Source organism: Homo sapiens, chromosome 17 (assembly GCF_000001405.40).
Source record: "Homo sapiens chromosome 17, GRCh38.p14 Primary Assembly".
NCBI lineage: Eukaryota > Metazoa > Chordata > Mammalia > Primates > Hominidae > Homo > Homo sapiens.
This window is the reverse complement of record NC_000017.11, coordinates 50,880,741-51,348,295: the sequence shown is the minus strand read 5'-3', so window position 1 is coordinate 51,348,295 and position 467,555 is coordinate 50,880,741. Positions and strand designations below refer to the sequence as shown.

At 43.0% G+C, this 467,555-nt stretch overlaps 7 protein-coding genes, 4 long non-coding RNA genes and 1 other non-coding gene across 51 annotated transcripts, besides 59 other annotated features; 7 read left to right on the top strand and 5 right to left on the bottom strand.

Moving 5' to 3' along the window:
* Positions 1 to 5,724: 5,724 nt before the first annotated feature.
* LINC02072 (long intergenic non-protein coding RNA 2072) lies at positions 5,725 to 11,581 on the bottom strand. The gene is made up of 3 exons (NR_122104.1): positions 10,376 to 11,581; positions 8,572 to 8,689; positions 5,725 to 7,045 (listed from the first exon to the last, which is right to left on the bottom strand). It is a non-coding gene; the product is annotated as a long intergenic non-protein coding RNA 2072 (long non-coding RNA).
* Positions 11,582 to 13,133: 1,552 nt separating this feature from the next.
* On the top strand, positions 13,134 to 35,687 carry LINC02071 (long intergenic non-protein coding RNA 2071). The gene is made up of 6 exons (NR_110751.1): positions 13,134 to 13,950; positions 14,178 to 14,584; positions 15,168 to 15,296; positions 24,564 to 24,663; positions 26,620 to 26,710; positions 35,512 to 35,687. It is a non-coding gene; the product is annotated as a long intergenic non-protein coding RNA 2071 (long non-coding RNA).
* Positions 15,613 to 16,113: an enhancer, noted in NCBI's record as "H3K4me1 hESC enhancer chr17:49409544-49410044 (GRCh37/hg19 assembly coordinates)". NCBI's record gives its function as "activates a minimal SCP1, AML or CMV promoter by ChIP-STARR-seq in primed H9 embryonic stem cells {active_cell/tissue: H9 hESC(primed)}" and the evidence as "EXISTENCE:reporter gene assay evidence [ECO:0000049][PMID:30033119]".
* Positions 17,006 to 17,525: an enhancer, noted in NCBI's record as "NANOG hESC enhancer chr17:49408132-49408651 (GRCh37/hg19 assembly coordinates)". NCBI's record gives its function as "activates a minimal SCP1, AML or CMV promoter by ChIP-STARR-seq in naive H9 embryonic stem cells {active_cell/tissue: H9 hESC(naive)}" and the evidence as "EXISTENCE:reporter gene assay evidence [ECO:0000049][PMID:30033119]".
* Positions 28,692 to 28,781: an enhancer, noted in NCBI's record as "active region_12403". NCBI's record gives its function as "activates an Ori minimal core promoter by ATAC-STARR-seq in GM12878 lymphoblastoid cells {active_cell/tissue: GM12878}" and the evidence as "EXISTENCE:reporter gene assay evidence [ECO:0000049][PMID:35858748]".
* Positions 35,688 to 50,362: 14,675 nt separating the features above from the next.
* Positions 50,363 to 87,750, bottom strand: UTP18 (UTP18 small subunit processome component). 3 transcript variants are annotated; one of them, NM_016001.3, is made up of 14 exons: positions 87,370 to 87,750; positions 84,910 to 85,022; positions 82,016 to 82,114; positions 79,392 to 79,459; positions 74,846 to 74,934; positions 72,305 to 72,430; positions 70,992 to 71,166; positions 68,191 to 68,291; positions 67,817 to 67,907; positions 62,928 to 63,051; positions 60,093 to 60,267; positions 54,251 to 54,393; positions 51,293 to 51,331; positions 50,363 to 50,514 (listed from the first exon to the last, which is right to left on the bottom strand). In NM_016001.3, the coding sequence occupies exons 1-13, from the start codon at positions 87,709 to 87,711 to the stop codon at positions 51,307 to 51,309; spliced, it is 1,671 nt and encodes a 556-aa protein (NP_057085.2). In that variant the 5' UTR covers positions 87,712 to 87,750; the 3' UTR covers positions 50,363 to 50,514; positions 51,293 to 51,306. The 3 variants fall into 3 exon arrangements, with proteins under 3 accessions (NP_057085.2, XP_011523172.1, XP_006721993.2); XM_011524870.3 differs by lacking the exons at positions 50,363 to 50,514; positions 51,293 to 51,331; positions 54,251 to 54,393 and adding an exon at positions 59,104 to 59,748; XM_006721930.4 differs by lacking the exons at positions 50,363 to 50,514; positions 51,293 to 51,331; positions 54,251 to 54,393; positions 60,093 to 60,267 and adding an exon at positions 61,482 to 61,813.
* Positions 86,680 to 86,729: an enhancer, noted in NCBI's record as "active region_12402". NCBI's record gives its function as "activates an Ori minimal core promoter by ATAC-STARR-seq in GM12878 lymphoblastoid cells {active_cell/tissue: GM12878}" and the evidence as "EXISTENCE:reporter gene assay evidence [ECO:0000049][PMID:35858748]".
* Positions 87,200 to 87,389: a silencer, noted in NCBI's record as "silent region_8728". NCBI's record gives its function as "represses an Ori minimal core promoter by ATAC-STARR-seq in GM12878 lymphoblastoid cells {active_cell/tissue: GM12878}" and the evidence as "EXISTENCE:reporter gene assay evidence [ECO:0000049][PMID:35858748]".
* On the top strand, positions 87,338 to 170,871 carry MBTD1 (mbt domain containing 1). 22 transcript variants are annotated; one of them, XM_047436322.1, is made up of 19 exons: positions 87,338 to 88,176; positions 89,090 to 89,153; positions 99,491 to 99,552; positions 123,087 to 123,288; positions 127,833 to 127,972; positions 129,252 to 129,366; positions 130,880 to 130,962; positions 141,291 to 141,408; positions 144,371 to 144,505; positions 145,068 to 145,156; positions 145,361 to 145,595; positions 146,219 to 146,274; positions 146,600 to 146,704; positions 152,935 to 153,082; positions 154,786 to 154,868; positions 155,280 to 155,514; positions 156,016 to 156,093; positions 162,080 to 162,271; positions 167,602 to 170,871. In XM_047436322.1, the coding sequence occupies exons 4-19, from the start codon at positions 123,135 to 123,137 to the stop codon at positions 167,718 to 167,720; spliced, it is 2,085 nt and encodes a 694-aa protein (XP_047292278.1). In that variant the 5' UTR covers positions 87,338 to 88,176; positions 89,090 to 89,153; positions 99,491 to 99,552; positions 123,087 to 123,134; the 3' UTR covers positions 167,721 to 170,871. The 22 variants fall into 22 exon arrangements, with proteins under 22 accessions (XP_047292278.1, XP_011523228.1, XP_011523230.1 ...); XM_047436323.1 differs by lacking the exon at positions 87,338 to 88,176 and adding an exon at positions 88,247 to 88,497; XM_011524926.4 differs by lacking the exon at positions 99,491 to 99,552.
* Positions 87,740 to 87,849: a silencer, noted in NCBI's record as "silent region_8727". NCBI's record gives its function as "represses an Ori minimal core promoter by ATAC-STARR-seq in GM12878 lymphoblastoid cells {active_cell/tissue: GM12878}" and the evidence as "EXISTENCE:reporter gene assay evidence [ECO:0000049][PMID:35858748]".
* Positions 88,190 to 88,509: a silencer, noted in NCBI's record as "silent region_8726". NCBI's record gives its function as "represses an Ori minimal core promoter by ATAC-STARR-seq in GM12878 lymphoblastoid cells {active_cell/tissue: GM12878}" and the evidence as "EXISTENCE:reporter gene assay evidence [ECO:0000049][PMID:35858748]".
* A 5,680-nt stretch (positions 170,872 to 176,551) lies between the features above and the next one.
* On the bottom strand, positions 176,552 to 182,760 carry NME2 (NME/NM23 nucleoside diphosphate kinase 2). 5 transcript variants are annotated; one of them, NM_001018137.3, is made up of 5 exons: positions 182,615 to 182,760; positions 181,340 to 181,469; positions 179,953 to 180,054; positions 178,247 to 178,359; positions 176,552 to 176,809 (listed from the first exon to the last, which is right to left on the bottom strand). In NM_001018137.3, the coding sequence occupies exons 2-5, from the start codon at positions 181,463 to 181,465 to the stop codon at positions 176,692 to 176,694; spliced, it is 459 nt and encodes a 152-aa protein (NP_001018147.1). In that variant the 5' UTR covers positions 181,466 to 181,469; positions 182,615 to 182,760; the 3' UTR covers positions 176,552 to 176,691. The 5 variants fall into 5 exon arrangements, with proteins under 5 accessions (NP_001018147.1, NP_002503.1, NP_001018149.1 ...); NM_002512.4 differs by lacking the exon at positions 182,615 to 182,760 and adding an exon at positions 181,799 to 181,885; NM_001018139.2 differs by lacking the exon at positions 182,615 to 182,760 and adding an exon at positions 181,733 to 181,795.
* Positions 176,552 to 194,737, bottom strand: NME1-NME2 (NME1-NME2 readthrough). 2 transcript variants are annotated; one of them, NR_037149.2, is made up of 9 exons: positions 194,634 to 194,737; positions 193,852 to 194,071; positions 192,516 to 192,645; positions 188,215 to 188,316; positions 187,024 to 187,136; positions 181,340 to 181,469; positions 179,953 to 180,054; positions 178,247 to 178,359; positions 176,552 to 176,809 (listed from the first exon to the last, which is right to left on the bottom strand). NR_037149.2 is itself a non-coding variant. In NM_001018136.3 (8 exons), the coding sequence occupies exons 2-8, from the start codon at positions 192,639 to 192,641 to the stop codon at positions 176,692 to 176,694; spliced, it is 804 nt and encodes a 267-aa protein (NP_001018146.1). In that variant the 5' UTR covers positions 192,642 to 192,645; positions 194,634 to 194,737; the 3' UTR covers positions 176,552 to 176,691. The 2 variants fall into 2 exon arrangements, 1 of the variants encoding a protein (NP_001018146.1); NM_001018136.3 differs by lacking the exon at positions 193,852 to 194,071.
* Positions 176,861 to 177,061: a silencer, noted in NCBI's record as "peak2890 fragment used in MPRA reporter construct". NCBI's record gives its function as "represses an SCP1 promoter by STARR-seq MPRAs in K562 erythroleukemia cells {active_cell/tissue: K562}" and the evidence as "EXISTENCE:reporter gene assay evidence [ECO:0000049][PMID:32103011]".
* Positions 180,955 to 181,154: a silencer, noted in NCBI's record as "silent region_8725". NCBI's record gives its function as "represses an Ori minimal core promoter by ATAC-STARR-seq in GM12878 lymphoblastoid cells {active_cell/tissue: GM12878}" and the evidence as "EXISTENCE:reporter gene assay evidence [ECO:0000049][PMID:35858748]".
* Positions 181,324 to 181,932: an enhancer, noted in NCBI's record as "H3K27ac hESC enhancer chr17:49243725-49244333 (GRCh37/hg19 assembly coordinates)". NCBI's record gives its function as "activates a minimal SCP1, AML or CMV promoter by ChIP-STARR-seq in naive H9 embryonic stem cells {active_cell/tissue: H9 hESC(naive)}" and the evidence as "EXISTENCE:reporter gene assay evidence [ECO:0000049][PMID:30033119]".
* Positions 181,324 to 182,044: a biological region, named in NCBI's record as "H3K27ac hESC enhancer GRCh37_chr17:49243725-49244333".
* Positions 181,415 to 182,044: a silencer, noted in NCBI's record as "silent region_8724". NCBI's record gives its function as "represses an Ori minimal core promoter by ATAC-STARR-seq in GM12878 lymphoblastoid cells {active_cell/tissue: GM12878}" and the evidence as "EXISTENCE:reporter gene assay evidence [ECO:0000049][PMID:35858748]".
* NME1 (NME/NM23 nucleoside diphosphate kinase 1) lies at positions 186,128 to 194,737 on the bottom strand. Of its 2 annotated transcripts, NM_198175.1 has the most exons (6): positions 194,634 to 194,737; positions 193,852 to 194,071; positions 192,516 to 192,645; positions 188,215 to 188,316; positions 187,024 to 187,136; positions 186,207 to 186,568 (listed from the first exon to the last, which is right to left on the bottom strand). In NM_198175.1, the coding sequence occupies exons 2-6, from the start codon at positions 193,920 to 193,922 to the stop codon at positions 186,451 to 186,453; spliced, it is 534 nt and encodes a 177-aa protein (NP_937818.1). In that variant the 5' UTR covers positions 193,923 to 194,071; positions 194,634 to 194,737; the 3' UTR covers positions 186,207 to 186,450. The 2 variants fall into 2 exon arrangements, with proteins under 2 accessions (NP_000260.1, NP_937818.1); NM_000269.3 differs by lacking the exon at positions 193,852 to 194,071 and having other exon boundaries at positions 186,128 to 186,568.
* Positions 192,539 to 193,070: an enhancer, noted in NCBI's record as "H3K4me1 hESC enhancer chr17:49232587-49233118 (GRCh37/hg19 assembly coordinates)". NCBI's record gives its function as "activates a minimal SCP1, AML or CMV promoter by ChIP-STARR-seq in naive H9 embryonic stem cells {active_cell/tissue: H9 hESC(naive)}" and the evidence as "EXISTENCE:reporter gene assay evidence [ECO:0000049][PMID:30033119]".
* Positions 194,225 to 195,424: an enhancer, noted in NCBI's record as "CDK7 strongly-dependent group 2 enhancer chr17:49230233-49231432 (GRCh37/hg19 assembly coordinates)". NCBI's record gives its function as "activates an origin of replication core promoter dependent on BRD2, BRD4, P300/CBP, MED14 and CDK7 cofactors, with strong dependence on CDK7, by STARR-seq in HCT116 cells {active_cell/tissue: HCT116}" and the evidence as "EXISTENCE:reporter gene assay evidence [ECO:0000049][PMID:35650434]".
* Positions 194,467 to 194,886: an enhancer, noted in NCBI's record as "active region_12401". NCBI's record gives its function as "activates an Ori minimal core promoter by ATAC-STARR-seq in GM12878 lymphoblastoid cells {active_cell/tissue: GM12878}" and the evidence as "EXISTENCE:reporter gene assay evidence [ECO:0000049][PMID:35858748]".
* Positions 194,670 to 195,201: an enhancer, noted in NCBI's record as "NANOG-H3K27ac-H3K4me1 hESC enhancer chr17:49230456-49230987 (GRCh37/hg19 assembly coordinates)". NCBI's record gives its function as "activates a minimal SCP1, AML or CMV promoter by ChIP-STARR-seq in naive and primed H9 embryonic stem cells {active_cell/tissue: H9 hESC(naive and primed)}" and the evidence as "EXISTENCE:reporter gene assay evidence [ECO:0000049][PMID:30033119]".
* Positions 202,741 to 203,241: an enhancer, noted in NCBI's record as "H3K4me1 hESC enhancer chr17:49222416-49222916 (GRCh37/hg19 assembly coordinates)". NCBI's record gives its function as "activates a minimal SCP1, AML or CMV promoter by ChIP-STARR-seq in naive H9 embryonic stem cells {active_cell/tissue: H9 hESC(naive)}" and the evidence as "EXISTENCE:reporter gene assay evidence [ECO:0000049][PMID:30033119]".
* Positions 205,270 to 205,771: an enhancer, noted in NCBI's record as "NANOG hESC enhancer chr17:49219886-49220387 (GRCh37/hg19 assembly coordinates)". NCBI's record gives its function as "activates a minimal SCP1, AML or CMV promoter by ChIP-STARR-seq in naive H9 embryonic stem cells {active_cell/tissue: H9 hESC(naive)}" and the evidence as "EXISTENCE:reporter gene assay evidence [ECO:0000049][PMID:30033119]".
* Positions 211,881 to 212,081: a silencer, noted in NCBI's record as "peak2888 fragment used in MPRA reporter construct". NCBI's record gives its function as "represses an SCP1 promoter by STARR-seq MPRAs in K562 erythroleukemia cells {active_cell/tissue: K562}" and the evidence as "EXISTENCE:reporter gene assay evidence [ECO:0000049][PMID:32103011]".
* Positions 219,979 to 220,202: a silencer, noted in NCBI's record as "fragment chr17:49205455-49205678 (GRCh37/hg19 assembly coordinates)". NCBI's record gives its function as "represses an EF-1alpha promoter that drives an FKBP-Casp9 reporter gene in an ReSE screen in HepG2 liver carcinoma cells {active_cell/tissue: HepG2}" and the evidence as "EXISTENCE:reporter gene assay evidence [ECO:0000049][PMID:32094911]".
* Positions 226,077 to 226,336: an enhancer, noted in NCBI's record as "active region_12400". NCBI's record gives its function as "activates an Ori minimal core promoter by ATAC-STARR-seq in GM12878 lymphoblastoid cells {active_cell/tissue: GM12878}" and the evidence as "EXISTENCE:reporter gene assay evidence [ECO:0000049][PMID:35858748]".
* Positions 226,692 to 227,506: an enhancer, noted in NCBI's record as "H3K27ac hESC enhancer chr17:49198151-49198965 (GRCh37/hg19 assembly coordinates)". NCBI's record gives its function as "activates a minimal SCP1, AML or CMV promoter by ChIP-STARR-seq in primed H9 embryonic stem cells {active_cell/tissue: H9 hESC(primed)}" and the evidence as "EXISTENCE:reporter gene assay evidence [ECO:0000049][PMID:30033119]".
* Positions 226,692 to 227,695: a biological region, named in NCBI's record as "H3K27ac hESC enhancer GRCh37_chr17:49198151-49198965".
* Positions 226,946 to 227,175: an enhancer, noted in NCBI's record as "active region_12399". NCBI's record gives its function as "activates an Ori minimal core promoter by ATAC-STARR-seq in GM12878 lymphoblastoid cells {active_cell/tissue: GM12878}" and the evidence as "EXISTENCE:reporter gene assay evidence [ECO:0000049][PMID:35858748]".
* Positions 227,316 to 227,695: a silencer, noted in NCBI's record as "silent region_8723". NCBI's record gives its function as "represses an Ori minimal core promoter by ATAC-STARR-seq in GM12878 lymphoblastoid cells {active_cell/tissue: GM12878}" and the evidence as "EXISTENCE:reporter gene assay evidence [ECO:0000049][PMID:35858748]".
* Positions 227,428 to 386,122, top strand: SPAG9 (sperm associated antigen 9). Of its 10 annotated transcripts, XM_005257768.3 has the most exons (31): positions 227,428 to 227,942; positions 268,592 to 268,712; positions 291,814 to 291,884; positions 300,827 to 300,921; positions 306,645 to 306,795; positions 316,574 to 316,615; positions 326,931 to 327,138; positions 328,038 to 328,137; positions 333,943 to 334,064; positions 340,970 to 341,027; positions 342,059 to 342,211; positions 343,033 to 343,084; positions 346,451 to 346,581; positions 348,579 to 348,635; positions 349,679 to 349,852; positions 351,602 to 351,731; positions 352,763 to 352,852; positions 353,072 to 353,239; positions 354,361 to 354,532; positions 357,628 to 357,846; positions 358,424 to 358,619; positions 361,059 to 361,184; positions 362,518 to 362,598; positions 363,306 to 363,373; positions 365,624 to 365,772; positions 368,379 to 368,550; positions 371,075 to 371,188; positions 372,395 to 372,433; positions 373,349 to 373,525; positions 377,440 to 377,589; positions 381,909 to 386,122. In XM_005257768.3, the coding sequence occupies exons 1-31, from the start codon at positions 227,640 to 227,642 to the stop codon at positions 382,022 to 382,024; spliced, it is 4,005 nt and encodes a 1,334-aa protein (XP_005257825.1). In that variant the 5' UTR covers positions 227,428 to 227,639; the 3' UTR covers positions 382,025 to 386,122. The 10 variants fall into 10 exon arrangements, with proteins under 10 accessions (XP_005257825.1, XP_005257828.1, NP_001123999.1 ...); XM_005257771.4 differs by lacking the exon at positions 316,574 to 316,615; NM_001130527.3 differs by lacking the exons at positions 316,574 to 316,615; positions 372,395 to 372,433 and adding an exon at positions 348,809 to 348,820.
* Positions 227,796 to 227,915: an enhancer, noted in NCBI's record as "active region_12398". NCBI's record gives its function as "activates an Ori minimal core promoter by ATAC-STARR-seq in GM12878 lymphoblastoid cells {active_cell/tissue: GM12878}" and the evidence as "EXISTENCE:reporter gene assay evidence [ECO:0000049][PMID:35858748]".
* Positions 227,946 to 228,025: a silencer, noted in NCBI's record as "silent region_8722". NCBI's record gives its function as "represses an Ori minimal core promoter by ATAC-STARR-seq in GM12878 lymphoblastoid cells {active_cell/tissue: GM12878}" and the evidence as "EXISTENCE:reporter gene assay evidence [ECO:0000049][PMID:35858748]".
* Positions 228,046 to 228,175: a silencer, noted in NCBI's record as "silent region_8721". NCBI's record gives its function as "represses an Ori minimal core promoter by ATAC-STARR-seq in GM12878 lymphoblastoid cells {active_cell/tissue: GM12878}" and the evidence as "EXISTENCE:reporter gene assay evidence [ECO:0000049][PMID:35858748]".
* Positions 231,294 to 231,393: an enhancer, noted in NCBI's record as "active region_12397". NCBI's record gives its function as "activates an Ori minimal core promoter by ATAC-STARR-seq in GM12878 lymphoblastoid cells {active_cell/tissue: GM12878}" and the evidence as "EXISTENCE:reporter gene assay evidence [ECO:0000049][PMID:35858748]".
* Positions 231,424 to 231,513: an enhancer, noted in NCBI's record as "active region_12396". NCBI's record gives its function as "activates an Ori minimal core promoter by ATAC-STARR-seq in GM12878 lymphoblastoid cells {active_cell/tissue: GM12878}" and the evidence as "EXISTENCE:reporter gene assay evidence [ECO:0000049][PMID:35858748]".
* Positions 231,624 to 231,683: an enhancer, noted in NCBI's record as "active region_12395". NCBI's record gives its function as "activates an Ori minimal core promoter by ATAC-STARR-seq in GM12878 lymphoblastoid cells {active_cell/tissue: GM12878}" and the evidence as "EXISTENCE:reporter gene assay evidence [ECO:0000049][PMID:35858748]".
* Positions 249,197 to 249,697: an enhancer, noted in NCBI's record as "H3K4me1 hESC enhancer chr17:49175960-49176460 (GRCh37/hg19 assembly coordinates)". NCBI's record gives its function as "activates a minimal SCP1, AML or CMV promoter by ChIP-STARR-seq in primed H9 embryonic stem cells {active_cell/tissue: H9 hESC(primed)}" and the evidence as "EXISTENCE:reporter gene assay evidence [ECO:0000049][PMID:30033119]".
* Positions 250,018 to 250,122, top strand: LOC124904125 (small nucleolar RNA U13). Its single transcript, XR_007066003.1, has one exon. It is a non-coding gene; the product is annotated as a small nucleolar RNA U13 (small nucleolar RNA).
* Positions 254,154 to 254,448: a silencer, noted in NCBI's record as "tiled region #10137; HepG2 Repressive DNase matched - State 5:Enh, and K562 Repressive non-DNase unmatched - State 23:Low". NCBI's record gives its function as "represses a minimal TATA promoter and a strong SV40 promoter by Sharpr-MPRA in HepG2 and K562 cells {active_cell/tissue: HepG2 | K562}" and the evidence as "EXISTENCE:reporter gene assay evidence [ECO:0000049][PMID:27701403]".
* Positions 393,042 to 393,722: an enhancer, noted in NCBI's record as "H3K27ac-H3K4me1 hESC enhancer chr17:49031935-49032615 (GRCh37/hg19 assembly coordinates)". NCBI's record gives its function as "activates a minimal SCP1, AML or CMV promoter by ChIP-STARR-seq in naive H9 embryonic stem cells {active_cell/tissue: H9 hESC(naive)}" and the evidence as "EXISTENCE:reporter gene assay evidence [ECO:0000049][PMID:30033119]".
* Positions 393,042 to 394,414: a biological region, named in NCBI's record as "MED14-independent group 3 enhancer GRCh37_chr17:49031243-49032442".
* Positions 393,215 to 394,414: an enhancer, noted in NCBI's record as "MED14-independent group 3 enhancer chr17:49031243-49032442 (GRCh37/hg19 assembly coordinates)". NCBI's record gives its function as "activates an origin of replication core promoter dependent on BRD2, BRD4, P300/CBP and CDK7 cofactors, and independent of MED14, by STARR-seq in HCT116 cells {active_cell/tissue: HCT116}" and the evidence as "EXISTENCE:reporter gene assay evidence [ECO:0000049][PMID:35650434]".
* Positions 393,723 to 394,403: an enhancer, noted in NCBI's record as "H3K27ac-H3K4me1 hESC enhancer chr17:49031254-49031934 (GRCh37/hg19 assembly coordinates)". NCBI's record gives its function as "activates a minimal SCP1, AML or CMV promoter by ChIP-STARR-seq in naive H9 embryonic stem cells {active_cell/tissue: H9 hESC(naive)}" and the evidence as "EXISTENCE:reporter gene assay evidence [ECO:0000049][PMID:30033119]".
* Positions 396,115 to 396,616: an enhancer, noted in NCBI's record as "H3K4me1 hESC enhancer chr17:49029041-49029542 (GRCh37/hg19 assembly coordinates)". NCBI's record gives its function as "activates a minimal SCP1, AML or CMV promoter by ChIP-STARR-seq in primed H9 embryonic stem cells {active_cell/tissue: H9 hESC(primed)}" and the evidence as "EXISTENCE:reporter gene assay evidence [ECO:0000049][PMID:30033119]".
* On the top strand, positions 396,765 to 399,243 carry LOC124904029 (uncharacterized). The gene is made up of 2 exons (XR_007065849.1): positions 396,765 to 397,343; positions 397,544 to 399,243. It is a non-coding gene; the product is annotated as an uncharacterized LOC124904029 (long non-coding RNA).
* Positions 397,257 to 397,783: an enhancer, noted in NCBI's record as "H3K4me1 hESC enhancer chr17:49027874-49028400 (GRCh37/hg19 assembly coordinates)". NCBI's record gives its function as "activates a minimal SCP1, AML or CMV promoter by ChIP-STARR-seq in naive H9 embryonic stem cells {active_cell/tissue: H9 hESC(naive)}" and the evidence as "EXISTENCE:reporter gene assay evidence [ECO:0000049][PMID:30033119]".
* Positions 397,257 to 397,948: a biological region, named in NCBI's record as "Sharpr-MPRA regulatory region 1122".
* Positions 397,654 to 397,948: a silencer, noted in NCBI's record as "tiled region #1122; K562 Repressive DNase unmatched - State 1:Tss". NCBI's record gives its function as "represses a minimal TATA promoter and a strong SV40 promoter by Sharpr-MPRA in K562 cells {active_cell/tissue: K562}" and the evidence as "EXISTENCE:reporter gene assay evidence [ECO:0000049][PMID:27701403]".
* Positions 402,665 to 403,547: an enhancer, noted in NCBI's record as "H3K4me1 hESC enhancer chr17:49022110-49022992 (GRCh37/hg19 assembly coordinates)". NCBI's record gives its function as "activates a minimal SCP1, AML or CMV promoter by ChIP-STARR-seq in primed H9 embryonic stem cells {active_cell/tissue: H9 hESC(primed)}" and the evidence as "EXISTENCE:reporter gene assay evidence [ECO:0000049][PMID:30033119]".
* LOC124904102 (uncharacterized) lies at positions 403,126 to 404,903 on the top strand. The gene is made up of 2 exons (XM_047437263.1): positions 403,126 to 403,246; positions 403,665 to 404,903. The coding sequence occupies exons 1-2, from the start codon at positions 403,126 to 403,128 to the stop codon at positions 404,165 to 404,167; spliced, it is 624 nt and encodes a 207-aa protein (XP_047293219.1). The 3' UTR covers positions 404,168 to 404,903.
* Positions 403,475 to 403,534: a silencer, noted in NCBI's record as "silent region_8720". NCBI's record gives its function as "represses an Ori minimal core promoter by ATAC-STARR-seq in GM12878 lymphoblastoid cells {active_cell/tissue: GM12878}" and the evidence as "EXISTENCE:reporter gene assay evidence [ECO:0000049][PMID:35858748]".
* Positions 403,545 to 403,594: a silencer, noted in NCBI's record as "silent region_8719". NCBI's record gives its function as "represses an Ori minimal core promoter by ATAC-STARR-seq in GM12878 lymphoblastoid cells {active_cell/tissue: GM12878}" and the evidence as "EXISTENCE:reporter gene assay evidence [ECO:0000049][PMID:35858748]".
* Positions 403,545 to 404,431: a biological region, named in NCBI's record as "H3K4me1 hESC enhancer GRCh37_chr17:49021226-49022109".
* Positions 403,548 to 404,431: an enhancer, noted in NCBI's record as "H3K4me1 hESC enhancer chr17:49021226-49022109 (GRCh37/hg19 assembly coordinates)". NCBI's record gives its function as "activates a minimal SCP1, AML or CMV promoter by ChIP-STARR-seq in naive H9 embryonic stem cells {active_cell/tissue: H9 hESC(naive)}" and the evidence as "EXISTENCE:reporter gene assay evidence [ECO:0000049][PMID:30033119]".
* Positions 403,655 to 403,714: a silencer, noted in NCBI's record as "silent region_8718". NCBI's record gives its function as "represses an Ori minimal core promoter by ATAC-STARR-seq in GM12878 lymphoblastoid cells {active_cell/tissue: GM12878}" and the evidence as "EXISTENCE:reporter gene assay evidence [ECO:0000049][PMID:35858748]".
* Positions 413,295 to 413,515: a silencer, noted in NCBI's record as "fragment chr17:49012142-49012362 (GRCh37/hg19 assembly coordinates)". NCBI's record gives its function as "represses an EF-1alpha promoter that drives an FKBP-Casp9 reporter gene in an ReSE screen in phorbol 12-myristate 13-acetate-treated (for megakaryocytic differentiation) K562 erythroleukemia cells {active_cell/tissue: K562(+PMA)}" and the evidence as "EXISTENCE:reporter gene assay evidence [ECO:0000049][PMID:32094911]".
* Positions 416,442 to 416,771: a silencer, noted in NCBI's record as "silent region_8717". NCBI's record gives its function as "represses an Ori minimal core promoter by ATAC-STARR-seq in GM12878 lymphoblastoid cells {active_cell/tissue: GM12878}" and the evidence as "EXISTENCE:reporter gene assay evidence [ECO:0000049][PMID:35858748]".
* Positions 416,992 to 417,191: a silencer, noted in NCBI's record as "silent region_8716". NCBI's record gives its function as "represses an Ori minimal core promoter by ATAC-STARR-seq in GM12878 lymphoblastoid cells {active_cell/tissue: GM12878}" and the evidence as "EXISTENCE:reporter gene assay evidence [ECO:0000049][PMID:35858748]".
* Positions 429,641 to 430,560: an enhancer, noted in NCBI's record as "H3K27ac-H3K4me1 hESC enhancer chr17:48995097-48996016 (GRCh37/hg19 assembly coordinates)". NCBI's record gives its function as "activates a minimal SCP1, AML or CMV promoter by ChIP-STARR-seq in primed H9 embryonic stem cells {active_cell/tissue: H9 hESC(primed)}" and the evidence as "EXISTENCE:reporter gene assay evidence [ECO:0000049][PMID:30033119]".
* Positions 430,214 to 430,383: an enhancer, noted in NCBI's record as "experimental_47230 CRE fragment used in MPRA reporter constructs". NCBI's record gives its function as "activates a minimal promoter by MPRAs in K562 erythroleukemia cells, with activity observed for both the introgressed and non-introgressed 17:48995359 variant alleles {active_cell/tissue: K562}" and the evidence as "EXISTENCE:reporter gene assay evidence [ECO:0000049][PMID:34662402]".
* Positions 431,007 to 431,066: a silencer, noted in NCBI's record as "silent region_8715". NCBI's record gives its function as "represses an Ori minimal core promoter by ATAC-STARR-seq in GM12878 lymphoblastoid cells {active_cell/tissue: GM12878}" and the evidence as "EXISTENCE:reporter gene assay evidence [ECO:0000049][PMID:35858748]".
* Positions 431,955 to 432,084: an enhancer, noted in NCBI's record as "active region_12394". NCBI's record gives its function as "activates an Ori minimal core promoter by ATAC-STARR-seq in GM12878 lymphoblastoid cells {active_cell/tissue: GM12878}" and the evidence as "EXISTENCE:reporter gene assay evidence [ECO:0000049][PMID:35858748]".
* Positions 437,645 to 438,554: an enhancer, noted in NCBI's record as "H3K27ac-H3K4me1 hESC enhancer chr17:48987103-48988012 (GRCh37/hg19 assembly coordinates)". NCBI's record gives its function as "activates a minimal SCP1, AML or CMV promoter by ChIP-STARR-seq in primed H9 embryonic stem cells {active_cell/tissue: H9 hESC(primed)}" and the evidence as "EXISTENCE:reporter gene assay evidence [ECO:0000049][PMID:30033119]".
* Positions 438,555 to 439,465: an enhancer, noted in NCBI's record as "H3K27ac-H3K4me1 hESC enhancer chr17:48986192-48987102 (GRCh37/hg19 assembly coordinates)". NCBI's record gives its function as "activates a minimal SCP1, AML or CMV promoter by ChIP-STARR-seq in naive and primed H9 embryonic stem cells {active_cell/tissue: H9 hESC(naive and primed)}" and the evidence as "EXISTENCE:reporter gene assay evidence [ECO:0000049][PMID:30033119]".
* Positions 438,734 to 439,028: a silencer, noted in NCBI's record as "tiled region #609; K562 Repressive non-DNase unmatched - State 7:EnhWF". NCBI's record gives its function as "represses a minimal TATA promoter and a strong SV40 promoter by Sharpr-MPRA in K562 cells {active_cell/tissue: K562}" and the evidence as "EXISTENCE:reporter gene assay evidence [ECO:0000049][PMID:27701403]".
* On the top strand, positions 454,225 to 461,492 carry LOC105371825 (uncharacterized). 2 transcript variants are annotated; one of them, XR_001752940.2, is made up of 3 exons: positions 454,225 to 454,388; positions 454,745 to 455,395; positions 459,717 to 461,492. It is a non-coding gene; the product is annotated as an uncharacterized LOC105371825 (long non-coding RNA). The 2 variants fall into 2 exon arrangements; XR_007065847.1 differs by lacking the exon at positions 454,225 to 454,388 and having other exon boundaries at positions 454,743 to 455,395.
* Positions 462,562 to 463,090: an enhancer, noted in NCBI's record as "H3K27ac-H3K4me1 hESC enhancer chr17:48962567-48963095 (GRCh37/hg19 assembly coordinates)". NCBI's record gives its function as "activates a minimal SCP1, AML or CMV promoter by ChIP-STARR-seq in primed H9 embryonic stem cells {active_cell/tissue: H9 hESC(primed)}" and the evidence as "EXISTENCE:reporter gene assay evidence [ECO:0000049][PMID:30033119]".
* Positions 463,091 to 463,619: an enhancer, noted in NCBI's record as "H3K27ac-H3K4me1 hESC enhancer chr17:48962038-48962566 (GRCh37/hg19 assembly coordinates)". NCBI's record gives its function as "activates a minimal SCP1, AML or CMV promoter by ChIP-STARR-seq in primed H9 embryonic stem cells {active_cell/tissue: H9 hESC(primed)}" and the evidence as "EXISTENCE:reporter gene assay evidence [ECO:0000049][PMID:30033119]".

Genomic DNA, 467,555 nt, shown 5'->3' with positions numbered 1-467,555 from the left:
GAACAAAGGTGGGGCTTGTGCTCAAGCCATCTGGCTCCCAAGCCTGTGTGCTTCACCACTACATTATATCACCTTTCATGTCTAAGGGGATATTCTGTTTGTTTAAAAAAAAATGGTAGTAACATAAGTTTGGAAATGTTGAATATTATACGGCCTTCTTGAAGATTCACATTGCAAGAAGTCCTGTAGTGAAGAAGTGTCTTTATCTTCACCTGACCCAGCATTGCTCATACTTTTCAAATCACATATATCTTTGTTTATGTGACACCTGTGGCATCCCACCAAACCAGAATTCCATAGAAGTGATTTTAGAAATGTTGAGACAGGCATAATCTCCTTATTTTACAGATAAAAAAACTAAGACTTGGAGAGGTTCAATAATGTCAGACGTCACATATGACAATGGTGAGCCCGAATTTGTGGTCTGACTCAAAGACCCATGCTTCTCCCACCAATCTACCCTGAAAAGGGAAGGGGAGACAAAATGATGTCGTGAGTAGGGTGGGGAGGAGTTGGGGAGTGGAGAAGAAATCGCCTGAAGCAAGCATCATTTGACTGATCAGCGGCCACTGCTTAAACCACAGCCAATCAAAAAGTCACCAGCCTCACACCTGGAAGCCCTCGGTGCCCAGGTGATATCACCTGAACACTGGGAAAGGAAGACTCATCTGCTGGGGCCACAACTGCAAAATGACTGTGGTGAGAAAGGACAGGTGGGAAGGTGCAGTCCAGTAAGCAGGGGAGAGAGCCACCAGGACCTGTGTCTACAGCATGTGCAACCCCAACTTTCCTTTATGCCTTGCTTTGCCTGGACAATCAGGTCCCGAGGCCCTGAAAGTGCTGCCTACAAGCAACCTAGAGGCCTGCTGTCCTCTTCGGCCAGGTGGACACCTACACTCATGCCCTGTTTGAGGGAGCTTGGCATTATCACCCCTAATTAGCTCATCCTTTGAACTGACCTCTGAAAAAATGATGAGAAGGAGAGAGGAACACTGCCAAGTAGTTATATTTTTCCATGCTAGATGCTGAACAAACACTATAGCATTGAATCCTAACAAGCTTCTGAACTGGTGACTCTCCTGCCTCTCCCATTTTATAAGTGAGAAAACCGAGGTTCAAAAAGATTAAGGCATCTGCTCAAGGTAAGTAAATGGTAAGTAAACCCAGGTGGGTCTCACTCCAAAGCCCAAAATTCATTTAAATACAGTTTGAGGCAGGCAGAAGTTTCGTAGAAACCCTTTTCCCACTCTCCACATTTCACACAAAGCTGATGAAACATACATGCATTGGGAGCTTTCAGAGAACTAGCAATGTCAGAGCAAAGCACCCATTTCTTCACGAACACTCAGCTCTTGCTAGGTTTCCAAAAAACCTTAGTGCTAAGAACAACTCTAGAAGGAATGTTTCTGCCCCATCTGTGGACAAATGTAGAAAAACAGCCTCAGGGGTTAGCTTAGGATGTGAGGTTTTGGTTTTCTTTTAATGGCCATTTTTATAAGTGAAATGGAAGGAACTACACTTCCCGGAATAACAGAGGGGGAGTTTTATCATCCAGGATGTCTTGGAAGCTGCATGGGCCAGACAGAGCAGAGTCCATCAGAGACAGAGCCTCTGCCTTGTACGAAGCTGTGGTTCTGGTGCACCACCGGCATACCAGCGCGAGCAGGATCCACAACAGCCCTTTGTGTAGACAGGCTGTGAAAGCAGATGTCTTGGTTAATATTCTGCAGGGCTACTCCTGGGCTCACATCTCCTTCCGCGTGTGTGTTTGTTTGTGTTTGTGTGTGTGTTTTGTAAGATTCAATCACCCCTAGATGGGCAAATAACTATGAATCACTCCATCGATCCACAAAAGAACACAAAAAGGAAATTTACATGTAATGAATTCACTCCCAGACTCTGCACCAGGCACTAAGCACACATTTTCTTGTGTAATGCTCAACTTGCAAGGCAGACCCTCCCCCATCTGCTATCCCCAGTTTATAGATGAAGAAAGAAAGGCTCTGAGAGGTTAAGCCACTTGTATAACACCACACAGCTAGTCCATGGTCAAGCCAGGATCTCACCCAGGTCAGCCTGGCTGCAAAATGCACATCCATCTTCTGCACCATGTTACTTCCAAAGGGAAAGACATAAAGAGAAAAATGAGCAAACCCTAAGGGGTCCCAACTGCATGCATAGTGTCTGTGCTGGCTGCCTTCCACATTCAGTCCTTACAGTGATCCTGCAAGGTAGATCCTACCATGCTCATTTCACAGATGAGAATGCAAAGGCTCAGAAAGATTTAATAAATTGCTACAAGATCAGCCATGATCTGAACCTAGAAATACCTGACTCCAAAGCCTGGGAGCTTTCCATCACACCATCAGTACTCATTGACACAACTCTGCCCTCTTCCCCAGGCCTCCACCTCCACTGCCCCACCCCTCCCCAACCCACTTCAGGAGCACTGACCCAGGGAGGTAAAAGAGACAGACTGGGAGCTAGACTGGCTGTTTGGGCACCAGCATAGAGTGGGTTTGGGGGATCAGTGTTTGTCTCAGCCTGCTACGGTGAGTAAGGGTGGATTCTGGTGACAGTAGGAATCATTTTCACTTATGGAGCAGTGTGTGTGCACTGGATGAAGGAGGGGCTTGGGCGAAGGAGAAAGCATATTTGTTGCCTCTGGCCCAGTTACTGTGTTCATGCAATTACAGTGGTCCCATCTGTAAAGTGGGGTCAACCCAACAGTCCTGACGCACCTCACCCTGCAGGTGCACAAGTGGAGGAGAGTTGGTTTCCGGAGAGAGCAGCACGCTGAGGCAAATGCCTTTGGCCCAGAGCTAAAATCATTCAAGCACCAAGTAGCCAAAAGAAGTCACATGAGACTCTACAGGCCCATCCTATGTATTCACCTTTCCTATTCCACTCTCCCTTCCTCTTCGTTCTAAAAGATTCACTCATGTTACATTATAACCTCTAGTTTGTTTATTTTTGCCTAGATAAGAACAAATTTGCTTTTTAGGGGGTCAGATTACATTATGTAATTCCAGTTTTAGTTTGCTATAGCTACATCCATTTAGGGAAGCCTCTTAGAATAATAAAACATGGGTTTGCTTGTTTGTTTGTTTGTTTGTTTTGAGACAGAGTCTCACCCTGTTGCCCAGGCCGGAGTGCAGTGGCGCGATCTGGGCTTACTGCAACCTCCGTCTCCCAGGTTCAAGCGATTCTCCTGCCTCAACCTCCCGAGTAGCTGGGGTTCAACCTCCCGAGTAGCTGGGGTTACAGGCATGCACCACCACACCCAGCTAATTTTTGTATTTTTAGTAGAGATGGGGTTTCGCCCTGTTGGCCATGCTGATCTCGAACTCCTGACCTCAAGTCATCCACCCGCCTCGGCCTCCCAAAGTACTGGGATTACAGGTGTGAGCCAATGTGCCTGGCCAATAAAACATGTTTTAAGGAAATGTTTCAAAAATGAGTCTCCATGCTCTTCCAGGAAGCAAGAGGTCGCAGCCTAGTGCCCTGTCTCGTCCTGTGTTCCCTCTGATCCCTGCACAGCAGGCTGCCATGCATCGTTACTCTCATCATGCATCCATTTATGCATTCCTTCCTTCATTCACTGAAATGTACTTATTTATTTATTCATTCAACGCCTACCAAGTATCGGTTGCTTGGGAAACACGGTCATGGATGAGCAAAAGTAAGCACTGTCCTTCTCATAGAATTTAGTGTCTAGTGGAGGGGAAATGAATTAATATGTCACGTGCAAAAAAAAAAAAAAAAAACAGTATCCCTAAAAAACATGATAAGGGCCTGGAAGGAACAGTACATGATACTTTGAGAGCAAACAACAGAAAGACCTGACCTGGTTGAGGGTGCAGTGGCTCATGCCTGTAATCCCAGCACTTTGAGTGGCCAAGGTGAGCAGATCAACTGAGGCCAGGAGTTCAAGACCAGCCTGGCCAACATGGTGAAACCTCCATCTTTACTAAAAATACAAAAATTAGCCGGTGTGGTGGTGGGCACTTGTAATCCCAGCTACTAGGGAGGCTGAAACAGGAGAATCTCTTGAACCCCGGAGGCAGATGTTGCAGTGAGCCAAGATCACGCCACTGCACTCCAGACTGGGTGACACAGTGAGACTCTGTCAAAAAAAAAAAAAAAAAAAGAAAGAAAGAAAAGAGAAGAAAATTTGAGGTGTGGCCTGAGGCACAATAGAGCTAGGCATGGTGGTGCATGCCTGTAATCCCAGCTACTCGGGAGACTGAGGCAGAAGGATGGATTGAGCCCAGTAGGTCAAAGCTGCAGTAAGCTATGATCACACCACTTCACTCCAGCCTGGGAGATAGAGTGAGACCCCATCTCAAAAAAAAAAAAAAGGAATGGGGTAGAAGGGGAGTTCCAGATATGATCAGATTTGCATTTTTATAGTGGGGAGAGTCAGGGGGGTAATTTTCCTACAGGGTACAGTGTTCACTATTTGGGCAATAGGTACACTAGAAGCCCAATCCCCACCAGTATGCAATTTGCACGTGTAATAAACAAGCATAGGTACCTCCCTGAATCTAAAATCAATCAATCAATAATAAAAGATCCCTGGCTGCAGGTTGGCAGTGGAGACAGTGCAGGCTCCAGGGCATGTGAGGAGAACAGATGGGAGAATGTTACAGAACTCCAGGAGAAAAGTGATGCTGGCTTGGACTAGGGTGGTAGCTACAAGTTGAAGAATAATGGGCAGAGTTCAGAGCTATCACAGCAGTATCACTGACAGATTCAGTGACTGGAGGGTGAAAGGAGGAGGCAGGCATCAAGATTGACTCTTGGTTTTGAGGCTGCCTAATGGGATGGCTGCGGGTGCCATTCATTGAATTTATCACCCACGGAGTGCCCAGCACAGTGCCCAATGCCATGAGCCACACAAAGGGAGCACTGGTCTTGGACCCTTCCCCTGTGTCCATGCCTTACAAAGGCCCGGGTTTGATAATCTCTCATACAAACCCATCCAAGCCATGAAATGATTCCACGTGAAGGCTGTCATAGTTCCCCTGGTGGTGCTTTAAACCCTGGTCACAGTGAATTCCGCATCCTCTCCATCCCAGAAGATGCCAGGCCTCATTCCAAACTCAGTGGCAAAAAAAACAAAAAACAAAAAACAAAAAAAAACAGGCATGGCTCCTGCACTGGTGTAGAAGTGAACTTGAACCTTCCCTCCCAAAAACCCAGGTGTCCACCCTGACCCACAGTCCCTCTTGCAGCCATTGTCACAGACTCTTCGGCTGGGCTGTGACCTGGCTCTTGGTGTCCATTCTGTCCTAATTTTCAGCAGCTTCACATACATTTCCCACAGCCCCCATCTCAGTCGTGCACCTGGTGCCTGCATCTGATGACTGAATTTGGCCCTCCTGCTTTAAATCCTGCATGCTCTAAGGTCAAAACCCTGTCCCCCATCAGGTTCCTTCCACCACCCTGAAGGGCAGGCTTTTAGCACTAAAACACTAGGAAGACAGCAATTAAAAGCCCTAGGACAGAGGGCACCAATGCCTCGGTTTAGGGTTTTCGTTCGTTTTGAGGGAGAACAGTTAATGCATAAGAACGTGATAATTACCTAGATGCTTGAAGATTACCAGAAAGCAGGAATAAAAGGGGTTAGAATTTTTCTGTGAAGTCACCATCACAAAGAGAGGTAGATTTCCTCCTGAAGGAAAGCTCACCGGGTTGTAAAAAAAAGACCAAGCTTGAGTCACCACTTAACTGTTTAAGTAAGTGATATCAGACAGATCAGATCACGAGTTTGGCCTCTCTCCCCTGTAAAGCAGAAAATAACATCCACCCAACAGGGTCATGATGAGATCTAAATGGGGTCATGGGAACCACAAGGTGCTGTACACAGGTAATTCTTGTCACTGCCAGCAGGTCTGCAAGGCTCATTCTAAAGCCTGAATCTTCACATTCACTTTCTCTAGACCTGTTTCCTCTGCCCTCTGTTCAAAGAGGTCTTTTGGTCTGCAGAAGGCTTCCCTAGGGGCCTCATGGGTACTGTCCCTCTTTTTTCTCATCCAGAGGCGAAGGGAGTGATGCATTCAGGCCCCAGAATTTCAGCCCAGTGGGCACCCTCCCTGCCAGTGCCCCCAACCCTATTCATTATTCCATCAATAAATATTTAGTGTGGAACTTTGTATTGGGCACTGTTTGGGGTGCTGAAGGTATAGAAGTAAAAAAAAATAACACAGTGGCCAGGCAAGGTGGCTCACGCCTGTGATCCCAACACTTTGGGAGGCCAAGGTGGGTGGATCACCTGAGGTCAGGAGTTCGAGACCAGCCTGGCCAACATAGTGAAACCCTTTCTCTACTAAAAATACAAAAAAAGTAGCTGGGCATGGTGGTGGGTGCCTGTAATCCCAGCTACTCAGGAGGCTGAGGCAGGAGAATCGCTTGAACCCGGGAGGCGGAGGTTGCAGTGAGCCAAGATCGCGCCATTGCACTCCAACCTGAGCAACAAGAGCAAGATTCCGTCTCAAAACAAAATGATAAATAAATAAATAAATAAATAACACAGCACCTCTCAAAAAGCCCATAGTCATGGGGAAATAGCTAGGTAAACAGGCAAGTGTTCTATGAAAAGGTATGTACCTTTAGATAAGGCAGGTGCTTGCATAAGATAAAAAGGCAACAGTGAGGAGGAAGATTTAGCCAGAAGGAGCCCACCCAGGAGGCTCACAGAAGAGGTGAAGCTTGAGGAAGGCATAGAACAAATGCAGTCAACCTGAGATCTTCTGGGGTCATGAGCAGGACAGAGATGTGGAGGAGAGGAGGCCTTTCTTGAATCAAAGAAAGCCATATTGGAAAATAGAAAGAATTTTCCGCTTCTGCCCTTCTTGTAGTGTTTTCCTGCCAGGTCACAGAATTTTTCATCACAGTGGAATCAAACATTCTTGGATTGGAAAGTGAGACAGCTCACTCATGCATGTTCTTTTAAAAGCATGTGACAATAAAACCAGTGACCTGGTTAACATCCTACATGGGTTGTCTTCTTTTCTTCTTTCTTCCTTTGCTTCCCTTTTACCTGAAAGGGACAAACATGATGTATACCACCACCATTCATAAATTAGGCAGCCACAAACCCTGAGCTGAGCAACTTTGGGGAAAGTATAAACTTTTTTTTTTTTTTGCAGTAATCACATGCATATGATAATCCAGGGACAAAGAAATTAGCAAACTCTTCCAGTTACACTCAAAACTCCAACCCTGGCATTTACTTGAAAATATTAAGTACCTTCAAGGCAAATCATTGAAGTGGCTGAGAAGTCTCTACTGCAACATTTAATGATGCTTATAAATCCTAAAACCCTCATGGGACCATTCCTGGCTGGTAATGGAACAGTGTTTGATGTTTCTGAAATTTTGAGTGTTTAATTATGTCTAACAAAGTTGGTTATCAATAAAGTGTGCATCCATGTCTGAACTCAATCCATCTTTTCCTGTCATTTAGGATGACTGGGAATCAGTTTGAATGGGGTTAGTGAGCTTTTTCTGTAAAAGCCCAGTTACTACATATTTTTAAGCATTGCTGTCCACAATGTCTCTGTGAAAACTATTCAACTCTGTCATGGTGGGGCAAAAGCAGCCAGAGGTAATCCATAAGTAAATGAGCAGATCTGTGTTCCAATAAAACTTATTAATGGACACCAAAATTTGAATATCAGTTTTCATGTGTCATGAAATATTATTATTCTTTTGATTTTTTTAACCATTAAAAAATGTTAAAAGGTCAGGTGCGGTGGCTCATGCCTGTGCCCTCATTTAATCTTCACCAAGGGCTTCTGATTATTCATTTTATTTTATTTTATTTTTATTTTTTTGAGAGAGGGTCTGGCTTTGCTGCCCAGGCTAGAGTGCAGTGGTGCAATCTCGGCTCACTGCAGCCAAGAAGGCCAAGGCTGGAGGACCACTTGAGCCTAGGAGTTCAAGACCAGCCTGGACAATAGTTTTTCTATTGATTTAATTTATGCTGTCAGAATTTATTATAACACTGTATATCAACTGTAGAAGTAAACATTTTAAAAAGTTTAATGCAGTAGGACTGCATTGAATGATTGTTATAGATCAGAATAAAGGAAATTTCTAAACTATGATTTAGTAGGTTAAATGTTGCTTTTATATTTATTCAATATTTATTCAAGACATATATTGACCACCTATTACGTGGTAGGCCCCTTACTCCGTACCGAGTATTCAACTTATATTTAATACCAAAGAAAGGAAATAATATTGAGAATATAGGCAAAATTATATCTTTCAAATTAAAGAAGTGCTGTTATCCACGGAATAGTTTCTCCATTTGTTTCAGGGATTCAGCTTATAAACAAAAGCCAGAGTAAGGAAATAATATCTAGAATGTGGAATAAATTACATATTTAAAATAAAGAAATGTAGGCTGGGTGTGGTGGGTCACGCCTGTAATCCCAGCACTTTGGGAGGCTGAGGCAGGCAGATAACTTGAACCCAGGAGTTCAAGACCAGCCTGGGCAACATGGTGAAACCCTGTCTCTCCAGAAAATACAAAAATCAGCTGGGCATGGTGGTGCTCACCTGTTTTCCCAGCTACTTGGGATACTGAGGCAGGAGGATTGCTTGAGCCTGGGAAGCCGAGGTTGCAGTGAGCTGAGACTGTACCACTGCACTTCAGTCTGGGCGACACAGTAAGACGCTGTATTTAAAAAAAAAAAAAAGTTATACTCAATGGATAGTTTGCCATTCAATTTAAAAATAACCTTGTCTCTACAAAAAAAAAAAAAATGTAGCTGAGCATGGTGGTGTGTACTTGTAGTCCCAGCTACTTCGGGGCCTGAGGTTGGAGGATCACTTGAGTCCAGGAAGTGAAGGCTGCAGTGAGCAGAGGTTGTGCCACTGCACTCCAGCCTGAGTGACAGAGCAAGACCGTCTCAAAAAGAGGAAAAAAAAATGTAAAAACCATTCCTAGATCACAGATCACACAGAAACAGGCAGTGTGGTGGATTTAGCCTGCAGTCTGTAGTATGCCGACCCCTGATTTTGAATGTTTGGGCTGCACTGGAAGAGTATGAAGAACATAAACTTAGACTTCCACAATCCTTACACCTGGGCAGCCAAGCAAAATCCTTAAGCTCCCTGGGTCTCCATTTCTTCTCTCTAAAATGAACAATCAGGCCAGACGTGGTAGCTCATGCCTATAATCCCAGCACTTTGGAAAGCTGAGGCAGATGGATCTCTCGAGCTCAGGAGTTGGAGACCAGCCTGGGCAACATGGCAAAACCCCATCTCTACTAAAAATACAAAAAATTCGCCAAGCGTGGTGGCATGTGCCTATGGTCCCAGCTACTCTGGAGGCTGAGATGGGAGGATCGCCTGAGCCCAGGAGGGAGAGGCTGCAGTGAGCCAAGATTGTGCCACTGCACTCCAGCCTAGATGACACAACCAGACCCTGTCTCAAAAAAATTAAAAGAAAAATAATAAAATGGGCTGTATGCAGTGGCTCATGCCTGTAATCCCAGCACTTTGGGAGGCCAAGACGGGCAGATCACCTGAGGTCGGGAGTTTAAGACCAGCTTGGCCAACATGGTGAAACCCCGTCTCTGCTAAAAAAAAAAAATATATATATATATATATATATATATATATTTTAGCTGGCATGGTGGCACACGCCTGTAGTCCCAGCTACTCGGGAGGCTGAGGCAGGAAAATCACTTGAATCTGAGAGGCAGAGGTTGCAGTGAGCCAAGATCACACCACTGCACTCCAGCCTAGGTGACAGCAAGACCCTGTCTCAAATAAATAAATAAATAAATAAAATAATCGGAGGCTCTTGATGAAGACTAAATGAGGTGATATATGTATAGCAGAGAGATGTTCAGGAAGAATCCAGAAGGTTCAAGCTCAGGAGGGATCTGAGTGTTCTGTAAATGCCAGCTCTCTCTCTCCCCTACTTTCTAAGTGTCTTACTACCAGTGTTTTTTGTTTAATCCTCTATCTTTGTATCTAATCTTCCCTTGTAGCAACTGATTAAGTAATGAAGCATGAGAACAGATTTGCTCCTAACAGGAGGAAAACCAGCCCCGTCCCTTGTTGACTTGAGCCCTCCCAGGCTGACACTTTTCCTCTTGGTGTGGGTGGCCTAAGCCCGGTCCTGGAGGGCTGGGTTTTAACTACTATTAAATATCAGGGAGAAACTAATGAAGCCACAATTGATTAATCAAGCTGGATCCCATCTCCCTGTGAAAGTGCCCCATTAGAGATTCAGGGTCTCTTTGAGGGGATTTACAGCGGCTGCAAATATCAGTGGCAATTATATGCATCTCATCTTTCTTATCAAGCAGCCACCTTCTCCTCTCCCTCCCTCAAGTGCCCCAAGGCTTACCAATCACAAGCACCACAGGTCACAGCATCCTCCACCAGACTCGGTGTGTCCCATGGGCTGGGTAGTGGTGAGGGAGCATCTCTCCCCAGCATGAAAGGAAAATCCCAGAAGAAGTAAGGAAGCCAGAGCTTCCTGAGAGCTGGAGAGTGGAATCCAAGTGGGATCTTCAAGATCACCTGAAGCTGATTCTTTCTAACTGTGAAACTATCCAGAAGTTATTTTAAAGAGGTATGCTCTGACCTACTGCTTCTTGAAGAACAGGATCAGAAATCCTCTCATTTCAAATGCTCCATATCTGTATTAGTCAAGGTTCCCCAGGCAGACAGAACCAGTAGGATATATGAAAAGAAAGGTATTAGGGGGCATTGGCCCTTGTGATTACAGAGGTGGAGAAGTCCCATGATAGGCCATCCACAAGCTGGAGAATCAGAGAAGCCCGTAGCATGCCTCAGTCCAAGTCCAGAAGCCTCAGAATCAGGGAGGCCAACAGCACAGACCTTCGTTGGAGGCTGAAGGCCTGAGGGCCCCGGGAGGCCATTGGTACAAGTCCTAGAATCCAAAAGCCAAAGACCCTGTAGTCTGATGTCCAAGGAGAAAAGGCATCCTGCTCCAGAAAGGTGGGAGAGAGAATCCTCCTTCTTCTGCCTGTTTGTCCCCAGCCTGGCCTTGAGCTGATTGGACAGTGCACACTCACACTGAGAACGGGTCTCCTTCTCAGCCCGCTGGCTCACATGTGAGTCTCCTCTGGAAACACTCTCACAGACACACCCAGGAATGATGGACGCCACCAGCCACTGAGGCATTCCTCAACCCAGTCAAGCTGATACCCTAAAATTAACCATCACAGTCTCAGATCTTAAGAATGCCCAAGGACATCTATTCCGGCTGGCCAGTATGCTAAAGTTGATTGGTGCCATTGGGAAGAGCTGATGAGATGCACTAGAGATGACGCAGCTTTAGAGTTAGGAATCGGTGTCCAGATTTCTGCCTCTTCCTGCCTTCTGATGCTGAACTTGCCTCTCTGATCCTCAGTATCTAAACCTCTAATGCCATGGGAAGATGGAGATCATAGCTCCTAATGTTAACCAAGGAGACAGCATCTGTTGAGCTTTTGGGTTTTCCTATGAGTACTTCTTCCAGGAAAGCCCATCAAACCTTCCTCTACAAAGGTTTATTCCTCCAGTGAGCTCTGCAAGGGCAGAGAGTGCCTCGTGCCCCTCACTATCCCTAGCAGCCAGCTGGGTGCAGGACCCAGCAAGTGCTCAGTAAGCATCTGCAAAGCAATGACAGCATGCCTGGAATCTACTGAGAGAAGAAATCAAATGGCCATTGTTCACAGTTGGCCAGGTCTGCCATAACAAAGTACCACAGGCTGGGTGGCTTAAACAACAGAATTTATTTTCTCACAGATTGGGAGGCTAGAACTCTGAGAGTTGGTTTCTTTGGTGGCCTCTCTCTTTGGCTTGCTGTGTGTCCACATGATCATCTCTCTGCCTGTGTGTTTTCTGTGTCCTAATCTCTTGTAAACACACCAGTCATATTGGTTAGGACCCACCACATGAGCTCATTTTATCTTAATGACATTTTTAGTGGCCCTATCTCCAAATACATTCACATTCCAAGGTACCAGGGATTAGAACATCAATATGAATTTTAGGGGGACACAGTCACTGCCTACATCCCCATCCTTCTGCTTTGCCCTTGTAGCTTCGCTTCCTGGGTTCTCCATGCAAGGCCAAGGGTGGAGACGCCACACCTGGATACAGCCACCTCAGAACCCACCATTCAGAAAGGCCTCTGCAAGTGACTTGGATCCCTGACAATTACTCCCTTGTGCCTCTGACCACGTGTCCTTGTTCCTAGAAGCAAGCATGGGGTAGCTGATAGGACCTCTTGTAGATTCCGCTATGTCCTCTTCTCCATGGGCAAACTCTTTACCTTCTTGAAGGCCTGTGCTCTCACCCTTCACCCCCTCAGCCCCACCTTGGTCCACCACTGCAGGGTCAGACCCTCCTGGACCCAACACCAGCCTGAAGTCCACAGACCCCGGCAGAGACACACCCCTTTGGTGTCAGGCTCCCACTGCCCTGACTACTGGTTTGTCCCTGGCCCCTGAGATTCATCTGCTCTCTTTATCTCCTGTCCGTTCACCTGCACTCCTCTGCACTGGGATAAATTTTGAAGAGCTAACTAGTATGTTTTCCCCACCATCCATTTTTTCCTAGTCAGCCCTCCCTACCACAGCTTCTCTTACATCCATCCCCCGTGCCCGCCACATCTTCATCTGTCCCAGCAGAAGGGGAGGAAGAAAATCTGCTTTCTGCTGATCACACCTTCTTCCCAAATCTTTCTACTTTATAACTGCTTCTGTGGCTCTGGAACTTAATGGGTAATAATTTGCCACCTCTTTTCTCTGTTCTGCCCAATGCTGGTCTCCTCGCTGGTCTCCTCCCTCTTGGGGAGAATCAAAGGGCCTGGATAAACAGGGCGTGTGCAGAAACCGCACTGATGAGTTTCTTACCCACCACCCTCCCTGCCACACACACATCTGAGGGCCTTGGTTTCTGATCCCACCTCACTCCCTTGGCCCCTGTCATGGGCTAAATGTTTGTGTTTCCCAAAAATTCATATATTGAAATCCTAACCCCCAAGGGGATAATGGAGGTGGGGCCTTTGGGAGTAATTAGGTCATAAGGGTGGAGCTGTCATGAATGGGATTAGTGCCTCATAAAAGAGACCCCAGAGAGCTCTCTAGCTCTTTCTGCCATGTGAGGATAAGAAGTCAGCAGTCTGCAACCCAGAAGAGGGCCCTAACCAGAAAGTTGTTGTGGCCCTGATCTGACTTCCAGCCTCCAGAACTATAAGAAGTCAATGTCTGTTGTTTACAAGCCACTCTGTCTTGACTTTTGTTACAGGAGCCCAAATTAACTAAGATAACCCTATCTGAGACTGGGCACAGTGGCTCACGCCTGTAATCCCAGCACTTTGGGAGGCTGAGGAAGGCAGATCTACAAGGTCAGGAGTTTGAGACCAGCCTGGCCAACATGGTGAAACCCCATCTCTACTAAAAATACAAAAATTAGCCAGGCACGGTGGTACACGCCTGTAATCCCAGCTACTCAGGAGGCTGAGTCAGGATAATTGCTTGAACCTGGGAAGCAGAGGCTACAGTGAGCCAAGATTGTGACACTGCACTCCAGCCTGGGCAACAGAGCAAGACTCTGTCTCAAAAAAAAAAAAAAAAAAACCCATCTGGAGAAAACTAAAAAGCTCAGTCTTTCCCCTGGGCCCAGAATGCCCTTCTTCCCCTGCCCTAGGAAAGCCCAGTCACCTCTGAGGAGGCAGCAACATCCTGGCTCCTCCCACTTGCTTTCAGTGCATCCCCACGTCCATTCTCTCATGGAACCCTGTGCACATCTCTATCTGAGCACCCGTAAGACTGTGTTCTGCTAGCTCATGTGTTCATCATCTCCGTGTTGACTGTAAACTTCACTTTGTACCTTGTCCCCCAGAATCCAGCACCGAATCTGGCACACTGAATGAATGAATGAGTGAATCAAAGAATGAGTGGGCAAGTAAGTGAATAAATTAACGAGCTTCCCTGGAGTGATGACATAGAATTGTTTCTTAATTATTTTATAGGTTTCTCCTCTTTCCAGCTTCTATATCACAACAGGATGATTCTAAAGGGCCATCCCAGCTTCAGAGTTCCCTGGGGGCTAGCTGAGGCTTTCACTGGGACTTCATCAGTGCTCAGCTTCTTCATCTGCCCCATCCTGCTTCCAACTCATTCTTTCCACAGGTGTTGATCCGAAGCACATTCCTCGTAAATCTCCTGCATACAAATCTCCATCTCAGAGCTAGCTTCTGGGAACCCTCATGCTACAAGTCATTAGGAACATGGATTTTGGACACTTCTAACAAGCCTGAGTTTTAGTCCTGGCTCTTGTACTTACTTGCACTGTAACCTAGAGAAAAATTACCTAACTTCTCAGAGGCTTCATCTGCAATAGAAATGAATTCATTGAGTCGTGGGAGTTCAATGAAATGTTGTTTGAAGCACATTTAGCACAGCACCCGGTACACTGATAAGTGCTCACTAAAGGATTACTTGTATCATCATCAATATTGCATGGTCCAAGGCACATGGCAAGGCTATGGAACACACAGAAGCCAACTAGATTGGCTACAAGGCCAGCCTCAAGAGAGGTAGGTCCACTCTGGCTTTCAAGAGGTGGTGGTTGGGCCTGTAGTCATATGGTAGTGGTACCTGGAGTGTGCATGCACCATGGGCTGTATGATGGGTTCTTTGGGAGTTGGTGGGATTTCAGAATGAAGTCTATAGTCCAGGTACTCCACCAGTCCTCAAGCAAGTTCCATGCATCATGGGGAACTAGAATTTAATCAGCTGCTAGAGAAAGCAATAATGCATTTTTCCAATGGTGCAAGTGGTATTGTCCTAGGGGGATGCAAGTCTGAAATCTGTATCAGACTATGGAGGGAGGTACTGCTTTTCTGACTAGGATGCTAGAGACAGACCTGAATACATGCACAGATATGTTGTGCTTTGAGTAAATTTGGCTTTGTTTAATCTCTTCTCTTAGTCTTAGAAGCCACAGCTGCAAAAGCACTTTTGTCTCTTAAAACATCAGGAAACACAAAAGGGATGGTCCCTTGTTAAAGGTCTTGGATGTTCTGTTCTCACTTAGTCCTATTAATGAATACTAGGTGAGAGAGTTTCAAAAACGAATAGGACCAGATCCCTACCCTTGAGACACTGATATTCTTATAGGAAGAAACAGATATATATAAAAAAATACAGGGGCGGAGGAGCCAAGATGGCCGAATAGGAACAGCTCCGGTCTACAGCTCCCAGCGTGAGCGACGCAGAAGACGGGTGATTTCTGCATTTCCATCTGAGGTACTGGGTTCATCTCACTAGGGAGTGCCAGACAGTGGGCGCAGGTCAGTGGGTGCAGCGCACCATGCGTGAGCCGAAGCAGGGCGAGGCATTGCCTCACTCAGGAAGTGCAAGGGGTCAGGGAGTTCCCTTTCCTAGTCAAATAAAGGGGTGACAGATGGCACCTGGAAAATCGGGTCACTCCCACCCAAATACTGCGCTTTTCCAACGGGCTTAAAAAACGGCACACCAGGAGATTAAATCCCGCACCTGGCTGGGAGGGTCCTATGCCCACGGAGTCTCGCTGATTGCTAGCACAGCAGTCTGAGATCAAACTGCAAGGTGGCAGTGAGGCTGGGGGAGGGGCGCCCACCATTGCCCAGGCTTGCTTAGGTAAACAAAGCAGCCGGGAAGCTCGAACTGGGTGGAGCCCACCACAGCTCAAGGAGGCCTGCCTGCCTTTGTAGGCTCCACCTCTAGGGGCAGGGCACAGACAAACAAAAAGATAGCAGTAACCTCTGCAGACTTAGATGTCCCTGTCTGACAGCTTTGAAGAGAGCAGTGGTTCTCCCAGCACGCAGCTGGAGATCTGAGAACAGGCAGACTGCCTCCTCAAGTGGGTCCCTGACCCCTGACCCCTGAGCAGCCTAACTGGGAGGCACCCCCCAGTAGGGGCAGACTGACACCTCACACAGCCGGGTACTCCTCTGAGACAAAACTTCCAGAGGAACGATCAGACAGCAGCATTTGTGGTTCATGAAAAACCACTGTTCTGCAAACACCGCTGCTGATACCCAGGCAAACAGCGTCTGGAGTGGACCTCTAGCAAACTCCAACACACCTGCAGCTGAGGGTCCTGTCTGTTAGAAGGAAAACTAACAAACAGAAAGGACATCCACACCAAAAACCCATCTGTACATCACCATCATCAAAGACCAAAAGTAGATAAAACCACAAAGATGGGGAAAAAACAGAGCAGAAAAACTGGAAACTCTAAAAAGCAGAGCACCTCTCCTCCTCCAAAGGAACACAGTTCCTCACCAGCAATGGAACAAAGCTGGATGGAGAATGACTTTGATGAGTTGAGAGAAGAAGGCTTCAGACGATCAAACTACGAGCTACAGGAGGAAATTCAAACCAAAGGCAAAGAAGTTAAAAACTTTGAAAAAATTTAGATAAATGTATAACTAGAATAACCAATACAGAGAAGTGCTTAAAGGAGCTGATGGAGCTGAAAGCCAAGGCTCGAGAACTACATGAAGAATGCAGAAGCCTCAGGAGCCAATGCGATCAACTGGAAGAAAGGGTATCAGCGATGGAAGATGAAATGAATGAAATGAAGCGAGAAGGGAAGTTTAGAGAAAAAAGAATAAAAAGAAACTAACAAAGCCTCCAAGAAATATGGGACTATGTGAAAAGACCAAATCTACGTCTGATTGGTGTACCTGAAAGTGACGGGGAGAATGGAACCAAGTTGGAAAACACTCTGCAGGATATTATCCAGGAGAACTTCACCAATCTAGCAAGGCAGGCCAACATTCAGATTCAGGAAATACAGAGAATGCCACAAAGATACTCCTCAAGAAGAGCAACTCCAAGACACATAATTGTCAGATTCACCAAAGTTGAAATGAAGGAAAAAATGTTAAGGGCAGCCAGAGAGAAAGGACGGGTAACCCACAAAGGGAAGCCCATCAGACTAACAGCAGATCTCTTGGCAGAAACTCTAGAAGCCAGAAGAGAGTGGGGGCCAGTATTCAACATTCTTTTTTTTTTTTTTTTTTTTCAGTATTTATTGATCATTCTTGGGTGTTTCTCGGAGAGGGGAGTTTGACAGGGTCATAGGACAATAGTGGAGAGAAGGTCAGCAGATAAACATGTGAACAAAGGTCTCTGGTTTTCCTAGGCAGAGGACCCTGCGGCCTTCCGCAGTGTTTGTGTCCCTGGGTACTTGAGATAAGGCAGTGGTGATGACTCTTAACGAGCATGCTGCCTAGAAGCATCTGTTTAACAAAGCACATCTTGCACCACCCTTAATCCATTTAACCCTGAGTTGACACAGCACATGTTTCAGAGAGCACGGAGTTGGGGGTAAGGTTCGTAGTTCTCCTTGAAAAGGTCCTTCACATCCCTTGTAAGTTGGATTCCTAGGTATTTTATTCTCTTTGTGAATGGGAGTTCACTCATGATTTGGCTCTCTGTTTGTCTGTTATTGATGTATAGGAATGCTTGTGATTTTTGCACATTGATTTTGTATCCTGAGACTTGGCTGAAGTTGCTTATCAGCTCAAGGAGATTTTGGGCTGAGACGATGGGGTTTTCTAAATATACAATCATGTCATCTGCAAACAGGGACAATTTGACTTCCTCTTTTCCTAATTGAATACCCTTTATTTCTTTCTCCTGCCTGATTGCCCTGGCCAGAAATTCCAACACTATGTTGAATAGGAGTGGTGAGAGAGGGCATCCCTGTCTTGTGCCAGTTTTCAAAGGGAATGCTTCCAGTTTTTGCCCATTCAGTATGATATTGGCTGTGGGTTTGCCATAAATAGCTCTCATTATTTTGAGATACGTTCCATCAATACCTAGTTTATTGAGAGTTTTTAGCATGAAGGGCTGTTGAATTTTGTTGAAGGCCTTTTCTGCATCTATTGAGATAATCATGTGGTGTTTGTCATTGGTTCTGTTTATGTGATGGATTACGTTTATTGATTTGCATATGTTGAACCAGCCTTGCATCCCAGGGATGAAGCCAACTTGATCATGGTGGATAAGCTTTTTGATGAGCTGCTGGATTCGGTTTGCCAGTATTTTACTGAGGATTTTTGCATTGATGTTCATCAGGGATATTGGTCTAAAATTCTCTTTTTTTGTTCTGTCTCTGCCAGGATTTGGTATCAGGATGATGCTGGCCTCATAAAATGAGTTAGGTAGGATTCTCTCTTTTTCTATTGATTGGAATAGTTTCAGAAGGAATGGTACCAGCTCCTCTTTGTACCTCTGGTAGAATTTGGCTGTGAATCCATCTGGTCCTGGACTTTTTTTGGTTGGTAAGCTATTAATTATTGCCTCAATTTCAGAGCCTGTTATTGGTCTATTCAGAGATTCAACTTCTTCCTGGTTTAGTCTTGGGAGGGTGTATGTGTCCAGGAATTCATCCATTTCTTCTAGATTTTCCAGTTTATTTGCATAGAGGTGTTTATAGTATTCTCTGATGGTAGTTTGTATTTCTGTGGGATCGGTGGCGATATCCCCTGTATCATTTTTTATTGCGTCTATTTGATTCTTCTCTCTTTTCTTCTTTATTAGTCTTGCTAGCAGTCTATCAATTTTGTTGATCTTTTCAAAAAACCAGCTCCTGGATTCACTGATTTTTTGAAGGGTTTTTTGTGTCTCTATCTCCTTCAGTTCTGCTCTGATCTTAGTTATTTCTTGCCTTCTGCTAGCTTTTGAATTTGTTTGCCCTTGCTTCTCTAGTTCTTTTAATTGTGATGTTAAGGTGTTGATATTAGGTCTTTCCTGCTTTCTCTTGTGGGCATTTAGTGCTATAAATTTCCCTCTACATACTCCTTTAATTGCGTCCCAGAGATTCTGGTATGTTGTGTCTTTGTTCTCATTGGTTTCAAACAACATCTTTGTTTCTGCCTTCATTTCGTTACTTACCCCATAGTCATTCAGGAGCAGGTTGTTCAGTTTCCATGTAATTGTGCAGTTTTGAGTGAGTTTCTTAATCCTGAATTCTAATTTGATTGCACTGTGGTCTGAGAGACACTTTGTTGTGATTTCTGTTCTTTTACATTTGCTGAGGAGTGCTTTACTTACAACTGTGTGGTCAGTTTTGGAATAAGTGTGATGTGGTGCTGAGAAGAATGTATATTCTGTTGATTTGGGGTGGAGAGTTCTGTAGATGTCTATTAGGTCTGCTTGGTGCAGAGCTGAGTTCAAGTCCTGAATATCCTTGTTAAACTTCTGTCTCATTGGTCTGTCTAATGTTGAGAGTGGGGTGTTAAATTCTCCCATTACTATTGTGTGGGAGTCTTAAGTCTCTTTGTAGGTCTCTAAGGACTTGCTTTATGAATCTGGGTGCTCCTGTATTGGGTGCATATATATTTAGGATAGTTAGCTCTTCTTGTTGAATTGATCCCTTTACCATTATGTAATGTCCTTCTTTGTCTCTTTTGATCTTTGTTGGTTTAAAGTCTGTTTTATCAGAGACTAGGATTGCAACCCCTGGCTTTTTTTGCTTTCCATTTGCTTGGTAGATCTTCCTCCATCCTTTTATTTTGAGCCTATGTGTGTCTCTGCATGTGAGATGGGTCTCCTGAATACAGCACACTGATGGGTCTTGACTCTTTATCCAATTTGCTAGTCTGTGTCTTTTAATTGAGGCATTTAGCCCATTTACATTTAAGGTTAATATTGTTATGTGTGAATCTGATCCTGTCATTATGATGTTAGCTGGTTATTTTGTCCATTCGTTGATGCAGTTTCTTCCTAGCATCAGTGGTTTTTACAATTTGGCATGTTTTTGCGGTGGCTGGTACCGGTTGTTCCTTTCCATGTTTAGTGCCTCCTTCAGGAGCTCTTGTAAGGCAGGCCTGGTGGTGACAAAATCTCTCAGCATTTGCTTTTCTGTAAAGGATTTTATTTATCTTTCACTTATGAAGCTTAGTTTGGCTGGATATGAAATTCTGGGTTGAAAATTCTTTTCTTTAAGAATGTTGAATATTGGCCCCCACTCTCTTCTGGCTTGTAGACTTTCTGCCAAGAGATCCACTGTTAGTCTGATGGGCTTCCCTTTGTGGGTAACCCAACCTTTCTCTCTGGCTGCCCTTAACATTTTTTCCTTCATTTCTCCCTTGGCGAATCTGATAATCATGTGTCTTGGGGTTGTTCTTCACCAGGAGTATCTTTGTGGTATGCTCTGTATTTCCTGAATTTGAATGTTGGCCTGCCTTGCTAGCTTAGGGAAGTTCTCCTGGATAATATTGTGAAGACTGTTTTCCAATTTGGTTCTATTCTCCCCGTCGCTTTCAGGTACACCAGTCCAACATAGATTTGGTCTTTTCACATAGTCCCATATTTCTTGGAGGCTTTGTTTCTTTTTATTCTTTTTTTCTCTAAACTTCTCCTCTTGCTTTATTTCATTAATTTGATCTTCAATCACTGATACCCTTTCTTCCACTTGATTGAATCAGCTATTGAAGCTTGTGCATGTGTCACATAGTTCTTGTGCCATGGTTTTCAGCTTCATCAGGTCATTTAAGGTCTTCTCTACACTGTTTATTCTAGTTTGCCATTCGTCTAACCTTTTTTCAAGGTTTTTAGCTTCCTTGCGATGGATTCAAACATCCTCCTTTAGCTCAGAGAAGTTTGTTATTACCGACCTTCTGAAGCCTACTTCTGTCAGCTCGTCAAAGTCATTCTCCATCCAGCTTTGTTCCGTTGCTGGTGAGGAGCTGCGATCCTTTGGAGGAGAAGAGGCGCTCCAGTTTTTAGAATTTTCAGCTTTTCTGCTCTGGTTTCTCCCCATCTTTGTGGTTTTATCTACCTTTGGTCTTTGATGCTGGTGACCTACAGATGGGGTTTGGGTGTAGATGTCCTTTTTGTTGATGCTGGTGACCTACAGATGGGGTTTTGGTGTGGATGTCCTTTTTGTTGATGTTGATGCTATTCCTTCCTGTTTGTTAGTTTTTCTTCTAAGAGTCAGGTCCCTCAACTGCAGGTCTGTTAGAGTTTGCTGGAGGTCCACTCCAGACCCTGTTTGCCTGGATATCACCAGTGGAGGCTGCAGAACAGCAAATATTGCTGCCTGATCCTTCCTCTGGAAGCTTCATCCCAGAGGGGCACCCGCCTGTATGAGGTGTCAGTCAGCCCCTACTGGGAGATATCTCCTAGTTAGGCTACATGGGAGTCAGGGACCCACTTGAGGAGGCAGTCTGTCCATTCTCAGAGCTCAAACCCCATGCCAGGAGAACCACTGCTCTCTTCAGAAATGTCAGACAGGGTCAATAAACACATGTTTCTTAAGAGAAACAGGTGAAGTTCATGCCTGTAACCCCCCGCACTTTAAGAGGCTGATGCGGGAGGATCACTTGAACCCAGGAGTTCAAGACCAGCCTGGGAACCAGAAGGAGACCCCATCTCTATTCAGGAAAAAGAGAGAGAGAGAGAGAGAGAGAGAGAGAAACAGGTGAAAAACAGGAAAAAAATCTTAACAAATAAAAGTGAAGAGATAAAAAGAACTGAAGAGAAACTGACAAATATTGAAGGCAGGCAAAGAAGATCATACATACAGATAATAAAGTTCCTAAAAAAAACCACAAGAAGGGAACAGAACAGACACTAAAACTATAATTCAAGAAAACTTTCCTGAAATAAAAAAAGATTCCAGACTTCATATTAAAAGAGCGGACCTCATCCCTGAGGATATTTACCCAGAATAACCAGTACCAAGACATTCTAGTAAAATTACTGTACTTTAAATAACGTCTTTAGCTATAAAGAAAATTAAAGTACATGATTTAAGAAGGGAAAGAAATTCAGCTAATTATCAGACTCTTCAACAGCAATATTTTATGGTAAAGGAAATGGAATTCACATATTTAAGATGCCCAAGGAAAGAAAGAGCCAAGGATTTTATATCCAGTAAAACTGATCTTCAATTGTAAAAGGCACAGACAAATGTTATCAACATGCAATAAATCCCTTACCTCAAGTCCCCCCAGTTCTAAATGTTTATTGAAAAGGTCTAGAAATAAGGCCCAACCTCAGTAGTAATGATCATCACTAGCAGATTGTGGTCTTGATGTATAGTTTTGTATTAGGATTCTCTAGAGGGACAGAACTAATGGGATAGATGTATATATAAGGGGGAGTTTATTAAGGGGTACTGACTCACACAATCACAAAGTGAAGTGTGAACAGGCCACCTGCAAACTGAGGAGCAAGGAAGCCAGCTGAGCCCCAAAACCTCAAAAGTAGGGAAGCCGGCTAGGCGCGGTGGCTCACGCCTGTAATCACAGCACTTTGGGAGGCCAAGGCGGGCGGATTACCTGAGGTCAGGAGTTCAAGATCAGCCTGACCTTGTCTCTTCTAAAAATACAAAAATTAGCCAGGTGTGGTGGCACAAGCCTATAATCCCAGCTACTCAGGAGGCTGAGGCAGGAGAATTGCTTGAACCCAGGAGGCGGAGGTTGCAGTGAGCTGAGATTGTGCCACTCTACTCCAGCCTGGCTGACAGAGCAAGACTCTGTCTCAAAAAAAGAAAAAAAAAAAAGTAGAGAAGCCAAAAGCGCAATCTTCAGCCTGTGGCAAAAGGCCCGAAAGCCCTGGCAAACCAGTCGTGTAAGTCCAAGAGTCCAGAAGCTAAAGAACTCAGGATCCGATGTTTGAGGGCAGGAAGCATCTGGCATAGGAGAAAGACGAAGGCCAGAAGACTCAGCAAGTCTGCTGTTTCCATCTTCTGCCTGCTTTATTCTAGCCACGCTGGTAGCTGATTAGATTGAGCTCAGATTGTGCCCATCTAGATTGAGGGTGGGTCCACCTCTCCCAGTCCCCTAGCTCAAGTGTTAATCTCCTTTGGCAACACCCTCACAGACACACCCAGGAACAATACTTTGCATTCTTCAATCCAATCAAGTTGACACTCAATATTAACCATCACAAATTTCTTATCCAAAGAAACCAGTGATTCTCAGAGAAATGGCTCATTTTATGTCTGGAGCAGGATATATATGAGATGAGCCTGGAACACTTCTTCATGCCAAATAATAAGGAAACTATAAAAAAACACTATGATCATGTCAAAAGGACTTAGAATCAAACCTGAAGAAGCTTCCACTGACCAAAGATGGGGGACAACTTGAGCTTCAATGATGATAATAATTGCAATAGACCGGGGTGTCCAATCTTTTGGCTTCCCTGGGCCACACTGGAAGAAGACTTGTTTTAGGCCACACATAAAATAAACTAACAACAACTGATGAACTTAAAAAAAAATTGCAAAAATAATCTCATAATGTTTTAAGAAAGTTTACAAATTTGTGTTAGGCCACATTCAAAGCTATCTGGGCTGCATGCAGACTGTGGGCCACATGCTGGATAAGCTTGCAATAGACTAAAACCATCAAATATATTTAAACCTATGGATTCATAATGATATTTTTTAAAATGATTGGTCACCCTCAGAGGATGATAGGGAATTAATTCATTGTCTTGAAAACTGGTATGTAAAGGGGGAAAACTCCAGCATTAATCCAGCCTTTCCCATAGGAACTGCACCACTGGGTAAACAAATAATAAACAAGGGTAAGTTTCCCTTTATAAAAGTATCCCAACTAATAAATGGAAAAGAAATGATAGAATATCACCATTCTGCAGCCCTCAATAAAGTACGTATGAATGGTTACAAACATAAAAAGAGACCATTAGATATTATGCACTTCCTATAATCATGCCTAACACCACCTACAATCTTGCCAAAGAAACTGAACCTGAGTTCTAATCCAGTCTCTGAACTACCTGCCAATTTGTAGAAAACACAGAGGACTGAGGAACATGCTTAACTGCACCATGAGTATGCAGTCAGCAAAACCCAGACTATGGGAAACTCTACAAGCCAAAAGGCCTGAATTCTTCTACAGGCAAATTGGAAAGAAAAAAAAGAGGGATGGAGGAAGAATTTACTGAATAATCGCGGCTTTAAAAAATTATCACTTTTTTTTAATGAGCAAGACTAGAGTATCTTGAGATGCGCATTTGGATCTTTAAAAAAACTTTAAAAAGTAAATGATTACTACAAAGGTCAAGAAAGTGACTACTTATAGAGAGAGAGGGGTAGGCAATTGGGATGAGGGAAAGGGGCACAGGTTCTGGGGTGGGTGGCAAAGTTCTACTTCTTAACTCACGTGGCATTCACAATAATTCATTAAGCCGTGCATTTGTTAGGTGTGGGTTTTTGTATCTGTGTTTTATTTTTCAATAAAAAGTTGAAGTATTCTTAAGTAAATTGGGAACTTTCACTCACAGAGTTGATGGTAGTATAAACTGATAAAGGTTTTTATAAGGCAATTTAGCCATATCCTTTTCTATTTCAAATTCATACTGGTCCCATGTGCCTCATGGGTTTGGAGCAAATGAAGTCATTAATGTTACTGTGGATGGATAAATGTGAAGGACAAAGATAAACACATAAGATAAACTCAGGCTGACCAAGCCCCTAGTAAGTGTCAGGGACAGTGCTTGAACCCTTTACACAGGTCTGTGAGATAAGAATCATCATTTCAGATGTGGCACCTGAGGCCCAGAGAGACGTTCAGCAACTTACCCAGCATCACCCAGTCCACAAGTGAAACACCCCTTCATTTCAGAAGTGAATACTCCAGAGGTAAGAAAATAAGCAAGCAATAGCCCTACCCTGCCAACCTATCGGACAACAAAGACGGATGAAATCAATGCTTTTATTGAACAAAATGGAATGTTCTTGGTAATGTGTAAAAGCAAGAGGCCCAGAGGCCTTGAATAAGAAGTTATCCTTTGTATAAAATGCAAGTAAAAACTCATTAGTATCTTTCCAGTAATATCATATATATTACAATACTTGATATAAAATTAAATCATTCTGCAATTTTCAAATGCACAAATATATGTTAGGTTTTCTTTCAAGTTGAAGGGACTCAAGGTAATTCCACCCAACAGACAACTAAGTTAACTCCCAGCTGAAGGCTCAATGTACTCACTGCATGAGCAGGAACCCTCCAGCCTTCCAGAGACTGAGTAGCCCTCCTGAATCCTCCTGAGAGGCCTGCATCCTGGCCTCACAGAAACAGGTAGCGTTTTGACTGGTGGGTTTCTGGAAACTATCACCAGGCAGAATTCTGACAAAAGGAGGAGAAGCTGGAAGGAAAGAGAATTCACAAACATGAAAGTTGGTCAGGCAGGTCCCCAAGGGAAATACCATTCATTTCAGAGGCCACTCAGAGGGAGAAGGAGCACTGAACTCAGAGTCAGACCACCTGGGGTCCTGACTGCCATTCACTGGCTCTGTGACCTCAGATCAAGTCATTTAACATTTCTGAAACTCAGCCTTCCCAGGGGTATAGAAGGGTTAATAACACCTGCCCTGCCTATCTCCCAAGGCTGCTGTAGGTATCAGATGAGAAAATAATAACAGCTGGCATTTATTGAATGCTTGCTATGTGCCAGGCAGTGGGCCATGTGCTTTATATGTCGTAGCACCTTTTAATCCTCCATCAGCCCTCTGAAGTAGCTTTGATTGTTGTCCCTCAGTGAAGAAACTGAGACTTGGAGAGTTTAAATAATTTGCCCAAGTTAAGGCTGACGTTAAACCCAAGTAGACTGACTCCAGGTTCTGTGTTCTTAACTCTGATGCCATACTGCCTCCTAGAGCACATCTCTAGAAAGACCTTGTGTACTTAACACTCTACAACAGAAGGTGGCAGTAGGTATGAACTGTCACCTATAACTCAATTCCTCCAAAAGTGAAGCAGAGGGATGCTTCAAGGGCACTTGTAAGCAAAGATTGAGGAATGTAGGGTGATTCCATGATAAAAGTCCTCCAAATGCTCACTCAGACGAGACAGACTCTGCTAAGTAGCAGGAGGGGGCATTATATCCTCCCCCAACTCCCACCCCATCCCTGAGAGACAGCCACGCATGCTCTCTAGAGAGAATTTCCAGTTTCTAGGATTGCATGAGAGAGTCCACTTTTTGCAGAGGAGACAAAAAAAGACTTTTGAGCACAGAGTCAAGGCCTTTGTCACTTTCTAGTGATAAAAGACAGGGACTCCACAAAGAGACTGGAAGAGCATGGGGTACTGTCATAGAAAGAGCATTAAAATACAAATCAGGACACCTATGCTCAAGTATGAAGACCTGGATCCAAAGTCCAGCTCTAACATTAATTAACAAGTCGTTTAACCTTGGACAAAGCCTTCTCACTGTCAGGATGACTTCTAAGGTACTCAATAAACATTTGATTCCTACAACCCTATCTTCTCTGCCTTAACTGGCCCATGGGCACTGGGATAAGGGAAGATGAGTAAGCAGTTATGAAGTGCCTGTTACATACAATGTACGGTCAGAGTCTTTTAAAAATCATAGTAGGGGTAATAATACATATCAAGAACTTACCCTGTGTGGGACCCAGTGCTAAACGCCTTATCAATGTAGCAATTCTATGATAAGAAAAGTTAAAAGACAAAATGATTACCCCATGGAAATAAGACAAAATGATTACCGTGTCCTTTAAAAGTCATATTAGAGCATTGTGTAAGAAGGAAGAGTCACAGTAGCATTTTTTTCTTTTTTTTTTTTGAAACAGGGTCTCACTCTGTCACCCAGGCTGAAGTGCAGTGACAGGACCACGGCTCATTGCATCTTTGACCTCCTGGGCTCAGCCTCCAGATTAACTGGTACTACAGGAGTGGGCCACCCACACCTGGCTAATTTTCTGAGAGACAGGTTTCACCATGTTGCCCAGGTTGGTCTTGAACTCCTGGGCTCAAGAGATCTGCCCACCTTGGCCTCCCAAACTGCTGGGATTACAGGTGTGAGCCACCACACCCAGCCCACAGGAGCATTCTATTGCCAAACTGAAATGGGGAGGTGGGCAGAACCATCAAAGAGCAGACACCCACTGGAGACCCAGGAGCTTCAGGAAGAACCCAGGGCTGGAAAAAGAGAAGCAGTCAATAAATGCACAGGGAGCTTTCACAGTAGGACAAGGAATTCCAGAGGACAAGGGAGAGCAGGCTTGGGGAGAAATGGGGTGAGGGGAAGGCGCTGGCATGAAATACTCCTGGCCAACTTCTACTCACTCTTCTGAACTCAGCTTAAACATGGCTTCCTCAGGAAGACTTCCAGGACCCTTCAGACCAGGTCCTGTTTCCTTGCCCTATGCTCCCAAAGCACTATGCCTTTCTCTTTTGGTCATGTTTGTCCAACTTGTAATTAACTAATCCATGACTTTGCCTCTGTGAGTGCTGGGAATCCAGCGTGAACCACATAGTGCCTAACATCCACAGGAAGTCCATTGATTCTCATTGGGTGGATGGGAGGAGGGATGGGTGGGTGGATGGATGATCTGAAAATCCAGATGAGGGCAACAGAAGGAAGATGTTGCATTTGAGGAAGCAAGAGTTTGGGGGAGAACAGGAGGTATATAAAAATAACAGCATATAACCTTACTGGAACTTTTGGGAATTTGATTTTATTTTACAGAAAGCATATAGGCAAGCCTATATATGCTTTCTGAAGAAGAGGTAGGATCTACAATGAGGGAATTTTATCACTGCTTAGGTGTCAATGAGAAAATGCATTTGCCGGCTGCTGGCTAATTCAGTTTCATGGTTTATTTTCAACTCATCATTTTTAAAACTGACTTGAATTTTGTCTACAGCTACCTATAGTTAATCTGTCCTTGTGCCTCAACATTCCCTCTCAAGCTCTTCTTTACAATTTAAACCCCCAAATAGTCCCAATTCCAAATATTCTGACTTGCTGTCCAAAAACCATCAAAATACCTCGGAATTTTCATCATGTCTACATTCATACCATGCCTCCAAGACAGCGTCTCACATCTGAAAATGGCACAAAAATCCCTAGTTAGCCCATGTATCTTGATTTGGGACTCAGAAAATGTGCTTTTAGCCCTCACCTCATATTTACTCTGTAAACCAAACATAAAATTCTAAACCCCTCAACTGACTGAATGGACTGCTGCCTCTTGGCCAAGGGCATTTCCAAAATAAACCTGAAAAACTAGTTCAGGCCATGATAGGAAGGGAAGTCGAACATCCCTCATTATACCCTCCTCCCTTTGGAATTCAGGCACAACTGATCAGCATTATCATTAAACAGAGATATTAAGACTGACAAAACAGACTCTTTGTAGCAGTAAGATACCAAATTCCAACCTGACCCTAATATAGCATCACATGACAGATAGCAGGCCCTGAAAGAATTCAAAGTATTTTACCCAAAAATATATTTCTTTGACATATTTTGAAATGGCCCTGCAAAGCTCTCTCTTGTAGGAAAAATCCATATTCTGTAGAGAATCCCCTTCCCTTTCCTGGTCTTTTCTGATCCAGGAGATAGTTAATTGAGAGTCTGGCAGCTTTTTAGGTCTGATAAGAGACATTTGCCATCTATTCTCTCTGAAGCCAGCTACCTGGAGGCTTCATCTGCAATAATAAGAACTTTGGTTTCCACAACCTCTTATCTTAACCCAAATCTTCCTTTTTATTGATTCCAGGTCTTTAGATAATAACTTAACTCTTTCGACCAATTGCCAATCAGAAAATATTTGTTTTTTTTTTTTTTGCAGGGGGGATGGTACATGTAGGATATAATAATGCTTCTTCAAAGGTGTTAGCCTATAAATTGTTAAGTACAATGAGTTCTGAGATCCTCTCCAAAGAACCAATGTATCAGTATGTTCAGCTCCCCTGTTCTTTGTTCCTCATTTTAAAGCTTAACTTCCTCATTCTTTACATCTCCTTGTCCCTAGTTTCAGTAAACAACCCCCTCCTAGCCTCTATTACCTGCTCTGACCTTAGTCACCCTTGGTCACCTGCTCCGACCTTAGTCATCCTTGGTCACCTGCTCTGTTCTTAGTCATCTTGTACCTGTTCTGTAACTGTCCTTCCTGCCAAACTACTCTCCCTGCCACTCCAGCTCATACCCCTGCTCTCTTTAAAATAGCCCACTGGAATGAGCTTAGACTGTGTGATCCAACCCTAGCCAAAGGGGAACAACACAGCAGTAGGGGCTACCTGTGTCAGGGATAAGAACCCCTTCCACTCCCTTGTGCTCTCGCCATTGCTCCATCTGCAAAACGCACCCTTCTATAGAAGTAAAATTGCCTTGCTGAGAAAATTCATGTTCGAGTGCTATTTCTTTTGCGGCACCATAAATTTATTTCTAACAGTGCAGGAGGAAAGACAAGAGCTCACTCTGTTACCCAGGCTGGAGTGCAGTGGCTCACTGAAGCCTCGAATTCCTGGGATCGAGCTATCCTCCCACCTCCCACATAGCTGAGACTACAGACATGCACCACTGCACATGGCTAATTTTTAAAATTTTTTGTAGAGACAAGGTCTCACTATGTTGCCTAGGCTGGTCTCGAACTCCTGGGCTCAAGCAATCCTCCCACTTCAGCCTCCCAAAGTGCTGGGATTACAGGCATAAGCCACCACGCCCAAGCTAGAAAATATTTGAATCCACCTACAAGCTAGAAACCCTCCAGCCCTTCAAGTTGTCCAGGCATTCCAGACCGAACCAATGTATACCTTACATGTATACACACTGATGTCTGCCTGTATCTGAGACAGGTCTCAGTTAATTTAGAAAGTTTATTCTGCCGGCCAGGTGCGGTGGCTCACGCCTGTAATCCCAGCACTTTGGGAGGCTGAGGCGGGCGGATCACCTGAGGTCAGGAGTTCGAGACCAGCCTCAACATGGAGAAACCCTGTCTCTACTAAAGATACAAAATTAGCCAGGCGTAGTGGTGCATGTCTGTAATCTCAGCTACTCGGGAGGCTGAGGTAGGAGAATTGCTTGAACCCAGGAGGCGGAGGTTGCGGTAAGCCGACATCATGCCATTGCACTCCAGCCTGGGCAACAAGAGTGAAACTCTGTCTCAAAAAAAAAAAAAAAAAAGAAAAGAAAGTTTATTTTGCCAGAGTTGAGGATGCACACCCATGACACAGCCTCAGGAGGTCCTGACGACATGTGCCCTAATTGATTGGGGCATAGCTTGGTTTTACACATTGTAGAGAGACATGAGACATCAATCAGTACATGTAAGAGGTACACATTGGTTCTGTCCAGAAAGGCAGGATAACTTGAAGCAGGGAGGGGGCTTCCAGGTCACAGGTCGGTGAGAGACAAATGGTTGCATTCTTTTGAGTTTCTGATTAGCCTTTCCAAAGGAGGCAATCAGATGTGCATTTATCTCAGTGAGCAGAGGGATGACTTTGAATAGAATGGGAGGCAGGTTTGCCCTAAGTGGTTCCCAGTTTGACTTTTCCCTTTAGCTTAGTGATTTGGGGGCCCCAAGATTTTTTTTCCTTTCACATTTCCCCCCTTTTCTTTTGAAAAGCTTTGGGAGAAAGCATATTAGAAGGAAATGAATCTCTGGTCTCAGGTTTCATCTGATCTCTCATGGCTAGGACAGTTTATTCCTAGATGGTAGGTCCCAAGTTATCAGGAAAGTTCACCTTTAGCAGGCTGGGAAGTCTCATGTCCTAGGAAGAGAAAATAGGGGGAGGAATCGTGAAAAACAACAAAAAACAAAAGAACAATCCTGGAAAATTGATATAGGCCACATTATTCTGAAGTCCATACAAGCAGGTAAGAAAGTGGCTTACATATGTATATGGTTGCTGTTATTTTCTTCTGATGTTTAAGTTGTCTAGCTTCAGTTTGCAGAGTTTTAAGAAAGCACAGCTTAGTTTTCAGTTATTTCACGTTAGGAAAATGGTGCGGGGGGGGGAAGGAAAAGAAAAAAGAAAAAAATGGAAAACATTATTTTGGAGACTTGTAGCCAGGAAAAATTAGAATTGAGTCCAAACTGTAGAAAATAATAAAAACTGAAAAATATTAGGCAAGACTAGAATCTAACAACAGATGTATTATAGTTTTTGAAATATAATTTTTCTCTCTCCTGTTACCAATTTTTACAAAAGACAAATAATCATAGGACCAATTTGCTTTATTATACTTGGCTAGACTATTTCTATAAAGTGAAGCAAGAATAATTATTTTTCACATAGGCTTTTAAAATTGGCTTTGATGGAACTTTGTTCCACAGAAGGAATCTCAGATAAGACTTTTTAAAGCCAAGTCCAGTCATGGATTTGTACCATCGAATACCTATGAGTTGAGTAAATTCGTCTCTTCTTGAGGTCCCAAGATAACTTGGGGCTCCTGGGCCTGTCAGAAAGTGATATTCTTTACTTACCACAGATCAGGAACCCTATTCAGGAACTGTGTAGGCATGGTATGCAGCCAGTTTTCTTCTAAGGGGTTTTTATTGGCTCTATAAGTCAAGTTTGATTCCTTAAAGAAAAGCACGCCATTCCAGTCAAGCCTTTGGTAAAACAACCAGTTTCTCCAATTCTGTCCTGTTACAAATGAAAACAGATTCTTATTGCACTTATGCAAATAACTATATGGCCATAAGTTAGGAATACTCTCAAAAAGTTTCCAAATTCTGGAGAAATCAGGTAGCAAGAAGCAAATATGCTCTAAATTTTGTTTATAGGAGTATACTTTACTTAATTGTTAAACACTAGCCCAAAAGAAGTTTCCTTTACTCTGAAAAACAAAACAAAGGATCAGCAACATTTTAAGCAAAAACTAAAAAGATTACTCCAGTCTTCTATTAGTTCAGTCCACTCAGTTAATTCCTGTTCTGCTTAATACTCATAAATATTTCAGCTCTCCATGAGTCCTGCCATTTTTCCTCTATTCTGATGTCACAATCTCCAAAGTAATCAGAAACCTGCATTCAAGAGCACCTGTTAGAGTTTTATAGCTAATCAGCTATAAAACCACTTCCTAAAGAGGACCAAAACAAGACAACAATTGTCTGTGGATGGCAAAAAGTTTTAAGGCAGCCATAGTCAAAGACACAATTGACAAGGAATTACCTCTGTGGCACATAATAATTTAACATAACAATTATAATTATTCCTGATAACATACACTAAGTCAATCAGAATTATAGGAGTTTCCCATAATTTTGGAACACATACCAATAATATACAAATACAGCCCAAAGAAAGCCAAAAACCATTTCATATTTGACAAGGCTTCCTGTATAATTTTTATGCCAAATAAGCCAAATTATGTCATTTTTGGACTTTAGGGAAAGGAATATCTTAAAGGAATATTTATGTCAGAAAAAGTCATAATTTATAATTTGATTTTGGAAAGTTCGTCAGATATCAGAGGTTTAAAACACTTGATATCACAAAATAGGATCACAGGTCATTGTAAAATAAGTCATTCATTTAACCAAACTGATAACTCAAGGATTTCAAAAAAAGTCAAAAACCTTCGGTCTTCAAGAAACTTAATTTTCCAAACAATAAGCCCTAATAAAAAGAACATGAAGACAATTAGTTTTTCAAATTGTTATAAATTATAGAATTTTAATATTGACCATAAGATATAACATGAATAAGCCTTTTACAATCGTTGTAAGTTTTATTAAGAAGTCAGTTAATGCTTCAAGAAAATATTGTTAATCTGACAAAGGGGCCCATATGCTGGTCTTGCATCAGTGTACCTTTCACATTAATGGTTAATTTATAGAGAAACTGAACTTATTTTCTCTCTCAAAATCAGCCCTTATAATCTCATGCACCTACCTTTTCCACAATAGCCCCTGGGCCCTGAGGAGTTGAATAACTTTAATTTCTGGCCCTGTGTCTCAGGAACACAGTTTATTTTGATTGGCATCTTCTACCAGGCCAGAAGACGAGGGCTTAATTATTGCCAGTGTTTAAGATTTACAAAGACATAGTGTACTTTTTATTTTTTGTTTAATTTTATTCTTTTGAGGCAGGGTTTTGCCCTTGTTGCCCAGGCTGCAGTGCAATGGCGCGATCTTGGCTCGCTACAACCTCCGCCTCCTGGGTTCAAGCAATTCTCCTGCCTCAGCCTCCCAAATAACTGGGATTACAGATGCACACCACCACACCCAGCTAATTTTTGTATTTTTAGTAAAGATGGGGCCTCACCATGTTGGCAGGCTGGTCTTAAACTCTTGACCTCAGGTGATCTACCTGTCTAGGCCTCCCAAAATATTGAGATTACAGGTGTGAGCCACTGTGCCTGGCCTGGTGTCCTTTTTAGACCCAGGTGTCAAAGCCCTGTAACTCAATGTCACAAGGACTTTAAAAGCACATACAGAAAGATACACAGGTGTAATAATCTTAATTTAATTTAATTTTTTTGAGACAGAGTCTCGCCCTATTGCCCAGGCTGGAGTGCAGTGGCATGATCTCAGCTCACTGCAACCTCTGCCTCCCAGGTTCAAGCAATTCTCCTGCCTCAGCCTCCCAAGTAGCTGGGATTACAGGCGCACACCACCAGGCCCGGCTAATTTTTGTATTTTTAGTAGAGACAGAGGTTCACCACATTGGCCAGGCTGGTCTCAAACTCCTGACCTCATGATCCACCCACCTCAGCCTCCCAAAGTCCTGGGATTACAGGCGTGAGCCACTGCACCCAGCCAATAATCTTAATTTTAACAAAAACTTTTCACGCCTGTAATCCCGGCAATTTGGGAGGCCAAGGTGGGCAGATCACGAGGTCAGGAATCAAGATCTCCCAGCCAACATGGGGAAACCCCATGTCTACTAAAAATACAAAAATTAGCTGGATGTGGTGGCCCATGCCTGTAATCCCAGCTACTCGGGAGGCTGAGGCAAAAGAATCAATAAACCAGGGAGTCGGAGGTTGCAGTGAGCCAAGATCGCACCACTGCACTCCAGCCTGGCAACAGAGTGAGACTCTGTCTCAAAAAAAAAAAAAAAAAAACTTTTTTAATCTCAGTTTTTTTCTAATCAAACCAAAACTTAATAATAATGGCATGCGAATTATTTCAATAACACATAAAATCTGTTAAGCCAGTTACCAAAAGGCAAAAGAAAAGACCTTCTGCACTGCACAGAATATTATGTTGGAAGAAAACATTTGCTTTAGACCTTTAAGGAAACATTGTTGGCATAAGGCCACAACAAACAGAACCTGAGGGGGGCGGAAAAAACTTAAGCTGAAAATGGTTTGAAGAAGAGTGTTATTATTTCATGCCTTTTAAAGGGGGAGAGAAAACCAAAAATGGCAAGATGCAATAAAAGTTGAACTTTGGGTTAAAAAAATTAAAATCTCTTAAGAATAAATCAATCCCTTAAGAAAATTTCATTGTTCTGGCCAGACACGGTGGCTCATGCTTGTAATCCCAGCAATTTGGGAGGCCAAGGTGGGTGGATCATCTGAGGTCAGGAGTTCAAGACCAGCCTGGCCAACGTGGTGAAACCCCGTCTCTACTAAAAATGCAAAAATTAGCTGGGTGTGATGGCAAGTGCCTGTAATCCCAGCTACTCAGGAGGCTGAGGCAGGGGAATCACATGAACCCAAGAGGCGGAGGTTTCAGTGAGCCAAGATTGTGCCACTACACTCCAGCCTGGGCAAAAGAGTGAGACTCTGTCTCAAAAAAAAAAAAAAAAAATTTATTGTTCTAACCAATTTTTTAGTGTATAAGAGTTTTTTTTTTAATATCAAACCCAATCTCTAGAAAGGCCATTATATTTTCCCTTTAATTATAGACAACTTGATCATATAAATGCTTTTGGTATTTTTTAAAAATACTCATATAGAGGATCCATGACATGCTGGGACTTTCTGGTTTGTCCTGAACATCTCTCTCTTTTTTTTTTTTTTTTTTTTTTGGAGACGGAATTTCACTCGTTGCCCAGGCTGGAGTGCAGTGGCAAAATCTCAGCTCACTGCAATCTCTGCCTCCCAGGTTCAAGCAATTCTCCTGCCTCGGCCTCCCAAGTAGCTGGGAGTACAGGCGCATGCCACCACACCCAGCTAATTTTTTGTATTTTTAGTAGAGACAGGGTTTCACCATGTTGGCCAGGCTGGTCTCAAACTCCTGAACTCAGGTGATCCACCCGCCTCAGCCTCCCGAAGTGCTGGCATTTAGAGGCATGAGCCACTGCGCCCGGCCTGAACATCTCTCTTTCTTAAACGACCAGTCATTTTATTCTAGGACTAAATTTACCATACAAGATTCTTTCTCATATGAAATCATTTCTCTTGGCTGGGCATGGTGGCTCACACCTATAATCCCAGCACTTTGGGAGGCTGAGGCAGGTGGATCATTTGAGCTTGGGAGTTTGAGACGAACCTGGCCAACACGATGAAACCCCATCTCTACTAAAAATACAAAAATTAGCTGGGTATGGTGGCATGTACCTGTAATCCCAGCTACTTGGGAGGCTGAGGCAGGAGAATTGCTTGAACCCAGGAGACACAGGTTGCAGTGAGCCAAATTTTGTCACTGCACTCTAGCTGGGCGACAGAGTGAGACTCTGTCTGAAAAGAAAAAAAAAATCATTTCTCTTTAAGCTTTCCTACCAAAAAATACCTCTTTATTTCTATAACTTTCTCTTTTTGTTTGTTTTTTGAGCAGGGTCTCACTCTATCACCAAGGCTGGAATTCAGCGGCACAATCTCAGCTCACTACAACCTCTGCCACTGGGATTCAAACGATTATCCTGCCTCAGCCTCCCGAGTAGCTGAGATTACAGGTGCACACCACCACATCTGGCTAATTTTTGTATTTTTAGTAAAGATGAGGTTACACCATATTGCCCAGGCTGGTCTCGAACTCCTGGCCTCAAGTGATTCACCTGTGTCAGCCTCCCGAAGTGCTGGGATTACAGGCGTAAGGAACCGTGCCGGGCCTTTATTTCTATAACTTTCTTTACATCTCTCTTATTTCCTGGTTCCTTTTACCTTGCTTATACATAACCTTTAAATAAGCATTGAATTAGACAAAAATTATTCTCCTTTTTCAAAACAAATCTTTTTTTAAGAAGGAATGTTTTCCTACCATATATTTTTATTGGAAAATACCCAAATAATGAAATATCTATTATTTAACATAAGTTTAGATTCTAAATTATGACAAGTTTGTCTACAAGTATTTCTGCCATTACATTTACCTAATTATTTTATTTTGTTTACCTAGATTATTTATGAAAACTGCAATAGTCATCATTTAAAGTTATGAAACCGCCATTGCAAAATTATAACTGAGACAGTGAAAAAGATATGATTTAATCCATCTTGCTTCTAACTGCCAAGATGTCCTTGTTCATTCCTGGGCATAGGCAAAACTAACTTTGGGAGGATCTTAGTTTATACTTCAGCTTTTGTGATGGTTAATACTAAGTGTCAACTTGATTGGATTGAAGGATACAAAGTATTGATCCTCGGTGTGTCTGTGAGGGTGTTGCCAAAGGAGATTAACATTTAAGTCAGTGAGCTGGGAAAGTCAGACCCACCCTTAATCTGGGTGGGCACAATCTAATCAACTGCCAGCTCGGCTAGAATAGAAGCAGGCAGAAAAATGTAAAAAGAGAGACTGGCTTAGCCTCCCAGCCTACTTCTTTCTCCCGTGCTGGATGCTTCCTACCCTTGAAAATTGGACTCCAAGTTCTTCAGTTTTGGAAGTCGAACTGACCCTCCTTTTTCCTCAGCCTGCAGATGGCCTATTGTGGGACCCTGTGATTGTGTGAGTTAACACTTAATATTAACTCCCCTTTACATATATATAAATATATATATTATATAAATATATGTATATTTATATATTCCATTAGTTCTATCCCTCTAAAGAACCCTGATTAATACAGCTTTGAAACAAAGACAATAACAGTCCTTTCCCAAAACAGACCTCCTTCCTGCCTGTACACTAGACTGCCTAAAGCCACAAGATTAGAGGTTACGGTATTTTAGTAAATAATTCAAGATGTAGCTATCTTCATTAGACCAATGTCAATGTCTTCTTTATTAAAAATTATACAAGCAAAGATCATTCTGTTTGGGACTGGATTTATAGTTTTGTAACCCCTATACCAAAATTTTGACACCTTATAGTATTTGGCAGGGATAAGTGTGAAATTGCTTGAACAATAAATACAAACAAAAATGCATGCTGGCAATTCTTAAGACATTTCTAATATTACTTTACCAATAATTTTAAAGACAGCTTATTTATTAAAGATTTTACTTAAGTCACATAAACTTGAAAAAGCATTTGACTAGTCTTTCCATTTTTTCTGACAAAGTATTTGATTTAATTGCTTTTATTTTTCTTTAAGCCACTTAATTAGAGCTTTTTTATTATTATACTTTAAATTCTAGGGTACATGTGCACAACATGCAGGTTTGTTACATAGGTATACATGTGCCATGTTGGTCTGCTGCACCCATCATCTCGTCATTTACATTAGGTATTTCTCCTAATGCTATCCATCCCCCACCCCCAAACAGGCCCCAGTGTGTGATGTTCCCCGCCCTGTGTCCAAGTGTTCTCATTGTTCAATTTCCACCTATGAGTGAGAACATGTGGTGTTTGGTTTTCTCTCCTTGTGATAGTTTGCTGAGAATGATGGTTTCCACCTTCATCCATGTCCCTGCAAAGGACATTAACTCATCCTTTTTTGTGGCAGCATAGTATTCCATGGTGTATATGTGCCACATTTTCTTAATCCAGTCTATCATTGATGGACATTTGGGTTGGTTCCAAGTCTTTGCTATTGTGAATAGTGCTGCAATAAACACACATGTGTATGTGTCTTTATAGTAGCATGATTTACAATCCTTTGGTTATATACCCAGTAATGGGATCGCTGGGTCAAATGGTATTTCTAGTTCTAGATCTTTGAGGAATTGCCACACTGACTTGTACAATGGTTGAACTAATTTACACTCCCACCAACAGTGTAAAAGTGTTCCTATTTCTCCATATCCTCTCCAGCATCTATTGTTTTCTGACTTTTTAATGATCGCCATTCAGATGGTATCTTATTGTGGTTTTGATTTGCATTTCTCTGATGACCAGTGATGATGAGCATTTTTTCACATGTCTGTTGGCTGCATAAATGTCTTCTTTTGAGAAGTGTCTGTTCATATCCTTGGCCCACTTTTTGATAGGGTTGTTATTTTCTTGTAAATTTGTTTAAGTTCTTTGTAGATTCTGGATATTAGCCCTTTGTCAGATGGGTAGCTGGAAAAATTTTCTTTCATTCTGTAGGTTGCCTGTTCTCTTCTGATGGTAGTTTATCTTGCTGTGCAGAAGCTCTTTAGTTTAATCAGATCCCATTTGTCTATTTTGGCTTTTGTTGCCATGGCTTTTGGTGTTTTAGTCATAAAGTCTTTGCCCATGCCTATGTCCTGAATGGTAATGCCTAGGTTTCCTTCTAGGGTTTCTTATGGTTTTCGTTCTAAAATTTAAGTCTTTAATCCATCTTGAATTAATTTTTATGTCAGGTGTAAGGAAGGGATCCAGTTTCAGCTTTCTACATAAGGCTAGCCAGTTTTCCCAGCAACATTTATTAAATGGGAAATCCTCTCCCCATTTCTTGTTTTTGTCAGGTTTGTCAAAGATCAGATGGTTGTAGATGTGTGGTGTTATTTCTCAGGCCTCTGTTCCCTTCCATTGGTCTATCTCTCTGTTTTGGTACCAGTACCATGCTGTTTTGGTTACTGTAGCCTTATAGTATAGTTTGAAGTCAGGTAGCATGATGCCTCCAGCTTTGTTCTTTTTGCTTAGGATGTCTTGGCTATGTGGGCTCTTTTTTGGTTCCATATGAACTTTAAAGTAGTTTTTTCCAATTCTGTGAAGAAAGTCATTGGTAGCTTGATGGGGATGGCATTGAATCTATAAATTATCTTGGGCAGTATGGCCATTTTCACAATATTGATTCTTCCTGTCCATGAGCATGGAATGTTCCTCCATTTGTTTGTGTCCTCTTTTATTTTGTTGAGCAGTGGTTTGTAGTTCTTCTTGAAGAGGTCCTTCACATCCCTTGTAAGTTGAATTCCTAGGTATTTTATTCTCTGTAGCAATTGTGAATGGGAGTTCACTCATGATTTGGCTCTCTGTCTGTTACTGGTGTATAGGAATGCTTGTGATTTTTGCACACTGATTTTGTATCCTGAGACTTGGCTAAAGTTGCTTATCAGCTTAAGGAGATTTTGGACTGAGATGACGGGGTTTTCTAAATATACAATCATGTCATCTGCAAACAGGGACAATTTGACTTCCTCTTTTCCTAATTGAATACCATTTATTTCTTTCTCTTGCCTGATTGCCCTGGCCAGAACTTCCAACACTATGTTGAATAGGAGTGGTGAGAGAGGGCATCCCTGTCTTGTGCCAGTTTTCAAAGGGATTGCTCCCAGTTTTTGCCCATTCAGTATGATATCGGCTGTGGGTTTGTCATAAACAGCTCTTATTATTTTGAGATATGTTCAATCAATACCTAGTTGATTGAGAGTTTTTAGCATGAAGGGCTGTTGAATTTTGTTGAAGGCCTTTTCTGCATCTATTGAGATAATCATGTGGTGTTTGTCATTGGTTCTGTTTATGTGATAGATTACATTTATTGATTTGTATATGTTGAACCAGCATTGCATCCCAGGGATGAAGCTGACTTCATCGTTGTGGATAAGCTTTTTGATGAGCTGCTGGATTTGGTTTGCCAGTATTTTACTGAGTATTTTCACATTGACGTTCATCAGGGATATTGGTTTAAAATTCTTGGGGGACTCCCTCTTTTTCTATTGATTGGAATAGTTTCAGAAGGAATGGTACCAGCTCCTCTTTGTACCTCTGGTAGAATTTGGCTGTGAATCCATCTGGTCCTGGACTTTTTTTGGTTGGTAAGCTATTAATTATTGCCTCAATTTCAGAGCCTGTTATTGGTCTATTCAGAGATTCAACTTCTTCCTGGTTTACTCTTGGGAGGATGTATGTGTCCAGGAATTCATCCATTTCTTCTAGATTTTCTAGTTTATTTGTGTAGAGGTGTTTATAGTATTCTCTGATGGTAATTTGTATTTCTGTGGGACTGGTGATGACATCCCCTTTATCATTTTTTATTGTGTCTATTTGATTATTTGATTCCTGGTGATATCCCCTTTATCATTTTTTATTGTGTCTATTTGATTCTTCTCTCTTTTCTTCTTTATTAGTCTTGCTAGCAGTCTATCAATTTTGCTGATCTTTTCTAAAAAACAGCTCCTGGATTCATTGATTTTTTTGAAGGGTTTTTTGTGTGTCTATCTCCTTCAATTCTTCTCTGATCTTAGTTATTTCTTGCCTTCTGCTAGCTTTTGAATTTGTTTGCTCTTGCAGATTCTCTAGTTCTTTTAATCGTGATGTTAGGGTGTCGATTTTAGATCTTTCCTGCTTTCTCTTGTGGGCATTTAGTGCTATAAATTTCCCTCTACACACTGATTTAAATGTGTCCCAGAGATTCTGGTATGTTGTGTCTTTGCTCTCATTGGTTTCAAACAACATCTTTATTTCTACCTTCATTTCATTATTACCCAGTAGTCATTCAGGAGCAGGTTGTTCAGTTTCCATGTGGTTGTGCGGTTTTGAGTGAGTTTCTTAATCCTGAATTCTAGTTTGATTGCACTGTGGTCTGAGAGACAGTTTGTCATAATTTCTGTTCTTTTACATTTGCTGAGGAGTGCTTTACATCCAACTACGTGGTCCATTTTGGAATAAGTGCGATGTGGTGCTGAGAAGAGTGTATATTCTGTTGATTTAGAGGGGAGAGTTCTGTAGATGTCTATTAGGTCTGCTTGGTGCAGAGCTGAGTTCAAGTCCTGGATATCCTTGTTAACCTTCTGTCTCATTGATCTGTTTAATATTGACAGTGGGGTGTTAAAGTCTCCCATTATTATTGTGTGGGAGTCTAAGTCTCTTTGTAGGTCTCTAAGGACTTGCTTTATGAATCTGGGTGCTCCTGTATTGGGTGCATATATATTTAGGAAAGTTAGCTCTTCTTGTTGAATTGATCCCTTTACCATTATGAAATGCCCTTCTTTGTCTTTTTTGATCTTTGTGGGTTTAAAGCCTGTTTTATCAGAGACTAGTATTGCAACCCCTGCCTTTTTTTCCTTTCCATTTGCTCGGTAGATCTTCCTCCATCCCTTTATTTTGAGCCTATATGTGTCTCTGCACGTGAGATGGATCTCCTAAATACAGCACACTGATGGGTCTTGTCTCTTTATCCAATTTGCCAGTCTGTGTCTTTTAATTGGGGCATTTAGCCCATTTACATTTAAGGTTAATATTGTTATGTGTGAATTTGATCCTGTCATTATGATGTTAGCTAGTTATTTTGCCCATTAATTGATGCAGTTTCTTCATACCATTGATGGTCTTTACAATTTGGCATGTTTTTGCAGTGGCTGGTACCGGTTGTTCCTTTCCATGTTTAGTGCTTCCTTCAGGAGCTCTTGTAAGGCAGGCCTGGTAGTGACAAAAATCTCTCAGCATTTGCTTGTCTGTAGAGGATTTTATTTATCTTTCATTTATGAAGCTTAGTTTGGCTGGATATGAAATTCTGTGTTGAAAATTCTTTCCTTTAAGAATGTTGAATATTGGCCCCCACTCTCTTCTGGCTTGTAGAGTTTCTGCCAAGAGATCCGCTGTTAGTCTGATGGGCTTCCCTTTGTGGGTAACCCGACCTTTCTCTCTGGCTGCCTTTAACATTTTTCTCTTCATTTCAACCTTGGTGAATCTGACAATTATATGTCTTCGGGTTGCTCTTCTCGAGGAGTATCTTTTTGGTGTTCTCTGTATTTCCTGAATTTGAATGTTGGCCTGCCTTGCTAGGTTGGGGAAGTTCTCCTGGACAATATCCTAAAGAGTGCTTTCCAACTTGGCTCCATTCCCCCCGTCACTTTCAAGTACACCAATCAAACGTAGATTTGGTCTTTTCACATAGTCCCATATTTCTTGGAGGCTTTGTTCATTTCTTTTTACTCTTTTTTCTCTAATCTTGTCTTCTTGCTTTATTTCATTAATTTGATCTTCAATCACTGACATCCTTTCTTCCACTTGATCGAATCGGCTATTGAAGCTTGTGCATGCATCACGAAGCTCTCATGCCATGGTTTTCAGCTCCATCAGGTCATTTAAGGTATTCTCCACACTGTTTATTCTAGTTAGCCATTCCTCTAACCTTTTTTCAAGGTTTTTAGCTTCCTTGCAATGGTTTAGAACATGCTCCTTTAGCTCGGAGAAGTTTGTTATTACCGACCTTCTGAAGCCTACTTCTGTCAACTCATCGAAGTCATTTTCCATCCAGCTTTGTTCTGTTGCTGGTGAGGAGATGCGATCATTTGGAGGAGAACAGGCACTCTGGTTTTTTGAGTTTTCAGCTTTTCTGCTCTGGTTTCTCCCCATCTTTGTGGTTTTATCTACCTTTGGTCTTTGATGTTGGTGACCTACAAATGGGGTTTGGGTGTGGATGTCCTTTTTGTCGATATTTACGCTATTCCTTTCTGTTTGTTAGTTTTCCTTCTAACAGTCAGGTCCCTCAGCTGCAGGTCTGCTGGAGTTTGCTGGAGGTCCACTTCAGACCCTGTTTGCCTGGGTATCACCAGCACAGGCTGTACAACAGTAAATATTGCAGAACAGCAAATATTGCTGCCTGATCCTTCATCTGAAAGATTTGTCCCAGAGGAGCACCCGCCTGTATGAGGTGTCTGTCAGCCCCTACTGGGAGGTGTCTCCCAGTTAGGCTACACAGGGATCAGACATCCACTTGAGGAGGCAGTCTGTCCATTCTCAGAGCTCAAACACCGTGCTGGGAGAACCACTGTTCTCTTCCGAGGTGTCAGACAGGGACGTTTAAGATTGCAGAAGTTTCTGCTGCCCTTTATTCAGCTATGCCCTGCCCACAGAGGTGGAGTCTGTAGAGGCAGTAGGCCTTGCTGAGCTGCAGTGGGCTCCACCCAGTTTGAGTTTCCTGGCCGCTTTGTTTACCTAATCAAACCTCAGCAATGGCGGATACCCCTCTCCCCACCAGCCTGCAGCCTCGCAGATCTATCTCAGACTGCTGCGCTAGCCTTAAGCAAGGCTCCGTGGGTATGAGTCCCACTGAGCCAGGCATGGGAGAGAATCTCCTTGTCTGCCAGTTGCTAAAACTTTGGGAAAAGTGCAGTATTTGGGTGGAAGTGTCCCGTTTTTTCCAGGTACAGTCTGTCACAGCTTCCCTTGGCTAGGAAAGGGAAATCCCCAGACCCCTTGCGCTTCCTGGGTGAGGCAATGCCCTGCCCTGCTTCCGCTCACCCTCCATGGGCTGCACCCACTGTTCAACCAGTACCAGTGAGATGAACTAGGTATCTCAGTTGGAAATGCAGAAATCACCCATCTTCTGTGTCGATCACTCTGGGAGCTGCAGACCAGAGCTGTTCCTATTCAGCCATCTTGGAATGAAAATTAGAGCTTTTATATATTTTTAGTAGTGAAACATTGTGTACACAATACATAATTACATAGACATATTAGGCATACCAGTAGAAGTACATCTTATAGATTCATAAGACCTACTTTTTTTTTTTCCTGTCTTAGACTTGCAAACTCTTCATAACCTGTTTCATTACCCTGGCAGTTGTCAGCTAAATTGCCTTAAATCTGCATATCGAAGGAAACAACTCTTAGGTGAAAAATCAGGTAACAAAATTTACATCTCAAGGTACAGAGAGAAAAAGTCTGGTGTTGCTAGAGGGAGATTAAAGATGGATGCCAAATCAAACATAAAATTATAGAAATCTATCATAGGATTGTATAAGGAAACCAATTTTATTTAGATACGGACTATCTGCCTTTTAAGTGGATCTCTGATCTCTGGGCAGAGCCCACACTGAATCCTGGATCTCCAAAAAGGGAGAATTACTATGAGGCTAGACCTCATGCTTTTCCAGTGCACTCAAAAAAAATTTTTTTAACAAAGACATTTCTAAGTGTCTAAACTACATTCTTCCTTAACAACCCAAGAGTTGCCTCTGTTGCAATAACTATTTTAGTTAAAAAAATCAGGTAACACAATACAAAAGAAAGCAGTTTGAAAGCTGAGACGAACTTGTCTGTTTACACTCTTTGGATTCCATAAGGAAAAACAGACATTTCCCAAAAGGGAGTCTGGCACCTTCTCTGTTTTTTTATTTATTTATTTATTTTTTTTTTTTTGAGACAGAGTCTCACTCTGTCGCCCAGGCTGGAGTGCAGTGGCGCTATCTCGGCTCACTGCAAGCTCTGCCTCCCAGGTTCACGCCATTCTCCTGCCTCAGCCTCCCGAGTAGCTGGGACTACAGGCGCCTGCCACCACACCCGGCTAATTTTTTGTGTTTTTTTTTAGTAGAGATGGGGTTTCACCATGTTGGCCAGGATGGTCTCGATCTCCTGACCTCGTGATCCACCCTCCTCGGCCTCCCAAAGTGCTGGGATTATACCTTCTCTTTTTCCTTTTAGGAACTTCAGACTATTATAAACTATTTTAGGTCTTCATGCAGCAGAGGGTGCAAGAGAAAGGAAGGACAGCAGAAGCAAATAAAGAAAACAGAATTCAGTCAACAGAGAAGAAAAAAGGTTTTGTTCAAAAAAAAGACAAGGTCCTAAGAGGAAAAAAAAATGAAGGCCTTTAAAATACAAACACTCACACACACACACACACACACACACACACACACACGCATCTTCGATGTTAGCTTTTAATTGAGCTGACTTTTAACCATTGAGCTCCTTTTAAAAAAATATTTTTAGATTTCATTACCATATTTCAAATAGGACAAATTGCTGCTATTTCAGAAGTACCAAGTATTAAACCAGAAAGGGCTTCATTTAGGGACAAAACCCAGGCTGTCGTGGTGATAAAAAGAAGGCAGAACATTGGCTATGGAACTCCACTGTAGGGTAACAGCCATTGCTCTTACAGTTTGGCCTGGCTAGCCAAAAGGTGGCCTTCTTATGTAAATAAAGCCCCTTAAGTAATCAAAATCAAATATCTTTCCTTTTTTTTTTTCTTTTTCCTGGCCATTTTTCTCCCCTCACCATACCACCTTTGTGTGTGTGGGAAGGGGGGTGTTGGGGGAGTATGGGGGAATTGAAAAACAGCCAGCAAGAGGGGAAAAAAAAGGAAAGATTGTTTATTTGGACTACTTAAGGGCTTTATTTACATAACAAGTCCACCTTTTTGTGTATGTTGGGAATTTAGCCAATTCAGAGGGCTTGTTCCCCATAATTTGAAACTTTCTTTGGACTTGATCAAGTCAGATACAGTTGGTCAAACCCAATGGGAAAAAGGTTGAAAGAACAAAAACAGAGACAAACAACAACAAAACCGTTAAGCAAAACAAACAATTGCACAACTTAAATGATTACTGAGCACTCTAATGGTAAGGAGAAATGAAGACCAGTTGGTTGTTAACCTTAACTTTAGCCAAGACAAACCCCAATTCAGTTACTTACCTAGGGACAGGTCTCAGGCTGGAGACTGCTCTCTATTATCCTAGAAGCAGGAAAAAAAACCCTCAAATTTGCCTTCCCTGTTGGGAGCAAGCTCAAAGCCCTAAAGGAGTAACCTATTTGTCATGGAAGCAGGAAAACTAGCCTTCCTTGTGCTGGAGGAAGCAAATAAAACTCACAAGAAAAAAAGGAGTTGTAAAGCAAAATAAACTTCAGATCTTGACCAAATTTTGAGAGATCAGGGATTCTCTGGAGGGCGTGCTTCCAGGCCTCAGCAAATTGCCCTATTGGTTTGAGCCATCAAGACAGCTCAAGATGGTACCAAGCACCAATAGGAGATTTGTCAAAGGCCGGGAGGCACCTCCACTCAGAGTTCCTTTGTGGTTACCAAAATGTGAACCCTGAATATCTGAGACAGGTCTCAGTTAATTTAGAAAGTTTATTTTGCTAAAGTTGAGGACTTGCACCTGTGACACAGCCTCAGGGAGTCCCGACAACATGTGTGCCCAAGATGGTCAGGGCACAGCTTGGTTTTATACATTTTAGGGAGACATGAGACATCAATCAATATATGTTAAGAGGTACATTGGTTCTGTCCAGAAAGGCAGGACAACTTGAAGCAGGGAGGGGGCTTCCAGGTCACAGGTAGGTGAGAGAAAAACAGTAGCATTCTTTTGAGTTTCTGATTAACCTCTCCAAAGGAGGCAATCAGATGTGCATTTATCTCAGTGAGCACAGGGATGACTTTGAATAGAATGGGAGGCAGGTTTGTTCTAACCAGTTCCTGGCTTGACTTTTCCCTTTAGCTTAGTGATTTGGGGGCCCCAAAATGTATTTTCCTTACATGCCTCTGTCCCCCTAAAATATCTAAAATCAAGCTATAACCCAACCACCTTGGGCACATGTTCTCAGGATCTCTTGAGAGTCTGCATCGGGCCTTGGTCACTCATATTTGGCTCAGAATAATTCCCTCAAATATTTTATGGAATTTGACTCTGTCGCCAACTTTTTGTTCTGTCTGTAATCAAGTCAGATTTTTTAAGTTTATAGAATTTTGATACAGGCGTGCAATGTGTAAGAATTGCATCATGGGGCTGGGCACGGTGGCTCACGCCTGTAATCCCAGCACTTTGGGAGGCCGAGGTGGGTGGATCACCTGAGGTCAGGAGTTCCAGACCAGCCTGACCCATATGGTAAAACCCCATCTCTACTAAAAATACATGTGGTGGGGGGCGCCTGTAATCCCAGCTACTCGGGAGGCTGAAGCAGGAGGATCACTTGAACCTGGGAGGCGGAGGTTGCAGTGAGCCAAGATTGTGCCACTGCACTCCAGCCTGGGCGACAGAGCAAGACTCTGTCAAAAAAAATAAAAATAAAACATGGCAAGTGGGCTATCAATCCCCTCAAGTTTTTATCCTTTGTTACAAACAATCCAATTACACTGTTATTTTAGAATGTACAATTAAGTTATTACTGACTATAGTCACTTTGTCACTTTGTTGTGCCATTAAATACTAGGTCTTACTCATTACAGAGAAAAATTGGAAACATAATGCTTTGAACCAGTCTTTGTAGCAGGGATTGGGCTAGAGAAAAAACTCAAGTTTAAAGTCAGTCTAAACTACCTAGCTTATGTGACAGTTAATGGAGAAGCTTTAACATTATAGGGAACATAAAAAGTGTTTGGGAACAGTGGAGGACAGGGTGTGGAAATGTGTCAAGTTTGGCATGGCAGCCAGGCACCCAGGCCAGTGGTCCTTTAATAAGAAATGTACATTGAGGTGAGAACGGTGGCTCACGTCTATAATCCCATCACTTTGGGAAGTTGAGGCAGGCAACTGCTTGAGCCCAGGAGTTCCAAGACCAGCCTGGGCAGTATGGAGAAACCCTATCTCTACTAAAAATATAAAAATTAGATGGGCGTGGTGGGGTGCCTCTGTAGTACCAGCTACTCGGGAGGCTGAGGTGGGAGGATCACTTGAACCTGGGAGATTGAGGCTGCAGTGAGCCATGATCATGCCACTGTACTCCAGCCTGGGTGACAGAGCAAGACCCTGTCTCAAAAGAAAAAAAAGAAATGTACATTGAATGTACCAATGTAAACATATCTGTTTATGGCCGGGTGCAGTGGCTCACGCCTGTAATCCCAGCACTTTGGGAGGCTGAGGCAGGTGGATCACCTGAGGTCAGGAGTTCGAGACCAGCCTGGCCAACATGGCAAAACCCCGTCTCTACTAAAAATACAAAAATTTAGCCGGGCGTGGTGGTGGATGCCTGTAATCCCAGCTACTCTGGAGGCTGGGGCAGGAGAATCTCTTGAATCAGGAGGCAGAGGTTGCAGTGAGCCGAGATCACAACATTGCACTCCAGCCTGGGTAACAAGAGCAAAACTCCGTCTCAAAAACAAAAACAAAACAAAAAACCCTATCTGTTTCTAAGTTATCTCTATGATCTACAGTATGAATACATTATGTAACAAGAATACTTTTTTTTTTGAGACGGAGTGTCACTGTGTTGCCAGGCTGGAGTGCAGTGGCATGAACTTGGCTCACTGTAACCTCCGCCTCCCGGGTTCAAGTGATTCTCCTGCCTCAGCCTCCCGAGTAACTGGGACAAAAATACTTTTTACACAGCATAGAAGTTCTAGTATTTCCTTCCCACAATCTAAAGGGCTGTATCTCATACCCTTAAGAGTATGCAAACCCTGCTTTGTGGACCACTGATCTATGTCAAAATGATGGCTTTGGGACCAAGATGCTCAATCTCTTGAAACTTCAATTTACTTTCCTGTAAAATGACAATGTTATTTTCCTCACAGAGGAACGAGAATTATATGAGATTCTATGTATGTATTACTGATGTCAGCACAATTACAGCACCAGGGGGTCGGAAAGGCTATCCACATCCCCACAGCCTACCTTCTCCGCCAGCCTCCATTTCCTCCAGTTTAAAAGAATGGAAAATGCTTTGTTTCTTGTGTAATGACTTTGCAGATGCATTTAAGTATCATCCCAAGTAGCTTAAGAACTCTTCGAAGCTGTGAGCCAGCACCTGACTTCATGGGCATTTGCTTGCCTCCATCCCATCCTCAAACTGGAGGTGCAGATATGCCTACAAACCCTTCAGCTGGTCAGCTTATAACAGGTTACATATCCGTACCAGAAACACACACATACGCACACACTTAACGTCCATCGGTAAGGCAAATGACTTTTCACCTGGACTTTGTTTAAACAGAGGAAACGTCTTCGTAAGACTAATCATTCTTCGGTTCACTAACTATTAGTGAGGATGTGGGGGAGAGATGAATGGGATACATCAAAGATTTCAACTTGTCGATTTATCAAAGTATACCCAAGTACATCCTGTGTGGCTCTGGATGGCAAAATATCACCTCACAGCTCAAGATGGTTCCCCCCAAAACAGAGAGACATGAGCCACTTTCATGCTGTCACAGCAACTGCCAAAAGAGCATCTGTAAAGAATTTCATGGCTATGGATCTCATTTCCTTGAAGAATTAGCTTGGCACTGGTTACAAGGAGACGCAATGAAAGTCTGACTCGAATCCCTAACTCTCATTGAGGGGGAAAAAATATTAAACATTACAATACAAGACACAGGATTAGTAGCACCTCTGTAGAACAAATAGCACATCTGTCTATCTTGGAGATTAGAACTGGATTCTTTATTCTGCTCCTAGTAGTGTATAAAAATGATCTAGAGAGTTTAACAAAGAACAGTTAAAATTTAGACTCTGCTTCCATCATTTTCTGTAGGATAAGTTCCTATAAACTGTCACACTTCTGGGAACTGAAAACCATACGCAAAATAAGCACATATAAGGCTTGGTGTCCATTTCTGAAACAATTTTGCTGAAGCTAAGGACAAGGTGACAGCAAAAAGCTCCAAAAGCCTTGCCTTCAACTATTCATGTGATCCAATGCTGCCCTCTAGCAATGGGAGAGAGAAATAGCACTAACAATCCCACTGGTTTCAGGAATTCAAGGTTTTAGCATTAATAGTATTTACTATGGAAAAAGTTGCTGAAAAAGGAGGAAGTAGGGGAAGGGTCTCCACAATTAGATTGCAACAGTCCATCTCAACAGAAAATGTTCTTTTAGAAAGACACTGGGATAAGTTAACACAACCCATACCTATTGGACTGCTCTATGTCCTACGTCCTCTCCAGCTGACCCAGGAGAGCCTTGAAGACACGAAGGGACTCTCCACTGACCTGGAACCTATTACTTCACCGGGCAAAGCTACTTTCTGTTGCTGAAAAAACTCCCTCCTCCGCCGACTTCTCTCTTCCATGTTTTAGTAGAGGGTGGGGCTAAAAGCTATTAGACCTAACTTGATACTTCTCGTAACACCCGCCCAACCCCTTTAATACTTCCTAAATGCACGATATGGTGTCAGTTCTTCCTAAGAAATGTAAGGACTGGTCTCAAGCAAGGTTATATTATGATAAGAGAACTATGGAGCCAGCTGCCAACCTTGAAATACAAATTAAACATTTAAGTTGGCATAATGAACATTTCCAGGAAGGGCAGTGGCTAATAATCTGTAGGACAAGGCTACCAGGTTTACTATGGCTCCTCTTCAAATGACAATGACAAAGATTTGAAGTAATAAGGCCAGAAAAGCCTTTTCATTTCCAAAATCATCTTTCCTGGAAGACTTGGAAGTTCAAACTTCACTACGTGAGATTTCACTGCTCTCATATCAAGCCGACTGACCTCCATAGCTCAAGAGACTACCTGTTAGCTGATCCCCTAAAGCATGGAGGATCGATTCAGGAAGGGGGATCTATTCAGGAAGAGATCTATGCATCAGGGTTAGCTGTATGAGAAGTATGAGAAAATCTGCTTATATTATTTTTGGCTACAGACAGGTGTTTCCAATTTCTCATGTTTAGTCTTAAATGCATCCAAGTTTGTGTGTGTGTGTGTTGGGGGTGGAGGGAAGAACCAGATACACTTATTTTCAAACAAAAGCTGCCACATGTTTATTAAGACATTACTGGCTCTTAAGCACAGCTGGATCTATAAATCATTTTCCATATATTATCACATATTCAGGAAAGTTTCTGAGATGATATATCAAGACAGGCTTCTCTTGTGACTCAACTGGACCTGAGGAAAGAACAAAAGAAATTACATACCTGATTTATAGCTGCTGGTCATCAACAGACACGTACTGGCAATGTAATCTTTTGAGACAGGAGAGCTAAACTGCTTTCCCCTCCTTGCTAAAGCTTTGCCCAAAATGCCTGTACCTTTAAAAATCCTTTGTCCTAATTAAATCTATCTGCATTCTCAAAGTCCCTCAACATTCATTAATCTCTGAGGAGACCAAACAGTCAACTGTGATGAAGAGGCCAATTGCAAAGCTCAATCTCAGAACCACCACATCTCAGGCCTGAAAGGACACCATGAGAAGGGAAGGATGTTCTATGGTTTTAAATATTGGGCAGCAGAACTAATGGCCAGCCCCATTATCTAGCTCTGTGAAACAGAGCAAGCTGCTAATCTCTCAAGAAACATATATATAATAAGAGGATTCAAGCTCATACAAGCTATAGCTATATCTGAAGACCCATCTCTCTGTGTTATTAAGTCTTTTGTGGATTAAACATGTTCAGTAATTACAATTTTGATGAGAATTATTGAATGCAACATTAGAGATCAGACCTCAGAAGAACCGAGCCAGATTGCTGTGATTTGGGATAAGAAAGGAGGGTCCAACTTCAGCTAGACAGTTCCTGATCTACTTCCAACCCACCCCTCTAAATAAAGATGCAGTAACTTAGGGGTAGAGAAACAAAGCTCAGCTAATGTGCTGCTTCCACCAACTGACAGCAATGGGTGTATCTTAAAACCTGCAGAATTTGTAAGAAAAGGGTTTTCTTACTTCAAATAGTCTCTTTAGAAGTCTGAGTAATGGTGCAACCTGGAAAAGTAAAAAATAAGTCATCTGAACAACTTTGTAATTACCCACAGTGTTTTCAATTAGATCACAGAAGGGCACTTAGGAAGATTTTAGTGGGAAAAATATGTAATCACAATCATTCACACCAGGCAGTTAGGTTCAGACTCCTCAATCTGACATTCTGGAGGATCTGAACGCCTCAGATTTTAGGTAACATGAGTAGGCTTACTCCAAAGTTTCACATGGGGGGTCTATGAAATACCTGATCAGACATAAACAATAAAAATGTCATCAGTCAATTCCAGTCACTGGTATAGCTAGAAACAGTGTCATTCTAAAGAGCAATGCTCTGGTGGAAAATCTAATGGCCTTTGGGTCTTAGAGAAAAAAAAATTTCACTTATAAAAATACCAAAGGATTTGGAAGAAAATTCTAAGTGCAATAAGAATCTGCATCCTTTTATAAAATACAAACTGAAACAGAACCACTCCAAATCTGATCTGAAATGAGACTGATGAAATTATCCTGGTATAACCTGTTTTCCTTTCAAAGTAAGTAGAACTGTAAACCACATTATTGTCTGGTATATTCTCCTTTCACAACTATTTCCTCAAAACCAATTTACATTCCTCCTTTTCTTCACTCCAGATTTTAGTCCGTTTTGAAAGCAGGAATTCCCTAAAGCATACAAACATAAACACAGGGTTCTATGTAGCATTCACTACCAACACAAGGAGCAAGGCAAGAGGGCTGTGATTTACATCACAAGTTTTCTACTGAAAGCTCTTTAGTTCTCCCTAAAGATCCACCTTGTCACCTATATCTTCTAGCAATGATGCAATTAGGTTTTGTTTGTTCCTGTTTTATAGCCAAGTATGTTGGGTACAGAAAAGAACCTGGACAGCGCATATAAGTTTTGGTTATCTTTGTGGTTAACACCCTTATTTACAGCTTACAGCTACAGGGAAAGAAACACCTTTTAAAAAGAAATCAATTAAATCTAGTGGAGTAAACTGAATTATTAAATCAGCAAAAGCTAATCTAAACATAAGGCACGAAGAAAGTGGAAATATTATTAAAGTGGCTTTTTCTCAATTTGACATTCTCAAAATAGTGCTTTCCAAAAAATATATATATTCCCCAGGTGAAGTTTCCTGCTAGTGACATTTTATGGTAGAAAATTACCCAAAGTACTGCCCAAGGTTATTTATAGATTCAATGCCATCCCCATCAAGCTACCAATGACTTTCTTCACAGAATTGGAAAAAACTACTTTAAAGTTCATATGGAACCAAAAAAGAGCCCGCATAGCCAAGTCAATCCTAAGCCAAAAGAACAAAGCTGGAGGCATCATGCTACCTGACTTCAAACTATACTACAAGGCTACAGTAACCAAAACAGCAGGGTACTGGTACCAAAACAGAGATATAGACCAATGGAACAGAACAGAGGCCTCAGAAATAATGCTGCATATCTACAACCATCTGATCTTTGACAAACCTGACAAAAACAAAAAATGGGGAAAGGATTGCCTATTTAATAAATGGTGCTGGGAAAACTGGCTAGCCATATGTAGAAAGCTGAAACTGGGTCCCTTCCTTACACCTTATACAAAAATTAATTCAAGATGGATTAAAGACTTACATGTTAGACCTAAAACCATAAAAACCCTAGAAGAAAACCTAGGCAATACCATTCAGGACATAGGCATGGGCAAGGACTTCATGTCTAAAACACCAAAAGCAATGGCAACAAAAGCCAAAATTGACAAATGGGATCTAATTAAACTAAAGAGTTTCTGCACAGCAAAAGAAACTACCATCAGAGTAAACAGGCAACCTACAAAATGGGAGAAAATTGTCGCAACCTACTCATCTGACAAAGGGCTAATATCCACAATCTACAATGAACTCAAACAAATTTACAAGAAAAAAACAACCCCATCAAAAAGTGGGCGAAGGATATGAACAGACACTTCTCAAAAGAAGACATTTATGCAGCCAAAAAACACATGAAAAAATGCTCATCATCACTGGCCATCAGAGAAATGCAAATAAAAACCACAATAAGATACCATCACACACCAGTTAGAATGGCGATCATTAAAAAGTCAGGAAACAACAGGTGCTGGAGAGGATGTGGAGAAATAGGAACACTTTTACACTGTTGGTGGGACTGTAAACTAGTTCAACCATTGTGGAAGTCAGTGTGGCGATTCCTCAGGGATCTAGAACTAGAAATACCATTTGACCCAGCCATCCCATTACTGGGTATATACCCAAAGGATTATAAATCATGCTGCTATAAAGACACATGCACATGTATGTTTATTGATGCGGCACTATTCACAATAGAAAAGACTTGGAACCAACTCAAATGTCCAACAATGATAGACTGGATTAAGAAAATGTGGCACATATACACCATGGAATACTATGCAGCCATAAAAAATAAAGAGTCCATGTCCTTTTTAGGGACATGGATGAAACTGGAAACCATCATTCTCAGCAAACTATCACAAGGGCAAAAAACCAAACACCGCATGTTCTCACTCAGAGGTGGGAATTGAACAATGAGAACACATGGACACAGGAAGGAGAACATGACACTCCAGGTACTGTTGTGGGGTGAGGGGAGGGGGGAGGGATAGCATTAGGAGATATACCTAATGCTAAATGACGAGTTAATGGGTGCAGCATACCAACATGGCACATGTATACATATGTAACAAACCTGCACAGTGCACACATGTACCCTAAAACTTAAAGTATAATAATAATAAAATAAAATAAAATAACCCAAAGTAAGATAATGAAGATGAGAGTCAAGATAAACAGACTAGAATTTATTAACTGTAGAATTAGGAATATATAGTATCTCTTCATACTGTCAGAAGTAGTTTATAGGTATCTCTGACTTTTAAACATAAATAATACCTACCTATACATCAGGGCCTTGCCCTTTTCATTCCCCAAGGCAAAGTATCCACTTCTCGGAGAAAAATCCATGGTATGAACATGAGAAATATTCTTATTTTTAATGACTGGGAAGTTTGAAAATACTGTACAGGAAGGAAGATGAACCTGCAGGAGATAATAAAAAACTTTAAAGTGTAACAACTGGGAGCTCATGTTTCTTAAATTGTAATCTTCACTCTATCTTCCTGCTGAAACATAAAGCTCATTTTGATTGTAGCACACAAGAAAGTACAGTCTATTAGTGCAGCAAAGTGTTCCAAAATTAAGTTTGATCTTTTTTTATTACTTTATTTTTATAGTTAAGAGATACAGCTGCAGTTTTGCTACATGAATTTCTTGCACAGTGGTGAAGTCTGGGCTCTTAAGTGTCACCATCACTCCAATGGTGGACAGGGGTGTCCAATCTTTTGGCTTCCCTGGGCCACAACGGAAGAAGAATTGTCTTGGGCCACACATAAAATACACTAACACTAACGACAGGTGATGAGCTTAAAAAAAAAAAAAACAACAACTCATGTTTTAAGAAAGTTTACAAATTAGTGTTGGGCCACAATCAAACCGTCCTGCGCCGTGGGTTGGACAAGATTGATGTACACTGTACCCATCAGATAATTTCTCATCCCCTACCCCTCTCCCATGCTCCCACCTTTCCAAGTCTCCAATGCCTATTATTCTACTGTGTCCATGTGTACACACTATAAAATTTGATCTTTAATGTGTTATTAACTGAGCAGAAAAGGAAGAAAGAGAAAAAAGCGTCAGTACAGCATCCAGCATGATGCCTCAGAGATTCAAATGTTTGCTGAATGAGTAAATTAATGAATAAACTAAAGCAAAAAGTACCCACTCTAGCTTAATGACCACAGTAAAGAATACTAAAATCTGATCACAGGGAAAAGAGATTTTAAACATGAAGGTTCATCTGGTTAGTTAAATGGTGAAAAAAATTAAACATTATAAAGTCTGATTTTACATAACTGAAGCCTAGGCAAAGTCATACCACATATATTCTACTATCATAAAATTGCCATTTTGTACTTTTAATTTTCAACTATTGTATATACACTTTGCCTTTTACAATTTCTCCTCGAAGAGGGCTGAATCATGAAAATCTAACTCCAAGTGAAACTGTTCTGATTTAGAGAGAGCCAAAAGCTCACCTCAAAGCCAGACGTAAGTATGAGGAGGAACACACACAGTCTCTTTCTCCAGAGTCTACTTCCTAAGTTCAGGAGAGTTGAGACAGGTCCTCACCCAATTTGTGGATGAATAAAACCCAGGTATGGAAGCAGTTACCTTTAGGCCACAATTGTAACAACACTCACTTTCAGATGTTCTCTAGCTCTCCCAAGAGATATAGCACCTTCATGTTCAAATATATACAACCGTTATCATTCAGCTGGGCAGTTAGTCATCCTCCACACTTCTAGGTCAGACTTTATACCATCAAAGTGATTTTCACAGGCAAGTGCTGGGTAAAAACCACTGATACATACACCTATTAAACTGGTTTCAGTCAGTCACATATTAGGCCAAATTCTGATACATACTTACTGACCATTTTGTCAAGAAAATACTGTTTACAGTGAATCTCCAAGCCACATTCAATTATTTTCAACTTTGCCAGAAGGCAGGTTCTGCCTGCACAGCGTGGCATCAATGTGAAGGCAATGGTGCTAATGAGAAGTGGTCTTGACCCATTAAAGCTAAGAAGTTGGCAGTACCCCAATTTGGACTTCACTTCTAAAGTTCTTAAATACCACTCTCTATACAGGTTCCTCGAGAAATTACTTTTAAGTATATATATTTTTTCAAGCACTTAGTAAAAAAGCAGACTCCTGTTTTACAGAGAGAAGCCACAACATGGATATTGCAAAATTTATTTACATTTAATTTGGGAAGGCAGATATTATATAAATTTGTGATAAGTACCTTGGCTTAACTGTGTTTCACTTGGGTTATTGTAAGTTTGTATCCTTCAAGCATGCCCCAACTATGAACAGATGATCCAAAGCATCAGGAAAGCAGATGATCAGGAAAAAAACATTTGCTACAAGGGGTGAGGACAAAGCTGTTCTACCTCTGCCTTTTGTTCCCACCCTATTCACCTGATACTATGAAACTAGGCCTCAGGCATTCACTCACCAACTTTCCTGGAATGACTTTGAAGTTTGGGGAGCTGGTTTTCTGACTCTTCCTCATCAAAATACACTAGAACCAACCTTTCTATCTGAATGACTTTTCTTTTCTTTTCTTTTTTTTTTTTTTTGAGATCAAGTCTCACTCACTCTGTTGCCCAGGCTGGAGTACAGTGGTGCGATCTCAGCTCACTGTAACCTCCGCCTCTTGGGGGCAAGCAATTCTTCTGTCTCAGCCTCCTGAGTAGCTGGGATTACAGGTGTGGGCTACCACGCCCAGCTAATTTTTGTATTTTTAGTAGAAATGGGGTTTCACCATGTTGGCCAGGCTGGTCTCAAACTCCTGGCCTCAAGTGATCCTCTCACCTTGACCTCTCAAAGTGCTGGGATTAAGGTGTGGGCCACTGCACCTGACCTATTTTTAAACTTTATCTCTGCTACTGACTTGGAATATCGGGAAAAGGAGGGGAATTGTTTACAATGTCCTAAGAGATCAACAGCATCTACCTGCAAAATTCCCCAGTGTAATCTCTCAATGCATTGGTGAATCTTCCCTCAAGCCAATGATCTCACCTGATTAAAACTATGCTGTGCTCTGACATCTATTTATAGCCCCCATTTTAAAAGGTATAATTGAACTATTAATTAGGAAAAATGCCTATAAAGATCCAACTTCTTTAACTCCTGGCCTCAGGTGATCCATCTGCCTCGGCCTCACAAAGTGCTGGGATTACAGGCGTGAGCCACCGCAGCCAGCTTTCTAATACCATTTCTATCACGACAGTTAAGTGTACAGATATCAAAATTCAACAAGTAAAAGCTCGCTCATCCTTGATTTAATGGGTAGAAAGTTCCATGACGTTCTACTATATCCAAAATTGTCGATGTAACAGGAATTTGACTTCTGAGTCTCCTACTAGTCCAACAGCTTAAATTCACAGTGCTTTGTAATGGGATGACAAAACCGTCTAGATCATTATAAGGAATTGACTGCATTTAACAATGCTAACAATGTTTTTTACAAGGCATTATATGGAGCTGCTATGCCTGGCTTCTTTCCATTAGATATTATGGTTGACTACCATTTAAAAACTGTGATTTGGCTTTTACTAATGAATTCCTTATGTGATTTTGCCACAATAAAAAAAATATAAATGCTGTCATGATCACTGAAGCAAACAATGCAGAACTATTATGTGTCTTGCAGAATATATTATGTCAACAGGAGATAGATCCCATGGTTTTCTAAAACAATTTACTACCATTAAAGTGATAAAAGGTTAATATTACTAGTATACCACTCCCATTAGGGAGCAGGGATTTTAAAGCTGACTTGAATTAGAACCTTCTCATTTATCAAATGATTCATTCAACAGCATAGCAATAAAATGCTATGCTGTAATTTTCACACTCTTTTTCCAGCAAACCATTTTGTTGTTGTTGTTGTTGTTTTTGAGACAGACTCTTACTCTGTCACCCAGGCTGGAGTACAGAGGCACGATCTTGGCTCACTGCAACCTCCACCTTCCAGGCTCAAGCCATTCTCCTGCCTCAGCCTCCTGAGTAGCTGGGATTACAGACGCCCACCACAATGCCCAGCTAATATTTGTAATTTTAGTAGAGATGGGGTTTCACCATGTTGGCCAGGCTGGTCTTGAACTCCTGACCTCAAGTGATCCACCCACCTCAGCCTCCCAAAGTGCCGGGATTACAGGTCTGAGCCACCGTGCCCAGCGCAACAAAACATTTCTTAAGGAAATCATATGCAGAATCCCAATATATATACCACAGACAACAATGACACTGCTCTACATGATACAAGTTAAGGAGCTTAGCCTCCTCCTTGCCCTACATGCCATATAAAGCCCTGTGCAGAATCTAGGGCTCTGTGGAATTCAGCCAGAAAACCAATGAACTGCTAGAAAAAAATGTGGAATCTAAATCACAATTCTGCCCTTTATTAACTGTTTACTTTGGTTAAGTTAATCCTCTGAAGAACTGTTACTTGGCTCAAACTTTTTGTAGAACTCTTTGTAAATCTTTGTAAACGATATATTCTAATACAAAGCTGATGGCAGATGCAAGGCTTTTTGCCAAGTGAGCACAATAAAAATAACACACTTTGTAAAGTGCGTACAATCTGGTAGTACACACATAGCAGCAAACATAATTCTGCTATTCAAAGTTCTATGCCTTCTGTATACCTGGTGCCTTGAGCAAAAAATTGTTAAATGAATGAGAAAATTGGCTCTGCCTGAAGATTAGGAAACTTCACAGAGATGGGGTGACACTGAAAGTGAGCTCTGATGTTGGGCAGAAAAGAGTTTACATAGGCCCAAGGCTGCTATCCTTAGAAAGTTCTGGGCTGGGCACGGCGGCTCACTCCTGTAATCCCAGCACTTTGGGAGCCCGAGGCAGGTGGACCATGAGGTCGGGAGTTCGAGACCAGCCTGACCAAAATGGTGAAACCCCGTCTCTACTTAAAAAAAAAAAAAAAATACAAAAATGAGCTGGGCGTGGTGGCGCATGCCTATAATCCCAGCTACTCAGGAGACTGAGGCAGAAGAATCGCTTGAACCCAGGAGGCGGAGGCTGCAGTGAGCCGAGATCACACCACTGCAGTCCAGCCTGGGCAACAGAGTGAGACTTGGTCTCAAAAAAAAAAAAAACAAAAAAAACAGAAAGGTCTGCTTACAAGGGTGGCCACTGCATAGTGTCGGAGAATTTGACTAGCACACAGTTCCTATACTGGCATGAAACTTTCCCTAAATGATATGGGTAGCTCACTGTGCCTAAACTGTTTGTACAAACAATGTGGTTTATGCTAAACACCTGGCTTTTCTTCTGGGAATCTAGAATTTTGGTACATGCTAGGCAGAGGGTACCCTATATGAAGTCCCAATAAAAACCTTCTGCAATGAGTCTCTAATGAGCTTCCCAGGTAGAAAACACTTAACACATGTTGTTACAACTCATTACTGGAGGAATTAAACTGTCCTGTGTGACTCTACTAGAAGAGGACTCTTAGAAGGTTTCCTCCGGACTTTACTCCATGTACCCTTTCCCTTTGCTGATTTTGCTTTGTATCCTTTCCACTGCAATACATTTTAGCCATGAGTTCAATGAACATATGCAGAGTCCTGGAAGTCATCTCTCGTTAGCCACCAAACCTGGAGGTGGTCCTGCGGATTCCTAACACAAAGGGTATATTCAAAGGTACTACCTAGCTATTTAAATTACAATACTTTTATACAATTTAATTTTCAAGTTCAACTTACTTTCAAAACCCGAGAATTGCCTCCGTTCTGTTAAGACAACAGGCCTTAAAAAGGTAAATGAGGAAAGAAAATTGTGAAGGAATGAAGTGTCTGCCTTAAATATAGTCCTTAACATTAATACTAAAAGAAACCTCTGAAAATGAGGACCACTTTAGGAATGGTGAGAATGGACAGCAAAGCTTTACTGAAAGAAGTGACATAATCAAATGTGGTGGCTACTGTGCATCCTTCCAACAACCACATCCAAAAGCTACAATACTAATAATTCCTATATCAAAAGAAGCCACTGTTTTAAAAATAATTCAACGCTCTCCTTTCCTGTTACTCTTGCATGTTTTCAACTTAAATTTAAAAAATAACAATAATAAAGGGGTAATGAAATATTTACCAATCTGACTGCTTCTTTCATTTTTTCTGAAGCAATTGCCAAGATTTCTGTAGTAGGATTGAAGGTCAGAGAAGTAACACCTGTAACCAAGTTCATTATAGCTTTTATTGGCTTTGGGTTTGTTTCTTGGAGACAAGAATCTTGATTGTATATATTTACCACTCCACAATTAGAACTACAAAGAGAAAAGGATTAAAATAGATTAAAAACCAAGTAAAAGGGCTTTCACAACCTAAGTGAATATAGATTTAACCCCACAAACTGGTATTTACAGGAATCATGTTACAAAGAGACCAGCTATCACCACTATAGCCACAGATGTCCTATAGAACCTCCAACCAAACAGGTTGAAAACAGAATTCAAATTCTCCCCCTTCTGTTGACTTCTTGAAGGCTAAACTTTACTGACTCTTCTTGCATCCTGATTCCTTCACAGTCACCTCTTTCTCCACTGATTCTTGTCCCCAGGATTCTATTTCCAACCTACTTCTAGTGTCTCATTCATCTCATTTACTCCCACAGACCACCTATCACCCACCACATCCAAATCAGTGCCTTTAGTCCTAATTATGCACTGCATTCCTAAAGGTTTGTGGGGGTGGCCACATGCATATTATCTCTTCTAACACCATCACCCCTCCTCCCGCCTCCCTTCAATGACAATTCCACTCCTCTGGTTGCACAGGCCTGGAGCCTGAGAATGTGAATACTTCTCTCCCACTCCCCATCTTCTAAGCACTTATCAAATACATTACAAACATCCTTTGCTTATTCCCCCACTGCCATTCCTACTGTCCTGGTGACTCATTACCTGATGCCTGCCTATTGCTGCAGTGACCTCAAGGCTCATCTCCCTGTCCTTTCTTCCTCTTCTAAAAGCTTAAAGATTTGCTTAAGATTCTTTAAGAATAACTTGAAGATTCTAAAAGCTTAAATGGTTGTTGGCCAAGCACATCAGAAATCAATTACACTGAAGGGCAATTAAAATTAAATGAGTTTAAGCTACTAGTATTAGATTCTTTCCTATATAGGCCCTTCAAAGGGGGCTAATAAAAAGTGATACAAAAAAGAGAGGGCAATGAAGACTGGCTTCACAAATCTGAGTGAAGATCATTTCTGCGCAGTTTTTCTTGCCCCATATAGAGGCAAATGCAGTTCTTAAAACTACTTATAATGGACACAGGAAGGGGAACATCACATACCGGGGCCTGTGGGTCGGGGGGGGAAGGGGGAGGGATAGCATTAGGAGATATACTTAATGCTAAATGATGAGTTAATGGGTGCAGCACACCAACATGGCACATGTATACATATGTAACAAACCTGCACGTTATGCACATGTACCCTAAAACTTAAAAGTATAATAAAAAAAATTTAAAAACTACTTATAATGAGTTTAAACAGCAGTCTTCATTTTAAAGGAGCTTTATTCCCAGAAGATCTGCTACTCATGAATTGCTGCCATAGCGCACACTACCCTGGTAAATGCTTGGCTTGTGCTGAGATGTCCCTCGCTACAGGGTTGGCACGGGTATGGGTAGGAAAGGAAGGGGCCTTCATCAGGGCACTCTCCCTCCAAGGGATCTGTTACTGTCTTACTGCCTAAGGCAGATGGCCTGGTCTCCAAGCTCCACAGCCTAGTTCTACTTGCCTTTCCTCCCAAACTCCAATTTGCAAACGGTGGTAGGGATATATATACAAGCAGTTTCCCCAGTTTTAACCTGGAAGGAGAGAGTGAACAAAGAGTAGAGAGTATGCTAAGTTTCTGGACAACAAGACCCCTTGACTTCCCATCCCAGGGAGGATTTGACTGAAATCATTTCATGGCTCAATTGTGTTTGGTCTAAGAAAATCACAAAAACCTACTTCTTGAAGTTACAGAATTATGGGTTCTAATTAGTGGTTTAGTAAGGTAGCTTAGAATTACTGCGAAGTATCCAATGCCTCATCCTCTCACCCTGCATCTTCAGAATCAAGTAGTAGAACACAGCCATCTTTTCCCCAGTGTAATAACCAATGTTTTCAGTAATAGCACAGTACAATGTGTTCTAGATAATATTTTTAAAGTTTCTACAATACTATCAAATGGTATTTCCTAGGAACATGTTTTTTATTTATACCCCCAGCTGGATAAAGGAAAAATGCTTTAGGTATCTTTAAGATTTAAACCCAAAGTTACTTATTCTATCTCCTCATCAATGACAAGAAGCTGAAAATAATTATAGGAAAACTTGATGTGATCAAACAGGTATTTTAAATAGGAAAAAATACAATGATATAAGGTAGCGCCAGCATTTTCTTTGCTAAAAAGGTGTTCAACTGCAATTATAGTAATCCCTTCTTATCTGGCAGGGCGTATGTTCCAAGACCCCCAGTGGATGCCTCAAACTGTGGATTACTGAACCCTGTGTGTACTGTGTTTTCTCCTATACACACATCTCTATAAAAAAGTTTAATTTATAAATTAGGCATAGTAACAGACTAACACAACTAATAATAAAACAGAACAATTGTAACAATATATCCTAATAAAAGTTACGTGAATGTGGTCTCTTGCTCTCAAAATATCTTACATAGATTTCAGATTGTGATTAACCACAGGTAACTAAAACCACAAACAGTGAAACTGCAGATAAGGGGGGAACTACTGTAATATTATTATTCAACACTGCACAAAGATGATAAAATGAAAAAAGCTCAGCTGGGTTGACCAATTTCATATTACTGAATAGTTTATAAAGAGAACTACTCATGCACCACCTAGTATATTCAATTCCTCAACATATTCTCATTAGCACAATGTGATTAAGGTTACAAGAACCTCTCTTTACTTACCCACAAGCAACATACTGTCCATTCCTAGATGTGGCAATGCTTAATCCATATAAACTGCCTTCATCAACAAATCTGTTAAGGCACTTCCTTGAGTTCACATCCCAAACATAAACTTCTCCATCCCCTGCATAAAAGAGCGAAAAAAAGAGTTGTTAATTTTGCTTTAAACTTGAAAGGCAAGTAAACTGGCCACTCTCAGTCCCTCTTAACAGTACAGGAGACTACAAATACAGACCTATTATAACCCTCCTAGTTCTGGAAAACTGGACTAAGAATATTTCTTTTCTTTTTTCCTTTTTTTTTTTTTGAGATGCAGTTTTTCTCTTGTCGCCCAGGCTGGAGTGTAACTGCGCCATCTCAGCACACTGCAACCTCCTTCTCCCGGGTTCAAGTGATTTTCCTGCCTCAGCCTCCCGAGTAGCTGGGATTACAGGTTTGTGCCACCATGCGTAGTTAATTTTTGTATTTTTAGTAGAGACAGGGTTTCACCATGTTGGCCAGGCTGGTCTCGAACTCTTGACCTCAGGTGATCCACCTGCCTTGGCCTCCCAAACTGCTGGGATTACAGGTGTGAGCCACCATGCCCGGCCTAAGAATATTTCTTGTATACATTCACATATACAAAAGAAAACTGCATCAGTTAGTCATTAATAGACAGTACCTTTAGGTTTACAGGAAAAAAATCACAAGCTGTTGGTTTGAGTTGAACTTTTAGAAAAAGCTTCTAAGTTCCACTCAGATAAATTATTGAAGCAAAAATCTGAAGCAAAACAAAACACCACTCACTAGTGTAACTCTTCCAACATCTATCAACAGGTATTAGACTACCTAATAGGCAAGGTTAGCGATTTAGATACCAAAATGTTAATGATGATGGAAGAGGAAGAAGTGAAAAATGAACGGATCCAGAACACGGGAATTTATAATTAAGAAGACACACACAATTTATCTATTACCAAGTTATTTAAATGATTAAAAAAAAAAGGCTAAACACAAGCTTACGAATAAGCACAAATAGTTTACTCTAATGACCCTACATCCATCTCAAAAGTGGATCCTCACTATTTTACGTCTTCCTTTTTCTAGTACCTCAATATCCTTCCTTGCAGGATATTGCTCTAAAGTTCACCCTTCCATATGTACTCTTATTCTCCCAATGAGAATTCAGTGAATCTCAGTTTCAACTCCCTAACAAATAAAATGTTCCAGGCTAGAGTAAGCGTGCAGGTTAAGCAGTAGTAAAACACATTTGGGAAAACTGAATAGGATCAAATATTAAAACCTTTGCCTTATATGTCTGCCTGTACATTAATGTTATAATAAAGGAAAGTGTTTTAAAGATTAGTCTCTCAGTAGACTAAAATGGGAAGAGATCAAAAGCAAGAACATCTAGAAAGCAAGTGCATGAAATGGTCATGAGTTGATGACTTATGGCAAAAAAGGCAACATGAGATGGCCAGGCATGGTGGCTCATGCCTGTAATCCCAGCACTTTGGGAGGCCAAGGCAGGTGGCTCACTTGAGGCCAGGAGTTCGAGACCAACCTGGCCAAAATGGTGAATCACCATCTCTACTAAAAATACAAAAATTAGCTGGGCGTGGTGGCACATGCCTGTAATCCCAGCTACTCGGGGAGGCTGAGGCATGAGAATCGCCTGAACCCAGGAGGCAGAGGATGTAGTGAGCCAAGATCACACCACTGCACTCCAACCTAGGAGACAGAGCAATGCTGTCTCCAAAAAAAAAAAAAAATCCATGAGTAAACAAAGACAAAACCAGTAAAGTTAGAAAAAGGTAAATTCTTCAACTCTTTTTATCTCAAATTATTCTTTACATGTAACAATGTAATGTGAACAATATGTTACTAATCACACAAACGACTCCATACAGAATAAGAAAAGGGTGCACACGCAGTGGCTCACACCTATAATCCCAGCACTTTGGGAGGCCAAGGCGGGCAGATCACCTGAGGTCAGTAGTTCAAGACCAGCCTGGCCAACATGATGAAACCCTGTCTCTATTAAAAATACAAAAATTAGCCGATGTGGTGGTGTGTGCCTGTAATCCCAGCTACCCAGGAGGCTGAGGCAGGAGAATTGCTGGAACCCAGGAGGCAGAGGCTGCAGTGAGGCGAGATCACACCACTGCACTCCAGCCTGGGCAACACAACAAGACTCAGTCTGAAAAAAAAAAAAAGAAGTGGCTGGGCGCGGTGGCTCACGCCTGTAATCCTAGCACTTTGGGAGGCCGAGGCAGGTGGGTTGCCTGAGCTCAGGAGTTCGAGACCAGCCTGGGCAACACAAGAAAACCCCGTCTCTACTAAAATACAAAAAATTAGCTGGGTATGGCGGTATGCGCCTGTAATTCCAGCTACTCAGGAGGCTGAGGCAGGAGAATTGCTAGAACTTGGGAGGCAGAGGTTACAGTGAGCCGAGATCGTGCCACTGCACTCCAGCCTAAGCAACAGAGTGAGACTCTGTCTCAAAAAAAAAAAAAAAAAAAGAAGAAGAAGAAGAAGAAAAGGAGGAAGAAGCGGAGAGAGAGGAAGAGAACCATCAACATTTCAAAATTACCCCTAACTTACCAAGGCTCAACTTTTGATTTCTCCTTCCCTGCTTTCTTAGGACCTTATGATAAATTAGATCTCCACAGCCATGACCAAATTTGTAAATACATTATATCTGCGTCCAATTCATATATCAAATTTCAGTACTTCTGCTGACCAACCCTCCCCACCTCTTTTCCCTCCCCAACCTCTTCTCCCTCCCCGACTCTCTCTCTACCAGGGCCAAGGGCCATTTCATCAGGAATATTACTCTGAACTAATTCTTTCTTTCTTTCTTTCCTTCCTTCCTTCCTTCCATCTTTCCTTCCTTCCCTCCCTCCCTTCCTTCCTCTTTCTCTTCATTTTCTTCTTTCTTCTCACAAAAACTAGTATAATATAGAAAATATAGCTGCTCCTGGCCTTATATGCATTGATTAAAAACATACCAATGTAAATAACCTTGTGAAAGTCTGATTCTAGGACAAAAACAAAACAAAAATTAATGTTAAGCTAAAATTAATCCTTTTTAAAAGTTAAAAAATAATTTTAATTAATGCTATTAATTTTATTAATGTTATATTACCAAATGCTCCTAGCTGAGGTCAAATAAAAATTATGCTAAAAAGCTTTACAGAGGTTGCTGACTACTACCCACAGAGCAGAACCACTTGAAAGTCTCCCGCTACCAAACACAGCATTAGCTATACTAAGATTATGTAGCTGTCCCAAGGGATGGCCCCCATGGTCCTTTGGGATAGACAGTAAGAGTTAACAAGTCTTAGGGAAGTCAGAAAGGTAGAAGAGCAGGACAGTGCAGGTTAATCAAAAGAGCTACAGAAATGTCAGGAAGGACAATAATGTAGAAAATTTAACACACCATCAAAGTCAAGAGAGTATTGCTACAAGGGCTGATGATTTTAAGTAACTTTCAAAAAGAAAGTCAGAAAACCTTCAAATGAATCATCTTTTTTTAAATAATGTCTGCCTTATCTTTTTAAGAAAGGTAGGACTACTTATTTAAAATTATGCCTTTTAGATTCACACACACTGTAAGGAATAATACAGAAAACACAGTGTACTCTTTACTTTACCAGTTCCCCCCCAATGTTAACATTTTGCATAACTACAGGACAACATTACAACCAGGATAGTGACACTGATACAGTCAAGACACAAAACTTCCCATCACCACAAGGACCCCTCCTGTTGCTCTTTTATAGATACCTCCACTTCTCTCCTGCCCTCAAATCCTCCTTAAACCCTCACAACCACTAATCTATTCTCTATTTCTACGATTTCATCATTTCAAGAATGTTAATATAAATGAAACTGTAGTGGAAGTTTTTCCTTTGCCCCCTGAAGGTTTCCTGAAAACCAAGTGACAAAAGAGAGAATAGAGAAAAAAAGGCATGTAAAATTTTATTTTAATTTTCATAGCATGGGGAATCATAGGAGAATGATTTACCCCTGAATAATCTTTTAAATAAGCATTATCTTCCCATTCTTTCCCCAAACATGTTAAAACTGCATGTTAAATTGTTAGTCCTCCACTATTATTAATGAGAAGGCAATGGCAACAAAAATGAATTCTAAAAATAGATCTGATTTTCTAGCTAAAAAGAAACTTTAAAACCAAACACAACTTTTCGTTTAAAAAAAATATATATATATATATATATATATTTTGAGACGTGATCTCAGCTCAGTGCAGCCTCTGTCTCCCAGGTTCAAGTGATTCTTTGCCTCAGCCTCCCAACTAGCTGGGATTACAGGCGAGCGCCAGCATGCCTGGCTAATTTTTGTATTTTTAGCAGAGACAGGGTCTTACCATGTTGGCCAGGCTGGTCTTAAACTCCTGACCTCAAACGATCCACTCGCCTCAGCCTCCCAAAGTGCTGGGATTACAGGCGTAAGCTACCGCGCCTGGTCCTAGGTTTTTTTGCTTTTGTTTTTTGAGACAGAGTCTTGCTCTGTCGCCCAGGATAGATGGCTAAAAAAAAAATTTTTTTATTGAGATGGAGTCTCGTTCTGTCCCCCAGGCTAGAGTGCAGTGGCCCAATCACAGCTCACTGCAACCTCTGTCTCCCAGGTTCAAGAGATTCTCTCACCTCAGCCTCTCAAGTAGCTGGGACTACAGGCCCATGCCACCATGCCCAGCTACTTTTTTTCTTTTTAGTAGAGACGGAGTTTTACCATGTTGGCCAGGCTGATCTTACCCGCTGACCTCAAGTGATCTGCCCATCTCGGCCTCCCAAAGTGGTGGGATTACACACGTGAGCCACCGCGCCTGGCCTAAAATTTAAAATGTAAAAATATCCTTAGCTTCTTTCATGTCGTTGTCTTACCCGAAGAGGCGTATACTTTCTTACTATCTGAAGAGAATGTGGATGCTGCAACCCTTCCATTAATTTTCATGCTTCCAATCAGTTCTTTGGTCTAAAACAATAAATATTATTTATCAAACTGTTAGAAAGTATACAGAAGAATCACACAATGTAGAGTAAAAACAACCTAGTTCTCTATTTTCTAGCACCTACTCAACTTTATTTTTCCCTGTAATCAAAAGCTCTCCCCCAACTGCCCACAACTTCTCTCCAAGTCCCACCTGTGCTCCTCTACTTGGAGATGCAGATTTAAGGACACACTGAGTTAAGGTGCAAGACTATCCCTACACTAGTGTCTTGTGGGAGAAGAACAAGAAGCAATAATAATGCTTTACCTTCATTGCTAGCAAATGCAAATATCCAGCAATGCCATTTATGAGCAAGAAGGACCCATCTGGGGAGACTTCAAAGCTCCTCACTATCTTCTCTTTCAAACCTAAAATAGGAAATGAAGCAATTAAATAAAGTTTTATATAGTTTTCAATAAAACTATCATCTATTGACAAATGAGTTTCTTACTTTTTAAAATACGTAAGTGGCTCAAATTAAACAAAACCCTGGCTCAGACCCCGAATAAGTCTAAACGCAGGCATCACTGAGTTTGACCCAAACATAAGGTCACTACAAAGCACTTAACAAACTTCTCTTCTTTGTCCTGGTTAGCATTCACCATTTTAACTGCAGGCCAGAGACTCAGCTCTCCAAACAGTAAACATATCAACTAATTTTCCAAATATATGCAGTAATACCTCTAATTTACTAAAAGGATAAATTATACTTCTTTGTCACAAAGTTCATTACCAGAAGGGAAATACACTGCCACTAGAGACAGCCAAAAACATAAAAACATATATAAACTAGCTGCTGGCCACTTACTAAGCAGCTCATGATGGACAGGAATCTCATCTTTAACTTTGTGAGTCAAAAACAAAAACAAAAAACAAAAAAAACCCCAAAACTTTTCACAATATGTCAGTTTACTTAAGGACTGACTAGCTTCTCTGGATGTGACACATGTAACCAAATCATATATGAGAGCTAGGTATATACAGTCAACTTACTTACAAAAGGACATGTCTCTTTTTCCATGACTGAAAGGTTCATATTGACTATACAGGGGACTCCTCCTGATATCAAAATGCTTAGAGAGCCAAGTTACTCATTAAAAAGTTACCTAACAGGATGCATCAGAATGCATACAACTGGCTACCTCCAAGGAAGGAAAGCAGGAAGACAGGGAGACAGAGCAGAAGAGAGTTTTCACTATCCATTCATTTCTACATAGTAGATTTTTAACACCGTGTGAATATATTGCCTAGTCAAAAATATATGTCTATATTTTTAAAATTTTAAGTTACTAAGTTACAATATTAATTAGAGAAAAAGGAGTTACAAAAATCTGGTTAAGGACCCTTGTTCCACTACAGGAAAATACAAATTAAGGCTACTTTCCACTACTACAAACTGGACATCCCACTCTAGTCCTGTCTCCCAAAGACTACATCTTAGTTCCCTTGCTTGGACTCATGCTCCCCAATATTATTTCAGACACATACTACATTTCCAATCACTGGGGTTACTTCTGCTGATGACTAGTCTCCTTACTATGAAAGGCACTCCACTATGCCTATTAAGGGTAATTTTAATCCAAATTTCTGAATAAACCGTATGTACTGACTAAAGTATACTGAAGTAGTTCCAAACATAAAGAAAATATCATTACGTGATGAGGTAGGACAGGAGGCTTGTTCTAACACCATGTGAAGCTACAACTGGAAACACCTACAGACCTAATCCTAACAGCACAGTATCAGGCGGTGGAAATGTGAAAACAGAAAAAGGAGAAATACTGGGAAGGAAAGATCAATGCCATGTCTCCAAAGCAGTTGGTGACTGGACACACACTCCTGCCCACCTAGCAGATCCATGGTAAAGATCACTAACTGTATCTTGGCCAACGCATGGTGCGCTTTCTCTCAAGAGGATGCAAGACAAGGAGATGCCAGAATCCATTACTTTTGAATAGTGAAATGACATGTAAAAATAGTAACTACTAAATATTGTTTTCTATTTCAATATGAGAAGATGGTTTAAGACTTTTTAACCAAGTGAGGTCCATGGACCACACAGTATCACCATCACCTGAGAGAATCAGAAATGCAGACTCAACCCACCTAAGACCTACAGAATCAGAATCTGCAGCTTAATGAGACCCCCAGGTGATTCACGTGCACATTTACTTCTGAGAAGCTCTGCCTTAGGGTAAACCAAGGATCTACTTGGAAAGGATCAAAGTGTCAGGAACACAGGAAAGAAAAGATTGGAAATGCTAAAGATAAACATCATAAATGTTTCTAAAGTTGGCCCCATCCACTTTCAACCACTAGTAGAAAAATGGTTGTACAGAGCTACTCTTGTCCTTTCCAGCCACATGCATGTACAGTTTAATAGGGAGAGCACCAGTGAGCCGTGCCATACGCCAACACTACCTCCTGAGATTAGCCAGACAACCTCATTAGAAGGGCTTTGGTTCCCAAAGGATGCATGAAGGTGTCGGTGTATTTTGGGATATAAAGGAGCAGGGAAATATAGGAAAAGAATGGGTATGGTAGAGGGCAGATAAATTTTCACCTCCTAAAAAAGCGTTATTTTTTAAGTAGTTCATTCTTTAAAATACAGAAGTACCTCCAAAAGCAGTGCTTTATTCCCTTTAAATATAAATCAAAATTTTATTATAACTAACACTAAAACTACAGAGTATCCAAGTTTCCTGAAGATCAGAGAGGTGAAACAGTTTGTCCAAAGAAATGGAATCCAGGTCTTCTAGCTCCATGGCTCATGCTTTTTCTGCTGCATCAACTGCTAACTTTACAGCCAAGTATTTGCAATTGCTTGTCTGGTGTAGGGGGAATATATATTTCCAAATTATGATCATTCCGTAAGTGTTCAGTAAAAAAGTTCACTGGTTTCATTCAAACGTGTTATCTCAAAAGCACAAAGACATTTTCCAAACACTATACCTAAAGAAACTCTTATTTTTAAGAATCCTATGGAGTGAAAAAAGTGTTGTAAACACTGTTACATAAACTCACCTTGGGGGGAATGACTGGTTGTGTGCATTCAACAGAAATCTTACCTCTCACTTGATGCACAGGAATTAACTTTCCAGCCAGCATGTCATAGACATAAAGAACCTTGCTGTGGGTACTCGTGGCTAAAACTTCTTCCCCATTAGCACTAAAACAAGCCTTAAAGATTGGAAACCTTTCCAAATAGATGCTCTGAATTTTAGGATTTGTTTTCCCATCAACCTATAAAGAAGTACAAAATGGTTCTTTTGATTATTTCCACAGACCCTGTATCCTGGTAGTATATACTTTTCACTACAAGTGTTCATTTAAAAATACATATCCAAGGGGCTGAAGGCTGACTTAAGCAGCCACGGCCAGTGATTTAATCAACCATGCCTATGTCAAGAGGCCTTCATAAAAAGGCTTAACAGAAGGTATTCAGAGAGCTTCTGGGTTGCTGAACACACGGAGGTGCTGAGGAGGTGGCGTGCCCTGAGAAGGCACGGAAGCTCCACGCTCCTTCCCCATACCTTGCCCTACTAATTTCTTGAGTTTGTCCACCCACAGATAAGGAGATAAGAGTCAGTCCCATCCAAACTACATGAACTGGACCAAGTGTTATTCTCTAAAAGAAAACTGGGATACCCTATCCAAGAGCAGATACTGTGAAGCACCTGCAGGACTGAATGGTTACATTTGTGACCATGTGTTCACCATCTATACCCCCATCAGAGAGTGACATCCTGAAGTGAAGGGCCAGGTCTGTTGTTTATTGTTGCAACCCAAGAAACCATCAATGTACATCAGTGTTAGATTAAACATGGAAGACCCAGTAAAGTCATGAGGTTATATTATCGCTTTGCTCTAATAACTCACCAGAAAATTAAAAGAACACGTTTTTGTAGAGAGAATATATTCACTAACATGATTAATATATTCTTCACTTCTCAATCTATTATTTTAAACCACTATTTTACTGAACTTTTATATTCAGTGGAAGAAAAATTTTACTCCAAATCCCCTATTATTATGGTTCCTTGTACACTGAAGTCATACAGGTGCATTCAATAAAAATGTGAGTGGGCAAGGGATGGTGAGCGACCCAAACTGTGAACAGGCAAGGGGTGAGCAGCTGTGATTGAAAACAGTGACGACAGACTTTGGAGCAAGAAGCAAGGGCAGTATGCTGACTGGATGTTCTGTTTTGTATTTCCAAGTAAATGAACTCTGTCACTTCTGTGAGACTTAGCTATGCTTCGGGCTATGATGTTTTAGCTATGAATATCTTTTTCAGTATTTTTGCATTTGGGGTTGCAAATGTCTGGTCCTTAAATAAAAATAATGCATTAGAAATAAATAAGTAAATAAAGATGCATACCTGAAATAGTGATACAGCATTATCTAATCCAGCAACCATCACAATCTGTGCACCGGGATGGAACTGCACAGATGAGATCCGAGCAACAGTAGGACGTTCAGCATTCGCATGCTGGCAGTTCTTCATCTATAGGAAATGAAAGCTGGGATTTTATCAATTGAAATGAATAAACATTATTTTCTTTAGAGTAAGAAGAAAAGACATTACAGTTTATAATGAAGGAAAAAAATGCACTGGAATGGTAACCAAACACAACTCAAAAAAAAAAAACAAAAAACAAAAAAACCGCAGCTCTGGCACCAACTAGCAAGTCACTTTACCACAAAAGAATCCATTTTTACCATCTTTCAAATAAAAAGATTAAATCATTAAAGTGCTTTCCATATCTAGAAGTCTGAATGTATTACTCATTCTTGGAGCACTAGTATGTAGTCATTTCCCCAAAATACATCCATTTGTGTTAAGAGACTTTCACTTCTGAGGAAATTTCACTTAAAACTTCTACTTTGGCACCTGGCATCTTTGCATTCATGGCACAAATGCAAGAGGCACTGCACAGTTGTCCCCACAGTTCTTCAATTGGCACAGGTTGCTTTATTCTCTTAGGGTACATGGTTCCAAGTTTAAAGTAATGGTAATCTCACATCCATCACCTGGACTATTTTGTTATTTATTTTGTTTTTACAGGTTTCCCCTTGAATTTTTAAAATTCAGTTAAAAACAAAAGTATGTGTTTTGTTTGTAACCACCAAGTTAAATTTTTATGGTAACTACAACTTTTTTTTTTTTTTTTTGAGACTGGGTTTCACTCTTGTTGCCCAGGCTGGAGGGCAATGGCGTAATCTCGACTCACCACAACCTCTGCCTGTTGGGTTCAAGTGATTCTCCTGCCTCAGCCTCCCAAGTAGCTGGGATTACAGACATGTGCCACCACACCCAGCTAATTTTGTATTTTCAGTAGAGATGAGGTTTCCCCATGTTGGTCACGCTGGTCTCAAACTCCCAACCTCAGGTGATCTGCCCGCCTCGGCCTCCCAAAGTGCTGGGATTACAGGCGTGAGCCACTGCGCCCGGCCATGTGGTAACTACATTTTTAATGGAGGTGAATTCACCCGTAAAGAGCTAAATGAATTGTCCTCATAAGGTGCAAGACAAAATCACTGTATCTAATTTATCATAATAGTTTCCCCTGCCCCATTTAAATACTCCTGCCATGGTGTAATAAGAAAAGAGACCTATGTCGCTGGGCGCGGTGGCTCACGCCTGTAATCCCAGCACGTTGGGAGCTGAGGCGGGCAGATCACCTGAGGTCAGGAGTTCGAGACCAGCCTGACTAACATGGAGAAACCCTGTCTCTACCAAAAAAACAAAAACAAAAAAAAATTAGCCAGGCATGGTGGTGCATGCCTGTAATCCCAGCTACTTGCGTGGCTGAGGCAGGAGAATTGCTTGAACCCGGGAGGCGGAGGTTGCAGTGAGCCGAGATCACGCCCTTGCACTCCAGCCTGAGCAAAAGAGCAAAACTCTGTCTCAAAAAAACAAACAAACAAACAAAAGATATCTATGTCACAGAGAGATCTGTTAATATGACAGATATTTAACTAAAGTACTGCCCGTTAGTATGACAGATATTTAACTAAAGTACTGTGCTACATAGGCAGCTGGTTACCATAATGAACATGCTAGACATAGTGATGAGTTAGAAAGTGAATAGTGTAGACCACTTTAGAGAAAGTCTTGTCTAAGGTGCCATTTGAGCAGAAAGGTAAGAATGAGCTAGCCATTAGGACTTCCTGAAGACAAGGCAGGCAGAACAAAAGAGAAAGAGCAAAGGTTCACAGGCAAGAAAGGACCTAGCAGCATGTCCAAGAAACAGAAAAAGGCTTGTGTGACTCAAGTGGGAAATCATGGGAAACAGGTCTGATATGAGGCTAAGGATCCAGGCAAAAGCCAGACTGTAAAGGGCAGTGTAGAATACGATAAGGAATTCAGAAGTTTTCAAAAAGCAATGAAAAGTGACATGACCTGATGTTTTATTTTTAAAAGATCCCTCTGGCTGCCATACAAAGAATGATTTAAAAAGAGGTAAAGTAGAAGTAAAGAGTCCAGTCACAAAGCTACTGCAATATGCCAGATAAGAGATGACAGCAGTATGAACTAGGCTGATGCCAATGAAAATGAAGATAAACCAAACGGGATTCCTAGAATTACTGGAAAATTTATTTATTTATTTATTTATTTATTTATTTATTATTTTAGAGACAGGGTCTCGCTTTCACCCGGGCTAAAGTACAGTGGTTCCATCACAGCTCACCGTAGCTTCAAACTCCTGAGCTCAAGCAATAGGAACATAATACCTCTAGAACATTTTTTGCAAAAGGAAAAAAAAAAAACAATAACATAAGTATTTACCAGGGCAAAATGACAGCAAACATATTTAACCCCACAGATAATAGGAATCCATACATCTGCTACTGGGAAGCAAATTAAACTGCAGAGGTAAGTAGTTAGATAGGATCCCCCAACTTCACTGACTCTCACCTTCAAGATTCCTCTTGGAAGAGAAGTTGATGTGGATATGAAATTCCCAGTCCTTTGCAACAAATCATCTTCATCCTCTTCACTTTCATCTAAGTCAAACAAACCCAGAAGGCTGATCTTTAGAATCAATGAGCTGCCCCTTTTACCTACCCCAAACTTCTATGAATATATTTTCAACATCAACTCCCTTTCCAGCCTCCCTACCTCAATTGCTTTTTTTAAAGCTGCAACTGGCAAAAGCAAAACAGGAAAAAAAAAAAAAAAATTTTAAAGGAGAAGAAAAAGATGACACAAAGCTTAACATCCATAGTTAAAATCAAAGTTTAACTCTAGAATGAAAGACTAACACATACACAGATGGTTACTAAAACAAGATGAAGTGAAATAAAAGTTTAAAGCCAGCATTTCATTTAAAAAGAGCAACTCATAATTATGGCAAAATTGGCAACAGGTTGGCTACTGATCTAGTTTAACAACTCACATGAATAAAAACCAGAACTTTTAGCTGAATGATCAATGTCAGCAATCTATGTATCAGAACTTCAAAAAGAGCAAATAGGGCTGCTTTTCCCCCTGGAGATGACTGATGATTCCAGTGGAGACAGCTAAGAAGCTGAGCAAACTTAAAACACTTGCGGAGCTAAGAAGGGAAAAACTAGCTCTAAGCTTCTTGACAGGGTCTGGTAAGCCACCAGATTTTGGATTGCGGCCACAAAGGGCTACCACTAGGATTAAAGACGAAATCAAAGAATTATAAGAAAATCTTCCCAAAACTGAAATTCTGCTTCACAATTCCTCATTAAAATAAAACGTTCTGGGATTACTAGTGTCCTCTGCCAAGCTACCTACCTAGAAGTAAACATATAAACCATCATCCTAGATCTAATTAATCTACATTATTTTTCATATGCAATGTCCACCACTCAATGAAATATAACCAGGCAAATATTGACAAGATAACTTGACTAAAAACCACAAGGAAAAACAGACAATCCCCACAGGGATCTAAACAACGGAATTATCAGACACAAACCTTAAAAATACTATGTTCAGGCCAGGCGCGGTGGCTCACATCTGTAATCCCAGCACTTTGCGAGGCCGAGGTGAGTGGATCACCTGAGGTCAGGAGTCAGAGATCAACCTGGCCAACATGGAGAAACCCCGTCTCTACTAAAAATACAAAAATTAACTGGGCATGATGGCTTATGTCTGTAATCCCAGCTACTTGGGAGGCTGAAGCAAGAGAATCACTTGAACCCAGGAGGCAGAGGTTGCAGTGAGCTGAGATTGCGCCACTGCACTCCAGCCTGGGCAACAGAATAAGACTCTGTCTCAAAAAAACACAAACAACAACAACAAAAAAAACTATGTTTAATATATTTAAGAATGAAAGACAAGATTCAAAATTGAGCCAGAAATGTAGAATATTTGAAAAAGAAATTCTAGAGCTGAAAAATACGTAATTAAAAGTAAGCCCCCAATAGGCCAGGCATGGTGGCTCATATCTGTAATTCCAGTACTTTGGGAGGCCGAGGCAAGTGGATCACTTGAGGTCAGGAGTTCGAGACCAGCCTGACCAAAATGGTGAAACCCCGTGTCTACTAAAAATACAAAAATTAGCCAGGCATGGTAGTGCACACCTGTAATCCCAGCTACTTGGGTGGCTGAGGCAGGAGAATCATTTGAACTCAGGAGGCAGAGGTCGCAGTGAGTGGAGGTAGTGCCACTGCACTCCAGCCTACACGACAGAGCAAGACTAACTCAAAAAATAATAACAAATAAAATTAAATTAAGCCTCCAATAGATGTTTTTAACAGTACATCAAAATTAGCTGTAGAGAGAATTTGTGGTCTAGAAAACGAATCAGAAAAATATACCCAGACTGAAGTACAGAAAGAAAAAGGATAAAAAACACTGAATACCAATGTGGGCAACATAATAAGATCCTGTCACTACAAAAAAAAATTTTTTTTTTCATTAGCTGGGCATGGTGGCACATGCCTGTAGTCCTAGCTACTCCAGAGGCTGAGGTGGGAGGATTGCTTGAACCCAGGAGGTCGAGACTACAGTGAGCCAAGATCACGTCACTGCACTCCAGACTGGGCGATAGAGTGAGACCCTGTCTCAAAAAAAAACCAAACCAAAAAATAGGTGGAAGACATTTAATATACGTATTACTAATAATCTAGAAAGGAAGACTGGAACAGAAACAATACTTGAAGACAGGTGAGAATTTCCAAAACTTACAGAAGACATCAAGCCAGTTCAAAAGTACTATGAAGTCTAAGCAAAATACAAAGCAAGCTAAAATGATAGGGAGAGGGGATAAACAAAGAGCAACACAATACAACAATTCATAATATTAATGAATTGCTGTTGATTTTTGGAGCTGTGGTTATGTTCAAAAGGGAGAATTTTCTTATAACGAAACTCAGTAAATATTTACAGATAAAAATAACACACTGGAGATAATCATGAAGCTGAGTGCTAGTCACCATTCTGTCAACAATAAGTATACCTTCAACAAGTCACTATCTCTTTGAACCTCTCTCATGTACAAAATGAATGTGTTAGACAAGCATATCCCATACTGTAGCAGACTAATTGCTGACTTAATCCACTTCCTTTTTCTCCTGTGCACAAAGCCAAACTACACTTCCTAGGATCCTCTCAGCTAGTGTGGCCTTATGACTGAGTTCCAGCCAACAAAATGTAGGCAAAAGTATCCTGTACCATTTCCAGGAAAGGCCAATAAAAATCCCCTCTTTCTCCTCCTATAAGCCAAGTGGATGTCAACATCTTAGGCAACTCTGGAAGAACCAACCTGAAGATGACAGAACTTCTATAAACTTGGGTCCCTAAAGTAAACCATCACCTTCCTACCACCCCAATTTTATGTGCTGAAAAAACCAACTTCAATTGGATTATGCCACTGGGATCTGTGGGATTTTGTTTCAACAGCTAGCATAACCATACCCAAAATTACAGGAATCTAAAATGTTGTGGGGTTCTATAAATGCAGCATTCTGAAATGGATAATAAAATTATGTTTCATCCAGGAGGGCAAACTGGTGATCTAGGGTCTAGAAGTACGCCACCAAAAAAATGGTCAAAATAACGAGGGATGTTTAACATATTAAAAAACAAACATGGAAAGAGGCTTCCCAAATGAGAGAAAAAGAAGATAATCTATATGTTTCAAACCGTAGGAGTAGAGACTTGTTGGGACATACATTTCAAAATAGGAAAAACTGTCTAACAGTTCTTAAAGAAAAGGGAAGAAGGGGAAAAAACAGTTTAGTAAAAAGTACATTATTTAGGCCAGGCACAGTGGCTCATGCCTGTAATCCCAACACTTTGGAAGGCCAAGAGTTCAAGACCAGCCTGGCCAACACGGTGAAACCCCGATTCTACTAAAAATACAAAAATTAGCCAGGTGTAATGGCGCACACCTGTAACCCCAGCTACTCAGGTGGCTGAGACAAAACAATCACTGGAACCCGGGAGGCAGAGGTTGTAGTGAGCTGAGATTGCCCCACTGCACTCCAGCCCTGGGTGACAGAGTGAGATTCTGACACTGACACACACACACACACACACACACACACACAATACATTATTTGATATATTTAAGCAGAGGATAATGTAGAAAAGATTACTGCAGTGGATAAAGTCAGGCCACATCACTAAGATTCCTTCAACCTCTAAAAGCAAATGGCTAGAAACAAAGACGGTCAATTTCTACTTAGTAACAGATTGTCTTTTCTAATAGAATTATATAAAACACTGGCTCTTTGTATGGACTCCCTGCATTTACGTACCATGAGGACTAACAGGGTAGGAAGAAAGGGGACAAAGGAGGTGGTCATAATCAAACTGAAGCTCTACGGACATGAAGGATGCTAAGGAAGGAGCTCCCACATGATGTGAGAGGATATACTCCGGACTCTCAGGATTTCAAAGGTTAATTCCAAGTCTAAAACATGTAACTCCAAGCACACAAACCAGATTTTAGCTAAGCCATCCATATTTATAATAGCTAAACTCAAAAGATCGAAGAAGCAGAAAATAGCCATGGTACAAGTTAAATTTAAAACCTACAGTCAAAAAACAGATTTTTTTGGTTTTTTTTTTTTTTTTTTTTTTTTTTTTTTTTGAGACAGAGTCTCACTCTGTCACCCAGGCTGGAGTACGGTGGCACTTATCACTTATCACAGGTTATTGCACCCTAGTCTTCCCTAGCTCAAGCAATCCTCCCACCTCAGCCCCCCAAGTAGTCGGGACTACAGGAACATACCACCAGGCCTGGCTAATTTTTGTATTTTTTGTAGAGATGGGGTTTCGCCATGTCACCCGGTCTGGTCTTAAACTCCTGGACTCAAGCGATCCACCCGCCTCGGGCTCCCAAAGCACTGGGATGACAGGCGTGAGCTACCGAGCCAGGCAAGAAATGCCAGGTTTTAATGAGCCTCATAAGAAAGCTCAAATAATAACGAACAGGAACAGGGACTTATGTACTAATTTAAACAGAAATATCAACGCTCACCATCTGAAGATGTTTTCCGCTTAGTAGTCTCTGCCCAGGCAGGTACTCCTCCCATGGCATGTTGGAATCTAAGCAAAAATATTTGAAAAATATATTTATGGCAACCACTACATGTCCATAAAGCTTGATACATTTAAAGCATATACGTTGAATCACCCTTGAGAATACGTATGGACTCTCTTCCAAAGAAGTAACTATCTTTAAGAACAGAAGTTATTATCTTTACTCACACAGAACAGTCCCAACCTGCCTATACTGGAAACCTCCATGAACCTCTGCCCACTTAAACTAGTCCTGGATACATATTTTTTGTTAATTATTTCCATCTAGTTACATGGTTGTCTTATTTGTTCATATCAACACATCCCAGATATCAGGACTATGTAAAGAAGTCTCTTTGTGGTTTATGCCACAGTACATAGACTACACACTAGAACACGTCTAAAAGAAACTGACCAGATTGTTAAGAATATACAAAACTTCATTATATATCATCTGAATAAAACAGAATCACTTCACTCTGGAAAAAGTAAGCTTTAACAGAAGCATGATAGCTGTGTTCGTAAGAACTGGTACCTGGGCCGGGCGCCATGGCTCACGCCTGTAATCCCAGCACTTTGGGAGGCCAAGGCGGGCGGATCACGAGGTCAGGAGATTGAGACCATCCTGGCTAACATGGTGAAACCCCGTCTCTACTAAAAATACAAAAAAATTAGCTGGGCGTGTTGGCAGGTGCCTGTAGTCCCATCTACTGGTAGTCCCAGCTACTCAGGAGGCTAAGGCAGGAGAATGGTGTGAACCCGGGAGGCAGAGCTTGCAGTGAGCCGCGATCACGCCGCTGCACTCCAGCCTGGGCGACAGAGCCAGGCTCCATCTCAAAAAAAAAAAAACAAAAAACAAAAAACAAAAAAACAACAACTGGTACCTGGAAGAGGGCAAAGAGAGTTGTTTTAATTTTTTGATGCAGAAGTACAGACTAGCTCACCAAACTAAGCCCACGAGCCATAAACAACTAGAAACCTGGACAAAATATATGAAACAAATTTTTTCGGAAACTGGATGACAGCATAGGACTGTGATCCCTCAGAGAAGGGATATAAGCAAGATGAACCCCATCACCACCACAAATTTTCCCCTAAAGGCATTTATAAGACCCTGACACAAAGCTGAGAAAAAGATCAGACTTGAAAGAGACTGATACAACTGGACTTTGAGGGGCAGTGTCTGGTACACATCATCTTAAGATACTCCTCACCAAAATACGTAATTGAATTCTAATCAAGACTTTAAGCCCAACTTAACAGGAAATACAGATGACAGAACAAGTTAAACAACACAAAGAAAAAATAATCAGATTGAGGGAAGAGGAAATGCAAAGTGACTAATTAATGGAGAGTTTTCTTTTGAGGTGATAAAAATGTTTAAGAACCAAAAAAAAAAAAACCAAAAAAAAAGTTTTAGAACTAGATTGAAGAGGTGGTGGCACAACATTCTAAATATACTAAATGCCACCAAATTTACACTTTAAAATGCCTAACACTGTTATGTGAATTTCACCTCAATAAAAAACAGGAGTCTTAAAATGTCAGAATGTGGGATATTCTACAAGACAACAGGTCTGAACACTTAAAAGATAGGTAATGGCTGAGCACAGTGGCTCACCTCTGTATTCCCAGCACTTTGCGAGGCCAAGAAGGGCAGATCGCTTGAGCCCAGTTCAAGACCAGCCTGGGCGACATGGCGAAAAACCTCATCTCTACAAAAAAATACAAAAATTAGCTGGGCATGGTGGCACACACCTGCAGTCCCAGCTACTCGGGAGGCTGAGGTGGGAGGATTTCTTGAGTCCAGGAGCTCAAGACCAGCCTGAGCAACATAGTGAAACCCCATTCCTACAAAAAAATTTTAAAAATTAAGGTGGTACATGCCTGTAGTCCCAGCTATGGGGAGCCCAGGAGATAGAGGTTGCAATGAGCCATGACAGCACCACTCCATTTCAGCCTGGGTGACAGAGTGAGATCCTACCTCAAAAAAATATATAAATTTAAAGGACATAAAATCCAAATAAAATGTATGCACCTTACAACAATTGGAGAAACTAACATGGACTAGCCGTAAACTGTTAATTTTCTTAGGTATGACAATGGTATTGTGAATATGAAGGAAAACATCCTTAATCTTAAGAGATGCACATTGACAAATTAATGAGTTAAGTGTCGCATTATCTGTACCTTACTCTCAAATACATTGGGAAAGCACACACATCCCCCAAATACACAAAGCAAATATGACAAAATGTTAAAAACCATTGAACCCAGGTGGTGGCCATTTAAATTTTTGAAAATGTTCATATTATAAAATTATGGTGTACCATATGCAAATGAACAAGTAAGCAATATTATCACTGATTATATTTGAGTGGTAAGAATTTTTTTCCAAATTTTCTTTGTGTCTGTGTTTTGTCCCCTCTCCCCTAAAAAAAACTACAGAAATTTAGTCACTGCCCACAATAGCAATCCTCTTACTGTTTCAAAATGGAAAACTACACAAGAAGCGGTTACGGTTAATGACTGGGCATTGGTTACATACACCTCTTGGTAAATCATATGAAAAAAGACACTTACTCTTCTTTAAGTCTCTTTTTAAGGTTGTCTTTCGAAAGTTTACTTTCACTAGCATTTTTCATCATATCCTTCCGAAACCGATTGTTCATCATGTCAACCCTACAAAAACAGAACAGCATATTTTAAATAACTTTTAAAGAGTTAATATAAATAGCTGCTGCTTTTAGCACTTGGAGAAAAATGTTTAATGAAACAATATAGGTCAAGATTTTTAAGATGTGAACATTTCAAATGCATCTTCTCTGTTCTTCCTAAAAGAACAAAAAAGTAGTTGCCAACATTTCAGATCATCTGGTTTACACTTTGGAGAGCTACTATTTGAGAAAATTCATCATGACTTATCTGCACACAGTTTATGAAATTCTCCAAAATAAACCCCAAGTAAATCAAAGAGTTAAATACATAAAGAGCAAACCTTAGGCCCAGCGTGGTGGCTCACGCCTGTAATCCCAGCACTTTGAGAGGCTGAGGCAGGTGGATCACGAGGTCAAGAGATCCAGACCATCTTGGCCAACGTGGTGAAACACCATCTCTACTAAAAATACAGAAATTAGCTGGGCGGGGTGGCACACACCTGTAATCCCAGCTACTCAGGAGGCTGAGGCAGAAGAACCACTTGAACCCAGGAGGCAGAGGTTGAAATGAGCCCAGATTGTGGCACTGTACTCCAGCCTGGGCAAAAGAGTGAGACTGTCTCAAAAAAAAAAAAAAAAAAAAAGGCCGGGCACGGTGGCTCATGCCTGCAATCCCAGCACTTTGGGAGGCAGACACAGGCGGATCACTGAAGGTCGGGAGCTCGAGACCAGCCTGGCCAACGTGGTGGAACCCTGCCTCTACTAAAAACACAAAATTAGTCCAGCGTGGTGGCAGGAGCCTGTAATCCCATCTACTCAGGAGGCTGAGGCAGGTGAATCACTTGAACCTGGGAAGCAGAAGCTGCAGTGAGCCAAGATCGCACCACTACACTCTAGCCCAGGCAAGAAGAGCAAAACTCCATCTCAAAAAAAAAAAAAAGAGCAAACCTTAAAATACTATGAAGTAAAAATATAGATAAACATTTGTCTCTCTCTGTTAACTACTTACTATTAAAAAAGCAGTAAAAATAATGAAGGAAAAGATTCACAGATTTGACTATATAAAAATTCAAAACTTCTATGCACAGAAAGCTGGGGAAAACCTACAATAAATCTAACATATAAAGGTTTGAAATTCTCAATATGTCAGGAACTAATATACCAAGATTATTTAAAAAGTCTCCAATAGACAAGGACATAATAAAGAATATTTATAAGAAACGAGGCCAGGTGTGGTTGCTCATGTCTGTAACCCCAGCACTTTAGGAGGCCGAGGCAAACAGGTCACTTGAGGTCAACAGTTCGAGACCAGCCTGGCCAACATGGTAAAACCCCGTCTCTACTAAAAATACAAAAATTAGCTGGGCATGGTGACATGTGCCTGTAGTCCCAGCTACTTGGGAGGCTGAAGCAGGAGAATCGCTTGAACCTGGGAGGCGGAGGTTGCAGTGAGCCAAGATCGCGCCACTGAACTCCAGCCTGGATGAAAGGATGAGAGTCTCAAAAAAAAAAAAAAGAAGACAATGACTAAACACAAAAACACTTCCTCAAAACAAACTAGGTAGAGATATTACCCACTACCAAACTGACAGAGTCTGGAAAAAAAAAACAAATAAACCATTGTGTCTAAGAATGGACTGAAACTGACACCTTTCAATGGGAAGGCAAACTGGTAGAGCCCCATAGCATGCAGTCTGGCAGTACTTATCAAGAACCTTAAAAATAACTGTGCTCTTTGATTAAGTAATTCTACCTCAAAGAATCTTTCTTAAGGCAATAAATTAGAAAATAAAGAAAGGTTTATACATAAAGAGGTGATAAACATTAATGCTGAAATAATCTGCATTAAAGGGAAAAATAAGGCTGGGCACAGCAGTTCACGCCTGTAATCTCAGCACTTTGGGAGGCAGAGACGGGTGTATACTTGAGGTCAGGAGTTCAAGACCAGCCTGGCCAACGTAGCAAAACTCCGTCTAACTCTGTCTCTACTAAAAATACAAAAATTAGCCAGGTGTGGTGGCACACGCCTGTAGTCACAGCTACTCGGGAGGCTGAGGCAGGAGAATCGCTTGAACCCAGGAGGCAGAGGTTGCAGTGAACCAAGATCGCACCACTGCACTCCAGCCTAGGTGAAACAGCAAGACTCTGTTTCAAAAAAAATAATTAAAAAAAAAAAAAGGGAAAAAGAAAATCTACCCAACAATAGCCACGTAAATTATGGTTAATTCACATAATTGACTCCAACATAGCCATTTTAAAATGTCTATTTTTTTTAAGTAGGGAGAAATGTTTACAAAGTAACTTTATGTAGAAAAAGTCAAAATGTTAAATCAAGCATACAGTACATTCTCATCCATGACAGTTCCTATGGTGTGAGCTACCTTCTTTTTAGCCTTTACTCAGTTTCAGGCACTGTGCTAAAAGTTCTACAAGTACTATTTTGTTTAATCCCAACAAAATTCTGATGTAGTTACTATCATTGTGCCCATTTCACAAAGGAAAAAATGTAGGTTCCAAACTGCCCATGGTCAATTAGAAACTGGCCAAAAGAGGAGGCAAATCGAGATCTGACTTCAAACACTGTATTCTCTTAGCTACTGTATACAGCAAAGAGGAGACTGAGACAGAAGTGTGACAACATGCTAACAGCAGTTCTCCCTCGGTGGTGGGATCAGGAACCATGAAAGATCTTTTCTATACTTTCAAATATTTTTCAAATCTTCACATAATCACAAATTGGTAAAAAGAATGATTTTAAAATCTGCAAAATAACTTTTTTAAGTGTACAGAGGGATTCAGAAGAAAAGTTAGGCAACTTACATTTCCTCATCTTCATCTTCTTCATCCACCCAAACTGGCTTCTTTTGAGGTGGAAAATTACCTTTTGCTTCATTCTCCACTTCTGAGTCACCCGAGTCTTCATGTTCTTGAACCTACAGCAGACAAAACACCCTCAAGCACTGAGATTTTCCTATCCCATGACTGCAGACACATAGGCCTTACAGCCAAATGGCTCATAGAATGTTTTTTCTACCACTCTCTGATGAAATAATGGGATGGAATGCTACCATTGCAAATGCTGGAAGCAGAGGCAGAAAATGGAGAAATCAGAGAATGGCACCGACTGGACAGGTGAGGCAAGATGGAACAGTCAAGGAGAAAAAGTCAACACTCAACACGCAGGAAGGAAAACACCAAGTAAGACAAGAACAAAAGATGAGTCTGCAGATGAAAAAAGGAGGAGAAATGTCAGAACTACAGAAATTACAGGACCGGAGGCAAACTAGAGTCAAAGATATCTCCATTTTCCCAATCTGTTTTTGACCCCCTACCTCCTTAAGAAACTTTATACCAGCAGAGAGCGCAATGCCTCATGCCTGTAATCCCAACACTTTGGGAGGTCAAGGTGGGAGGACTGCTTGGGCCCAGGAGTTCGAGTCCAGCCTGGGCAACATAGGGAGATCTCGTCTCTACAGAAAATTTTTAAATTTAGCTGGGTGTGTGGTGTGCACCTGTGGCCCCAGCTAACTACTTGGGAGGCAGAGGCAGGAGGATCACTTGAGCCTAGGAGGATGAAGCTGACTTCTGAGTTTAAAGTGTTCGGAGAATTGTGCAGGTGTAATTTATCTGTGACCAACAAGAAGAGCAACCAGTTACTATTAGCAAAAGGGAGATGGAAGACTAATAGGTGCCGCTACACTCCAGTCTGGGTGACAAAGTTAGACCGTATCTCTAAATAAGTAAAAAATAAATATACCATTAAATCTAAATTCTAAAGTTATAAATTTATACCATAAAGTTTATACTATCAAATCTAAACCTAGGCCGGGTGCGGTGGCTCACACTTGTAGTCTCAGCACTTTGGGAGGCCGAGGCGGGCGGATCACGAGGTCAGGAGTTTGAGACCAGCCTGGCGAAGATGGTGAAACCCCGTTTCTACTAAAGATACAAAAAAAAATTAGCCAGGCGTGGTGGCGCACGCCTGTAATGCCAGCTACTCCAGAGGCTGAGGCAGGAGAATCGCTTGAACCCAGGAAGTGGAGGTTGCAGTGAGCCGAGATGGCGCCACTGCACTCCAGCCTGGGCGACAGGGCGAGTCTAAAAAAAAAAAAAAATCTAAACCTAGACCACAGAATATCCCTTGAAGTGAGTTTGAGCTTCCCAAAACCAATGATAGAAATGTCCAAGTGGTTTCTACTTGCTCTACTACTAGTCTAATAGCCTTCAAACCCAACAGCTCCCACCTCCGTACACTGTTCCTTTTCCAGACGACAAAACCGTCGCACAGTTCAGCATGTTTCCAGTAATAGTTCTGTACTTCCCAAAAAGATTGCTGCCACTTCTCCTACAAGCACCCGAAGGCGGCTCTGGTAAGCAGCTGACATTAACTAGGTCAGCATTTGTGTAATAAACATGGCCTGGGTAATTCTCGGTGAGCTTTCCTCTGCCCCCTTTATCTAAAATTTCACAGGCCTCTACACACGCCCATCTCCCTTTCCCGAATGTCCTTTTTTCTCTTCAGCACTTGTCACCAACAAACCTGAAGTTTACTCGTTTATCTCCTCTATCTTGTCTCTGCCACTAGCACACAAGCGCCAAAAGGCAGGGATTTTTGTCAGTTTTGTCCATTGCTGTGTCTCCTCCAGTGCCTAGAACAATGTCCGGGACTCTCTCAAGAAAAGCCTGGTATAGAATTTAAAGGGATAGCAAAATGTGTGCAAAAAGTATGATCAATCACGCAGGGTTTGCCATTGCCAGAAAGGGTATCTGGCAACTAACAGGTTCACCAATATTTGCTAAATGAACGGAATACACGATCATTCTCAAAACATGGTGGGTCTCATAGTCACATGGGGACATAGTTACAACGGAGATGCCCAGGCCCGTGCCCACGAATTGATTCCATCAACGAAATCGAATTCCTGAATCACAAGGAACTGAGGCAGGTGATCAAAAGACCACCCTCAGTTTGGGAAGAGGCTAGCGGAGTCGAGCAGCAGCGAAAGATGCTCACGACCACAGTTCGCAAAGCAGATACCCGAGCAGCGGCGCCTCCAGGGGCGGAGAAAGACGCGGTCCCCGCCCTCCAGGCACTTTCAGTCTGGAGCAGGGAGGCGAGGGACCCGCAGCTGCGACCCTCCGCGCCCGCGTTCTCGGGCTCCCTCCCACCTGAGCGCTCCCCGCCGCCGCAGGTCGCCCAGGCTCCGCCCCCCGGAGCTTCACCGCCCACCGCGCGCCCCGCCCGAGTGCGCCCAGCCCGCGCGCCGCGGCCTCCCTCACCCTCGGGCCTCGCAGACGCCGCAGCAACGCGTCCTCGTCGTTCTCGACGTCGCCGAAGACCAGCTCCTCCAAGCACCGCTCCACGGCCGGTTTGTCCTCCTCCAGCCTCAGGCGGTTCCGCTGCCGGAGCCGTCTCTCTTCCTCCGCCGCCGCGACTGCAATCGCAGCGGCCGCCGCGCTCGGCCGGGCCGGCGGTTTCCGCTGGGATGAAGGGGCAGGCTTTTGGGGAGGCCCGCCTGGCCCCGCTCCGGCTTTCCAGTCCGGCCTCATTCCGGGCTTCCGCTTCGGCTTCGCTCCGGTTCTCCGGTCCAGTTTCATTCGTCTCCTCCGCTCCGGCGGCATCGTTAGGTTTGAGGAGAAACGCAGGCGCTCACGTGGAACCTCGCTGCGCATGCGCCCAGGCCCCTCGCGGGCCGCCGCCGCCGAAGCCCCGGGGGCCGGAAGGAGCCTGCGCAGCCTCTTGCCACGTGACCAGCACTCCCTCCCTCTACGTAACTCCCGCTCCCCTACCCAGCCCCGCCCCGTGTGGGAGTTCCTCCGGGAGGGCCAATCTTCCGGGTGTAGGGGGAAGCGGCGTGACTGGAGTGGAAAATTTTTCCAACACAATTTCGCAGCTGCAACATATTGAAAGGAGCGCAAGAAACCCCGACTATACACTGGGACGGCTGAATGGAACTTCTGCTTTTCCTCTTGGCTGTAACCACTTGACTTGACACAAGCCCCAATACGCTTTCCACCCTTCGTCTTGGTACGGTCCTTGGAGTACGGAGCCTGCAGAGGGTCCCACGGTGGAAGCGAGAGAGGAGGGTATGTAGGGAAGTGGGCCAATCGGGGCGCGGGTCACGGCGCAGGCGCGCTGGGGAGGGAGGGCTATGCTAATGTTGTTGATATCCTGGGGCCACCCGAGTTAAAGGGGGGAAATCCGGGGGCTGCTGCACCCGCCACCGGTCTGGGCCCAGCCGGGGGCCCCCTGTAGTCGCCGCAGTCCCGGGGAGAGGCACCTGCCCCCAGCCCGGGGAGGGGGCGCCGCGGGCTCGGGGAGCACGGACAACCCCTACCCATGAGGCCCTGATGGAAAACACAAAGGATCTGGTGAGAGCCGAGCGCGGCAGCCGCTTTGTGTGCCAGGTGGGGGGGACGCCTGCAGCTCTCCGACCCCAGGAACCCCGCAGCTCCCTGACCCCGCTCCCTGGCCTGCTTCTCCATCCCACGCCCTCTCAACCTCCGGAGCCCCCCTCCCCCTTCCAGCCGTTAAACGATTCAGGGGTTCCCCTCCCCCCACCCCGTCAGCCTTGGACTCGTTGGGGTTCTCTCCATCTCCTCCACCCTTTGGAAGAAAAATTCGAGAAGAAAGTTTTTCTCTGCGTCCTGCCCCCGCCCCCTGCTCTGGCTAGGGGGGAAAGGCTGGATCCGAGACTTTTCCTTTTTTAGCCACCCAGGGTGGGAGAGTGGAGTAGTCCTCTCTTCTTGGCGGGGAGGGGGAGCACAGTTTCGTTGCTTTGCAGGGGAAGGTGTCTATCTGCCTTGGGGGCAGTGCCGCGAGGCGGTTTGCACGTGGAGGTGGAAATATTGAAAGGGGGCGGGGTGGGCACGTGCGGGAGAGGTGGGAGTGGTGTTTGGGAAGCAGCCTCCAAGGCTGCATATTTAAAAGGGTTTCAAGTCGGTGGACTTCTGTGACCATTGCGTTCTCCTTTGTGAAATAAGAATCCTAACATTTCAGAGTCGGAAGAGACATTAGAGGTCATCCAAAGCAGCCGTCCCCTCTGCAGCCTCTCTGACAAGTGGTAGGTAGTCTGAACCCTGCTTACACCCCTAAAAGCACTGAGAGCTCACTACTGCCCAGGAAAGCCCATATTTCAGTAGTTCTAATTGTTGTCTGCCTACCCTTATTAGACCCTTCAGTCTCATTCATGTCCTGGTTAAGTTGCTCCTTTTTTTACTTCTCAAATTTTCTCTCACATCCTCCTCACCCACCCACTGCTCATTGGCCTATATTTTGTGTGCCAAGAAAGAACAGCAGGGAAGTGGAGGAAGGGGGGTTGAGAGATAGTGAGGGCTAGCCGAAAACTTTGCTGGGTCAGTGTCAAGTGTGCTGGCTTACATGCCTGAAGATGTTTTTCTACAGGAAGCTAAAGAATTACAATATGGGAATTTCGTGCCTGTTTTCTCTTAGGAGTGCATCTTTTTGAAGTTAGAAATTTCAGCGTCATCTCCGTGGTTCTTGTATCACAAAACACATTTGTTTATTACCTAAATCACTTCTAAGGATGTCTAAAACTGAAGTGGTTAGAAGCATCACCTGGTAGAGGGATGATTAGATGATTACCGCCCACACCCGTATTTGACCTGTGTTCCTCGGAAGCTAGTCTTTCCTCCAAGGGCCTCTCTTCCAAATGCTTTTACTCCTTCTTTTTTTTTTTTAAGTAACTATCTTTTATGAGATTTGAAATTTACGAACCATTTTAATACTTGTTTAGAGTTTACAATATTTTTAATTCTCCTTATATTAGCATGCACCAGTACTTATCACTGGGTGGTTGAGATAGTTGAAACTATTGTCACTGGGTGTTTTTCTAACATTCTCCTTCATTTGGTGAGCTATGCTGCCTCTAAAAGTAGTTTTATTGGCCTAAGAATCTTGGATATACCTATTACTCTCTAATGTGGTGAAGTGGGTGTCAAGACATAACAGGTATAATGTAGAAATAATGCATGTGATTTAAAAGCCAGCAAATAAATTTCACCTTAAGCCCCAGTCTCCTATTTAAAAGGTTAGACTCAATTTTTCTCTCCTCCTCTTATAACTTAGAGACTGTTGCTTTGCTCTTGTGGACTTAGACTGTTATTTTATTTTTCATTTGTTTACCTCAACACCAGAGTGTTTAGAAAGAAAATAGCTGTACTTTTTTTTTTTTTTTGCACCACCTCCTTCTCTGAATAACAAGTAGCTTCTATCTATCTAAAACCCCATACTGATTGCTTGTGAGTACCTTGCAAATTATGGCAACATCTGTCTTGAATAAGTATTTATTCATAGTGCCTTACGTTGTTGCGTCATGCTTTTTAACCATCCAGTTTCTAACTTTATGTAATGTTTGACATAAAATATTTCCTCTAAATCTACTCATTAGAATTCAGCTTGTGAAAAAGAATCAGTAGAGGTGTAATAATAGTGTTTTTAACATTTTAATTAATAAGGAGTTCCAAGTTTTTTTCCTGCTTACTTTAAACATGAACTGTCATGACTTAAGTTGACTGACTTTGGAGACATCTGCATTCTAAACATACTAGACAGGAACAACTGGTTTTATTTTTAAGACGCTGCCATATTCTTTAAAGCTGGTTATATGTTGACCTTATTATCTAAACCTTTCTAGATGTTCTAGTGCTGCTTTTGGTCCCTCAATAATGTTGAAAATTAAAACAACATTTTAAATTGTTTTCAAATGTAACATAGTGATCAAAGGAAAATATAAGCTATAGTTTAAAAGTGAAAACAACATATTAGGATAAATACTAAACCACTGAATTACTAAAAGCCAAGAGTGCTCAGTAGTCTGAGTAACCACATTCTAAAATTAGACAAGTGACATTCTTTGGGTTGCTCTTTGTTTCTCAGCTTTTCATCTTTAAAATGTTTGCTAAATAAGATATAACCTTTCACACTTATGTATCATTAGTCTGAGGGTTTCAAAATTCAAGAAAGAATAAAAACATCAGGACAATAAAAGAGAAAGGACTTACAATAGTTAAAACAAGCTAAGATATTTCTCCTAACACCACAGTATTCTTAACTGTGCAAGATGACTTTTGATTTCAGGCAAAAATTGCACATAGATTTAATCATTATTTTTTAATAAACCTTGGCTTAAGGATTTTTTTACCTGCAAATTTAGGATTTCTCTTCTTGCTTTGCTGGAACCCACAATAAAAGGTGAAAAGGAAATAATTCCCATTTGAACAAACCCTGAATATGAGATAGGATGAAGTGATACAATAAGAGGGGTGCTGGCAGTGAGGTTGATGTCACAATTCTGCCATTGAGTAGCTCCATGGCCCTTGTTGGACAAGATCCTGTGCCTCCATTTTCTCATGGCAGTTGAAGGGTTAGTCTAGTATCAGCATAATCCAATAGAAGTTTCTGCAATGATGGAAATTTCCTATATCTTTGCTGTCCAGTTACGGTAGCCACTAGCCACATGTGGTTGTTGAGCACTTGAAATGTAACTAGTGGAACTAAAAATTGAAGAACTCAATTTTTAATTTTGCTGTTTTAGGCAATGTAAATTTAAGTAGCCAAATGTCTGGCATACTGGACATACACACATAGAACACTGTTTTCTAAGCATAACTAATCATTATAATCACTTCTTGGAGGCTCTTGTTAAAATACTAAACTTCTCTCCTATAACTTATTTAGTAGGTCTGCAGTGGGTCCTGGGAATGTGTTTTTAATGTATACCCCAGAAAGTTTATCAGGTTGGTTAGGGAAACACTCCATTAGGAGATTTCTGAGGTCCCTTCGAGTTCTCACTTTAGCACTGATAATTTAGAATTTAGTCTAGTAGAAGTGAGCTCTGGACAAAGTCAGCAAGCTACCTCTCTGAACTGCGATCTTAGGTGAGTTGTGTAACCTCTTTGAAAGCTTCACTTTCCTCATCTGAAATACAGGGTGAACATCAGCCCTGCCTCCTGTAGTTTCTGTAAACCTCCACTCAGATGTTATGCCCGCTGTTTAAAAAAAGTAAGCTGCTATAAAAGATGAGACAAGTCATAAGATAAAATGTTAAGATGTGTTCCCAGGCTTTCCTTCTTTTTCCTTTTTCACTATGTTTAATTCCTACTACTAGTCTTTTAAAACTGGTTGTATATAATACTCATTAGTTTGTTCAACGTTGTGGCCCAATTATTTGGCCACCGTTTGCAGTCTTAATTGTAGGACAGGAATGTTAAGTCTAATACTTCTTTGTATTTCTGGTGCTAAGCATAGTGATTTGTATATATCGTTCAATAAATATTGGTTAATATTAACCAGGTGTGTTGGCTAACGCCTGTAATCCCAATACTTTGAGAGCCCAGGACAGGCAGATTGCTTGAACCCAGGAGTTCAAGATCAGCCTGGGCAACATGGCGAAACCCTGTCTCTACAAAAAAAAATTACAAAAATTAGGTGTGGTGGCACACCCCTGTAGTCCCAGCTACTCGGGGGCAGAGGTGGGAGGATTGCTTGAGTCTGGTGGGAGACCCAGGTTGAAGTGAGCCATGATTGTGCCACTGGACTCCAGCCTGGGCGACAGAGTGAGACTCCGTCTCAAAAAAAAAAAAAGGAAAAAAAAAAGGTTATCATCATCTATTACTTTAAGACTTCTAAGCTTTAAAATTTGCTAGAGATTATTTTATACACCAGAGAAGTAGCCCCCTTGTGTATCTGTATGTGTTTAACCCATCTTTGTTTAATTATTAACACCCTGTAGTTACTATTGTTCAGTGATTTTATATCTTCTGAGCAACCAGTTCCAAATATATTTTTTAAAGGTAAACACCAAGAGAATGTTATCATTTCAGATCAAGTGTTTTTAGGTTATATCAGATCAATATGATACTGAATAAGCTGTTGAATTTACTTTCTCTTTTCTTTTTTTTTTTGAGATGGAGTCTTGCTCTGTTGCCCAGGCTGGAGTGCAGTGGCATGAGCTCGGCTCACTGCAGTCTCCGCCTCCCGGGTTCAAGTGATTCTTCTGCCTCAGCCTCCCGAGTGGCTGGGACTACAGGCAAATGCCACCACACCCAGTTCATTTTTGTATTTTTAGTAGAGGTGGGGTTTCATCATATTGGCCAGGCTGGTGTCAAACTCCTGACCTTGTGATCTGCCCGCCTCAGCCTCCCAAAGTGCTGGGATTACAGGCGTGAGCCACTGCGCCTGGCCCGTCTCTATGTTAACATACTAATAAATGATCTTGTTTGATCATTCAGACCACATTCGCCCTACAGACCCAGCTTGAGTATGAATTCTATTATTGGGGTAGAATTGATAGCTGATAATGATCTCAGGGAATCTCTAGGCCACTGCATGTTTCAGACTTAATTTTGATATGGTCATCTTATTTTTAATTAGCTTTCCAGGTTTGTACTTAAGGATTCATAGCTTTCTTCGGAAGAACTGAAAGCCTATTCATGTGAATTTTTTTATTTTATCATACATCCTTCCTGTGTGGTAAGTGATGTTTTTCTTATTTAGAAGAGAGGGAAACTGAGACCCAAGTAATTGTTACATCCGAAGTCATAACAGTGATAGGTCTAGAAGTTGAACCCAAAGAGGTAGAAATTTGTATTTCTTGTAGATCAAAGAATCACTTCCTTTTGTTCACTGTTGCTTTAAATCTTAAAATATTGCTATGTAGAATATTGTCCTCTCCTATCATTCTCCTGGGTACTTTTCCATTTCTTTAGATGGGTTATTCAGAATATTATTGCTTTTGGTTTCCTCTTGATTGTATCATTGACATGAATTTATTCTTGCTTGCACATTGAATTTGTGGGAAATAAAAACTCAGTAATCCCAAATCCTTACCATTTATGTTCCTCGTAACAGTAAGCTTAGAAAGAAAGAAGGCATTTCTCTTTACACTGATGAGTTTTATCACTATACCAGAATGTGCTTTCATCCTCATAGTATAATAGAATGAAAAAGAGGCCTGCAGGAGCTAAATAGCTCTTGAGCTCCTACCAAGTTCAGTCATTGTAGAGTATGTATTAATCTCTGTTTACTACTTTGTGATCTCATGCATACAACATTCAAATTTAAGATTCTAGAAAATATTTGCTCCATAGCTAAATATAAAAATTTGAAAATTATGTGAGCCACTGCTCCCAGTGGGTTTGGATAATGAAGAATTGGTTGACTTCTGATGAGTTTATTCATATCTGGTGAGTTTACTCATATTGAAATTACACTATTATTAATATTACTTGGCTCCATGTTTATTGACACCTGCATTTAAGATTTCAAGTGTTTTCTGTCATTTCTCCCAGAGATGTTTAGTTTTGTTGGAACTTTTGTTTGGTTATACCAATAAGTTAATGACTATGCTTTTTAATTCCCTTGTAGATTTCATAGGGAGGATGGTTTACCTAAGTGACAGTTACAGTAGGACAATGAAGTTCTGTTGTGATTTGTGATCTCTTCTTTAATTTTGTCACTATAAAAACCTTTTATTTTTTATTATAGAAGTACACCTATAATGTTTTAAAAAAGAAAAATATTGAAAAGTTAGATTCATCTTCCCATGCCACTTCTACCCTGCTAAAAGTTTAGCTACTCCTAAGGTCTTTCTTAGTGCACATAAAAACAAACATACATATATTGATCTGTGTATATGCCAGTGTATATTGTCTCTTTGAATAAAAAGTGAGTCATATTGTGATATATTTTATTATACTATATATTGTGATTTATTTTTTCCACTCAGTATTTTACCTGTTGCTCATGATTCCCCTGCTGATTGTAAGTTTGTCTCCAGTTTTTCATTATTATTACATTAGCAAACATCCTTCTACATAGGTTCTTGTGTCCTTGTATGTATTATGTATGAGTATTTCTGAAGGACAGATTCCTAAAAATGGAATTACCTAGTCAAAAGGCATAGCCATTTTAAGTTTTCATATGTAATGTCAAATTGCCTTCCGGAAAGATAGTGTAAGGTTACCTTCCTACCAAGTGTATATGAGCACTGTTTTTCCCACATGTATTTACTGATACCAGATATCATCAATCTCTCAATATATACCAACTTAATTTTTTAATGTACTGTATACTTCATATAAATTAGCTTTTATTTTTATCAAAGTAATACATGCACTTGATAGTACAATAATTAAACAATGCTAAAAGTATTCCAAAAAAAATGGTCCTTGTCCCAATTCAGCTCTGATGAGACAACTGCTTTCATTCTTTTAGCTTTCTCATCTAGTATCTATCTCTCTAATTCTAAAGCTTAGGCTTATATTATTTATTTAGTATATGAATTTTAGACATTAGTGACTTTATAGTGGACAGGGAGTTAGAACATACACCCAAATATAAAGCAAGGTTTACCTACCTACAATCATTCCATCTCCCTACATTCAAGACCTTAGTCATCTAATATGATTTGCAGTTTTTTGGGGTTTTGTTTTGTTGTTTTGTTTTTTTTTGAGACAGAGTCTCACTCTGTCGCCCAGACTGGAGTGCAGTAGCTCAATCTTGGCTCTCTGCAACCTTCGCCTCCCGGGTTCAAGTGATTCTTCTGCCTCAGCCTCCCTGGTAGCTGGACTACAGGTGCCACCACCACACATGGCTGATTTTTGTATTTTTAGTAGAGATGGGGTTTTACCATATTGGCCAGGCTGGTCTGGAACTCCTGGTGGATTACTCCTCAAGTAATCCACCCACCCTTGGTCTCCCAAAGTGCTAGGATTACAGGTGTGAGCCACTGCACCTGGCCTCGGTTTTATTTTGAAGAGCAAAATGTTCATGAAGGCACGTTACCTGAAACATATTTATTTGATGCTTGTTTTGTATGCTTACAGAGGCTAGCTGACAGAACCAGTATTGGGGAGGGGGGAGAAAGAAGGTTAAAATTTAAAACGTTTTAAGATAGTCCCATGATTCATATTATTAGTGTTCATGGTGGTTATATGATCTTGGGCAAGTTGCTTAGCCTATTTGGGCCACTGCTTCCTCCTGTAAAATGAGAGTGACACTCATAAGGTTTAAATGCGCTGCTACAGATTTAAGTGCTGAATATGCCTGACACATACTAAGCATATTACAAATATTATAATAATAACCAAATCAGATCAGTAACAAAAATAGTCCAACATGGTTGGGTGCAGTGGCTCATGCCTGTAATCCCAACACTTTGGGAGGCCGAAGTGGGCCAATCACTTGAGGCCAGGAGTTCGAGATCAGCCTGGCCAACATGGCGAAACCCTGTCTCTACCAAAAATACAAAAATTACCCAGGTGTTGTGGCACACACTGTAATCCCAGCTTCTCGGGAGACTGAGGCATGAGAATCGCTTGAACCTGGGAGGCAGAGGTTACAATAAGCCAAGATCATGCCACTGCACTGCAGCTTGAATGACAGAGCAAGTCCAATATTAGGTTATTGTAGAATTTACAAATAAACTCCTATAGGACGAAATGTGTTTAAGAGTTCAACTCACAAATTTAGTTTATTTCTCTGCCTATAAATAGAGATTTGTAGATTCTTATAGGTAGAGAAATAAACCAAATTCCAACTGCTCCTTATGATCATTCCTCTAGGTGTTAAGAGTGAGAGAGGGAAGGCTTGACAAATTTACTGAAAGAGGTATGGGAGTGTGAAAGCTTTAGACAAGGTACAAAGATCCACTCTCAGAAAGAGAAAATCTGAAAAAAGCTCCAAAACATTGATCATAGGTTTGGAGTTTGATAGTTCACAGCTCTATGTATGGAGAAGAGCTTAAAGGTAAGCAGTACCAGAATTGGTAGCTTTAAATTATAAGCATTGCCTCATAAGGGAAACATGAAGACTTGGAGACATGTCAGTGAAGACTTGGAAACATGGCAGTGAAGAAGAAGAAAGAAGAAAAAATTCTTCAGGAAAAGAAAAAAACTGAACTTAGAGAAGAGGGTGTTCTTGAAGTAGGAGCTCTGCCTATGAAATGAACAGAAATAGAAAAGAGCAGGCCACATCCATACAGAACTGTAAGAAAAAACAAACAGGAAATGTGAATCAGCATTTCAACTGATGAAAATCTACCCCCATCAAAAAAAGCAGGAAAAAATTGACACAATGCTCCAAGTGAAATTAAACATCCTCAAACCAATGTTTGGAGATTTGAAAAATAAAATTAAGAAATATTCTGAAACAAATACAAAGAACAAAAAGCATTAAGAAATGAACACAAAGTAGATTAAACAGAAAAATAGAAGATAAAATCATAACCAATAATGAAGTTTTAACATTCCCACATTTCAAATTCAAATTTAATAAAAAGTCTTGAAGAAAAGCAGGAAAACAGGATAATTGAGATGAGATTTTTGTTTTGAAAATTGACCAAGTTGAAATGGGAGATGGATCCAAAGTCTACTGTATATAATTGGTGTCCTTCAAGAAGAGAAAATATTTAAAACTATAATCCAAGAAAACTTTCTGGAAGTGAAAAGAGATCTGAATCTATACCACAGAAGTTCATACCAGAAGGCACACTCAAAGATATTTCCTAGTAAAGCTGTATGACTGTAAAGATGCAAAGAATTCTCAGGGTCTCCAGGCAAAGACGTGACATAGAGGCAAGAGAATTAGACCAGTGTCAGATTTCTCAAAAGCAACATAACAAAGCAAGACAGTGGAGCAGCATGAGGAAAGTGACTGCTAGCCAAGGATTTTATATCCAGCTAACTGTTGTCCAGGTATTAGGGCTGCAGAACAACAGTTTGAACATGCAGGAACTCAGGGAATACTGTACTCGTTTACCCCTCCTGAGGACACTCGAAAAGGATGACTTTCATCTAAAAGATATTTGGGACATTTCCTACAAAAAGACTGTGACAATAAGTATTTCAGATATCTTTTTGAACTAAGATTAAAACCAATAGTAGGGACCTAGAGAATAGTACATAAACATTATACATTCTGACAAAGCAGAAAGAATGCAACTAAAATATAATGGGATGGAAAATAAAAGGAAAAACTAAGGCCATGTGTGGTGGCTCACACCTGTAATCCCAGCACTTTGGGAGGCTTAGGTGGGTGGATTACTTGAGCCCAGGACTTCTAGACCAGCCTGGGCAACATAGTGAGACCCAGTCTCTACAAAAAAAAAAAAAAAAGTGTTTAATTAGCCAGGCATGGTGGCTCATGCCTGTAGTCCCAACTACTCAGGAGGCTGAAGTAGGAGGATCATTTGAGCCCAGGAGGTCAAGGCTGCAGAGAGCTGTGTTTGCCTAACTGCACTCCAGCCTGGGCAACAGAATGAGACCCTGTCTAGAACTGTTCTTTTTCAGAACTAGAATAAGAATAATTACTGTAATTGAAGTAATATGAGGGAGTCAGAGGCTACCATCTAAAACTGAAAGACCAAATAGAAAAGATTAGGTAAGAAAAAAAATACAGTGTACTGTAAAAGCTATTAATATAAAGGTAAGCGTGACGAAGACTTTCCAAAATACTGAGAGAAATTTTTAAAGGGACAAAGAAAACCATGATGGAACAGAAAAAAAAGTATACAGTACATAATGCATACCCTAATGATAAAATATGTGGAGAATTGAGAGCAAACATAAAGGCCAGGACAAATATGTACCAGGCAAATAGAAACCCCAAGAATACAAGACTGAAAATGCTGATAGCAAAGTAGAATTCAAACCAAAAAAAGCATTAAATCAGACAAAAGAGAACAGTTTATAATGCTAAAAACCATGATTCACAACAAAGAATTCACAGTTAAATATGTACCACATAACACAGCAACAATCTGTATAAAGCAAAATCTATATGAAGTATAAGAAGAAATAAAAAACTAAAATTAGGGGACTTTGACACTTAGCACAAGATGTAGTGGGTAAAAAAGGATATAAAAGATCTAAATAATATAATGTGAATCTTCAAGTATATCCCTAATAATCAAGAATATACTGCTTCCCCCCACCCCCAACTCTGTCTCCCAGGCTGCAGTACAGTGGCATGATCACGGCTCACTGCAGCCTTGACCTCCCTGCCTCAGGTGATCCTCCCACCTCAGCCTCCCAAGTAGCTGAGACCACAGGTGCACACCACCATGCCCAGCTAATTTTTTTTTTTTTTTTGCTTATTGTAGAGACGAAGTCTCGCCATGTTGCCCAGGCTAGTCTCAAACTCTTGGGCTCAAGCAGTCTTCCTGCCTTGGCCTCCCATAGTGCTGGGATTATAGGTGTGAGCCACCATGCGGGGCCAGAGAGTATGTTCTTTTTAAACACAGAATATTCACAAAAAATTGTCAATCTATTAGAAAAACATTAGTAGGTCCCATACAAGAAAACAAAAACAAATTCAAAAAGCAAAAGGACATTGCACTTCCGTCTTGAAGTTAAGAAACCTTGTATTATGTATTCACAGAAAACCTTGTACAAGAATTTTCGTGGCAGCTTTATTCATAGTAAAATCTGGATGAAGAAAGGGTAAGCTGATACATTGACGAGTATTACTCAGCAATAAAAAGAAACCATTTATACATGTAACATGAATGAATCTCAGAAACACTATGCTGACTGGAAGAAATTAGACACAAAAATATGCATACGATTTTATGCCATTTATATAAAATCTTAAATATATACAAAATTTAGCCAAAGCTAATAGAACTCAGGACTGGGGAGAGATTGAGTGGGAAAGGACAGGAAGGAGCTTTCTAGAGTGACAGAAAAGTCCTATATTTTGATAAGTGTTCAACAGTATGCCTTAATTTTTAAAAGTTTAATGGGTAAAAGGGAAACACAAATTGCAAAGTTTCTGGAAAATGATGATAAGAAAAGTACTACATAATACTACATACCAGAATCTGTGGAATACATTTAAAGCAGTGAGCAGAGGAAAATTCATAGCCCTAAACACTTACATAAATGAAAATAAATTCCCAATTCAGAAATGAACAAAGTAAGCCAAAAGCACAAGGAAGGAAATAAAGATAAAAGTAGAAGTTAATGAGTTAACAGAAGAACTATACGTCTAGTTGATGAACCAATCTTGGACCCTTGAGGGAAGAGTCACATAATAGATGAATCACTAGCTAATTTAACCAAGTGGGGAAAGGGAGAAAGCACACATGAAATTTTAAGAAATAACAACGGGAAAATAACATTGGATACAGAGGAAATTGAGAACTATTTTAATACAGAACTATTTTGCACACCTCTGTACAAATACATTTCAAAACCTAGATGAAATGGATAATTTCTTAGGAGAATACAGTTTAATAAAATTGACCTCATTAGAGATTAAAAGAAAATAAGACCAATTTTCCTAGAAGAACTAAAAATTTGTCAAGGAACCATCCCACCAAACACCAGGCCTAGATGGTTTCACAGGGGAATTCTGCCTGACCAGATACTCCCGATGCTACATGAGTATAGAAAATGGAAAGCTAATTATTTTTGTGACGTAAGAGTAATACTGGACTGTGTGCAGTGGCTCACGCCTGTAATCCCAGCATTTTGGGAGGCCAAGGTAGGAGGATCACTTGACCCCAGGAGTTTGAGATTGGCCTGGGCAATTGTAGTGAGACTTGATCTCTACAAACAACTAAAAAATTAGCTGAGCACAGTGGCCTGTGCCTATAGTCCCAGCTACTTGGGAGGCTGGGGTGGGAGGATCACTTGAGCCCAAGGGGTGTTGAGGCTGCAGGGAGCCAAGATCGTGCTGCTGCACTCCAGGCTGAACGATAGAGCAAGACCGTGTCTCCAAAAAAAAAAAAAAAAAAAAAAGTAATACTGATTTCTTAGCCTGATCAAGATAGCTCAAAAAATGAAAATTACAGAGTTATCACATACAGATACTAATGAAAAACTATTACTGTGCAGTCTCTCACACTATATTACAAAAATACATTTTGATGAGTGAGTTTTATACCAGGAATACAAGGATGATTCAGTATTTGGAAATCTATTTATGTAGTTCACCATACTAATCGGTCAGAAGAGAAAAGTTGTGTTCTCTTTATAGAAGCCGAAAAAGCCTATGACAAAATTCAACACCTGTTCCTAACAAAAACTTTTCAGAAAATAGGAATGGATGAATACTTCCTTAACATACAATATTTTTATTTTTATGAATACACACATATGCACATGTACATAGCCTTAACCCTAAAGCCAGAATCTTATTAAGAAACACCACAATCAAGAATAGAGTAAGGATGCCCATTTTCTCCATGACTTAATATTATACTGGAAATATGAGTCAATACAGATAGAAAAGAAAACAAATGGCCAGGTGCAGTGACTCACACCTGTAATCCCAGCACTTTGGGAGGCTGAGGCGGGCGGATCACCTGAGGTCAGGAGTTCAAGACCAGCCTGGCCAACATGGTGAAACCCCGTCTCTACTAAGAATAAAAAAAAAAATTATCTGGGTGTGGTGATACGTGCCTGTAGTCCCAGCTACTCAGGAGGCTAAGGTGGGAGAATTGCTTGAACCCTGGAGGCGGAGGTTGCAGTGAGCCGAGATTGCACCACAGCACTCCAGCCTGGACGACAGAGTGAGACCCTGTCTCAAAAAACAAATTAGAGACATAACAGTGGAAAAAGAAGAAAAGATTGTTTGTTAGTGACGTGATTGTTTATCTGGAAAGCCTTAGAAAAATCAGTGACAAAACTACCTTCAAACAATTCAGCGAGGTAGGATATAAAATAATAAACCTTTGTGTAGTGAGAAAATAACCAGTTAAGAAAATACAACAAAAGAGAAGATTACAATAGCAACAACAAAACATAGATTGAGCATCCCTAATCCAAAAACCTGAAGTCCAAAATGCTCCAAAATTTGAAACTCTTTGAGCATGGACATGACACCACAGATAACCACATAGGCAACTGAGATAGTGACACCTTTGCTTTCTGCTGGTTCAGAGTACACAAACCTTACTTGATGCACAAAATTTTTTTTATACTGTATAAAATTATCTTCAGGCTATGTGTATAAGTTGGATATGAAACAAGTGAATTTCGTGTTTAGACTTGGGTCTCATCCCCAAGATATCTAATTATGCGTATGCACATATTCCAAAATCTGAAATGTTTCTGGTCCCAAGCATTTTGCATGAGGAATACTCAAACTATAATTAAATTCCTAAGGATTTACTTCCTTAAAAACGTTGTTAAAAACCTATGTGAAGCAGGCTATATAAAACATTCCCAAAAGACACAAAGCAGACTTGAACAAATGGAAAGACATCCACTGTCCTTGAGACATATCAAAATGTCACTTTTTCCAAAGTTAATTAGAAATTTAATGAGATCATAATATAAAAAGACTGATAACTTTTTGGTATAGAGTTGAACTATCTAATACTTGAAGTGCACTTGGAAAAATAAACATGCAAGAATGTAAAAACATTAAAAGATTTTTGAGGGGGTATCTAGCTCTGCAAGATATCAGAATACATTCCAAACCCTTGATGATTCAGAAAGCAAGACATTGGCACAAGAACAGACCAGGGAAATAGTGTGAAATCCAGAAATGGACACAACTACATATGGAAACCTAGCACTTAAAGTGGTATTTTAAATCACTGAGATAAAGATGGACATTTTGATAAAGGATGTTGGCGCAACTAGATAGCCATTTGGAAAAAATATTAGAACTGTTCTTCATGCTATACATAATAATAAAGTCCAGACACATTAGATCTAAATATAAAAACTATACAAATACCAGGAAAAAATACGGGAAAATTTTTCTGTACCATGCTTCAGGAAAAAATTTTCTGACTCATAATCAAGGTACAATGAAATAAAATACTGATACATTTTGCTATCTCAGATATTTTAAATGTATGGGGAAAAGCTTCATGTGCAAAATCACAATTTTCCATACATACAGATAAAGGGTAAATGTAAATTTCTCAATGCCAAGAACTTTGAAGAAAATTAAGACTAAAAACCCTAAAGAAGAAAAAAAGTAGGCACATAAAACCACACAAAATAAGATAACAAAAAAATCCTCTAGGGCCGGGCACAGTGGCTCATGCCTGTAATCCCAGCACTTTGGGAGGCTGAGGCGAGCAGATCACGAGGTCAGGAGATCAAGACCATCCTGGCTAACATGGTGAAACCCCGCCTCTACTAAAAATACAAAAAATTAGCCGGGCGTGGTGGCACACGCCTGTAGTGCCAGCTACTCGAGAAGCTGAAGCAGGAAAATCACTTGAACCTGGGAGGCGGAGGTTGCAGTGAGCCGAGATCATGCCACTGCACTTCAGCCTGGGCGACAGACTGAGAACTCCATTAAAAAAAAAATGCTCTGTAGAACTGCATTAAGTGCCCAGATCTTGGCTTTCAATACCAGTTCTTTGCTAATAAGGACTAGAGTTCCTTGGAAAAATTATTGATTTCAGGGCTGGAGCAGCATAGGTATAAAATGAGCCTGGAATATCTTGATAAGGAAGAAAGTAAGGAATTCCTCAAAAAAAAGATGGAAGTATGTCAAAAGGACACAGGAGGTCTGACATGTTGGGTCATGCCTGTAATCCCAGCACTTTGGGAGGCTCAGTGGGGCAGATCACTTGAGGCCAGGAGTTCGAGACCAGCCTGGTCAATATGGTGAAACCCTGCCTCTACTAAAAATACAAAAATTAGCCTGGCTTGTTGGTGCACACCTGTAATCCCAGCTACTCAGAAGGCTGAGGCACAAGCATCACTTGAACCCGGGAGGCAGAGGTTGCAGTGAGCTGAGATCATGCCACTGCACTGGCAACAAGGGGAGACTGTCTCAGGAAAAAAAAGAGGACACAAGAACCAGTTCAGGGACATCATTGTGGCCACATCTGGCATATTTTGAGCCCCAGAATAAGAATAGTGATGAATGATAAACCACTGGGAAAAAAATAGAAGTTAGTGAATTCATACTGATAATGAATAGGTAGGTATGTCAATAAAAGGGGGTTATGACAGGATTTCTTGCTGACTGATAAAAAAGTGCTGGAGTTGGGAAATCGTTTTGCAGCCATCATATTAATGTTTGGTTTGGCACAAGTTATCATTAGATGCCAAATTTAAGAATGGCGGTGAGATTTCAGTGAGAAACAATGTGGTCATATTTCAAAGTGTGTCCCTGAGGTTGCCGATTGGTTGCAAGGAGAAATACGTAGTATACAGTGGAAAACTGGACTACACCTTAACAAAGTAATCAACATTAACATCACCAGTGAGAGACAGATAGGAATCTTGTGACTCTGGTTACAATTTCCTGAGGACAAATGTAATATTATGGGGTACATAACCAGAGTCTCCTAAGGACACAGACACATCAGATGAACCTCAAATGAGAAGCATTCTGTTAAGGGGGAAGGGGCTTGCTTGCATTCTTCAAAAATAATTTCAAACGAAACACGTCAGTGTACACCTGTAATCCCAGCTACTCAGGAGGCTGTGGTGGGAGGATCGCTTGACACCAGGAGTTTGAGTCCAGTCTGGGCAACATAGGGAGACCCTGTATCTAAAAAAAATTAAAACTAATCTTCCAGATTAAAGGACACTAAAGAGATAGATACGACTTTTTAATTTTTATGTGATCCTGGTCTTGAAGGAGGAAATGCTATAAAGATATTGAGTCAGTTGGAATGTGGATGGTGAATTAGGGAAAAGTATCATATATTGTCAGATTTCCTAAAACTGATAACTGTGCTCCAGTTATAAGAAAATGTTTTTATTCCAAGGAAATGCACATTGAATTATTTTGTGATACGTAACTTTCAAATTATTCAGAAAATCTATGTGTTTAGAGAAGAAAAATATGGGGCAAAATATTAGTAATTGTTGTGTTTGAGTAGAGTACACAGGACTTCATTGTATTATTCTTCTAACTTTCCTGAAAGTTCAAAGTTACTTCCAAATAGAGAGCTTAAAAAAAAAAAAAAGACAGTGACAACTATACTGGCATACCATTTTTCATCCATCATTTTGGGAAAAATTCAGACACTTGGCAATACATTCCCAGCACCTCTGGGGAAACAAGCACTCTCAATATTGCTGGTGCAAATGATTACATTTCTTTGGAGTGGAATTTGGCAATATCTAACAAAATTACAAATACATATATCCTACACAGCAATCCCATTTCTAAAAATATACCCTGGAGGTATACCATGCACAGTATAAACACACAGATACATAAGTTCGCTGCAGCGTATTTGTAATTGCAAAACATTGAAAACTAAATGTTGAAACGAGAGATTTGTTGAATAAACATACACAATGGAGTACTATGCAGCTGCAAGAAGAATAAGGAAGATGTCAGTGCACTGAAATGGAATGATTTCCAGGGTATATTTCTAAACAAAAACACAGGAGAGAGGAATATAGTATGTGACTTTTGTGAAGGAAATGGAAATAAGAAAACATATATATAGCTGTACATATACTGTTTACTTTTTCAAAATGTACACAGGAAGAATGAACCGGAAAGTGATAAAGTTGGTTACCCGCTTAACAGGGTGGGTGGTGAGGCAGGGAAAGAAATGACATTTGAGTTACACCTATTTGTATATTTCTTTATTTTTGCAAGAAGGGTGATCTTCCCAGTAGTCCCCCCAAAAAATGAAATAAATCCAATAAGGATGATGGAGGAGACTAAAAACCAAAAGAAACCAATTCTAACTTATTTCAAATCAGTAACAACCACATTGAAATAAATAATCCAAGGAACTTTTATACTCAGTAGTCAGTCTAGAGAAAAGTGACTGCAAAGAAATACTAAACTCCAACAGTTTTTTTGTAGTGATATGCTGTAATGCTTCTGTAACTATTTAAATGTCTAAAAGGGTTGAGCAAATGAGTAGATAGGTTTTGTTAAGAGCCAGCATTCTGTTGAAAAAGACACAAATGTGAAGTGTGGGAAAGTGAGAAAAAAACCCTGTGGGGATGGCTTGGAGTTGGGGATTTAAGTGTGAACTCATAATTTTCTAAAATACATGTGTGTATATATATGTCACATACATGTGTGTATACTTTGTCCAGTGGAAAGGCCCAGAAGCAAAGAGATACCCAAATAGCAATAAGTACATTGAATACCTAGATCTTTATTTCTTATATCATTCCCCACTAAAAGATACCAAGGCTGTTAGGAGAAATGTTTGGTTCCAGGGCTGGGACAGAGAAATGGTTATAAGATAAGCCTGGAGTATCTTATTATGCAAGAAAGTAAGGAAATGCTCAGAAAATGATAGAGGCATGTCAGAATGACACAGGAGTAGGCTTTAAGGGGCTCCCACTGGCCTACTCTGGGACAGTATGATCACCCAGATAATTAAGGACAATAACGAGTTATAAAACCTTGAAAAGTAGGCTGGGCATGGTGGCTCATGCCTGTAATCCTAGCACTTTGCGAAGCCAAGGCGGGCAGATCAGTTGAAGTCAGGAGTTCGAAACCAGCCTGGCAAACATGGTGAAACCCGTCTCTACTAAAAATAAAAAAATAAATAGCCTGGCATGGTGGCAGGCACCTGTAATCCCAGCTACTTGGGAGGCTGAGGCAGAAGAATTGCTTAAACCCGGGAGGTGGAGGTTGCAGTGAGCCAGGATAGCACCACTGCACTCCAGCCCGGGCAACAGCGAGACGCTATCTCAAAAAAAATACAACATTGAAAAATAGAAATCCATGAGTTGATACCAATAATAAATAAAAAGAGAAAAAAGAGAGCTGTTTCTTAGAGAATGCTGACTGGTGAACGTGCAGGGAATGTTGGGGTTGGGAAATCATCACAGTGAGAGACTGGGCAAGAATCATTGGATCCTAAATCTTGAGTGAAAATTTAATGAGCTGAATATTTGCATTATCTTTAAAGTGTCTCCCCATAGATTGCTTATTAAAGAAAATAGTAAAAGTACAGTGGAGAAACCAGACCATATCTAGACCAGGTCATTAAAATTAACACCAGCCAGGTGCAGCAGCTCACACCTGTAATCCCAGCACTTTGGGAGGCCAAGGCAGGAGGATCACATGAGGCCAGGAGTTTGAGACTAGCCTGGCAACATGGCAAAACTCCGTCTCTACAAAAAGTACAAAAATTAGCTGGGTGAGGTGACACGTGTAATCCTAGCTATTCAGGAGGCCGAAGCAAAAGGATTGCTTGAACCCTAGAGGTGGAGGTTGCAGTGAGCCGAAATCACGCCACTGCACTCCAGCCTGGGTGCAGCCTGGGAGACCCTGTCTCAAAGAAAAAAAAAAATTAACATCACCAATAAGGGGTGGATGGACCTCGTGCCTCTGGATTTGATGCCTTGAAAATTATAGCATCAATTAGGCAGTGCAACCTAAGTATAATCCTGAGGGCACCTAAAACCCAAAACAAGGAAATTTTTTATTTTTTAAAAGAGGAAATCTATACAGAAGAATTCCAAATACTTAATATGAACATTCCACTCTCAAGAAGGGGAGTATATAACTCCCTGTTCCTTAAATGTGGGGTATACATAGTCACTTTGTTCCAAAGAGTATAGTTTAGGAAAGGATTCAGAGTAACTTCACAGCAGAGAAACCTGATAAACACTACCTCAATCAGATAGATGATCAAGTTCAACGTCAGCATTGATAAGTCATGTTAGTGTGTATCGTTGAAATGCTCTGATACAAAGGACACTTTACCTCTGCCATGTACCTGCCAAAAACATAACCCCAGCCTGATAATGAAGAAACTATCAGACAAATTCCAATAGAACAGTCAGCAAAATATCTGACCAAGATTCCTCAAAACTGTCAAGGTCATGAAAAACCAAGAAAACCTGAGAAATTCTCACAACCAAGAGAAGCTGTATGACAACTTAAATAATGAAAACTTAGGGTGACTAAATGTACTGTGGGATCTTGGAACAGAGAAAAGAACAGTAAAAATGAAGGAAAACTGAAAATGTAGACTTTAGTTAATGACAGTGTACCTATCAGTATTTCATTTATTGTAGCATGTTCAATACTAATGTAAGATGTTAATAGGGGAAACTGGGCCATATGGGAACTCTACTGAATTTTCACTTTTACCATAAATTTATTACTTCTCAAAAAATAAAGTCTTTAAGAAAAAAAGACTTTTGAGAACAGTTATAGATTTATAGAAAAAGGGTAAAAAGTCTTAAAGGGACCGCATTCTTAAAAGACATCAAATATAAAAAAAGATAAGGTCTCCCTCTAGATTAAAGACTAAGGCACATGACAAATGAAATATATGACCCTGGGCTGAAGAAGAAAAGAAGATCTTGTAAAGGGTGTTGTTGAGTCAGTTGACGAAACTGGAGGACGGATGGTAGATCAGATGAAAGTATTGGGTTAATGTTAAATTTCTTGAAGATGATAGCTGACCTATGATTATGTAAGAGAATATCCTTATTACTAGGAAAGGCACATTGAAGGATAAGGCAATAGTTCTCAACTGGGATTTTTTTTTTGTTTTTTTTGTTTTTTGCTTCCAGGGGACATTTGGCAATGCCTAAAGGTGTTTTTGGTTGTCACCGCTGGGGGATAAAGGCGAGTGTTACTGCCACAAATGATGCTAGACATCTTATAATGCACAGGCTAGCCTCCTACAAAAAAAGCATTTTCTGGCCCAAAGTAATATTGCCAAGGTGAAAAAACCCTGAGCTATGCTTCTACTTCTGATTTAGAGGTAAAAGGGCTTAAAGCATATAAACCATTCATTAATGGTTGAGAGGGAAAAATATACGTGTAGAGAGGAATAATTGGGAGAAAATGTTAATCATTGGTCAGTCAAGATAAAGGTTGTCTAGATGTTCTTTGTATTGTTGTAACTTATAAATTTATAAATAAAAAGTTAAGTATTTTATGGTAAAAACCTATAACCATCCTTAAAGAAAGTGATCTTATAATAAAGGACATGATCATATAATAAAGGGCAGTAATTTAAATTTAATGAATTAAGTTTTATGAAAAATAAAAAGTGTATTAGTTGATACAAATAGACATTTGCTCTTTTACTGTCTATCCCCTAAACTGTTTTTATTCAAGTTGATCCAAAAAAATTGTTTTTTTAATCTCATTGGGAAATGAGGGGCCATGTTGTTTTCACGCTTATCCAGTTCATTGACTTTTTTTTTTTTTTGAGATGGAGACTCGCTTGGTCGCCCAAGCTGGAGTGCAGTGGCATGATCTTGGCTCACTGCAACCTCCTCCTCCAAAGTTCAAGCAGTTCTCCTGCCTCTGCCTCCCGAGTAGCTGGGACTACAGACGCACATTACCACACCCAGTTAATTTTTGTATTTTTAGTAGAGACAGGGTTTTACCATGTTAGCCAGGCTGGTCTCGAACTCCTGACTTTAAGTGATCCATCCACCTCAGCCTCCCAAAGTTCTGGGATTACAGGCATGAGCCACCACACCCGGCCCACTTCATTGACTTTTATCACAAGTTTTGTTTAAATTGCTAGTGTTTATATAGTACATAAATAGTATTTACAGCTTCCCAGCCAGTCACTGTACTGTTTCCTTTCTGATACAACTTTGTTTCCTGCAGTTACTGATTGGTTCACTTTTTTCATTTAGTCAGTGTTGAAAGTGCCTGTTGCCTTTTTCCCCATGCTGCTGCAACAAGCTCCAAACACAAAGATTCATATTTTTCCTAGAATCCTTCCAGAGCCATCATCCATCTTCTTTTTCTAATACAATCTGGTTGTTCTCTAAACCCGCTATACAGCTGTAACGCTGAGACATCCCTTTATCATTGCTTTAGAAACTCTCGTTACCTCTGTGCTGTACTGAATCATGTAGTTCCTAAATCAACCGTCTTCCTCTTTCTTGGTTACTTTGATGTTATAATGAAACATATCTTCTAATCATCTCCTGAGAAAAAAGTGAACATGAGAGCTAAGTTTTTCGAAGGGGCTTCAGGGGCATATCTGAAAATACATTTTCTACCATTAGACTTGGTTGATAATTTGGCTGGCTATAGATTTTTTTAACAGCCTTATTGAAGTAAAAATTGACAAAATTAAACTGCACAGAAACATAGGTGTACGCTCATGAAACCTTCACCACAATCTAGGTAGTATAATCCTCATCTCTAAAAGTTTCCTCATGCTCCTTTATAACTCCCCTTTTCCACTCCTGGCCCCCACCCCATCCCCAGGTAATTACTGATCTGCCTTCTGTCACTATACAGCTAGTTTGCATTTGTAAAAAGAGTCATACAGTAAGACGTTTTTGGGTCTGGCTTAGGTTATCCACGCTGTGTATATCAATAATTCATTCCTTTTTGTTACCAAGAAGCAAAATGAAATCATTGTATGGACGTACCACAATTTGTGTAATCCCTTATTGATGGGCATTTAAATTGTTTCCAGTTTGGGGCTATGATGACCATTGGTGTTTATGTCTTTGTATGGGTATATGCCTTCATTTCTCGCAGATATATATGAGTGGAATGGATGGTAGGTGGTTGTTTAACTTTTTAAGAAACTGCCTGCTTTCCAACATGCTTGTACCATTTTACATTCTCATCCACAATGTATGAGAGTTCCATTTGCCACACTGACTGTAGAGGACTTTTATAAATTTTAGTCATTCTAATAGGTGTGTTACAGTATCTTGTGGTTTTAATTTGTGTTTTCTCAGTGACCGCTGATGTTGAGCATCTTTTCATGTTGTTACTTGCCATCTGTATATCTTTGAATTTCTGTTTAGATCTTTTGCCTCTTTTTATGAATTGGGTTATTTCAGTCATTGAATTTTGATACTTCTTTATGTTTCTAGATACAAACCCCTTATCAAATCTGTGATTTGCAAATATTTTTCCCAGTCTGTGCTTGTCTTATTCTCTTAAACATTGTCTTTCAAAGAGCAGAAATGCTTCATTTTGACAAAATGTAGTTTATGAAATTTTTTCTTTTTCTTTTTTTTTTTTTTTTTTTTGAGATGGAGTCTCACACCATCACCCAGGCTGGAGTGCAATGGCACGATCTTGGCTCACTGCAACCTCTGCCTCCTGGGGTTAAGCGATTCTTCCACCTCAGCCTCCCGAGTAGCTGAGATTACAGGCACCTGCCATCATGCCCAGCTAATTTTTGTATTTTTGTAGAGACAGGGTTTTATTATGTTGGCCAGACTGGTCTTGAACTACTGACCTCAGGTGATCCGCCCGCCTCGGCCTCCCAGGTGCTGGGATTACAGACGTGAGCCACCGTGCCTGGCCGAATTTTTTTTCCTTTATGGGTTATATTTTTTTTGTCATAGCTAAAAACTTCTTGCTTAACACAAGATTGTTAATATTTTTCCCAGAAGTTTTATAGAACTCTTACGTTAACTTACATTTAGGCCTATGAACTACTTTCAGTTGATTTTTATATATGATGTGAGGTATGGATCAAAGTGGTATTTTGGCATATGAATGTCTTAATTCTTCCAGCACCATTCGTTCAAAGACTATTTTTTTTTTCTCCACTAAATTGCCTTTTCAGCTTTGTCAAAAATCAATTGACCGTATATATCTATAGATATATAAGCAAACAGAGAGAGGTGATGGAGGTAGGCCTGTGAGGGCAGCAGAGGCCTCCCTGCCTCGGGCCTTGTGCCACACCATTGAACTGTGCCACATGCTTGGAGGGCCAGAAGATGAACAAGACTAACCTTGATGAGCAATGCACAAAGTGGCATAAAAAACATAGGCCAGACGCAGCAGCTCATGCCTGTAATCCCAGCACTTTGGAAAGCTGAGGCGGGCAGATGACTTGAGGCCAGGTGTTTGAGACCAGCCTGGCCAACATGGTGAAACCCTGTCTCTACTAAAAATAAAAAATTAGCTAGGCATAGTGGCACACACCTGTAATCCTAGCCACTCAGGAGGCTGAGGCAGGAGAATCGCTTGAACCCAGGAGGTGAAGGTTGCAGTGAGCTGAGATCATGCCACTGCACTCCAGCCTGGGCAACAGGGTGAGACCTCATCTCAAAAAATAAAAACAAAAACATAGTGTCATTACATAGTGTGAACAAAGCAGTGTGAACAAAACACTGGGGATATAGATATCTATAGGTAGAGATGTGAATCTATAGATATATATAGATTCTGTAGATATCTATATAGATATTGACATATCTATAGGTATGTAAATCTATAGATATATATATACACTCTATATGTATCTATAGATATCTATATATAGACCCATATATACCCATAAATAGACATACATATAGAGAGAGACCGATAGATAGATAGAGGTCTATTTATGGACTCTTATTCTGTTTCATTGATCTTTTTGTCTATATTCATGCTAAAACCCTACTGTCTTCATACTGTAGCTTTATAATATATCTTGGAGTCAGGAAGCTTTAGTCTTAACTTTGTTCTTCTGAAATTTGCTTTGGCTATTCTAGAGCCTTTGCAGTTCCATATGAATTTTAGAACAAGCTTTTGATTTTTACCCAAAAATCTGCTGTGATTCTCATTGGATTGTGTTAAATCATAAATCAATTTGGGAAGGACTGACATTTTAATAATGTTAATTTTTCTGATCCATGAACATAGTACGTCTTCCTAGTTTGCTAAGAATATTTTTCAGGAATCAATGTTAGATTTTTGTCAAGTGCATTTTCTGCATATTTCAAGGTGATTATATGGCTCCTCTTTGGTCTGTTAATGCGGTGAATTTATTGATTTTCAAATGTTGAATTAGTTTTACATTCCTGGAAGGAACATACTTGGTCATGCTAAGTTCTTTTTATATATTGTTAGGTTCAATTTGCTAAAATTTTGTTAACAATATTTTCATCTAGCTGGGCATAATGGGTCACACCTGTAATTCCAGCACTTTGGGAGGCTGAGGTGGGTGGATTACCTGAGGTCAGGAGTTCGAGTCCAGCCTGGCCAACATGGTGTAACCCCCCATCTCTACTAAAAATACAAAAATTAGCTGGGTATGATGGCACATGCCTGTAATCCCAGCTACTCAGGAGGCTAAGGCACGAGAATAGCTTGAACCCAGGAGGCGGAAGTCGCAGTAAGCCAAGATGTCACCGCTGCACTCCAGCCTGGACAACACAGTGAGACTCTGTCTCAAAAGAAAAAAAAAATTGCATCCTATATTCATGATATTTATTCTGTAGTTTTCTTCTAATTGCTTTATCTGGTTTGGGGATCAAAGTGATACTGGCCTAGTAGAATGAGTTTGTAAACTGTTTCATCCTATTCAATATTCTAGAAAAGTTGATATATAGGCCGGGCGTGGTGGCTCATGCCTGTAATCCCAGCACTTTGGGAGGCCAAGGTGGGCAGATCACCTGAGTCAGGAGTTTGAGACCAACCTGACCAACATGGAGAAACTCCATCTCTACTGAAAATACAAAAAAAATTAGCCAGGCGTGGTGGTATATGCCTGTAATCCCAGCTACTTGGGAGGCTGAGGCAGGAGAATTGCTTGAACCTGGGAGGCGGAGGTTGCGGTGAGCCGAGATTGCACCATTGCGCTCCAGCCTGGGCGACAAGAGCGAAACTTCGTCTCAAAAAACAAAAAGAAAAGTTGGTATAAAGTCTGTAGTATTTCCTAAGTAGAATTCCCCAGTAAAGCCATTTGAGCCTAGAGTTTCATTTGTGGGAAGATCTTTAACAAATTTAGTTTTTTCAGTAGATACAGGATTATTCAGGTATGTTTCTTTATGAGTGACATTTGGTTCTATGTCTCTGAAGGAATTTGTCCATTTCATCCAAGTTGTCAAATTTAATGTCATAAGGTTGTTGATAATATAGTCTTTTTAATATTTTAATATCTGTAGAATCTGCAGCAATGTTACTTTTTTTTTTTTTTTTTTTTTGGAGACGGGGACAAAGTCTCTCCTCTGTGGCCCAAGCTGGAGTGCAGTGGTGCAATCTCAGCTCACTGCAACCTCTGTCTCCCGGGTTCAAGCGATTTTCCTTTCTCAGCCTCCTGAGTCGCTGGGATTACAGGTGCATGCCACTACACCCAGCTAGTATTTGTATTTTTAGTAGAGATGGGGTTTTGCTACATTGGCCAGGTTGGTCTCGAACTCCTGACGACCTCAGGTGATCCACCCACCTCGGCCTCCCAGAGTGCTGGAATTACAGGCATGAGCCATCACGCCTGGCCTTGTTACTTCTTTCATTTATGATATTGGGATATTTTGTCTTCTTTTTTTTGTTTTTCCTATCTCTGATTTGAGGTTTATCAGTTTTATTGATCTCAAAAAACCAACTTTGTTTTCTTTTTTTTTCCTTTTTTCTATTTTTAGTTTCATTTATTTTCACTTGGAGCTTTGAGTATAGATTTTCTGGTAAGAATTTTTAGAAATCTGAAGGCAATACATTGATCAGTCTTGCTGTTGAGAAGTCCACTGATATTTTGATTCCCTTCTCTTTTTGTGTAGCATAGTGCCGAAGCTTTTAATACCAGTATTGGCAGAGTTGTGAATTGTTATAATGATGCATGTTGGTATAAATTTTTTTTTAAATCATTAAGCTGGGCTTATATGGTCTCTTTAAATATGGATGCCCCATTTTGGTCTTGGAAATTTGTTTTGTTTTGTTTTTTTCTTTTATGTAACTTTGTTCCCATCTGTTTTCTCTTTCTTGAATATCTCTTAATTGGATTTTGGATCTTCTAGGTTGAACTCTTATTTTTTTCTTTCTTGTTGCCTAGCTTTTTGTCTCATGTATACACACACACTCGCTTTTTGAAAGATTTCCTTGACTTTATCATCCATTTATTGAATTTGTTTTCCCATTTTTGTTTTTAAATTCCAAGGTCTATCTTGTTCTCTGATAGTATCCTATTCTTACATCTCTGAAGAATTCGTAATTTTTTTTAGCGTTTTCTTATGCTGTTTGCTTTTCTTCTGTTTCCTATAGATGCATCTTTCCTGGAGATTTGTTTTGTCCTTTCATATACTTAGAGGCCTTAATGTTTAGGTACTAAGCACCTGATTAGACTGTCTACCTGAGTAGAGCTTGTTGACTGCTGAGCTTCACTGTGGTGATTGGTTGCTTTTTAATATCTTTCCTTTGATGTTCTGCAGTTTTACTATGGTCTGTTTAGATGTGGATACCTTTTTGTTGTGCCTAATTTACATTATAGTTTTATCTGTGAATTCATGTTCTCTCTCTCTCCCTCACTTTTTTTTTTTTTTTTTTTTTTTTTGGTGAGGGAAGGTCTCGCTCTGTCACCTAGGCTGGAGTGCAGTGGAGCAATTGTGATTGCACCTCACTGCAGACTGAATCTCCTGTGCTCAAGTGATCCTCTCATCTCAGCCTCCTGAGTAGCTGGGACCACAAGCACATACCACCACAGCTGCCTAATTTTTTTTATTTTTATTTTTATTTTTTTGTAGAGGCAGTGTCACACTTTGTTGCTCAGGCTGGTCTCGAACTCCTGGCCTCAAGCGGTCCTCCTGCCTTGGTCTCCCACAGTTCTGGGATTATAGACATGAGCCACTGTGCCTGGCCTAATTCATGTTCTCATTTCTGCAGAATTCTTAGCCAGTATCTAATTCAACATTGCCTTTCTCCATTCTCCATACTCACTCCTTTAAGAATTCTTATTAGACTTTTATTGGATCTTTACATTCTGTTCTCTTATTTTGACATCTTGTTTTCCAGTTTTCTATTTTTCTTTGCTGCATTTTGAGTGTTTATCATGTATCTTCCATTTTTTAATTCTCTTTAGCCATGTCTAATAAGTTGGTGTTTGTTTTATATTGCTTATTTTTCAATAATATTTTTCTTATTAAACAACTCATAATGCTTGTTTTATGTTCTGTCTCTGTCAATTCCAATGCCCAAAGTATTGGGGATTCTTAATCAGTTTCTGCTGATGCTTGCTCATGGTGGATTACTTATTATGTGTTTGCTATTTGATCGTGCGCTCATACTTGATAAAATTGGTGGGAATGCTGAAAGGCCTGAATGGTAGGTGACTTATTTCCTGATCTAATTTAGGTTTGCTTCTGCTAGGTATCAAAGGGCACTGGTAGCCTGGAACCACTTTAATTTCTTGGCCTGGGAGTTCCCTGACCATAGAGGGAAGAGAAAATTTCAACCTCAGACTTAACTCATGAGGTCAGGCCTGTGATTACAAAATCCCAGAGAAGCCTCTTCACCGAGAGCGTGGACCTGAAATGCTCCCTCATAGGTCTTTTGAGTATAATCAACTTCTTTCTCACTCATCCTTTTAATGAAGTTGCAGACCCTTTCAGGGGTTTTGGTCTAATGTAGGAGTTTCCAGTTAAGCGCCCTCATAGTAAATAAAAGGTAAGTTTTACATAGGATAAATCAATTATAGTTTATATATTAATATTTAGTTCGCTGGTATTCTATCCTAATGTATATATAAAAAAAAAACTTAGATAAGTCACTGTAGTGTTTGCAAGGGGGAAAAAGTACAAAAAAAAAAATCACTTCAGAAAACCACATTGCCTAAATAGAATAAAGCTTATGAACTAGTGTTCCTTAGATTAGGAGTATGTCCAGGTATTCATTCCTCCAATACTTAGGACAGTCAGAGGCCTTAGGCTGGGTGCATCCAGGGGTTTATTCCCCTTGTGTTGTGCAGATGATCATTTTCTGTGTGTGCTAGGACCATGGAAAAGATCAGAGAACATTTCTCTAAAACAGTCCTAAAAGGTACTCTAGAAAAGACTGCATACTGTATATTCCTCTTTAATCACTATAATGTTCATAAGCATATTAAAGTCTCCAGAAGACCTTGACGTGAGGAAAATTTCCCAAACATCTTTGACCATGGTACTTTTAAAAAAAAAATACTAACAGCTTGTAATTATTGAAAACAAAATATCTGTAGTCATTGACCTCCTGAAATTTTAAGGCTATATTCCCTGAAAATAGAGTCAGAATAAGATATTCTGGGTTGACATTTAAGGGTCAATAATCTTACATTAGCTGCTAACCAAGTTGGCTATATATTAATAGTAGACAAGCCTATATGAAAACTATAGATATAAAAGGTCTGGCCGGGCTGGTGGCTCACACCTGTAATCCTAGCACTTTGGGAGGCCAAGGCGGGCAGATCACAAGGTCAGGAGTTTGAGACCAGCCTGACCAACATGGCGAAACCCCATCTCTACTAAAAATACAAAAGTTAGCCTGGCGTGGTGGCAGGCGCCTGTAGTCCCAGCTACTCAAGAGGCTGAGGCAGAAGAATCGCTTGAACTCAGGAGGCGGAGGTTGCAGTGAGCTGAGATCGTGCCACTGCACTCCAACCTGGGCAACAGAGCAAGACTGTCTCAAAAAACAAAAAAAACTATGAGTATAGAAGGTCGCCTCCAAATGGAGGTGAGCTGTATGACTCTATTAGAACGTAAAATCTAGCCAGTGTTTATTAAATGTGTAGAGCAGGCTCTGTGATAAATAGTTTATAATGTCTTCCCATTGCCTCCAGGAAAAAAATCAGTTTCTTACCCTGGCCTACAAGGGCCCTCATAATCTGGCCCCTACATCCTCTGACCTCTCCCATACCTTTCACACTGGGTGCCAGCCACACTGGCCTCCGAGTGTGCTAAGTTTATTCTAGCCCAAAAGCCCTCGTCTTGCACTTCCCTTTGCCTAGAATATGCCAGCATCAGATATTTAAGTGGCTGCCTTTTTGTCCTCATGGTCTTACCTCACTGAGATTGTTCCTCACTGCTGAATCTCAGCTAATCGCCCCTGCTTGAGTGACTCTGCCCTCACACAGCCTTGCTTGGTTTCCTCCTACCAGTAGCTTACAGTCTTCCTGAAAACCATGGATCTTGTCTGCTTTGCATGCTTTTCTGTCTTTAGCCTTGGTTACTATGAGACCCACAAATACTTGATAAATGTCGAATGAGTAAGAGAAGAAACCCATAACTTGCACAAGTTCACAGCTAACAAGTATCAAAGTTGAGTCTTAACCCATGTTTGTCAGAATTCTGTGTTCATAACACCACACTGTATCTAAATGTGGTTGTCCCATTCCCTTCCACATTGTCAGTTCAAAGTGCTATTAGAACTTTTCTTTTGTATTGCCTTCAAGGTCTCACTTCATCTTTTAGATCTTCTGATTGTAGCAAATCTTGATTCTTTGAAAATACCTTTGATTTATAGAAATACCTAAAAGTTATTCAGAACCAAATCTGCTGAATCAGGTTAGATGACCAAGCTAGGGAAGACTGATGCAGGGAACAGGAGGAATAATTCTGAAGTGTCCACAAATGATAGGTTTTTCTTTTTAAAATTGTATCTAAAAGGCAGTACTAAAAAAGTATACTGGCTGGGTGCAGTGGCTCACGCCTGTAATCCCAGCATTTTGGGAGGCCGAGACGGGGATCATGAGGTCAGGAGATCGAGACCATCCTGGTTAACGAGGTGAAATCCCATCTCTACTAAAAATACAAAAAATTAGCCGGGCGTGGTGGTGGGCGCCTGTAATCCCATCTACTTGGGATGCTGAGGCAGGAGAATGGCGTGAACCCAGGAGACGGAGCTTGCAGTGAGCCAAGATTGCGCCACTGCACTCCAGCCTGGGTGACAGAGCAAGACTCTGTCTCAAAAAAAAAAAAAAAAAAGTATACTAAAAATGCCTGGGCTGTGGCAACATTATTAGAACGTGTATATAACCTCCCAAGGGAACTTCTTTGGTAATGTAATATTTCCATTGTGTGGACTAAGAAATCAGTTTTTGTAGCTTTCATAGCTGCACCTGATACAACTGAAAATTAGTTTCCTGTCTCAATGCAAATGTTTAATACCTGACAATGACATGTGGATGGTTTTATCTTGTCAAACTTAGGACAACAGATTTCAGCCTTGTTACTGGTCATGTAATACTAGCTTTGTTTTGTGGTCATTTAATACCAAAAAGAAGGTAGACTAGCCAGGAAAAAAAAATTTTAGCTTAAAGTGTAGTGTGAGAGGATTAAAAAAAAAACTGTATCTGTGTAGCAAAAGAAAAAGGATAGGTGCCAAATCTCAAAGATTCTTGAGTTGATAGTTTTCATCTCTCTGGTTATAACTCACTTAATGTTTTGTAATGGTTTGGTTTTGTTTTCTTGTTTGTTTAGTAGAGATAGGGTCTCCCTATGTTGCCCAGATTGGTCTTGAACTCCTGGGCTCAGGCAGTCCTCCAGCCTCGGCCTCCCAGAGTGCTGGGATTACAGGCGTGAGACACTGCACCTGGCCCATTTGTTTTTTCTTTTTCTTGTTTTTTTTTTTCTGTTGTTTGTTTGTTTGTTAGGTTTAGGGACATGAGCTGGGCCTCAGCCAGTGGCCCGTCTCCTGTTTTTATTTTGCATTTGAGATACCTTTCCCTTTTCCCACCCACCCACCCCCGAGAAGGACTCTTACTCTGTCACCCAGGCTGGAGTACAGTGGCGCCATCTCAGCTCACTGCAATCTCTGCCTCCCGGGTTCAAGCATTTCTCCCTGCCTCAGCCTCCCGAGTAGCTGGGATTACGGGCGCCTACCACTGCTCCCGGCTAATTTTTTTTTGTATTTTTAGTAGAGGTGGGGTTTCGCCATATTGGCCAGGCTGGTCTCAAACTCCTGACCTCAGCCTCCCAAAGTGCTGGAATTACAGGCGTGACCCACCGCGCCCAGCCTCCCAATTTTTTTTTTTTTTTGTCCTTTTTATTGTCTCCTATTTTCTTTTCACTTCTCACAAAGCCTGTAGTTATGCAATTTATTTTGGAAATGGTTAGAGTAGCAATATTAGTTTTGTCTTGTTTTTTTTTTTTTTTCGTGGTTTGAATGAGGCAACATCTTGGAGGAGACATAAGACCAGCATTCACTAAAGATGATATAACTTCTTTGTATCTTTCTTTGAAAAGGAAATTTTTTTAATACTTCTATTTTAAGTTCATGGGTACTTGTGCAGGTTTGCTACGTGGGTAAATGTGTGTCATGGGGGTTTGTCGAACAGATTATTTCATCACCCAGATACTAAGCCTAGTAGCCTAGTACTCATTCGTTATTTTTCCTGGTCCTCTCCCTCCTCCCACCCTCTACCCTCCAATAGGCCCCAGTGTCTGCTGTTTCCTCTATGTGTCCATGTGTTCTCATCATTTAGCTCCCACTTATAAGTGAGAACATGTGGTATTTGGTTTTCTGAGGAAATACTGTTTAGCTTGAGAAAATTGGGTTGGGTTTTAAACCATTGTTTATGTTTTTTTAAAAACTGAATAAATATATATGTAGAAATATTATCTCCTACAATTTCTGAAATATTTGCCATCTTAAAATTGTAAAAGGTAAAATTTTCTTTTTTTTTTTTTTTCTTGAGACGGAATCTTGCTCTGTCGCCCAGGCTGGAGTGCAGTGGTGCAATCTTGGCTGACTGCAACCTCTGCCTCCTGGGTTCAAGCGATTCTCGTGCCTCAGCCTCCCAAGTAGCTGGGACTACAGGCATGCACCACCACGCTCGGCTAATTTGTATATATTTTTAGTAGAGACGGGATTTCCCCACGTGGACTAGGCTGGTCTCAAACTCCTGACCTCAGGTGATCTCCCCGCCTCAGCCTCCCAAAGTACTGGGATTACAGGCGTGAGCCACTGCACCCAGCTGAAAGGCAAAATTTTCTGTTAGACCCTTCAGAGCTTTTAGCAGTGATTTTTTTTTTCTTTTCCAACATGATAAAGTATCAAGCAAAGTGGTTCTTGGTTTTGAGTTTGAGACAGGGTCTCACTCAGTCACCCAAGCTGAAGTGCAGGGGCACGATCGTGGCTCACTGCAGCCTCGACCTCCTGAGGTCAAGCTATCCTCCTACTTCAGCCTCCCAAGTAGCTGGGACCACAGGTGCAAGCCACCACACTTGGCTAATTTTTGTATTTTTTGTAGAGATGGAGTTTTGCCATATTGCCCAGGCTAGTCTTGAACTCCTGGGCTCAAGCAATCCACCAGCCTTGACTTCTCAAAGTACTAGGATTACAGATGCGAGCCACCATGCCCAGCCAGCAAAGCAATTTTTTTTTTTTTTTTTTTTTTTTTTGGAGACAGAGTCTCGCTCTGTCACCCAGGCTGGAATGCAGTGGCTCAATCTCAGCTCACTGCAAGCTCCGCCTCCCAGGTTCATGCCATTCTCCTGCCTCATCCTCCCCAGTAGCTGGGACTACAGGCACCTGGCACCACACCCAACTAATTTTTTATATTTTTAGTAGAGGCGGGGTTTCACCGTGTTAGCCAGGATGGTCTCGATCTCCTGACCTTGTGATCCGCCTGCCTCGGCCTCCCGAAGTACTGGGATTACAGGCGTGAGTCACCGCGCCCAGCCCAAAGCAATTTTTAAAAACGTCTGTGTGTTGGCTGGGTGCGGTGCCTCACACCTGTAATCCCAGCACTTTGGGAAGCCAAGGCAGGCGATCACTTGAGGCCAGGAGTTCAATACCATCCTCACCAACATAGCAAAACCCCATCTCTACTAAAAGTACAAAAGTTAGCTGGGCATGTTGGCACTCACCTGTAGTCCCAGCTACTCGAGAGACTGAGGCACAAGAATCACATGAGCCTGGGAGATGGAGATTGCAGTGAGCTGAGATCATACCACTGCACTCCAGCCTGGGTGACAGAGCGAGACTCTGTCATCAAAAAAAGAAAGAAAAAAAGCATCCATATTTTCTGGATACTCCAAATTGGTCTAGAAGTTTAGTTTTAGAGATGAAAGGCAAATTTAAAAATCATGTTTGTTATGTATATTTCACCACGATTTTTATTTTATTTTATTTTATTTTTGAGACATGGTCTCTCTCTGTCACACAGGCTGGAGTGCAGTGGCATGATCTCAACTCACTGCAACCTCCACCTCCCAGGCTCTAGTGATCCTCCCACATAGCTGGGACTACAGATGCGTGCCACCACACTCAGCTAATTTTTGCATTTTTTGTAGAGTCAGGGTTTCGTCATGTTGCCCAGGCTGGTCTCAAACTCCTCAACTCCTCAAACTCCTCTGACCACCTCGGCCTCCCAAAGTGCTGGGATTATAGGAGTGAGCCACCATGCCTGGCCCACAATTATTTTTATATGGTTTTTTTGTTTTGTTTTGTTTTTTTGTGTTTTTTTTTGGTAGAGTGGGAGTCTCACCATGTTGCCCAGGCTGGTCTCAAACTCCTGGGCTCAAGCTATCATCCCACCTCGGCCTCCCAAAGTGCTAGGATTAGGCTGGGTGTGGTGCCTCACACCTGTAATCTCAGCACTTTGGGAGGCCGAGGTGGGCGGATCACCTGAGTTCAGGAGTTTGAGAACAGCCTGGCCAACATGGCAAAACCCTGTCTCTACTAAAAATACGAAAATTAGCTGGGTGTGGTGGCATGCACCTGTAATCACAGCTACTCAGGAGACTGAGGCAGGAGAATCACTTGAACCCAGGAGGCAGAGGTTGCAGTGAGCCGAGATTGTGCCACTGCACTCCAGCCTGGGCAACAGAGTGAGACCGAGTCTCAAAAAAAAAAAGTGCTAGGAATATAGGCATGAGCCACCACGCCCATCCCATAATTAAAAAGAAAAAAGAAATCTGGGCGAGGCACACTGGCTCACGCCTGTCATCCCAGTGCTTTGGGATGCAGAGGCAGGACATCCCTTGAGGCAGGGAGGTGGCTCACATCCATAATCCGAGCACTCTGGGAGGCTTGAGTGGGCAGATTGCTTGAGACGAGGAATTAAAGACCAGCCTGGGCAACATGGCAGAACCCCATCTCTACAAAAAAAAAAACACAAAAATGTTTATGGGATGGTGGCACTTGCCTGTAGTCCCAGCTACTCAGGAGGCCAAGGTGGGAGGATCATCTGAGTGCGGGAGGTGGAGGTTGCAGTGACCGAAGATTGTCACTGCACTCCAGCCTGGGTGACAGAGCGAGACTCTGTCTCAAAGCATTTTTTAAAAAAAGAAAAAAAAAAGAAAGAAAATGGTTATTTCTCAGGGCTGCGTTTTCATTTATCAAATCTCATTTACCAGAATTTGTGCTAGGGTCTTTTAGGGGGTGTGTATGAGTGTTGTGTCATGTGTCACTGGTTTCTCTTACTTCAAAGACTGAACATTCTTCACGATCTGAAAGGAAAAGAAGAGATTCTTTCGGGATGTTTGACGGTTATGATAGCTGCAGTGAGGACACAAGCAGCAGCTCCAGCTCCGAAGAGAGTGAGGAAGAAGTCGCTCCTTTACCTTCTAATCTCCCGATTATCAAAAACAATGGGCAAGTCTACACATACCCAGATGGTAAATCTGGCATGGGTGAGTATTTATAACCTTCACCTGTTCTACAGCTTTATGTTTAAGGGTGTGTTTTCATTTGGTTTCTTCTGTCATTTCCCCTTCCTTAGAATTATTAAGGGGCAGTTTGAAGAGCTGACGTTTATAATTCGAGATAAGATCACTGAGTTGGTGTTTAACTCTTTATTTTGCCTACCTCCTGGTGGAAAGCAAATACAACAACAACAAAAAAAGGCCAGTGAGAAACTTCATGTGGATATAAATTTAGTAATTAGATAAGAAATGCCTCTGTAACTGAAAGTATAAGTGCATAGGATCATGGGCTTATAAAATTGAAAGAGACATTCGAGGTTGGGCTCCCTCCTCTATATTAATTTCTTATAATTTCCGTTTTAACATAACTGGTGCTTGGATATTCTCTGACTCAGTAAGGAATTTCTCTCTGCCTAAAATCTGGCTTGAAAAAGAAAAAGGAAATGAAAAAGGAAGCAGTTTCATTTCTTAGTATCTCAAATTACTAGAATAGTGTCTTTATTGAACCAAAATTTCCTTCCTCCAACTTTTATCTTTTGGTCTTAGTTTTGCCTTTTTAACTTTGCTTCTGGGAGTCTGGAAAGTTTTGCTTTTTAAAGCTACACAGAATAATTCTAATCCTTGTTCTAATGACATCTTTTTTCTCCACAATAGAACCCTTCGTTCTAGTTTATCTCTAAGGCATACCAAGGAGCCATAGTTGCTTCAACCATTTCTCTCATGGTGTATCCCAGTGATTTAATTCTTTGATATCCTGGTCACTGTATTCTGGGGATACTTCAGATTATGTGGTAGTAGGGTAACAAGTCATCCTGATTTGCCTGGAACTGTCCTGGTTTTACCATTGAAAGTCCCACATCCTGGAAATGTGGGAACCAAACAAATGGTCACCCTGTGTGAGGCCAGAAGATCATTCAACCTTTATCTCCCCTTTTCAAGGCACTGTTTCCATTCATGCCACCAAAATTGCTTTAGCTTTCTTGAAAATGATAATGAACTTGTAAATAACTGATATCCTTTGACCTTTACCACATGAACTAACCCAGTTTAAACCAGTCTTACTGCAGTTAACTTTTTAAACCCAAGATGTAGGACTTTGGATCTCTCTATATAACCTTTTTCTTACTAACTTTCAGTCTTAGAAATTGTTGTTGTTGTTGTTGAGACAGTCTCACTCTGATGCCCAAGCTGGAGTGCAGTGGTGCAATCTCGGCTCACTGTAGCCTCCACCTCCCGGGTTCAAGCAATTCTCCTGCCTCAGCCTCGCAAGTAGCTGGGACTACAGGCCTGCACCACCATGCCTGGCGTATTTTCATATTTTTAGTAAAGATAGGGTTTCACCATATTGGCCAGGCCGGTCTCAAACTCCTGACCTTAAGCAATCTGCCTGCCTCGGCCTCTCAAAGTGCTGGGATTACTGGGGTGAGCCACCACGCCCAGGCTTTTGTTGTTGTTGTTGTTGAGACAGTCTTGCTGTATTACCCAGGCTGGAATGGCAGCGGCAAGATCTCGACTCACTGCAATCTCTGCCTCCCGAGCTCAGGTGATCCTCTCACCTCATCCTCCCAAGTAGCTGGTACTGTAGGCACATGCTACCATACCTGGCTAATTTTTGTATTTTTTTCAGAGACGGGCAATTTTCACCATATTGCCCAGGCTGGTCTCAAACTCCTGAACTCAAGCGATCCACCTGCCTCAGCCTCCCAAAGTGCTGGGATTACAGGTGTGAGCCACTGCACCCTGCCCAGTCTTAGAAATTTTTTATTGCTAATTCTGTCATCTAATATTGAATGCTGTGTCATCTAATCTTCCAGTTTTATATCATTTTCAGTTTTGATAATTCTGCCCTGTTGGTCCTATTCTAGTCTTTTGGTTAAAAAGATGAATAGCGTGGCCAGGTGCGGTGGCTCATGCCTGTAATCCCAGCACTTTGGGAGGCCGAGGCAGGCAGATCATGAGGTCAAGAAATCGAGACCATCCTGGACAACATGGTGAAACCCCGTCTCTGCGAAAAAAAATTGAAAAAAATTAGCTGGGCATGGTGTCATGTGCCTGTAGTCCCAGCTATTCAGGAGGCTGAGGCAGGAGAATTGCTTGTACCCAGGAGGCAGAGGTTGCAGTGAGCTGAGATCACGCCACTGCACTCCAGCCTGGCTACAGAGCGAGACTTCAAAAAACTAAAAAAAATTATGAACAGCTCAGGGGCTGATAGAGAGTCATGCAGACCATATCAAAAAACTTCATTTATCAGGATTCACTGGGTTTGGTCATCCTCCAGTTAAAACCTACCTGGGTGTCGCTGGGCGTTGGTGGCTCACACCTGTAATCCTAGTACTTTGGGAGGCTGAGGCGGGCAGATTGCCTAAGCTCAGGAGTTCGAGACCAGCCTGGGCAACATGGTGAAACCCCATCTCTAACAAAAAATTAGCCAGGCATGGTGGCGTGTGCCTGTAGTCCCAGCTACTCAGGAGGCTGAGGCAGGAGAATTGCTTGAATCCGGAAGGCGGAGGTTGTAGTGAGCCGAGATGGTGCCACTGCACTCCAGCCTGGGTGACAGAGCGAGACTGTGTCTCAAAAAAAACAAACAAAACAAAACAAAAAAACTACCCGTGTCTTCTACTCCAGCTGAAATTTCTCAGTCCTGTTATCAAAGCTACATGAGATTTTATCAAATGTGTTAGCTCCTGTTAGTGTATATTCTTGCCATGGTTTGATTATAACATACCAGCCTAGTAATCCTATCATAAAAGGAAATAACGTTTATTGAAGCTTTGTGTGTGCTAGCATCTATTTTAAATACTGGAGATAGCAGATGAACAACACAGAATAAGTTTCCTGTCCTGATGGAACTTGCATCCTACTTGTGGGAATTCTAGTTTGACATGTATAATTTCTGGCAAAGATTCACTGTTTCCTTGGGATCACAACTTTTCTATCTAGGTGTTCAGAACGTTCTTTAACAATCTATTCTAGAATTTTTGCAACAGAAAACCGTTTAGTTTTCTCTCCCAGTAGATACCCTTTGTTCACCTGCAATCTTCTGGCATTTTTATCTTTTTTCCATGATTTCTCATAGATTTGTAAGTAAGTACAGTTGTCCCCTGGTATCCATGGGGGATTGGTTCCAAGATTTCCCTCAGATACCAAATTCACAAATGCTCAAATTCCTTATATAAAATGATGTGGTATTTACATATAACTTACGCACATCCTTCCATATACTTTAAATCATGTCTAGATTACTTATAGCTAATACAATGTAAATGCCATGCAAATAATTGTTAATACTATACTGTTTAGAGAATAATAAGAAAAAAACGGTCTGTGTATGGTCAGTACAGACGCAATTTTTTTTTCCCAAAATATTTTCAGTCTGCTTTTGGTTGAATCCACAGATACAGAACCCATGGAAGCACAGAGCCAACCGTACCAGTTACACTACAGGCTTCTCCAGTTTACCTGTTTGGGTGGAGGCTTTAACTCACTAAGGCAGTTATTTGCTATGTTACTTTTTGTTTATCTTTTTTAAACTTCAATTCTTGTGAACCTTGTTCTAATTCTACCTTTCAAATTATTGTCTATTATGCAATAGTAGCCAAGAGTTCTGCTGTTTCCCACTATCACTGATTAATAATAGAGCACCTACGTCAAACTTGTTTTGTTTTTTGTTTGTTTGTTTTGTTTTGTTTTTTGTTTTTGATTCAGGATCTCCTTCTGTTGTCCAGGCGAGAGTGCAGTGGTGCGATCATAGCTCACTGTAACCCTGAACTCCTGGACTTAAGCAGTCCTCCCGCCTCAGCCTCCTGAATAGCTGGGACTACAGGTGTGTGCTACCATGCCTGGCTCTTTTTTATTTTTATTTTTTGAAGATACTGGATCTTGCTATCTTGCCCAGGCTGGTCCCATACTCCTGGCCTTGAGCCAGTTCTCCTGCCTCGGCCTCCCAAAGTTCTGGGATTACTGGCATGAGTCACTACACCTGGCCTCTACCTCAAACTTTGAACCCATTCCTTTTTTTTGTCCCCTAAACATAACTTGAAGGAATCCTCATACAGCTCTTAGCATTTTTCCAAGTATTACCTCTTTTTAAGTTTCAACCTTTGCAGTATTTTAAAGGCCTGTGTTATACTTTGTTATTAATCCTCAGTTGTGTGGCACTTTTCATCTTTCAAGTGTAATCATTTCAAAAGCTGGAATTTGTTGTATATGAAAATGCCTGGCACATGGTAAGCACTAAGGAAATGTTGGTTGAATCCAGCGTATCTGCCCTGTTTCTGTTGACCCTTTGTAAACCTTTCAGACCTCAAGCCACTATCAGACCTTATAGAGCCCATCACCATGGCACAATACCAGTGTTCTCTCTGACTTCTCTGTGCAGGCTTCTTTATCATTTGTATAGGAGATAGAAGAAATGTTCAAGGCAAATTTTTTAATTAAAACTTTCAGATGGCAGGAGAAATTATTTAAACTGTTAGATGAAGATTGATTTTATTATATCATCATAACACCAGTGTTTTTATTTTGTTAATTAGCTACCTGTGAGATGTGTGGGATGGTTGGCGTCCGAGATGCTTTTTACTCTAAAACAAAGCGTTTCTGTAGCGTTTCATGTTCAAGAAGTTACTCGTCAAACTCCAAGAAGGCAAGCATTTTGGCCAGACTTCAGGTAACGGTACAGAAACTTTCTTACTTATATCCATTATTTCTATGGCTTTTGCCATTTATCTGTCATTTGACTGTGATTCACTGTACTCCACCTCTGCCCACTCAGTTATGGTTTTATACCACATCTTGAGGAAACATGTGAGCCCCAAAGTTTGTTCAGCCTATAAAATTGAAAAACTATTTTAAATGGATAAGGCATACTATCCAAATAAACTATTATTTGCAGAAGTTAATTAAAATATCCTTTTTCCAAATAAGTATAAACACTTTTTTATATACAGAAATTGAAGACATTTTCCTGTTTCCCCTTGTTTCCTTTTGTGTTAACATCAAGGTAGAATCTTTCAACATTTGGGGGGAAATAATTTAATCTCTGGTTTTATTTTCTCATCGTCCTCGCTTTGTACTTTTTAGTACAATCCATTTGATACATTGACCAAATGTATTTGGTTAATCCAACTAACCTTTTTGACAACGCTCATGGTATGGAAAGAAAATCGTCTTGCTTTAAATGTACATCAGTGCCTACAAAATGACTGGAGACTTGACCATTTGACTAAGTTCTTACTATTGTATTGTAAACTACTTTTTAAAGGCATTAACTTAACTGATTTTTGCAGTATTTTTATTGGATGATCACAGTCTTCTCATTTAATTTATTATTGTGATCATTACATAGCACTGAAAGGGTTATTTAAATCCTCCAAATTAAGGAAATACATCACTTAGATGTATTTCTATATTTCAGATAGACAGTACCTAAAGATCCTGAGCAGTGGTCTGTACCCAAATGGATGGCAGTTTGTCACACTGTGAATTTGGCCCATGATCATTTTGTCATTGATCTTTTGCGTTAGCACTAAAGGTATAAACCTCAGTCACTTGCTCTTTGAACATTAAATTATCTTCTCTTACCATATAAATAGCAATGCTTGGCAACCTGCATGAGTAAATAACCACTGGTTCTATCTACTGTAAGAAGGAATCAAGTATCCACCACAGCCTATATTTTAACATCTTGTGGGATATAATTTTTTATTAACATATTAATTTGCATATTGCTGTTGTAGTCTATGCCAGCTCTGCTACCCATATTAGATAACTACATTGTAGCAGAACTCCAGAAAAAAATTCTCATGTTAAAATTCTTGTATGTTTCCTCTGCTTTAATAATTTTCTAAACCCTCAATGTTTACTTAAGCAGAATGTGTAGTATGCAGTCCAGTTAAATTGTGGTGGTGAGGGGATGAAAAAGAATCCTATTTACTTAACTTTTCTTGTTTTAGGGTAAGCCTCCAACAAAGAAAGCAAAAGTTCTTCAGAAACAACCTTTAGTTGCTAAGCTAGCCGCATATGCTCAGTATCAAGCTACCTTGCAAAATCAAGCAAAGACAAAAGCAGGTAATATTGGTGAATCTGACAGAGGTGAAATATATGACATTGATTCATTTAGTTTTAATTAATGACATTGTAATTTTGAATTCTGTTTAACTAGCTGTTTCTATGTCCTGTCAGCACATTACAGCTCTAAGCTTCCTAATAGTTGTTTTGATTTCAATAAATTACTCTAGAAGAGTATAGTTGCATGCATAAGTTCAAGTGCTTTTGGCAGTCTCCTTAATGTTTTTATTTGGTTTATTATTTACTTTTCATGTACAGATTCTTTGAATTGTGAAGATATTAGGCAAAGAAATGGGATGTTCAGCAGGCTTCAAAGGGATTGAGGGAAGAAGAGTAGTAAGAGGAGATTAAGGAAAGGACCATTTCCAATAGATTTTTTTTTTTTTTTTTTTTTTTTTTTGGAGACAGAGTCTTGCTCTGTCACTCAGGCTAGAGTTCAGTGGCGTGATCTCGGCTCACTGTAACCTCTGCCTCATGGGTTCGAACAATTCTCATGTCTCAGCCTCCCAAGTAGCTGAGACTACAGGCGCACGCCACCACACTTGGCTTATTTTTGTATTTTTAGTAGAGATAGGGTTTCACCATGTTGGCCAGGCTGGTCTAGAACTCCAGACCTCAAATGATCCACCCACCTCAGCCTCCCAAAGTGCTGGGAATACAGGTGTGAGCCACAGCGCCCAGCCAGAAGATTTTTAATAGAAGTAAATAGAAAGTGAAGCAATAAGTGAGTAAATAATGAGGAGAGCAATAAGAGAGTAAATAGTGAGAAGGGCAATAAGTGAGTAAATAGAAGAGGCAATAAGTGAGTAAATAGAAGTAAATAGAAAGTGAGGTAATTAAAAGTGATATGGGGTAGGTATCTCACTGAGGTACATGGCAAGAACTGAATGGAAATAAAAGCACAAAAGCAGCCACAACAGTGTTTGTCATTCTGTACACTTCTCTCAACTTCTCTTTGTTCCCCTTAACCAAAGAGCTTGTACCTCACTTCCTCAGGAGCATGTGTCATGTATAGAACAGTTAAGAAACTCCTGGCCAGGCGTGGTGGCTCACACCTGTAATCCCAGGGCCAAGACAGGTGGATCACGAGGTCAGGAGTTGAAGACCAGCCTGGCCAATATGGTGAAACCCCGTCTCTACTAAAAATACAAAAATTAGCTGGGTGTGGTGGCATGCACCTGTAGTCCCAGATGCTCGGGAGGCTGAGGCAGGAGAATCACTTGAACCTGGGAAGCAGAAGTTCCAGTGAGCCAAGATCATGCCACTGCACTCCAGCCTAGGTGTCAGAGGGAGACTCAGTCTCAAAAACATAAAGAAACTCCTGTTTGTTTGCAAATATGATATAAGCCAAAGCTCATGCTATTTAGAGAAGTTATTTGATCTTTACATAAAGAAAACGTTCTTTAAATGGGATAAATTAATTTTATGTCCTTTCACACATTTTAACAATGATAACCTTCTTATAAATAAAAGATTTGAGAATTATAATACATCTAAATTTGTTTCATTTTAGCAGTCTCCATGGAAGGTTTCAGCTGGGGTAACTACATCAATAGCAATAGCTTTATAGCAGCTCCGGTTACCTGTTTTAAACATGTAAGTACAGAATTTCTCACCTTATTTTGAAGTACTTAGTCATTGTTTAAATCTGAAGGTACAATAACACCTAAGCATCTTATCCTTAGAAGGTGTTTGTTTTTATGTCTTGTAACTGAAATGCTTCTTTTATTATTATACTTAATAATAGTTAACAAGAACTTCTGTAAGTTTTGTAAGTACAAGTTTCCTATAGAGAAATTGCAGTTTGAAGTTATTTTAAACAGGGAGAAGTACTAGTCTTCTCTTATAAATACTAATTTTCTTTTATATTTATTTATTTTTTAAATTTTTTTGTAAAGACATGGTCTCGCTGTGTTGCCCAGGCTGGTGTCAAACTCCTGGCATCAAGCAGTCCTCCCACCTTTGCCTCCCAAAATGCTGGGATTACAGGTATGAGCCACCATACCCAGCCTCATCAGATGTTCATATTAAGTTGAACTGCTAGCTTTGTCCGGGCACAGTGGCTCAACTGTATTCCTAGCAACTTGGGAGAATGAGGCAGGAGGATCACTTGAGGTCAGGAGTTCAAGACCATCCTGGGCTACAGAGTGAGACTTCTTTTCTACAAAAAATGAAAGTAAATGAAATTGCTAGTATTGTATATCAAAAATATGCATATTGACAATGTCATACGATTTGACCTAACAAACCATTCATTGTGTATGTTACTTAAATCTGCAATTTGAACTGATAATTCAGAAGAGGAAGGATCTTTTTTCTAATTTTTTTGTCTCCAAATGTTAAGTCACAAAAACAAGGAACTATTAGTAACATAGTATTGTGAGCTAAAATATGTGCTATATATATATATCATGAGAAACCCTTTAAAAGGTTTTCTTTTCAGCAAGTGGATTGTTACAGAGCATTTAAAATAATTTAGAATTATGTTTAAAATTTATCTGATGACAAGTTCTTTCCTTTTGATTATTTTATTCCTTTAGATTTGATTAATTCTGTCCAATACTTGTTTAACCTGACTACAACTTTAATTAATACTTAAAGATCTTTTCTGCTGCTATACATGTTTAAGAAGAAAAGAGAATTTAGAAAATACATGAACTTTTGTTTGCATTTAACATTTTGTTAACTTAGGGCTCTAGGCCGGGCACGGTGGCTCACGCCTGTAATCCCAGCACTTTGGGAGGCCGAAGCAGGCATATCACCTGAGGTCGGGAGTTCAAGACCAGCCTGGCCAACATGGTGAAACCCCGTTTCTACTAAAAATACAAAAATTAGCCAGGGGTGATGGTGGGCACCTGTAGTCCCAGCTACTCGAGAGGCTGAGGCATGAGAATCACTTGAACCCAGGAGGCAGAGGTTGCAGTGAGCTGAGATTACGCCACTGCACTCCAGCCTGGGCAATAGAGCGACACTCAGTCTCAAAAAAAAAAAAAAAAAAAAAATTAGGGCTTTATTTTTAGATAACAGCATATGAACAAAGCTGAGCTTAGGTTCCTGTTGTAGAAATCTAAGTGAATTTTCACTGATTCATGGCCATTAAAGGAGTTTGATCAAAGTCAAGCAGGTTAATTTGCTAATTCTCATTCTTGAAAATACAATATGAAGCCCTTAGTCAGTGACATCTTGCCTTAAATGGAATCTTATTTCTGTGTAAAGTAGGTGATTTATTTTGCTGTAATGTTGATAATAGTGTCACATTTGTGAGAAATATTCCATACACAGCAATAGCAGCTTTAAAGAGAGATCTTTAAAAAGAAAATCTTTAACTCTCTTCTCTTGGGATATTGCTTTCTTGACGCTCAGAATTAGATTAAGTTCTCAGTTACAGTAACTCTTTCATCTCAGATTCCTGGAACATTTGTCTTTTGTCTCCTTCGGAATGGCCTTTCTCTCTCTTTGTATCTCCTTTTATATTATAAACCATATCAGACTGTTTTCTGTAAGTAGTCAGGGTATTAAAAAAAATGGCATTTCAACCCCAGAAGCATAACATTTTGTTTTCTGTCCAAATCTTTGAATTGTTATACTATATTAAAGTTATTTATGAGAAAATCTCTATGGTAATAATGAACTTGATTGACTTTGTTCAATTCTGCCTTTTTTGAGATTGAAATGTTCTATCAGGGAATCAAGCAGCTAACCTTACCACATGATTAATGATAAGAATGTGGAGCCTCTGCTTTCTCACTCAGAAGTGAGGCATCTGTTTCTCAATTATGTGGACCCAGTGCCTTCCTGTTCCATTTACCTCTCTTTACTGCCTTCTTATCAAACAGGAAAAATCTGTCTTAGTAATTCCTTGGTATGTTTTTGTACAAAGAGCTTGCTCTCTTAACTGGCATATTCATTTGAAGCCATTTTGTTAAGGGGGCCACACTTCATTGCTGCACTTGATTTTGTCCTTTAGAGTTGACTCTTCCTGGTTGTCCCCTCCGAAACAGTTTTCTGGGTCTCTAAGGAGAGTTACTAGCTTTGTCTTTAGAAAACCTATAGTCAGGAGCTACTAGGAGTACAAGATCCTGCCTTGTATCATCAAAGTCTTCTAAGACTTGATACTTGCTCTGAAACTGGTTCATTAGTCAGGAAGGCCTCTTTGTTCCAGACTCTACACCTGCCTTCTCTTCTACTTGAGTACAAGTCGGGAGCCTTTCCTGCTCCTAGGGGATTCTTTTTCAAACATAATTTATGAAAGAACACCCAGCATGTAACATGTAACACGGAAGCGGAGCTGTTGTGATTGAGTCAGGAATTGGGATGGGGACGCTGTCAGAGCCCTGGCTTCTTTAACTTAACCCAACCTCTTCTTCTAGAATAAGGATCCCAGATAAATACTTTCTGTTTTCCAGCACTTAGATATTACTGTGATTAGTTCTAAAATCATAGAATTTCAAGAATATAATTCTTCTTTCCATGGTCTGTCTGTAAGCTTCTGAGAAAGAACTTTCTACAGAGTAGATCATAGGACTATATCTTTTTTGATAATTCCTGTAACTATTTATAGTGGCTTATACTCAGTCACTCAATTACAACAGTATTGGACAATTTTTTTTTTATAATCGGCAGTGGAAATCAAGCCCCAATTGACATTTAATATTTCTACTTAGGCTGGGCACAATGGTTTATACCTGTAATCCCAACACTTTGGGAGGCCAAGGTAGGAAGATGGCTTGAGGCCAGGAGTTTGAGGCCAGCCTGGTCAACATAGCAAGACCTTGTCTCTACAAAAGTGTATGTGTATGTGTATATATATATGATGTGCATATATACATATGTGTGTATGTATATATATATGTGTGTGTTTATACATATATATACACACATACACACACACATATATACTACTAAAAAATCTGTGTATTATGATTGGCCGATATGTCTTTTATTGTATCTAGGGGTTAGTTTTTCAGACCTTTTATTTAAGCATCATAATTGCCCTTTTTTTTTTTCTTTTCTTTACTTGCCATACATTGGCAAGAATTCCCCTTTTCTCTAACAAAAATCTTAGACCTCAGAACACAGGATAAGAGGAAACTGCGTTGATTGTTCTGGCAGAGATGGGGTGTTGCTGCCAGAGCCTTGGCTCCTGACATTTGAACACCCCATCGTTGGCAGTTCCTGAGGCTGGAAACCACTAAAATTGGGTAATATCACTTTTAATTAATCCTAAATCACAAAGCTAGAAGGCATCTTTAAAATCATCTGGTTCAGCTAGTCCATCTCTTATAAATGAAGAATACTTGCTACTTTGTTGAGTAGCTGGACTATAATTTTCAGCTTTGGGCTTTAACCCATTTTTCATAATGCAAGTCTTTTTTTTTTTTTAATGTGCTTTTTAATTAAGCCCCTAAGAGCAGTATCCATATCTATCCTAATGGTGGAAAAATCTCCAAAATAGTAATACAGTATTATATGCCAGTTAGGTGCAATGTATAGATCAAAGAAATTCACAGATTATTTTCTATTAGTAATTTAACTTTAACCCAGCAGAGCCTTCAGTTGATGTCTGTATATTCAGAACATTTGGCTTTAAAGCACTCTAGCCAAGAGCAGTGGCTCATGCCTGTAATCCCAGCATTTTGGGAGGCCAAGGTAGGAGGATCAGTTGAGCCCAGGAGTTTGAGACTAGCATGAGCAACATAGTGAGACCTCATTTCTACAAAAAAATTAGCTGGGCATGGTGGCACATGCCTGTAGTCCCAGCTACTCAGGAGGCTGAAGGGGAAGAATTGCTTGAGCCCAGGAGGTCAGGGCTGCAGTTAGCCCTGATCGTACCACTGCACTCCAGCCTAGGTGACAGAATGAGACACTGTCTCAAAAAATAAATAAAAATATATGCTCTTCAGGCCAGGCACGGTGACTCACGCCTGTAATCCCAGCACTTTGGGAGGCCGAGGCAGGCGGATCACAAGGTCAGCAGTTCAAGACCAGCCTGATCAACATGGTGAAACCCCGTCTCTACTAAAAATAGAAAAAAAATTAGCTAGACTTGGGAGGCTGAGGCAGGAGAATTGCTTGAAACCGGAAGGTGGAGGTTGCAGTGAGCTGAGATTGCGCCACTGCACTCTAGCCTAAGCAATAAGAGCAAAATTCCATCTCAAAAATAAATAGATAAATAAATTAAGCACTCTTCATTATTTTTTAATTACTTAAAGACTAAATTGAAGCACTTCTATTTCCCATTATTTGCCATGTGAAATCAAGTAAAACTTTTTTTTTCCTGGGTATTGTAGCACGGGCTAAAATGTATAAATGTACATAAAGTCATTTTCTTTCAGTTTTATATTTACAGACTTCAGATTTCTTCTGTTTGGTACCTAAACTAATAATCCCATGTCTTATTGATGCTGTCTTTACTAAGATCAGAAATGTTGAAATCATCCCATTTTCTCCCTCAAATACAGTTGTAGTTTGTACCAAAAAAAAAAAAAAAAGTCATTTGTACACATAGATGCAGAAACTTTTCAGCTGAGTTTATCATACTTTTTCTTTTCTTTTCTTTTCTTTTTTTTTTTGAGGCGGAGTCTCACTCTTTCAGTCAGGCTGGAGTGCAGTGGTGTGATCTCGACTCACTGCAACCTCTGCTTCCCGGGTTCAATCAATTCTCTTGCCTCAGCCTCCTGAGTAGCTGGGATTACAGGCCTACACAACCACACTCGGCTAATTTTTGTATTTTTAGTAGAGACAAGGTTTCACCATGTTGGTCAGGCTGTTCTCGAACTCCTGACCTCGTGATCTGTCCACCTCGGCCTCCCAAAGTGCTGGGATTACAGGTGTGAGCCACCGCGCCTGGCCGCATACTTTTTCATTCTGCCTCCACAGATACCCTCTTGTTACTTACGTGACATACTCTAATCCTCTTTCTTTTGCCTGACCTATATGTATGTCAGCTTTTTTGAAGGGATAAAGTTACCATGTTTTTTTGCAGTGTGTATCCCATATACTTTTAGGTTTTAAGGAAAGAAAAATAAAAGCCCTTTTGTGTATGTACAGTAGCAATAGTTTACAGTAAAACTCATTATCTATTTCTCAGTTATGTGCTTATTAGTAAAATCTTTTTCAAGTAGAGTCATTTTTGGTTTTTTTTTTCCCTAGTCGTGACCCCACACACAGGACTCTATTAAAGGTTAGAAATAAATCATAATACTTCATCTCCATTTTAACGAAAGTTAAAATCTTCAATGTAGCATTCTAGATTGCAGGATTTTCCTTCTAATGGAAATAAAACTTAAATTAGTTTCTGGTACTTCTTAGTGCTCCATCTCAGTTAGCTAGTCTGAGTGTTGCCATGAAATAAACTCTCTGCGGGAAAGCAGTGGACTCTAACATAATAAACATCACCTGTCTTGTCTTTTTTTTTTTTTTTTTAAACAGTCTCACTCCTGTTGCCCAGGCTAGAGTCCAGTAGCACGATTACAGCTCACTGCAGCCTCAACTTCTTGGGCTCAGGTGACTCTCCCACCTCAGCCTCACAAGTAGCTGGGACTACAGGCACACACCACCATGCCCAGATAATTTTTTGTATTAATTTTTTTCTATTTTTAGTAAAGACGGGGTTTCGCCATGTTGTCCAGGCTGTTGCAAACTGCTGGGTACAAGCAATCCCCCAACCTTGGCCTCCCAAAGTACTGGGATTACAGGCATGAGCCATCATGCCTGGCCCTGTCTTTCCGTTGTTTTAAAGAAAGCCTAACTTAAATTTTTTTTTCCTTTTTTTTTTTTTCTTTTTTTTTTATGAGATGTAGTCTTGCTCTGTCACCCAGGCTGGAGTGTAATGGCACCATCTTGGCTCACTGCAAACTTCGCCTCCTGGGTTCAAGCAATTCTTGTGTCTCAGCCTCCTGACTAGCTGGGACTACAGGTGCGTGCCACCACACCCGGCTAATTTTTGTGTTTTGGGTAGAGACAGGGTTTCACCTTGTTGGTCAGGCTGGTCTTGAACTCCTGGCCTCAAGTGATCTGCCCACCTTGGCCTCCCAAAGTCCTTGGCGTGAGCCACCACACCATGCCAATTCTTTAGTGATATTGGTTTAATATGGTTTTTTAAAAAAAATTATGGACTGTTTTATGCATGTTGTTGTTGTTGTTGTTGTTGTTGTTGTTGTTGTTGTTGTTTTGAGACAGAGTCTTGCTCTGTTGCCCAGGCTGGAGTGCAGTAGCACAATCTTGGCTCACTGCAGCCTCTGCCTCCTGGGTTCAAGTGATTCTCCTGCCTCAGCCTCCCAAGTAGCTAGAACTACAGGCATGTGCCACCATACCCAGCTAATTTTTGTATTTTTAATAGAGACAGGATTTCTCCATATTGGCCAGGCTGCTCTTGAACTCCTGACCTCAGGTGATCCACCTGCCTCAGCCTCCCAAAGTGCTGGGATTACAGGCGTGAGCCACCACACCTGGCCGCCTTTCAAATTAGTAACCAGTGCTTCCTATCTTTTTACATATACATAGCATTATCTCAGCCTTAATCTTACTTCCACCCTAGGCCTCCCATTTTCCTTTTTGTCCTCTCCTTGGACTCCCCATCTGCCTGCTACCACCACCCCAAAAGATAGATTCTGGTATCAAATCAAAAGATGAGTAGAGGACAGGCACAGTGGCTCATGCCTGTAATCCCAGTACTTTGGGAGGCTGAGGCAGGCAGATCGTCTGAGGTCACAAGTTAGAGAACAGCCTGGCCAACATGGCAAAACTAAAAATACAAAAATTAGCCAGGCTTGGTGGCATGCGCCTGTAATCCCAGCTACTCGGGAGGCTGAGGCAAGAGAATGGCTTGGACCCAGGAGGCGGAGGTTGCAGTGAGCCGAGATCGCGCCACTTCACTCCAGCCTGGGCGACAGAGTAAGACTCTGTCTCAAAAAAAAGGTGAGTGGACTTTATGGAGAAGGCAGGAACAGTTTTTCTTTTCTTTTTCTACTTTCTACCAGAAAATTCTGTAAGTAGTTAGGAACTCTCATTTCTTTCTACTTAATTTTCTGTAATGTTTTCTCCCCTTCCAAATAATATTTCATCATCCTCTGCTAGATGTACTTTGCCTGTTAGTCTGAAGACATTTTGATGATGGCTTTTTGTACATTTGCCATCTCATTGGGATAAATTATTCCTTCTTGGTTACCTATATGCAACCTCAGGTCTTGTCTCTGCCCACTTACAGATTAATATTAAAGATTGTATGGTTGTCTTTGGTTGGCAGCTCTGCAGAGGGAAATCTGTATCTCTGCCATAAAGCATCGTGTGTGCAGTGCATCAACCTCCTGAGAGTCTGAATACTAGCCAGCTGAGCTGTTGGACCATCTGGGAATGATCTTGAAGTACAGCAAATAAGACTTCCCACCCACTTATTTTCTTACAGTCATGTGGAGGTTGTCATACATTTGTGTTGGGGACCCCTCAGCATTTGGATTTGGCCATGTCCTGCAGGACCTGATGACAGCTTACCTTGCAGGGAAGGAGAGTCGCTCCCAGATAGCCCTCACGAGTGGCCCTGGAGCAGGAAGTGGTGGAGCAGATCTTCCTTGTTTGGGAGGAGCCTGAGGTGGACCTCGCGTCCTGAGTCTGGAAGGTAAATTTGTTGTTACCTGTAAATTATGGTTCTGCTAGTTCATGCTATGCCAATCCAGACTTTCAGAGGTATCCCTCCTGCCAGCAAGAGAAGACAGATGACTTGGATGAAGATGGCTGTCAAGCCCTGGGTCATTTAGTCTTCCACACTTAAGAATATTCATTTTAAACAAAAGGGCAGACATATCTATGAAATTACCGTGTTATTTCAACACATTGAGCACATACTATGCTATGACCGTGGTGCTCTTTCTTGTTGATGTTTTTGTTTCTTCACTTTTTTTCTTAGAATGAACCATATGGATTGGTTTAAGAGGGCCTAGCAGAACCACAACCTTACAGGCAAGAACAAATGTCACTTTCTGCTACTTTCTCCTATACCAATCCAGACTGTAGGGACCAAAACACAGTATCCTCCACCAAAGTGAACATTATTTTTTAAGCAAGCATATTGACATTTTGTTTTCTTTAATAAAATAATATTAAAAGTTTTCTCCAACAAATGTTAAGGCTTTAAAAAAATAAAAGTCTATGACACATTTAGCTCAAAAAGGAGTACTGTATGCCAAACTTACTTACCAGTGTGCCAACCTGACCCCCAGCTCATTAGCATAAGCACGCCTCTTTCTTCTCAGTGAAAAATAAACCCAATTCACAGATTTGGTAACCAGACAGAGGGATGGATGCTGCACTGCATTCATTTAACTGCATCTATCTACTCGAATAGGTACATCCTCACAGAAATTAATACATGATCTTTGTGTTAATATATGTTAGTTTATTCTATGTTACCTGTCTTCTTTCTAGTGTCTCCTTTTTAATCATATCTGCTGGCAATAGGGATGGCCCTACAGTCTAGAATGATATAGGGGAAAGATAGCAGAACCTGAAGAGTCCAGTCTTTCAGTTTAAAGAAGAGGTAGTCACAATGAATATATTATTTTTTGCACAAGTCGGGGAGATAGTTATATGTACCCTTCCAGAACCGCAAATAGTTGAGCTTGTCCATTTCTCCAAGTTACTGAGGTAAACTCATTGCTTACTACTTAAACCAGTAGCCATTAATTGATTCTGTCTTTGGTTTCTAGACTTATCCAACTTCAGTATTTGACATTCTCTTCCTCTCCTTCAGAAATTCCAGAAACTACTAAGAGGGTAGGGGTTGAATGTTGTTTTAGGCTAATCCTCCTGTTGGGTGAGCATCCACCAAAGTAGGAGGGGCCTTGCATGGAGGACATTTGCCTAATGTTCAAATTGGCTAGTTCATGTAACTCCTAGATATCTTTGCTCATCTTTGAGCTTTGAGGCTATTTTGGTTTTTCCTGATTTGTTCATACTATCAAGTCTTTTATAACCTCACATAATCCTTTTCTTTATGATCAACATTCTAAATTGAATGAGGAACTGACTGTCCAGAGCAACACAAACTGTTTAGTGTTATCAGCATTTATATTCTTAAATTTGCTTATTTGATTTAATTTACCATTGCATAAGTTCCAAGTAATTGTGAATTGCCTTGAGTTTTAAAGATTAAAATATAATGGAAACAATACTTTGGGAACATCTGTTAGATTTCAGAAAATCCCTTCATGATGCTCATTTAATTGATTTTCCGAGTCCCCATCTTAACCATTTGCTGTGGGAGGCTAGTGATTACCGGTTCTAACATTGGAAGTTTTCTCTTTATAGTAATTTCTACATGAGAAATTTTGAAATAATAATTTAAATAGTTTACCATGGTACTCATCTCCAAAACTCTTCAACTCCACCTTCTTAATAACTTTATCCAGTGCTTTTCCCTCACGTCCATCTATGTGGACTAGATTTCTAATCTATGAATTTAATTTAAATTGAAAATTTTCATTTCTCTTATTCATGTTGTTGGAAACCACACTGCTGATTGGAATTGTTTTTCTTTCTGCTCTTAGGCCAGATCTTTTAAAAGTAGAAATTAGGGTGAAGTGTATTCACTCAGTACATATTAAAAATTTCTTAAATCAGTTTAATCCTATTAAATCTGCTATTGAGTTTGTAATTCCACTCATAGAAAAATCGCTGCTTAAATCTCATATTAGGACAGTATCAGATTTTGAAGTCAGCATGAATCTAGTCTAATATATGTGAATTTTCTCTTTATCTTGTTTGTCCCTGAAACTGGCTTTTTCCAGATAGAATTCTAGGAAACAAACGGAATTAAAATGACATTTTTAGTTTAATATTCCTATTATTGATGGTACTGCTTAATTTTCATTGATATGTTTTAGGCTTTATGTTAATAAGACAATAATTTAATGATTTTTATGTGACAGGCACCTATGGGGACCTGCTGGGGTGATATCTCAGAAAATGTGAGAGTAGAAGTTCCCAATACAGACTGCAGCCTACCTACCAAAGTCTTCTGGATTGCTGGAATTGTAAAATTAGCAGGTGAAAAGCATGAATAATAGTTTAGTAGAAAATGCAGAGATCCTTGTAACCTTTCGTAAAAAAAGCATGTTTATAAATTTTGCAAGTATTGCCAAATAAAAAATATGTTATGATATAGGGCAGGGGTTGGCAAATTGTTTTCTGTGAAAAGCCAAACAAATATTTTCAACTTTGCAGGCCATATGATCTCTGTCACAGCTATCCGTCTCTATCATTATAGCATGAAAGCACCCTTAGCAATACATAAACAAATGGACATGATTGTGTTCCAGTAGAACTTTATTTACAGGAAATTTGAATTTCATATAATAGTTATGTATCATGAAATATCCTTTTTTTCTTTTCAACCATTAAAAATGTAAAAGTAATTCTTAGATCACAGCCATAAAAATAATCCAGCAATAGACCAGATATATAGGCCATAATGTATATGTTACTTTGAAAAGTAACAAAAGTTGAGGTACTAAAAAAAGTGGTAAGAGCTGGCCACAGTGACTCATGCCTGTAATCCCAGCTTTTAGGGAGGCAGAGGCGGGAGGTTAGCTTGAGCCTAGGAGTTCAAGACCCACCTGGGCAAAATAGCGAGACCCATTCTCCATTTTAAAAAAATAAAAATAAAGTGGTAAGAACCTTAATACCAAATTGATACAAGTGTTGATAATTTTATATATCTTGGGTTCTTCCGTTCTGTTTATTCCCACTGCCTCCACCATACCAAGCCCTTTACTGCTCATGAAGTAAACATGTTAGGAATCTACTATGGTAGACAATGTGGACAAAAGATGATATCCAGAAGTATAAGACTTGTATTTTTTCCAGCATGTTCACATCGGCCAAATGTTGACTACTACCAGGTATTAATATGACAAGATACTCAGTGAGTAGTGTAGTAGGGCATTGTGGAGGAGAGGCAGGCAGCCACTCATAAGAAAAGTTATCTTCAATTACTACTGTGACAGATTTTTAACTCCTCCCACTCTCTCTAGTTTTATTTCCGGCATTCTCCTCAAAACACACTGTAGACTGCTCTGTTGTGTACTGCTAATTGACTTAATTTACCTAAAAATTATTTTAATTTTATTTTTCTGTTCAAGCATCTTTTATGGCCTCTTTGTACTTAAAGGATCAAGATAGCCAGCATTTATGACTATTGATGAGTTGCACCATATACCACATGCCAGATGTATTGTAGTTCTCCAGCATAAATGATCTGTTGTGATGAGGCCAGTCTCCCTCTCCCTTTCATACAGCACGTTTTTGTCACCTCTGTGCCTTGGGTTACTCTTGCAAGAGTGTCCCATCTCTGTACTGAACTGTACTACTACCCAAGTCAATTCCCCATCTTTTTCTTGAAACATTTTCCCAGCTGTATAAGCATTCACTAAATGCTTGTATTATTCTCTACACTGTAATTTAAAACAACAGCATATTATTTTTGCCCTGGGTGTTTAAGTTAGTTACATTTAAATAGCTCTTAAGATCAGTGCATTTACTATCCAAAAATTACTTCTGCCTTCCATCTCCGATTTTACATTTCTGTTTTATCTAACTGCATCATGTATCTTCTTTTAAGCCACTTTAATGCCATTGTAGAAGTGAGCCTAATGTTAACCAGAAGCTAGAGTTCAGCAGTAATTAGCAAACTCATAAATTGTTCTGAGAAATTATTGAATTTTAAAACTGAACATTTAAGGCTATAAATTTTCACAAACATGAAAATGCTGACTAAACTTGTCTCCTAACCTGAAATACACATATATTGGCCTTTTTCTGTTTCATTAAAGGCCTTAAATTAAATCGTAATCTTTTATCAACATAAAGTTTATAGAATTATAAATAGGATATATTACATATTTTTTGTACTTTCCAAGAGTAAGCCTTCCTATTTGCCTAAGACATAGTTTTTAACTCATTTTACATAATTTTCTTTGTGTTTATTGAACTTTTTACCTGGCATATTCAAATCTTATTTCCAAATACATACGACAGAAAAATTTAGATTCTTAAAGTAGCCACATTCAAATTACCCAGGAGTAATTGGCCACCTAAGCAGCTGGATAAAGCAATTTCTTTGAAATACATTTCAAGGCCAAGCACAGTGGCTCATGCCTGTAATCCCAGCCCTTTGGGAGGCCAAGGCGGGCAGATCACCTGAGGTTGAGAGTTCGAGACTAGCCTGGCCAACATGGTGAAACCCCATCTCTACAAAATACAAAAATTAGCTGGGCATGGTGGCGCACGCCTGTAATCCCAGCTACTCAAGAGGCTGAGGCAGGTGAATCACTTGAACCCAGGAGGCAGAGGTTGCAGTGAGCCAAGATCACACCACTGCACTCCAGCCTGGGCGATAGAGCAAGACCCTGTCTTCATAAAATATATATATATATATAATTATATATAATATAAATAAATATATAATATGTATTTTTATATGTTTATATGCTTATACATAAATATGTATGTTATATGTATAATTACATATATATGCCTATAATCCCAGCTACTTAGGAGGCTGAGGTAGGAGAATCGCTTGAACCCAGGAGGCCAAGGTTGTAGTAAGGCAAGATTGCACCACTGCACTCCAGCCTAGGCAACAGAGCAAGACTCCATCTCAAAAAAGAAAAGAAAAAGAAATTATGGGTACAATTGAAATACATGTAAGGATGCCATGCTCTGAAAACAGTTGAACTGTTTGCACTGAACAGATGGTTCTCAAAGTTTGGTTCATAGACCAGCAGCAACAGCATCACCTGAGGACTTGTTAAAAAGGCATATTCTCAGTTCCCACCCAAGATCTACAAAATCAGAATCTCTGGAGTGAGACCCAGCCATCTGTCTGTTAACAAACCCTGCAGGTGATTGTATTGCAGATAGACACTAGTTTGACAACTGCTATCAGATGCTGTATTGTTTTATTTAATTTTATTTTCTTATTATGTAGTGATTTATTTCTGGGTTTCAGGTTACAATGCCCTTTTAAGATATGAAGGATTTGAAAATGACTCTGGTCTGGACTTCTGGTGCAATATATGTGGTTCTGATATCCATCCAGTTGGTTGGTGTGCAGCCAGCGGAAAACCTCTTGTTCCTCCTAGAAGTAAGTAGTTTATTTACCCTTACCGTAATTTTTTTATATGTGTACTTTAATGCTATTTTACACATAGTAATGTTAGAGTAATATGGAAATTAAAGGCCGGGCATGGCCGCTCACACCTGTAATCCCAGCACTTTGGGAGGCCAAGGCAGTCGGATCACTTGAGGTCAGGAGTTTGAGACCAGCCTGACCAACATGGCAAAACCCCATCTCAACTTCTCCCTAGCTGGGCATGGTGGTGCATGCCTGTACTCAGGAGGCTGAGGCAGAAGAATCGCTTGAACCGGGGAGATGGAGGTTGCAGTGAGCCAAGATCACGCCACTGCACTCCAGCCTGGGCAACAGAGCGAGACTCCATCTCAAAAAAAAAGAAAGAAATTAAAATAGTTTTTTTGGTGTTAAGCAGCTTTTTGCTGGCAAGGCATATACTTGCTTTCTCTATATTTGTTACTTTTCAGAATGTTAATAGCCTGACTTTGCAAGGAAATTTGTTACTTTTTTAACAAATAATTTATGAAGCAGTTCTTTTTTGCTAAAGTATAACTGATTATTTCTTCTATTTTAGCTATTCAGCATAAATATACAAACTGGAAAGCTTTTCTAGTGAAACGACTTACTGGTGCCAAAACACTGCCTCCTGATTTCTCCCAAAAGGTAAAAAACAGGATCTTATAAAGACTGAAGAGCTCTAAAAAACAAGGGTAACAGAGAACATTTTTAAGGAATTGGTTTAATTTTGTGAACCAGATGATCTGTGTTACATTTCAAGTGCATTCAGTATTTTTTACAGTATAATACAAAAATTTCTTGTAGACCTTTGTCATGAATTTCGAGCAGTTTTTTTTGTATGCTTTTAAGGTTTCAGAGAGTATGCAGTATCCTTTCAAACCTTGCATGAGAGTAGAAGTGGTTGACAAGAGGCATTTGTGTCGAACACGAGTAGCAGTGGTGGAAAGTGTAATTGGAGGAAGATTAAGACTAGTGTATGAAGAAAGCGAAGATAGAACAGATGACTTCTGGTGCCATATGCACAGCCCATTAATACATCATATTGGTTGGTCTCGAAGCATAGGTCATCGATTCAAAAGATCTGGTAAGCACCTATCACAAGAACTCCTGTCAAAAGCATCATTGAGGCTGATTATACTAGTTGGTTATTTTTCTCTGCAGAATTGCATAGATGAAAAATAGCATTCTAGTTGTTTGGGCTGCTTCTTCTACCTTAATTAGTGAAGGTTCACACCATATTAGTGTCCTAATAAATTTTTTTATATTCCTTCCACTTGTTCTCCAAAAGAAGGAACTTCTTCTGGTCACAACTATAATTGTTTCTTTCTTTTATTATTCAGCCCATTTGAAAGATCTAAAGATACCTTTCCCTTTCCATTCAATTTTAATCAAAATAGCAAGATTAAATGTGGTTAGACTTAATACTAAGCACATGAAAACATGCTTCTAAAGTTGTAATTTTCTAACTAGGGAATTACATTAAAATTATGAGCATTAAAATTGGCTGAATGTATTTAAAAGCATATATGCACATGTACTCTGAAGAGAGAAAAGACTATTAAAGAATATTCACCCCAAATGTAGAAGGCATGTCTTCTTGCCATGTTTTATAGTATGACATACTTTGTGAGTTTGAAGCCTTCAAAGAACGTGGTTTTTGGTCTTCTCACAAATGCTGACAGATTAGTGTGTAACTTTTCCTTGTAGATATTACAAAGAAACAGGATGGACATTTTGATACACCACCACATTTATTTGCTAAGGTAAGAAGTTTTTATAAGAACCCTCATTTGTAAATTAGGTTTGAAAGAGGGTTGTGGGTTTTTTCCTAAAATTACGGAAATCACAATTACATATGTTCACTTAAAAGAATTAAGACCTTGTAAATTCATAGGTGTCACAACTCTTTATTATAATTATTCTTAAATTCTATTTGTCTGAATTCTCTCTAAACCTTAATGGAAGTTTGAGTTATAATATTAGGTAGGTAGGAGAAGGCACCTGGTAAATCTTTTCACATTGGTAATATTTTAATTATCAAAATAACAACATTTGTAACAGTAGATGTGCTTTCATATAATTCTTTAGGTAAAAGAAGTAGACCAGAGTGGGGAATGGTTCAAGGAAGGAATGAAATTGGAAGCTATAGACCCATTAAATCTTTCTACAATATGTGTCGCAACCATTAGAAAGGTAAGATAATAGGTTTTAAAATATAGAAATGCAATTATAGGATTTGGGTATAAGCTAATAGAAGGAGTCCCCAAGCATATTCGTTTTGACATAAAATGTGTATGTGTATATCTTCACTGGGGAGAAGGTTGCTAGGAATTTCAAAATAAATTTGAATCCTCTGATCTTACATAGTTTATTGTCAAGATTGTCATTTTGAGTCTGCTACACTTATTTATGGAAGTATATCCTAATTTAGAGGAAAAATATTTATTTAAGTTACTTCTAGACAAGGCTAGTCCAATTCAGAATTGTAACAAGGCCAAGTTTATCTTCAGTTTCCTGTGTTTCCTCTTTAGGCCTTTTTCTTCCTTTTGGTAGTAGTTTTTGCTGCTTTTCTCTTTTCCCCCTCATCTGAAACTGCTCTTACAAAAAGACCTAGAAGAGAAATTCTTGGGTTTTTTGTTTGTTTGTTCATTTTTTTTTGAGACAGTCTCTCTCTGTCGCCTAGGTTGGAGTGCAGTAGTGTGATCACAGGCTCAAGTGACCCTCCCACTTCAGCCTTCAGAGTGGCTGGGATCACAGGTGTGTCCTATCATGCCTGGCTAATTTTCTTATTTTTATTTTTGTAGGTACAGGGTCTCCCTAGGTTGCCCAGGCTGGTCTCAGATTCCTGGGCTCAGGCAATCCTCCTAAAGTGCTAGGATTATAGGCATGAGCCACGGCACCCAGCATTTTTTTTTTTTTTAAAGACATGGTCTCACTCTGTCATCCAGGCTGGAGTGCAGTGGCATGATCTCAGCTCACTGCAACCTCTGCCTCCCAGGCTCAGGTGATCCTCCTGCCTCGGCCCCCTGAGTAGCTGGGATTACAGGTGCATGCCACCACGCCCGGCTAATTTTTGTATATTTTGTAGAGATGGGATTTCACCATGTTGCCTGGGCTGGTCTCGAATTCCTGGACTCAAGTAACCCACCTGCCTCAGCCTCCCACAGTGCTGGGATTACAGGCATGAGCCACCGTACGTGGCATTTTTTTTTTTTTTTTTTTTTTGAGATGGTATCTCGCCCTGTCACCCAGGCTGTAGTGCAATGGCGTGATCATAGCTCACCACAGCCTTGAGCTCAAGCAATTCTCCCACTTCAGCTTCCTGAGCAGCTGGTACTGCAGGCAGAAGCCACCACACCCAACCAGTTTTTTTGTTGTTGTTGTTTTCTTAGCAATGGGGTCTCACTGTTGCCCAGGATAGTCTCGAACTCCTGAGCTCAAGCAATTCTGCTGCCTCAGCCTCCTGAGTAGCTGGGATTACAGGCAGGAGCCACCTGCCTGGCTAACATTGGCATTTTTTTAAGGTCTCAGGTGAATATCATGTACAGCCATGGTCAAGAACCACCTAAGGAAAGTCTACTTACATAAAGGTGTAACTTAAATCGTGATTTGCATTTCAACAGTTTAAAACCTTCAGCTAAAAGAAAAACAATTATGATGGCCCAGGCATGGTAGCTCACACTTGTAATCCCAGCACTTTGGGAGGCCAAGGCAAGCGGATCACGAGGTCAGGATATCAAGACCATCCTGGCTAACACGGTGAAACCCTGTCTCTACTAAAACTACAAAAAATTTAACTAGGCGTGGTGGCACACACCTGTAGTCCCAGCTACTCAGGAGACTGCGGCAGGAGAATCACTTGAACCCGGGAGGTGGAGGTTGCAGTGAGCCAAGATGGTGCCACTGCACTCCAGCCTGGGTGACAGAGCGAGACTCTGTCTCAAAAAAAAAACAGAAAAAAAGAAAAAGGAAAACAATTATGATGGCTGCCATGTCACATGGTCAGACAGCTGGACAAGACTGGCTCCAAACCCTGTTCTTCCTCTTTTCCTCACTAGTGATCAGAATGACCCAATAAGATTTAAAACAGGCCGAGGGGGGCGAATCACAAGGTCAGGAGTTCGAGACCAGCCTGGTCAATATGGTGAGACCCCATCTTTACTAAAAATACAAAAATTAGCCAGGCGTGGTGGCGGGTGCCTGTAGTCCCAGCTACTCGGGAGGCTGAGGCAGAAGAATCACTTGAACCCAGGAAGGGGAGGTTGCAGTGAGCTGAGATCGCACCACTGCACTCCATCCTGGGCAACAAAGCAAGACTGTCTCAAAAAAAAAATTTTTTTAAAACAGTGATTCCTGAAACACCTTGATCATGTTAAAAAGAAAAAAAAAGGCTGGGCCCTTTTTTTATTACAATTACAGGTGGCTCACACCTGTAATTCCAGCACTTTAGAAGGGCAGATCATGAGGTCAGGAGTTCAAGACCAGCCTGGTCAACATGATGAAACTAAAAATACAAAAAAATTAGCTGGGCCTGGGGCCAGGCACCTGTAATCCCAGTTCTTGGGAGGCTGAGGCAGGAGAATGCTTGAACCCAAGACACAGAGGTTGCAGTGAGCTGAGATTGTGCTATTGCACTCCAGCCTGGGCAACAAGAGCAAAACTCTGTCTCAAAAAAAAGAAAAAAATAAAGACTGCGTGCAGTGCCTCATGCCTGTAATCCCAGCACTTTGGGACTCCAAGGCAGGTGGATCACTTGAGGTCAGGAGTTCAAGACCAGCCTGGCCAACATGATAAAACCCCATCTCCATACAAAAATTAGCCAGGTGTGGTGGTGTGTACCTATAATCCCAGCTACTCGAAAGGCTAAGGCAAGAGAATCACTTGAACCTGGGAGGTGGAGGTTGCAGTGAGCTGAGATCGAGCCACTGCACTTCGGCCTAGGCATAGAGCGAGACTCCATCTCAAACAACAACAACAAAAATCACGTGGATTCCCATGATCGACTCCATGTCTACATGACCGGAATCACAGTCAAGGCCAGGCTTGGTGGCTCATGCCTGCAGTTCCAGCACTTTGGGACGCTGAGCTGGGAGGATCCTTTCAGTTCCAGATCCCACCCATGTGACAACAGTCTCTGTGTCTGTTAATTCTGATTACTGAGAAAGAGTCTGAATAGCTGAGCTAAGCCTTTGGTTTGGTTCCATATGTGATACATACAAGTCCCTAGTCTAGTCACCTGTATTTAGAAGAATGAAGAAAGGAATCCCATGTAAGTGGGGTAGTTCTGTCCAGAGGTCTTAGGCAAAGCTCTCAAGCTTGAGAGTAGTAAATTTAGTGTACATGTTTACCATATAGAAATAACGAGAGAAAGGAACTTGGGGGAAGAGACCAAAAGATAATGTGGAACCATTATTACAGGCTTTAAACACTTGGTCAAGTCATCCGAGAGTTCTTTAGTAGACAGGATAACTTGGTACAGGTACTGGCCTGAACAGAGGTTGGACTGAAGGAAAGTTTTACTGTCTAAGAGGGGCAGCATCCATAGAGGATGGCTGAAAGCAATTATATCAAATAAGATAGCAAAGTCAAGACAGAGATTAATGGCAAGTTGAGGTGGAGTTGTGGAATATGGTGATTGATAACCTCTAAAGGAGTAAGAGGAGTTGTTGATTTGACACCCTGTACTAACTCAGAGACTGTGTTCAGCATGCGGATAAAATGCTGGACCGAGACACTGGAAGAGAGGCAAACTCATGATAAAACTTTAGGAATCACTGGTGTAGAAGCTCATCATTGTAGCACTGGGGTGGATGAGGTCATCAAAACAGAAAAGAGCTAAAATCAGAAACTTGATGGTTGGAGGTGAAAGAGCATTCCAGAAGGAATGCAGAAAGAATGATCAGAGAGATGAGAAGATTGATTGGTAGACCAGAAGGTGATAAGAGACTAGGAGAAAATGTTTCAGAAAATTAAGAGTAGGCTGGGTGTGGTAGCTCACGCCAGTAATCCTAGCACTTTGAGAGGCCGAGGCAGGCAGATTGCTTGAGCCCACCTTGGCCCCCAGAGTTTGAAACCAGCCTGAGCAATAGGGCAAAACACTGTCTCTACAAAAATTAGCTGAGTGTGGTGGCACACCTATAGACCCAGCTATCCAGGAGGCTAGGGTGGGAGCATCACCTGAGCTCAGGGAAGTTGGCTGCAGTGAGCCATGATTGTACCACTGCACCCCAGCCTGGGTGACCTTGTCTCAAAAAAAAAAAAAAAGAAAAGAAAAATTAAGAGTAGTGAGCAAGTAGCAGAGACTCAGTGAGGTTGGGCAAATTAGGAGTTTATTCATGAATTTAGCAGTTTAGATAAAGGCAACATACTGCAGGAAAAAGCCAAAAACAAAAATTCAACAAGTAAAACTATGAAGGAATATTTGGGAGGCAGAGGCAGGAGAATCACTTGAGGCCAGGAATTTAAGACCAGCCCAGCCAACATGGCGAAACCCCATCTCTACTAAAAATACAAAAATAAGTCGGGTGTGGTGGTGAGCACCTGTAATCCCAGCTACTTGGGAGACTGAGGCAGGAGAATTACTTGAACCCAGAAGGGGGAGGTTGCAATGAGCTGAGATTGCACCACTGCACTCCAGCCTGGGCAACAAAGCAAGACTCCGTCCTCCATATATATATATATATATATATATATATATATATATATATATATATATATATATATATATATATATATATATATATCTTGTATATATAATAATAGATAAAGACAAAAATCAACTGCAAGGAGTTGCGTGGTATGTAACTTGAATTGAGTGTCTGGGTGAATAGAGTTTATTCTACTACTCTATAACCTTGAACCTATTTCAAAGGAAAAAAAATTTTTTTTCCCCTTTGAAACAGTCTTGCTCTGTCACCCAGGCTGGAGTGCAATGGCATGGTCTCGGCTCACTGCAGCCTCTGCCTTCCAGGTTCGAGCAATTCTCCCTGCCTCAGCCTCCTAAGTAGCTGGGATTACAGGCCCCCACCGCCATGCCTGGCTAATTTTTGTATTTTTAGTAGAGACTGGGTTTCGCCATGTTGGCCAGTCTGGTCTCAAACTCCTGACCTCAGGTGTCTGCCCATCTCAGCCTCCCAAAGTGCTGAGATTACAGGCATGAGCTACCACGCCCAGCCAAAATATTTTTAATATAGTGGAAATTGGGAAACATTAGAGTATAAGAGATGGTCTTTTGAAAGCAAAATTCCAGTGGTAATAGGGCAAGATGGGGAAGTTTGTCTTAGTTTTAAAAAGGGGGGGCAGCCTGGCCAAGGTGGGTGGGTCACCTGAGGTCAGGAGTTCGAGACCAGCCTGGCCAACATGATGAAATCCCATCTCTACTAAAAATACAAAAATTAGCTGGGCGTGGTGGCCCATACCTGTAATCCCAGCTACTTGGGAGGCTGAGGCAGAAGAATCACTTGAATCCAGGAGGCAGAGGTTGCAGTGAGCCGAGATTGACCCATTGCACTCCAGCCTAGGTGACGAGGGAAACTCTGTCTCAAAAAAAAAAAAAAAAAGGCAGGGTGGGCACAGCCAGACGTGGTGGCTCTTGCCAGTAATCCCAACACTTTGGGAGGCCACGGCAGAAGGATCACTTGAGCCCAGGAGTTTGAGACCAGCCTGAGCAACATGGTGAGACCCCATCTCTACAAAATAAAAATTAAACAATTAGCCGAGTGTGATGGCATGCACCTGTAGTCCTAGCTACTCAGGAGGCAGAGACAGAAGGATTGCTTGAGCCGGGGAGGTCAAGGCTGCAGTGGGCCATGTTCGCACCATTGCACTCCAGCCTGAGTGACAGAGCGAGACCTTGTCTCAAAAAGGGAGAGTTGGGTACTTGTTACAACAGTCTCTGAGGCGTGAAGAAATGAACAAGAGGACCCTTAATGTGGACCAGCCTTAGCATCTGCCATAGAGGAGTATGGTTATCTGTAGCATAAAAGAGATCAAGTTGGAGCTTGAAGAAGGTAGAGACCGTTTGTAAAAACTCTGTATGTGATAAATCAGAAAGAAAGAAGTCAAAGTGTTACCAAGTAGGATTTGGAGCCTAGCTGAAACTAGATAGGTAAATAGTAAGCACTCAGCCCAGTTTCATGATGCCGTGACAGCAGGCAGCTATAGCTATGGTCAAACGCACTGCTTTTCCCAGACCTCTGAGGTCAGTTATAGGTAATCCTGCTTTTGTTTCTGGAACACACTAGAATTTACATAGATTTTTTTCATTAGAACTTCTGTTATTTAACATAACTCAATAGAGAAGCATGTTTCACTTTGAAGAGACCTTTATATAATAGATTTTCCTTTCTTTTAGAATGTCAAAGTATTATTTTTATAATAGTGGTATCTAATTTCAAGTACTTAGAATTCTCTTCATTGAAAAGGTGCTAGCTGACGGATTCCTGATGATTGGGATCGATGGCTCAGAAGCAGCAGACGGATCTGACTGGTTCTGTTACCATGCAACCTCTCCTTCTATTTTCCCTGTCGGTTTCTGTGAAATTAACATGATTGAACTTACTCCACCCAGAGGTACTTCATCCTAATATAAACACTGGGTTTTAATTGTTGCTTTCTTCTTACATGGTTTTTGTTTACAACATTTAACACAGCCCTAGATTTCCTGAGTACGTATATAATGTGTGTGGATAAACATATACATACAGGAGCTGTAGGTTGCTCTAAAAATATAAAGTACTGTATTCTAGCGTACTTTAATAAATTACAGTAGTATAGAATTTTTCCTGAGCATCTGTGTATTTTATAATATGAATTGGTATTCTCAAACTCTGTTGAGTCAGTAATGTAGGCTCAACAGGCTATGGCATACATGATTTTTTTCTTTTTTTCCCAATAAAGACAGGGTCTTGCTCTGTTGCCCAGGCTGGAGTGCAGTGGCACAATCATAGCTCACGGTAACTTCAACTCCTGGGCCCAAGGAATCCTCCCACCTCAGCCTCCCTAGTAGCTGAAACTACAGCTGAAAGGCACAACCATGTCTGACTTTTTTTTTTTTTTCTTTGTATGTACAGACAGGAATCTCACTATGTTACCCAGGCTGGTCTTGAAGTCCTGGCCTCAACTGATCCTCCCACCTCAGCCTCCCCAAAGTGCTGGGATTAGGAGTGAACCACCACACTTAGCCATGTGGACTTTTTTTTTTTTTTTTTTTTTTTTTTGAGACAGTCTCGCTCTGTCACCCAGGCTGGAATGCAGGGGTGCTATCTCACCTCTTTACAGCCTCCGCCTCCCAGGTTCAAGTGATTCTTGTGCCTCCTCTCCCAAGTAGCTGGAATTACAGGTGTGCACCACCACGCCCAGCTGATTTTTCTATTTTTAGTAGAGACAGGGTTTCGCCATGTAGGCCAGGCTCATCACGAACTCCTGGCCTCAAGTGATCCACCCACCTTGGCCTCCCAGCATGCTGGGATTATAGGCGTGAGCCACTGCACCCAGCCCTATGTGGACTTTTAAAAGGATGGCTGTTTTACTCGTGGTTTAACCAGTGATTTTTCCAATTTTAATACTTGAGCATTAAGTTGTTCCTCTAAGAAAGGAGGAAAGCTATAACAGAGGTCTATAAAAAATAGTATTTGCTCAGCCAGTTTTCTTTCCTTGCAAGAAAGAAAAATATCAGTCCATAGTATTAGGTGCTAGACTCTTCTAAAGCCTAGGATTGAAAGAGCAAAAATGTACCATTGTAGTAAACAGAAAAAGAGAGCCACTTTTGCGTTAGACTAAGTAGGCACACCAGTGTTTCTAGAGAGGGGAGGGAAATCTGTGTAACATGGAGGAATTATTGCACTCAGCAGTATAAATCATATAGGCCAGGTGCAGTGGCTCACGCCAATAATCCCAGCACTTTGGGAGACTCAGGTAGGAGGATTGCTTGAGACCAGGAGTTTGAGAACAACCCGGGCAACATAGGGAGACCCTGTCTCTACTAAAAACAACAAAAAATTAGCCTGTCACAGTGGCATGTGCCTGTAGTCCCAGCTACTAGAGAGGCTAAGGCAGGAGGATCACTTGAGCCCTGGAGGTTGAGGCTGCAGTAAGCCTTTGAGGGCACTACTGCACTCCAGCCTGGGCGACAGAGCAAGACCCTGTCTCAAAAAAAATAAAGTTGATCATATAACCTATGCTCTTAAGATTTTTTGTACTGTTACTTTTTGTCTGCATTTTAATATTATGCTAATTTTAAATGAACTGCTAGTTAAACCAGTTGTGTTTTTTAGGTTACACAAAACTTCCTTTTAAATGGTTTGACTACCTCAGGGAAACTGGCTCCATTGCAGCACCAGTAAAACTATTTAATAAGGTAAATTTAAATGGCAGCATAATTATGTGAGGACTTATTAATGCCCCACAAATACAATTTATGTTCATAAAAATGTCTTTGCCTTGTATTAGAATTTCTTAGTGGAGATATAATATAAACAAATATAGCAATGAAACAATATAAATATTTTCTTTACCTAGGAATCAAAACTTGTTTCCAAACTATGTTTCGTTTTTAATCTGAAGGAAATAGAAATGAAGATTTTTCCTAACTAGTTTTTAAATACTTCACCTTCGTACTATGTTTAAATAGTTAAAGAATTATTTGGAATTTATGGTTTATAATTATGTTATTTAGCTAGTCGCTTCTGTTTTTTGCTTTCTTAGTGATAGTAGGGTTGTGCATTCTTTCTTCTTCATACCAATATTAATGTTTTCTTCTCTGTGTCAGGATGTTCCAAATCACGGATTTCGTGTAGGAATGAAATTAGAAGCAGTAGATCTCATGGAGCCACGTTTAATATGTGTAGCCACAGTAACTCGAATTATTCATCGTCTCTTGAGGATACATTTTGATGGATGGGAAGAAGAGTATGATCAGTGGGTAGACTGTGAGTCACCTGACCTCTATCCTGTAGGGTGGTGTCAGTTAACTGGATATCAACTACAGCCTCCAGCATCACAGTGTAAGTTGGTATACAGAAAAGGTGTCCTTTTGTAAAAATCAGCAATTCTCCAGAGGACTATCTCACATAAGTCATCTTATGAGCTCACAGGACAAGAATATACCTATGTCTGATTGGTTGCCAGGTAAGACATTAAGACTCAACAACAATATCACAGAATCAGACCATGTGTCCCATGGCAATGTGAATCCAATAGTCAATTACATAATGACTATAGAAACACAACAGTCACCAAATTAAACTAGACTTACTATTTTAGTGAGTTAAAAATTACATACTAAAAGTTTATTGGTAGGTAATAAATGCTTTTGAGTAAATAGTGGAAAATGTCTCATGTTGAGGCTATGGTTTTGTAGGAACAAGTACCCTTATTTTCAGAGCATCATGTACTTAAGTATAATGGTCTTGGTAAAGATAGTTCATATAAGTTGTATCTAGACAACTGTATCGTCTAAATTGTAAACAATTATCTAGTACCAATTTTCCCTTTTTATTTTTCAGCATCAAGAGAAAACCAATCAGCTTCATCAAAACAGAAGAAAAAGGCTAAGTCCCAGCAATACAAAGGACATAAGAAAAGTGGGTCACCACGTGGTGTTCACATACATTTTCTAATTGTTAACTAATTGGAGTCACAGTATTCTTGGACAGAAAATGATATATCTTGTGAGAACTGATGATTGTGCATTATGTATTATGCTTAAAGGTGCAGTATGCCATAAAAGGCAAACCCTTGCAATAATGAGAAACACTGATATTTTACTAACAGGAGAAATTATTACCACAGTATTTAAAGTATACGTGGTAAAGAATAGAGTCTGTGAATGATTCTTGAAATAATATGTAAAACCTACTGAAAGTTAATCCTTTTTAAAAACTTTATTTAAAAAGAAAAATTAGCAGCCAGGTGCAGTGGCTCACGCCTGTAATCCCAGCACTTTAGGAGGCCGAGGCTGGCAGATCACAAGGTCAGGAGATCGAGACCATCCTGGCTAACACGGTGAAACCCTGTCTCCACCAAAAATACAAAAAATCTGCCGGGCGTGGTGGCACACGCCTGAAGTCCCAGCTACTCAGGAGGCTGAGGCAAGAGAATCACTTGAACCCAGGAGGCAGAGGTTGCAGTGAGCCAAGATCACGCCACTACATTCCAGCTGGGCAACACAGCAAGACTCTGTCTCAAAAAAAAAAAAAAAAATTAGCAGATGCTTGATGCTTACAGTAGATGTGAAGCCTAATAAACCCATTTTTCCTAGAAAGCAAAACTTTCTAGAGTGATACTGGTAAGAAATCCAAGTTGATGGCAAACAAGCTTTACCAAATTTTTCTAGAAATGCTTTCTATACTAAAAAATTAGCCGGGTGTGGTGGTGCACGCCTGTAATCCCAGCTACTTGGGAGGCTGAGGCAGGAGAATTGCTTGAACCCAGGAGGCGGAGGTTGAGGTGAGCCGAGATCGTGCCATTGCACTCTAGCCTGGGCAACAAGAGCAAAACTCCATCTCGAAAAAAAAAAAAAAAAAGAAATTCTTTCTATACTATATTTTACCTTACAGTGAATTGTTGGCATAAGCCAAAGTAATATAAAATATATTGATAACTATGTTTGATTTTTTTTATCTTATTTCCCCACCATAGAAAGCCATAGCTTTCTCTCTTCATAAAACTTGTCATAGAATGTTTCATTCTTTTTTGAGACAAGGCCTTACTTTGTTGCTCAGGCTGGAATGGAGTGCAGTGGCACAATCTCCGCTCACTACAGCCTTAACCTTCCCTGGCTCAAGCAGTCCTCCCACCCCAGCCTCCTGAGTAGCTTGGACCACAGGCATGTGTTGCCACACACCCAGCTAAGTTTTGTATTTTTTTGTAGAGACAGAGTCTTGCCACGTTGCCCAGGCTGGTCTCAAACTTTTGGGCTCAAGCACTCTGCCCACCTCAGCCTCCCAAAGTGCTGGGATTACAGGCATGAGCCACCACACATGGCCATATTTCATTTCATTCTTAGATAAGGTTATATATATATATATATATATTTTTTTTTTTTTTTTTTTTTTTTTTTTTTGAGACAGAGTCTCAGTCTGTCGCCCAGACTGGAATGCAGTGGTATGATCTTGGCTCACTGCAGCCTCGACTTCTCGGGTACAAGCAATTCTCCCACCTCAGCCCCTGGAGTAGCTGGGACTACAGGAGTATACCACCATGCCCAACTCGTTTTTATATTTTTATAGAAATGGTGTCTCACCATATTACCCAGGCTGGTCTCAAACTCCTGGGCTCAAGCGATCCATCTGCCTGCCTTGGTCTCCCAAAGTGCTGGGATTACAGGTGTGATCCTCTGAGTCTGGCCAATTTTTATTTAAAGATATTTTTTAAATTGGACTGGACGCGGTGGCTCATGCCTGTAATTAATCCCAGCAACTTTGGGAGGCCAAGGCGGATGGCTTTAGACCAGCCTGGGTAACATGGCAAGACCCCATCTCTAAAAACAAAAAAAGGAAGAAAAAAGCAAGCTATTTAAAAAATGTAAAAGTATACTTGAGGATTAAAACTGAAACAGATTTTTCCAGCTGACTTGCCAAATATGCTCAGGTACGTGCTGATTTGCCTCATTAACAACCTAGAGACTGAAGTGGCAAGAAGAATCGAATATACTCTGTTCTAACCTTTCTGATGTTTGCTTGTTAAGTGGGAAACTTAAAAATTTCTACTGTCCACTATAGTAGTACTTTGAAAAATAAGTTTTCTCCCAGCACAAAACCCATGTCAGCCACACACAAGTAGCAACCTACAGGCCTGTCTCTTGACCTCTCGTTTATAGGCACAAGCCTCCCACAGGCCCAGAATTATTTTGCCCACCAGCTGCTTGCCAGGTCTGATACTCACCTAAAAGAACTTTAGGGAGCATTGCCAAACCAGCCTGATGAAAGGGAGTTCTCATGTATCTAAATGAGTAGCAAGAATTCACATGGGAACTTCATTTATGTCAGTGGACTGACAATAGCAGATATGATCACTAAGCTTTCTGTGAAGTAAATAACAAGTCTGCTTTCACTTTCTGTTGGATAAGACTTTGGAATTTCAGAATTTTCTTTCCAAGATGTCAAATTAAAAATGGTTTTTATTACTCAGTGGCTATATGACATTGCTTTTTAGAACTTATCTGTGAGTTTTATGTAGACAATTCATTTGCCTCCCTCAGCGTGACTCTTGTAGGATTTGTTTCTGATTTGTGGAGTTAAAACTGTTTTGAATTAATGGGCTGGGAACATGGAAAGAAATATGTAATTAATGAAGAAATATTAGCACCCCAGTTTTTAGTGATATTTACCATTACTAGAGTTCTGGATTCACTGAAAAAATGAATTTTGGTCTATATGCAACATATTCCTTAACTATAATGTTTCACTATTTCCTAATAGTATGACATCATCTCTACTACCTTTAAATTGTCCTTTGGACATAGAAAAGAAAAGAACTATGGACCCACAGTACCTCATTAGATGCCCTTGGGACCAGATGTGCATTGGAATTCAGAATTTTTTGGATTTTAGAAGAGAAATATAGTCTGTGTAACATACATTATGTAACACTCCAGACTCTGAAACATTTTTAAAGCAAATATATATATAAATATTTACATTAAATGGCCCAAATAAAAATTATAAGTAGTGTCACCAAGTGAGGTACGGCTTTGTTGCCAAAGTTCTTTTTAAAAAAACTTCCTGAGGCCAGGCACGGTGGCTCACGCCTATAATCCCAGCACTTTGGGAGGCCGAGGCAGGCGGATCACCTGAGGTCAGGAGTTCGAGACCAGCCTGACCAACATGGAGAAACCCCGTCTCTACTAAAAATGCAAAATTAGCCAGGCGTGGTGGCGCATGCCTGTAATCCCAGCACTCGGGAGGCTGAGGCAGGAGAATCGCTTGAACCTGGGAGGCGGAGGTTGCAGTGAGCCGAGATCGCGCCATTGCACTCCAGCCTGGGCAACAAGAGCAAAACTCCCTCTCAAAAAAAAAAAAAAAAAAAAAAACCTATTTGAATGTTGGAATTGAGGATAAGGAAGTATAGTGCCGTATTAAGAAGCAGCAGTTTTCACTCTAATGGTGCCGCCGCCTCTTATTTTTTTCTATTACTCAGCAGTTTGTTAGAAAGTTTTCTCACTAAGCTTTAGTTACACAAATAAGTATTTGGGGTTTAGAAACCTGTCATCCATTGCAGGCAGACTGATATAAATACCAGATGGGCTATAAAACCTTTTGTTTTTACGTTTGCCTTGGTAGGTTATCATATTCTGGCTCTGTTGCTTCATCTTACAGCTCGTTGGTCTTTTTGAACTTAAGATCATCTGTTAGTGGTATATTCTTTGGCAGTGCTTATTGTACAGAAACAGCTGATGAGCTTCATTGGTCTAGCTTGCTTTGTAGTAAGTTGTGTTCATGCCACGAAGGAGGGATAATTACTGACACTTTTGAGAATAAGTATAAGGTTCTGCCAGAAGGATCATAGACACTCTCTAGTCTCAAAAGCCTCTTTTCCTTAAGATGTAATTCTAGAGCAGGAAAAGCAGTACTGATTTCTGCTTTAAATCTCACCATTTTCAGGGACTACTGTAAGTAGTAAGAGTGGACATTGCTCCTTGCGTTTTTATCTGTGAGTATGTGGTATATTAGGAAAAAGTCTTAAGTTGTTGCTGCATGTGATTTTGGTTTGGCTCTTGAGAGTTGAATCTACTCAATAACAGCTTAAATCCCACATCATTTTACATAGGAATACTGTGTGGCTTACATTTACCTTTTAGTTTTGATTTTGTGAAGCATAATTTTTTATTGCTCTTACTCGGTTTATTCTGTCATCTGGAAGAAAACAGACATAACTCAGTCACAAAGATAAAGATCCCTTTGCTTTTTTTTTTTTTTTCTTTCTTTCTTTCTTTTTGAGACAGAGTCTTGCTCTGTCTCCCAGGCTGGAGTGCAGTGGTGCACTGTCGGCTCGCCACAACCTCTGCCTCCCGGATTCAAGCGATTCTCCTGCTTCAGCCTCCCAAGTAGTGGGATTACAGGTGTGCACCACTACTTACGGCTAATTTTTGTATTTTTAGTAGAGACGGGGTTTCACTATGTTGGCCAGGCTGGTCTTGAACTCCTGACCTCAAGTGATCCACCTGCCTCGGCCTCCCAAAGTGCTGGGATCATAGGTGTGAGCCACTGTACCCTGCTGATCCTTCAGCTTTCAATATGATTAATGCACTATGCCTGGTTCTTCAATATTTGCAGAGTTCAGAGTATTTTTTTTGGTTGGCAAAAGCATTGTACATGTCTTGGAAGGCTTATATTTGTATAGAAAACTATAGCTGAAGGGTGATACTTTTTTTTTTTTTTTTTTGAGACAAGGTCTCACTTTATTGCCCAGCCTGGAGCACTGTGGTGCAATCATAGCTCACTGCAGCCTTGAACCCTTGGGCTCAAGCAAATCTCCCACATCAGACTCCAGCATTGCCCAGCAATTTTTTTTTATTTTTTGTAGAGATGGGTCTCACTGTGTTGCCCAGGCTGGTCTGAAACTCCTGGCCTGAAGCCATCCTCATTCTTCTGCCTTGGCATCCCAAGGTGCTGGGATTACAGGCATAAGCCACCATGCCCAGCCTGATAAATTTGTTTCAGAATAAATCAGATTGCTTAAGAATTTACAGGCAATAAGCTTTGAATTTGGAAGTACATTTTAGAATAAGAATTGTGTTTTCTAAAAGAGTGAATTGTAAACTAAAAGTTAGGAGAGCACATTTCATATCAGTAACCTCCTACACCCAGATAATACATTTAAATTGTTTTGATTTCTCCACCAGTGTTTGGGCTTATATGAGCTATGAAATGCTACCTAAAAGTAGTGTTTTAAGACCCTTTCTTCCTTCCTTTGGGTTTTTATCCCATCTCAAGCAGAGACTTTCTTGAAAGAAATTGGCCAGCTGTTCAGCTGTTCTTTTTGTTTTGTTTTGTTTTGGTTTTTTTTTTTGAGACGAGAGTCTTGCTTTGTCGCCCAGGTTGGAGTGCAGTGGCACGATCTCGGCTCACTGCAAGCTCCGCCTCCCAGGTTCACGCCATTCTCCTGCCTCAGCCTCCCGAGTAGCTGGGACCACAGGCGCCTGCCACCATGCCCAGCTATTTTTGTATTTTTAGTAGAGATGGGGCTTCACTGTGTTAGCCAGGATGGTCTCAATCTCCTGACCTCGTGATCCACCCACCTCGGCCTCCCAAAGTGCTGGGATTACAGGCGTGAGCCACTGCGGCCGGCCCAGCTGTTCTTAAAGCTCTCTGTAATTCATTTTACTTTGTCTTGTTTTAAATTTGAGAGTCAGAACTAGTTATTACCAGACTCTCGGAGAGTAGAAACAATCTCCCCCAACACACACATTCAGTCAGTCTCTCTTTCCTTCTTTTCAGAAATACAAACTTTGCATAATTGGTTCTCTTTTGAGAGTGTCCTGTGCAGCACAGCTTTCCTAGTTATATAATGCACTTTTCTTACCACGCATGTAAGTGAAAGCTTACTTTAGTCTGACTTGATATTTAGAGAGGAAGATGCCAATTGGGAAGAAGCCTGTCAGTTTGTCGAGCCTGCCCATGACAGGTGGGGTGCGGAGGAGCTTCTCTGGTGACGAAGAGTTGACTCCTCCTCCATATCGAACCCTTCCAGCACAGACAGCCCCGGAGGCCTTCCCACCTCCCAGCACTAGCCGAGAGTTCAGTCCCAGCCTCAAAACAGGTAATTAGTCACATCAGCATCTCAGGTACTTCAGAGGGTAAAAGTACTGGGTAGGGTGGTGGGAGACAAAGCATGGTCTGGCATGACAGATGCTGACTCATTGAATTTTTTTTCTTTTTCTTTCAACTAAAGAATTCATTTCACTAGTGCTTAGTAGTCACTTCACTAAGACAAAACATCAGGGAAGGATTTTTTACTTTGTTATAAAATACTTCCGAGCTTCAAATAAGGGTAGTTATAATGTCAAGTTCTGGAATTGTGAGACAACTTGGAATATTTCATGGTTTTGAACATTCCTCATTGCAGAATTGTATGTGACTTGACGTGGGAACAAGTGTGTCATTAGGGATAAGTCTGATTAAAAAAACAGAAAAACGAGGCTTTGTTCATAACATTTCATAGTATCTCATTCATGGAAAGGATGTGTTTTGAGTTCTAGTTTAATTTTAGTTGTGGCAGTAACATTGATCACAATCTTAGTTGAATAACAAATTTGGAAATTCAATACCTGCATTTTATTATTTCCATAAGTTCATGATTATGTATGTATAGTGATTAGTCAGTGGCATTTGATTCGAGTGTAATTGGTTAGGCCAAGGTAGTCGATTGTAAGGAAGACTGCAGAAGGTTTTGCCCTTTGTAATTCCTAAGAACAAGCATGGTATTATCATAGGGCATGAGAACTTCACTTAGGTATGATGAACTTCAGGCATGAGTACAGATCAGATCATACAGCTTCAAAGCCAAAGTTATACCTGCCTTAGCATATGTTCTGCCATATGCTAACTATTGCTTTTAGACTTGTTTTCTGTAATGAGCATTCTTTAAAATGTCTTGTATGTTGAAAACCTAGATGAGACTTGTTACCTAGCTCTGTTTTCTTCTCATTCTTCTGTTTGCTAATATTTTTGCACCTATGGGGGTTTTCTTGTTTGTTTCCGTTGTTGGTTTTTTGGTGGTTTTTGCCATTTTAGGATATGTTCTTTAGCTTTTGCCTCCCTCATAATGTATTAGGCCATCTTGCCCCCTTCCCAGTCTTTTTCTCTGAAGATCACTGTGATGTTCTTACATCCAGAGGAAATTACACTACTTCTTTTGTACGAAAAACAAATTAGGATTGTAAATCCAGTGTTACCTGCTCTTTAACAGAAAAATGTTCAAAGTCTAAAGAGCGTTCCTGTTTCCTTTCTTGTCTAAGTTTTTTTCTTTTTGCACTTATTTATGAAATAGTCTTGCATTACTTAATTAAGTATGGATATTGTGAGTTCCAAATATATTTGAGCTTTTATTGGATCTTGGATGTATTTTCTTTAAGCATGAGGCTGGTTTTGAAGATGTATGTCACATTTTGTGATAGGTTACTGATTCATTTAAAATGGAACTTCTGGCACTGGCAAAACCCAAGAATTTAGAGTAGACGAACTAGATGGAAACTACCTGGCATCCTATGTGACTTCCTTCTTCCACCGATGTCTATAGTATATTCTGAGCTGGGGCACAACTTGTGGGACTTGGTGTGATTTTTCTCTGATGAAACTAAGTAGGGACTACATTGCTACCTTAACTATCTGAAAGCTATGGTTTCATTAGCTGTTGAAAGAGTTTATTATTTATGGGCTTCGTAGCTGGAAAAATATGATTTCAGTTAGCTTATCTCCTGAAATGGTAGTGATTAGTGTCAACAAAGTGACTTCCTTCTAAAAACAGAGCTGAGAAAAGAAAAGGCATTTGTGTAGAAAGTGACATTCAACCACAGGATCTGTTTTATTTCATCCATCATTTATTGAGAAGGCCTGGAAAGGAGAAATGATTCATGTGAAGATAACCAGACAGGCTTTATTTTAGATTCCATGAAAACAGTGAAACTTTACATTAAAACATTGCACATCTGAGTGAGTGTTTCACCTTTATCTTGAGTGACTTTTTTTAGCACATCATTTTCATATTTTAACATGACTAGAAGCATAATCCAGAAATTTGTTGTTAGCAGTAATGCATATTGCTTCAAGATATGCTTTAGAATCTCAACTTACCTTTCTTACATTTTTTTAAAAAACATCCGTTTGAATGAAACATGTTTGATCTTGAAGCACATTAATTCTTTTCTCATTCATTTAGCCATCCAGTCATCATAGAACAAGATACTGTTTTAATCAACCTTTTATTGTGGGTACTGCACCTTTAATGAAACTTGGGTTTTGTTTTCTTTTCCATGTGTGTATTTTCTAGGTATTGTTAAAATGGCCCTCACGCTGAATGACTGCATGCTGGCTAGATTTGAAGGATAACTGTCATGCATTTGATATCATTCCTCATAAAAGCATTTTTATTTATATTAAGTAATTTTTTAATGAAAGGAAGAACTAACTGCACAGTCTTGTTTGCTGTACCTTTGAACAGTCTGATGGGTGTTTGCTATGATTATATGCATAACGTATTCACTTTTCTGTCTTTGGTCTGTTAAATTTTTGATCACCAGTACCAAAACCAGTACCAAATAAAATAAATTGCCATCTCTCAAAAGATTATTCTTGGCCAGGCGCAGTGGCTTACGCCTGTAATCCCAGCACTTTGGGAGGTTATCCCATGTGGGGAATCACCTGAGGCAGGTGAATCACCTGAGATCAGGAGTTTGAAACCAGCTGGCCAAAATGAGGAAACCACATCTCTACTGAAAATACAAAAATTAGCCAGGTGTGGTGGTGCACGCCTGTAAATCCCAGCTACTTGGGAGGCTGAGGCAGGAGAATCACTTGAACCTGGGAGGTGGAGGTTGCAGTGAGCCGAAATTGTGCCACTGCACTCCAGTCTAGGTGACAGAGCGAGACTATCTTAAAAAAAAAAAAAAAAAAAAAAAAGATTATTCTTTAAATTAGCAAGTAAGATGTCAGCAGCCATTATTTTTAAACTAATTGCTTGTAACTAAAATCAAGACATGGGCCAGGCACGGTGGCTCACGCCTGTAATCCCAGCACTTTGGGAGGCTAAGGTGGGAGGGTCACGAGGTCAGGAGTTCAAGACCAGCCTGACCAACATGGTGAAACCCCATCTCTACTAAAAAAATAAAGACATGAATTATTTTTCTGACTGTACTATTTGACTTTAAAAGTTGTAGCAATTTTAATATTGTTCCACATGATGACACTGCCATTGCTTCATGAAAAACTTAAGTGGCATACTACCTATCCAGATACTCTGCTGAGTTCTCATTCTCATCAGTTGATTTTTTTCTCTGTATGAGCAGTTTCCAATTTACACCCCATATATGTGTATCCTCTCCATTTATTAATGAAAAGATACATAATAGAGAAAAATGAAGAACTTTTACCCTTGATCTGGAGCCAGATGCCTGCAGGGGCTGGTGGTTACCTGTGTGAGTATTGTGGGCAACCTGGGCAGTGAGCTCTGTGGTGGACAGAGATCTCAGGCTGCCCAGATTCAGGGGGTAGTAAGTAGCCAGTCAGTTCCCATTGATCACAGCTCTTTAAGGATGCTGCGCTTATGTTTCCAAGTCTATCTACTTTTCAGATTTTCATGTGAAATCTCTTGTATCGAAATATTCAGTCAAATGTGTAAAGAACCATTCAAATGTATAAAGAGGCCAGGCGCGGTGGCTGACACCGTAATCCAAACACTTTGGGAGGCCAAGGTGGGTGGATCACATGAGGCTAGGAGTTCAAGACCAGCCCAGCCAACATGGCAAAACCCCATCTCTACTAAAAATACAAAAGAATTCGCCAGGCATGGTGGCACACACCTGTAATCCCAGCCACTCGGGAGGCTGAGGCATGAGAATCACTTGAACCCGGGAGGCAGAAGTTGCAGTAAGTTGAGATCATGCCACTGCACTCCAGCCTGGGTGATGGAGTGAGACTATGTCTCAAAAAAAAAAAAAAAAATGCACAGGGCCCAGGCAGGAGTGGAAAAAGCAGTTTCTGACTTCTGATTTAGCAGATCCGTGTATGCTAAAGAAGTTGGGAAAGAAGGTAGCATTGCTCAACACGGGACTAGATTCAAGTGGATGTGTTAGCACAAAAGACCACCTCATCTGTTCTTTAAATTATTTGAGCTCAACTTTGGTTAGACGGTAACCTGAACACAGCCAGGCGCTGTGGCTCACACCTGTAATCCCAGCACTTTGGGGATATGAAACTGAAAAACCGTTTTCCATACTAAAGACCTACGGAAACATGGCTATACTGTTAATTTGTTTTTGTTAAAAAGTAAGTCATCAGATAAGAACTCAGGCAGGCACTCAGCTTTGAACTGGCCTCCCGCCTTGTCCTCCTACATAGCTGGGACTGTAAGCATTAGCCACCACACTCGGCTCAGGAGTTTAATATTAGTTTTTCTTGGTAGGAGGAGAGGTACACAGGGTCTCACTCTGCCACTCAGGCTAGAGTGCAATGACACAATCATAGGTCACTGTAATCTCGAACTCCTGGGCTCCAGCAATCCTTCTGCCTCAGTCATGAGTAGCTGGGACTACAGGCTTGCACAGCCATACCCAGCTTTTTTTTGTTTTTTGTAGAGATGGGGATTTGCTACATTGCCCAGGCTGCTACCACATCCAGCCCAGATTTACTTTTTAAAAATATATGTTACATCCTTATGTAATTTATAATTTTTTAATGTTTTTATTTAACATCAGATTTATATCTTTTTCTTCAGAGAATCTTTTTAATAAAAGTACTCCTTGAGGCCGGGCACGGTGGCTCACGCCTGTCATCCCAGCACTTTGGGAGGCTGAGGTGGGCGGATCACAAGGTCAAGAGATCAAGACCATCCTGGCCAACATGATGAAACCCTGTCTCTACTAAAAATACAAAAATTAGCTGGGCGTGGTGGTGGGTGCCTGTAGTCCCACCTACTTGGGGGGGCGGTGCTGAGGCAGGAGAACCGCTTGAACCGGGAAGCGGAGGTTGCAGTAAGCCGAGTTCACTCCACTGCACTCCAGCCTGATGACAGAGTGAGACTCCATCTCAAAAAAAAAAAAAAAAAAAGATTGTACTTCAGAACCATGAAAGAACTACATCATTGTTTGTACAAACATTGACATAAAAGTGAATACTTAATCACAAACAAAATTCTCATTATCCCAGTCAGATTAGTGAGCACCATTACTGCGAACATTTCATTGAAGATGTCCATTACACAGTACTGTTCCTTTCCAGAATGTTTCTTAACTGCTAATATACTGGAAAATTAAAATTAACTGAAGAAATGAAGAAGTCTTAATAACTGTAAAGCTGACGGAACACGAAGATCACAGGCAATCCGAGTACTCTAGAGAGCCTTAATGCCCATATGTTTCTCTCTCTTTCATTCAGTGACAACACTGCAGCTGAAGGAGGAGTTGCTGGATGGAGAGGATTATAATTTCCTTCAAGGAGCGTCTGATCAGGAAAGCAATGGCTCTGCCAACTTCTACATCAAACAAGAGCCATGAGGTGGCTTAGAAACTGAGGGCGGGTGGGGAAGGATTTTACACAGGACTGATTTATAATCAATCCAGCTGTACAGGGGGCTACTCTACTGGGACATTTTGCTAAACATAGAAGATTTCAGTTCCAGATTTTTCAGGTGGGTGGGGGAGCTATTTTAGTCGGGGGGGCAGGGGGGTGGGAAATTTTCAATTTATAAAGATGGACAATTTTTGTGTTGTATTTGAAGCTTTTGAAAGAATTTTGTAATATTTTCCAAGTTTGGATTTATGTGCATTGTTAACAAGAACTGAAATTCTAACTTTTTTGGTAACATTAAAGTTTAGGTAGCAGGATTGAAGGAAATGATTTAAGAAGGATATAGCTGTTAAATGCAAATGAACTGTCATTACAAATGAACCTTTTTGGTACCTGTTGGGAGATTTTGGGATTTTTAGAAGTTAGGCCAGTCACATCTCCAGCTTCTTTTGCTGCAGAAATATGCAACTGAACTCCTCATGGAGGGGTCATCACCACAAAGGTCATGGAAGGGTCATTATTTCTCTTGTTGGCATTTTATTGCAGCCCATTTTAAATGTTTGTACAGAAATATTTTTCATTCTGTGAAAATTTATTTGGAGTTCTGTATGAAACTGGAAGAACTCTGGATACTTTTATATGTTCTCTTTTAATTAAAAAAATGATTAGAATTATCCTAACACTAAAGTGTTAAACTGGAATGGTTGACAAGATATTCAGGATCTCAGTCTACACATTGAGGGGTTGGGGAAAATGTAATGTTGTCCTTAGTTTATTTTCCTTTCTAAAAAAAATACCCCACGAAAGGGATTCTGATCAGTTCTCTGCCATTTCCCTCTATCTGTGAAATAACAGCTTCGTATAACCACAACCAAAAACAGATGTTCTGTATTAGGAGAATCGAATTGAAAGTTATTCAAAGCCAAAATAAGTTTAGATTTCAAAATCATTCCAGCTCTGCTTTTATCTATCCTGGATTTGGTAGAAAACTAATTTGAAAGAGAATTTAATTTTCTTAAAATTCCATATATATATATATATATATATATATATATATATATATATATATATATATATAAAATTGTCTTTAATTGTATTCAGGATTTATTTTAATAATAACCGATTTGGACCATTTTGAACATTCCCTGTTTTAAAATTCATATGACTTCCTTTTAAAAAAAAAAAAAGGATACAAGGGTAAACTGGTGAAAGGTTTGCTCTCTGCATTTTCTAACTTTCTACTGAGTTGTGACTGAATGAGAGCGCTCTAGCGTTTACCAGTGAGGTTCATAAACTAAACTCTCAGGAATTAATTGCATCTGTTCTAGAAGTGCTTCTGGGTCTTAGCCTGGCCTCTTCAGAGTGGTAATATTGACCATCTCCTCTGGAATATAGGTAGGGCTAATTAGAAATTAATCAAAATGATTAACCTCTACAGTCCTTCAGCCTATGGAATGCTTTAAAAAATGTTAATGGAAAGCCCCAGGAGACCATTTTAGGTAAGACTTTTGTTTGAATTTTAAAATGCATAGAACGTTAAAAAAAACCAGCAATTTATTTTCTAAAATATTGCTCTACTTTTGGGAATAATAGCATTGGTAATACGCACAGGTTTACCTCATTCTATGCAAGAGGGGTTAATAACATAAGGTTTTATAATAGCTACTGGAAGTAAAATTTGTTACTTTATAGTGTAAGAATGTATGGAATCGCATGTCACCATTTCTTAATACTGACTCTTTAGGGGCATAAATGCAGATCACATCAACGCAAGTTGATTCTCATGTGTCAAATATATGTGAATTCAGCTGTTAAATTACTGGATATTTATCTTAACATTGCTGAGAGGGACCTACTGTAAATGTGACATCCTCACACTTCCCATATCTTTAACTTTGAAAAATCTTCTTGTAAACTTAAAGCCTAGAAGTATTCCAAAGCAAGGGTTAGAGCAGTCTTTATTCTCAGGCTCACTGAATTAAACCCAGGACTAATTCCACAGCACAGGCACAAGAAGCCTGTTGTGTAGTGTACTCTGCCAGTACCTTGGATTTAGGAGCTCCATGGGGAACTGACTAAACCAGGAGAGAGAGGATTTGGAGCTAGTCAGTCCTGGTAATCTATGAAATGCTCATTTATACCCAGGTTTCATAAGCTTCCAATTCTATAGCAAACCCAGGCTCTGAGTGTTTTAGAATTTCCTAATTCATGAAGTGTTTCTTGTCTTGATCCCGTGACCAACAGTTGAAGGTTGGTAAGGACTTTTCTACAGTCTGAACACAACCTAAAGCCCTCTTTCATTGTTCACACACTAACTCCTACTGCCGACGAACCGAAAAATAATTAATGCAGAGGAGATTTATGTCTTAGCCATAACTCCAGTTGTACAACTCAATCGCCCCATTCTCTTTTACGGTTCAAAATGTACTGCTGACCTTGGGTTTGTTTTTGTTTTGTTTTGTTTTTCCTGTTAGGATTTATTTGGGGACTTTTGGTAGTTTAAACTCTTTAACCTTTTCCTTGCCGTGTATGAGGAAAGCTAAAGCTGTTATCAACTTCTTATTCTACGATACTAACACGGGTTTTCAGTGTTTGTTTGTTTTTATTATTATTATTAATTTTGCGTGATGTGAATACCCTCTCCCATCAATATTTGTATTATGGTGCTATATATTGGTAATGATCCTTTAATATTGGGAAGGGATTTTAAAAATACTGTGATTAAACTGGGTTTCTTCCTTTGATTTTCATATTTTAAATAAAGCCACAGTCATTTATACAAAAGAAAAGCATCTGTCCCTGGGCAAATCTTTTGAGGACAGAGGTCAAAGTAAACTGCATAAGGTTTTTACATCATTTCTGTATGTATTTGATATATAGATCAATATCTGTACAAATTTAATCTTTTATTTTCTTGGTAACTCGTGATCATTGAGAAAGTGTTTGAAACTTTCTCATGAAGTGTATATATAATGGCGTGAAAAATTCCTTTGGAAAAATTTATGTTCCTTTCATTTTTACCAAATTGCAAATTTTCAGCATGGATGTGAAAAGCATTAAAATTATAACTTTGTGTACAAGATGAAAATAATTCACTAAATTTGCCCTTTTTTACACAAAATAAAATGTTAAAGTTAAGCTGGATTTGAGCAGTTCTTTAATATGCTTTGGTTTGGGGGGTTGCTTTTCTATTGCGTGCCCTCTATAAGCAGTCAGAGACCCCTATGAAAGTTGGATCAGCCCCTTCCTCTTACAAGGGGTAGCAGGCACATGAGTGCTGTAAGGAAGAATTTTCCACTAGCTGCCAAGGGAGCCAAGAGTAGTATGGTTAGACATATGGATGAGGTTGCATTGGAGGTGGGATTTCATGGGCAGGGAGGGAAAGGGCAAAAACCACAGCAGGAGCCAAGGTGAATAGGGACCTTTATGGGGAAATTAAATCATCTTAGCTAGAACATCGTGTTTTGGGGTTGGCATGCTTAGTAGGAGACTTTTTTTTTTTTTTTTTTTTTTGAGATGGAGTCTTGCTCTGTCACCCAGGCTGGAGTGCAGTGGCGCTATATCGGCTCACTGCAACCTCCACCTCCCATGTTCACACCATTCTCCTGCCTCAGCCTCCTGAGTAGCTGGGACTACAGGCGCCTGCCACCACGACCGGCTAATTTTTTGTATTTTTAGTCGAGACGGGGTTTCACCGTGTTAGCCAGGATGGTCTTGATCTCCTGACCGCGTGAGCCACCATGCCTGGCTAGTAGGAGACTTTTTTTTAACTCCATTAACCTCAGCAGCAAAGTTAATTGGATGTAAATAAAGTATCCCAGCTAGCTCTTGCCCTTAACATTAAAAGGGAATGCAAAGAAGCCCTCCTTTACCAACAGCTGGCTCTTTGGAAAATTATTCAACTTTTACTGCAGATGCAGTTGGTAGAGATTTTTATGAATTGGGAAACAATATGTAAGACAGTAATGAGATGGACTGGGCCTCTTCAGGGATTAATTTCACATAACGCATTCCAAGAAAAGAGCCTGATTTCTGCCCTGCTTTCTACCGTAAGTGGTTTGAACAGCTGCTGTAGTAAGCTGGAATTCCTAGGTGGGTGCTCATTTACTATCATGGTGATATATATATATATATATATATTTTTTTTTTTTTTTTTTTTTTTTTTGAGATGGAGTCTCACCCTGTCACCAGGCTGGAGAGCAGTGGCATGATCTTGGCTCACTGCAGCTTCTGCCTCCTGGGTTCAAGTGATTCTCCTGCCTCAGCCTCCCAAGTAGCTGGGAGTACAGGTGCACACCACCACACCCAGCTAATTTTTGTATTTTTAGTAGAGACGGGGTTTCACCATGTTGGCCAGGATGGTCTTGATCTCTTCACCTCGTGATCTGCCTGCCTCGGCGGCCTCCCAAAGTGCTGGGATTACAGGCATGAGCCACTGCACCCAGCATTTTTTTTTTTTTTTTTTTTTGAAATGGAGTCTCACTTTGTCACCTAGGCTGGAGTACAGTGGCGTGATCTCAGCTGACTGCAACCTCCATCTTCTGGGTTCTAGCAATTCTCCTGCCCCATCCTCCCAAGTAGCTGGGACTACAGGCACACGCCACCACGCCCGGCTAATTTTTGTATTTTTCAGTAGAGATGGGGGTTTCACCATATGGGCCAGGCTGGTCTTGAACTCCTGACCTCGTGATCTGTCCGCCTCAGCCTCCCAAAGTGCTGGGATTACAGGCATGAGCCACCGCGCCCAGCCACATGTATTTCTTTGAACCATTACATGCTTCTCGCGAAACTAGTTATGCCCAGAAACAAGTGTCTCAAGCTCAAGGGATGCTCCTGCCTTGTCCTCCCAAAGTGCTGGGATTACAGGCATGAGCCATTGCATCCAGCTAAGGTAATGCATTTTAAATAATAATGCACTTTTACTATTTTTTTTAAAAAAAAAAAGGTTTATTGAAAGCATGAGATGTTCTGAATGATATGTCATTTTCAGCCAGGCGCAGTGACTCATGCCTGTAATCCTAACACTTTGGAGGGCCAAGGTGGGCAGATTGCTTGAGACCAGCCTGGCCAACATGGTGAAACACCATCTCTACGAAAACTACAAAAATCACCTGGGCGTATTTGCACACACCTGTAGTCCCAGCTTCTTGGGTGGCTGAAGCACGAGAATCACTTGAACCCAGGAGGCAGAGGCTGCAGTAAACTGAGTGAACCACTGCTCTCCAGCCTGGGCGACAGAGCCGAGACTGTCTCTCAAATAAATAAATGAGTTGTTACTTTCACACACCTAGCTGGTGCAGGATTAGGACCTAAACTCTCCAGAGGCAGTACTTTTTTTTTTTTTTGAGACGGAGTTTTGCTCTTGTTGCCCAGGCTGGAGTGCAATGGCGCAATCTCGGCTCACTGCAATGTACACCTCCTGGGTTCAAGTGATTCCCCTGCCTCAGCCTCCCAAGTAGCTGGGATTACAGGCATGCACCATCATGCCCTGCTAATTTTGTATTTTTAGTGGAGACAGGGTTTCACCATATTGGTCAGGCTGGTCTCAACGCCTGACTTCAGGTGATCTGCCTGGCTCGGCCTCCCAAAGTGCTGGGATTACAGTTGTGAGCCACAGCGCCGGCCCAGAGGCAGTACTTTAAATCTCACCATAGTCTACTCTGTATTTCTCATTCAGTTCTAACAAATTGAGTCCTAACATCCAAAGCCTTACTCAGCTTTCACCACTACAGGTTGACGTCACTTACCCTCCAAACTCACTTCCTCACATCACTTGGGAAAGTAAAGACAGTTTAAAAAAAAAAAAAAAAAAAGGCCGGGCAAGGTGGCTTACACCTGTAATCCCAAGCACTTTGGGAGGCCAAGTCGGGTGGATCACAAAGTCAGGAGTTCAAGACCAGCCTGGCCAACATAGTGAAACCCCGTCTCTACTAAAAATGCAAAAAAATTAGCCGGGTGTGGTAGCGGGCACCTGTAATCCCAGCTACTCAGGAGGCGAGGCAGGAGAATCACTTGAACCTGAGAGGCAGAGGTTGCAGTAAGCCGAGATCGCACCACTGCACTCCAGCCCGGGCGACAGTGCGAGACTCCATCTCAAAAAGAAAAAAAAAAGGTAAAGCATAGTGGCCGTGGGCATGGAGTCTGAAGACAGCTATCGGGTTGGAAACTGGCTCCTCCTCCACGGCTAGTTATGTAACTTGGCTCAGTTTCCTCCGTTGTAAAATGGGGATACTGGTGCCAGCCACCCAAGAGTCATGAAGATGCAATGAATGCATGTATATAAAGTTCTTTGAACAGCCCTGGCAGAGTAAGCCCATGCTCTGCTGCTGCTCCTAACCGAGGTACCTCCACCAGCATGCATAAGTGTCACTGGTAGCACAGTGAAATGCAGGTGCTCAGGCCCTGCCCCAGACTCTTAAGATGTTAGTATTAAACTCTGCTTAACTGTGATGAGAATGTAGCATATATAAACATATATGAATTACATTTGAAATTGAGGAATGATTTTTAAAATAAACTTATCAATTGTTGACTAGTAACTAGAATCTTTACACATTTTTTTTGTACTAAAACATTAAAAGTATTTCTTACTTCATTCCAAAGGAAAATTGAGCTGTTTTCTCTCTACTCTGTCACTGACCTCAACACTTCTGACACTAGACATAGTGTCCAGCAGACACCAGCTGGGTGTCTTCAATTCTGATACTGTCTACCTGGAGTCAGATCCCATGGGTTAAGGACTCCGGCCCCCAAGACTGCCCGCATTTCAAATGCCAACTGCAAGCCCCAGGTTATGTCTTTGTTCTTCTGACCAATTGGCCATAAATTAAGGGTTCCCATGACCCCCTTCTTAGATTCAGTTAAGTTGCTAGAGAGTATCATAGAACTCAGAGAACTACTACTTACATGTATTGGTTTAATAAAGGATGTGGCTGGGCACAGTGGTGCGCATCTGTGATCCCAGCAACTCAAGAGGCTGAGTGGGGAGGACTGCTTGAGCCAGTTCAAAGCTTGGCCTGAACAACATAGCGAAACCCCCATCTCTAAAAAAATAAAGTATATAGATGGACCAGATGCATGGGGCAGGGTATGTGGAAAATGGCATGGAGCTACCCTCTCAGAGTGTACCACCCTCCAAGCACCTCAGCAATCTGGAAGCTCCCCAAACCCTATTCTGGGGTTTTATGGAGGCTTCATTACATAGGCATGATTGATGGCATAATTGGCCATTGGTGAGCAATTCAACCTTAGCCCCTCTCCTCTTCTTGGAGGTTGTAGGGAGGCTATCCAGGAGCCCCCACAGCCACCAGTCATATCATTAGCATATAAGAAACCTAACATTTGAGATTACAAGGATTTTAGGAGCTGTGTGCCAGGAACCAATGGCAGAGACCAAATACGTACTTATGTCACAATGTCATTGTCTAATATTTACCATAGCAGTATACATAAAAAGCATAGAATTGGCCGGGCGCAGTGGCTCACGCCTATAATCCCAGCACTTTGGGAAGCCGAGGCAGGTGGATCACAAGGTCAGGAGTTGAAGACCAGCCTGGCCAAGATAGTGAAACCCCACCTCTACTAAAAATACAAAAATTAGCTGGGTGTGGTGGCAGGCGCCTGTAAACCCAGCTACTCGGGATGCTGAGGCAGAGAATTGCTTGAACCCGGGAGGCAGAGATTGCAGCGAGCCAAGATCAGGCCACTGCACTCCAGCCTGGGCGACAGAGCAAGACTCCGTCTAAAAAAAAAAAAAAAGCATAGGATTGTTATATATAGGAGTGACATTTAGCTTTTACCAGTTTTTTATAGGAAATATAAATTTATAATTGATTGCAGGTGATAGTGCTACAAATGATTTGTATTGACAGGTGCTATTAACATTTTACAACTGTTCCAATCCAGCAAAATTAACCTCAAAAGCAGGAAATATGCCTCTAGCAACCACTCACTGCATCTAGCCCAGGAAACCAGCATGAATAAGTATCTCACCCCAGGGAAAAAAATTAAGGGGTAGGGTTGCAGAAATATGTACCAACTATAGGCCAAGCACTAGGTTAGCTGCATATACATAATTTCATTAACCTTGAATTACAGTGGTAGATATGTCCATTTCACAGATGTCTTTAGGCTTCCATTTCCTAATAAGTAACTTGCCCAATTTGTAATCAGCAGATACATAAATCTAGAGTATTTCCCTAGTCTGTATGTTTCACTCCAAGTTTCAACAAATCTTTCTTACAAGTGGCCAGGTGCAGCGGCTCAAACACCTGTAATCCCAACTACTCGGGAGGCTGAGGCACAAGAACCACTTGACCAACTAGGCTTGAGCCCAGAAGGTGGAGGTTTCAGTGAGCTGAGATCACGCCACTGCACTCCAGCCTGGGCGACAAAGCGAGACTCTGTCTCAAATAAATAAATAAATAGGCCGGGCGCGGTGGTTCACACCTGTAATCCCAGCACTTTGGGAGGCCAAGACGGGCAGATCACCTGAGATTGGGAGTACAAGACCAGCCTGACCAACATGGAGAAACCCCGTCTCTATTAAAAATACAAAATTAGCAGGGCGTGGTGGCACATGCCTGTAATCCCAGCTACTCAGGAGGCTGAGACAGGAGAATCGCTTGAACCCGGGAGGCAGAGGTTGTGGTGAGCTGAGATCGCGCCATTGCACTCCAGCCTGGGCAACAAGAGCGAAACTCCGTCAGGATCAGATCATTCTTTGACAAGCAGGATTGAGATGTACATAATGCTACTATAGCCAGAGAACCAAGTCACTTCTTTCAGCTCAGTATCAAATAAGCACAAGGAGACAGTGTCCGGCTTCCAAAAGCTTTATTGGCAAATATGCTCTATAAAAGAATGATCAATCCTGTTGCCTCTAAGTCAATGGAATGAAGAGCTGTGTCCAGGGACACACCACGCCGTGCTGAAGGAGACTGCTGTTGTGTCCACCTCTTATTCATAGACCCAGTCATGAGCACAAGACTTGTAGTCAACCAGTTCTTCAGGCTTAAACCATAGGCTGATTTCTTTTTCAGCACTTTTTACTGAATCACTGCCATGAATGATGTTCCTAAGAAAGAAAACAATTACAAGTTGCCATGTTTTAAAGTGCAAAAGTCTGTTTAATGGGTACCGCAATGGACAGCACTCCAGACTCTTTCAGCCAAATTGCCACTTGAAGCAACAGACCAATTTATACCCCCAAAGCATTTCCTTTTAAAAGCAGCTATACAACTGTAAAAGTGCTTGATTTAAAACATTCCTTGTTTCAACTGTATTATGCTTCCAAGTCTGGCCTCCCCATCAAAAGAGTGCTTGTACCCCAAGATTGCCGAAGACATAAAACACTCCTCCGCAAATTTTGGAAAATACAGTGATACTCAAACCCACTGCAGATCAACATCCCAACTAGATATGATGTGTTCATTATCATAGGCCAGCTCTGCTGCATTTTCTTATAACACTGATTTGCAAAGCCCAACCATGACATAACACTGCTTATTAATAAAAATCCCTTTATCCCACTTCAACCTCACAACTTTGTAAAGGTTTTGAACAGACTGTGTACAGGTGAGGGAATCAAAAGGTTAAGTGACACACCCATGGACAAAGTACTCATGGATGTGGCTAGAATGCTTCCCTTCTCCACACCTAGCATTTTTTGCTGTACTACACAGGAATTACCACTTATGGCTCCCTTGTTGTCTTGCTTAAAATTAAGTAACCTAGGGAAGAAGCTATGTGTGAAAGCTTTTTTTTTTTTTTTTTTGAGACGGAGTTTTGTTCTTGTTGCCCAGGCTGGAGTGCAGTGGCGTGATCTTAGCTCAATGCAGCCTCCACCTCCCAGGTTCAAGCGATTCTTCTGTCTCAGCCTCCTGAGTAGCTAGGATTACAGGCATGCACCACCATGCCCTAATTTTTTACTTTTAGTAGAGACGGGGTTCATGTTGGCCAGGCTCCAGGCTGGTCTCAAACTCCTGACTTCAGGTGATCCACCCATCTCGGCCTCCCAAAGTGCTGGGATTACAGGCGTAAACCCCTGGCCTGAAAGCTTTTATACAATGATATACCCAGCCTGAAAGTTTTTATACAATGATAATCACCAACTAAAAGTTCAGGCCAAGTGCGGTGGCTCATGTCTGTAATCCCAGCACCTTGGGGGGCCGAGGCAGGCGGATCACCTGAGGTCAGGAGTTTGAAACTAGCCTGGCCAACGTGGTGAAACCATCTCTACTAAAAATACAAAAATTAGCCGGGCGTGGCAGTGTGCACCTGTAATCCCAGCTATTTGGGAGGCTGCGGCAGGAGGATCGCTTGAACCCGGGAGGTGAAGGTTACAGTGAGCAGAGATGGCACCACTGCACTCCAGCTAGGCAGAAGGAGACTCCGTCTCAAGAAAAAAAAAAAAAAAAAAGGGCACAGATTCTTCTGAAAGTAGGATACGCCATGACGTCTGCTTTAAATGGTGTTGCATAAAAGTCATCCACCCTCCTGTCCCCGGACTTACCTGCCAACCTGAATGCAGAAGTCCCCACGAATGGTGCCTGGCTTTGAATCTGCTGGATTGGTCTCCCCAAGCATCACTCGGCCTGTCTTCACCACGTTCAGCCCCTCCCAGACCTCGAAAGTGTGAAAATGGATTTATAATCAGACCTGCCACTCAGGACAGGTAGGGTCTAACATTTACTCCTACCTGACACGACACATCAATGAGACCGATCAGTGACATGATTATCAGCTAACCCCAGCAGAGAGTAGGGGCCTATATAAAAACTGCATTCCAAACGTATTGCTAGGATTCAAAGAAAAGTCTGTCCAACTTGGGGACTTCCCAGTTTAGCTGAGACAGAGATAAACAATGTTGCAGAATCCTTATGCAGCCATCAACACAGAAGAACTGGTGAAGAAAGGAGAAAGTGGCCAGTCTGGAATAGGATCAGTGGGAAGGGCATCCCAGAAGACTGCTAGAAGAGGGAAAAGAAAGACTAACATGCTAGGGTAAGGATTCCAGGGAACAGCAGAAGGAAGAAAAAGGTGAACAGGAAATAGATCTACTTTCTCAACAATTTCACTGCCTCCCTATTTTACTCTCTCCAATTTTTTTTTTTTTTTTTTTTGAGACAGAGTCTTGTTCTGTTGCCCAGGCTGGAGTGCAGTGGCTCAGCTCACTGCAACCTCCTCCTCCTCCCAGTTTCAAGCAATTCTCCCACCTCAGCGTCCCGAGTAGCTGGGATTACAGGCACACGCCACCATGCCCAGCTAATTTTTGTATTTTTTTAGTAGAGATGGGGTTTCACCATGTTGGCCAGGCTGGTCTTGAACTCCTGACCTTGTAATGCACCCACCTCGGCCTCCCAAAGTGCTGGGATTACAGGTGTGAGCCACCTCGCCCAGCCACTCTCTCCTCATATTCTCTCCACTCCCAAATGGACATTAGCACCATCCAGAAGAAACTGCTTCTAGTATAGGATTGAGAACTTCTTACATCCTTACCTTTGAATTTTTCATGAGAAAATAGGATAAAGTTTTTTAATCTAGGAAACATTAAGGTCTAAAACACTTGTCAAACAGAAGAAATTGAGTATTATTTTTTTTTGAGATGGAGTCTTGCTGTCGCCCAGGCTGGAGTGCAGTGGCATGATCTCGGCTCACTGCAACCTCCGCCTCCCAAGTTCAAGCGATTCTCGTGCTTCAGCCCCCTGAGTAACTGGGATTAACTCCTGGCCTCAGGTGATCCACCCGCCTCAGCCTTCCAAAGCGCTGGGATTACAGGCATGAGCCACCAAGCCTGGCCCGAAAATTTACCACTCTTGCAGGCAGTGAGATTCTATTTAACCATAGAGACATGTACCTGAAAAAGTCCTTCCCATATCTTTTTTCTTTGTCGAGACAGAGTCTCGCTCTGTTGCCCAGGCTGGAGTGCAGTGGCACGATCTCGGCTCACTGCAACCTCCGCCTCCCAGGTTCAAGCAATTCTCCTACCTCAGCCTCCCAAGTAGCTGAGATTACAGCCGTGCACCACCACACCCAGCTAACATCCTTCCCATTTCTAAGGTCTGATTTGCTTTCTCCTCCCAAGCTCCTAGTTGCTCAGTTAAGTAACTTCAGCAGGTTCCATTCATAAAATAAAATTTAGATTAGCTGAGGGAGATGTCTAACAAAGAACACTGAGCACTTTTTCCTCATTTTCTCTCATTCCCCACGAGCACTCACCATGGCCACAACCGGCCCTGAGTTCATGTACTTCACCAGCCCAGGGAAGAATGGTCGGTCTTTCAGGTCAATGTAGTGCTGCTTCAGGTGTTCTTCAGAGGCCTGGCATTGGAGAGGAGGCACCAGTTAGGAGCTAAGCTGGAAAGACTCCAACCCATCCTCTGAACCTCCCATTAGCAAGTCCGGTTTTATATTCTAGCCCACGTTCCTAAGTGGTGTGTGGAAATATATATATATATACACACATATACACACACATAAATATTTTTTAAATCCCATCCAAACCATGAAACTAATGCCATTTTAACAGAAAGACTGTTCTTTTTTTGGTGTGTTGTTTTGGTTTGTTTTAGGAGACAGGGTCTCACTATCATCACCCAGGCTGGAATGCAGTGGCACAATGATGGCTCACTGCAGCCTCAACTTCCAGGGCTCAAGTGATTTTCCTACCTCAGCCTCCCAAGTAGCTGGAACTACAGATGCACTCAACCATGCCCAATTAATTTTTATTTATTTATTTATTTATTTGTAGAGACAGGGGCTTGCTATGTGGCTCAGGCTGATCTCCAACTCCTGGGCTCCACCCACCTCGGCCTCCCAAATTGCTGGGATTATAGGCGTGAGCCCCGCGCCTGGCCAAGACTGTTCTAATCGTAAAGACACCCTCATACCGTCAATGACATTAGGGGTTTTGTAAGCCTAAAAAGTAGGTGGTTTGAGGATCTAGATTTAGGGAATTAAATTTTGGCTGCAACTGAAGTACATATGTCAGGTCATCTGCCTGGCAGAGGTCATGTTAAACTCCCCTGGGCTACTCACAATGCCCTTTTAAATATTTCAGATAATAACTGAGAACATTCTCTTCACCGATGAGCCTGGTTGAATTTCAGTACTTAGATTCTTACCCGTAAGTGTAGGGATTCAGATCTGTGCCCCAAATTTAATGTGGAAAATACACTCACTACCCTATGCTAAAGGAGGAGCACCGCACTGGAACTCGGAGTTTCAGACTAAAGCAAAGGAGATTCCAAGCCTCCATTCTGTGCCTAGGTGGACCCGAGTGGGCAGGCGCAGGGGGTCTGGGGCCCGGGGTTTTTCCGCTCCCTGCTGCCCCCCTGCGGCGGGTGGGCAGGTAGCGGCCCGCGGGAAGGAACCCAAACCCGGAGGGCGAGTCACGCTACCAGCGCTTCACCTTCCCAAGGGCGTCTGTCCCCACCACCCCGGGAAAGGGTCGGCGGGCCCAAGCCGCCGTGGGCGGGGGCAGAGGGCAAAGGGATTTCGCGGCAGCGAAATGAACTCGGAAAGCAGACGCGGACAAACCGCCGCCGGGAGGGAAAAACACCCGCGAGCCGGCTGCAGCGGGGAAGGGGAGACGGGGGCGAGTTACCCGGAGGAACTTCATGGCCACGAGGCGGAATCCCTTCTGCTCGAAGCGCTTGATGATCTCGCCCACCAGGCCGCGCTGCACGCCGTCCGGCTTGATGGCGATGAAGGTGCGCTCCAGGTTGGCCATGGTCCTGCGGGGCGAGAGGTGCGGTCAGGGCCCGGGCGCAGGCTCTGGCGGGGCCCGCGGAGGCCACGTGGGCGCCGCCGGTCCCTCCTCCCCCACCACGCGCGGCCGCGGGGACACGTGGCTTCCCGGCCGCTTCCGCCCCGCGCAGGGCCGGCGTCCCTCTGCGGAGCCCGAAGGCCCGCGGGGCGCAAGCTGCAAGGGAATCTCCCGCTCCGACGCCGCGCGGGACCTGCGGGAAATCGGGGGGCGCCCACAGACCGGGCCCACCTGCGGCAGCGCAAGCGGAAGAGGGAACGGGAGGAGTCGCCAGGGGATGCGCCCCCACCGCCTTACCGGGAAGCTGGAGGGGCCGGGCGGCGGCGCTGCGCTGGGAGAGCAGAGAGCTGGTGCGACCACCACACCCGGGAGCCGGCGGCGGAGGAGGGGCGCAGGGCGGAGCGCGGGGTGGCCACACCCCGGAGGGCCCAGCCGCCCAACCCGCAGGAACGCCCCACCCGCCCGGCCCGACGCGGCCGGAGAACAGTGTCCACGCCCAGCCGGGGCGCGCCCTCGCCAGGCAGAGATCGAGACGGATCCAGAGACAGGAAGTGATTCCTTCTCCACCTGGACGTCCTATGAGTTCAACTACGCACGTCCCAAATCCCACTCCTCACCTCTCAGTACTTCCCGTGACCCCAAAAGCTCCTACACACACACACACACACACACACACACAGAACCTGCTCCTGTGCTCGAGTTCTCTACCCCGGTCAAGGCCATCTGCTGCTTTCACCATCCGCCCGAGCACCGGCATTAACCTTGACTTGGCTCTCCCTCCCCGTCGTGCACCCACGGTCCTTATCCTCCCTACCTCTGAAATCCAGCCTTCCCTCCCCTCTGCTTGAGCCCTGGTTAAGCCTCGGCCTCCCAAGGGGCCTCGATCTCACCTCTCCGCGCAAACCGGGAGCTTTGCTCAGCACCTCAAACGGCCATCTGGTCCTGCCTCTGCCCTGCCTTGATGACTCCCCCGCCTACAGGATGGCGTTCAGACTCCTTAGCGGGATGCTCTTCTCGCAGGATGCCCTGCTCCCTGGCTGCCGCCTCCCCACCTACATTTCCAGCCCCAATCAGCCGCCCCACTCCCACCCTGACATGGGGATCCCTGCCCACCTGGCACTAAAGTGCGGTCGAGTTTTCCAGTTCACCCTGAGGTGCGCCCCTGGACCCTGAGGAAAGTCTAGACCCTGTCATAGAGATTAGGCCTGTCATCGACCTGTAGACACTTCCTACTTGCAGTGTCCCTGGCAAACAAGCTCCCTTTGGTGATGCCCAGCTTCCCTGGGGCGGTCACAAGCCCCTCCTCTCGGCGCCTGCAGCACTGACTGACAGCCGCACAGCAGTGGTACTGCCCTGAGATGGTGAGAGCCCGCTTGCTTCCCCTCAGGACTCTGAGCTGACCACAGCAATCATGCCATCACCCGAGTGCCCCTAGCACTGCGCTGATCACCTGTCACTGGCCAGATGGATGACAATCTGGCCTCTGTTATACCTTATCGGCTTTCCAAACTTCTAGTTACAGAGCATTAGCCCACCACACATTGACAATGACTGTCATGTGCCCTCATCTGGGGGCACTGTTATTTTTTGGCTTCGATCTGAAACACACTCTCATTTGGATTACCAAATGTCAACTGTGAAAACAGGTCTCGAAATTGCACGGACTTTTCTCTGTCCAGGGGAGAGCTATCTGCTCCCCTTGGTCAGGTCACTGATGGCTACTCAGGGTACAGTCAGGACCACCCCTCTGCTTTCACCTCTTCTTTCCTTCCTGGGAAGACTGTCCTTAACTGGGGAGGCTGTAACCCTCCAGCTTCACTACACACATGTTCATTCCCCCAAGTCCTGGTATGCTCATCTCACGCCCCAAAACAAACAGGCCACGCTTTGTGTAAAAGTATTAATAGAAATTCAGGCTGGATGCGGTAGCTCACGCCTGTAATCCCAGCACTTTGAGAGGCCGAGGCGGGTGGATCACGAGGTCAGGAGTTCGAGACAAGCCTGACCAACGTGGTGAAACCCCGTCCCCAAGAAAAATACAAAAATTAGCCGGGCGTAGTGGCGCATGCCTGTAATCCCAGCTACTCAGGAGGCTGAGGCAGGAGAATCGCTTGAACCCCGGAAGCAGAGGTTGCAGTGAGCTGAGATCGTGCCACTGCACTCCAGCCTGGGCAACAGATTGAGATTCCATCTCAAAAATTAAAAAAAAAAAAAAAGGGGGCCAGGTGCGGTGGCTCACACCTGTAATCCCAGCACTTTGGGAGGCCAAGGCAGGCAGATCACGAGGTCAGGAGATCGAGACCATCCTGGCTAACACAGTGAAACCCAATGTCTACTAAAAATACAAAAAAATTAGCTGGGCATGGTGGCGGGCACCTGTAGTCCCAGCTACTCAGGAGGCTGAGGCAGGAGAATGGCGTGAACCCGGGAGGCAGAGCTTGCAGTGAGCCGAGATTGCACCACTGCATTCCCGCCTGGGTGACAGAGCAAGACTCTGTCTCAAAAAAAAAAAAAAAAAAAAAAACTAAATTAAAAAAAAAAATTCATCTCGCCATCATCTGTCTGTAAAGGCAGCCCACCCCAACTACCCTCTTCTCCCCCATCCTGAGAAGTCTCTTCCCCTCTATTGCCTCTACCGAAGCCAGATGAAAAGGAAAGATAAGAAAAACCCTCAGGTGGCCAGTCGCAGTGGCTCACACCTGTAATCCCAGCACTTTGGGAGCCTGAGGCAGGTGGATCATCTGAGGTGAGAAGTTCGAGACCAGCCTGGCCAACATGGTGAAAACCTGTCTCTACTAAAAATACAAAAAATAGCCGGGAGTGGTGGCACACACCTGTAATCCCAGCTACTCAGGAGGCTGAGACAGGAGAATCGCTTGAACCCGGGAGGCGGAGGTTGCAGTTAGCCGAGATCGCACCATTATACTCCAGCCTGGGCGACAAGAGCGAGACTTTGTCTCAAAAAAAAAAGGAAAAAGAAAAAAGAAAAACCCTCAGGGTGGGCGCAGTGGCTCACGCCTATAATCTCAGCACTTTGGGAGGCCCAGGCAGGCAGATCGCTTGAGCCCAGCAGTTGGAGACCAGCCTGGGAAACATGATGAAACCCCATCTCTACAGAAAATACAAAAATTAGTTGGGCGTGGTGGCACGTGCCTGTAGCCCCAGTTACTCAGGAGGCTAAGATAGGAGATCACTTGGGCCCAGAGAGGTCGAGGCTGCAGTGAGCTGCTGTCATCACACCACTGCACTCCATCCTAGGCGACAGAGCAAGACCCTATCTCAAAAGCAAAAAAAAAAATTCTAATTTCTCTTTCAGCTAGATGCAGCCATATGACTAAGTTCTAGCCAGTGGGATGTGAGAGGAAGTGAAGGTTGTAATTCAGAGTTGTGTCTTTAAAAGGGTTACTTCTTCCACTTTCCTTCCCAACTTGCAGGAAGGGACATGGGGTGGTAATCCAAGTAGGACTGATTAGAAGGAACCAGGTGTGTGTAGACCACCTTAAAGATCAGAGCCTTACCACTATCACCACCCCTACTGAGCAGCTAGGGCTTTTTCTTTTTTGAAGACAGGTCTCACTCTGTCACCCGGGCTGAAGTGCAGAGGCGGGATCACAGCTCACTGCTCCAACCTCCGGGGCTCAAGCAATCCTCCTACCTCAGCCTCCTGAGTAGCTAGGACTACAGGAATGTGCCACCACACCCGACTAATTTTTAATGTTTGGCAGAGATGAGGTCTCACTCTGTTCCCCAGGCTGGTCTCAAACTCCTGGGCTCAAGCAATCCTCTTGCCTTGGCCTCCCAAAGTGCTGGGATTATAGGCATGAGCCACTGCAACTGACCACACTTGAACTTTCAAATGAAAGAGAAGTACATTTCTATCTTGTCTCCATTAAAGCAACCAAATCAATACCTAACAAATCAAAGCTACTTACAAGACCTCCTGCTTCATTTGAGGCCATCCCAGGGACTCAGGCTTACTATCTACCTAGCTTTTCTGATTTTTGGAGGAATTACAACTTCCCACACTCCCCCATTCACTGAATCCCCAAGAGCTTCTCAAGAACAGGATGGATATGTTTTTATTTAAGAGATGTCTCACTCTGTCACCCAGGCTGAAGGACAGTAGCATGATCATGGTTCACTGCAGCCTTGGACTCCTGGGCACAATCCTCCTGCCTATGCCTTCCCAATAGCTAGGACTAGAGGTGCACAGCACCAGAGCTAATTTTTTTTTTTTTTTTTTGTAAAGACAGCGTCTTGCTATGTTGCCCACCCTGGACTTGAACTTCTGGCCTCTAGCGATTCTCCTCCTCAGCCTCCTGAATAGCTGGGATTAAAGGCATGAGCCATCGTACCCAGCCTAATTTTTCTTTTTTTTTTTTTAGTGAGACAGGGTCTTGCTATGTTACCCAGGCTGGTCTCCCATCTCAGCCTCCCAAGTAGCTGGTATCACAAGCACAAGCCAGCACACCCAGCCCTCATGTTTTCTTTCATTTCTGATGAATCCTCTGCACCTAGTCCAGTCTTGGCCACGTAGCACATGCTCCATAGATGCCTGTTGAATAGCTCAGTGCCAAGAGTGGAAGGGATGCGGGGGTTAAGAAGGGCAGGCAAAGAATGCCTGTGTGTATGTGAGACCTCAAAATAAATCATTTTTATAGTATTTACACTCTCTATTAGGTCAGGTTATTCAGTGTACATGAAAAGAAGGAAAAAAAAGCAATGCAACAATATGAAGTAACCAACTCAATGAATCCTATGCTGGGAGGAAGCATTTTAATCAGATGGTCGGGGATGGTAACACTGTACAGGGAGAACTCACAGCTCCAAGAGCTTCCCTCCAAATTATGATGAAGTTCCTGTAAATAACTAGATTTCCTACAGCCTGGTCCTCTGCCCATGGGAAGGAGGGGAAATGGATGTGAAAAGCAATGTGGTCTGCCCTCCTGTCATTCATAGATCCAGTTCTGAGCACAGCTCGTGTAATCTACCAGTTCCTCAGGGTGAAACCACAAGCCGATCTCCTTCTCTGCACTCTCCACAGAATCACTGCCATGTATAATGTTCCTGGGTGGAGAAAGAGATAGTCACATGACCAAGACCAGAAGGATTAAAATGCGCCCATTGCCAGAAATCTACAGCCACAGCAGCATAAAAGCTGAAGCTCCATGGACATTAGACCATGTTAAAAGAAAAAGCCTACAATGGCCATTCACTTAAGGCTGAAAAATGCCCTCCCCACATCCAGCCCTCCCGGCCACGCTGGTGCAAACAGTGAGAGCCTTCAGGAAAGACTGGCCAGCAAAGTGTGTTGTACCAGGTTCTACACTTCGTGTAACAGAGGTACGACTAAGTGATGTTAACAACCAAAGCCAAACGCCAACTTAAGAGGGAGGAAAACAATAAACTCCGATAAAATCAACCTGCATATGGTATCATGTCTACCTCCAGCCTCGGAAACCCAAATCCTTGTGGCAACTAAATCAGATTTTGGAAAAGGGGGAAAAATACCAAAATCTCACCTGCCAACTTGTATGCAGAAGTCTCCACGGATGGTCCCAGGCTTGGAGTCTGCAGGGTTGGTCTCCCCGAGCATGACTCGGCCCGTCTTCACCACATTCAGCCCCTCCCAGACCTCCAAGGACAGAAGAAGATATGGTCAAAGAAGAAAACCAATCACAGCAGAAAATCTGGCAACTATTAATTCAAAAAAGGAAAAATAAAAAGGCCCCTTAAGATTATATTCATTCACTGAACAAATGTTTATAGAGTATATCCACTTATTCCAGCACTGAGGATCCTGATCTCCCTGCCCTCATGCTTGCCTTTCTACAATGTATTCTCCATACAGCAACCAGAGCAGCCTCCTTAAAATGCCAAGTGTGGGCAGGGCGCAGTGGCTCACGCCTGTAATCCCAGCCCTTTGGGAGGCTGAGGGGAGTGGATCACGAGGTCAGGAGATCGAGACCATCCTGGCTAACATGGTGAAACCCTGTCTCTACTAAAAATACGAAAAGATTAGCTGGGCGTGGTGGCGGGCGCCTGTAGTCCCAGCTACTCAGGAGGCTAAGGCAGGAGAATGGCGTGAACCCGGGAGGTGGAGCTTGCGGTGAGACGAGATGGCACCACTGCACTCCAGCCTGGGCAACAGAGCAAGACTCCGTCTCAAAAAAAAAAAAAAAAAGAAATGCCAAGTGTGAAGTGTCCCATAGCTTCCCAGCACTCAGGAAGTATATGGTCAACACACCCCTAAGAGAGAAGGCCCCTGCCCATGCCTCTGAACTCTTCACCTCCCAACTTCCCTCCCACCCATCAGGCTTCGGGCATTTCAACTCTCCTCCCGTACTTCAAAAAGCCAAGCTCATTCCCACCCTGGGACCTTTGCACATGCTGTTTGCTTGGCTGGAAATGTTTTTCACTGTGATTCTGTACATGGCTGGCTGCTTCTTGTCATTCAGATCGCTGCTTCTTGTCATTCAGATCACAGCTTAAAAATTGCGTTCTTTGATCACCCAATCTAAAGTGATCATTTGCTACTCCTATTCATTTCTGGGCATATTTCATTTCTGAAGCCTATCACTAACCATTAGCTGGTATATGAAAACAGGTATCTATTTGGTCTCATTCATGGCTGTATCCCCAGTGTCTAGAAGAGAGCCTAGCACAGATGACAAGCAATGCATACTTGGAGTATCCCACACAGGCACACTCACCATGGCAACTACCGGCCCTGAGTGCATGTATTTCACCAGGCCGGCAAAGAATGGACGGTCCTTCAGGTCAACGTAGTGTTCCTTGAGAAGATCTTCGGAAGCCTATTCAACAGGACAGAGAATGAGAATAACCCCCAAACCATCTAAGGACATATAATCCATTTAATTTCCCCTCATCCACCCTGCTATGTAAAACATGAGCGGTTGGGCTCACTGATTCTGTTATAACCCAATTCATTCTCCACACTGGAAGGGAGCAGTGACAGGACTAAATGTACTTCTCCAATTTTATATCAGTTGTCTCCCTATTGGCACTGACTGATAATAAAACCACAGAACATTAAAATTAAATCCAGCTATCTCATTTAAAAAAAAATCAAACTCCTGGGCTCAAGTGATCCTCCTGCCTCAGACTCCCGAGTAGGTAGGACTGTAGACACACACTACCAGACTTGGCTAATTTTATTTATTTATTTATTTATTTTGAGACAGAGTCTCCCTCTGTCACCCAGGCTGGAGTGCAGTGGCGTGATCCTGACTTACTGCAACCTCCACCTCCTGGGTTCAAGTGATTCTCCTGCCTCAGCCTCCCAAGTAGCTGGGATTACAGGTGGCGGCCATCATGCCTGGCCAATTTTTGTATTTTTAGTAGAAACAGGGTTTCGCCATGTTGGCCAGGCTGGTCTCAGGTGACCGCAGGTGATCTGCCTGCCTTGGCCTCCCAAAGGGCCGGGACTACGGGCGTAAGCCACCGCGCCCAGCCATACCTGGCTAATTTTAAAAAATTATTTGTAGAGATAGGGTCTCACTATGTTGCCCAGGCTGGTCTCAAACTCCTGGACTCAAGTGATCCTCCAGCCTCCGCCTCCCAAAGTGCTGGGCTTACAGGCGTGACCCACCATGCCTGGCCCTCAACTATCTCATTTTAGACAGGAAAATCAACAATACAATAAATTTCCATTCCCAGAGCAAACCCCAAATAAAATGTTAGAAGGACACCAGGAAGCAAGTCTTGGCATTTAATGAGCAGCAAACTAAACCAGGCCATTACCCAGGGATGCTTCACGTTTATTCAGAGGATAAAAGCCCAGCAGTGATGACCATGTGATTACCAAAGGTATCTGCAAATCACCCAAAAGTGCATGACATCTAGTAATAAATAATTTTGCTGAAAAATGAATTAGAACCTCTCATACTGCAAGGCTAATATGTGGGAACGAATCAAGTTAGCTAGAGAACAAACCATCTGCTTAGCAGTTTCAACTCAGTTTGGCTGTGTTCTCTCTTGTACTGCATATACGCTTGTTAAAATCTAACAGGGTCCCATGGTTTTTCCAGCTCTGTGGTACTGCACTGTATGACGCATATCACACACATCAGAGACACACACAGATGTGGAGACTGGCTGCCCAGAAGCCCCATCATTCAGCCACCAGTTATCATCACTTGCCAAAGTAAAATTACATGGCCATATAATCACTCCGTGGTAGGGATCCAACCCTCGCCCTGTCCTTTCCTATCCAAATGGAAGACTTTTGTTGTGGAAGTCTAACAGACCCTGAGGTGACCTTCCCTTATCAGAATACTTTTTTAATTCTATTAATTGGTTCCAATTATCTTTTTGTTGGTTTTGTTGTTTGTTTTGAGACAGGGTCTTTCTGTCACCCAGGCTGGAGTGCAATGGCATGATCATAGCTCACTGCGGCCTCAAACTCCCAGGCTCAAGCAATCCTCTTGCCTCAGATTCTCAGTAGCTAGGACTACAGGTGTGCACCACTACACCCGGCTAATTATCTTTTTTTGAGACAGGGTCTTGCTCTGTTACCCAGGCTGGAGTGCAGTGGCTCGATCTCCGCTCACTGCAACCTCCACCTCCCGAGTTCAAGCCATCCTCTCGCCTCAGCCTCCCTGGTAGCTGGGACTACAGGCATGCGCCATCACACCCAGCTAAATTTTGTATTTTTAGTAGAGACGGGGTTTCACCACGTTGGCCAGGCTGGTCTCCATCTCCTGACCTCAGATGATCCACCCACCTTGACCTCCCAAAATGCTGGGATTACAGGTGTGAGCCACCACGCCAGGCCCTAACTGATTATCTTTAGTCTGCAAAACAGATCACGGGCTTTTTTTAAGGGCTTGGGGGTTGGGAACCTCAAGTTCTCCCTTGCTTCCTGCCTCCACACCAGATTTAAATGCCCCTTTAGAGTCATGGCAGCTATCCTTCCGTCCATTCTTCACCAAACCCATATATCCTTAATAGGAAATTCAATGTAAAGGAGAAAGTATCTGCACTCAGGGGTCAGAGAGACTCAAGTTAAAATTCCAGTGGCATCACTGTATGCTATCAGGCACATCACTGAACCTCTCCAAGCCTTAGGTTGCTCATCACTAACAACCACGAGAACAGGAGTAAGTACTTCTCAAGGCTGGCATGAAGACTAAATCAGAAAACATATGTGCCCAGCATATGGTAAATGCCTGATCAACAACACATCCATCTCATGTTACCTTCTGCTGTGATCTGAATGTGTCCCCCAAAGTTCGTATGTTGGAAATTTAATCCTCGATGCAACAATGTTGGGAGGTGAGGCCTAATGGGAGGTGTTTAGGTCATGAGGGCTTCACCCTCATGAACAGATTAATGTCTTATCTCAGGAGTGGGTTTGTTATAAAATCAACATCAGCCCCCTCTTGCTCTCTCTCACTCTTGCACTCTCTTGCTATTCCATTCTGTCATGGGATGATACAGCAAGAAAACCTTCATTAGATGCCAGCTCCTTGACCTTGGACACCATATTCTCCTCTCAGCATGAACATCAGTCTACCCTCTTTTACATTAAAGCAGTTTTTCTTTTCTTTTTTTTCTTTTTTTTTGGAGACGGAGCCTCCCAAAGTGCTGGGATGACAGGCGAGTCACTGTGCCAGCCCTAAAGCAGTTTTTCTAAAATATCACATAGGAAGTAAATTGCAAGTCAAACTAAATTTTAAAATGCACTAGAAGGGTCCAAAATTGATTCCCTTTTAGAAAACATACTATCCCCTATTTGATTTGAGAATTGGAATTCTTTTTTTTTTTTTGAGACAGAGTCTCCCTCCCTCTGTTGCCCAGGCTGCAGTGTGGTGCAATATCGGCTCACTGAAACCTCCGCCTCCTGGGTTCAAAAGCAATTCTTTTTTTTTTTTTTTTTTGGAGATGGAGTTTTGCTCTTGTTGCACAGGCTGGAGTGCAATGATGCGATCTCGGTCACTGCAACCTCCACCTCCCCAGTTCAAGCGATTCTCCTGTCTCAGCCTCCCGAGTAGCTGGGATTACAGGCGCATGCCACCACGCCTGGCTAATTTTTGTATTTTTAGTAGAGACGGGGTTTCATCATATTGGTCAGGCTGTCTCGAACTCCTGACCTCAGGTGATCCGCCCGCCTCAGCCTCCCAAAATGCTAGGATTACAGGTATGAGCCACCGCACCTGGCTGGTTCAAGCAATTCTTATGTCTCAGCCTGCCGAATAGCTGGGATTACAGGCACCCACCCTGATGCCCAGCTAATTTTTGTATTTTTAGTAGAGACGGGGTTTCACAATGTTGGCCAGGCTGGTCTTGAACTCCTGACCTCAAGTGACCAGCCTGCCTTGGCTTCCCAAAGTGCTGGGATTACAGGTATGAGCCACTATGCCTCACCCAGCCGAGAATTTGGATTATCTCTAGAATTTGTTTGAAGAAGGGTTATTGGTCAATCAATCCTTTGCATTTATCAAAAGATTGCTTTGTAAGTAGCTTGCAGGTACATCTGCTCTCTGCTGTTTCTGAAGAACCTCCCCAAAACCAAAACCATAGTTTTCCTCCACCAGCTCCTATGATACCTAATATATGCTAAACAATAAGCATTTATTAGTGTCTAGTAATTGATGATGGAAAGACTTTCTTGCTAAAAAACAACCTGTCTCAAAGGGGGAAAAAAATCTCTCTAAAATTATCTGCTCAGGAAGCTCAAGACCAAGAACTCAAACATGCTCAGCTCTCAGTCAGAAATTACAGAGATGCAGTCATATGTGGAACTCTGCACTGCTTTTCCCGTAGCAATGCACCTCCTATTACAGAGACTATTTTGGAAAATCCTAAATAACTTGGTTTGTTCCAAGATGTAGCCAAACGCTAGGGCACTGAGGAGTTTCCAGGTCTCAAGACACTTGTGTTCACTCTACCGTGGAGAACTTTAAATAAGAAAGACGGGGAGAAACAGGTTAATCACAGTGTTCTCCTATACTATGAAGGAATCAAAATGGGAACAATGAAGTCCACTTACTTGCATGAATTTCAGACCAACAAGGCGGAATCCTTTCTGCTCAAAACGCTTGATAATCTCTCCCACAAGACCCCGCTGGACCCCATCTGGTTTGATCGCAATGAAGGTACGCTCACAGTTGGCCATGGTTCTGGGGATAGGCAGGTAGAGGAATGAAACAGCAGTGAATCACTTGCCTACAGCGTCATCCGTCTCAAGCGGATTATCCCATAAAGCTGGTTTAAATCTGTCAGGTCAGCTCCAGGTCTCCCTCTGGTAAAAACCCAATTCCTCCCCAGTCCCCTGATCTATGAACTAATATGTCAATGTGGGAAAGGATCCAAAAGCAAGGACTATAATTTCTATCCCATTTGATTTATTTTATTTTCATTTGTTTTGGTTTTTGTGGGGTTTTTTTAGAGATGGGGTTTCGCTATGTTGCCCACGCTGGTCTCGAACTCTTGTCCTCAAGTGATCTGCCCACCTCAGCCTACCAAAGTGCTGGGATTATGGCCATGAGCCACCACACCCAGCCCCATTTGATTTTTTTTTTTTTTTTTGGTATGGAGTCTTGCTCTTTCGCCCAGGATGGAGTGCAGTGGTGCGACCTTGGCTCACTGCAACCTCCACTTCCCAGGCAAGCAATTCTCCTACCTCAACCTCCTAAATAGCTGGGACTACAGGTGCGTGCCACCACACCCAGCTAATTTCTGTATTTTTTTTTACTAGAGATGGGGTTTCACCATGTTGGCCAGGCTGGTCTCCAACTCCTGACCTCAAGTAATCTGCCCACCTCAGCCTCCCAAAGTGCTGGGATTAAAGGCGTGAGCCCCATGAGCCTGGCCACCATTTGATTTAATAAGCTTCTTTTAAACATCTACTGTGTACCAAACACTGCGGTGGAACTAGGATACAGGATGTTAAAAACAAGGCACTATCTTTCTCAATAATCAAGCTTGGGAGAAACTACACTGATGAAAAGTTTTACTAATGTGAAAGTGATGTCCGGTACAAAGCAGTAAGAAATAATAGTTTGACTTAATGCCACAGCCATAGCATTAGGGGTTTTAGAGAATATATCTTTACAACCCCCTTCATTTTACAAATGAGGAAACAGGACCACAGCACCAGAATGAAGGCCAAAACCCAGCATTCCCAACCCATTAATCCATTCTTGTAATGTTATGCTACACTTTACAATGCAAAGAATATTTTGACTAGCCAATAAACGGTGGGGTGTGGGAGAACTACAGACATTAGGAATATCTGATACGGGACATCATACTGAAAGGAAGCCTAGAGAGTAACTATTCCGTCCAGATCCCTCATTTTACAGAAGACTGCGCTCATGACCTACCCTGTATCACAGCTTGAGATAGGAGGCCCCTCGCCTTGAAAGACGATCCCTAAAGTAGACAGTAGCACCATCTCTTGGCCCCATCTTCCTGTCCTTTAGTTAACCTCTTCTTACAGCATCTTAGCACTGTAGTCCAATTTTCTGTTTGTGTGTCTGCCTCCCCTGCACACCAGGCTGACTTAGTCCTGTGTAGAGACTCTATGGTACCTAGCCACAGGGCCTAGCAGTCAATAGGAGCAAAGAAAATCATTTATCACCATTCTGCAACTTCCAAAAAAAAAAAAAGAGAGAGAGACAAAGCCCAAAGACTGCGGAGAATCGCACGATGGGGTGCGGGGCAAGCATAAATTGTCCAGGAGAAAACAGGACTAAAGCGCCAGAAATACACCCTAAAAATGTCCCTCCACATCGGTCCCGGTGACACAACAGTAAGCACTCAGTGCTTGCTGAATGAATGACACACACACCCGTCATTTATTCAGCAAGCACTTACAGAGCGCCAACTCCGTGCCCGGCACTGCTCTCGACAGACACAAATAAGGCACAGCCCTGTCGTCGCGGCCTGACGAGAAAGGCGGCCACCGACAAAGGCGAGTCCACGTGGCGTGGGACGTGCGCCGACCGGTCTGCACTTGTCCACAGGCGCTCCCTGCCCCTCCTCCCATCCGATCCTCCTCGCCGCCTCTTAGAGCTGAACTCATCTCTTCACTAACTCCTCACCTAACCCACTCCCGCGACTACACTCCTTTCTTTTTCCTCTCAGGATCCCGAACACCTCTTACCCTTCCAGCTGCTTAGGTTTGAACTCCGGCTGCAGCCGCCAGCACCCGAAACGCGCCCGGGACCCACGTGGTTCGCAGCACTTGCACGCACGGAACGCTTCTGCGCAGATCCGCTGCCGGAGAGCCCATTTTGCAGAACACCGCTCGCCCACGCTTCCTCTTGGGAGTAGGCAGTCATTCTAGGGAACAACTTTCTGCAGTTTAACTTCCGGCGCTAGCTTTTTCAGACCTTTCCGGTTAGCTGCTTGCTTTCTTCTCTCCACCCCCGGGTTCTCTGACTCACTTCCTTCGTTCGCGAGCAAATTGGCTTCCCGAGAGGTGGCGCTCACACGTTGCGTGAAGTCCAAAGAGTGCCTGACCTAGAAGTAGACTTTTCGCTCCCGCTTTGTGTTTATTCACCTTTTCTAGCCTGTCAAGCAAAAAATTTTGAGTACCTACTACGTGGACGCATTATTCTAGGCCCTAGGGATAAAACAGTATGCTCTCTTGGAGCTTCTGGGAGGGATGGGAGTATAGGAAAACAAGAAGCAAATAAGCAAATTAATATGTAATAGATCGCATTTTGTAAGTGCTGTGAAGAAAAGGCCAGAGAAATCTCTGAGTAAGTGATAATAGAATAGACCTGCATGAAGTGAGGGAGCCAGCCCAGTGATTCTTCGAGAGCCAAGTATTACGGTGGACATCGAGTGGTGGAAAATGCCGTTAGAATAGAGCCAAATCTTATGTTGTGAGATGCTAATACAGATTTTGCACAAGGCATGACATCATCACTAACAAAAAAACATTCCCACTGCTCTAAGGGGAAATGAACGGGGGAAAGGTACAAAAATGGAATCAGGAGCCGTTTCAACAAATGATGCTGGAGCAATTGGACGAATATAGACCCAAAGAACCTCAACCTAAACCTCTCACCTTATACAAAATTTACTCAAAATGAATCATAGATTTAAATGTAAAACAATAAATCACTTATGGGGAAAAAAAAAGTTAAAAAAAATCCTCAGGACCTAGGGCCAGGCAAATAGTTTTTAGACGACACCAAAAGACCAATCTATACAGGGAAAAAGTTGATAAATTGGAACTTACTGAAATTTAAAACTTTTGGCCGAGCGCGGTGGCTCACGCCTGTAATCCCAGCACGCTGGAAAGCAGCGGCGGGAGGATCACTTGAGCTCAGGAATTCGAGACCAGCCCGGGCAACATAGTGAAACCCCGTCTCTACTAAACATACAAAAATGAGCCGGGCGTGGTTGCAGGCGCCTGTAGTCCCAGCTACTCGGGAGGCTGAGGCAGGAGAATCGCTTGAACCCGGGAGGCAGAGGTTGCAGTGAGCCGAGATTGCGCCAGGGCACTCCAGCCTGGGTGACAGAGCGAGACTCGGTCTCAAAAAAATAAAAAATAAATAAAATAAATAAGTAAAATTTCATTATTCTCCTGTTTTCTTTTTTTTCTTTTTGAGACCGAGTATCGCTTTGGCGCCCAGGCCGGAGCGCAGTTGCACGATGTCGGTTCATTGCAAACTCCGCCATCCGGGTTCAAGCGATTCTCGTGACTCAGCTTCCCGCGTAGCTGGGACTACAGGCGTCTGCCACCACGCCCGGTATTTTCTTTTTCTTTTTTTTTTTTTTTTTTTGAGACGGAGCCTTGCCAGGTCGCCCAGGGTGGAGTGCAGTGGTGCGATCTCGGCTCACTGCAACCTCCGCCTCCCGGGTTCAAGCGAATCTCCTGCCCCAGCCTCCCGAGCAGCTGGGATTACAGGTGCCCACCACCACACCCGGCTACTTTTTGTATTTTTAGGAGAGACGGGGTTTCACCATGTTGGCCAGGTTGGTCTCAAACTCTTGACCTCGTGATCCGCCCGCCTCAGCCTCCCAAAGTGCTGAGATTACAGGCATGAGCCACCGCGCCTGGCCCTAATTTTTGTATTTTTAGTAGAGACGGGTTTTCACTATGCTGGCCAGGCTGGTATCGAACTCCTGACCTCAAGTGTTCCATCTGCCTCGGCCTACCAAAGTGCAGGGATTACAGGCATGAGCCACCGTGCTCGGCCTTTATTTATTTATTTGTTTATTTATTTATTGAGATGCAGTCTTGCTCTGTCACCCAGGCTGGAGTGCCTTGGCGGATCTCAGCTCACTGCAACCTCTGCCTCCCACGTTCAAGTGATTCTCCTGCCTCAGCCTCCCGAGTAGCTGGGACTACAGGCGTGCACCACCACGCCCGGCTAATTTTTGTATTTTTAGTAGAGACGGGGTTTCACCATGTTGGCCAGGCTGGTCTCAAACTCCTGACCTCAGGTGATCCGCCCACCTTGGCCTCACAGAGTGCTGGGATTATAGGCGTGAGCCACTGTGCCCTGCAGAAAAGAAATTTAAAACCTTTGTCCTGTGAAAGACCTTTTGAAGAGGACGAAAAAACAAGCTAGAGTGGAAGGAAATATTTCCAAACCACATATCAGATAAAGGCCTTCTCTTCATTTGAAGGTTTGAATATTTGAAGAACTCTGAACGCTCAACAGGTTAAAAAAATCCAATTAGAAAATGGGCAAAAGACATGAATAGACATTTCATTGAACAGGATATACAGAGGCAAGAAAGCACATGAAAAGATGTTCAACATCATTAGCCACCAGGGAAATTCAAACTAAAACCAAAATCGGATATTACTACATGCCTATCAGAATGCTAAAATGAAAGTAGTGATACACCAAACGCTATTAAGGAGGTATAGAAACTGGATCCACATTACTGGTAGGAATATAAAATTGTACAGCCACTCTGAAAAAGTTTGATAGTTTCTTTTTTTTTTTTTTTTTTTTTTTTTGAGACGGAGTTTCGCTCTGTCGCCCAGGCTGGAGTGCAGTGGCGCGATCTCGACTCACTGCAAGCTCCGCCTCCCGGGTTCACGCCATTCTCCTGCCTCAGCCTCCCGTGTAGCTGGGACTACAGGGGCGCGCTACCATGCCCGGCTAATTTTTGTATTTTTAGTAGAGACGGGGTTTCACCGTGTTAGCCAGGATGGTCTCGATCTCCTGACCTCGTGATCCGCCCGTCTCGGCCTCCCAAAGTGCTGGGATTACAGGCGTGAGCCACCGCGCCCGGCCGATAGTTTCTTAAAAAACTAAACATGTGCTTACCATATGACCCAGCCATTGCACTGTTGGGCGTTTATCCAACAGGAATGAAAACTTATGCTCTGTTCACACAAAAACCTGTGCGCAAATGTTCATTGCAGCTTTATTTGTAATAACCAAAAACTGGAAACAACCCAAATGTCTTTCATCATGTGAATGGTTAAACAAACTATGCTACATCCATACTGTGGAATGCTACTCAACAATAGAAAAAAATAACAAACTATTAATACATGCAATATACATAATTCCCTTGGATAGATTTCAAGGGAATTATGCTGACTGAAGAAAAGCCAAACATAAAAAGTTATCTATTGTATTATTGCATTTAACATTTGTGAAATATTAATAACAAAAGTATAGACATAGAGGATAGACTAGTTTAGTGGTTGCCAGGAATTAGAGATGAGGGAAAGGGCCAGGTATGGTGGCTCTCACCTGTAATCCCACCACTTTGGGAGGCTGAGGCAAGAGGATCTCTTGAAGCCAGGAGCTCAAGACCAGCCTACACAGTATAATAAGATACTGTCAGAGGCTTTCGAACCAGAGCAACTCCATCTTAAATAGGGGCTGGGTAAAAAGAGGCTTAGACCTACTGGGCTGCATTCCCAGGAGGCTAGCCATTCTTAGTCACAGGATGAGATAGAAGATCGACACAAGGGCTGGGCACGGTGGCTCATGCCTGTAATCCCAGCACTTTGGGAGGCTGAGGTGGGTGGATTACCTGAGATCAGGAGTTCGAGACCAGCCTGGCCAACGTGGTGAAACTCTGTCTCTACTAAAAATACAAAAATTAGCCCGGCGTGGTGGCGCGCGCCTGTAGTCCCAGGTACTTGGGAGGCTGAGGCAGAATTGTTTGAACCCAGAAGGTAGAGGTTGCAGCGAGCTGAGATCGCACCACTGCACTCCAGCCTGAGCAACAGAACAAACCTCCGCCTCAAAAAAAAAAAAAAAGATCAACATGAGACACAGATTACAAAGACCTTGGTGATCAAACAGTGGTAAAGAAGCCGGTCAAATCCCACCAAAACCAAGATGGCAACAAAAGTGACCTCTGGTCACCCTCACTGCTCATTATATGCTAACTATAATGGATTCACATGCTAAAAGACACTCCCATCAGCACCATGACAGTTTACAGATGCCATGGAAACAACCAGAAGTTACCCTATATGGTCTACAAAGGGGAGGAGCACTCAACTGGGGGAGAGGGGAAATTGCCCATCCCTTTCCCAGAAAACTCACAAACAATCCACCCTTGTTTAGCATATAATCAAGAAATAACCCCTCTGCCTGTAGAGTAGACATTCTTTTATTCCTTTACTTTTTTTTTTTTTTTTTTTTTCAGACGGAGTCTCCCTTTGTTGCCAGGCTGGAGTGCAGTGGCGGGATCTCGGCTCACTGCAACCTCTACCTTCCAGGTTCAAGCAGTTCTCTGCCTCAGCCTCCCGAGTAGCTGGCATTACAGGCACCCGCCACCACGCCCAGCTAATTTTTGTGTTTTTAGTAGAGATGGGGTTTCACCATATTAGCCAGGATGGTCTCGATGTCCTGACCTCGTGATCCACCCACCTCAGCCTCCCAAAGTGCTGGGATTACAGGCATGAGGCATGGCACCCGGCCTAGTCCTTTACTTTCTTAATAAACTTGCTTCCACTTTATGGATTCACCTTGAATTTTTTTTTTCCTGCCTCAAATTATTTCTTGCACGAGGCCAAAGAACCCTCTCTTGGGATCTGGATCAGGACCCCTTTCTGGTAACAATACTGCCACTCCAAAAAGAGAAAGAAAATGTTTTTAATTAGCTGGGCATGGTGGCACATGCCTGTAGGCCAAGCTGCTCAGAGGAGGCTGAAGCGTGAGGATCAGTTGAGCCCAGGATTTCGAGGCTGCAGTGAGCCATGATCGCACCATCGCACTCCAGCCTGGGTGACAGAACAAGACCCGTCCCAAAAAAATATTAAAATGGGGCCGGGCCAGGTGGTTCACGCCTGTAATCCCAGCACTTTGAGAGGCCAAGGTGGGTGGATCACAAGGTCAGGAGATCGAGACCAACCTAGCTAACACGGTGAAACCCGTCTCTACTAAAAAAAATACAAAAAGTAGCCGGGCGTCGTGGCGGGTGCCTGTAGTCCCAGCTACTCAGGAGGCTGAGGCAGGAGAACGGCATGAACCCGGGAGACGGAGCTTGCAGTGAGCCAAGATCGCGCCACTGCTCTCCAGCCTGGGTGACAGAACAAGACTCCATGTCAAAAAAAAAAAATTAAAATTAAAGAGATGGGGAAAAGGCATGGCTGTATTCATAAGGAGATCACACAGGGAATCAGAATCCTATGGTTCGGAAGGGGTAAAACCACCAGAGTGACAATCTTTGAATGCTAAGAAGTATAGACCCTGAACTGTGGTTAATGGGAAGCCATTAAAGTCTGGAAATAGGACAGTGACATGAGAAACATCTTAACATTCTAGGACTTAATAAAACTATTGAAGGCTGGGCGCAGTGGCTCACGCCTGTAATCCCAGTACTTTGGGAGGCCAAGGCAGGCAGAGCACGAGGTCAGGAGCTCAAGATCAGTCTGACCAAAATGGGGAAACCCCATCTCTACTAAAAATACAAAAATTAGCTCACTTTACAGAGAAACAGACTAAAAGAAATGACCCATTTATTTAAGATTATACTGGGGCAGTGACTCATACCTGTAATCCCCAGCACTTTGGGAGGCCAAGGAGGGCGGATTGCCTGAGCTCTGGAATTCCAGACCAGCCTGGGCAACATGGTTAAACCCCATGTCTACAAAAAATACAAAAAAAAAAATTAATGGAAAAAAGAAAGAAAAAAGATTACAGTGGTATATGGGGAGGCTATGTTTTAGACCATGGAGAATCTAGCTACAGTCTGGGGGATAAATTGGACAGGGAGAGGCTGGAAGCAAAGAAACCTAATAGGAAGTTGTTGACATAATCAATAATTAGGGCTGGTCATGGTGGCTCACACCTGTAATCCCAGCACTTAGGAGGCCAAGGCGGGAAGATCACTTGAGGTCAGGAGTTTGAGATCAGCCTGGCCAACATGGTGAAACCCCGTCTCTACTAAAAATACAAAAAATAGCTGGGCGTGGTGGTGGGCACCTGTAATCCCAGCTACTCATGAGGCTGAGGCCAAGAATTGCTTGAACCTGGGAGACAGAGGTTGCAGTGAGCCGAGATCACACCACTGCACTCCAGCCTGGGCAACAGAGCAAGACTCTGACTCAAAAAAGCAAAACGAACAAACAAACAAAAACAAGCAATAGAGAGAAACTACAGCATAACCATGATAGTGCTTAAGAGCATGGGTCTGTTTTCAAAACATGTGGGTGTAACTCTTGGCTGAGTCACTTATTATGAATAGTTACATGACCTTCGACAAGTCATTTAACTATCTGTAAGCATCAGTTTCTAGAGTTGCTAGAGTTGCTAAATGGAGGTAGTAATAGCCCCTGCATCAAAAAATTGTTGTGAGAATTATATATAAGTAATCCAATAAAGATTTAACATGGTGTCTGGCACACAGTAAATAATAAATGTCAACTGTTTGTTCAGGGTTTTTTTAAATAGTTTTGAGTGACAAAATTACCTCTAAAAAGCTATAAACAAAAATAGCATTAAGAGAAATAGGGAAGACCAAAGGAGCCAGTCAGAAGACTGAGTTTGATGTAATGTGAATGATGGAGGATGATACAGAGAGAAAGTGTGCAGTAATCAATGGAAGACATTTATCTGGGGTTCAGAAGAGATGTTATCCTTGAGGAGAGAAGTGGGAATTTTCTGCATAAAGGTGATCTATAGGTCTAAAAAGTATTTAGAAGGGGTGATAATTACCATTCATTTGTTACACAAAAATTGATAATAGCCAACAGTGATTGAAAGATTGCTCTGTGCCAGGCACAAAGTACCTTGCCTGAATTAATTTGTTTAAACTGCACAACTACTCTGTGAGTAAACACAACAATTACCCTCATTTTTTTTATGTGAGGAAGCAGACTCATGGAGACAGAGTAACTTGCTCAAGTGCAGAGAGCTCAAAGAGGTAGAACCAGGGTTGTGTGTGTGTGTGTGTGTGTGTGTGTGTGTGTGTGTTTTGCGCACACAGTGTCTCTCTCTCTGTTGCTGAGGTTGGAGTGCAGTGGCGCAATCTCGGCTCACTACAGCCCTGACCTCCCAGACTCAAACGATCCTCCCACCTCAGTCTCTCTAGTAGCTGGGACTACAGGTACACACACTACCAAGCCAGGCTGATTTTTTTTTTTTTTTTTTTTTTTTTTGTGAGACAGTCCCTCTGTGTCACCCAGGATAGAGTCCAGTGGCATGATTTTGGCTCACTGCAACCTCTGCCTCCCAGGTTCAAGCAATTCTCCTGCCTCAGCCTCCCGAGTAGCAGGGATTATAGGCGCACACCACCAAGCCTGGCTAATTTTTGTATTTTTAGTAGAGACAAGGTTTCACCATGTTGACCAGGCTGGTATCCATCTCCTGACCTCAAGTGATCCGTCCGCCTCGGCTTCCCAAAGTGCTGGGATTACAGGCGTGAGCCACCATGCCCAGCCAATTTTTTTGTTTTGTTTTGTTTTGTTTTGTTTTGAGAGGGAGTCTCACTCTGTCACTCAGGCTGGAGTGTAGTAGCGCGACCTCGGCTCCCTGCAACCTCTGCCTCCTGGGTTCAAGCGATTCTCCTGCCTCAGCCTTCTGAGTAGCTAGGAGCACAGGTGCTCACCTCTATGCCCAGCTAATTTTTTGTATTTTTTTTCTTTTTTTTTTTTTTTGAGACGGAGTCTCACTCTGTCACCCAGGCTGGAGTGCAGTGGCGTGATCTCAGCTCACTGCAAGCTCCACCTCCCGGGTTGACGCCATTCTCCTGCCTCAGCCTCCGGAGTAGCTGGGACTACAGGTGCCCGCCGCCACGCCCGGCTAATTTTTTATATTTTTAGTAGAGACGGGGTTTCACCATGTTAACCAGGATGGTCTCAATCTCCTGACCTTGTGATCCGCCTGCCTCGGCCTCCCAAAGTGCTGGGATTACAGGCGTGAGCCACTGTGCCCAGCCATTTTTTGTATTTTTAATAGAGTCGGGGTCTCACCATGTTGGCCAGGCTGGTCTCGAACTCCTGACCTCATGATTCGCCTGCCTCAGCCTCCTAAAGTGCTGGGATTACAGGCATGAGTCACCATGCCCAGCCCAGTCTGCACAGTGCCAGAACCCAGGCCCTTAACCATGTGTGTGCTGCATCATGATGCACAAGGCTTTATTCTTGGGTCTCACTACCATTCAGTGAGATGGGGTGCAAATAAAGGAGAGACAAGGAAATAACATAATTGTTTTTTGTTTTTTTTTATTATTACATAGAGACAGGGTCTCCCTGTTGCCCAGGCTGGTCTCGAACTCCTGGACTCAAGGGATCTTCCTGCCTCAGCCTGCCAAAGTGCTAGAATTACAAGTGTGAGCCACTACACCCGGCCAACATAATTGTTTTTAAATGCAACTTGAGACCAACAAGACGGCTAGCTCTAATACTGTACAAAGAATGGAATTGATTCAGGACATGACTCCCTGTTATTAATGATTTAAGGAATCAGAACAACTAATGCATTATGCCTGTGTGTGAGAAGAGAAAAACATCTTGGGATGCAGGGCAAAGAGAGAACATTCATAACACCAATTGAGAATGAGCCCCCAGGGAATCTTCACTGCTTATAATCAAGAATGAAGTACGAGCCCTCCCACCTTTGACTCCAGAGTCAACCAACAAATCAAACAGCAGGATCATTTGGTGAGGGTAATTGCCTGTGCTTTACAAAACCCACACATAGGTCATCTGTCTGCTTCTTGCTCTGGAATATGCATAGGTAAACTACCTCCTCAATGCTTCTGAGGCCCTGATTCCTGAGGGAGGGAGGAAGAGAGTTTTTAGGGAAATGTGCATTATTTGCTGATTGGGGAAGGTAGTCATGAGGGACTACTCACATAGTCTGGTTCTACAACCATATGAGGCAGGCACTATTCTTTTTTTTTTTTTTTTTGGCGCGATCTCGGCTCACTGTCTTTCCGGCAGTTTAGCCTAAAAGACTGTACCAGGGTCAAAGTAAGTGGAGAGACTGTTACAGGCAAAGAGCCTGTGGTTTTGCTAAAGGCTTTATTGTACCTAATCTCAGAACATGGAAACAAGAAGAAGGTTATAGGAGAATATAAAAATAAGTGGAGAGATGGTCAAGGAGCTTAAGGAGAAAGGTCGATGGTATTAGAATCATTGTTGATAAGAGCAGAAAATGAAAGGTGTGGCCTCCCGGGTTCACACCATTCTCCTGCCTCAGCCTCCTGAGTAGCTGGGACTATAGGCGCCTCCTACCACACCCGGCTCATTTTTTTGTATTTTTAGTAGAGACAGGGTTTCACCATGTTAGCCAGGATGCTCTCGATCTCCTGACCTTGTGATCTGCCTGCCTCGGCCTCCCAAAGTGCTGAGATTACAGGCATGAGGGGCAGGCACTATTCTTATTTCTGTTTTACAGATGGGAAAACTGAGCACCGGAAGGTTAAATAACCTGCCCAAGGCCACAAAACTAATAAGTGGCAGAGCCTGGTTATGAACCCATCTTACTCTTGCTCCAGAGGTCACATTCTTTTTTTTATTTTTTAGATAGGATCTTGATCTGTCACCCAGGCCGGAGTGCAGTGGTGCAATTTTGGTTCACTGCAGCCTTGAGCTCCTGGGATCAAAGAATCCTCTCACCTTAGCCACTCAAGTACCTGGGACCACAGGTGTGTGCCACCATACCCAGCTAATGGTTTGGTTTTGTTTTTTGTAGAGATGGGTTCTCACTATGTTGGTCCCACACTCCTGAGCTAAAGCAATCCTCCTGCCTCAGCCTCCCAACCTGTTGGGAATACAGGCATGAGCCACCAGGCCCAGCCCAGAGTTCACATTCTTTTTTTTTTTTTTTTTTTTTTGGCCGAGTTTCACTCTTGTTGCCCAGGCTGGAGTGCAATGGCGAGATCTCGGCTCTCTGCAACCTCCGCCTCCCAGGTTCAAGTGATCTCCTGCCTCAGCCTCCCGAGTAGCTGGGATTACAGGCGCCCGCCACCACACTCGGCAAATTTTGTATTCTTAGTAGAGACGGGGTTTCTCTATGTTGGTCAGGCTGGTCTCGAACTCCCAACTTCAGGCGATCTGCCTGCCTTGGCCTCCCAAAGTGCTGGGATTACAGGCTTGAGCCACCGCACCCGGCTCAGAGCTCACATTCTTAACCACCATACTGTGTACCATAGGCTATGATGTCCTCAGAAATCATAGACTTTCCTGGTATGATGAAACCTTAATGGTCACAATCCAAACCAAATTATATCAGTCATGTTTTTCCTTCTATTGAACTATACTACCTTGCTTTGAAAGCCTTTCATTTTCTGCTCTTATCAACAATGATTCTAATACCATCGACCTTTTCTCCTTAAGCTCCTTGACCATCTCTCCACTTATTTTTATATTCTCCTATAACCTTCTTCTTGTTTCCATGTTCTGAGACTAGGTACAATAAAGCCTTTAGCAAAACCACAGGCTCTTTTCCTGTAACAGTCTCTCCACTTACTTTGACCCTGGTACAGTCTTTTAGGCTAAACCTCTCTGGGGGAAAGGATTATGTAGATGAAGAGGCTCAACATTCAGGGTAGTGATTTAGCATTAATCTTCTTGCTTTCATGTGGTTTGACCCTAGACCCTATTGGGAGTCTTTGACAGAGGCCCTATATATTTTGTCTTTACCAATGGTGATTCTTGACTGGCTCCAGGTCTTCTTCGTCCCTTCAGCCTGTCTAGTTTGGAGCTGAATATCATGTAATCTATAATCTCTAGAATACTATTTTTGTTTTTGTTTTTGTTTTTTCAGATGAAATATCGCTGTGTTGCCCAGGTTGGAGTGCGGTGCCGCAATCTCAGCTCACTGCATTCTACGCCTCCCAGGTTCAAGCGTTTCTCATACATCAGCCTCCTGAGTAGCTGGGATTACAGGCATGCACCACCATGCCCGGCTAATTTTTTGTATTTTTAGTAGAGACAGGGTTACACCATGTTGCCCACGCTGGTCTTGAACTCATGGCCTCAAGCAATCCGCCCGCCTAAGCCTCCCAAAATGTTGGGATTACAAGTGTAAACCACTGCAAGCCCGGCTACAATACTATTGTTGAAGTGCCTTTTTGTATTTATCAGGATACGCCAGGTTATGCCGCAACGAGGTTATGCTGCAACGAGACATCCCATGTCTCAGTGGTTTAACAGAACCAAACTTTCTCATTCACCTAAAATCAAGGGCCAGCATCTCTTCAGTTACCTGACCTCTGCAGCGACTCTAAGAACCTTTCCAAAATGTAGCTCTGCCATCTCAGTACAAGGCCTAAGTGTATCACCGCGGAGTAAAGAAAGCTGGAGGATCACACAATACCTATTAAATGGTTGGTTTGGCCTAGAGGTGACACCTATCACTTCCAGCCCATTGACCAAACTAGTCAAATGGCTCTGCCTAAAGCTAAAGGATTTAGGAAATATGCGGGAACACTTGGCTTTCTGTGAGCCAGAGATGTCTTTGCCTTTTTCTCACTAATATATCACACACTGGCCGGGCACCGTGGTTAGCGCCTGTAATCCCAGCTCTTTGGGAGGCCAAGGCAGGTGGATCACCTGAGGTCCGGAGTTTGAGACCAGCCTGACCTACATGGTGAAACCCTTTCTCTACTAAAACTACAAAAATTGGTTGGGCACGGTGGCTCACACCTGTAATCCCAGCACTTTGGGAGGCCAAGGCGGGTGGATGACGAGGTCAGGAGTTCGAGACCAGCCTGGCCAACACAGTGAAACCCCATTTCTACTAAAAATACAAAATTTAGCTGGGCATGGTGGCATGCGCCTGTAGTCCCAGCTACTCGGGAGGCTGAAGCAAGGGAATCGCTTGAACCCGGGAGGTGGAAGTTGCAGTGAGCCAAGATAGAGCCATTGCACTCCAGCCTGGGCAACAGAGCAAAACTCTGTCTCAAAAATAATAAAAATAATAAAATAGGCCGGGTGCGCTGGCTCACGCCTGAAATCTCAGCACTTTGGGAGGTTGAGGCGGGCGGTTCACGAGGTCAGGAGATCTAGACCATCTTGGCCAACATGGTGAAACCCCGTCTCTACTAAAGTACAAAAAATTAGCTGGGTGTGGTGGCACATGCCTGTAATCCCAGCTGCTTGGGAGGCTGAGGCAGGGCAGTCGCTTGAACCTGGGAGGCAGAGGTTGCAGTGAGCTGAGATCATGCCACTGCACTCCAGCCTTGTGATAGAGCAAGACTCCATCTCAAAAATAAATAAATAAATAAATAATAAGTAAATAAATAAAATAAAAATAAAAATACAAAAATTGCTGGGCGTGGTGGTGCACACCTGTAATCCCAGCTACTCAGGAGACTAAGGCAGGAGGATCGCTTGAACCTGGGAGGTGGATGTTGCAGTGAGCTGAGATCACGCCACTGCACTCCAGCCTGGGTGACAGAGCAAGACTCTGTCTCAAAAACATAACAAACAAAACAAAACAAAAAAAACACCAACAAAACAAATATATCAGACATTGCAATCTTTATTATTTTTTTTTATTGTTGTTGTTTTTGAGATGGAGTCTCGCTCTGTCGCCTAGGCTGGAGTGCAGTGGCACGATCTTGGCTCACTGAAACCTCTGCCTCCCAGGTTCAAGCAATCCTCCCTCTGCCTCCCAGGTTCAATCGATTCTCCTGCCTCAGCACCCCCAGTAGCTGGGATTACAGGCAAGTGCCACCATGCCCGGGAGGATTTTTTTATTTTTGTATTTGTAGTAGAGACGGGGTTTCGCCATCTTGGCCAGGCTGGTCTCGAACTCCTGACCTCAGGTGATTCACCCGCCTTGGCCTCCCAAAGTGCTGGGATTACAGGTGTGAGCCACCGTGCCTGGACTATTTTTTCTTTTCTTTTTTTTTTTAAAGACAGAGTCTCACTCTGTCACCCAGGCTGGAGTGCAGTGGTGTGAACTCGGCTCACTACAACCTCTGCCTCCCAGGTTCAAGCGATTCTCCTGCCTCAGCCTCCCTAGTGTTTGGGATTACAGGTGTGAACCACCATGCCCAGCAATTTTTGTATTTTTAGTAGAGATGGGGTTTTGACATGTTGGCCACACTGGTCTTAAACTCCTGGCCTCAAGTGATCCACCCTCCTTGGCCTCCCAAAGTGCTGGGATTACACCATGGGAGCCATTGTGCCCCGCCAAACACACTGCAATCTTTTTTTTTCTATTTTTTTTTCCCTTTTCTCAGCTTTCTGATCTGTTTCTGAAACACTATGATCTTATCTCTTCCTTTCCCAGTCTAGTCCCTGACCATACACTTGTACTTTGGGCTTTAACCTTCTACCTCTAAATGCACTAATTATAGCTTAATCCAATTCTTGTTCTTTGGAGTGTTTTAACCTGCCAGATGACTGTCACAGCTCTTTAACTTACATGCCTTACAGTTGAAATATTTTCTCCCTCTTCTCCATGCCTAACTTTGAAACTTGTCATTTATCAGGAGTTACCTAGCTGACAGTGGTCTGAAAAGACTCCTGAATTTTCTATAGTTGGAGCTTTTGAAAAAAAAATTTTTTTTTTTTGAGATGGAGTTTCACTCTTATTGCCCAGGCTGGAGTGCAATGGTGCGATCTCTGCTCACTGCAAACTCCGGCTCCCAGGTTCAAGCGATTCACCTGCCTCAGCCTTCCAAGTAGCTGGGATTACAGGCACCCACCAACCCGCCTGCCTAACTTTTGTATTTTTAGTAGAGACGGGGTTTCTCCATGATGGCCAGGGTTGTCTTGAACTCCTAACCTCAAGTGATCTGCCAACCTTGGCCTCCCAAAGTGCTGGGATTACAGGCATGAGCCACCTGGTCCAGCCAAAAAAAAAAAATGGTTTTATATAGAGATGGGATCTCACTATGTTACCCAGGCTGGTGTTGAACTCCTGGCCTGAAATGATCCTCCCACCTTGGCCTCCCAAAGTCCCAGGATTACAGGCATGAGCCATTGCTCCCAGCCAATTGGTTACTAAGAGCAAGAAACACTCTTTCTGTGAAGTAGGGTGAAGAAAGAGAGATGGAAGAAACACTGAAGGGATAAAAGCAGGTTTGAACAAATCCTCTGGAAGCCAGGTCCAAGAGTCATTCCTGGTGTGCTATCTCCCTAGGACAGTTTATTATTATTATTTTGTAACAGGATCTCATACTGTCTCCCAGGCTGGAGGGCAGTGGTGCAATCATGGCTCACTGCAGCCTTGACCTCCCAGGCTCAAGTGATCCTCCTATCTTAGCCTCTCAAGTAGCTATGACTACAGGCGCAGGCCACCACACTTGGCTAATTTTATTTTATTATTATTTTTTAAAAATTTTTAGTAGAGACAAGTTCTCACTATGTCGCCCAGGCTGCCTTAGACAGTTTAATACAGGTCAGACATAAAGGGAAAAGGCCACATAACTCTGGCAGAAAAGGGCCTTCCTCTTCCACAGTTTATACACTAGTCCAAATGATTATTAATGTTGTGCTTTTGTTTTTAATTAAACACACTATAAGATTAAACATACTTTAAGCAAGTTTGTCCAACCCACAGCCCAGGGCAACTTTGAATGCAGCCTAACAGAAATTCGTAAACTTTCTTAAAACATTGTGAGGTTTTTTGTGATTTTTTTTTTTTAGCTCATCAGCTATCATTAGTGTTTTCTTTTGTTTTTTTGAGACAGTCTCACTGTCTCCCAGCCTGGAGTGCAGTGATGCAATCTTGGCTCCCTACAATTTCCACCTCCCAGGCTCAAGCAATTCTCATGCCTCAGCCTCCCCAGTAGCTGGGACTATAGGCAGATGCCACAGCACCCAGCAAATTTTTGTATTTTCTTTTTAGTAGAGACAGGGTTTTGCCATATTGGCCAGGCTGGCCTCAAACTCCTGACCTCAAATGATCTGCCTTCCTCGACCTCCCAAAGTGCTGGGATTATAGGTGTGAGCCACCGCACCTGGTCAGTGTCAGTGTATTTGATGTGTGGCCCAAGACAATTCTTCTTTTAATGTAGCCCAGGGAAGCCAAAAGATTGGACACTCCTGATTTAAGGAAACTTCTTTTTTTTTTTTTTTTTGAGACAGAGTTTTGCTTTTGTTGCCCAGGCTGGAGGGCAATGGCCCAATCTCGCCTCACTGCAACCTCCGCCTCCCTGGTTCAAGCAATTCTCCTGCCTCAGCCACCCAAGTAGCTGGGATTACAGGCATGCGCCACCACACCCAGCTAATTTTGTATTTTTAGTAGAGATGGGGTTACTCCATGTTGGTCAGGCTGGTCTCAAACTCCCAACCTCAGGTGATCCACCCACCTTGGCCTCCCAAAGTGCTGGGATTACAGCCATGAGCTACCATTCCTGGCCAAGAAACTCAAAAGAAAGAAAAATTAATTCTCCCAACCTAAAAACTGTCATTGTTTGCATACTTCTTTCCAGTCTTGATTTTTATATGTTTGTAATTATATCAAACATACAACTAGCAAATGAGCAATTCCTTTAAACGGTGTGTATCCCTGAGAAGAGAACACATAAAGTGTTAGTCGTTTATGTCATAGTAAGAATTAGTTAAGGGAGCCATTTTTTTTTTCTTTAACAACCGATTGGAATCTGTACACTAAAAGTTGGGTACAGAAAAGCAGGGGAGGGGTAGCTGATAGGTTGGTGGGAAGTACTGCATTTGAGACTTTGGGTAACTCATGGAACAAGCAATCCTTAGGTCTTGGGGAATGGAGGCCATGGGGGTAGAATATCAGAATTAGAAAAAGGAGTAGAAGAGGGAAATAGTTGGCTTCAAAAGCAAATTTTGCCGACCTAAACATTTTAAGATCTGGTGAACAGGATCTTAAAACGCACCTATTCCAGCTGGGCACGGTGGCTCATGCCTGTAATCCCAGCACTTTGGGAGGCCGAGGTGGGCAGATTACCTGAGGTCAGGAGTTCAAGACCAGTCTGGCCAACATGGTGAAATCCCGTCTCTACTAAAAATACAAAATTACTTGGGCATGGAGGTGCGCACCTGTAATCCCAGCTACTCGGGAGGCTGAGGCAGGAGGATCGCTTGAACCCAGGGAGTGCAGGTTGCAGTGAGCCGAGATGGCGCCATTGCACTCCAGCCTGGGCAACAACAGCAAAACTCCATCTCAACAACAACAACAAAACAAACAAACAAAATCCTTACCTATTCCAACTCCCATGTTTTGTTTCTCTTGACCACATCCCTGCCATATGCTGTCCAAGTCAGGTGTGAAAACTGCAGTGGTGGAGACTCCACTATTTCCCAAGATCCCCCTAACCATTTTTGGACAACTCCCACTGATATTTTTTAAGTTCTTTTATTTTTTATTTTATTTTTTTTGAGACAGAGTCTTGCTCTGTCGCCCAGGCTGGAGTGCCAGTGGCGTGATCTCACCCACTGCAACCACCACTTCTCAGGTTCAAGCGATTCTCCTGCCTCAGCCTCCTGAGTAGCTGGGATTACAGGCGTGCACCACCACGCCTGGCTAATTTTTGTATTTTTAGTAGAGATGGGGTTTCACCACGTTGGTCAGGCTGGTCTTGAACTCCTGACCTCATGATCGGCCCACCTTGGCCTCCCAAAGTGCTGGGATTACAGGTGTGAGCCACCGCATCCGGCATGTTTTTTTTTGTTGTTTGTTTGTTTGTTTGTTTGAGACGAGTCTCGCTCTGTCATCCAGACTGGAGTGTAGTGGCGGGATCTCGGCTCATTGCAACCTCTGCCTCCCGGGTTTAAGCCATTCTCCTGCCTCAGCCTCCCAAGTAGCTGGGACAACAGGCCCGTGCCACCACGCCTAGCTAATTTTTGTATTTGTAGTAGAGATGGGGTTTCACCATATTGACCAAGCTGGTCTCAAATTCCTGACCTCAAGTGATCTGCCTGCCTCAGCCTCCCAACGTGCTGGGATTACAGGCATAAGCCACTGCGCCCAGCCTAAAGTTCTTACATTGAGAAAAAATGCATGTCTTGAAAGCTTTGGTTATCATCCTCCCTCTAGCTGTCTCTCTATATGACACGCTATTTGAAGACAGCTCACTAATGTCACAGGCTGCTCTTCAATAGCATGATCGTGTCCAATGACTTCAAACTTTCTTCTTATCTCAAGACTTCAAGTCCCCTCTCCAACAAGGACACTTTCCTCAAAAATACCTGGCTACTGTAGTTTTCAAGGGATAAAAGTCAGCTGGCATTAACACTTAAAAAGCAAATATGGCATCCTTCTAAGAGACTGGAAAGCCTGCTACAGATATGCTGAGTGTGCTTTTGAAACAGTAACATGCAGGCCAGGCATGGTGGCTCACACCTGTAATCCTAGCACTTTGGGATTACAGGCCAAGGCAGGAGGATCACTTGAGGTCAGCAGTTCCAGCCAGCCTGGGCAACATAATGAGATCCCGTCTCTACAGAAAAAATGAAAAAATTAGCTGGGCTTGATGGCACGTCTCAGCTACTCAGGAGGCTGAGGAGGAAGGCTTGCTTGAGCTCAGGAGTTCAAGACAAGCCTGGGAAGATCATAGCTTACATTTTGTATTAGTCCATTTTCACAATGCTGACACAGTTCCACGTGGCTGAGGAGGCCTCATAATCATGGCAGAAGGTGAAAAGCACATCTTACATGGCAGCAGACAAGAGAAGAGAGAGCTTGTGCAGGGAAACTCCGTTTTGTTTTGTTTTGTTTTGTTTTTGAGACTTGAGTCTCACTCTGTCACCCAGGCTGGAGTGCAGTGGCGTGATCTTGGCTCACTGCAACCTCCACCTCCTGAGTTCAAGCGATTCTCCTGCCTCAGCCTCCGAAGTAGCTGGGACTATAGCTACTAAAAATACAAAATGTATTTTTAGTAGAGACAGAGTTTCACCAGATTGGCCAGGCTAGTCTTGAACTCCTGACCTCAGGTGATCCACCTGCCTCAGCGTCCCAAAGTGCTGGGATTACAGGCGTGAGCCACTGAGCCTGGCTGAAAACTCCGTTTTATTTTTTTGGAATGAAGTCTCGCTCTTGTTGCCCAGGCTGGAGTGTAATGGCGCGATGTTGTCTCACTGCAACCTCCACCTCCCAGGTTCAAGCGATTCTCCTGCCTCAGCCTCCCAAGTAGCTGGGATTACAGGTGCCTGCAACCATGCCCAGCTAATTTTTGTATTTTTAGTAGAGACAGGGTTTCACCAGGTTGGCCAGGCTGGTCTCGAACTCCTGACCTCAGGTGATCCGCCCACCTTGGCCTCCCAAAGTGCTGGGATTACAGACATGAGCCACCGCACCAGGCAAAAACTCCATTTTTTAAAACCATTAGATCTCATGAGACTTATTCACTATCATGAAAACAGCATGGGAAAGACCTGCCCCTGTGATTCAATTATCTCCCGCCAGGTTCCCCCTAAAACACGTGGGAATTATGGGAGCTATAAAATGAGATTTGGGTGGGGACACAGAGCGAAATCACATCACATTTATTGAATATTTATATGCCAGGCACTATTCTAAGTGCTGTGTGTATATTATCTCATTTAACCTTCACAAAAACCCTATGAGATAGGTACTGTTTTTCTCAACCTCATTTTACAGGTCAGAAAACAGGTAGAAAGAGTAACTTCAGGCCAGGCACGATGGCTCACGCCTGTAATCCCAGCACTTTGGGAGGCCGAGGTGGGCGGATCACGAGATCAGGAGATCGAGACCATCCTGGCTAACACAGTGAAACCCCGTCTCTACTAAAAATACAAAAAAATTAGCCAGGCGTGGTGGTGGGCGCCTGTAGTCCCAGCTCTCAGGAGGCTGAGGCAGGAGAATGGCGTGAACCCGGAAGGCGGAGTTTGCAGTGAGTCAAGATCATGCCACTGCACTCCAGCCTGGGCGATAGAGCAAGACTCTGTCTCAAAATAAAAATAAAAATAAAAGAGTAACTTCACAGCTAGTAAGTGGCAGAAGCACAGTTCAGACTCCGCAGCTAACCCCAGATCCTTGCACTCTCAGTTGTTCTTGTTTGTTGCTGATGCTTGATGAAGATTTTGAATTTTAACAAAACAGTAAAGAATACATCCCTCTGGGGCTGGGCATGGTGGCTCACACCTGTAATCCCAGTACTTTGGGAGGCCAAGGGGGGGATGGATCACCTGAGGTCAGGAGTTCAAGACCAGCCTGGCCAACATAGTGAAACCCTGTCTCTATTAAAAATACAATTAGCTGGGTGTGGTGGCACACACCTGTAATCCCAGCTACTCGGGAGGCTGAGGCAGGAGAATTGCTTGAACACAAGCAGAGGTTGCAGTGAGCCGAGATCGTGCCACTGCATTCTAGCCTGGATGACAGAGCAAGACTCCATCTGAAAAAAAAAGAAAAAAAGAGGCGGGGTGCGGTGGCTCATGGCTGTAGTCCCAGCAATTTGCGAGGCCGAGACTGGCAGATCACCTGAGGTCAGGAGTTCGAGACCAGCCTGACCAACGTGGTGAAACCCCATCTCTACTAAAAATACAAAATTAGCTGAGTGTGGTGGCATATGCCTATAATCCAGCTACTTGGGAGGCTGAAGCAGAAGAATTGCTTGAACCCAGGAGGTGGAGGTTGCAGTGAGCCGAGATCACGCCATTGCACTCTAGCCTGGGCAACAAGAGCGAAACTCTGTCTCAAAACAAAAAAAAGAATATATCCCTATGGGTCTTGATGTCTACTAATTTCATAGTGAACAACAGAATGTTATCTCCTTATATTCAACATTTAACTTACATTATAATGGGATATCAGCCCTGAATATGTCCTCTTCTTCTGGAACTATGGTCTCGTGTCAAACATGTGCTATTATTTAGCTTTTGACTAAGGAATGTGGAACAATGGAGATACAATGAGGCACTGGGCTGAGAGTCCAACATAGCCACAAACTTACATGTGACTGTGGATGATTCCTCAGTTATAAAATGAGTGAAATGGACTCCACTCACTGCTGGCTACGGGTCTCCTCATACTGAAATTTCAAGTCCAAAGGAGTCATTCTCCCATTGGGAGGTTCCAATACTGTGGCAGAAAGAAAGAAAGAGCAAATATATATCTTGAAAGGGGCAGACTCTCTTGTGCCCCTTGAGTCACACATATTAGTTGAAATGAATAAATATTTGTTCCCTGCTTCTGATGTGTGAGGCTGTTGATGGGCAATAGTTACTATGCTTAGGTTTTCAACTGGCTCTGTTGCCCCTACTAAAAATAAACCACAGGGTGTTAGGGCTGAGTCATTTTCATACATGAATATGTGGAGGAAAAAAGTGACAAAGGTCACAGGGGATCTATGGATTATTTCCTTTCTGACCAGACACCACCCCTTGTTCCCAACCAGCCCCTCTTTTTCTGTTGTATTTCAGATAAGCTGTAGACCTTAAATAGAACATATATTCCACAGCATGTTATTGTGTTCCAGTTTGTTCATATCCTGTTCTCTGCTTGTGGATTGAACTTGTCCTTAGACCTGGGATTTTTTTGTTTTGTTTTCTATTTGTTTTTTTTTAGACGGAGTCTCGCTCCATTACACAGGCTGGAGTGCAGTGGCATGATCTTGGCTCACTGCAACCTCCACCTCCTGGATTCAAGCGATTCTCCTGCCTCAGGCTCCCAAGTAGCTGTGATTACAGGTGTGTGCCACTACGCCCAGCTCATTTTTGTATTTTTAGTAGAGACAGGGCTTCGCCATGTTGGTCAGGCTGGTCTCAAACTCCTGACCTCGGGTGACCCACCTACCTCGCCCTCCCAAAGTGCTGGGATTACAGGCGTGAGCCACCGTGCCCAGCCTAGACCTGGGTTTTTTATGTTTTTGAGGAATAATGGTTGATGTTAGCAACACTGGTAACTGGACTTTGCAGCTTGCAAAGTGATTTCATATACATGGTTTCTTTGGAACAGTTGGTCATCCCCCTGGTGATGGGGCAACTTGGGGACAAGTTCCTGGTATTCGTTTAAGGTAGTAAAGTCTTATTGGAACAGGACTCATCCTAGGGTTTTGTTTTAGGGTAGTTTTTCTATTCAGCTTTTGGGGATTATTTCTCACCTTCTTGAACCTCCTTTTTCCACTCTCCTCTCCCCAGGGCCAGTGCCCTCATTTTGCTTGCTGCTCAAAGCCTTTAACCCTTTAGGCCCTAATTTCCTCAGCAATAAAATGGGAGGAAAGGTTGGGAAGAAAAACACTAAAGTTCTTTCTTTCTTTCTTTCCCTCCCTCTCCCTCCCCTTTCGCTTTCCCTTTCCCTTTCCTTTCTGACGGAGTCTCATTCTGTCACCCAGGCTGGAGTGCAATGGCGTGGTCTCAGCTCACTGCAACCTCCGCCTCCTGGGTTCAAGAAATTCTCCCACCTCAGCCTCCTGAGTATCTGGGACTACAGGCACGTGCCACCACACCTGGCTAATTTTTGTATTTTTAGTAGAGACAGGGTTTCATTATGTTGGCCAGGCTGAGTCTCCAACTCCTGACCTCAGGCAATCCGTCCGCCTTGGCCTCCCAAAGTGCTGGATTACAGGCGTGAGCCACTGCGCCCGGCCCCAAGTTCTTTCTTAATCTTCATTTTTCTCCCCAAATTTGCTTTCCTAAGAAGTAGTGATATAAATCCCAAAATTAGCTCAGGTTTCTTTCCCTTACCCAGCAAAATTTGCATTCCCTTAGGGGAGGATATTTCAAATAGCTATTTGGTAGAAACAGTTGACTAAAGAAAATATAAAGGGTAGGCCAGGTGCAGTGGCTCACACCTGTAGTCCCAGCAGGTGTGAACTACTGCGCCCAGCCTATCTCCTTTGAGAGGCCGAGGCAGGCAGATCACTTAAGCCCAGGAGTTTGAGACCAGCCTGGGCAACATGATGAGACCCCCGTGTCTACAAAAAAATACAAAAAATATATATCATGGGTAAATATTGGGCCAGCTATGGTGGTTCACACCTGTAATTCCAGCACTTTGGGAGGCTAAGGCAGGAGGATCAATTGAGGCCAGGAGTTCAAGTTTGCAATAAGGTATGATAGTGCCACTGGGAGTGCACTGGAGTTAGCCTAGATGACAGAGTGAGATCCCGTCTCAAAAAAATAAAAATAAAAAGGGTAAATGTTGGATGATGTGTTTCACAAAATAATTCTTCCTAGGAGTATTATTTACAAATAAGACTTTACTACATTTATAAATTAATGACTTTAAAAGATTTGTACAGCCACCATTATTTTTTGAGATTCAATCCAGAAGTATCTCAAACCAAAGGAGTCCAAAATGAATTCACTGTTTTATTTTCAAAAGCTGCTTTCCTTCCTGAATTAGCTATTTTGATTGCTGGGACCACCATTTACCCATTTACTCAAACCAGAAATCTGTGAGTCCCCTCTCTATCACCCTCTAAAACTACCAAGTTCTGTTCATTAGATTTGTCAAATGTTTCTCATACCCAAACCATTGCCATTATATTAATATTAGCATAGAGGGGCCAGGCACGGTGGCTCACACCTGTAATCCCAGCACTTTGGGAGGCTGATGGGGGGCGGGTGGCGGGGGCGTGGATTCCAAGGTCAGGAGTTCGAGACCCGCCTGGCCAATATGGTGAAACCCCGTCTCTACTAAAAATACAAAAATTAGCAGGGTGTGGTGGCAGCCACCTGTAATCCCAGCTACTTGGGAGGCTGAGGGGAGAAAATTGCTTGAACCTGGGAAGCGGAGGTTGCAGCGAGCCAAGATTGAGCCACTGCACTCCAGCCTGGGTGACAGAGCAAGGCTCCATCTCGGGAAAAAAAAAAAAATACACATTAGCATAGAGGATGGGGAGGCATCTATGAAGACTAGACAGACAGAGATTGAATGCAAACAGAAAGATCTAAGTAAGATCAGCTTAAACATATGCACCAAGACTAGCACCAACCACAGCTTTGTTGTTGTGGTTTGTTTGTTTTTGAGAGAGGGTCTTGTTCTGTCACCCAGGATAAAGTGCAGTGGCACAATCATAGCTCACTGCAACCTCAAATGCCAGGCCTCAAGCAATCCTCCCACCTCAGCTTCCCAAATGCTGAAACTATAGGCATAAGCCACCACAACTGGTCTCACTTTTTAGTCTGGAAGATTGGCGAGACGGAAGCAAAAAAACAGGAACGGGCTAGGCGCAGTGGCTCACGCCTGTAATCCCAGCACTTTGAGAGGCTGAGGCAGGTGGATCATGAGGCCAAGAGATCGAGACCATCCTGGCCAACATGGTGAAACCCCATCTCTACCAAAAATACAAAAAATTAACTGGGTGTGGTGGCGGGCACCTGTAGTCCCAGCTACTTGGGAGTCTGAGGCAGGAGAATCACTTGAACCCAGGAGGCGGAGGCAGAGGTTGCAGTGAGCTGAGATTGTGCCACTGCACTCCAGCTTGGCAACAGAGCAAAACTCCAACTCAAAAAAAAAAGACAACAGGAATGAAGAGAATAAAACTGTCAGATATGTGCCCACATTTTTGGAAGTCCAGGTTTCATCCCAGAGAGTAGGAGATGGGCTGGATAATGGAAAGTAATCCTGAGGGCCCTACCCTCTTCTCATTTGGGGTTCAGAAAGATGCTGCCCTGAAGACCACCCCATACCAATCTAAAAAACAAGCGTATCAAACTGGCTGTGCTGTGGGATCAGGCCATGGAAGGCTCAGAGGTTTATCTTTCCCCACCCTAGCCTGGATGCTGGGGTAGGGTGGGTGGTAGACAGCAGGTGGCTCTGAGGAAAGGGTTGCAGTGAAGGCTACCATCACAGCCACACTTCAGAGATGACTTGGGTAGCATTAGAGTCAAAGGTGGCCAAGTTATACAGGGAACAATGCGAAAAGAATGGATTCTGAGTTCTAGTAGCTCACAGCTACAACTCTCAAGGCCAGTTGGATATTCAGAGACCAAGAAAACAAGGAACATTGTTTTGAGACCAGAAGACAGAGAGCAAAGGTCACTATATGAATCCAAAGTCTCCATAAATCTTTATCCACCTTGATCAAGTAACAGAAGCCATATTCCACTCCCATACTTTTTCTTTTTTTGAGGCAGAGTCTCGCTCTGTCACCCAGGCTGGAGTGCAGTGGCACGATCTTAGCTCACCGCAACCTCTGCCTCCTGGGTTCAAGTGATTCTCCTGCCTCAGCTTCCTGAGTAGCTGAGATCACAGGTGTCTGCCACCATGCCCAGCTATTTTTTTGTACTTCTAGTAGATACTGGGTTTCACCATGTTGGTCAGGCTGGTCTTGAACTCCTGGCCTCAAATGATCCACTCACCTTGGCCTTCCAAAGTGCTGGGATCACAGGCATGAGCTACCACGGCCGGCCTATATTTAGCAAATTTTCTTCTTCTTCTTTTTTTTTTTTTTTTGAGATGGAGTCTTGCTCTGTTGCCCAGACTGGAATGCAGTGGCGTGGTTTCAGCTCACTGCAACCTCTGCCTCCCGGGTTCAAGCAATTCCCCTGCCTCCGCCTCCCGAGTAGCAGGGATTACAGGTGCCTGCCACCATGCCCAGCTCATTTTTGTATTTTTAGTAGAGACGGGGTTTCACCATGTTGGACAGGCTGGTCTTGACCTGACCTCGTGATCCTCCCGCCTCAGCCTCCCAAAATGCTGGGATTACAGGTGTGAGCCACCGCGCCTGGCCATATTTAGCAAATTTTCTTCTCTCTCTCTTTTTTTTTTTTTTGAGACGGAGTCTTGCTCTGTCGCCAGGCTGGAATGCAGTGGTGCGATCTTGGCTCACTGCAACCTCTGCCTCCCAGATTCAAGCAATTCTCCTGCCTCAGCCTTCTGAGTAGCTGGGACTATGGGCGTGCGCCACCATCCCCAGCTAATTTTTGTATTTCTAATAGAGACAGGGTTTCACCATGTTGGCCAGGATGGTCTTGAGTTCTTGACTTCGTGATCCGCCTGCCTCAGCCTCCCAAAGTGCTGGGATTACAGGCGTGAGCCACCGTGCCTGGCTCATATTTAGCAAATTTTCTATAGTGAGTATGCATTTCTTGTATAATTGGGAGGGAAAAACCCAAGCAACCTGAGGTAGGAGGCAGGGACTGGACTCCAGAGGCAGAGGTTGGACACTGGACCAAACTGAGGACTAGCTTAAAAAAGCCCCAAGGCAGAAGCAGTTTTCTATAAGACACACCCACCAGCGTGCCCTGTCAGTTTACCATTGCCATGGCAACACCCAGAAGTTACCACCCATTTCCATGGCAATGACCCAACAACCCAGAAGTTACAACCCTTTTCCTAGAAATGTCTGCATAAACTGCCCCCTATTTTGCATGTGATTATAAGTGGGTAAAAATATGAGTGCAGAACTGCCTCTGAGATGCTATTCTGGGCACACCGACTATGGGGTATCCCTGCTCGCTAGGAACAGTACCTCTGCTGCTGCTATACACTGCCACTTCAATACAAGTTGCTGTTTAATACCACCAGCTTGCTCTTGAATTCTTTCCTGGAGGAAGCCAACAACCCTCCCTGGCTAAGCCCCAATTTGGGAGCTTGCCTGTCCTGTATCAAACCTACTGTTTTGAAAATATGTCTTTTATTCCCAGATGAATGCAACTCTATGTGTACAAAGTATACTGAGAGGTGGTGGTGGGCCTCCTCTTCATCCACTCAGCCCAAGTCAGAAAAAGTGGAGAGAGAAAATAGACCTGCACACAAATATGACCGACATTCCTTGGCCCCATCAAAAACAGCCTCAATACTGGGATTCCTGCTTCAACCATGTGTACAGCCTCTTCTTAGAGGCAATTCCAGTGAATCCAAAGCTCTTGGGGAACAGGGAGTAAAACAGAATAGTTATTGTCTAGAGGCCTTCTAACTTCAACCTGGATACATTTACCCATCTTGTTTTGGCACATTAAAAAGGCTTTCAAGGACAGACATAGTGGCTCACTCCTGTAATCCCAGCACTTTGGGAGGCTGAGGTGGGAGGATCACTTGAGCCCAGGAGTTTGAGACCAGCCAGAGCAACAGAGCCAGACCTTGTCTCGATAAAAAGTAAAAAAATAAATTAGCCGGGGTGGTGGCGTATTTGTAGTTAGTAGGCTGAGGTGGAAAGATCCCTTGAGCCTGGGAGGTCAAGGCTGCAGTGAGCAGCGATCGTGCCACTGTGCTCCAGCTTCAGTGACAGAGTGAGACCCTGTCTCTTAAAAAAAAAAAAAAAAAGAAAGGCTTTGGCCAGGCATGGTGGATCACGCCTGTAATCCCAGCACTTTGGGAGGCCGAGGCCAGTGGATCACTTGAGGCTTGGAGTTCGAGACCAGCCTGGCCAACATGACAGAACCCTGTGTCTACTAAAAATATAAAAATTAGCTGGGTGTGGTGGCATGCACCTGTAATCCCAGCTACTCAGGAGGCTAAGGCATGAGAATCGCCTGAACCTGGGAGGTGGAGCTTGCACTGAGCTGAGATCTTGCCACTGCACTCCAGCCTGGGTGACAGAGTGAGACTGTCTCAAAAAAAAAAAAAAAAAAAAAAAAAAAACTGAGGGCAGTGGCTCACGCCTGTAATCCCAACACTTTAAGAGGCCAAGGGGGGCAGATTGCCTGAGGTCAGGAGTTTGTGATGAGTCTGGCCAACATGGTGAAACCCCATCTCTAGTAAAAATACAAAAAAAATTAGCTGGGTGTGGTGGCGTGCACCTGTAGTCCCAGCTACTCGGGAGGCTGAGGCAGGGGAATTGCTTGAACCAGGAAGGCAGAGGTTGCAGTGAGCTGAGATTGCGCCACTGCACTCCAGCCTGGGTGACAGAGCGAGACTCCGTCTCAAAAAAAAAAGGCTTTCAAAGGAAAAACTGAGGACTCAGAAAAATACCCTGGTGCTTTTCATTCTGAGCCTGGAATTCCATAGCTAGACTGCCTCACCAAACATATGTTAGTTTGTACCCAGTGATGAATTACTTATCATTTCACACTGCCATGACCAGAGGGCCTTGTGCCCGGGGAACCCCATCTTCTCTTCCTTTTTCAGTGACTCTCTCCTTGCAGGTGGGAAAATGTCATTTGTGAAACTAGAGAAATTGATTCACATAGAAATAACTATATATGTTCCAGAAGGCTGGACAAACAACAGGACTAGTAATTTCAGCCTTCCAGTGATTATAGTTATTATGCTTAGGAAGAAACTCCTCCCTTCCTGCTCTCATTAACTGCTCCCCTCTGCTGCCCCCGTGACTGTCCTCACTATTTTTGCAAGGCCAAGGAATCTCTTGAAATGGAATTTCCTTCCCTGTAGGAATCAAAAGTAAACACTTTACTCTAAAGTCCACAAGATGACCTATTTTTCCTTAACAACTCTTAGTTAATGATACTCTCATTGTGGGTCAGGGGTGGAAGTTGGGAATCTATCCAGCCAATTGAATATAGGAGGTAGTAGTACTGCCTACATAAGAAGGAGTTCACTAACGGGACTCAATATCAAGACCCTGTCTCCTGTCTGTCATTACAACCTATTATACAAGAGAATCATAGGATTTTAGAACTGCAAAAACCCTTTACAGGCCAGGCGCGGTGGCTCATGCCTGTAATTCCAGCACTTTGGGAGGTCCAGGTCAGTGGATCACGAGGTCAGGAGATCGAGACCATTCTGGCCTGTAACATGGTGAAACCCCATCTATACTAAAAATACAAAAATTAGCTGGGCGTGGTGGCACATATCTGCAATCCCAGCTACTTGGGAGGCTGAGGCAGGAGAATCGTTTGAACCTGGGAGGCAGAGGTTGCAGTGAGCTGAGATCGCACCACTGCACTCCAGCCTGGCGACAGAGTGAGACTCCATCTCAAAAAAAAAAAAAAAAAAGGCGGGGGCGGGGGGGAGCTAGGTATGGTGACTCACGCCTGTAATCCCAGCACTCTGGGATGCCGAGGTGGGCAGGTCACCTGAGATCAGGAGTTTGAGACCAGCCTGGACAACAAAGTGAAAACCTGTCTCTACTAAAAATATAAAAATTAGCCGGGCATGGTGGCAGGCGCCTGTAATCCCAGCTACTCGGGAGGCCAAGGCAGGAGAATCACTTGAACCTGGGAGGCAGAGGTTGCAGTGAGCCAAGATCATGCCATTGCACTCCAGCCTGGAGGACAAGAGAGAGACTTCATCTCAAAAAACAAAACAACGAAAAAATGCCTTTACAGATTTTTCTTTTTTCTTTCTTTCTTTCTTTCTTTTTTTCTTTCTCTTTTTTTCTTTCTTTCTTTCTCTTTCCCTCTTTCCCTTTCTTTCTTTTTTTTTTCTCTCACTCTCTTCCTCTTTCTTTCTTTCTTTATGGAGTTGTGGTATTGCTCTGTTGCCCAGGCTGGAGTGCAGTTGTGCCATCACAGCTCATTGCAGCCTCAACCTCCTGGGCTCCAGTGATCCTTATAGCTTAGCTCCCCAAGTAGTAGCTGGGACTACAGGCCTGCATCAGCACAACCTGGGCTTTATTTTTTATTTTTATTTTCAGAAATGCTCTGGCTATGTTGCCCAGGCTTCTCTCAAACTCCTACCCTCAACTGATCCTCCCACCTCAGCCTCCCAAAGTGCTGGGACAGATTTTCTAACAAACCCCTTCATCATACGGATGAATAAGCTGAAGTTTACAGCCCTTATCCTTGTGACTGTCACTAAGTGGGTAATCAGTAACTACTTGCTCTTTTGTTTATGGCCTAAGTTGTTCAAAATGACCAGTCCATACTAGAATACAAGGTTCCTAATTTCAACACCAGTTTCTTTCACCTCAATCATACTGAGTGATGTGCTTTCATTGGGTCTACTATAAAAATCATTATAGCCATAAATTTTATTTATTTATGTATTTATTTGAGATGGAGTCTCGGTCTATCGCCCAGGCTGGAGTGCAATGGCATGATCTCAGCTCACTACAACCTCTGCCTCCCAGTTCAAGCGATTCTCCTGCCTCAGCCTCCCGAGTAGCTGGGATTACAGGTGCACGCCACCATGCCCGGCTAATTTTTGTATTTTTAGTAGAGATGGGGTTTCACCATGTTGGCCAGCTGGTCTCGAACTCCTGACCTCAAGTGATCTGCTCGCCTTGGCCTTCCAAAGTGCTGGGATTACAGGCATGAGCCACCACGCCCCACCAGCCATAACTTTTACTTCATATATTTTTTTAATAGCTTGAGATATAATTCACATACCATATGATTCACTCATTTAATGTGTAAAGTTGAATGTCTTTTAGCATATTTTCAGAGTTGTGTATTCACCATTATAATCAATTTTTAGAACATTTTCATTATCCTAAAAAGAAACCCCATACCTATTAGCAGGCACTCCCATTTCCCCTCATCTCACCCTCTCATGCCCCTGAGACCTAGCCAATCACTAAATTCACATTTCATACGAATGGAATTGTACAATATGTGGTCCTTTGTGACTGACTTCTTTCACTTAGCTTTTTCAAGATTCAGCTGTATCTCTGGGCATGGTGGCTCACGCCTGTAATCCCAGCACTTTGGGAGGCCAAGGTGGGTGGATCACCTGAGGTCAGGAGTTTGAGATCAGCCTGGCTAACGTAGTGAAACCCTGTTTCTACTAAAAATACAAAAAATTAGCCGGGTGTGGTGGCGCACACCTGTAATCCCAGCTACTCGGGAGGCTGAGGCAGGAGAATCGCTTGAACTTGGGAGGCGGAGGTTTCGGTGAGCTGAGGTTGCACCATTGCACTCCAGCTTAGGCAACAAGAGCGAAATTCCATCTCAAAAAAAAAAAAAAGATTCAGCTATGTCATGGCATGTACTTAAAATTTTTGTTTTCTTTTCTATTCTTTTTTTTTTTTTTTGGAGACGGAGTTTTGCTCTTGTTGCCCAGGCTGGAGTGCAATGGCTCGATCTTGGCTCACCACAACCTCCGCCTCCCAGGTTCAAGCGATTCTCCTGCCTCAGCCTCCTGAGTAGCTAAGAATACAGGTGCGGGCCACCACGCCCGGCTAATTTTGTATTTTTAGTAGATACAGGGTTTCTCCATATTGGTCAGGCTGATCTTGAACATCTGACCTCTGACCTCAGGTGATCCGCCCGCCTCGACCTCCCAAAGTGCTGGGAGTACAGGTGTAAGCCACCGTGCCTGGCCAAAAAAAATTTTTTTTTTTTTTTTTGTCAGGGATGAAGGTCTCACTATGTTGCCCAGGCTGGTCTCCAACTCATGGCACAAGCCATCCTCTTGCAAGTGCTGAGATTACAGGCGCGAGCCACCACGCCTACTCCCCTCCCCTCCAACGACTTTCTTTTTATTGCCAAATAATAGTCCATTGTATACCTATGTCACATTTTATCCATTCATCAGCTGATGGTTATTTAGCTGAATTTTATTTTAACTAAATGTTATCTCTGATAACTGGCAGAAGCTTAAAATCAAGACATAAGTGTGTATCTTTCTATGTTGAACGTATACCTAAAGAAGTATACTTATTAGGAATGACAATTAAAATCTCGTACTTGAAAAATCGATACTTTTTTCTTTTTTCTTTTTTTTTTTGAGATGGAGTCTCACTCTGTCGCCCAGGCTGGAGTGCAATGGTGTGATCTCTGCTCACTGCAACCTCCGCCTCCCAGGTTCAAGCTATTCTCCTGCCTCAGCCTCTTGAGTAGCTGGGATTATAGGTGTGCACCACCATGCCCGACTAATTTTTGTACTTTTTAGTAGAAATGGGGTTTCACCATATTGTTCAGGCTGGTCTTGAACTCCTGACCTTGTGATCCACCCGCCTCGGCCTCCCAAAGTGCTGGGTTACAGGCATGAGTCACCACGCCCGGCTGATACTTTTTTCTTTAAATTTTTTGATGTGTATGATAATATTGTGGAAAGAAAAAGTAAAGCCTTGCCCTATGTTTTTTGGCTCTTCTGATCCCCCAGGAAAAGAGAGGCATGCATATAGGTAGACCAGGTGAGTGACAGCCCTCAGGAAGAGAAAATAAAAGAGGAGAGATTCAGATCAAGACTTTTTCTAGTTTTCAAATATGAAAGGTTAAGAAGAGAAAGGGCATTTGCGGCTCACAGCCAACCAGCTGGTCGGCATTCCTACTACCCAAATATCTAAATGACATAAGGGTGAATGTGGGGTGAGGGTGAGAACGGGAAAAAACACAGGCCGCAAATTCAGTCCCATCTGGCACTTCATAAGACTTAGTATTTTCATCTTTGTCCTTCCAAATTTATAGGTTTACTCTTGCCCAACCTTCATATTGTTTTTATGGGTCTCCAGGTGGGTCATGCGTAGGAAACTTTAGGGGACTACTTCATACTTGGTGGGAAGTACTTAAACTTGTAAACCCCAAGCTAAGGGTAGTTATGATCCCGGTGGGTGGCCAATTCTCCCCTTAAACCTATGTTTATCCTGCCTTTCCTCCCCCTTTTCTTAAACGAGTCGGGACGGAGAGCTGAGTCACCTGAGACACAGAGAAGGGACTTTTGAGAGTGTCTTCCGTCCCATTTGCGGACGTTAGATGAGCACACCGGGATCCTTGACTCAGCCCGCTCTAGGCGTGGGCGTTGTGTCATTCCCCACACGTGACACTCTCCCAGGCGGCAGAAACCTCACTTGTCATGGGACTTATTCACTCCAGTGACTCCACCCCTTACCTCCTCTGTTCCCCAACCTCCCACTTACCCTTTCCGCCCCACTTCAAGACTTGAGGAGAGGAGGGTGGCTGGAGCCTGGAAATGTCCCCGTCCCAAGTTGGCCAGAAGTAGCAGACACACTATGTGGGAAAGTGCCACATGTAACGTTCCAGTTTCACCCTTCTCCAGAATGCTATCACCCTTCCTGTTTATTTTTTAATAACTTGAGATATAATTCACACGCCATATGATTCACTCACTTAACGTGTAAAGTTGAATGTCTTTTAGCATATTTAGAGTTGTGTATTCATCACTATAATACATTTTTTAGAACATTTTTATTATCCCAAAACGAAATCCCATACCTATTAGCAGTCACTCCCATTTCCCCTCATCTCACCCTTGCTCTTCCATAGCACAAAACAGTTCTATTCTATTCGAGACCACCTTTCCACTTGGGCAGACCCTGGTTATGGTTTTTTTTCCCTCCCTTTCTGTTTCCAGTTTTTTTCGGAGCCCGGAATTCTCAATCTGGGTAATTGGTTTGAGTCCCGGCTCAGCCCGTTTCCCGTTGTAGCTGCGTGACCTTGAGAGCAACGCCACTTTCCTGGGCCTAGTTTCTTTGTCTGTGAAACGAGGTCCAAATATCTACCTCTTTACGCCTGTTGTGGGGATGAAGTGAGTAGGTGCTTTGTGAGCTTTAAAAAGCCATAGAAATGCCAGCTAAGTTAACTCGTCACTCTTCCCGAACCCCTCCCTTTCCCCTGGGACCCGCCCCGCGAATCCCGCTGTGGATGGATACTTCTCCCCACCCGCCGACCGCAGTCTTTCCCATTGGCGCCCGCACCGTCTTCGCGGCGCCGGGTGTTGACGCCATGGCTTCCTCCGCCAGCGCCCGAAGACGCTTGGCCCCGCCCCCGGCCGCGCCTGGCCTCCCGCGGCGCCCCGCCCATCGGGCCGACGCGGCGCCGGCCCCGCCCCGCGGATGACGTGTGGCGCGCGCGGCCGGGCCGCCCCGGCAGTTGGTGCAGCGGCGGTTGGGGTGAGAGCGCCTACGCCACCCCTCCCCTCCTCCGGCCCCGGCCCCCACCCCGCCGGGCCCAGCCCCAGCCCCGGCCCGGGCTCCAGCCCTAGTACCCGTCCCAGCCCGAGTCGGGTCCGTCCCGTGCGGGCAGGTGCCGCCCCTCTGCCGGCGACGCCCCGGGCCGCCCGCCCGTCCGCTTGCCACCATGGAGCTGGAGGACGGTGTGGTGTATCAGGAGGAGCCCGGCGGCTCCGGGGCCGTGATGTCGGAGCGGGTGTCCGGCCTGGCCGGCTCCATCTACCGCGAGTTCGAGCGGCTTATCGGGCGCTATGACGAGGAGGTGGTCAAAGAGCTGATGCCGCTGGTGGTGGCTGTGCTGGAGAACCTGGACTCGGTGTTCGCGCAGGACCAGGAGCACCAGGTGGAGCTGGAGCTGCTGCGGGACGACAACGAGCAGCTCATCACCCAGTACGAGCGGGAGAAGGCGCTGCGCAAGCACGCTGAGGAGGTGAGGCCGGCGGCAGGGCGGGGGCCGCGGGATCCGTCTCCGGGGGCGGCCGGGGCGGGGTCGCGGCCCGGTCGGGGACTAGAGGCGCGACGGGCCTCCTGGAGGGCGGGCCTGAGGCCGATGCCCCCTGGGACCGATCCCGGCGGCCTCCAGGTACCCCGGGAGCCAGGCCGGCGTTGGAAGCCGAGGCCGGCTACTGAGTGTCCTGGGAAGGGAGCGAGATGGAGGAGGCAGGGCCCGGGGAGGAAGCGGCAGCCTGGCCTGAGGACACCTGGGGTTGGCCAAGGGCGGAGATTGTTGGGTGTCTGGTTGCTTCTTGTTGAGGGAAGTTTCCGACCACCGTGGGATAGTCAGATGGCGGTTCAAAGTTTTACCCTTGGGGAGGGGGACACTTCTGCCCTGGATATGTAACTTCCGCTAGTTCCAGTACCTTTCCAGGGGGTTGCCTTGCTTTGGGAAGTTAGAGATCTCCCTCTTTCGGTCAGTTTCTTCTTGACGTTTTAATCTTGTTGAGAAAGACGTCTTATTTTATGTTCTATGTGCCTTGGTTGACACTTTGTCAACTTTTAGATGTTGTGTGGCAGTACTCAATAAATATATAAACAATTTCGTTGGTATCCCAAACCAAAGCATTCCTCCGTATCAGGTTGTAACCTTGGACAGTTCCCTTCAAAAACCCTCCGTTTATTTATAAAAAGGATTGGGGGGCGGGGTTGGGAAGATGTAGGTGACAGTTGGCAACACTTTTTCCGTCTGAGTTTCCTTCTTAGACTGCTGTTTATACGTGCATTTGGCCACCTGTTAACTCTAGCACCCGAGCAGTGACCTGGGCGCCCTCACCTCGACTCTGTGAACCTTTTGGAGTTCTAGGGTGCAAGTGATAGGTCCTTGGCTTCTTGAGACTGACAAGGAGTTTAGCTTTCAGCCTGCGTTGGCGTTATTTCTGTGGACCTTATCAAAGGCAGGTGATGTGTCCTATTTTTGTTTCTCAAGCACCTAGCACACCTGCTTAAATACATGGTGATCAAAGGAGGCGAAATAACTAATTATTGAAGGAATGACATAGTATTTTTCAAAAAGACTTGAAGAGTTTTTAGGATGTGAGGTTTGTAGCTCATTTCCTGACACTGAATAGTAACACCATTAAATTTTTGTTTTATTTTGTCACGTATACCTTTGCATCTGGTTAAATAGTTCTTTTTCCTTTTTTAAAAGCTTGACTGTAGTGATGATTTTTAGTTCTGATTGTGGGATCCAATTTTCTCAAAGGAATGCTATTGAATTTGCCAAACAAAATTGCCTTTTTTTTTTTTTTTTTTTGAGACGTAGTCTCACTCTGTCGCCCAGGGTGAAGTGCAGTGGAGTGATCTTGGCTCACTGCAACCTCTGCCTGCCGGGTTCAAGCGATTCTTGTGCCTCAGCTTCCTAAGGAGCTAGGACAACACTCCCCGCTCATTTTTGTTTTTTGTAGAGACAGGATTTCTCCATGGTGCCTAGGATGGTCTTGAACTCCTGGCCTCAAGTGATCTGCCCACTTTGGCCTCGGGCTGACCATCCCAGTGCTGGGATTACAGGCATGAGCCACCGCACCCCGCCAGAATGGACTATTTCAAGAGCTTTTCCTTTCATATAGGGAAGGAAGGGATGAAAAACCAAATAATGATAGGATCACAATTTCCGCTTGTTTGTTAGCACTCTTTATAGAACAGAGGTCAAGTGCTACTTGCTGCTTCATGCTCATATAGCCCCTTGCCAGTGTGTGGATATACATGGAAGTGACTGGGAATTAACCACATGTACACACAGGTGACAAGCAAGCCTGACATGACCTTTTACCTCACGTAAAATAAATGCTCCCTCCAGCCTTAAACTCCTGTCAGTCCGTGTAAATATGGGCAAAATGCCAGGGTCACACGTGCCAAGAAAACCATCTGCCACAGGTTGCAGAATCAGAAAACAAAATTGCCCGACTGCTAGACTCTGGGTTCCCTATTAATTTCTTGAGTAAATGACTCTAAAAAAAATAGGTTATCCAATGAATTTATTTGTAGTTTATATTTTTTCAGTTACATCTGTAAATTCTCCATAGTGAAACCATTGGGCAAAGGGTCATGACCTGAGAACAGAGAACATTTATGAAATGCTAAATGAGCCCACTCCCAGGCCACAAACATAAACACACCTTGTTATCAGTTTTCTTTTCTCTTTTTTTTTTTTTTTGAGACAGAGTCTCTCTCTGTCGCCAGGCTGGAGTGCAGTGGCACGATCTCGGCTCACTGCCTCCCGGGTTCAAGCAATTCTTCTGCCTCAGCCGCCCGAGTAGCTGGGACTATAGGCACGTGCCACCCCGCCCAGCTAATATGTATATATATTTTGTATTTTAGTAGAGACGGGGTTTCACCTTGTTGCCCAGGCTGGTCTTGAACTCCTGAGCTCAGGCAATCCACTCGCCTCAGCCTCCCAAAGTACTGGGATTACAGATGTGAGCCACCACACCCGGCCATCAGTTTTCACATAAGATCATAAATTGTGTGTTGCTCAGTATCCAGAAATTGTCTCCCTTTGGCCAATATGTAGAGTGAATTCTGTGTTTAGTTTTCTGTGAGTGCTTTGTTTGCGCCTTTTTTTTTTTTTTTTTTTTTTTTGAGACGGAGTCTTGCTCTGTCACCCAGGCTGGAGTGCAGTGGCACAATCTTGACTCACTGCAGCCTCCGCCTCCCGGGTTCAAGCGATTCTGCCTCAGCCTCTTGAGTAGCTGGGATTACAAGCACGTGCCACCACGCCTGGCTAATTTTTTTGTATTTTTGGTAGAGACGGGGTTTCACCATTTTAGCCAGGATAGTCTCAATCTCCTGACCTCGTGATCTGCCCGCCTCAGCCTCCCAAAGTGCTGGGATTACAGGCATGAGCCACCGTGCCGGCCTGTTTGTGTCTTTAATGCGGAGACCAAGAGTCTTTTATACCAAAGTAAGTGCCTCAGGGTATTTACAGCAAAAGTGATTTGAAAGCATGGAAATTATCCATCACCAGAGAGAGTAAAGTAAATTCTGAGCACCTCTGTGGAAACTTAGGTGGGTATGTAGATAGAATGTTTTAGGAATGTGTGAGGTGCTATGATCTCTTGCTTGCAGGAATTCTCAGCAAGGCATCAAAAATTTAATCTTTATATTGATAGGACATATTTTGAATACCTTCTGACTTTTTCCTTTGCTTTTATTTGAATTTCTAGTGTGGAGCTAGTCTGCTGTTTTAGGGATTCTTTAAAAACAACCTAAAGAAGGGCTAATTTTAGATAGATTTGGACCGGTTTCAGATGCTAATCAAGAAATCTGTCATCTTATCGCCCATCACTCTCTCCTTTGGGCTGCCTGTGACACACCTCTCCATTCTTTAACCAAGACCCGTCTGATGCCTTTGCCCATGCTCTAGAATGCTCTCCTTAGAATTTTACATAGCTAGCTCCTCACTTTCTACTCTGTTTCAATTTCACTTTTTCAGCCAGAACATCCTGTTGACTCTATCCAGAATAAGCCCTGTGAACCTATTGAATAATTTATTTTAAAATCAGTGACTTTTAAATTTAAATTCTTTTTGGAGACAGAGTCTCAATCGCCTAGGCTGGGGTGTAGTGGCACAGTCACAGTTCACTGCAGCCTCAATCTCTTGGGCTCAAGTGATCCTCTTGCCTCAGCCTCCTGAGTAGCTAGGACCACAGACATGCGTTACCACACTGGGCTAATTAAATTTTTTACAGAGACAAGGTCTCACTGTGTTGCCCAGTCTGGTCTGGAACTCCTGGGCTCAAGTGATCCTCCTGCCTTGTGGATCCTGCCAAAGTGTTGGGACTTACAGGGGTGAGCCACTGTGCCCCAGCCCAGTGATTTTTTAAAATAAAAATCTGGATACAAAATGATCTGGAGAGAGAGGTTATAACTGGGTATGTTAGGGTTTTTCTGCAACTTCTGATTCTTTTAAAACAGGCATGATTTGCTGTAACTTTTAAAAAAGGGCCAGGTGTGGTGGCTCACATCTATAGTCCCAGCACTTTGGGAGGCCGAGGCAGATGGATCACTTGAGGTCAGGAGTGTGGGACCAGCCTCGCCAACATGATGAAACCCTGTCTGTACTAAAAATACAAAAATTATCTGGGTGTGGTGGTGGGTGCCTGTAATCCCAGCTACTGGGGAGGCTGATGCAGAAGAATTGCTTGAACCCGGGAGATGGAGGTTGCAGTGAGCTGGGATCGTGCCTCTGTACTCCAGCCTGGGCAGTAGAGTGAGACTACCTCTCAAAAAAGAAAAAAGAAAAAAAAAAGAAACTTCTGAAAAGTAGACATACGAGTTTAAAGAACCTTTAGGAATTTAGTTCTTAGTGATTCTGTGGGTCTTTTATGTTATCACTGTTATTCTCAAAGTGAGAGCTCATTTAGCATCATTCAGTAGAGGGAGATTACACATAAAAACGAAGAGGCATTGTCTTCCTTCCTTTTCTTTTTCTTTTCTTTTCTTTTCTTTTCTTTTTTTTTGAGATGGAGTTTCTCTTGTTGCCCAGGCTAGAGTGCAATGGTGCCATCTCGGCTCACTGCAACCTTCGCCTCCTGGGTTCAAACAGTTCTCCTGCCTCAGCCTCTCAAGTAGCTGGGATTACAGGCATGCGCCACCACGCCTGGCTAATTTTGTATTTTTAGTGGAGTTGGGGTTTCTGCATGTTGGTCAGGCTGGTCTTGAACTCCTGACCTCAGGTGATCCGCCCGCCTTGGCCTCCTAAAGTGCTGGGATTGCCACTGTGAACCACCGCGCCTGGCTCCTTCCCTCCTTTTTGAGATAGACTCATACATGCAGAGAATGGACTGAAGAGAGAATATCTTTACTGGGAATGGATTATGTGATTTTGTGTCTGCTTTTTTGTGGCCTTTTGCTTTAAAAAAAAAAAAAAAAGGATGAGTTCAAGCCTGGGCAACGTAGTGAGACCCCTCTTCCCCAAAAACCATAAAAAAAATTAGTTGGGTGTGATGGTGTGAGCCTGTAGTCCTAGCTACTCAGGAGGCTAAGGCAGGAGGATCACTTAAGCCCAGGAGTTTGAGACTGCAGTGAGTTATCATGGCCACGGCACTCCAGCCTTGACAACAGGGCAAGACCCTGTTTCTTACCAAAAAACAAAACAATAGGATGACTGAATGCAGAGGTGAGAGACACTACTGAGAATTTTCTAACTTGTTCCCATGGAATCAGCACTTAAAGCAGTAACAAAATGATTTTTGTTTAAATGGAGACTTTTGACACTTCTTGTCTTTGGAAGTGTATGAACATGGGACCCGTAAGACTCATGGGCAGGAAAATAGGTATTGACATTCATTGTTCTTGTTTTAGTGTTCTCATTCATTCATAATTTTTTTTTTTTTTGAGACAGAGTCTCACTCTGTCACCCAGGCTGGAGTGCAGTGGCACTATCCCAGCTCATTGCAACCTCTGCCTCCCAGGTTCAAGCAATTCTCCTGCCTCAGCTGCCTGAGTAGCTGGGATTACAGGTGTGCACCACTACACCCGGCTAATTTTTGTATTTTCAGTAGAGACAGGGTTTCACCATGTTGGCCAGGGTGGTGTAAAACTCCTGACCTCAAGTGATTCATCTGCCTCAACCTCCCAAAGTGCTGGGATTACAGGCGTGAGCCACCACACTTGGCCCACACTTGATATTTTATTTTTTAATTTTATTTATTTTTGAGACTGAGTTTCACGCTCTGTTGCCCAGGCTGGGGTGCAGAGGCACGATCTTGGCTTACTGCAACCTCTGCCTTCTGGATTCAAGCAGTTCTTCTGTCTCAGCCTTCTGAGTAGCTGGGATTATAGGCATGAGCCACCATGCCCAGCTACTTTTTGTATTTTTAGTAGAGATGGGGTTTCACCATGTTAGCCAGGCTGGTCTTGAACTCCTGACCTTGTTATCTGCCTACCTTGGCCTGCCAAAGTGTTGGGATTACAGGCATGAGCCACCATGCCTGGCCCATTTTTTAAAAAATTTATTTTTGAGACAGAGTCTTGTGCTGTCGCCCAGGCTGGAGTGCAGTGGTGCGATCTCAGATCACTGTAACTCCCACCTTCCAGGTTCAAGCAATTCTCCTGCCTCAGCCTCCCTAGTAGTTTGGGATTACAGGCACGCGCCAGCACGCCCGGCTAATTTTTGTAGTTTTAATAGAGAAGGGGTTTCACCATGTTGTCCAGGCTGGTCTCAAACTCTTGACCTCAGGTGATCCCCCTGCCTCGGCCTCCCAAAGTGCTGGGATTACAAGCGTGAGCCACCGCACCTGGCCTAAAAAACACATATTTTAATATTTTTATAGATCTTTTGATTGATTGATTGAGACGAGATCTCACTCTGTTGCCCAGGCCAGAGTGCAGTGGTGTAATCCCGGCTGACTGCAACCTCTGCCTCCTGGGTTCAAGCGATCCTCCCATCTCAACTTCCGGAATAGCTGGGACTACAGGATCATGCCGCCATGCCTGGCTAATTTTTGTATTTTTTGTAGAAATGGGTTTCCCATGTTGCCCAGGCTGATCTTGAATATTTGGGCTCAGACATTCCTCGCACCTCAGCCTCCCAAAGTGCTGTGATTACAGGTGTGAGCCACTGCACCCAACCTATTTTCTTTTGTTGTTGTTGTTTTTTTTTTTTTTGAGATGGGGTCTTGCTTTGCCACCCATGCTGGAGTGCAGTAGCGCGATCTTGGCTCACTGCAACCTCTGCCTCCCGGGTTCAAGCAGTTCTCCTGCCTCATCCTCCTGAGTAGCTGGGACTACAGGTGCTCACAACCACACCTCGCTAACTTTTGTATTTTTAATAGAGATGGGGTTTTACCATGTTGTCCAGGCTGGTATTGAACTCCTAACCTCAGGTGATCCACCTGCCTTGGCCTCCCAAAGTGCTGGGATTACAGGTGTGAGACACTGTGCCCGGCCAACCTATTTGCTTTTTCTTTTCTTTCTTTTTTTTTTTTTTTTTTGATATGGCATTTCACACTTGTTGCCCAGGCTGGAGCGCAATGGTGCGATCTCAGCTCACTGCAACCTCCGCCTCCCAGATACAAAGGATTCTCCTGCCTCAGCCTCCTGAGTAGCTGGGATTACAGGCATGTGCCACCATGGCCAGCTAATTTTGTATTTGTAGTAAAGATGGGGTTTCTCCATGTTGGTCAGGCTGGTCTCGAACTCCCAACCTCAGGTGATCCGCCGGCCTCGGCCTCCCAAAGTGCTGGGATTATGGGTGTGAGCCACCACGCCCGGCAGCGGCCAACATTTTTTCATATTTTTAAAAATACCATTTTTTTTTTCTGAACTGTTTGTTTTTGTGATTTTTTTTTCCTTTGGTTGGGTTTTTTTTTTTTTCTTTTTTTTAGAGATGAGGTTCAGGCTGGAGTGCAGTTGTGCAATCATGGCCCACAGCAGCCTTGACCTCCAGGGCTCAAGTAGATCCCACTTCCTCAGCCTCTGAGCAGCTGTGACTACAGGCATGCGCCACCATGCCTGGCTAATTTTTAATTTTTTTTGTAGAAACAGGGTCTCGTTATGTTATGCAAGCTGAACTCACTATGTTGCCCAGTCTGGTCTGGAACTCCTGGGCTCAAGTGGATCCTCCTGCCTTGTGGATCCTGCCAAAGTTTTTTTTTTTTTTTTTTTTTTTTTTTTGTTGAGACAGAGTCTGGCTCTGTCGCCAGTCTGGAGTGCAGTGGAGTGTCTTGGCTTGCTGCAACCTCCACCACCTGGGTTCAAGCGATTCTCTTGCTTCAGCCTCCTGAGTAGCTGGGACTACAGGCGCGCGCCATCACACCCAGCTAATTTTTGTATTTTTAGTGGAGATGGGGTTTCACCATGTTGGCCAGGATGGTCTTGATCTCGACCTCAAGTCATCTGCCTGCCCCAGCCTCCCAAAGTGCTAGGATTACAGGTGTGAGCCACTGCGCCTGGCCTTTTTTTTTTTTTTTTTTTTGTAGAGATGGGGTCACACTGTGTTGCCCAGGCTTGTCTTGAACTCCTGGCCTCAAGACATTTTCTTACCTCAGCCTCCCAAAGTGTTGGGATTGTAGGTGTGAGCCACCACACCTGGCCATGGTTAACGATTCGAATAATGTTCACACTGCCCCTAGCCAGAGTAGATAGAGATATGCCCCTGCACCTAGTCATTCAGACACTTTCTGAAATGAACAATCTATGTTTGTTTTCTGGCGGGAGTGGGATGGGAAGGGGTATGGTTGTTGCTTTATGAAATAATAATTTGTTAGTTAATTATTACTTAAGCTCCTAAGACATTTTTTTTTAAAGACAAAGACTAGCTCTGGATTAAGACATCTTTTTTTAAATTTGAGATTTCTGAATGTGAATATCTAAATGAGATACCATTATGTGTCCCTGCTGTAGTGACACTCATATTTTTATTTAGTTAAAAATCACAAAAGAACGCTACGCATGGTGGCTCATGCCTGTAATTTCAGCACTTTGGGAGGCCGAGGTGGTGGATTGCCTGAGGTCAGGAGTTCAAGACCAGCCCTGACCAACATGGTGAAACCCCGTCTCTACTAAAAATACAAAAATTAACTGGGCATGGTGGCGGACGCCTGTAATCCAAGCTACTCCGGAGGCAGAGGAAGGAAAATCACTTGTACCTGGGAGGCGGAGGTTGTAGTGAGCCAATATCTTGCCATTGAACTCCAGCCTGAGCTACAGAGTGAGACTGTGTCTTCAAAAGAAAAAACAAAACAAAAAAAAATCACAAAAGAGGACACCAAACTGGGTATAGTACCAAACTGGTTCAGAGGGTAGATTAGTAGATTGACTATTCACTGGATTGCTGAAGTGTGTGCCATAGGTCACACATCCAGTTCTGTGCTTGAGAGAGTACAGGATTCCTGCTTCTTGAAATCTTTACCTTACCTTTAACTACATGCTGCTTACTTATGTTGTACTGAACTTTGCTTCTCAGGAGAACTGATGTTAGAACCTACCCAAGTTATTTTGCTCTGCTCTGCACTCAATGAATACAGCTGTTATCTAAATAAGTTATTAGGTTGTGGTCAGAAATATCTGCATAGACCAGTTTAATAATGTATGTAATGTTATATATATTTAAAAAGCTGTTATTTGGAAATGGGTATATATAAGTTCTGTTTTTTACTTTGAAATCTTGACCAGTGATATTTGATTATTGCTTTGAACATAGCACTGTGTTTTCTTTTCTTTTTTTTTTTGAGACGGAGTCTTGCTCTGTCACCCTGGCTGGAGTGCAGTGGCGGGATCTCGGCTCACTGCAACCTCCGCCTCCTGGATTCAAGCGATTCTCCTGCCTCAGCCTCCCGTGTAGCTGGGACTACAGGCGCCCGCCACCACACCCGGCTAATTTTTTGTATTTTTAGTAGAGATGGGGTTTCACTGCGTTAGCCAGGATGGTCTCAATCTGACCTCGTGATCTGCCCGCCTCGGCCTCCCAAAGTGGTGGGATTACAGGCATGAGCCACCCACCCGGCCATACTGTGTTTTATTTTCTTAAGAATTACAGCATTCAGTAGTTTGGCATAATAGGCACACCCAAAAATGTGTGAGGTGAACCATGGGAATTTATATATTAATGTAATAGAGAAGTACCAAGTTGAGGGTATAGAATTTTATTTTATGTTATTTTTTTCGAGACAAGGTCTGGCCCAGGTTGGAGTGCAGTGGTGCGATCTTGGCTCACTGCAACTGTTGCCTCTTGGGCTCAAGCCATCCTTCCGTCTCAGCCTCCCAAGTAGATGGGACTACAGGTGTACACCACCACGCCCAGCTAATTTTTGATATTTTGTAAAGACGGGTTTCACCATGTTGCCCAGGCTGGTCTCGAATTTGTGAGCTCAAGTGATCTGCCTGCCTCGGCCTCCCAAAGTGCTGGGATTACAAGCGTGAGCCACCACGTCCAGCTAGGGTTTTTTTTTTTTTTTTGTAAGGTTAGTAAACTTTTTCAGTAAATCCACCACCACCCCTCCCAGCTTTTTATTAGGTAAACTTTCAAACATATAGAAAAATGGAAAGTACATTTGTCATTTGTATACCCACTATATAGATTCAGTAGTTGTTGTTTTATTTATCTGTCTGTATATGTGGATGTGTGGGTGTGGATACACATATACACACATACACATATTTAATTGCTGAACCATTTTAAATTGCAGACATACTTTGCCCCTCAGTACTTAACATATTTAAATTACAGACATTATGATACTTTGCCTCTCAGTACTTAACATATTTATCTCCTAAAAAATGAGAATATTCTGCCATATAACCACCATATTATTTACGTTTGAGAACATTTCCAAGGCCGAGTGTAGTAGCTAATGCCTGTAATCCCAGCACTTTGGGAGGCTGAGGTGGGCGGAACACTTGAGCTCATGAGTTGAAGATCAGCCTGGGTAACATAGCAAAACCTTGTCTCTACAAAAAATATAAAAATTAGCGTGGTGTGGTGGTGTGTGCCTATAGTCCCAGCTACTTGGGGGGCCGAGGCAGGAGGATCGCACCAGCCTAGGAAGTCAAGGCTGAGGTAAGATGTGTTCATGCCACTGTGCTCCAGCCTGGGCAACACAGTGAGACTCTGTCAAAAAGAAAAGAAAAGAAAAAAAAGAACCTTTGTAATATCATCTAATATTAATTTGAATTAATTTTTAAGAGCACAGTATGTGTCAGTTATTATATAGCTAACTAGCTTCTTAATATGTTTATAATGAATTAATGAAACTCATCTGGGAGGAAGTGTTTGCATTTTAGTTACTTTTCTATAAGAAATTTAAATTTGAGGCCGGACGCAGTGGCTCACGCCTGTAATCCCAGCACTTTGGAAGGCCGAGGTGGGCAGATCACGAGGTCAAGAGTTCGAGACCAGCCTGACCAACATGGTGAAACCCCGTCTCTACTAAAAATACAAAAATTAGCTGGGCATGGTGGTGTGTGCCTGTAATCCCAGCTACTCCGGAGGCTGAAGCAAGAGAATCACTTGAACCTGGGAGGTGGAGGTTGTGGTGAGCTGAGATCGTGCCACGGCACTCCAGCCTAGGCGACAGAGCAAGACTCCATCTCAAAAAAGAAAAAAGAAAAAGAAAAAGAAATTTAAATGTGAAATATATAAAACGGAATTAAAATTGGCTAATTTTGTTTTAAAATTAGCACATTGGCCAGGCGTGGTGGCTCATGCCTGTAATCTTAGCACTTGGGGAGTCTGAGGCGGGCGGATCACCTGAGGTCAGGAGTTCGAGACCAGCCTGACCAACATGGAGAAACCCTGTCTCTACTAAAAATATAAAAGTAGCTGGGCTTGGTGGTGCACGTCTGTAATCCCAGCTACTCAGGAGGCTGAGGCAGGAGAATCGCTTGAACCCAGGAGGCTGAGGCAGGAGAATCATGTGAACCCGGGAGGTGGAGGTTGCAGTGAGCTGAGATCATGCCATTGCACTCCAGCCTGGGCAACAAGAGCGAAACTTTTGTCTCAAAAAAAAATAAAAATAAATAAATAAAATTATCACATAAAAACTATTATGGACCAGGCACAGTGGCTCATGCTTATAATCTTAGCAGTTTGGGAGGCCAAGGAAGGAGGATAGCTTGAGCCCCAGAGTTCCAGAACAGCCTGGGCAACATAGTGAGACCGTATCTTTACAAAAAATAGAAAAATTAGCCGAGTGTGGTGGTATGCACCTGTGGCTCCAGCTACTTGAGACGCTGAGGTGGGAGGATCCCTTGAGCCCAGGAGGTTGAGGTTGCAATGACCCCTGATTGTGCCACTGCACTCTGGCACACAGCACCACTTGCTCTGGGTGACAGAGCAAGACCCTGTCTCAAAAAGAAAACAAATTATTTTTCCCCTTTTTGAAACTTTGAGATATAGAAATACAGAAAATGACCCTATATTTAATATTTTTGCTAGTAACTATTTTTTTTTTTTTTTTTTGAGACAGTCTTTCGCTTTGTCACCTAGGCTGGAGTGTAGTGGTGCAATTTCATCTCACCACAACCTCTGCCTCCTGGGTTCAAGTGATTCTTGTGCCTCAGCCTTCTGAGTAGCTGGGACTACAGGTGCCTGCCACCACACCCAGCTAATTTTTGTATTTTTAGTAGAGACGGGGTTTTGCCATGTTGACCATGCTGGTCTTGAACTTGCAACCTCAGGTGACCTGCCTGCCTCAGCCTCCCAAAATGCTGGGATAACCAGCACCAGCCACCGCCCCATGGCCATCTTTTTTTTTTTTTTTTCTTAAATCATGTATTTCCAGGATATCTTGTTTCTGACTTGTTTACCTACTCTGCCAGGGTTATAGAGCCTGAGAAATTCTTTTACCTGCTGATAAGATTTCCTCTGGGGTATAGGCCTGGAATTTTTATGATTCTGGATTCTATTACTGCCCCCCTCCCTTTTTTTTTTTGAGACAGTGTCTCATGCTATTGCCCAGGCTGGAGAGCAGTGTTGCAATCAGAGCTCACTGTAGCCTCAACCTCCTGGGCTCAAGCTATCCCCCTACCTTAGCCTCCCAAGTAACTGAGATTATAGTTGTGAGCCACATGCAACATCTATTATTGCCTTTTTTTTTTTTTTAACCTTTTTTTTGATGGAGTCTTGCTGTCGCCCAGGCTGGAGTGCAATGGCATGATCTCGGCTCACTGCAACCTCCACCTCCCGGGTTCAAGCAATTCTCCTGCCTCAGCCTCCCGAGTAGCTGAGAGTATAGGCGCGTGCCACCATGCCCAGCTAATTTTTGTAGTTTTAGTAGAGATGGGGTTTTACCATATTGGCCAGGCTGGTCTCAAACTCCTAACCTTGTGATCTGCCCACCTTGGCCTCCCAAAGTGCTGGGATTACAGGCGTGAGCCACCGTGTCTGACTATTATTGCCCTTTAAAGTGTGTTTTCTCTTGTTCTTCCTGCAGTTTTAATTAAATTAATTAATTTTTTTTGGTAGGGATGGGGGTCAGACTATGTTGCCCAGGCTGGTCTCAAACTCCTGGCCTCAAATGATCTGCCGCCTTGGCCTCCCAAGGTGCTGGGATTGCAGGTGTGAGCCACTGCATCCGGCCTTCCTGCAGTTTCTTTTAAAGAGCTGGACAGGAACTTTATGATTCTCTAGTTCTACCTTATCCCATTCCCCCAAGTAGGTGGAAAGATAAACAGAAACATAGATGCTTAGAAAGAACAAATATTTATTGAGCCAGGCTCTGTTCTTTTTCTTTTTTTTTTTTTTTTGAGATGGAGCACTCGCTCTTGCCCAGGCTAGAGTGCAGTGGCGGGATCTTGGCTCGCTGCAACCTCCGCCTCCCGGGTTCAAGCGATTCTTCTGCCTCAGCCTTCCAAGTAGCTGGGACTACAGGCGTGCACCGCCATGCTTGGCTAATTTTTGTATTTTTAGTAGAGACGGGGTTTCACCATATTAGCCAGGCTGGTCTTGAACTCCTGACCTTGTGATCTGCACACTTCAGCCTCCCAAAGTGCTAGGATTACAGGCGTGAGCCACTGCACCCGGACTTTTTTATTTTTATTTTTAAAAATTAAGACAGAGTCTTGCTCTATTGCCCAGACTGGAGTGCAGTGGCTTGATCTTGGATCACTGCAACCTCCGCCTCCCAGGTTCAAGTGATTTTCCCACCCTAGCTTCCTGAGCAGCTGGGATTACAGGCACCTGCCACCACACCTGGCTAATTTTTGTATTTTTGGTAGAGACAGGGTTTCACCATGTTGGCCAGGCTGGTCTTGAATTCCTGACCTTGAGTGACCCACCTCCCTTGGCCTCCCAAAGTGCTGGGATTACAGGCATGAGCCACCGCGCCTGGCAGAACAAGGCACTGTTCTAAGCCCTGGGGATGTAGCCACTAATGAAACAGACAAGGAAGGTAGCCTATCTTGTCTTGGAGTTTACATTGCAATAAACAATAAGCAAACCAGTTAATTACAGATTGTGATAGATGTGATGGGATAAAGACTAGAGTGGCAGGTACTTTATTTTACTTAAAAATTTTTTTAAATTTTATTTTATCTATTTATTTTGAGACACGGTCTTGCTCTGTCACCCAGGCTGGTGTGCAGTGGAGTGATCATAGCTCACTGCAGCCTCGAATTCCTGGGTTCAAGTGATTCTTTTGCCTCAACCTCCTGAGTAGCTAGGACTACAGGTGTATGCCATCATGCCCAGCTAGTGTGTGTGTGTGTGTGTGTGTGTGTGTGTGTGTGTGTGTGTGTGTGTGTGTAGAGATGGGGGTCTTGCTGTGTTGCCCAGGATGGGCACTTGAACTCCTGGCCTCAAGTGATCCTCCTGCCTCTGCTTCCCAAAGTGCTGGTATTACAGACATGAACCACTGCGCCTGGCCATAATTTTATTTTTTTTAACCAAGCAAGCAGCAGTGAAGAGGTAGGCACTTTAGATGGAACAAACAAGTTAATAAAGGTTAAGCTTTAAGTGTTTTTTCTTTTTCTCTTTTTTTTTGAGACAGCCTGCTCTGTCGCCCAGGCTGGAGTGCAGTGGCGCAATCTCGGCTCACTGCAAGCTCCATCTCCCGGGTTCACGCCATTCTCCTGCCTCAGCCTCCTGAGTAGCTGGGACTACAGGCGCCCGCCACCATGCCCAGCTAATTTTTTTGTATTTTTAGTAGAGACGAGGTTTCACTGTGTTAGCCAGGATGGCCTCGATCTCCTGACCTCGTGATCTGCCCACCTCGCCTCCCAAAGTGCTGGGATTACAGGCTTGAGCCACTGCGCCCGGCCAAGCTTTAAGTGTTTTTTCAAGCTACTGGGGAAGAAAAGGGAAGAAGAAAAGGTTAAGCTGCTCTTTCAGCAAATAATTCATTTCATCTCATAAGATAATTATTTAGATCTGAAACTTTAGATACATATTCAGAGTGTCTCCTACTCATTATTCTTGAACATTCAGAAAAGTTAGCTCTCATAAATGCCTGTCTTGTTTTCTATCTTATTCCTTCTCATACTTGATGTCTCAGCAGTGTTTTTTGGCTACTTCTTCCTTTGAGAAACATTACATTTAGTTTGTTTGACTTTGAAATTCCTTGGCTTTCCTCTTACCTACGTGACCATTCTGTGGATTCTTCTTACTCAGATGAATGTTGTGCTCCTGGGCTTTCTTTCTAAGAATTTCTATTCCCAGGGGTTCAATTTACCATTTGTTGATTATTACAAAATGTTTAACCTACTCATCTAACAGATTTTATTTATTTATTTATTTATTTATCTATTTATTTTTGAGACAGAGTCTCGCTCAGTCGCCTAGGCTGGAGTGCAGTGGCGTGATCTCGGCTCACTGCAAGCTCTGCCTCCCCAGTTCACACCATTCTCCTGCCTCAGCCTCCCGAGTAGCTGGGACTACAGGCGCCTGCCACCACACCCAGCTAATTTTTTTTTTTTTTGAGACGGAGTCTCGCTCTGTCGCCCAGGCTGGAGTGCAGTGGCGCGATCTCGGCTCACTGCAAGCTCCGCCTCCCAGGTTCACGCCATTCTCCTGCCTCAGCCTCCCGAGTAGCTGGGACTACAGGCGCCCGCTACCACGCCCGGCTAATTTTTTGTATTTTTAGTAGAGACGGGGTTTCACCGTGTTAGCCAGGATGGTCTCGATCTCCTGACCTCGTGATCCGCCCGCCTCGGCCTTCCAAAGTGCTGGGATTACAGGCGTGAGCCACCGCACCCGGCCTATTTATTTATTTTTGAGATGGCGTTTTGCTCTTGTTACCCAGGCTGGAGTGCAATGGTGTGAACTCGCCTCGCCATCACCTCCACCTCCCGGGTTCAAGCGATTCTCCTGTCTCAGCCTCTGGAGTAGCTGGGATTACAGGCAAGCGCCACCACACCTGGCTAATTTTGTAGTTTTAGTAGAGATGGTGTTTCTTCATGTTGGTCAGACTGGTCTTGATCTCGCGACCTTGGGTGATCCGTCCACCTTGGACTCCCAAAGTGCTAGAATTACAGGTGTAAGCCACCACGCCTGGCCTTACAGATACTTTCATTGAGTGCCAACTATGTGCATGATACTGTGCTCATTGGGCATACAGTGGTGAGTAAAACAGACAAGGTCCTTCTCTCATGGAACTGATAGCCTACTTTAAGGCCAGATCTCTCTCTGGAGTTTCAGATTCATCTTATGATTGTTTATTGGGTGTGAATATCTCCCAGCGTGTCCAAAACTGAACTTATTTCCCAAACCTGGTTCTCTTTTCTTCCCTATCTTCATGAAGGATACCACCATCTACCTGGCCAGAAATCAGGTTACCATCCCTAACTCTTCCTCATTCCCATTGCTGCTTTCTTTTGTTTTCAACTTTTAAATATTGCTGGAATCTCATTACTTTCTAAATCCATTTATACTACTGTGGTACAGGACACCAATATCGCTCACCCTGAATGCAAACTCCATAGACCTGGAAGTTTGTCATTCACCACTATATCCCAGTAGCTAGCACGTTGAAAGTGCCAGGGAAATTTTTCTGAATAGATGAATGGACAACTGAAACTAGTCCATAACTGATTTTTCTGCTTCCAGTATGGCCAACCTATAAACCGCCCATCTCTCCAAAATGGAAATCTGATCAGATCATTCCACAAGCCCTTAGTGGCTTTTTCTCAAATTCCTGGGCTCAAGTGGTCCTCTCACTTCAGCTTCTCAAAATGCTGAGAATACAGATGTGAGGCACCGTGCCTGGCCAGTTGCTCTTTCTAAAGCTCTTGAAAATGACTTAAGTTCCTAACATACAAGACCTTGTGATCTGGCTGCCCCAATCTTGTCAGTCTCATCTGTTTCTTTTTGAGCCACAGTGAACATTTTGAATTTGGTTTGTAAAAAGTATCCTCTCTCCAGGCCTTCCTAAAAGCTGTCCCTTTGCTTGGCACTCACTTTCTCTTCTTTTCTGTTGCCTTATTTTATTTATCTTTCAGGTTTCAATTCTGGAAAGCCTTAACACCCGACTGTGGTTTGGGCACATTTTATATCCTTCCACAGCTTACAGTCCTCTTGCCCTCTTGTAGCACTTTCAGCGCTGTGTCAAACTAACCTATTGCTTTTATTCTCCCACCAACTAGGATGCAGTAGATAATTAACAGAAATTTGTTGGTTGGATGGATGGATATGCTAAAGGTCAAATTGCTAAGACTAACCATTTAAAGTTCTCTTTGTGCATTCAAATTATCGTTCCTACTTCTGGTGCCAAGTTATGCTAAAACTTCCAAAAAGTTTTTCAATAAGTCCTTTCACTTTTGCATATACAGAAAAACCATGACTTCTCCTGGGTATAATTATTTCAGACTTATTTCAGACACTTTACCTACATTGCCTTATACTTACTATTCTGTAAATATTTATGCATTTAAAAAATCTAAATGTTAAGATCATTGGAATTACTTTCAGAAGTATTGTAGGAATTCAAGCCGGGTATAGCAACACACGCCTGAAGTCCCAGCTACTCAAGAGATTGAGCCCAGGATTCAAGGCCAGCTGGGCAACATAGCGAGACCCCATCTCTAAAAATAACAGTGATAATATTAATAATGCCAGGTGCAGTGGCTCATGCCTGTAATCTCAGCACTTTGGGAGGCCGAGTTGGGCAGATTATTTGAGGTCAGGGGTTCGAGACCAGCCTGGCCAACATGGTAAAACCCCATCTCTACTAAAAATACAAAAAATTAGCCAGGTGTGGTGGTGCACACCTGTAATCTCAGCTACTGGGGAGGCTGAGGCAGGAGAATCGCTTGAACCCAGGAGGTGGAGGTTGCAGTGAATGAAGATCATGCCACTGCACTGCAGCCTTGGGTGACAGAGCGAGACTCCACCTCAAAAAAAAAAAATTTCCATACAAATGAAGATTAAGTGCCAAAACTTAATTTTAACTCTTCGTTTCTTCTCTTATGTTAGACATTTCTATTTTTTTCTTTTCTTTTTTTTTTTTTTGCAGACAGAGTCTCACACTGTCACCCAGGCTGGAGTGAAGAGTCATGATCTTGGCTCACTGTAACCTCTGGCCTTTAGGTTCAAGCGATTCTCGTGCCTCAGCCTTCCAAGTAGCTGGGACTACAGGCGTGTGCCACCATGCCTGGCTAATTTTTTGTATTTTAGTATTTTATGTTTTTTGTATTTTAGAGACGGGGTTTCACCATGTTGCTCAGCCTGGTATCAAATTCCTGAGCTCAGGCAGTTCGCCCACCTTGGCCTCCCAAAATGCTAGGATTACAAATGTGAGCCACTGTGCATGGCCCATGTTAGACCTTTCTAATCAGGATTCAGCAGTACCTTAGAGTAACAGATAAAATGGTGAGTAAAACAACATTTATTTCTGAAGAAAACATTTGTTCTAAAGAAAAATAAACAATTATTTTTGGGGGCGTGGAAATCCATGTTGGTTAAAAGCCTGTGCTAGACTATTATGGTATAGGCCAGGCGCGGTGGCTTATGCCTATAATCCCAGCACTTTGGGAGGCCAAGGAGGGCAGATCACCTGAGGTCAGGAGTTTGAGAACAGTCTGGCCAACATGGTGAAACCCCGTCTCTACTAAAAATACAAAAAATTAGCCAGGCATGGTGGCGGGTGCCTATAATCCCAGCTACTCCGGAGGCTGAGACAGGAGAATTGCTTGAACCTGGGAGGTGGAGATTGCAGTGAGCTGAGGTTGCACCATTGCACTCCAGCCTGGGCAACAATAGTGAAACTCCATCCCTCCCCTGTCCCCCTCAAAAAAAAAAGGACTATTATGGTATAAATCAAATTTCTAGTTTTAATTATGTACTCCTCAATTTTGAATTTTCTTTCAGTTACCTGTTCTAGCCTAGCCACATTTTGTTACTGCTACCTGTCAGAAACAAATACCTTTTTTGTTTGTTTGTTTTCTATTTTTATTTTTTGCCAGGCATCAGATGATGGCAAAACAAATACCTTTTTAAAGGTTAAGCAGTTTTTTCAAAGTGTAGCATCAAACCAGAAAGGTAATTTTTTTTTTTTTTTTTTTTTTTTTTGAGACAGAATCTCACAGTGTCACTCAGGCTGGAGTGCAGTAGTGCGATCTCGGCTCACTGTAACCTCTGCCTCCTGGGTTTGAGCAATTCTCCTGCCTCAGCCTCCCAAGTAGCTGGGACTACAGGTGTGCGCCACCAAGCCCAGCTAATTTTTGTATTTTTAGTAGAGACGGTGTTTCACCAAGTTGGCCAGGATGGTCTTGATCTCTTGACCTCGTGATCCACCTGCCTTGGCCTCCCTGAATGCTAGGATTACAGGCATGAGCCACCATGCCCAGCCCCATAAGGGTCACTTTTAAAAAGACGATTGCCTATGGTTTCTCTGTGAAAATAGTCCATTTGAACTTGTTTGATGTAATTTGGACACATTTGGCAGAAATTACACACTCATTTTTGGCTTTGTTTAGTTTTAACTTTTTTTTTTTTAGACGGAGTTTTGCTCTTATTGCCCAGGCTGGAGTACAATGGCGCAATCTTGGCTCACCGCAACCTCTGCCCCGCCAGGTTCAAGCGATTCTCTTGCCTCAGCCTCCCAAGTAGCTGGGATTACAGGCATGCACCACCATGCCTGGCTAATTTTGTATTTTTAGTAGAGAGGGGGTTTCTCCATGTTAGTCAGGCTGGTCTGGAACTCCCAACCTCAGTTGATCCTCCCGCCTTGGCGTCCCAAAGTACCAGATTACAGATGTGAGCCACTGCACCTGGCCATTTTTTTTTGAAGGCAGGGTCTCTCTGTCCTAGACTGGAGTGCAGTGGCACGATTATGGCTCACTGCAGCCTTGACTTCAGTCTCATGTGATCCTTCCACCTCAGCCTCCCAAGTAGCAGGTACTGTAGGTACTGTCACAAGTATTATAGGCATCAAGCCAGACACCACCATGTCCAGTTAATTTTTGTAATTTTTGTAGAGACAGGATCTCACCATGTTGCCCAGGCTGGTCTGAAACTTCTGGGCTCAAGCAGTCTGCCCACCTTGGCCTCCCAAAGTGCTGGGATTATAGGTGTGAGCCACTGTGCCTGACCCTAGTTTTAACTCTTTAAAAAATACTTTTATCTTGGGATAGGAATTCAGTCCATAATTGGCTCAGTTTTAACCATCCTTAACCTAGCCAAGGGCCAGGAATTAAACAGAATTCTCAGCAGCCAAATTAAATGTCTCAAGCATTAAAGTTTGTTATCTTGGCTTACTGAAGAAACATTTAAGTGCAAAGTGCTTATTTACCCTTATTTTATTTTTATTTTTTTGGAGACAGAGTCTCACTCTGTTGCTCAGGCTGGAGTGCAGTGGCACAATCTCGGTCCATTGCAACTCCCGCCTCCCAGGTTCAAGTGATTGTCTTGCCTCAGGCTCCTGAGTAGCTGGAGTTACAGGTGCCTTCCACAATGCCTGGCTAATTTTTTTATTTTTGGTAGAGACAAGGTTTTGTCTTTTTGGCCAGGCTGGTCTCGAAGTCCTGACTTCAGGTGATCCACCTGTCTCGGCCTCCCAAAGTGCTGGGATTACAGGCGTGAGCCACTGCGCCTGGCTGGGTCTTTTTTAAGATAACAATTTCTAGTTTTTTTTTTTTTTTTTTTTTTTTTTTTTTAGTAATAGAAGAATATTTTCATAACAGAGTCAAGTGTTGAAGCAAAAACCACAGTGTCAGGATTGAAGATCTGTAAATTAAAGTCAGAAATGTAAGATGTTGGCCATATACCTACAGAAGCACATAACTGTGTAACAAAGTTAGTAAGGCATCACTTGGCTGATGTAGCAAACATCATAACACAGGTAGAGCATTCCTAGTCTGAAAATGTGAAATCTGAAATGCTTCAAAATCTGAAACTTTTTGCATGCTGAGATGACGTCACAAGTTACTTTGAACATACTACTATTTCACTGTATTTTTTTTCCTTTTTTTTTTTTTTTTTTGAGACAGAGTTTTGCTCTTATTGCCCAGGCTGGAGTGCAATGGCGCTATCTCGGCTCACTGCAACCTCCGCCTCCTGGGTTCAAGCGATTCTCCTGCCTCAGCCTCCCAAGTAGCTGGGATTATAGGAATGCGCCACCACGCCTGGCTGATTTTGTATTTTTATTGGAGACGGGGTTTCTCCACGTTGGTCAGGCTGGTCTCAAACTGCTGACCTCAGGTGATCTGCCCACCTCGGTCTCTCAAAGTGTTGGGATTACAGGCGTGAGCCACCACGCCTGGCCAATTTTCACTGTAGTAATGGTACATCATATTCTTTTTTTTTTTTTTTTTTTTGAGACGGAGTCTCGCTCTGTCACCCAGCCTGGAGTGCAGTGGCACTATCTCAGCTCACTGCAGCCTCTGCCTCCTGGGTTCAAGCAGTTCTTCTGCCTCAGCCTCCCCAGTAGATGGGACCACAGGCAAGCGCCGCCACACTCGGCTAATTTTTGTATTTTTAGTAGAGACCGGGTTTCAGCATATTGGCCAGGATGGTCTTGATCTCCTGACCTTGTGATCCGCCCGCCTTGGCCTCCCAAATTGCTGGGATTACTGGCGTGAGCCACTGTGCCCGGCCCAAAGTAACCAATTCTTTAAACCCATCCGGCTGGGCACAGTGGCTCATGCCTATAGTCCCAGCACTTTGGGAGGCCGAGGGGGGCGGATCACCTGAGGTCAGAAGTTCAGACCAGCCTGACAACACAGAGAAACCCCGTCTCTACTAAAAATACAGAAAATTAGTCTGGCGTGGTGGCAGATGCCTGTAATCTCAGCTACTGGGGAGGCTGAGTTAGGAGAATCGGTTGAACCCTGGAGGCAGACGTTGCAGTGAGCCGAGATCACACCACTGCACTCCAACCTGGGCAACAAGAGCGAAACTCCGTCTCAAATAAATAAATAAATAAGTAAAAACCCATTTACCCCCACAGGCTTGTGAGACTGGTTGGAAGAAGTGCTGCTAGGCAGGGCCTGTGTGTTTGGAAAAAAAAATCACTCAGGGTGTTTGTGATTATAACTGTCTCACCCTTCCCTCTAATTCAGAAACCATTGCTTAAGAGTGGAAAAAAAAAACCACGAACTGTCTGTCTTCTGCTCTCACACCAAAAACAATCAGCCCGCTGTATTTGTAGTTCATGAGCATGGTGATTGGGTGTTCATGCAGGTGTGTGAGATATGCCACCCTTGAACCTTGTTACAACACTGGCACATTCTCAGACCTGAAAAAAAAAACACACATAACACAGAAGACTTCTGTGACCAAATATGTGGGGTAGGGCAGGTGCAGTGGCTCATGCCTATAATCCCAGTGCTTTGGGAGGCTGAGGCAGGTGGATTGCTTGAGCCCAGGAGTTTGAAACCAGCCTGAGCAACATGATGAAACCCTGTCTCTACAGAAAAATACAAAAATTAGCTGAGCATGGTGGCATGTGCCTGTAGTCCCAACTACTTGGAAGGCTGAGGCAGGAGGATTGCTTGAGCCCTGAAGGTCGAGGTTGCAGTGAGCCCTGAAGGTCAAGGTTGCAGTGAGCTGGGATCGTGTCACCTGCACTCCAACCCAGGCAACAGAGTGAGACCCTATCTTAAAAAGCAAACAAATAAAAAAATATGGGAGTGTTTTTCCCTACCAGCAAGCAATCAGTTCTGCATCAGGCACCAGCTAGGTGTCATCTAACTTAATACTGACACTGTCTACTTGAGATAGTGTCACATCCCACAGTTTGAGGTCTCAGTCCCCAAGACTACCGACAACACTTATGCCAATCTCAAGCCTCAGGTTATTTTACCTGTGCTTCTGACCAACCTGCCATGTATATATATGTACATATATATGTATATGTGTGTGTGTGTATATAATGTAGATACCATAATTTTTTTTCTTTATGAGATGAAGGTCTTGCTGTGTTGCCCAGGCTGATCTTGAATTCCTGGGTGCAAGCTGTCTTCCTGCCTCAGCCTCCGAATCACTGGGATTACAGTCATGTGCCACCTTGCCCAGCTACTGTCTTTTATTTTTGATGAATCCTCTGTGTCCAGTACAGTCTCAACTGGCTATAAACTGGGGTTCCCACAACCCCCTCCTCAGGTTCAGTTGACTTGCTGAATGGTTTGCAGAACCTGGGGAAACAGTTATGTTTACTGTTACAAAGGATGTAGATGAAAAGATGCGTAAAGCAGGGTATGGGGGTAGTGGTGCAGAGCTTCCATGCCCTCCCTGTACATGTCACCCTGCAGGAACCTCCATGTGTTCAGCTATCTGGAAGATCTCTCAACCTTGTTCTTTTGAGTTTTTATGGAGGCGTCACTACGTAGGTATGAAACCATTGGTCATTGGTGATCAACTTCACCTTCAGCCCCTTTCCCCTCCTGGGAGGTTGTGTGGGGTGGGCTGAAAGTCCTAACCCTCTAATTATGCTTTTGGTCTTTCCAATGACCAGCTCCCATCCTTAAGCTATGTAGGGGCTGCCAGCCATGAATCTACCCATTAACATACAAAAAGACATCTCTCTGGAGATTCTAAGGATTTTAGGAATTATATTTTAGGAATTATATGTTAGGAAACTGGGTCAGAGACCAAATACGTATTTCACGATATCACACTGTTACATTCTTATATAATCTTGCATTTTATTTTTTTTTACCTGTTGATCTGTCCATGTTGATATACATATGCATCTAATTCTTTCCTTTTAACTGCTGTGTATTCCATCGATGACATGAATATACCACTATCCATTCTTCATTACCACATTATATATTACAAATGTTGTTGTAGTAACATTCGGTGCATATGTAAGATCTTCTCAAAGTATATATTTTAGAAATAGGATGCCAGGTTTTAGGATATGTATTTGTAAAATTAACTAGATAAGGTAACATTGCTTGTCAAAGGAGTGCAGTGATTTATATTCCTATCAGTAGTATAAAAGACTTCTTATTTTCTTGTATCTTTGCCAACACTTCCTGCACTATCAGACTTTTTGGTTTCTGTTGCCTGTCTGATGTGGTTGAAACCACTTCTTTCTTTCTTTCTTTTTTTTGTTTTTTTTTGAGACAGAGTCTCACTCTGTCACCCAGGCTGGAGTGCAGTGGAGCAGTCTTGGCTCACTGCAACCTCCGCCTCCTGGGTTCAAGCAATTCTGCTGCCTCAGCCTCCCAAGTAGCTGGGACTACAAGTGCATGCCTCCTCCATGTCTGGCTGATTTTTGTGTTTTTAGTAGAGTCAGGGTTTTACCATGTTGACAAGGCCGGTCTCGAACTCCTAACCTCAAATGATCCACCCACCTCAGCCTCCCAAAGTTCTGGGATTACAGGTGTGAAACCACTTTATATATATATATATATCACTATATATATATATCACTATATATATATATCACTATATATATATATCACTATATATATATCACTATATATATATATATCACTATATATATATATCACTATATATATAACTATATCACTATATATATCACTATATATATATCACTATATATATCACTGTATATATCACTATATATATCACATCACTATATATATATCACTATATATATCACTATATATCTCTATATCTCTCCCTATATATATCTCACTATATATCACTATACGTATATCACTATATATATCACTATATGTATATCACTATATATATATCACTATATGTATATATCACTATATGTATATATCACTATATATATCACTATATATATATCACTATATATATATATACACATTTTTTTCTTTTTTTGGAGATGGATTCTCACTCTGTCGCCCAGGCTGGAGTGCAGTGGCATGATCTCGGCTCACTGCAGCCTCCACCTCCCAGGTTCAAGTGATTCTTCTGCCTCAGCCTCCCGAGTAGCTGGAACTACAGGTGCGCACCACCATGCCTGGCTCATTTTTGTATTTTCAGTAGAGAAGGGGTTTCATCATTTCTCAGCCTTTGGCTAAGATCAAGTGAGACGGGGTTTCACCATGTTGGTCAGGCTGGTCTTGAACTCCTGACCTCATGATCTGCCCCTTCAGTCTCCCAAAGTGCTGGGATTACAGGCGTGAGCCACCGTGCCTGGCTGCCACTTTTTTTTTTTTTTTTTTTTTTTTTTAAAGATGGAGTCTCACTCTGTCCCCCAGGCTGGAGTGCAGTGGCGAGTTCTCGGCTCATTGCAAGCTCCATCTCCTGGGTTCCTGCCATTCTCCTGCCTCAGCCTCCCGGTAGCTGGGACTACAGGTGCCCGCCACCACGCCCGGCTAATTTTTTTTGTATTTTTAGTAGAGACGGGGTTTCACAGTGTTAGCCAGGATGGTCTCGATCTCCTGACCTCGTGATCCATGCACCTCGGCCTCCCGAAGTGCTGGGATTACAGGCGTCAGCCACCGCGCCCAGCCTGGCCACCACTTCTTATTTTAATTTGCTTTTGTCAGATCAGTAGTGTGCTTGAGCATGTTTTACATTTACTGGTGATTCTACTTCTCTGTGAATTGCCTATTCAGTTTCATTCACTGATAACTGGCACAAACTATGTCTGGAAGTACATAGCTATATATTTTTAATGGTTTTATAGTATTCCATTATAGGATCATCACTTAGGTGAAAAGGATCATTACTTGGGGAATCCAGAGTTTAAAAGAGACTTAAGAGATATATTATCCAAATGTAATGTATGAACCTTGTTTGGATCTTGAGTGTAAAAACATATATGAGACAACCTGGAAAACTGGATATTCCTTATTATATCATTAGGGGTTGGGAAATGGTGCTATTTCAATCCAGTTATTCCTTCAACATTTATCAGCTAAATTTTCTTGTAAAGGAAACTTCCCCTCATCAACTGTTTGGTTACCCTAAGGTATAGTTTGTATATAAGAAAGACAAAAAGTGCTGGATTCGTCAATTCATACTTTAATAATTTCCAAGTGCTCTTTCCTGTTTTGTTTCCCTCCTCACTACTTTTAAAAATAGCATACTATTCTGGTTCCATGGGAGCAATGACTTTTCTTTGGTCTCTGAGTATATTAATTATAGTTTTCATTTGTTCCCTGCTTTGTCTGTTTTGTCAGAGTCCCATTTTTATTTCTTATAGTTTTGGTTTCTCTCTTTCAGGCTAGAACTTAAAGTGCCTTATAATTCTTAATTATCCTTCATGTTTTAAAAGTGAGACACTAAAAAAGGAGGGTTGGAAGCTTTGTGTGCCTGGATACAGTTTACTGCCTCTTGGCAACCCAGATTTCAATATCCCATGGTCCTTTCGTAGAGACACTTGAGTTTTTCCAGAGAAGGATAGTCTCTTTGAGGTGTGGCTGGTGGAGTGGTAGGTAAGCCTAGATATTTACATTATTGCAACCTGGATGAAGGCAGGAAGGAGGCCCTATTACTGTTTAGTACGTAGACTTTAGACCTTCATGTAATTCCACTTGTCATTTGGCACCTGCCTGGCTGTGCCTAGAGTGTTCCTAGTCTAAAATTTCTGGTTGAGTTTATTGAGAAAACAAACCTCTTATTTCCTGTGTGGGTGAGCAAGGAAGGCCACCTGGCCAGTCTGGTGTGGGACTGTCTACCTACTAGGGATATTACTAACTAGTGATTTTAGACTTCCACTCAACCCTCCTGTTTTCAGTCCCACCCTCACACACCACACCAGTTTTCTATTACATACTTTCCATAGTATGGATCTGTTATAATTTTCTTTTTTTTTTTTTTTTTTTTTGAGACGGAGTCTTGCTCTGTCGCCCAGGCTGGAGTGCAGTGGCGCAATCTCGGCTCACTGTGAGCTCCATCTCCTGGGTTCACGCCATTCTCCTGCCTCAGCCTCCCGAGTAGCAGGGACTAGAGGCACCCGCCACCACGCCTGGCTGATTTTTTTAGTAGAGACGGGGTTTCACCATGTTAGCCAGGACGGTCTCGATCTCCTGACTTTGTGATCCACCCGCCTCAGCCTCCCAAAGTGCAGGGATTACAGGCGTGAGCCACCATGCCTGGCCAGATCTATTATAATTTTCTTATCCACTGTCTGTTGATAGACATTTAAGTTATCTTCCAGTTGTGAACTGTTACAAATAGCCCTTCAATGAATGTCTTTGTACATGCCCCTTTCTGCATATTTGCTTTTTAATGGCAGGACAAACTTTTTTCATATTAAACACCACTGATACTTTTATTCCAATAATTTATTTTCATTTTTTTGTTTTTTTTAAAAAGAGGGTTTTGCTATTTTGCCTAGGCTTGTCTCGAACTCCTGAGCTCAAGCAATCTGTCCACCTCAGCCTCCCAAAGTGCTGGGATTACAAGCATGAGCCACTATGCCTGGCCAACTTTTTTTTTTTTTTTTTTTTACAGAAATATCTAAACATTGATGATTACCGAGAATAGTAGAATATATTTGAACTCCCATATACCCATCATTCAACTTCAGCAGTTACCAACAAAATGCCAATATTTTTTCTTTAGAAAAAAAAATTTTTTAAGAGACATTTGCTTGCTCTGTAGCCCAGGCAGGCGTGCAGTGGTGTGATCATAGCTCACTGCAGCTTAGAACTCCTGGGCTAAAGCAATCCTCCCAGTTTAGCTTCCTGAGTAGCTAGAACTACAGGTGTCTGCCACCACGTCCAGCTAAATTTTTCTTTTTCTTTTTTTCTTTTTTTTTTTTTTTTGTAGAGACAAGGGTCTCTCTATGTTCCCCAGGCTGTTCTCAAACTCTCGGCCTCAAGTGATCTTCCCACCTTTGCCTCCCAAAGCACTGAGATTACAGGCGTGAGCCACTGTGCCTGGCCAAACCAATTTTTCACCATAATATTAAGGCAGACCAAAGACTATATCATTGTATCTTTAGGAGATAGGGCTGTTTAACAAATATAACCACAACACCATTAACACATCTAAAACTTATAAACAATTACTCTTTAATAATATTTAATACTTAATAAGTGTTCATATTTCCCTAATTGTCTCTTAAATGTAGTTTTGTAGTTGGTTGTTTTCAATCAGTATCTAAACAAGAGAGTCTATACATTTATACTTGGTTCAATATGTCTCAAGTTCCTCTTTATATAATGGTTCTTTTTTTCTTTTTTTCCCCACTTGACATTTATTGTAGAAGAAACCAAATCATTTGTGTTAAAAAATTTTCCACATTTTGGACTTGGAAGGGATTATATCCCTTGAGTGTTATTTAATATGGTCTTCAATCCTGTCTTATTTCTTAAAAGAAATTACATTTAAAAACAATTACATTTAACTAATTAATATAATATCTTGATGGACACTTAATAAGCCAGCCCTTTATTTGATACTATTTTTTAGACAAGTACTATAGTCAAAGTATTTAAATGGCTATTCTTTTTCTTTTCTTTCTTTTTTCTTCTGCATCTTTACTCCAACAAGCAACAACCTTTAGGGAATTTTTTTTTTTTTTTTTTTTAACTTTGGGAGCTTGTCTTTTCAAAGTATTCATTTGTTTTTCCCCAGAACAGTGGGGCGAAACAGTCCCTATAAGCCATCTGGACTTAAAAGCATTTTGCTTCATCACAAAGCTTACTCTTTTTAGATCCTGACATAAGTCTGTATTGTCCACTGATTTTTTTTTTTTTAACGGTGTCTAGTTGCTCCCAGGAGAGTTGTCTGAAGTCACTTTAATGTTGTTGCTGGCCTATTAGTTATTGAAAGGGAAGAGGGGTATTTAGTGAAGATGTGTTATTATACCTGCTGAAAAAGCTCATTCACAGGCCCTTAATCCCCCTAGTCCTTAAAAAAAAGTGGGTATGTGTGTGAGAAAAACAGAAAAGGGGAGGAGTATGTGCGTTTCATACCAACATACCTGAGTGATCTGACAAATGCTTGTGCTGAGGGGACTCTCTGGAATTTCCAGGGCTAATGTGGTTTTATAATATGCAAACAACAACAACAACAACAAAAAAACAGAAAAACAAACAAAAAAAACTGCTGCGCTTCTCCTGCCACGATTTTGCTGTTGGCCTAACCCTATCGTGGTTATTCTAAGGTTTGCCAAGCGTAGTAGAGGGTGACCAACTTATAAAGTCATGCCACTGGCAAGCAATTAAGTCACATTAAATCATTAATGACTATCCTAGACTTTTTATGAGCATTCATTTCCTTTTTTTTTTTTTTTTTTGTATACAGGGTCTTGATCCGTCGCTCAGGCTGGAGTGCAGTGGCTCACTCTCAGCTCACTGCAACCTCTGCCTCCTGGGCTTGGTGATCCCCTCCCACCTCAGCCTTTGAGTAGCTGGGACTACAGATGCACACCACTACACCAGGCTAATTTTCATATTTTTCGTGGAGACAGGGTTTCGTGGAGACAGAGTCATATTGCCCAGGCTGGTGTCGAACTCCTGAGCTTGAGTGATGAGCCCTCCTTGGCCTCCCAAAGTGCTGGGATTATACAAGCATGAGCCACCGTGCCTGGCCTGTGCTTTTTCTTGTTCACATATGTAATTTCAGTGTGGTTACATTATATGCAGACTTGAACTATGTGATTTTTAAAAGTTTCATTTCATATTCAGAGTTTGAAATGTTACCTTCTCATTTCAGAAAGTCTTCAGAAATCATGTTATATGAAAGCCTGACTGAGCTGTAAACCAATGTTGTGCTGTTATCCTATGTTGGTATTACCTAGGCAGTAACAGAAATATCAGCCATCTCTTATCAGCCTTAACCTCAATTAGGTGACTGTTGAATTATGCAAGATCTTTTGTAAATCGATCTTTTTTATAAAATGTAATTACCCATGATTAAGACCTTTCATCTTCTGTTAAATTTCAATCAATAGAACATAGGGCTCTCTTGTAACTTACTACATTTCCCAGTACCTTGGAATATTTAAAACAATAGGGGCTCAAGTTGTGTTTTGAAAAGATGGATGAATGTAATCTTTTTTTTTGAGATGGAGTCTTGCTCTGTTGCCCAGGCTGGACTCGGCTCACTGCAACCTCTGCCTCCCAGGTTCAAGCAATTCTCCTGTCTCAGCCTCCCCAGTACCTGGGATTACAGGCATCTGCCACCACACCTGGCTAATTTTTGTATTTTTAGTAGAGATGGGGTTTTGCCATGTTGGCCAGGCTGGTCTTGAATTCCTGACCTCATGATCTGCTTGCCTCGGCCTCCCAAAAATGCTGGGATTACAGGCTTGAGCCACCGCACCTGGCCAAGTGGAATCTTACTTGTCTTTTTTACTCGCTTTGTGAATCAGAGAGATTCTCAACTTATTCTTTAGTTTATAGTTTACCTTTACATCGACTCAAAATTTAATGGTGAATTGTAGTTACCTGGGCATGCCATGATCTTTAGACGTTTGCATGTGCTGTGACCTCTGCCTGGAATGTCTTTATCTCAGTAAAGGTTTTAGGCAAACCATTCCTTTTAGAGTAAGCTAAAATGACTTCTCTCTTTTTTAAAAAAATAGTATATATGGCCGGGCACGGTGGCTCACGCCTGTAATCCAGCACTTTGGGAGGCTAAGGCAGGTGGATCACCTGAGGTCAGGAGTTCGAGACCAGCCTGGCCAACATGGTGAAACCTTGTCTCTACTAAAAATACAAAAAATTAGCTGGGCATGGTGGTGGGTGCCTGTAATCCCAGCCACTCGTGAGGCTGAGGCAGGGAGAATTGCTTGAATCTGGTAGGCAGAGGTTGCAGGGAGCCAAGATCATGCCACTGCACTCCAGCCTGGGTCACAGAGCGAGACTCCATATCAAAAAAAAGAAAGTGTGTGTGTGTATGTGTATATATATATATATATATATATATATATATATATATATATATAAAATAAAGTGTATATATATACATATAATAAGTAGATATACACATATATATTATAATTATATATATATAATTTTATTTCAATATTTTTTGGGGAACAGGTAGTTTTTGGTTACATGGATAAGTTCTTTAGTGGTGATTTCCGAGATTTCGGTGCACCTGTCGACTTCTTTTTTGTTTGTTTGTTTTTTTGTTTTTTTGAGACAGAGTTTCACTCTTGTTGCCCAGGCTGGAGTGCAATGGCACAGTCTCACCTCAGTGCAACCTCTACCTCTTGGGTTCAAGTGATTCTCCTGCCTCAGCCTTCCAAGTAGCTGGGATTACAGGTGCCCACCACCAGGCTCAGCTAATTTTTGTATTTTTAGTAGAGACAGGGCTTTACCATGTTGGCTAGGCTGGTCTCGAACTCCTGACCTCAGGTGGTCCACCTGCCTCGGCCTCCCAAAGTGCTAGGATTACAGGCATGAGCCACCGTGCCTGGCCCAACTTCTGTTTTTTTTTTGTGTGTGTGTGTTTTGTTTTGTTTTGTTTTTGAGACAGAATCTCCCTCTGTTGCTCAAGCTGGAGTGCAGTGGCGCAATCTCGCTCACCGCAACCCCTGCCTACCAGGTTCAAGTGATTCTCCTGCCTCAGCCTTCCGAGTAGCTGGGACTACAGGCGGGTGCCACCTCGCCTGGCTAATTTTAGTATTTTTAGTAGATGCGGGGTTGCACCATGTTGGCCAGAGTGGTCTCCATCTCTTGACCACATGACCCACCTGCCTCGGCCTCCCAAAGTGCTGGGATTACAGGCGTGAGCAACTGTGCCCACCTCCCATTTTTTTTTTTGAGACGGAGTCTCACTGTGTTGCCCAGGCTGGAGTGCAGTGGCACGATCTCGGCTCACTGCAAGCTCTGCCGACCAAGTTCATGCCATTCTCCTACCTCAGCCTCCTGAGTAGCTGGGACTACAGGCGCCCGCCACCAAGTCCGCCTAATTTTTTTTGTATTTTTAGTAGAGACGAGGTTTCACCGTGTTAGCCAGGTTGGTCTCGATCTCCTGATCTCGTGATCTGCCCACCTTGGCCTCCCAAAGTACTGAGATTACAGGTGTGAGCCACTGTGTCCAGCCTTGACTTCCCTTTTTTAAAGCAGATTTAGTCACTTCTTCCTCTCTGCTTTCATTATAGCACTTAGCGTGTTACACTGTAAATGTTTATGATACGTCTTTGATGGCTCTCATACAGTGAGTACTCCTATTGGATGGGTGGGCAAAGAGTTTTAGTTTTATATTTAACATGTTATTTTATCTAAGAATAAGTCCTATGAATGACATTACCTAGTTTGTAGTAAATATCATCATGCTGCCTAACTGCCTAGCATTTGGAGAATAGGCATTGTGAATAGGTGTGTGGCTTAACTATTACAACAGCTTTTTCCTAGTCTCTTAACTATGACAAGTTTTTCTTTGACTACAGAGTGACGGACTGGGATGTTTCCTATTTTTGTTATCTCAGTTAGTGTGTTAAGTGGAAATTATAGAAGTAGAAGGCAGACATGTTTCTTTGAAGTAAATCAAGAAGACTTTAAAAAGAGGGTCAGGGCCAGGCATGGTCGCTCATGCCTATAATCCCAGCACTTTGGGAGGCTGAGGCAGGAGGATCGCTTGAGCTCAGGAATTCGAGACCAGGCTGGGCAACATGGTGAGACCTTGTCTCTACTAAAAATAAGAAATAAAAAAAATTTAGCTGGGTATAGTGGCACATGCCTGTAGTCCCAGCTACTCAGAAGGCTGAGGTGGGAGGATCGCTTGAGCCCAGGAAGTCGAGGCTGCAGTGAGCCATGATTGTACCACTTCACTTCCAGCCTGGATGACAGAACAACACCTCATCTCTAAAAAATAAGTAAATGAAAATTAAAAATTAAATTAAACAATAAAGAAGGTCAGCCATGCTTGTACTATACAAACCTAGTAATGAGGTTCAGCAGAACTCATGTGCTACCAGCCCAACTAAGATCTCTGAATGTAGAAGGGAAGCAGAAAGCCCTGAGAACTTTCTTTTTAGTGTAACCCATGCCACTCATTGCCCAAGTATTTTGTTGATAGTATGAAAAGGTTAGGTATAGAGACAAAGAAACTATTCTCATTACTTCCCTTATGCTATACCTCCAGCCTTCATCCAGGAAAAAAGAGGACTCTTACTAGGACCACGAATCCAAACCTTTTTCTGCCAAGAGCTGTATTTTGGCATCTGTTTGAATTTCATGACACCGTCTCTGTTTCTATTCCTGTTTTCTCATTCATAAATTCTTATATCAATGTTTCCCACTTTCACATGATTGCTAATTGCTATATAGAGCTATGCCATTTCTGAAGTATTTTTGTAATTATGAGTGTTCTGCTTTCTGAGCTATTCTACCCTACAGCAACTTCTGTTTATGAGGTTACCTATATTGTCAGGGATATTTCTCAAAACAGTGGCCCAAAACTAGACTATTTGATGGATATTTTTCTTGGATAGCAATTTAGAAACTTCCAGTCACTTGTTACTTTTTCTTGATTCTTGATTATTCTTTGAAAGTTAGTATTACATTTATCCTACTCAGCTTTCAGTGCCCTGTGTAAGCTATTAGGGATGTCTTATCAGAACTGAGGAACTTTTATTTTTGTTGCATATTAGTGATTAGCATTTTATTTTTTATTTTATTATTTTATTTATTTTTTGAGACGGAGTCTCACTCTGTCACCCAGGCTGGAGTGCAGTGGCACCATCTCAGCTCACTACAACTTCTGCCGCCTGGGTTCAAGCAATTTTCCTACCTCAGCCTCCCAAGTAGCTGGGATTACACACACCTGCCACCACGCCCAGCTAACTTTTGTGTTTTTAGTAGAGACTGAGTTTCACCATCTTGGCTAGGCTGGTCTTGAACTCCTGACCACCCACCTTGGCCTCCCAAAGTGCTGGGATTATAGGCATGAGCCTGTAATTTTTGGAGACAGAGTCTTGCTCCATTGCCCAGGCAGGAGTGAAGTGGTGGGATGTCGGCTCATTACAGCCTCCACCTCCTGGGTTCAAGCGATTCTTGTGCCTCAGCCTCCCGAGTAGCTATGACTACAGGTGCATGCCACCATGCCTGGCTAATTTTTTTTTTTTTTATCGTGTTTTCAGTAGAGATGGGGTCTCACCATGTTGCTCAGGCTGGTCTCAGATTCCTAAGCTCTGGCAGTCTGCCCACCTCGGCCTCCCAAAGTGCTAGGATTACAGGAATGAGCCACTGCACATGGCTGTGATTAGCATTTTAAATGAGGATGGCAGCTGTACGTTTCCAAACCAAGACTTAATACACATTTAAAATTGGGATTTTCAGCCGGGTGTGGTGGCTCACACCTGTAATCCCAGCGCTTTGGGAGGCCGACGCAGGCAGATCACCTGAGGTCAGGAGTTTGAGACCAGCCCAGCCAACATACTGAAACCCTGTCTCTACCAAAAATACAAAAATTAGCTGAGTATGGTGATGCATGCCTGATTCAGCTATGGTGATTCAGCTACTCCAGAGGCTGAAGCACGAGAACTGCTTGAACCCAAGAGGTGGAGGTTGCAGTGAGCTGAGATTGCACCACTGCACTCCAGCCTGGGCGACAGAGTGAGACTCTCTGTCTCAAAAAAAAAAAAAAAAAAAAAAAAATGATTTCCAAGAGGATAAAAAATTATTTTTACAAAATCAACCTCAATAGTGTTTATAAATGGGGAAAAATCCTCCTTGATTTCTTTTAGAACTTGAAGATGCACTGATAAATGTATATAGCTTTGAGTTTCACCTATTTATCTTTCTGGGTATAAGATCTGTTTTCACAATATACTCAAAAGAGTTTATGATTCCAAGAAGTTTAAGATCTACTTAGAACAAGAAAGGAGAAAATGTGCACACGTTTGTGAAAGACAACATTCCATTTTGTAATCTCTAAGTTTATCTGTTTTAATTTGTTTGAAGGAAATGACTCAAAGTATGTATTTGCTTTGAAATATTTTTATTATTGCTCGTACTTTCCTGTGAAAGGAAACTAAAGAAACGAGATTTCTCTTTGGAGATAATAGCCTTGCCAATCCAAGACCTGTCACATCACTTAAAAAAAAATCTCTTTTCTCTCTGCCATATTTATTTAAAGTGATATAGATAAAAAGCCTCAGTAGTCATAATAAAACGTGAAAAATTCTGAAGCTTGAATCATTCCACAAAGGTAGGTCTTTTTGGAATTGTCGTATTCTGTGGTATCCATCTTCTGAAGCTGAACTTGGTCGCTAAGCAACAAAGCAGATGTGAAACTGTGTGTCCCTTATTAGGTGTCTCCTATTAGGCAGAAAGGAGTTGTAAATAAGCAAAATAGTGGTAAAAATTTTTGGTAGCAGTTTAGTAGCACAGCATCTTCATAATGCTATATGTTTTTTAAAATAGTATTTTATCCATAGCACAAAAGGTGCCTAAGATAAGAATTTCTGGGCTGGGTGCGGTGGCTTACGCCTGTAATCCCAGCTCGGCCTCCCAAAGTGCTGGGTTCACCTGAGGTCAGGAGTTGGAGACCAGCCTTGCCAACAAGGTGAAACCACATCTCTATTAAAAATACCAAAATTAGCCAGGCATGGTGGCTCATGCCTGTAATCCTAGCTACTCGGGAGGCTGAGACACGAGAATTGCTTGAACCTGGGAGGTGGAGGCTGCAGTGAGCCAAGATCATGCCACTGCACTCCAGCCTGGGCAACAGAGCCAGACTCCATCTCAAAAAAAATAAATAAATAAAAAGCAAAATAGTGGTAAAATTTTTTGTTAGCAGTTTGATAGCACAGCATCTTAAGTGTTACTTGGTAAACATAATGCTGTATGTTCTTTAAAACAGCATTTTATCCGTAACACAAGAGGTGCCTAATATAAGAATTTCTGGACTGGGTGCAGTGACTCACACCTGTAATCCCAGCACTTTGGGAGGCCAAGACAGGCAGATCGCTTGAGGTCAGGAGTTCGAGACCATCCTGGCCAACATGGTGAAACCCCGTCTCTACTAAAAATACAAAAAAATTAGCTGGGCGTGGTAGCCCATGCCTGTAGTCCCAGCTACGCAGAGGCTGAGGCAGGAGTATTGCTTGGAGGCAGGAGTATTGCTTGAAGCCAGGAGATGGAGGTTGCAGTTAGCTGAGATGGCACCACTGCACTCCAGCCTGGGTGACAGAGCAAGACTCCATCTCCAAAAAAAAAATTTTTTTTTTGGTTACTTTCCCAGATATAGTAGTTAAGTTAGCCAAGGGAGCATCATTTTCAAAGCAGGCCAAAAAATAATTACATTTTCCTATTAATTCTTAGTCTTTGCTTATATATCAAGGCAAAATGTTGAAATAACTTACTCAGACTTCATAGTTTCTGCTTTTCTATTTAACGTAACCTTACATCATCTGCTTGCATTCAGTTCTAGCCAATGAACACTTGGAAGGCAGGGCTAGTTGGATACTCATAGTCATGTTCCCTGTGCCTGGTACATAGTAAGTAGTCAGTAGATGTTTCTTGAATGAATGAATGATTTATTAGTTTGCCTCTTTTCCTATATTTACTGTAACCTTTACTTTTCCTATATATGGTCATCTTGAATATTCTGAAAAATAAACAGTGACTTGATTTCCCCAGAAGTCCCACAAATATGAAATGTTTTCATAGAAAAGTATAGCGAAGAGGTGCTAAACTTGGGGTTTGTGGAAGGAACTACAGTGTCTCTAAGCCCTCTGAGAAAAATAGGTGGCATTTGACATGGGCGGGGGCGTTTTTTCTGGGGAAATATGGTTCATAGATGGATCAAATTTCCAAATTGGTCTTTGGACCCCCTAATGATTAAGAACCAATGTTATAGGGTTTGTAGTTTTCAGGCTTCAAAGATCAGGAAAGTTAAACATGGTGGCTCACACATGTAGTTCCAGCTACTCTGGAGGCTGAGGCAGGAGGGTTGCTTGAGCCCAGGAGTCTGAGGCCAGCAGTTCAGCAGTTGTAGACCAGCCTGACAACATAGTGAGACCTACATCTTAAATAAATAAATAAATAAATAAATAAATAAATAAATAAAATAAAGAGGCTGTGTGTGGTGGCTCACGCTTGTAATTCCAGCACTTTGGGAGGCCGAGGTGGGTGGATCACTTGAGGTCAGGAGTTCGAGACTGGCCCGGCCAACATGGTGAAACCCCGTCTCTACCAAAAATATACAAAAATTAGCCGGGTGCGGTGGCAGGCACCTGTAATCCCAGCTGTGCGGGAAGCTGAGGCAGGAGAATCACTTGAACTCGGGAGCCAGAGGTTACAGTGAGCTGAGATGGTACCAGCGCACTCCAGCCTGGGGGACACAGCGAAACTCAGTCTCAAAAAAGAAAAAAAAAAAAAAGAAAAAAGAAAAACCAACTCAAGCTTATGTAAAAAAGGAATTTATTGGATTTTGTAACTGAAAAGAACAAAACACACTGGGAAAATTCTGGCTCCAGGAATCCTGGGTACAAATAGTATCTTTAATTAAAGTTTTTCTCCCCTTTGCTCTTTTTCTCTATATTGGCTTTAGTCTCAGGCCTGCTCTTCTCTATGCTGGAAAAAGATGTCAGTCTGCAGCCTAGGCCTGCTAGGTTTTTAGAGTTTAAGAACTGGCAGATGTCCCAGAGAGGACATCTCAGTTTGGTTCAAATCATGTGCCCACCCCTAGGGAGTTGGGGTCATCACCAATCAAATTACATGGACTGAATATACTTAGCATGAAACTGGAGAGAGAAAGTTCCCCAAAGGAACGTAATGTGTGTAGACAAAAAAACAAAAACAAAAACCCATGTCCTCTGCAGTGATTGAAAAGTTTGAGGACAGTTAATATAGGTAATAGACTGACAATTTCATGTTAAAACTAGGATATATTGTAGTGATACCTAAGTTTTTTGTGAATTATAAATTTTTCTATAAGGGTTTCAGTTTTTTTAACTTGGAAAATTTTCTTCATTTATTCATTTGTTTAACAAATATTTGAGAACCTGCTATGTGCTGCTATCATCATTCTTTGTACTGGGTATACAGCAGTGAACAAAACAAAAATCCCTGACTTCATGGAACCCACATTCTAGTGAGGACAGACAAGTAATAAGTAACATTAATTACTAAAATAGCATGTTGGATGAGGTTAAGTACTCTAAAGAAAATAAACAGGGAGGAGAGATAGGGAGTAGGTATCACAGGTTTTTTTTTTTTTTTTTTTTTTTTTTTGAGACAGTCTTGCTCTGTTGCCCAGGCCAGAATGCACTGCAGTGGCACAATCTAGGCTGACTGCAACCTCCATCTCCTGGGTTCAAGCAATTCTCCTGCCTCAGCCTCCCGAGTAGCTGGGATTACAGGCGTGCACCACCATGCCTGGCTAATTTTTGTATTTAGTAGAGATGGGGTTTCACCATGTTGGCCAGGCTGGTCTCAAACTCCTGACCTTAAGTGATCCACCTGTCTTGGCCTCCCAAAGTGCTAGGATTACAGGCGTGAGCCACCATGCCTGGCCTGGTATCACAGTTTTAAATAGGTTGGCCAAAGAAGCCTTCACCAAGAAGGTGAGATTTGAACAAAGATGTGAAGGAAGTAAGTAGAGAGCAAGCTGTTTGGATATCTGGAAGAAGAGAATTCTAGGTAGTAGGAAGCAAGTGCTGAGGCTTGAAGTGTTTGAGGAACTGCATGGATGCTTGAATCAGAGAATGGGAAGGAGAAGAGGGTAGGAAGAGAAGTAGGGGATGATGTCAAAGAAGTAAGAGAATGGTGGAAGCATGTTGTGTAGATCCTTAGAGGCTATGGTAAAGAATTTAAACCACTAGAGCGTTTTAAGCAGAGGATAAATTGTTTTTACTTTTTTTTTTTTTGAGACAGAGGTTTGCTCTTGTTGCTCAGGCTGGAGTGCAATGGCGTGATCTCAGCTCACCGCAACCTCTGCCTCCCGAGTTCAAGCAATTCTCCTGCCTCAGCCTCCCAAATAGCTGGGATTACAGGCATGCGCCCCAGACCCAGCTAATTTTATATTTTTAGTAGAGACGGGGTTTCTCCATGTTGGTCAGGCTGGTCTCGAACTCCTGACCTCAGGTGATCTGCTCGCCTCAGCCTCCCAAAGTGCTGGGATTACAGGCATGAGTCACTGCTCCTGGCCTGCTTTTTTTTGAGAGGGGGTCTTGTTCTGTCGCCCAGGCTGGAGTTTAGTGGCGTGATCTCAGCTTACTGTAACCTCCGTCTCCTGGGTTCAAGCGATTCTCCTGCCTCAGCCTCCTCAGTAACTGGGATTACAGGAGCCTGCCACCACGCCCAGCTAATTTTTGTGTTTTTAGTAGAGACCGAATTTCACCATGTTGGACAGGCTGGCTGGCTGACTTTTTAAAGAATCCTCCTAGATCCTCTAGAATATATTGTAGAGGATTAGGGTGGAAGTAAGAAGACTAATTAGGAGACTTTCACTGTTGCAGTAATCCAGGCATTAGATGATTGTGGCACACACCAGGATGGTGGTGGAAATGATGAAAAGCGGTCAGATCTGAAGGTAGATTTGCTGATGGATTGGATATGTGAGGTACTAGAGAAACAGAAGAGTCAAAGCTGACTCCAGAGTTTTGGTCCTGAGTAACTGACCACAGTAATTTAATGAGCTAGAGAAGACCAGGAGAGGAGCAAGTTTTCACATGCTAAATTTAAGAATTTAAGATGCTTTTTTTTTTTTTTTTTTTTTTTTTTGAGATAGAGTCTTGCTCTGTAGCCCAGGCTGGAGTGCAGTGGTGCGATCTCGGCTCACTGCAACTTCCACCTCCCGGGTCCCGGTTCAAGCAACTCTCCTTCCTTAGCCTCCCAAGTGGCTGGGATTACAGGAACGTGCCACCATGCCCAGCTAATTTTTGTATTTTTAGTGGAGACAGGGTTTCAGCATGTTGGCCAGGTTGGTCTTGAACTCCTGACCTTGTGATCTGCTCTCCTCAGCCTCGCAAAGTGCTAGGATTACAGGCGTGAGCCACCACACCCAGCCTTAAGATGCTTTTTAAACATCCAATTGAAGTTTTCTAGTAGGCAGTTGGACATACAAATCTGGAATTCAGGTCTGGGCTAGAGATAGAAATTCAGAAGTTGTCAGCATATAGTTCGTACTTAACGCCATGAAACTGGACGCGATCACTAGGGAATAAGTGTAAACAAGGAAGAGAAGATGTGTCCAAGGACGGAGCATGCCAATGTTAAGAAGTTGGGGAGAAAAGGAGGTACTACCAAAGAAGACCAAGAACGAGCAGCAAACAAGAAAACATCCTGGTAGCCAAATTAAAAAAAAAAAAAAAAAGTTTTAAGGAGAGCGGATCACTTGTCAGATGTTGCTGATACAACAATCAAGATGAAGACTGAGATTTAATGATTGCACTTAGTGTTACTATCCTTGATGAGAACAGGTTTGGTAAGTTAGATTTGAGTGGTGGAGTTATTCCTAGGACATGTCCTTTTCTTAGGAATTTAAACTCCATGGTTCAGGTGAATCTATGACTATTAATCACACAACCATTTAACAAATATTTATTGATTATTCCATCATTCTTTTGTTCTCTATTGTACATGTTATAGATTTTTAAGTTGTCTGGAAGTCAAGATGCATATGCAAGTATACAAAAGGGTTTATATATTTGTAGTAAGATATGTATATCATATGGAATGCCTATAACATGAAGTGGAAACAATTATTTTGTTATTTTTTTCTTCTATATTTGGGAGTTTTTTAAACTTAATTTTTATAGAAAAACTAAAAATCAACCCAAGGTCATAATTCTGAGATCTAAGTAGTTAATACCTAATTGTGATTATTGATTCCAAGAAATAACAGGAGTTGAAAATGTAAAGTTTAATTTCTCTGATTAAATTTATATTGTTCTTCTTTATTAGAAATTCATTGAATTTGAAGACTCTCAAGAACAGGAAAAAAAGGACTTACAGACCCGAGTGGAATCTTTAGAATCTCAAACAAGACAACTTGAGCTGAAAGCGAAAAACTATGCTGACCAGAGTAAGTAAAACATTTCTTCTCATAAGTACACTAAAGATTGGGCTTGGCCAGACGTGGTGGCTCACGCCTGTAATCCCAGCACTTTGGGAGGCCGAGGTAGGAGGATCACTTGGGTTCAGGAGTTCAAGACCAGCCTGGTCAACATGGTGAAACCTCGTCTCTACTAAAAATACAAAAATTAGCTGAGCATGGTTGTGCATGACTGTAATCCCAGCTACTTAGGAGGCTGAGGCACGAGAACCATTTGAATCCGGGAGGCAGAGGCTGCAGTGAGCCAAGATGGTGCCACTGCACTCCAGCTTGAGCAACAGAATGAAACTGTGTCCCCCCACCCCCCAGAAAAAAAAAAAAAGGAATTGGCTCTAATGGTGCAATGACTCATCCTGAAATTCGACTAAGGTTCTAAATACAAACTTGGAATTGTCATCCCAGACTCAAGAGTGAGACCTAGGACCTAGGGTTAGTTCTTTTTTATTCACATTTTCACATGGTACCCATGTGTGCAGAACTGACTAAACCAGATATATCGATCAGACTCACTTCAATTTAGATCTCAGCCTTTGTTTGTAGTTAACATTATGCTTTAACCATTATGCAAGTGTGTGTGTATGTGTGGATCATTTCCTCTATTTTTGATCAAGTACACAAAGCTCCATTTTTTCTGTTTTGCTTTGAAATGTAAAAATGTAAGGTAAACTTACAGCTTTGAAGTATGTATTTAAAAATTACCTAAGCATGTAATTAGATACTGGAGAAAAAAAAGTACTGAATCCTCTTTTTTGCTCCTTTTTTTAATGGAAAAATGGGGCCATTTGGGGGGAATAGAACTTCATTTTTCAGAATCATTTTATTTTTAATATAATTTCATATTTTCTTGGTTTTTAAAATTATTGTTTCAAACCTCAAGGATGATTTTCCCCTTTGGCTAATAAAAACAGACCTAATTAAGTCAAAATTAGAAAAAAAAAAAGGTGAGAAACTTTATGGCCTATTTTCATGTCTGATATAGGTAGGCAGACAATTCTCTGCTTTTCTCCCAGCATTGTAAACTTTCAGAATCCTAGGGAGCAAAGGATGGCCAGGCAGCTACTCTATCCACATTACTCATGAAGGCTACATAGTGACACCAGCTATAAAGGTACAGCCATTCATGATGGAATGCCTTCGCCAGCACTCTTGGGGCGTGTGTGAGAACTGACTGTTCTCTCTAGTACTCTGGAAAGACGGAATAGAGCTAAATTAAAACCACTGGAAATCTGGAGTTCAAGCATTCTAGAATTCAAGGAGAACTCAAGTGGCTATTAAGCAGATGTCCTAGAAGAGGGCCAATGGATGTTTGGTAACAGAAGCCAACTTGAGCGAGAGAAAATGAGCCGTGTGTCATGCTTTGTGTTTTTAGCCTTGTGGATACCCAGAGTTGTTGGATACCTTTGTTACCATTGAATACATTGAGTGACTTCTATGATTTCTACCATAGAAATTTGAGGTTTGCTGGGTATGATGGCTCATGGCTGTAATCCCAACACTTTGGGAGGTGAAGGTGGGAGGATTGCTTGAGCCTTGGAGTTTGAGACCAGCCTGAGCAAGATAGCGAGATCCTGTCTTTATGATAAAAAAATTAAGAAAACGAGGCCAGACGCGGTGATTCACACTTGTAATCCCAGCACTTTGGGAGGCTGCCGAGGCGTGCAGATTGCTTGAACTCAGGGTTTCGAGACCAGCCTGGGCAACATGGTGAAACCCCGTCTCTACCAAAAATACAAAAATTAGCTGGGTATGATGGTGCGCACCCGTAGTCCTAGCTATTTGGGAGGCTGAGGTGGGAGGATCACTTGAGCTTGGGAGGTGGAGGTTGCAGTGAGCTGAGATTGCACCACTACACTCCAGGCTGGGTAAGAGAGTGAGACCCTGTCTCAAAAGAATAAAAAAATTTGAAATCTCGGAGGACTGCATGATGGACTCCACAGGGCATCCACTAATAGATATAGTACTGTAGTCACATTACTATGAATACTATTCATCTGGAGAAATGGTCTTGTGGCAATTGCAAGCTTTTGGTACATTTCAAGAGTTGAACCTTTTCTGTTCAAGAAAGAAAATTTAACTATTGGAGGTAATGTTTAAATCCTAATTTGATTGTACTTTTTTTTAAATAGAGACAAGGCCAGGCACGGTGGGTCACACCTGTAATCCCAGCACTTTGGGAGGTCGAGGCGGGCGAATCACCTGAGGTCAGGAGTTTGAGACCAGCCTGACCAACATGGAGAACCCCGTCTCTACTGAAAATACAAAATTAGCCGGACATGGTGGCACTTGCCTGTAATCTCAGCTCCTCGGGAGGCTGAGACAGGAGAATCGCTTGACCCCGGGAGGTGGAGGTTGCAGTGAGCCGAGATCACACCACTACACTTGGCCTGGGCAACAAGAGTGAAACTGTCTCAAAGAAATAGATAGATAGCTAGCTAGATAGCTAGATAGCTAGCTAGATAGATAGCTAGCTAGATAGCTAGATAGCTAGCTAGATAGCTAGCTAGATAGCTAGATAGCTAGATAGATAGCTAGATAGCTAGCTAGCTAGCTAGATAGCTAGATAGCTAGATAAGATAGATAGATAGAGACAAGATCTCATTATGTTGCCCAGGCTGGTCTCGCACTTCTGGGCTTCAAAGTGCTGGGATTTCAGACATGAGCCACTATGCCTAGCATGAAGGGATTATATAATCTTTTAGAACCAAACACTAAAGACACAGTTGACAGACTCAGCCTACCTTTCATTGTTTTACGTATTAAGTTTTCTTGTTGATATCTGCAGGGTACACAAAGTTTTCTTTCTGTCTTTTTTTTTTTTAAGACGGAGTCTTGTTCTATCGCCCAGGCTGGAGTGCAGTGGTGTGAGCTCGGCTCACTGCAACCTCCGCCCCCTGGGGTCAAGTGATTCTCCTGCCTCAGCCTCCCAAGTAGCTGGGACTACAGGCATGCACCACCATGCCTAGCTAATTTTTGTATTTTTAGTAGAGATGGAGTTTCACCATGTTGGCCAGGCTTGTCTCGAACTCCCAACCTCAGGTGATCCGCCTGCCTCGGCCTCCCAAAGTACTGGGATTACAGGTGTGAGCCACTGCGCCCAGCCTGGGTACCAAGTTTTCAATAAGAAATTATTATTTATTGAAACCGGATCTCACTCTGTCTAACGTGTGCAGTGGCAGGATCGCTGTTCACTGCGACTTGTGCTTCCTGGGCTCAATCGATCCTCTAGCCTCAGCCTCCTGAGTAACTGAGACTACAGTCACAAGCCACCATGCCTGGCTAATTTTTGTATTTTTTGTAGAGACAGGGTTTCGCCATGTTGCCCAGGCTGGTCTTGAACTCCTGAGCTCAAAGCAGTCCGCCCGCCTCGGCCTCCCAAAGTGCTGGCATTACAGGCATGAGCCACCTTGCCCAGCCTGAAAAAAATTTTTTTTCTTTTTCTTTTTTCTTTTCCTTTTTTTTGAGATGGAGTCTTGCTTTGTCACCCAGGCTGGAGTGCAGTGGCGCGATCTTGGCTCACTGCAACCTCTGCCTCCTGGATTCAAGTGATTCTCCTGCCTCAGCCTTCCTAGTAGCTGGGATTACAGGTGCCTGCCATCACCCCCAGCTAATTTTTTGTATTTTTAGTAGAGACAGGGCTTCACTGTGTTAGCCAGGATGGTCTCAATCTCCTGACCTCGTGATCCACATGCCTCGGCCTCCTGAAGTGCTGGATCTTTTTCTTTTTTTCTCAGAGACCGAGTCTGGCTCTGTGTCCCAGGCTGGAGTACAGTGACACGATCATAGCTCACTGTATCCTTGAACTCCCAGGCTCAAGTGATCCTCCCACCTTAGCCTCCCAAATAGCTGGAACTACAGGCATGAGCCACCATACCTGGCTAATTTTAAAACTTTTTGTAGAGATGGGGTCTTGTTATGTTGTTCAAGCTGGTCTCGAACTCCTGGTCTCAAGTGATCCTTGCACCTTGGCCCCCCAAATGCTGGGATTACAGGTGTAAGCCACTGCGCTCGACCAGAATTCCTTTTTTGACTTGGAAAAGAATTCCTTGTCTAACATCCTTTTGTGCATTAAGTAATTGGCTTCTGTGATTAGAGGAAGAATTACCTTATACTTGAAATTGCATTTTTGATATCAAAGTACCTTTAAAATGTCTCACACTCAAAAAAGAAGCAGAAGATACTGCTTCTTTTTTTCCCAAAAGTATCTAAGTGGAATGAATTACTAATTATTTCACATACATTAGCCCTTTTATTACTAAATTTAAAAAATCTGTTTCCTATTCCTTTCTAATAAATGTAAACAAAATATAGTGGTTTCTTTTCTTCTTCTTCTTCTTTTTTTTTTTTTTTTTTTTTTTTTTGAGATGGAGTCTGGCTCTGTTGCCCAGGCTGGAATGCAATGGCATGATATTGGTTCACTGCAACCTCCGCCTCCCAGGTTCAAGCGATTTTCCTGCCTCAGCCTCCCGAGTAGCTGGGATTACAGGCACCCGTCATTATGCCTGGCTAATTTTTGTATATTTGTAGAGATGGGGTTTCACTATGTTGGCCAGGCTGGTCTTGAACTCCTGACCTCAGTTGATCCACCTGCCTCAGCCTCCCAAAGTGCTGGGATTACAGGCATGAACCACTGTGCCTGGCCTAGTGGTTTCTTAATTAAGGGAAGTGATCAATTTAGGGGACTGTTTGAGTATGTCAATTTTTTTTTCATTGTCCCAGATTTGTTATCCAGTCCAGAGAGTCATACCTTTTTTGGAATTGTCATATTCTGTGGTATCCATCTTCTCATTCCTCTCTCCAAAAGCATTAATTATGTTTTCCATTTTAATTCAAAGACTTTATAAAAATGAGATCATTTAAAAATAATTGACAATACTCTAGGGAAAGGAGGAAGAAATTCTTCATCAAGTATTAGATATGGTCTTGAGCTTAATTTGATCTAAAAACTTTATTTTTGTTATGAATATATTATCCTCCAAAGAATTTCTCCCCTGGGAGTCTGCTGTTCCTTTCTGAAATAAAGCTTGCTGTATAAAGAACAATTAAGGAACTTACAAACTGTGGTTAATCAAAATTGACCGTTCAGATGCACGAAGTTGATAACACGAAATCTTTTTTCTATGAACTGAGTTATTTTTTGAGCTGGACCCTTGCTCTGTCACCCAGACTGGAGTGCAGTAGCACCATCTCGGTTCACTCTGCCTCCTGGGTTCAAGCAATTCTCCTGCCTCAGCCTCCCGAGTAGCTGGGATTACAGGCGTGCACCACCATGCTTGGCTAATTTTTGTGTTTTTTTTGTTTTGTTTTGTTTTTATTTTTTTGAGACGGAGTCTCGCTCTGTCGCCCAGTCTGGACTGCAGTGGTGTGATCTCGGCTCACTGCAAGCTCTGCCTCCCGGGTTCACGCCATTCTCCTGCCTCAGCCTCCCGAGTAGCTGGGACTACAGGCGCCCGCCACCACGCCCGGCTTATTTTTTGTATTTTTAGTAGAGACGGGGTTTCACCGTGTTAGCCATGATGGTCTCGATCTCCTGACCTTGTTATCCACCTGCCTCGGCCTCCCAAAGTGCTGGGATTACAGGCGTGAGCCACCACGCCCGGCCTAATTTTTGTATTTTTAGTAGAGATGGGGTTTCACCATATTGGCCAGGCTGGTCTCGAACTCCTGACCTTGTGGTCCGCCCACCTCGGCCTCCCAAAGTGTTGGGATTACAGGCGTGAGCCACCGTGCCCGGCCTGAGTCATCTTTTATTAATGCTTTGGAACTTACTCCCTTCTCCTGAAATTGGAGTCTTTTTCTCTTTTCTAGTGAATTGTTTTCCTTTCTCTTCCTTTTGTTTTTTTCTAAGCCTTAACTGGTGTAATATGAATTCTAAGTGTATCTTAAATTTTCTTCAGAGTTTTTATTTTACCACACTTAAACATTCCCCCACTTTTTCTGGGGGGAAATTATTTGACTGTTTTTTCACTTTACCACCTTAGGTTTTTGTTTTTTGTTTTTTTTTAAATCTGCAATATGAATCAAAGCTTCTTATTTTTAATTTTAAAAATTACTTATTTCTTAATTTTTTTGAGACATTCCAGCTCTATTGCCCAGGCTGGAATGCAGTGGTGTGATCATGGCTCACTGTAGCCTCAACCTCCCAGGCTCAAGCAGTACTCTCACCTCTGCTCCGAGTAGCTGGGACTACAAGCACATGCCACCACACGTGGCTAATTGTTTTTTTTTTGAGACGGAGTCTTGCTCTGTTGCCCAGGCTGGAGTGCAGTGGCGTGATCTCGGCTCACTGCAAGCTCCGCCTCCTGGGTTCACGCCATTCTCCTGCCTCAGCCTCCCGAGTAGCTGGGACTACAGGCGCCCACCACCACGCCCGGAAAATTTTTGCATTTTTTCAGTAGAGATGGGGTTTCACCGTGTTAGCCAGGCTGGCCTCAAACTCCCGACCTCTGGTGATCCGCCCACCTCTGCCTCCCAAAGCGCTGGGATTACAGGCATGAGCCACCGCGCCCGGCTGAAGTTTTGTATTTTTTGTAGAGCCAGGGTTTTGCCATGTTGCCTAGGCTGGTCTCAAACTCCTAGGCTCAACAATCTGCTTGCTTTGATCTCTCTCATGTTAGAATTACAGGCATTAGCCACTGTACACAGCCTAAAAACTTCTTATTTTTTAAAAAGGTGATGTAGGAAGTAATCTTTAAGTATCATTAGTTCCCTATACTATTGGAAAACCAAGATTGGGAATGAGTGCTTTTTAAAAGATGAAAACAAATTGAAATAAATGTTATGTCAGGAGTTCATTAATTCTTGTTTTGTATAATAGAAAACAGATGATCTGGGCTATCTAATCTTAATGTGACTGATTTTATTTTATTTTTTGAGACAGAGTCTCGCTCTGTTGCCCAGGTTGGAGTGCAGTGGCGCGATCTCGGCTCACTGCAACTTCCGCCTCCCAGGTTCAAGAGATTCTTTCTGCCTCAGCCTCTTGAGTAGCTGGGACTTCAGGTGCGTGCCACCACACCTGGCTAATTTTTGTATTTTTAGTAGAGATGGAGTTTCACCCTTTTGGCCAGGCTGGTCTTGAACTCCTGACCTCAGGTGATACGCTCACCTTGGCCTCCCAAAGTGCTGGGATTACAGGCATGAACCACCATACCTAGCCTGATTTTTTGTTTTTTAAATAAAATATGAGACCAGGCGCGGTGGCTCACGCCTGTAATCCCAGCACTTTGGGAGGCCGAGGCAGGCGTATCACCTCAGGTCAGGAGTTCAAGACCAGCCTGGCCAAAAGGGTGAAACTCCGTCTCTACTAAAAATACAAAAATTAGCCAGGTGTGGTGGCGCATGCCTGTAATCCCACCTACTTGGAAGGCTGAGGCAGGAGAATTGCTTTAACCTGGGAGGCGGAGGTTGCATTGAGCCAAGATCACGCCACTGTACTCCAGCCTGGGCAATAAAGCAAGACTCAGTCTAAAACAAAAAAAGAAAATATGAATTTTGTGACAAAGTAAATGTAACCCAACATTTAATTTAAAATAAACATTTATTTAGGGGCACTGAGATGACTGTTCGCAGTACCTGTAGTGGGAGGAGAGGTGGATGCAATTTTTTTGTTGAGTGCCATTTGTTTGAGTGCTGGATGCCTTTTCTAGTTTTCATGTTTATACAGTGTATTAGTGTCTTTAATTTTAAAAGACTGAGTTTGTCAATTCTCATGAACATATTTTAGGAGCACACATCCCTTTTAAAAAATAGCCACAATAAAAATTCAAGTTCTGCTCTAAAGACTACTTCCTTTGTTAAAAGGGGAAATTTTGGTTAAAGTTATTTGCTATTTGAGAAGCAAGAAAAAGTAAAGAAATAGGAACTGAATTAAAAGACACACTTTACAGCTTTTGATAGTATGGAATCTATCATGTTGCATGATTTAACAATGTTGAAAAGTTGAGTCTATAATATGTTTTTTAACAATTTTTGGTCATGTTTGATTTTGGAGATTTCTGATTACTTTTCAAAATCTAAATGAATATAAGAAATTTTTTTTACTTTTTCCAACATGAATAAAGGATTTTTTAAAATGCTGTATATTATTCCTTATCTGGAGCAGCAATAATACGTCCTGTTAATATCTTATGAACCTTAAGGAAGAGTCTGTAATCGATATTGTGTGGAATAAGGAAGTTGTGAATTGAGAAAGCCTTGGTGCTTTTCAAGTGTGTAAGGAGTGTAATCAACTTTGCCATTCATAGTGTGGCAGTAATAGGTCTTTGTCAGAAAGTACTTTTTATATTTATTGTCTCTGTTGTATGTTGTGTATTTCTATCTTGTAAGCCAAATATCTAAAATTTGAGTCAAGCAAGTATAGATATTTTAATACAGTTGAAAATATTAAACTGGTCCAGTATGCCTAGCATTCTGCCTAGGTATGGTTGTGGTACACAAGAGTATGATATGGTCCTTGTGGTTAAAGAAATCATAGTTTAGTGGGGGGAGGAAGGGGAAGATTATGCGTATGGCCTACTAGTCTTTTTCCCATATATATTATATTTTTATATCATTGTGGTTAGGATGTATATTTAATTTTGTATCTTTTCCTTAACATTATCATAAGTATTTTTCCTTGTTGTATAATCTTCATTATTATTTTTATGTCCACATAAATCCACCATCCAGAAGCTATGCCATCTATTAACAATTTTTGTTTTCCCTGAGGACTATGCTTTATTTTTTCCTCTAATGAGAATTATTTAATGGCCACTGTGTTTTTTACCATGGCAGCCCAGAAACAGAACAAACGTTGAAATGCAACCATAACAACTAGTTTGAACCTTACCTGGTTGGCATATTTAAATTGTTTTTTTTCTTGATCCACGTTTTATACATGTATAATTAATATATTATGCTCTATTGTAAACTGTCTCAAATCCTTTGTGGAATGAAGAGGTGAATCAGGGTAAAATAAATGTAAGAAATTTAAAATAAAAAAACCAAAAACTTCTGTTGGTTGGTTGGTCATTTTTTCTGGTATACTGAATCATATTGCAGTAAATATTTTTTTACATCTACAAGTTTTCCCTTCTATTGGTAGTTTTCTTAGAATATATTTAAGGAAGTAGGTCAAAGAATTTTAGTGCTTTTTGGCATATAATAGTTTGGCCATTTCTAATGTCAATAGAATTGGAGAAGTAAGGGTTAGTAGTAAATTCCATTTTGCTTGTCATAACTTATGAATTTGAAGCATTATTTACAGCATATTAGCACACAGAGCTGATATAGAATCATTTATTATTTGATTCTCTCTTAGGAAGCTTCTGTTGCCCTCAGGCTCCTTGGATTTACAACTTATTCTTCCCTGAGTATAGAGCCATTGCCTTTTGTGGAGAAGATGAAAAGATTTAGATGACAGTGATATTTTTTTTTTAGTGAGTACTTCTTAATTTGGTGGCTATGTTTTTTGGGGAGTACAGGTTTTTTTTTTGTTTTTTTTTTTAAGAGATGAGGGTCTAATTCCTGTGTTTAAGTGATCCTCCCACCTCAGCCCTCCCGTGAGGGAGCCCACCTCAGGTGCATGCCACTGCACCCGTGGCTGTGATTTTAAGCTGTTATATTTAGACTCTTCTTTAATTCCGCCCTTCCTTCCTTTAAATGAAAATTCGTCTTTTTGAATTAAATGGAAAAATGTTGTTGGCACTGAAGTCAAATGTGTTAGATCCTTATACTTTGACCTTTCTACCTTTTTTGTCCCCCATGTAACATTCCTTTGCTTTTTACATCTTGTGTCAGGATCTTAGTCTAGTAAAATACCTGCAAGCCTTCACTTTGAAACATTATTATTAGAAGGAAAACACTTCTTATTTCTTGGTCATAAGAATAAGCACTCCACTAGATAGAAAGTTGGGGGAGATATTAACATAAACAATAACATAATTTTTATTTTAAAGGAATGTTTAAATTTTATTTAATTAATTAAATTTATTTAAAGGAATTAAATAAGGCTTAAAACAGACCTTCAACACAAGGTGATTGATAAATTAAGAATTTTCACAGCACATAAACCATTTTAAAGTTGCCAAGTATCATTTCATATCAAAGTTAATATTTGAGAGAGCCTAAATATTTTCTGTCGCTGTTTTTCAAATCACCTAAAAAAATACATTCAGGCTTGTACAAAACTTTATCAGATCCTTTACTGTGCTTTGTGATTAGCAATGAATGTTAGTATTTTGAAAAAATTAAATAATACTGTAATAGGACACTTTTTCCACTTTAGTTCTATGTCAATAGGCAATTCCTTCTACATAATTTTAAGAATGATAAAAGTAGATTACGAAGATTTATATATATATATTTTAATGATGATATGTGTTTTTGTTGAAAGTTTTTTTAATGAGGCAGCTTTAGGAGTTTGAATTATATCTTTTGGTTTTAAAAGAATGACAAGTTAATTATTTAGAAAGCTACTTTTAGTCTGTTTAATCAGAATCTAGTTCTTTGCAATACTAAGAATATCTATATATTTAATAAACAATATATATCAGCTGTTTCTTATTTAGAGCCTACATATGAGTGGGAAAGTAGAAAATTAGGCACAAGATAGTTTTTGCAAACACTAACATTACTTCTGCTTCATTAGGTAATACTTGTGGTCTTTAGCTGTTTTATGTTTTATTATCTGTATTTGGGCTCTTTCATTTTTGAGTCTAGTGTTGTCTATTGAGAAGCTTAAAGTTGTAATTTATAATTAATATCTAGAACTAAAGGTATCAGAAAATTAAGTTTATGAGTAAAAGTTAAAGGATTTCTGGTGATTTGCTTAGAGAACAGGGAAAATACGAATAATTTGATTATTCTTTCAAACATATAAAGGGATGGATAAGGAGTGTAGCAAGCTGTTTGTCTGTTATTTTGGAAGATTAAGTGAGAGAAAATGAATTTTTTGGCTTTGGTTGGTCATGAGGAAGTATTTCTTGGCCATGAGGGTGATACACAGGAATATGTGCAGAGGTTAAGCGTGGACTGTCCCTACGTAGAGACTTTAGGTAGGAGAATCATCAGCTTTGTTGTGGATGGCTTAAGTAACATCTTCAAGACAGGGAACTGTCAGATCACTAGAAGTTTCTACCGCTGGGATTCTTTGAAGTTATCCTACTCTGTTTTGAGAATATGATCATTGATTCATGATAGCTTTAAAATATGTATAATTTCACATTGTGTCATTGATTAATAACATATAATATCTGAAAATTTTTTGAAGTTGAGAGACATGGTAAAGGACTTAGTTGGTGAGGAGAGGTTGTTATTACTGTTTTGATGTGGTTGTCTGAGATTTCTTTGCTCTTAAGTCAGCCTTGCTTACCTGTTGGGACTTCTGATGCTAAATTGTTCAAGGAGAAGTTTCTGAAAGACCACATGTCAATCTTCTGAGGCCCAGCAACAGTTGGACTATCTGCCTTCCAGGAACAGTAAAAACTGATGATTCCTTTTGAGAAGGCAAATAATGAGTTGGATATGGCATTCTAGCAGGTCTGTTTCTCTTTCTTCCCCCCGTAGGCCTATCAGCAGTCTGATGGGGCAGAAGACAACAGAGATGGAAGGTGTTCCAAACTTGGCAAAGGCCATCAATCTCAGGAGGTAAGCTCTGATTTTGAGCCGGCAGAGCAGGTGGCTCTTCCTGCCTTAATCTTATCCTCTTGCTTTTTGGAAAGACGGATAGAAAGAGCGCTCAAAATGAGGCTGAAGTATCTCCATCATTATTCTAAAGGGGAAATTTTGGATTTGTCTTTTGATTGTTCTTTTTTCTTGCCCCCTCACCTTTTTTTTCTTTTTAGATAACATGATTTGCCTTTTTTTTTTTACTCCCCAGAAAATTAGCAATTTTAAAAATGGCAGTTACTTATCAGTTGTTTTGGGATAGGATGAACAGAATCTTGTTTATTTCCAGTTAATCTCGGCTTGGAGCTAGTTTTGATGAGTAAAATGACAAGGTTTTAGAATTTTCCCTGAGATCGTTTTGAAGTTTAGGTTTATGTGATAACTATTAAACAAGAAATGACCTTTTAATACACTTCAAATGGAATGCAACAATATAGGTATAGGTTAACTTCATGGTACTTGAGGCTTTCGAGGATGTCTATAGTCCTTGCCAGGTGGGCTTTTCTTTCCTGCTTTCCCCTTCCCTTCTACTTCCTTTTCTTTTCCCTTTAACTGATTCCTTAGTGGCATTCAGGACTTTAAAGAGATGGCTCTTCCACACTTTAAAATGACTTCTCAAAAGTGTTTATACCATCTTATGGGACTTAGGCCTTGAGTAAGCTGAGTTCATTGGATATGTTGTTGTACTGAGTTATTGTAAGTATTTTCAGAAAAGAAAGGTTCTGAATTTGTATTATTTGATCTTGGTGTATGTGTGTATATTTTCTAATATTTTCTATGTATTATATGATCAATTATATATGATCTTTATGTTACATGATTTATATTGTAAGTACCTACAAAGATAATAATAAAATTTAGGATCACAGTATATGTAAAGAAAACATGAAATACACAAAGTCATAAAACAGTTTCTGTTCAGGTTCTTGCTGTGGGTGTTAGGCAGGAGAGAATATACCACCAGAAAAACATTCAGAAAATCATTTATAATAACAGACGTAAACTATCCTTTTTTTTTTTGAGATGGACTCTTGCTCTGTCGCCAGGCTAGAGCGCAGTGGTGTAATCTCGGCTCACTGCAGCCCCCACCTCCCAGGTTCAAGCGATTCCCCTGCCTCAGCCTCCCTAGTAGCTGGGACTACAGGAGTGTGCCACCATGCCTGGCTAATTTTTTGTATTTTAGTAGAGACGGGGTTTCACCATGTTGGCCAGGATGGTCTTGATCTCGGGGTTTCACCATGTTGACCAGGATGGTCTCGATCTCCTGACCTCGTGATCTGCCCACCTTGGCCTCCCAAAGTGCTGGGATTACAGGCGTGAGCCATGGTCTTTTTTTTTTTTTTCTTTTTTTTTTTTGAGACAGAGTCTCACTCTGTCGCCCAGCCTGGAGTGCAATGGCATGATCTTGGCTCACTGCAGCCTCTGTCTCCTGGGTTCAAGCAATTCTCCTGTCTCAGCCTCCCAAGTAGCCGAAGTAAACTATTTTTAAAACATAATGGGGACTGGAGGCAATGGCTCACACCTGTAATCTCAGTATTTTGGAAAGCTGAGGCGGGAGGAGTGCTTGAGACCAGGAGATCGAGACCAGCCTGGGCAACATAGTGAGACCTTGTCTCTACAAAAAATCAAAAAATTATCTTGGCCTGGTGGCACACGCCTGTAGTGCCAACTGCTTGGGAGGATCACTTGAGCCTGGAGGATTGCTTGAGCCCAGGAAGTCAAGGCTGTAGTGAGCTGTGATTGTGCCATTGCACTCCAGCCTGGGAAACAGAACAAGACCCTGTCTCAAGAAAAAAAAAAAGCGTAATGGGGTAACATACCTTTGATAATTTGGAATGCTAACTTTTAAGAGGATTTTAGTACATGTTTATAAGCTGATATATGTTAAGCTAACTGTAGTTGCTATAACGAACTAGCCACAAAAATTATATATTAATGACTCAAATGTTATTTCTTGCTTACGTAAAGTTTAAAAAGTGGATGTTTCAGATAAGTGGGTGGCTTTTGCGGAGACATGGGCATTTCCCCCTTTATAGCTTCTAAGTTTGTCTTACCTGCATTAAGTTGGAGGAAGGGTAAAGGGCATGGAGCATCGTGTGTGGAGGGTTTTTACTGGACCAGGCCTAGGAGTAGCACACATCACTTTTACTACTACTTCAGTGGCTATAAGTCAGTCAGAGGCTACCTGCAGGGGCTGGGGTGGATAGCCTAGCTATTTGCCCAAGCAAAAGAGGAAACTGTTTTGGTTAACATCTGGCCAGTCTTTGCCTCAGCTTAACAGCCTTAGTGGGGGCCATTAGTATGTTATTTTGCCCAAGTGTTGAGGCAAAGGAATGATTCTGCCTAAGGCTTAGCAACCATCTGCCTATTCTTTCTACTGTGAATTATCTGAGGAAGAGAAGAGAAGGACATTTTAATGAAATGTCCTTCTCTTATAACATAAATGTTGAGATTTTCTTTTTGATCCCTTACCATTTGACTTTTTCTTTAAAAAACAGGTTATTAAATTAAGACATAATTTGCTCATACTTGTGTTAAGGGATAGGTTTCAAATGACTCTGTTTAAAATTGAAATCCAGGCTGGGCCTGGTGGCTCGTGCCTATAATTCCAGGAATTTGGGAGGCTGAGGCGGGAGGATTGCTTGAGCCCAGGAGTTCATAACCAGCCTGGGCAAAATAGCGAGACCCTGTCTCTATTTAAAAATAAAATAAAATTAAAAATTGAAATCTAATTCACATATCATAAAATCCACCATTTTATTTTATGTATTTATATATATATTTTTTGAGATGGAATTTTGTTCTAGTTGCCCAGGCTGGAGTGCAATGGTGCGATCTCAACTCACTGCAACCTTCGCCTCCCAGATTCAAGCAATTTTCCTGCCTCAGCCTCCTGAGTAGCTAGGATTACAGGCACCTGCCACCATGCCCAGCTAATTTTTTGTATTTTTAGTAGAGACGGGGTTTCATCATGTTGGCCAGGCTGGTCTCAAACTCCTGATCTCAGATGATCTGTCCGCCTTGGCCTCCCAAAGTGCTGGGATTACAGGCCTGAGCCACCGCACCCGGCCAAAATTCACCATTTTGAAGTGTACAATTCAGCGGTTTTTAGTACAATTTTCAAGGTTGTACAATCGCCACCACTAATTCCAGAACATTTTTATCACCCCAAGAAGAACCACCCCCTCATACCTGTTACACTTACTTCTGCTTTTCTGCTTCCCCTTGTCCCTGAAAACCACTAATCTAATTTTTGTCTCTATAGATTTGCCTGTTCTGGACATTTCATAATAATAGGATCATACAATATATGGTCTTTTGTGACTGGCTTCTTTCACCTAGCATAAAGGTTCATTCATGTTGTAGCATGTGTCAGTACTTCCTTCCTTTTCATAACCGGATAATATTGTTTTATGGGATACCCTCCACCCCCATTTCAATTGCCTATATATCCTGCTAGAGCTAGAAACAACCAAAACTCTAACTTTGCTATCTGAAAGTCTGTAGTAATACAGTTTTGAAGAGCTGAGTATAATGAACAACCACTTTGGGAAGATATTCCTTGGGTTTCCTCTTGGCATCTTGACTTGTTTAGTTCCTCATAAATGGGTAAGTAGATAACTTAATGTTTGAACCATCTTTACAATGCTGTGGTTGCCTACTAGGAGTAGGTAGTATATTAGTCATCTTGTTTTATTTGTATAATTAGCTATCAGTGACACATCTGAATATAACTAAGCAGAATGATAAACCTTCTGTTTAATTTTAATGGGAAAGATAAATGAATTAGTTAAGGGCCTTAAGTAAGTAGACTGAGGTGAACAGGCTCTCATTTACTCCTCTACTGGAGTGGAGAGGAAGATGGAAGTGGATATGATACTTATGCTAGAGGATAATACTTAACGTCTAATTTATGTAGATATTTTAACCCTTTTATTTTTTGTCTGCTTTTATTTTATTTTTTTAAAATTCCATTTTATTATTATTTTTTACTTACTTACTTACTTACTTATTTATTTATTTATTTTTGAGATGGAGTCTGGCTCTGTTGCCCAGGCTGGAGTGCAGTGGCACGATCTTGGCTCACTGCAACCTCCACCTCCCAGGTTCAAGCAGTTCTCCTGCCTCAGCCTCCCAAGTAGCTGGGATTACAGGCATGTGCCACCACACCTGGCTAATTTTTGTTTTTAGTAGAGAAGAGATTTCACCATGTTGGCCAGGCTGGTCTCCAACTCCTGACCTCAGGTGATCCACCCACCTTGGTCTCCCAAAGTGCTGGGATTACAGGTGTGAGCCACTACAACTGGCCCTGGCCTGCTTTTATTTTAGATGTTGCAAAATTCAGTATTTTTCCTGTTATTTAACAGGTTACAGACAAAATACATTTATATGAAAAGCTGAGACAGAGGTTAATTTAAGTATACTTTATGATTTATTTTGTATCAAAAACTTAGCGAAAAGATAGACGTGGTCAGCATACAATTTTTTTTTTTTTTTTTGAGATGTAGTCTCGCCCTGTGGCCCAGGCTGGAGTGCGGTGGCACAGTCTTGGCTCACTGCAACCTCCACCTCCCAGGTTCAAACGATCCTCCTGCCTCAGCCTCCCAAGTAGCTGAGATTACAGGCATGCACCACCACGCCCAGCTAAATTTTTTTGTATTTTTTGTAGAGATGGGGTTTCGCCATGTTGGCCAGGCTGGTCTTGAACTCCTGACCTCAGGTGATACGCCTGCCTCGGCTTCCCAAAGTACTGGGATTACAGGCGTGAGCCACTGTGCCCGGCCAGCATACAAGTTTCTAATATGTAACAGTAAGTTGAAAATATCTTAAAATACCACTTTTTGTGCATTAAAAACATGAAATTTTGTGTGTGAAAGAGATAGTAAAAGTTTGAGACCTGTAATTTTAAGACCTTTAGCTCTTATGAAAATAACAGGCATAAACTATGGTAATCTAGACAATGGAATATTAGTCAGTGCTAAAAAGAAATAAACTGTTTGTCCAGGAAAAGACGTGGAGTAGGTTGTGTGTGGTGGCTCACGCCTGTAATCCCAGCACTTTGAGAGGCGGAGGCAGGTGGATCTCCTGAGGTCAGGAGTTCGAGACCAGCCTGGCCAACATGGCGAAACCCTGTGTCTACTAAAATACAAAAATTAGCCAGGCATGGTGGTGGGTGCCTGTAGTCCCAGCTACTCAGAAGGCTGAGGCACGAGAATTGCTCGAACCTGGCAGGCGGAGGTTGCAGTGAGCTGAGATCATGCCACTACACTCCAGCCTGGGTGAAAGAGCAAGACTCTGTCTCAAAAACAAACAAAAAAAAGATATGGAGTAACCTCAAATGCATATTACTAAGTGAAAGAAGCCAATCTGAAAAGGCTAGGTACTATATGATTCCCACTATGTGACATTCTGGAAAAGGCAAAACTATGGAGACAGTAAAAAGATCATTGATTGCCAAGGTTTGGGAGATGGTAGGGAGGGATGAATAGGTGGAGCACAGGATTTTTAAGGCAGTGAACTTATTTTGTTTGATACTATAATGGTGGTCACATGTCATATTTTTGTCAAAAGCTGTAGAGTATACAACACCACGAGTGTACCCTAATGTAATTGATATATTTTGGGTGATAAGCATGTGTCAGTGTAGGTTCATCGATTGTAAAAGGTATACCACTCTGATTCTGGATGTTGATGGTAGGGGAGGTTGCGTGTGTAGGGGGCTGCAAATACATGGAAATTCTCTGTACTTTCATTCAATTTTGCTGTGACCCTAAAACGGCTCTAAAAATAAAGTCTATTAAAAATTAAAAGGGACAAGTCATCTGTAACTCCAGGTAGTTTGCATGTGCTAAATGCCCTTTTTCTGTGATAAATGGTTGCTATTAAATAAAAAAATATAGATATGTATGTATATTATTTATATGAGATTAGTAAATATAACCATTTCACCTTTTGAAAGAGATGGTTAGAGAATGGATTGATAGTTTATCAAATGTTATTTCTGAGGTGAAAGTAAGACTGTGTTGCCAAATGGAAGTAAATTTAGCAAAAAGTAACCCTGATGGGTTAGAAAGCTGTGAATGGAGGCTGAAGGAATTAATGATAGAAATAATTCAAAATGCTTAAGGAGAACAAAATGATTACTAGAACTTTAAGGAATTTTTATGGATGAACCTAAGCTTATGTGAACAATGGTCATATTCATTTAGATAAATATTGGAAATCTCCCAAAATTAATGGTATATTCTGTTATATGTCTCCTTCCCACAAGCCTTTTTTTTTTTTTTTTTTTTTTTTTGGAGACAGAGCTTTCGCTCTTGTTGCCCAGACTAGAGTGCAATGTTGTGATCTCACCTCACTGCAACCTCCACCTCCCAGGTTAAAGTGATTCTCCTGCCTCAGCCTTCTGAGTAGCTAGGATTACAGGCGTGCACCACCATGCCCAGCTAATTTTTGTAGTATTAGTAGAGGGGTTTCACCATGTTGGCCAGGCTGGTCTCGAACTGCTGACCTCAGGTGATCAGCCCGCCTTGGCCTCCCACAGTGCTGGGATTACAAGTTTGAGCCACCGCTCCTGGCCTAATCTCACTATTAAGTGGTGTACATTTGACACAAAGCAATGCAAACAAATTGATTAGGAAACTGGCATAAAATCAGTCAGGACCTGACTTTGTTTTGTGGCATTATAATGTTTTGTTCTGTAAGGTATAAACCCAGCTCTCTGACCAAGTCAGTTGACAAACATCTTATATAAAAGCTTCTCTCGGTGGGGCGCGGTGGCTTACGCCTGTAATCCTAGCACTTTGGGAGGCCGAGGTGGGTGGATCACGAGGTCAGGAGATCGAGACCATCCTGACCAACATGGTGAAACCCCATCTCTACTAAAAATACAAAAATTAGCTGGATGTGGTGGTGCACGCCTATAGTCCCAGCTACTCAGGGAGGCTGAGGCAGGAGAATCGCTTCAACCAGGGAGGTGGAGGTTGCAGTGAGCTGAGATCGCACCATTGCACTCCAGCCTGGGGACAGAGTGAGACTCTGTCTCAAGGAAAAAAAAAAAAAACAAAAAAAACCCTTTTCTCTGAGGTTTGCTTAATGGTATAAGTCAGCTAGGGCCGCCATAACAAAATATTACAGACTGGGTGGCTTCAATAGCAGAAATTTATTTCTCACAGTCTGGAGGCTGGAAATCTGAGATCCATGGTACAAGCAGATTTGGTTTCTCCTGAGGCCTTTCTCCTTGGCTTGCAGGTGGCTGCTTTACCTCTGTGTCCTAATATGGCCTTTTGCCTATCTCTTGCTGTTATAAGGATACCAGCCCTGTTGGATCAGGGCCCCACCTTAATGACCTCATTCAACCTTAATTACCTACCTTCTTCTGCCTTTTTTTTTTTTTTTTTTTTTTAAAAAGACAAAGTCCCGCTCTGTCACCGAGGCTGGAGTGCAGTGGTACAGTCTCAGCTCACGGCAACCTCCATCTCCCAGATTCAAGCGATCCTCCTGCCTCAGCCTCCCGAGTAGCTGGGATTACTGCTATTTGCCATGACGCCTGGCTAATTTTTGTATTTTTAGTAGAAACAGGGTTTCACCATGTTGGCCAGGCTGGTCTCGAACTCTTGCCCAGGTAATCCACCTGCCTCGGCCTCCCAAAGTGCTGGGATTACAGGTGTGAGCCACCTCGCCCGGCCCTTAATTATCTTCTTAAAGGCCCTATCCCCCAAATGCAGTCATATTGGGAGGTAGAGCTTCAACCTATGAATTTGGGGGGTGAGGGAGCACAATTCAGTCCATAATAGGTCAGGAGATAAGAGTTCTCTGTGGGGATGGGAAGCAAAGAGTGTTGTGACTTGACAATCAGATCCAGAAAAGTCTTACAGACCATTGTAAGAATTTTTTTTTCCTTTTAAAAATGAGATCGGAAGCTTTGAAGTTTTGAGCGGTTAGTCACTGTTTGATTCCATCTCTATTTTGAGAATGTAGGGAACAAAGACTAAGTAGAGAAACTAGTCAGGAGACTAGGATTATTATTGTAATAACCTAAGCAAGAGATGATGTCTTGGGTCAAAGTGAGAGTGATGAAGGTGGTAAAAGTGGTGAGATTCTGGTTTTTGGTTTGTTTGTTTGTTTGTTTGTTTGTTTTTTGAGATGGAGTCACACTCTGTCGCCAGGCTGGAGTTGCAGTGGCGCAATCTTGTCTCACTGCAACCTCTGCCTCACTGCAACCTCTGCCTCCTGGGTTCAAGCGATTCTCCTGCCTCAGCCTCCCAAGTAGCTGGAATTATAGGCATGCACCACCACGCCCAGCTAGTTTTTGTATTTTTAGTAGAGATGGGGTTTCACCATGTTGGCCAGGCTGTTCTCGAACTTCTGACCTTGTGATCCGCCCACCTCGGCTCTCAAAGTGCTGGGATTACAGGCGTGACCCACCAAATTTTCTTTATCCAGTCTATTCGGTAACATTTTTGTTCTCTCCCTGAGAATGCTACAGTCAGAGCAATAAAGCTTGTTTGTTATGGTTCTGAATAGTTTGTTTAAATCCCATTCTACATGTTGAACTCATAGCCATTGTAGGATAACATAAGGAAGAATGAGTATTCAAGCAGAGGAAAGTGCCTGTGTGAATGGATGCACATCGTGTTTGAACTGAGGTGGGCTGGGGCTATACAGGCATAAATACATCAGATCACTGACTCCTCCCCAGAGGTAACTACTATCCTGACTTGTAACATTTCAGATTAGTTTTGTGTTATGTCTTTGAATTTTGTATTCTTTTGTTTCTGCTTCTTTCCTTCAATATCATATTTGTGCTATTGGTCCATGATGTTGTGTGTGGCAATAATTTGTTTATTCACGTTGTACAGTATTCCAGTACATGAATATTTATCCATTCTACTCTTGATGGACAGTTGGATTGTTTTCAGATTGTGCTTCTTTGAACATTGTTTTAAATACCTTTGGGTGGACATATATATAGGCTTTCTAGCAATGACATTGTTTTGTGATAGGGTTGGCAAACATTCGAAACTTAACTAAATCTTGCCAAACAGTTCTTAAATTGGGCATACCAAGTTACGGTGTATGAAACCATACACCACAGTTTATGAAAGTTCCAGTAGTTCCACATCCATACTGGCACTTGGTGTGTTGTGTTTTTCACTGTAGCCATTCAGAAGCATGGTGGTGTTGCATTTTGGTTTTAATGTGCATCTCCCTGACTTGGGTACACATTTTGCTTGGCAGTTTGATGCCCTTTGTATCAAAGTATCTGTGAATGGGTTGTTTCTGTAAGAACAGAGGAGTTTTTTGTTTGAAGCATACTCCCCTCTGCCCAAAGTGATATCTTAAAGTAAACTCCAATATACAAAACAGATTAAAATGAGTATTTGCTGAGAAGCAGTATAGCATGGTAATTAAGAACACAGATTCTGGAGCCAGATTCTGATAGGAATCCTTGCTTTGCCATTTTCTATCTGTGTGACTTTGGGCAAGTTACTTAGCTCCTATTTGCTTCAGTTTCCTCATCTCTACCATGGATGTAATAATAATACTTTCATCGTAAGGTTAATGTTAGGCTCAAATAAGTTAGTTTATATGCAGTTCTTAGGACTGTATGGTACATAGTAAGCACTTGATGTTGTTGGCTGCTATTAGTAGTGGTGGTGTTGGTGATACAAATTTATTTATGAATTTATATCAGCTGACAAGAATAATAAGGCTCTACTATTGAGCACAAATTTGAAATTGAGGATTATGAATGATAGTTGGATTTTATTTCAGCCTCAGCATCCAATTTTTGTTTTTGTTGCACATTATCAAGAAAATAATGATTCAAAAAGATGAACAATTGAAAATAGATATGGTTTGTCCAGTAGTCTCAGAATTCCTTTAAGCTTTTAATCAGTTTAAATGACAAGTAGTAGAAAATGTTTATTTTGAAATTATTAAATATCCATAATTTGCTTGGATTTCCTGTTTTTAAATAAAAATCATAGAATTAAATTTTATTAAAAATTAATTTGTGGTTTTAGCATCTATTATTTTATCACAACACATCTGCATAATAAATTTGCTTATTATCGCTTTCAGCCACAGGATAAGATGAGCAGCAGATGTATTCAACACTTGTGTGGCATGATAAAATGTGCTCCGTGGGTACTGTAGTGTGTGTTTGCTCTCTGGTGCAAATGTAATGAGCCAGCGACACATAAGCTTGAATTAGAAACAAATCAAAACAAAGACAGCTACAGTTTTCCTAATCACATATTTTCAAGATATTTAAACAAATTATGGCAAGTAAAGGTACACAAACCCAAAATGAATTTTCTGGGCAGCACAAGGTATGTTTTGTTTGGTGTCTGGTGTGTTAATACTAGGAGGCATATAAAACATTCATTTATCTGCTGTCAGAATATTAGTTCATACTAGTTCCTTCTACAGCTGTCCTCCACAGTCACCAGTTGTAGATTACACACAGCCTTGCCTGTTTGCGGCCAGCTGACCCTTAAACCCAGGGAACATTTTCAACTATGCTAAGGCTTTCCAACAGACTAAATGAGTACCCTGATAAACTCCTCTAGCACCAGCTTTATTTCTCCCCAGACTGTCTCCCACTGCTCCTTAGCCAAGTATGGGCTCCTCCAGTCTGGCCAGTCTCCCCTCTGCCTCACCACCACCCTCTGCCTCACCACAGGCATGGTTTTGTGTTCCCTTCTCTGTGGTAACAGTGTCAGGAATGCTCTCATTACCATCTGTCTTGAGTACTGTAATTTCTTCCTTTGTGGTTCTGTGTGGACACCACCTCCTCCCTGAATCATTCCTCTTTGCTATCAGTTATTCTTTCCTGTGGAATCCTGTCCTGACATTCTGTATCTCAGGATCTATTAATAAAACTTTTTTTTTTTAAATATCCTGAAGTTGTACTCTGTGAGCACTACCTCAAGTCAGTGCCACTCACAAAACCCATCAGCAGAGGGAGCTAAATAAAAGAAGATGAGTCCCTGAAATTGAGGAGACCTGAAGCAGAAAAAGTACTTATAAACAATCAACTTTCACAAACTGCCAGTGCTAAAGAGCTTGAGTAGTGTTGGAAATACATTATTTGGGCCCTAATCCCAGTTTAAAACTTTGATGAGGTGATTTGTGTTTTTGAAAGAGTTAATTCTGTATCATGTTAAAAAAAAAACTGTTTAGGGGGATGACCTGATAAATATAGGAATATTAGAGAACCAATCTAAGGTATTCCGCTCGTCTGAAAGTTTTCATTATTAAGGATAATGAAATGAGGTCACTGCTTTGTGAAGACTTGCATATGGAACACTGAGTCTGAAAGTTGCTAAGGATTATGGATAGCCCATTCTGAGTCTAACATGTACTTTTTCAAGTAAATTTCTTATTTTGTTTTGATCAAGTGTATGTATCTTAATTTCAGTTAGCAGACTTGAAGAAAGAGAAGCAGAACTGAAGAAGGAATATAATGCATTACATCAAAGACACACTGAGGTGGGTTTCTAGGTTTTTCATTACCATGCTATTATTGAGACAAAGAAATGAACCTTAGAAAATATGTCTTAATTTTTCTTTGAAAATCAGAATTTTTTAAAAAAGAATAATTCTTGGGGATTCTTTCAAGAAAACATTAAATTTCATGTGGCATTTACCTAGTTACCAAATGTCAACTTTTCTTGGAATTAGCTTTTCATGGGGTGAATTAGTATGCTACAGAATAATTTAGTTATTTAAGGCAGCTATAGTACTTCTCTCCTTGGCTGGCTAAGCAAAAACCTATGTGCACATAATGAAGTTTCTGTGATGCTTAGATGAGAGAACTGATTTGTTTTTTTATGAGTTTGGAAATTATGGATTGGTAAGTTATTGGTAAAGGGTCTCTACATCTATTATCCATTGTAAAGGACTTATTTGCATTAAGCTCATAACAAATAATATAAGCACAAATTATAATGTGTTAAAATAACTCAAAAGTAGGTTTTTTGCATGAGTTTTCAGTATTTTAAATTAACAGTTTCAGCACAGTCTCCTCAAAGGAAATTAGAAAATGTACTTGAGGGTTTTTTAACCTTTTTATGATTCCCTGTCAGCCTTTCATGTTGCTTTTGTTTCTGTTATCTTAATGTGAAAATTATTTTTGTATGTCATGGTCAGTCTGGGTTTCACATACCCAGATAAATATAATTTTTATAGTTTTATACAATATTTGTTACATGAAAAAAATAATTCCTCTCTCTTTCCCCTTGCTAGTCCTATATTTCCCATGATACATATGGTTCCAGTCTTAGCCCGTTTTTTTGTTTGTTTTTTTTTCTCCCTAGTTTGTGTGATCTCTTATCCTGCGTCTGGTAGAAACTATGTTGTTGTTTTTCTTTAGAAGAGTATAAAAACCTTTATAATCTATAATCATAAAACAATTTAAAATCATGTTTTGGAGAATATCCACACAGATTGTATTCTGTATACAGTAAGCATATTAATGCTACAAAGATTGTATTTACATTATTATATTGTAGCTATATTCTGTTGTTGCTTGTGTGTGTGTGTGTGTGAGAGAGAGAGTCTTGCTCTGTTGCCCAAGCTGTAGTGCAGTGGCGCAATCTCGGCTCACTGCAACCTCCATCTCCTGGGTTCAAGCGATTCTCCTCCCTCAGCCTCCCAAGTAACTGGGATTACAGGTGTGTGCCACCATACCCGGCTAACTTTTGTATTTTTAATATAGTAGAGACAAGGTTTCTCCACGTTGGCCAGGCTGGTCTTGAGCTCCTCACCTCAGGCAATCCACCCACCTCGGCCTCCCAAAGTGCTGGCATTACACGTGTGAGCCAGTGTGCCTGGACGTTGCTGTTTATTTATTTATTTAAAAAAATGTTTTAATACTAGCCATTGCTTTTAAGGAACAGAAAACCCCACCACACATTGCATTTGAATAATGTGGTTAGCACTTTCTTGGGGTAGGGTGTAGAATTTTTCCCTGTTAGCCTTGACACGTGAGATTTGATTATTACAATCTTAGCTTAATAACCATACCCAAAGCATGAAGTATCACAGAATTGATATCCAGTAGCAGATGGAAAGGATGGTCCATGAAGGGCTTGAACCATAGAGCTCAGGGAAGACAGGAGCAGGTTATACAGCAGCTTTTTCAGTGGTAAAAAATACCCACATTTGGCCAGGTGCGGTGGCTCACACCTGTAATCCCAGCACTTTGGGAGGCCGAGGTGGGTGGATCATGAGGTGAGGAGATTGAGGCCATCCTGGCTAACACGGTGAAACCCCGTCTCTACTAAAAATACGAAAAATTAGCCAGGCATCATGGAGGGAGCCTATAGTCCCAGCTACTCGGGAGGCTGAGGCAGGAGAATGGTGTGAACCCAGGAGGCGGAGCTTGCAGTGAGCCGAGATCACGCCACTGCACTCCAGCCTGGGCAAGAGAGCGAGACTCCGTCTCAAAAAAAAAAAAGCCAAAAAAACCCACATTTTGGCTGGGAGCAGTGGCTCATGCCTGTAATCCTAGCACTTTGGGAGGCCAAGGTGAGCGGATCACTTAAGCCCAGGAGTTTGAGACCAGCCTGGGCAACATGGTGAAACCCCGACTCTACCAAAAAAAATATATACAAAAATAGCCAGGCATGGTGGCCTGCACCTTTAGTCCCAGCTATTCAGGAGGCTGAAGTGGGAGGATCACTTGAGCCCAGGAGGTAGGGGATACAGTGAGCCAATATTGTGCCACTACACTCCAGCCTGGGCAACAGACCCTGTCTCCAAAAAAAAAAAAAAAAAAAAAAAGCCCTCACATTTTAATGACATTTGTTAGCCATTAAGGTTTAATTTTAGTGGATATTAAGATTTAATGGCATTTGGTGGATATTAAGATATTAAGGTTGCTAAAAGGCCTGTTACTGATTTTCACATCATTCATCTCAGTGCCTAAACAATGTACTCTATGTACTGTTTGCTTAAGTAGTACTTATTAAAGCTGATAATTATAAATACATATATGTTTTATATATATATATATATATATATATATATATATATATATATATACTTTTTTTTTTTTTTTTTTAATTAGGGTCTCACTCTGTTTCCCAGGCTGGAGTGCAGTGGCGCAGTCATAGCGCACTGCAGCCTCAACCTCCCGGGCTCAAGCAGTCCTCCCACATCAGCTTCCCAAGTAGCTGGGACCACACACGTGCATGCCAATTTTTTTTTTTGTGTGTGATGGAGTCTCGTTCTGTCACCCAGGCTGGAGTGCAGTGGCTTGATCTCAGCTCACTGCAACCTCCGCCTCCTGGGTTCAAGCGATTCTCCTGCCTCAGCCTCCTGAGTAGCTGGGATTACTGGAGTGTGCCACCACGCCTGGCTAATTTTTGTATTTTTAGTAGAGGTGGGGTTTTCCCGTGTTGGTCAGGCTGGTCTCAAACTTCTGACCTCGTGATCCATCTGCCTTGGCCTACCAAAGTGCTGGGATTACAGGCGTGAGCCACCGCTCCTGGCCAGTGCACGCCAATTTTTAAAATGTTTATTTCATTTTTATTTTTTGTAGAGATAAGGTCTCACTATGTTGCCCAGGCTGGTCTGGAACTCCTGGGCTCAAGTGATCTCCTACCTTGGCCTCCCAAAGTGCTGGGATTATAGGTGTGAGCCACTGTATCCATTATAATTGATAAATTTATAATTTATAATTTTATAAATATATTATAAATATATTTGGGGGAAGTAATTGATAGTGATAAATAATAAACAACGTTTTTGTTTTTAAAATGAAGCTCTAATCTTTTTTAATAATTGAAAATTATTAAATTATGCTATATTAAAGTATAAAATATAAAATACATACTTTTTTTTGTTTTTTGAGATGGGGTCTTGCTCTGTCGCCAGGCTGGAGTGATCTTGGCTCACTGCAGCCTCTGCCTCCCAGGTTCAAGTAATTCTCCCACCTCAGCCTCCCAAGTAGCTGGGATTACAGGAGTGCACCACCACGCTCGGCTAATTTTTGCATTTTTCATAGAGATGGGATTTCACCATGTTGGCCAGCCTGATCTCGAACTCCTGACCTCAAGTCATCCACCCACCTTGGCCTCCCAAAGAGCTGGGATTACAGGCGTGAGCTACCATGCCTGGCCTAAAATATATACATTCTTTAAAAATAACGGTAAAGTGAAATTTCATATTTTTTCCATATATTTAATAAAGGTGAAGATACGCTTCTATAAAGAAGCCTGACATACTAATTTTAAATGAAAACATATACTTTTTTTTTTTTGTCTATTTCTATTCCTTGAGGAAAAGATAGTCTAGGAAGAAAAAAAGATCTCAGGAAAAATTTTAATTACCAAGTCAGAGAGCTAGGTCTGTCCAGTAACCAAGGCAGATTTCCCACGCCGCCCAAAAGCTCTTTTCATAGATCTCCTCCCTCAGTTATGAGCAGCTTCTATCCTCTGACCTGATAGGCTCCCTATATTTTGTTTTGCCTCAAGGAAGGAAGGTTTATGTAACATATATAGGGCTGCTTTGAAATGTGGGTCTGTTCTGCTCTAGCCCACAATTTTTTCTGTTTATACATCTGTTCTAGAGATGTCATTCAATTAGCAATTATAAATAGCTATCTAAAGCCAAAGAACTAGGCGCCCTTAAAACATAAACTCTGAAAACATTCAGGGAAAGGAAGCCTGAAGGGGTTTAACCTTAACCTTTTCACTATTATTTCCAAAGAAGATAATGTCTTTTAATAGTTGTTTAGCACTTTTATGAAACACATTCATTGTTGCTTAAGGGAAACCTACCGTGGCTTTTTAAAATTTGATTTAAGAATAACTATTCTTAAATTTAAATAGTCAACTATTCTTAAATCAAATTTTTGTATACATTACTGAATTTGCTTAAAAGACATGCCTTAAAGAGGGCAGTGGAAGAAATATAAAGGACAATTTTGAAGCACTCGGGCCCACATGTGTATGCTAATCACCAAAAACTTTAGCCCTTTGGAATCTTGGGAGAGTCTCACATCAGGGAGTGTTTGAATGCATTCTCATTTTATCCTTTGACCAAATTCTCATCCATTCCCATTTTACAGATTGAGGTTTAGAAAGAGTCTATAAAATGATTTGCCCCAAATTCTAGGCTAGTTAGTGACTAGATTTGAAGCCAGGTTTGTCAGATTCTATTGCCTGATTTTTTTTTAAGAGGGAGTCTCGTTGTGTTGCCCAGGCTGGAGTGCAGTGGCGTGATCTCGGCCCACTGCAACCTCCGCCTCCAGGGTTCATGTGATTCTCCCACCTCAGCCTCCTGAATAGCTGGGACTATAGGCACATGCCACCACGCTCGGCTACTTTTTGTATTTTTAGTAGAGACTGGGTTTCACCATGTTGTCCAGGCTGGTCTTAAACTCCTGGCCTCAAGTGATCTGCCCGTCCCGGCCTTCCGAAGTGCTGGGATTACATGTGTGAGCCACAGCACCCAGTCTCCCTGAACTTTTAATAACACTAACACCTTGGCCGAGTGCAGTGGCTCACGCCTGTTATCCCAGCACTTTGGGAGCCGAGGTGGGGGGATTATCTGAGGTCAGGAGTTTAAGACCAGCCTGGCCAACATGGTGAAACTCCATTTCTACTAAAAATACAAAAATTAGCCAGGCATGGTGGCAGGCACCTGTAATCCCAGCTACCTGGGAGGCTGAGTCAGGAGAATCGCTTGAACCAGGAGGTGGAGGTTGCAGTGAGCTGAGATTGTGCCACTGCACTCCAGCCTGGGTGACAGAGCAAGCCTCCGTCACAAAACAAAAAAACACACTACACCTTTAGTTCCACTAGACATTTTTCTTTTCCCTCCCTCCCTCCCTTCTTTCTTTTTCTTTTTGTTTTTTTTTTATTTTTAAATTCTCTTTCTTCCTTTCTTTTCTTTCTTTCCTTCCTTCCCTTTCCTCCCTCCCTTCGTTCTTTCCTTTCTTCCTTCCTCTCTTTTTCTCTCTCTCTTCAGTTGTTTATTGCTGAATTGACTCCTGAATGTGTGAATTAATATGCATACCTGAGAAAATTGAGAATTGCAGTTCTGAGACCAGAAGCAATGGACCTGGTGGACCCAAGAATAGATTATCTGAAGCGTGTCCTATTTTACTTTCTCACTTCTCTTTTCTGTCTAACAACACTGGTGCTCCCTCCCACTCACTTTTTTTTTTTTTAACCTGAGTGATACTGTGAGGCCTTATTAATATTTAAATTGTTATGTATAATTTTTGTTCTTTTTTGTGTGTTTATAGACTATAGTGCATATCATTTTATTCCAGACATCAGGAAATGCTTTAGGGTATGGGATTTTCTTGTGGGTATGAGGAAGAAAGGACAATGGGCTCATTGCCTGCTCAGAGAATTAAGTACAAAGGCGGCCTGAGTCCTGTAATTCTTAATAACTCAGATGACTGAGTCAGGCAGGCCAGAGTTCTGGCCCCAAAGCTAGTGACAACTTGAAAAGTTAGTCATTGACCAGACAATCAACTTGGAGTTTACCTATGAAATCATGATATGGTGAGGATTAAATGGAGAAAAAATGGCTGTAACTGCACTGACTGACTTATAATTGGTGCTCAATAAATAATAGCTGCCATTTTGTTGTTATTGTTCTCTCTTTTCTTTTCCCCCTCAGTCATTTTTGGTTGTCAGTTCTTTCCTTTAAAGTGCTAGTTTGGTTGAGTTAGAATTGATTTCATTATATAGATAATTTTGGAATGTCAGAATACTATATCTGTAATTACATTGGACTAGTCATTAAAAGAAAGTTTAGAATAAGATAATAGAGAATCAGTCTGTAGAATGGCTATTGGGGGAGAACTATTTTTGCATTTTGCTTGTCATTCTTTTTCTATATTGAGTTCATAGATTACTATACAGCAATCTGGGGTGAGTTTGTTTTCTTCATCTGAATGCTTAAGGAAACTTAGGTCCTCCATTTGAACAAATCAATCCCATACATACAATTACTTTACTATCCAGTGTATATAAGAATTCACGGCTGGGCGCCGTGGCTCACACCTGTAATCCCAACACTTTGGGAGGCCAAGGCGGGTGGATCACTTGAGGTCAGGAGTTTGAGACCAGCCTGGCCAACATGGTGAAACCCCGTCTCTACTAAAAATACAGAAATTAGCTGGGTGTGGTGGCGGGCACCTGTAGTACCCAGCTACTTGGGAGGCAGAATCGCTTGAATGTGGGAGGCAGAGATTGCAATAAGCCGAGATCGCGCCACTGTACTCCAGCCTGGGCGACAGAGTGAGACTCATGGTTCACTGCAGTTTTGATCTCCCTGGCTCAAACGATCTTCCCACCTCAGCCTCCCAAGTAGCTGGTACTACAGGCGCATCCCAAAATACCCAGCTAATTTTTAAAAATTTTTTTGTAGAGACAGGGTCTCCCTGTGTTGCTCAGGTTGGTCTCAAACTCCTGGGCTCAAGCAGTCCTCCCACCTCAGCCTCCCAAAGTGCTGGGATTACAGGCATTAGCTACTGCACCTGACCTCTTTTATTTTTAAAGTGGTTTTTTTTTTTGAGGGGTCTCATTCTGTTGCCCAGGCTGGAGTGCAGTGGCATGATCATAGCTCACAGCAGCCTTGAACTTCTGGGTCCAAGCAGTTCTCCCACTTCTGCCTCCTGAGCAGTAGGGACTATAGGCGAGTGCCTGCTAGTTGTTGTATTTTTTTTTCTAGAGCTGGTGTCTTGCTGTGTTGCCCAGGCTGATCTCAAATTCCTGGCCTCAAGCAAACCTCCTACCTCCCAAAGTGCTGGGATTACAGGCGTGAGCCACTGCAAAGCCTTAATTTAGGCCTTCTAAAACCTTTTGAAAATTTAAATTGAGATTGATTAAGCCTGACAGTCACTTTGTTATATTAGTTTCAGTTTGATTTTTGTTCCTGAAAATTCTTCCTGACACAAGGAAGCTCATTATTTCTGACTTGCTGATAGATGAAAGGTGTATTTCTCCAAAACTGTTGTGTAAATGGTGGTAAAATCTATAAATTTAAAATAAAAAGTATGTCAATTAAAAAATTTTAAGATACTATATTCATGTGATTCTGTTTTCATTCTTTGTGGATAACATTTGTTGTTTGGACTAGTCTTCATTGAGGAACAGTCTGGTTAATTTGTTTTATTTCATGCATCAGAGTTCAGCTTTTTGTTTATTTGATGATAAATAACATCTTAAAATTAACTTACATTTCCTAATATTTGTACATGCCAAATAAAATTTCTACAACAAAAGCAAGCTTTGTAAAGTGAATTTAAACTTTTTAAAAATTTTATTTTGTTACTTAATATGCTACAGTGCATATTTTAAGTTATAAAGAGATTGAAATGCATCTTAATACAGCTAAAGTTTAGTGACTTCCAAAGCTATTCTATGTACAGCGTTAAGAATTCAAGTAATATTCCTTAGGAATGGTGAGAAGGGACATTAAAAAAAAAAAGAATTCAAGTAATATTCCCAAGAAAGACATCAACCTTTGCTTGCCTCTTAATATTTACACCCTTTAAATACTAACACACTATTTCTTGTTTTTTAAAATTCATTTTTTTCTTATTCATATCATGTTAGTATCTCTAGCAAAGGCCTTTTGATTTTATGTCTTAATTCCAAATTTAGGCTTTTTAAAAGTGAAACTATATATTATCAAGAATCAAATAGGACATTAGAAGTTCTTGGCAGTTTATGTACTTTATATTCTTGAAGTTTTTACTTTCTTATTCAGCTTGTCTGTCATATGATTCCTTATCTAAGACTCAAAAAGTATTCTAATTTTTTACATTTGTATTAATTTGCTGCTGTTATAATAGATGATTATACCAAGTAATGATACCAGTAACAGTCAAAGGAGAAAGTATTTTAACATTCTTTCAACTAAATATACCGAAAGAAGAAACTTTTCTTGGTATTAAATTAATTAAATTGAAAGTGATCTTTATTCTGTTAATTCCTTTTAAAATGGAAGAGATCAGCACATAAGGATATGGTTTCTTCAGAAGTTTCACATTAATTTCTTTGTTGTGTCTCATTTTAGTGAATGGCTTTCTCAAATGCCATCTATTATTTTTAACCAATGGTCTTTTATGACTTCTTTCCCAGTGTCTGTTTACTAATTTGTGTTCTTTATATCAATATTATTTTAATAGCATCACATATTGTAAAAAAAGTGGGTTTTTTTTTTTTTTTTGCCATCCTAAGCAAGATATTAGCTACTTTTGTGGACACCAGCATCCTTAAATGTAAGCATTTGCATATTACTTTCCCTTAAAATTTTTTTCATTCCTTAATATTCTCTTACTTGGAATCGAGTAGTCTGATAGATAAGAAAATTGTACCAAAATGTTTTCCTTGTTATAACACTATGATTTTATTCCAGGTATTAGCCTTAAATATTGTGTATTTTTTCTTTCTTTAAAATAGATGATCCATAATTATATGGAACATTTAGAAAGAACAAAACTTCATCAGCTCTCAGGGAGTGATCAACTAGAATCCACAGCTCATAGTAGAATTAGGTAAGCTTTGTTATATATTTTGCCTTGAGAAAAAGTAAAATAAATAATATGTTTGTTTCTGTTTTTCTCTGTTCTTTAATCCTGGAACAATAGTTAGGCTGATTCAAAAAGCTCTCCACTGTGGTTGGAATGCTGCAGGAGAGAATAGCACAGAAAAGTAGAAACGGTTTTTACCATTAAAAAGATAAATTATGAGCCATCCATATAAGCAGCACATTGAGTATTTAGATTGTTTTCTGATACTTGATGGAGATTATACTAGGTTTAAAATTTTGTAATTTATGGGAATGCTGAAATATTTTATTTCTCCCGTGTAATTGGTTTGAAGTCCTTTTTGTTACAGAGAGGCATGTTTGAAAGGGTTAGCTAGCCATCTGTTTGGTGTAGGAGTGTGAATAAATTATGTAGATCTTCAGGCATTGTAGCCAATGAGCTAAGCCAGGACTCTTAGTGGAGGGGAAAATAGTTAATAGGCTGGCTGTCGCTTGGGGTTGCTGCATAAATGCTAGGAGCAGCAGCTCTATGGTTATGAGGTGGGGAGAACGGAATGACGTCATCGCTTGGGAGCTGCTGCAGGATGGAGTGGAAAGCTGCTGCTGATGGCATTGTTTTTGTGGCAGCAAGCTGAATGACAGATCCTCACTACAAAGATACCCCTTTGGCCCCCGTGTAGGCCTCCTTGGTTCGGGTGTTTCACCATGCCAGCACAGCGCCATGAGTCCTGGATGCATGCTGCTGTTTGTGTTTGGCTTTGTTGGCGGGGCGGTGGTCATTAATTCTGCTATCTTAGTATCTCTCTCTGTTTTGCTGCTTGTGCACTTTTCTATTTCTACCGGTGTGCCAGCTCTGACGCAGAACCTACCAAGGATACTCAGGTACTCCCATCTCTCTTAGAAGCCCCTGCTTAGCTGGTTTTTATTAAATTTTTAGCTCAACGGGTCTGCTTTGTAACAATTTCTGTTGCAGATTGAAACAATGGAAAATGGCCTGAAGCTAGGATTTTTGATTCTAATTTATAGTAATTTATAGACCATCAGTTAGGATTATAGCTTTATGTTTGGAAACCACTAACTAAAGAAAAGGATTTTCATATTGTACTTACACACAAGTACAAGGTCAGTGTGGTCTTGTTTTAAGCAGAATGTTCAAAGTAAAAGAAGAGCAAGAGTAGAGCACCGGCTCCAAGTTTATACAACCTCTGCATTTAGCTTCTGAGCATTTAGGGACAAATATCTTTTATGCTTGGACTTGCAGTCAGTTAGATACAGGCCGTAAGCTTATTTTGTTTTAATTATCCTTTGAATGATAGAGTTTCAGGTATCATTTTTGTAATTTTTGATAATAGCTCATGGGAACTGACAATTTAAATATTTTCCTCCTAAAACAAAATATGTTTTAAAGTGAAAAAATTTAAGACTTTTAGGTTAAGGAATGCCTTTTTCCCCATTATTTACACATCAAAGTTGTGAAAGCTTTACAAAGCCTATTCACTATTGTTTTGTCAGATGTTGCCCTTTCTTTTCTTTGTAGTCTTGGGTGACAAATATCCATGCCTGCTTGTGGGGGTAGTCATTAATCTCTGTAGCTTTACTGTTGCTCACTCTACTTACACCCTGTAAGAGCCATCTTCTGTATTTTAGAGGCTTAAGGTTGTGGTTTCTTTTGTTTTCTAAACCGTCAGACTAGCAGTCTCTGATTTGTTCAGATTTCTGCTTTGTGCATGGTTTTAAATGAAAGTTCATAGTATATAGTTTTTATTTATTATTTAAATGTTTATAAAATATTTAAACCCTAATTGTAGATTTAGATAAATTAAGAAGAATTAAAGTAGTAACTTCCCTTAATGTGTTTCTTTTTATTCATAGGTCAGTTCAAGTTTAATATTAGTTGAAAGCCCAGAAATTAAATTTCATCAATGACTTAAAACTAGATACTTGGTCTTTTATTTTCTTTCCTGATTTATAAAAATTGGGAATAATCTTACTACTTGTATATATATTAGTACATAAAATATTTGTGTACGTGTATCTGTATATTTAGGCTTTGAAGAAATTAAAAGCAACTGAACTTAAGAATATGTAGAATATTAATATAAGACTAATGTTAAGGGGATGTCTTGGGTTTAGGCTTCATTTGAGAGGGCAGTGCCGTGAGCTGCTGTGCGGCGCCTGCAAGTGGGTACAACAAGGCTTTGGAATTGAACTGCCTGGGTGCAAATGCTCTATTGCACGTGGCCGTAGGAGCTTTGGCAAGTTGCTTAATCTCTCTGCCTGAGTTTTCTCTCCTGATGGGACTTACCCCGTTGGGTGGTTTTAAAAATCAAGTGATTTTATTATTTTGTATTTAATTATAGTTGTAAGATATATGGTAAATTACTTGAGTAAATAATTTTCAGTTACTTATATGTGTCCATTTTTAGCAGAAATTGTTTTAGCTACAGCTAAAATACCTTATAATTAAAATTTTAAAGTTCTTTACCACAAAAATTGCTACTGATCTGATTAAATAAAGATATCAAAGTCTTTGATATTAAGATTAAATTGTCAAAAAGTTGGTAGTTCCAAGTAGGAAGTTCCAAGGAAAGCAAAGGGCTTGGAATTGAACAGTACTGGCTTTGAATCGAAACTCTGCCAATTACTAGTGCCTAAAATCTCTGAGCATCACTTTTCCTACTCTGAAAAATTGGAAAAATAATCCCTGTTTCTTGATAAGGATTAAATGCGATAATGTAAATAAGTCATCTAGCTCAGTACCCACCACGTGGTGAGTGTTCAACAAATGTACTTTTTCTTTTATCTGCCTTTATATATAAAGCAGATTTTACTAATTAGTTGTATCAAATGTGAATATAGCCAAAAAGCTGTTCCAAAAATGTAGTTGTAAAATTATTTATATACATAAGCTAACATTTAATAACCAACTCAAAAATGGATATATGGAAGTAGGGCAATTAAGAAAAAAGAATTCTGATAGTTGTTGATAGCTTCGTTTTCTAGACAAGTAATAGCAGATGTTTTGGTCTGCAGGTATAAATCTGCCACTTGATAGTTTTCCACGTGTATCTCATTTTTTTCCTTCTTCTGTGAGTTTGAAGCATTTAATGCATGCCAACATAGTACTGGACTAATGTTTACCTTTCAGGGTTTCTTTTCAAAAGTAGGATTCTCATGAACTTGCCTAATTATGCGTCCTTCTCTCCCTTACCCCAACTGTATGTAATTTGTAAGTAAAGTAAGGGGAGGAGTATGTAGTAATTATTTTTTCAGAGTTGGAACATTGTAACCTAGAGCATCATTGACCCACTTGACAGATAGCTGTCAGTCTCTGAAGAGATCTCCCCTCCCTGTAGAGTAGTTTCTGAATGATTGATACAAGCAAATTAAAAAGGTGGGAATTCTATTTGCAATTTGGGTTGTAGATTTTGTTGACTGTTGATTGTAGATTTTGTCAACTGATTTTGTTTACTTTTTGGAAAGTAAAATTTGGATTCATAGAAGACTCCCTCCCCCAATAGTTTTAAACTTTTTCAATATTTGTTATGTGTGAAAATGAATGGCTTATATTTTGATTTCTATTAGTGTGAGGGAGTCTTATGAAGTCTGTATATCATCTTCCTGGTTGTCTTTGCATTTTGAGTTAGAGAGCTTTCCATTATATTCAGTCATTAAATTCCCAGTCACCTTTTGCTTAACTCATTAAGGTATGTTAGAAAATAAATAAAAGTCAGCTAGTAGCTCTTAGTCCCCTTGGATTTTCGGTTCACAAAATATGGGGGGAAAACATCAGATTGACAACTTTTTATTTTGTCCAGAATGAATATGAAAAGGAAATCTAGCTACTTATCACTGTCACCATCATTTAATGAAAGAAAGGGCATTTTAAAATCAAAGAAGAAGAAAAGATGTAATTTAAAATAAGGGTCAGTCATTTTCAAGAAAGAACAGGGTTCTATAGTATATGGGAATGTGTATGTGTACAATAGGTACTATATTATCTATGCACTAAGGAAATAATAAATAACGCCTCTTTTTTCATGGACTTATTATAAAAACTTTGTTGCTGAACAGCATTTGGGAATAACTGGTGTAAACATGGTAGCTGACTAGTCACTTTAATTTTTGTCATTTGGTTGTCCCGGCAGCTCATAGTCGCAAACTTAGATTTGGTGTTAAAATTTACCCTCTTGGCCAGGTGTGGTGGCTCACACCTGTAATCCTAGCACTTTGGGAGGCCGAAGCAGGCAGATCATGTGAGGTCAGGAGTTCAAGACCAGCCTGGCCAACATGGTGAAACCTTGTCTCTACTACAAATACAAAAATTAGCCAGACGTGGTGGTAATGCCTGTAATCCCAGCTACTTGGGAGGCTGAGGCAGGAGAATTGCTTGAACCTGGGAGGCAGAGCTTGCAGTGAGCCGAGATCGTCCCACTGTACTTCAGTCTGGGCAACACAGCAAGACACAAACAAACAAAAACTACCCTCTTATTGTACTGCCTTCCTGCTTTTGAATTTTCCCCCTAAATCAAAGTTCTGTTTTTAAATTTTATTTCCTTGTGCATACAACTTTGACTAAATGTAGTCTCTCAACCCCTTTGCTTCACCTCATTTTTAAGAAGGCATTGGGATAGTTTTACTAGTCCTTTTAGATTGTTAGGAATGGAAGAACACACCCTTTGTATTAAGTGAAGACACATTTCAAAAGTGGCTGAAGTTTCTTGGAATAAAAATGAACTACAGAATTAAAGACTTACTTAGCAAAACTGAAATTTTCCCACTTTAATTAATGAGCTCATTGTTTTTATTCTAACTTACATTCTTACCAGTAGAGGTAGGAATTCCAGGAGGCACCAAACCTTTAGTGTATCATTTCTTTCTAGTTTCTACACTTTTGAGTTAATGACCCAGGATGACCCGTTAGTAGGCTTGTTTCCACCCTCTAAAAGCTCTTCGATTTGGAATCTTGTGTGCATCAACAAAGGATGTGTTTCTCGTTGAAATTCTGTTAGTATTAAAATTGTAACTCTTGTTCATTGAAACTTCTCACAAAGCATTGGAAATTCAGTAATCTTTTATAGAATTATTTGACCTTCTTATTTGGAAAAAACCGACAATGGTTTTCTCATATGTACTGTGCTTGAAAGGAACTCATATAGTGGTTCTGTAGAAAAACAGAGCTTTCTTACTTGGGTGGTGGGGAGAAAGATATTTTGAGTTCTTTTCATCATTTAATAGGTAGCCCTGATTTAGATAATATATTGATTTTCCTCTAGGCAGGAAAGTCATACCCTGAAGAAGCTTCAGTAAACATCCAGGGATTAGCGAGAGGATTTGGGAAGAAATGGGTTGGATTCACTTCCAAAGAAGGAGGTTGCAAGTTCCCTAGGGCTAAGCTACGTATGGTTAAAAACCCAGCAGCAGCTCTTCTCCAGACCACACTAGACCACTGACTGCTTCTTGGGCAAGGAACTCGTCAGTAACTTTTAAGATTTCCTTAACCCTTCTTACCACTTTTCTTAGTTGATTTCTTGAGGCTAATTTCCTGAGGCTAACTAAACTGAGACTGTCCTTCCTCTTTGGTAAGTCTGTTTTATTCAGATGGGCAGACAGTGTCATTTTTGAGTGATGGTTGTAAAACAGTGGCAGTCCAGGCTTATTACTTATAGTCATGGCAAATAAAAAGTCAAAATAAATGAATGCCGAATTTTTTCTCCCCTCTTCAAATAGAAAAGAACGCCCTATATCATTAGGAATTTTCCCATTACCTGCTGGAGATGGATTGCTTACACCTGATGCTCAGAAAGGAGGAGAGACCCCTGGATCTGAGCAATGGAAATTTCAGGAATTAAGTCAACCACGTTCTCATACCAGCCTGAAGGTAAGCTTTATGCTGCTGAAATTGTGTCAGTTTATATTTCATAAACTTTCTTATCCTAATTGAAGTGCTAGACGACCACAGTATAGTAAAATGTAATTGTTTGTATACATTTAGTTTGTAAAATTGGTTTTTTAAATTGGAAATGAGCTCTTACCAAAGAGTGTGTTTTTTACTATTTTATTTCAAATTATATAGGAAAAAAAGTGAAGCATTATATCATCTTGATTAGTATACTAATGACAAAAATTAATTTCTATTTGATTTAGGCTATATGAGTTTAGAGTAGGGTAACTAGTGAACCTAATTATATTAGAATTGAAAATCGCTATTACCAGAAAGTCTTGGTTCATGTTAGAGGCTTTCCAATTTAGTAGGGTTTCACTTACAGAAAAACAAAACAAAACAAACACACTGTTCCTTCTTTAAAACCGCTTCATAGAGCAGTCTACAAAAATGCATTATGTTTAGCTAAAAAGGCGTGGTGTAAATTAATTATAGATATGTTCTTGACCAAGAACTTGTCATCAAATAAGTGATAAATATAAACAATAATATATGCTGAGTGGATATAAGCTAATAATTAACTTTTAAGAATATTTGAAGTTCTGTATCTTTTAAAATGAAATATTCATCATATTGATTATAAAAGATCTTTTGTTACCTTATAAAATCAACTCATCATGAAACAGGCCACCTGCAATGAGTAGAAATGAGTTACATGTATCTTATTTCCTTTTCCTGCTTTATTTTTCTCCATAATACTTATCATGGTCTAAGCATGTAAAGATAGCTCTTAACAATGCTTCTAAAATACTGTCATTTACTGTATTTAGTTGCCTCTAGACTCTTCCCTAAGAACATAAATTCTATGAGGTTTATTTACTGCTGTATCCCCCAGCACTTGGAAAAGTGCCTAGCACATTATAGGTACTCAGAACATGTTTGTTGAGTGAATGATTTGTTTTAGATGTTAGAAGGAATCTTTGGGGACAATATAAGTGGTCTTTCTCTCAACTCTAGAATGTAGAGGCATTCAGAATCATTCTATTGACCTTTGAAATGTGCTCAAAACAGTAAGCAGTTGATAAATATTTGATAGCTTTTCTCCCACTGAAAATCATTTTTAACAATAGGGGTTACCTTACCTTTTCTCCCTTCTTGCCCCAATTTGTTAGAAGCTAATAGTGCTCAGTATTAGCCCACAGTGATGTTACTGGGCAACTCGCTCGCTCTCACTTTTTTTTTTTTTTTTTTGAGACAGAGTCTTGCTGTGTCGCTCAGGCTGGAGTGCAGTGGTGAGATCTCAGCTCATTTCAACCTTGGCTCACTGCATCCTCCTCCTGGGTTCAAGCAATTCTCCTGTCTCAGCTTCCCAAGTAGCTGGGATTACAGCACCCACCACCACACCTGGCTAATTTTTGTATTTTTAATAGAGACAGAGTTTCACCATGTTGGTCAGGCTGACCTCGAACTCCTGACCTCAGGTGATCCACCCGCCTCAGCCTCCCAAAGTGCTGGAATTACAGGCGTGAGCCACTGCGCCTGGCTGCAACTCTCTCTTTCTTTACTTCTGTACCACAATGGGTCTTTTAGCCTTCCTGCAGGTTTAATAGATTTTCCAAAACACTCATCTCTCAATTGCCTACTTGCTGTGTGTGCTTTCCCAAAACAAAAGTAGGAGGGATACTTTTAGTACAAAAAAAAGTATCCCATATGGTAACTATATTTTAATACTACCCAAAAGTGCGCCTTAAGAGATTATTATAATTCTCTTTATTTTTTACTCCACTGATAGGCTATGCCAGAACTTTATTGACAACTTATAAACCGATTAACAAATTATTAGTATAGACTTAAGCAGAGGAGTTTCTCGTGTCCTCCCTAGAGGAGGACTTGCCTTAGTATAAGGCAGGTACTCACCAGAGAGTTTCTAAAACAAAACCCTGTCTCTCTCTACTTGGTCTGGAACTGGAGCCACCGAATGAGATAAAGACTCAATGAATAAGGATTTCCAGGAATGGGGTGGTGCTTACAAAATGGCAAAAGTCTAGTTTGTAAATCATGTTACTAGTTGGGATGTACAGTATTTTATTTTTCACCTAAGCCCTTGTCGTTCACTAGATAACTTTCTACTTTACCAGGGCTGGAAGTCAGGGGTTTAGGATTCACTTGTGGGCTATGCCACAGGTATGTCACATGCCCTGTCATTTTGGTTTCTGTGTATAACAGGAATTGGACTAGACTCTAATTTAAAATATCATTTCCCCTGAGATTGAGGATGACCTAGCCATCTTAGGGCATGTTTTGACTTCATTATGAAAAAATGGAAGGTGTAAATTTATAATTAATGTTAGTGTTACTACCACAATTTTTCTGTGAAGTAAGGTTAAGGTGAAAATTTCCTGTGAGAGAACGACAGAAAACTTTGTGGCAGAATAGCAGCAGATAAGGGGATTTGCCAGTGATTGTAAAGTTATGGGCCTTCTTTGTTGGTGTATTACAAATTTCTCACTGTGAGAGACCTGTGGTGAGTGAGGTTGTAAATAATCTAATAGATTTTCTAGGAATGATGCACCTAGAAAAATGTACAAGTTCTTAAAAAGAAATATTTGTACATATTCTTGATTTATCACAATCTCATGGAGATCGACAAACAAGTAAACAAATAAATGAAATAATAGAACTTCAAGTATTGTTAAAGCAAGGTAAGCTAAAGAGTAATTAGTAAGGATGGGTACTCATTTTAGGGTATGAGAGAAAGCCTCTGGAAGATGACTTTCATCCTGACATGGGGATGTGCAGGTGCATGGAAAGGTCTGGAGGAGTACGTGTTGAGGAAGATGAGATGGCAATTGTGAAGGCCCTGAAGTGGGGAAGCACTTCAGCATGTTTAAGTGGTGGTTTTCTCTTCATCACACTCAGACTTTCAGTCCTACCTACTGCACCAACATGCCTTCTGTCAAGGGTGCCAAAAGAATCCATCGTTCCAAATATAATGGAAAATTCTCAGTCCTCATCTTACCTTTTAGTAGCATTTATATATTTCAATATATTCAGCTTCTTGAAATACTTCCTTCAGTTTTCTTCCAGGATTCCCCATGGCAAACACACACTGATTTTCTTCACCATTCCTTCTCCATTGCTGGTTTCTCTTCTGCTTTTGGACCTCTAAATGTTGGGGTACTCGTCAGCCCTTCTTTTTACTTAATCTGGGTAGATCAAATTCCATGTCTGTAAATGCCATCTATGCATCAGTGCTCACAAATTTGAATCTACAACTCATATCTCTTCCCTGGACTCTAGACCTCTGCATCTAATTGCTTTTCTTTATAGTTTCCTCACATACATATGCTTTACCTTGCCTAGATTACCACTAGTAAAAATACCCTAATTCAAGGCCAGTGCAAATACCACAGTTTACATGTAGTCTCACTAACGCCCTAGAGACTAACACCCTGTTGATTGTCCTCAAATCGAGTTTGGAGATCAGTTCAAGAAGAAAGCAGAGGAGTTTTGTATTGCTTCATTAACAGGAATTTCGTACCGGGGGACTTCTAGTGAAATTGATAAAAAGAAACTCCTTATATTAAATTATCAAAGCTGTTGCGTTAAAGAGCATATTATAAAAGTGCTATAGGCTGGACAGGTGGCTCGTGCTTGTAGTCTGAGTACTTTGGGAGGCCAAGGCAGGAGGATCACTTGAGTCCAGGAGTTCAAAACCAGCCTGGGCAACGTAGTGGGACTCCGTCTCTTTTTCCTTTTTTTAAAAAAATGTTTATACACACACACACACACACACACACACACACACACACTATATATATATATATATATAAAACACATATATTTACTTATTTTATTTATATATATAATTTTTTTTTTTTATTTGAGATGGAGTCTAGCTTTGTCCCCCAGGCTGGAGTGCAATGGTGCAATCTCGGCTCACTGCAACCTCCACCTCCCAGGTTCAAGTGATTCTCCTGCCTCAGCCTTCCAAGTAGCTGGGATTACAGACGTCCACCACCGTGCCTGGCTAATTTTTGTGTTTTTAGTAGAGACGAGGTTTTGCCATGTTGGCCAGGCTCTTGACCTCAAGTGATCCACCTGCCTCAGCCTCCCAAAGTCCTGGGACTACAGGCTTGAGCCACCGCGCCCGGCCTATTTTTTATGTATTTTTAAAATTTATTCCTCTAGTGTCAAGCGACTCTGTCTCTACAAAATATTTAAAAATCAGCTGGGCATGGTGGTGTGCGCCTCTAGTCACTGCTACTCAGGAGGCACAGGCAGGAGGATCAACTTGAGCCTGGGAGGCTGAGGCTATAGTGAGCCATGATCATGCCACTGCACTGCAGCCTGGGTGACAAAGTCCTTGTCTCAAGAAAAATAATGAATAATAATAGTAATAGTCATGGGCTAAGACTGAGAATGGACAAAATGTTAAGGTGAGACAGTTAATCTTACTGAATTATATTCACAAAGAAGCTACAAATGAAGGAATTGGAAAACAAAAGGCCAAGTATAACCAAGACAGTCCTGAAGAACAGTAAGTATAAGAACTTGCTCTACCAGGTATTAAGATTTACTATAAAGCGTAATTATTAAGGTGGTATAGTATTGCTTCATCTTCCCTTTCTCTTTCCTTTCTGCACAATTTAGTTCTAAAGCCACCAGGCAGGGCAGAGGAAGGTAAGGCTTTCCATGGTGCTTAGGAGCAGGGGTGGGGTTGTTATCATAACCTAAGCAAAGTTACAAGGGTAATCCATATGGGGTAGCCTGGTGTAGAGAGTCAGGGCCCCAGCAACATTAAGGACATCCCTGCAGGATGGCAGCCAGGCTTGGGGGTACAAGACCCTAAACAGGATGATGAGAGCCTCCCCAAGGAGAGGTCCCAGGTATAGAGTGTCAGAGCCTGAGCAGATGAGGAAGGCAGCATCTGTGTGTGGTAGGGGGAGAGGGGGCTGGAGTGGAGAAGAAAGAAGATGCATGGGAAAAGAAGGGCATTAGTGGAGGGCTGTAGTGGCAGAGAAGAGAGACCGTAAGAGACTTGAGCGCTGAAAGTCGAGGCACAAAGGGAGTTTTAGAATGGAAGAAGATGTCAGCAGGGTCAGCTGGTGTGGGGAAGTCAAGTAGAATGAGGACTGAATTTGTAAATTTATAGGTGTAGATTTGAGCAGTTTAAGTTGTAGGGCCAGTAACAGGAGTAACTGTAAATCATAAAAAGAGGAAATAACATGTGTAGACTACTCAAAATGGTGATTGTGGTGGGAGGAGAGAAAAAGGATAACTTGAGGTGGAGATTGGCAGAGCAGAGGGAAAAGTATAGAATGGGAGAGACTGGGTTGTTGCTATGCTTACAAGAAGGGTTCAATAGAGAGAAAAATTGAAGACAAGGGAGTGAAGAAAGATAATTGATGTATCAGAATCTTAGAAGAAGGGCAGAGGGGAAGGGATCACATATCCCAGCTGCAATTCAGATCTCCTTCGTTGCTGAGACAGCTTCATTTTTCCTAGTCTTTTGCTGTTACAAATAATACTGTGGTAAATAACCATCCAAGGCCTAGAAAGCATCATGAAAATTATATGGCTGGCATAGAACATGCACACACATGTATGCATGTGTATACATATGTACTCCAAAAAAGTATTTTTTTCTTTGAAGAGCATCCTTGGTTGTTGATTATTAGTAGAATGTGACCTTTAGATCTGAGAAAAGCAATTTTAACTAACTAAACCAATTGGATAGACACCTACTTGTGAAAATTTTAGAGAGTTCTCATAAAATCACATGACTTGTGATACTTTAGTAAACTGCTGTGAGAAGCTCTTGTTAGCAGAGTTTGGTATGTAAAGCCAGTCAATGTGTGCTGCATTCTTCAGGGGATGTGCTTAGCATGCAGAACAGGAAATGTCTAAACAGAGCCAGCATTCTTGTTGAGAGAATTTTCCATCCTCCTCCATTTGTGGTTAAGTTCTGAAATTGTTCCTATTTCTTTAGTTTCTACAAGCTTTAATCTCTATAGTAGTTGAATCATATCTATTGTTATTTGCAATTCCTATTATAAAATGCATATGTAATTTAAAAAGTTAAAGTTCGCAGTTTTAAATAACTTTTTTGAAGTAATTTTAGACTTACAGAAAAGTTGCAAAAATAGTGCAGAGTTCCATATACCCTTCACGCAGCATCCCCTGATGTTAACTAACCATAATACAATCATCAAAGCTATGAAATTAACTTTGGTACAATACTGTTAGGTAAACCTGTATTCGAGTTTTACCAGTTTTTCCACTAATATCCTTTTTCCCTTCCAGAATCCAGCCCAGGATCCCATATTGCTTTTTTAAAAAAAATTTTTATTACAGACAGGGCCTCACTATGTTGCCCAGGTTGGTCTCAAACTCCTGGCCTCAGGTAATCCTCCTGTCTCAGTCTGCCAAAGTGCAGGGATTATAGGCATGAACCAGCACACCTGGCTTCCACATTGCCTTTGTACATTATGTCTCGCCAGTGTTCCCAGTGTGTAACAGTTCCTCAGTCTTGTCTTGTCTTTCATGACCTTGAGACTTTTGAAGAGTACTGGTTAGTTGTTTTGTAGAATGTCTCTCCCTTTGGGCTTCTCTGATTTCTCATTATTAGATTGAGGTTATGTATTTTTGGCGAGAATATAACAGAATCTAGTATCTTGGTGTGGATATACTTTGAGACTGTGCAGATACCCTGTTTCTGCTCAAACTTTCATTCACTGATTTTAGCATCCACAGTGGATTTTGCCTACAACAATTATTAGTAAAATATTGCTAATAGTTATTTTCTATTTTCTTCATTCTACATTTATTAATTGGAATTCTTCTATCAGGGAGAGTTGTCTTCTTCCCTCCTTCCCTCCAGTCCAGTTTGAATTCAAGGGATATATACATATATTATTCTGTGGGCTATGCGAACCTATCATTTCTTTGGTTTCTCAAATTTTTCTAGCTTTGGACATTGAGAGCTCTTTCAGGTTGGCTCCTGTGCTCTTTTGACATACCCCATCCTTTTTTGAATGCTTTCTTCCTTATTGGCACCATAAGATGCTCTAAGCTGTTGTATTTTCCCTGCCCCACTCTTAAAAATTGGACTACTTCTCAAAGGAGCTCTGGCACATTTTTTGGGAGAAGTGTATTTAGGAACCAAGATCTAGGCATTATTCATTCATTTACTTCTGGTTTGGGTTTTTCCATTAGTTTATACCTCCTTTATAGAATTTTGTATTAGTGTGCCTACTAGGGTAAAATAAAAGTAGAGTTTTAAGAAAAAAATGGATTATGTGTTGTAATATTTCATATTGTTTTGTTTATGACAGTGGATAAGGAATTTGTTCTATAAACTCAATTTTTGCTTATAAGCTTTTTTCCTCACATATATCTTCATGTGATAACTTTAGGAACCACCTATAGGTGACTGTTAGGGTTTGGAAGGAAAAAAAGGGTAAAGATTCTATTGTGTTGTATGTTGACCAAGATGCCTATTATGTATGTTGAGAATAGAAACTGATAAAGATGTAAATAAGCAGCACTTTCAAAATGGCGGTGTTTAAAGCTTGTATTTTAAATGTGACTTCATCTGAGGTAATTGGCACATAGGTATTTATTAATACTTACATTTACTGTTTAAACAGACTTTTAGAATAGGAGAAGTTGTTTAACATTTTCTACTGAAAAAATTACCTTTTTCACTCAAAAAAATTTATTGATGCTCACTGTGTTAGGCACAATGCCATGTACTAGAAATGTTGTTAAGGTGCTCAGAGGTCCAAATATTTTCTAAAAGAGGCCTTTATAATTTCTTTTAAAAAGTTATTTTACTACTCAGGAGGCTGAGGTGAGAAGACTGCTTGAAGCCACGAATTCCAGGTTGCAGTTCACTGTAATGGTACCTGTGAATAGCCACGGCACTTCAGCCTGGGCAATATCGCAAGATCCTGTGTCTAAAAAATTATATTAATTCAGTTTCACAATTTTTAGTAATACTGAAGAATGTGGAGTAGGAATGGGAAGTTTCTTCAACCCTAAATTTCATTTTTTCCCCCAGTCATTGTAAATAGTTGATGTATCCTTGGCCTTTTTCTTTACAGGTGCACATAGATATAATATCTTTTTAAGATAAGTGGGTTTATAAGTGTTTTCCTGCTGCTTGCTTTTTTTTTTTTTTTTCATTTAATGACATAGCTTGACAATCTTTCTACTTTTATATAGAGAGAGCTACCCAAGTTTTTACCTAGTTTTTGATGAAGAGAATGATTAAAGATGATGAGAATCTAGAATCAAAGATCTTATAAATAAACATTAAGTGCTCTTACCACCAAAAAAAGTATGACGTGCTAGATATGTTTATTGGCTTGACTGTGGTGATTGTTTCACAATGTGTATTAAAAAAATCACCTTAACTATATGCTGTATTTGTCAGTTATATCTCAATAAAGCTAGGGGAAAAAAAAAAACCACATCTGTTAAAGAAGAGGCAGTCTGATTCCTACAAAGTGAATCATGCCTTGTTAATCTGTGTATTTTGTATTTTTTATTTTTTTTTGAGATGGAGTTTCGCTCTTGTTGCCCAGGATGTAGTGCAATGGCGTGATCTCGGCTCACTGCAACCTCCTCCTCCTGGGTTCAAGCGATTCTCCTGCCTCAGCCTCCAGAGCAGCTGGGATTACAGGAGCCCGCCACAACGCCCAGCTAGTTTTGTATTTTTAGTAGAGACAAGTTTCTCCATGTTGGTCAGGCTGGCCTTGGACTCCCGACCTCAGGTGATCCACCTGCCTTAGCCTCCCAAAGTGCTGGGATTACAGGTGTGTGCCACTGCGGCCGGCCTAATCTGTGTATTTTTAAGGGCATAACTGAGAGCTAGCAGCCTTTCAAAAAGACTTTGATGAATTTCCAGACCAAGAGTATTTGAAACTGTTGCTTTGTATTTAAGAGAAACACATCCGTCTCATAGAGGGAAAATGTATAGATAGAAATAAAGAATATGAATAAATAGATTTTTATGAAAAAGGATTTGGGACTGGGCACATGGCTCATGCCTGTAATCCCAGCACTTTGGGAGGCCAAGGAAGATGGATCACTTGAGCCCAGGAGTTCAAGACCAGCCTGGGCAACAAGGCGATACCAAATCTCTACTAAAAATACAAAAATTTATCCAGGCATGGTGGGGTACACTTGTAGTCCCAGCTACTTGGGAGGCTGAGGTGGGAGAATCACCTGAATCCTGCGAAGTTGAGGCTGCAGCAAGCCGTGATCGTGTCACTGCACTCCAGCCTGGACGACAGGAGTGAGACCGTGTCTCAAAAAAAATAAGAAAAAGGATTTGGATTTTGGTGATCCTTTGATCATTAGTGTTATCTAACTAATTCAGAAATGATAGAAGGAGGTGTGATAAACATTTCTGAGTATGCTGCACTGGATTATTAGCATGTTAAATAGTCAAAGGGACTGGAATAAACATCAGGAAGATTTCATAAAGTGGTGTAAGTAGAAAAAAAAGGTTAAACAATGAGCTGCATGTTGATAAGTATAAGACACTGATCCAAGTGGTGGCTTCTGAACCATGATATTACTTAAACTAGAGTGTTAAGGTCAGCTTAAGTCAAAATAAAACAAAGCTTCCAAACCCTCATTTTAAACACAGTAGATAATAGATGAATCTTGTATCTTGGGAGATAGTACAAGCCAAAGTTACAGCTGTGTTAAAACCTAGTAAACACATAATTTTTTTCTCTTTTATAATCTTCCCTCTTCCTAGGTCAGCAATAGTCCTGAACCTCAGAAGGCTGTAGAACAGGAGGTGAGAATGGTGCTTCTTAACATTTTGCAAAAAGTATACTAAAGTGATTAACTATTGATTACTTCCTCAACTGCTATTCTCAAGACATCAGATGCTCAGCTTGGAAGACTATTGTTGTAATTCACTGAAATATAAAAGAAAATTATTTCCACTGTAGTGGTTGTCAGGGCTTTACTGCAATCTGTAATTTATTCCTTCCCCAAAGTAAGCATTTTTAAATAAAGGAAAGAAAATATAAGTAAATTCTGTGAAATTCAGCCTGTTTGCATTTATCCAGCTCTATGTAATGGTATACTTTCCAGAAATACCTTCTTCAGGGCATAATGTATGTAACTTGTATTTGTCCTGAATGTGGCCTAGTGTGTCATCTTACAGTGGACTGCTTCCTTAGTTTAATAGAGTTCTTCATCTCCAGTCAGGGCACCATCCAGCTTTATTCATCAAACATCTGTTAAGAGCCTACTACAGGCCAGGTGTGGTGGCTCATGCCTGAAATCCCAGCACTCTGCCCAGGCAGGCGGATCACTTGGTCAGGAGTAGGAGTTCAAGACCAGCATGGCCAGTATGGTGAAATCTTGTCTCTACTAAAAATACAAAAATCAGCCAGGCATGGTGGCAGACACCTGTAATCCCAGGTACTTAGGAGTCTGAGGCAGGAGAATTGCTTGAACCCGGGAGGTGGAGGTTGCAGTGAGCTAAGATGGTGCCACTGCCTTCCAGCCTGGGCAACACAGCGAGACTCCATCTCAAAAAAAAAAAAAAAAAAAGCCTGCTACATGTCAGGCTTGATATGCTGGGCACTGGGGATAACAGGATATCTGTGACTTTCTCCTACGTGCTAGGTCAGGGGTTGACCTGGGTCCATGGAAGCCCTCTAGCATCAACAGTGAAACAGTATCCTCTTCCTTTGAAATATACTCAGAGTTAGGACATTCATACCTTTCCTTTAATAATTTGAATTCTCTTGAAGCTACCATTCTGTTTACACTTAGATGGATTTTACCTAAATGTGAGTATCTAGAGTTAAGGTTTTTAGTGTTTCCTTTGGGTCACAGACTCTTAGGAGTCAAATTATTTGAAACTCTCCAGAAGAATGTATGTACACACCATTTTGTAACTCTTTTATGCCACATAGCTGTAAATCAAAAGAGTTTTAAGAACCAATGCTTTAGAGACTTACTTTTACTTGGGGAGAAAGAAATGTAGGTATAAAAGTATATTTGTGTTAATAGTGAGGGATCCTATGTGGGGCTAGTTACTTGTTTGTAGTTTTGTCTTTATTTTCATTTGGCTTAAAACCCTCAAATCTAAGAGACAAACTTAGGTAGCAGAGTTGCTTGCCTTTATATGACTTATTTCAGAAGTTAGGCTACTCAGGAAAACACTACATTGGCATGTAGTGTCTGTAAGTTGAACTGAATGGGATAATTCATTTTCTCTAGTTGTAAACATAGTTTATAGTCTGTTAGAAAATAGTTATGCTGCAATGCCAGATAATCCATGACATATATATTCTGTATAGCACTAAGCACATGGTGCATTTGGTAAATGGAACAACTGAAAATATTTTGAAGAGCTTATAGACTTTTAGCCTGATATTTAAAACCCATAAGAAAATGGCACAAAGACCAGATTGCTTTTACTGCAGTATCTCAAGTGAAACTGAAAGTAATGACGTTTATTTTGTGTGTGTGGTAAAAACACATAAAAATTACCATCTTATGACCTCTGATGTGGTCTCCACAGGGAGGAAAAAAATGACCATTTTAACCATTTTTAAGTATATAGTTCAATAGTGTAAGTATACAGTTCAATAGTGTTATGTATATTCATATTATTGTAAAACAGCACCAGAGCTTTTTCATCTTGCAAATCTAAAACTCTGCACTCATTAAATAATAACTTCCTTTCCAACTACTGTAGCCCCGGAAACTACCATTTTACTTTATGTTTCTATGAATTTGATGTCACATATTAAATACCGCACATAAATAGAATTATGTAGTGTTTGTCTTTTTGAGACTGGCTTATTTCATTTAGCATAATGTCCTCAAGGTTCATTCATGTTATAGCATGTGACAGAATTCCCTTCCTTTTTAAGGCTGAGTAATATTTATTTGATTGTATGTGTACACCATATTTTGTTTATTTATTTGTTAATGGACATTTGGGTTGGTTTCACCTTATGGCTGTTACGAATAATGCTTTTGTGAATACATACCCAGAAGTGAGATTGCTGGATGATATGGTAGTTCTATTTTTAATGTTTTTAGGAACTTTCATACTGTTTTCCAGAGTGGTTGCATCATTTTACAATCCTACCAACAATGCACAAGTGTCTAATGTATTCACATCCTCTTTTTCTTGATAGTGGTCATCCTGATGGGGGCCAGGTGATGATATCTCATTGTGGTTTTGATTTGCATTTCTCCAGTGATTAGTGGTGTTGATCATCATTTTATATGCTTTTTGGCCATTTGTGTTACATCTATTTTTTTTCAAAGCACAATTTAAATATGCACAGACATGCCATTCTTTTATATGCACTTCCAAATCTTGTACTAGCTTTTTGTGAACATTCTCTAGTGACATGTACACCTATGATGTGGCAGTTCCCTAAAGGCTCTAAAGGGGAAAATGGGGCTATAAAATAAATATGTTAGAAAGAGACTTGATGACTGCGTAAGTCTCCATGTTTGCCACCACTCATGCCATTGAAAAAGATATCTTAATGATGTCAGACAATAGGATTTGATAGGCTAGTGGTCATTTGCAGTCAAGAGTATTAGCCAAAACAGCACAACCTGGCAAGTGACCTGTAAAGTCTAATATAAAATAGGAATTTGCAGTGTCAAGAAGCCACAGATTGAATGTGAAATGACAGCATGCAACTCCCCTGGAACTTTATGTTGAATGATTCATAATAAATGCTTTTCAATTAGGACCTCTTAAGAATTTTCCCTTGTTTGCATACATAGTCATGTGTCGCTTAACAACAGAGATACATTCTGAGAAATGTGTACTTAGGTGATTTTGTTGTAGGAACATCATAGAGTGAATTTACCCAAACCTAGACAGTATAGCTTACTACACACCTGAACTATATGGTATGGCCTGTTGCTCTTAGGCTGCAACCTGTGCAGCATGTACTGAATATTGTAGGCAGTTGTAACACAGTGGTAACTATTTTGTGTACCTAAACATAGAAAAGATACAGTAAAAATACAATATGAAAAATTTAAAATGGTATACCTCTATAGGGCACTTACCATGGATGGAGTTTGCAGGACTGCAAATGCTCTTGGTGAGTCAGTGAGTGAGCAGTGAGTGAATATGAAGGCCTAGAGCATTACTGGACATTACTGTAGACTTTATAAAATGCTGTCCACTTAAACTATACTACATTTATTTAATTTTTTTCTTCAATAATAAATTAACCTTAGCTTACTGTAACTTATTTACTTTATAAACTTTAAATTTTTTTACCTTTTTGATTTTTTTGTAATAATGTTTAGCTTAAAACACAAACACATTGTATAGCTCTATGAAAATATTTTCTTTATATCCTTATTCTATAAGCTTTTATCTATTTAAAAAAAATTTTTTTTTTTTTTGCTTTTTAAACTTTTTTGTTAAAAACCAAGACACACACATATTATTAGCCTTGGCCTACACAGGGTCAGGATCATCAATGTCAGTATCTTCCACCTCCACATCTTGTCCCACTGGAAAGTTTTCAGGAGCAATGACACACATGGAGCTATCACCTCCTATGATGACAGTGCCTTCTTCTAGAGTACTTCCTGAAGGACCTACCTGAGGCTGTTTTATAGTTAACTTTATTATTATTTTTAAGTAGAAGGAGGAGTATACTTTAAAATAACAATGAAAATTTTAGTAAATACATAAACCAGTGACATAATTGTTTATCATTATCAAGTATTATGTACTGTATAGAATTGCATGTACTATACTTTTATACACCTGGCAGTGCAATAGTTTTGTTAACACACTAGGGCATTGCACTGGGATATTATGACAGTTGCAACATCACTGGGCAACAAGAATTTTTCAGCTTCATTTTAATCTTATGGGACCACCACTATATATGCTGTATGCTGTCTATTATTGACCAAAATGTCATTATGCAGATGTGGCACATGATCGTATTATCTTATGAGTGTACTGTTGACCAAAAGTAGTATATTTTAATTTTTAACAGGTCAATGATTTTTTTTTTTTTTTTGAGACAAGGTCTTGCTCTGTTGTCCAGGCTGGAGCGCAGTGGTATGATCTTGGCTCACTGCAACCTCTTCCCCCTTCTGGATTCAAGTGATTCTCGTGCCTCAGCCGCCCAGGTAGCTGGGACTACAGGCATATGCCACTACACCCAGCTAATTTTTGTATTTTTAGTAGAGATGAGTTTTCACCATGTTGGCCAGGCTGGTCTCAAACTTCTGACCTCAAGTGATCCACCTGTCTTGGCCTCCCAAAGGGCTGTGATTACACACATGAGCCACTGTGCTTAGCCTCATTCTGTCTTTAGTTGGAGGCAGTTAGTGAGGTATAATGCAAGAATATTGTGCCCCTGGCCAAATACTTTGTCCGATTTCCCATCTAAGTGCTTTTCTGCTAATCTTAGAAGCTTTATGTCACCACTGCCTGGGATACCAAGAAGAAAGACCTCTTTCAAAAATGGTTTCCCGGCCGGGCGCAGTGGCTCACATCTCTAAACCCAGCACTTTGGGAGGCTGAGGCAGGCGGATCACCTGAGGTCAGGAGTTCGAGACCAGCCTGACCAACATGGAGAAACCTCGTCTCTACTAAAAATACAAAATTAGCTGGGCATGGTGGCGCATGCCTGTAATCCCAGCTACTCGGGAGGCTGAGGCAGGAGAATCACTTGAACCTGGGAGGCAGAGGTTGCGGTGAGCCAAGATTGCGCCATTGCACTACAGCCTGGGGCAACAAGAGCGAAACTTCGTCTCAAAAAAAAAAAAAAAAAAGAAAAGAAAAAGAAAAGGGCTCAACCCCTAAAATCAGAGCTTTTCCCTTCTCAGCTCTCATGCTGTATCTCTGGGATCTAGTTGTCAGAAATATAGCCCACACATTGGGCTATTTTAAAGAGTGTAAAATATTTTTATGTGGTAAGTATAAAAGGGAAGTAAGTTACATATAAGTAAATTTCATTTTATTTGGATAGCCTAGGATAAATTTAAAACATAATTTTCTTCTAAGTAGATCTAAATTAACCACTTCCTTGTAGCCTGAAACCTTGGGATTGCTGAGGTATCATGGTCCCTTTCCTGTTTTAGGTTCAGCTCTCTCCTGGTTATTTTTTTTTTTTTTTTTTTTTTTTTCTCTTTTCACCCCATGATATCTAGACTGTCTCCTGGTTATTTTATTTCATGCTCCCAGATCCACAAATGAATTTGGAAAGTAGGCCTTTGCCACACTTCATATGTTGTGAACTTTTAAATTACTAAATACAATTTTTTCTGAGGTGAAAATAACCTGCCTTTTGTGGGGAGTGGGGGACTGGAATAATAAGGAGGAAGAAGAAATAATTTCTCTATATTTAAGAGGTAAATGAGAATTCCAAGATTGACCTCAAATTATTTATTTTTGACATAGTTTCAAAGGCATATCACTTTCTCATATAGATGAACTCAATATTCTCTAGGGCTTTCTGAATCCGCCGTCTTAATGGGTTTTAAGTGCTTTCATCAACACTGTTTATCAGAAATACAGACTGTTTATTTTATATTTTTTAATGTGTGTTACGTTTGAAACTTTTAAAGAATGAGAATTCATGTACATGATAACATGGGTGCAATCTGAGCTCACTGCAGCCTCTGCCTCCTGGGTTCAAGCGATTCTCATGCTTTAGCATTCCTCGTAGCTGGAACTACAGGCGTGCACCACCATGCTGGGCTAATTTTTGGCATTTTTAGTAGAGACAGTGTTTCACCAGGTTTCCCAGGCTGATCTCAAACTCCTGGGCTCAAGTGATATGCCCACCTCAACCTCTCAAAGTGCTGGGATTACAGGCATGAGCCGACCGTGTCCAGCCAAATACCACTTATTTTTTAATCGAGTATACATCAAAGCAAAGACAATGCAAATGGTGCTCAGAGGGACTTGTAGTTGTTTTCACTATCAATCTCTTTGGCTCCAGAGGTGTTAAATACTGTCAGTTTTTTTTTTTTTTAATTAATACTGTCAGTCTTTTTGACTCAACTCCAAACAAATGAATTTGCTGGAATTAGTAGGTTTCTATCAGATACTTTTATATTTTATATTGGGTGCCAGTTACCAATTCAAGAAAATAGCATTTTTTTTTTTTTTTTTTTTTTTTTTTTTTGAGACAGAGTCTCACCCTGTCACCAGACTGGAGTGTGGTGGCACAATTTTGGCTCACTGCAGCCTCCGTCTCCTGGGTTCAATGATTCCTCTGCCTCAGCCTCCTGAGTACCTGGGATTACAGGCATGTGCCACCATGCCTGGCTAATTTTTGTATTTTTAGTAGAGACGGGGTTTCCCCATGTTGGCCAAGCTGGTCTGGAACTCCTGACCTCAACTAATCCACCTATCTCGGCCTTCCAAAGTGCTGGGATTACAGGCGTGAGCCACTGCACCTGGCCAATTTTTTTTTTTTTTTTGAGATGAAGTCTTGCTCTGTTGCCCAAGCTGGAGTGCAGTGGCGCAATCTTGCCTCACTGAAACCTCTGCCTCCTGGGTTCAAGCGATTCTCCTGCCTCAGCCTTTTTTATTTTATTGTGGTAAGAACATTTAATATGAGATCTACCCTCTAAAAATTTTAAGTGTACAATACATTATTATTGTTTTATGTGATGGGATCTTGCTGTGTTGCCCAGGCCATTCAAGCGATTCTTGTGCCTCAGCCTCCGAAGTAGCTGGGATTACAGGCATACATGAAGTATTGTACAATTTTTTTTTTTTTTTTGAGACAGAGTCTTGCTCTTTTTGCCCAGACTGGAGTGCAATGGTGCAATCTCAGCTTACTGCAACCTTTGCCTCCTGGGTTCAAGTGATTCTCCTGCCTCAGCCTCGCTAATAGCTGGGATTACAGACGTGTGCCGCCACGCCCGGCTGATTTAGAGACGGAGTTTCTCCATGTTGGCCAGGCTTGTCTCGAACTCTTGACCTCAGGTGATCTGCCTGCCTCGTCCTCCCAAAGTGCTGGGATTACAGGCATGAGCCACCACGCTTGGCCAAAGTATTGTACTCTTAACATGGATATGCTATTTTATTTTTATATGTTGTGTAAAATATATTGTACAATATATTATAATTAATATGTACAATATACTGTAATTAATAGTGATACAGTATTGCAACTGCCATTAAAATGATGTTGACATCAGTGTGTAATTTTATCACTAATGCTTTTCCTTTTTTGGAGAGAGTCTCGCTCTATCCCCCAGGCTGGAGTGCGGTGGTGCGATCTCAGCTCACTGCAACCTCTGCCTCCCGGGTAGCTGGAATTACAGGCACCTGCCACCATGCCTAATTTTTGTGTTTTTAGTAGATTACGGGTTTCGCCATGTTGGCCAGGCTGGTCTCAAACTCCTGACCTCAGGTGATCCGCCTGCCTGGGCCTCCCAAAATGTCGGGATTTCAGGCGTGAGCCACCGAGCCTGGCTGCTAATGCCTTTCGTATTGTATTTTCAAATTTTCTATTTAGAAAAATCGGCTGGGCGCAATGGCTCACGCCTGTAATCCCAGCACTTTGGGAGGCTGAGGCCAGCAGATCGCTTGAGGCCAGGCATCTGAGACCAGCCTGGGCAGCGTGGCAAAACTCCGTCTGTACCAAAAATACAAAAAATTAGTGGGGCATGGTGACGCACGCCGGTAATCATAGGTGCTCAGGGGACTGAGGCACGAGAATCGCTTGAGCCTGGAAGGTGGAGGTTGCATTGAGCTGAGATTATGCCACTGCACTCCAGCCTGGGTGACAAGAACGAGACTCTGTCTTAGAAAAAAAAGAAGAATTTCATGTACGCCTGGAAAAATACGATTTACTTAAATATTTCCCAATTATTTGCAGAGGAGCTAGAGAGATTATTTATTGATAATCGGTGACTCTTTATTGCCTTTTAAAAAAATTGTGACTTTCTCTGGGCAAATTTATTTCTTAACCAATTTTTAAAGTACTTTAGAATAAATTACTCAATTAAAATTTCTTTTAAATTACTTCTATTTGTAGGTTGAACTTTCTGATGTTAGCCAAGGTGGATCTAAAGCTACCACTTCAGCATCAATAGCTAAATCGATGTGGCAATAATTCCTGCTGATACTCCCTTAAGGGAATTATATATAGTATATATAATTTATAATTAAAATATTATAAATTAATAAATTATAAAAATATATAATTATGTATTATAATTATACTAATAGTTACTATTATAATAGTTATAAATTATAAAAATATATAATTATGTATTTAGAATTATACAAATAGTTACTATTATAATAATAGTTAATATTTTAAATTCTTAGTATGTGTGAAACACATTGCTAAGCCATAATGTAGAATAACTTAATAAGAATCTTAAGAAGTAGATACTGTTATCTATATTTTACAGATGATAAAACAAAGGTTTAGAAAGAATACATTACTTACCCAAGGTCATACATTTAGTGAATGATAAATTCACTTAATTTACCCTAACCCTGATTTATTATTATTATTATTATTATTATTATTATTTTGAGATGGAGTTTCACTCTTGTTGCCCAGACTGGATGCGATCTCAGCTCACTGCAACCTCTGCCTCCCGGGTTCAAGTGTTTCTCCTGCCTCAGCCTCCCGAGTAGCTGGAATTGCAGGCATGCGCCACCATGCCCGGCTAATTTTTTGTATTTTTAGTAGAGACAGGGTTTCTCCATGTTTGTCAGGCTGGTCTTGAACTCCCGACCTCAGGTGATCCGCCTGCCTCGGCCTCCAAAAGTGTTGGGATTACAGGCGTGAGCCACTGCACCCGGCCTATTGTTATTATTATTATTATTATTATTATTATTAGTGGTGGTGGCTGTAAACTTTTTGTCAGTTTCTCTTTTCTTAAAACCTGGGTGCTCCAAAAGAACTGCTTCATTTTTGATAGCCACTGGACAATTGTTTATAATTATTTTGGAGCTGCAAACCCCTTTGAATATCTGATAAAAGCTATGATTCTTTTCCCAGAGAAATACATTGTACACAAATTTTTGCATACAATTTCAATTTGCATATACCTCTTGAAACCTATCTGTAGATCCTATAATAGTGATCAAATTTCAATGAGTATGTAACTCACCTGGATTGCTTGTTAAAATATAGATGACCTATTCTCACTGCCCAAAGTTTGGTGCATTAAGTCTGGAGTTGGACTTAGACTCTGTCTACTCCTCCCTACTCCCTACTCTTTTCTCTTTTTTCAAAGAGACAGGGTCTTGTTGGGCTCAAGGGATCCTCCCGCCTCAGCTGGGATTACAGGCATGTGCGTGGCTGGAATCTGCCCCCTCTCCCCGCTTTTTTTTTTTTTTTTTTTTGAGATGGAGTCTAGCTCCGTTGCTGAGGTGGGAGTGCAGTGGCGTGATCTCAGCTCACTGCAACCTCCGCCTCCCAGGTTCAAGCAATTCTCCTGCCTCAGCCTCCCAAGTAGCTGGGATCATAGGTGCCTGCCACCATGCCTGGCTACTTTTTGTATTTTTAGTAGAGACGGGGTTTCACCATGTTGGCCAGGCTGGTCTCGAACTCCTGACCTCGTGATCCGCCTGCCTCGGCCTCCCAAAGTGTTGGGATTACAGGTGTGAGCCACGGCGTTTTAACAAGCACTTCAAGCACTTCAAATGATTTAGATGCAGGATATTTTAATACCACACTTTACAAAGATACCCGAGGTTAAGAATTTGGTTATTCTACTTCTGTTTTAGATCAGCTATTACAGAGTATGTGTTCTAAATGTTCTAAAGTAGGTCTTTATTACCAAGTGACTGTACAATATTGCAATTGCCATTAAGAATGATATTGACATTAATGTATAGTTTTATTGCTAATAATTCTTTTATTTTCAAATTTTCTGTTTAGAAAAATATCATTTGAAAAAATACAGTTTACTTAAATATTTCCCGATTATTTGCAGAGGGTCTAAAGAGAGTACTTACCGGTAATCAGTGGCTCTTTATTGCCTTTATTTTGGAAAAAAAAATAGAACTTTCTTTGGTAGATTTATTTCTCAACCCATTTAATGTGGTTTAGAGTAAATTCGTCATTTAAAATTTTATTTTAAATTATTTTTATTTGTAGGATGAGCTTTCTGATGTTAGCCAAGGCGGATCTAAAGCTACCACTCCAGCATCAACAGCTAATTCAGATGTGGCAACAATTCCTACTGATACTCCCTTAAAGGAAGAAAACGAAGGATTTGTGAAGGTTACAGATGCGCCAAATAAATCAGAGATAAGCAAACACATTGAAGTACAGGTAGCCCAGGAAACTAGAAATGTATCTACTGGTGAGTGACCCTAGTTCTTTACTTACTAGGAAAGTATTCAGTAAACCTGGATAATGTGGGTATGAGAAAATATGTCTTTGTGGGTGTTGCCTGCTTTGTATTTATAAAATAGGCAGATATAGTTGGCCCTCTATATCTGTGGTTCTGCATCTGTAGATTGAAAATATTTGAAAAAAAAATGATAGCTGTGCCTGCACTAAACATGTACATACTTTTTTCTTATTATCCCCTAAACAGTACAGTATGACAATTATTTACATAGCATTTACATTGTATTAGGTATTATAAGTAATCTAGAGATGATTTAAAGTATATGGGAGGATATTGATAAGTTGTATGCAAATACAATGCCATTTTATATAAGGGACCTGAGCATCCATGGATTTTGGTATTGTGGTGGGTTCTGGAACCAATCCCCCATGGATACTGAGATAAGACTGCACTTAATTGTATTCAATTGTAAATAAGCTTAAAAGAGGTAATGTTTAAATAGTCTTGGAGAGAAACTATTGGGGCCAGGAGTTGGGGGCCAGGAGGTCACAGAACCCAAAAGACGGGAGGACAGTTCTTTTCTGTCCCCTATCTTAGTTTAGTCTTTGTCTTTAGTTCCTTTAAATTCCATCTTTTAAATAAGAATGAAAGCAGGGCCTTGGATACATTGTACTGTGTGTTCCACGAAACACAAGGGAAAACTTTCTTTGGTTGCTTATTAGTTTTTGATACAATCTGTTAACTGAATATGTGATATATTGTATAATGCTGTATTTCCTAAAATCCAGTCTTGCACATTTTAAAAAAATGTTCAAATGATACCTTTACACCCATAAAAACAACAGGATTTTTATATTGGGGTACTGTGTAATATATGTATTGTTTATTTCATCATGTCCTTTTTTAAGGCTCTGCTGAAAATGAAGAAAAGTCAGAAGTTCAAGCAATCATCGAATCTACTCCTGAGCTGGATATGGACAAAGATCTCAGTGGATATAAAGGTTCAAGGTAACATAAATGTTAGATGAAGACATATTCTGCGCCCCCCACCCCCAACTCCCATAAACACTGTTCTCCAGTCTCTGGACAAAATGGATTCAGATGTTTTGTTGAAGAAATGTTAGTATTATATTCTAATTCCTATTCTTGAAACTGGACACTGTACATGGTTTAAATTTTTTGTTAAATGTTATCTTTGCAGGATCACAAATTAGGTGTATGAGCAGGAAGGATGGTGTCTTAGTCTATTTTGTACTGCTATAGCAAAATACCAGAGTGGGTAATTTATATATTTATTTATTTGTTTATTTTTTTGAGACAGAGTTTCGCTCTTGTTGCCCAGGCTGGAGTGCAATGGTGCGATCTCGGCTCACCGCAACCTCCGCCTCCCAGGTTCAAGCAATTCTCCTCCCTCAGCCTCCCTAGTTGCTGGGATTACAGACATGTGCCACCACGCCTGGCTTATTTTGTATTTTTAGTAGAGACGGGGTTTCTCCATGTTGGTCAGGCTGGTCTCGAACTCCCAACCTCAGGTGATCCACCCGCCTCGGCCTCCCAAAGTCCTGGGATTACAGTCGTGAGCCACTGCGCCCAGCCTTGTTTATTTTTTTGAGATGGAGTCTCGCTCTGTAGCCCAGGCTGGAGTGCAGTGGTGCAATCTCAGCTCACTGCAACCTCTGCCTCCCAGGGTCAGGTGATTCTCCTGCCTCAGCTTCCCGAGTAGCTGGGATTACAGGCACCCACCACCATGCCTAGCTAATTTTTTTTTGTATTTTTAGTAGAGACGGGGTTTTGCCATGTTGGCCAGGCTGGTGTCAAACTCCTGAGGTGATCAGCCTGCCTCGGCCTCCCAAAGTGCTGAGATTACAGGCATGAGCCACTGCACCTGGCCAATTTATAAAGAACAGAAATTAATTTTCTCACAGTTCTGGAGGCTAGGAAGGCCAAGATCAAGGTGCTGGCAGGGTCAGGTGTCTGGTGAGGGCTGCTCTTTGCTTTCAAGTTGGTGCCTTGTTGCTGCATCCTCTGGAGGGGAGGAACTCTGTGTCTTCACATAGAAGAAGGACAAGTGAGCCCTGAACACTGGATAAAGCCTCATTATTCTATAAGGACCCCAATCCTGTTTATAAGGGAGAAGCCCTTATGGCCTAATCACCTCTTGAAGGCCCCATCTTAATACTATCACATTGGCAACAGCTGAATTTTATAGGGGACACATTCAAACTATAGCAGATAGGGGAAAAAAGACAGCCAAGACATATCCCATACTTTCTGTAACTTGAAAAAACCAAGAAGCGGGAGTGAAGGAAGTAACAGAGTGGACATGGCAGGGCTGGCAGCGGTGCTACTTTGAGGGCATGAAACACACCGTTGGCTATGGAGCATGCTTATTTTAGGGCCAGCAGCCGGGTACTCCAGCCTGCCGGACACTTCAGTCCAGCCCCCTCCTGACTGGGGCTTGTTACTCACAAGATTGCATTGTCCCGGACACTAACTTGGGTCCAGGGCCCCTCCCCCTAGCACTTACCTGGAGTTTGTGCATGTTTCCTGCTGCTGGGTGGGTTCAGAAGGTGATTTCTTTTTTATGTGTACATATGCTAAATAAATGTGATTTAAAAAACAAAACAAAAAAGTTTGAACAAACTTTTGTACCTTCCACCAGATCAGGAAGAGAGAATGTACTTCCATCTTGAGAAGTGTAATCTCATTATTGGAAGAAATTAGTCTCATTTTGGTATCATTTTACATGGGAAGGCTGTTTAGTGGTAGGAAGAAAATAGTTAGATCTCATCTTTTTTTTTTTGAGATGCAGTCTTGCTCTGTCGCCTAGGCTGGATGCAGTGGTGCTATCTCAGCTCACTGCAACCTTCACCCCACTCCCACCCCCACCCCCTCCCCCGGGTTCAAGCGATTCTCTCACCTCAGCCTCCCAAGTAGCTGGGACTGCAGGCACACACTGGGCTACTTTTTGTATTTTTAGTAGAGATGGGGTTTTACCATGTTGGCCAGACTGGTCTTGAACTTTGAACTCCTGAGCACCAGTGATCCGCCTGCCTCAGCCTCCCAAAGTGCTGGGAGATTAGATATCATCTTAATCAGGATTATCCAAAATACATTGATGCTCAAGAATGTCAGACAGGAGCTACTGCCTTTCTTTTCATTTCTTCCATAAAGTTGATCCTTTAATTAATTAATGACTATAAAAATACAAGCCATTTATTGATCTCTGTTAAGCATTGTGCAGTCAGTACTCTGTAGCGGTTAAAAGCATAGACCCTAGAGTAAGACTGCATGGGTTCAAATCCTGTCTTGGATTTGAATCTTAGGTATGTTTTCTCATTTATAAAACAGCTTTGTGTTAATACCTCAGATGGTTGTGAGGATTAAATGAATCAATATATGATAAATCATTGCAAAATGCCCCATTCAATAAATGTTAAGTAATATTGTTTTCATCATGATTTTATATAATTTGATCCTAATTACAACCTTATGAGGTAGATCTTTTTATCCTTATTTTATAAATAAAGAGACTTAGAACTTGTTCAAAGTAGCTTGTCCCAGATTACCAAGCTAGCAAGAGGTGGACTTGGGATTCAAATCCAGAACCCTCTGTCTCTCTCTCTCTCTCTCTCTCTCTCTCTCTCAGACAGGTTCTCATTCTGTCGCCACTCTTCTTCCTGGATCCTACATCACCCTGCTTCTTGATTTATGCCTTTGTTTTGACAGAGCATATCCTTACTAGCTTTCTGGGTAAAGGGTGCACAACTCTATCACTTCTTAGCTCTCTCTTATGCTGTTTGTCTTCAGGTATCTAAAATAACATGTTCGTCCTGCCCCTCCTTCATCCCTCCCTTTTTCAGCTGAGATTCTGTGAGAAAATGTAGTCCTAATGCCCTAAGGCATCTCTTGTATATAATGAATTAGCTATGCTCCTGTGCGTCTAGAATAGGATTCTAGGTATGTACTTACCTTGGGAGAATGGAAAAAATACTCACTTAAATCCTTTTCTGTATTTTGTAGATCAAATACGGAACCCTGGTTGAAAAAGGCTGTGATGCTAGCTGTTGGCTTTCTGTAGTAGATGAGGATATAATGCCTAAACCACCATCCTTTCATCCTCCTAATATTATATATTTCAAATTCTGTTAGTTAAATTCATTATTTATATCAGTATGACTATATAAAATTAATCTGTAATTCTACTTAGCCACAGAATACAGTATAATTACATTTCATTTATTTTTTTATTTTTTTCCCTCCTCCGAGACGGAGTCTCGCTTTGTCGCCCAGGCTGGAGTGCAGTGGTGTGATCTCGGCTCACTGCAACCTCTGCCTCTCAGGTTCAAGCAATTCTCCTGCCTCAGCATCCTAATTGGGATTACAGGCGTGAGCCACCATGCCTGGCTAATTTTTGTATTTTTAGTAGAGACGGGGTTTCACCATGTTGGTCAGGCTGGTCTCAAACTCCCGACCTCATGATCCACCCGCCTTGGCCTCCCAGTGCTGGGATTACAGGCGTGAGCCACTGCTACGGCCCATTTCATTTCTTTTACAACTTTTTGTTCTTCTGAAATTAATAAAGCCTTGGGTTATTTTGTTTCTTTTCCTTATGTTTCTGTGGACCTGTTACTAAATCACTGGCAGACACTATGCAATTCATAAATGTAAAAGTCCCCAATATGACCAAACACAAAACCTGCCTGTTTCCTAGGGCTTACTCTCCTGCAGCCTCCTATTCCCATTCTCCAATTGAGACTGCTGTCATATTTGTTCTGGTTCTGGAATATGCCCTCACTATCATCCCTGGAATTCTTTTCACCTTTCTCCTCTGTTGTATCTTTTGTTTCCTGGATGCCACATCATCCTGCTTCTTGATTTATGCCTTTGTTTTGACGGAACATATCCTTACTAGGTTTCCTGGCAAAGGGTGCATGACAAGTAAATTTTTTTTTTTTGAGCACTATGAACTTGAATGTTACAAATTTCCTAAGAAGACATACTTGATAGTTTGGCTAGATAAAGAACTATATGGGTTGGGAGATTTTTTTTCCATCAGAATTGCAAAGACATTACTTCATTTTCATGCTGAGTTCAGGGTGTTGTTATTTGAGTTCTTGCTCATTTTTATATACTTTCTGAAATCTTTTAAGATTGTCACTTTCTTGATTTTTTAAAAATTAATGATACTGTGCTTGGTGTAGGTGTCTTTTTTGTATCTTCTTATATGAAGTAAGTCTTTTCATCTGAACATTCCTATCTTCCAGTCCTGGGAAATTTTATCTCTTTCTTCTTATTGTTGTTTCTTCTGCTCTCGTTCTGGAACACCTCTTAGGTATGCATTGAACATCCTGGAGTGACTGTCATAATTTATTTTCTCCCCTCTTTCCTATCTCTTTTATTTTATACTAATTGCTGGCAGATTTTTTTTTAAACCCTCATTCTTTTTTTTTTTCCAAATTCTTTTTATTGGTTGGTACTTTTTATACCATCTTGCTATTTTACGAATGCAACATTTATTCTGAAGAAAATTAAGTGCTTTGTTTTTTTGTTGTTGCTGCTGCCTGCATTGTCTTTTTTTGCTCTTAGTGTCTCTGTCACATCCTCTTTGTTTTGGGCCCTTTCTTTTATAATAGAGGCCTTCTTTAGACATCTGGTACTCTGTGGCTGTTTTATTCATACTTAAGTAAATAATGCTGATTCTCCACTTTCCTGCCTATAACATTTAAACTTGGCTTCCATTATTAGGGAGCTGTGCCAAGAGAAGGGAGGTCTCACTGTTCTGGAGGATTGTGTCTAGGTCCTGTACCGCCTTTTGTACAGTTTTTTTAATCCTGTCCTTCTGTTTCATGTTCCTCCCTGCATGCCCTCCCTGTGGTTGCTGGTACCTTCAAGTCCTAGGCCTTTCAGGGGTTCTGGCAGCATATTGACCTCCTCCCTAAACCCCAGTGGCTTAGGTTTCAGCTTTCTCTGGTCTATTGAATCACTTTCTACTGTTTGCCCATCTGTTTTCCATCTTACAGAATTTTGTTCACATTTCATCTGCTATAGTTTCTTTTTCTATTCTCTTTGTCCTTTTGGGTGTATACCTTTTTAATTTCTTAACTTTCATTTTAGTTGAGCTTCTGAGTTATTAGGTGATAAATGACTATGTTCTCTCCACCATATTTAGCTGGAAATGGTCTACAGAGTTTTTTCTATTAATAATAGTATTCAGGCACAAACATATACACTTCCCCATTCCCCTATACACCCCTGCAAAATAGGGCATATAGTATATACACTGTTTTGCAACTTGATTAAAAAAAAAAACCTTTGTATCATGGGTTTCTTTAGTTTATAAAGCTCTATTTATGTTTTTAACCTTAAAGGTAAAAATTTTAATTTTGTATGTGTATAACTTACCTCATCTGTCCCCTGTTAACAGTCATTTAGGTCATTTCAGTTTTTGCCACTGTGAGAAATGCTACTCTAACCAGCTTTTACATACATAATTGCCTTCTTGTGACATAGGTAATCTATGGGAAGCACTGAGACCAGCACCTGGTATAGAGCAGAGGAGCTGCCATTATTGCTTGTGTTTGCTGGGATCACACAACAAAAACATTCTATAATTTCTTCACCAGCTATTTCCATGGAGCTTAGTGAGAATTTCTTAGGAAGCCTTTGAGAAATCTTTTTAAGTTATATTTTCTAGTAAACGTAAATTATAGGTAAGAAAGTCCTATGTAGCTTAGCCTATTGTATTCATTTTACAGCGTCAAAAAAGTCTTTGTCATTTGTTGATTTGGTTTTGTTGTTCTTGTTGCATAGCACTCCCACCAAAGGCATAGAGAACAAAGCTTTTGATCGCAATACAGAATCTCTCTTTGAAGAACTGTCTTCAGCTGGCTCAGGCCTAATAGGAGATGTGGATGAAGGAGCAGATTTACTAGGTATGATAGCTCATCTGAAGAAATATCATACTGTTTTTAAAATTGATTTTTTAAATGATTTAATTGAAAAGTCCTTTAAAATGTCCCCAACTGCTCAGTGATACAGGGTTATTGCCCTTTTAGGTAATTATTGGGAACATATTCTTTGTGATCATGAAAGTTTTAAATGAAAGCACCTTTGCATATGGGTATGCTTAAAACTGAATTGCATTTAAATTCATGTTTTGAATTCATACAACACAATTTATTGAACTCCTGCTATATTTCAAAACAGATAACTACACATAAGAACATGGTGATGTGTGTGTGTGTATGTGTGTGTGTGTGTGTATGTGTATGTGTGTGTGTATGGATTGATGCCTAGTTATCCCCTGGCTTACATAAATTTCATTATATTCTGTTGACTTTAATTAAATAAGAAATTATAACACTTGATTTTTCTAAGTTTTCTCAGAGTATATTATGTTTTAGCCCTATGGTAAATATAATCATTTTAAAGTTTGTGTTCTAGAAGAATACATGGTCTGAAAAGAATATTGCATTTGGCTCTTAGACTATTTGCCTGCTGACCTTTGCCAAGTGTCTTAACCTTTTTGGACCTTAATTTCTTTGTGTGTAAAATGAAGGAGCTGGACCCTAGTTCAGGAATCTGGCAAACTGCCGCTTATGGGCCAAATCCAGCTGACCCCTTGTGTGCGTGTGTAAATAAAGTTTTATTGGAACACAGACACCACCATTTACTTATTGTCTGTGGTTGCCTTTGCCTACCAACAGCAGAGTTGAGTAGGCAACTGAAATCTGAAGCCTAAAATATTTACTGTCTGGCCCTTTATAGAAAGAGTTTGCCAACCCCTGCCCTAGATGATCTCTGAAGTTCCTTTCAGTGCAAGGTTCTGGCTCCTATGAATTAGTTTTGGTATACCTTCCTTATAACTTAGGACCCTATAGAAATTAAAAACTATATGGAATTAAAAATATATACCTTTGGAGATACTAAGCTAAAAAAATTTGTATCTATTGGTATAATTATAGTACAGATTACACTGTTCTCAAAAGGTTTCGTTTGTTAATTGTTATGACTTTGGAGTGGAGTGACATTGCTTGCATTATTTTATGTTAAATTTATTGATTGCCAGTTATGTCCTTGACATTGTAAAGTGTTTTTGAAGGAAAACACAAGTTCTATCTAAATGTCTATCTAGGCCGGTTGCAGTGGCTCACGCCTGTAATCCCAACACTTTGGGAGGCCAAGGCAAGTGGATCGCTTGAGCTCAGGAGTTCGAGACCAGCCTGGGCAACATGGCGAAAAATATCAAAATTAGCCAGGCATGGTGGAGTATGCCAGTAGTTCAGCTGCTTGGGAGGCTGAGGTGTGAGGATGGCTTGAACCCGGGAGGCAGAGGTTGCAGTGAGCCTGGGTTGCACCACTGCACTCCAGCCTGGGTGACAGAGCCAGATCCCGTCTCATAAAAATAAATAAATAAATAAATAAATAAATAAATAAATAAAGTATCTAGTAAGAGAGATTGAAAGTATTTTAAGTACATATAGTTAGACAGAAAGGGATTGTCACCATTAAAGTTTAAGTAAAACTTTGGAAGAAATTGAATGAATTGCGTTTCTCATGGAGGGCTAAGAAAGTTGTAATTCTTTTTTTTTTTTGAGACATAGTCTCACTCTTTTGCCCAGGCTGGAGTGCCGTGGTGCGATCTTGGCTCACCACAACCTCTGCCTCCCTGGTTCAAGTGATTCTCCTGCCTCAGCCTCCCGAGTAGCTGGGACTAAAGGCGCATACCACCATGCCTGACTAATTTTTGTATTTTTAGTAGAGATGGGGTTTTACTATACTGGCCAGGCTGGTCTCAAACTCCTGACCTCATGATTCGCCTGTCTTGGCCTCCCAGAGTGCTGGGATTACAGGCATGAGCCACCATGTCTGGCCTGAAAGTTTAATTCTTAAGGAATACTCCATTTTTATATTTAATTTTATGTTTTAATTTTAGTTTACATCAAATTATACCTGAAAAGTTTCTTTTAAGGCATAATTAGTTTGAGAAACTAACTCCCTGGCAAATTTGAGGAGCAGATGAAAAAATGTTAGAAGAATTTTAAAATGTATATTCAGTGCAGTAAAATTCACCAGAATCAATATACATCACCCCACAAAATTCCTTTATGCTGTTTGTATTAACAAGAATGAAGTAATTCTGAATATAATTTGTACACTGTGTTACCTCATAATGCAGTAATGAGTGATAAAATGTTTAAGGTTGGTGGCCCCAAACTTTCTTTTCTTATGAAGTATTTAGAAGCCCCATAGTACTTAGAAATATCTGTTGTCTTTTAAATCAATTAAAAGTAATATCCTGATGCTTTGGTTTCTTTTCCACTTTGAAGATAAGAAACAGACTACAAACTATCTTTTCCATTTTGTAGATGTTGATACATTTATCTCTAGAATAGTTCAGATTAGAATATTTTAATATATTACTGTAAGTTTAGTTACTTATGAATATTTTTGGTCAAAGATGGTAAATAAAAATGTTCCTGGCCGGGCACGGTGGCTCATGCCTGTAATCCCAGCTCTTTGGGAGACCGAGGTGGGCAGATCACCTGAGGTCAGGAGTTCGAGACCAGCCTGGCCAACATGGTGAAACCCCATCTCTACTAAAACTACAAAAATTAGCTGGGCATTGTGGCGTGCACCTGTAATCCCAGCTACTTGGGAGGCTGAGGCAGGAGAATTGCTTGAACCTGGGAGGTGGAGGTTGCGGAGAGCCAAGATTGCACCACTGCACTCTAGCCTGAGTGACAAAGCAAAACTCCGTCTCAAAAAAAAAAAAAAAGTCCTTGGCTTCTCTTCTGTGTAATTCAGTGATAACAAATTTGAATCATTATATATGGACTCAGTACTTCAATTACTGTTTTTTTTTTTTGAGGTGAGATCTCACTACGTTGTGTAGGCTGTCCTGGAACTCCTAGGCTCAAGGAATCCTCTTGCCTATAGCCTCCCAAGTAGCTGGGACTACAGGCATGCACCATCACGCCAGCGCAACCTTTTTCTGATTTTACTAATTTAAAAGAATCTCAACAATTTGTCCTTTATCTTGATTGGTGTCTCATCCCTCAACTTTCTTATTTAAAACTCTCTTTGCTGGGTTTCTGTGATATCAACTTGCCTGTGTCCTTTCCTGTCTCGACTCTTACCTTTTCAGTCATCTTAACAGGATCCGCTTCCTTTGCTCGTCTTTCAGGTATCAGCGCTCCTGTCCTAGGCCTGATACTTTGTTTAAGAAATCATGTTTGCTCTCATTGTTTCTTGGTTTTCATGGCTAATTACTCCCAAGTTTTTACCTCCATCTCAGATCTTTTTCTAGAGCCCAAGACTATTATTTCCTAATTGCATGCTAGACACCCCTAAAATGACTTGGAGGGCTTTACGTTTGACATGTATAAAGCTCAGTTTGTTATCTTTATTGTTCTGTCCCCCAAGGCTGCTCTTGGACCAACAGGCACTGTTTTAGTGAATGAATAGCTCTCCATCCTGCACCTCTCACTTTCCCTCACAGCTAATCACCAAGGCTTGTTTGTTCCCTCTCCTAAATGTGTGTGTGTATACATACATATATGTATATATATATATATATATTTTTTTTTTTTTTTCTTTTCTTGCCTTGCTTAAGTGATACATCCTCCAGGAATTCTGCCTTGATCCCCTAATTAAAGCTTAGTTTTCCCTGAAATGTATTCCCATGGCACTGCATTTTATTATACCACTCTTCATACTTTACTGTTATTTTTTAGTTATCTGTCTCCCTGGACAGACTATAAGCTCAATGTGGCTGAGACAACTGTGTCTTTGTTCACTGTTGCATATTTAGCACATAGCAACTGAGTGAATGGGATTGCTAAATAGTTCTGACAGTTTTGTTTCACCTCAAAATCGGTGATTCTTCTCCTTTTGGGATTAAAAATTCTTCACAGGTGAATTTGTAAGAGAGCAATGTACCTTTGGAAAAACACACATGTAGAACTAGATAAAATTGTGCATCTTCTCAAGGGATTACCATATAACTCTGAAGCTCATCTATGGACCTAGCTTGAGAATCAGTGTTAAAATCCAAATGAAACTTCTGTGATTTTAAAAACTGCCAGGCAGTTTTTTTTTTATTTTGCTTGTTTTTAATAAGTAAAGTTTTCAAATGTATTAGACCTAAGTTTGTGCTTCATTTAAGTCTTGAATAGAAATGAGGCCACTTTATGTTTTTCTTATAAAGAGTTATTGATCATTTCAAAATGAAATTTTAGATAATCCTATTGGTTATATATTCAATTTATACACCATATATTAAGATAACTCTTCATTGGGAATGTGTACATTTAATGTAAACTTTATTTATTTATTTTTGCCATCTCGGAAAGGCTTTATTTCTACTTCATCCGGGTCTCATGCAGACTCAAAGGCACCATCATGTGTTTCCATTTGGTATCCTCATGACTTTTTGTAGTGTTTTCCCTTAAGAGTAAGCTCTGTACATTGCCAGTTAATCTTTTAATGATAATTTTAAAATGTTGTTGCTGTTGTATCATTGATGCAAAAAGACCAACAATAGAAGTACAATACAAGGAAATTCACAACATATTATAGTGGGACAGACTGAGTCACATTTAGGTGATGGTGAGGACGCAGTAGCAGTATATTCATGCACCCAAAGACGTGCAAGCCAAGTAGGATAATATATGGATCATACGGTGAATTTTCTAAGCCCACTGAGGACTTTGTACCTTTTCAAAAATGTCCTGTATACCCTCCAGTTTACAGAATTATCTGTCTTGTCTACTGGCTTCATGGCTAATGTAAACTTTAGAAACTATATTATAGGATTTGTTTTTCCTGTAGCACACATTTCAATTTTTTTCCTTTTTATAAATATTTACACTTCATTGTGTTTAGTTAATGGTTTCTCTACATCTTGTCAATTTCTTTGTTTCCTCTCTCTCATTTTAAAGTAAATGAGTTTAGTTCTTGCTTTCTGAAAACAATCTAATTGAGATTCTCATTCATTTTTCTCTTGGGCTGCTTACGTAGGGGAATATTCTGGTGTGTATGATTTTGAATATTTTAATATTACTGCTTTTTAAGCTAGGTGTTCTTGGCTGCTGTTCTCATCTAATGCTTTCTCATCATTTTTTTCTGCTCAACTATTTTTTTGCCTTTCATATATTTTCAGCTTCCACGCTTATCTAACTGCTTGAGAGTTTATAGCAAACATAGTTACTATATAAACTGTTTTCAACCAGTCTACATTCTTATTTCTTCTGTCTCTATAACTTTGTTAAAAAGTTAACATTCCCAGCCATTGTATCTACAAAGGAATAAAAATTTAGCATTAGTGTTTAAAGCAAATATCTTGCCGAAGATCATTTTGGAGTTAGAATTTGGAAACTTTTTTGGGACTTTTATTTTGTTTTGTTTGGTTTCAGTTTGTAGATAATACATAGGTAGATGATTAATCTATTTCTGATATTTAATTCTTTCTGGTGTAAGTACCCTGATCTTTGAGAAAATTAGAATATAGACAAAATATGAGTCCAGGTACACAGAATATGTAGCATTCCTAGGTTGGCTGTTTTTGTTTTAAGTAATTTTTAAATCATTTGGAAAATTACCTTTTTTAAAATAAAGGGACATGTTAACTCCTTTGTCGTATGTAGTTTTCTTTAGAAAGATTTCTTTCCTGTTTACTTGGGTTATGATTATTACTTCTTCCATTGTATGTGATTTTCCAACATTATTAGCTCACAATTCCTTGAAGATGAGTGACTGGTGGGTTTTTTTTGTTTTGTTTTGTTTTGCTTTGATTTTTTGTTTTTTGAGTGATATTCCCTAGTGTGTTATTTCATTTCTTCAGTTTCTTAGGAAAAGCAAATTAATAGCTTTCTTCTCCCTAAAGACCACTCCATTGGATCTTGCATTGGATGCTCTACGTGCTTATCTCACAGTAGTCATTAAAATGCCAAACACGATCAAAGACATTCACTCAAGTGATAACTGAACATTATTATTTTATAGGTGGCACTTTGAAGGAAAGTTTGTATTGTTAATTGAAGATTTTCAATCTAATTATAGTTAATCTTATTGTGAGAAAGAATTGGTAAAGCATTTTTTAGGTATATCAGCATCCTTATGAATGAAGGAAATCATCTTTATTTCTGTCTTTTGCACATCATTATGCATTAAATCATAACATTGTGATTCCAGATGTTTTTCATATCATGTATAAAACTTTATAGATTAATAATCTGTTTTCATGCTGTTTCTTACGTAAAACATTTCTTGTTCTTTGTTTTTGCTTTACATGGAATGCATGGGCTTTAAGACCATAATTTCTTTGGTAAGGTTTCATCTGCCTTGGGGTTCTATCTTTCTTTAGCCTTGTTTTTGCCTGTTCTCTATTAATAAGGTCTAATTTTTAGGCAAAAGCCTACGAGGTCAGATGTGATTTAGAAACAATTTCGATCCATATTAAAGCTGTTCTTTTTTACCCTATGTAGTGTTGGAATATTAGAATATTTGGCAGAAAAGTCTTGATCCTTTTGAAATATTATCTATGAGAAATATAGACTAACAGATATTAAAAATTGGCCTCATTCCCTAGCAAGCCGATTCAGATTTAAAAAAGAAATAGGCCAACAAAATCTTTAGCCTTGTTCGTAATGAATAATTATTTATAATTTTATAATCTATTAAAGTAGGTCCATCAAATGAAATTATAGACAAAATAAAATTAATAAAGGACAGATAAAATTTCTAAAATAAAACTTGTGACTATAGCTTATATTTTAAATGTATATAATTATTGATGCATTTATTTTCAAAGTCTTTATCTTTTTTCGTTTGATAGGAATGGGTCGGGAAGTTGAGAATCTTATATTAGAAAATACACAACTGTTGGAAACCAAGTAAGTATATGTGAAATTTTAACAGAAGATAAAGAATTTTCTTCTTGTCCAAGTCAATGACACTTCATCGTTTTAACATAATACTAATGGAATCTCCCTGTCCCATCTCGTTCCCCAACTCTGAGTGTGCACACACACACACACACACACACACACACCCTAATGTTGGGACCTACACTGCCCTGTTAGATATGTTCCCTTGCCCTGTTTTTTTGTAGAAACACAGATTGTCATCTCCTTTTCACTCTATAAGTATCCATGCCTTTTTCTTAATCTTCTAAATTTGTCCTGGTTTTACACTTTTTTTGCTCCCTCCCTTAACATTTGTCTGTTTTCTTATCTCTTCTCCTGGGGTTTCTTTTATTTCCACACAAATATTTTCATGTATACTCAGCCTTCCTCTTCAGAGCTGTCTTCCATAGCTGTGCATTCTTGGGTGCAATTTGTGGAGTCTTAAGCCCTCAGACACATTTAATGGGACAGATCCCCAGTCATGTGGAAAAGCTGACTGGGTTCCTTTGTCAGTTTGCTGTGTCAGAGCAACTTTGGAACATCTGTGTATATCCAAGACAGAATGCAGTTATAATAAGGTCCTATGCCCACTATACCCAAAGGAACTGGATATCAGGGTTTTTTCTTCAGCGTAGACTGTCTTAACTTTCCAGTTTAAACTGTTTTCTCATTATTTATTAAAGGTAACATCAAGAAATAATTTTACTTTATTGATTGGGTAATATATTCTGAGGAATTATTAACAATAGTAACCTTTTGAATGCTATTTTTAAAATTTAATCTTCTCACTTTTTAGTAATTGATGATCTGTCTTGTTTTATTCATTTGATAAATGAGTAAAATCTTAGACTGTTGCTTTGTGTTCTTTTTGCATTTATCTACAAACAACATTGGGTAGAATGTCTTGAAGTATTAAATTATTATTGTCTATGGTTGTACAGTTTAGTCTACAAAGGAATAGCTGAAAGATGGAAAGAATATTTATTTGTAATGATGCACTTGAAATATGTGTTTCTTAGAAATGCTTTGAACATAGTGAAGAATGATTTGATAGCAAAAGTGGATGAACTGACCTGTGAGAAAGATGTGCTGCAAGGGGAATTGGAGGCTGTGAAGCAAGCCAAACTGAAACTAGAGGAAAAGAACAGAGAATTGGAGGAAGAGCTTAGGAAGTAAGTTTTAACTGTGTTGTTCTAAACCAAACTCTTTGCCAGTTATGCCACAAAGGGTTACAGATGTAACCCTGAGACTGAGACCTTCTGTCCACTCAAGCCTGGAAGGCCAAGAGCTGCCTGGGAGAGGGCAAAGTGCCCCAGCCCATTGCCTCTGCTGTGAGCAGGCCCCTCCAGTTGTTAGCCTGTCATCTAAATATTATTGTCTTTTGTTTTTTGTTTTCTGTTTTTTTGAGACGGAGTCTCACTCCTGTTGCCCAGGCTGGAGTGAAGTGGCAAAGCCTTGGCTCACTGCAACCTCTGCCTCCCGAGTTCAAGCGATTCTCTTGCCTCAGCCTTCTGAGTAGCTGGGATTGTAGGTGCCTGCCACCACACACAGCTAATTTTTGTACTGTTAGTAGAGACAGGGTTTCGCCATGTTGGCCAAGCTGGTCTTGAACTCCTGACCTCAGGTGATCCACCTGCCTCGGCCTCCCAAAGTGCCGGGATTACAGGCGTGAGCCACTGCACCCGGCCTAAATATTGTTATTTTTTATGTCTATAATGATGCAAAAAGAGTTAGAGACTGTTCAAACATCTTTGTTTTGATAATAAGGAAATTTAAAACATTATTTTTTTATCCCACTTTCTTTAATACCTGTTTATTTCTGAACAATGCTATGATATGATGATACTCCACCAAATGAGGGTGGCTAAATACCCTGTTTGGGAAAAGAAAAATAATCCTTTAGTGGTAGTTAAAATTGTTGACCTACTCTTATTTTTTTGAAAAGATGAGCTCAATTCAAATAACATGTTTTGTTTTGTTTTTTCCCCACTAGAGCTCGGGCAGAAGCTGAAGATGCAAGGCAAAAAGCAAAAGATGACGATGATGTAGGTTTACAATTTTGGACTTTTTTTCTTACCTTACCATGTTTTGGTGTTTCGGGAAGATCTTCCTACGTAAGCTTTGGATATAATACTATAAAGATTTTTAAAAGTCAGGAGACATGTTTATGGTCATGAATAGGATAGCTCATGCTTCTGCATGGTATCCAGATGCTGAGCTTTCTAGCTCCATGCAGTGTGCTCATTTTCCCTCTGTGCCTCTGTGCTCTTACCTGTAGTTGCATGTTCAAGTTTGAGGACCAACTGGGACATTTTGGGGTTTTTGGTTGTTGTTATTGTTGTTTCGTTTCAAATTTTGATTTAGAAATATGAAAGCTTAATAATAAAAATTATTTAACAGTATTAAAAAGATGAAGTCTAGAACTTTAGTACTAGTCAATTAGTTCATATTGTTGTGAACATAAGTACAGAAGAATAAATATGAGCTTCTTGCTAATATCCTTAGCATACCCCTAGTCTTTTTTTTTGAGACAGAGTCTCAGTCTGTCACCGAGGCTGGAGTGCAGTTCTGCGATCTCAGCTCACTACAACTTCCACCTCCCAGGTTCAAGCCATTCTTGTGCCTCAGCCTCCCGAGGAGCTGGGACTACAAGTCTAATTTGGCTAATTTTTTGTATTCTTAGTAAAGGTGGGATTTTGCCTTGTTGGCCAGGCTGGTCTCTAATTCTTGGCTTTAGGTAATCCACCCTGGTCAGCCTCCCAAAGTGCTGGGATTACAGATGTGAGCCACCCAGCCCAGCCTCATAATCATTCTTATAACAAATGTTTGCAGGTCAAAGGTCAGACCAAAGATATGTGGTTGTTTTGGACAGAATGATCACTTGGTGCCCCTTCAGTCTCTGTTTTTTAGTATCTTATGTAATGATACACACAAAAACAAGTAAGACATGCAGGTTATGAATCATAATAAATTAACATTGTGAACCTACCACCCAATCTGATAATTAGAACATTACTAGACATTGAACTATTCTGTGTTCCTCCCCTGCAGAGAAAGCTGCTATCCTATATTTATCATTTGCTTAACTTAAAAAAAAAATTTTATCATATCACATATGTATATATGGTTTAATTTTTCCTTTTTTGTGTTTCACACTACATTTAGTCTTGGAGACCAGCTTCTTTTCCTCAGTGGCATGTTTTTGAGATTCATCCGTGTAGTACAGTGCTGTAGTTATCATTCATATTCACTACTTTATGATATCCCATTGAATGAATAGTCACAATTTATGTATTTATTTTCCTGTTAAGGAATATTTAGTTTGTCTCAGCTTTTTACAATGCTGTTGTTACAAACATTACAGTAGAAGTCTCCAGGTGGGCAGGAGCAGTAGCCTTTCCAGAGTACATACCTACTAGTGGGCTTGCTGTGTTATAAACTTAAGATCTTTATCATTTGTTGTTTAACTTTATTGAAAGGAGAGGCCCAGTTTCTATAACAGAACAACAAAGGAGGAGGACTGCTAAGGGCTAAGCTTAGTGTCTTTCTTATGTCCCAAACCTTTCAGCTTTGATCCAAAATGTGGATAATGAAAGCCTATAGGACGTTGACTTGAGCCATGTTCCCTTGAGGTCTTACCCCTGTGCTCACTCTATATTCACATACTCTGTCTAAGAGTAATTCTGGCTAATACAGTTGTCTCCATCTGTTTGCATTTATGTTGGTATTTTAGCGACTCTTATAGTTGAGTACCTTGGTAACTAGGTAATAAGTTTACCCTTAATGCTGGTCTTGGGTGAGTATGTGGTTTGGTAATTTGAGATAAATGGAACTAACTTATAACTATTTTCTGAGTGACGATTGTTACAGAGCATGAATTAAAATAATGGTAGAGCAACATTTTTAGGTGAAACTTACAATAGTGTATTAAATCTATGTAGATAACAATTTTGGTTTTAGTTTAAAATCTGCACTATCCTTTATTTTTATTTTAGTATTATTACTATTTTTTAGAGACAGAGTCTTGCTCTGTCACTCCTCCAGGCTGGAGGAGTACAGTGGCAATCATATCCCACCACAGCCTTGAACTCCTGGGCTCAAGTGATCCTCCTGCCTCCGCCTCCCAAGTAGCTGGAACTACAGGTGCATGCCACCCCACCTGGCTATTAATTTAATTTTATTTTTTGTAGAGCCAGGGTCTCACTATGTTGCCTAGGCTGGTCTTGAACTCTTGGCCTCAAGCAATTCTATGCTTTTTTTTTTTTTTTAACTTCAGCCTCCTGAGTAGCTGGGACCAAAGTTGTGCGCCACCCCATACGTGGCTAATTTTTTATTTTCTGTAGAGATGGGATCTCACACCACATTGCCAAGGCTGGTCTCAAATTCCTGGGCTCAAAGTGATACTCCCAAAGTGCTAGGATTATAGGCGTGGACCATCGTGCCTGGCCCTACTGTTTGTTTTTGTTGTTGTTTTTGTTGTTGTTGTTGTTTTGTTTTTTAAAGACAGGATTGCACTCTCTTGCCCAGGTTGGACTGCAGTGGTATGGTCATGGCTCACTGCAGCCTTGACCTCCCAGCTGAAGCAATCCTCCTACCTCAGCTTCCCAAGTAGCTGGGACTACAGGTGTGTGCCACCACTCCTGGCTACAGGGTTTTACTATGTTGCCCAGGCTGGTCTCAAACTAAGCTCAAGCATTGTACCCGCCTCAGACTCCCAAAGTGCCGCGACTACAGGCGTGAGTCACTGCGTCCAGCCCCCTACTATTCTTTTTATTTTTTAGCTTTATTTTTTATATATTTTTAAGAACCATGAGAACAGACCCACACTACTCTTTATGATTTCTTTATAATATGTTCAAATATCTGTGTATATATATTCAGAAATTAAATTGCTGCCTTTTATCTTTGTAGTCATGAGTGATTATTTAAATCTCTTTGTTGGCTGGGCACAGTGGCTTACACCTGTAGTCCCAACACTTTGAGAAGCTGAGGCAGGAGCACCACTAGAGTCCAGTATTTCAAGATGAGCCTGGGCAACATAACGAGACCCTGTCTCTACAAAAAAATTTAAAAATTAGTCAGGCGTGTTGACATGTACCTGTAGTCCAAGCTACTCAGGAGGCTGGGGTGGGCAGATTGCTTTAACCCAGAAGTTCCAGGCTGCAGTGAGCTATGATTTCACCACTGCACTTCAGGGTGGGCAACAGATCAAGGCCCTGTCTCAAAAAATATATTTTTTTAAAAAAAAGTCTTTGTTGATTTTGTTTTTATAAAGCCATTTTTCTTTAAATGATCTACTAGATTAAAAATTAAGGAATGCTTAAAAACTGAAAGATTTTGCATAACTCTGAGATGAACACCAAGACATTTATAAGCTTCCAGAATGATATGTCATTTTCTTGTCATTATAGAGTGATATTCCCACAGCCCAGAGGAAACGGTTTACTAGAGTAGAAATGGCCCGTGTTCTCATGGAGCGAAACCAGTATAAAGAGAGATTGATGGAGCTTCAGGAAGCTGTTCGATGGACAGAGATGATTCGGTTTGTATGACAAGCGCTCCATTATTTTCCTACTATTATTTTGTAGGTTTGAATATTCCTTCATGTGGAACTTAAGTCCTGCCCTGTAAGATCCAAGCCCCTTTCTCTGTTTACTAGGAGAGACTTTTTAAAGTAACACTCAGAATTAGCAACAGAATGTGATCAAAGGAGGTGCTTTTTGGGCCAGTAAGGGATCTTGGAGGATGTTACTACGACCTCTAAAAGGCAATTATTATTACTTAGGAATGATGGTCATTTTTCAAATATAGAAATCAATACTACTTACCCAGTAATGTCAGGAAAAGATCACAATTTCATATGCAACACAGGAAAATAAATTATTTTGACTCAGTGTCTTTCTGTAAAATACTCTTGCTTGATTTCTTTCTCTCTTTTCTAACTGTTCATGCCAAGTACACCCTTCCATTGGTATCTTTCAGTCAGATGGCTCTTAAATCTCACCCAATGCTGCCATCTAATGGTTGTAGTCTCAGTAATAGTGTTTCTTTAATTTAGAAAGAACTGAAAAGTTTGTAAATGAGCTGCCCCCTAATTTACCCATATTTTTGAGTTTGGATTGTCATATCAGATTTACCAATAATAGTATGCATTGACATGTTGTTTTTAAGTTTATGAACACATTCTCTAATTGCCAACTTTTACTTCTTTAGGATTACATCATTTATTTCACAGTTTATGTACCCTTTACCAATGTTATATTAGAATCAAGTGTTTTAACATATCATTTTACAATTTGCTGTGATAGTAATTGCTTATAACTGCCCATAAGGAAGATCAGTATTCTAATCTATATTTATTAGACAAGGAAACTAACCCACTAGAAAGTGTATGTTCTTAACTGCAGTATTTAGTGGATATCGAATAAATAATAAGTAAATATTCAAAAAACTGAAAGTGGACCTTATTTATTTATTTATTTATTTATTTATTTATTTATTCATTCATTTATTGAGATGGAGTCTTGTGATGGAGTCTTGCTCTGTGCCCAGGCTGGAGTGCAGAAGTGTGATCTCGGCTCACTGCAACCTCCACCCCCTGGGTTCAAGCAGTTCTGCCTCATCCTCCCTGGTAGCTGGGTTTCCAGGTGTGCGCTACCATGCCCAGCTAATTTTTGTATTTTTTAGTAGAGACAGGGTTTCACCATGTTGGTCAGGCTGGTCTCGAACTTTTGACCTCAAGTGATCCGCCCGCCTCGGCCTCCCAAAGTGCTGGGATTACAGGTGTGAGCCACTGTGCCCAACTGGACTTCACTTTCCATTGCTGTTTTTAACTCTAGCAGCCAAGTGGTAGTCAACAAATTAAAGGAAATAGTAGCTTACTTTTAACTACTTCACTGAAGTAAAGAATGTTTTTAATTTAGTTCATAACAAAAAAGTAGTGAAAAGAGAGCTCTGATTATGATGGCAGAATCCCTACCACCTCATAAATCAATTTGGAATATCTTATTTTCTGAAATTTTGTTGAATCACCTGTCAATCCAGTTTATCCTCTTCCCTGCTGTGGTCATCTTTCCAGTGATGGAAAAGTTTTAGTCTTGTGAAAAATGACCCCTCAGGATGCCAAAGTTTCAAGCTATTTTGTGAGAGCTCCGAGTATAGATGATAGAGACTTTTATGTAAAGATGGGAATTTACAAGGCAATATTTTAATAAAAGGGAAAGTTAGAGGGTATCTTTTCAATAAAAAATTTTAAATATCATTCAGGCATGTTGGCTGTCTAGCACATATTACAGTCCTCTGTCGGTAGACTAAGCTCTTTGAGGGAGGGATGATATTTTATTTTTCTTAGTAGAATTAAAGTCAATCTTTAGCAGATTGACTGACACATGGTAGGTCAAAGTAACTACAGTATTTATTGAACTTAATTGTTGACTCCCCTCTGTGTATCCCATGAACTTCTTGGGTCTCTTGTTCTTCAGAAAGAAAGGTAGAATACCTCACTGATAAATGTTTCTTTTCTTTTCTTTTTGAATGTAGGGCATCACGAGAAAATCCAGCCATGCAGGAAAAAAAAAGGTCAAGCATTTGGCAGTTGTAAGTATTGAAAAACAAAGATGTTAGACAGCACATGAGACAAGAAAATTACAGTCAAAATTTATTTCCAAGAATGATTTTATGTCCATTTTCTTTCCTTCATTTTTTTTTTTTAAACTAGGGGTAATGGTTAAGTAGCTAAACTGAACTTTTTTTTTTTTTTTAATATATAGTGTGCCAACTCGGTAAGGCTCTTCTCAAGGACAAAAAATATGATATCGTAAGCTGCATCATGTTGACTGTGCATTTGTTGCAATCCTCTGCCAAATTTAAATAATGGGGAATTATTTAGAGACTTGAAAATGACCTGGATCCCCATTAAATAAGTTTCTGATTGGCTGGTTTTGTGATTGTAAGAAACTTTACAAAGTGAAGATGAGAAATTTAGTGCTTGTAGGGTTTGAGTAATATTGTGTATGTATTGAGCTTGAGTTATGTTTGTGCTAGAAGTACTATGTGTTTACTGTGATTAAAACTTACCCTTTTTTGGTGAATCTGCTATTTAATGGAAGTGTCAATTAAAAAAGAAATAGACCCGAAAGTAGTTGTTTAAATTGAGCTTAATCAGAAAATGTATAAAATGTGTGTTAACATGGTAATATGTGTTCCAGTACTTGATTATAATAAGCTGTTTTTAGAACTGGCATACTAAGCTTCCATTCACATCACACAGCCATAACCTTGCGGTTTAACAATCGCTCTTACCTTGCACCAAGTAGGAGCTAGCAAAAAAACCAAAATATATTTATTCAGTAGGAGAAGTTTCCTCTATTTAAGAGCTTCTTGCTTTCATTATACAAATTGCTAGTTAAAGAACAGGCACCCGCCATTCTAAGCAATAGTTTCTCTTCACTGAATGTCTGAGTTTGGCTACGAGTTACTGCTAAGGCTACAGCGTATGACTACAAAAACTGTTTTTGCCAATTTCTAACTCATTGCCTTGTAAAAGTACTCTGAAATTTTCTTCAACATTAAAGTTTGTGGAAAATCAAGGATTGTTTCTCATAGTACATGTGACACACAGACATACTGTCTTCTTTTAGTTTCAGCCGACTTTTCAGCTCCTCAAGTAACACGACTAAGAAGCCTGAACCACCTGTTAATCTGAAGTACAATGCACCCACGTCTCATGTTACTCCGTCCGTCAAGAAAAGAAGCAGCACCTTATCTCAGCTCCCTGGGGATAAGTCCAAAGCCTTTGATTTCCTTAGTGAAGAGTAAGTCTTTTCCAAATTAATCATTATATTCTAAATTAAGTTAGTGGTTCAGAATATTCTTGGCCTCTTATCAGCTCTAAGGATTCAGGTAAATCTATAAAAAAATCATTTCTGGGCCAGGCACGGTGGCTCACACCTGTAATCCCAGCACTTTGGGAGACCGAGGTGGGCGGATCACAAGGTCAGGAGTTCGAGACCAGTCTGGCCAATATGGTGAAACCCCATCTCTACTAAAAATACAAAAATTAGCTGGGCGTGGTGGTGTGTGGCTGTAATCACAGCTACTTGGGAGGCTGAGGCAGAAGAATCGCTTGAACCCAGGAGGCGGGGTTGCAGTGAGCCGAGATCATGCCATTGCTCTAGCCTGGGTGACAGAGTGAGATTCCATCTTTAAAAAAAAAAAAAAAAAAAAAAAAAAAAATCATTTCTGTAACTTGGCTGTCTTTAAGTAAATTACTTGTAGTCAAAAGTTTTTATGAAAATTGCTTTTCAGTTTTTATAAAAGAGAAGGATTTTTTTTTAAATGCCTCATTTTTGCTGGTATGACAACATTGATAAATACCTATTAATAGAAATGTGAATGGCCTTTAGAGGTAAATGAGCCTTTATCCTAAATGTTTGAACATTTCTGTTGGTGTCAGAGGACTTGGTTTTCCATCCTGACTTTACTACTCATTAGGTACAAACACTTGGGCAAATTAACCTTTCAGAGCCCCCAGTTTCTCTGTCTGTAAAATTAATCTGATAACCTATCTCAAAGGTGATTGGACCCAATTATACAGTTATCTGTAAAGTATCTGACATATAGGTAGATATGTTAACTGTGGTATATATACATAGCAACTCATCTTATGAAAATTTAAATGGCCAAAATAATGGCAAATTATTTTCAAAATCATTTTAATAATATTTTACCTTATAACTCCAAAGTTTACCAAATCAGTTTGCATTTTTATTTTCTGAAACAAGTTAATGGGATCTAAAATCTAACCTATATCAATCTTCCTAAGCAGATATTGATTTACTCAAGTTTTAAATCACTTCTAGCACGTTTTCTGGCATTAGGATATTCTCAGTAAATATTTGTTGAATGAACAACAACAACAAAAAAGCCAAACATACTTAAGAATTTTCCCCTTTCATATGGCCAGCATCTGAAACCTGATATAAATTTGGTGGCTGATGATTCAATTTAATGTAACAAAGCTGCTTGGTAACCTGTTAAAGCTTAGGCACTGAATTCACTGCACAAACTTAAAAAGACCAGCTTTAGTATAACACTTTGTTTGTTTGTTTGTTTGTTTTTTGAGATGGAGTTTTGCTCTTGTCCCCCAGGCTGGAGTGCAGTGGCACCATCTTGGCTCACTGCAACCTCCACCGGGTTCAAATGATTCTCCTGCCTCAGCCTCCCAAGTAGCTGGGATTATAGGTCCGCACTACCGTGCCTGGCTAATTTTTGTATTTTTAGCAGAGACGGGGTTTTACCATGTTGGCCAGGCTGCTCTCGAACTCCTGACCTCAGGCTATCTGCCCTCCTCGGCCTCCCAAAGTGTTGGGATTACAGGCATGAGCCACCGTGCCCGGCCTATTATAACACTTTTTAAGGAGCTGTTATAGTTGAAATAAACTAATTTGAAATCATGTAAATTTTTGTTGTTTTTGCTGTTTTAGTGACAGAGGAGAGATAAAACTGGGGATAAACGTAATTAAACGTATTCATGTAATTAGGAAAATCTTTTTTCCTTTTAGAACTGAAGCTAGTTTAGCCTCACGCAGAGAACAAAAGAGAGAGCAGTATCGTCAGGTAAAAGCACATGTTCAGAAGGAAGACGGTAGAGTGCAGGCTTTTGGCTGGAGTCTGCCTCAGAAGTACAAACAGGTAATATGCACATGTGGTAAGAGCATCCAGCAGGAAAGAAGAGGGCAAGTTGAGTGTGCGTGGGCATGAAGGATTCACTGTACGCATCCCAGCCCTGCTCATCTCAGCCGCATGGACTGGGCACACATTTAAGCATGGAGGGTGGTGGTTTTCAGGCTGTTTTCTAGAGCTGTAGAACTCAAATGAAATGCTCTGAGTCTGTGAGGGGGGGAGGAGTCAATAAAGGGTGGCTAAGTGCATGGAGTTTGAGGTACCCGCTCTGCTGTAACCAGAGCAATTCTGGTTTAATATTTGAAGATTTCATTTTTTAAAAAACCAGCATCATTGTTGAAAAAATTATTGGCATGGAACTTTTCAAACTGTTCATTTAAAATTAAGTTCAGGTCTTCAGGAATTTTATCTGTCTACTCCATAATTCCTACCCCAAAAGACTCACATGTTCATGTACAAACACATATGCATGTGCACGTGTGCACATATGTGTGAATTAGAGCCTCTTTTTGAGCTCCCATTATATCCTGTTTATTGAATTGCTCAACTTGATTTTTCTGTTTTTCAAATAAGAATGGCAAAATTGGCTGATGCCTGTCATTGGCTCATGGTGCCTGTTATTGACTCATGCCTATAATCCTAACACTTTGGGAGGCCAAGGTGGAGGATGGCTTGAGCTCAGGGAGTTTGAGACCAGCCTAGGCAACATAGCATGACCTCATCTCTACAAAAAATTTAAAAAATTAGCTGGGTGTGGTGGCCTGTGCCTGTAGTCCCAGCTACCTTGGAGGCTGAGGTGGGAGGGGACCGCTTAAGCCTGACAGATTGAGGCTGCAGTGAGCCATGATCAAGCCACTGCACTCTAGCCTGGGCAGTAGAGCGACCCTGTCTCAAAAAAACAAAAAAACAAAAAACCTGAACTTGATTTCAAGGAGTAAATAACAGCAGTGCTTGCTCATGTCTCAGTGGATCTGTAATAAGTTCACTTTTGATGAGGCTTACTAATGTGCCTTTTTCACTCCTCCTTCCACCATTATTAGGTAACCAATGGTCAAGGTGAAAATAAGATGAAAAATTTACCTGTGCCTGTCTATCTCAGACCTCTGGATGAAAAAGATACATCAATGAAGGTAAGTTCATTGTGAATTAAAAGGAGATGTTTTCTAAACTCTGGGTAGTTTTTTTTCTAAAACCAAAAAAGTATAAGTATTACTTCTATGGTGAGGTTATTGTTCATTTTATAATATTAGGTTATAAGACCTGTATTTACAACCATTAGTTATTTTAAGAAAACATGAAAATGCTAAACATTTCTAGACTTAATATTGTTTTCTTTTTCACCTGAGAAGCTGTGGTGTGCTGTTGGAGTCAATTTATCTGGTGGGAAGACCAGAGATGGTGGTTCTGTTGTTGGAGCAAGTGTATTTTACAAGGATGTTGCTGGTTTGGATACAGAAGGCAGTAAACAGCGAAGTGCCTCTCAGAGTAGTTTAGATAAGTTAGATCAGGAACTTAAGGTAAGTGTGTGTACTAACATTTGACCTGGTTTATGAGACTATGAGTTTAACTCTTTCATCCAAAATTTGCCTCTGGGTCCAGCTTCTAATTGGGATTACTATGCCCTGGCTTACTGTCCCTCAGCACCCTTTTAAAATCAATTTTAAAATATTGAGGTATAATTTACATGCAATAAAGTGTGCACTCGAAATGGGTATAGGTCAGAGTTTTGACACATGTGTACACGTATGTAATCACTACAGTGATCAAGCTAATGGAACATTTTATCATTGTTCTGCTTTACCTGTTAGTTTTGTGTTGCTGTTTAGAGACAGAGTCTCACTCTATCACATAGGCTGGAGTGCAGTGGCATGATCATGGCTCACTGCAGTGTTAACCTCCTGGACTCAAGTGATCTGTCCACTTCAGCCACCCAAGTAGCTGGGACTACACACCCACACCACCACACCTGGCTAATTTTATTTTTTGTAGAGACGAGGGTTTCACTGTGTTGACCAGGCTAGTCTCACACTTCTGGCCTCAAGCAGTCCTCCCACCTCAGCCTCCCAAAGTGCTGGGATTACAGACGTGAGCCACTGTGCCAGCCTAACTGCTAGTTTTTCATCTACTAATTAATATTGATAGGTGGTTGTATTAGTCTATATTCACACTGCTGATAAACACATACCCGAGACTGGGAAGGAAAAAAGAGGTTTAATTGGGCTTACATAGGTAACCTCTGGGGAGGCCTCAGAATCATGACAGGAGATGAAAGGCACTTCTTACATGGTGGCAGCAAGAGAAAATGAGGAAGAAGCAAAAGTGTAAACCCCTAATAAACCCATCAGATCTCGTGAGACTTATTCACTATCACGAGAATAGCATGGGAAAGACTGGCCCCCATGATTAAATTACCTCCCCCTGGGTCCCTCTCACAACATGTGGGAATTCGGGGAGATACAATTCAAGTTGAGTTTTGGGTAGGGACGCAGCCAAACCACATCAGTGGTTGTATTTTTACCCTTCCAAATAATCTGGAAATAAATTTGAAATAGTATTGCCTTTTACTGTAACAGCACCACCTTATGAATATTTGTACATACATATTGTTTTAAACATTTTTCCTCCTTTGCCTATACAGGAACAGCAGAAGGAGTTAAAAAATCAAGAAGAATTATCCAGTCTAGTTTGGATCTGTACCAGCACTCATTCGGCTACAAAAGTTCTTATTATTGATGCTGTTCAACCTGGCAACATCCTAGACAGTTTCACTGTTTGCAACTCTCATGTTCTGTGCATTGCAAGTGTGCCAGGTAAGAGTGAGTCATGCGTTTCTCTGCCCTCCCCTCCATCCACCTACCTGCTGGGCACTGATGTAGCAGCTGAAGATGCAGTTCTGCACCTTGCTGTCATGAAGCTTATGTTCTAGTTAGGGAAGATTAAAAAACAAACTGGAAACCATTGAATAAAGAAGATATTTTCAGGTAGTGAAAAATACTGTGAAGAAAATAAAACAATGGGAATATGAGAAAATAACTGGGAGCCAGAGGACTGTTTGGATTAATTAATAAGGAAAGGTCTTCTAAAGTTTTGGATTAAACATTATGTGATGTTAAAACATTAGTTTAAAAATTAAAGAAGTGTATGTGATATATCCATATGTTGGAATATTATTCAGCCATAAAAAGGAATGAAGTTCTTTTTTATATTTTATTGTGGAATACTTAATATGAGTTCTACTTTTTTTTTTTTTTTTTTTTTGAGACAGAGTCTTACTCTGTCACCCAGGCTGGAGTGCAATGGCATGATCTCGGCTCACTGCAACCTCCACCTTCCAGGTTCAAGTGATTCTCCTGCCTCAGCCTCCCGAGTAGCTGGAATTACAGGCACCTGCCACCACGCCCGGCTAATTGTTTGCATTTTTACTAGAGACGGGGTTTTACCATGTTGGTCAGGCTAGTCTTTTTTTTTTTTTTTTTTTGAGATGGAGTCTTACTCTGTCACTCACACTGGAGTGCAGTGGCACCGTCTCGGCTTACTGCAACCTCTACCTCCTGGGTTCAAGTGATTCTTTTGCCTTAGCCTCCCAAGTAGCTGGGACTACAGGCACGAGCCACTACACCCGGCTAATTTTTGTATTTTTGGTAGAAATGGGGTGTCACCATATTGGCCAGGTTGGTCTCGAACTCCTAGACCTCGTGATCTGCCCGCCTCGGTCTCCCAAAGTGCTGAGATTACAGGTGTGACCCACCACCCCGGGCAGTCAGATTAGTCTTGAACTCCTGACCTCAGGTGATCCACCCGCTTCGTCCTCCCGAAGTACTGGGATTACAGGCATGAGCCACTGAACCCAGCCTGAGATCTACCCTCTTAACACATTTTTGTTTTTGTTTTTTTGAGACAGGGCCTCACTCTGTTGCCCAGGCTGGATTGCAGTGGTGCAGTCACAACTCATTGTACTCATTGCAGCCATGACCTTCCGGGCTCAAGTGATCCTCCCAGCTCAGCCTCCCAAGTAGCTGGGACCACAGGCGCACACTACCACACCTGGCTAAGTTGTTTGTACTTTTTGTAGGCAGGGTTTCACCATGTTGCCCAGGCTGGTCTGGAACTCCTGGGCTCAAGTGATCTGCCTGCCTTGGCCTCCCGAAGTATTGGGATGCCCAGCCCTCTTAACAAATTTTTAAGAGTACAATACATTATCCTCTAGGTAGAAGTTCTGACACATGTTATAACACAGATGAACCTTGGAAACACTATGCCAAAGGAAATAAGTCGGACACAAAAGGACAAATATTATATGATTCCGCTTATATGAGATATCTAGAATAGGCACATTCATAAAAACATAGAGTTTCTGTGTGAGGTGATGGAAAAGCTTTAGAAATAGGCCGGCCATGGAGGTTCACACTCATAATCCCAGCACTTTCAGAGGCCAAGGTGGGACGATCACTTGAGCCCAGAAGTTTGAGACCAGTCTGGGCAATATAGTGAGACCTCATTCCACAAAAAATCAAAAAATGAGGCGGGAGGATAACTTGAGTCGGGGAGGTCAAGACTGCAGTGAGCTACGATTGCACCACTACACACCCACCTGGGCAATGGGAGTAAGACCCTGTGTTTTAAAAAAAAAAAAAAAAAAAAAAAAAAAAAGACCTGGCATGGTGGCTTACACCTGTAATCCAGACACTTTGGGAGGCTGAGGTGGGCGGATCACCTGAGGTCAGGAGTTCGAGACCAGCCTGGCCAACATGGTAAAACCCCGTTTCTACTAAAAATACAAAAATTAGCCAGGTGCAGTGGCAGGCGCTTGTAATCGCAGCTACTTGGGAGGCTGAGGCAGGAGAATTGCTTGAACCTGGGAGGCAGAGGTTGCAGTGAGCCGAGACTGTACCATTGCACACCAGCCTGGGCAACAAGAGTGAAACTCTGTCGCCAAAAAAAAAAAATAATGGTGATGGCTACACAATGTTATAAATATTAATGCCAATATTGTAAATATTAGTGCCACTGAATTGTACACTTTTAAATGGTTAAAGTGGCAAATTTTGTTTATATATATATTATTTTTACTGCAATAAAAGTTTTTAGTGTGATATAAATAAAACAATTTTCTAAATTAAAAAATGAGATTTATTTTTATATTGTAAATATTTTTATATTATAAATGCTTAGTTTTTAATGTTTTACTAATATCTTAATCAACCTATATACTTGGGGCATTTAATTTTTAACAGTAATGGATAGAAGCTTATACTTCAAGTAGTAGCAGTAGTCTTGATGATTTAAAAGAATTTTTTTTTGGCTGATGTTGTCAGATATAATAGATTGTTTTTAACCTGTGGCTGCTGAGGAGCTCACTAAGAACAGAAGCTGGCTAGGCGTGGTGGCTCGCACCTGTAATCCTAGGACTTGTCTGAGGTTGGTGGATCCCTTGAGGCCAGGAGTTCAAGACCAGCCTGACCAACATACCGAAACCCTGTCTCTACCAAAAATACAAAAATTAGCCAGGCGTGGTGGCTCACACCGGTAGTCCCAGCTACTCAGGAGGCTGAGGCAGGAGAATCACTTAAGCCAAGGAGGCGGAGGTTGCAGTGAGCTGAATCATGCCACTGTACTCCAGCCTGGGCGACAGAGTAAGACTCTGTCTCAAAAAAAAAAAAAAAAAAGTTTATTTTCTGACATTTTTATGTTTATTTGCACTTGTGTTAATAGAAGTATTTTCTTAATTTTTTAAGTTACCTTCCCATATTGTGAAGATTTGTTTATGTAAATTTAATGCTACCTGTATTCAACTACCTGTACATCTCACCTGCATAACTCTCATTTCAAACCTGTAATTGTTTTAGTAAAAAAAATGTTATTTATAGAAGTTTACTTTGCTGTTACAAGAAGATTTATTTTTCAGGTGCACGAGAAACAGACTACCCTGCAGGAGAAGATCTTTCAGAATCTGGTCAGGTAGACAAAGCATCTTTATGTGGAAGTATGACAAGCAACAGCTCAGCAGAGACAGACAGCCTGTTAGGAGGCATCACAGTGGTTGGTTGTTCTGCAGAAGGTGTGACGGGAGCTGCCACTTCCCCTAGTACAAATGGTGCTTCTCCAGTGATGGATAAACCACCAGGTATATCCATTCTCTTTACCTGCCATCTGTATAGAGTCTAAGGCTACACTCAGATGCCTCATTATGGACTTAATTTAGATCTTAAGTAACAAGGTTGAAAGAACTTGAAAGAAGATACTGTAGGCCGGGCGTGGTGGCTCACGCCTGTAATCCCAGCACTCTGGGAGGCCAAGGCGGGTGGATCACGAGGTCAGGAGATCAAGACCATCCTGGCTAACACAGTGAAACCCTGTCTGTACTAAAAAGTACAAAAAATTAACCGGGCGTGGTGGCGGGTGCCTGTAGTCCCAGCTACTCGGGAGGCTGAGGCAGGAGAATGGCGTGAACCTGGGAGGTGGAGCTTGCAGTGAGCCAAGATCACGCCGCCGCACTCCAGCCTGGGCAACAGAGCAAGACTCTGTCTCAAAAAAAAAAAAAATGCTGTAATGACTGTTAAATGGAATGAAGAATTCTTAATTTCATGGTACAGTGTGAAGGAGTGGGTAGATGGAATGGAATTCTATAACAGGGGTTTGTGTGGGGAAATAATTGGAGGAGAAAAGCCCAGACTTGGAATAGTGTTTTATTTACTTTGTAGAAATGGAAGCAGAAAATAGTGAGGTTGATGAAAATGTTCCAACAGCAGAAGAAGCAACTGAAGCTACAGAAGGGAATGCGGGGTCAGCTGAAGACACAGTGGACATCTCCCAAACTGGCGTCTACACAGAGCATGTCTTTACAGATCCTTTGGGAGTTCAGATCCCAGAAGACCTCTCCCCAGTGTATCAGTCGAGGTATAATAATGGGTCATCAACTTAGGCAACTGGGTGAAGTGCACAAATAAAAGGAACCAAAATAATCTCAAACAGTCAAAAGATTTCCACTAATTAGTGTCACTGTGGTGGATTAAAAGATACCTATTCTTGTGATAATTTCATGTATTCCCGCTCCATCATTCTCGCTGGATATTCCCCCCCATTTCTTCTGTACACCTTCCAATTTAAAAAAAAAATCTTATCTATAAAAGTATAATCATGCATCAGTCAACAATGGGGATATGTTCTGAGAAATGTGTCATTAGGTGATTTCATCATTGTGTGAACATCATAGAGTGCATTTACACAAATCTAGATGGTATGGCTTATCACACACCTAGGCCATATGGTATAGCCCATTGCTCCTAGGCTAGAAACCTGTACAGCATGTTACTGTACTGAATACTGTAGATAATTGGAACATAACGGTAAGTATTTGTGTATGTAAACATGCACAAGGTACTGTAGAAATATAGTAGTATAATCTTGTGGAACCACCACCATATATTCTGTCCATCATTTTCCAAAATGGTTTTACCAGGTGTGTGACTATATATTAGTCAAAATCTTTCTGTTCATTTTCTCCTCTGATCTGTTTTTTTTTCTTTTTTTTTGTACTTACTGTCTTCCATTCTATAAGTAATTCTTTGTCATTTTAATCCCACCCCTACTCTAATTTTCACTCCAGTTATCAGCAAAATTGGCCATTGTTTAAATCTGCCATTGTACAAGTTTCCCACATGGGTGTGGATGACCTTTTTGAATTTAGTTTTCATGCAAATATTTTATTAAAAAACAACTCAGATAGTTCCAGTGGCTCATGCCTATAATCCCAGCACTTTGGGAGTCTGAGCAGGAGGATTGCTTGAGTCCAGGAGTTCAAGACCAACCTGAGCAACATAGTGAGACCCTCATCTCTACAAAAAACTTAATGATTCGCTGGGCGTGGTAGCGTGCACCTATGGTCCCAGCTACTCAGGAGGCTGAGGTGGGAGGATTGCTTGAGCCCTGGGAGCTGGAGGCTACAGTGGGCCATGATATCACCACTGCACTGCCGCCTGGGAAACAGAACAAGACTCTGTCTCAGAAAACAAACAAACCAAAGAAAACTGTTTGTTTTAGGCTCCTCCGTTAAAGGGTTGGTTAATCTAGGCCCATTTAGTGAATTATTTTATTTTCTTTCCTGCCTTTTCTAGATCCCCTCTAGATGAGAGTCTCTTTAAACTAGATCCTTTTTAAAGTTTAATATTCTTAGTGTATAAAGTAAGAAAGATTAATTAATAACCCATTTATGCCTAGTGGTCCATTATTGGAATGCTAAGCTTGTGGGAGTTATTCATATCCTACTGCTCAAGGTCATCGCTAAGGTCTGATTTTTTACAAAAAAAATTTGCAACCTCCGGCATAAATGGGTTAATATTTAATTCTTTTTTTTTTTTGGAGATGGAATCTCACCCTGTCACCCAGGCTGGAGTGCAGCAGTGCAATCTCAGCTCACTGCAACCTCCGCCTTCCAGGTTCAAGCGATTCTCCTGCCTCAGCCTCCCAGGTAGCTGGGATTGAAGGCATGTGCTGCCACACCCAGCTAATTTTTGTATTTTTAGTAGAGATGGGGTTTTATCATGTTGGCTAGGCTGGTCTTGAACTCCTGGCCTCAAGAAATCCACCCACCTCACCCTCCCAAAGTGCTGGGATTATAGGCGTGAGCCACCGCACCTGGCCTGAATTATTAATTTAAGAATAAGTCATGTTTGAATTTGATAGCCTGGTTATATATCTTTTACTAAATATGCCCTGACAATTCAAAGGAAAGGTTTTGTGATAGAATATTAAACATATTTCAGTTTATTAATTTATTTTAGGTCATTCTTTATATTTCTCCCTACTATTTGTATGTGTGTATCCCTCCCTTCTCTCTCACTTGAGAAGAAACTATGACAAAACCCAAAATAAGAGACAGCCATAGTAATTGTCTGAATATTAACTGCTGTATTTCATTACCATGTCTTATTATCTTTTCTGCTCCTTGGGCTTCCTAGTTTGTTAATGTTATTTCTGGTACAATTGTTGAAATATGTGATGTAAGCTTTTGACTTTGGCTTTTCTGGAATTTTGGTGGTTTCTTTTTTTTTTTTTGACTAAAAGTTGAAGCCAGGTGTGATAGTGTGTGTGCCTCTAGTCCCTGTTATTCAGGAGGCTGAAGTGGAAAGATCACTTGAGCCTGAGAGGTCAAGGCTGCAGTGAGCCCTGATTGTGCCACTGTACTCCAGCCTGGGTGACAGAGTGATACCCTATCTCTAAAAAATAAATAAATAATAAACAAATGAACAAACTTAAATATAGAAGGATTCAGTCCCTGAAAACTATAACGATAGTTAAGTATACTCAGATTTCTTTCCTTTTGCCCTCCCTTTCCAGCAATGACTCAGATGCATATAAAGATCAAATATCAGTACTGCCAAATGAACAAGACTTGGTGAGAGAAGAAGCCCAGAAAATGAGTAGTCTTTTACCAACTATGTGGCTTGGAGCTCAAAATGGCTGGTAGGTGTCAATGCTTTTAACATTAGAATATGTTGTTTTACTTTTGCTTTTGAAATCAGAAGATAAGTAAAATATGGTAAACAAATACAAAAAGTGTGGATTAATGCAAAGAATTTTATATATACACACAATTTGATGTTATGTTGCAACTACCACATAAACTGGACTTGCACTGGTTCTGAATAGTAAGCCATATGTTTCTTTGTCACAGAATGTTCCCTTTCTATAATATTCTTGGAAGAAGAGGTATGTAAAATTTTAAAATCGAGGTGCTCCAGAAATAGAAGATCCTGAACAGCACAAAGACAGAGAATATTTAATTTATGTAGGCTAGAATGTGGGCAGGAAAACAGGGATTAAACCAACATTTTGGCTGCAGGAAGGCCCAATCCCAACTTTTAGTGAATTTTTTACTAAGATAGGTAAAACAAATCACAATCTGCAAAGTCAGATGATGATGACTAATATTATATGGTTTGTTCACTTTCCGGTTGTGTGGAGAGTTTTACAAAATTGTGCATTTACAAAGGTTAAGCAAGATTACTGTTGAGCATCTCTAATCCAAAATTTAAAACTCTTTGACCACTGTTATGATGCTGGCAGGTAATGCTCATTGGAGCATTTTGGATTTTTGAATTAGGAATACTCAACTGTTATGTATGATGTAAACATTCTAAAATCTGAAAAAGTCAGAAATCCCAAGCATTTCAAATAAGGGTTACTCAACCTGTAGTATGTCTTTTTCATATGAGTCCAATACTATAAAGTGAAGAGTTGGCAAACTTAGTGTAACTCTCTTCCAGTAGAGCATTATGGGCATTGTAGTTTGAATTTCATATAAATCTCCCCTGTCGTAAAATACCCTTGATTTCCCCCCCACACACACTTTTAAAAATGTAAAAAGTATTCTTAGCTTGCAGGCTGGATTAAAACAGGTGGCAGACTGGATCTGGCCTGTAGGCCATAGTTTGCCACTCCCTATGTGGGCCACTCTGTCATCCAAAAGTTATAGATCAGTGTAGTAGAGAGGTAAGGCAATTCAAAAAAAGAGTTTTGCCCAAGGACTAAGTGTGTGAACCTGACTGTGCATTGCACTAGTTCTTGCTTTTCAGTCTTCATATGTTTTTCTTTGCTCAGCAGCCTATTTCTTTACCTTAGGCCTACCCTCACTCTCATTTTTCTTTTCTGACCATTGCACAAAAGCAGCAGCACCTTTTCCTAAAATTTGTATGTTACTCTTCTTTCCTTCTGAATGAACTTCGCGATCATTGTTAGATATATGCAATGTCTTGATGTTCTCTATGCCTTACCAGTGTTGACTTTGTTCTTACAGTTTGTATGTCCATTCATCTGTAGCCCAGTGGAGGAAATGTCTCCATTCCATTAAACTTAAAGATTCGATTCTCAGTATTGTGTAAGTTTTATTTTGGAAATTCTTCTTGTTAAAACTATGCATTTTGGTATAAACTAGATTTTAAGACTTTGAAAGCTAATACATGTTTCACGACTAAATTAGTATCCAATTTGTTTGTTTTTTTAACCCTTTTTATGGAACTAGAGAAGTTAAGTGAGAATGAAACTGTATAATAGAAAACGAAGTAGAAAGGATAACTTGCTTGATTGAGTCCTCACCATACTGCGATTTATTTAGCACTGCAGGAAATAACCAATACCTATTAAGTTATGTTTATTTTAGAATATTCTTTATGGCTTGTAAATATGTTGATTGGGGCATTGATTACTAGTTCTTTTCTATGTGTTCACTGTAAAAAAATCAGACAGTTTATCTCTGAGCCTACAGGGCTGACTCTGTTGGTTCCACTCAAGGTGCATGTCTCTGGTCTTTAGAGTTTGTGTTGATTGTCTGTGATGAGAGGAGAACCTTGGGCCAGAAAGTGAAATAACTGAGATACCATTCATACTGTTTATTTAGTTCAGCTGACATTTTTTCATAGCAGGACATCCACAGTGAAGAAAGTGGTGTGTTCATTTATATTCAGGTGTCAGCTCCTTAACTCATCACAGATTGGCCCTTTGTGAGGCCTTGAACTAGTTCAGTAGCATGTGGTCCCTTCTGTATTCCTGAATGGAGAGTTCTGAACTCCCCTTTCCTGTTTGCAGACACGTGAAGGGAATCGTGTTAGTAGCCCTGGCTGACGGCACCCTTGCAATCTTTCACAGAGGAGTGGGTGAGTGGTGATGTGTGTATAACATGGACACTAATTTGTTGCTTTGCAAAGCATTTTTAAGTAGATTGGTTTATGTTTTAAAGAAATGATACTCAGTTTAAAGAATAAATACTAACAATACACAACATCAGTAAATATATTAGTGCGTGCATGGAGGTATACATTAACAGATACCTTAGGGAAAATGTGTTTACCACAATGGGCATTTTATGGTGCTTTTATTTTATTTTATTTTTTGAGACAGAGTCTCGCTCTGTCGCCCAGGCTGGAGTGCAGTGGCGCAATCTCAGCTCACTGCAAGCTCCGCCTCCCGGGTTCACACCACTCTCCTGCCTCAGCCTCCCGAGTAGCTGGACTACAGGCGCCTGCCACCACGACCAGCTAATTTTTTTGTATTTTCAGTAGAGACAGGGTTTCACTGTGTTAGCCAGGATGGTCTCGATCTCCTGACTTTGTGATCTGCCCGCTTTGGCTTCCCAAAGTGCTGGGATTACAGGCGTGAGCCACCGTGCCCGGCTGGTACTTTTAAATAATGTGATAGGGAGGCATTTGTTTTTCATTCATATACTTATGCAATTCGGAGAAACTTGGTGTTTTTTTAATGTCCTATGTGTTAAAAATAATTTGTGTCCACTTAACATTTGGACTTTTTCTTAAAGAATTTTAATTGGGTAAGATTTAATCATTTTCATGTCACCTTATTTATATTCTCCCCCTTTAAAACCATTGTTTCATCTATAGAGGGGTGGTGGTATCAGAAACCCTACCTTAAATGAATTAAGTTGAGGGAATTTAGTATGTATTCCTCCGTAACTCCTTGGTACTTGTGTCAACCAAAAATGATACATCATTTTCTACCCACTTGATTGGTATATCTAGGAAGTATTATGAAACATAGATACCCTGAATTTGGATTTTAGAAAAGCTTTTCCCAAAATCTCCTATCTTTCTGGGCTGGGGAAATGTGGAGTAGATGACAGTTAGGTGCTTTTGTAATTGATTGGTACCTGAAAATTGCTGGTTAATGACTCCATATCATCAAAGAGTGAGAGGGCTCCATTTTACCTTTTTCAGCCCTTTATCTATGTTTAATCTTTACAGTAAATTATTAAGAAAGTTCCATGGTCATCCTCATTTTATAGATGAGGAAACTGAAACACAGAGCATTTTGGTAACTTTTTCATGGCCACTCAGCTAATAAGTGGAAAAGCCTAGAAAAAAAATGAAACAATGCATGTTTTGGTAAATTGAATTCAAAATAATATTGACAGAATAAGACAAGTAAAATGCATTTAGTAAGTGTCAATGTAAAGTCCTGCATTTGAGTTCAGAAGAGCACGATGGGGAGACATGTCTGAAGAGTGAGAATTACCTAAAGGTTGACTATAAACTCAATATGAGTTTAATGCCTTAAGCCTCAAAGACAAGGCTGGTGATAATCCTGCTCTACTAGGCTAGATAAAGACAGCATATTCAATGGACATCAACAAAACAGAGTTAGGATGAAGGGTCTGTAAACTGTGGTAGGTACAGAGCACATGCCAAAGATAACTTGGTTTTGAAAAGAGGAGACATAGGGCTGTAACGAAGAAGTTTGTACTGGATTTATTCTTTTGTTTCCACTCTGCAAGACTGCAGACGAGTGGGTGATTACATACAAAAAGACAGACTTTAGCTAGGTGTGGGTAATATTTTTCAATTAAAGGTGTCTGAAAATAGAATGGCTGCTTTGTGAGGCAGTATGCTCACAAAAGCTAACAAAGCAAAGCGAGGTTCTGATGACTGGTTCTCCTTCATATTTCTAGTATCACTGAAAATATAGTATGCATAATTCCTAAAGTGTTAGCAATGAGTTGCCCTCAACTTCTACCCAAGAAAATACATCAAAATGCACGTGACTGAGAGACGTTATTCCCAAAATAACCTTAAGTCCATTCTAATTCGAAAAATATTATGATAAACAGATAACTTGTAACTGATTTATCATCACATCACTGCTTTTGTGAGCATGTTTTAAAGGGGGTCTAGGTACTGGGTGGCACTTTGAAGCAGATGACCTTTGAGGGTCTCTTCCAACTTTGCAGCTTATGGAATAAAAGAACCCAGGCTGCAAATAAAAGATATACTTAGTACATGGTACTTTGAGTGCTTCCTCAATAAATTTAATTATACAACAAATAAAATGTTTCTTGTGTTGAAATTGAGTAACAGGTGGTATGTATTTACTATAACCTTTTATTTTTTTTAAAGATGGGCAGTGGGATTTGTCAAACTATCACCTCTTAGACCTTGGACGGCCTCATCATTCCATCCGTTGCATGACTGTGGTACATGACAAAGTCTGGTGTGGCTATAGGAACAAAATCTATGTGGTGCAGCCAAAGGCCATGAAAATAGAGGCAAGTTATTAGCCTATGTTTTCTGTATTTATTGAATTTGTATTATCCGAAGACTATTAGACTATAATTATTTTCAGCTTCTTTAGAAATTGTTTCTGGATCTGTGTGTTTTAGGGCACTTGAGTAATGTATTTGAATATCTTAGCTTTCTGTGTTACTTAACTCTCTTGCCAGTTTTGACTGTGAGGGTAGAAAGTGGCTTTTTAAAAAAGGAAAGAGGATTCATACGTGAATGTTTAAATGTGTGTCTGTGTATGTATCCAGAAATATGTATGTGTTTTTGTTTGAATACATGGTTCTTTTTATGTTTAGTTATATGAGGATTGTTTGAGAAGAGGATTCCTCCCTGTCCTCCCCACGTGTAATCCAGGCACATCCACATGTGTGTCCCAGACAGAAATAACATTGCACTGGGAATTTGTTGTAAAAATGAAAACCTCCTAACCTCCTAGCATTATTTTCTTTTTTTCTTTTTTCTTTTTTTTTTTTCTGAGACAGAGTCTTGCTCTGTCACCCAGGCTGGAGTGCAGTGGCATGTTCTTGGCTCACTGCAACTTTCGTCTCCCAGGTTCAAGCAATTCTTCTGCCTCAGCCTCCAAAGTAGCTGGGATTACAGGCTCCCGCCACCACAGCCAGCTAATTTTTTTTGTATTTTTAGTAGAGACGGGGTTTCACCATGTTGGCCAGGCTGGTCTCGAACTCCCAACCTCGTGATCCGCCCACCTTGGCCTCCCAAAGTCCTGGGGTTAAGGCATGAGCCACCGCGTCCGGCCTAGCATTGTTTTCTTACGGTTTTTTTTTTTTTTTGTCACAATACATAAATGCATTCTAATTGTTTAGGGGGACAAAAAGCATACAGGAAATTTTAAGGTGAAAGCCCTCCTTCACCCTCCCCCAAATCACATTTCTTTCCCTAGAAGTCTCAAAGTCAACCATTTGGTGTTTGTTTTTTATATCAATTCTATCTATCTATCTATTCTTTCTTTCTTTCTTTCTATCTATCTATCTATCTATCTATCTATCTATCTATCTATCTATCTTTATCTGTGTATCTGTTTATATCTATCTAATTAGCTAGCTATCTGGCTGTCTATCCATCCATCCATCCATCCATCCATCCATCCATCCATCCACACACAGGTTGAATATCCCTTATTGAAAATGCTTGAGACCAGAAGTGTTTCAGATTTTGGATTTTTTGCAGATTTTGGAATATTTGCATATACATAAATAATGAAATATCTTGGGCATGGAACCCAAAGTCTAAACATAAAATTTATTTATGTTTCCTGTATACTTTATAACAGTGAAAAATATGATATACCATTAGTGCAGTAAAAAAAATACTGTGTTCAGCGTGACTTATGGTATCATATCGGCACTTAAACACTTTCAGATTTTAAAGCATTTCAGATTTCAGATTTTTGGATTGGGAATGCTCAGCCTGTGCCTCACACACATATACAGCAGCGTGGGTTCCTTTTAGTTTAATTATATTTTGGTATTTTTGTTTGTTTGTTTTGAGACAAGGTCTCACTCTGTCACCCAGGATAGAGTGCAGGGGCGCAATCATAGCTCACTGCAGCCTCAGACTCCTGGGCTCTAGCAAGCCTCCTGCTTCAGCCTCCCAGGTAGCTGAGATCACAGGCACACACCATTATACCTGACTAATTTTTCTTTAGTTTATTTGTAGAGACGGGATCTTGCTATGTTGTCCAGACTGGCCTCAAACTCCTGGGCTCAAATAGTCCTCCCACCTCAGCCTCCCAAGTAGCTAGGAATACAGGCATGCACCACTATTCCCAGCTAATTTTTGTATTTAGAGTTGGGATGTCACCATGTTTCCCAGGCTGATCTCAAACTCCTGTGTTCAAGAGATCCTCCCACCTCGGCCTTCCAAAGTGCTGGGATTACAGGTGTGAGCCACCAGCGCCCAGCCTGATTAATTATAATTGTGATCTTATTTCAACACAGTGGCTCTGCAACAACACAAAATCCGGAGATAAAATCTTTCTGTTAGGCCAGGTGCGGTGGCTCATGCTTGTAATCCCAGCACTTTGGAAGGCCGAGGTGGGCAGATCACTTGAGGTCAGGAGTTTGAGACCAGCCTGGCCAACATGATGAAAGCCTGTCTCTACTAAAAATACAAAAATTAGTCCGGCATGGTGGTGTGCGCCTATAATCCCGCTACTCAGGAGGCTGAGGAAGGAGAATCGCCTGAACCCAGGAAGGGGAGGTTGCAGTGAGCCGAGATTGCGCCATTGCACTCCAGCCTGGGCGACAAGAGTAAAGACTCTGTCTCAAAAATAAAAAATAAAGAAATAAAAAAAATCTTTCTGTTGAGCACTGTTACATAGTGTGGATGCGCTAGTATTGCTGTTATAAGGTGATATCCTATATAGTGCTGAAGTCCAATATCCCGTTCTTAGTTCTTTATTTTTTGCATTCCAGGATGAAAACAATTGTGTATATAAGAGTAATCATGTTTAATATATAATATTTGGGCTTGTCTTTTAATAGTCTGCTAACTTGTGCAAATTAGCACAGTTTTAAATATGAAATTCTATGTAGCAAAAGTAACTTTGTGATTGGACAATCTCTCCTAGAAATCTTTTGATGCACATCCCAGGAAGGAGAGCCAAGTGCGACAGCTTGCGTGGGTGGGGGATGGCGTGTGGGTCTCCATTCGCTTGGATTCTACGCTCCGTCTCTATCATGCACACACTTATCAACATCTACAGGATGTGGACATTGAGCCTTATGTAAGCAAAATGTTAGGTAAGCTTCCAACGCGTTTTATCTTTACCAGTCAAAGAGGGTGTTTTATTTTATCTATCTATGTGTTTATTGAAATGAGGTCTTGCTTTGTTGCCCAGGATGGAGTGCAGTGGCTATGCACAGGTGCAGTCATAGCACACTATAGCCTTGAACTCCTGGGCTCAAGCGATCCTCTCACCTCAGCCTCCGGAGTAGCTGGGACTGTAGGTAGGCACAGCCACCTCACCCAGTCCTTGTTTTTATTTTTAAATAGTCTAAAATGCTGGGTAGAACCAATGAATTAAGTTATCTCAGGAGTAGTGAACTTTTATCATTGAAAGTGTCAGACGTTTCAATCTACCTTACTCTTTTTTTTTTTTTTTTTTCTTTTTTTCAAGACGGGGTCTCACTCTGTCACCTAGGCTGGAGTGCAGTGGCACCATCACGGCTCACTGCAGCTTTGACTTCCTGGGCTCAAGTGATCCTCCCACCTCAGCCTTCCCAGTAGCTGGACAGGCCTGCACTATCATGTTGGCTACTTTTTTTTTTTTTTCCTGTAGAAATGAGGTTTCACTGTGTTGCCCAGGCTGGCCTTAAACTCCTGGGCTCAAGTGATTGGCCCAGACCTCAGCCTCCCAAAGTGCTGGTGTTACAGGCATGAGCCAATGCACCTGGCCCCTTATTGTTCTTGATGGAAAGTTGGGATCATTTTGGACTCCTCTTCTCTTATTTCCCACATCTAATCTGTCACTGGGAACTGTCAAGTCTGCCTCTAAAACTGTATTAAATCAGTTACTTCTTTATCTCTACCACTATCCTTTTACCCCCAGGCCTCCTAACTGGGCTCCCTGTTGCCACCCCAGTCTGTTCTCTGCCTAGTAACCAAGGTGCAGATATTACCTTCACACACCTCCACTGTTGCCTTTAGGTGAGGTGACATGACCAGGAGACCTTACATGTTCTCAAACACTCTCCTTGCTCATACCGACCCACAGCTCAGCAAGCTCCTTCCCATTTCAGGGTCCTCACATGTGCTGCTGTATCATCTACCTGGGAAGTTCTTCTTGGTCCCTTTTTACTTACTTAGCTTTCAGGTCATAGCCTAACTGTCATAATCAGGAGAGACCATTTAGGTCCTGTCATACTTTTTCTTCATGGGCTTATCATTATTGTGATCGTACCAGTCTTATGTGATTCTTGTTTATAATCTCTCCCCTACAGACCCTAAGCCCCGTGAAGATCAGGGACCATCATTGTCTTGTTCCCTGCTCTATCTTTAGCACCTGACCTAGTGTTATAATGATTATTAGAAATGTCATAAAGGATTCCTTTCATGAAAAATGATTGAACTGGATCAGTGGTTTTCAACCATTTAGAGTTACTGCCCTCAGAAAACCTTATTTCTAGCTATGTACCTTCTCCCTAGAATATATACACATGCAAACACAAACTAATTTCAGGGATCTACTTTGACTGGAGGTTAAAGGTTCCTAGGTTAGGCTGAATGGTAATTAAGCCTCCTTCTAACACTGTGATTCAGCGATCATGCCCTCAGTTCTTGTAAGTAGAACTTATGAGTACTAGTGTTGTCTTTCTTAAATGTATTACCTGCTCAATAAATTTGTCTTTCAAGTCACTGAAAATAAGATCAGTTGTAAAAATTAACTTGAAATACAAAAATGCGTTTGTTCTCCCTAAATTATTTGTGTATAATACTTAAAATGTTTAAACTGCTTTAGAACCTAAGTATATAAATGAGGGGAAAAGTATAGATTTTGTTTACAAAGATTTTTATCTGTGCAAAGAAAACTTAAGGGAAACCAGAACTTTTTCAGCTTATAAGATCAAAGGACACTTGATTTATCTGGGTTTGTTTGTTTTTAGAGACAAAGTCTTGGTCCGTTGCACAGGCTGGAGTGCAGTGGTTGGATCACAGTTCACAGCAGCCTCAAACTCCTGCGCTCAAGTGACCCTCCCACCTCAGCCTCCCACATAGCTGGGACTACAGGCATGTGCCACCATGCCTGGCTAATTTTTGTACTTTTTGTAGAGGTGAGGTCTGTTGCCCAGGTTGGTCTCAAACTCCTGGGATCAAGCAGTCATCCCACCTTGTAGGATCTACAGGAGTGAGCCACCGTGCCCTGCCAGTTTCACTGTTTTCTGTTGGGGTTTTTTGTTTTATGTGTTGGTTTGGTTTTACAGTTCCCTAAGTAAATCCTGTGTCACAGTTCCTGATGTATCCTATTTCCTGTGTACTTTTCTTCTAACTAATAATGTTATGTTACCCACTTTTAGGCTTTTCTTTTTCCATTAACCCTGAATTGTCAGATAGACAATAAGCCCCAATATGAGCTTACTTTGATGTGAACCTTCAGGAAACATCCATCTAGCTCTAGTCACATTTCCTCTGTGTTGTATCAATCCTGCTACTACTACTTTCTTTCTTTTTTTTTTGTTTTGTAATCCTGCTACTTCTAAGGAACTTGGAATGTAAAACACTGTCTGCTTTAGTTTCTCAATAACGTGTTCCCTCCTTTCTTTACAGGTACTGGAAAACTGGGCTTCTCTTTTGTGAGAATTACAGCTCTTATGGTGTCTTGTAATCGTTTGTGGGTGGGGACAGGAAATGGTGTCATTATCTCCATCCCATTGACAGAAAGTAAGTATATTTTTAGATAACTGCCATGGAACAAATAGGAGAATTATAGGAAATAGTTATGTCTGAAATTCAAATCTGTGTTAGCTCAGAAAATCAGTGATGGCAAAGATCTAGCTATAGTTACTTCACTCAATGAAACTTATAAATTCTAGGAAAATAAGTTTTCATGTATCAAGACCAATACTCATAATTAAAAGTTTTTCGTTGTCAAAACATTTTCACAGTTCAGGAATCACAGTCCTATTTCATCTTTTGAAATAAAAGTTAAAGTCCATTTTTCTTAAGCCTTATTATACCATTATCCAAAAACACTACCTAGCATTCATCTTAGTTTTTCATATCTCCTTAGCAGATAGTTTAGTATATTCCATTTGTCTTATTTGAGGTTTAAAAAAAGTTGTGGAAGAAGTTTCTCAGGAGTTCAGCAAGCCTTTCCATCTATCTTCTATTTTAAAAGAATGTGATTTATTGTTTTTATGAATAAAATATACCTCGTGTGTTTCTCATATGATGTTCCATTACATTAATCATCCATTAAGTAAATGTTTTTGTGTTGCAAAATTCATGGCAGGGAATGGTTTAAAAGCAAATACTGTAAGTCTATAAAATACATTAATACATATACACTTCAAAATCACCATACCTTTTTTCAGGCCAGAGGAGGGAGAAAGACTAGAAGGTATTTCGGAAGCCTTTAAAAGAAAGCAAGGTTTCAATCCCACCTGTCTTTTCTGCAGTTACTTATAAATCATATTTAGACCTCTCCTTATATCCTAAGAGATTCCAGGATCCCCTAGAGTTCATTTCAGTTATTTGTAAGAGCTTCATTTTAGCATAGTTATTGGAACAGGATTTGTTTTTTAAAACACACACACACAGAGAAATAAAGGAGAAATTTTAGCATTTAGGAAATGCTGCACATTGAGTTCTTAGTGTTTTGATTCAGATTCACTAAAATTGCTTTATTATTTAAAAAAAAAACACCATAAATCAGATTTTCCTTTTTCAGCAGAGATTCTAATAGAAGCCTTGGGAAGAACTTTATGTATTACTTGGTATTATGCCAAGTGGGATCTTGTTATTTTCGTTAGGGGCTTTGAGCACCAGGTTTACCAGATAGAAGACGCTGAGAGTGGTGGCTCACAGTAATTCTCTCCTCCCTGTCATGCACCTCTCCATGTCCCCTTTCCTCCTTTCTCACTTTAGCCGTAATCCTCCACCAGGGACGTTTACTGGGGCTGAGGGGTAAGTGCAGATTCTGAACCAAACTCTTCTTCCTGGCTTCTAATAGCCACTGTAAGGCTGTTACCACTCCTCTAGAATACCCTCTTGAATGTTCCTAAATGTTATCCACTTGCAGTCACTGCATCGCAGCAGGTGTCTTTTTTTTTTTTTTAATGTTTGTTACATGGCCACCAAACTGCTCAGCAGCTTAGTCTATTTATCATCTTTTGTTGCAGCTGAACTTTCTTTCAGACTTTGTTTTCCTTCCAGTATAAACATGAAACATCTCTTAAAGCTGTCATTAATTTACATCGTTTACTCTTGTTACCGATCATATTTCTTTCATTTACTTACTTGCCCATGGAATGGGGATGTTTTGTGAGTCTGGTCTTTTACAGTACGCAGCACACCATCAGTCTGGTATCAATAAAAGCTGCTCTATTGTAGTGGCTGGATTCTTGTAAGCACAACTTTTTACCAACCCCCTCAAGGGAAATATTCTTACTGTGAGGGAGAAAAATCAGAAGATAAACTATAAAGAAAGACTTTATTTGCAAATATACCCATTTACTTTAAACTGTATAATGGTTAGTTTTCTAACATGTGCATTAAAAACAAAACAAGAAACAACTAAGATTCAAATTTGTTTTTTTTTTAACTAAAATTATTTTTTAAATGAATAGATGTGTTTAAAAAATAAGCTTACTTATTGCTAGACTGGCAAAATCCCCTACTCCATTTACTGAGGTACTTAAAAATAACTAGCATGCTGTATCTCTTTTTTTCCCAGCTTTGTCTTGAATTGGCATTGCCATCCTTGTTTTATCTCAACTGGCTGTAGCTTTTAGATAATATCATAAGGATTAACCAGTAACCTCTTACATTCATTACTGTTTTCTAGGGGAAAATATTTGGTATTTGGTTTTTCTGTTGCAGCAAATAAAACCTCAGGTGTACCAGGAAATCGTCCTGGAAGTGTAATCCGTGTATATGGTGATGAAAACAGTGATAAAGTGACTCCAGGGACATTTATACCCTATTGTTCAATGGCACATGCACAGCTTTGCTTCCATGGGCACCGGGATGCTGTGAAATTCTTTGTGGCAGTCCCAGGTATGTTAGATTATTCTGTTGAGATGTTCCATGTAATTGTCTCTCTTCTGTCATCTCTTGGTTCCACTACCTAATAGTCTAAGGCTAAGTACTCGAATTGCAGGTAATTTCAATATATACGAAGGAAGTTCTGTAATGGAGGTGTGACTAAGGTGCTATAGGGATACTTGAATGAAGTTACTTTGGAATATCTCTCCCACCCCCAAAGATAAATTTGTTGATTTTTCTTTAGGAGACTTGCTTACTTTTGAAAAGCAGTAGTATTATTTTATCATCGTGGATTGCCAAAAATGGTCTTGACCTAATAAGAGAAATCACTAGAAAGAAGCTTCTATCATCAAGGCTGCATGGAGGAAGAGAGAATGCACTCTGGTACCTTTAGCAGCTTAATAGGAAAAAGCAGTGAACTAGGAGGCCTGGGGGTCTGGCCCCTGTGTCTCTGCCACTAACCTCGAGCAAGGCACTTAACCTCAGAGACTCATTTCCTCACTCCTAGGTGGATGTGATTAATATCTGCTCTGCCTACTTCATTTGTTATGAAAATTAATGAAAATGCTACTGGGAGCTATAAAGCACCACCCAGAAAAAAGATGGAAGTGATGATGTCCAGTGAAAAATGACAAATTATCCATTGACAATACTTAAGTGATGTCACTGACCATCTGTAAGCAGGACACAGGTTTTGAATTTTTTTTTCCCATAAGAGGCAAGTTTAGGAGCTAGACGAAGTTCAGATCTGACTTTCCCCCACCAACTAACTGTGTGATGTAGTATATTAGTCAGGGTTCTTCAGAGAAACAGAACCAATAGGATGCATGTGTATGTGCGTATGAAGAGAGAGTTACTGTTAAGAAATTGGGTCACACAGTTGTGGGGACTAGCAGGTCTGAAATCTGCAGGGCAGGCTGGCAGGCTGGAGACCCCGGGAAGAGTGGATGTTGCAGTCCAAATCTGAAAGCAGTCTGGAGGCAACATTTCTCTTTCCTCTGGATCCCTCAGTCTTTTTCTTCTAAGGCTTTCAACTGGTTAAATGAGGCCCACCCACACTGTGGCGTGTAATCTGCTTTACTCAAAGTCTGTTGTTTTAAATGTTAATCACATCTAAAAAAGACTTACAATGATATCTAGACTGGTGTTTGACCAAATATCTGGGTATCGAGCTAACACGTCAAATTACTCATCATACTTATTTTCCCAAGGGTCTTCCAAAGATTAAATGATTTTATGTACATGGGGCAAGGGCTGGCATATGGTACCCTAAGCAATTATTCAGTTATTCTTAACAACAGTGATAATGAGCTTTCTGAAACCTCATTTGTACATTTTATATATTTGTATAGTCATTTCCTTCCTAGAAATGGGATTGCTGGTAACAGTGTTTCTCTTGCTTAAAAAAAAATGAAATATCACAGTTTCCTTTAAATCTCCTTTGTATCCCTCTCCAATCCCATTCTCCTCTCCTTTTCCTCTCCATTGGTAACCACTATCTTGAAGTCGATGCAAATCCTCTTGCCCCTGTTTTTGTATTTTTACTATGTTTGAATGTGTTTATAAACAATGTATGATTGTTTTGTGGTTTTGGACTTTACATGTTAAATGTTGTGTTTTATATGTATGCTTCTACAACTTGCTTCTCATTTTTTGAGATTTATCAATGTTCATACATAAAAATCTAGTTTATTCATTTAACTGGTATTATAACTGAATAAAAGTGCTACATTTTATTCATTCTTCTGTTGATGGACCTCTAGGCTTCTCCCCTTTCTTTTTTCACTATTAAAAACAATACTGAAGCAGACCTTCTTGTGTGCATGTGTAAGGATTTTTTGTTGGGTATAAATCTAAAAGTGGAATTAGCAACATGGTTGTTGCGAGGCCAGTTGGCCCTAAAGATTAAACCATTCTGGTTGGCCTTATCAGTAATACCACTGTGCTCTTGCTTCTGTGGCAGAACTAACTCGTCTACCAACAGAAGTCATTGCTGGCATGCTTGATTTCTTCCAAAGTATAATTGAGTAATGCATGAATGAATCCCTGTGGGGATACGTCAGACTATCCTATCCACTTTCAACATACATTAATTTTGTTACAGTGTGTCGCATTAATGGCTGTCCAGCTAGCTCCTGGAGGCGCAGTCTGTGTAGTTTGACCAAAGGACAGCAGATTCTGACAAGGAAAAAAATATCCCACAATTAAATCTTGCTAAGAGGGTTGGCTTAGAGATTGCTCATTTGTTCATAGTTGTGAATAATATTTAAAGGTTTCTCTCTTTCTATTATTTCACACTCAAGGATTCTACCTTAGAACTTAAGCTTTAGAACAAACAGCACATTTACTAGTAATTTTGTTTGCATAATCTAAATTAAAAATAACCTGTATTTTCCTTAAATATGAGAGGAAAGCCATAGATTTGAAATAAATTTAAATGTTAATTATGACTATGCAAACTCATAGGGCTTAAGTTGAAGACTTTTCTCAGTCTCTTACACAAATAAGCACATTCCTTTTCAAGGGAGAGACCTTTTCCACTGTCTTCTCAGATCAAAAGATTTAGACTATAATAGTTTGAAGCAGGTAGGCTGTGCATGGTGGCTCACACCTGTAATTCCACAACTTGGAAATCAAGGCAGGAGGATCACTTGAGCCCAGGAGTTTGAGACCAGCCTGGGCAAACATAGCAAGACTTCATTAAAAATTTTTAAGAGACCAGGCACAGTGTCTCATGCCTGTAATCCCAGCACTTTGGGAGGCCTAGGTGGGTGGATCACTTGAGGTCAGGAGTTTGAGACCAGCCTGACCAACTTGGTGAAACCCCATCTCTACTAAAATACAAAAATTAGCCGGGCGTTGTGGCAGGCACCTGTAATCGCAACTACTTGGGAGGCTGAGGCAAGAGAATTGTTTGAACCCCAGAGGCGAAGGTTGCAGTGAGCCGAGATCGCGCCATTGCACTCTAACCTGGGCCACAAGAGCGAAACTCTGTCTCAAAAATAAATAAATAAAGTAATTTGGGCCAGGTGCAGTGGCTCATGCCTGTATTCCCAGCACTTTGGGAGGCCGAGGCAGGCAGATCATGAGGTCAGGAGATTGAGACCATCCTGGCTAACACGGTGAAACCCTGTCTCTACTGAAAAAGTTAGCCGGGCATGGTGGCACGTGCCTGTAGTCCCAGCCACTCAGGAGGCTGAGGCAGGTAAATCGCTTGAACCCGGGAGGCGGAGGTTGCAGTGAGCCAAGATTGTGCCACTGCACTCCAGCCTGGGCGACAGAGCAAGACTCCATCTCAAAAAAAAAAAAAAAAAAAAAAAAAAGGTAGTTTGAAGCAGGCAGCTAAGACCCACCTTGCCATGCATATATCTCATATTGGATTTGGGGCCTATTCCTGCTTTGTTACAAAATTGCTTTACTTAGATTTTCAAATTGGGTTTTGTTTGTTTGTTTGTTTGTTTGTTTGTTTGTTTTTTAGAAGCAAGGTCTTGCTCTGTTGCCTAGGCTGGAGTACAGTGGCGCATCACAGCTCACTGCAACACTGAACTCCTGGGCTCAAGTGATCTTTCTGCCTCAACCTCCCAAGAAGCCAGGATTACAGGCGCATACCACCATTCCCGGCTAACTTTTTTGGTAGAGATGAGGCCTTACTATATTTGCCAGGCTGGTCCCAATCTCCTGGCCTCAAGTGATTCTCCCACTTCGGCCTCTCGAAGGTGTGAGCCACCATGCCTGACCTCAAATCGGGTTCTTAAAACCTTCATGTAAATGTTTTCTGATCATGCAGAGCCTTCTAGCTTCCCCAGTATTTGGTTATTAGAATATATTTACCTTTTTGTTTAACTCTAAAAATACTTAAAAAAAAAAAACAAAACAGCCTCCCTTCTGTGATAAGTAATATTCACTTTTGTTTCTGTATAAAACAGGTCAAGTCATCAGCCCACAAAGTAGCAGTAGTGGCACGGATCTGACGGGTGACAAAGCAGGGCCATCTGCACAGGAGCCTGGTAGTCAGACGCCCTTGAAGTCTATGCTTGTCATCAGTGGAGGAGAGGGCTACATCGACTTCCGAATGGGTATGTCATTGGTTCTGGGTGCTCAGTTTGCACTGTGTGCTATGACTTGGGTTTTGTCCCAAAGTAAATAAGAAACCACTCTGATAATGATTTATAAGAGGTTCTCTTTGAGCTCTTTACACACGAAAGGATTTTGTGGGTTTTTGTTTTTTGTTTTTTTCTTTTTGGTATTTCTTTCTTTTTTTTTTTTTTTTGAGATGACGTCTCACTCTGTCACCCAGGCTGGAGTGCAGTGGCATGATCTCAGCTCACTGCAATCTCTGCCTCCAGGTTCAAGTGATTCTCCTGCTTCAGCCCCCCAGGTAGCTAGAATTACAGACATGCACCACCACATCTGGCTAGTTTCTGTATTTTCAGTAGAGACAAGGTTTCACCATGTTGGCCAGGCTATTCTCAAACTCCTGACCTCAAGTGATCCGCCTGCCTCGGCCTTCCAGCTGGGATTACAAGCCCGAGCCACCGCACCCGGCCCTTGGTATTTCTTTTCATACCAAAATGTATTTGTTTGAAAGGAGCATTAGAAATAGCAGGATGTGGTCAATGTGAAGTTTTATGTGAAAAGCATAGGATTTAGGGTCAGAAGGCCTTGGACAAGTCATTCAACCTCTTAGAGCCTCGGTTTTCTGTCAAAATGGAGAAATAAAAATATTTCTTAAACAACTTCATTTGTTCATTTTCTCACCTAACAAACATTAATTGAGCACCTACTGTGTACCTGTCATTCTTAAACTGGAGATACAGAAACAAATCAGACAAAGCCTTCGTCTAATAGATTATAGAACAGTGCAGAGATAGAGACATGTTAATAAATTAAAATGTTACTGATGCTCTGGTAGTGAGTAGTCAGTTCTTTCCAAGGGTAGGGAGAGAAGGAAGTCAAGAAATGATGCTTGAGGTGACTCAGCACTGCATAGTCTTAGCACAAAGGGTCAGGTTGGGGAATGGGGTGGGGAGGACCAGGGGTTGGCACTCCGAGGTAAGAGAATAGCTTGGCCAAAGGTTTAGAGATATGAAACCATTTTAATGGAAGAAAAACTATTTTAAAATGACAAGAGTGTGGAGTAGAAGAAAGTATGAATTTGTTGTCAAAAGGGAGGGAGGGACTGGAGTATGGGAGGCCTTTACATACCAGATTAAGAAGATTGTACTTTATCTTTCAAGCAAAAGAGAACTATAGGAGCAATGTGATTAGAGTTGTGTGAAGGATGGACTGGAGGTTCAAGACTAGACCTAGGGAAATGAGTTGGGAACAAGTGAATGCCCAAGAAAGGTAGTAACAGTGTGAACAGATAAGAAGCATGATGAGAATGTGGGGAAGGAGAGAATGGGCCATAGAGCTCAGGACTGTCAACAGGAGAAGCAGGTCTGGAGGGACGGAAAGAGGAGTCCAGTGCTGATCATGTTGATCTTGAAGAGCATAGTGGTGATTTAGGTGGGAAATTTCCACTGGGCTTCTGAATATACAGGTCCTCTATCTTAGGAGGGAGGGATTTGGGGGCTGTCAGCATGGAGTGGTACTAAAAGCCATGAGGGTTGGTGAGTTCGCCCAAGGAGCTAAAAGAAAAGGTTCCAGTGGCTAAACCCAGTCTCTAATAAAAATACAAAAATTAGCTGAGCGTGATGCCGTGTACCTGTAATCCCAGCTATTCAGGAGGCTGAGGCAGGAGAATCACTTGAACCCGGGAGGTGGAGGTTGCAGTGAGCCGAGATCACACCACTGCACTCCAGCCTGGGTGACAGAGTGAGACTCCATCTCAAAAAAAGAAAAGAAAGAAAAAGGAAAGGTTCCAGGATAGAACCCTGAATTCATACTCCATTTAAAGATCATTAGAGCTTATGGAGGGATCTGAGAAGGAATGGCCAGAGAGGTACAAAGAAAACATGGAGAACTGATGCTCGTGAAAGAGTAGTGCTTTGTAAATTGTAAGACACTGTACAAATATGTTTATTTATTTGCTATAATTTTTCTTTTTTGAGACAGAGTCTCACACTCTGTCACCCAGGCTGGAGTGCAGTGGCACAATCTTGGCTCACTGCAACCTCCACCTCCCGGTTTCAAGCAATTCTCATGCCTCAGCCTCCCGAGTAGCTGGGATTTCAGGCATGTGCCACCACGCCTGGTTAATTTTTGTATTTTTAGTAGAGACGGGGTTTCACCATGTTGGCCAGGCTGGTCTCGAACTCCTGGCCTCAAACAGTCCACCTGCCTCAGCCTCCCAAAGTGCTGGGATTACAGGCATGAGGCACCGCACCCAGCTTATTTGCTATAAATAAACTGATCCCTTGGACTCGCTTAAAATCTCAGTGCTTCAAAAAGTTCCCAGACATAAGGCAGTAGGCAGTTTGAGAGAATATAATAGTGTTGTAGATCAGTAACAAATACTTTAGATATGAATTCTGTAAAGGAATAAAAAAAAATTAGGGTCATTTAAATGACAATGTGACAAATGTGATTAGTGTCACCAATATCTGATGCAAAAAGTTTGTTGACACTTTTAAGAGGGGAAGGCTGTTAGTGTGAACTTTAGAAATTGATTCCAGGGATGTCAGCAGGAATGGAGTCATTTCAAAGTGTTTTGAATAATTGACTATTGTTGAATTCCCTTTTATGAGAGGAGTTGTTAGGGACTCCACTTGGCTGGGGTGATTTTTGTAACTTTGTGTTGGAGTGCAGTATGTCAGTTGGAACCGTACTGAGGAGTTTGTTAATAAAATCTCTATGTGGTTTTTCCATTTCCACTAAAAATTCCTTCCATTGTGGATCCTGAAAATAGAACAAAAATTGCTTAACCAGGTTTGGCAGTATCTCTAGTTATTTCCAGCCTGAAAAACAGACTTGTCTTTAGCATAGGCTAATTTTAATAGTGAATATACTGTTGTAAAAAATCAAATTTGATCTTTTTTGGGGGTCCATTTCCTTTTTCATTTCCTGTAATATTTTAACAGTGAGAAATTGATTCTAAAGTCCCATATTTTTAATGATTTAAACTTAAAACTTAGGCTGTAGAGACCCTAGCAGACAGGATAATTTTCTTACAAGTAAAATCTTCAGAACAACTCAGAAGAGAAATGGCGACAGCCTTTTGTCTCAGCCAGTTAATTTTTTTCATTGAAATTTTTTAAAATTTAAGAGCCAAACTTAATTTTTTTACCTTCTAACCACCTGGGTATGTTTCAGTTCAGAGATGGGAGTTTGAACTGAGTGTTCTCCTCTCTCTAGTTTGATATTGCTGTGAAAAGGCCATTACAGGGCTGGGTAAGGGAAAGTTTGGCCTGCAGAGAAAAATGCAGATATTTAGGGTTTTTTCTCTTCTGTTGTTTCTAGTCAACAGTATCAATATTTTCTTTTGTCCAGCTGAAATTCACATGGGGCACATTACAAAATTCTGTTAGATCAGTGGAATATATCTTTAGGTCCTGTGGTGTGTATGTTTTTAGGATTCTGCTGAAGAATCCATCCCACTAGACAACTTTTCACTGGGTTGTGCCAAAATAACCCTGCTCTGTGACAACAGATACAATTGATGCAAGCTTGTATCGAGAATTATGGTATGCCCTGCACTGGGTCTTATGGAGAGGAGTGTGGTGTACCCCAGACTGGGCCTTGGAAGCCAGTGTCTGATCAGGACACCATGGATCACATTCACTTAGCCGTGATGCAGAAGAACCTGTATCTTGGCTGCTACCCCAACCTCTTTGTTTCTCCTTTTCCATTATACACTGTTAATTTGTAACCTATCCTAAACTTGAAAATCATTGGAAGAAAAACCCAGTAGCTGGTGAATCTGCCATCTGCAGTGCTGCAGGCTAATTATTTTAATTTCCATATGCTTGTGTCAATTATCTTCAATTGGAGAACATTACACCTGTCATTGATAATTGTGAGTTATTTGGGTTTAGTTAGTTTGCTCTGTACCTGTGCTCACGCATTTTATAACACTATTCTCAGTTCTTAGTTTAAAATAAGTGACAGTAGACTCTTCATTTTGGATGAACACAGAATTGCCTTCTTAGCTTCCCATGTCTGGACCATCGGTATGCAGACATGTTGGGGTGGCTTTTTAACGTAGTATAGTGAACTGGATTTTATAAATACAGTCTGAAAAATGAATTAACCTTTTCTGAAGTCAAGCAGTGGCTTGGGTGAATATGGGTGAGGATTCTGACTCTTAGTATTTCTTCTACTATTTACTCTCCAGTGAAAGTCAGACAAGTTTTGGGCATCTTGTTCATGGACTAACCACGAGCATTACATCTGACTCACATCATTCTATATTTTATGTGTTCAGCCTAACTTGAGTCTTCTTATCATTCACTAGGTGATGAAGGTGGAGAATCAGAACTTCTTGGAGAGGATCTTCCACTTGAACCTTCTGTCACCAAAGCAGAAAGGAGTCACTTGATAGTGTGGCAAGTGATGTATGGCAATGAGTGAGCCCATGGGAAACAGGTGGAGATGGGGAAGCCGTCTCTTCTGCATGGTTTATTTTCCCTCTATCCTTTTATTTAATGCTCTTTTGTGAGATAAGTTTCACCACATAATGTGTGAGCATTTTTTCCTGTTAACTTTATATTACAAAATCCGTTCTACCATAACAATACAGAGGAACTAGCTGTGTTACTGCACCAGTGTTATAGGTAACTTCAGTATATTATGAACAAATCAAAGAATGTTTACTTCCTGCAAACTGGTGAATTATAGAAAGCAATCCAGATGTGGTTTACTCTGCCACAGTCTAATGTCATTCACTTCATTTGATGGGGTCACTTGTTAGCTGTCACTAATAATGGAATTAATGGGAAACACTTGATAAATGAAACTGTACCGTTAAATACAATAGCTGAGTTTTCCCCAGTGTATTGTAAAATTGACACACACTAATACAAGATGGATTATCAGGATGTATCTAAATGTCCCGAGAGGGTTAAAAGCTAACTGTAAATTACTTTAACTTTCACTTTCAAATCTGACAAATCTTGTTTATATGGTATATAAAACTTTGTTTTCATCAGATTTGGGGGGGTTTTATATTAAAGAAATTAAGACTACACTATTTAAATAAACGTTTCCTGTTTCTGACTTATTAGAGCTCTAAAGTTTATGAGGCCTACTTCTCTGAATATTCTGATGGGTTTTTTTTGAGACCAGTCTCATTTTCATACTGACATGTCTGAAAGATTTATTATTTATAAAGCTTAGGACATACTCTGGGAAGCTTAGAAGATACTTCAGCACTGGGAGGATTTTTTAAAGGAAATGTGTTTTGTATTTCTTGTACCAGAGAATGGTGATGTTGATTGAGTTTTTTCCATGTAAAAAATGTACTTGTTTGCCAAATGTTCCTAGATTGCTCTTAACCTGTTAATACAAGTAAAACTGTAGTGGGGATGGAGTCTGGCCTAAGTACAGAATGAGGGATTTAATTAGAAAAGTTATTTTCTTTTGTTCTGTATCAAACTGCAGAACAGCTATATACTTGGTATTTTGTACGTGAATAACGTTTTAGCTTTTGTGCCCTTTTGAGCTTGAAGGGTTATCCTCAAAGGGGAAAACTATGAAGGGGAAGAAGACAAACCTAAGATACCATAAAGTAAAGGTTGACATTACATATTTTCATTCACAATGCCCATTAAAAAAAAAAAATAGGTTGGGCATGGTGGCTCACGCCTGTAATCCCAACACTTTAGGAGGCTGAGGCAGATGGATTGCTTGAGCCCAGGAGTTCAAGACCAGCCTGGGCAACATGGCGAAACCCTGTCTCTACCAAAAAAAAAAAACAAAATAAATTAACCGGGTGTGGTGGCACATGCCTGTAGTCCCAGCTACTTGGGAGGCTGAGGTGGGAGGATGACCTGGGCCCAGGAGGTGGAGGTTGCAGTGAGCCTTGATAGCACCACTGCACTCCAGCCTGGGTGACGGAGCAAGACCCTGTCTCAAAACAGACAAACAAGCAAAAAATAGATTAAAGTCTGGATTTCACTGATTTTCTTGCTTAATAAGTTTTTTAAAACCACGATGCTGCAATTTTTTCCCTCTCAAGCTTCTTGAAAATGTGTGATTTACCCTTTTTTATCTATTACTCTAGGCAAAGCTAAATATGATTTTTTTTTTTTTTTTTGAGACGGAGTCTGGCTCTGTTGCCCAGGCTGGAATGCAGTGGTGCGATCTCAGCTCACTGCAACCTCCACCTCTCAGGTTCAAGTAGTTCTCCTGCCTCAGCCTCCCAAGTAGCTGGGATTACAGGTGTGTGCCACCCTGCCCAGCTAATTTTTGTATTTTTAGTAGAGACAGGGTTTCACCACATTGGCCAGGCTGGTCTCAAACTCCTGACCTCAGATGATCTACCCGCCTTGGCCTCCCGAAGTGCTTGAATTACAGGCGTGAGCCCCCGCGCCGGTCCGAAGCAAAGCTAAATGTAATTTTATGTACTGTTTTAACAGTATAAACCTATGGGATAAAGGCCCCCAATCATCAGAAGGACTACTGAAAAGAAAAGAAAGCAAACGTAGATGTCAAATTGTCTAAACATTCTTAAGTACCACTGATTTTTTTTTTCTGGACTATTATACAAAGATGTCTGTAAAAAGTATACCAGTGGCTTTTATGCATATACACGATTAGGCTAGATTGTGAAGTACATGGGATTTCATGAGCCAGAGGAGGCATTTGGATCCATTGGGCCACATGTGACTATAAGCACATTGTGTACACAATAAAATTGTAGCCACTCATGTATTAAAACTGTTTTGGTAAAAGCTGTATTAAAAGAATAATTTTTTGCTTGAGCTACTTAGTCACTTTTTTGCAGGGCACCAAAATGTAGGCTACTTTTCCATAGCTTGTTTGCTATGTTTTTATTTCATCTTAAATCTGAGCCATTTTTGGCAATATCTTTTAAAAAATCATTATTAAACATTTATTGGAAATGTTGTATAGATTCACAAGAAAGAGACACCAAAGTGTTTGGGAATTTTAATCCCAAGAAGTAAACATCCCAGAGTCAGATCCCATTTGCTGTTGTTCAGCCATGTTTGTATGACTGAATGTAATTTAGGAAATCAGGAGTTAGAGATGAAAAATACAAACATGTCAAATGGTTGTAATTGCTTTTTTTGAACTTACTGGCTTTAACTTAAGTAATATAGGTGTGTAGTTGTTTTATCTAAAGATGTCAGATTATCTGTGGCCCTGTTAATTAACTGCAGGGACCAGAGAGAGGACAAAAATGCCTGTATAATTTGCTTTAAAGGCTTGTCCTTATGTTTGTAATTTCAGTTAAATATTTTCTACAGATTGCTTCACTTCCCCTTTCCCCCAATAACAAGTTCATATTCTTGTAATGTTTACTTTGGTCAACGTGGTAATTTTTGGAAGAAAATGCCAAAATGTAAGCTTCTCACAAGCAGCAAAGGAATGTAACTGCCTGTAGCTACCACATCAAGGGAGAGAAGAGGCTTGCGTACTTTGGGTTGATCTCACTGTACAAAAAAAGTGTACCCCTATTGGAAGAAATAAGGAATACTTGAAGGTTTCTCCTTTTTTTACACTTGAGTCATGTGCAAGGTTGAACCATATGAAATTGCCAGTGTTCAACCATTGCTGATCTGCAAAAGCGACAATATCATATGCCTCAACCTAACACTTACTCTTAAATGCAGGTTAAAATCTCTGTGAGGCAAAGGGATAATATTCTCTAGGAACTCACTTTTGAGAGTATTTTTCTCTAACCCATGTGGATCTAAATTTTAAAAATAGGAATGAATCTCTTAATTGCAGCTTGTGGAGAGTATAAAACATTTTGAGCACAATATGCAGCACATAACTTTTCAGATTGTGTTTGCATAGAAAAGGTTAAAATCAATTCTTTCAGTTACTGTATTGTTCATTTCTTGTAAAGGTCTTCCTACATTTGAGACGAGACCCTTTAACATAGGCTGCCTTAGTAACAAAATAAAACAGATGTGTCATAATATTAACTGTCCTAAAGAACATGTGTCTTGCAAATGCCATGGAACTGAATATTTATTTCCTTGTGAGTATTATGACCGTTACCAAAGGACTCAACCAGATTTAGGGCTCTTCTTAATTGATCATGTTCAGAAAGGGACTCATTTGGTCCCACTTTGTAACATGGGAAGAGTAGAAGAGAAAATTAAATGTGGAAATCATAAATGCTTTTCTAACAGGGTTATGCTATTCTGTAACACTAAATGTCTGTCTTTTCTCTTAAAAGATTAAGTTTTATTAATTTTGTCATACATTTCTCTATTTGAATATATCTTAACCATTTTATGTTCCAAATTCGTTTTTTGTCCAAGACATTCTATCAGAATTTTACTTGCCTCTATAATCTGAAAAATGGGTTCTAGAATGTCCCACTTGCTGTCTCTTAGAGGCTGAGCTTCATTTCTATGAGCAAAGAGCTCATTTAGCAATGTAGTTATTTCAGTATTTATTTCTATTATGGAATCCCTGGGGTTCAGAATGTAACTTTGTACATGAGATATATATAAATATGTATATGAACATGTATGAGGTCTAGTGTGTTTTGTTTTGTTTTTACCGTTCCTGGGGATCTGAACTTGGTTTTTATTTGCAAGTCCAATAATCTTCCCCATCACACATGTCATTCCTGAGGGTCAGGACTGTTGCCATTTGGCACCAGCTAAAGGTGAGCAGTGGGGAACCCTCATGCTGGTCAGCTTGGCTCACGTGTTCAGGTGAGATATGAGAATAGACAAGAGGGCTTAGGAGAAATGTGGGATCCCTGAGTAACAGCCCACACATGATACTAAGGCATACTATTTGCCAAATTATTCAATAATAAGAGGCAGGGTGTAATGTAATTTTAACGCAGCGTGCTTATTTGTGATCCATTTGCTTGGGCAAGACTCGGGAAGGAAGAATGACTATAAAACTGATCATGTGGCAGCACAATGTGACTCCAGATTCAGTGCAGCGAGATTTAATCTCTTCCAGTGTGTTTTGTTTGTGCCTTCAAGAAACGTGGGGTTTTAACGTGATAGTAAAAGTTGCCCCAGTTGGCATGTTAATAGGACCATTCACTAGATGAAGGCATAGTCATCTGTTCAGTGAGGTTGGTTGCCCTAGAATACAATGACTAGGGCGGCTCATTCCTAGTTTTTATAGGACCTTACCCTGCCTGCCCCTTAGTCCCTGGGGAACAGGGCAGGAGCACCAGCCTCATCACTAGAACTGTAGTCTGCAGTGTCCCCCTTGTGGAAAAACTATCTTTCAGACTAGTGGAGAGAGACTGCTTCAGCCCCCAGGCTCTTCCTTAACCAGCCCCTGATCCCTCAGACTCAGTGTAGGCATGAAAGCCTAGAGATCACAAGGGGCCTGGACTTAATCTTCAGCAGCAGCCAATTTATTAGGAAAGGTTTTATAGTTAGGGGACTTCTCAGAATGCCTTAAATATTGGATAATTGATAGAATTTTGCTTTAAACTCGTTTTCTTTAGAAAGACATAGTGGTATGGTGTGAAAGAAGGCTGTATAACCCAGGCTGTGACCCTAGCAAATCACTTTAACATAGTATCCCAGAGTCCCCCACACAGGGCTGTGGAATCGGACCCTCCTGTGGGGTCTGGGCCCAGGCGTCTGTAAAGAGTAGTGGGTAAGTGTGATATTTAGCAGAGGTTGAAGCATGCAACTCTCATGTATTTGGACCTTTGTTTTTCTCATGTGTTAAAAGACAGGGTGGCTTAGTCAGGTAATCTAAAAAAATCCTAGCTCTGACCCTCCCTGGTTCTGTGGCCCGGCTCTGATTTGCCTGGTTGTTGTCTATACAAGTAAGGACCACTCCTGCTTGCGAGTCCATTGTCGCCCAGTCCCTCATGAGGCCCAGATAGCCAGTGGGTAGGATTGGATTAATTAGAATTTCCAATTTATCAGAATGACACTATACAAAAGAAGCCACATAGTTTAGCTCCTTGCTTTTAACCACAGAACATTCACTCCCACCCACAGACATAAAGGAGTTACGGAGCTGGGCGCAGTGGCTCACACCTGTTATTTCAGCACTTTGGGAGGCTGAGGCAGGCAGATCACTTGAGGCCGGGAGTTTGAGACCAGCCTGAGCAACATGGTGAGACCCCCATCTCTACAAAAAATTTTAAAAATTAGCTGAGTATGGTGGTGTGGACTTGTAGTCCCAGCTACTTGGGAGGCTGAGGTAGGAGGATCACCTGAGCCCTAGGGAGGTTGAGCCTGTCTCCAAAACATAAGAAGTTATAATTTGATTTGAAGCACCAAAGGAGAAGTGGACCAAATAAGCCCCGGCTCCGTGGGAACAGCGACTTCAGTTAGAAGCTGCAGTTCTCAGCTAGGCTGGGAGAGAGAGGCATGGCCAGAATCACCCCGGGAGCTATTCACAGAATAAACATTTTTTTCTTTTTCTCTCCTCTCAAGAATATCAGACTCTATTGGGGAACATGGGGAAACAATTACCAGGTGATTCTGATCCTCCCATTGGGAACATCTGCCCAAGAGGAACTCAGGCTGGGCACGGTGGCTCACACCTGTCATCCCAGTGCTTTGGGAAGGGAGGTGGGAAGTTAATTGCTACATTAAAAGCTTAAAGGAAATATTTTATTTCCTATTAGTCTGTATTCACGTGTCAGGGCTATTTCCTGATTTTTTTTTTTTTTTCTAGAAAAAGCCATAACCATTTAGTTGTTATCATGCCTAGCTTGCATTTGCATAACATCTGATAGTTTTTTCTGAAGTATTTAGCCTATAAATTCATAGTTGATCTTCATGGAAACCCCCTTTTTAGAGTGTTACAGCTTTCAGATGATCCAGAGGCCTAACCACAGATGTGGCCTTGCCCACTGGTAAAGAGGTCCGACTGAGACAAGTAAAGGCTCAGGTGCCTCAGTGGGCGGTACAACAACTGAACACTGGAGGCTACTGCAGGTGTGTTGGGACAAGTGCCACATCTCAAATCAGGAGACTTGGGTTTGAATCCTGGATCTCCTGTTTCCCAGTTTTGTGACCCTTCAGTCACAGTTTCCTTACTGTCAGAAGAGTAACACCCCCAAGGGTTCTTGCCACCTGGCCCTGCTAGGCACTCAGTAGCAGACCTGAGGTTCCTAGATGCCAGGTGTCTGAAGATGACTATGACACTCTCAAGGAGACTGGGCTAGTCAAGGAAAGCAGATGCGGAAATGGTGACGTGATCAAGTGCTGTGGCTGCATATTAGAAGCAGTAGTTGAACAAATGATGTAGGTATGGTATCTACTTTGTAATGTGATAAAAAGAAAAACTGCCTGCAAGTCCTGTTGAATGCAGAATATTCTTATCTCTATTCTATTTACCAGGGTTCCAGGCCATGTCTGTCCTAACAGAACTGTGTTAGGAAGCAGGGGTCGCTTGGGCCTATTGGACCTTCTGGGGAATACTGTTCTCTGTTGTCCCACCCCACCCCCCCCCCATTTTAAGGAAAAGGAGTATCCCGTGAAAATTAAACACAAGATAATTCATACTCTCTTTTGCATCTAAGAGTTAATTTCATTCCTATGCAGGCACATTGAGGGGCATACTGAAGCATGAAAGAGTGGTAAATTTCACATTTTCAGATGTCCTCAAAACATTTATTCAGTATCTGTTGCTCATAATGCTTTATGACAATAATTAAACTCACAGTCACTGCATATAAGTGGGTAGAGCAGATAAAAAGGACCAAATAAGATATTAGCATCATCAGATGTACAATGGTGTGGAACAGTGGCAAGGATGGTCGTATGCTTCTCTACATGATTAAAAAGCTTAGCATCACTCCTTCTAAGCAAGAATGCAAAATTCTGGCTCATATATCACACCAGAGGGGTCTTTGGGAGAAAGGGCTGTCACCTTGGGGTTCCTGAAACATGGCTTTAATGTGAAGTGGGATTAAGATTTTTTGTAGGACGTCTCAGGTACAGAGATACCCAAAGAGACTGGAATGGTGTTTCAGAAACTTGGATTTCCTCATCAGTTGTATTGTCATGATGGTCTCTCATTCACAGGATTGTTGGAAAGAACCAATGAGATCACATAAAGATGTAGTACTCGACAGTTAACAGATACTTGTATGCTTCCCCCACAGAGGCCTCGATTTATTTTCCTGCTATTCTTTCTCATCAAGCTGACTTTCCCCTGCGTTTGGCCAGCCCCAGACAAGTGACAGTGGGTTTGAGTTCCAAATTCAGGAGAGCATTTTCAGCTGTTTGCCTGTTGGTGCATTTTGGCCTGATAGGCTTCTGAGCAAGCAGGCTTTTACTATGTATGCCGTCTACATTTCTGTCTTGGAGAGTTTGCCTGGGGCTGTTCATAAGGAACTAGGAGCAGAAATCTGGCATGTGATTCTTACAGACATCTCAAACGTTGATCCTTCCTGAAGGAGCCTAGCTGGAGAAGAGCAGAAACGGGGCAGATGCCTCTAGGCAGGCCTTGACTGATTTAAAGTCCCAGTCCTGGGCTTCACTCGATTAAGGGTTTATCAGACCTTCCCACCCATATTAAAGCCATGTTTCTGGGACCCCGCAGTGACAGCCGTTTCTTCCCAAAGACCCCTCTGGTGTGTTAAGATGTGAGCTGGAAGTGAGCAACTCAAAAACCAAGTCATGGTAAAGAACTGTAGGTTTTGGGGCCAGGCTCGGTGGCTGGCTCATGCCTATAATCCCAGCACTTTGGGAGGCTAAGGCAGGAGGATCGCCTGAGCTCAGGAGTTCAAGACCAGCCTGGGCAACAAAGTGAGACCCCCATCTCTACAAAAAAATAAATTAAAAAATGTGCCGGGCATAGTGTCACGCACCTATAGTTTCAGCTACTCAGGAGGCTGAGGTGGGAGGATTGTTTGAGCCCAGGAGGTTGAGGCTGCAGTGAACCAAAATCATGCCACTGTACTCCAGCCTGGGCGACAGAGCAAGATCCCGTCTCGAAAAAATAAGAAGTAAAAAGTAAGGCCAGGCATGGTGCCTCACGCCTGTAATCCCAGCACTTTGGGAGGCCAAGGCAGGAGGATTGCTTAAACCCAGGAGTATGAGACCTGCCTGGGCAACATAGCAAAACCTATTTTAAAAAGAAGAAAAAGAACTGTAGATTCTAGTCCCTCCCTACCACTGCTCCATCAAAAGTCATCTCATCTCTCTGAGTCCCCAGTTGTAGTTGTCCTTGGGGACAAGCACGGACTTGGCTTGGATGCCCTGTAAGGCTATGTTCAAGGTGACATCCTTTGAGGGTGGGCCGTCTCTTCCATTGCAACTTGGGTTGTGTGGACTAGCAGCCTTCATGCCCAGCCAGATCCCAATAGTCACAAACGTGCTCAGATCCTTAATGGAGAGAATCATGTAGCCTGCACCACTTGGTACAAACTGCTTTGTTTGACGCACCAGTTTGTCCCGAGGCATCGGGATGAACCCTTCCATGAATGGGAGGAATGTGTCTTAATTAGGAAGAGAGACACTGTTGAGTTCTCTGGGTCCTAGACTTCCTTTGGGTCTTTTCCTTCTTGAACCTTTTGGAAGTCTCCAAAAGGCTACTTTAGGATGGCATTAGAGCCTTCGGGGAGCTTCTCCCAAGGGCCCCTTTGGCAACTAAGGTGAATGGCTGAGAGGTGAAGATGAATTAGGAGGATCCTTGGCTTTCTGCCACCACCCACTCCCAGAGCAGGAAAGGGGTTGGGGAGAGGAAAGCTGCCTTGCTGGGGAGAGACCCAGCTCTGCTCCCTTTTGAACACACGGTGGCGCCATGTTAGTGTTACCTTTCCTCCCTTCCGCTTGCCAGCACCCAGAGCCTACCAGCCCCTCAGCCCTCCTCTTCATCCTCAGTGGGCTGGCGAACCCTGCATGACAGCAGGCCAGACCAAGGAGGGTGCTGCACTACGGAGGGTCAAGTTGTAGAGCCGAGGGAAGCAGTTCACTTTACTAATAATCAACCTGAGACCAAGAGTGGCAGCAGAGGTGGGACTAGAATCTTGACTTCATTCTGTGCATTTTCCACTGGCTGCTCCAGATTCTCATAGCCCTGGGTTCTTCTCAACCCCTTTCCTTTGCCAGGGGCAGGGAAAACAGCTTCTCTCAGCCCCCATCATGCGGCCCATAGCCCAGGGACCCAAGCACCTAAAGCCTGGGACCATTGCTGAGGTCAACAGGGTTGATATGGATGAGAGAAGAATTGACCCAAATGAAAGAAGGGGCCAGGCACGGTGGCTCACGCCTGTAATCCCAGAACTTTGGGACTCCAAGGCAGGCAGATCACCTGAGGTCAGCAGTTCGAGACCAGCCTGGCCAACATGGTGAAACCCCGTCTCTACTAAAAATACAAAAATTAGCCGGGTGTGGTGGTGCACACCTGTAATTCCAGCTATTCTGGGAGGTTGAGGCAGGAGGATCACTTGAACCTGGAAGGCAGAGGTTGCAGTGAGCCGAGATCACACCACCACACTCCAGCCTGGGTGACAGAGCGAGACTCCATCTCAAAAGAAAAAAGAAAAAGAAAAAGTAAAAAAAGGATGAAAGAAGGGAATCTTTAAAAGCATCCACGCTATCAATTTCTAGTCTTTGAAGTTTCAGAAGAATTTCTGCGGCTGCTGCTTCTGAACAAGGCTAAAAGAAATGTCACGGAATCAGCTTAGTGAGTTGCTTCAATGGAAACTTCATCCAAGGCCGATAATAAATAGCAGTTACATAACTCAGCAGGTCACAGCACTAACTAAGCCCTTTGTAGGCCATCAATCCACATTTATTTCCTGGATTTTATAACTGCTGCTGAAAGGGAGAAAAGGAGGGGCTGAGGATTAGGGGGAGAGAATCTGTGTGCCTGGACGAAACCTCCAAGCCTATTTTCCAGCCTCCTCTCCCATACGCCACCTCTGCAGCTAACTCTCAGGGGGACGTGCCGAGTTCCAGCACATCCAGACACTGTGGCTCCATGCCGGGAAACCAGACCCCTGTCCCAGCTGCCCTGAGTAGCCAAGAGCTTTAGGCTGGTCATTTTCTCTCTGTCCTGTTTTCTGTAAAATGACAGTTGGGCTAGATGAGTTCTAGGATGCTTTTCTGCCCCATGATTCTAAACATTAGGACAGAAGAGTGGGTACCATGTTTGTTTCCCTCACTCCCATGCCCCAGTGTTAGCTGCAAGATGCTGTTGGATCCTCTTGATGGAGACGGGGGAAGAGCATGATCCCAGCCAACTGACACATGGCACAGCAAGGGGGCAGGAGGGTCAAGGCTGCCCTGGCTGGGATGGGGAGCTGGGAGTGCACAGAGTAAAGGGCCCTTGCCGCCTCGGCCTCACTGTCCGGACACCCACATGAGCCAGAGCCAGCATGGACTACACAGCTTCCATGGGCACAGGGGAGTCGGCATAGGCCTGGAGGAAGGGGCGCCTAATAGTAGTGTTCACCATTCTCAAGCCTGGGGAGTTTGATGCCCAGGTTCAGGGCTGTTCCAGAATGCTTAGGTGGGTATGAATGCCCAAAACTGCAGCCGACAGGTCCCAGATGCAGCTTCTGTCTCTCGCCTCTGCTGGGGTCATGGGAGACAGCTCCCCCAGTCTTCTCCACCCTTGCCCAGCCTCCTGTGCAGAGCCACAGGCAGATCCTACCAGCTGGGAATGTCCAGTATGAAGCAGGTTGAGGAAGGGAAGGGCCTGGGGAAGAAATTCACTGGGGAAGAGGGAGGATGTCAGAAGATTTGTGGCATCAGGAAATGACAGGAAAGCCGGAGGGGAGTTGGAGTGGCTGGAGAGGTGAGAGTCCCTGGGCAGAGCCTCTGGTGAGCAGCCTTCGGGTCTGGGTCCGGGGCCCCTTTCCTTCAGGGCCCGGCCGGGCAACTTGCGGGGATGGGATAATGCCTTAGGGAGTCCAGGAGCCCCAGCCCAGACTGCCCCTCTTGGGGTGTGAAGCCCCTGCAAGGGCTGAGTGGCAGAAAGCAAGGGTGGCCGCAGCCACTGAGCATCCCTGGGAAGGGATGGGGCTGTATAGAAGGGGCACCTGGGGACAGGTGGGCAGTCACAGTGTCTCAGCCCGCTGGGACTCACAGCAGAGCTCATCTGTAGAAGAGAAGGTAGAGGTCAGATGTTACATGGGAGGAAATTTCCAATAAAGACAAAAGTGCTTCCGCGGAGAGGGGACCTGGAGATTGGGACTCTGCTCATACTCGCTTCGCTGCACGCGGTCACTGTGGTGTCCTTGCATCCCTCTTGCCCCTCCCTCAGCGCTCTGCCCTTCCCCAGTTCCTGCTGCTTCCTCTGCAGGAACAGCTGCATGTCTGGGCTTGTCAGGGAGTCAGCTGCGTCTCCAGACACAGACGCAGGAGGCCCAGCACCACCCCCAGCCTGATGCCGTCACTGAGGTTTGGAAGGTGGTGGTCTCCTCCCTGTTAAACTGAGACCCAGAGAGGGGGAGTGTGTTTTAATTCCCCAGACCCAACAAGTGAGTAGTGCCAGAAAGGGCCCTCGGGGTCCCATCTCTCCAGGCGGCCTCAGGTCAGTTCCCTCCCGCTGTGGTAGCCTCATCAGCTAATTCTGCCTCTGTTGGATCAGCCAGCAAGGCAATGCTCAAGGGGGCTGGGTGGCGACTCCAATTTGGGTGCACCAGCCAGTCCCAGGGGTGAAGGCAGTGACTTATTTGGGAATTATTTTTGTAGAGGAGACACTTGACTCCACGGCTGTTGAGGCTGAAGCTACCCAAGTGACCCCTGAGCTGAGTGGCAGGGAGGGCTGGCGGCTCCTGGACTCAGCTTCACACCACCTCCCAAGGTGTTCTCAGCCATGCCCCTACCTCTGCACAGGGCCACTCCTAAACAAATCCTCCTGCCTCCCTGGAGCTTGAAGGAGGTGCTTTGCCTCCCATCCTCTCCGCAGTCTCCTCTCCCCTCGGGGATTGGTCACGTGGAACCCTGTTGGAGCCTGAGGGGTGAGATGGTGAGTGCCCAGAGGGCAACGGTGGCTGGCTCCTTCCAGAGCCCACTTTTTCTTTCTTTCTTTCTTTCTTTCTTTTTTTTTTTTTGTTTCTTGGGACAGGGTCTCCCCTCTGTCGCCCAGGCTGGAGTGCAGTGACACAATCATAGTTCACTGCAGCCTCAACCTCCCAGGCTGGAGCTATCCACCTACATCAGCCCTCCGGGCAGCTGGGACTACAGGCACACACCACCACACCCAGCTAATTTTTTTTTTATTTTTTGCAGAATCAGTGTTTCGCCATGTTGCCCAGGCTGGTCTCGAACTCCTGAGCTCAAGTGATCCTCCTATCTCAGATTCCCAAAGTGCTGGGATTACAGGTGTGAGCCACCATGCCTGGGTTTTCCTTGTTGATAAATGAGCATGGGATTGTTCTAGAGAAACTGTGCCATGAGCTGGGTGGGACAGGAGCATCAAGATCATTTCAGAAAGTTCTCTCGTGAAAGCCAAAATATGTGCCTACTCCACCTCTGCCCGCTAGCTACCATGTCCCAGGCCAAAAAGTCCTTAGGAGAGGAGAATCCCATGCAACTGTGGAGTGTGTGCTGGGCCCAGTCCTGGGTTCCTCATCCATTGCCTGCCTTAATCCCCAAGGCGGCTGTGGGGCACAGATTTCCCCATTTGACAGGACACCTCAACCAGCGGTTCTCAACCTCACTAGTACTGACATGTGAGGCTGGGTGCTTCTTTGCTGTGTGGCCTGCCCTGTGCATTATAGGATACATAGCAGCATCCTTGGCCTCTGCCCACTAAATGCCGGTAGCATACCCAATTTCTCCAGACATGTTCCTAGGGGGCAAAATCGTCCCTACTTGAGAACCATTGTCGTAGACAGTAAGTGCCAAGGACTCCAGGATGGGCCCTTGTTTGAACCTGGATCATCCAATTCTAAAGCCTGTCCACTTGCTTTTCTTTTCTTTTTTTTTTTTTTTGTGAGACAGAGTCTCACTGTGTTGCCCAGGCTGGAGTGCAGTGGCATGATCTCAGCTCACTGCAACCTCTGCCTCCCAGGTTCAAGTGATTCTCCTGCCTTAGCCTCCCAAGCAGCTGGGGTTACAGGCTCGTGCCACCATGCCTGGCTAATTTTTGTATTTTTAGTAGAGGTGGGGTTTCACCATGTTGGCCAGGCTGGTCTCGAACTCCTGACCTCAGGTGATCCACCTGCCTCGGCCTCCCAAAGTGCTGGGATTATAGGCATGAGCCACCACGCCCAGCCCACTTGCTTTTCTTCCTATTGCCTTTTTGGGAGTAAAATCCTTTTTGAAATCTGATGACAGCTATATGATCCTTATCCTGGAACAAGGCTCCTACCTTCAATTTCAAGGAGTTTGTGGGTACCAGGTGCTCATTCATGGAGAGAATATTAAGGACACCTGCCCACAGGGAAGCAGAACCAGATGGGAAGAGGCTGAATCAGCCTGCCCTCCTTCCTCTGACCCCTGTGTGATCACCCTGTGACTGGGGTGCGGTGTGTGTGGGGAGAGGGAGGTGAAGGCGGGATTGCCAAAGGCAGAGACATCTGCCCTTTTTGGACAGCTGCCATGTGAGCACGCCCCTGTGTGCCCTGAGGTGGGCAGCTGTGCCAGCCCACGTGCCGAGCCTCACTCATCACCTTGCAGATGGGTGGCCCTGACTCAGCTGGCTGGATACCAGCTGTGGTTGTCCCATCCCAGAACATACTTCCTGTGACTGAGTGACCACCACACTTACCCAAGCATACCTGCCCCTGAAAGCAGAGGAAGGGGCCCAGAGGACTCAAGAGCTGGCCTTTTGTTCTGAGTTCTAGAATGCCGTGATGGTGGAGGAGGGGAGTGGAAGAGCTTCAAGATTTCAGGAACTTCCAAGTCCCTGGCTTTGTAGCATGTTGTAAAGACACGTGGGCCTCAGTTTCCCTGCTTATAAAATGAGAGCATTGGACTGGATGATTTCTAATAATCCATACCCATTGAGCATTTCTTTTTTTTTGAGACGGAGTCTCGCTCTGTCACCCAGCCTGGAGTGCAGTGGTACGATCTCAGCTCACTGCAAGCTCCGCCTCCTGGGTTCACGCCATTCTCCTGCCTCAGCCTCCCGAGTAGCTGGGACTACAGGCTCCCGCCACCACGCCCGGCTAATTTTTTTGTATTTTTAGTAGAGATGGAGTTTCGCCATGTTAGCCAGGATGGTCTCGATCTCCTGACCTCGTGATCCGCCTGCCTCGGCCTTCCAAAGTGCTGGGATTACAGGCGTGAGCCACCGCGCCCGGCCCGAGCATTTCTTACGTGATAGGGTCTTCATGTCCATTCTATCATTTAATTCTTTTTTATTTTATTTATTTATTTATTTATTTTTGAGATGGAGTCTGGCTCTGTCGCCCAAGCTGGAGTGCAGTGGCACATCTCAGCTCGCTGCAACCTCCGCCTCCTGGGTTCAAGCGGTTCTCCTGCCTCAGTCTCCGGAGTAGCTGGGACTACAGGCATGGCTAATTTTTGTATTTCTAGTAGAGACGGGGTTTCACTATGTTGGCCAGGCTGGTCTGGAACTCCTGACCTCAGGTGATCCTCCCACCGGGGCCTCCCAAAGTGCTGGGATTACAGGCATGAGCCACCACACCCAGCCTATCATTTAATTCATGCAATGCCCTAGGAGAGAGGGGCTGTGATTATTAGCCTCACATTACAGCTGAGGAAGCTGAGACTCAGAGAGTTTAAGTAACTTGCCCAGGGTCGCGAGGCCAGTAAGTGGAAGAGGGGTGGGTCCCCTGCCCAGGTCTGACCCAGCAGCATCGTTGAGGATGTCAGTGACGCAGGTGAGAGGCTACGAGTGTCCAGGAGAGTAATGCAAGGGTGACCTGCGGAGGGAGGAGGGGCAAGATCAGGCACCCCGCCCAGTGTGGGGAGCGGCTGAAGATGACTCGGAGGTTTGGAGGGTGGCGGTGCTATTAATAGAAATAGGGAAGTCAGGAGGAGGAGCCGGTTTAGGGCTAGAAGATGATGAATTCATTCTTAGGCATGTGGACACGGATTTGCTGACAGTGGGACCTTTAGGCCAAGATCCAGCCACAGTTCAATTAGGAAAAATCAGCACCTACGAAGTACCTCTAAACGCCAGCAACAGCCTTACCAAGATCAAATCCCCAAACCACTCACACGGCAAGGCTTCCCAAGTCACTGGCTGTGGGCTGAGGCTGCAGTGATGAGTCTGCAGCAGCCATGCCCACGGCTCAGGTTCAAGTCCTGCACTGACCACTGGGGGTCACCGCTGGCGCGCAGACCTGGTGCAGCCGTCCAGGGGGTGCCTGCGGCAAGGCCGACCTAGGGGAAGGGGCGCAGTGGGTTTCAGGGAGCCAGGCTCCCCCTCGACAGGGAGGCAGAGATCTCTTCCTCCTCTTACAGGGGTGGGAGGGAGAGAGGCTGGCAACTGCTTCTTCCAGGCTGTCATCTGGCAACAGTTTTCAGGGCAGCCTGATTAACCTTGAATCTAGTTCTGTTGACGTAGCACCAGGGGAAGGGTGAGGGAGCAGAGCCCCCTTCCCTGAGTTGGCAATGAAGCTCTAGGGGCCTGCCTGGGGGACATCGTGTCCGGGGCAACCGGGGCAACCAGGGCCTGCGACCTGGGGCAGTGGAGCCTGGGAGCTGAGTCCCAGCTGTTCCAAGCCTCATGTCTCCCCTGGCATCTGCGTCAGCAGCTCTGCCCTTTGACTTTTAATTCCCAGGAGAGGAGGGTGGAGGCAGTCTTGGCCATCGGGACTAATTATTTGTGATTCGATTCAACCAGCAGTTTATTGGGGTTTGGACTGGCTTCCTGCTCTCCTCTCAGCCTCCCACACCCCAGCTTTATGGCCCTGTTCTCCTTCGGAAGCTGAGAACAGAGAGCAGGAGTGGCTCTGCAGCAGACACCCCGGTTCCTCTTGGTCTCCTGATCTCGGGATGTCCTGTGGGAAGTTAAGCTTATAAAATGCTTTGAGTCCCTAGAGAGAGGTGGCCCCAAGCTCATGCCCAGCCCAGGCCCTGGGCCCTCCTAGGCCGGCCTCCTGTTCTACCTGGGCTTGTTCGGACCTGTCCCCAGGTGGGCCGGGCTGGGCCAGGAGAGGGGCGCCAGCCTCCCAGCTGTCCAGGTTAGGGGGTGCAGGGCTCAGAAGGGATGGGGGTGGAGCAGGCACCGTGGAACCTGCGAGGCTCCCAGGCCCCAGGGCCCCTGTCAGCGTCTACTGTCCCTCTATATTCGGCCACAGCGTTATTGCCATGTCCTCTCGGGACAGGCAGCCAGCCCGACCCATGATGTCTCCTCCAAGGGCCTGGACTATTTTGGAACCAGCCTTGGGGGTGCTGGGGGAGGCCGAGGTGGGGTTTAAGGGAAGATTGCCTCGCGGCTCCCGGTCAGGGATGAGCAGAGGGTGTGTGGCATGGGGAACTGGCCCCTAGGCCCTTCTCAGAATTCCCAGTACAGTTACGTGAATGTTCCTTCTGCTCAGGTTTCCTGGGGATGCCTAGGCTGGGGCCTCAGGGGCTGAGTCTGGGCAAGAACCCAGCCCCTCCTCCCCCCGGGAGAAGCTTCCAGCTGTTTAGATTCATCCCTCAATTAAAAAACATTGCCCCCCTGTGCCAGGTTTCACCCAGAGCCACGTACAAGCTAGCCCAGTGGGTCTCAGCCTTTCGGATTTCTCACATCACTAACATTTCAAAAAAATAAAAAAATTTAGGATCTGACGTCGTCACCAGTTTTGTTTTTGCGACAGAGCCTCGCTGTGTCACCCAGGCTGGAGCGCAGTGGTGCCATCTCAGCTCACTGCAACCCCCGCCTCCTAGGTTTAAGCGACTCCTGTGCCTCAGCTTCTCGAGTAGCTGGAATTACAGGCGTCCGCCACCATACCCAGCTAATTTCTGTATTTTTAGTAGAGATGGGGTTTCACCATGTTGGCCAGGCTGGTCTCAGACTACTGGCCTTAAGCGATCTGTCCACCTCGGCCTCCCAAAGTGCTGGGATTTCAGGCATGAGCCACCACACCAGCTAGTCACCAGTTTTTTTATTTTGCTGAGTTTGAGGTCATTAAAAGGAAATGTCAAAGGAAAGGTCCTTTTGTGCTCACACACACAGACACACACAGACACAGACACACACACACAGACACACACACGATTGAAAATACAAAGCTCAGATAAAAGGACAGTCTTTTGGATTGAGTAAACCTAGCTTTAGTAAAACCTCACTATATTGTCCTTATTTTTCTCATTTTGCTGCTGGCAGATGAGAACATGGCGATGGCTGGCACTGGGCACCGGCTGAGGGACTTGTGCTCCAGGAACTGTTGGTCTTGCCACTCCTCCGCCTGGGCCCAGTGCCAAGGGCAGCCAGCTCTGCTCCGGGGAACCCCTCCCCAGCACGTATCTCCCAATCTCTCATGCACCGGTCACTGCCACTTTTGCTTCTATCTTCCTGTCCTCCATGCCCCTCCCCCAATATTTGCAGGAGGGGGAAGGTGGGGAGCAGGCTTCACACAGCTCCCAGACTAAAGATGGCACCGCTAGCCGATCACTGCAGCCCAGAGTCCACCCATGGGGAAGTCACACGTCGCCCGCTCCTTGGAGGGGGTCTCTGCTGTGGAAGGTGCTGGTCTGGGCAGGGTCAAGAATTCCAGAGTGGCCACCGCTTCCTGGCCATGGGATCTGAGATGAGTCCCAGAACCTCCTTCCTTGAGCTTCAGCTTCTTGTTCTATAAAATGGGCATATTAACTCCTCATCACAGGGCTGGTGCAAGGGTGGTGTGAGTGACAGAATGTTTGTGAAAGTCCTTGCTGAGCTATAAAGCTTAGGTAGGGGTAGTTATTATTACGATGGGAAACTAGTAAATGGCTGAAGAAAGAGCAGCCCAAAAGCTGACCTCAGCCTCTGGGTACGAAGACAGTGCTCACACCCACCCCCAGGTCTGTGATCTGGGGCCCCTCCAGCCCCACAGAGGAGCAACGCCAGCCTGACCCCATGAGTCAGCAATGCCAGGGCTGGACCACGGCATTCTGGAAGTCGGAACTAGGCCTAGTCTGTGTTGGAGACAGGGTCTGCTGTGTTTTTGGAGAGAGGGTCTGCTTCTGTTGACTTGTAGTGGCCCCACTATGTGGTTATTGCAGCCGACGGCCCCTCAAATTGTAGAGAAGTGTGCGAAGGGCCTCCCCAAGGCGGAGCCCCTTTTGGATGGATGGAGGTTTGAGGATTCAAGGTGTTCGCGGAGGATCGGATTTTAAGGGCTGTCCCCGCCCCCGCTGTGTCACTGTGGGGCAGTGTGGGAAACACGCCCACCCATGTTCCTAGTCCAGTTCACCATTCACTCTAGCTGTGTGGCTGCCTCTCCCAGCCTCAGTTTCCTCATCTGTCAAATAGGGACAAGAGGCCTTACCTTCCAGGGCTGTTGTTAGCTTATTGGGACCCCATGCAACAGTCCCTGGAGGGTTTTCAGTCCAAGGGAGCCCCCTGCAGACCCTCCAGGAGGTCCTCCCCACAAAGGGAATCCAGCGGTCCTGAGGAAGCATGAGCCTGGGCTGCCTCCCCACCCAGAGTGGATCCCCCACCCAGCCGGCCTCCAGCGCCCTGCCCCCTCTCCCCACCTGCTCAGTAGTCTGGTCATGAAGTCATTGCCACCTTCCCCAGCCTGCACCCCCACCACCCCTGCCCCCATGCTGACATCCCATTTGGCAAAGAGGTTGGAAAAGCCGCTGACTCTTCCAGACCCTGAGTTCATTGACTGGTCAGGGCGCATCGGCCACAGGCTGACCATGTGGCCAGAGGGGGGTTTGCAGAGTGAGGGAGTGGCCCCTCCAGGCCTTCCTCCCCTGCCTCAAGCCTCCCCCTGACCACTAAGACACTCCTCCAATATCCGCCCACACCCCAACTATACATACCTGACCTACACACATGTGGCCCACCCCCTACACACTTGCTGCAGACACTCCTTACACCCCTCGTAAACACATGCCAAGCACACACTCCCCTGGGCAGCCACCTACCTACTGAGGCACACCCAGCACACCAGACTCCCACACATATGTGTATGTGCCACTCCCTCATACGCTGGTGTGAGCTGTTGGGCACCACCAGCTACCCACGGCCACAGCTACTCCTGGTCCACCATGGCCCAGCCTCTTGGGCTGCATCAGGCAGATGCACCTGGCCTGAGCCAGGCTCTGGTGGGAGGGTCTCTGGCCTGGGGGGGGTCTCTAGATCAGAGGCACAGGCGGCCAGACTTGAAACGCCTCATCTCAGCCAACCCCTTCACTGCTCATTTGTGGAAACTGAGGCCCAGAGAAGGCAAGGAGTGGTCAGGGGCTGGTCACGTCACACAGGCAAACTCCTCCCAAGCGCCTCCAAGTGTCTGAGAGCGTGGCAGAAAGGCGGGCAGCCCAGGCTCCCTCCGCCCTCAATGCGCTCCTCAAATGTCCTGACTCAGTGGGTCCTCTTCCATGAGTTCTTCCAGGATGACGCCCAAGACTGGGTGAGCTTTTCACCCTCTGCCCTGGGTGCAAGGTCATTTGAAGCTAGGCAGGGGGCACACCCACTGTTGGGCCTCAGCCTTCACAGGCTCAGGATGTTAGTGTCTCACATAGCCTTGGCCTTGCTCAGCAAATACCCAGCGCAGGCTGCAGTCCCACAATGCACTACAAGCCTGGCCCTCCCACTCCCTGCCTCAGTCTCCCTCCCTAAGACTCACCCATCAGGGCCCTCAGCAACTGCCTAGACTGTGGCTCCATCATGGGGCCCTAGGCTCCAGGGAAGGACTCTCTTTCCCTTGGACTGTCAGCTCCACAGGATAAGGATTTTTGCCTGGAAAGGTGCCTGGCACCTAGTAGGTGCCTTAAAAAAAAGCTGTTGAGGCTGGGCAACGTGGCTTATGCCTGTAATCCTAGCACTTTGGGAGGCCAAGGTGGATGGATCACAAGGTCAGGAGTTCGAGACCAGCCTGGCCAATATGGTGAAACCCCATCTCTACTAAAAATACAAAAATTAGCCAGGCATGGTGGTGGGCACCTGTAGTCCCAGCTACTCAGGAGGCTGAGGCAGCAGAATTGCTTGAACCCAGGAGGCGGAGGTTGCAGTGAGCTGAGATCACACCACTGCACTCCAGTCTGGGCGACAGAGCAAGACTCCGACTCAAAAAAAAAAAAAAGTTTTGAATGGTCCTGGCGTGCAGTGGCTCATGCCTGTAATCCCAACATTTTGGGAGGCCAAGGCAGGAGGATCGCTTGAGGCCAGAAGTTCAAGACCAGCTTGGGCAACATAGCAAGACCTCTACAAAAATGTTTACAATTAGCTGGGCATGGTGGCACATACCTGCAGTCCTAGCTACTCAGGCTGAGGCAGGAGGCTCACTTGAGCCTGGGAGTTTGAGGCTGCAGTGAGCTTTGATCCCACCACTGCACTCCAGCCTGGGTTGACAGAGCAAGACCCTGTCTCAAAAATAAATACATAAAATAAAAATGTGTTGAATGAATGGGCCAATCTTGCGACCCCAGCCTCCTTTCATGAGGCTTCTCCAGACCAGAATCAAGAGTTCTGGGAGCCGTTGGGAAAAACCATCAGGCAGGAGCCGGGGTCTGCCGTGGATGGCTGTGGGACCCCGACGCAACCACCTTCCCCTATGGCCTTCAGCTGCCATCGAGCAACGACGGCCTGGCTGTTGGAGGATGCGGTTTGCAGCCTGTGATTCTGGGACCACCTGTGCAGGTGCTGCCCCAACCAGGGCTGGCTGGCCCCCACTGGCTTGGGAGAGGGCACCCCTTTGGGCAGACACGGGCTGGGGAGCCCTATATTGTAAATAAGGCGGTCACTCAGAATAGACCAGGACATTGGCAACTCGGGAAGCCATCAAACACGAGTAGCTCCTGCTCCCCGCTTCCCCCCCACCCGCACTCCACCGCCCGCCACTCACATGTGGCGGGGCCGCCGCAGGAGCGCAGGGAGGCTCCGGGTCAACATCCTGCTTCCTGCAGGGCCTCCCGCGGGGCGGGCGGGGGAGGGCGCACAGAGGGGTGTTTGTTCGCAGCGGGCGGCGGGGAGGAGATAGATGCTAATCGCTGCGGATCGCCCGCCCCAGCTTAAGGTCAGGAGGTAACGCGACCCGCGGTTATAAATAACCGCTCAGGGCGGCGGCCGAGGGCAGCGCGCTGGACCCGCGCCCCTCGCCAGCCGCCGGGCCGGCTTGATTACTGCCCTCCCCGGCCCGACCGCGGGCACCTGAACGCCGACAGCAGAGCACGGCGACCTCTGGGGCTAGCGCGCAAGGTCAGACCAGGTCCAGGGCTTCCCTGCCCTCTGCGGGGACCCTGGAGCACCGACAGCCCCACCTCCCCACCTCCAAGCCCCACTCCCATCTCCCACCAGGGGCAAGAAGGTGGAGGGAGGCCAGCGGACACAACCCGAGGACCCAGGCGGCCTGCGCCTCCGCGCCAAGCCTGGGGGTGGCCGATGGCAAGGGAGGCCCGGAGTAACCCAGCCAGTGAGGGCCAGGCTGCAGCTAACACTGATCCTGCTTCTGGGGCCGACACAGGCCTGGTCTGTGATGGTGGGACTTACCAGAGCTTAGTGGAAAGAAAATCCCTGAGTCTGGGGCTTCAGGAGTCTCAGGCTGGGGAGGGACTCTGGTAGCACCCATGAGGGGACACGTGGTTGTGCCCCAGGGAGGCCAGCCACCTGCTCTCCACTTGCCCTTGGATAGAAAAGGGAGGTGGATTTAACCTGCTCCAGGAGACATGACTTTTATTTTTAAGACTTTTTAAAATTGAAGTTAAGCACACACACAGAACACTGCACAAATCAAAGTGTACAACTGAAAGAATTTGCACATGCTTTGCATACCTGTGCAACCAGCACCCAAATTAAAAAACAGCACCTCACCGGCACCCAGAAGCCCCTCGAGACCCCTTCCACCTACTGTTCCCGAGTCCAGCCTCTCTCCTGACTCAGCCCGCAGGCGCTCTGGCCTGCTTCTGAACTGTGTGTAGATGGAGCCATACAGTGGGTGCCGTTTTGCGTCTGGTTTCTTTTGCTGCATATTATGTTTGTGAGGTTTGTCAGTACTCTCACAGGCAGTCAAGGGCTGTTCGTACCCATTGCTGGTGGCTTGCCATTGTGTGGCTCTGTTAAAATGTATTCACCCATGTTACTGCTAATGGACATTTGGGGAGGTTCCAGTTCCTGGCTATGGTGAATAGTGCCACTATGAACATTCTAGTTCCTGTGTATTGTGAACATATGAATGCATTTCTGTTGGGTGAATACCCAGGGCAGGGATGACGGGGCCCGGCTGTGTGTCTGCTCAGCTTTGGAAGATACAGGAATGTTACTTTTTAATCATTTCAGTAAGAATGATTTTTCAAGGTAAGTTTTTGTTTTCCATTCTATTTAAAAACAAAAAATGATAGTGGCTCATGCCTGTAATCGCAGCACTTCGGGAGGCCGAGGTGGGCGGATCACTTGAAGCCAGGAGTTCAAGACCAGCCTGACCAACATGGTGAAACCCTCTCTCCACAAAAATACAAAAATTGGCCGGATATGGTGGGCACCTGTAATCCCAGCTACTTGGGAGGCCGAGGCACGAGAATCGCTTGAACCTGGGAGGTAGAGGTTGCAGTAAGCCAAGATCACGCCATTGCTCTCCAGCCTGGGGGATAGAGCGAGACTCTATATCAAAAAAGAAAGAAAGAAAGAAAGAAAAATTAGCCAGGTGTGGTGATGCAATCTGTGGTCTCAGCTACTTTGAGGCTGAGGTAGGAGGATCACTTGAAGCTGGGAGGTTGAGGTTGAAGTCAGCCATTGCACCACTGCACTCCAGCCTGGGTGACAAAGTTTGCCCCCTGTCTCCAAAAAAAAAAAAAAAAGATGGACATTATTTACAGCTGCTGTTTAGAGTGACCCATTCAACCATTCAACAGATAAGAGCCTAAGAGCCTCTTCCCTGGCAGATACTGGACAAGAGAGAGACCCAGTTCTTCTAGAGCCTGGGGACAAGTGGCGACAGCAGGGGCGTCACTGAGGGAAGGACCAGGGAGTCTCAGCACACCCCGTGATCCTCATCAGCCACCCCTTACCCACCGCAGCTGCTCCTCACCCACAAACATCCAAACTGAGACCCAGAGGACTTCCCATGCAACCGGGACTCAGGGCAGAGGCTAAGGCCTCCGTCCAGGCAGGCTGCACACGGGAACTCGAAATGGGCAGTCTGGATGGCAGTAACACAATGCATCACAATCAAGTAAGAAGAGGGCTGAGAGAGGAGGAGCAGGTGCTGTGGGCACAAGGGGCTGGCGGCAGGTATGTGGCTGAGTCAGACAGGAGGCTCAGCAGGAGGAGCCCAGGAGGGAGCAGGAGCGTGGAGACAGGGTAGGGGCAGATGGCTCTGGACTCTGGACCTAATCCTGAGGGCCAATGAAGGGGGTTAAGCCTGGGAGTGAGCAGATCAGACGTGCTTTTTTAGCAAGATCATTCTGGATCTCTGTGGAAACTGCCTTGTGGTGATGAGAGCAAACCCTGAGACCACTGGGGTCCCTGAGCTGATAAGCACCAAGGCAGTGGGCCGGAGAGAGGAGAGATGTTTAAGAGGTGTCCTGGGTTGGGTGCGGTGGCTCACGCCTGTAATCCCAGCACTTTGGGAGGCCGAGGCAGGTGGAACATTTGAGGCCAGGAGTTCAAGACCAGCCTGGCCGATATGGCAAAACCTCATCTCTACTAAAATACAAAAATTAGCTGAGTGTGGTGGTGGGCACCTGTAATCCCAGCTACTTGGGAGTCTGAGGCATGAGAATCGCTTGAACCTGGGAGATGGATGTTGCAGTGAGCCGAGATCATGCCATTGCACTCCAGCCTGGCAACAGACCAACACTCTATCTCAAAAATTAAAAAATAAAAATAAAAGAGGTGTCCTGGAAGGACCTGGGGCATAGCAGGCTCTGGGGAATGGGGGAAGAGGAGGCATCAGGAAGGTGTGAGGAATGGATTGGGGAAGACATGGTAAAATTACAGATTTGGGAGAAAGGAGTCATTCGCTCGCAGAGGTTTTGGTGAATTTCCTTCCCATGTTCCCATGTTTCTTTTTTTTTTCTTTTTTAAGACAGAGTCTCACTCTGTCACTGAGGCTGGAGTGCAATGGCACGATCTCGGCTCACTGCAACCTCTGCCTCCCGGGTTCAAGTGATTGTCCTGCCTCAGCCTCCCGAGTAGCTGGGATTACAGGTGCACGTTACCACGCTTAGCTAATTTTTTGTATTTTAAGTACAGACAGGGTTTCACCATGTTGGCCAGGCTGGTCTCGAACTCCTGGCCTCAAGTGATCCGCCCACCTTGGCCTCCCAAAGTGCTAAGATTACAGGCGTGGGCCACTGCGCCCGGTGTCCTTCCCATCTTTCGTGTGATAGGTTCCACTTTGGTCTCAGAACTTCTGAGAGCCAAATTGTTTGGGCCTGAGGAGGACAGCCAGGCCCAACCAATTTCCCTCAGCCAGCCCTAGGGAACTGTAGAAGGTGAGGCATGGCCATGCATTCATTCAAAGGTATCCATGGAGTCCACACCTGCTGGAGCTTGTTCCAGGTGCCGGGATGCGTTGGTGGACAAAACAAATGCCTGGTCCTCAGGGAGCTTCTACTCCAGTGGGGAAGCGTTAATACTTATATAAGCCTAGCCAATATGGCAAAGCCCCGTCTCTACTAAAAATACAAAAATTAGCCGGGCGTGGTGGCACATACCTGTAGTCCCAGCTACTCAGGAGGCTGAGGCATAAGAATTGCTTGAACCTGGGAGGTGGAGGATACAGTGAGCTAAGATCGCACCACTGCACTCCAGCCTGGGCAACAGAGGGAGACCTTATCTAAATATATATATATATGTGTGTGTGTGTGTGTGTGTGTGTGTGTATGTGTATATATATATATGTATATATAAAGTGGTGTAAGTCTTAAGAAAAAGTAAGCTGGGGAAGGGAACAGTGGCAGTGGTGGGAGGAGTCTGTTTCAGATTGGGTGGGCAGGGCAGCCTCTCTGAAGAGACTTCAGCACTGACCTGAAAGAAGCAAAGGAGCAAGGCACCTGCTGGGCAGAGCAGGCCGGGCGGAGGGCACAGCAAGTGCAGAGGCCCTGTGGCAGCTGTGAGCCTGCTTGGGCTGCTGGAGGAGCGGCAGGGAGGCCGCTGTGGGAGGACTGAAGGGAGGACTGCAGACCAGAGGGCAGACTCGGTGGCCCGAGAGGGGGCCTTTCACTCTAGGGAAGGGAGAGGGTTTCTGAAGCGATGGCCTCATCTGGGTTTTGTTTGAGAAGGGTCATTCTGGCTGCTCTGAGAACAGACTGTAGAGGACGGAAGTGGGAGGAGGCCCTTCCAGAGGCACAGGTCAGAGAGAGGGGTGGCCTCGACGAGGGTGGAGGCATCAGCGAGGGAAGAGGGGGAGCCCCCGGCATGGCTGGTGGACACAGCATGGGCTGGTGGACTAGATGTGGCATGTGAGAGACAGATAGGTGGCAAGAAGGACCCCTGCTGTCAGCTGCCCCTTCACCAGGCTGTGGGACCAGGACACAGCTCAGGACACCAGCCTCTTCCTACCTCCCCTCACCTCTGGACTCTCCCCTCCTCCTCCCTCTCCTTGTCTTCTGTCCTGTCCCCTGGCCTCTCTTCCCTCACCCCCTTCTCCCCCTCCTCCTCTCCTGTCCATTCCTCCTGTTTCGGGAGTCCAGTGACCTGGTGCTGTCACTTCCCAAAGGTCAGAGAGGCTGCCCTCTGGATATGGCCTTGTGCCTTTTTTCACTCAGCAGTTTTGATGACTGTGGCCAGGACCCAGAGGCTGGGAGCGGAAGAAAAAGTAGGTGTGGCCCCCAAGTTCTGGCCTGGGGAGCAGCTCAGATGGAGGGAAAGCCCAGTCCCCATCCTGGGGCCTCTCCATGCCCTGAGCCCTGGGTGCTTGCGGGGCACCCCCATGCAGAGCAAGGCGGGGGGTCCTTGGGAAGCTGACCAAGAGCCGCATGCAGCGTCTGCTCCACCTGCCGGGACTTGGGGCCAGGTTTTCTCAAAGCTGCCCCCTCTCCCCATGTAGTTACAGGCTGGCTCCTTGGTCAAGATCCTGTGTTGGATTCAGCCTAAGCCCACAGGTGTACATCCATTGCCTGGAGACACCTGTGTCGGGGAACAGGGCTGAGCTGGGAGCCTGTTCTCATGTTATCCCTCCAGCCCACCCTCTCCCCTGAACTCCAGACCTACACGGCCACAAACTCAGCGTCTCTGCTTGGATGGATGATGGGCATCTCAAACTTAATGTGTCCACCATGTGAGCTCCTCCAGTCTTCCCCCAGTGTGACTAATCCCAACTGCCTCCTTCCAGATGATCAGGCAAAACCTTAGCACCCCCCACCCCCTCTCACCCAGCATCCAAGCTGTCAGAAAATGCTGTTGGCTCTGCCTTCAGAAACTGAGCCCCTCACCCAACCTCCATTGCTATCATCCAGTCTAAGCCAACATCCTCACTCATTAGATTCTTAAAATAGCATCGGCCCTTGCCCCTTCATGCTATCCCCAGCATGGTAGCCAAAGTGGTTTTATTAAAAAGTGAGTTGATAGTGTCACTTGTCTGCTTCCTCTGCAGTCTAAGGCAACGCCGAGGTCCTGTCGGGCGGCCCCTCTGTCATCTGCTCCTGCCCCACCTCTCCAACACCATCTCTTTCCACGGCCCATTTGCTCCAGCCTCACTGGCCTCTGTTCCTTGACTACGCAGTGCACATGTCGGCCTTGGGGCCTTTGCACCTGCTGCCCTGCTGGCTATTTTTCTGGTGGGAAGCAGGTGGCTTGGGCAGGCCTCTGGGGTACCCAGTATGTTGGAGGAGGGAAGGCTGTGGGGTGGCAGGGGAGGGAGCAAGGGGTATCCCTTCTTCCTGAAGTCCCCTCCTTGAAGCTCCCCACAGTTTGTCCCTCACCTTCTTTACATCTTCATTCACGTGTTATCTTCTCAGAAGAGCCTTCACTAACCACCATGTTAAAAAGTAAAGATCAGGCTGGGCACAGTGGCTCACGCCTGTAATCCCAGCACTTTGGGAGACCGAGGTGGGCGGATCACCTGAGGTCAGGAGTTCGAGACCAGCCTGGCCAACATGGCAAAACCCCGTTTCTACTAAAAATACAAAAAAAAAACCCCCAAAAATTAGCCAGGCGTGGTGGCGGGCGCCTATAATCCCAGCTACTCAGGAGGCTGAGGCAGGAGAATCGCTTGAACCCGGGAGGCCGAGGTTGCAGTGAGCTGAGATCGCACCGTTGGACTCCAGCCTGGGCAACAAGAGCAAAACTCTGTCTCAAAACAACAACAAAAAGATCACACCTAGTACCTTGGTTTCTAATACCATTCTTCAGTGAAAGGATCCGGGGCTCCTGGGAGAGATGGCTGATTCCAGGACTGGGACAGGAGCATCGTGTAGTGTCAGAGAGTAAGGAAGGGCTCAAAAAGAAAAGAACCACATTGGTGCTGGAGAGAGGGGTATCAAAGGGATGAAGGAGCCGACTGAAAGAGCTGCCAACAACCAAACGCTGCAACAATTGAGCAGTAAAATGAAGTAGTAGTATAACCCAAGTGTAAAATAAATATCCATGAGTCCATTATAAATAAGCGCTTGGATTAATTAATAAATGGGGGAGAAGACACACACAAAAAAACCCACGCAGAAGAATTTCAAATAATTTATGTCGTTTTTTTTTTTTTTTTGAGATGGGATCTCACTCTGTTGCCGGACTGGAGTGCAGTGGCACAATCTCAGCTCACTGCAACCTCCACCTCCTGGGTTCAAGCGATTCTCCTGCCTCAGTCTCCCAAGTAGCTGGGATTACAGGCGCCCACCACCACGCCCAGCTAATTTTTGTATTTTTGGTAGACACAAGGTTTCACCATGTTGGCCAGGAGGGTCTCCATCTCTTGACCTCAGGTGATCCGCTCGCCTCGACCTCCCAAAGTGCTGGGATTACAGGCATGAGCCACTGCACCAGGCCAATTTATGTCACTATTTCACCCTAAATGAGTTGGGGCTGAAAGCATAAGTCCCAGGCCTTATGTGTGGCTGCACTTAGTGACTTCCTCCCAAAGAGTACAGTGTGGAACGGGAGAAGGGGGCTCATTCTGCGGTGCAGAAACCCAGCGGATACCCGTGATAAAGTCAGCATCTTTGTAACTCCAGTTGATAGGACCTCTGATAGGATACATGATGAAAACGGCACCTCGGCTTTGTGATCAGACACCCAAAAACCCATAACCCCTGTCTAAACATGAGAACAACACGAAACAAATTCCAGTATAGCAGTATCCTCCAAGACACCAAACCAGGACTTCTCAAAACTGTCAGGGTCATCAAAATATTTTCATCAAAATAAAAGTCCGAGAAGTGGTCACAGCCAAGAGGAGCCTCAGGAGGCAAGACAATGACAACGACGTAGAATGTGAGATCCTGGATGGGATCCTGGAACAGAAAAAGGACATTAGGTAAACCCAGAAAATCTAAATAAACTATAGACTTTGGTAAATAATAGTGTATCAAGGCCTGGTGCAGTGGCTCATGTCTATAATCCCAGCACTCTGGGAGGCCAAGGCGAGAGGATTGCTTGAGCCCAGGAATTCTAGACCAGCCTGGGCAACTCCTATCTCTACAAAACCCTATCTCTACAAAAAATACAAAAATTAGCCAGGTGTGGTGGTGCATACCTGTGGTCCCAGCTACTCTGGAGGCTGAGGCAGGAGGATGGCTTGAGCCTAGAAGGTCGAGTTTGCAGTGAGCCATTACCGCACCACCACATAGACAGAGCAAGACTCTGTCTCTAATAATAATAATAATAATAATAATAATAATGTATCAATATTGGTTCATTCATTGCAACAAATGTACCATACTAATGTAAGTTGTCACTGATGAGAGAAACTGCATGCAGGAGGAGGGAGGATTTGGGGGTAACTATGTTGTCTTCTTTTTTTTTTTTTTTTAATAGCTCTTCAAGAATTTATTTTATTTATTTTTTTGTTGTGTAATCTTTTTTTTTATTATTATACTTTAAGTTTTAGGGTACATGTGCACAATGTGCCGGTTAGTTACATATGTATACATGTGCCATACTGGTGTGCTGCACCCATTAACTCATCATTTAGCACTAGGTATTTCTCCTAATGCTATCCCTCCCCCCTCCCCCCACCCCACAACAGTCCCCAGAGTGTGATGTTCCCCTTCCTGTGTCCATGTGTTCTCATTGTTCAGTTCCCATCTGTGACATATTGTCTTCTTAATTTTTCTGTAAAACTGGAACTGAGCTTAAAAAATTGAATCTATTAAAAATTACAGCCCCCAACCCACAATTCTCAAACCCAAACCAGCCTTTTCCCATTGTACTTAACACCATTTATACTTAACACAATTTACACCATTTAACTTTTTTTTTTTTTTTTGAGACAAGGTCTCACTCTGTCACCCAGGCTGGAGTGCAGTGGCTCGATCTCGGCTCACGGCAGCCTTTAACTCCCAGGATCGAGTAACTCTCTCACCTCAGCCCCCCAAGTAGCTGGGACTACAAGCATGAACCACCACACTCGGCTAATTTTTGTATTTTTAGCAGAAATGGCATTTCATTGTGTTGCTCAAGCTGGTCTCCAACTCCTGGACTCAAGCAATCTGCCCATCTCGGCCTCTCAAAGTGCTGGGATTACAGGTCTGAGCCACTGCGCCTGGCTAATTGACTATATATTGAACTCGTATATTTTGTTTATTGCCTGTTAACTCTCTAGAATATAAGCTTCTTAAAGGGTTTTGTCTCTTCACTACTGTATGCCCAGCACCTAAAACAATCTGACCAATAGCAGGTACTCAGTAAATATTTGTTGAATGGTACATTTCTAAAGATAGTCACTGTTGGTTTTTCCAGTTTTTTCCCTCTGCCTAAATATATTTATTACTGTTCTCAAATAAACACGATTATAATGTTTTGCTTATCTGCTCTTTTCACTTAATAGCACCTGATTATTTTTCCTTGTTATTGTTTTACCTCATTTTCTAGGCCATGCTGGTGTTTGCGAGCCTAACAAATGGTTGTGATTCAAGAGGCGAAGGCTCTGGGCGCCTCTTGCTCCCTGCCGGCTCCACCACAGTGCCATGTGGGCAGGGGATGGAGTCATGCCAAGGCCTGGCCAAGGCCACTCCCGCCCTCTGACATCAGATTGTGGGCACTAGATCCCGCTTGGTGGTGAACCGGGTGCGTCAGAACCCAGGGATTAAATAGCTTTCGAAATCCATCGGCTTGTCCTTGACCAGCCAGAGGGCCAGGGCACGTGCCCAGACCTCCTGCCAGCTCAGGGATAGGGGAAAACACCATCCATGCACACATTCGAGGCAGCTGCAGAGAGCCGCCCACAGTGGGTCACAGCCCAGGCCCAAGACTGATGGTCCTGGCCCAAAGTGCTCTGGAGACCTGAGCTCCCGAGACGGGGGTTGGTTGGAGGCTGGGGGCTGTCAGAACCTCTCTCCAGGCACCCAGCTAGGGGCTGAGGAATCTGCTCTGCCAGCTGTTTTCACAGTGGGAAGCAGGTGGCTTGCACAGGCCTTTGGGGGACCCCATATGTTGAGGTAGGAAACGCTGTGGTGTGGCGGGGGAGGGAGCAAGGGGTATCCTTCCTCTGCACCCAGGGGCCATCTGCTTTCAAATCCAGCCACTTGTCCTCCTTCCTGGTAGCAATATGGAGCCACCCAGACTCTGCTAGACATATGAGTGCTAAAGATAAAAATACTCAAAGGACATATGCCTTCTGTGAACTGCTTTACTCAACGTGCTTGGGAGTCCTTCAGCTTCCCTCTAAAACACAGTGTCACTCCCACCCCCACTGGCCCCACCTCCGCAAAGAGGCAGGGAAGCTGTTATGGCCTTAGACACGCTGTGCTTGTGAATGCGTAGTGTGTGGATGCAGGTGCGTGCTCTGAGCATGCGCCTGCACCTGTCTTCCGCATGCACACCCCAGTGCGTGTACGCGAGTGTTGATGTGTGATGCGCTGAGTGCATGTCTGTGTGTGCTCCGGCTCATGTGTGTGGATATGCGTGCCTCCATCTGTGTTTCCATGTGTTTTGTATGGGTTTGCCTTGGCAGGTGGGTCTGTGTGGGCACACACCTGGGGGTGTGCATGGGTGTGTGCTTTGCTGTATGCGAGTGTGCCCATGAGGAGATATGTTCTTCCATGTGTGCTTGTGTGTGTTTCATGTGAGCACATGCTTGTATGTGAGCTTTTTGTATGTGTACCTTTGGGTATGTGCCTAGGTAGGTGCACATATGTGCATGAGCCCAGGTGTCAAACTCCGAGAAAAGAGATGAATGTTAGTCCCACACCTGCTCTGTTGATGGGCTTTCCCCACCCCCTACCCACCTGCATTCTATTAGCAGGACTGGTCTTTAAACAAATCTCTCACAGGTGAGGTGGCCTCCACTTTTCTCACACCTTCTTATACAGTCATGCACCTCATAACGTTTCAGTCAACTACAGACTGCAGCTAAAGTGGTGGGCCCATACGATTATTATTATTATTATTATTTTTGAAACAGAGTCTTGCTTGTGTCGCCCAGGCTGGAGTGCCCTGGCACAACCTCGGCTCACTGCAACCTCTGCCTCCTGGGTTCAAGCTATTCTCCTGCCTCAGCCTCCTGAGTAGCTGGGATTACAGGCACCCGCAACCATACCCAGCTAATTTTTTGTATTTTTAGTAGAGACAGGGTTTCACCATGTTATTCAGGCTGGTCTTGAACTCCTGACCTCAAGTGATCCACCTGCCTCAGCCTCCCAAAGTGCTGGGAGTATAGGCATGAGCCACTGTGCCCAGCCCCACAAGATTATAATACTGTATTTTAACTCTACCTTTTCTATGTATAGATATGTTTAGATACACAAATACTTACTATTGTGCCACAATTGCCTACAGTATTCAGTACAGTAACAAGCTCTCTGAGTGTGTAGCCTGGGAGCAGTAGCCTGGGTGTGTGGTAGTCCATACTACCATCTGGGTTTGTGTAAGTGCACTCTATGATGTTCATACAATGACGAAATTGCCTGAGGACACATTTCTCAGGACATATCCCCCTTGTTGAGTGATGCAGGACAGTGCTTACTCATCCTCCTCTTTTTTTTTTTTCCAAGATAGAGTCTTGCTGTGTCACCCAGGCTGGAGTGCAGTTGTGCAATCTTGGCTCACTGCAACCTCCACCTCCCGGATTCAAGCGATTCTCCTGCCTCAGCCTCCTGAGTAGCTGGGATTACAGGCACCCACCACCACGTCCAGCTAATTTTTGTATTTTTAGTAGAGATGGGATTTCACCATGTTGGCCATGCTGGTCTCGAACTTCTGACCTCGTGATCCACCCGCCTCGGCTTCCCAAAGTGCTGGGATTACAGGTGTGAGCCACTGCACCAGGCCTCATCCTCCTCTTAAGTTTTCCCAAACTCTGTCTGCGATGGTCCTGCACCCTCAGTGCTTGTTTCCCACCTTCATTGGCTCAGTGTTTTTGGAGCCCTCTAGCCCTGTGAGATGCTCTGGAAGGAAAGGGCTCCTGAGTCCGTGGGTTTCTAGTAAAAGTTGCACTCATTACACCTTCATGGAGACTCATCATGTACCCCAGCATAGGAAAGGTCCTGAGAAGTCCTAAAGTAAAGAAACCTGCTTAAGTTAGTTCATCACAGGGGTTCCTGCAATTCTTGGCTATTAGAACCTGATTTGAAGGTATAACGCCTTGTCAGAATCCGTGCTCCTCGGCGCGCACCCGGGGAAGTCTGTGGTGTGCTGTGGGAGATGGCTCCCTGTGTTCAAGCGGCCTCTTCTCTGCTTCTCCAGCAACTGTGCGGATATTTCCAAGTGTCTGGCTGATGAGGGCCACGCACATAGGCTGGGCCTATCTCAGGGATGGGGGGTACCTCGTGGCTTGAGAATCAATCCTGGCTCTCTGCATCTGGGGCCCACAGGGAGCCTGGCCTCGCCCAGAGAAGCCACGTCAAGGGGCACATCTCCAGAACTGGCTAAGGTGAGGCCTCACACCCAGCCCCGCAGCCTCGGAGCCAGCCAGGGTCCATTGGCTCCTCCTCGCACTGGTCCTGGCCTGGCTGTCAGGGCAGAGGATGCCACCAGTCTCAAGACCCAGAGTGGCCGCAGGAACAAGGGAGACTCTGCCATTTGAGCCAATGCTCCAGGGACTAGAAGCCTGGGTTCTGACTCCAGGGCCCTTGCTCTGCCCTCAGCGTCTGCCCTCCCAGGCCCAGTACCCATGCCTCCCTCAGCCCTAAGACTTCCAGTGGCCTCCTGATGGTCAGAGGCCCTCAGAACACTGTGGTCGGGCATCCTGAAGCCCCAGCCTGGGGTCGGGGATCGGGGGCAGAAGCCTTGCAGCCAGTCCCACTCCTGATCTGACCACTGCTTCCAGAGAATTACAGGGTCAGGAAGGCCCCTGCTATCCCGTCCCTCATACCATTAAAATCAGATACTTAAAATTATGCAAGAAATACATGAACAGCGTCTCTTCAGATGATTCAGACAATACAGAAGTGGGGTAAAAACACTGAAGTCTGTTTTGCTTCTCACCAGCCCATGGATTTTTAAAAACTCAAGTTGAACCATATTCTGTATTTTTCTATTTTTCAATGACTTTATTTCTTAAAGAAATTTAACAATCTGATACATGTTAATACATCTTGATCTACCTTGTTTTTTTTTTAAAACTCATCTACACAATATTCCAGGGTGTTGATGTCTCCCTTATTTCTCTCTCTTCTCTCTCTCTCTCTCTCTCTCTCTCTCTCTCTCTCTGTCTCTCTCTCATCTTCCTTTTGCCACCCAGGCTGGAATGTAGTGGTGTGATCACAGCTCACTACAGCCTGGATTCAGCACACAGGAATCAGAGTCAGAATCAGAAAAAAAACAAGGAGGAAGCTGAGGTTCCAAGAGGTCACCCAGGCAGCTGCGACCAGAACGGTCCCCCGCGTCTCTGGGCGCCCCAGGCCGGCCCTTGTTCGCTCGGCCCCTGCCGGGACCTGCGCTCCCCGGGGCCATCCCGGGCCCTCCCGAGCTCCGGGCGGGTCCAGCCCCCACCTCCTGCGGCCCCCGCGGCTGCAGAGCTGCCCGCGCCTCGGAGGAACCAAAAAAAGCCGGCGCGTGGTGCACGCGCGAGCGGCGCTGGGCCCTGGCGCTGCCGTTTTTAGTGTGCCTGTAGCCCAGAATATAGACTTCATCACCCCCAGGAAACGCGGCCATAATATTTTTGGTTGCATAAGCAAACGAAATTAGAAACCTGGAACGCGTTCAAGACCTTTAGATGCGAGCGCTCGGCAGCGCGGGGGACCAGAGAGGAGACAGATGGGGATTAGGCGAGTTGAGCATCAGGACAATAATTTCCTCTTTTAATTTGGGTTTCATCGACAAGTAAAACAGCATTAGCCGCCCGGTTACGTAACCGGCGCCACAGCCGGCTCTGATAAGCGGCCGCAGCGAGCCAGGCGGGCCCTGCTGCCCCTGCACCTCCTGCCCGGACGGCGGAGGGAGGGCGGGCTGAGGCGGGCCTGCGGGCCTCACCAAGTCAGCCGCCGCGGGGCTGCTAAGCAGGGCTATTGTTAGCTCGGCTCGTCACAGCCGTTCTCAGAGAGCTCCAGTGCGTTGGCTCAGGCCTCACAGCCCGCAATTTGCAGGCAGGAGGATTTGCACTCCTTGCTTGCTTGAAAGAGCTTGCTTGAAAGAGGCTCTCTAGGACGCAGGAATGGAGTGTCCCCCAGCCCTGCAATTCCGTGGAGCGCTGAACACGGCCCTTTGCAAGATTGTATAAAATAACTAAAATTGGAAGTTACCAAAATATTTGACAATGTGGAGAATAGTCTCATAAACTTTGCAGCAACCATACCATCTCAAATTATAGAGCATCTTTTTTAAAAGGCTGGGAGCGGTGGCTCACGCCTGTAATCCCAGCACTTTGGGAGGCCAAGGCAGGCAGATCACCTGAGCTCAGGAGTTCGAGACCAGCCTGGCCAATATGGCGAAACCCCGTCTCTACTAAAAATACAAAAATCAGCCAGGCGTGGTGGCGAATGCCTGTAATCGCAGCTACTCTGGAGGCTGAGGCAGGAGAATCGCTTGAACCCGGGAGGCAGAGGTTGCAGTGAGCCGTGATTGTGCCACTTCACTCCAGCCTGGGGACAGAGTGAGACTCCATCTCAAAAAAAAAAAAAGAAAAAGAAAAAGAAAAGGCTGGGGGACGTGGTGGAAAGATGATGTCCTAGACATAGAATTACATGAAAAAGAGAAAGTTGCAGAAATATGAACAGTATGATTTTATTTGTTAAAAGATAAAACGAACCACATATCCCCAGCAAAGCTTTCTCCTTCTGAGAAAGCTGCACGTTGCCGGACAGTAGGTGTATAAAAGGCTGCTGGGGCAATCGCTGAACTATGGAGGCAGTCCCCTTCGGAGGGAGGCAGGGCGTAAAGGAAGGTCGTGGGGAATTTCACGTTTTACTCTGCATACTTCTGTAGTATTTGAGTTTCTCACACCACAGTGTACTGTGTGTGCTTGTGTCATTAAGATGCGAACTCCCAAAGACATGATGGCTGGGGGCAGCTTTGCAGCATGGAGCTGGCCTGGGCTTCCAGCTGCCTTTTCAGAAAGCAAGTAGGAATTATAGAGATGCCTAAAGTTAGAGCAGAAGGTGGGAGGTGGGGAGGATCTTAGAGAATATCTGGCCCAGCACTTCATTATCTGGGTAGGGAAACTGAAGCCTAGGACAGGAGAGGGACTTGTCTTAGCATCTCACACCAGCTGGCAGCAGGCACATGGAGGCAGAAGCTATAGGTTGCTAGCCTGTGTTCTTCTACCACCAGGCCACTCTGCCAACCCTCAAATGTGCTGGAGTCACGGTGGTGCAGGAGAAAGAGGCAGGAAGAAAAGAACTAAATATTGGCCGGATGCAGTGGCTCACGTCTGTAATCGCAGCACTTTGGTAGGCCAAGGTGGGAGAATTGCTTGAGCCCAGGAGTTCCAGACCAGCCTAGGCAATATAATGAGACCTCGTCTTGAGCCCGGGAGGTGGAAGTTGCAGTGAGCCAAGAAGGCACCACTGCACTCCAGCCTGGGCAACAGAGCGAGACTCCGTCTCAAAAAAAAAAAAAAAAAAGCAGAACTAGGTATTCATGGGGCAGGATAGGGATAGGTGGGAAGCAACTTGGCATCCATCTCTTCAACCATCCATGCAACAAACATGTGTTGAGGGTTCTGGTGGTTTTGAAGCATGTCTGTAAATTTTTTTAACACTCTTCCCATCGAAAGGCAGGGCTTCTGTCCCCTTGCCTCGAATCTGGGCTGACCTTAGCCACTCACTTGTAACACATAGAACGTGGTGGAAGCAATACTGCCTGATTTTCAAGGTTAGATTAGATAAGCCTGTGCATCTTCCTTCTGGCTTTCTTGGGACGCGGGTTCCGGGGGAAGTCTGACTACCCTGAGATTGCCGTGCTCGAGAGGCCACATGTAACACCTCAGTGGAAAGCCTGGCCAACTCCCAGCCAATTGCCAGCATCCAATGCAGCCATGGCAGAACCCAAGCCCATTTGCATGCACCCCCTTGAGACTTTGGGTGATCCAGTCCATGGCAGAACCCAAATGAGAACTGCCTGGCTGAGACCTTCCCAAATTCTACACCCACAAAACCATGAGCAAGATTAAATAGCACTTTTAAGCCACTAAATTATGGGGTGATTTGTTACCGAGCGATAGTATCTGCAAAGGGAGTTACTCTGTGCCAGGCACTGTGCACAGAGGGGTAGAACAATGAATAAGCATGCAGAAGCCAGACACATAAGCAGATAATTATGAAATAATGTGGTAACTACAACGATGGAGTCAGGCATGGGTCAGATGGGAGCAGAGCTGAAGAGTCTGTAATCTAGGCTGGGTGCGGTCTGAAAAGTTTTCTTGGAGCAGGTGACATTGAACTGGCTTTGAATGGTGAGTAAGGGTTGGCCAAGTAAAGGGGTGAGCTGAGGAAAGAAAGACATTTCAGGCAGAAGGAGTAAGCCCTGGAGGTAAGACATAGAATGATACTGGTCAGGGGACTCTTTATGACATATGAGACAGAGAGCAGGAGATGAGGCTGAGCAGGTCGCAGGGCCCCCAGATTGTGAGAATCTTCAGAACAGGCCAACAGTTTGGACAGAAAGCAATTGGGAGGCTTGAAGGTGGGGGCACGAAATGGAGCCTCCTGGGAGCAGCATTGAGAGGATAGACAGGAGGGAGAGAGAAATGGGGATAGAGCAGTGAGGAGAGAGAATCTCAGGAAAAAGAGCTTGGAGATCCCCAGGCTAATGGAGCAGAAAAGTTTGGGAGGGACGATATCTGAGAAGAACATAGGAAATAAATAGTCAGGCCTGGGTGCCCATCTGGGGGTATTATGGGCAACTCTTGGGCTCCCCTTTTGGGTGACCAGGCTGGCAGTGGCACCATCAGCTTAGAGAGCCCTGGAGGAAAAGTGGGTATGAGAAAAGGAGGGTCTGGTTTGGCCTTTTACAACATCATGGCAGGCCCAGGTGGAGACATCAAGTAACCCATGGTATGTAGGAATCCATAGCTTTGGGGGAGCCTGGGGAGGAAGTATGGAGACAGTAGACACTCCTTAAAATGTGTTGAATGAATGAATGAGTGAGTGGATGGGTGGATGGATGTACACACAGACGTGGTTGTTGAGTTCGTTAGGATAGATAAAGTGGGCCAGGGTTGTGGGACAGGCCCTGGGGCTGGCTCTACTGCTGAAATTGAGAGGTATTTGTAGGGGCCAAGTGTGATGACCAAGGTCTTAACGATTCATGGTCCAAGTTCCTGGAATGTGTCCCAACATGTAGGCCACAAGAAAGCACAAAGGAAAACACAGAAGTTCAGGGAATCAGATAGGTTCAGTTCCAAGAAACATTAATTTAGGGGCTACTGTGTGCCTGGCACTGTGCTTCACATATATTATTCAATTTAGTCCTTAGGCCACCCATTCATTGATCCAACAAATATTTTTTGAGCACTTACTATGTGCCAGGCACTGGACTAGATGCTGGGTATACACTGGTGGATAAAGCAAACACCATCCCTTCCCTCGAGGAGCTTAGGATCTAGTGGAGGTTATCATTCCCCTTTTACAAAAACCCAGAGAGATTAAGTAACCTGCCCAAGGTTACACAGCTAGGGGAGATTATACTGCCTGACTGCATGTCCCGGATGCCTCAGGGCACCTGAGTGTGGCAGCTGGCAGAGGAAACTAGGGCAGGGGCAGAGGGTGACCTGATTGCAAGAGCTCAGGTCTGTAGGGAGTCTGAGAGCCATTCAGTGAACTTGGGCTGGGCCAGACCCCCATTTCGGGGAAGCTGGGCTCAATCATAGGAATTTAGGAGGGCAGTGGGATCCCTATTATCAAGACCCACATCTTGGGGCTGGGTGCGGTGGCTCACGCCTGTAATCCTAGCACTCTGGGAGGGCGAGGCTGGTGGATCACCTGAGGTCAGGAGTTCGAGACCAGCCTGGCCAACATGGTGAAACCCTGTCTCCACTAAAAATACAAAAATTAGCCAGGAATGGTGGCACACACCTGTAATCCCAGCTACTCGGGAGGCTGAGACAGGAGAATTGTATGAAACCAGGAGGTAGAGGTTGCAGTGAGATCGTGCCACTGTACTTCAGCATGGGCAACAGAGCCAGACTCTGTCTCAAAAAAAAAAAAGAGACACATCTTGGGGTTGGGGCTGAGATTCTGGGGCATAAACGAGGCCCCAGGCACAACTTGAGTGCCTCCTCTTAATGATGATGATTGTGACCCCTGAGCATCTGCCACACACAGAGCTAAATGCTTTCCGGGCACAGCTCATTTGATCCCCACAGCTACCCATTACTAGCCCATGCTACATGTGAGATACTGAGACTCCAGAGGGGTTGGTAACCTGCCTGAGACCACACAGCCAGGAAGTGGCAGAGCCACAGGACTGGGCCACATCGACTCCAGAGTCCAGGGTTCAACCACTACCCACAACGCCTCGCATCAGAGTTGGTATAAGAATTAGGCTTCACCTGCACACATGGGTGGGGGCGCAGAGTCCAGCTTTGAGGAGCTGGGGATGGCTGGGCCTGTGGTTAAACTGGATACGAGCCGTGCCTCCTTCCCAGCCCACATCCTGGGGCCCAGCTGTCTCCCTCCCTAGGCTTCAGGGTCCCCCTCCTCCCAACTCTTAGTTATAAGACTTGGACTCTTTTCTCTCCAGCTCCTAGAATAGGAAGGACATGGGTGCTCAGCATGTCTTACCCTCAATCACTTTGCAGATGAGGAAACTGAGGCATAGAGAGACGGTGTTAGTTACCTAAAGTCACTCTGCAAATTAGCGACAGAGCTGGGGTGAGATTACAAGTCTCTTGGGTTTCAGTCTAACATCCCCCACCCCTTCTAGGCTAAGAGCAGGGCCTGAGGTCACCATCATCCTCAAAGCACACACAGGGTCCTTTTCCCGTGTCTCCTGTCTTCCTTTGAAAGTACTGATCTGAGTTCCCGTTCCTAAAGCACCTGTCCATTCACACCCAACCACAAACAGGAAGACGGACAATCAATGGCGCCACGTAGCTCAAATCAGTGAGTCTCAGGCCAAGGAGGGTAACACACTAGGGGGTGATGGGGACTGTGGCAAGCTAGCAAGTGTGTGCCATCTGAGGGAGCACTGGCAACAGCCATGTGGTCCAGAAGCTTGGCCAGAGAAGCCAGAAATCTTACTAATCAGTTCACATGGTTTTCCCCACTAGCATTAGCAACCAGTTGACTTGGTATGAAAGATACAGGTGTGGAAGTACGGCTCATATAGGACAGCTTCCCTCCATCCCTCAGAGACTCTCTGCCTGGCAGGCCCTGATCTGGGAAGACTTAGGAGGTTGTCCCTGAAATCCAAGGAATCTCATAGGCTCAGGAAATGCTCATCATGTCTGCTGGCTTCTTTCGGTAAACCCAGTGGCCCTTAGGCTGGGCAGCACACAAGAATCACCTGTGGAGCCATGGCATTCCTAACGCCAGGCTGCACCCAGGCCAGTGAAATCAGATCCTGGGGGTGTGAGCCAGGCACCAGTCTTTTTGAAAAAAAGCTCCTCAGGTGATCCGAAAGTGCACCAGTGGCATCGGCATCACTGGTAGCTTGTTAGAAATGCAAAATCTCAGACCCCACCTTAGATCTGCTGAATCAGAATCTCTGGGGGTGGGGCCCAGCCAGCTGCAGTTTCACAAGCCCACCAGGTGATTCTGACTCAATACAATTCCAGGCGCACAATCTCAGACCGAGGCAGTGTGAGGTGAAGCTGGTGCCTACAGGAACATGGCACATCTGAAAATAACCAGCTTTACAAGAGATGGTCAATTTAAAGACACTTTTTGAAAAGAAAACCTTACTTTGATTAATTAATTACCAGGGGCCAGGGAACACTGCAAGTTGGGCTCTTCTCTCTTAATTCAGTTGGAAACGTTTCTCCCTCTGACTTCAGAATGGTGAAACATCCTCTCCTTTACAGTCTGGAGACAGAAGCCCTCCTCACTCCTCCAATTCCACCGCACGAGGCTGGCACATAGCAGATGCTCATTAAGCATTAGTTTCTCTCCTTCCCATTTCCCCTTGGAATTTCTAGAGCAGGGGCTTACACACATCCTCTTGCTGTTTTGATTTATATTAAAGTTAGTTCCAGTGCCCAAGTGCCTGGGGTGGCAGGTGGCCAGGTGGCCAGCTGGCCAGGGATTAGGAAATACTGAATTGTCTTTATTTTAAAACCTTGGCCAATGCCAGGGAATATAAAGGGAAGTGAATGAAGTGGGAAGCAAATCATATTGATGATTTTCTTACATCTCTATAAAATGATCTATCGTGTTTCCTTGATTATATGACACATAATTGATGTACAAAGACAGGGTTTTTTTTGGTGGAAAGAAAATGCATACATTTGCAGGCACATTGTGTGTATACATCAACTATGAGACACATTTGTACTCAGTGCAGTGGCTCATGCTGGTAATCCCAGCAATTTGGGAGGCCTGGGTTAGAGGATCGCTTGAATCCAGGAGTTAGAGACCAGCTGGGCAACACAGTGAGACCCCCATCTCTCCCCAGCAAAAAAAGTTTTTTTAAATGCCAGACATGGTGGTGCGTGCTTGTAGTCCCAGCTACTTGGGAGGCTGAGTGGGAGGATCGCTTCAACTCAGAAGGCTGAGGCTACAGTGAGCCATGATGGTGTCATTGCACTCCTGCCTGGGCAACAGAGTGAGACCCTATCTCAAAACAAACAAATGCACCTTTACAGTTTAGAAATTTGAAACTGTGTATCTCAGAGGCAAGGAAAAGGATTTTCTATGAACGATGATTGGAGGGTAGAATGTGAAAATACAATATAATGATGTTCATGGGTTATGGATTATCTTTTGGTCTTTGAGGGTTCTTGTAATAGATATTAACATGAAGTTTGCATAATGATTAAAAAATACAGTTTACAAAGAGAAAGAAATTTCATTAGCCACAAGAGCCACAAAGTCTGCTGGGGTAGAATATCATAAGATACCTGTGGCCTTTAGGAGATCTGCTATAAAATGGTCCTAATTCTTAGGGCTTGAACTTAGTCCCTGTGCAACCTCGGGTAAGTCACTTGCTGAGCCTCAGTTTCTTCATTTGCAAAATGGAAATCATGATCATCTACCTGGCCTGGTTCCTGTTTAGTTAGAGAATCAAATGCAGGGATTATTGAAGGGAAGAACAGGTGGAAACCTTAATCTGCTTAGCCTGGGGAGAGGATGTTTCTGGGACTCCACCTGCCCCAGAATCCCAAACCCACAGCCTTGTAGCAGATGATCTCTGCAAACACAGGGCATAGCTGACGCCCTCTGCTTCCAGAGAGGCCTCTACCTTATTTTCTGGCAAAACCTCAATGCCCTGGACTGTTGCCAAAATCTCAGATCCACTGGTGCCTGAAGATGGATTCTGGGGAGCACAGCTGGTCAGTCAGCACAGGACACACAGATGCCTAGTGCGACCTGGACACAGCCAAAGGGCCTGAGCTTCCCACCACTGGGGTCTCTCTCTTTGGAGGAAATCATTCCACAGAAAGGCCCTGATAAAAATGCAAAGGTGTTATTTTAGTAAGATCAATGCTAAAATTTAGAACAGAGATCGCAGCCCACAGATGGACTTCTTTTGGCCTTCACAGTTTTTAAATTTTTTATTCTTTTTAATGTTTGAGTTTCCCACAAAGCTATCATCCTTTTGGTTTCTGTGGCTGCAGCTTGGGCTCTGGTAGGACTGGACGTGGCACTTCCAACAGGGGCTGCCTGGGCCCCAGGGCACAGAGAGACCTTCGGGAGCCAGATATCAAGAGTGGTTCTGGCTGCCTCAGCCATGGACATCCTGCTGCAGCCTGTGTGGGGGAATTCAGGAGCAGAGAGTGCTTCCCACCCAGATCGTAAAGGAGAGGATACTTTACAACTCTGCAGTGTGGAGAGGATTTCCAACCCCATAAGGGAGCACGGCCAGCTTGTGCATTTATCCACATGCCCAACAATGTTTACTGAGTGTTTCCTCCTCTGTGGCCTGTGGGCCAGTCATCACATTTAATTCCCCCAACAGCCTGTGCAAGAGGCATTATTGTTCCACATTGGGGTCCCTCTCCTTGAGACAACCAGCACCCCCATCTCTTCTCCTCTGCTTCCCAGCCTGGCTGGGCCGGGGAGGAGGTTATAAGGCCCATGGTGGATGTTACCCATTCATTGCCTTCTGGTCCTGTGGTTGTTATGGACTCTGGCTGGGGTCAGAGTCTCCAGGGGCCCCCTGGGCCCAGGCTCTCCACCCAGGCAGCCTCACCCAGCCTGCACAGGTGGGGCCAGGCAATTTATCGACTGATCTGGGTGTGCCCCTGTAGGGAGGAGAAGGCATGGACCAGCTGACCTCTGCCCCATCCTCCAGACCCAGAGGCTGTAGACAACGAGCTTTCCTTAAGAGGCTCTCAACAAATACTCAGGCTTGCCAGGGCTCCTCTGCTTATAAAAATTCCATCTTACAGCATAGAAAGTTTGGAAAGCGCAGCAAATGTATATAAAAGTCACCTAAAAGGCCACCAGCTAGCGATGACCATTGTCAGCATTCAGGAGTATGCCTCCTCTTCATCCCAAAGTCAAACATGAACTACGACTAGGTTGTGACTAGGTTGTACTCTTCTACAATGGGGACACAGGGGTCACAGTTATTCCATTGTTTGTCTTTTATTAATTCTCCTCCATCCTTGGCTTGTTTGGGGACTTTAAAAAAAAAACCGCTTCCTATTACATAGCACAGACTTCAGGAAATACTTGTTCAATGAAGGGACAGGCAGGGCCTGGTCATGTTGGGACTGGAACCCTGGCTGGCTTTAGGTGTGCCCAGCACAAGCTGAACCCCAACACCATTCACCATCCAACCATTCCTGGCATCCCTGGCATGAGGTTAGTTCTCACCAGCTCTCAGTGGAGGTCACTAGTGTTTGTTGACCTTAGTAAGGGAGATTCACAGCTGGGCATGGTGCCTGTAACCCCAACACTTTGGGAGACCAAGGCAGGAGGATCACTCAAGCCTAAGGGTTGGAGACGAGCCTGGGAAACATAGGAAGACCCTCTCTCTACAAAAAAATTTACAGATTAGCTGGGCCTGGTGGTGGGCACTTGTGGTCCCAGCTGCTTGGGAGGCTGAGGTAGGAGGATCGCTTGAGCCCGGGAGGCTGAGGCTGCAGTGAGCTGTGATGGTGCCACAGCACTCCAGCCCAAGTGACTGAGCGGGACCCTGTCTCAAAAAAAATCAATCAATAAATAAATGAGAAATAAAGGAGATGCAGGTGGAGAGGGAGGGGCCTGGATCCTGGGGCTGTGGCATCAGGCAGAGTCTCAGCTTCAGAGTCAGCGGGCAAAATAGGGCCCCGGGGCTGAAGGGTAGGGTTCCTTCCCCTTGAGCCCTCAGAGAGGTTGTTAAGAAAGAGAGAGGCCAAGCGCAGTGGCTCACACCTGTAATCCCAGCACTTTGGGAGGCTGAGGCAGGCAGATCACCTGAGGTCAGGAATTTGAGACGAGCCTGGCCAACATGGTGAAACCCTGTCTGAACTAAAAATACAAAAACTATCTATCTGAGTGTGGTTGTGCACACCTGCAACCCCAACTACTAGGGAGGCCGAGGCAGGAGAATCACTTGAACCTGGGAGGCAGAGGTTGCAGTGAGCAGAGATTGTGCCACTGGGCTTCAGGCTGGGCAACAGAGCAAGACTCAAAAAAAAGAAAAGAAAAGAAAGAAAGAAAGAGAGAGACAGTTCTTAAGGAATCAGGCTTCAGAGAAAGCAGAAGTGTGGAGGACGGACACAGGAAGGCTGTCGGTTGTAAGAGGAGGCTCTGCAACATCGCCAGCAAAGGCGACCGAATTTCTCTTCCCGGAAACTTCCAAGAAGGGGGCATCTCCGTGGACTGGGTCAGAGACCACCTATCCCTGGGCGAGGGGAGGAAGCAGAGGCTTCAGGAGCTCTTTCAGGGAGCACGGAGGCCAGGGCAGCCTGCAGGACAGAGGAGGGTGTGGCTGGAGGGCCGAGGTGGCTGGAGGACAGGAGAGACTTTGGCCAGGGCATTGGTTTTCCTTACTAGGCTGGGCAGGCTTTCTAAGCCTCTGCAGGCAGCCAGTTTGGGGAGGGGCCTGGGCTTGGAGATTCTCGCTTGGCTCAATCCCCTCTTAGATCCGGGAGCTCGTGGGAGGCTTCGGACAGAGCTGGCCCACTCTGCAAAGGTACTTTAGGATTCTTCCTGGAAAACCAGCAAGAGGAGGAAGCGAACACTGCCAGGCCACAGGCCCAGCTTGGATGGCGAGGAGGCTACAGCGTTAGAATCTGGACTCAGCCACATCTATGCCGAGTGACCGTGGGCAAGCAGAGATTTAACCTCTCTGAGTTTCAGCGTCTTCCTCTGGGAAATGAGGATTTTTTTAAAAAACCACACAAAAAATTTTCTTCTGTCCCCTTCTCCCACTCAAGGTTGCTGTGAGGATTATAATGCAAGAGCAAATAAGCAGAAGGGGGCTGGGTGCAGTGGCTCACGCCTGTAATCCCAGCACTTTGGGAGGCTGAGGCAGGCGGATCATTTGAGGTCAGGAGTTAGAGACCAGCCTGGCCAACATGGTGAAACCCTGTCTCTACTAAAAATACAAAAATTAGCCAGGCATGGTGGCACACACCTGTAGTCCCAGCTACTCGGGAGGCTGAGGCAGGAGAATTGCTTGAACCCGGGAGGCAGAGGTTGCAGTGAGCTGAGATCGCGCTTCTGCACTCCAGCCTGGGGAACAGAGTGAGACTCTGTCGGAAAAAAAAAGAAAGAAAGAAAGAAAGAAAATAGGCAGAAGGGCCTGCCTGGCATAGCTAGGTGCTCAATAAATGTTATTCTTCCCTGAAGGTGTCCTCGGAATTGGTGGCATACGCGAATTGCCTTGGGGGTTTGTTTAAACTGCTGACTCCTCTCCACCCCGGCCCAGCAGGTCTGCCTTTTTCACAACACCCAGGCCCAGGTGATTCTTAGGCAGCAGGACCCCAAAATAGCACCAAAGACGCCAAAAGGCTGTTGCCAGATGGGGGTCCTAAGCAGGTGTGTGGGTAACCCCCTGCCCACCGACTCTCACGCCTTAGGCCACCAGCCTGCAGCCCCTCCCTCCCACAAGCACCGTGGGCCCTGTTGTGAGCTGCCAGTTGCAGTGTGGGTTTTTGTCTGCCTTCCCCACCCCATGCCAACCCGCCCAGCAGGCCCCACTGCCTTGGCAACGCATTGCAAAGTCCACACAAAGGGAAACTGCGCTGGGGAGGCTGGTCCTGCCCGACGCCCGGGGAAGGGTTTCCATGGCAATGCTGACATCACCAGGCTCTGGCGGCTGCAGTCAGGCCCTGCATGAAGGCGCCTGGCTGTTCACACCACAACGACCTTGGAGGAGGGCGACCCAGGGCTCTGCACCGATGCCGGGGGGCGGAGAGGGCCTGCCCCTGGGTTCGAAACCCAGCCCTACCCCTGACTGGCCAGGTGACTTTGAGCAAGACACAGGGTCTGTCTGAGTCTAAGTCTCTTCACCTATAAAAGAGAACTAATGATCTTTACCTTGCAGTGAGGAGGAAATGAAATCATGGCTACTGTGCAGGGATGGGTAAACTGTAAAGGCTGGGGAGCACCCTGAGCCCCGTGACTGCTGGGCCCCTGGGTGTGGGATCCAGAAGGAGAGGCTGGGATTCGGGGAGGAGAAGGCACAGTTATCCAACAACCTCCCCTGCGCCTCCTCTCACTGGGGAGGAGGAGAGGTATTTGGGGAGATGTGTTATTTGGGGAAGAGAGTCATGGGATGGGGAGACATTGGGGCTGGATGGTGGCTTGGATTTTCCGGTCTCACACCCTCAGCTCAAGGATGAGGATTCAGAGGCCCAGGAAGCAGCTGTGACACAGGCCCAAGCTCATATCCCTGCATTAGGATGGAGCCAGGGTGCAGGGGGTATGGGCAAGGGTCCCCTGTGCCCCAAGGGTGGGCCCTCTGGGTGGAGCCATCTCTGTTCTCAGTGGCAGTAACACTGACTCCTCTGCAGGAAATAAACAGTCAGAAGCACAAGGCGGGAGAGGGTGGGACCTTCTGAGATCAGTGAAGCTGTAGGTTGGAGTCCACCCACGGTGTGCTGGGCAGGAGGAGAGCCGGGCAGCGGGGAGCTTGGAAAGGCCTCGAAGGCTTCCTCTCTGCTGCTGTCCCTAGGAGGCTCTCTGAAGGCTCTGCCTTTTCCCAGCTTTGGCTAGGGGCCCCCACCCCACCCCACCCCACATGGTGAGGGTCTCCCTAGGCCTTAGCCACATGGCTTGGGGCAATTCCAGGAGGAGGCCTCAGGTGTCCACAGAGCTTTCTGCCTAGCCAGCTCACCCCCACCACCAGCTTGTCCCCTCCTGTCTGTCCTCTGTCAGGATCTGGGACCTGCCGCAGGCTCTTTATCTCCAAGGGAATTGCTGGGGACTGTCCCCACTCAGTGTCCCAGCCAGGGTCTTACTGTGCCCTGGTGCCCCATTCTGCCAGACTTTGTCCAACTTCCACCCAGACGTCTGTGTCCCACCCTCCCTGGGCCCAAGTGACCCCTCTGGGCTCTTGGCTCCCTTTGCGGGAAGGTGGACCTCCCACCACAACAGCGGTCACTCGTCAGTCCAGAGGGAGGCTTCCATGAGGTTGAGACGGCCATTCTGACCTGAAGTTCCCCTCCCGCGGCAGGAAAGCTGCAGGCCGTCATTCTGCTTCCTCTCCCTGGGGAAGTCGCCCTCCTTCACCTCTGGGGCCAGGGAAGGGGCCCGCTGCCTGGGAGGGGAGGGCAAGTGCTGTCCTCAAAGCTGCAGTCAGGTCACGGGGAAGAGAGGAAGCCATGGGGCTGCCATGTTAGGCAGTGAGGGCTTGCTGGCACTTGCGCGCGCCCGCCTCTGAGTCCCTGGCACCTATGCCCCTCTTGGCCACAGCCTCACTTGTACTTACCCTGCTGAGGCCTCCGGCTCAGCTGGACTGTGACGTGCCATTGTTTGGCTTCGAACCGGTTCTGTAAGGGTGGCCCCAGTCCAGTGTCCTGGGGTGGCAGAGCCACCCATCGGGGTGCCCTGGAGAAGCCAGGCATCTGGAGCAGGAGGTCTGGAAGGCGGGGGGAGGAGGAATGTCCCTGCTGAGATAGAGGTCCAAGGACCCCCTCCAGAAGCCCACACTTTGTGCCCACACAAGGAGCACAAGGAGCCTCAGTGGCTTCTCGAAGCTGCCTGGCTCCATGAAAGGATGGTGGCTGGCCTTGGGCTCTGCGGGGATCAGCCACGTCCTTTCCCTTTGCCTCCAAGACAGAGGAATTGGGTTAAAGGTTGGAACCACCTGGGAGGACACTTCCCTACTCACCAGGTACTGGGCTTTCCAAGGCTGCATCCTCTGCCCCCTCCCCTCAGGGCTGTAGACCCCGGGTCCTAGGCCTAGCGTCCCTCCCTGAAAGTATTTGGGGACGAGCCCAGCTGGCTCGGCCACCTGCTCTGGCTGAATAATGGGCATGCTGGCCTAGGCCTTCAGACACCCTGGATGGGCGGTGGGGGACCCAATTCGTGACTCTGACTTGAGTGTGCTCAACCCAGCACTGATTTACATAACATGGTTTTGCATGAAAAACAAGCCAGCATGCAGTGTGGGGAGGGCCCCAGCTGTGGCCTGCTGTGGGCAGCTGTCCTTGGCCGGCCTCCCCTGTGGCCCTGGCTCCTGCCTTCCCCTGACCTCTGCAGATTCCTCAATAAAGAATCTCCCACCCCAGCGCAGCATTGAGTGGCCTCGATGGGTGAGCACAGGAGCCAACCACGATGGCGAGGATGCCAGACTCCCTCCTGGGGAAATCCTGGGGTCTTCCATTCCTCTGAGGCTGAAATCACAGCACAGGGGCACAGGAAGCTGTGGCGGGGGGCCAGGGCGGGGCGGGGCGGAGCTGTTGAGCACCTACTGTGCATCAGGTCCTGCTCGAGCCTCTTTCATGCACATTGTGTCACTGCACCTTCACAAGACCTGCTGAGGAAGGTAGAGTCGTTTGGGGGTGCCAAGAAAGAAAGTGAGTCACTCTATGGGGCTTGGAGTGCCCTGGGTCTGTCTAATGGACACCTCACTTGCATTGCACGCCCTCTCTGCCTGGGAAGCATTGCCCACCCTGGGTGCCTGAGGGCTCACACACACTGTCTAGGAGCGGGTGAGCGAGGCTTCTTCCTCCCCGAGGTCTCCAAAAGCTGGAGAGAACTACCTCTGTCCATCTGGGATTGTGGGCTGGGGGTGGAGGTCTGCCAAACCAGGCCCAGAGGAAATAAAGAAAGGGCGGGTCGGAAGCCTCACTCTCGAAGCAGCTGTTAATTTCAAGAAAGGTCCTCCCAAATCCTTAGCCCCTGATCCATCTAACACTCAGCTCAGAAACATTATGTCCTGGGGTTCTTTCGCTGGAAACAGAGTCAGGCCTGGTATAAGCTTGGGAATCGCAGATAAGCTTGCATCTTGAGCTGGTGTCCAGCGGCCTGGTCTCCCTGGGCCTGACCAGCTGTGGAACTGGACAAGGCTCCTAATCTTGCTGACTCTGTTTCCTTGTCTGTAACTCTGTTTCCTTGTCTGTAACTAACACAGGGCAAGTAAAACCTGCTCTGCCTATTTTAGATGGTGGTTGTGGGAGCAGATGAGATCCTGTATGTCCAGCTCTAATCAGGCAGGCACTGAATAAAGGGAAGGGGTGATGTCTAAGGCCAGCAAGGACAGTCAACTCTCTTTGAAGAACCAGAGTTTCTTTCCATCCCCACCCCCAGCCTGCTCTGTCTCTTTGGCTCAGCCATATTGAGCCTAGTCTGAGTTAGGCCAGAAAGGCCAGTGACTCATAGTGACCTCACTCCTCTTTGTCTCAGTTTTTCCTCCTGTAAAATGGGCACAGCTGCTCTTGGTTAAGAAATCTGCCAATGAAAGGCCCTCAAAGGCTGTGTCACTCTGTTATTAACATCACCACTCCTCCTTGCTCTTACTCATCTGGCTAGGAAGACATGTGAAAGGGGAAGATTCTGGAATCTTATTAGAATAAAAATAAGGAAAATAAGTATTGCTTAGCCTGGGCAGCATAGCCAGACCCAGTCTCAAAAAAAAAAAAAAAAAAAAATTAGCCAGGCGTGGCATGTGTCTGTAGTCCTAGTACTTCTGGTACTTGGGAGGCTGAGGCTGAGGCTGGAGGATCACCTGAGCCTGGGAGTTCAAGGTTATAGTGAGCCGTAATCATGCCACTGTACTCCAGCCTGGGCAACAGGGTGAAACCTTGTGGGGGACAAAAAGGAAGAAAGAAAAGAAAAGAAAAAGAAAGAAAGAAAAAAGCCAGGCACAGTGGCTCATGCCTGTAATCCCAACACTTTGGGAGGCTGAGGCGGGTGGATCTCTTGAGGTCAGGAGTTTGAGACCAGCCTGGCCAACATGGTAAATCCCTGTTTCTACTAAAAATACAAAATTAGCTGGGCGTGGTGGTGGGCGCCTGTAATCCCAGCTACTCAAGAGGCTGAGGCAGGAGAATTGCTTGAACCTGGGAGGCAGAAGTTGTGGTGGGCCAGGATCGCGACACTGCACTCCAGCCTGGGTGACAGAGTGAGACTCTGTCTCAAAAGAGAGGAGAGGAGAGGAGAGGGGAGGGGAGGGGAGGGGAGGGAAGCATGGCTTGCAGTCCAATGCCCAGAGCTAGCTGGGCCTCACACGGCTTTTCCGGCCTAGCTGGTGGCCTGTGCCCTGTCACATTTCCACAAACAACTGAAGACAAGTTACCATTTAACCAGTCCATGGGAACTGGGGCCAAACTCTCTCCAAATGGCAAACCAGCAGGACCTGTTTGCTGGGGTGAAATAACCTCGCTGGACTTGGTACATAGCTGCCCTCCCACAACCCTCCTCCTGCCATGCCCAGCCCAGAAGGGTGACCCTGGCAGGTCTCCTGAACTTTCTGAGCTTGGGGCCTCATCAGTGGATGTGGGGGAAACGGTGACTGGGAGGAACCAGCAATGGGGCCCAGGGGAGAACACACACACATTCAGAGGGGTGAGCTGAGCCCCCCAAAACTCGACCAGAGGGGCCCAAGGCAATCCGCAGTGCATTGGAGAGTCAAGCTGCGATAGGAGAGGAAAGAGCAGTGAGTGATGGAGAGGAGGGGCCTCCCTCCACCCAGAGACCGCAGGCTGGGGGCATGGGAGCCAGAGAGGTGCAGATCCCTCCTCCTCCCTCGGCCCCTCACAGCCATCCCTGAGGCCAGGTTAACCATGAAAGGTCTCACCCATCTCAGGCTCCTCTTGAACCAGGGTTGGGTCTCAATTCTCTGGGACCCCCACATACCTGATACCCCAAAGGTAGAGTTGATACTTATTGAATAAATGCTCAGCTGCTGTCTGCTTCCTCAGAACTCCTGACCCTTGGTCAATTGAGCGCCTACATTCCTGAACTACCAGAGCAGGGAGATGGTCGGGGCGGTGGGGGGTCTTAGGGATTACCAAGTGTGTTGTGGGGAGGGAAAGTTACATTTTACTTGACCGTTTAAAAATATTCTATGCCTGGCTGGATGCGGTGGCTCACGCCTCTAATCCCAGCACTTTGGGAGGCCGAGGTGGGCTGATCACAAGGTCAGGAGTTCGAGACCAGCCTGACCAACATGGTGAAACCTCATCTCTACTAAAAATATAAAAATCAGCCGGGCTTGGTGGCACGTGCCTGTAGTCCCAGCTACTTGGGTGGCCGAGGCAGAAGAATCACTCGAAGCTGGGAGGTGGAGGTTGCAGTGAGCCAAGATTGCGCCAGTGCACTCCAGCCTGGGAGACAGAGCGAGACTCCGTCTAAAATAAATAAATAAATAAATAAATAAATAAATTCTATGCCTAAGGTGAGACCAGATTATATTTATTTGTCCTTCTTAAAGTTTCAAATTAAAGTTGTAAAATATTTCAAATATACAGAAAAGTACAGAGTAATATCTCAGCCACAAACCCACCACTAAATTTGGACACATGTAAATATTTCACTCTATTCTCTTTAGGTCTCTTTCAATCAAAAATTAAATTTTGGCAATAGAACGGAAGTGACATCCCTAGCCCATCCTTCTTCCTCCCTCATCAGAGGAGACCACTAACTTGAAACCAGCACATTTCCTATGCATGTTTTCATACTTTTACTATGTACACGGGCCCATAAGCAACCTACGGTGTCATTTGCAGGTTTAGAAAATTAGGTGTGAGGCCGGGACGGTGGCTCATGCCTGTAATCCCAGCACTTTGGGAGGCAGAGGCGGGTGGATCACCTGAGGTCAGGAGTTTGAGACCAGCCTGGCCAACATGGCAAAACCCTGTCTCTACTAAAACAAAAATTAGCCAGCATGATGGCAGGCGCCTGTAGTCCCAGCTATTCAGGAGGCTGAGGCAGGAGAATCGCTTGAACTGGGAGAGGGGCAGAGGTTGCAGTGAGCTGAGACTGCATTCCAGCCTGAGCGACACAGCAAGAGTCTGTCTCAAAAAAAAAAAAAAAAAAAAAAAAAAGGAAAAGAAAAGAAAGAAAGAAAGAAAGAAAAAAAAAAAAGAAAATTAGGTCTGAAAATGTGAGTTGCAGACTGATAGTGCCAGGTTTTCACCCTCTGTGCTCCAGGGCCTGGCCACTGAGTGATCTCCAGGCTGGGAGCTGGAGGCAGCAGCTCACAGTGCCTTGAGCAGCTCCACTCTCCTGTGATTTATACATGGGGGGTTCGGCATGAGATTGCCTTGGAAAAACAGGTTCCACAGTTTGAAAGTCACAAATCTAATGAAAATTCATCTGACAGAGAATGAGGCCAGTGCCCAGAGAGGGGAGGTAACTTGCTCCAGGTCACACAGCAGGCTGAGTGGCAGAGCCTTCTGATGCCCAGTCCAGGAGTCTTGCCTTCCCCACTGTCCAATAAGGAAACATAAATGGGCACCCCGACCCAAAGGATGATTTGCTCCTGGGTCAGGGAAAGGCAAAGGGGTCTGGACAGGGGCCTCTGAGGAGGCCTCTGACCTCCCCTGTGGGGAGTGGAGGGCACAAGGAAAGTGCCAGACCTGCACTCTCCAATATGGTAGCCATGGCCATGTGCCCATGGGCACTGGAACAGTTAGTCCACACTGAGATGTGCCACAAGAGTAAACTACATACCAACCAGATCTTGAAAATTTAGTATGAAAAAAGAATATAAAAGATCTCTTTACTTTTTAAATGGTTTATGTGTTGAAATTATAATATTCTAGACATATTGGGTTAAGCAAAATATATTCAAAAAATTAATTTTACCTGTTTCCTTGTTTTAAATGTGGCTATTAGAAAATACTATATTCTGGCTGGGTGCAGTGGCTCATGCCTATAATCCCAGCACTTTGGGAGGCCAAGGCAGGTGGATCACCTGAGGTCAGGAGTTTGAGACCAGCCTGGCCAACATGGTGAAACTCCGTCTCTACTAAAAATACAAAAATTAGCCAGGCATGGTGGTGCACGCCTGTAATCCCAGCTACTTGGGAGGCTGAGGCATGAGAATTGCTTGAACCCAGGAGGTAGAGGTTGCAGCAAGCAGTAAGCCGAGATCACGCCACTGCACTCCAGCCTGGGTGACAGAGCGAGACTCCATCTCAAAAAAAAAGAAAAAAGAAAATATTATATTCTATGTGTGGCTCGGGTTATATTTCTATTAGACCATGCTGCCCCAGATCTGATGCCCAGTGGCTGAGGCAAAGTAGCTAGACCACAGAGACAGGGACTAGAGGAGGACAGTACACAGGAGCCTTGAGCTGGAGGTGAGGGGTCTGTTTCCACAGGCCACATGTGGAGACTACATTTTGATCAGGAGCAGATAGAACAAATAAATGCCCTCCCCTTCCTACCTCCTAGGTCAGGGGCTTTTCTCTCTGGTCCTCCAGGATCCAAGCTTGCCCTTGTCTCTCTCCCAGAGAGCTAAGTGTGAATCAGAGCAGGCCCTCTCTGCTTGGTACTTGTACCTGCAGACCATCGGTCTGCACAGCCCTGGGGAAGGACAGTGCGGACACCCTTTCCCAGACAAGCTTTCCTTTTCTGCATGACAACAGGGGTTTCTGTTGCCCCCTTCCCTCCCCTTCCCTTCTGGTGGAGTTGAGCACTGCAGCTGGGCTCTTCCTGAGCCTCTACATCACTTGATCTCAGGGAAAGGGTCACCCTTGGGTTCAGTGTGGGTGCAGGGGCTCTCCCACAGTGCAGCAGACACATACTCCAGCTCCTGGGGATGACCGGGGGCCACGGAATGGCCCGAGCCTCAGGATACAATGATTCTGGTCTGGCATTGTGGGAGATGCCCAGCCAAATGCTGGGGAACCAACCCCTCCCCACCGAGCTTCTGCCTTCTCTTGTACCACTGACCCGGTCTGCGATTCCAGCCAATTATTCTGTCTTCTCCAGAGTTGGCAAAGTGTGACACTTCCCTATTAGAAATCTTCAGCGATTTCCCTGTGCAGCTGGGAGCTGTCCACAGGCAGCTTCTCCCTGTTAAGGTAGGGGTGAGGAGGAGGGGACAGGGGTCTGCACCACCTACCAGAAAATGAGAAAAACATCAGGTGCTTAAGTGCATATGACAGATAACAAACTTTTCTCCTCATGGAGGAAACAGAATCCAGGATATAACAACTTTAGAGTTTTCAATATATCGGGGCCAGGGGGAGGGGGAGGGAATAAAAACAGTATCTTCCGCTTCCAGACATTAAAAAATTATATATGTCACAAAAGTAATACAAATGCACACAGTAAAATATTCGAATAAGACTTTTTTTTTTTGAGACAGAGTTTTGCTCTGTTGGCTAAGCTGGAGTGCAGTGGCATGATCTTGGCTCACTGCAACCTCCACCTTCTGGGTTCAAGTGATTCTCCTGGCTCAGCCTCCTGAGTAGCTGGGATTACAGGTGCTGCCACCATGACTGGCTAATTTTTGTATTTTTAGTAGAGACAGGGTTTCACCATTTTGGCCAGGCTGGTCTCGAACTCCTGGCCTCATGTGATGCACCTGTCTCGGCCTCCCAAAGTACAGGGATTACAGGCATGAGCCACAGCGCCCGGCCCAAGCCCAAGCCCAGCCCCCAAAGTCTTGAAAATATGGATACATAATTCATCTTTCATCACTGGCCTTAGCAAATCCAAAGGTGGAAGCTAATAGGAAGCTCTGAGCCCTTCCCTCCACCCTGGGTGCTTTGGGACTCCAGATAACTAAATTTCTAAAAAACAACTTACCCAGAAACGTGCCCTCTAATTTAGAAAAAGTTGCCAACAGAGGACTATGCTCCAGAAACCACAAACTATGAAGAATGAGCATAATACGTGTTGTGAGTTCACTGTTTTAATCAAATAAAACCTGCAACAAAGTTAATCTGACACATAGTTAATGAGATAATCATTGTTGCGCTTTGTGGGAATTAGACATTAATGGGAGGCAGTTTTTATAAATGATGGTAATTATATTGTTGCCTTTGCTCAGCCAAAATGTAAAAGTTTTTTCTTCTCGTTTCGTTACTTCCCTTGAATGTGCCATCCATGTACCATCTAGATGATGAAGTTTCCTGTGGGTTTCTGTGTCATTTCTTCACCATCGCAGCCCCACCCTGCCCCCACCCAGACCACAGGCAGACAACAAAATTTCTTGAGCACCTACCCTGCGTCACTATGCAAAGCACTTGGCTTGGAAGATCTCATTTAATCCTCACAAGAATCTCCAGAAATAAGTATTTTTAGCACATAGGTGACAAAAGAGAAAACTGAGGTTTAGGCTGGTCACGCTGCCCACAATGACAGACCCAGGCATGAGCCAACCCAGGCAGTCTGACTGCACCTCTGGAGCAGAACCACTGTGCTGGGCAGCCCCCTTGCCTTGACCCCAGCTGGCCTCTGTGCCCAGTCCCTGTGCTCCCCTCGCCCTCTGGGACGCCACGGGGCCAGGCAGTTGAGGGCAGCTAGGGTGTCAGACTTGCCCAGAGGGACGTGGGCTGCAGCAAGTGGAAAGAGAATCATAGCAGCCACTGGCTTTGCAGCCACACGGACCAAAGTTCAAATCCCAGTAACTCACGCTCTGGCAGTGTGATCTTGAGTATCACGAACACCTCTGAGCCTCGGTGTCCTCATGAAATGGGGAGAAGAGTTGAGGTTCTCGTAGTGATCAGCGAGCTGATGTCTGTGCAGGCCTAGCACAGGGACTGGCACACAGGTGGGGGTGAGCCCCGAGACCCCAGACCCCTTCCCTGGAGGGCACAGGAGTGGTGGAAGGGACAGGAGGTTTTCCAGCCCCAGTATCCAGGAGCCTTGGCACAGGGACTCTGATCAGGGGAGGGAAAGCAGTGAGAGAGCATAGCTTCCCAGAGAGCTCTGAAGGGGTCGGGGGACCAAAGGGGAAAGAAAATCACAAGCTCTCTTTGGGACTACCTGTAGGGTGAGCCAGGTTTCATGAGCAAGGAAAACCTCCACTTCATTTCCAGTCTCTCCATAAAGCCTGATGTTCCTCCTTTTGTGTTCCTCTGGGTTATAACAGGGTTAAACCCTATATTCCAGCCCGCAGCACAGGAAGGGGTCAGCCAGCAGGAGGTAACCCCTGGTGGAAAGGGAACAGAGAAGCTGCAAACACTGTCCAAAACAAACTTCTGCCACCTTACCACGTTGCCCTGGGCCTGCCCTATTTGCCGTCACCAGCAGAGGACAAAGAAAGGTTATGTGCAAAGGTACTTTGTGTTCCCGCGGCAGGGGGCCAGCGGGGAACTCTCGTCACCTGGTTGTGCTAGGGATTCCAGGGCATGCTCTAAACCACAGAGGAGGGCGGCCTCTGAATGGGGCCACGACAAAACAGGCCTGGGTGAAGCTGCTATTCGTCTGCTATGAGACCTGGAGGGGACTCAGTCCTCCAGCCTTGGATCACAGGACTCCCCAAGGCTACAAGGGCCATTGGGGGTGTCAGAGTCCTGGGACCCTGACCAGCTTCCCAGCCAGCCTCCAGGAGCGCCGTCATCCCTGCTGCAGAGAGAACACAGAGATTAAGAGTTATAGGCTTGGCTGGGCCAGATGCTATGGCTCACACATGTAATCCCAGTACTTTGGGAGGCAGAGGCAGGCAGATCACCTGAGGTCAGGAGTTTGAGACCAGCCTGGCCAACATGGTGAAGCTCCGTCTCTACTAAAATTATAAAAATTAGCCGGGCATGGTGGCACATACCTGTAGTCCAGCTGCTTGGGAAGCTGAGGCAGGAGAATCGCTTGAACTCAGGAGGCGGAGGTTGAAGTGAACAGAGATCATGCCACTGCACTCCAGCCTGGGCAACACAGCAAGACTCCGTCTTTAAAACAAAAACAAAAACAAAGAGTCACAGGCTTTAGAATCAGCCGCACTTGGGGTCAAGTTTCAACTCTGCCTCCTTCCAGCAGTGGGACCCAGGGCAAGCAATCAATTTCCTTTGAGCCTGAGTTTCCTCATCTGTGAAATGGGGCTAATCGTTGGGACTGTTTTGAAGACGCATGTCTTCTGACTCGTACACTGAGCACAGTGGCTGACTCAACTGTCAATGCCAGACATGCATAATGACAATATAAATGTAATGATAATTCCTTCCAGAAATACCTGTCGAGCACCTGTGACAGGCCAGGCACTGTGCAGGGTGCTCTTGAAGATATGAAGGTGAGTAAGACAAGTCCCACCCTGTCTGGAGGACATGCCCAAGAATGATTCTAACCAAACCTGAGAATGCTGAGTGATGGGAGGGAAGGCATGCAGAGGAGGTCAGCATAGGCATTCAGGGAAGCCTTCCTGGAGGAGGCAGCACTTGAGCTGGGCCTGGGCGGGTGGCTAGGACTGTGGATGTGGGGAGGAGAGGAAGGACATGCCTACATGAGGAAGGAAGTAGAGTGAAAGAGCTGTTCAAGTTTAGGGCACACAGAAGCTCCATGTGGCTGGAGTACAGTGCCCAGTGAGGACATGGGGGGTGGACAGCATGCCAGGTGGGACAGAGCGTCACTGTCCCCCAAATACACCATCTCCCTCTGCCTTGCTGGGTGACCTTGAGCTGGGTACTCTGTGTCTCTGAGTCTCATATCTCTCATTTGTGAAATTAAAGGTCTGGAGTGATTAGTGGTTCACCACCTTTCCCCCAAGAACTTTAGTTACTCCCTGTTTTTCTCCCCATTGTCTCGCATACATGTTGTGTCCTTGCATGAAGTCACTGAAGGTTTTGATCAAGGCTACGGATGATCAATCACAGGTGATGTGAAAAAGCCCCCTGGCTCCAGTGTGGTGATGGGTGGGAAGATGGGAGGCCCCCACCATGAGCCATGAGGGCCCTGGTGAGGACTGGGCTGAGGGAGGTGAAGGAGAAAACACCATTAGGAACTGGAGCTCTGGCCTAGAAGTCCTGACAGGGGCTGAGGGGAGTTAAGGGTCAGAAGGCAGAGCCTGGGTGATTGACGGTCAGATGTATAGGTTGGGGTTTCAGCCAGAGGGGCATCCCTCCCATCCCCAGAGGGAGAACAATGGGTTGGTTTAAACAAATTGAATTTGAGGCACCTCTAAGACATCATGGTAGACTGTCCAGTAGGGAATGGATTTTTTTTTCTTTTTTGAGACAGAGTCTCGCCCCAGGTTAGAGTGCAGTGGTGCAATCTCGGCTCACTGCAACCTCCGCCTCCCGGGTTCAAGTGATTCTCCTGCCTCAGCCTCCTGACTAACTGGGACTACAGGCGCATGCCACCATGCCCAGCTAATTTTTTTGTATTTTGTTTTTGTTTTTTAGTAGAGTTTTTTTTTTTTTTTTTTTTTTTAGTAGAGACAGGGTTTCACCACGTTGGCCAGGATGGTCTTGATCTCTTGACCTCATGGTCCACCCGCCTCAGCCTCCCAAAGCGCAGGGATAACAGGCGTGAGCCACTGTGCCCAGCCTTTTTTTTTTTTTTTTTGTTTTTTGAGACAGAGTCTCACTCTGTTGCCCAGGCTGGAGTGCAGTGGCGCAATCTTGGCTCACTGCAGCCTCTGCCTCCCAGGTTCCAGCTATTCTCCTGCCTCAGCCTCCCCAGTAGCTGGGATTACAGGTGCCTGCCACCATGCCTGGCTAATTTTTGTATTTTTAGTAGAGACGGGGTTTCACCATGTTGACCAGGCTGGTCTCAAACTCCTGGCCTCAGGTGATCCTCCTGCCTCGGCCTCCCAAAGTGCTGGGATTGCAGGTGTGAGCCACTGTGCCCCCCTGAACTCTTAACCAGTCTTTCTCATCCCTTGGAGAAATCCTAAAGTGCTCACAGAGGTGGTCCCTTCCCATTTCCACTGGCAGTAGCTCTGAATTCTGGTGTTCATTGTGGGCTGGGCGGGCAGAGGCAGAAGGGTTTGTGATGGGAGCAGGGTTTTCTGCCCCGGTCCTGCTGGCCCTTCTCTATTCTGTACTGGTCTTTGATGGGGGCCAGGCATTGGTAGGTGGGACTGATGATGGGCCTAATGATTGACTAGTGTATTCGCCAATGGAACACACGTGGGCCTCCTAACCCAGCAATACAAGGGGTCTGGAAGATCACCTGTTCCTGGCTCCCCACACCCCACCCCAGATCAGAAAAGAGCAGGGAGAAAGAGACCTGTTGCTGTTTTTTATCTTTATAAAATCCTAACAGAAAATAGAATATTTATCTGTGAGAAGGGTACACTGGCTTAACTAAAATGTCAAGTTTCATTGCTGGAATTATGAGGGACATGATAAATGTACATTTATTCAGTAATTACTCATTCAGGATTCTGTTTTGTATGAAACAAAACCAGGACATGCTGCTCAGAAGCTCTGATTAGTTTTGCTTCATACAAAATCAGCTCCTGGCCGGGCATGGTGGCTCATGCCTGTAATCCCAGCACTTTGGGAGGCCGAGGTAGGCAGATCACGAGGTCAGGAGTTTGAGACCAGCCTGGCCAACATGGGAAAACCCCATCTTTACTAAAAATACAAAAATTAGCCGGGCGTAGTGGCAGGTGCCTGTAATCCCAGCTACTTGGGAGGCTGAGGCAGGAGAATTGCTTGAACCTGGGAGGCAGAGGTGAGCCAAGATCGAGCCACTGCACTCCAGCCTGGGGGACAAGAGCGAGACTGTCTGGAAAAAAAAAATCAGCTCCTGAATTAATAATTATTGGATGAGTGTTACTTGATAGCCCTACATTTTAAGAACAGAGAGACAGAGAGAGAGAAAGAGTTTGTGAGTGTGTGTGTGTGTGGCGGGGGAAGAGGTACAGAGCTGAGGTAATAAAAAGGTAAAATGCTCTCATTTTACCAATGAGAAAACAGAAGTGTAGCGGGTAAGTGACCAGCTCAAGGTCACACAATGAGGCAAGGTCACACAGCAGGGAGGGCCAGACCCCAGACCCCAAACCTGGGCCCTCCCTGGTGCTCTTTGCTGCTATGGTTTTTGGGGGTGGAGTGTGTGAGGGAAGCTGAAGAGTTAACAATGAATTCTGTACCTTCAGGCCATGGCCAACAGCTGCCTGGGAGATAAGGGGAGGCGACCCCTGGGAACAAACAGCCTGTGGATTGGAGAGATTGAGCAAGGCTGGAAAAACAGGTGCAGGTGGCAACAGGGAAGGGGGTGGGGCAGGAGACAGAGCCAGAGGGAGCAGAGGAGGTTCCAGGGCTCCTGGGACCCCAGAGGGTCCCTGTTGCCAGAAGGCACTGGCTGGGCCAGAGTCCAGGGTGAGCAGAATCAGGTCCCAGGCTTCACCCTCTGCAAGCTTCTCTATGACCCCACAGGGGGTTAACTGGGCCTTGAATTGCAGAACCAGAAGGGGCTGAAGGGAGCACCCAGGCCTCAGCTGGCTCTGGTCTGAGACTCAGGTCAGAGGCAGAGGTGATGGCCACACCTGGGAGGCTGGGTTGCCCTTGGACAAAGCAGCGGCCGCAGCTGTTTAGGTTCTGCCACCCTCTCCCCTCCTCTGTCCCCAAAGGCTATCCAGCCCCCGCAGCAGTCAGTCCTTGGGTTTCACAGGCCCTGCCCTGGAGAGCTTTTCTTTAGAACCAGCCCCATCAGAAATCCCTCCCCCAGAGAATCACTGGGAGCTTAGGCTGCTGCGGGGAAAAGGGCACTGGGCTGAGAGGTGAAAGTCCGGGGCTCAGACCCTGTCCTGTCACAGATGCCCTGACCCTCTCTAGGGGCTGTTAAAACCATCCCCATTCAGGGTAAAGGTCCCCGGTGACACTCTGGGTTGGGGGAGCTGGGTGGGTGCCTGGGCGCTGCTCCCATCCCCCCACTCTGAGAGCTTGCTGTGTAGGCAGAGGCCCTGCCAGCCACAGGCTGCTGGGGCTGAGGCTGGGCTGGCTACGGGCTGGTCTCCTCCTCTTCCCCCAGCAGGGCTGTGGGGGCCTGCCCAGGCCCCCTGGTCCTGTGTTTGGGCAGCAAGCCAGCACCTGTGTGAGGGGTGGCCGGGCACCCTGCCCAGAGCTGAGGAGAAGCTGCCCCCTGGGGACTGGGCCCAGGCCTTCTTGTTCAGCCAGAAATTCCAGCCTTTTAAGGATCAAGAGCCAGAGAACGGCCTTTTCCAGGCTGCCAGCGAGCCGTTTTTCCAGCTTGGCAGTATCGCCAGTGCCTTGAGGGAGGCCTCTCTGCTTGCCCGCACCTCGTAGGCCAGGCTCTCGGGAAGGAATTATTTCTTAAGTCAACTTTGTTGAGGTCTAACTTACGCACAACAAAATGTGCCCATTTTAGGTGCACTGTTGTATGTTTGCATACCTACCACAATAACCAAAGTAGAGAACATTTCCGTTACCCTGAAAGGTTCCCTGTGGCCCCTTCTGAGTCAGTCATGCCCCTTCCCTGGCCCCAGGCAAGCACCAATCTGCTTTCTGTCATGACAGATCAGATTTGCATGTTTTGTATACGTTACCATACAGTTTCTACTCTACTCTTACCTCTGACTTTTCCCCCTCAGCCTAATGATTTCAAGATTCGTTCATATTGTTGCGTCTATCATAGTTCTTTCCTTGTTATTGCAGAGTAATATATTCCATTATATGGATATGTTATAGTTTGTGTAGCCATTCACCTGTGTTTGGACATCTGGGTTGTTTCCAGTTGGCAGCTATTATGAGTAAAGCAGTTATGAACATTTGTATATAAATCATCATGTGGATGCATGTGTTCATTTCTCTCGCATTAGTAACTAGAAGAGGGATTGCTGGGTCACATGGTAAGTGTATGTTTCACTTTTAAAGAAACCACCCAACTGTTTCCTAAAGTGGTTGTACCATTTTACAATGTATGGGTAGGACGGGATTTTGAATGCAGCCCTTCCCTCCCTGTTCCATATCCTGGCCTTTTCTCTTCCCCAGGGACTGAGCAGGGTTTGTTTGTTTTTTTGGTGTTGTTGTTGTTGTTTGTTTTTTTCGTAAGTTTGTGTGGTGCTTTGGTTGTGGGGGCGGTTCTTTGCTTCACCAGAAAACATTCTCCTGCCCCCTCAAAGTCCCTGCTCATGGATGAGGTTAAAGTGGCTATGCCGAGTAGAGAAGGGCTTAAGGATCTATTTATATGTGAGTTTAAGCAGATACAGTGTTGGCTAAAATGCTATAATTATTTTCCTTTTGTTAGCTCTTCCCATCCTGTGAGAGTGTTTTTGTTTTTGTTTTGTTTTTTTTTTGTTTGTTTGTTTTTTAGACGGAATCTCGCTCTGTGGCTTAGGCTGGAGTGCAGTGATGCGATCTCGGCTCACTGAAACCTCTGCCTCCCAGGTTCAAGCAATTCTCCTGTCTCAGCCTCCTGAGTGCCGGGTACATGCCACCACGCCCGGTTAATTTTTGTATTTTTAGTAGAGATGGGGTTTCACCATATTGGTCAGGCTGGTCTCGAACTCCTCAGGTGATTGACACACCTCAGCCTCCCAAAGTGCTGGGGTTACAGACGTGAGCCACGCGCCTGGCCAAGGGTGTTTTTAAACAGAGCTACTGCCATGCTGGCAGCCTCATCCTATTCCCCAGCCTGCTGCTCCCCGACCCCCATCAAAACCATTTCTTCTAGAGGCCAAGGCAGCTGAGAGTTTCTTTTCCTGAGTCGTCACTTTTCATTAGCACAGGCTGATAACTGGGGTAGGCACTGGAGCTGGAGAACTTTGTATTTTTGCTGTCAGTGTCCTACCCCTGCTCTCACCTCCCTGTCTGACCCATTGTTCCACCTTGCCATCAGTCACCAGAGAGCTCCGGGCTTCCGTAACTCAAAGGATGCAGCTGCCCAGAAAGAAAGGATTAAGCTTTCTTTTTGTATTCAGACACATTGCTAATTGCCAAGAAAGTACAGGCAGAAGAAAGGATCTACCCTTGGAGCAAGAGTTAAGGAAACCTAACAGCCTGGCACTGCACATCTGCTGAACTAGTCCTATTTCTACCCCTGTTTTAAAGTTTTTAGGGCTGGGCCAATAAATAACCTTTTTAGGATAAATTCAGATCTTCCCTGTAAGACTCTCGGGATATAATTTCTCTCACATTTCAGGATACCTAAGAAACCATTCTCCCCTGCTTGGGGAATACCACTACTCATGCCTGGAGCAGCTCACTTAGCTGGGTTCATCATGCTCCACCTTCTTCCTCTTCTTTTTTTTTTTTTTTTGAGACAGGGCCTCACTCTATCACCCAGGCTGGGGTGCAGTTGCAGCTGTGCTATCTCAGTGCACTGCAACCTCTGGCTCCCAGGTTCAAGTGATTCTCCTGGCTCAGCCTCCCAAGTAGCTGGGACTACAGGCATGCACCACCATACCCAGGTAATTTTTGCATTTTTAGTAGAGATGGGGTTTCACCATGTTGGCCAGGCTAGTCTCAAACTCCTGACCTCAAGTGATCCACCTGCTTCAGCCTCCCAAAGTGCTGGGATTACAAGGCATGAGCCACCACACCCGGCCATGTTCCACCTTCTTTAGAAGGCATTTGCTGGCAAGATACCGCCAGCCTCAGCATGTTTTAAACAGATGAAATTGCCCTGGACTATCAAAAGTTTGCCTGGGATGATAAGCCTGTGACATTGCCCCAGTCTGAGCTATCAAAACAATATTTAATCCTGGATTAAATATTGTTGTTACTGCTATTTATTTTATTCAAAGATTGAAAAATAGCTGTGAGGTGCTGAATTTGATACAGGCAGGAAGTCTTGTTAACTAACCCTTATTCCAAGTTGGCTTAAGCCAAACCTGTGCTGTCCAATATGGTAGCCACTAGCCAGATGTGGCTATTTGAATTTAAATTACTTAAGTTAAAATTCAATACCATGAATTTAGTTCCTTCACTGCAATAGTCATATTTGAAATGCTCAATCGCCACATGTTGTTAGTGGCTACCATATTGGACATGGCAGATATGGGACATTTCCATCGCCACGTAAAGTTTTATTGGAGAGTGTTGGTTTCAACACTTAGCCACATATACAGCAGCAGCTTTATCACATAGAACATTTAGAACCTTATCACCTAGAACATCTATATATGGGCCTTATCTGGGATAGACCTTAGAGAAAAAAAATTCAGAGATACGATCCCTGTCCAAAATGCATCTGCAAATCCAGAATGACACTGACACACAGGATTTAAGAGAGTAGAGGACCAATTTCAGACCAAGCAATGATGGACGTGTAAGGGCAAGAGAGAGACACAAATTCAAAGAGAAGGAAACTGCATGTGCAAAGGCAAGAGATGTGAGGGGCTGGCTGTTTGGGGTTGTCCTGGAGTGCTGTAACAAGGAGATATTTGTACTTTAGGATGGTTACTTTGGAGACAGTGAGAGGGCCATGGGAGACCAGGAGGACCAAGGAATAATCCAGAGGGAAACTGAGTTGTCCTTGAACTAAAGCCTGGGCAGTAGGGGTGGAGAGAAGCAGTCAGATCTGAGAGACCTTGGGTCCAGCCTGGATGGGGTAGGTGGGGAGGAGCATGCACTATACCTGGATGGTTCAAGGAAGAGCTGGGACATCTGGGATCAATTGAATGCTGTGGGCTCTAAATTAAAAAGGCTCCACCAGGAAATACCCCAAATGGCTGGTTTCTAGAAGATCAAGGTTGCCAACGCTGACTCCTTCCAAATCATGAAGTATGAGGTTCTGTGCGACTTCAGCCTTCCCTTTGAGTCAATGAGGCAACAAACCTATTGCTGGAAAATGGCGTCCTCCAGGGAGGGTGTCGTGGGGGGCCCCGGGCTCAGTATAGCACAGAATGCACAGCCCTTGGTTGTCCAAACTCTCCACTTGACTTTATTTATAACCCTAATTACACCCTCCAGGAAGAACAGTTGCTGATCAACCCAGTTACAAATTAAAGTTAATAAAATGAAGACAGCAATGAATGGCTGCTGCCCAAGCTGCCAAGGGCTCCGATCAACCCCAAAAGGAGACTGCGGTGCTCCCAGGACTCCAGCCACCAGTGTCCTCATTCACATGCTTGCCGTGGAACCCCCCCCTCCCCTCCCAGCTCGCCTCCCTCCCCTCAGTGGCTCAGTCCACCTGTTGTCATCTCCCATCAGGGATCATCAGGCTTCAGGTTCTCCAGGTTCAGAAACTCATGCCATACCCAGTTGGTCCCCAACCCAGCCTTCTCCCGCCACTACTGCCTCCCCAAGCGGTCACATCAGTTGTCGGTGCCACTGTGTGAAATGAAGCTGCTGTGAGCAGAGCTGTAAGAATCCAAGGACAGGAAACAGGGCCTTCACCTCTTTACTCCTCTCCAGCTCTCTTTTTTCTCTTTGCAGCTCCCTTTCTTATTCATTTCCTGTTATCTTTTTCTCTACCCATCTCCCTCACCCTGTGGCTGACCTTGTCCACATGCCCTGAATGTCCTGAGAGGGGCCCTGAATTCCACCGGTGTCCCAGATGGTCGAGCGGCACTGGCTGCTTCGTTCAGAAGCACGGGCAGCTTCAACGCAGCCTCCAGATTCTGCTGACCCTGTCCATTCCTTTTTCTTTCTAAAGAGAGGAAACTGGAGAGGGAGAGTGGGGGACAATCCTCTCCTCACAGGCCCTGCTCTCTGTGTACTTGGCCCCTCGCTCTACCTCCCTCCGTCTCCTGCAGCTTGCCTCCTGCAGAAACAATTACAGATAGTCAATCTTCATGCCTTGCAATCCACAGCACACCCAGATGAACTGATGCGGGTTATCTGGGAGGATGGAAAAGGATGTGATGACTGGGCCACTTCTCTGCAGCATGTAGAAACCAGTGCACTGGTTAGAGGGCTACTTCTGACCCTCTTTGCCAGCCCCTATAACCCGAGTACCATGCGCATACCAGCCATCAGAGAAAACAGCGAGTTCCCTGGGGTTTAGGATAATCATCCCTGGATATTCTGGCTTGTTCTTGTCTCATATCTGCCCAGCTTTAAACTCTTGGTTCTTGGTTGAGCACGGTGGCTCATGCCTCTGATCCCAGCACTCTGGGAGGCGGAGCTGGGAGGATCGCTTGAGCCCAGGAATTCAAGACCAGCCTGGGCAACGTAGGGAGACTCTGTCTCTACAAAAAAATTTAAAAACTAGCTGAGTGTGGTGGTGCACACCTGTAGTCCCAGCTACTTAGGAGGCTGAGGTGGGAAGATCGCTTGAGCCTGGGAATTTGAGGCTGCAGTGAGCTGCGATTGTACCACTGTGCTTAAACCTGGGCAACAGGGTGAGACCCTGTCTCTAAAAAAATAAAAATAAATTAAAAATAAACTCTTGGCTCTGTTCCCCCCACAGCCTTGATTAGGGGTTTCTATCCAGTTCTACCAGCATTTGGCTCTTGGATTTCCCAGATGGGCACTGACGTGGCTCACCCACTGGGAGGCCCAGTTTCTGCCCTGCCTTCATAGAAGCTGTGCCCTGGCTCCAGTTCTGCCGTCACCAAATGTCCACATCAGGCTCTTCCCCTGTGCCCTGGGGAAGCCAGAGTGGACCTCTTCAGTGAGGGGGTGGCAGAGTGACCAGAGGAACCAGTGCTGCCTCTAGGGCTGGCCATGCCAGCGAGGGTGAGATGTCAAGATGTCACCATCAGACTCTGACTCAGGGGGCGGCCCACACACTACTTTGCCTTGTAATCAGTGTGTTTACTTGTCTGCCTTGCCCATGAGGCTATGAGCTCTGTGAGAGCAGGCCTGTGTCTGAATCGCCGCTGTAGCCCCAGTACCTGAGGCAGGTTCCTGTGCTCTGACAAAGTGTCTGTTGAACAAATAGATGAACAAATGAGCCCTTCCTCCTTTATTCCCTGCCAAGGTTAATGTCCTCCCCATTCACACAGGCCCAGGTGAGAAGCTTTAGGGTCACTGAGTTTTATTGATTCTGCTTCTTAAAATACTTTGCCCACCAATTCCTTCCTTGGGGGACTATGTGTTTCTTAGCTAATTCTAACTGTCTTTTATTTATTTATTTATTTATTTATTTATTTATTTATTTATTTTTGAGATAGGCTCTTGCTCTGTCACCCAGGCTGGAATTCACTGGTGTGATCATGGCTCACTGTAACCTCGACCTCCCAGGCGTAAGCGATCCTCCCATCTCAGCCTCCTGAGTAGCTGGGACCACAGGCATGCACCACCATACCAGGTTAACTTTTTTTTTTTAGAGATGGGGTCTCACTATGTTGCCCAGTCTGGTCTCAAATTCCTGGACCCCAGCGATCCTCCTGCCTTGGCCTTCCCAGGTGTTGGGATTACAGGTGTGAGCCTCCAACTGCCTTTTGATTGATTTTCTGGTTTCCTTTTTAAACTCTCACCTACCTGTCCATCTTCCCCATTGCTCATAAGTATAACACAAATGTAATCATGCTGCTCCTCTGTTTAAATATCTCCAGTAAGTCTTCCTTTCTCACCAACTAATGTACAGTTCCTTTAGCCCCTCCATGATTTGGCCCAACCTGCTTTTCCAGGCTTCTTCCTGCTGCTTCCCCTGTGGACCCTGGGAGCCAATCACTCAGAAATTCTCACTGTTCTTCAAGTAAGTTACTCTTCTTCCACCTCCACATTTTACATGTTTTATCCTCTTCGCAAAGGTTACTCTGTGCAACAAACCCCACCCTTGTCAGCCTACTGAACTCCTACTTATCCTTTAGGATCCAGCTAAAATGTCACCCCCTCTGATCCTCTGAAGTCATCAGCTAGCAGTCCAGCAGTCCAACTTTTTTTTTTTTTTTTTTTTGAGATGGAGTCTCACTCTGTCACCCAGGCTGGAGTGCAGTGGTGCAATCTCGGCTCACTGCAACCTCTGCCTCCCAGGTTCAAGCGATTCTCCTGCCTCAGCCTCCTGAGTAGCTAGGACTACAGGTGTGTGCTACCATACCCAGCTAATTTTTTGTATTTTTATTAGAGATGGGGTTTCACCATGTTGGCCAGGCTGGTCTCGAACTCATGACCTCAAGAAATCTGCCCTCCTCAGCCTCCCAAAGTGCTGGGATTACAGGTGTGAGCCACCACACCCGGCCCAACATTTCTTTCTTATACCTCTTATCACCTTGTATGTGTCCCCAGCACCAAGTACCGAAGTTCCTTGTTCCATGTCTCTCTCACATGAGCAATTAGGCTCCATGAGGGCGGGGCCTGTGTCATCTACCCTAAGCTGGCTGAGAGCCCTGTGCATGGAGGGACAGGCAATATACCATAGGCTCCGTGGCCTTGGGCAAGTTACTTGCCTTCTCTGTCTCAGTTTGCTCATCTATAGACTGTCTTAACAATAGTTCCTGCCTGAGGGTTGTTGAGGATTAAATGAGTTACTATTCATAAGGCAGGTAGAGCAGTGCCTCTCACATACTAAGCCCTCAATAAACGTTAGCTACTGTTATTATCTGTGATTATTAACTCCTCTGTAAATGTTTTTGAGTGAATGAGAACTTTAAGTAGAACAAGGCACTTTTCTACACATAAAGAACATCCAGTATCAGAGTCCTTCTGTTAAGATCTTCAAGACATCAGTGCACCCCATATACTACCTGGATGAGCAGTCCTTTGTTTGTGGGTAACAATCTACCACTTTTCCAAGTTATGCAGAAAATGTTCAGTTGAGGAAAGATGACTGGAGAAAGTTTATCATAGTTGAGATGAAGGAAGGGAAAAGATTTGGTCATAAGTCCCCTAGTTACGTTTTTTTAAGAGACAGGGTCTTACTGTGTTGCCCAGCTGGGCACGAACTCCTGGGCTCAAGCAATCATCCCGTCTCAGCCTCCTGAGTAGCTGCGATTATAGGAATGTGCCACCACACCCAGTACCCTTTGAGAAGGATGTGAACCCGTGATTATTCAGCTGCTAAATTATGAGGAACCAGGCGACTAAGGGGCCAGGTTTAGGGATATTGCTTTTGGAAACAAATTTCTGCATCCAAAAATCTTTATTTATTTATTTATTTATTTACCTATTTATTTTTGAGACAGAGTCTCACTCTGTCACCCAGGCTGGAGGGCAGTGGCTCAGTCTCAGCTCACTGCAGCCTCCCCAACTCAAGTGATCCTCCCACCTCAGTCCCCCAAGTAGCTGAGAATACAGGTCTGTGCCACCACACACGGCCAATTTTTGTATATTTTTGTAGAGGCGGGGCTCTCTCTATGCTGCTCAGGCTGATCTCGAACTCCTGAGCTCAAGGGATCCACCGGCCTCGGCCTCCCAGGGTGAGCCACTGTGCCTGGCCCCAGAAAACTTTAAAGACAATTGAATCCTAATCATTTTGGTTTAGAAAATGATCATAATTTTGATTTTGGTTCAAATTCTGGTCCTATTATTTGCTATTTGTAAGATCCTGATATATCCCTGAGTCTGGCTAATCTATAACTTAAAATTACTCTCATCTCATGCGGCTGTTGTGAGGTTGAGATGGGATTAAATTAAGTAATTCACATGAGGTAATTTACATAATGTAAAGCATTAAGATCATAGGTGTGTACAAACTTGTTGTCCGAGTCAATTTTGAAATTTATTCTGTACCTGGATCTAATAAAAATGCTTACCTCTGAAGCAACAATAACATTGAGCAGCTATAGGTATAGTTTTTATTCCTTTATTCTAGTCAGTTAAAAAGAAATCCTCTTGAACTCAATATGCATTGTGGGCCAGATTTTTTGTGACTGGCTGAAGAAAAAAAAGTGTTAAAAAATACAATCCCTAGTGGTGGCTCACGCCTGTAATCCTAGCACTTTGAGAGGCCGAGGCAGGTAAATTGCTTGAGCCCAGGAATTCAAGACCAGCCTGGGCAAGATGGTGAGACCCTGTCTCTACAAAAAATGCAAAAATTAGCTAGGGATGGTGGCTCACGCCTATAATCGCAGCACTTTGGGAGGCCAAGATGGGTGGATCGCTTGAGCCCATGAGTTTTAGGCCAGCCTGGGCAACATGACGAAATCCTGTCTCTACAAAAAATAAAAAAATTATCTGGGCGCGGTGCTGTGTGACTGTAATCCCAGCTACTTGGGAGGCTGAGGTAGGAGGATCACTTGAGCCCAGGAGGTTGAGGCTGCAGTGAGCCGTGATTGTGCCACTGCACTCCAGCCCGGGTGACAGAGCGAGACCCTGTCTAAATAAAGAAAAAATACAATATCTGCCCTCAGGTAGCTCATAGTGTGGTGAGGGAGACAGATGACAGATTTTTAATGAGTCAAAGTCTAGCAGTGGCCTGTTACGTCTCCACAGAGGAGACGCGCATAAGTGACAGTAGACAAGATGGGGCAGGGTAGTTAGGGGAGATGATATTTGGACTAAGCCTTGAAGGAAGAGTAGGAATACTAGTCAGACAAGAAACGGGGAAGGAAAACTGACTCCAGGCAGCTGGAGCAGCCCGTACAACGATCCTTAGGTGCAAAGAGTCATCCCATTCTAGGAAGAGCAAATTGTCTGATGAGGCTACAGCATGAACACCCCCAGTAAGGAGGCAAGCGAAGAAACTGGAAAGGCAAACAAGCCTCGCGTCCTGAAGAGACACAGGAGGCGGGTGGCCCGAGTCTGTCCCAAATCAGGACGCAAAGCCACGGAAGGTTGCAATCGGAGGAGTGATCCGATGTGTTAGCGTCTTGTTCTGCTCACTCTGGAGGCCACGTAACTAGAAGGAGGCTATTCCAAAAATGCAGGCAAGACATTCTCATTTGTAGATGTGCAGAGGCCACAAGGAAGGTGATTCCACAATCTAGATCCACATGCAAGCTGGCAAATACATCTTATCCTGCAGTAGATGCTCACTAAGAAGTGACATTTGCCGGGTACCTATCTTACTGACTTTAGAAGAAAAAAACTAGTTGAAGTGGCATTTGCATACTTCCAGTACACCACGGGGGCACCTATCAGAAGTGTCCCAGCAAAGATGGGCACAGAGGTAAATTCTGGAATGAGGGGAGGTCCAAGAGATTATACCCTAAAAACGTGCTTTTGTTGTTGTTGTTGTTTGAAACCAGGTCTTGCTCTGTTACCTAGGCTGGAATGCAGTGGCGCGATTACAGCTCACTGCAGCCTTGACCTCCTAGGCTCAAGCAATCCTCCCACCTCAGCCTCCTGAGTAGCTGGGACCACAGGCGCACACCACCATGCCTGGCTTATTTTTTATTTTATTTTTTGAAGAGATGGAGTCTCATTTTGTTGCCCAGGCTGGTCTTGAAGTCCTGGGCTCAAGCAATCCTCCCACCTTGGCCTCCCAAAATTCTGGGATTACAGGCATGAGCCACCATGCCCCACCACAAAAATGTTAACAGAGATTATTTCTGAGTGGCAAGATTATAAGTGATTTCTTTTTTCCATAGTAAACATGAATTATGGCCGGGCGCGGTGGCTCACGCCTGTAATCCCAGCACTTTGGGAGGCCGAGGCGGGCGGATCACGAGGTCAGGAGATCGAGACCATCCCGGCTAAAACGGTGAAACCCCGTCTCTACTAAAAATACAAAAAATTAGCCGGGCGTAGTGGCGGGCGCCTGTAGTCCCAGCTACTCGGGAGGCTGAGGCAGGAGAATGGCGTGAACCCGGGAGGCGGAGCTTGCAGTGAGCCGAGATCCCGCCACTGCACTCCAGCCTGGGCGACAGAGCGAGACTCCGTCTCAAAAAACAAAAAAAAAAAAAAAAAAAAAAAAAAAAAACATGAATTATTTATATATAGTTTTAAAGAATAAAATAATTTCTTTTTAAAAAGGATCAACCCAAGACCTTTGGATTAAAGGGGAATTGGGAGAGCCAGGACAGGCACTAGGATGGACCATTCAGAGGTCTAGATCCAGCATGGAGTCAGTGAGGGTGAGAAGACTTCAGCGGAGAGGGAGATGGAAAGAACCAAATCTGCCAGCATGAGGGCTCAGGCAGGAGGGTAAGTCCCCCCATCTTAGGGGAAGCCAGCGCTAGGGAAGTGAACGTACCCATCAAAGCCAGGGATGACGCGCCAGCCAGGCATTTGGTAGAGGGATGGGGAGCGCGTGCTCGGCACACAGACAGATTTTCAGTAGGTGGCTGAAAGACACGAGGGGAAAGATTGTGTAACTGAGTTGTGGGGAAGGAGAACAGTGGCCTATTGTTGGAGACCTAATAAACAAATTGAGAGCGTTCATCTTGCGGGTGTGGGCCTGAAATAAGTTCCGAGACAGCTTAATGATCCATCACAGGTTCTTTCCTAGGAGTGAGTCACCAGCACATTTTATTAACCCAGTTCACCCTTCGTTGCCCCAGCGCCTGCAACAAAGCAACCGAGATCCCGCAGCTGAGCCGCTCCCATCATGAAGCCTCTGGCCTACACAATGGGGAAGATGAAACCAGCCAGCCTCATCAATCGTCCCTGGGCAGGCCAGTCTCCTCTTCAGTCTCATGTTCAGGGTTTGCATAATTAGGCGCCTGATGGAGGCGAATGTCTGCCCCACCGAAGGTCGTCATTGTGCAGCACTCTGTCGGGGAGCTGTGAGGTACACAGCAGCCCGGGCCTGCTCCGAACAGCAGCAGAGCCTGTGAGGAGGAGCCTGGCTTTTGCAGGAGCGCATTAATAAGGTTGGAAACCCGTGGCTTGGGAATCAGAGCCAATCGCAGTCATGTCAGAAATGGAAATAAGAAACTCCTGGATGAAATGGAGGAGCCAGCAACCCTCTAACCAGAGGTTCTGAATTTCAATTTGGGGTCCACTCTGCAAAAGCTGAGGGCTATTGAGCAAATCCTTCAACCCCTCAGTGTCTTTGTTTCCTGGACTGCAAAATGGTGGTGACATACCAGTTCCCCTTATCTTAGAGACCAATCGGTTTACACTTTGAAGAGCTCACGGTGTGTTCAGGGCACTATTCTAAGGGTGTTACATGTGTATTAACTCTATAATCAGCAACAACCCTATGCAAGGTAGGTGCTATGATTATTATTATTATTATTATTATTGTTATTATTATTGTCCCTCGGTTAAAGATGAGATAACTAAGCTATAGGGAATTTAAGAAACTTGCCCAGGCCAGGCACGTTGGCTCATGCCTGTAATCCCAGCACTTTGGGAAGCCGAGCTGGGGAGATCACTTGAGCCCAGGAGTTTAAGACCAACCCTGGCAACATAGCAAGACCCCTATCGCTGGAAAAAAAAAAAAAAAAAACTTAGCCAGGTGTGATTGTGCACGCCTATAGTCCCACCTACTTGGGAGGCTGAGGTAGGAGGATCTCTTGAATCTGGGAGGTCAAGGCTGCAGTGAGCCATGATTGTGCCACTGCACTCCAGCCTGGGAGACAGAGCAAGACTCCGTCTCCGAAAAAAAAAAAAAAAAAAAAAAAAAGGAAGAAAAAAGAGAAAGAAACTTGCCCAAAGTCACACACGATTGTGGAATCCAGGCTTCAGCTTCGGTAGCTGACCTCTAGAGTTCATGCTGCAAACCTTCAAACGCAACATGCACTTCACCTCCTCCATCGGCAGTAAAATGCTTTACAAATAGAACTGGCTTTATTCTTTTCAACGGTTACTGACATTTCCAGAGTGTGGAATTAAGTGCCTTAGGCCCTGCTCACAGCATGTTTGTGGTTGCTAGGGTTATCCTGCAGGAAAGGTTGGGGGTGATGGTTGTGTCTACTGTGTACTGAGGGCCTAATGTCACTTCTTACAAAGCCATGCAAGATGAGGGAGCTGAGACCAGGAGAACTAAAGTGACACCCCACAGCCATGAAGCTCATAAACTGAACATCTGGGATTTGAATTTGAGACTCATCTGATTCCAAACTTTCCACGCAGGGCTTCTTAGACTGTAAGCAGAAGCTAGGTAACATGATAGTTAAGAGTTGGGCTCTAGAAACTGTGTTTGTAGCCCATTTCTGCCACTTCTTAGCTGTGTGACCTTGGGCAAATAACTTTGCCTCTCTGGGCTTTGGTTTGCTCATTTGTAAAATGGAGATGACAATAGTATCTACTCATAAGGTTACGATGAGGTGCATGTGGGTTAACACAAGGAAAGCATGGGTCAGTGGCACATGGTATGCTCTCAATGGTTATTAACGTAACAATGCCAGGCCTGGGGCAAGAGCGTAGTACTTGACTCAAGGTTTGCATTGCTTAGGGGAGGCACGAGACCCAGAAACCAGAAAGATTCACACACAGGTGGGGTATTTTTTCAGGGAAGACCTGACCAGGAGGCAAGCAGTAAAGGAAGAACTTCTGGGAGGGTGGAATGAGGCCCAGGAGACTCAGACACAGATAAATGAGAAAGAGTCCAGTTGGGCCAGGGAGTTAGTGTCGGGGATCCAGAGTTAGGCAGCACCTAGTGCTCCTTCCTAGGGTTGTGCACAATGTTCAGAGGGTCGACAGTGTCGGTAGGGGCCCAACCAGGCAGTCAGTATGAGGGTCTGGAAAGGGTTTGGCAGCAAAGAGTACAGACATGACCACTGGCTAGGAAATTTGAGGCAGGACTCTACTTTCTGGATAAACAAGGGCCAGGGAAGCAATTATGTGAGCTGATCGGGCTGGTATCAACTAGCTAATCTAATGAGCTAAGTATGTTTATTAGAGTAGGAGCTTGGTAACAGGTAAATCTTATTAGTCTTTGTAGACATCACTGCGCCAGGACTATGACCAGGAGAGTGAGGCACTCACCTTAGGCACAAAATTTAAGGGAGTGCCTAAAACACCCAATACTCTAGATAAATAATATTTTAATGCAATATTTTCAACATCCAAATTAGTGCAAAAAATCCATGAGACGCAAAATATCAAACTTTTCAATGAAGACAGAACCTGTATTATTGATTTTTCCTTTTTCCTCAGGCTTCAGTAGGTTCAGCCAGGCACTGCAGACAACGCCTTAAATACACACCTTTTGGTGAGTCAGATAGTGGGCATTTTGGCTTTTATCTTATTTTTTTAGAGATGAGGTCTTGCTATTTGCACAGGCTGGAGTGCCGGGGCTGTTTACAGGCATAATCATTGTGCACTGCAGCCTTGAACTCCTGGGCGCGAGGGATTACCCTGCCTCAGTCTCCTGAGTAGCTGGGACAACAGGCATGGGCCAGCATGCCTGGCTTAATCGTGGGCTATTGATGTATTTATTTATTTATTGAGACGGAGTCTCACTCTGTCGCCTAGGCTGGAGTACAGTGGCTCAATCTCGGCTCACTGCAACCTCCGCCTCCCGGGTTCGAGGGATTCTTGAGCCTCAGCCACCTGAGTAGCTGGGATTATGGGCGCCAGCCACCATGCCTGGATAATTTTTGTATTTTTAGTAGAGATGGGTTTCTCCATGTTGGCCAGGCTGGTTTTGAACTTCTGGCCTCAAGTGATCTGCCTGCCTCAGCCTCCCAAAGTGTTGGGATTACAGGCATGAGCCACCGCACCTGGCCAATTAGGAGTTTTTTAGATGTCAAGTCTCAGGCAGACCTTGGTGCCTTATTGGCAGGAAATTGAAAGCCTATAGGTACTAGGTGGTGGAGGATTTGACCAGTTCTGCCACAGTGGGTTCTTCTAAAGCCAGCTCCCAGGACAGGGGCCATTCTTTCCTTATGAATGACCAAGACCATACTGGCTATTTCAACCGACTAGCGTTTTCTTCCTATTTATAATCAATAGCATCATTTTCAGCATCCTGGTTCTTCTTTTTTATGTAAAATAAAATAAATAGCGTCCCTCAAATCACACTTTTTTTAAAATCACACCTTCTTTAAATCTCATACACCATCTATATGCAGGACTCAGAGATCATCCCCCTTAGCCCCAGGCAGCTTGACTGTCATTTGGATAAAGCTAGGAAAGAATGAAGGATGTAATTGGGTGTTAGTAGGTATGAGAGCTCTGAAGGAGAGGTGCCTGCAAAGTTCCAGGCAAAGTCAGCCTCCAGGTAGGCAGCCAGAGTCCAGGGAACACATATTTGCTGAAGGTTTGTAGAAGTCCATGGGTCAGATTCCCAGCAGCATTGGGAAAAGGGACATTTAGCAGCAGTGACAGAGAGAGTTCGAAATGGAGTTTCCTTCTACCTTAGCGGAGAAGCACTTTCATGAGCTTCCATTTAAGATAGCAACTAATCTCATGATACGACCTGCAGAAACCTGTAGCAAGGGAGCCATTGGAACTGGTATTCAGTGGGATCTGTCAGAGCTCAGAGCTGGGAGGGCCAAATCCAGAAATCTGGCAGACAGTAAGTGGGCAAGAGGTCAAAACAGGGAAGGAGTTCATTAGCACATGCAAAGGCTTAGATTGAGCTTGGCTCAAAGTGCATGCCCTGTAAGTGCCCTTGTGGTGGCTGATGGCAAGGATGATGGTGTTATTTTGGCAGCCAGGATCTGGGTTTCAGGGACAGGATTTCTTAGTTTCTTAGAGCAGAGGTGACCAGACTGGGATTTGATGCTTTATCAAAATTTTTTGGGCAGGATGCGGTGGCTCACGCCTTTAATCCCAGCACTTTGGGAGGCCGAGGCAGGCAGATCACTTGAGGTCAGGATTTTGAAACCAGCCTGACCAACATGGAGAAACGCTGTCTCTACTAAAAATACAAAAATTAGCCAGGTGTGGTGGCGCACACATGTAATCCCAGCTACTCAGGAGGCTGAGGTAGGAGAATTGCTTGAACCTGGGAGGCAGAAGTTGCAGTGAACTGAGATTGTGCTACTGCACTCCAGCCTGGGTGACAGAGTGAGACTCCGTCTCAAAAAGAAAAAAAGAGAAAAAAATTTCCTCAAATCTGGGAACCAATATTGTCAACTTTAAATTTAGCCAAGTGAGGCAATTCCTTTTTTTCTTGGAGACACCATCTCTGTCACCCAGGCTGGAGTACAATGGCACAATCTCAGCTCACTGCAACCTTTACCTCCCAGGTTCAAGCGATTCTCCTGCCTTAGCCTCCCAAGTAGGTGGGATTACAGGTACGTGCCACCATGCCTGGCTAATTTTTGTGTTTTAGTAGAGATGGGGTATCAGTATGTTGGCCAGGCTGGTCTCGAACTCCTGACCTCAGGTGATCTATCCACCTTGGCTTCCCAAAAATACTAGGATTACAGGCATGAGCCACTCACTGCTCCCGACCTAGTGAGGCAATTCAAACAACCAAAAAAAGCCCTATCACCTCCCATCACCATGTCTTCATAAAAGAAAAGCCATCTTATCACCAAAAGTAAAACAGCCATCATATCAGAATTTAAACTAGAAACAAAAATTAACGTTATTAAAAGCTCACTTATGTTTTGTTGTTGTTGTTGTTTCCAGTTTGTAGCTGATGGACAAAAACTTTGTCATGGATCAGCGCTGATGGGTAGAGTTTAGGATGCATTCATGCCCAGGGCTCCTCTGCCCAGGCTTGGGGCTACCTTGTGGGGCTTGGTTGTGAGGACCATGGCCAAGGCTGGGTGGCCAGGGACGAAGTATCTGTCCTGGCCTGAGCACCTGTGCTGACCTAGCCCATCCACGCCATCACAGTGGGCACCTTTGCTGTCCTTCTGGGAATTCTCCCAGTCACTAGTGAGGGTGATAGCTTTCCCACTTCTGGCCCAACCTGCTCCCACTCCATTCCAGGGCCCCCTGGGTCATCTCCCACTTACAGCCCTCCTCTCGCCTTTGGGATCTGACACCTGAACTCGCTTTCTGCAGTTTGCCCTTTGGCATTCTTCAAGGGCTTTGGCTGATCCTGCCTTCTGGCTGCTCCTGCTCCTCCTGCCTGATCCCCACCTCTGGACCCCAGCCTGGGCTGTCCTCAACTGTCTGGAAACTACTCAGAATGTTAGATCTTGAATCACCTCTTGCAGCCACCACAGTGTGGACTCAATCCTTTTTCCATTCATGTTCTCCTGTTCTGCAACTGGGCTGAAATGACTGCATGGCGATGAGGGAGAGAAGACTGAGTCTCAAGTGGGGACGCAATTTGTGGAAAACAATAGGCCCCAGGGCAAGGAGCGAAATGGGCAATTAGCCCAGGTCTGTGTTGAAGTCAGTCTCTTGGACTTACCTGGAAGCTCTCTAAGGCAGGGATATATTCAGATCATCTTTTCATTTTTTTATTTCCTTCCTCCTCCCAACTCTCCATGTTCACCCCTCCCCAAAAAAACTAGTAAAGCTCATTTGCAATATATTTGTTGCTTTGAATTTTTTTTTTTATTTATTATTATTATTTTGAGACACAGTCTCACTCTGTCACCCAGGCTGGAGTGCAGTGGCACGATCTCGGCTCACTGCAAGCTCCGCTCCCCCCTCCCCCACACCTCCCTCAAAGAGGTTTCAGTGTGACAAGGAAGAGGTCACACACACCCAGGGAGCTAGAAGTAACGCAGAAAATACAGACTGCTTCAAGAAAAGTACGAAGGCTGGGCTAAACTGGTTTCACTTCCAAGTGATTGGGTGATGGCCCCTATGGGTCAGCCTGGCCTGAAAAAGAAATCTCCCCATTGGGGCTCCAGCTTGTCCCATTCAGCCCTTAACACAGCTCTGAGCTGAGGCAGGAGTCAGCATCACCAGCACTTTTTGTTTTACAGGGTTTTTTCCCTTCAATTCTCCATTTGTCTTGGTCTGCAGGTGCTCTTCTCCCTGACCCTCCTTTCATATTCATCCTAAATGACAAGACCTTTCCTTAAAAACAAGCATCTTCTCCTCCCATGGCAAGACAAGGCTGCCCTTTGTGTGTTGTTTTCATTAATTTGTTGATACTTGTTTTCAAGCTACATTTTATTGGACTTGTGCTTACTTTGCTGAAGCACAAAGGTTGTTTAAGCAGAAGGGCACAAGAAAGTGGAAAACTCCTGACCTCAAGTGATCCACCCACCTCGGCCTCCCAAAGTGCTGAGATTACAGGCGTGAGCCACCACACCCGATCACGGGTCTTCCTGCTTCTGTGATCACCTTCTCATAACCTTGAGACCACTGCACATTGATGAAGTTCAGTTAATCTACAATGACTGTAGCCATCTGAGTGACCCCAGGTGAGACCAATAGAACTGTCGAACTAGCCAACGCACAGCATTGTGAGAAACAATAAATCATTGTTTTAAGCCATTATGTTTTGTGGTGGTTTGTTACAAACACATAACTAAAACAACCTCAAAATCTGGATAATATGTTAGGGCCTGCCTGGAAAGCTGGCTGCCCCCCTGCTCTTCCTCGGCCCATCGTGGGAACTCTTGGCTATAAACAAATCTTCCCGGAGTGGATAAGTGGTCAGGATTTAAGGTGGTATTCTTCCCAGGTGCTCGTGCAACTTCAAAAAAATAAAATTCTAAGAATGGGATTTCAGGCCCTTATCAAGGACATATTTATGGCCAGGGACCCTCCTGCCTGCTCTTCAGAAACCACATCTTGGCTTCTTCCTTCAATAGCTTCCAGCCACCTGTTAAAGATCTGCCTTTCCCAGATGAGAAGGCAGGTCTAATTCAGAGGAGATTGAGCTGGTTGATAATGCAGAAGAAATTTCAAGGCGACTCTGAAGCACATCTAGGCTTCCTTGTAGCCAAACCAAACGAAATAATCTCAAACCCCAAAATATTACAGGAAAAAAAATAAAATCAAGTATTGCAAAGATGACAAAATGTTGGGTCGGGCATTATAGATCATGCATTATATATAGCAGTTACCTACAGATAGTAAAAAGTCACACCTGTAATCCCAGCACTTTGGGAGGCCGAGGCGGGTAGATCACTTACGGTCAGGAGTTTGAGACCAGCCTGGCCAACATGGTGAAACCCTTTCTTTACTAAAAATACAAAAATTAGCTGGGCATGGTGGCACGCGCCTGTAGTCCCAGCTACTGGGGAGGCTGAGGCAGGAGAATCACTTGAACCCAGAGGTGGAGGTTAAAGTGAGCCGAGATGGTGCCACTGCACTTCAGCCTGGGTAACAGAGTGGGACTCCATCTCAAAAAAAAAAAAAAAAAAAAAAAAAAAAGCAGATGGATTCCAATAGAATTTGACCTCTTCTGAGGTCTTTACATTGTTCTGAAAGGGTCTGTTTGTGTCCATTTCCCTAACTAGACTGTAAGTCTCTTGAAAACAGGGATCATATCATAAAGTATTCATTGGCTGGGCAAGGTGCCTCACACCTATAATCCCAGTATTTGGGAGGCCAATATGGGAGGATCAGTTGAAGCCAGGAGTTCGAGACCAGCCTGGGCAACAAAGTGAGACTGACTATTCTCTATTTTAAAAAAAGAAAAATTTTCATCTTTATGACTCTAGAGCCTAGCACATTAGCACAGGGCTTTGCACAGAGCTGGCACTCAATGAATGCTGTTGAGATAAAGCACAATTTAAGCCCAAAGAGCAGGGTGGGGAGCTTAGAAGTCAATAGGTCCTATGGTTTTGAAATTCTGAAAGATTTGAAATATCAGAGGAGGCAGGAGAGCAGGGGTCTAAGCCCATGGGAAGTGCTGGCCTAGTCTGGTGGGCTCTTGTCTCCCTCAGCCTCACCTCAGGCCAGGAGTTTGTGCCTTCACCTGGGACACTGGTGACGTCAAGGCAGCTGCGAATCCTGAGTGCAGTGCCACCCTGAGCTCCTGTGACCCAGCAACCTCTGCTCAGAGAGAGGAGCCTTTGCCTGGCTTTGGGCAAAATGGAACCTGTCTGTGCCTCAAACCTGGAGCTCTGAAGGCTGAGGACTTCCAACCCCTCAAGTGTACCAAGGCAAAGCAAACAGCTCAGAAGCAGCGCAGGGAGGTGGCACACCCCCAGACACTTGTCAGCTGTGCCGTCAACTCGTCATTCTCACTGATGGGTGCCTGCTCCCTCAAATCCTCCCTCCAGCATCCACCTTTGAGGCTGGGGTCCCGGGTGCTTCAGGGGCTCCCAGACCCCTGCTGGGTGAGTGTGGTGGCCCTGAGGAGTGTGTCTCCCTTTTCTACAACTCTAGCTCTGCCCTATACATCTGGGGACAGGGCCAAGAAAGGGGTCCGTTGAGTCAAATGGACCCAACAAGTCCTGGTCACGGCCTTTCCAACCAGAAGCACCTGCCTGGCCCCTGGAGACCTTGCTCCCTATCTCCAGGAGGAAGGAAAGCAGGGGAGAGGTGGAAAGAGGAAGGGGGTGGGGAAAGATTGCCTAACACACTTTCCCAGGTTCCCCCACTACCTACACAAGGTTCAGTCCTTATTTTGGTATGCAGAGCTCCTCCCAGGCTGAGCTCACCCACAATCGCAGCCTTATCTCTGCCTCTCCCTACTCTGACCTGACAACCATGGGAGTCTGCCTCACACTTGTGTAGGGGCTGAGTCTGGAATGTCATTTTCCTTTCCCTGCCCATGAAGCAACACTCTCCCTTCAAGGCTTCTTTAGGCTCTGCCCTGCCTTCCCCACCTCCCAGGCAAAGACAGCTTCCCAAAACCTCACAGCAACTGTTGCCCCTACCACGATCTGTCTGGTAATACAGCAGGATCACTCATTCATTCATTCACTCACTCATTCATTAAGTCCTGTATGAACCAGGCTCTGTGCTGGGGTCCCAGGATACTGCAAGGAACAAAGTAGACACAGATCCTATCCCTTTCGACTGCATTGCTCAGCGGTGGAGACAGCTACTGAATAAATAGCTGCATAGGAACTATGGGAGCAAAAAGCTGAGGGTTTGCTGTAATAGGACTGGGGCAGCTTCCCCTGAAGAAGGGAAATAAAAGCCAAATGCTAAGCTCACTAGGGATGAATGAGGTGAGAGGAGTAAGTGAGAGGCTGCAGGCAGGACTAGCAGAAGGCCCTGAAGTGGGAGGGAACCTGGTGTATTTGAGGAAGTAAGAGAGGGTGGAGGAAGGTTGGGCAAGCTCTGGCCTTCTGCTGGGTAGGCAGGCAGGCAGCAGATCCTCGAGGGTCTGTAGACTGCAGTGAGGGCTTTGGTCCTCACCCTAAAAGTCATGGGAGACACTGATAGGTTTACCCCAGTGGGTGCAGGGTGACGGGAACATGACTGATTTGCATTTTTTTTTTTTTTTGAGAAGGAGTCTCGCTCTATTGCCCAGGCTGGAGTGCAGTGGCACCATCTTGGCTCACTGCAACATCTGCCTCCCGGGTTCAAGCAATTCTCGTGCATCAGCCTCCTGAGTAGCTGGGACTACAGGCGTGCACCACCATACCTGGCTAATTTTTGTATTTTCAGTAGAGACAGGGTTTCACCATGTTGGCCAGGCTGGCCTCAAACTCCTAACCTCAAGTGATCCGCCCACCTCAGCCTCCCAAAGTGCTGGGATTACAGGCATGAGCCACCGCGCCTGGACTGCATTTTTTTTTTTTTTCTAATACAGAGTCTTCCTCTGTCTCCCAAGCTGGAGTGCAGTGGTGCGATCATAGCTCACTGAAGCCTCAAACCCCTGGGCTTAAGTGGTCCTCCTGCCTCAGCCTTCCAATTACCTGGAACTACAGGTGCACGCCACCACAGCTGGCTAATTTATTTATATATATATATATATATATATATATATATATATATATATATATATATATATTTTTTTTTTTTTTTTTTTTTTTTTTTTTTTTTGTAGAGACAGGATCCTGCTACGTTGCCTAGGCTTGATTTGCATTTTTAAAAGATCCATCCCTTGTTTGTGGGGTGGAGAAGGTGTTAGCAATGAAGGCAGGAGTCAAGGCAGGGAAACCAGTAGGCGGCTGGCGTGGTGGTCCAGGGAGGAGGTGCTCATGGCCTGCAGGGTGGCGAACGGACAAGATCAATAGGTAGGAGGTCAGGCGGATGGGTCCAGTGGCAGCTTGAAATTAGGGACAGAGTGAGCAAAAGGGGGTGTCTCAGAAGACTCCTGGGTTTCTGGCTTGGGAAGTGTCTGTCCCACTAGCCTGGGGCTTACTCAGCCTCCTATTCTCCTGCACCCAGTAGAGTAGTCCTGTGAGCGATGCTTATGGAATGGGAATCCAGACGCAGGGAAACAGGACAAAAGGGCTAACTCTCTATTAGGGAGTATGTTAGGATTGAATTAAAGCCATTTTAGCCAACCATTTACAGAGTTCTTATAATAAATAGGTATTTCAGAATGCACAAAAATCAGATCTCTGTTCACAGAAGAGGTCTAGTGAAAAAAAAAAAACAGATCTCTTCCAATGTGATAAATTAATGCTTTTGGAATGTAGGGCAGATAGGTGTGGTGTGTGCATTCTGTTCTCATTTTTGTGAGAGATAATAAAGGAAGCTTTTGGAAACAAACACTACATAAACAAAGAAGTGAGCCCCAAATATAAAGATGATATATGTATATATTCAAATTGTACAAAAAGTATGTATAATATATAAATATAATAAATGTTAAAATGTATTTAATATTTTATTTTAGGCCAGGTATGGTGGCTCACACCTATAATCTCAGCACTTTGGGAGACCAAGATGGGAGGATTGCTCGAGCCCAAGAGTTCAAACCAGCCTGAGCAATATAGAAAAAAAAAAAATTAGCCAGGCATGGAGGACTAGACTTACCTCTAGTCCCAGTTACTCACGAGGCTGAGGCAGGAGGATCACTTGAGTCCAGGAGACTGAGGCTGCAGTGAGCCATGATCATGCCACTGCACTCCAGCCTGGGTGACAGAGTGAGACCTTGTCTCAAAAACAAAAAACAAAACAAAAAACATTTCTTTTTAATTGCAAAGGTAACTGACCACTGTGGAAAATCCAAGCAACATATGAAGAGAGGAGTCAAAAGTGAAGTGTCCCTTCACTCACCCGCAGAGCTACACCTCGCTAAATGTAACTACTTTCTCCTATGCACCAAAACATGTTTTCTACTTTCTTTCTTTTTCTTTTTTTTTTTTTTTTTGAGACAGAGTCTCGGTCTGTCGCCCAGGCTGGAGTGCAGTGGTGCGATCTCAGCTCACTGCAAGCTCCCATTCCTGGGTTCACGCCATTCTCCCGCCTCATCCTCTCGAGTAGCTGGGACTACAGGCACCCACCACCACACCTGGCTAATTTTGTTTTTGTATTTTTAGTAGAGACGGGGTTTCACCGTGTTAGCCAGGATGGTCTCAATCTCCTGACCTCGTGATCCGCCCGCCTCGGCCTCCCAAAGTGTTGGGATTACAGGAGTGAGCCACTGCGCCTGGCCTACTTTTTTTCTTTTTAGAGGCAGGGTCTTGCTCTGTCACCTAGGCTGGAGTACAGTGGTGCAATCATACTTCACTGTAACCTTGAATTCCTGGGCTCAGTAGATCCTTCTACCTCAGCCACCCAAGTAGCTGTGACTGCAAGTGCACGCCACCACCCCTGTTTTTTGTTTGCTTGTTTTTGTTCTTACAATCTATCTAACCAGATGGATTAAAAAAAAATATTTGTAGAGACACGGCTTCATTGTGTTGCCCAGGCTGGTCTCGAACTCCTGGCCTCAAGCAATTCTCCCTCTCATCCTCCCCAAGGGCTGGATTGCAGGTATGAGCCACTGCACTCAGCCTACTTTTAATAAAGGTGAGATTACTCTTTTTCTGTGGCTTTCTTATCTTCCAAGGATATCATATCATGTGGTTAAGCCATAGGCTCTACAGCAAAATGGTTGAGGTTCAAATCTCAGCTCTGCCACTTACTGGCTGTGTGCTTTCATATGAGGCCCAGTGCATACCCCACTGTGCCTCAGTTCCCTCATCTATAAAATAGCATTAATTATGGTATCTTCTTCATAGGGTTTTTGTGAAGATTTAAATGTAAAGCAGGAAGAACAATACCTGGTACATAGTATCTTCTCCATCTATATGAATTCAACTCACCAACAGCCACAAAGTACAAGATACATCAAAATTATTCAACCATATTAAAAAATATTATTCTTCTAGGCCGAGTGCAGTGGCTCATGCCTGTAATCCCACCACTTTGGGAGGCTGGGGGAGGGGGGGTAGATCACCTGAAGTCAGGAGTTCGAGACCAGCCTGGCCAACATGATGAAATCCCGTCTCTACTAAAAATGCAAAAATTAGCCAGGCATGGTGGTACATGCCTGTAATCCCAGCTACTTGGGAGGCCGAGGCAGAAGAATTGCTTGAACCCAGGAGATGGAGGTTGCAGTGAGCTGAGATTGTGCCACTGCACTCCAGCTTGGGCAACAGAGCAAGACTCTGTCTAAAAAAAAATATATATATATATATAAAATATGTATATATT

Bases quoted from the DNA above. Each gene is read 5' to 3' on its own strand.
- UTP18 (NM_016001.3), bottom strand. From the start codon at position 87,711: ATGCCGCCGGAGCGGAGGAGACGAATGAAACTGGACCGGAGAACCGGA. The intron at 71,167-72,304 runs GTATGCATCTTT...ACTTCTTTATAG, and splicing joins ATGCTGTATCACTATTTCAG to GTTGATGGGAAAACAAATCC. The intron at 60,268-62,927 runs GTAAGTAAAGAG...TTCTCTTTGTAG, and splicing joins GGACAGTATGTTGCTTGTGG to TTCTAATTGTGGAGTGGTAA.
- MBTD1 (XM_011524922.3), top strand. From the start codon at position 88,441: ATGGAAAACACAAAGGATCTG. The intron at 123,289-127,832 runs GTGAGTATTTAT...TTTGTTAATTAG, and splicing joins AGATGGTAAATCTGGCATGG to CTACCTGTGAGATGTGTGGG. The intron at 154,869-155,279 runs GTAAATTTAAAT...TCTCTGTGTCAG, and splicing joins CAGTAAAACTATTTAATAAG to GATGTTCCAAATCACGGATT.
- NME2 (NM_001018137.3), bottom strand. From the start codon at position 181,465: ATGGCCAACCTGGAGCGCACCTTCATCGCCATCAAGCCGGACGGCGTG. The intron at 180,055-181,339 runs GTAACTCGCCCC...CTCCAATGCCAG, and splicing joins TGGCCATGAAGTTCCTCCGG to GCCTCTGAAGAACACCTGAA. The intron at 176,810-178,246 runs GTAAGTCCGGGG...TTTCTTTCTTAG, and splicing joins TTCTGCATTCAGGTTGGCAG to GAACATCATTCATGGCAGTG.
- NME1-NME2 (NM_001018136.3), bottom strand. From the start codon at position 192,641: ATGGCCAACTGTGAGCGTACCTTCATTGCGATCAAACCAGATGGGGTC. The intron at 188,317-192,515 runs GTAAGTGGACTT...CCTGTTGAATAG, and splicing joins TTGGTCTGAAATTCATGCAA to GCTTCCGAAGATCTTCTCAA. The intron at 180,055-181,339 runs GTAACTCGCCCC...CTCCAATGCCAG, and splicing joins TGGCCATGAAGTTCCTCCGG to GCCTCTGAAGAACACCTGAA.
- NME1 (NM_198175.1), bottom strand. From the start codon at position 193,922: ATGGTGCTACTGTCTACTTTAGGGATCGTCTTTCAAGGCGAGGGGCCT. The intron at 192,646-193,851 runs GTAGGTCATGAG...GCCTATCCCCAG, and splicing joins ATCTCAAGCTGTGATACAGG to AACCATGGCCAACTGTGAGC. The intron at 186,569-187,023 runs GTGAGATTTTGG...TTCTCCACCCAG, and splicing joins TTCTGCATACAAGTTGGCAG to GAACATTATACATGGCAGTG.
- SPAG9 (XM_005257768.3), top strand. From the start codon at position 227,640: ATGGAGCTGGAGGACGGTGTGGTGTATCAGGAGGAGCCCGGCGGCTCC. The intron at 268,713-291,813 runs GTAAGTAAAACA...TCTTAATTTCAG, and splicing joins GAAAAACTATGCTGACCAGA to TTAGCAGACTTGAAGAAAGA. The intron at 328,138-333,942 runs GTAACATAAATG...CTTGTTGCATAG, and splicing joins AGTGGATATAAAGGTTCAAG to CACTCCCACCAAAGGCATAG.
- LOC124904102 (XM_047437263.1), top strand. From the start codon at position 403,126: ATGGCTGTGGGACCCCGACGCAACCACCTTCCCCTATGGCCTTCAGCT. The intron at 403,247-403,664 runs GTGCTGCCCCAA...ATAACCGCTCAG, and splicing joins TTCTGGGACCACCTGTGCAG to GGCGGCGGCCGAGGGCAGCG.